The sequence below is a fragment of the Epinephelus lanceolatus genome, chromosome 22 (genome assembly GCF_041903045.1).
Source record: "Epinephelus lanceolatus isolate andai-2023 chromosome 22, ASM4190304v1, whole genome shotgun sequence".
Taxonomy (NCBI): domain Eukaryota; kingdom Metazoa; phylum Chordata; class Actinopteri; order Perciformes; family Serranidae; genus Epinephelus; species Epinephelus lanceolatus.
In genome coordinates, this window is record NC_135755.1 from 36929965 (window position 1) to 37466553 (window position 536589).

The 536589-nt window shown below is 41.1% G+C and overlaps 4 protein-coding genes, 1 long non-coding RNA gene and 1 pseudogene across 9 annotated transcripts; 4 read left to right on the forward strand and 2 right to left on the reverse strand.

Moving 5' to 3' along the window:
* Window positions 1–58010: 58010 nt before the first annotated feature.
* mad2l1 (MAD2 mitotic arrest deficient-like 1 (yeast)) lies at window positions 58011–69543 on the forward strand. The gene is made up of 5 exons (XM_033610118.2): window positions 58011–58185; window positions 61550–61696; window positions 66550–66670; window positions 68799–68902; window positions 68999–69543. The coding sequence occupies exons 1-5, from the start codon at window positions 58122–58124 to the stop codon at window positions 69169–69171; spliced, it is 609 nt and encodes a 202-aa protein (XP_033466009.2). The 5' UTR covers window positions 58011–58121; the 3' UTR covers window positions 69172–69543.
* A 10713-nt stretch (window positions 69544–80256) lies between these two features.
* pde5ab (phosphodiesterase 5A, cGMP-specific, b) lies at window positions 80257–397826 on the reverse strand. Of its 4 annotated transcripts, none has more exons than XM_078163748.1 (22): window positions 397644–397826; window positions 286826–287360; window positions 282270–282443; window positions 263202–263291; window positions 261276–261344; window positions 260804–260893; window positions 260537–260674; window positions 213666–213733; window positions 187899–188007; window positions 187735–187819; window positions 163431–163606; window positions 139856–139915; window positions 122844–122990; window positions 111741–111866; window positions 109058–109152; window positions 108853–108940; window positions 105203–105303; window positions 103186–103263; window positions 100395–100458; window positions 88862–88936; window positions 85127–85210; window positions 80257–84927 (listed from the first exon to the last, which is right to left on the reverse strand). In XM_078163748.1, exons 1-22 carry the CDS (start codon window positions 397646–397648, stop codon window positions 84808–84810), a joined length of 2577 nt encoding a protein of 858 aa, XP_078019874.1. In that variant the 5' UTR covers window positions 397649–397826; the 3' UTR covers window positions 80257–84807. The 4 variants fall into 4 exon arrangements, with proteins under 4 accessions (XP_078019874.1, XP_078019875.1, XP_033507962.1 ...); XM_078163749.1 differs by lacking the exon at window positions 397644–397826 and adding an exon at window positions 396815–397113; XM_033652071.2 differs by lacking the exon at window positions 397644–397826 and adding an exon at window positions 315820–316104 and having other exon boundaries at window positions 139865–139915.
* On the forward strand, window positions 229754–241070 carry LOC144459903 (uncharacterized; annotated as a pseudogene).
* Window positions 397827–445177: 47351 nt separating the features above from the next.
* zcchc4 (zinc finger, CCHC domain containing 4) lies at window positions 445178–503822 on the reverse strand. Of its 2 annotated transcripts, none has more exons than XM_033609750.2 (13): window positions 503606–503822; window positions 502989–503107; window positions 502814–502896; window positions 502293–502565; window positions 500837–500917; window positions 467108–467180; window positions 466889–466913; window positions 465298–465398; window positions 451550–451671; window positions 446261–446336; window positions 446125–446176; window positions 445823–445970; window positions 445178–445691 (listed from the first exon to the last, which is right to left on the reverse strand). In XM_033609750.2, exons 1-13 carry the CDS (start codon window positions 503691–503693, stop codon window positions 445568–445570), a joined length of 1365 nt encoding a protein of 454 aa, XP_033465641.2. In that variant the 5' UTR covers window positions 503694–503822; the 3' UTR covers window positions 445178–445567. The 2 variants fall into 2 exon arrangements, with proteins under 2 accessions (XP_033465641.2, XP_033465640.2); XM_033609749.2 differs by having other exon boundaries at window positions 466889–467036; window positions 503606–503820.
* Window positions 467359–501765, forward strand: LOC117250321 (E3 ubiquitin-protein ligase TRIM62). The gene is made up of 7 exons (XM_078163773.1): window positions 467359–467492; window positions 467956–468183; window positions 475951–476046; window positions 476191–476427; window positions 476517–476536; window positions 476641–476771; window positions 500081–501765. Exons 2-7 carry the CDS (start codon window positions 467965–467967, stop codon window positions 500677–500679), a joined length of 1302 nt encoding a protein of 433 aa, XP_078019899.1. The 5' UTR covers window positions 467359–467492; window positions 467956–467964; the 3' UTR covers window positions 500680–501765.
* Window positions 503823–509148: 5326 nt separating the features above from the next.
* Window positions 509149–512067, forward strand: LOC144459950 (uncharacterized). Its single transcript, XR_013488667.1, has 2 exons — window positions 509149–509454; window positions 511646–512067. It is a non-coding gene; the product is annotated as an uncharacterized LOC144459950 (long non-coding RNA).
* The last annotated feature ends 24522 nt before the right edge of the window (window positions 512068–536589 follow it).

Below are 536589 nucleotides of genomic sequence, written 5' to 3' on the forward strand. Positions count from 1 at the left end.
GAATGGTCCTGTCCAGGATTTAGCCAAGTTTCGGTGAATCAAAGGGTATTACAGTTCCTGATATCCCGCAACTGATACAGCATGAAGGTTGTCCAGCGCCTGTGCAAGGCGCCATCCTTTCTTTGTTGTTTACTGATGTTTACATTTAAAAATCTCAAGCTGGCCAGTTAGCAGCTAGTTAGCAGAAGTCATTAGAAGGAGAGGGTATAGACCGATGAGTTGATGTCCTTATCCCAGTGAGTGACTCTCAGCCACATGCCACTACCTTCCAAAGCCAAACATTTTTGTAGTGGCATCCTGATTGGCTGATAGAGATCGGAGCAAAGTCTAATTGGATAAGAAGAGTCAACACCCATAGTCAGCTGATTAGATGAAGCAGTGGGAGTGGGATGGAGAGAATTGTAAATGGATGAGCACAAAGAAAGTCTTCCTGATTGAACTTACGCTGAGCATCATAACTACTTTTACTAAAAGATCTGTACTTCTTCCACCTGGCCTGTTATTACATCTCGCTGGTAAAGGAGCTAAAATGAACACGTTAACCCTGGTGTATATTTCCTTCACTGCCGATTGGAGCTGGAGCTGACAAATACCTGTGACTGAGTGAATGCCGATTGTAACCTTTCCCGCTACATTAACAAGCCAGATGTTAGCTGATGTTCGTGGGGTTGTTTGTGCAGTGGAAAAGGGGCTTAAGTGTAACACTTGAAGCGTTCAGAAGTTGATGTAGTTCCATGATTCTTGATATTTTTGGGTTGAACCCACATGGTTAAATGCAGTTATTGTAAGTTGCTTTGGATAACAGCATCAGCTAAATAAATGTAATGAAATATTCAGGACTGTGTGGGAGTAGTTTGATCATATTTGATTCACACTTCTGGCAACGAAAGCAAACCACAACTGTTATCGTGTTTGAATTCAAATGATGTTAAACTCTGATTTGTTCATCTTACGTGACATCACCTTTTTTGAAGCTTTTGCTACTTAAAGAAGTTTGTGCATTGCATTAAAGGCTGAAATCAGGGGAAAAAAAACTTTTAATGTTGTATGCAATACCAGAGTACAATTATAGTGGTTGGTTGTTACGTGTTAGCAGCAGACACAATGGGAAAGTGTAAAACAATTAGCCTAAAAAAGATACCAGAGAGAATTCTCTGCAATCAAATAATGGCAGAAAACCATGAACATTCAGGACATAAAGCTTTTTAAAGGCCTCAGTAAGCTTCAGATGAACTGCTTGTCTGATTACCCAGTGTGGAAAGTGTGTGATTTATCCCACCTACAAGGAGGCTTTTCGCACCACCTTTAGTGCGTACCTATTCATTTTAACAGGTATAAATACTTCTGCCTTTAGATGTGTTTGGATGACACCAAACAAAGTAGTTTATACAAAGCATACTGAGGCCATTAGTCATACTCAAGTTACATAGTATCTGTTGAGCAGATAACTGGTCAGATTTGTTTTTCTAAACAATCTAAACTCATTAACTGTCATGCTGATTGTATCAGTGTCAGCTGGGATAGGCTCCAGCCCCCCGCGACTCTGAAAAGAATAAGTGGTTACAGATAATGGATGTATGGATGACTGTGTCAGCACAAGACAAGATAATATTGGTTTGTCTAGAGTAGAACGAAGAGCAACCAGTGAGATTATTTCTGAGAAAGAAATGTGTGTATAACAAATCTCTGATCTACAAGCGGGGGCCTCATCCCCAACCTCGCAAAAATAGAAGCCAGTTGGTGTAAGCTTGTATAAACTCATTTACCACATTATACATTTTTACCATTCCTGTGGCCCACGAGAGGTCACTAAGCTGTACAGCTTTACTGTGATGCATAGCTGCAAAAGGTATTTTGAGGCTGTCATCAGATGTCACTCTTGCTGATGGTGTTGAAATGTGGGAGCTGTGGAGGCAACTTTTCTTTTAACAGCTCCTCATCCCCCCATTTCATCTCTGTTCCTTTTGCAATTTCATTCCATGCTAATAATTTCCAAAAAGCCAGGACTGTGGAGAAAAATGCAACTGTTATTCTTTGTTAGTGTTTGTAATGTAACATGACAGTTCATGTTGGTAATTGTCTTTTTTGTGCTGGTTTACAGTTTTAACCATGACTGAGGTAGCTGTTGCATTCCATGAGCCCAGCTGTGATATGTTTGAGTTTTTGTCTTCTAAATGTCCTTTGAGGGTTGGCATCGCTTTGAGCTGTTTCTTGTCTTACATTCCACATTGCTTGTCAGAATACAAAACAAATTTAAAAAACAGACAAGTCAAGTATAGCTTTGTCCCCACACAAATAATAATAAGCAACGTCAGGTAGAATATGTTTCCATTGTATAACATATTCAGATTCAGGTACATTCCTTGCAGGAACTACCACAGAGGTTTTGAGCAGGTCTGTCTGTCTGTCTGTCTGTCTGTCTGTCTGTCTGTCTGGGCCTTTCCAAAAGCAGAGTGTAACTCTGTTTGTAGTCATCTTCACAGCTGATTGAAGCACCCTTCTTCAAGGTGGAGGGGATAAAAACAGCAGCAAGCTTTGGGACAAACTTCCCTGTCTGTGGCAGAAAGAGAAACTGTCACAACTTTTCATAACCATGGATAAAAATAAAGCTCAATCCAGTTTGTTCTTCACATGTAAGTCTAGCACTTTTATTTAATCTGTATGTGCTGTTATTGTTTACCTTATTTTTTGTATATTATGTTTTTATCATTAAGAAAATAAACTCAATGAACTGATATGATAAATAAATAAATAAATGGAAATAAAACTAAGCTACTGTGGTAGCATTTCTTTTCTTTTTCTTTCTTTTTTTTTAAACATCTTTTGGCTTTTCACTCTGGTGTTTATCAGCTGCTTGGATTTTGTAACAGTTCTTGTAAATATACAGCACTACAATCAAATGAACAAGACTGTTTTCTAGAGACTAGAGAGGGGTATATTTTATCCTTTATACAAAGTAACCATGAAGATGTTAACGTCTGTATAACAATAGGCTTATAAATGTTTATCTCAGTTTGAGCAGGTTGCATTTGTAAGGGTAGTCACAGAACTTCATTTGTACAGAGCGTCTTTCATGGCGAACAGCGTTGCACATGGTCAGTAAGGCAGCATCGGTGCAGGTTTGCTGTCAGAAGAAGTAGAGAAGATTCCAATGGCCTCTCCACTTAAAGCCCCTGGCTGACATTAGTCATACGTTGTAGATCACTGTATCCCAGTGTTTTTTTTAAATACTTTTTAGTGCCATAATAGTATTTCATGTATCTTACTTATTACATAGCTCATGTACTGAGGACATTTCTGTCTTTTTTGAGTGACTTATTATGTGAATAAATCTGATACATCAGTGTAACAAGCAATTCATATACAATGATTAATAAAGATAGATAACAACAACAGTTACAGTACAGGTTTAAATTGTAAAGTATGTTATTGTATTTTTTTAATCACAGAAAAAATAGCTTTGATCCCATTTCATAGTTAAGGTTCTGCCTGTTATATTTCATACTTCATAATCAGTTTTTCTCTTTTCAATATTTCAACCTCCCTGTACAGCAACAAAAGGCTAAGAGGAAAAAAAAACATGAAAAAAAAAATCTCGTTCTGTTTCCTTGTTTTTGGTCTCCAAACAGATCATGGCTCTGTCCAGCAGCAGCATTTAACTCAACATTGGCCCCTGCTGGGTCTAAGATAGCTAAACTACCTGTTCTTAGCAGGTAGGCTACATGTTTTTGATTATCATTAATTAACCAACCTTCAACTGATTAATGATATTTAATAAAATTGAGGAGGGCTAACATTAGCCAGCTCCATAATTTTTCCTAATATTATCAGGAGGTGGGATTAATCGCCAAATTCTTATAAATCTGGACCTTTTTACTCACCAGTACTTGTTACCTTGTTTGTCAGTGAACTAAGTTAGCATTTATACTTTGTTTAGCTAACATTAGCCAGCAGACAACCTACATTAATTTGGAGATAAAACCGTAAACATCAGTAAGAAATTATTCTTGTGAAAATGTTAGAAATAATAACAGCAAGTGTTAAGAAGTAATTACCAATTAAGTTTTATCTCTTCAGGGACCAACGACTACACATTAGTTTATTACACGTTCACATCCAGCTGCTGTCTCTCCTCTCGTCCATCTCAGCGTCTCTCCCATACAGTCTGTCCGTTCCTTTGACGCAATGCATGATGGGATATATTGCTTGGTAAGTAAGCATCTGTTGTACACTACTTTTGACGATGCGATTGTGGGATACTTTAAGTCCATTACATCAGGTATAATGATCCTCACTATAAATTTGAACAGCACTACAGTAGTGGACTATATAGTGAGTAGTGAGTGATTTCGGACACATAGTTTCCTTGGTCACTGAGAGTAAGTAAGCAAGGACCAAAGCTGTTGCCCTAGCAACAGAATACTAATAATAAATAAATATATGTCTGTGGACAGATTTTGTCAACCCAGTAGTGTCAAAACCTTTCCGATTCAGTAGCAAAATTTACAGTTCTGTGGTTGATCCCATTTTAAATCTACTTTTCTACTATCTATCTAATCTACTTATTTTGCTGTGGATTACATGAATCTCTCTGTTTGTTCAGAATTAGAATCAGAAATATTGTATTGATCCCCGAGAGGAAATTATGATTTGTTACAGTCGCTCCGATGTAAAGTTTAGTGAATTATAAGAGGTAAGAATAAGTGTATGAAACAGAAGTATGTAAATCTAAGTAATCAAATAAAATGAAATAGAAATAAATACAACAAATATGTGCATTGAGCTACATTACACTGTATAAACTAGTGCTACATTCAGAAATAGAAAATATGTATTATGCTATAATGTTCACTACAATGGATACATCAATAAAATAAAGACAAGAACAAAAATAAACACAAGAAATATGTACAGTTATGTGCATTATATGTTGAATAAATAGATACATTCATGAGGTTTTGGTGAGAATAAATAACTACTGAAGAATATTACACAGTTTAATAACTTTACAGAGTATTGTGGTCGTTCAGGTTTAACAATACAGGTAGCTACATCTCTGTTATAGTTTTCACCGTTTACATTGCTGACCTCCACCCATTTCCTGTCAGTGACCCATGGTGCTGTGGGTTAAAGGCCCACCACTGGATAGATGTGAAATAGGTTGGAAGAATACAAAAAGTCCACACCACAGTTTACATCAAGACTCTACAAGATTCATCATACTACTGTAGAAACTCCACACCATGCAGCTGCTCTCAAGTAACTACGACGCCTCTTAGTATCATATTTTGTTAACCAGAATGTTGGATAAATTTCTCAGACTCCATTGCTGTTGGGTAAAAACTGCCCTGCTTGCACAATCTTGTTACAACTAAAATATTTATGGTGAAAATCTATTTTCTCGCCGACAGTTGGGATCACAAATTGCAACACAAACACTGTAGGGGTGCATTTTGTGACATGTTTGACATTGGCTCATAGATGAGTTTACACAGTTGCACAACAATGCACACCACAGAATGAGCAAAAACCAGCAGGTCTGAAGTGAGGTAATGAGTTAAACCATTTGTGTTTGTCATTACACAAGTCTATTTCATTACTCATTTAACAGTATCAAGAAGGCACACATACACTATAAGAATGCTCTGTATCTAATATAGCTATTTTGACATTAACTTTTTATCAGTTATACGCAGCATGAGACCAGAAAGTCCATATATAGACTATATATCAATTACCAGTCAACAGGCTGCAATTATCAGTCTTTTAATGCAATGAATTCTGAATGTAGTGATACAATAAATAAAATCAATCCATCTTATTCTGAAAAATATTCAAACCTAAAGTATCACCTAAAGCTTAAAGATGACTACTTTTATATTGATAATAGTTAAAATGACTGTTTGAACTATGACAGGGGTCATTAGTGATGAACCCTCAGAGAATTATGAGGTGACACTGTCTTTCCCCTCAGCATCATGGAGCTTTTTAGCAGTTTGTCTTGTGTGCTGGAGGACTGTTCCCATGTGAAATGCTCTCCTGCTCTCTCTGCCTGGTTACCACAAGCTAATACAGCACAATGTGATGTCATCTCTACTCGCCATATTTTGCCACTTAGGTCAACATCTGACACCCAGCCCTTACTCTCACACCTAGACAGCCCCACTCTGTTGTTTAATCTGTTATTAACCTTGAGTAACCTAACCCGTTAGTTTGCTGTTTGAGTAATCAAATACTTAAGTACATTTTCAAACAAGACATCAGTTACTTCCGTTACTTTTAGAACGCTGGTCCTTCAGCTCCGAAACAGCAACGGCTGTCGTTTGGTTTTAATAATGGAGATAACGTTAAACCTATCAGTCAGAGCTTGTGGCTCGCTATGTGGTCGGAGAAATGCTGCTGTTGGTGGAGTCTAAATAGGTGGAATAGGACTCGCTGACAGACATATTTCAGACTCAGGACTTGCATTATGCCTGGTACACGCTACACGCTGGTACTCACCAATTATTCCCGGTCGTCTTTCACGGCGTGTGTGATGTCATCGGGTTATTCTTGTCCTATTTTTATTACTTTCACTATTATTTGAGTCACTGTGTCTGTTCATGTGCCAGCCGACATGTTGTTGTAGTCACCTAAAAGTGTCAGCAGATGGCAGGAGCTACATTTGAAGCGCCATACATACATGCATAGACATATATACATAGACGCCGCATCGAGTGCCTGAGCGCGTCCTCGCCGGCCGCCATCTTGGATGGGTCTCGCTTCGCTCTCACAGTGCATTCACTTCTATTGAGGAAGGAGCTGTATGCACAAGTAAAATAGAATAACTCACTGAATTTTCAACTGATTTTCACGCGGTTTGGTTTGTTACAAACAGCACACATGTAGTTATGATACAGGATGCTTTTGTACATTAAAAATGCGGGATTTCATGCTTTAATACTTTCTGCAGATAGCAACAGCATGTTATTTAGGTCACAACACAGTTATTTTATTCACCTCAACCCCAGAGTGCGATGGATATATATGTATACATATATATATGTATATATATATATATATATATATATATATATATATATATATATATGTATATATATATATCCATCGTACTATATATATACTATATAGATAGATAGATAGATAGATAGATAGATATAGATATACACACACATACACACACACACACACACACACATATATATATATATATATATATATATATATATAGGCTATACTGTATATACTGTATAAACACAATATATACAATACAAAACATAGTATAGCATATTAATAATATGGCATATTAATAAATTTATTAATATATTTTAATAAAGAAAAAGCTTGATTGTTGATTGAGTTTATTTCTCACACACACTCACTCTCTTTTATACCCACAGCCATCAGACTTAATAATTCTTTGTTAAATAGATGATCTTACAGACTTCTTTGAAATTTCCTTTGGGGATTAATAAAGTTCTTCTTATTCTTATTACACTGACTGCTGTGATCCCTCAAAAGTAGTAAAAAAAACATTTTCAGTATTTACATAAACACTGAAATTAATTTTGGTATTGGTATTATAACTATGAAAATGGGACTGTGGTCAAGATAATTTGAAAAAAGATACAGAAGGATGAGCAGCAGGGGATATTTGCAGCACAGCTGGTGGAAAAGTGAATATGTGCACAAAGGTGCGCTATACATAATATGCTATACTATGTTTTGTATTGTGTATATTGTGTTTATACAGTATATAAATACTGTGTATGTATATACATATATATATATATATATATATATACATATATATATATATATATATATATACATATATATATATATATATATATATATATTATTTTATACAGTCTATGATATATATATATATATCCCACTCTGGGGTTGAGGTGAAAAAAATAACTGTGTTATGACCTAAATAACATGCTGTTGCTATCTGCAGAAAGTATTAAAGCATGAAATCCCGCATTTTTAATGTACGAAAGCATCCTGTATCATAACTACATGTGTGCCGTTTGTAACAAACCAAACTGCGTGAAAATCAGTTAAAAATTCAGTGAGTTATTCTATTTTACTTGTGCATACAGCTCCTTCCTCAATAGAAGTGAATGCATTGTGGAGGCGAAACGAGACCCATCCAAGATGGCGGCTGGCGAGGACGTCGGCTCTGATAGGCAGCGGCAGTCAATGCGGCGTCTATGTATATATGTCTATGCATACATGCATCAAGCTACTGTATCATCCACAGAAAGTTCTGACAAATGTTTCAGAATAAAAGCCTATTTAGAAAATGGAGGGATTCTCTCAGACGAGGTTATAAGGGGCTTTTAATTTGAAACAAGTGTTGAGTTTGAAATGACGGTGCGATATGTTAACTTTATAAAGACAACGGATAATCTATAATGTAGTTTGTTTCAAATGAAGCTGGGAGCCTCTGCAGTTGTGGTGAGTAAAAGCCCCGCCGCCATTTGTTAATGTTATTACTTTATGTCTGACCATGAGGATGTACCATTGTTTGCTAGCTTGATGCTAATGACAGTAACGTTAACTCATCGGGTTGACAAAGTGCCTCTGCTGTTTCACACCATCATTTCCCCCTTTTACTCTGTGTGGTAACATCCCTAGGGGAAATATTAAAAATGCTGGGGTGTTGTTGTCATACAGTTGTCTACAGCAGCAGATCGTTCTATGTTTCTACTGGTCAAAGTGACGGCTGTGATGGGAGAACTGGATCTCAGTGAAGGGCAAGTGGTCCATAACTTTAATTTTGGAGACAAAAAAATGTAGGCTTAGCACCCTGTGGTCCATTGCCCAAAAGGAAATGTAGAATACTCAAAAGTACTTTAAAAGTGCTTGAGTTACTTTTCTCAGGGAGTAATGTTGGAAGTACTTTTAAAGTAATTGAGTTACTTTACTCAGAGAGTAACGCAGTAAAGTAACTGGTTACTTTTTAAAAAGTAATGCAGTAACGTACTTTGATTACTTTTAAAGTACACTGTTCACACACTGTTCTTAACTGTGACAAATCAGAAGTCATCATCATTAGTCCCAAATCTCTTATCAAATCCACCCATAACCTCTCCCTCTCCATCAGTGGCTCCATTGTGCTCACCTCCCCCCATGTCCATAACCTTGGTGTTATCTTTGATCAAAACCTCTCCTTTGACCAACACATTAAATCACCAAAACCTGCCTTCTTCCATCTCACAAACATCGCCTGCCTCCGTCCATCCCTCTCCTTTTCAACTGCACAGACCCTCATTCACACATTAATCACTTCCAGACTGTACTACTGCAATAATCTCTTCTACGGTTCATCAAACAAAACACTTCATAAACTACAATATATTCAGAATTCTGCTGCTTGTCTTCTTGCACACTCTCGTGACCACATCACCTCCATCCTTCATAACCTCCACTGGCTCCCTATCCCCCAGCGTATCCACTTAAAACTCCTCATCATCACCTATAAAGCCCTCACAACCTGGCTCCTCCCACCTGTCTGAGCTGCACACTCCCTCCCGCACTCTGAGGTCTGCTGATGCTGAGAGATGAACCCTCATTTCTGCCAGCCTCCTGGACGTTATATTATACATTTCAGATGCAGTCCAAAGTTAAATCATGTTTGTGATTTGGAAAGTTTATTTCTACAACTCTGACTGCAGGAGTGATTTTGCAGACCATGCTAATTAGCCATAGTCAGAGGATGGAGTTTGCCTGTGTGTATAAGACAGCTCACACTCAGTTGTTTCACTCATTTTTCACCATAACCCTCTTCTTTGTGCTCCTGTATTGGAAACCTTTATCAAATGAAGCTAAATGAAGTGCAGTGACTCAGAATAACTGTAACACATGACACACAGCTTGATGTTCCTTGCCAAAGCTGAAAATGTTTTAATCCAAGCAGATGCTTCTTTGCTTAAATGTGGGCAGCCATGATCAAATGTGTGTGTGTTGTTTGTCTGCTTCCAGAGTCTCAGGACTGTATCCATAGGACAGCATATTCTAAACGCTGAAAGGATTCTACTACGTGAACGGAATACTTCTATGTGGTTATTTCTGTGCCAGGCCTGCACCGTAAATACCAATACCTTTGTGCTGCAGTTTAATTTTTGTAACCGTGCAAATCACTGTCATAACCATACATACTTAAGTTTAAGTTTAATAAGTTTATTTGTATCAGGGACAATGTACAAAATAACATTAGTCTCAGAATGAGAAGAGATGCTTTGTACCGGATTTAGCTTACTAGCTACTTTCCATCTGTAGTCCCTGGGCAGGTGAGTAAGGACAATAAGAAGGTAAAAAGTATCAACATAAAAAACAAAACAATCATCTATACACATGTATATACACACACCTACTCACACATCACAAACACTCAGGTACAAAACATATTTCATAACAGAGGGAAATAGCTTACTTCACAGTATTTGTTGCCCAAAACAGTTTAATATCCTCATCAGCCTGATCAGCCTGGTGAATCTCATCACTAGACATTGGAGATCATGGTGCCCAGAGCATTGGCTTGTTCCCCTGGGAAGCATCTGTTTTCACCTCCTCCACTCTTGCCAGAGCTGCACAGAGACTCTGTTGTGTTGCAGCAAAACAAGGCCTGCAGCTCCACCTCCAACACAGGAGAGAGGTGAGAGGACAGGAATACAGCGAAAGCTGAATATGGGTAAAGAGAGGAGAAAGGTCTGGTGTTTACATCATTTAAAGACAGACTATGTGACTTTTAAATAAGAAATATTTCACTTTTACATTCATAAACAATAAAACACACTCATGCTAATTTCTACACACTTGGGACATTTGCTGCTACTCCGTCACCAGTAGCTTATATGGCTAATGTTAGCAAATACATAATTCTGTGTAACTGTCATTACAAAGTCAGTTTGCTGACTTTATGAATTTTGTTTTTGTTAAACAATATTTCAGCATTTACCATTATCCCATGTATGTGTCACTTTTGGCTGCAGTGGCTGTTTAGCAAATTGCTGAACAATTGATTTTTATTTTTTTTTAAGGGTTATTTTTTTGGGCTTTTTCAACTTTAATGGACAGAACAGAGTGAAGAGGGGGAGAGAGACAGAGTCGGGGGATGACATGCAATAAAGGGTTGCAAGCCGGACTCGAACTTGCGACAACTGCAGTGAGGCATCGCCTCTATACATGGGGCGCCGGCACTATCCACTAAGCTACCGACACCCCAATGAAGATTTGATTTAACCCGACAGGTAAATGAAAATGAAAAGAATCGTGATCACATCTTTTGCATGCAGCGACACATTAACAAGACAACCACATTTTAATTAGGAGAGACTTAATTTAAAAGTGAAAGAAATTATTGGCATGGTGCACCATAAAGTTTAGAGATGCGGAGGTTTTTTTTTTTGCTAGGTGTGTTAGATCATGAAAGACCAAGGGCCTCATGTACAAAGACTTGCGTGGATTTCCTACTGAAACATGGCGTACACTTAAATCCAGAAAACGTCGTACGCACAAAAATATCCAGATGTATGAATCTGTGCGTACACATGAATCCAAGCACATTTCCTTTGTACATCCCAATCAACGTGGAATTGAGCACACATGTTGGAGTACCCGGCCCCTCCCTGTCCACGCCCCATTTAAATATGCAAATCATATTTAAATGAACCCTGCACCTGAGATTCCCCTCTCTGCACGATCAGAAAACTAAAACAAAAGAATGAGTAAGACAGGAAAAAAGAAAAATTTCACAGAATGCCAATTGGAGACACTACTCACTGAAGTGGAGGCATGCAAAAATGTACTTTTTGGCACGCTGTCCTCTGGCATCAATACTAAACGCAAGAGGGGTGAGTGGGAGACTGTGTGTGAGGCTGTCAATGCTGTGGGGACAGAAAAGTGTACACACACAGAATTAAAAAAGAAGTGGTCCGACATTAAGGTGGACGTGAAGCGGAGGAGGGCTGCCCACCGTTTGAGCAGAGAGTCGCCTGGGGTCAACTGAAAGCAGACAAATAATTATGTGAACTGGATTTACAGTTTACATTTGTTAATTGTAGACGCCACTTACACAGATCACACACTATTGTTGTAAATGAATGCAGAAGTGCGCCGGGGAAAAGGTGTGGCTGATTAAGAAATGTCACACTTTACACATGGGTTTATTGACATGAGTACTTTACACACAGAGACAATCAGGGGCTTGTTAGAAAGCTCTTAAGCTGTAGTGTAACCAGCAACAAACAGCAAGTCACTAACTTTAACCACTGACTAGTACTGATGCTGTGAAGACAGGATAATATTTGGGGGCACACATGCTCAGTGCGCATCATGGGGATTAATATTAGGACAATTAAACAAATAAATTATTTACTCACCAAGAAGCCACCCATCGCGCACAGTGCCAGCTAGTAGTTTGTTCATAACCATGCTGTTACTCATAATGTATGAATCATGCGTTGAACCAGGCCATCTCGCCACAATGTTGGTTAATCGCATTTGCGCATCACATATGATCTGTATATTAATCGAATGAAAATGCTTCATGTTGACATAAACAAATTCATCCTGTGATAGTGCTTTTATACTGTAGCCATGTGTGTACAGTCGATAGCTCCGATAACGTCAGCTGTCGCTGCAAATTGCGCTTTAATGTTGGCCTGTTCAGCTGCATTTGTATGGGAATTTGATATACCTGGCTGACAGGCGGATAATTCCGTCCCACACAGCTGGCATGGTTTGGCTCAGGGTCGACTGGCACAGTCCCAATCGGTCGGCCAGCTCCCTCTGGAATGCCCCTGTTGCTAGGAAACCCAGTGTGGTCAGCACCTGTATGGAAACAGGCAGCGCATGGCTCCTCGCCGTGTCGCGCTGCCGGCTGCGCACAGTTCCAGGAGGATTGGCCTCGGGAACCTAAAGCAGCTGATGAGCCAGTTGTCATCATGTGCCAGTGCCATCTGTCTCTGAACACACGCTCTCTTCGTATTGCGCCATTTACAAATCTTCTAATACTGCTAAAGCAGCCGTTGTTGTTAACGGTATTTTTGGCACCACTTTGCGCATGCTTTTATATCCACTCATCTAGTTGCAGACACGTGGGTGTGTTAATTGTTCATCAGTGTTAATTGTTCATGTTTCTGTGATGTGCACATCACTCTGAGGACTAATTGTTTTCACATTTATTTATTATAACAGTTTCCCAGCATCACCTCTAAGTGTCGCCAAAGGATCAACAGCTGTAGAAGCGTGCGTACGCCTGCCATGAAGTTGGCATGAGGCACCGCACATTTCCACAGTCATTTCACTCTTGATACATCTGAACTTTGTCGTGGAAAAGGACGTACGCCACGTTTTTGTGCGTACGCACCCTTTGTACATGAGGCCCCAGGTCTAGGCACATTAGATGATGAGAGACCAGGGGCCTCATTTATCAACCGTGCGTAGAAAAGGTTCTAAATTCTGTCCTAAGAATGAAACTTAGAATGTGTGTAAGTACAAAAAAATCCGTAATTATCAAACGTGCGGACACTGGTCGTATGCACACTAGTAAGTAATCAGTGATGATAAATCCCACCTGTTCTTAACTACCATGCTCGTGCATGGTTAGGGTCATTTGCATTCAGAAACGCCTCCAATTGACCATATATGGCAGCAACCATCCCTTTAATAATGCGTGAATGGATTTTTTCCCCCTCACCGAAATCATGGCAACGAGGGCGAAGAAGAGGAACTTCACCGACACCGAGGTTGAGGTACTTGTGGGAGAAGTGGAAACAAACCAAAAAATACTATTTGGAACACTTAATACAGGTGTGACCAACCAAAGAAAGAATGCTGCGTGGGAGAAAGTAACGACTGCTGTGAATTCCGTTGGGTCAGAGGAAAGATCACTCTCAGAAGTAAAAAAGAAATGGTTTGACATTAAAATCAGAGCCAAAAAACGCGTCACAGCCCACAGACACGAAATATCTGCAACTGGAGGAGGACAAGCAACAACAACCCAGCTGTCACCCATCGACAACCGCATTGCCAGCATCATCGGAGACACAGCACTATGTGGCATTATTCCTGATGGAGATACAGACACTCTCCCAACACAACCAGCTGTACCATCGACCAGTCACACTGCAGGTAAAATAAAAAGCCGGGCTGAGGTGTTTCATAAACATTTATTTAGACAGTTTAATTTGTGAATTTGAATTAAAATAAACGTGACAATAACATGATGTTTCTTCAATAACTCAGAAACTCAAGCCAGTCGCGCCTGCCCTCAGGAGCCGGAGGCGGTGGAGGAGCTGGGGGAGTTGGAGGAACAGGAGCAGCCGGGGCCATCCAAAACCCATTCAGTGCATCCTGGGGGGGCGAGGGTGCTGACGGAGGCAGTGCTACAAAATCAACAAGACACCACCAATTCCATAAATGAAATAAAGGATCAGCTGACAAACATCGCAAATACTTTACTGCAAATTAACGAGTCACTTAAACAGATTTCTGCATGCGCATTGCAAATGTTAAATAAATAAACTTTAAAATGTTGAATGATGTTGAGATTATTTTCCCACGCACGCTTTCAATCTTGAATTTCTCACTTTTCAAAGATCAGCTAACAGACAGACTTACCTAAAATCTCTGTATGATCCTCTCTCTTGTTTGAATGGCAGCGGCATTAGGGGGTGGGAAAGGCTCTGCGTTGGGCATGGGCTCGTCTGCTCTGGGGGGTTCCTGCAGAGGGACGCCTTGTCTGATGGCTAAGTTATGAAGCACACAGCAAGCCAAGATGATGTGGCTGACTTTTTCAGGCTTATACTGAAGTGTCCCCCCCGCGCTGGACAGACACAGCCACCTGCCTTTTAGCAGGCCTATTGCACGTTCAACGACTGTTCTTGAACGCGCATGGGCCCGGTTGTAGTGCTGCTCCTGCGAGGTCCTCGGGTTGGCCACGGGGGTCATCAGCCATGGCTTTAGTGGATATCCCCGATCACCTATAGAGATGTTTTAATAAACCATGCGAAGCCCAGAAAATAATTTCGAAATGTTGTAACACTCACCAATAAGCCAGCCATCCTCAACAGCTCCTGCTTGGAGGTGCACACCCACAGAGCTGTTCTGCAGAATGAATGAGTCGTGTGTTCCTCCAGGCCACCGGGCAACAACGTTTAACAGAGACATAGTTGCATCGCAGATTATTTGTGCATTGATTGAATGAAACCCTTTCCTGTTCACGTAACTGAATTCATTGTGTGAAGGTGCTTTTATTGCGATGTGGGTGCAATCTATGGCTCCAATTATGTTTGGGAATCCAGCGATGGCGTGAAATCGTCGTTTAATTTCGGCTTGTTGGTGATGTCTGTATGGGAACTGGATGTAAGTTGGGGCCAGAGAAATTATTGCATCCAACACTGCCGGCATGATTCTGCTTAGTGTTGGCTGCGAAATGCCGCATATGTCTCCAATCTCTTGCTGAAATGTTCCAGTGGCCAAAAATCCCAGGGTGGACAGGAGCTGGATGTGCACTGGGATGGCTTTGGTGCGTTTTGTCTCCCGCTCCAACATGGGTTGTAAATCACGGCATAAATCCATCAATATGTTTTTGGGGAAGCGGTACCTGCTGAGAAGCCACTCTGTGCTCTCAATGAACAGATCAGCACGCTCTTTGAAAACGCGCTCCCTGCGGAGTGTACGGTTCTCCCAATCCTCCAATAGTGCAAGATAAGCCATGGTACTTGTATTTCAAGTTTTCTTTTCAGGTTGTCCTGTCACAGCTGTCTTGTATAGCTTGTCACACCAATCACTCAAAATGTCTGTGTGGAGTCTCAAAAACATGTGTGGAGTTTGAGATTGCTGAACACCGTGACTCCTTCAATGGGTTCTATTTGTAGTTTCACTGTTCTACCACTAGATTTTGTGTGTAAGCATGGTCAGAGCTGTGCTTAAATTTACACACGTTCCTAAGCACAAGTACAAGTTGATAAATTCCATACTTTGCGTGGGAATGTTCTTACGCACTCATTACGCACACATCTATGCATACGCACGGTTGATAAATGAGGCCCCTGGTCTAAGTGTATTAGATGACAGTATACCAGATCTAGGCATGTTAGATCACAAAAGACCAGGTCTAGGCATATTAGATGATGATAGATCAGATCTAGGCAGATCCAGGTTGTGGTGTGTTAGATCACAATAATCATGTTAGATGACGATAGACCAGGTCAAGGCGCGTTAGATATGAATTGACCAGGGGCCTCATTTATAAAGCTTGCTTACGCACAAAACGGGGCTTGAAAGTGGCATACGCCACTTCCCACGCAAAGGTTGTGATTTATAAAAATAAACTTGGCGGGAGAATGTGCACACCTGTAAGCAAACTCTGAGTCATGTGTGCGCACATTTTGGAGACACTGGGAAGTGGCGAAGTGGAGTCAGATTTTTATTGATGTCTCACACAAATTTAATGTCAGGCTATATCCACCGAAGATCCATGTTATCATTAAAATTAAATCCAGCAGCCTTATTTTGCGCTTGGAGTGAGTGATAATTATTTCATAAAAACGTTGTAAAATCCAACTCAAATCCTGAATTGAAATTCTTTCTAAATATGCATTTAATCCGCACTGCCTCTAACGTCTCATTGTCCACTCTGTGAGCGCAGGAGGGGGAGAGGATGGCGCGACTGCATGGAATATATTTATTTATTTAGCTAAATATTTCCAGTGCATTTATCATGTCTCGAAATACAGCCATTAAGCACAACCGTTACACTCATTTCATCAGCCCTACTTAGACATGTGCTGTTCATGACAAAACCGACATGAAGAAACGTGTTCACCTATTACACTTTCATCTTTGAATTGTATTTCAAATTACACGTTGTATTTTGGGACAGGGATACCACTGGTTCATGCTGTAATTCAGGCCGGGAGTCTGATCAGACTAATTGCCATAAACATATAAATACTGCAGTGACCCTCGTGCGTAATTGCACAAGATGGCACTGGCACATACTCCTTTTTGCCTCCACCTTTAATAAATGTGATTCTTTATGTCGCACATCAATGTCAGACATCCTCAAATTTAAAAGCAACACATTAACTACATGTTGGTAAAGGAGTAGAAATATTTGGTGTACCTTTAGATCAGACCACTTTTTTTTTTTGTTCTGTCACTGTCTGTGCAGTCCCACAGACACAGCTGACAGCATCAGCAGCGTTGATGTGTTGCCACTTTTTTTGCTTTCTTTTATTAGTTATCCCGCTGTTGTGGCCACCAAATAAAATATTTCTTCAGTCCTCCACCTACCGTTAAAGGGTCTCTAGCTCAGTCTTGGAGAAATTACGTTTTTTGGTTCGTTTCTCACACCTGTCACCGTGTCTCACAACGAGAGAACACTTGTATGCCGGCTTATTTTTATGCAGATCGCATTCATGAGGTGATTTGCATGACCATTTATGGTTGAACTAGGGCGTGTAGAGGGCGGAATATGAGGCAGATCTGGGTGTGCACAACTCCAGGAGGTCTGTGATTTATAAAGAGAACATTGCGTGCAAGTGTGCGTGCGCACGGTTTTATAAATCAGATTATTTTTTGGGTTTTAGGCGCACGTCAACTTTTAGTATGAATCCTAAGCACTCTTTTATCATTCGGCTTTTATTATCAGCTTTTTATCATCTTAAGAACATCTCCAGAGTGCGCCAGTTTCTCTCTCAAGCTAATGCAGAGACTCTTATCCATGCTTGTATTACCTGCAGAATTGATTATTGTAATGCCCTCCTCTCTGGTCTTCCTAAAAAGAATATCTCACAGCTTCAGCTGCTGCAAAATTCTGCTGCACGCATGCTGACGAAGACCAGAAGGAGAGCTCACATTACACCAATTTTAAAATCTCTGCATTGGCTACCTGTATCTTTTAGAATAGATGTTAAGGTTCTTTTATTAGTTTATAAATCTCTTAATGGTCTTGGTCCTTCTTATTTATCTGATTTGCTTTTACCATATGAGCCCAGTAGAGCCCTCAGGTCCTCAGGTAGTGGTCTTTTAATAGTTCCCAAAGTTAGAACCAAAACGTACGGTGAGGCATCATTTCATTACTATGGCCCCCATCTGTGGAACAGTCTACCTGAGGACCTGAGAGCAGCACCTACTGTTCATATTTTTAAAAGCAAACTAAAGACCTACCTTTTCAGTCTGGCTTTTAGCTGTTTTTTTTTTTTTTTTGCTTTATTCTTTTAGCCTCTCTTTTAGTTTACTCTTTTAATATTTTACTCCACTTTAGTCTCAGAGTTACTATCCTATGTTTTAACACTTTTTGTTTATTTTCTTTTATTGTTTGGTTTTAAAACAGTTTTACTTTAATCATTTTTTAGCATTTTATGATTTTCCTATATCTTGTCATGGTTATATCAGTTTAGCTTTAGCTCCTGTGTTTCCCCATTTTCGTTCAAGATAGCGTTTCCTCGGTCCTCTGTGGCTTCCTGCTGAGTCCTGACTTGGTGTCCCTGTGTGTGTGAGAGAGTGTGTTTTTGTGTGTGTGTGTGTGTGCGTGTGCGGGGGGGGGGGGGGGGGGGGGGGATCTGTGTTAAATGTGGGCTGGCAGGGTGGGTGGGTGGGGTTTTGTATTTTATTTTGTATTTTATTTTGTACCCCCTGATCCTTTCCTGCTTGTGTTCTGTAATGTACAGCACTTTGTGATACATTTTATGTATGAAAAGTGCTCTATAAATAAAGTGATTGATTGATTGATTGATTGATTGATTATAAATGAGGCCCCAGGTCTGGTCTATTCGACCAGCGCTTTATTCACTCATTTGAAGAGTACATGACCTCCGATGTTTGTGTCATCTACTATTTATTTGTTGTTATCACATTACTCTTGCTAGCCTAGAATTTGATAATAATCACATGCAATAATTCAAACCCTTCATTCCAAATTATCTTCAAGCATTATAATGTAATGTAGAATCAATAAGGTCTAATCAATCTCCTTGACCCCCCCCCCCCCCCCCCCAAAAAAAAACATGTCAGAAAGTGACAGAAGAGGGAAAGAAAGATGTCAAAAAGAAAACATTTTCTCCAGAATACATTAGATTCATTTGTTTAAAAAAACCTAAGCTGTGTGACAATGAGTATGTATGTTTTTTTATGTTGTTTTTTTTTTATTATAGATGATGACTTTGTGTGTAGTGTACAGCTTGGGTAGTGTACTTGTGTTTGTAGGTATCATTTTGGTATGAATTTTGCTAAAACTGGTTTAAGGGGTCTCTTTACCTCTCACCTCAATATGTCTCAGTGAAAATGGGTTTCTAGAGTCCTTACAATAGAAAATCTCTCTCCCTCCTCTCTCTCTCAAAAGACCATTATTGTTGTACTAAATCTACTAGTACAAAGTAGCCTGAGAGAAAAGATAGTAGAAAAACTATCACCTCACTGATTATGTACAGCCTACTATAAAGTAGCTACTAGCTAGAGTGGTCCAAACTGGTGTTAAAATGCATATATTTTTTTAGTCAAATAATGTGAACATTTTCTGCATCTCACTACCATATCAAATATTTTCAAATACTCTGATCTGCTAAATCCACATTGCCAGATTGTAAACTCAGCCACCAGACAGTGTTGTATGTTCTAGCTTCTGGTTGCCAGTTGTGATACTTTGCTTCTTGTTGTTTGCTCCCCGTGACTCATTCCTCCACCTTGCTTGGTCAGGTCTTCTGTTCTGCCTCCACCCCTGTTGCTCTGTTTTGGATCCCAGCTCACTTGGGCACTCAATCTGGTGGCTTGGGCGGCAGCAACAACAGGTACTTCTCCAATAAAGTAACAACACACAGTGGGTTTTCTGCTGCTAAAACATAAAACACTCTTTCTGTTTGTTTTGCCGACATCTTCATGGTGTTATGTTCATTTACTGAATGACAGCATTGCATATTTCTGACTGTTCTCGTCATGGGGGATGATCATTTAGTTCTGCATCCCATATGACATAGTCACAGGCACAGTCACAGCTTTGAATGTGACTCACTTAAACATAAACATGGACCTGAACTATCAGTTTTATTAATTAATATCAAAATCCCCCTACCATTAGTTCGGGCCAACTGATTTTTGAATACAGTCCAAAGTTTAGTTAGGAGGAAGATGATTTGTAATGAACATGATGTACATTGAGGAAATCAAAAATTAATTCAATCAAAAAATCTAAATCTAAATTAATTAATGTAGTTGTGATATCTTAGTGAATAAAAGTGGGTCAGTGCAGGCAGCTGACTGATGGTCTTGGTGTGGTGGTGCAGGGTTGGGGGCTAATTACTCCTTCACTCTATTTAATAACGAACGTCCCAACCAATGTTCCACAAAGGAATCCCATAGTGGACCTGCTGAGCTATTTTTAGCCACCCCAGTGCATGCTGGTTCAGGCTGGAGGTGTGAGAGGTGGGCTTGGGGCTGCAGTCAGTGTGTATATAAATGTGTATGTGTGTGTGTGTGTGTGTGTGTCAGCCAGTTTGCTCTTACACAAATAAATGAACAGTGTTTCTGCATGGCACACTGACTTTCTTTCACCATACATGAACTGTGTTGAAAAGAGCTTTTTCATTGCCACACGCTCACTCTCACTGGATACACAACTCCACAACCATAACATGGATCTGTATGTGTGTGTGGGTGAGTGGGGGTAGGGATGGATCTATGGATATGTGGTAGAGACATTAGTCTGACATATAACTGAAAACACACAGAGCACTAGATTTGAACAGACACACACATGGAAACCTTATCCTGAAGTCCAATAGTCAGTTTGCTCTGTATTAATAAAAAACCAATATCCAAATCAGTAAAAAGCCAATTGGAGTGTGTCCAGCAGTAGTTGAAGTAAACTGCATGCTGTCTCTATCATAAATACACATCAGAGTTCTGTGCAGGTCCATTGTTGAAAACCCTGCCAGGTTAGGAAACATTTTAAAACCTCAAAAATATCCTCCTTGGGTGTCTTGAACTCTGTGGCTGAAATCCTCCATGTTGGTGACGAATGTGACAACAGGGTCAAAGGTTCAACTTGTGTCACTGACTTTTAAAATAAAGGAATTACGGCTTGATAATAGTAGTCTGAGTGGGCGGAAGAAGTGCATAGATCAGCCTCTCATTGGGCGGAACGAGCCACCCACTGAAGTCCCACCCTACCACCTCCGGTTGTGTAGCAGTTTTCAACCAACACGTCCTTTACTAACTTTTGTGGTGTTTGATCTTGCGGGGATGTAGCCATTTTTCTGCCATGGTTCACGTCCTGTAGGTGATATTTTTGTTACACCAAAACCTGTTTCCCCCCCGGCAATATTTTGCAAGCGCACCGTTGCTGTGGCACCGCCAAGAACGACTGTGATTGGTTGAAAGAAATAAAAAAAAGCCAGGACGTTTTTTCCTCCAATCTTAAAGTGAGAGTTGGCGCAGCCAGACCTGTCTTTTCTTGAGAAAGGTCTGGTGAGCGAGACTAGATAATAGTGATTTAGATGTCAAAATATTACACATCCACTGCATATCTTTTTAATTTGTTTTATTCTGAAAAATAAACGATATATTTTTTGTGTTATGTGTTGTCATTTTCACCTGTGCCTGTACCCTTGACTTTAAATATACAGTGGCATGCACAAGTTTGGGCACTCCTGGTCAAAATTTCATTTACTGTGAATACTTTTGTATTATTATTGTTATATACAATTTTATAGTGGGGAAAAAAGGAAAGGAGCACCACGCAAAAGTTTGGGCACTCCAAGACATTTGAGCTCTTAGACAACTTTTACCTGGGTGTCAGACCTTAATTAGCTTGTTAGGACTATGGCTTGTTCACAGTCATCATTTGGAAAGGTCAGGGGTTGGAAATTTCAAAGCTTTATAAATATTCTGACTCCTGAAACCTCATTGTGTTGCAGCCAGTGGCACAGGGAACATTTCACAGGTCGAGGGAACAATGGATTCATTTGAATCCCGCAAACTCTGGAAGCAAACATCACACAATCTGTAAAAAAGCTGAAGATTAAGAGAGGATGGCTTCTACAAAAGGACAATGATCCTAAACATACCTTAAAATCCACAATGGACTACCTCAAGAGGCACAAGCCGAAGGTTTTGCCATGGCCCTCACAGTCACTTGACCTAAACATCATAAAAAAATCTGCGGAAAGACCTCAAAAGAGAAGTACATGACGGCCCAAGAATTTGACAGAGCTAGAAACCTTTTGCAGGAGGATTGGGTGAAAATTCCCCAAACAAGACTTGAACGACTCTCAGCTGGATACAAAAAGCATTTGGAAGCTGTGATACTTGCCAAAGGGGGCACTACTAAGTACTGACCATGCAGGGTGCCCAAACTTTTGCTTCAGGTCTTTTTCCTATTTTGTTATTTCGAAAATGTGAATGATTAAAATAAAAAAGAAATCTTGCTATATCTTTAACATTTTGCCTTTTGGAGATCAATTAATCTTCTACTTACTTCACTAATCACAGTGAATACATTTTGTCCAGGGGTGCCCAAACTTTTTCATGCCACTGTATACAATTTTTTACCCATTACACAGCTTTTTGTGGGTTACATGCGGATACTCGACCTGGTGCAGGGCTCTGACTTGACTTCCTCCTATTCTCCCGTAATAATAGATACAATAAACAGGGTTCGTAATTCCTGCTGTCTCTTAGGTCGTGTTGTTGAGGAGGACAGTCTGTTACAATGCACATGCAGAATACAGGCCAGTAGGGCTGCCAGTGCTATCCCCAGTTGCTTTTGGTAACTATACTCATGTCTCAAAATAAAAGGGATGCTTTATTGATGCTAAAATGCTACATATGACTTTATTAGTACCAAGACAAACTCATAGTTGTAGCTCAGATGGCTTTAATGGTCTTCAAGAGTTAGTGGTTTAATTCTTCATTGGGCAGCCAATGCTAAAAATGTGTATAGCTGCGGAACCAGATGGTGTGCATTATGTCTAGTGATGTAGCTGTTAGAACTAGGGACCAACTTAAATATGATCTTTTAGTCATTATCACATGTCATAACCTAAAAAAAGCAAGCAAAATGACAATTAATATGACAGCTATGACTTATAATGGTGGTTTCATACTTTAAAATGATTATGGATAAATGTTTCTGCTATAACAAGCTTTGGATAACAATGAGCTCACATTTTTCAGTGCATAATTTCACTGATTGTTGTTAAGAGCCACATTTGGCCATTCCATGTTGCACCAAAGCTGCTATTAAATAAAGGCAGAGCAATAGGAGATCCAGTAATCCACATGCAGGCAGCGTAGCTAAACAGAGCCAGCTGAAAGTGTTTTTGAGAGTGTGTGTTTGTGTGCCCCGATGATTGCGTCAGCGCTGCAGGGACGGAAGAAGGACAGATGTGCCAGAAGAGCTGAAAAACTCCAGCCTCCAAAGTTCTGAGCCCTGCCCCCTTCCTTATGTTCCTCTCTCTTCTGTGTCTGTCCATCCATACCCTCAGAGCTCAGCAGATGTGTTTGCCATGAGACATTTATCAGGGTCGTCAACAGAAACAAGGGCTGCATGTATAAATCAGTTTTCTTAGCCCCAGGAAGGTGCACATATAAAAGTATGACTGTGCATGGGAAATATGACAACCAGGGCTGGTGGAAAATCCTCCAAGGCCAAGATGTACAAATAAATAGCTCCATTCGGAAAGAGAGAAGAAGATCTTGGGAGAAAAATATTCCTACGAAAAACAGAATATTTATCAGAGCAGATTCCCCTGCATATTAAGACAAACTGGGAAATATATACAGTAAGAAAGAGAGATAAGTGGGTAACAAAAATGTAACTGAAGAATCACCCACTCACAGCAGCAGTCTACAGTCCCTCTGATAATATACCTTGGAAACTCTTAGAGAGGCCATAAAATCATTTCACTGCTGCTGGATGAAAGACAAATGCAGTAGCAGCTGCCAAAGGTAAATGTGTGTTCAGGAGACTGTTGCATCGTTGGTAAACGCAGGAATACACACAAGGACTTGTATGTTGGTATACTTGTGAGAACTGTTTTTGGCTACATGCGTTGTCTAAAGCCCCAGATAATTTTTGTAACTTTCTGAAAGCAGCAAGCAAGTTTGTACAGCTATTTTTGGCACTTTGCGTATGTACAAGTGAGCTGCGAATGCCTTCCAGGACATGCAGTGGCAGTGCAGCCAGGAGGAGGCTCAGTTCAGCAGTTCAGTAAAAGAAAATAATAATAATAATATTAATAATAATAATAATACATTTTATTTATAAGGAACCTTTCATGGCACTCAAAGTCGCCGTACAACAATCAGAAAAAATACAGGTAATACAATTAAAACACATCTAAAATACAACAGAAAAACAGTGCAGAGTTTGCAGCAGAACATTAAAAGACAGACACTCATATGCCTGCCTAAACAGGTAGGTTTTGAGGTGGGACTTGAAAACTAAAATAGAGTCAATGTTCCTGATGTCAGGGGGGATGGAATTCCAGAGATGAGGGGCAGAGCGGCTGAAGGCTCTGGACCCCATGGTGGACAGACGGGCTGCGGGGACAGTCAGGCTGATGGAGGAGGCAGACCTGAGAGACCAAGTGGGGATATTGATGTGTAGGAGGGCAGAGAGGTATGAGGAAGCGAGGTTATGGATAGCCTTAAAGGATAACTTAGGTATTTTTCAACCTGGGCCCTATTTCCCCATGTGTATGTGTGCGTATGATTCATAGGTACAACTCGTTTTAAAATTGGCTCAGTATTGAGGGAGCCGGCAGCCGCGAGGTAGATATGGGGGCAAATGCGTCCCGTATAAGTTTGAGCATTAAAAGTGCTTTTTTCCGCCACTGACCGGTTCAGATCACCAGTGCTATCTCTGTAAATAGCATACTAAGCGTTTCCCTGACCCTTCACCTCCTCCCGGCTGTGTGTGACGTCATCTCGCGAGAGCTTTGCTTGTTGCCGGAAGAAAACAGAGTACGATATATACGAGGGCAAAGTATGCAACAGTAAATGTGCATCTTGGAGCCAATTCTAAGTATCAGTATTACATGCATAAAGACATATTAGTTATACTTACTTGATGGATAGTTGACCATTTGGTCCCTGTGGTTTTGGCTGCCTCCTCCAATTTATTTTGGGCATATGAAAAAAGGTATCCAGCACTGCCCTGTTGATCAGAGGGGGGAAATCCTCTAACGTAGTTACACAGAATTTGGTAGTTTCTGTATCATCCCAGGACACATCGAGACCATGAATATTGGGCAACAGGTCCCACTCGTTGCAACACAGACATTCTTCCTCTGTGGGCATGGAGTCACAGCAACCACAGGAGCACCACCAGTCCTCAGAGATTCGCATTCGTGCAGCCGCTGCTTCACCCTCGTCTGCTCATTGGCCCTCTCTCTCTATCCTCGTCTGCTCTTCAATTTGTAGGAGCTCCTCGTCCGTATACTCGGGCTCAAATAAGTACGGGCGGCCATCATAATAAAAGGGCTCATCTTCATTCTCGAAATCGGGTAAATATGCAGCCATGATACCGATGCAGTAAAACTCTCAACTGTACTCTGGGACAACCAGCGCCACTCTGAGCGGCGCTCAGCATGGCTCCTCTGTTTTCTTCCGGCAACAAGCAAAGCTCATGCGAGATGACATCACACACAGCCCACAGGAAGTAAAGGGTAAGGGAAACGCTTAGTATGCTATTTACAGAGATAGCACTGGCGATCTGAACTGGTCAGTGGAAAAAAAAAGCACTTTTAATGCGCAAACTTATACGGGACGCATTTGCCCCCACATCTATCTCGCGGCTGCCGGCTCCCTCAATACTGAACCAATTTTAAAACGAGTTGTACCTATGAATCATACGCACACACACATGGGGAAATAGGGCCCAGGTTGAAAAATACCTAAGTTATCCTTTAAATGTACGGAGGAGGAATTTATAGTTAATATGGTGTGTGATGGGAAGCCAGTGGAGCTGATGTAGAACGGGGGTGATGTGACTGATGGATGGTATTCTGGTGATGAAACGGGCAGCAGCGTTCTGGACTAGTTTAAGTTTATGGAGTTTGTGGGGGAGACCAAAGAGAAGTGTAGAAATGCAAAGAAATGCACATGAATTTGTTTTTCTACCATCATGCAATAAGACAGAGAGCTGGTGGCCCTAATTCTTCAGTGGGGTGCCATTGAACCATTGCAGAGGCAGATAGTGCAACAAGATGATTCATTCATACATACATTCATTTTCCATACCTGCTTATCCTGTTATGGGTCACAGGGGGTGGCTAGATCCTATTCCAGCAGAGAGTGGGCGAGAGGTGGAGTACACCCTGGACAGGTCACAAGACTATCACAGAAGCCCTGTGAGGCAAATTGTGATTTGTGATATTGGGCTTTATAAATAAAATTGATTGATTGATTGATTGACTGACACAAATACCCCTTTTCCGCAGTCATGCCCTGGCTTGGTTTGGTTTGGTCCATCAGCCTAGTGCAGCATTTCCAGTACAACAGGGCTACCTGCTTGAAGGTGTGACTTTAACTGATGATGATTGTCTTGAGTGATGACGTTTAAAAGCAGTGGACTGATCAATGGCTCAGTCTCCTGTTATTTTTGCTGCATGTGTTTTTCCATCACACAGCAGGGTAGGTAAAATAAGTTTACCTGTTGGAGGTGAGCTGTTTGCAGAGGTGCAGTAAGAGCCTATTGTCTGCAGCTTTTCATTAACATTTCACTGTGGCTGTTTCTGCTTTTACTCTTCCTCCCTGCAATATGATTAGACTTGCCTTTATTGAAGAGAAGCTGCGAACAAACAAAGTTCAGTGATAAATACATTCCATTTTCTATAGGTTCTTCACAATAAAAGTCTACTGTTATTTTGTTATGTAAAAACTTTTATTGTGAAGTACAAAAACAAGGAAATGTTGGGTTTTCATCAGCAGTACCTTAACATGACTCCATACAACTGTAAGCGAACATGACACAGTAAAATAAAGCAGATATCTAAGGTGAAAACAGGACGCAGGAGAGAAACTAAATTTCGAACCACAGAGATTCCGTTAGAAGCTACAAAAGTACTGAGAGCTGAACACACAGAGACTTTAAAAATGCCTCTCTCTCTGGTGAGAACAGTGAGTAGAGTCTCGCAACACACGTTTGTTTCAGGGAGGAGAAGCAGGGTCATCGGGGGTTGGCTGCTGTTGGTGAGACTTCACAGCTACCCACTTGAGTGCGGGCGGCCCAGCTTTTGGACCTACTCTGGAGAAGGTGCATCTCTGGCGTGGCTTGGCATTGCACGGCACATCTAAACTGATAATGGAAACCCAAATCGCTGTGGCATGGTTGACTCGGCATGGTCAAAAGTGACGGTGGAAAAGGCCCAATAGAGACAGACAACCAGTCATGCTCACATTCACACCTACGGCCAATTTAGAGTCACTAATTAATCTAACCTGCATGTTTTTGGACTGTGGGAGAAAGCTGGGGTAACTGGAGAAAGCCCACAATGACACAGGGAAAACATGCAAGCTCCACACAGGAGGTGTCCCCCACCCAGTGGTTCAAACCAGGAACCCTCTTGCTGTGAGGCAGCAATGCTAACCACTGCTGCACCACTGTGCTACCCAACAAGATAATATAATTAAAAAAGCCAGTCAAATGTTGGAGGACCATGTGGAAAACATGATGGAAATACAGCATTTGTTTTATTTATAATCTGTTGCAGGGATGATGTTATTTTGTAAACCAGCATGGAGATTAGCATTGCCCTAGTTAAAAAGCCAGTAGGATTTTTCTGCTGAATTTTGGATTATTGCAGAAAATAAGTTCCGTTGGCGAACAAATGTTTATGATACATGCATATTTTTTTTCAGCAACACGTTCTTAACAAATGAACCACTGTTAGGATGTTTGAATCATAAAAACAATCACCAGAAGTACAAAGCTAGCATTAGGCTATAAAACCAACTACACCATGGTCACATGACTTTAACGCTGCTCACACAAGGCTGAAAAGCTGTGTCCAGTGCTTTTTAGCATAATGACTTGTTCTCTAAACTAGCCACTTGTTAGCAGTCGTGTTTCTGTGACACATGAAAGCTTCAAAATTCACAAGTGGGGTATTTACTGACGTATTTTATGTTGGAGAACAAACTGTTGGAGTTTCTTAACCACACATTTTATTTCAAGCAACACACCAAAAACCAAAAGCAACCCATTGACTTTGGGATGAGGGAATGTTAAAATGCTAACTCATTTTGAGATGTTAGGAGTCATTCCTGCACCACTCTATTAGTTTGAGGAAAATTACAGTCCCCTTATTGGTCTACACATATCTGTTTTCACCTGCCACCATACGCATGTTGTCTTCTCAGTCAACATATTCTTATAGAATGTACTGCTAAATACCTAACCTTAACCTTTTACCTAATCTAAATCTGATCCAGTTACTAAACATAAAGAGGCAACAGATAGCATCTTTTCCTAAATATATCATTATGAAAATAATGTGGGTTGCACAGGGTAGTGGCCACAGTAAAATCAGACTATCAGCGTTTACATAGGTTACGTAGTGGCTGTGCAATAAGCTTCTGCCACCGGTGCTGAAATTTCACGGGAAAAATCTGCTTTATGGCAGGAAATGAAATTTGGACATTTGGTCCTCGGATGGAAGAACAGTGCACACCTCTATACACACATGTAGAATAAATAACAGCTTTCCAATGAATCTGCAAGGTCCCGGAAAAAAGCCATTTTTGGCTACTTTTCAACAAAGAGGCTATCGCCGTTACTTTGTAACGCCTTACACCCAACACCGGTGGTCAGTGTGTTAAACTGTGGCCAGATTGTTACAGGGATAGCCTAGTCAGTGGTAGTGTCTATGATGTAAATTTATAGATAACAAATCGGCATTTTTCTGTAGTGGTCTCAGCAATATTTGTTCTCTAAGTCTATGAAAGTAGCCTATCATATAAAATGATTAAGATACCTTTGAGACTAATAATGAGGACTGCTTTAAATCAATTCAACAATATACGCAAGCTATTTTCATCAATTTGTTGTTCTGACAATTATGAACATGCCTACCGCTTCAAATATTGATCTTAAGAAAAACAGAGCAGGATAAGCTGTCTGCTTCAGCTTCAAGATGGTGATTGGAAAGCACAGGGGAGACTTTATTTTGTCTACAGGGCTGAAGTGATACTCACTTTGGTTTTGCTGATTTTCAACCAGCTTTGTATCAAAAGAGTGTGGGTAACGTGTATGGATGAACTGTGGCAGGCTTCCCTCCATCTAACCAGTGTCTAGATATCCCTCCTCCCCCTACTGTGAAACTCCACCAGATAATGTATTTTAAATAATTTGGTGGACGCCTGTTACAGCAGCTCCTGCTCACCGCTGAGCTTTTCTCAATTTTTTTCTTTTCAACTTTCTTACTTGGAGTTTTTTTCAGTTTAGCTAGTTAGCACTTATGTTTTGTTTTGGTATGGAGATGAAGACCGCTTTCTTCATAGCGGTCTTTCTCCTATTTTTCTATGGACATGATCGTGTGCGGGGACCTGGCATCCAGCCATGGCTCCATTGTTTACACCCAGGACCAGCTGTTAGTGCTACGATATTCCCCGCAAGCTGCGGAGAAGGAGTTGGGGATGTGGCACTGGAGTGCAGCGCCGATACCGGAGGAGACGGTACAAACCCGTCCTCCCGTCCGTTGTTATGGGGAATGTAAGATCGCTCCCCAACAAGATGGACGAGCTGTCGGCGCTGACTCGCCATCAGAGGGAGTATCGGCAGAGCAGCATGCTGGTGTTTACAGAGACATGGCTGAACGTGGAAGTACCGGATACGATCGCCATGCTGGACGGACACTTTCTGTTAACCAGTCTACTCAATACAGTATAATACAGTAATAGGCTATACATAAACATACAAATAGTCCGTGGGTCACCAGGGGGCTGCAAAATGCCTGCAAAAAGAAAAATACATTATATAGGCAATTCATAAAGCATCGAACTATAGAGGCAGAGGAAAAGTATAATAAATATAAAAATAAATTAACCAATATTATGAGGATATGTAAGAAACAATACTATAATAAATTATTGGATAAAAATAAAAAAATAATATTAAAGGTATATGGACTGTTCTAAATGGCATTGTGAGAAATGGATCCAAAGATACAAATTACCTGGAATGCTTCACTGAGAATGACAAGACCATAAATAATATGGAGGATGTGATGATTGGTTTTAGCAAATTCTTCGTAAATGTGGGACCAGAATTAGCAGCAAAAATAAAGAAACCAGATAATGGGGGGATGTGTGACATTAGACATTGTAAATGGGACGGCTGGGATGTTAAAATTATAGTTGTCATCTGGCTGTGGCTCCGGAGGTGACACACCTGTAAACAAAATGTTTATTGTTAGACTACAAGTCGTAAGAAGCTATTATTAGGCTACTATGACTTTATCAAAGCAATCCACTAGACCTACTGTTTCCTGAGGACAGGATCCTGCTCCAATTTGCCCGATCCGAGGTGGACGGAGCCCAGTAGCTCTTGAGGCTGCTTTCACATCTGTGCCCAGTTACAGACATGATCTGACGACTCTCAAGGCCAGCCTGGGAGAGAAGCTGGACAGCGGTGCTTCTCAGGCTGTGATTGGTGTATCATTGAGAAAGTCCGGCTGCCTTGCTTGCCTTGGTTGTCGTGCTCAGCAAAGATGAAACCTCTGTAATTTTCTTTACAGGGATCTTTTGCATCTTTATGATTCTTGGTCTCAGCATTGTGAGCGAGGGTTATATACGTACTTAAGACCGTTCTCATCCTTTCTCAAAACAAAAGAGTCTCTTTTCAAGTCTCTGTTGCCCTCTCTCCCTCGTCTTGCCAAATGCAGCTGCACATCAAACCACACTTTTCGGACCAACCCAACAGCTGTGTGCGGAGACAGCACCTCTAAGCATCTGAGCAGCTGCATATCTGTAGCTGAGATCGGGGGATGGTGGTGACTCATGTCCTTCCTGTTTTTGTGGAGTTTTTTTATTACTGATTTAAATACCCCATTGCTAGGTTTGAAGGCAGCACTGTTCATGATGTCAAACTTTGAGAAGTGCCGACAGATAGCACCCCTGAGTGAGATATAACTGGCAATGGAGTAGGTTTGACCGTTGGAGTTTTGCACCGATGGATAAAAGGATCGCAGCACTGACCCATAACTGTCTAAATCTGTTGTCATTTTCTTCTCATTCAGCCAGTCATTAAACACCTTCAAGCCCCATAAAGTGCTCCGTTTGGTGTTTAGTTCATGTCTTTCTTCTTCGATGCGATCAACCTCCCTGTCATCCACAATCTTGTGTCTCCTCTCTTTTTCGTGTGCCTCTGAGCATCCCTCTTCTCTGGCATTCTTCTCATCTTCAGCCAGTAACCATGACCTAAGATTTTCATGCTCACCAAATATGTTAAAAGTTATATCATGAAAATACTCCATCTTTGTATATTGTAAATTATTATTTTGAAGCAGTAACGGCTACGTTAGCCCGATAAAAAAGTAACTGTAGTCAGGGCAGCGTCCCTAGCAACGCTGGGCTACATAGCAACAGTCATTACACAGTAATATCAGACCTCTGAATGCCGCGACTGACCAATCAGAATACAGCATTTAATAGAGCCGTGTAATAACAGATATTAATATATACTTTCAACATATTGTACCACAGTAGCCAGAACTATAATTATAATATTACTTTCATTAATGTTGTTGTAAGCTACTGTTATTACCGTCTGTCCTGCATCTCTCTCTGTCTCTGTCTCTGTCTCTGTCTCTCTCTCTCTCTTTCTGTCTCTCTCTCTCTCTCTTTCTGTCTCATTGTGTCATATGGATTACTGTTAATTTATCATGTTGATCTGTTCTGTACGACATCTATTGCACGTCTGTCCGTCCTGGAAGAGGGATCCCTCCTCAGTTGCTCTTCCTGAAGTTTCTACCGTTTTTTCCCCCCCGTTAAAGGGTATTTTTGGGGAGTTTTTCCTTATCCGCTGTGAGGGTCCTAAGGACAGAGGGATGATGTATGCTGTAAAGCCCTGTGAGGCAAATTGTGATTTGTGATATTAGGCTTTATAAATAAAATTGAATGAATTGATTGATTGATAATCAAAATTATTAAAGTTTGTTTTGTTCGCTGACGATACTAATATTTTCTGTTCAGAATTTGCAACAGATTTTGAAGATGATTAAAACAAACTAAAACTGTGGTTTAACAGAAATAAATTAGGATTAAATCTACAGCCAATATGCACACTACAGAAAAGAGCAATAAGGACAATAAACAATGCAGAATACAGAGAACACACAAACCCACTGTTTATAAAACCACACACATTGAAATTTATGGATCTGGTTAAATTCAAAACAGCGCAAATAATGTACAAAGCAAGGAATAATCTACTGCCAAAAATATGTGGGGAATATTCACAGAAAGAGAAGGGGGTTATAATCTAAAGGCTTGTTCACATTACACGATTTTCACCCTGATTTTGCGTCGCGGAGACTATCGTAATCTTTTGAGTGTTCATACCTGGCGACGTGTGTTTCTGTCATCGGGAGTCTTGGCAACTGCGTTATGACCTGTGTGTGCACACCATAAGATTTCTCCACCGAGCCCTCGCCGACAGAGCCCCTGATAATGCCGTGACATCACCAAAGTACGTTTTTTAACTTGGAGATGACACATCATAAAGGCATGGATATTCTTCCCAGTGTTGAATCAGATCTGCCACCAGGGCCTGGGTCCAAACAAAACGCGCTTCCCGTGATCCTGTGGACGCTGCCATTGCTTGCCGGCTTGTCAGTGTTGTCAGATCTTGGGAGAGAAACAAGCAACCAGGGCTATGGAAACAAACCCCAAAAGAAGCAACAGATATATATAGAGAAAGGTGACGTTTAGAGAGCAAGCCCAAAAAAGCAACTCTGCTTTAGAAACAAGCCCAAAAAAACGCAACCTGTGACTGCCAATATTTGTAAGCGACTTTACAAAAAAACAAGCCCAAAGTTGCGGCTAATAAGCGGACCTGGCAACCCTGTTGCCGGCTTGTCCTCCTCACATTTCTTCCGTCCTCCTGCGTGCTGACGTGGGACGTATCCCGCCTCTCATTGGCTGATGCTCTTTGTCAGTCGTGTCACACTTCTCCAGTTTTCTAGCATGCCAGATATCCAGTCCCAGTCACAGACGAGGAGGCAACTTGCTGGTAGGCTTGTTCACACATGAGGACTTGTGGCAGACGATCTGCTGACTCACCTCCGACCCAAGGTGGCTCTCAAGATCCTCTGCGACATCAAAATCGCAGTGAAAATTGTGTAATGTGAACTAGGTTTAAGGGGAGATCTATATTTTTAAAAAACATAAACTACGAACAACTATGAAAAGCATGTGCATATCGAGCTGTGGGGTGACTTTGTGGAACAGTTTGGAGATGGAGATAAAACAAAGTACAAACATAAATCTGTTTAAAAAGAAGTACAAAAAATTATTTCTAAACAGGTATATAGAGGAGGAAGTGTGTTAAAGCAACACAATGGAGTTTTTGAGCTCTCAAAATATATATCCAAGATCCTCGTGATGGTACATCAACTCACAATAGGTTGGATGACACCTCTGTCATTGCTTGAGAAAGTCTGTTTAACTTGCACTGGCATTATGCAGTTTCGGGGTTCAGGTAGGAACCCGGACTACATGAATTTTGATTAACAGGCCAAGTTGAAGCCCGGTACAACAGGCACCACGCAAGGGCAAGGAATATCACTGTGCGCACCTTTGGGGTCCTTCAAACATGCTGGCGCGCCATCCTCTTGAGGGCCCTGGAGATCTGGCCTCTGTTTGCCCCGAAGGTGATTGCTGCCTGCTGCATCGTCCACAACATTTGTATGGTAGCAGGTGATATCCTGGAGGAGGAGGAGGAGGAGGAGGAGGAGCAACACAGAAGCCGATGAGAGGGAGCTGTCAAGCAACAGAGTCCGGGGAAGGCTTGCTGCCCAGCTTTCTGCTCCCGCAGAACTGCCTGCATGTATGGGTGAACATGACTACATGTAGACGGTAAACCTGGTAAACAGACGGTAAACAGTGATTTTACATCACTGGACACAGGAGCTGCTGGTCTACCACTGCCTTGATCAGTTTTTGTGTGTGTGTGTGTGTGTGTGTGTTGGTTAGTTTTGATTCATCAAAGTTATTTAATAACACAAATCATAGTGTATTATAACACTATGAAAGGTTCTGTCCGGCTGTATTACAAACTGAAGCTGCCTGGCAGTGTATCATACCACCGCAAAAGGGTTTTTCTGGGGGAGTTTTTCCTTATCCGCTGTGAAGGTCCTAAGGACAGAGGGATGTAGTATACTGTAAAGCCCTCTGAGGCAAATTATGATTTGTTGTATTGAGCTTTATAAATAAAATTGATTAACTGATTAAAAAGGTGGCTTTTGGCATCGGTGTCTGACCCTGAAATAACCGACAAAGCAGCAGTATTTGATGACCTTGGAATGAGAACGGGTATGAAACCACCCAATCTGCTTCCTGTCTACACTGGTACATGCATGCTCAGTGTACATGAATGATCTTTCAGGAGTGTTAGTATGGACAGAGATTTTTTTCTACAACTGAGCCCAAACACTCTTGTGTATGGAGATTGTCTTTGTTTTAAAAACTGGCCTTAGGATTGCTTTATTAAGAAACTTTATAGTGAAGTTTTATGACGATATAACTGTCCTTGCAGAAAACATCTAAAACCATTTTGCCTTCCCTTCTGCTGTGTGTGTTTGTGTCTGTGTTTGTTAATGCTATAGCCTGTTGTCATATCAGTCTATCAAGATCTGTATATGTGCAAGGAGGAGTTATCACATGTGGATATAGTGCAGGTGGCTTGACAATGACTGAATAAATGTATATGCTTTCATCCCACCCACCATCAGGTACACCTTGTTTACTATGGAGGGCTATCTGTCCGTGGTTTGGGGCTTACAAGTTTAGAAAGTCTCTAATGGGGCTGTAGGCCATCATATAAACTGACTGGTAAAAGGAAGGAAGTCATGGAAGGAGGGTCTTTATGATACAAACACAACCAGGGGCTTTCGAAGAGAGTCTTTTTATGGGTTCAAACTGGTGAACTTGAGGTGCTTACAATAAATACACATGCAATAGCCATGGTACACATGGGCAGGGAGGTTTTAGTTTAAAGGCAACAGAATGTGTTCATCAGAATTACACAAACTGTATGTGTATGTGTAACCCTAGGTTGTAGATGGAGATACTCACTCACTCAAAATTCATATCTTTAACAATAGCATCATGAATCATGTGTCTGTGTCTGTGTGTATAATATGCTAACATTTGGTTTGTGTATCTACAAGAATGCAGGAATGTGTGTGTGTGTGTGTGTGTGTGTGTGTGTATGTGTGTGTGTGTGTGTATGTGAGTGCGTGTGCGTGTGTTTGCTTGCGTGTGAATGAAACATGAAAAGTCATTTGCAGAGCTCCAGCTGTTGCATATGGCATGCCAGAGAACATGAGGCACGGGTCCAGCTGGCTGAGCGCTGCACGCCCATCACTGCAGCCAGTCAGCTCCAAGTGGGACAAATACAGCATCTACAGGACAGGAATGTGTGGCAAACATCTCATTACACTGCGTGGAGAGAGAACTTAGTCATATTCTATAGCTATCAATATGTAATTAGCAGTGTTGCCGACACACCTTCCCAGGCTTTGAGTGAGGACTGAGGAAGTGTTTTGCACGATACAGTGTGAGAGCCAAATATGCAAATGAGGCAAATGTCAGTCTGTGAAACTGCTGGACCAGCTGACAAGTCTGCACTCATTCTATGTATTGGAGCATTCACCAAGGCAGAACAGATCTACAAATATCAGACCTAGACTCCAATGAGCATTATTACTATCTACCAATTTTAGGCACAGTGGTGGAGGAGCCACGTAAACACCCTTTAGTTTGTGAAATGAATGGGTTGTACTGAAGGATTTAGCTGGCTCACATGAGCTTCACTGATATGCAATGTCAGGACCTGGATTTATAAAATTTTACTTAAGGGTTTAAGGCACCAGGTACATTGGCACAATAACTTACAGTCTTTTAATCTCATTCATCCACCTGCCACAATGCAGGTTTGTGGGATCAGGATGTATATGTGGTCTAGAATTTGTATACGTGGATAAACCCTGACCCCATTTTATAGGCCTCTGCTCGAAAATTGCATATCCACAATGAAATGAATATATCTCTGCAACCACAAGGTCTATTTGAATACTTTTGGTGTCATGGTAAAGAGAACACTTGTGAGATTTGTGAAGATGTGTAAATATCAGTATATGTGTTATATGTAAAGAATAAATGAAGATGGCACACAGCACAAATGAAATATTTTGAGGTTCGCCTAAAAAAAAAAGCATTTTTAGGATGAGTATCCCTTTGGAATGATACAGCAGCAGCTCTAAACCTCTATCACATCATAGTACAATATGTGAACATTAACTCTGCAAAGACTGATTCTGATAAAGTGAAGCAGAACAATATAAGAGAGGTTTTAGTACAGAAAATTCAGACGAGCTCTCTAAAATTGCACTATGTTCGCATGTGATTTTTGTCATGTACAATCCTATATCTTTCATTTCTTGTTTCTGTAAATCCCTACTGATGTTTAGGGTATACACACAGAACTGTCTGTTTCGTTTTTTACTCTATTTCCCACTCCAAACTGACCAATATGCTCCTACTACATTTGAACCTGGGTTTCTATTCTGAGCTTTGGAGGCCCGTATCTCCGCGACGGCTTGGCCGATTTGAGTGATTGACACCTCGTTTGATTCGTTAGAGCCAATAGAATGATGCCATACCCACCAAAAACTAGATTAACGGCACTGTAAGCCAATCAGAGTCAGCAGAACGCATTGTGCGGAGATGTCGGCTGCTGTGAGTGGTCATTGTTTTTGTTCCCCCGGAACCTTTTTTCCCCGCCCGAATTCATTTGAATGATGGACAACTTCCGGTAGTATGCAAACGGAGCGTGAATCAACAGCAGAATGCGCATTTTACGGCGAAATTAATAAAGTACAAATTACAAATATATTTTGGCAAAGAGATTTCTGTTGTTGTTCTTTGGGCTGTAGCTCTGTGATGGTTAAAGGGAGAGTGATTTGTGGAAAATCACATGGAAAGAGCGGAGTCTCAGCTTTCATTTGAGATGAACGGCGTGTGTTTTGAATAACGTGTGGTCGAGTTAGAGCCCAAAATATACCGAGTGGGTCGGGATATCGGTGCTGTTTGGAGTTGTTGGAGTTAGTTGTTGTTGTTTATTTAGTTGATGTTAAAACTGAGTTTGGGGCATGTAAAAAGTTTTTTTTTTACAGCCTTGTAGCTGAGGTTCTGCTGTTAAATTTGATGGGCAACATCACTATATTCTTCTGATCAGTGTATTGATATACACCAGGCCTTTCTTAGAGGCTCTAGAGTCCTCTAGAGGACTTTAGGGTTCAACAGCAGACCTGGATATAGCATTGAATTACAGCACTGGACCCTGGCTATTCCTATGAAAGTTGCTCAGTGGTGCATGAAGCCAAAAAAGCTATATTTCTGCAGTATGAAATTACCTGGATGGCTGTCACTGCTTCTGCATCAGTACACATGCCGCCGCGTTCTGGATTAGCAGGAGAGTTTTCAAAGATTTATTAGAGCTACCTGATAATAGGGAATTACAGTAATCCAGCCTGGACGTAACAAAAGCGTGGAGCAATTTTTCTGCATCTTCTTGGGACAGGATAGGCCTAATTTTTGCAAATATGCAGAGGTTTGTTTTAAATGGGAGTTAAAAGACAAATCTTGATCAAATATTACTCCAAAGTTTCTTATGGTAGTGCTAGAGGCCAGAGCAATGCCATCCAGTGAGACTATATCATCAGATAAAGAGTTTATGAGTTTTTTGGGGCCGAGAATAATAACTTCAGTTTTGTCTGAATTTAACATCAGGACATTGGCGCTCACCCAGGTTTTTATGTCTTCAAGGCATTTTTGAAGTTTAGTTAATGGATCCATTTCTTCTGGCTTTATTGATAAATACAATTGTGTATCATAAGCATAACAATGGAAATTTACAGAGTGATTTCTTTTCTTTCTTTTTTTAAATATTTTTTGGGGCATTTTTTGCCTTTAATCGCCAGGACAGGTAAGTGTGAAAGGGGGAGAGAGAGAGAGAGGCAAGGCAAGGCAATTTTATTTATATAGTACCATTCATACACAAGGCAATTCAATGTGCTTTACAAGAGAAATACATTAAAAACAATGGATCATTAAAAACAAGAGCTAAAAGCAAGACAATAAATAGTTAAAAACAGTGCAGAAAATGCATTTAAAAAGAAATCATAAAGCAAAAGCAACAGCAGACAAATATAAAAACAATAGCTACAGATTATCCTAACAATAAGTTACATATCTAGTTCACTGGTAAGCTGCAGTAAATAGTAATGTTTTAAGCCCTGATTTAAATGAGTTGACAGTTTCAGCTGACCTCAGATATCCTGGAAGTTTGTTCCACAGGCAGGGAGCATAGAAACTAAAGGCTGCTTCACCTTGTTTGGTTTTGATCCTGGGAACACTGAGCAAACCAGATGATCTGAGGGGTCTGGGTGCTTCATAGCGTACAAGTATATCAGAGATGTATTTAGGCCCGAGACCATTTAGTGCTTTATAGACAAGTAACAAGATTTTCAATTCAATTCAATTCAATTTTATTTATAAAGCCCAATATCACAAATCACAATTTGCCTCACAGGGCTTTACAGCATACGACATCCCTCTGTCCTTAAGACCCTCACAGCGAATAAGGAAAAACTCCCCAAAAAAAACCCCTTTAACGGGGAAAAAAAACGGTAGAAACCTCAGGAAGAGCAACTGAGGAGGGATCCCTCTTCCAGGACGGACAGACGTGCAATAGATGTCGTACAGAACAGATCAGCATAATAAATTAACAGTAATCCATATGACACAATGAGAGAGAGAGAGAGAGAGAGAGAGAGAGAGAGAGAGAGAGAGAGAGAGAGAGAGATGCAGGTAATGACAGTAGCTTACAACAACATTAATAAAAGTAATAATATTATAGTTATAGTTCTGGCTACTGTGGTACAATATGTTGAAAGTATGTATTAATATCTGACAGTATACTTGTGTGACAATAGTCATATGTGTATAATAACAGTAGAAGTATGACTAATGACTAATGATGGCAGCAGCAGCAGGAGGCATCTGGCAGGACCACGGCAGCAGCACAACCACACACGTCACGCTGTCCAGGCACCGCTGCGGTATGAGTTAATCTGAGAGACAGTGGAGCACAAAGGCTCCGGAGAAGAAGCCGAGTTAGTGACATCCAGAATGGCCGAGTTAGCAAGATGCAGTAATAGGATGAGAGAGAGAGAGAGAGAGAGAGAGAGAGAGAGAGAGAGAGAGAGAGAGAGAGAGAGGGAGAGAGAGGGAGCCCGGTGTATTATAGGGGGTCCTCCGGCAGACTAGGCCTAAGTCAGCCTAACTAGGGGCTGGTACAGGGCAAGCCTGAGCCAGCCCTAACTAAGCCCTAAGCTTTATCAAAGAGGAAAGTCTTAAGTCTAGTCTTAAATGTGGAGACGGTGTCTGCCTCCCGGACCGTAACAGGAAGATGATTCCACAGGAGAGGAGCCTGATAGCTGAAGGCTCTGGCTCCTGATCTGCTTTTGGAGACTTTAGGGACCACGAGTAACCCTGCGTTCTCAGAGCGCAGTGTTCTGGTGGGATAATATGGCACTATGAGCTCTCTAAGATATGACGGAGCTTGACCATTTAGAGCTTTATAAGTTAACAGTAGGATTTTAAATTCAATTCTGGATTTTACAGGGAGCCAGTGCAGAGAAGCTAAAACAGGAGAAATATGATCTCGTTTCTTAGTTCCTGTTAGTACACGTGCTGCTGCATTCTGAATTAGCTGGAGAGTTTTTAAGGACTTACTAGAGCTACCTGATAATAGAGAGTTACAGTAATCCAGCCTTGAGGTAACAAAAGCGTGGACCAATTTTTCTGCATCTTTTCAGGTCAGGATAGGCCTAATTTTCGCAATATTACGCAGATGAAAAAATGCAGTCCGTGAGGTTTGCTTTAAATGAGAATTAAAAGACAAATCTTGATCAAATATTACTCCGAGGTTTCTTACGGTAGTGCTAGAGGCCAGAGCAATGCCATCTAGAGAAACTATGTCATCAGATAAAGAGTCTCTGAGTTGTTTGGGGCCAAGAACAATAACTTCAGTTTTGTCTGAATTTAACATCAGGAAATTGGTGCTCATCCAATTTTTTATGTCTTTAAGGCAGTTATGGAGTTTAGTTAATTGATTACTTTCTTCTGGCTTCATCGATAAATACAACTGTGTATCATCCGCATAACAATGGAAATTTATAGAGTGATTTCTAATGATGTTACCTAAAGGAAGCATATATAGAGTAAATAGGATTGGTCCGAGCACAGAACCTTGCGGAACTCCAAAACAAACTTTGGTACGTAAGGATGATTCATTACGAACGTCAACAAATTGAAAACGATCAGATAAATAAGATTTAAACCAGCTTAGTGCTGAACCTTTTAGGCCAATTAAGTGATCCAGTCTCTGCAGTAGAATTTGATGGTCAATTGTGTCAAACGCCGCACTAAGATCTAATAAAACAAGAACAGAGACGAGTCCTTTGTCTGAAGCAATCAGAAGGTCATTTGTAATTTTAACTAGAGCTGTCTCAGTGCTATGATGCACTCTAAATCCTGACTGAAATTCCTCAAATAAATTATTATCCTGGAGAAAATCACACAGCTGGTCTGCGACTACTTTCTCAAGGATCTTTGACATAAAGGGAAGATTAGATATTGGTCTATAGTTGGCTAACACCTCTGGATCCAGGGTGGGCTTTTTTAGGAGAGGTTTAATTACAGCTACCTTAAAAGACTGTGGTACATAGCCTGTTAATAGGGATATATTGATCATATCTAATATATGAGTGTTAACTAAAGGAAAGACCTCCTTAAGTAGCCTAGTTGGGATGGGGTCTAAGAGACACGTTGATGATTTAGATGAAGAAATCACTGCGGTCAATTCTTGAAGAGAAATTGGGGAGAAGCAATCTAAATATATATTAGATTCTACAGCTGTGTTTGAGGTTAGATAGGTAGGCCTACCATCTGAGGGCAGGAGGTCATGAATTTTGCCTCTAATAGTTAGAATTTTGTCATTAAAAAAGCTCATAAAATCATTACTGCTAAGGGCTAAAGGAATACAAGGCTCAATAGAGCTTTGACTCTCAGTCAGCCTGGCTACAGTGCTGAAAAGAAACCTGGGGTTGTTCTTGTTTTCTTCTATTAATGCTGAGTAATAGTTTGCTCTGGCATTGCGGAGGCCCCTCTTATAAGTTTTGAGACTGTCTGTCCAGATTAAACGAGATTCTTCCAGTTTGGTTAATCACCAATTCCTTTCAAATTTTCGCGATATTTGTTTTAACCTACGGGTTTGAGAGTTATACCAAGGAGCAAACTTTCTTTGCTTTGTTAACTTCTTTTTAAGAGGAGCTACAGAGTTGAGCGTTGTTCGCAGCGAGCCTACGGCGCTATCAACAAAATGATCAATTTGGGAGAGGTTAAAGTCGGCATGGGAAACCTCTGTTACTGAAGGTATTGGTATTGAATTTAACGACAAAGTAATCTTTTCCTTAAATTTTGCGACAGCACTATCTGATAAACATCTAGTATAGTAACTGTTGCTGAGTGGCGTGTAATCGAGTAAAAAGAAATCAAAAGTAATCAGATAATGATCTGATAGCAAGGGATTCTGTGGAAAGACTTTTAGGTTATCAATTTCAATTCCATACGTCAGAACTAGATCGAGGGTATGGTTAAAACAGTGAGTGGGTTCATGTACACCCTGACTGAAGCCAATGGAGTCTATTAATGAGATAAACGCGGTAGCCAGGGAGTCATTATCAACATCGACATAAATGTTAAAATCGCCTACAATAATAACTTTATCTGATTTAAGAACTAAACTGGATAAAAATTCTGAGAATTCAGATACAAATTCAGAATACGGGCCAGGAGCACGGTACACTATAACAAATAAAAGTGGCTGCGAGGTTTTCCAGGTCGGATGTAAAAGACTAAGAACGAGGCTTTCAAATGAATTATAATCTAGTTTAGGTTTAGGGCTGATTAACAGACTAGAGTTAAAAATGGCTGCAACTCCCCCTCCTCGGCCGCTGCCTCGAGGAACGTGGGTATTATTATGACTGGGAGGAGTGGACTCATTTAGACTAACATATTCATCTTGACACAGCCAGGTTTCAGTGAGACTGAGTAAATCAATATGATTATCTGATATTAATTCGTTTCCTAACACTGCTTTAGACGATAGAGACCTGATATTTAACAGTCCGCATTTAATTCTCCTGTTTTGTCTTTCTGTCACAGAAGAGGTTTTAATTTTTATGAGGTTGTTATGCACAACTCCTCTTTGTTTAATTTTAGATTTAAATAATTTAGGTGGTCGGGGGACAGACACCGTTTGTATAAAACTATGAAAACTATGGCTGGGTAACTGAACTAGAAGCTCAGAGAGGCGTTTAGGACTGCAACTCTCTGTCCTGGTCTCAACTCTGGGTTGTCAGGGATTTAAATTACTAATAAAATTTGCCAGGTTCCTAGAAATGAGAGCAGCTCCATCCAAAGTGGGGTGAATGCCGTCTCTCCTAATAAGACCAGGTTTTCCCCAGAAAGTTTGCCAATTATTAACAAAACCCACATCGTTTGCTGGACACCACCTGGACAGCCAGCGGTTAAATGATGACATGCGGCTAAACATGTCATCACTGGTCAGATCTGGGAGGGGTCCAGAGAAAACTACGGAGTCCGACATCGTTTTTGCATATTCACACACCGAGGCAATATTAATTTTAGTGACCTCCGATTGGCGTAACCGGGTGTCAATGCCGCCGACGTGAATAACAATCTTACTGAATCTACGTTTAGCTTTAGCCAGCAGTTTTAAATTTGATTCAATGTCGCTCGCTCTGGCTCCAGGGATACATTTGACTATGGCCGCTGGTGTTGCTAACTTCACGTTCCTCAGAATAGAGCTGCCAATAACCAGAGTTTTATCCTCAGCGGGTGTGTCGCTGAGTGGGGAAAAGCGGTTGGAAACGTGAACAGGCTGGTGGTGAGCCGTGGGCTTCGGCTTGGAGCTGTGCTTCTGGCGAACCGTAACCCAGCCTCCGGGCTGAACGGGAGTTACCGGAGGACAGTTAGCAGAGGCTAAGGCTATGCTATGTGGCTCCTTCTAATGCTCCTTCTAATGCTTCTAATTCACTAAGCCTCGCCTCCAACGCAGCAAATAAGCTACACTTATTACAATTACCACTGTCGCTAAAGGAGGCAGAGGCATAACTGAACATTTGGCACACCGGGCAAGAAAGAGCAGGAGAAGGAGAAGCCATGGCTAAGCTAAAGTAGCTAACAAGGCTAAGAGCGTGCAAACAACAGCTAAGAGATTAGCGAGAAAGTCGTAGAAAGAAGGAGAGCTATAAGTGCTTAAACAGAACCAGTGTGGGTTATGACTTGAAGTAGACGTTAAAGCAGCGTTAAAGCAACTGAAGTGAGAAAGCAGGCTAGCAGAATTCACCAGAGCAGTACAGAGACGCTGTCACAGAAACACCGGAAATGACACAACTCGCTTACCGCAATACGTCAGCACGTCAATGAGTAACGTCCAAGTCTATCCTTTGACACACAGGAAGCCAGTGCAGAGACTTAAGCACTGGTGTAATGTGCTCCACTCTCTTGGTGTTGGTGAGGACTCTGGCAGCAGTGTTCTGGACGAGCTGCAGTTGTCTGATTGATTTTTTACTCAGGCCTGTGAAGACACCGTTACAATAGTCCAGCCTGCTGAAAATGAAAGCATGAACAAGGTTTTCTGTATCTTGTTTAGACAGAAATTATTTTATTCTTGCTATGTTTTTAAGGTGGTAGTAGGCTAGTAATTGTCTTAATGTGACTATTGACATTTAGGTCTGAGTCCAGAACTACACCAAGATTTCTGGCTTGATTTGTAGGTTTTAGTGTCATGGCGTCAAGGTGAGCACTGACTATTGATCTTTGTTCTTTGGGGCCAAAAACAACTATCTCAGTTTTGTTGTTGTTTGTTGTTTAGTTGTAGAAAATTCTGGCACATCCATGTATTGATTTCGTCAGTGCACTTATTTAGCAGATGTAGGGAACTGTAGTCATCTGGTGACACTGTTATGTAAAGTTGTGTGTAGGAGATGTTATGATATTCCATAATCTGAGCAAGAGGGAGCATAGATGTTGAACAGAAGAGGCCCAAGAATGGACCCTTGAGGAACTCCACATGTAATTTTTGTTCGCACAGATTCATAATTGCCAAGTGACACAAAGAAATCCCTGTCTTATAAATAAGATTTAAACCAATTTAGCACAGTGCCAGAAAGTCCCACAAACTTTTCTAGTCTGTCGAGCAATATCTTATGGTCGACTGTGTCAAATGCAGCACTGAGGTACAGTAATACCAGAACCGAAATCTTTGATGCATCACTGCTCAGATGAATGTCATTTAAAACTTTTACAAGTGCAGTCTCAGTGCTGTGATGTGCTCGAAATCCAGACTGAAAGGCATCAAAGGAATTGTTTTGCTCCAAGAAGGTGTTAAGTTGCTGAAAACAACCTTTTCAATGATCTTTCCTAAAAATGGTAGGTTTGATTTGGGCCTGTACTTATTTATTACTGAGGCATCCAGATTAGGCTTTTTTAAGAGAGGTATGACATGGGAATGACATGCAGCAAAGGGCCACAGGCTGGAGTCAAACCCGGGCCACTGCGGCAACAGCCTTGTACATGGGGCGTCTGCTCTATCCACTAAGCCACCGACGTCCCTACAGAGTGATTTCTAATGATATTACCTAAGGGAAGCATACATAAAGTGAATAGAATTGGTCAGAGCACAGAACCTTGTGGAAGTCCAAAACAAACTTTATTATGTAAAGATTATTCATCGTGAACTTGAACAAACTGGAATCAATCAGATAAATAAGATTTACATCAGCTTAGTGCAGAACCTTTAAGGCAAATTAAATGGTACAGTCGCTGTAGTAGAATATCGTCGCTGTCCGATGAAAAACACATATCTCCACTTTTGATTGTTTTGATTTTCTACAGTGCATGGAGTGTCCATAATATTCCATAGCAACCGTTAGCGTTGCATATCCAAATGACCAATAGAAAGATGTGTATTACATCATCTATTCAACACGTATCTCCATTGGGTGTCAGAAGTGTCCATCAAAGCGCGTAGAAAGTCAAAATCGTCAAAAGTGGAGATACGTGTTTTTCATCGGACAGCGACGATATGATGGTCAGTTGTGTCAAATGCGACACTAAGATCTAATAAAACAAGTACAGAGACGAGTCCTTGGTCTGAGGCAATCAGAAGATCATTTGTAATTTTTAGTGGTGCTGTCTCTGTGCTTTGATGCACTCTAAATCCTAACTGAAATTCCTCAAATAAATTGATATCATTTACAGATGCATCTTTCCCAATGTAAGTTAAAGGAAAAACTTTTTTGGGCCCAATGGCATCATGAGACACACTTGGAAGTTGCAATTCCACTGTTTAGCCTCTATAAAAAATTGGCTTAAAAGCCCAGTGCACTTCCTGGGCCTGGTTCATTTCTATGAAAGTTACTATGTGGTGCATGAAGCCAAAAAGCACTTTTCCATGGTATGAAAATACCTGGATCTTCTCCATCTTGGGGCCCAGTGAGCAGGCACATTAGAGACTTTCAGCTGAAAGGCTAACTTCCGATTTAGCCTTCTGCTAAGACCAAGATATAATATTTAAGACAGGGCCCTGTTCATTTCTATGCAAGTACAGTGGCTCATGGAGCCAAAATGGTTCAACTGCTGCATATAAAATTGTCCGGATGATCGGCACTGCTTTTGAAGCCAAAATTTCGAAAATGTGAAGCCCATAAAGCAGGTGCACCAGAGACTTCCACCAGCTGAGCTGCTTCTGGTGAATTACCCTGTTAACTTGAATGGGAATGAAACAATTTAATCTTCAAGACTGGAATGGATCAAATCATTTCATGAGGGTTGTGATGCTAAAAAAAAAAGCATCCGTATCAGTCAGATGTTGGACTCAGGAGTTGTAATTCTACTGTTTCTCCACTACGAAAAATTGGCTTCAAAGCCAGGCACACTTCCTGGGGGCCTGGTTCATTCCTATGAAAGTTGCTCAGTGGCACATGAAGCCAAAAAAGCTTTTGGCTGAAATTACCTGAATCTCCTGTGTTGTGGGGTTCATAGAGCAGGTGCACTAAAGACTTATAGGCATGGCTGGGCACGGCTGAGTGGCCAACTTCTGCTGGCCGAGCCAGCTACTTCCTGTTTAGTGCTCTGCTAACTTAAATGGGGATGCAATGATTTAATCATGCGGCTTTTCTAGATTTTCCAAAAGTTATCGGACTGAATGAATGAAATCCCAATTGTGAAACGAGTCATTTCCCAGAGGTTATGCCACTCATTTACAGATGTCTCTGTCCCAAAGTAGGTCAATGGGAAAGGTTATTTTTTTGGGCCCAATGGCATCACGTGATGGACTCACGAGATGTAATTTTGGCTACTATGCAAAATTGGCTTCAAGGACAGGCACACTTCCTGGGGACCTGGTTAATTTCTTTGAAAGTGCTTTTTGGCTTCATGCACCACTTAGCAGACTTTCCAAATGTTATGTGACCAAATGAATCAAATCCTTATGGTGAAACGAGTCATTTTGCGGAGGTTGTGACACTCAAAATAAATATATATACACAGATATATTTACAGATATTTACAAGTCTATAAGAAAGTCTTAAAGGGCCCAATGGCATCACATGATGGACCCAGTCATTGTAATTCCACCTTTGGCCACTCAGCGCCAGGCTTTGTTCCTGGGGGATTGTATATTATAATGGATGACATGACAGCTTCCCAGAAGCCAAAACACCTGAAGGTCCCCCTGGTGGCTGGCTGCAGTGTACGCCATAAACTCTGCCCACTCAAGTGTTCATTTTTCTAATCGGTTTAATTACTTTAATTTAATTTAATTCCCCTATCACTACTGCACAGACTCTGGCTCCAAGCGATGTCCCCAGCGTAAGATGGCACTGCTCATATCTGGGATATTTTGGCTTCTTTTAGGTATAGTAGGAAGAGGTAGAGACACATCATCCATCACCAGAGGTGGAAAAAGTACTGAAAAATTCTACTCAAGTAAAAGTACCTTTACTTTGATGAAATTCTACTTAAGTACAAGTAAAGCTACCCATCTAAAAATCTACTCAAGTAAAAGTAAAAAGTAGTTAGTTTAAAATGTACTTAAAGTAGAAGTTAGTTAGTTAGTTATTTCCAACAACTTGATGGGGGTCACTCCTATGCAGTGCAAAAATGGTCCAGGGGTCATAAATCCAATCCAAACACTGGTTATTTTTCTATGATAAACCATAGAATTCAATTAAATTTAGGGCTGCACAATATCATTAGAGCATCACCATCGCAATGTGTTCTTGTGCAATAGTCACATTGTGAGACTTGCAGTGTAAGTTGATCATGTCAATATAATATTAGTCAAAGGCAATATGCCATACTTATTTTGCTGGTTAATACTTTAGGTTATGAAGTTCTCAATTTCCAGGACAGTTTGATTGTAAAATGTATATTTCATGCAAATACAGCCTTTCCAAAGCCCAAATGATGACTTCTTTCCAAATAGAGCTATTCAAGTTATTGCAATATACTATATATTGCAATACATATCGCAGTATACAAAATCGACGTCGCTTTGTCAGTTTTGTCTAATATTGCGCAGCCCTCATTCATTTTGACTCACCAACACAACTGTTAGACTGATGATACACTGATGAACTTTTTGAGCAATGTTGTTGGGCATTATTCTCAGGGATGCAAACAGGTGTATGATCAAAAAAGAGAGAGCTTGTCGAAGTGAAATTCTCAATATTAAAATACACTAACACTAATTTGGAAGAATATTGTGTATTCCAAAACATAACAAATCCACTGAGCAACAGTGTTTCCCCTATATGCAACTAGTAGGTGGTGCTCCGCTGCTGAAATATGACCGCTGCTGCTGATTTATTTTTAGTTTTTTCGTCTTAGCTCTTTAGACACTACCATTATATTATTTGGCGCTACAGACGCTTCATATCCAGGTTAATTCACACACTTGTGAGTAAAGCATATAAGAGGAGAGGAGAGGGCTCCATCTTATCTCTTCGTAAACTAAAGTTATATTATTTTGAGCGACGGACGCTAATAACATATACTATTTATCATGTTATACAGTGAAACGTTTCACTTTATAACGTGATGACTTATATTGTTTACACGATGGCACACACACACACACACAGACACAGACACAGGTGGGCCGCATTTTTCTGACCGACAATTATAAATGGCAGTGTGCACACAGGGTTTTCTTTCGTTTGGTTCGTTTCTTTATTCATTTCAACTGCGGCGTCTGCTCCACCGTCCTCCATCTCTCTCTCCAGGCACCGGCACCGGACGCTTGTTCTGGGTCAATTCCACGCGAGATTTCTGAGATCCACCCTTTTGGTTTCCATTTAGCCGATTTTTTTTTTTTTTTTTACTCAGTAACGGATGTGATCTCCAATGTAGCGAAGTACAATACTTCAGTCAAAATCTGCTTAAGTAAAAGTAAAATTACAGATTTCAAAAACTACTGAAAAAATTACATATTACACAAAAAAACTACTCAATTACAGTAACGTGAGTAAATGTAATTAGTTACTTCCCACCTCTGTCCATCACCATCTATGGTGTTGTCTAAAACAGGAGAGTAATCTTCCTGTTTTAGAGCAATAGAGCAATCAACTCACAGTAGTTAGCAGTGGGTAAAATTTTATGCAAACTGAATTAATCTCTGATCAAAAATACTGGATGTTCAATATGAGGGCTGGCAATTTCTATATAGCTTAATTATAAACCGTAATAAGGCTCTGTAGCCATGCCGTTTCTACAGTAGCTCAGAATAGACAAACCAAACACTGGCTCTGGATAGGGCCATTCATGTTTTGATGTTCATTCCTCGTATGATTTCTATACACTTGTTGAAGTTTCAGTTGGTTGTAATCTGCATCAGCGGAGGTGAAGCACACGTATGAAAAATAATTTTCACATGCGTAAAACTTTTTTGTATGCTTGCAAAGCACAGCCTGCTGGGATGTTTCTATGTATCTACTGGCACCAGAAGGGCTCTTTAGGACTAAGTACATACAGTACATTTGTGCACAGTAATGAGCAGGTGAAATGTCTGTCTAGCTTACATATGAGGTGTCTCAAGATTTAGGAACATACAATTTTATTGAATATAATAACAGTAAAAAGTCACTAGACATGCTGCTGTTTTGTGCTCTGACCTATTTAAGTGTTGGAAGTTGTTATTTACGTGACAACGCCTGAACGCAACACAAGCTCAGCAGAGTGCCGTGCTGCACTGCTGTGCAAGCAGCGTGTTTGTCTGTGCATAACAGCAGCCTGTTGATGGTTATTTACACACTGTCCATAACAATAACTTTGTCAGCTGACAAACTGCACCGGGCTCGGGGTCAGGTTTGGTCAGGAAAATGCGGCCCGAGCCGCTCTAGCGTGCTCACCTGTGTGTGTGGTGGAACTCCGCCGTGCGCGATACAGAGAGCAGAGGCGAATTGTTAACGCGTGACCATGTAGAGACAGAAATGACACGATGACATAACACCATAAATAGTATATTGTTATGTTATTATATGAAGCGTCTGTCGCGCAAAATAATATCAGTGGGGGCTGTGGGCAAGACATTGTTACACACCATGTGCCTGTGACTTCAGGCAGAGAGAACACTGCATCAGAGCCGAAGGAGCATGTTTTAAAATACATTTATTTTATCAATTAGTTATTAACTTTTACTATTTTTAGCAACTTGCCCGATCGGGCAAGTGAGTTGTTAGTTTACATGCCCGATCTTGAGTTTTACTTGCCTCGGGCAATCAGGCAATTCGTTATTGTTGAGCCCTAAGTAAGGTAAAGGAGGTTGTTGGGTTGGTGCGGGGAGCAGTGAGACCTGGCATTAGGGGAGTGTCTCTGGGACGCCAGAGATCACTGTCTAGCCTCCTGGAGGTGTCGTGGGACCAACTAGATGAAACACTGGTGAAAGGAGGTTCCCACCCGATGACCCCAAAGACATGTTAGTTATCACTGCTCACTGGTCTGTATAGTTAAGCCTTGCCATAATAGCTTATCATAGGGCTTAGGTTATTCACTGAGTGCTGATCCTTTCTCTAGAGCACAAACTTCTTTTGTTTATTTGAATTCTGTGGTTCTGTGGAGCAGCCAGCATCGTATCAGAGGTGGACAACCGACCAGCTGATCAGACTTTAGATCAGAAGTTTAATGAGAGGTCAATATCTGTTGGTCTATTTCCTCACTTCTCCTGCACAGATGAATAGCTAGACTTCCTACCTGGAAGTTGTAGGTTGGGCTGTGGTTAAAATTGACCACAAACCAGACAACACTGCTAAGTGGATTACAGTTTGCATGATTTTATGTATATCTATTAGATTAGTGTTTACAAGTCTGTAAATATATTGTCTGTGTGTGGCTACCAGTGTTTCCCATACAATGACGAGACTATGACGGCCCCCCATAGTCTAATTTGCCCCGCCATAGTCTCCAAAAAATCAGCCAGATATAAAATGCCTCCGATAAATGAACGTCACTCTGTAGCGCACCGGCTGGAGCACCTACTGAGAATTCTTTGACTTTTGAAATCTTCTTTTCGAAGCCAAACACTGGCTCTGGATAGGGCGTAAAATTAAATGCTCTGATTCAGGGTGCCATACTTGCAAATCGTGAGGGAGGGAGGAAAGCAGTAATCTGTGTCTGTTTGTGTGTAATTAATTTGAGTCTTACCTTTTGTTTTTGTTTCGTATTGCGTATTTTGTATTGTTTTGCATAACTGTGTTTGTGAGTGTGAGAGAAAGAGTTTTAAAAGAATATTTTGTCTGCACATGATTTAAAATAATAAAATAGCCCTCCACTGGCAGATCAGTACGTTAGTCTTTTTTCTTTTGAGTACTGAAATGTTTAACCACTAATCCTTAGCTGTATTTTAAGTGTAACCCTTCACCATAACATACCACTAGTGTTTTTATCATTAAAAATAGAACATTTTTCACACATAAAAAGCACAAAGATGTCGAAATCTATGCATATTCTGCTATCATAACTAACATAAGAATTCAGAATTCACCAGATGGATGCCTAGTGCCCAGTAAACATGGAAGCAGTCTCGAGCGCTTGTAAGGAGGCAGGTTGGAGTGGTGGATGGGTCACAAAAAAAAACAGACTTTCGCTTGGGACTTTCCCCTGGAGTTGCATGTTCAGAAAAGTGTGAGCTTTGAGTGAACTCTAAAGCATTTTAGGGTACATTCTCACCATGATTCTTTTCCTCAATCTAACCTCAAGGACTTTACATTATTTAGGTAACTGTACATTAAGGATGTAATCTCATTCATGGGGTGCAAATTCGTAGGATATCATACAAACTGTTGCGCATGCATTTTTCATAGGATATCATGCAAACCATTCTATCAGAATATGTTGAGGCATGTCTTCTTCTACAGGTTAGAAAGAGAAGATGGAGAAGGCAACAATGTCCAGTGAGAAATTGTCGGGGAAAAAGAGTGTGCAGTGGTGTCATTGATAGTTGGTCCATACTTGTTTTTTTTTAGTAAAAACAAATACCCTTAATAACAGAACAAAAATTTGAAGGTAATTAATGTCATACACGGTTTTGCTACTGTTAACTTGTGCTGCACTTGTGCAATGCTGTGCATTGTGCAGCATCCTTCGTTGATGACACATCCTTGATTACAATGGTTCCACTCAAAACTGCTGGAAAAGTGAGCCGGTTTACTAGACAGCACCAAGGTCCGAAGAATCATAAACAGAACTGTCTCAATAACCAGAGCTAATTTGGTGGAAAAGGGGCAACTAATGATCACCTTCCCAGAGGAAATTGAAAAGATAGCTAGCTCCTGTTAGCTTTCCCAAAACACTCTGACATTCAGCATTTACATGACATTAGAGAATATTATTGTGTTAGTCTGACTAAAACCAGACTTTTAAAATACATGTAAGTATGTTTCGGTTTTGATGTTTTGTTTTTTTAAAAGTTGGACTAACACACCCAGCTAATGCAAGTGGGAGTAAAATTATTCCTGCATGTATATAGTGAATTGGACCCAAACTGGCTTAGGCACTCTACGCGTGCTCCAGTTTCCGCCCTGGGCTTTGACTGGGAAGTCGAATAGCATTAAATTCATAACAGAAGAAGAAGCCGGTTGCAACATGATGAAATCTACATACAAAGCCGTGCATTTTTGAATGGATGAGAAGACACAGTTTATGCTGTGTTTCCTTGTACAGAGCTGTACAAAGTTGTCCACCATGGTACCAGTTTGCCGCTAGCTAACTGTAGTTAACTTGTTTGTCAACTGTTTGGTCTGTGACATAATAGGTCAACTGGAAAATGGTCTAATACTAACAAGCTGAAAGGGGGCATATCGCCACCTATCATAGTGGAGTCTGACAAACTTCGATCAATAAATCAATTCCCCTCCCGTGGTTGTATACTGGGATAAGGAAATGGCCTAGTCGAGCTATAACCGCAGCTCCACTTAACTGTGCATGTAAACATACTGAGTGTCTCACTACATACTGTGCTTGAGGTCAAATAAATCTCCGGATGTCCACTGACAGTTCGGGGGTGCAAGTTGTGGCTGTGGTTATATTTTGGTTACAGAAAAAAAAACTACAAATGACAGAAACACATATGAACTAAGTTTTACTTGGTTTGCAACTTGATAGGATCTTTTGCAGGATTTAATAAGGAGACAAAGAAACACAAAAGGTTCAACAGTCAAACGTGCAAATGAATCATAAAAATTGGAAAAGCAATGCACACTTTTAAAGTCTCGGGCCAGTTACATATACAAGGCAGTCAACAAAGGAAGAGCCTTTACCCGGAGCTAATTCTTGTCTCATTTGTGGTCTGATAAACAGTCACTTGATCAAATTGTCCCATATTTTGCGATTTTCTAGGGCTGCCCCCTAATGGTCGACCGAACATAAGTCCACCAGAGAGGTCATTAGTTGGCAAGATTTCATTGGTTGCTTAGTCACAGAAAAAAAACCAAATGTGAAACTCATTTGATTTGAAACAACAGACGTATTAAGAGACTACGCACGCTCAGCTGTCAGACAGGAGTCATGTTACAAACCAATCACAGCTGACAAAAATATTTCCCTTCTTCTACAAATTTTCAGTTTGTGATAAATATGGAAAAATTGGTCATTTTAGAGCAGGGCTACCCAAAGCTTTACATCTGTCCCACAGGCGATATGCCTACACACTTATAAACAGCACCTGAAAGAAGATAATCTCTGCACTCAGGATTTCAGGTAAATAGGCTACATGATGGTTGTTAAGGTTGCTTAGCAACCCCAGATGCAACCTGCCACCGTGCTCTTGAAAGCTGGCACAAAAAAGGCAGAGGAGTAGCACGTAGAGCTCGACCTTGTGTTTTCCAGGCCGATAAAGACGCAGCATGTGTACAGCCCCTAATTTACAGGGCTGGTTCCTGCAGTTATTACACAGGCTAGTTAACATGTCGGGCAGGAAATCCAAAGCGTGGGATCATTTTGAGAAGGTAAAGGATGAACCCAAGGTGATATGTAAACTCTGCAAGCAAACATTTGCCTATCAGTCATCCACTACAAACATGACATATCATCTGAAACATGTAAGTAGCTGCATGACCATTAGCTACTTTGCACAATCATTGCTGCTTTGCTGTGCACTTGTAGATAAAATATAGGCCTATATTAATGAAGGTTCATTTGTACGGTTTTGTATTTCTCTGTAATGTAGCACGGTGTTAACAATGTTACTTATGCTATTCTTTCTCAGACCTTGAGCTCAAACCATTGTGTTACTCTGCCCAAAATAAATAATTAAATAATTTAATCAAAACATGCAGGCAACTAGTGGACTAATGCCCCTAAATGATGACTATTGGTCAACTAGGACTAGAATTCTTAGTTAGGGGCAGCCCTACTATTTTCCAAACTGGTGCTGCTGTCATATTTGAACACAGCCGTCTGTGCATGCGTCATACTGTGGAGGGCATAGTTTCATGTAAAGTAGTTTGAGAAAATGGTAGGTGCTGGCAGGAAAGGGGAGAGAGGGGGCAATCATACTTGGGCACTGCACAGTACGATTATACCTAATAAGAGAATGTCCTTACTCTCTTCCCACTGGCTCATAGACTGGGGTTTCCAGACATGGTCTGGAGTTGGAGGGAAAGTGGGCGGAGGAGAAGCAGGGGATTTAAGTGGAACACACCTGTCCTGTACATTTTCAGCCCAAACTATCGTGGATCAACCACCAGCTGTAGGATTAGCGCTATTCCATTTTTATATATAGATAAATAAAAATGGAAATAGATAAAGATATAAGTAAAGAAATACATGTGAAAATAAATTAAATCATTAAATGTGCATACAACATTTATGCAGAAATAAATATACAAATTAATACATACATGTGAAAATAAATAAATACTTTTGGAAATAAATAAAAACATGGAATAAATGAAAAAAAACTTTTCTCTTTTCTGAGCTCTTCCAATATCCAATAGTGTGTCTCTGTCTCACCATGCAGACAATTTGGATTACTTGTTCTGGTTTTAAGAAGACTGTTTCCACTTATAATGTTAGAATAGAAACTCTGGTGTAATGAAATAAAGCCTTCATTATACTGTATATCAATCAAAAAATATCAGGGTATTTATTGCAGGTTTCCACATGTCCTAAATTTCACTATCTGTCATTTATTCTCCGCCCCCTCAAAAGTTGTCTTCTTCAAGATGTGAACATACCTTGGCTCCACAATGAACACAGCAAGTGGGGAAACTAGGTAACTGAGACATGCTGTGGCACACACTTAGATGCCAGTATTTCAAAATAAACGCCTCTGTTTAGGTGGAAAACTGATTACTTTCCTACACGGTCTAATGCTGGCATCTGCACTCTCTTTCATGTTACAGTGGCATGCAAAAATTTGGGCTGAAATTTCTCTTTCTGTTAATAGTTAACCGAGAAGAAGATGAACTGATTTCCGAAAGGCATGAAGTTAAAGATGAAACATACTTTTTTAACATTTTAAGCAAGGTTAGTGTATCATTTTTGTTTTATGCAATTTGAGCTCTTTTATCAAGGTCTTGCTTGAATACTCACAGTAAACAACATTTTAACCAGGGGTGCCCAGACTTTTGCATGCCACTGTATTAATGATGGAAGCTTAAGATCATTCGAGGATCTTAAAAGCACACATAATTTATCCAGAAGATTGCTTTTATTAACAATTGAGATGTGCTTTTCAAACCTATGGATCCATGCAATATTTCTCTTTCTGTACACCCGCTTCTTAAGCTTTTATGTGCTAAACCTAAATGTGTGGGTTTCTTCTTTCTCAAAAAGTTTCAGGAAGCTACAAGTTCTATAATGGGTGTTACCAAAGTCTGGAATGTTGACTTAAAGGACTGGTAACAAGTTATTAATTGAAAGAGAATATGGGGAAACATCAGTGTCTCATCAAGAGACTTTAACCATTAAATGATTACAAATGTATTCATAGACTCTTCTTTACTCCCAGGAAACACTATCACCTTCAGCTTTGCTTCACATCTGTGTGCCCCTTATGCAATAACAAAGATATAGGAACCTATTTGCATACAATGTGGCAATGCACAGAGGTGGAGTTTTCTGGTCTCAAGTGGCTCTTCTGGTGGGATGTATGATTGGAATCAACAAACCCTGTACTTTGACAGTTTTACTCCTAAAAGATGATTCTTCATTATCTCTTAAACGTTCTCAGAGAAGACTGTTGCTTTTAGGCTTGACAGCTGCAAAGAAAATGCTATTACAGAGGTGGAAACCCCCACATACACTCCTTATTACTCAATGGGTTATCCTACTGTATGACATTATATCTCTGGAACTCTCTATTGCCTGGTCAAATAGGGCCATGGTAAATAACATTAGAGCTCTGGCTAAGGCAATTGAGAAGGTCAGGCAAAATTGATTTATATGAATCAGCTTGGTCATTATTCTTTGGTTCATTATGCTAAATGTGTGTTGTTTTTTTTAACCAACTTAATATAGAAGCAAATCAAATCCCACTTCGGTCTTAAGCATATTTCTCTCATTCTTCCCATTGCAAAAAAAACCACTTTTATCCCATCTATTCTAGATACAACCTTCTGTACATGGAGTGACTTAGGAATAGATAGTGTTTAAGATCTATATGTAGAAGGTACATTTGCCACCTTTGCACAACTTCAAAAGAAATTCAGTCTCCCAAGGAGTAATTTTTCAGACACTTGCAAATTAGAGATTACACATGAAAACTAATAAAGTAAACTAATAAACTAATTTATGATAAATGTCATATCTCAGACGCAACCCTTTCTCAAAGCTTTGTCTTGTGCCCTAAGGTGGCATCTCATGAATTATTAATATTTCACTAGAACCAGAACCAATGTTGCTCATTCTTGGTGTATCTGAAGCATTAAGACAACTCTCCACTGCCCAACAACGATTCCTCTCCTACCGCATCATTATGGCAAAAAACTACCATTAATTTCATGGAAAGGAACAACAGTTCCAACCTACAATATGTGGGTATGTGATCTAACCAGCACACTACCTTTGGAAAGGATGAGATACATCTTAAAGGGCAGACTCCCACAATATACCACAACTTCTCAACTTGCAACTTCTCATATCACACCTTGCACAAAGTACAGTTCCTGGGTTGTAACCCATTCTTTTACAATATCCTATTTTGAGTAAGAGTTAATACGTTAGGACAGGGAGATAGAAGGGGTTAAGGAGGTCCTGTGCCTACACTCAGTTTCATTTTTTTTTAATTAATATATTTTCAAATTTGATTTAATTTATTTTTTTATTTACTTCATACACATTTAATGCACCTATGTTTTATCTTGTTTCCATGTTTATGTTATAAAGTTATAAGATAGTATTTGCATGTGTAACGGAGTTAATATACAGTATGTATGATCCCACTTGCCATGGCTCACACTTTACTTTTTCTGAAACTGATTTATTTTATGGTCAGTGAACACAACACCCCTGCCGACTAGGGTCGTGTACCCCGGAAGATAGCAACACTTTGGCTGCGCTGTCTCCCTGTGTGAGAGCACGTGAATGAATGAGGCCAAGACTGACTGTGAAAACATTTCCTCTGCCAGATGCGGGAATAAACGGCGGGTGCCAACAGTACTTCATGACTGATTTTTCTCGTGATTATACACAATGCAGGAGAGAGTACACAACCGCTACACATGCCACATTTGAATAAGGTTCTGTTACTGGACACTTGCTCAGTTAGGCTATATGGAATATTGAATCCCTTTTTCTGAGGTGATAGTAGCCTATGTGACTAAGACTAATACAGTTCACTAATTTGACAGCTCATACAGTTGAAAATGTCTATGTAAAATGTGGTGTTGTGTACCAAATGAGTCATTGACTGCATGAGTTTTAGGTCAGGGGAAATCCTGTTGTTCCCCATGCTGCTGCGACATTTTACCCTAAGTTTACATCCAAGGAAATAAAGAAATATTGAAAAATGAATGAGGCAAGATAGTTGAGTTATCACACACTGCCCTCTAGTGCAAAAATAATGTAAGCGTCATGTGACACGTCATCAACAGTGCGCCGTAATCCTTCACGCAAGCGCAGGAGTTGCGGAGGTGACAAATTTCAAACTGAACGGCGGGTAGCTGAAACCCAGACAGAAAAACATATCAAGAGTTCATTGTTAAGAATTCAACCAAAAGCGTTTGAAAATGACCAGCACGTTGAAGGGAATTACTCTCAAGGGAAGCGCAGAGCTAGTGGCCGAGTTCTTCTGTAAGTACTTTTATTGTAGCCTATTTGTGGTTTTTAGCTGGTTCGAGCGCCTTCGACACGCACACATAACGTACAATGCTAATGTGCTAACGTTGCTGGGCCTGTGTAGTATGGAGTTTAGTAACGTTACACTTAGCATGGCAGTCCGTTAAAATATCTGAAAACTGGTTTTGGAGCTTAAACTCCACTCTGCATCTGAACACACGGCCAACCAAACTCTTCTAATTTTGTCAACATTTTTAAATTAAAGGCTAAAACGCGTTCACAGTGAAGTGTAACGTTACATGCCGCCCATCGTGGACTGTACTGGGAAAGACAAACGTAACGACACTAAAATAAGAATATAAGTAAACGTAGAAACTATACAAGAAAAGGAATTCAGTTGACAGTTAGGTGTATAATGTTAGGTGCGGTTTGTTGTGTTATATAACGTTATGCCGAATTCACCAGAAGACAGACGGGAGAAACTAACGTTATACTTAACCTGATCCTTTGCTAGTAAACAGAAGTAGGATTAGTGCATGCTCAGTTTATAGGCAACAGTCGTGTAATGTTACAATACTAATTGAAAAGCAGACATATAGCAGAAGTACAACGCTACATTATTTTTTAATCGCAAAGCTAAATTCACCAACACTGTCAAAGAGGACACAGTATACGAGATAACAGAAAATCAGGCACCGTGCATGTATTTATGTAGGTATATATCATGTGTATATATATATATATATATATATATATATATATATATATATATATATATATATATAGTGTATGTGTGTGTGTGTGTGTGTGTATATATATATATATATATATATATATATATATATATATATATATATATATATATATATATATACATATATCTCTGTGTGTGTATTAGTATGTCATTGGTATCGGCTGATACTGGCTTTAAAATTAGAGAGAAAAAATCTGAATCAGCCAACATGCTGGTGGGCCGTCATGATAAGAGTATACATGCATAATATCATGTTAATTCCACTATAGTAGAGACTTGATGATTACTAAAATTAGATTGGGGGGGGGGGGGGGGGGGGGGAGTGACAGTTAGGGGAAGGGCTAGGCGGTATTGGTATTGCCATTGGTATTATTTTGGGGGGATGCGGTGACAGTATGATATCGCGGTATCATCTTCTCTCTTTTTTTTAGACCTTGAATAAAACAATTTAAAAAGCCATACAAGTCTAGGATGGAAACTATTTATCGTCAGAAGTAAAACGGTTGCTAATCCATCTATTATTGTGTATAAAACGTTATATATACAATATGTATAAACGTTGGGCCTGGGGAAATAAAAATAAAATAAATGAATAAAAATAAATGAATAAATAAAATAAAATGGAAAGATTTCTCTCTCTAGACTTTTACTTTTCTTTTTTCCCCCCATGCTTTATTATCGGTGTTTAACACGGGAGAGGGCGACAGGAGGTCAGCCACTTCCAGAGAGTGGAGGGGGAGAAAAATGATAATTAAAAAAAAAAATAAATGGATGGATAAATAAAATTACTTAGAAAAATCTCTCTCTCGCTCTCTGACTTTTATTTAATTTTTTTCATGTTTTATTTTCAGTGAAAACTAATAAAATAAAAAATAAATAAATGAATGAATGAATGAATAAATAAATAAATAAATATATAAAATGAAATAGAAAGATTCCTCTCTCTTTGACTTTTATTTATTTATTGTACTTTCAGTGTTCAGTCTCCCTGAGAGGGGAGAGGGACAGCAAAAGAACTAACCACTCACATCGTGACCTTAACAACTCTGAAACTAAGAGCTCACATGTGACCCCTATGACTCTGCCAGGGTCCACACCCACACAGGGTTTAAAGCCTGCAACTCTGTGATTAGGGCTGCCACTAACGATTATTTTCATTGTCGACTAATCTGTCGATTATTTCTTCGATTAGTCGATTAATCATTTCATCGAAAAATGTATTAAAATGTTGAAAAATGTCGGTCTGTCTCGCCCAAACCCCAAAATTACATCATCTAATGTCTTGTTTCATACTCATGCCAAAGGGTTTTAGTTCACTGTCACGGGAGAGTGTGTAAAGCTGCCAATATCTGAACGTAAGAAGCTGCAGTAAGAGTATTTTGGGGTACTTTTATAGTACTTTTCTATGAAAAATGACTCAAACCGATTAGTCAACTACTAAAATAGTCACCGATTATTTTAATAGTCGATTAGTCATCGATTAGTCGGCTAATCGTGGCAGCCCTATCTGTGATAAAATGAAATAGAAAAATGTCTCCCTCTTTAGTTTTATTTACTCTTGTTTTATTTTCAGTGTTTAAGACGGATGAAGGCGGCGGGGGGGGGGCCTGGGAGCCCCCTTCTCCCACGGGCCTGGGTTTTGGTGTGGTCGGCCAGGTCACCTCCATCACGTAGCGAGGCAGGTGCGTCAGGCAGGCAGGACCAGCCAGCTGCTGGGCCCCGTTCTGCCCCTGTAGCCAGAGTACTGCAGTATGACCGTAACCACAAAAGCAGTACAGCGGCTTATGTTTACTGCGGTATGTTACCGTCACCGCGAATACCGCCCAGCCCTAGTTAGGGGTAATTGTCACTTGTGAGGGCACCATGAATGCTGAAACGTACATAAAGGTTTTGGAGCAACATATGCTGCCATCCAGACAACGTCTCTTTCAGGGACGCCCCTGCTTATTCCAGCAAGACAATGAGACACATTCTGGACGTGTTCCCACAGCGTGGCTTCGTAGTAAAAGAGTGCAGGCACTAGAGTTACCTGCCTACAGTCTAGACCTGCCTCCCTTGGAACATGTATGGTTACATACATTATGAAGCGAAAAATAAAACAGCAGCGACCCTGGACTGTTGAAACGCTGAAGTCGTATTTTAAGCAAGTTAAGTTTCAAAACTTCAACAGTTCGTATTTTCAGTTCCCAAACATTTACCAAGTGTTGTTAAAAGAAAAGGTGATGTCACACAGTGGTAAACATGATCCTATTTCAACTTTTTTGGAAGATGTTGCAGGCATCAAATTCAGAATGAGTGTACATTTACAAAAAGTTATGAATTTGAACATTAAATATCTTGTTGTTGTACTGTATACAGTTGAATATAGGTAAAAAAAAACAAAACAAAACAAAACACTGCGTCCCAACTTTTTTGAAACTGGGGTTGTGCTTCTCGGTTATACTTTGATAGGTAACAAGCATAGTGTCACCAGATGTGGTATGTTTTGGTTTAATATGTAATTTGATTGTGTCGTTTTTCTGTATCTCCTCTTTGAATCCTGTTTAACTTGGAGCTGTTTGACTGCTTTCTGCATACTGAGTTTTCATCTTGTCTGAGCCATATGATTCACTCTCTCCACCACAGCATTTGGTATTAACAGCATCCTGTACCAGCGGGGCATCTATCCTCCAGAGACATTCACCAGAGTCACCCACTATGACATGAGCCTTCAACTTACCACTGATCCCAAACTGAAGAACTACCTGACCAATGTGGTGTCTCAACTCAAAGGTAGCCTTAACGGTGTGCTTCTTTATTCCTTGAATGCCTCACATTTTGGCTTGCAACAGCCTGTTTTTCGCCAGGGGGGTTTCACCGTAGATGGCAACATAACAATGGGGAAAGGTAACCCTGCAAGAAAAGACTTTTTTTACGGTCTCATCATGTTCTTGTTTCACTTTCAGTGGGGCAACAAATAAATTTAAGTCATTTTGAACTAAACAGAGTTTTATTTTGCTGGGTACCCTATCAACCCTCCCCAAAGACCGCTGACATAATAGTTGTTCCATTGTCCTAATGTTGATTGAATTTCTGCATGGGTGTATTTCCACTGCAGGGTTCAGCTTGACTTGACTTATCTCACTTTCAATACCAGTACTTTTCTCCATTTCATTTTTCACTGCAGATAGTACCCCCCTCAGTGGAGGTGAGATTCCCAGCTGATAGCCATTGCCATCGCCACATTTACTGATTTTTAACTTGACACTTGCTAAATCCTTTCATCAGCAACCACACAGAGGAACATGTGCACTTTGTAAATTGTACAGTGTAGTGTATGTTGCAGGCTGGCATTTTTAATATCTGGGGTGAGTTAATCAGAAAATCATAGTTGCTGCTGGTGGTAGCTTGGCTATTTAAAAATGGTGGGTTTGTGCAGGATGTCCCTCTAGTATTGGCTCAGCTTGCTTGGGACACCAACTAAGGTGGTACCAAAAAATGTACCAGATACTAAGGCTGCTCGATTAATCTTACTACTTAATGAGGAAAACTCTGTCTGTGGGTGTGTCTGTGTGTCTGTTCCACGTTTTGGTAGTAGAGGGTCTTGGGAGGATGCGAATAAAGCAATATTACATCAATTGGCCAAAGGGGGGCACTATAGCAACCGATTGAAATTGCAAACTTTGAATGGGCATATCTCATGCCCCGTATGTCGTAGAGACATGAAACTTTGCACAGAGATGCCTCTCTTCATGAGGAACAAATTTGCCTAAAAACCCATTTTGAATTTTTTGAAAAACACTTAAAATCGATCTCTTCCTAGGAAGTTTGACTGATCTGCATGAAACTCAGTGAACATAATCTAGGGACCAATATCTAAAGTTCCCTCTTGGCAAAAGTTGGAAAACTTAATAAAACTGAGCTTCTTTAAAGCAATGAATATTGTGGAGGGCGTGGCTCATCACATAAAGGTGTATAACATCTCAAGGGTTTCACCGATCACCACGCAACTTTGTAGGCATATGACCACACATAATCTGAGGGGACCCCTCCATTATTGACCCGATCAAACAAAATGGGGGCGATAGAGATCTAATTTCTTATCTAGGCCAAACCGCCATATTGATTTTTACTGAACTTGGTAGATATGTAGAACAGGATGCCTCAAGGTGACTGGAAAAATTGGCAAATGGGTGGCGCTATAACAACAGAAAAGGAAAAGACTGGACTTTTGAAATACATGTGAACATGTTAGTCTAACTTAGGGCTGCACAATAAATCGATTTTAAATTGAAATCGGATTTTTTAGTTAGGCTGATGATAAAAAAAGAAAATCTTAAAATCGATTTTCCCTTTAACTATGGCAATTACGGTACGGCTCTCCATGCTGTGCGCATCCATGCTTCCGCAGTAACCTCCTGAGAGCTAAAATGACATGGCGTCGCCATTGGCAAGAGGCAGTGACAATTTTGTTGAGAAACGGGGAAAGAGCAAGTGGTATGGCTTTGCAGTTGCAGATGAAGAGCAAACCACTCCTCATTGGAGTGGCTGTTGCTACGAAAGATAGCATCACAACTAATCTTTTCAACACCTTGAGAAGAAGCATGTGCGTGTGTGGGAGCAGTGTATTGCTCTGTGGGCTGCCCAAGAGAAAGAAAAACCACCGTTAGCATTAAAAAAGTGATGTTTTGGGCAGTTTCTATGTTGGCCATGTAGCCCTTTACATTTTTGGACAGACGAAATGTACAGAGCTGTAAAGTTGTCCACCATGGTACCAGTTTGCTGGCTCAGTTATACTTGTCTCAGACTTGGGTCGGGTTCGGTCAGGAAAATGCGGCCCGAGCCGTGCTCTGGTGTGCTCACCTGAGTGTGTCTGTGTGTCTGTGTGTGTGTGTGTGTGTGTGTGCGCATGTGCTAGGGCTGTCAACGAATATTCTAAATTCAAATTTAAATTCGAATTTGAAAAAAAAAATGGACCTTTGAATGTGAAAATTGATATTCGAATGCGGAGAGAAAAAAAACACCACCGCAGCTGTCCTCTTTGCGAGTGGGCGTTGGCATCAGATGCGCATTTCTCCACACTGGTCGACAGCCGTTCTGCTCCCAGCTGTTGTCTCCGTCACCTTGCTTGACACATTCGCTCGCGGCTCGCGCAGAAAATAGACCAGACGCCGAAACGATCGCTGCAGGGCGTGAGCCGGTCACGGTCCGGCGCTTCGAGGCTATTCGCAGCGCTTCCGCGGGCGGTGTGGCCACGGGTCAGAGAGGGGGGGCGAGCGAGAGGTCCGCGGTCGCTTATAACGTAATGGTATAGATAATTGTTTTATGTGTTTTAATGTGTAGGTGTGTAAATGTTTTCAAAGACGTTTATGTTGAAATAAAAATACCTACAAGTAGTTATGTTTCCTTGTATTAATACATTTACAAGTATGTTTCCTTGTATTAATACATTTACAAGTATGTTTCCTTGTATTAGTTTGCCCTCTTGTGGACATAATGCGAAAAAAAAAAATTCGAATGGTTCGAACCTATGAGTTATTTTTAGAAGGAATATTGGAACGTCATTTTTGAGCAATTTTGACAGCCCTAGTGTGTGCACGCTTTTGTCTGTGTGTGTGTGTGTGCGCATCGGGGCGAAACTCTGCCGTGTGCGATACAGAGAGCAGAGGAGAATTATAAAGGGGCGACCATGTAGAGACAGAAATGACATGCCGTCATGTAAATAAGATAAATAACATAAGCCTATTTAGTTTGTTTAATAAAAGGACAAGGTATAGACCTGTTCTATAGGCCTGGATATGAAGCATCCGTAACACATAAAAAGCATAAAGATGTTGAAATCTAAGCATATTCTGCTATCATAACTTGGCTCTCAGAATTCACCAGATTGATGCCTTTAAATCAAATATATACATAGTCCTAGTCCTAGTCCAAAATCCTGTGGGAAACACTGAAATGGACTAGTTGATCCATAACTGTAGCTCCACTTAAGGTGGGATTTATATTTCTTTTTCAAATCGACGCTGTATCCATGGCATAGGGCTCTGCATTGATGTAGAATATACGCCGTAGTCTGATGTGCACCTCCCCAGAAATGTAACTACGCGTTGCGGTGCCGCAGAGCTCCTGTCTATGTAAGATGAAAACCATTTCCTGCAATGGAAACGAAAGCTTTTATTTACTTTGATTTCACACATACGAAACAATGAATTGTGAAGCCTATAAAGCCCCCACAAAATGGCATTTTAAGTCTTGTGCATAATTTATCCTGGCTTCATGAGTAGAGGTAATCTCAGCTATTCACTAGACTAATTTATACAATATAAAATGCTGTAGGCTTGTGCTAATAAGGTTAGCATGTATTAGGGCTGTAGTCAACCAAAGAAAATCTTGGTCAGCTAAAATCGCACATAATCTTCAACTAATCGATTAGTTGTGGGAAAAAAAAAATCTGCATGTTATTTTTACTTCTGCAGTGGTGTGTCTGTGTTACTCTGCAGTTACACCTCCAAAACACTAGTCGGTGGTGGAGGACTGTGTTAAGTGCTGTAAAGTTTAGTTCAAAGCAAACTATGTCTGTAGTTGATTCAAAACACACATTAAATATAGCTTAATAGAGACAATTTCAAACACAAGTACGCAAACTGGCTTCACTACAAGTCGTAGAACTGACAGACAAACATATGTCTATCTGGACACATTTCCTCCACCAATACAACATGCTAATGTTATTAGCACAAGTCTATGGTATTTTACATTGTATAAATTAGCCTAGCGTCTAGCGATCTTTTCCTCTTCTCATATAAAACCAGGGACAACAGCAACATGTAACAAAGGTAATGGTACATAATTTGGCTCCATTATAACTCACAACATTCACCAACAAAACAACTGTCTTATACTAAACACGTTTTCCAAACAAATACAACATGCTAACGTTATTAGCGCCAGCCTGTGACATTTTACATGGTATACGTTAGCCTAGCGACGAGCGGAGATTTCCTCTGCTCATATGAAGCCAGTATAAATCCCTGAAGGATAAATCACACACACGACTTAACTTACTGTCTTCACAATTTATTGTTTCTTATCTGTGAAATACATCTAAATACAAGCTTGTTTCCACTGAGGGAAATGGTTTCAGCTTACAGAAAGAGACAGGAGGCCTGCGTCACCGTGACGCTGAGCGTAAGGGTGGGCGAGTTCAACTTTCTGTCAACAATGGAGGTGTTTTGAAAACACCCCCGTTGTTGACAACTATTTTCACAGGTAACTTAGCCTGTCCCCCTGCTGCAGGAAATAATGGATTAATCCTGGAAAGCTGTTGATGTAGCACTTTTCTTTACGGTCAGTTGTTACTGTATATTGTGACACCCTGATCTCAACCATAATTGAAATATTTTCTTAATTGTATTGTATGTTTTTTGTGTTTTTAGATTAATTTAAAACATGTATGTCACATGACCAATCAGCAAAATGTATCTAAAGGAACAGGAAACAGGCTGATGAAGGACATGTGGCTGAAATGGAGTTCTCAGTCTCTGAGTTATGTCAAGTTGACTTTAAAATTAAGTGTATGAATGTATATTCCACTGTATCTATTTTGCACCGCAGGTCAGTGAATGTGTTTGTTCTCTGTTTTGCAGAGTGGCTGTTTGAGTGCACAGTGCAGAAGTTGGTGTTGGTGATCACATGTCTGGAAACCAATGAGGTGCTGGAGAGATGGCAGTTTGACATCGAGTGTGACAAATCAGCCAAGGAGAGCAGGTCAGCTACTGTAACTGTCTACTTGTCTTTGAAGAATCTGAGTTACAAAAGTATATTGAGCTGCTATCTTCAAAAAGTTAAACCGTAATTTAGACCACTTTACTCCTGAGTTTAGCTGATGAATGAAATAAAGATTTTTTTTTATGGATTTGTAATATTTAAAGGCAAAATCATCTTCTTCTGTGTTACAGAGCTCTTTTGTTGTCCAAAAACTGTTAAAAACATGTCAGTGAGCCACACTGTTGCACTGGATGACATGTTCCCTTATTACCATGAACACTAGTTGTAACGGTACACAAAATTCATGGTTTGGAATGTGTATGTTTTGGGGTTACAGTGTTTGTTTTTGGTACTAGATGGCGATATACATACAGTACAGGCCAAAAGTTTGGACACACCTTCTCATTCAATGCGTTTTCTTTATTTTTATGACTATTTACATTGTAGATTCTCACTGAAGGCATCAAAACTATGAATGAACACATGTGGAGTTATGTACTTAACAAAAAAAGGTGAAATAACTGAAAACATGTTTTATATTCTAGTTTCTTCAAAATAGCCACCCTTTGCTCTGATTACTGCTTTGCACACTCTTGGCATTCTCTCCATGAGCTTCAAGAGGTAGTCACCTGAAATGGTTTCCACTTCACAGGTGTGCCTTATCAGGGTTAATTAGTGGAATTTCTTGCTTTATCAATGGGGTTGGGACCATCAGTTGTGTTGTGCAGAAGTCAGGTTAATACACAGCCAACAGCCCTATTGGACAACTGTTAAAATTCATATTATGGCAAGAACCAATCAGCTAACTAAAGAAAAATGAGTGGCCATCATTATTTTAAGAAATGAAGGTCAGTCAGTCCGGAAAATTGCAAAAACTTTAAATGTGTCCCCAAGTGGAGTCGCAAAAACCATCAAGCGCTACAACGAAACTGGCACACATGAGGACCGACCCAGGAAAGGAAGACCAAGAGTCACCTCTGCTTCTGAGGATAAGTTCATCCGAGTCACCAGCCTCAGAAATGGCAAGTTAACAGCAGCTCAGATCAGAGACCAGATGAATGCCACACAGAGTTCTAGCAGCAGACCCATCTCTAGAACAACTGTTAAGAGGAGACTGCGCCAATCAGGCCTTCATGGTCAAATAGCTGCTAGGAAACCACTGCTAAGGAGAGGCAACAAGCAGAAGAGATTTGTTTGGGCCCAAGAAACACAAGGAATGGACATTAGACCAGTGGAAATCTGTGCTTTGGTCTGATGAGTCCAAATTTGAGATCTTTGGTTCCAACCGCCGTGTCTTTGTGAGACGCAGAAAAGGTGAACGGATGGATTCCACATGCCTGGTTCCCACTGTGAAGCATGGAGGAGGAGGTGTGATGGTGTGGGGGTGTTTTGCTGGTGACACTGTTGGGGATTTATTCAAAATTGAAGGCACACTGAACCAGCATGGCTACCACAGCATCCTGCAGCGACATGCCATCCCATCCGGTTTGCGTTTAGTTGGACGATCATTTATTTTTCAACAGGACAATGACCCCAAACACACCTCCAGGCTGTGTAAGGGCTATTTGACCAAGAAGGAGAGTGATGGAGTGCTGCGGCAGATGACCTGGCCTCCACAGTCACCGGACCTGAACCCAATCGAGATGGTTTGGGGTGAGCTGGACCGCAGAGTGAAGGCAAAGGGGCCAACAAGTGCTAAACACCTCTGGGAACTCCTTCAAGACTGTTGGAAAACCATTTCAGGTGACTACCTCTTGAAGCTCATGGAGAGAATGCCAAGAGTGTGCAAAGCAGTAATCAGAGCAAAGGGTGGCTATTTTGAAGAAACTAGAATATAAAACATGTTTTCAGTTATTTCACCTTTTTTTGTTAAGTACATAACTCCACATGTGTTCATTCATAGTTTTGATGCCTTCAGTGAGAATCTACAATGTAAATAGTCATGAAAATAAAGAAAACGCATTGAATGAGAAGGTGTGTCCAAACTTTTGGCCTGTACTGTATATATATATATATACATACACATACACATACATACATATATACACACTGGGCTGCCTCACCTCAGTGTGTATGTACACAGTATTTTGGATCATGCATGTTAACTCATTTCTCATGTGTCACCTAGTGCTCCTAGAGAGAAGTCCATTAAGACCATTCAGGATGAGATCCGCTCAGTTATCAGACAGATAACAGCCACAGTTACTTTCCTGCCGCTGCTGGAGACACCATGTGAGTACCCAGACTCTTTTCTACCAACAGACTTATTTGTCTCGGTTTCACTTCTGGATTATTGGCAATTGACTAAATTGTGCCCCTCCTCTTCAGGTGCATTTGACCTCCTTGTGTACACAGACAAAGACCTGGTTGTTCCTGAGAAGTGGGAAGAGTCTGGGCCGCAGATCATCGACCAATCAGAGGAGGTGCGCTTACGCTCCTTCACCACCTCCATCCACAAGGTTAACAGCATGGTGGCATACAAGAGGACCGACTCAGCTTAAATTTCTAAACCATGCCCCCCCCCCCCCTTCCACCCTCCAACCATTATCTCCTATAGAAAACATTAGATTTTACAGTGCCCTGTCCTACCTCACTGTCTGTGTCTCTGTCCAGTGTTCTGTACATGATGAACCCAGTGTTCTCCTGTTGTCTGATCTTCACTTTGTCTCACTTGTCCTTTGAGGATATAACAGCAACCTGCTCTGTCTCTGCTGATGTAAATATTTCTCATAAGCAATGATCTGTCTCAGGAGCAACTGTCTCTTTATTATTATTTCCCCTTCCTCTCAAGTTGTCAACCTCTGTTTTAGAAGCTAGTGGTTTATATGTTAATCTTTTATAAATTGTCAAAAATAAATGTTTGTCACAAAGGTGTTCTATGGTTTTACTGCTTTTTACCAGAAGGTGGCAGTGTGACATAATCACTGTCAGGTTCCAAATGATTCTATATGGGTTTGTTGTAAATATGTAAGTTATAGCATTCACAAGCATTTTTCTTTAATGGGACATACCATTTACTTGGCTCACAGTGTTCAGTAGTGTTGACAACTGCAGATGTTATAATAGTACTGTATCAGCATATTGCATTGTCTCACCTGCAGCTGACACCCACAAGTATCTTATCTAAAATAACCTGATGTAATGCCCTCCCATGTACATGCAACAAAGCAGATTTCAAAAAACAGAAATTCTCTGAAACAACCAAGAGACTGAGGCAGTAAGTAAATAACAGATATTTCATTTTTAAAGGAGCACAGGTGTTAGGCAACAGGCACATGTATTACAGTCCTGGGGTCTCATTTCTAAAACAATGCGTAGGATCCATACTAAAAATGTACATATGGCCAGAAGCCAAAAATGGCATGCGGCAAAAAAATATTTGACAATTTCTACAATCAGGCCTCCATCTGATCATCTGCGTCGTCATTTCCCATCTCAAACCTCCTTTTATGCGTATGCGATGTTAATAAATGAGACTCCTGGACACTTACTCAAGGTAGAAAACATAGCCACTGATACAAACAAGCCTTCTGAATGTGTATGTCTGTATAAAAGTGCTTTTGTTACAACAGGGCTGTCGAGCCTGTTTGTTGCTGTTAATAAAATGCACCTACTAATACTAAACTGGGCCAGGGGCCTACTAATACTAAACTGTTATGCACTTTACATTGTATAACAGCCTGGGCAGACACTTGACCCCATGTTTATAATGAAACTTTTCAGCTCCTATAATATGAAATGTTGCTGTTTAACTGTAGTTAAGTTAATAACACAGCTTATTCCAAAGTGAGATTAGAGGGCAGACACATACAGCTAATAAGCTTTGTTTCATTTTTTTTTTTTAGCTCACCGTATGGATTTTGTAGAAAACAAATATGCTGACAAGAATCTATGTGATTAGGATTGCCAGTATTGGTAGTGAAACTTGGACATGGTACTGTTTCCACCCAGTTCTAGTTTGAAGATGTATTCAGAGCAGTTCTGAAAACAGAAACAGGATTTTAGAATTCTTTGCAAATTTATTAAAAAAAACAACAACTAGAATTATCACCCCACGGTTGTATGCCTCCATGCACCAGTCAAGTTTCTCTTACAGTTCCCATCTATGTCTGTGAAAACATTGATGCTTCACACACATCTTCTCCCTGACAGCACAGAAGATCTTTACAATCAGTACAGTTCCAAGATTAGTGTCACCAATTCAATATCTGACCAAATGTCTTCCCTTATCTTTCTGAGATATGATGTTGAATAATGGCCAAAAAAAAGTGTTTTTGCAGAACAATATGATGTCATAGTAAAGTTGACCTTTGACCTTTTGGAAATCAAATGTCATCACTCACTCATTTTATCCTATTAGACATTTGTGTGAAGTTTTGTCATAATTCCCACATGAATTCTTGAGTTATGACAATTTGTGAGGTCACACTGACCTTGACCTTTGACCTTCGACCACAAAATTGTTCTTGAAATGTTGTATTCACGACAATGAGAGATGCTAACCTAATCAAATCAGTTCATTGTTGAGTCCAAGTGAACATTTGTGCCAAATATAAAGAAGTTCCCTCTTGGCGTTCTTGAGATATTGCATTAATTCACAAAAATGAGACATAAGGTCACAGTGACCACCAAAATCTTGAATATTTAAAATCAGGAATATTTGTGCCAAATTTGAAGAGGTTCCCACAAGAAATTCTTGAGATATCATGTTCACAAGAATAAGACAGATTAGGTCACATGGACTTGACCTTTGACCACCAAAATTGCTGAGTACAAGTGAATGTTTGCCAAATTTTAATAAATTCCCTCAAGCTGTTGTTGTGATATTGTGTTCACGAGAATAAGATGGATGCAAGGTCACTGCTACCTTGACCCTTGACCACCAAAATTCAATCAGTTCATCCACAAGTCCAAGTCAACCTTTGTGCCAAATTTGAAGAAATTCCCTTGAGGCATTCTTGAGATATTGTGTTCACAAGGATGGGACAGATGTTGGACGGATGGACAACCCCAAAACGTAATGCCTCTAGCTACTGCTATTGCTGGCACAGAGGCATAAAAACCTGAAATATCAACTTGACATGAGTATTCTGACCCTTAACTCAGTATTTTGTTGAAGTACTGCAGCAATTACGGCCTTCTTCTTGGGTATGATGCAACAAGCTTTGCACACCTGCATTCGGAGATTTTCTGCCGTCCTTCTCTACAGGTCTTCTCAAGCTCTGTCAGGCTGGATGGAGACTGCCTAGCTTTTCATTAAGGATATCTCTAAACTTTGCTTCATTCAGCTTTCCCCTTAACCCTGACCAGTCCCTGCTACCACATCACCATGCTGCCATCACTGTGCTTCACTGTTTGGATGGTATTGGGCAGGTGATGATTGGTACCTGGTTTGCTCCTGACATGACACATAAGCCCTGTTTCCACCAAGCAGTCCGGTATGGTTCAGTTCAGTTCAGTACACATTTTTTTTTCTTTCCAATGTGAAAATGTGTGGATGGTACCAATGGAACTACTCCTTATCGTACCCATTTTTGGTCATCCCCCCTGTTGGGGTACCTAGTACACTGATGTGGTACTAAAAGGTGGAGCTAGAAACACTGCAGTCTGTTGATTGGTCAATAGTGGACTGTCTCTCTGCTCAGGGCTGAGTTATTGCTGGTTTTGAAGTGTATATAACCACTGTTCATACCGTGGCAAGTTTCACATACATTAGTAAACTATAACTTTAACTATGATATGAAAGGATGTTTTGCTGCCTCCTGCTGCAGCTGTAGGTTGAGAAAAAAATAAGTAAATTAACTAGGCTGACTGCAGGCAACTTTTAAGGTAGAACGTTTTATTTATAATGTTACTCAACGCATGAGTTGATGTGAATCCATAAGCACACCTTAAATTTCAATATGACAACTTTGACCATTCCATTAGTTTTTATTGTCTCTCTTGGATGACACACTTTTAGTAATGAGTGGATCTTCAAGCATTTAAAAATATAGATGAATTTCAACTGAATTATATGACCAACATATATTCTAATCCTCACTTGGAGAAAAAAAATTGCTTACCTAGGTTCCTGTGGACTACGGCAACACTAAACCCTGCAATGCAAATGCACAGACCTGCTGTTTTGAATGTCCCATGGAGAGACTCTCACTGTAGACTCTGAAAATGTCGGTGTGCAACCATGTTCTGTGTACAATAAATAAGGTGCAAACTTCCCTCTGTGTCACCAGTGATGAGGAAATACAGCGAGTGATGGACAGAGTAGTGAGTCACAACAACCCCGCCCACATTTAAGAGCACTTTGCAGTTTGAGGTGGAAACGCTAAACGTACCTAGGGTCTCGGTACCATGTCTGAAGGGTAACTTTTGGTTCCAAAGGTACTATACTGAAAGTGTTTGGTGGAAACAGGGCTTTTGGGTGCTTTCACACCTAATCTGTTTGGTGCAGTTAAAATGAACTCAGTTTAGTTTGCCTTGTTAGTAACGATTTGTTTGGGCTGGTATGAAAGATGCAAATCAAATCTTGGTGCGGTCTAAACAACCAAATCGAGATCACCTAAAAGGGTGGGTCTCCATTCGCTTTCAAACAGGCTCTGGTACGGTTTGTTTGTGGTGTGAAACAAAATGAACCAACCACAGGATTTTATGATAGCAAATATGTGATTTGAGTGTGATTTCAAAATCCATTTGCTGATCGATAAACATGTCCATGATCTTGGAATTTATTTATATAATGTATGTATCCTATTTATGCATCTGGTATCTATGGTAACAAGTATGCACATCAGTGTGGGTAGTTAATCTGATTAAAAAGCTGTTAAAACTGCAGTGCTTGTGTCCAACTCTGTGTATGTCAGTTCATTATCTCCATTAAAAAATGTGTGACAGCGATCCTACAGTAATAAGCTCCCAACCATTACTGTGCAAGATGTCTCCTTTTTATCCTGTCTCTACCTGTAAATCATAATACATAACATGCGGTGGATTTGCAATCCACTATTACTGATAATGCTTACTATCAGTTAGTCCCATTTCTTCTTGAACTCTTACACCAGGGGAAGGCAACCTGTGGCTCCGGAGCTGCATGTGGCTCTTAAGCCCCTTTCCAGTGGGTCCTTGTGGCTTATTTTTATTTATTTATTTATTTTTTTACAAAAAAAATATATATAAAAATGAATAACAGTTATTTGTTTAACATTTTATTTTTTATGTATCATTGTTGTATGTCTAAAGTGATTCTTACATTCTTCAATTGTAAAAATGTGTAGTCTACACCGATTAAAAAAGTTGGGTGGCCAGCTCTAACAAAAGTCCTGGTTGTTTCAAACTTTTTCCATTGAAGAATTATGGAGGCCACTGAGCTGACCTTAAATGCAGCACTTGTTCTTTCTTGTACCCTTCCCCAGATCTGTGTCTCGACACAGTCATTATGTCTCTCGGCTCTGCAGGCAGCACCTTCCACCCCCATGACTTTTGGTCTGTTCTGTGACACTGTTTATAGACAGGTGTGTGCCTTTTCAAGTCAGGTCCAATCAATTGAATTGACCACTGTTGGGCACCTGAGATAATTTTCAAGTGTCATAGCAAAGGTACTAAATAAATGGACTAGCGCTGTTCTTGTCTTCCGACTACTCACAGCACTTTTACACTACATGTCACATTCACCCATTCACACACACAGTCACATACTGGTGGCTGAGGCTACCATATATGGTGCCACCTGCTACTTAGTAACAGCAATTTGGGGTTCAGTATCTTGCCCAAGGATACTTCGACACACTGACTGTAGGGGCCGGGGATCAAACCATCTTTCAGTAACTGTGTCAATGTAAAATTTCATTTTATGCTTCTTAAAAATTTGCAAAAAAAAAAAAAATCCAAAATCCTGATGCCATTTTTTTCATAATGCAGTTTGCAGTTTGCAGACATAATGCAGACTAGCTGAATGCCTTGGCAATCAGCTAGTCTTCCTGGGGTCCACACCTTACATACAATATATTACACTACATTACATATAAAACATACAATTTCATCAATTTACATTATAAAATACAAAGCGTATGTTTATATGAAATTTAGACAGAAAAAAAAGAAAATAAAGAAGAAAGACTGAAAAAAGGAATTACATACAGTCATTTCAGTTCAAAATTGGGTACACTGTAGGCTACATACAGGTTTCAGGTGGGGTAGATGTACCTGAATCCACAATGCTTCTACATCATTCAGCATGAAATCAGAACATAATTTAACAGGAAGGTGGTTTTGTACAAAAATTGCAACCCCCCCACCATGTATATTTCTATCCCTCCTGAAAAATGAGAAACCATTACCCAGTAACTCTGAATTCTGAATAGATGAATCAAAATGAGTCTCTGATACTGCCAATATACTAATTGAATTAACAAGCACCAAATCATTTAAGTCATGTATCTTATTCCTTATGCTACAAATGATTACATGTGCAATTACCAAGCCTTTATTTGGAAGCTTTAAAGGTCCCGATGTCATTATTTAGGATGAGAAAGTCAGAAGTCAGATGTACATAGTTCAGGAACTTTTTCTGGGTTTGATGATCAGCTTGTCGTACGTCAGCACTGCAGAATCACCCCTTTCCCATGCAGCCCGCAGCTCAGGCATCAACTCCTTCCTTTTCTTCTTGATTAGGTTGGAGTAGTCTTCATTGATGTAAATCTGTGTTCCTTTGAGTTTCTTTGCCTGTGATTGTATCATCTGTTTGTCCTTGTAACGCAGGAGTTTGACTATGATCTGTCTCGGCCTGCTTTCATCCAACTTCCCGACTCAATGGGCCCGTTCTATTTCAATATCATTTACATTCAAGCCCAATTTCTTTCCCAGTATCTCTTTCACTTTAATTTCTGACTTTTCCCAATTTTCACCTTTATCCTCAGGGACACCGTCAATAATTATATTGTTCCTCCGTGATTGATTTTCCAAATAATCCATTTTTCTCTCAATCCCATCAAGGAACTCGACAGATTTTGCCAGATCTTCCTCCAGTTGTTTCAGGTTTTTTCTCACGTAACACATTGTCCTGACTCTCCAGTTTTCCATGAGCAAACTAGTCTTGAGTTCATGTATCTCTTTAATTGCACTGTCCACTCTCTTATGCACACCATCTGAGATCATTTCAACACAGATTTAAAGTTCTTACTTTGCTGCTCCAGCAGCTCTCTGTAAAAGTCCTTTTGTTGCTCCATCATGGCCTGAAGAGTAGACATAGTCACCAACTCATCATCTGGATATTTCTGAGCTTTGGGTGGCATCTTTTTTTTTCCCTGTTAAAGGGTTTTTTTGGGGTGTTTTTCCTTATCCGCTGTGAGGGTCCTAAGGACAGAGGGATGTCGTATGCTGTAAAGCCCTGTGAGGCAAACTGTTATTTGTGACATTGGGCTTTATAAATAAAATTGATTGATTGATTGATTGATTGATCTTGTGGAGAAAACTCAGATGCACCTCTGTCAGTGGCTTGAGTTTCCAACACAGAGGAGTAGGCCTTGATTTCAAAAATCTGTGCAAAATCCCTCTTTGTGAACTGCAACCATAGCTCTCTCCACAAAACTTGTATAACTATGTTTAACTTACACAAATGAGTATTTGATCAGTATTTGATGAGTATTAAAGGACAACTTCGGTATTTTTCAACCTGGGCTCTATTTCCCCATGTGTATTTGTGCGTATGATTCATAGGTACAACTCGTTCTAAAATTGGTTCAGTATTGAGCCACGAAACGAGCTAAAACGGTAATGGGGGCAAATGCGTCCCGTATAAAAGTGCTTTTTTTCGCCACTGACCGGTTCAGATCGCCAGTGTTGTCTCTGTAGATAGCATATTGTAGCGGCCCTGGGGCAGTGGTGACTGTGAATGAGTGGAGTCAGTTGTCAGTCAGTCTTGGAGCAGAGAGGCGGATGGCATCCCCGCTTGGTAATGTAAATGAGTATGTGTGTGTGTGAAGTGTGTGTTATGCTAGAAGAGTCAGAGGACGGAGTCTTTTACGTGCTACCCCCTGGAGTGTTACCGGAGTTTTTGGAGTGCTTAAATAAACGGGCCTTTTTCCCAAACGCAACAACAGGATGTCGCGCAACACCCCGTAAGTTACAGCTTTCATAGGCTGCCTTTGTCGGATGGCGAGATGCTGAAGTCGTGGCTAGTTGTGCTACAAATGGATGCTAACACTCTTCTCCAGACACTGCGCCTTGCAGACCATCGGGTCTGCAGTGCTCCCTTCTCCCAAGATGACTACTGCCAGCCGAAGAAGAGAAGACATCCAATCCCGAAACACCTCTTCCTCAAGAAAATGGCTGTCCCACGAGTAGAGAGAGCTACAGACACAGTGGAGCAAAGCTCGTGACATCACACAGCCCAGAGGTAAGGGAAAGGCTAAGTTAGTATGCTATTTAGCCTACAAAGATAGGACTGGCGATCTGAACTGGTCAGTGGCAAAAAAACACACACTTCACACACACATACTCATTTACAAGACCGAGCGGGGACGCCCTCCGCCTCTCTGCTCCAACACTGACTGACAGCTGACTCCACTCATTCACAGTCACCACTGCCCCAGGGCTGCTACAATATGCTATTTACAGAGATAGCACTGGTGATCTGAACCAGTCAGTGGCGAAAAAAAAAGCACTTTTATACGGGATGCATTTGCCCCCATTACCGTTTTAGCTTGTTTCGCGGCTCAATACTGAACCAATTTTAGAACGAGTGGTACCCATGAATCATACGCACTCATGGGGAAATAGAGCCCAGGTTGAAAAATACCGAAGTTGTCCTTTAAAGAGTATTTGTTAATTTAAGCAGCAGGGCAGAGGAGAGCATATGACATGCAGTCTCCACGGGTTCAATAATGCTGTTGCAGTATTGAGTGTAGATTGATGAGGAAAATGAATTTAAATGATTTTAGCACTGCATAAGGCTGCAACAAAAAATGTAAAAAAAATATCGAGGGATGCACAATATCGGATTTTTTTTTGGCAGATATCTGATATCTGATTTCGGGGCGGCTGTGGCTCAGAGGTAGAGCGGGTTGTCCACCAATCGGGAGATCAGCGGTTCGATCCCCGGCTCCTCCAGTCAGCATGTTGAAGTATCCTTGAGCAAGATACTGAACCCCAAATTGCTCCCGATGATGCTTCCATCGGTGTGTGAGTGTGTTAAAAACTGAGTAGCAGGTGGCACCTTGTATGGTAGCCGGCCACCAGTGTATGCATTGGTGAATGTGTATCGTAGTGTAAAAAGCGCTTTGAGTGGTCGGATGACTAGAAAGGCACTATACAAATGCAGGTCCATTTACCATGATATACTGATTATATAACAACTTATTTGGGTGATACTGATATCGATATTTTCACTTTTTTTCCCACCTAATTTAAGTGATCATCAAGTCCCTTCAGAATTAATATCATATTATGCATGCATAATGACATGACACAGAATGCTTTTCAGTGTATGTAATATTTATTCATTGTGCAAAATAAGAAAAAAAGCATGTTGGCTGATTCTGATAATTCACTTTAAGGCCAATATCAGCTGATATCGATGGCATGCTGATATTATCATACATCAAAGTTTTAACTGCTGGACAGCAGTGCTGTAGTGGTTTCTGCTCCATGTGACTGGATGTTTTTTTTAACCCTTAAAGATCCTTTTTATTGTTTGCATTACTGTCTTTTATTTACTATGGTTTTATTGACTGAAAAATATATTTTGGAATTCTGTTTTTGAATTAATGACATAGACAGATAGCCTACTGAAAGAGGCCAAGACAGAGAAATGCATTAAATAGAAAGAGGAGAGAGAAAGAGAGAGAGCAACAGGCTGACTGATGATGTCATGTTATTGGGCGGACATGTTCAAATGTCACAAAGTCTTCAAAGTATTTGTTTGGGTGACAGTTTTTCTGATCACTCAGAAAATGCTGATTTAACAAAGAAAAGAATAAAAGTAACTTTGCAAGTAGCAAGCAACTTTTGCGATGTTCTCGTACCTTAGCTTGCTACATTCCTCTGGGATAGCTTCAGTGTAGTAAAACTTTATTTTAATGTAGAGTTTAGCTTGCTACATTTTCCAAGTAGTTTGCCCATCACTGGTAATAACAGAACAAAATATTGCGCAAAACCTACCCCAGCTGACATTGGGCGAGAGGCAGGGTACACCCTGTACAGGCTATTCCAGGACTAACACATAGAGACAGACAACCATTCACACTCACATTCACACCTACAGCCAATTTAGAGTCACCAATTAACCTATCCCCAACCTGCATGTTTTTGGACTGTAGGAGGAAGCCGGAGTACCTGGAGAAAACCCACGCTGACACGGGGAGAACATGCAAACTCTGCACAGAAGGGCTCCCTCCTGGGTTCGACCCAGGAACCCTCTTGCTGTGAGGTGACAGTGCTAACCACTACACCACTGTGCCGCATGTGATCGCAACAAGTAACACAAATTCAACCAATCTCTACTTCTCCAACCAACCAATTCTGCAGGACCATGCAATTTTGTCCGATAACCAGCGTCCCATGACTTCCACCAATAATAACAGTCCCCCACGCAAATGTAATAGACGTCACTACATTAACTTCCTTGTTTATGGTTTGAAGATGCAGGCATGTGTGATTCTAATGTCTCACATTTACCAACAAAAATTACTGCTAAAGACCGTGCAAAACAATTCCCTGATGTTCTTCACGAAAGTGGAGGAAAACTGTTTTGCACCCCGTGCAATATTGTGGTGGAACACAAAACGTATATCATTGATTGACAAACACTTTTATGCTGCGAAACATATTCAAACTAGTGGACCACAGACCAGACAAATCATCGTGACAGACGCTATTGCATCCAAATCTGTTGCAAGCGCTGAATGAATGACGGTAAGTTAGATTAAATATGCGTTGGTAACGTTAGTTTACTTTAATTGCAAAGTAAGAGAGGTGTGCTAGCCTGTTAATGTGACAAGCTGTGTGTGTGTGTGTGTGTGTGTGTGTGTGAATACATGTGTGCCAGGATGGGAAATTAACCTTTTAAAATGTGAACATCTACCAGCCACAGACAGACATTCAAAATCAATTCATTCAATAGTAAATTATTTTGGGTTTTAAATCTACCAGCAACTTCATGTTAAATCAGCATTTGGCTGGTGCTAATTTCCCACCTTGGTGTGTGTGCTTGTGTAAATGCGTGTGTGTTGAAGAAAATAGTTAAGTTGTCATCAAGCTAAAAAAAAAAAAAAAAGCAATTTTTTTTTGCACTTTTCACTGTCTCCCACACTTTTATTGCAACAAATATACTTAAAAAAATTGCAACTTTCATCCCAATTTTTAAGAAAAGCTGCTGTGAAATCAGGCAATTTAGGCCACAACAATCTTGAAAAAAGCATGCAAAATGCTGGGGGAACTGCTTTATACACCCCTGTGGTTTTCAGAAAGGTTCAGTTATTTCTTTTTTGTTGGCTGAAATGCAAGAGACATTTCTCAATCATTCAGTTTATAAAAAGTGGGACATTAAAAACAGCCACTTATAGTGGGAAAATATCAAAGGGTGCAGAAAGATGTGAACAAATACAAACAGTTTTTAATTGTGAATTGGTCATATTTTATCACAACAAGGCAGTGAAAAAAGTTAGACCCATTTCCCATTGAAATCGCAGGCCTAGTCTTTGGCTCTCTTACATTTTGAAAAGAAGAAAATAAAATCTAAATTTCAAACAACACATTACAGTACAAATGTCATCTAAAAGATTCGTTCCTAAGAAAGCTCCTTCAAAAAAGCAGAGATAGGATATGAAATATATATATGTATAGGTATGAAAACTACATTTCCTATATAGAGAATTGTGTGCTCTTGACAAAAGGATGACCTTACAATATAGAAAATCTAATAAATATATAAAACAAAAATAAATATACAATAGTTAAGACAATGAGTGGAAAAAAAAATGTTACAAAAGACTCAAACCCTTGTAGTGTGTGTGTGCTGTGTGTGCTGTGAATGAAGACATTTAACAAGCTTATCACTACAAAGGACAATTAGCTCGATGTTGAAAAAAAATCTTAGATTTTGAGAATAAAGTCATACATCTACGAGAATAAAACCATAATATTAAGAGAATAAAGTCAGAAATCTACAGTAAAGTCAGAAATCTGTTGGAATAAAGTCATAATACTACGAAAATAAAGTAGTAAATCTACGAGAGTTAAGTCGTAATATCATAAGAATAAAGTTGTAAATCTACAAGAATAAAGTCATAATATCACTAAAATAAAGCAATGAATCTACAAGAATATAGTCAGAATATTATGAGAATAAAGTCATAAATCCATGAGAACAAAGTCGTAAATCTATGAGAATAAAGTCATAATGTTATGAGAATAAAGTAGCAAATCTACAAGAATAAAGTCATAATATTACAAGAACAAAGTTGTACATCTACAAGAATAAAGTAGTGAATCTACGAGAATAAGGTCGTAAATCTATGAGAATGAAGTTTAAATGTTACAAGACTAAGCTTGTAATCACACTGGATAAATGAAAAATGATCACAAAAATAAACAGTTTTTGGGTGGTAATGCATTACATTACATTGTAAATGTAATAATATCACCTGAAATCTTGTTGGCAACGTGTTATATTACTTTGGTACTGCTAAAATATATATTACTGTCACCCTTACCACTGTTTGTACACACTTTGTTGCTTTTTATATCATGTTACCTGACTTAATAGTTTTAATCTGTGACTATTTTTTCTCTAGATATATGAATTTATTCTTGTAGATTTGCGACTCTATTCTCTAAATCTAAGACTTTTTTTTTCTTTGGCCCTAACCCTCCTTGTATGAATGTATCAGATAATTGTGACATTATGTAAAACATATTATAAGTACAGTATCTGTTTACCACTGTACTGGTGCTGATCCCCAGGGATCTATGTCTCATCATTCAGTGTTCCCCTAAATGTTACTACCTGTGAGAGATAATGTAAGTGAGACTTCAAGATGAAAGCCACTCTGTGCAAAAACAAAAAATGACTATTGTAATAAATATAGCTTAGTGCTGACTCTGTTATTTTCTCTGGTGAAAGACAGCCATGAAAGAATGGTGATGACAGGAGGACAAGTCTCACAAAGCTTGGTGAAATGAGCATGACCTCGGAAATATGGGTTATGAACACACACATCATTATCACCTGTTTGTCATGGGAGTTAGCAAACAATGATTTTTTTAATGAACGTGTTTATGGTAGAAGATATGATAACTAGATTTAGGCAAACGTTTTAACTGTTATGATTTGTACTCACTGAAGTTATTGCTGAGATCTGGGAACATAGTTACATTGCTCCAACGCAGTCCAGCAGGGCAAGAAATGAGCTGTTAGACGAGCCAATTTAGCCAGATTTTATAAATCCACTTTACTTAAGTGATCACAGTGCAAAGAGAAATGATGATAATAATGATGTCAGGGGTAAAGTGTTGCAAAGTAGCTACTACTTCTACTCAGGCCCACAGGAATGCTGCTCAGCCTTGCAGCAACTTTTTCCTGGTGGCCACTCACGGTACTGCAGTGAAAAATGCCCTGCGCCCAAAAAGGCATTTTCTCCGTAGACCACCATTGTCAAAGAGATGTCTGTAAAACCGTTGACAAGACACCTCAAACTGCAAACAAGGTCAATTATAACTCTTTCTGTTACGAATTTCTGATCCATGGAGGTTTAATATTTGTAAAACTTTCCTCAAGCTGAGAAAAAAAGCCTGTGATGTCATCACAATGATGAGCTGCACAGGAACTTGTGGGAGGAGCCAGCGAATAACACTACTGCGCATATTCACGTTTTTTTGGCATATGCTCCAGACAAACAACTCCACTGGAATGAGTTGATGCCATTTTGCCATCCAGTATCTACACATTATTAAAATCTATGCTTATACTACAACGTCTCTGTGGTTAGCTGTGTTCTAGTGGAAGGTATCCAATCCTGCAGTTGTGAAGTGCACATGTGAGGTTCAGCTGGTAAGATGGCAGAAACAGCCTTTATGATGTGGAAGCACCTGAATATGTGGGTGAAAAGTACAGGAATGTCACAATGAAATGCAAACTGAGATGTGATAGGGAGCGATTAAACTGTACTGCATTAGGGCTGGGCAGTGGTACGACCTAAATAACCCAGTACCAAGTAGTATCAAAACTTCAAATGATACTTCTATTTGGTCCTTTATGTGCTGGGGATCTGATCCCACACTGTCCCAACTCCCCACCAAATAAGCATACTTTCTGTCGCTGTGTTTTTGGAGTCACTCTTCTCAGCGAATGGTCGGTTCAAAGTCTGCCCAGTAAGCACAAGCTAACGCAGCAGCAGTTAACATCCAACACCGGGCCGTTAAACAGTCCTAACAAACTCTCTGTTGCCGTCGTCTTCTGAGCTGTTGCCCACTCAGCAACACAAAGTTCAAAGTCTTCCTGGTTGGCACGAGCTAACACAGCAGCAGTGGCTAACATCCAACACTGAGCTGCTAAACATCCCAACAAACTAACACCGACAGTGAAACAGCTCGTCTCTATTGTTAAACTTGTTAACAACCATTACATCAGGCGAGTGAGAGGAGGGCGCACTTCGGTCTGTCATTCCTGTTGTTAGCCTCTAGAGTTACAGGACTAGACTATGCAATGATGGTATTGAATGAAGGAATTGCAAAGGTGTTTTCATTTTTTGTAATGTAATGTAAACTAACTGCACCACTTTTGATGATCTTTTTAGCCATGCTAGCAGCATGGCTCTGTTAGTTGGTCTAACCTTTGGTCCTGACTGGCATATCTCAACATCTACTTGATGGATCGCCATCAAACTTGTACAGTCCTTCCCCAGCCAACATTTGTATGTCAGGCTCATGTGAATAGTAAATGGGCTAAAAATGGGCCCTATATGGAATTGTCCATGGTTTCCATAATGGCCCCATGCCAGTTGCCCACATGGTTGGGCTGAATCAAGTGGGCCCCACATAGGTTATGTTAGGGCTACCTTGGTACGAAGTGGATATGGTCCCAAAGTGGGCATCTTATCACTTGGGTAAACCCACCCATGTGGGCAACTGACATAGGGCCAATACGGAACCTGTGGACAATCCCATATAGGACCCATTTTTCTGTTTATTTACGACCCATTTGGGCCCCACACACAATTGTTGGTTGGGTCCTAGTTCCCAGAGGACTCATTGTAATGACCTTGGTGATCCCATTCCTGAATTGATACTTTGGGTAATGAAAATTCTTGCAAAGCAAATGACATTCCAACTAAGAACATGGGAAACATTATACAGTACCATAAACCTGTGGTTCTCAACCTTTTTTCAAGGACCCCTAAACTGATACACATTAGGTCACAGACCTTTGTGATAAGTTTCACTTCACAGACGATCTAAGAAGATTTTAGTTATTAGACATGATTCTGATTAGAATTTAGTTATCAACTACAGTCACTCTTGTGACTCTTACTCACACTAGGCTCTCTTCTATAGTGAATTAAATAGTGAAAACAAACCATTCTCTATTTTTTGTGGACCCACTGAAAATTCCTGTAGGACCCTGGCAGTATCACTGCTCCAAACATCAGCATGCTAACGCTGTTCTTGTTAACCTGCTACCATGCATATGTAAGCAATTCAACTTAGAGACTTAGCTGTCTCTAAGTAAAGCCTGACTGCTAGCAAGGCTCTTAGTCTTCTTTAGTGATTCCCAGATCTGAGTTATGAACTTAGTGAGTACAATCTTATCATTGCAGAAAGAAAGGATGGACCAACCTACCAAAATGAGACCAAAGTTGCAATAAACTGGAATATTTTTTAATGTTTTAGAAAAAACTCTTGACCCAAACCTGCTTTATGGTTGCTAAATTTAAAGGCCAGTGTATCCGCCCTTTCACTGTCAAACCAAATCTAATGTTTTTTTCACTATATAATCTTGGGAAAATTATATTTTTGGGCACCTTCCAAGCACAAAGCATCTTATTTGTCCTTTTAGATATGCTAATTTCATGAAATTTTGAGAGACTGGGTTGTACAGGGCTAACCCTGGAAATCTGTGTTGGTTGAAAACCAAACTGGTGTTGGGATCACACCAAGCCGTTGACCAGCCCCTTCTCACACTCCTCTGCCAAACGCCTCCAATGCTGCCGGTTCTTCTGACATCCTTCCAACAATGGGGAGCAATACTCTGACATGCCTGCCAAAGTCTGTGACAGTGACAAAGGCAACATATTTAACAAGGAAAGATTCAGTGAATAAATACAACATTCATTCATCTTTCCAGCAAGTGGAAAATAATACGATGGATGTCCACCACTGGCATTGGCAAAATGCCTTTTCCAGCTATTCAGCTGGGACAGTGATTTTCAAAGACAACCATCATTACAAGTTTAATTTTAAAATTACCTCATATAACTGAGTGCAGATGGCATCAATGAAGGACACCTGCATGCTGGGAATCTTATCTCTTTTGTCACGATTCATCAGGTCCTAAAGTGAAAAGATGGAAAGAATGACATGTTAACCAAATTAAAAGAATGCAAAAATGATTGCATTCAAATGTTTGCAAATGACAGCATTTTCCACTTTCTTCAGTTTCTTGCTTGGAAACGCACGAGAGAAACACAACATTGATTTACGATTGTGGTGACCTCCTCCCAGGCTACCTTTGCATCATCAGCCCGTGGAGGTCTGCTCGCATTTCCGTATATTCGGACACTGCGAGCTTGGACCTCCCGGACCAAAACATCAGTTTCCTCCTGGGAGAAGTTTGGCCATCTGACGCTGCTGCTCTCTTCTGCCATGGCGAATTGAGTAAACTCTCATTACGCCTTTGCGCGGCGCATTTAAGGGCGAGGAGAGGGGCTCATTTGATTGGTGTGATGTGTGTAAAACCCACTCCACGCCTTCTCTCCTCCCTCTTTCCGACTTGTGCAGGTAGGAGGGACGGAGGTGGGAAAGAGGAGTAGCTGCACCAGCGCACACGGTGTGCCAAACTTGCAAAATCTGCCTGGCCACACCCAGTTGGCGAAGTGCAGGTGCGCTGCGCCTCAGCCTCGCCCGGTCTGTGAAATGAGAGGCCAGTGTTTTGCAGCAGATTATATGGCTTAATTCCAATATTGTGATTGAAGGGAAAGCAGTTTTTTGAAGAGTCTTTTTGAACAGGGTGTTTTGTTCATAAATGATCTTGTTAATGAAGAAGGAAATCTTATGAGTTACAACCAATTCACTGATACGTATGGTAGTATTTGTTCCCTCCAATCCTTTAATCAACTCTTTCTGCTCTTAGAATGCTCTTGAAAAGAAAAAAGTGGGATGGAAATTATAAACTGTCAGTCTGTCAGCCAGCTATAAAAAAAAATCACAAATGGCTGCAAAACAGGAAGATAAATCGAAACATTTATAATTTTTACTTAACATACCGGTCCTTAGGAAGTATTCCTTACAATACTTATCAAAAATGGGAGGATACTTTAGACTGCCCTATACCATGGAAATGGGTTTTTGGTTTGATATATAAAACAACTGTTGACTCATTTACAAGATATTTTCAATTGAAAATAATTTATAATTTTCCCACAACTAGAAAAATGCTAAACATATGGGGTATTAGGGAATCAGACGAATGCCGGTTTTGTGGAACAGCATCTGAATCAACAGTCCATCTTTTTTAGTACTGTCACATTGTATCCACATTTTGGGGTGAGTTTCAAAAAATGTGCTCAAAAATGAATTTACACCTGGAGCTGACCCTCTTCTCTGTGATGCTGGGTGATGCTACAGAAACAAAGACCTATACTGTTAATTTATTTATTATTATTTTTTGTCTGTTGGTTTGTTTCTGTTTGTGTTATGATAGAGTGATGCTGTTTGTTTGTATTGTGTGTAAGGAAAAAAAAGAGAAGAAGAAAAAAAAGAGATAGAGAAAAGGTCCCCACTAGGGGTGATGGTGGTTGGGTTTAGGAAAAAAAGAAAGATATGATTCATTATGTAATTTAGGATCAAAAATAATACCCTGATTGTTTGCATGATGACTTGAAAAGTAAAGATTAGGGAGATTGGAAAAGTCTCAATTTTGGCTGAGTAACCGATTACAAACACTCACGAGATTTGTCACGGTTTTATTGAAAACTATAATTATGTTGGGATTCACTGGACCACAGATGATTTGTCATTTGTTAAAATCTAAACTGGACATGTGAAAGCTTCTCCTCTTGCCATTTGAAATGGTAAGAGACCTCATGTTCTTTGTTCTTCAACAGAGGACAGTTATTTGACACCCATCCCCACAGGATGCTCCACCTCACACCTCAGTGAGGCACAAGTCTGAAACTGGATTGGACGGTACTTTTATGGTGTCATGTGACTCTGTCATGTCAATAGGCAACTGTAGAAGTTCTGCTCCTTTCACACAGTCTTTCTCTTTCCTGTTGTGCCCTTGAGCAGCCCAGAGGTGCTCTTTTTCCTCCTGGGCTCTGACCACCTCAGAGACCCTTGCCCCCGAACCACTAAAGGGAGAGCAATTTCTCTCAGACTCTCTTTCTCCTGGACCACGACGTGCCCTTGCTCATGGCAGGAGCAAACCCTGGAAACCAGAGAAATTAGTATGCAAACACAAGGACTGCAGCTAACTTTCCAGCAGCAAGGAAAACCAAGTTGAGTTAGCAACCAAGCATCTAACTCTGCACAGACCCTGAGCAACCAGCCTCCTTGGATCAGAACCTTCGGAACAAGGACGCAACAAAGACTGCTTCTGGAACCACAGCTCTTTCCAGCTTTCCCCTGCTGGCTATCAAAAGCAGTACGCCTCAATCCAACTCTTTCTTACATCCATTCAAGGATTGGTAATGGGCATAGCTTTATCACAGCTGTACAGGCTAAGCAAGACTTGCTGAATGTGATTTAATGCTGTTTATTGAGTCATAGTTGTGATTGTTTGTAGTTAGGTTATTGGCTAGTTGGCTTTGCCAAAGCTACGTGAGGTTAGTTTGCTAATGCTGTTCTCAGACAGAGTCTTACATGCAACTAAATATCCTCTGCACTAATCCAGACCCTTTGCAACACATATCACATTCACATAGACTCATTTACAAATTCGCTTTCAACAGAGCAACACCCAAAGACAAAAATCTACCTTCTTTTCCTTTGTCTTTGTCCTGACCACACGGTCAGACAACACCTCCCCTGATCTGAAGCCAGCTTTGATTTGGTTATGTTGTATATAGTTAGTTAGTTAGATTTTGTGTGTTTTTGTTTTGCTTTGCTTCCTTTATGAATAAATATATTTTAGGAATTGTATCTGCTGTCTCACAAGAGTGAATGAATAGTTAACCTCTGCTACGTCAAGAACTGAAATTCATCAGGCTTTACTATCAAATTTGGTTACTGTTATTATTATATCCATGTCTTTAAAAACATGGATGCTTCACCCACATCTTTCCCCCTGGCAGCACAGGAGATCTGTACAATCAGCATCATTTCAAGGTGGGCACCCAAGATTAGTGTTACTAATTCAGTATGTGACCAAATGTCTCCCCTTCTGTTCCTGAGATATGATGTTGAATAATGGCCAGAAAAGTGTTTTATGCAGAACAGATGGATGCAAAGTCACAGTGACCTTAATCTTGACCACTTAAGTCTAATCAGTTCATCATTAAGTCCAAGTGAACATTTGTGCCAAATTTGAAGAAATTCCCTCAAGGTATTCTTAACATAATGCTTTCACAAGAAAGAGATGCATGCAAGATCACAGTGACCTTGACCTTGACCACCAAAATTGAATCAGTTCATTTTTGAGTCCAAGTGGACGTTTGTGCCAAATTTAAAGAAATTGCCTCACAGCATTCTTAAGATATTACGTTCACAAGAATGGAACGGACAATACGGAAATATAATGCTTCCAGCCCGGGCTATCACCAGTGCAGAGGTATTTAAAAAAAAAACAAAACGAAATAACTCTTTAGTTTTAGCATTTGCACTCTTAAATAAGATGCCATGTCTTTTGATGATAACAACTGGGTCAAAGCACATAAATATTAAAAACCAAGGGACCAAACATGGATCCCTGAGGCACACCACAGCTTATGCTGTACTTTTTAGAAAGGTTTTCGTCACAGAATAGAAGCGACACATTGCACTTACACTGGGCTCAATGTTCAGCTCTCGTCTCTCCTTATCCCCCTGTTCAAAGAACTCAGTGGCGACCAGCTCCGCAATCTGTATCAGAGAGAGGACACCGGTGAGGTCAAATTGAATCTTTAATTTAAAGCAGACCTCCAGCTGATGAGACAGAATATGACAAAAAGACTTGTACATAATTAACAACATTAACACTTTTAGTTCAAAACACATTTTACTACAAGCAAAAACTGGTAAGAGTGGTTTTCATCGTTTATACACAAGCAAACTATTAATGTACCACAACAGGGAAAAAAAATAGTCAGTTAATGTTCCACAGATTCCACACCTCAAACTAAGCTTCCACAGTTTTCTCTCTTATCATCACTATCAAATCCTCAGCTTGGATTAGACACAACTCCATCTAAGGTGAAATGCAAAAATCTATGCAAATCACACTGCTGTTCTATTATTGTACTTAACCTTTTAAACTCTCTGGCGTACTTGTGGCAGTTTGAGTTTCAGTGGAGGCATTTTAAAGAACATCATAGGAGGTTGATTTTAAGAACAAGGTTGGGACATCCTACCATGGAGAAGACATAATGCGTCTTCTGCTGCCAGAGCCAACATTGTCAAACTTTGACAATGTGAAGTGACTGAAAAAACAATAAGACAGACCAAGAATATATACAAAGAAGGCAAGAAAAACACAAGACGAATTGAGGAAAAACAAAAGCAAAAACAAAAGCAGGCAAGAAACACTAAGACAGAAGAAATGTAAAAGAGAAAAAGTAGGTATGTAGAAAGGCTAGTCAGGATAAAAAAAAAGTAAATACAGTAAGAAGAAGGAGAGGTCTGCCAAAGGAGTGGTAGTCACTCTAAGTTAATGGTCTCCATCTGTTTACAGAGAGTTAAATGAGATTTGACTGCAGCCTCGGGCTCCAATCAGTATCACTCAGTGAGTGTTTGTTAAAGTCATCTGCAGCTCATTGATTGAGTCTATAATAAAGGCTCAGTACCACGGAGTTGCAGGCGGACTCAGCCAGAGAGAGGGCTTATTATAGCTGACTAAAAACCAACAGTAGGCATGTAGCAAATGTTAACCAGTGAGGCTATGTAACTGTCTTTATTTACTCGTCAGCCAAAATACCAACATTTTTCGTCTGCATAGCGAAGCAAGTTAGCTCCATGTCAAAATAATTTCAGTGGTCTGGGACTGCTTCATTAGACTTCCAACAACAGCAAGAAACACCTACTACTGGGTTTATGAAAGCATTTCAAACGGTTGATGTTGGAGAATGCTTGCACATGTAAGCCATATGCTCATGAATAGTATGGTCAAACAAGTAAAACTTGGGAACACTGGTCACCTATGGCCACCTAAATTAAAACTATGTCAAAACTGACCCCAAATAGACTTGAGATTGAGACCAGAACAATGTGAATCTTTAAAGATAATTCTGGTTTACAGCAGCATTCAAAAGTGCTTCATAAGGCAGCAAAATAAAACAGACAAGTCATAAAATCAGCAGGTTTTAAAGGAAAACAGATAAACAAAAAAACCTAAAACAATTTGGGGCCGGATCTACTAAGATCCCAATTTGCCTGTACTAATTTGCCTGTGCAATCTAGAATTCTCCATGTGGGGCTGAACTGCGGTTTGCCCGTGATTTACTAAGAGTGATTGCGTAAATGACAACAGGTGACAAACGTGTTGGAGACACCCTATTTAAATGAGGGTTTTGCGTGTTTTTTTGGTTTGCAGCATGGCGAGTTTGGAGAGAAAGCACAAAGTGAAATTCGACCCTATGGAATTAGAGGTGTTGGTAGATGAGGCCAATAAACACTTAAATGAGCTACAGCAAAGAAACCTGACTGTCTCACAAAGGAACGCTATATGGGAAGAAATCTGTGAAAAAGCAAATGCTGTTGGTAAAACGATGCGAACAGTGGATGAAGTGAAAAGAAGATATCAAGACATCAGAAGAAGAACAAAAGAAAAATTGGCGTATAATAAAACATCTGCAAATAAAACAGGTGGGGGCACAGTAGATGAGATGCCTCTGACCAACAGCCAGGGACAGGAGAGGGAGGAGAGGTGCGCACGGTGGGCAAGTTCCACCTGCGTAAAAGGAAACACAAATAATACACTCAACTGTCACGTTTAAGTTTTCTTATATTGGCTATGAATATTCATTTTGTGTAAAATAGGCTATACGATAAAGAACTGTTTAGTTTTGTTTTTTTGCCACGATAAAAGTTAGAACTATAGCATTCTCCTACGGCATGCCATTATGCTCCAGCACATGTTGCTTGGCGATGTTATGTAGCATGCAGCAGGTCACTACAATCTGGGCCACTTTTTCTGGCCTGTACAGCAGTGCTCCTCCAGTGCAATCCAAACAACGGAACCTGCTCTTCAGGATTCCAAAGGTGCGCTCCACAATATTCCGTGTGCGGATATGGGCCTCGTTGTACCTTATCTCTCCGGCAGTGGTCGGGTTGAGAACAGGTGTCAGGAGGAAGGGGTGTAGGGGGTATGCATTATCAACTTAAAAACATATGAATCAATATGAAACACGCTCTTGTTTTTAATGTAATTATTTTACAAAGGATTTTACAAATTGACTCTCCTACAAGCCAGCCATCTCCAAACTTGCCATCTCGCAACTTGGAAAACAGAAAACTGTTTCTCAGAATAAAAGAATCGTGTACTGACCCGGGATATTTTGCCACACCGTTGGTAATGGCATTTAGGACTTCAGACAGCACATCTGAAAAACGGGATTGGAAGATCCCAGCTGTAATAGCTACCTTACACTGGAATGACCCAGATGCAAAAAAATGTAAACTTGCAAGGAGTTTTGTTATTGCAGGTATTGCGTGACTCCTTCTCATGGCTGGCTCCAAATCCGCTCTGTGTTCCTCCAACAGCTCCAAAATGGCAATACTGGATAGGCGTTATATTTTGATGACTGTTTCCTCATTCATTCCAAAAATGTTCACACAAGGGTGAAAAATGCGTTCTCTGCATCTTCTTTCATTGTTTCTGTGTCTCCTTCTTGCAACAATAACCGCAGCCATGTGTGCACAATTACGCATACAAACGGTTTGCACCTCCCTTTGACATGTGTTAAATATAGACGCAGTTTCTATTTGCAAAATTGCTTTCAGGTTTGATAAATCATTTTGCGTGTGCGAAATTAATAAATTTACATTTTCTCCTCCCAGCACACACACAATTGCGTGTAAACACCCCATATTGCATGTTCATTGCAGCAAACGTACTAACTGGATGCAGACGCGCTATTTTGCACCTTTGAAAGACGCAACCCTTTGTGCGCACTGTTAGTAAATCAGTTTGTACATTTTTTTGCATGTGCAATGAGTTTGCACGCGTTTTTATACACGCAAACCTTTAGTAGATGTGGCCCATGGTGTATAAAAACTGAGCAAAATTACCTTGTTTACCAGAATGCTGCCAAAAGCTATGGCTACAGAATTAAGACTCAAGTTGTAATAACTCTTTATCTGAATTATCCTTATCATCATAGCCAAGGTCAAACTTTACACCATTACAGAAAAGACAGAATTACACACAATGTGATCTATACTCCTATATAACAGAAGGAAATCATGTCATATGAAACTGATATTTTAAGGATGAATGAATGGATCCAAAGATGAAACGAGCTGCTTTTTAGGCTTTAACGGGATAGTTCAGATTTTTGAAGTGGGCTTGTATGAGGTGCTTATCCATAGTCAATGTGTTATCTACAGTAGATAACAGTCAGCACATTCCCAGTTTGGAGAAGCAGGCTGGAGTCAGACACGGAAGCAAACCAATGTTCTGCCGTGGAGGGGTCATCAATAAAATGTATTTTAGCCACCAATAAAATGTGTCACCTAAAACAATCCATGGCTGTGTCTGAAACTGCCGGTTCTGACTTCCTGGTTGTGAGTGCAAGGGATTCCCTTCGGGCTGACGACGGAGGTCATCCCCAACTCACGAAGCTAGACTGTGCTACCCTGCTAGCTGCTATTTCGAACTTGTTGCTAGGAACTAAGAGACAATGTTGCTCAAAGCCAGTTTTTTATTTGTCCTCCTCCTGGGCTGTTTGGTCAGGACTCATTATGGCTCAACCATAGTCCTGCATTCCCGGGTCTGTTTGGATCGCTCCTGCCATTATGACAGTGCAGCCTCGAGCGCCTCTGTCAGGCCGCTGGGTTCTGCATTGTTACCCCAGCCTTTAACTCTCACCATTGAGCTATGGACTTAACACGTCTGCACAGCCTTATGGCTCTAAAAGACAATTTTACTGTTTCTTCAAGTTGCACTCGTGTCTTTGTATTAGGACTACATACTAAGAGAGATACTTTAATGAAACCACTAAGGTCTAATAGAGCTAAACAGAAATGGTTGATTGTTTTATTACTACTTACGTCTGGTAACGTGCAGCCTAATCCTGGTCCTGAGTTGCAATGTATTTTGACCCCAGCTGACTTTAAACATCTGTCTGGCTTAAGTATTATTCATCTTAATGTACGCAGCTTGTTATCAAAAATGGACATGGTTCGAATATGGGTTAATTCAACTGAGGCGGACATTGTTGTAATATCTGAAATTTGGTTAACAAAATCAGTTTCTGATTCAGATATTGACATTGCTGGATACAATGTTTATCGCTCTGACAAACCATGGAAAGGAGGCGGTGTTGCTGTTTTTGTCAAATCTAGCCTCCACACCAGGGTTGTTCTGTCTGAATCAATCGGTAAGCACTTGGAATTCCTGGCTTTAAATGTGGAAATTGCCAAAAACATCAACATAACTGTTGTTGGTTGTTATAGGCCTCCGTCTGCCTCAAAAGATGCATTGCATTCTTTGTCACACCTTTTATCCAGACTAAAGTACAATGAACTTGTTTTAGCTGGTGATCTAAATTGGGATTGGCTTAAGCCAGTATCTGATGAGTTCAAATCCTTTTGTGATTCTGTCAATCTTACCCAGCCGATTAACTCCCCCACTCGTTCAAATCTTAAATGTATTGAGAAGTCCACCTTAATTGACTTGATTCTTACAAATGTTCCTCATAGATTTTCAGCTATCGGTGTTTTTTGCAATGACTTAAACGACCACTGTGTTGTTGCTGCTGTAAGGAACACTAAGGTCCCCAAATTAAAGCCACGTATCGTTTCTAAGAGGAATCTTAAACTTTTTAGTGAGCAAGGATTTTATCATGATTTAGACCATTTCAGTTGGGGTAGAACTGAGCTGATCCCTGATGTGGACAGCATGGGCCTTTTTTAAAGATGCGTTTACCAAAATCATTAACACCCATGCTCTCTATAGGAGGTACAGAGTAAAGGATCTCGATAACCCCTGGTTCTCCTCTGAACTAGCAGACACTGTTCATGAGAGGAACTCAGCCTGGGCTAAGGCAAGGACCACAGGTTCTACCTCAGACTGGCTTGTTTTTAGACAACTAAGAAAGCTGTCATAATAAGGACATCCCAAACAAATTTAATGTCAACTTGTCATGACAAAGACAACTTCTGGAAATGTCACTTTGATTAATGTTAAGTTGTCATAATCAAGACAACCCAAACAATGTCAACTTGTCATTACAAAAACCGAATGACACATGACAAGTTCATGACATTGTCATGTCATAGTTATGACAGTGTCATGTCATCCTTATGTAGAGACCTTCAAGTAAAGTGTTACCCAATATTCTTTCTTTTGCCAAATGATTTCCCTGTTGGAGCAACTGGAGGTGGAAGCGGTGGTCCGCATTTGTCTGCCATTGTTATGGAGAAAAGTTTATATCCACAAGCGTCCCTGTAACTAGCCTATATGTTGTCTCACAGACTCACTCTTCCTGGTCAGGGGCGGGGGGGTTACGTCAGTCGGAGGCTTCCATGTAGGGAAGACAGACAGGACGCTCTGCCCGAATGCAATGATTGGTCTGAATTTTCTAAGAACCATATGAGAATGGTGTAATTATGAGTTTGTATCTCTGTTGGAATTCACTTAGTGTGCCATTAGCTTATTAATAGCATTTTAACCTAAACAAAGAAAAGTGTAACATTTCCAGAAAGGTAAGTGTCACTTTAATAGGCCTATGTCTAATATGAGCAGAGCAGCACATCTCAGCACAACACAAATGGCCACAAAGTACTTTGTAACATTATTTATTAATTTGGGAAAATACATGATGTTAAAATAACGTTTTAATTATGCGACAGCAATGGCGTAATTAATGACACCAAGAAAATGACCCCAGTAGTGTCCGAAAGTGTTTTTTCACGTTGCGGGTGAGCTCACTATGTAGTCTTCTATATAGAACTTCCTATGTAGTGAGTTTGGGAGTAGTGAATGAGTAAATTATTTTGGACAAAGCCATCATCAGTTTAAGTGTACGCTATATTGAGAGTATTTTTACTGCGTTACCTTTCCATTAGATGGTAACCCTCAATGGGTAACTGAAGCTGTTATATTGCTTTCTTCAAAGCCAGACTCCACTGAGAAAAACAGTGATTTAACATCACTTAACACAGGAGCTGCTGGCCTACCGCTGCCTCGATCAGTTATTTTATTGGTGTAATTGTGTGACTTTGGTGTTTAAAGTGGCTAGTCCGGATTTACCAAAGTCCCACAATAACAAACTAACTAACTGATCAAGGAAGCAGTAGACCAGCAGCTTCTGTGTTCAGTGAGCTAAAATTACTGTTTTTCTAAATGCAGTCTGGTGGCTTTGAAAAGAGCATAGATGTGGAACTGGAACTCTTAATGGTTTTCCCTTTGTAACAGGCTGTCTGATGGAAAGATAAAGCAGTGAAAATACTCTACACTTAATCTGTTGTATATTTTTTTTATTGGCCAAAATATGTTTTGTTAATGATCCTGTCCATAGCAGTACATTGATTAGTTTTTGTGTCAGACTCCAGTGTGCTTCTCCAAACTGGGGGCGTGCCGACTGACATCTACTGTAGGTAATACACTGACTATGAATAAGTGCCCCATTCAACCCCACTGAACTATAAAATGTGTTATGAAAAAGTTTCCAAGCTTACAGACCAGGAGATCTTAATTTAAGACTGAGTTTAACTGACTTAGTTAAACTGAGTTATTTTAGGTGCTACCAAAAATAGGCTGATATCACAAATTTTTCACGTTTTCCTACACCTGTAAGGAGGCAGGTTGGGGTAGTGGATGGGTCACAAAAAAACAGACTGTCATCTAGAGTGGCGTATTTGGATCCATGTAAACTTTGAGTGAACTTTGAGTCATTTTAAAGTATGTCCTTGCCATGTTCTTTTCCTAAACCTAACCTCAGTAACTTTTATTGCCTAAACCTAACCTCCGTAACTTTACGTTAATTACGTACAGTAACGTCATTCATGAGGCGCAAATTCTTAGGATATCATATGAACTGTTGTGTGTGCATTTTTTGTAGGATATCATATGAACTGTTCTATGAGAATATGTTGTAATAAAGGATGCACCTGTAGGCTGCTGACATAAACAATGAGCTGTAGCAGAAAATAATGCCTTTTAGTATATGGATGGTTGAATTATAACAAGATAACTTGGTTCAAAAGAGAAACAAATTTAGGGTCTTCCTTATATAAGATGCATGTTGTAAAATCGCAATGTTTCAGGTTTAATTGAGCTGAGACCAAAGTGCTTTACAAGTAAAAGGAAAAACAGACAACAACTCAGTACTTACTCTCATCTGCGTCATATCCAGCTATGGCAAGCAGCTGTTTTCAGTGAAAAGGCTTACACTACCTGCCCAGCTCCAAACAGCAAAGTTAGCAACAAGCTGGTAAATGTGTTGAAAAAATATTTCTCTGAAAACTAAAATGGAACTCCAACGTTAAAGTTAAAAGTCAAAATCTTATGCAAATAAAAATTTGAATCCATGCATGGGACAAATACACAAAGAGGAAATAATCAGGGGTCCGTTTTAGAAAGGAGGTTCAACAAACTCTGAGCCTAACTCTGAACTCTGAGTTGAGTAACTCTGAGATGGGAAACTCTGGGTTACGGGTTTCAGAACAGGTGATTTCAATCGGTTCAATCAACACAGAGTTTGTTCACTCTGAGTTAAGCGCGTGCACCACGACTTTAAAAAGCCGTCATCAACGGAGCCCCAATACCACGATTCACCATGGCAACAAGCGACAAGAAAAGGTCTGCATTTTTTTACTCCTCTGGAGTTGGATATTTTAATGCGCTCATACAGCGAATTTGAAGCTGTTTTCAGGAAGAAGAGTAACACGGCTGCAGCAGCGAAGGAACGGGAGTCGGCGTGGGAGAAAATTACTGCTCGAGTCAATGCGTAAGTTTAAATTTATTTCATACATTTATGCAATCACAATAATATTTGGCTAGTTACAGAGGCAAACAGGTGGAATGGTGTTAAAGCTAAAATTTAGTTCACTTAGATGCAATCCCACCTCATTATTTTTCAAGTGAAAATGTGCTTGAAACAAGTGGAAATTGTCCAAAAACAAGTTACTTTTAGGTGTGATTTGTTTTGACTAAAAATGAGACATTTTGACTAGAAATAAGACAAATATTCTTGGTATGATTTTGAGTTTTTGCAGTGTGATGCAGTCTGACATTTTGAGACAGTCAATCTACCTGCACATTAATGCTGTGAATGGACTTCCTATTCACATAGTCTCCTTCATTTTGTGAAGGAGCAATGATGGGAATGTGGGTTCCATCAATGCACCCTATCACACCGGGAAATCCTAAAAGAAATTAAAATGACTAATCCCCGTCTGAGGTTGCAGCACCATGTCATTAACTGAATATGATTTATAATCATAAATTTTAACTAATTTCTACATCATTCACCTGCAATCCTGTGGAACTCCTCTTTGATGAGCCTCACAGGTTTATGTCCAGGGAACACAATAAAAGAGTTTAATAGACGTTTCAGAGCTAGGGACACTTTTCTCACGGCTTTGCAGACAGTGGCCTTACTGATATTTTCTGCATCTCCGATATTATACAGAAAACTCCCATTTGCAAAAAACTGAAGAGCAACACAAAGAATCTGGGTAGATGAAAGTGCACATCCACGGTTGGTGATGTTGGTTATGTCACGACGGATGAGGTTATGGATATAGGCTAAATGATGGACTGTGATGTGAAACGGTACCGTTCAAAAAGAACGGTATCGTTCAAACGGGCTGGAGTTACTCCGCTTTCTCTGGTTTAAGTTACCTCCCTTTCTGAAATGGAAAACCCAGAGTTTCCCTCATTTCAGGGTTAACAGACTCAGAGTTTTCACTAAACCTGCTTTGTGAAACGGACCCCAGTTCTCCTTAATTTTGGCACGAGACCAACAGTTTGCTGATGAGATCCTGATGATGCACCAGCGCTTGTGTATGTGTGTGTTTAAGTGAGAGAATATATTTGCATGTTAACCTTCATGAATGTTTTTTCCAAGAGGTGTCAACTGAGGACAGGGGCACAGCTGTTTTTATTAATGAGCTCTCACTTGTCAACACACACAACCACATATACAAACAAACATGGAGTGTGTCTGCCTGTCTGAACCTCTCTACTGTGCCTGTGGATACTAACGAGGTGCAGACTGATGAAGGTCTGCGGGGAGGCAACAGGCACAACAAAGGTGGGACACTGGAACACTGAAACAAATGTCTGTGTGTGTGGAGAGAGAGAGGGAGGGAGAGTGTTGAGGTCATTAGAGTGGGAATTAAAGTATCAAAGATAAAAGAGGCAGAGATATGAAGCACAAGTGCTGCACTACTATCTACAACTAGAAATCTAGTCTGTTGCATGCCAGGCCACATCCTTATCAATTAGGTAACAACAGGTTTCTCTCATTAGGTTTAGAGTACAAAACATCTGCTGTGAAATCACTGATTAAGGTGTAACCTGAGGTCAGTGTTCACAGGTACCATGAAGGTGGTTATCAACCGGTAACCCAAGCTTTCCTCTTCAGGCTCTGTGGGCGTTCAGAGAAAAGGTCACATTTGGCATGTCATCTGATTCATTTCTTGACATAAAGAATCAACTCTGTACTGTGCCTATGAACAGTATGAAAACAATATTTGTGTGAGAAAAGCTAGAATATCTATCTTTCTATCTATCCATCCATCCATCCATCCAGCCATACATACATACATACCTACATACAGATATATATTTGAAATGTACAGATCCAATTCCAAAAAAGTTGGGATGCTGTATAAAATGTAGATAAAATTGGAATGCAATGATTTCTTTTATGACCTATATTCAATTACATACAGTACAAATGTCCTTTACTCATATGAAGCGAGGGACAACAGCAACATTTAACAAAGGTAACATTATAAAATTCAGCTCCATTACAACTCACAGGGTTCACTGACAAAACAATTGCCTTATACTAAACATGTTTTCCGAATAAATACAACAAGATGAGGTTGTTAGCACAAGCCTATGGCATTTTACATTGTATAAATTAGCCTAGCGACTAGAAGAGATTTCCTCTACTCATATGAAGCCAAGATAAATCACACACGAGACTTATAATACTATTTTGTGGGGGCTTTATTGTTTTACAAGTTACTGTTTCTTATCTGCGAAATAAAAGTAAATTAACCTTTTGTTTCCACTGAGGGAAATCATTTTCAGCTCACAAAAATATACAGGAGCTCTGCGTCATTGCGACATGTAGTTACATTTCTGGGGTGGTGCATGTCAGGCTATGGCGTTGGCTCTGTGTCGACATAGAGTCTATGCTGTAGGTATGGTGTGGATTCGACAGAGGTATAAATCCTGCCAAAGACATCATGTTCATGAGAATGAGATGGATGCAAGGTGACAGTGGCCTTTGACTTGTGACCACCAAATTCTAATCAGCTCACCCCCAAGTCAAAGTGGACATTTGTGCCAACTTTGAAGAAATTCCCTTAAGGCATTCTTGTGATATCCGCTCACGAGAATGAGACAGACAAGCTCACAATGACCTTGACCTTTGACCACCAAAAACTAATAAGTGCATCACTGAGTCCAAGTGAACGTTGCCAAATTGGAAGAAATTCCCTAAAGGCATTCATGAGATATCACATTCACAAGAATGGGACAGACCGACAACCTGAAAACATAATGCTTCCTGCCACAGCTATCACTGGCATGGAAGCATATAAATGCACAAGTTCTAAATATGGAGGGGGATGTGTCCCCTGCTTCCTGCTTGAAATCATCACCAATGGTGCCACTGATTATACAATAAGCAGCCCAGCAGACATGAAAGAATAATCTGACAAAACCAAATGATCCTTGATATTCATACAACACTGATTATCTTGTTCACTGGTTCTCTCTTGTCTTTCATGCTGTATAAGGATGAATACCATTATATGGCTTATGATGGAGGAGAAAAACAAGTTGCCATATGTCCTACAGAAACTGACTACAGCAACCAACACAAAAGAAGAGAAAGGAAACTGTAAACAAGAGAAAACCAAAACTTGCAGTTCAACTAACACATACAGATAAATAAGAGAGACATATGGCACTGTTTACCCTTTTTTGCACCGGCCAGGGCTTAGTGATGGCTGAGATGTCACATGCAGTCATCAGCATTGACCTGAAGGGGGATACACATTGACACACATTAATGTTAAAAGAGCTACATCTGGATTATTTGTCAATATTAGCTCCTCATAGCACATAAAGCCACATATTGAGCATTGTATTAGATCAGGCAGGACACGTTGTCAAGCTCAGCTCACATCCCAGCTACATCAGCTGATCTCAAACAGACCAATCTGGAAGGACAGAGAGGTGTGCTTTCTCTGCCTTAAGGCTTTCAATGTAGGGGCATGGAAGGGCAGAGAGATGTGCTCTCTCTCTCTTAGCCTTTCTGCGTAGACTGAGGAAAAGCAGAGAGGCCTCAGAACAGAGCCATACCGCCAAATATTATACTGCAATGAGGGAATTTATGTGCTAATGGTCAAGCATGGGTATAGTCTGTGTGTTTAATATCACTAACAACATGTTAGAAACAAAAACTAATCTCTGTGTGAAGGAACTTCTGGGAAAGTAAAGCTGCATTTGACGTACAAACATTTAAAATTAAAATTTTTATCAATAATGCTTTACTTTCTGAATTATTTACTGCTTAATAAAGAACAGATGATTTGTATAAAAGAACTACTGAAAGTAATTTCACAGCATACAGATGGAGACAATCGGAGACCTGTTTGAAGCAGAAACAATTACGTCTTTTCAGCAACTTCAGATTAAATATGGAATTTCCTTCACATTCTTTTTTGCATATTTACAGATCAGACATTTTATAAATCTCTGCCTGCAAGTTTCCCGATGATAAGTACGTTAGGAGCACTCTTGATGACCTTCTTCTCATTCCAAATATTACAAAAAAGTTTATTTCCATTTTTTATCAGAAGCTACAGTCCTTGGACAAATATAACATTGATAAAATTATTAGTACATGGGAGAAGGACCTAGGAATCCAATCTAGCCAGGAAGAGTGGTCTAAGATATTTTCATTGTCAAGTAAAATATTCTTATGTAATTGGTTAAATGAGAGCCAATACCGAATATTTCACAGGCTATAATGTACACCCCAGTTTCTCAATAAATGCAACTCCAATATATCTCCCATGTGTAAAAAATGTAAGAAAGAGTTGGGAACTTATTTTCACTTAATATGGAAATGCCCTTTTATTGCACGTTTTTGGAAAAATATTAAAAAAAGAGCTTTGTACAATCTTGGGCATGGACATTAAAAGGGAACCTGCATTGTTTCTGTTGGGATTCTCTCTAGAAGGTCTTGATCTTAACCCCTCTCAGCACACTTATAACAAAACTCCTGTTACTAGCTAGACGATGTATTTTGTTCCATTATTTTGTTACTACTGAGGGGTGGATTAACTTTCAGAATGAATTCCAATTGATAGTTATTCCCTTCTTTTTTGTAATTTTATTTTAAAAATGTATCTTCTCATCAACCCCCTTTTCCTTGAAAACTTGTGACCTCACACAGGAATGGAGTAAATTTTCCTTTTGTGCTGTGCTTGTCCTGTGATGTATATTGTCGATGCTGCCATTTTGCTATGATTTGTGATTCAGGAGCTGTCATGCTTGTTTGTTTGTTTGTTTGTTTGTTTGTTTTTCTTTCTGTTGTCCTGTTTTGTTTTTCTGTTTCCTTTTGCATTCTGAAAATTAAAATCAATAAAATATATATTAAAAAAAAAAAAAAAAGTCTCCAAAAGTAGATCAGGAGCCAGAGCCTTCAGCTATCGGGCTCCTCTTCTGTGGAATCATCTTCCTGTTTCGGTCCAGGAAGCAGACACTGTCTCCACATTAAAGACTAGACTTAAGACTTTCCTTTTTGATAAAGCTTAAAGTTAGGGCTGGCTCAGGCTTGCCTTGTACCAGCCCCTAGTTAGGCTGACATAGGCCTAGTGAGCCAGGGGACCTCCTATAATACACAGAGCACCTTCTCTCCTTCTCTCTCTCTCTCCTTTGCTAACATTCATGTCCTGTTACTGCATCACACTAACTCGGCTCTACTGCATGTCACTAACTCTGCTTCTTCTCCGGAGCCTTTGTGCTCCATTGTCTCGCAGGTTAACTCATATCGCAGTGGTGCCTGGATGGTGTGACGTGTGTGGCTCTGCTGCTGCCGTGGTCCTGCCTGATGCCTTTTACTGCTGCTGTTATCATTAGTCATACTTCTACTATTATTATGCACATATGATTATTGTCACATACATATATTATCATATATTAATATATACCAATAACATATTGTACGGCAATAGCCGTAATTACTATTATAATATTATTACTTCAGTTAATGTTGTTGTAAGCTACTGTCATTCCTGTCTGTCCTGCATCTCTCTCTCTCTCTCTCTCTCTCTCTCTCTCTCGCTCTCTCTCTGTCTCTCTCTGTCTCTCTTCATGTATCATTTTGTATACAGATTACTGTTAATTTATTATGTTGATCTGTTCTGTACGACATCTATTGCACTTCTGTCCATCCTGGAAGAGGGATACCTCCTCAGTTGCTCTTCCTGACGTTTCTACCATTTTTTGGGGGAGGAGTTTTTCCTTATCCGCTGTGAGGGTCCAAAGGACAGAGGGATGTCGTATGCTATAAAGCCCTGTGAGGCAATTGTTATTTGTGATACTGGGCTTTATAAATAAAATTGAATTGAACTGAATTGAATTGAAACAGCTAGCCTGGCTCTGTTACATGCAATGTTGCCAAAATAGTGACTTTTTCATTAGATTTGTTTTGACAGCCACAAAGTTAGCATGTGAGTTTGGGAAGGTTGGTACTCACCTCAGCAAGTCTCTGTGATGTTCATCCTCCCAAACAAACTGGCTGTTCTTGGTGAGCTCAAAGAACTCGCCACGCCTCCTGACAACACACACACACACACACCCACACACAAACATTCACTGACACAGCAGATAGGAATTTAAAAAAGTGACAAAGGAAGAATAAAAAAGAAATAAAAGGATAAAGACAACTTTTTCCTAGGAACATAACTGTTCATGTTGCATGTTATTCAATTGATTTTCCTTCTAAAATGATCCAATAAACAAAACTAAGACAAAATAACCTAATTATAGATGAAATTATGTAAAAATTAACATTTAAAGCAAAGATCTTTTTTTCCAAATACATTTTTTCTCTTCAAAATTTTGTTGCGTGGAAAGCCAATAGGCTCCATCAGAGCATCTTAGACAAATGTAAGTGCAGGCAAGGGTTTCTGAGGAGGTCAGCAATGTACAGTATTTTCGAGGTATATCATGCTGACACTGTGATAATAGTATAAATTCAAAATATCTACAGGTTGTTCAAATATTAGCAAAATGATGGGTATGTTAATTTCCCAAAACCAAAATTACAACCCACTAACCTCAACATGTTGGCATAAAAACAATGAAATACAATTTGGTTAAAATAAGACAGTTAGAAATTGTCTTTCAATGCATGTGGCCAGTAAATGTCCCATCCTATTGTGCTACTGGAGGCTTTATTTATTTTATATAACAACAGTCTTCGTATAACAACAGGGATCAAATGACTAAGGCCCAATTCCATTTCTTCTTTTTACCCCTACCCTTTGTTTAGGAGTGTCCCTATGGCCCTCGGAACACAGTTACAAGGGGTAGTGACTGAAGTAATCCCATTATTTCTTTAGTATCGTTAGAGATTTGGAAAAGAACATACACCGTAGGTTGGTTGCTGACATATTTGTAACAAGACATGAATTAGTGTTGGCAAGATCAAGGCTAACATTCCTTTGTTTATACTGTCTTTGTAAGGCTATGTACTGCCCCAAAGTAACTTAATTGTTTCACATACATCTTCCCCCCAACAGCACAGAAGTGTCACCAATTAAATATCTGACCAAATATTTCCCCTTCTGTTCCTGAGATATGATATTTAATACTGGCCAGTAAAGTGTTTTATGCAGAACATTATGATGTCACAGTGAAGCTGACCTTTGGGATATAAAATGTGGTCATTTCATTATTTTATCCTATTAGACATTTGTGTGAAGTTTTGTCATAATTAGCATAATTAGCATATGAATTCTTGAGTTATTTTGTGAGGTCACACTAACCTTGACCTTTGACCTTCGACCACAAATTTTAATCAGTGTATTCCTCAGTCCAAGTGGACGTTTGTGTCATATTTAAAGAAATTCCCTTAAGGTGTTCTTGAGATATTGCATTCACGAGAATGAGACAGATGCAAGGTCACAGTGACCTTGGCCTTTAACCACCAAAATCATAGACAGAAGTTAATTGTTGAGTCCGAGTGGACGTTTGTGCCAAATTTGAAGAAATTCCCTCAAGCTGTTCTTGAAATACTGTGTTTATGAGAATGAGATGGATGCGAGGTCATAGCAACCTTGACCCTTGACCACCAAAAGTTGATCAGTTCATCATTGAGTCCAACTGAATGTTTGTGCCAAATTTGAAGAAATTCCCCTGAGGCTCTCAAGATATCATGTTCACAAGGATGGGGCATATGGACGGACAACCTGAATACATAATGCCTCCGTCCAACTCTAGAAGGCACAAAAATAAATGTAACTATTACTGCGCTTTACAAGTAAAAACACAATTCCTGTGTTTCACTCTAGGATTTTTAACATTCTTGAGTGACAAGGCGGGTGGGCTCTTTGTTGTATTGTGCTGATTGAATGTCATCACCCCAACTCAAAATACTTCAAAATAGTCTCCCTTCTGTTTCCTCTGCCCAAATGAACTTTTCTTCCGTCCTCCCCCTCTCTACCACTCTTCAGTCAGATTTCCATCTGTGCTTGACATTTGCTACCTACTTCATGTACAGGGCCAGGTCAGTGGCCAGAATAGCTCTCTCGATCATCTTCAGAGTGGCCCTGTACTCGTCTAGGGAGAGACCGCTCAGGATCTGGTTTCCCTGGAGGGAGAGAGAGAGAGAGAGAGAGAGAGAGAGAGAGAGAGAGAGAGAGAGAGAGAGAGAGGGAGAGAAACACAAGGAAAGAATTGTGTAAGTTCAGGAACAGCTCTGTATTTCATTGAATGATTTACATATACAGAGAGTACACTTAAGTTTGACTGTGTATATGTGTTTGTACACAAAGTGAGATAGCAGCCCCCTAAGGAATGATGATGACCACAGTCTGTTCTGTAAGAGACCACCAAGGGGTTGCCATGACAACGCTAACTGGAAAAGCACACACACACACACACACACACACACACACACACACACACACAATCAAACAAATAAATCCAGTCCACATGTCTTGAGTGTTTATAAGCATGGTAGCTGGCACATTATTCTATGTCCCTTCCATTTCAAGAGCTTTTAAGAGTGTGTACGTGCATGAATGCTCTCTTGTGACAGTCCATGCATGCTTGCATTTGTGTGAATGCATTTCCGTCTGAATGTGTCCAGCAGCAGTGGGGTTAAGTAGTGCTGTGGAGTCGGGAGTGTATTTAGAGTTTGTTTAGAGGCCATAAAGATCGGAGCAGGCTGTAAGTCACTATGTTTTATTGGACCATCACAGGGCTGAGGAGTAGGCTAGCAGTTGGAAAATGAGCAGAAAAGGCATAATAAATAAGATGGAGAGATCCAGGATCCTGCAACAAGCAGGAAACAACATTAATTAAGGCCAGTGAACGCCTCTACCACACCATCCTCTCCCTGTGTAGAATCCATTGGCAACGTCAGGCTGAATGATATGAACTGTGGCCCAGTTTGAGAATGGTAATTCTGCCTTATTACAGTTTAATGTGACATACAAATCACTGATAACATTGTTTATATAAAGGTGTACAATGTAAATTCAAGGCTCTTTACAAGGATTAAAGTTACCCTTTCTGTCTGGGTTTAGAGATATCTCTCAGAGACTGCTGCCTCCAACCCAATACAGTTGTCAGTGGTGCAAACAGAATTGAAAAATTCCATGTAAAGAGTAAACACGTATTTGAGACATCGGTGGCTTAGTGGATAGAGCAGGCGCCCCATGTACAAGGCTGTTGCTGCAGCAGCCCGGGTTCGACTCCAGCCTGTGGTCCTTTGCTGCATGTCATTACCCCTCTCTCTCTCCCCCCTTCACGCTTAACTGTCCTATCTATAAAGGCAAAAATGCCCGAAAAAATATCTTAAAAAAGTGAGTGAACATGTATTTGAAACTACCTTATACAATAGGGGTGGGTTTGGGGGGACTTTGATTTGAACCTTTGCTGAGATGGAACACTGGATGTGGTGAACTGTTAGTAGTATCAGTGGGACACTTGCCAGAGGACATGAACTTTTACCCCTACATAAATATATGATCTGTCAGGAACAGCTCTACAACAGCTCCACAACAGCAATGGCAGGTCTCTAAAAATGACTATTTGATTATTTTAGCTGAAAGATTGTGTCAAAGATAGCTGGACTCTGTTTCATAGCAAGACATCGCAGCATTTCCAGTGGTGATTGTGCCACCAAAAGTGGTTTTATTTTATTTTTTAGTAAGACATCGTGGTGTTATCAGCTGCAGTTCCAGCGACACTTGTGGCACCATAACAAGGTATTTAAAGCCAAAACATGACATTTCCTAACCATAACCAAGTGGTTTTAGCACCAAACACAACCACATGTTAACTACAGCATTTATGAAACGTAAAGTTTCACTGTGTCTACCATGTAATAATGCCAACATTCATTCTGGCAATTGGGTTTGGACTCTTTAACTTTAACTCTGTAACCGGAAGAAAGCCTACACCTAACAACAAAACGAAACTTAGAAAGTCAGCTGAAACTTTTCACCTCTGGGGACGGCCAGTGGCTTAGTAGGTAGAGTATCCCATGTACAAAGGCAATGTCCTTGCCGCAGGCTACGGTGTGGCATTTTCTTTATTATGGTGCATACATTTGATTCTTGTTAATGTTCAAGTAAAAATCACAATAATTAGATCCTGCCACTCAGGGTATACTGTAGATCGTCATTGTTTCCCAGTGTACTGTAGCTTTTAACTCAAATGTGTATTAGCATGGGAGTCTACAGTAATTGGAACAAATTAACATACAACATAATTACAAATATTATTAACATGTGTAGGCATGTTCAGGGAACATAGCATGGAGCTATTGTCAGTCCCTGACAATATGAACCCAAAACTTTACATAACCCTCGTATTCAGCTGGGGCCTATAGTGCCTTCTGTGTTTGCAGATTGGTCAGATTTGACTATATTCAATCATATATACACCCTGGACAGCACCTCGATTCACTGAACTGTAAAACCAAAACAGGCAAGCATGCCATAATGCTTGATCCAGATAGTGTCCAAACTTGCCATTTTTAGCATGTAAGTTGTTAGCTCAGAGGTTATTCCCCCATGGCGAAGGGGATTTGGAAATGGTAACATGCAAATAGCTGAAGCAAGGGAGAATGTTGGCCGAAATCAGCAGGCCATTGCAGGCTAAAGCTGAAAACACACTGGTGCCACCATGGTGCGGCACATCATGTAACGCATGTCAAGTGCCACCCCTTGCACACACTGGACATCCCATGCTGCTGCTCATCAACCACGTTATTATTACTTTTACTAAAAGATCTGTACTTCCTCCACCTCCGCATTCTCACCTGAAGAGCCTATCTCTAGAGCTACGATTTGACAATAAGTATCTTTTTGGTCATTGTCTTTATAATGACAGGATTGTGAGTTGTTGAGCTCTAATTATTTCTTGGCCTCAACAATGAGTCTCTCCTCATCCATTCTTCATCACACACAAAACAGAGCAACAACAAAGTTCTTTTTATACATCCATGGTGAGGAGAGGAGTCGAGCTGCCATAGGAGCAGAGAAAAAGAGCTGCTACAGGAGCTGGTATGTATAAGCAGAGAGTGAGTGGGGGAAAAAAGCATTTTAATGCCAGGGGCAGTGAGGATAGAAATACGATGGTGGCATGAAGTGCTATGGGGTGGTGCATCCAGGAACGCCGACACTTGTCTAGCCGCCGTCGGTTTGGGGTTGTACATCAAAAATAAAAGGGCCGTATTTTTTGATTCACGGCATTTGCCGCCAGTGTGTTTTAGCCTTTAAAGCCATAGCCTGCATGTGGTGAGTCAGACTATCATCCGATAGTCCGATGATTAAATTAACCACATTTTAGACAAAGTAAGAAACCATTAAGTGCTAATGTTCTCTGATCTGGTAACTGGTACATGTAGGCAAAGGGATGGTGCAAACAGAGAAATGACGATTTTACTGGAGGGCTTTCTGTGTATATTCAATTTCAATTTCAATTCAATTAAATTTTATTTATAAAGCCCAATATCACAAATCACAATTTGTCCTTGGACCCCACAGTGGGTAAGGAAAAACTCCCCAAAAAAACCCTTTAATGGGGGAAAAAAATGGTAGAAACCTCAGGAAGAGCAACTGAGAAGTGATACCTCTTCCAGTACAGACAGACGTGCATACATATATGTATGAGTGAGTGGACCTACAGAGCTGTTGAGGATCATGAGGCACTGGTCAAAGTGGTGATGCTCCATGGTGGAGTGGCAGTAGAGCTGGGCCAGTGGGTGGTCGCTCCTGGATGCACAAGAGAAATAAGAATCACACATAGGGGATATAGCCTGCTCCCACACATGCAGTACATGTATAATCATATATATATATAATTATATGACTCATGCTGTCCTGCTGTACCTCTGTATGTAGGAGTTGTTGACTCCTCTGTGGTCCAGATCGTGGCAGAGAGTTGCAATCATCAGAGCCAAGATCTCCAGATCGCTAAGGTTATTCTGTCAGGAGATGAATGAGTAGATAAAGTCAAAGGAAAGGATGAGGACAAACACACACAACTGCATCCACACAACAGCAGCTGGTTTAACAGATGATAATCTTTTGCCACAGTCAAACCAAACAAAAGCGTCATATCTTCTGTGTACACACAGTGCTATTGTAACTCTCCACATATTGTTGGCAGTGTGAGCACTGGACAGCAGGACCATTTCTGCATATTCTGCAGCTTTCACACCAGAGCTGAAAGGCTCCAGCACTGTTGACACTGATATTTCCAGATTCTAAGTCTCCAATATGCAGAAATTAATGTTTTTGTGTCAGCGAAACCACCAGTGTGCAGGGTTTTCCAAACTATTTCATTATTGGTGGTGTAGGAAATCATTTGAAACATTTTAACCACCCATTATAGGTCTTGTTTAATTAGTCCATAAGCTACACATCATGTAAATTCAACGTTACTGCCAATCATTTTCCAAAATCAACACAGTCTTACTCTTACCTCGTCACATGTCAGTGTTTAGTCATGGTCTTTCCACACTGAGATATGATGTGCAAGGTACCCTGGGTGCCTTGGTTGTTGATGGTCTGGGACACCATGTCAACTTCAGCCTGTTACATGCATTGTCTGTTTTCAAAATACACTTCTGTTTTCACAGGATATGTACAATTTGCATACAGTCTCTTTCAAAACAAATGCACTACGTCAGTACAACACCGTGAATTGGTGCTTTTTTCTTTCAACAACAAGTGCACATGGTTACTTTGAGCCAACACACACACACACGTGGTTGGGTTTAGGAAAAAAGAACAGGGTTTGGCTTTACAATCACACAGAGAGTAAACCCTCGCCTCCCAGTTGAAAGTCGGTGGTTGTTGGACCCATCCACCACCCCTCCTGCCCGCCCTACTCCGACTGTTACCCCCTTAACTTTTGTTGTTGATCCATGTTTTTTCCCCTGATGCCTCTAGGCACAGTTACACAATAACAGTGACCGACTGTGTATCATGCCGGTGTGAAAGGATGGCTTTTTCAGTGTGTGACACCAGAGGTCACTGACCAATGACTTCGGAGTGAGGCCAGGTTGCCAAAGTTGAAATCAACACTTTTAGGGTTGATGTCCTACATTCTGTGAAGTCAAGTGTTTCAGTAAATTTTACTTCACAATGAAAGCCAACTTGCTGAGATGTATGCCTTTATCCATCCATCCATCCATCCATCCATTCATCCATCTGTCTGCCCCGACGCCTCCCACCAGTTGGACGTGCCTGAACACCTCAAACGGGAGGTGCCCAGGAGGTATTCTGATCTGGCTCCTTTTGATGCAAGTGAGCAGCTACTCTGAGCTCCCTCCAGATCTCTGAGCTCCTCACTCTAAGAGGCCTTTCACATCTGAATGTTTGGTCTGGACTTTTCAGTTTGATCCGAACCAAATTAATATGTGTAAAACCTCTTGCTGACCATGGCCTGGACCAAACAGTCCAAATTTGGTCCAATGAAAAAACATGCACTCATTCAAAATGGTTCAGTTCTTTGCATGGTTTGGACTTTATCATCATTTACAGTAAGTTTCAGTGCTGCTAGAACCGGAGACAAGTGAGGAAAGCCAAAAGTCGAAAAAATTAGCACCTGGGGGGAGGGAGAGATGAAAATTTTAGTTGAAATTTGGTCTGACCTAAAAAACTGACAGAAACGGAGACACTACCCACTTGTTTTGGGAGAGGATAAGGGAGAGAAGTTGAAATATATATATATAAAAAAAGAAGTGTTGACATTCCAAGAGTAGTCACAGTTTTAAACTGGCACCATCATTTACGTTTTTGGCATAAAAGCTAAATCTTAATATGGAATAATAACACTATATATATAGTAAATTGTTCGTGACAGCTCATCTCTTGTAATAGACTATAACTCATTTTACTGTTCATTCCTGAAACGGAGATGCAAAGCATCGCAGGAGTGCTTGTAGCTTTCTAATCCTTTCCTGCTGGCGATGAATTGACTTTCGTGAAAGAACATTCATGTGGTGAATCTGAACCAGCCTCAAGTATTGAGCTTTAAGATGGCAATGTTGGTAATAATGCCACAATAATGAAATTAAAGTAGCAAAGCCCACCAGAAACACAATGCAATGATATCCAATGTACAGCTGTTTACGAACCAATGAATATAAAGTACAGGGAGGCGCAGTGCACCTAGGAGATAATGACAGGACGCGAGTCATTGTGTCTGGTTTAACAAAAGGGATCTTAATCTTTAACAAAGAGGTGGACCTCCTTTCCATAATGTTGTTAGACACTTAGGATAATAGAGTAATAATCCCTTATGAGCCTGTCAGTGGCAAAAACAAGGACTTTTATTGGATGTGAATTAATGGTAGAAAAATAGCCCAGATGTGCTCTCACTCAACACTGTACCATTTAATAAAATATTCTCCCATTAGTCACGGTCCAAGTTACTCTACCATGCAAAATAAGTAGTCCTTTAAAACAAGGATGATAGTAAAACATATGCCTGTCTGTATGAAATTGTAGTTACAGGCGAACGTAACAAATCAGCTCATCTGAAGCAGTGATTGGCTCCACTGACCTGTAAGTGCCCTGACTTGAGGAGGGAGAACATGCTCTGTGCGGTGTTGAAGGCGTGTCTCCAGTTGTGATAAGCCACATTCTTCCTGTAGTTCTTCTTCACACTCAGAACCCACTGGCATAAATTCTACAAAGACAGAAAGAGTAATAAAAGAAGACTGATTCAACCATTGTTAACAACTTTTCTAGGGCTGGATGCATCATGCAAGCACAATATATAATGATACAATAAAGTACTTAAAGCTCTATCTGAACTCAATGTTCCGGTACAATATAGAGCAGGGGTATTAACTAAACTTCTAAGAGGTCCAGTTTGAGAAAATTTCCTTACACAAAGGTCCAGAACCTCATAATGCCTAACATGCGATATGATTTAGTGTGATATATATACTGAAGTAGCCTAGTAGTTGTATCAACATCTACATGTAATCAACATCTGACTGTCAAATCAAATACAGAAAGTAAGATTCAAAAACATTTTGACAATATTAGTGCCACTTAACACTGAACTATACAGATATGCATTAAAAAATAAAATGGAGAAAATAAATGAAATAGTTTTTGAAAAATTGTGCATCTTAAAATACAGTGCTTAATTTTAGAATGAATAAAATAAAGTGTAGAAACAGCTTGAATATTCCTTTTTCTTTGTGAACTGTTTCACATCTTGAAATAAATAACAATTGAACAGTTTTACAGGTTCTCTTTCTTTCCCTCTTTTCCCACCCTCGCCACTTTTTGTTGTTTGTAGAACTGAGCTCGAGCTTGTCCTGCCAGGATTTTAAATCTGGGCTGGAATGATGTCAGGGCCACTCTCATACACATGTGCAGGTGCTCACTGGTGAGCCTGAAATGATATTTAGTTTTTATTATGTTCATTGTGGAGAAAGCTACCTCGCAGCTGTATGTCGAGCCAAACATGGTCAAGATGTACAGCGGTACTTTCCTCAGACCTGGGAAAGCTTCCTCTGTTTCTCTCCCTGTCTCTCGCTCACTTGTCTCCCTCTGTGTTTCTCCCCGTCTCCCCCTCACTCACCTCTCCGTCTGTCTTTGTTTTTCTACATTTCTATCTTTCTATTTTTCTATCGTCTTTCCGCTTGTCACTCGCCTCTCAGGTCTCTCATCTGACTGTATACAGAGTCGCAATGTTAATCGCCTGGAATGCAGAGATGTGATTGGTTGGGTGGCATCACGTGGGATGGCTTAACTCGCATGCAATTGGTCTGTGCATTTCCTGATCAGCTACACCGGTGCTGTAAAGACTAGGAATATTCAAGCTGTTTCTACACTTTTATTCATTCTAAAATTAAGCACTGTATTTTAAGATGCACAATTTTTCAAAAACTATTTCATTTATTTTCTCCATTTTATTTTTTAATGCATATCTGTATAGTTTTTATTATTGTTTTGATTCATTGTGTTATTGTTTGTTTTTATGTCCAATGTTTTAATATTTTGATGTACAGCACTTTCTGCTGTGGTTGTTTTTAAGGTGCTTAAGAAATAAAGCTGGATTGGATTGGATTGCATTAGAAAAGTTGCGCCGGTTAAAATAGAAGCGTCCCGTCAAAATTTAAAATCCCTTAGTAATTTACTGGTTATAGGTCCAGGTCCGTATAGGACAGTTTCTGGGTACGGACCACAGTCCGCCTGTTAGTGATATTATATAGTATATTACAGAGCCTCAAGAATAGGTAACAATGCATGTGTTGCCTTCAGGGCCTGTGTACTGTCTTGGTAAAAGATAAAAGCTCCGATAAAAACTAGCAGTCACGTAATGGCATATAAAAGAGAAGAGCAATGAACACCAAGGTAAAGTGGGATGCTGATTCCTGGAAGTAGACCTGAAAGTAGGACAAACTGTCCCAAACACTGGCTCCATATGTATTTCTCTGATATTACCTACTGGCCCTTGAGTCTTTTTCAAGATCAACTAGGAAGACCAAGGCACTGATATGTTAAATAGGCCATGCCCTTCTCACACACTTGATGGTGGTTACATAGTCATGTGCTACCATTAGGGCGAGGAAAAACAATTAAAACTTGAGACAAAACAGAGACAGAAGCTACAGCCAATCAAATTGCTTGGATGTAAACAAACAAACAAACAAACACAGGACTTTCACTTACCAGACCATTGTTCATGTCCTATGTGAAACCAAAAGTCAAGGTTGACTGAATGCAACTTAGGTCACGTTACGTTGCATCAAAAACATACTTATTTTAAACAATGCCACAGTCTTTTTCCAAACCTAATCATGTGGCTTTAGCAGCTAAACCTGACAAAAGTTCAACTGAAACCCAATGGCCATTTAATGGGCTGATCATGGCCTTCTGTACATATACAGATATATTCACAGATATATCCATATCAGCATATGGGTTTTCCAATATGCATTGATATGAAAGCATTTTTTACAGAACATATACTGCAGTAAAGAAAGCCTGGGGTGATTTAATTATGGTGTAAGTCCATAGTTTGTCCAACAACCAACCAACCAATCAATCAATCATTTAAAACTGTAATAATGACTATATTACGCATATGAATAGGCAGACTTAAGCAGTGTCCTCATTTAGGATCCTTGTGGCCTGAGGGGAAGGGGCTCTTTTTGATCCTCTCAGCACTGTGCTTGTTATCTTCACTATTGTCACTATTGCTGTACCTTTCTATAAAGTAATCTCAAATCTTAATTGTTCAGAATCATTCAGACTTACTGGGTCTCATTCATAAAATGTTAGTAAATCTGTGAGCAGATTTGCACATAAAAAACCTTGGCACTAAAAACCTACACCGGATTCATGAATGCTGCAAACTCAGTTTTGATCATAGGGATGTATGTATGTTCATAAATGCAAATTAACAGAAAGAGAGAGAGATACAGTGAAAGAAAAACTTTTCTGACGCTGAGATTGAATTAATTTTGGATGGGGTTGAGAAACACATTTTATTTTCTTCTGTTAGTAGTGGCATGACTATTTCTTATAATATAATAATTTTATATTATAGCTCTTAAATTTGGCCCATGGCCTAAATTCTTCATTTAAACTGTGTCGTCTGGAGCAACAACATGTGAAGACGTAGTTCTGTAAGCTCTGCATGGGTGGAAAACTTAAATGTTAACTATTACTCTCAATTGAATCCTACATAGTAGATTATTGTATCAAAGGTAAACGGCGCTCTTAAGTTACTGAAACTACAGTTTTTTGACCGAGGTAAACGGTTAAATTGACTGGAAATGCCGAATAATCCAAAAGTGAAACCAGGCCTTGAAGCCCCCGACTCGCCTGACACCGAGACACCAGAAAAACCTGAGACCGATGTCAGCGCAATAATGGCGGCACTAAAGAAGACGGAACAGTGCGTATTAGCCAAGATTGACACATCTCTGGCAGCAGTAGCAGGTGAATTGCATAAGAAGATGGATGACCTGTCTAGCGGCCTGAGAGCAGAGATCACCGATGTTCGCACTGAACTGTCTAAAGCAATCGAAGAGATTCAAAAAGAAAACGCAGCGTGTGGCTCGGATTGAAAATCTGGAGGAAGGAGCTAATGGCTACTCTGACCGAGTGGTGGAACTTGAGAATAAAGTTTCTTCCCTCACTTCGGAAGTTACCCGGCTGATTTCCAAGACCGAAGACCTGGAATGCCGACAGCGGAGAGAGAACTGCAGGTTAATTGGTGTGGAGGAAGGCTTCGGGAACATGAGACCGGAGGAAGCTGTGGCCAAGCTGCTACAAGATTCACTGGGCTTAAGCTATACTCCAATGCTTGACCGGCTGCATAGGAGCCTGCAACCGAGACCAAAAGATGGAAACTCCCCGAGGCCGATAATCATTAAATTCCACTATTTCCAGGAGAAGGTGGACGTCCTTCGCAAGGCCATGAGCGCGGGACCCATTTTCCACAACGGCAGGCGCTTCCATATCTATCTGGACTACAGTAAACGGAGAGCCGGAGCCCCGGTGTGAAATACGGTATTCTGTATCCAGCCACACTTAAGATCACAACGCCAGCAGGTGAGCAAAAATCCTTCGAAGATCTGACCAAAGCAAAGCAGTATATTGAAGCCAACCAACAACCCGAGAGGCAAGAAGAGAGTAATGGTTAGTAAAATTTGGGACTTTTTATTTGACTACGGTGTACGCTGCATGTATACCGTGGCTGACAGCGTGAAGCCTGCCGGCTGGCGCACTTCATCACTGCAGCTTGGAGCGTACTTGACAATAGACGTGACCCTGGGACAGCCAAAAACCACGTATCAGCCGTTATAGGTGTAATAAGCGTGAGTAAGAGATATTATGCTGAACTATTTACCCATATAATGCTATAGACTATATTACAGAGGTGGACTGGCTCTTTAGCCAGTTTTTTGCTTCACCTGAGTGGTGTGACGTGACTGAGAGGAGGTCCTATCTGTTTATGTTTATTTTGAAACATGGGTACTTTTGTGAAATAAGTATGACAGTTATGTGAAACAATTTTTATCCTCCATCCTATTTTATTAACCAAGTCTTTGTTTTTATTTTTTCATTTTTAATTGATGAGGAGAGATATATTATCATTACCCTGGTTATGGTTATTATTATTTATTTATCTATTTGATTTCTTGTTCCCTAGGAAAATGCCTCCAACTGTAACATGTCAGCCTGTGTATATTTATTACTCTGTAAACATGCAGCAAGGGTAGTAGTGTTGTTGAAGGAACCCCATTCACTGATTTTCATTCCATGCATGGTTCTTTTGAGAGGAGAGAACGGTTCTGACGTGTTACATGCTTAAAAGAGGGACAAGTGTTCATAGGGCAGTCTTAGGTTCGAAGAAGACCATCCCAGGGATCCAGGATGACAAGGGGTTATTTCTGTTTATGCTCTGTGTATTTGTTTTTGTTTCACTGATGTTTGTTTGTCTTTTTATGATTCAGTTTAATACAGTATACAACCAGATGTTGTCAATGTGCAAGACTGCTCTACAACTTAAAGTCACAAAGAAATGGTTCCTAGAATAGTAGGTAAACAGCAAGGTGCATTTTCTTTCATCAGTTGGAATGTCAAAGGCTTGAATAATTTAGTCAAATGAAGCAAAATATTCGCTCACTTAAAATCACTCCATCCGGACATTACATTTTTACAAGAGACACACCTGAATATTAACTGTCAAAAGAGACTGAGGTGCAAGTGGATCGGACACATTTTTCATTCACACTTTAATTATAAAGCTAGGGGGACAGCTGTCCTTGTCAGGAAAGGGATCCCATTTGAGCCCACTAATGTTATATCAGATGCAAATGGTTGCTATGTGATTGTCACAGGTAAATTATTTAGCACATCTCTCATACTGGCTAACATTTATGGTCCAAACTGGGATGACCCACAATTTTTCAGAATTTTTTTTTCAGCCCTTCCTGACATTAATTCTCACCAAATGATTTTAGGAGGGGACTTTAATTGTGTTCTCCATGCATATTTAGAGAGGTCGAAACCGAAGCCAAATAGTTGTCTATCATCATCAGCAGCAGTAGTTAACTCCTTCCTGTCTTCTTATGGTCTTTCTGACCCATGGCGGGTGAAGAATCCTACTACAAAACAGTTTTCTTTCTTCTCTCCCGTCCATCACAGTTATTCTAGGATTGATTATTTTATTACAGATAATAAATTACTGCCTTTTATTTCCATTTGTCAATATCACAGCATAGTCCTGTCAGTTCACTAGTGAACCGTTTAAAGCATTCCTTAGTGATCAGACTTGTTTCTCAAGATAAATGACACCCCAGATGTCTCACGCAGAACGCTGTGGGAAACACTGAAAGTATATATTAGGGTCAAATAATTTCCCATGTTACATACATAAATAGACAGCACGCTAAACGGCTTAATGATCTGACCCATACTATTGCTGATATAGACAAAAGATATGCTCTCTCACCGACACCAGACCTCTACAAGGAAAAATTGTTACTCCAATCCGAATTTAACAATCTCTCAACATGGCAAGCAGAAAAAGCTTTGTTAAAATTCTCTTGCTCTACAGCTTAAACAACAGTCAGCTCAATGCACAATACCAGAGATAAATATGGGTGCAAATACAACCTCACACAATCCTCGGACTATTAATGATCAATTTAAACAATATTATTCTGTTCTATACCAATCTGAAGCTGAAATAAGTTTGTCTGAGATTCACTCATTCCTTGATTCCCTGGATCTTCCGAAGCTCAGTCCTGATGCTCAGGCCTCCCTTGACAATCCTATATCGACTGTAGAAATAATGAACGCAATTAAATCAATTCATAGTGGGAAAGCACCAGGCCCAGATGGGTATCCTATAGATTTTTATAAAGAGTTTGCACCTAAGTCATCACCTATTTTGAAGTCCGTATATGATGAATCGCTTATTAAAGGAGAATTGCCCCAGACCCTCTCTCGGGCAACAATCTCGGTACTGTTGAAGAAGGATAAAAATCCCCTAGAATGTAGTTCGTACAGACCGATTAGTTTGCTGGGGTGTGATTACAAAATATTAACAAAGGTTCTGTCACAACGGTTAGAAATAATCATACCTACAATCATTAGTGAAGATCAAACAGGCTTCATTCCTGGGCGACAGTCATTTTTTAATGTACGGAGACTATTTAATGTATTGTTATCCACCCACTCAACCCTACAACCTGAAGTTATCCTGTCTCTTGATGCCGAAAAGGCGTTTGACAGGGTTGAGTGGGTCTATTTATTTGCAGTCCTTGAGAGAGTTGGAATGGGTGCAACTTTCTGCAACTGGGTTAAGGTTCTGTATTCAGCACCTATGGCCTCTGTCCGAACTAACAGTACTATCTCGGACTATTTTAGGCTTCATAGAGGAACCAGGCAAGGCTTTTATTTTATTTGACATTGCAATAGAGCCACTAGCAATAGCCATCAGAGCGGAGAGTAAAATCAAGGGTATCACTGGGGGCGAAACAAGCCATAAGACATCGCTATATGCGGACAATTTGCTTATATACATGTCTGACCCAGTGGAGGGTGTACCCCACCTTCTGGAGTTACTACAGAGGTTTGGGAAGATCTCAGGTTATAAAATTAATTTATCTAAAATGCTACTTTTTCCAGTAAATGATTTGGCTAAAGAGATTACATATGACCATCTGCCCTTTAAAATGGAGAATGAGAAATTCAACTATTTGGGAGTTATGATAGCAAGCACAGTTGAGGCTCTTTTTAAATATAACTTTAAAACAATACTGGAGTGCACCAAAAAGGACTTGGACAGATGGTCGAAACTGCCCATTTCTCTAGCAGAACGGATAAACTCAATTAAAATGACAATATTGCCTAAATTCTTATATTTGTTTCAAATGATTTCCTACCAAAGTCATTCTTTGCTCAAATTGATCGTCTTATTACTTCATTTATATGGAACAAATCAACAGTACGTATGAAGAAATCAAACTTGGAGAGAGCTATACCAGAAGGTGGTTTTTCCATTATGATTTCCTCCAATTATGTTTAACCACTTATTCACAGCGTCACGACTAGACCTGGCATTTTCAGTCTGGCACAGAGGTGGCTTAACTTTTTGTGATGACTTGTTTGAAGATGAAAAATTTCGATCATTCACTTCTCTGTGCCAGGATCACAATTTGCTGAAGTCTCATCAATTTAGATGTTTCCAAGTCTGCAGTTTTGCTGCTAAGTATTTTTCAGACTACCCTGATCCTACCCCTAAAGACCTAGCATATTCAGCTCTCAATGTCAACCCCTATAATAAAGGTACAATCTCCAAAATATATAATATGATTCAGAACAATACCAATTATACATGGAATAAGACCAAAACCGCATGGGAAACTGATATTGAAGAAACTATCCCAGAAGAAGTCTGGGATGAAATAATTTCATACATACACACCTCTTCTTTCTGTATACGACATGGGCTTATTCAATTTAAAATAGTACACCACTTACATTATTCCAATGATAAATTAGCCAAGATATATCCTAATGTTGACCCAAAATGCCCTAGATGTCAGTTTTCTCCTGTTTCCCTAGGTCACATGTTTTGGTCTTGTCAATCTCTAACAAATCTTTGGTCGTCTGTTTTCAAATCACTCTCAGCAATAGGGGGTAAAACAGTGACTCCTAATCCGCTAACTGCAATTTTTGGAATAGTCAAAGATGGGAATGGACTTTCCCATCTTCAGAAACATGCAATTGCATTTGCATCATTGCTTGCTCGCCGTCTTATACTGCTCAATTGGAAAGGAAAGAGTCCTCCTACCTATACTAACTGTATCCGGGAGGTGATGCTGTTACTGAATTTGGAGAAAACTAGGTACTCTGTACGTGGAGCAGTGGAGAAATATAACAAAGCCTGGTCATCATTTATTAATCATGTTGAAAATCTGACCCTAACATAAATTACTCTGGCATTCTTATAGCTGTTAGATGGAGCATGGATTAAGTAAAACATATGTGACTCTGACAATGATTGTGATTCTCTTGAGTTGATTGTAAATGCTGACAATATCTGGTCTAGCAGTGTGAGTTAGTTGTTTTAGTTTTTTTTTTTTTCCCTAAAGTTTATTTATTTTATTTTATTTCATTTATTTATTTTGTTTCCATTTCTGTGTTGTTTTGCTTTTTGTTTCTTAATGTGTCGGTTTAAAATAATGGCTGATACATATTCTGTCACCACCACTAAAACTTGATTGTCAACCCTGTTGTTGATCACCTGGACGGGGGGAAGGGGGTATGGGGTTTACACTTATATCTTGATTGTTCAAAACTCAGATTTTGTATTGAAAAACTTATAAATAAAGTTGTAAAAAAAAAACAAAACTGTGTCGTTTGCCCGACAACCGCATTGGAATCGAGCTCCTTCCCCTCCCTCTTCAGCTTCCCTTGTGGCAGCTGCATGCAAATCAAGCACCCTGCTGAGCAGCATGATGTCTCCCTCATCTGCCGTCATGGACAGCCATGTAACAGTAGTGTTTAAAACATCTAAATACAGGCAGTCTAATGTGGGCAATAACCCAACATTTAGTTTAACAAGAGACCTGCTGCCTGGTGTGAGTGGAGACAGACGCCGAATTGCTTCCCCATGTCCACCAGTCTTTTTAAATGAAACTTAGTATTAAATAATGTTGACGTCTCCCATGTCGGGTTTGTGATAATTAAATTAACCAAAAATGACATGCAGTTTTGGGTTGCGGTGTGTAAGGAGGACAGAGGATGGTTTATTTTATTTATTCAGAGAACTGTGCTTTCCAATTTTGTATTAAGTCAATTAAAGTGACTCTTTGTCATGTTTAACTTGTTTCAAAGGCATCTGTATTGTGAACATAACAGAGCACAATACAAATTAAAATTGTAATTTCTAATGATGACAAGCAATATTTATGTGCAATATCTTATTTACACAAGCACAGCGAGCAGTCCGAAGCAGGTGTAGATTTTGTTTGTACCTACGAAGAGATTGGCGCTACTAACATACTGATGAATACTGAAATACACAAAATTTCATTCTGCAAACAATTTACACACAACTTTGTTCTGTTCACATTTCATTAATGAGACCCATTGTTTTTACCTGTGAGATAAACTGTATGACTCAAGACAAACTGCAAAAACTACATTATGGATAGGGTGCAAAATAACAGCAGTAGAAATAAACAGCATACGTGATGAGCGAAGGGGTTTGATTTTCAGAGTGTTTGCCTTTTCTGAGATTGAAGCAACCTGCCAGCAAATCAGTGCTCCCTGCTCTGTTCGTGTTTGCTGCATCACATGTGCACCATGAACACACAGGGAGTCAAACTAAAATTCTGTTTCACTTTCTCTACAGATTTTTACACTCTGACCATAGCTCATAATGAATGACCCAACAACATTAAGTATGCTGCTGCCGAGAGGGGGCCGGATGAGGGGAACGGTGGGTCTGACAGAGGCAGTAATGGTGGGAATTTTGGAGGGGAAGTGTTTTAGGTGTATGATGGTGCTGTGTGTGTGTGTGTGTGTGTGTGTGTGTGTGTGTGTGTGTGTGTGTTGGATGATTAGGGAATGCATTTATATGTGAGTCAATATTTGTTTATTTGCCTGCATCCTTAGCTCACAGACTACACACACACACACACACACACACACACACACACACTCATGTTCTAATTGTCTAATGCTGCTGACAATGAGAAGCAGATTTACTGCAATCAATAAAACAAGAAGCAGCTATTGTCTTTTCCATGACGTACAGAGAATAACAGCATCGTGTTATAATAATGTGGTTGTGTTGTTTGTTGTTCTAACTTGTGTTGTTGTCATGATACCCTTCATAATAAAAAAAGCCTTTGAATTTTGTTGTAATATAATGCAGGCTTTGTAGTTCAGCTTTAATCTTTGTTTTTGCAAATGTAACGAGTCCAGTGAGGTTTAGGGGAAACTGAGTTAATTAACCCTGAGATGAGGGGAACTGAGAGGTAACAAGTCTGGATCAGTTACCATGGTAACTGACTCTGTGACCCACCCTGCTTGCTGGCAGAGTGTCTCTCCTGCCTCTTCCAGAGCCAGACACAATTTTATTTCCTCATTGATTCGGTTTGTGTCAGAGTGCAGACATTAACGGACAATCAAAATTCCGGTTGGTTAACAGAGCCAGCTGATAAGCAGCTGGAATGACACAAGTTATCCAGGATGACCCGAGTTTATGTAGCCTACAAGAAAACTCCACAGGACACTTTAAATGCACGTTAGATTGATATTCTCAATTTTCAGTTTTCCTCAGGAGTGTCTCATTCTCTCTACAGATAAAATCTATCATTTATTTGTCACATGGCATTGTAAAAAGTACAAATCCAGGGACTATGACCGTGCTCAGTAAATTTCAGTATTTGCTGTGTTCAAGTGAAAATTTGACCTAGAGGAAAGTGACCAAAAAACATTAGGTTCATCCTGTGGGGACCAAAAATACCCACAAGACATTTCATGAAAATATATTGAGTATTTGTTAAGATATATTGCTGTGGACCAGTGTCAGATTAACAGATGGAAGGAGACAATCTCAAGCATTTTAATGAAAAGTTCTTACATATAATCTATTTAGGTCAGTTCTTACCGTGTACTTCATCTGGAAGTTCTGGACCAGGTTGAGGTCGATAAACATGCGAATAGTAGCCAGCGTAGTTTCAGTGTCTGACAAGTCAAAGTCACTAAAGCTGAAGTCCAGAAGATGCAGAGACTGGGCTGACGGCACTGTGGTTACCTTCACAGACACACAAACACATTAGAAAAATAGCTGAACAAATCTGCCTGGAGCCATAAAACATATCTGAGCCTTATGGTAACACTGCGTATTAAGTCTAAATTAGCCTATCGACATTAAAAATAGGTCTAAATGAGCCTTCAAAAATATGTTTTACCACAAGATGGCTCCTCTGCAGTCTATGATTATTTGGTACTTTAACATTGCAGTGTTGGCGGTGAAAGCAAACAAATCTGTCCATGCACTATTAAATTCTGTATTTTCCTGTGAGACTTTTACTTTTACAGATTTGGAATCCATTGCTTGCCTAGCTAGAGAGCTCAAGGCTAGCCACAACTGTTGAGGTTTGGCAAAATTTAGCACATAGCACACATACATTAACATTGACGAAATGTCAAAAAAAAAAAAAAAATTAATTCAGTGCATAGGCTACATATTTTTACAATTGGAGAATGTAAGAATTTCTTAAGGCCTACAGCAATAATGAATAAAAATGAAAAAAAAAGCATAATTCAATTCTATGTGATACTTTTTGTCAAAGCTACAGGGAGCCACTGGAGAAGAGGCTAAAGAGCCGCATAAGACTCCACAGCTGCAGGTTGCTTACCCCTGGGTTGGACTAATCACTGGTAATCTTTTTCCAGATTCCCATTCTTGATTTAACTTTTATTTTGTTTTATATGAAAAAAACCTGACAGCAAAGTGCTGCTGCAGTTACAGTAGCAGCTTTAAATGCACAATTATAAATGTTTTTCATCCTATGATGTGTAACACATACTTTATGTCATGGTCTCTTGGGTTGAATCCACCCAAAAAAAATCAAGCCTGTGTCCTAGATAGCAAGTGACACATCCTATCTCTAGAACCCAAGGGAGGCCACTTAATCAGGTGATGCTGTTAGTTCAGCCACCTCGCCACAAGGACAACAGAACAGGACCTGAGACAGTCATGAGCTGTCACTGTTAAGGCTGTGACTGGTGTGAAAGCTGGCCTGCACTCATCGGTTCATATTTGGGAAGCTGCTTCAGAGTGCTGTTCGAAAACCACTTAGATACTTACAAGTGAGCTAATTAATTAAATCATAAGATAGTCTGGATGCTAGGATTTAATATTAAGTATTTTGTGTAATTTGTGTATAAACCCAGAGGGCCAATTATACCAGAGAGGTATGAGAGAGTGGGTTCCCTCTAATTACTGCTTGGGGACTAATAATATAATTTAATACTGATTTTAACTTACACTCTAGTGAATTTTGGTTGCCAATCTTATTTATTACCATGTAATTAAGAGATGTTATTCTAGATATTCACCTAAAACCCAAGAGTTCAAAAAGGACAAGAAACATTACCAAGCACATAGTCAGACAGCTTATGAACAAATCAACAGGCTGGTCAACCCTAACTGAAAGAGAAAACAAAGGGTAATGGTAAAAATATGTCTGTTATAAATATCCATCATAGATAGGGATGCACAATAATATTAGCACATCATTGGTATGGCCAATATTGTCTTTAAAATGAACTATCAGAATCAACCAACATGCTTTTTCATATGAATGAATATTACATACATTGAAAAACATTCTATTTCATGTCTCCATCTGCTGGTGGGCCATCATGATAAGAGTATGCATTAATAATGTGATGTTAATTCCACTACAGAAGAGACTTGGGGTATAACTAAAATTAGTTGGGGAAAAATGTGGATATATCGATATTGGTATTGGCTATTGGTCAAATGAGTTGGTACATATCGACATATCGGTTACTGACAAAAAATCCAATATTGTGCATCTCTAATCATAGATCTACTATACATAATATACTCATGTACACTACTGATTTTCTTGTCCAACAAGGGGCCACAGTTAGTGACAAAAGAGAGCGCACACTTTGTTATCTCCAAATAAAACAATGGCTCATCTGTCTAAACTGTTGTTTGCTCGTTTACAACCTGAATAACAGTCTGATCACTTGGGTTTCTTGAACAATAGAGTGGTGCATTTTAGCACACCTAGTTCCCTTGACTCAAAGCCAGTGGGTTTTTTGAATGGGTTTTTGCAAATGCTTAACAGCCTTTCACATTTTTTTCCTACAACATACAATATCTCAGTAAATACCCCATTGTGAATTTTCAAGCCTTGTGTTTTAAAAAAGGTGGTTGCTAACAAGTGCCTAAATGAGACTACAGAATGTCATTACACCAAACACAGCTTTACAGCCTTGTTGTGGTGGCTACGTTAAGTCATGTGACTGCGGTGTAGTTCATTTATAGCCGTTAGCTTTTTACTTCTGGTGATTGCATTTAGCAATCCAAAATCCAATGGAAAGTCCTATTGGCTTTTTGACAAGGAAACCAAGGCACAGCTTACTACTGTGTCGGCCAACAAAAATAACCTTCATCCCTGCAGCACTCTATTGGACCTACTTATTGTGATCTTGTTGTGTTTGACATACATGGATGAATACAACATTACCATAACTAATAGAACTGACAGCCTGAGCTACCTTGCTATATTAAAGTCCAACAAAAAGTATAACAAACTGCCCTGAATTTCCATGCTGATTAGCTAAACATTTTTTATAGAATCTATACTAACAATTATAGCTCATTCATTTTAGATTAAACTAAGGAATGTTGCTTGTGTATATTAAAGCCTCTGGAAACCCAAATCCACAATAGCCTTCTAACTATGTAATTTAGGGTCTTATGTACATAATATTAAACATGTAAAACAATTAGAAATCTGTTTCCATCCAAATTCGAAATATCTGTCTTTTAAGTTTTTGTACATTCTTGAAATTGGGTTTGATTTGGCCGTGGTTATCTCTGAGATTTATTACGCAATAAATTCCAAACCAATCATAAATCATCAGTCAGTTGTCTCATCCCGCCCCCCAGTGGCAGCGCAACAAAACCTTTCTGCTCCAGCTAAATCGAGAGAGACGGCCGGCCGGCACCGGTCTCTCCCGCTTTGATGGTCGGTGTGTGTGTCAGAGTAAAGACATATTTAATCTATTAAGACTGGATGTGTTTGAATGAAAAAGGCTATTATCAGAAAAACGGAGCAGATTTATGTTTTCAATGAAAACGTATCTCAATGAAGAAAGGCAAAGCGCTAGCCTCCCATTGTCATTCATCTCAGCTAACGGCTGGGCTCAACCGGGCACGTCTGCAGCGTGAGTCCCGTAGCAGCTCGCCCCCCTGTTAATCAATTACAGCGGCTCCACCGGCAACGGGAGCAGCGTGACAACTCTATTTTACGCGGCTCTTCTATTGTTTATCCGTGACACTGTGTCCGTGGCGGACATTTGAAAGCGAGTAGATGACAAACAGTACAGTAAACTTGTAGATAACTCAAATATATGTAATAATTTAGGTGGAAAATGCTTTAACATTTCATGCAGCCTACATGCAGCCTCTCGGCTCAGCAAACGGTAAACAACCCCGCTGGCTTCTCTACGTGTCGCTTCCGTACGCAGTCAGTGGAGCCCAAATGAATACGCCGCGACGCTACGCTGTACGTTTGCAGCCGGTGGAGCCCGGCCGTAACATTGCATGTAAAAGTTATGCTAACTATTCTACGAAGTAACATTAATATGAATCACAAAACATTTTGAAACTTACCATTCAGTGACCACCTGAAAGGAATCATTTTCAGCTTCTGCTTCGTCCTCTGAATCATCAGAGGGCTCAAACATGTACGGCTGGATTAAATTTGTGGCAGCCATTGCTGAGCCAGGGAGATGTCAATCAAAATGAGGGAGCTGTCAATCAGAGCGTTATCTGCCACGCCCACTCTGTCCTGGCAAGTGGTCTAAACAGCAAAATGAGCTGTTTTTAAACCAGGTTTTCTAATAGTTATTAATGGTTATTTTCACTCAGACTTTTGTGGATGATTAATGAGACACTCGACTTTGATATAATATATGCATTTTTACTATTTCAAGCTGTGTTTCCAAAGGCTTTAAAATCACAGTGTATCCTACAATAAGACAATAAGACCTGGAATTTTTTATATATATCAGCCATTCTTGACAACTGGGACAAGTCATGTCCTACCAAAAAAAAAAACCCAAAAAACAAAAGGGGGATTACAGGATTTAATTCATGAAACAAATATAATTTATGAAATGTTTTGATCTGATTTAATTATTTTTTCTTCCAAATTTGTCCTGTGCCAGAAAACAGCCTTGTCCCAGAAACCTCAAACAACCTCAAAAATTTAAAAAATGTGTTAAAAGCCATCAAAATCCAAAACTAACAGTAAGTACTGATAACTTGGTGTGAAAATGTACTGCTATCATCATCTTTGTTTAAGAATATGTAGTTTGTCTTAAAGTGTTGGCCCTTTGAAGATGTGTCCCAGATTTCTATCAACTGTCTGTTGGAGTCAGCTTTATCCTAAGGACTTCTGTCTCATTTCCTTTTTTCCAAAACGCGGGCATGCTGCTCAAGTACAGGTAAGCTTTCTATTTTTTTGATAAATTAATTAAATATTATTGCTATCAGGTGTGTCTCAACCATAACAGGTCAACTCTGTAGCTCTTCTAAATCCAATCAATATATCCACTTTTTTCCCAACCTAATTTTAGTGATCATCAAGTCTCTTCTGTGGTGGAGTTTACATCATATTATGTATGCATACACTATGATGGCCCAACAGTAGATGGAGACATGATATACAATACTTTTCAATGTATGTAATATTAATGCATTGTACAAAATAAGAAAAAGAATGTTGGCTGATTCTAATAGTTTGTTTCAAAGCTGATATTGGCCGCACAGATGACGTACCGATATTATCAGCGTGTTGGTCGATCCCGATGTTCAAGCTACCTATGGAGTAGACCACATGTTCAGAGGCTCCTACAGATTTCAATTTAAATTGTTATTCATCGGCGCTTTTTTAAGAAAAACTGTCAGAGGAAGATATCCCTACAAGTTTTGTGCTGGCTACTCGACTTTCTGACTGAATTATTATGGCCGGTAAAAACGCCAGAGCTCATGCTTGCAGCTCAACAACTAAGGCCTGGCTCCCAGGAGGAGACCGCAGCTACAGGTGTGTCAACCCCACCCAACGGCTCAACCTCGCCACGGGCAGGACCTGCCAGAGACGTGCCAGAGAGGCCCGGCAGACCGTCATCAGGGATATGAAGATCCTCATTTTCCCGGACCATACGGCTAAGGTAGCCCGTGCCCACGCGGCCTTCAACGAAGTCAGAAAACAACTGTGCGGCGTGGAGGGACTTCGCTACGGTCTTTTCTACCCGGCCCGTCTTCGGATTAGCTTTAAAGGTGTGGAAAAGGATTTTGAATCAGCAGATGATGCCAAAGCTTATGTTAAGAAGATGAACATTGGGTGAGGTTGTTACACAGTATGTTGTAATGATACCAGGCTTAATTCTTTCAGAGTACATTTAATACTTGTTTACATGTGAGGCTTGTTTATTTATTTGTTTATATTAGGTCACTTTAGTTGCTCTCCTGTGCAGTTTTTCTTCTGCAAGGTAAATTGCTACTTATAAGCAATATGATAATGTCTTATTTTCAATCAATCAATTTTATTTATAAAGCCCAATATCACAAATCACAATTTGCCTCACAGGGCTTTACAGCATACGACATTTTGTGTGAACACGTCTCTAAAAAGCTATAACAAGTTAAGCAAGCATTTTGTGTTGATATGTTATCTTTTTTCAAACTGCTTATTTAGTTCACTGATATTTCTTATATCTCATTCGATTATACTGACGACTTAATCGTTTTGGGTATCTTAGAAGCCAGTTAGTGACGCCTGTTTTTGCACATTTTGAAATCTGTGGGAGACATCTCTTAGATTAAGCTCAGTTGACTCTCCAAGTTGATGCCACAGTTTTGTGGCAACAATTATTTCTCCAGTTGTTTTTTTACACTGCTGTTCCCGTTTTGTTTTGTTTTTGTTTTTTCTATTGTTTGTTTGTTGTACCTGGATTTTTAAATCACATAAATGTGTTCTGTTAATTTAAATCCCAGTAGTCCTAGTGGACACAATAGGCACACCTATTTGTTTTCTCAGTTGGAATATACATGGTATGGGTAATCCTACTAAAAGATCCAAAGTTTTTAATCATCTGAAAAGGCTTAATTCTGATATAATGTTTTTGCAGGAGACTCACCTTAGACTTATAGATCATCATAGGCTCCGCTCTCCGTGGACAGGTCAGGTCTTCCACTCTTATTTTAATTCTAAATCAAGAGGGGTTGCTATTTATCAGCACTAGTTAAAATTACAAATGACCTTCTGATTGCTTCAGACAAAGGACTTGTCTCTGTACTTGTTTTATTAGATCTTAGTGCGGCGTTTGACACAATTGACCATCAAATTCTACTGCAGAGACTGGATCACTTAATTGGCCTAAAAGGTTTTGCACTGAGCTGGTTTAAATCTTATTTATCTGATCGTTTTCAGTTTGTTGACGTTTATAATGAATCATCCTTACGTACTAAAGTTTGTTTTGGAGTTCCACAAGGTTCTGTGCTCGGACCAATCCTATTTACTCTATATATGCTTCCTTTAGGTAACATCATTAGAAATCACTCTATAAATTTCCATTGTTATGCGGATGATACTCAGTTGTATTTATCGATGAAGCCAGAAGAAAGTAATCAATTAACTAAACTCCATAATTGCCTTAAAGACATAAAAACTTGGATGAGCACCAATTTCCTGATGTTAAATTCAGACAAAACTGAAGTTATTGTTGGCCCCAAACAACTCAGAGACTCTTTATCTGATGACATAGTTTCTCTAGATGGCATTGCTCTGGCCTCTACCACTACCGTAAGAAACCTCGGAGTAATATTTGATCAAGATTTGTCTTTTAATTCTCATTTAAAACAAACCTCACGGACTGCATTTTTTCATCTGTGTAATATTGCAAAAATTAGGCCTATCCTGACCCGAAAAGATGCAGAAAAATTGGTCCACGCTTTTGTTACCTCTAGGCTGGATTACTGTAACTCTCTATTATCAGGTAGCTCTAGTAAGTCCTTAAAAACTCTCCAGCTAATTCAGAATGCAGCAGCACGTGTACTAACAGGAACTAAGAAACAAGATCATATTTCTCCTGTTTTAGCTTCGATGCACTGGCTCCCTGTAAAATCCAGAATTGAATTTAAAATCCTTCTGTTAACTTAAAAGCTCTAAATGGTCAAGCTCCGTCATATCTTAGAGAGCTCATAGTGCCATATTATCCCACCAGAACACTGCACTCTGAGAACGCAGGGTTACTTGTGGTCCCTAAAGTCTCCAAAAGTAGATCAGGAGCCAGAGCCTTCAGCTATCAGGCTCCTCTCCTGTGGAATCATCTTCCTGTTGCGGTCCGGGAGGCAGACACCGTCTCCACATTTAAGACTAGACTTAAGACTTTCCTCTTTGATAAAGCTTATAGTTAGGGCTGGCTCAGGCTTGCCCTGTACCAGCCCCTAGTTAGGCTGACTTAGGCCTAGTCTTCATAAGGACAGAGGGATGTCGTATGCTGTAAAGCCCTGTGAGGCAAATTGTGATTTGTGATATTGGGCTTTATAAATAAAATTGATTGATTGACTGATTGATTGATTGATTTTAATTAATAAAGGAATTCAGTTCTCACCTACTGATGTTATTGCTGACAAAAATGGAAGATACCTCATAGTTGCAGGTACATTAGTACAATCAAAAGTGTTGTTAGTGAATGTGTATGCACCCAATTTTGATGATGCTGAATTTTCTAATAGATTACTTTGCAATATACCTCATTTAAACACTCATATGTTAATTTTTGGTGGCTACTTGAATTGCGTCTTTGATCCAGTGTTAGATTGTTCAAGCCCTTGCATTATATCTCAGTCAGCTATGTCTAAATCTTTTTCTGACTTCATGACCCAGAATGGTTTGGTTGACCCTTGGAGACTTTGTAATCCTTTAGTCAAAAAGTTTTCTTATTTCTCTCAGGTACATAAATCATATTCGATTTTTTTTTTCATTGATAATAGTCTCAATTCTTGTGTTGTTTCCTGTGATTATTCAAGTATCCTAATATCTGATCATGCACCATTATTTTTAGATATTCAATTAGTCACTCACAAATTCTCTCCCTCCCTTTGGAGATTCAGCTCCTTACTGTTGGCAGATAAAACATGTGTGAATTTATTTTAAAATCTATTGATGACTTTCTTTCCTTTAATCAAAAAGAATCTACATCATATTCATTACTTTGGGAGTCACTGAAAGCATTTCTTAGAGGACAGATTATTTCATATTCTTCTCACACCAATAAAAAATGCAATATTAGGCTTACAGAACTTATATCTGCTATTAGTATACTTGCTCAGGAATATGCATCTGATCCTTCTCCCGAACGATTTAAGAAGTGTCTTAATCTCCAGGCGGAGTTTGATCTTATTTCTACCAGAAGCGCTGAATGACTGTTACTACAAACTCGCAATACCTATTATGAACACGGTGAGAAAGCAAATCGATTATTAGCTCACCAGCTGAAACGTCAGTCTGCCTCATGTCTTATACCTAAAGTTAGTAATGAGTTAATTATGACTGTCATGGATCTGCTTGAAATCAATACTACATTTAAATAATTTTATTGTTCTTTGTATAGATCAGAATTTCCTATAGATACTACCATAATGAATGAGTTCCTGGCGAATCTTGTTATTGATTTTGACCAGGCAATAGAATTGGATGCACCACTCTCCCTTGAATAATTGCATTTCTCAATTAAAGCAATGCAGTCTAATAAAGCTCCAGGCCCTGATGAGTTTCCAATGGAGTTAGTTAAGAGATTTATTAATAAATTGGCACTGTTACTTTTGGCAATGTTCAGTGAAACTTTAGACGGTTTATTACCTCCTACACTGACTCAAGCTTCAATAGCGCTTCTTCTAAAGAACGACAAAGATACCACTCTTTGCAGTTCTTATAGACCTCTGTCTTTATTAAACGCTGATGTAAAAGTTCTGTCTAAAATTAATGCGCTTCGATAAGAGAGGGTTTTGCCTAGCATTATTTCAGAAGAAAATGGATTCATTAAAGGACGTCATCTACTTTTTAATACATGCTCTCTTTTAAATATAATTCATTCAACAAATTCAGATGATTCACCTGAAATTGTCATTGCTTTGGATGCTGAAAAAGCATTTGACAGAGTAGAGTGGGTGCACCTGTTTGCAGTTTTAAAGAAATTTGGCTTTGGAGATAGATTCATTAGTTGGGTGAATTTATTATATACATCACCATGAGCCAGTGTTCAAACAAATGATATTCGCTCTGAATATTTTACACTAGAGCGTGGTACACAGCAAGGCTGCCCTTTATCGCCAGGTCTTTTCACCTTGGCTATCGAACCACTGGCTATTTCATTGAGGTCCTCCACTTCTTTTAAAGGGGTCATCCGTAATGGTGTTGAATACCGTTTAGCATTGTACACAGATGATTTGTTATTATATGTGACTGATCCTGGGTTTTCTCTCCTGGGTATTCTGTCCACTTTAGATATTTTTAGTTCCTTTGCAGGTTATAAGCTAAATCTCCAAAAGAGTGAATGTTATCCTATCAATGCAGCAGCTCAGCAATTTAACCAAGCTGACATGCCTTTTAACATCACTCGCACTGGATTTAAGTATCTTGGTATTAATGTGATGCGTACATTTTCAGGACTTTTGTCTGCTAACTTTATTCCACTAATTATGGAAGTGAAATCTGATCTTCAGAAGCGGAATGTTGTTAAAATGAATATTTTGCCCAAATTTCTTTTTCTGTTTCAATCAATTCCCTTATTTTTACCTAAGTCTTTTTTTGACTCCTTAGATAAAATGATTAGTTCTTTTATTTGGGGTGGTAAGTCTCCAAGGGTCTGCAAATCATTACTCCAGTGATGTAAGTTCAGTGGTGGTCTCGCTTTACCGAACCTTCAGTTTTATTACTGGGCCACACATATTCATAAAATATGTTGCTGGGTCGATTCTCCTCACTTAGATTGGTGTAAATTGGACGCCCAGTCATGTTGTCCTTCATCTTCTATACCTGCTCTTATATACTCTTTGCTTCCAACCAAGCTTTCAATGTATGTTAAAAATCCTGTTGTGCTTAATACTTTAAAGATTTGGTATCAATTCAGAAGACATTTTAAATATGTAGCTGCGTCTCCTTTAGGGCCACTCTGTAATAACCACCTGTTTCCTCCCTCATATTTGGACTCTACTTTTTCAGTATGGTACAATCAGGGCCGAATTCACAAAGAATGAACTGCGGCCGCACCTTGAATTGCACTTCACTTGCACCCGCAGTTTGCTCCGTCTTAACGTCCTATTCACAAAGGATATTGCACTAATGACATACCAGCGCAAACATGCCCACAAAGTTTGGCAGCTGAGTGCAGTTTGCCCCTGATTGCAATTAGCCACATGGCAAAGTATAAATGCTGGCTTTGCGCCAAGAACATATCATATCTTAGAGAGCTCATAGTGCCATATTATCCCACCAGAACTCTGCGCTCGGAGAATGCAGGGTTACTCGTGGTCCCTAAAGTCTCCAAAAGTAGATCAGGAGCCAGAGCCTTCAGCTATCAGGCTCCTCTCCTGTGGAATCATCTTCCTGTTGCGGTCCGGGAGGCAGACACCATCTCCACATTTAAGACTAGACTTAAGACTTTCCTCTTTGATAAAACTTATAGTTAGGGCTGGCTCAGGCTCGCCTTGTACCAGCCCCTAGTTAGGCTGACTTAGGCCTAGTCTGCCGGAGGACCCCCTATAATACATATAATACTCTCTCTCTCTCTCTCTCTCTCTCTCTCTCTCTCTCTCTCTCTCTCTCTCTCTCGTGTCCTATTACTGCATCTTGCTAACTCGGCCATTCTGAATGTCACTAACTCGGCTTCTTCTCCGGAGCCTTTGTGCTCCACTGTCTCGCAGGTTAACTCGTATTGCAGCGGTGCCTGGATAGTGTGACGTGTGTGGTTGTGCTGCTGCCGTGGTCCTGCCAGATGCCTCCTGCTGCTGCTGTTATCATTAGTCATACTTCTACTGTTATTATACACATATGATTATTGTCACACATGTATACTATCAGATATTAATATATTATTATTAATTATAATATTATTACTTTCATTAATGTTGTTGTAAGCTACTGTCATTACCGTCTGTCCTGCATCTCTCTCCGTCTCTGTCTCTCTCAGTCTCTCTCTCTCTCTCTCTCTCTCTCTGTCTCATTGCGTCATACCGATTAATGTTAATTTATCATGTTGATCTGTTCTGTACGACATCTATTGCCGTCCGTCCTGGAAGAGGGATTCCTCCTCAGTTGCTCTTCCTGAGGTTTCTATCGTTTTTTTTTTTCCTGTTAAAGGGTTTGTTTTTTGGGGAGTTTTTCCTTATCCATGTAACATCTAGTCCCTGAGTATAAAATTGATTGAATAAAATTGATTGATTGATTGTGTTAGTGAATTAGACGTTGTTTATCAATGAGGCTCATTTGCATAGAAAGGGGCAATTTTTGCGCCAAATATGTGCATATTACCTCATTTAAATACGTGCAAATAACACCCGAGCACCGAGACACAATCTGCTTGGCAGCGCAATTAGTGGAGCATTTCACCCTCTGCGCGTGCTTTGTGAATTAGACGGTATCTGTTTGCTCCATTTTTACCGGTTTAGCGGCCGCAAAAGCCACGCAATCCTTTTGTGAATTCGGCCCTAAGGGTATACATTGTTTCCTAGATCTGTATTCAGATGATATTTTCAACAGTTATTATCATACTAATTATTATTAGTTATTATCATAATTTGTCATCTTTGTATGGATTGTCTGCAAACCATTTTTTCAGATATCTCCAAGCTAGAGACTTTGTTTCCAAATATTTCTCTAAATTTCCTTCTCCACCTCCTCAACAACAATGCGATAGTTTGCTCACTTTTAAGATGCAATAAAGGGAGAATTCAGAGCCATACAATCACAATTTGGATCTCTGATCAGTCAAATTTGAAAATAAAAGCTACTTGGGAGGGAGACCTGGGATTTCAGTTTAGTGAGGAATGGTGGGAGGAAGCTGTACAGGGAATATGTACTGTCTCTTCTTGTGCTCGTCTTGTACTCATTCAATTTAAGGTCACATATAGGGTACATCTTTCCCAACCTAAACTGTCTGAAATTTACCCAGAAGTAGACGATAAGTGTGATAGATGTATGAACCCACATTGTCATTTGAGCCACGTTTTTTTTCTGCCCACAGTTACATAACTTCTGGTCAAGTTATTTTAATATAATGTCTACCATAATGGGAAAACAGCTACAACCCTGTCCATTGATTGCTATCTTTGGGTCCCCAGATGCGTCAGTTCGATTAAATTCCACACATAAAGAGATTATAAATTTTACATCTTTATTAGCCAGACGTCGCATTCTCCTACAGTGGAAATTTCCTAGGCCTCCCTCTGTTGCACAGTGGCTCCAAGATACTATGTTCTTCCTCAAACTTGAGAAGATTAAATATACAATGAGAGAAAGCACTGACAAGTTCTTTTACAAATGGCAACCTTTCTTATGTTATTTTACAGACTTGCAGGTTCTGCCAGATTAAGGACTGATTTATTATAGGGGACTCATAATGCCCACTTTACGTCATTGTTATCATTAGTAATTTATATTTTAAGTTTTGTAATTTTTTCTTTTTTTTCTTTTTTTTTTTTGCTCGGACTTGATGTTCTGCTTGACCCACAGTTGAGAAAGAATTCTTTTTCTTTTTTTTAATGGGATGTTGATGGGTCGTTGATGATGATTCTTTTTGTCACTTAGCATGTACTTAAATGCGTATTGGTTTTCCTTTTTTTTCTCGTTTCGAAAAAACAAAACAAAACAAAAAAAAATTGTATACTTTCAGAGGGCTACTGTCATCAAATATTGTTGTCAATAAAAATATTTTGCAAAAAAAAATCCCGATGTTCAGATGTTCATATGTTCACTTTAAAGCCAATTGCAGCCGATACAATGAGGTGCCGATATTATCGTGCATCCCTAAAATGAATAAATATATAACGTTTTGTCAACTCCATGAGATGTAAACTCCGTCAACCTTTACCTCTGACATCCATCATGTATGCTATTCAAGAAACAATATATCACTCGAGGTTGGCCCATCACACAGTTTAGCCAAGACTTTGATCTCTTCAAATATAATTTCTCAGCCTACTTGAGGAGTAAAAATCAAACCCCCAAAATAATAAGGTTGTGTCCCAGTTCTCAAGAATGAGGGATATTTTTACAAAAGCAGTAAAAAATACTATGTACGATGGAGTAACTCATCAGTATATCCACTTTTTTGAGTTAGTACTATTAATAGTAAAGTGCTGTATGTAATCCACTATCAATGGATTATGGTTCCAGTTTACTAAATTAATTACAATGGCAGTTTTGTGCATATTTCCACTGTAATTCTGTCTTGCAAACCAAAACAAAGTCTGAAAAATCAGTGATGCCTCGAACTTCACTACCCAAAACCAAGACGATGTTATATATTATACAATCACTATTCCCTCTCTTGTGGTAATCCATAATTCAGTTTCAAATTGAAATTTGAAAAGCGATAGAAAGAGCAAGAGTGTGCACCAGACAGTAGTTCAGTCACAGGTTTGTGAGGAACATGAGCAGTATTGAAATGCATTTTATTATTATGTGCAGGAGGCATGTTCAAGCTAAAACAAGTTGTTCAGTTGCTCTTTAAAGAGCATTTTAAACGATTTAAGAGGATTTTAAACCAAGACTATATGACGCTAAGGAGATGGACAGTGTTTTGCTGAGTCACTGCTGCAGAGAGAGCTGAACTGTGGATGAGACAACCCCGTAGAGATGTCTGAGGGACGGTTAGATAATGAATACATCAAAAAGCTTTCATTGAATCATGGCTAGGCAAAGATAAAATGTAAAATAACCACTTTATTATTAACCACTTTCCTACAAGGCTGTCTGCTCAGAAGCAACAACATCACTGGGCTGCTGGCTATACAGACCAAAGATCTTGATAGTCTGGTTTTCTGTATATTGCAAACTCTTCACTGGGATTTGGCTGCCATGCCTCCACTGCATATTCTTTTCAAATCACTTATCAATAGAGCATGCGCCCCTTGTACTAAAGGCTAGGTTAGATTAGAAAGCTGCATTAATAACCAATGAGAAACTCATTTTAGGTGGGTGCAGTTTAGGAGAGTGCTTGTGGCTTATCTAAACATTTGTTTGAAATTTTAAACAGCATATGATAAGAGGACTGTAAGGGGCCTTACACATGCTGTGTTTTTGCACCGTGAAATTAATTGTTTTCAGTGTAGCTGCATGGCAGGTGTGCTCAAACACCAGAGCGACGCCGGTGCAGTGCGCACGCTGCAGTGCGCAGAGCGCCTATTTTTCAGGGCCCAGCGGCTGTGCCCCGAAATAAAGCGAGTTCAACTTTTGGAACGCAGCAGCACACACTGCATGTCATGTGACAAGGAACAACCAATCACAGCCAAAAGATAGCGATAATTATTGAGAATTTTTTTATAACCTATTTAAAATAAGGACCAGGAGAAAATAAATAAACTTTAACACATTTACTTTAAACTCAGTAGCTTTCTTCTGATTTCAATCACAGTCATCAGTCAAGGCACGCGGAGGAAAATGTAATGTCAATACAACCAATAGAAAACACTCAAATAAATGAACATACACAAGATGGTATAAAAACTAAAATAAAAAAATGAACAGTTTTCTCTTAACATCAAGTAAAGCTAATGAATGCTTTCAGGCAAACATATCTGTAAAAATGAGCAGCTGAACAGAAAACTATGTACCGATGAATAAGTGATTCACATAGTGAGGAAAGCGCTATGTAGAAATTAGTGCAAACCTGAGGTAGACTTGTAATAACATGTAACAGCTCTGCACACTGCCTTTGAATCACCCCCCTCTTGAAGTCAAATCTTTTAATCCTCTCTCTTTCTACAAATCTTTATTGTAGTCTTTCCATATTTCGCTCACTTGTTAGCGAAATAGTTAAAGAACCTCCATTAAATCGTGCAATTTAAATGTGAAAAGTCTGATTGACTGACCGTCAACTGTGTGTATGTGGAGAAGGAGAGGGGCGGAGGGAGCGGAGCTGTGGAAACATCCTGCAGTCCGACATACTCTCATGCGTTTAAATAACTTATTAGACGGATATAGAGAAAGAAATTCAGACGTTTAGAGAGCAGGCCCAAATAAGCAACTCCACTTTAGAAACAAGCCCAAAAAACCGCAACCTGCGACTACCAATATTTGTAAGCGACTTTACCAAAAGACAAGCCCAAAGTCGCGGCTTATAAGGTCCACACCTTGTATTCACACATGAGGAAGGCACAACCAAACACGACATTGTTAGCTGTTTGCGTGACACCGTTGCTAGGTTACCAGGGAGCAAGTGAGTGTGTTCATGCAACCAACCTCTGACTCCGAGGGTAACTTGCACGGCTTTCCTCGTGTTTTTTCCCGATAGAATACAGTATCATTATCTAACGTTATATTGAACGTTATTTCTATTGTTGGCGCATAAGTGTTTATCGCAATACGATATGTTATCGTTTTATCGGCCACCACTACCGCCACACTCATGAAAGTTTCTTCAAAAAAGGCAAAAAAGTAGCGGCCAGCATCCGACCTCGCATTTTCCAGGAGGTTAAAGGCACGGCATGTGTACAGCCCCTAAGATATTATATGAAAAAGATGTTTACAAGGTGCAGATTTAATTAGTTCCTCCGATCTGATGTGACAACGTCATCAGGTCAGGTCAAAGGGCAAGGGGTCAGAGTCAGCTGAACCACTATAAAATACCACTGTAAATATAGGTTTCTGCAAACCACAGACAACATTTGTACCTTATTATGTAGCAAATTTTGCATTTCAACAACATTGTGGTTACATATGTTACCACTTACCACTGGAAATGCCACTGCTGTTTAAAAGGAAAAAAAAAAAAGGTCTTGTTGTTTGATGGTCTCGAACAATGGCCTATAGCTGGCAGCAGTCTTGCTGCGCCATAGTGTGTGTGCATATACACACACACTATGGTGCAGCACTCCTGAGCAACAATACGTTCCCTCTGGCATGTTTGAGACATAATAAACCACTGTAAAGTGCTGCATCTAGAGACCACCTCTAAAAGTATTCATTAGTAAATCTGACCACTGCTGCTGAGCTGTCAGAGTTGTAAAGACTCAGAAGGTCTTTTGTTGTCCCCTATCTCTATCTGGTTTTCTTCCAAAAAACAAAAACAAAACTAAAACATGTTTTCTGCAGCTTGTTCTCATTCAGAAGTCATCGAATACCAGTGCTTGGTCAGTGACTTCCATCGTCAGACACTGATGAAAAATGCTGTCCTTTTACGTTGGCATGATACGTTATTGTTTAAAGGTGACTAAAAATACAGACTTTTCTGAAAGCTACAATTTATCATTATTTGTGCAAAATAATTCAGGCCTGAACACATACCATGGATACTTTGTGTCAGCCAGTTCATTGTTTAAGGTAATTCAATGCATGTAGTGCTATACTGGCAAGTGTGTGTGCATGTGTGTTTGGAAAGCAGACATATAGAGTTTCTATACTGGCGCTTTCTTGCTGATTCAGTGGTGTGGTGTTGTGTTACATGACTGTTTCTCATCTACATAAACTCTGCTTCCTGTGACCCTGACTGACATGCCTGTATGTCACTGTGTGTCACTGTGTCTGCATATATGCTGTCTACTGAATAATCCATGCACTGGTGGAAACTAATGTTCATGTTGACATGTAAGTGCATATTGGTAGTAAATAAATTTTAATTTACCGCGGTTACCTGGAGTTCCCGTGATTCTTCGTCTGCGGCAGAGGCGTGATACGACAAGACCTGTAGCACACACATAAAAGAAAAGATGAGGTATGCAGACATTGGTTAAGTCAGGTTCTCTGTAAAAAATATGCACTAGGAGGACCATGTTTGCTGGGGGGATCATGGCAGTTTCCCCATACAGTCTACATGTGTTTTGTAGACCATGTCCCCAAGGGAGTCCTGTGGGGGGTACACTGGGACCACTGCTATGAGCCATTCAGTCCTTATATAACCAAAATGAGAGATGAATCTATATTCTCAGCACTTAGGCAAAGTCAGTGTTAGCCCCCATCAAGACTGTCCCTTCTCACTTCTTCCTCTTCTGTTTATGATATTCATGAACAGGATCTCAAGGTGGACCGTTCTGAGGACCTTTTGACATTTGAAAAGAATTTGACATTTATTTTAATACTTATGGATATACACTGACATTCCATCCATTCCAGCCCTAAAGTGCAACACACACTGCTGCCGGTGTGGGGCTGTGGCCGTCAAGTGCCGCCCCCCAACACACATTGGCAGCGGCGCACGGCACCGTCGACACTAAAGTGTATTTCCCACCCCAGCCCGCTAGGTGGCTGTACCTACAGTAGTTGCCAACGGTTGCCAACTGCTAGTAACGGAAGAAGAAGAGGAAAAACTTTGAGGCAACAACAACTTTGATTTCACGGGTGAGTTTCTTATCAAAATCGTCTTATTAAAAATTTAAGCATCCAGATACCCCTTTGAAAGCTGCAACTGGAGTTGATACTACGGCGGCCGACATAAAAGGCTTTTCTTGCAGCTCCGGCCGCGCTGGAACTAGAGCAGTGGGCTGAAGCAGAGCGGCGCAGAGCGGCGCAGAGTGGCACAGAGTGGCGCAGCGCGGCGGCCGGCACCGGTGTTGGTTTGTTCATAGAATATAATGGAGGCGGGGGTTTGATGTGCGCCGTATGGCGGCGGTGTGTGTTGCACTTAAGAGTTTAGGGAGATGTTCTGAACTGACCCCTGTGAGATAAATGCAGTATTAAGGGATTTTTACATCAGCCTCTATTCATCCGAGTCCCATTTTGATAAGCAGGAGATTGATGCGATTCTGAGTCCCCCTGGTCTTCCTAACCTTGTAGAAAGATCAGGTGGCTTTGCTAAATCAGCCAGTTACTACAAAAGAGATAGCTGAAGCCATTCAAAATCTTTCATCTGGTTAAGCCCCTGGTCCGGATGGCTTCATAACTGAGTTTTCTAAGACTTATGTGGAGGAGCTTTCCCCATTACTCCTTGACATGTACTGTAAGGCCATGTACAGGAACAGCCTACCTCCTTCTTTGTGCGATGCCGTCATTTTCTTGATACTGAAAAAAAAAACCCCATTGACTGCAAAAGCTACAGGCCTGTCAGTCTGATTGGTTGTGAGAGTAAAATCTTAGCTAAAATTCTTGCAGCCCGACTCAATAAAGTGATTACTACGCTGATCCATCCAGACCAAGTGGGCTTCATATACTCTCGCAGCTCTGCTGATAACTTCAGATGTTTAATTAATATAATAATGTGGGCCTCTAGCAGTAAATGATCCTCTGCAGGGGCTCTCTCTAAAGATGCAGAGAAAGCGTTTGAGAGGGTGAAGTGGCAGTATCTGTTCTTCTCTCTGAGGCAATCCCTCTTACAGCGCACTGCCCCAAAAACTTGTTTAAACCTGGTTTTATATGGCCCACTTCAGGCATTAAATATCTTGGCCTCACATTTCTCCCACAGCTGTCAGATGTTGTATGTACCAACTCTGAACCTCCCCTGGAAAAATTTAAGAATGACATTTAGAGATGGGCCCCCCCTCCATCTGTCAAGTCAAAAAATTAATTGTGGACCAAAATTAAATTACCTATTACAGTCACTCCCCATCAACATATTTCTCTGGGATTTCTCTTGCCCCTGGCTAAAATTGAGAAAGCTACAGAGTCAGGTGGATCAGGGGGGGCATGGTATCCCAAACCTTTTATTGCATGATTTGCCTTTGGCTTCCAGCACATGCTCACAGGTCTCTATCCCCTGAACGAGCACCTCCCTGGTATACCACTGAGAGCTCCCTTTGTAAACCACTTAATCCTATTCACTTAATCACAGCCAAACTGACAGCTGAGGACCAAACTCACCCAATTATGTCTCATATGCAGTGGAAGAAAGTCGCTGCTATGTGTAAATTTGGCCCACAACTCCATTTCTCAGCCTCTATTTGGTTAAACCACAAGTTGTGTATAGGGCACTCACCTGTCATTTGGAAATTGTGGTTCGACAGAGGAATTAGGGTACTGGGAGACCTGTATGAGGGGGGCACTAATAGGTCTTTAAATAATCCAAAGGAGTCCTTTGCACTACCTCAACATCAGTTTTGGCGTTACTTACAAATGACACACCTTGTCCAAATATTTATTATTATTATTTATTATTTAGTTTAGACAACTCTGCCTCCTCCCTTAAAGGGGTGTGGGAGACCGATATGGCCACATTATATATAGAGGAGTGGACTCTGATGCTAAAAAATGCCAAAAAGATGTCCAGAGATCCTAATATTAGACCCATTTAATTTAAGGTCTTGAACAGGGTCCACTGGACACCATTAAAATGATACAAGGTCAAACTAAGGGACAGCCCTTTATGCTGGAAATGCCAGGGGGGAGAGGGCTCTCTGATGCACATGTTGTGGAACTGCCCGAACATACAGAAATTTTGGTTGGGAATTAGCGCCCAGATTGACCACATTCAGAAACACAAAATTCCCCTTTTCTCCTCGTCTATTTGTCTTGGGGATCCTTCACTTCTTGGTGATCTCAGTTCCACAGATGCAAAGTGGATTCAGACTGCAGTCATGCTGGGATGCAAAATAATTATATGTGAATGAAAGGCCTTCAATGCTCCCGTGGTAAGATCCTGGTTTAGTCAGCTTGGTAATCTGGCAGCATTGGAACATGTTGAAATGAAACAATTGGGAAACCCACATTAAGGTCCCAGATGGGAGTTTGACTCATATGTAAACCCTCTTGTTCTCCATCTCATAGTGTACCATTGTAAAACATTTATTTATCTTTATTTAACAACTTATTTGTTGTTGTTTTCTTTCAATCACACCAGCACCACCGTGTCATGTGACGTGGAAAAGCGCCGCTCCTTGCACACACCAGACGCGTCACACTGCAGCTCGTTAACAGACGACCACTCAAAGTTATTACTACTTCTGATCTGTACCTTTTCCTGCATTAGCTTAAAATCATGTTAGCACAGCCCCCAATTAAACTTGATTTCTCATCTGTAGACCTGATCTCCAGAGCCATGACTCGCCAGGCAGTATCTTTTTGGCCATGGTCTTTATAATGACGAGTGTGGGTTCTTTATCCCAGGATATTTCTCGACCTCAACAACCAGCCTCTCATCATCTAGACAGCACGAGACAGCAACAACTACAGAGTTATCTTTATCAACCATGGTGAGGAGAGGAGGGGATGGGGATGTCTGAACTACCTTGCTTAGCCTGCTGCTTTCTAGGGCTGTAGTCAACCAAAGAAAATCTTGGTCGACTAAAGTCGTACATAATCTTCAACTAATAACGATTAGTCGTGAGAAAAAAAAATCTGCGCGTTATTTTTACTTCTGCTGTGGTGTGTCTGTCACTCTGCAGTTACACCTCCAAAACGCTAGTCGGCGGTGGAGGACTCTCGCTTAACAGAGAAATTTCAAACACAAGTACATAAATTGGCTTCACTATAAATCGCTGAATTGACAGACAAACACCTGTCTTTATCTAGACACATTTCCCCCACCAACACAACATGCTAACGTTATTAGCGCAAGTCTATGGCATTTTACATTGTATAAATTAGCCTAGCGTCTAGCGATCTTTCCCTCTTCTCATATAAAGTCAGGGACAACAGCAACATGTAACAAAGGTAACGGCACATCATTTGGCTCCATTACAACTCACAAGATTCACAGACACAACAACCGTCACACTAAACACGTTTTCCAAACAAATACAACATGCTAACGTTATTAGCACGAGCCTATGGCATTTTACATTGTATACATTAGCCTAGCGACAAGCTGAGATTTCCTCTGTTCATATGAAGCCAGGATAAATCCCGAAGTAAAAATCCCTGAAGGATAGATCACACACAAGACTTAAAATGCTATTTTAGTGGAGGCTTTACTGTCTTCACAATTTATTGTTTCTTATCTGTGAAATAGGCTACAAGTAATTACAAGCTTAATTTCCACTGAGGGAAAAGGTGTCAGTGTACAGAAACTGACAGGAGGTCTGCGTCACCGTGACACTGAGCTTAGGGTGGGTGAGTGCAACTTTCTGTCAACAACGGGGGTGTTTTGAAAATACCCCTATTTTCACAGGTAACTTAGCCTGTCCCCCCCCGCCACAGGAAATAATGGATTAATCCTGGAAAGCTATTGATGTAGCACTTTTCTCCTTATGAAAGTAACACGGCGATTATTGGACTAATGAGAATTTGGTCGGACGAGAGCATATCGACCGAATAATCAACTAGTCGACCAGGAGACTACAGCCCTACTGCTTTCGTGACCCTGCCCCAGATAAGAAAACAGATGAGTGGAATTTAAAGCTGAAAAGATTTTTTCACAGCAGATATGTTGACTTGTCAAACATAGGTGCAACTATATTTAATGCTGTAAGCATTGCAACAGTTGCTTGACCGAAAAAGAATCTTCAGAAAAAGATGAGTCTGAATCTGACTTGTTGAGGTTTTCTTTTTAAACAATAATCAAAAAAATGAAAATGGCTATTTGAACATTATTTGTCATATCAAATTGAGTTAAAAGGTTATCAAGTGCACCAAAATCCAAGCATAACCAGTGTGTTGAGTTGTATCATCAGTATGTTATCACCGTATGAATTAGGAAGACAAGAAGCTGATCAAAATCTAATAGTAGAATGAAGTCCTCTTAAAGTTGACTTGCTGTGTGGAGAGTGATGACCTGAGTGCTGAGGCTGCAACAAGTGCCACTAAAGCCCAAGGCAGCTGAGAAGACTAATACACAACGCTGTAAATGAAAATACACACATCTGAAGGTCGCTCCAAGCACCTGCACAAATACACATTCGCTCTGACCTAGACAATTGGGAGACTTGAAAGAGAGGCCAGTAAGATCAGAGTAAAAGAACTCTGCTGAGGTTGGCACTTATGGGAAACAGAGATAAACAACCTACTCAACTGGTTTTAACTGCTCTAAGGGGGCTTCCAGGGATCAGATGTTGAAAAAAGTGATGTTGTGATGTATATGAATTAGAAAAAATAGTAGTTGCACACATATGATTGATTAAAAAAACTTTTTTAAAGTGAGCAAGAGAAGGAGAGCAAGACCGGGTATAAAGATCAGTGCCCGAGGCTTATGGGTGCAGTTCTTGGTCCGGACCACCAACTCAAATGGGTTTATTTGGATGTCATCTCTGAACAAAGAATAAACCTTCTTGCATTGGACTTCTGATCAGACTTTTTTTTTTCTTCAGAGTGCTCTGGATTTCCTTTGTTTGTACTGGAAGCAATTTTTACTGGATATTGATCAACACCACAGACTATTTTTTGGTTTGAGGGAAGCCAATTTACACCCCAACAGACTCATTTGGAAATGACAAGAAAACAAGAGTGCTGTGATGTTGCAAGGCTGTCAAAATGACATGTCAAGCTCAAGATGAAGAGGCTTTTGAAGGGAAGAGAAGAAAAAGATGCACTGCTCATCAATCAATCATGTCAGCTGAATCCAAAAAAAAAGAAGCCATCGTGAGTTCACTGTCAAAGCAAGAGAGCCTTGTGTCTTTTGTGTCTAAAACAAAAAACACAAGGCAGTGGCAATCTGGGAATTTCATTTTTGCAACAGAAAATGAGAGAAAATAATGAGTTAAAGAAAAGTTTGTTTTTGGTTGGGTGAATGAATGTTATTTTAGTAACATCCTCATTTTGTTTCTAGTTTCTCCAGTGTTGTTCCAGGTTGATAAATATGCTAATGTGACAGTGTGAGACTTACTACTTACAGCTTACTAACAGCCAAATAAGTGTAAACAGTTAGCATGGAGGCTACCTACACATATTGTAAATGTACTGTTGGCATGGAACTAGCGATGATTTTAGCCCTACATGAAGATTTAAGAATCTACTATCCTAGACAACTACTGTGAAACAGCACAAATGTCAACTATCAGAGTATTCACCATACTGTTTACACTGTACTATCTATCCCTTTCTATCCCATCATTCTGGGTGTATTAGACTGCTGCAATGATATGTGTTACAAATCAATGAGCAGGACTGCTATATGGAAATACTGAATTTGTTTGTATATGATTTTTGCATCAACAGATCCTTTTCACAAAAGATAGCTTCCATTATCACTGGTGATGAGGATAAAATGAATGATGGCAGAATTTCAAGGTCCTGATATGGTTGTTATTCTGTACATATCTGTAGTGAATGGAAGTTCTGACTGGAGCCACAAAACCACCAGGAAACAGGATTGCAATCAATCAATCGTCCAATTTATTTTAAATCACAGGGTGAATGTTGGTTCTGTGATGTTGCAGGATGATTACCATGGTTCTAAACAAAGAAAGAACAGATTACATTATCTTGACAAATGAATTCACTCTTTGAAGCATGTTGAATATATACATATTAAAAGGACCACAAATCTCTCCAATAATGATTCCCAAACACATGATTCTTAACATTATTTAACGAATTAGATCAAATAAATTATCCATTCTTCATGTCAGAGACACTATAATTAAAGGAATATAAAGAAACTACTTACATTGGAGGTCAAACCAAAAGACACATGGCAAACACCTGACAAACGCTCAGTCAAGGTGTGAGTGCTTGGAGACAAAGAGGAGGAAGTGATCTTCAGGCCTCTATTTATAGAGTGGGAGGTACCACTGATACCCTGAGCCACCACTGGGTGCCTCCTCCTAGTGGAGAGGAAGGAATATGAACTGGCACTTTCTGACAGCCGCCCCCGGATTTGTGTAGCAAATACGTTTCATCTGGCTTCATCAGTCATTTCAGGCAGTGGGATCAATCTGGAAACAGGGCATAGGTATTCTCGGCCTTGGATAATGACCTTAGCACTGCAAACCTTTCCATCGTTTCCAGGGCAGGTTTCAATTATCCTTCCGATAGGCCATGATGCTCGAGGATACTGGGGGTCAACTATCAGTACAACCTGACCTGAATCCAAGTTTTTCTTGTGGGTCTCCCATTTTTGCCTGGTTTGAAGGTTTGGAAGGTAATAGCGAATGAAGGCTGTCCAAAAATGATCAGCCAAGATCTGACTGTGACGCCATCTTTGTCTGCCGAGGAGTTCACTTGCACAGTAGATCACCTGAGGAAGAGAGGAGTCGGACCACCCCATCAGCAACATATTTGGTGTTACTGGGTCTGGATCAGCAAGGTCAGAGGAGATGTATCTGAGAGGTTTGGAATTCAAAATGCCCTCAACCTCAATCAGGACTGTGTGTAGGACTGTCTCTGTTGTTGGTTGGTTTCCTACTGCTACATGGAGGGCCATTTTTATTGATTTTATCTCTCATTCCCAGCTTCCACCGAAATGTGGGGCAGATGGAGGATTGTATTGGGAGTTCACCTGTGAGTGAGCCAGTTGCTGCTGCAGGTCTGGTGCCATGGACAGGAATGCATTTTTCAGCTCTGCTTCTCCCGCTCTGAAATTAGTCCCACAGTCAGAGAGGAATTCAAAGGGTTTCCCTCTGCGTGAGACAAATCTTCTGAATGCCATTAGAAATGTATCTGCATCCATGCTATCAAGCAACTCAAGATGTATGCAGCGTTTTGTTAAGCATTTGAAGAGTATGCCCCATCGCTTCTCTGTGCGACGGCCGATTTTCACAATGAAAGGGCCAAAGCAGTCCATGCCTGTCGACCAGAAGGGGGGCTTGAAAAGTCTAAGACGGGCTGGAGGAAGGTCTGCCATTTTGGGAATGATTGGGTTGGCTCCATCTCTGACAGTCCTGACATTGGCGTTGATGCTGACGAATAGCTTGGCGACCACGCAGGATCCAGTACCTGCATCTAATTTCCCCCAGGACACGCTCAGGGCCTGGGTGAAGTAGTTTCTCATCATAATGTTTTATCATGAGTTTGGTTATGTGATGTTTTGGATCCAATATAGTTGGATGGATGTTGTCGTGGCCAAGGGTCTCCACTCTTCGAAGTCGACCACCTACTCTGATGAGGCCAAGATCAGTGTCATATTCAGGAGACAGAGGGAGTAGTTTTTTTTTTAGTAGGGAGAGTTTTGAGGGCATTGACTTCATCAGGAAAGCACTCTAATTGGGCCTTTTGCAGAAGATGCTTCTCTGACTGTATATAGCTTTGAGCTATGTTTGGGTCGTGATCTACCGCCTCTTGTAGCATATTCTTCGTTTCTTTCATCAGATCATCCCAACTGCTGTACTTGTTCAGATCGTCAGGGTTGTTAATGTCATCTGACATCACTGCACTGCAGAACATGGACTTCCTGAGTTCCTCAACAGGCTCTGATTCAGCTACCCCACACGGATTGGCTGGCCAGCAGTTGATATTCAGCAAAAGGAATGGAGGGCCTTGACTCCATCTGTGTTGCTGGGAAAGTTCTAGGAGTGTTTTGCCCCGTGTCAGGTAGTCAGCTGGATTATTCTTCGAGTCAACATATCTCCAGTTCGATGTGTCAGTCAGAGTCTGGATCTCCGCTATTCTTGTGCCGACAAACACCTTATAACGACAGGAGTCAGATGTTAGCCATGACAGGACTGTTGTAGAATCTGTCCAGAGATTCACTGACTGTAGTGGAATGGTGAGTTTGGAACTGAGGAGGTTAGCCAGCTGGGCACCGGAAAGGGCTGTACATGGTTCCAGGCGAGGGATAGATAGTTGGCGTTTAGGAGCTATACGAGATCTGGCCATGATGAAACTGACATGGGTGTGGTCATGCTGATCTTTAGTCTGAAGGTAGGCAACAGCACCATACACATGATCAGAGGCATCACAGAATACATGCATATGGGATTCTGAAGTGGCTGCGTTGGTACAGGGGGGCAGATAGCAGCGGGGAAAGTGAATATCAGGAAGATCCTTCAGTTCCAGTTCCCATGCTTGCCATTTCTCCAGCAAGCTATTTGTTTTGATGAGGTTATCCCATCCTCTCTCCTGCTTCCATAAGTCCTGTACCAGAATCTTTGCACGGATTGTAAACGGGGTCAGATAGCCCAGAGGATCATATTGGCTTGCCAGCACTCTGTATATATTTCTCATTGTGGGCTGATGGTAAGTGATGGATCTGTTCTTATAACCCAGCATGTCTGTGGAACAGCTCCATTGGAGGCCTAGTGTCAGCTCTTTGGGGTCTCCCTTGTCTGAGAGCCACAAATCACTAGTTTTGGACTTTGCATCAGGGGGGAGATGGTGTATTACAGCTGGATCATTACTAGCCCATTGCCTGATGTCAAACCCACCATCAGCAAGCAGAGGTCTCATTTTATCAATGAGAGATTTGGCTTCATGACAGGAGGGGAAACTTTGGAGGCAGTTATCAACATAAAAACAATGTTGGACAGATAGAAGGACCTCCTCATTTCCATCACAGTGGTCTTGGACATGTTTTTGGAGTGCATAGGTAGCACAGCATGGGCTACAGGTCGTTCCAAACGGCAAGACTTGCCATTCATAAAGGCTGGGCTCCTTGTCTAGCTGCATCCCTCTCCATATGAAACGCAGCAGGGGTTTGTCCTCATCCAAAAGGCGTACCTGATGGAACATACCTTTGATATCTCCACAGATGGCAATAGCATGTTGGCGGAATCTGAGTAGGACTCCAAGGAGAGAGGGACCAAGTGTTGGGCCAGGCAGTAGACATTTGTTCAGGCTCTGTCCCATGTATTCAAAGGAGCAGTCAAATACAATTCTCTATTTGTTATTGTATTCAACGATGTGATGTGGGAAATACCAGGTCTCCTGTGGTTGATCTACCTGCTCACTGGGAATCCTTTGAACATATCCAGCCTGTATGAGTGTATGCACTTCCTCTTGGTATTTATCAGAAAGTTTGGGATCTTTGGACAGGCGCCTTTCTGTAGCACAGAGATGGGGCAGGACAGCTTCCTTTGGAGCTCGAAGGATAGGGATGTTGGGAGCTCTCAACAGTGGTGTGCCATAATGCATTACACCATCTATCTCTACTCTAGATGTCTTAGACTGGAGAAGAGTGAGAGCTAGCTTGTCTTGTTTTGACCTTGTGGCTGTCTTTTCATTCACATAGGGCAAAGTATCAATCTGCCAGAGTTTTTCCACATTCCTGAGCAATTCACTTCTGAAGCAAGTAAGAGTAAAGGAGACTGTGTGCTGCGTTTGAAGTAAGCTGGCTGGCCCTTGGAGAGCCCATCCTAGCCTGGTATGTACGGCCAATGGGCCACCAGGGGGGCCTATGAGTATTGGCTCTGTGGCTGTTATGAGAAGGGCATAGTCTGAGCCAATGAGGACAAGGGGATTGATTGCACTTACATCATGGAGAACGGTCAGGTGAACCTCCTTACAGATGTTGCATGGCCGCTTTAGGGTGCATTTGTCCATTTTGTGTGTTCTCCCACATTTAAGACATCTGTCCTTCTCCTTGATCCATTTTACAATGTCAGCTTTGGAGAGTTTTTTGAATTCTGTGCATGAACCAAGGAAGTGGTCTTTGACATTACAGTGGGGACAGTAAGGCTTGGGCTTATTTACATTTACCTTGTCTTTGATGTAAGCTCTTGGTGTGCCATCCATCTCAGATGTTGACAGGTAGACAGAGGAGGCTTGTCTGGAGGGCTGGTGTTCCTTTCCGGTTTGTGGTCTTTCCTGCTTGTGGAGCTCAACAGCTCTCTCTGATATGCGTTTGGCTCTTGACTTTGACTGTAGCCATGTTGAAAGGTCAAGGAGGGAATAGGTTTGGTTTGCCTGCCCGTTCAGAATACCACAATCAATACAGTGCTCAACAAACCCATCTCTGTACTGGACAGGGAGTTTACTGAGGAGTCTGTCAACATGAGAGGCACATCTTAATTCAGACCCATTAGGGCCCTCTAGGGACAGCAACATTCCCACCAGAGCATGAACAGAAAGGGACAAATCATCAAAGGCCTCCACATCACCTATGCGAATAAAGGGGGAGTTCAATATTGCTCCAATTTCACTCTGAACTAGCAGTCTTGGCTGACCATATTTCTCTTGAAGTGCTAGGAGAGCTGTGGAATATGGTCTTGCATCATGCATGCTGGATCTGGCTAGTTTGTTGGCTCCTGGGTGCTGCAGATGTTGCAAGAGGATCTGATATTTATACTGTTCAGTAAGATGTGGGTGGTTGTCAAGGAGGTTATCCAGAGCCATTTTCAGAAGGGCAAATTCACTCTCTTGACCAGTCTTAAACACGGGAAGTGAAGGCCTTGGTATCCCATAAGCAAAGGCTATGAACAAATCCATAACACTGGGGGTTTGGATATGTGAGTACACAGATTGCGGCTGCTGGGATGTCATGGTTTGCATTGATGGTAAACTACTAGCGAGAGTGGGCTGTCCAGGAACAGGTATTGTTGCAGTATAAGTAGGGGCTTGGACAGTGACTGGAGGTGCAGGTACATGGTAAATAGAAAGGGTAGAGGGTATTACCTTGATAGCTGCATGGTGACTGGAAGAGGGTATAGCCTGGGCCAATACCTGGGGAATGGACAATGGTGCAGCTTGAGCAGTATCTTCAGAGGGCAAAGAGGGAGCCTGAACAAGGGCTAGGCTTTGCTGTATTGGTTGAGGCATGGGAAGGGTTTGGGAGGTCCCAGTTAGTCCTCTGGGGAAGCTATGTTGAGAAAGCGGGGGAGTTGAGGAATGAGAGTCAGCATACATCAGGTTTGGGGGGGGGGCAGGAGTGAATATCCTGGAGGGAGGCAGGTCATAAAATGACGAAGTGGCTGCATTTCCATGAAGAAGTGGGGACATAGGAGCAGAGGCTCCACCAGTGTGATCCTCCTCAGAGAGATTCTGTCTAATAAAACTAGAAACAAGCTGGGCTGACTCAAGCTCTTGTTCTTTAATACGTATGCGTCGGTTCATGCCAATCTGGCGGACAATTTTCTCTCTCTCCTTGTGTGCATCTTCTTGCTCATGCTGAGCAGCTCTGGCTTTCTCATCAATAGCTTTAAATTGTTCATCAAGCTCCTTATCCTCCTGTCTTTGTCTTTTAAGCTCCTCCAGTTCATCTCTCTTCTTTTCCTCAAGAATACTGGTTTGGAGATCACTCAAATTAGAAGCATGGCTGCACCTGGAATTCCCACTAAATTGAGTGCTTGTAGGGAGACTAGAGGCTGACTTGGTGCAAAGAGTCCTCTTGTGAGAACTACGTGAGCCATGGGATCGTGGAAATACCTTCTGTTGTGGCATATGAGCTCCATAATAGTCAGGAGGCCACCTTTCCCTCTTAGGTCTAGCCCCTAGGTCATGGCTGATTGGCTGTGTGGAGGGTTTAGTTGATATTTCATCAGATGGCAAAAGGATTTGGTGCTCTCTATGAGAGGTAGACAATGATGGTTTAGGTGAAAGGTGGGGCTCTGTTTGGTGAGCAGGGGTAGATGGCCTAGGTGATATTTGAGACCATTCAGGGGTAGCCTCATTAGTGGTAGGCTGGGTTGAGTCTATTACACCTTGGGATCCATCCATATACTCAGTAGAAGTAGCCTGACCTTCATTAGTGGTTCCATCAATTAGTTTATTGCCATCAGTCTCTGAATCAGCCATTTTAGGTCACTGTGTGGAGTGTGGCTCATTCTCCGGCTCGAAGGACCATTTTGTAGCGAATGAAAGTTCTGACTGGAGCCACACAACCACCAGGAAACAGGATTGCAATCAATCAATCATCCAATTTATTTTAAATCACAGGGTGAATGTTGGTTCTGTGATGTTACAGGATGATTACCATGGTTCTAAACAAAGAAAGAACAGATTACATTATCTTGACAAACAAATGAATTCACTCTTTGAAGCATGTTGAATACATATTAAAGGACCACAAATCTCTCCAATAATGATTCCCAAACACATGATTCTTAACATTATTTAACGAATTAGATAAAATAAATTATCCATTCTTCATGTCAGAGACGCTATAATTAAAGGAATATAAAGAAACTACTTACATTTGAGTTCAAACCAAAAGACACATGGCAAACACCTGCAAACACCTCACAAACACTCAGTCAAGGTGTGAGTGCTTAGAGACAAAGAGGAGGAAGTGATCTTCAGGCCTCTATTTATAGAGTGGGAGGTACCACTGGGTGCCTCCTCCTAGTGGAGAGGAGGGAATATGAACTGGCACTTTCTGACTATATATATATATATATATATATATATATATATAAGTATCTCTCTCTCTCTCTCTCTATATATATATATATATACATATATATATATATATATGTATTAGGGCTGTCAAAATAGCATGTTAATTTAGATTAATTAATCACAAAAAAAAAAATTACGCATCAAAGAAATGAACTTTAATTAATCACATTCTGTGATGCCCTTTGACGTGGAGCTTCATTGAAGGTCACAGTGGTTTTGTCACATGTTGGGGGCAGATGAGACAACACTGCTGTCTTTCTGTTAGACAGGTAATTATTTGTTTTGCTTCGGGAGGATTTGTTATTTTCATGAAATGTGTAACGTTAGCCAACTTAACTACTTTTGTAGCTTGTATTAGCCCAATGCTAACATTAGCTTCTATGTCGGTGTACTGCAGGATGCGCGTTCAAGTTTGTGGGGGTGTGGCTTTGGACGGAGCACTGACAGGAGGGAGGGGGAGGAGGGTGGAGGAGCTTAGAGGAGGTGCCACTTTCAAATCTTGCTAGCTCTCCAACATTACCAAGTATAGCTTTAATCACAGAGCATGTAATTATTAGATTGACAGCCCTAAAAAAAAAAAAAAAAAAAAAAAGTATATGCATATAAATGTAACTGCACATTTACGATCTGTTGTTAGTGTAGTCAGCTTGTTTACTATATCACGTGAATGTCACTGTCACTGATCTTCAATCACTCACTATGAAAGTCCCCTTTCCTCATGATTCTGTCTGTCTGGTTTTTAGGCTACAGCAGCCTCATACAGCTAAACTGAGACACATTGGCAGAGAAAACAGTGGTCAGGAACAATGGTCTAGACTAACTGGAGTAAGGCCTGATTCACCTGGGTAAAGTGGAGGCTGCTAGGTGGCAGAGGAGGTGGGCGTCAGCTGCAGCCGAGAGGAGACATCACCTCTGACAGCTCCACCACTGAGAACACAAAGTGTGTACGGAGCATATGTGTGACTGGATGTTGGAGGAGGAAGGTATATCACGCTGAATAGAAGGTGTACTACTCATTTGTAAGTGAGTGTGTGGGCTTGATTTTAATGACTTTTTTCTTTTTTGCCTGTTGTGCACAGAGGCTGGAGGCAGGAAAGTGTCAGACAAACAAGTAAAGCAGCTTGAAAAATCCTCCTGCATGGCCTCATCACTGTCATTTACACACCCACATACAGCTCTATCACAGATGCTCTCACACACACACTGTACTTTTCTATACTTACATGTTTGTGGAGACCCTCACTATCATAATGCAATCCTTTGCACTAAATCTAAACCATCACAACTGAACGCCTAACAGCCATAAACACACTGACTTCCGAAACAACATATTTTTGGTTTCAGCCATCACAATTTAGTTATGCCTGTGTACATATACTGCGCATAATTATTCATTACATATTATCATTACACATTTGTTACGTATTTATTATTGATCACTACTACTTTTCTGTCAACATGAAACCTTACAACTAAACAAATTCTGATGAGTTTTTACATAAAAATCACATCAAAAAGTATTTTAGGTCAGATACTAAATACAAGATACAAATGCATGTGATTACTGAGAGCTACACAATTTACTTGATAAAATGTCAGGGACGGAGCAGCAGGTGGGGTATGACGAGCAGATGAGGTGAGGAATGAGAGATTTTAAGACAGTGGTTTTAAGATTTGAAGAAAAAGAGAAAAAAGTGAAGAAACAAGGAAAAAGGTAGACAACAGCTCTCTGACACTGTCAGCAAAAAATGAGTATTATCAGCTTCACATAGATAAGTATGGAGAATAGGATCATGAAGTGAGCGGTAGGGATCAATGCAAAGCACTGTGGGACTGTGGGACACAGAAAATACAGTAGAGGGGAGGTTGTCCTGGAATTTGTAAGGCGTCTTTGAGTGCCATGAAAAGTGCTAAATAAAGACAATGTATTATTATTATTATTATTATTATTACTACTATTATCATTATTATTATTATTATTAATTCTAGAGTTATGGCCCAAAACTTATTTTGTGAGGTCACACTGACTTTGACAGCAAACTCTAATTAGTTTATTCTTCAGTCCAACTGGACTTTTGTGCCAGATTTGATGAAATTCCCTCAAGCCATACTTGAGATATCATGTTCACGAGAATGAGATCAACAAGGTTACAGTAACCTTAACCTTTCACCACCAAAAACTAATTAGTTCATCGCTGAGTCCAAGTGGACAATTTTTTTCATTTCTTGTCTGACTTGCCCTGCATTTTTCAAACACATCAATTTTAAACTCTATTCAAACATAAACAGAACATGTCAGCTAGCAGGCATACATTATAGGGAGAAACACAATGGGGAGAGAAAATGAGAAACGTAAGTGATGGTGAACAAAGTGGTAGACATTAACACATATGTGAGCTACATTATGTCATCAGCTCCAGAAAATAAATTTGCTGTCACATTATGTGGAAGGTTATCCGTAGAAGATTACTGTAAGAATTTCATTACACACAACAAAATTCCATAACTTTTTCAAAACTTTCATTAATTTCTGCTAATTCCATGACATTACCAGGCCTGGAAAATGTGGGAACTGGTATTGTGGATATAATGACTGAGTGGGTAAAGACAGGTAATAGAACAGCTAGAAGAGTCTGTTATGTTCAGAAAATTACGGCATTTTACTATAATGCAGCTTTAAAAACCAGAAAAAGACAACAGTTATGATAGGATCTGCGCATGCACCGGTGTTGTGTCCCTCAGTCAGAAGCTCTGTTTAAATCTGACAGTATTGTTAAGCTTTAAGGCAAACTTCTGCGTTACACCTTGACATCCTGGCCATTTTTTTGATATATTGTAACATAACTAAAATGTTTTATCTATCGGACATTGGATCTTAAGTTTTAACCCGTGACCTGGGTTAATCTACTAGGAGATTTGATTTCCTTCCCTTTTCCGACTACTACAACTGCTACTCCAAGGCAAAACTTCTACAGCAGGCCCAGCTCTGGGCCCTTGCTGGTATGTTTTCTTCTCTGAATCTTCCACCTGAGCACCAGTACCACTTCCAGTTACTACACAAGATGATCACAGCAGTGCGCATGCGCCCGCGCGTGCAGCCTGTTGCAGTCGCTCCTGCTTGTTTTCTCAGTTTTCTTACTTTTTTGCTTTATTAAGTTTGGTATTTGTGCTTGCTTTTTTGTGAATGTCATTTTGAAACTATGCCCTCTCCAAACATGCTGATTGAGAGAGTTGTACTCATTTTCCTCATTCTGGAATTACTTATTTCATTCGGACCCGGCACCATTGCGCAACAACTTCATGGCCGCATTGTTTACTCCAGAGATCAGCTGATCGCGCTGAGGCTGGCCAGCTTGGCGGCCGGAACATCGGAGATACCAGCTGAACTGTGGAGGAAAACACACAGAGGATGCAGGGGAGAAAGTAAACTGCGGCGGAAAAAAGCAGGGTTGAGACAACGGAGGCTTATGGAGAAGAGAAGATACAAGCCGTGTCTCCCCTCTCTCGTCATGGGCAACGTGAGGTCACTGGCAAATAAAATGGACGAGCTGACAGCGGTCGCCAAGAGTCAGAAGGAGTACCGGGAACATAGTCTGATGTGCTTCACTGAGACATGGCTTCACCAGGACATTCCTGACAACAACGTCTCCATCAGCGGCTTTCAGACTGTTTGGGCCGACCGGGACTGCACCGAGAGCGTTAAGCGCAAAGGAGGGGGGCTTGCTGTTCTAGTAAATAACCGCTGGTGCAGTCCTGACCATATTTCTATTAAGGAACAAATCTGTTGCCCGGACATTGAACTGTTTGCTGTTGGACTCAGGCCGTATTATTTGCCCAGGGAGTTTTCACATGCCATTATTGTAACTGTTTACATCCCCCCCTCTGCCAACCCTGACGTCGGCATGTGACGTCATTCACTCCGCCATAGCCCGCCTGCAGACTAAACACCCGAGTGCCTTCATAGCTATCTTGGGTGACTTCAACCATGTCACCATGGCAACAACATTGCCCACATTTACACAGTATGTGAGCTGTCCTACCAGAGAGGAGAGAACACTGGACTTGCTGTATGCAAATGCCAAAGATGCATACAGCTGCTCCCCCCTCCTCCCTCTGGGTAGGTCAGACCACAACCTGGTGCACCTCAACCCCTGCCATGTACCACTAGTCAGGAGCCAGCCTGCGACCATGAGGACAGTGAGGAGATGGTCAGAGGAGGCTTATGAGACACTGCAGGGCTGTTTTGGTGTGACAGACTGGCAGGCACTCTGTGAGCCACATGGGGAGGACATCGATGGGCTCACAGAATGCATCACGGACTACATCAGCTTCTGTGTGGACTCCACTGTCCCAGCCAGGACTGTCCATTGTTATCCAAATAACAAACCGTGGGTAACAAAGGACATCAAAGTCATCCTCAACTCAAAGAAGAGGGCCTTCAGAGCTGGTAACAGGGAGGAGGTGAGAACAATACAGGGGGAGCTGAAGATGAAGATAAGGGAGGCTAAGGAGAGGTACAGGAGGAAGCTGGAGAGGAAACTCCGGCAGAACAACATGAGAGAGGTCTGGAGTGGAATGAGGACCATCACTGGCTTCAGGAACAACCACAGAGGAGCTGAAGGCAGCGTGGACAGGGCCAATGAACTGAATCTGTTTTTTAACAGATTTGACACTACTGGACCTGCCCATCCCCCCCCTAACTCTTCTGCTGTCTGTCTTGGTCAACCATCTCCCATTCCGCCCTCCTCCCCCACTCCTCCCTCTCACACCTCAACACTCTCCTGCTTGACCCCCCCTCCTCCTCCTCACACCTCCTCCCCTCATGGCCAGACTGACTGCACTCTCCATCATGAGGACTACACCCCTCCCCCACGTGTCGTCACGTCCACAATGTGCTTCACTGCTGACCATGTGAGAAGACAGCTGATGAGACTCCACTCAAATAAGGCTGCAGGCCCTGATGGTGTCAGCCCCAGGGTGCTCAAAGCCTGTGCCCCCAGCTATGTGGAGTACTTCAGCATGTCTTCAACATGAGCCTGAGTCTCCAGAGGGTCCCCTTGCTGTGGAAGACATCCTGCCTCGTTCCTGTGCCAAAGACGTCGCGTCCCAGTGGCTCCAAGGACTACAGACCTGTGGCATTGACCTCCCACATCATGAAGACCCTGGAGAGACTCGTCTTGGAGCAGCTCCGGCCCATGGTCAAGCCACTGTAGGACCCTCTCCAGTTTGCCTATCAGCCCCGACTTGGAGTCGAGGACGCCATCATCTACCTGCTCAACCGTGTCTACGCCCATTTGGATAAGCCGGCGAGCACTGTGAGGGTCATGTTTTTTGACTTCTCTAGTGTGTTCAACACCATCCCTCCAGCTCTACTGGGTGACAAGCTGACAGCAATGCAGGTGGATGCCCCCCTGGTGTCCTGGATTGTAGACTACTTGACTGGCAGACCACAGTATGTGCGCTTGCAACGCTGTGTGTCAGACAGAGTGGTCAGCAATACCGGGGCCCCGCAGGGGACTGTCCTCTCTCCCTTTCTCTTCACCCTCTACACCACGGACTTCAGCTATTGCACTGAGACCTGCCATCTTCAGAAGTTTCCTGATGACTCTGCTATGGTTGGACGTATCACCAAGGGTGATGAGGATGAGTACAGAGCTGTTGTGGATAACTTTGTCACATGGTGTGAGCAGAACCATCTGCAGCTCAACGTGGCAAAGACAAAGGAACTGGCTGTGGATCTGAGGAGGACCAAGACACTGGTGACCCCTGTTTCCATCCAGGGGGTCAGTGTGGACATTGTGGAGGACTATAAGTACCTGGGGGTACACACTGACAATAAACTGGACTAGGCTAAGAACACTAAGGCTCTCTACAGGAAGGGCCAGAGCCGTCTCTATTTTCTGAGGCGACTGAAGTCCTTCAACATCTGCTGGACTATGCTCAGGATTTTCTATGAGTCTGTGGTGGCCAGTGCTATCCTCTATGCTGCTGTGTGCTGGGGCAGCAGGCTGAGGGTGGCGGACGCCAACAGACTCAACAAACTGATCCGCAAGGCCAGTGACGTTGTGGGAACGGAGTGTGACTCTCTGATGGTGGTGTCAGAGAGGAGGATACTGTCTAAGCTACGAACTATCTTGGACAATGTCTCACATCCACTCCACCATGTGCTGGTCAGGCACAAGAGTACTTTCAGTGGGAGACTCATACCACCAAGATGTACCACTGAGCGCCACCGGAAATCATTCCTGCCTGTGGCCATCAAACTGTACAACTCCTCCCTCTGAGTGGCCCTGAGACTTCTTCACACACACTGCAATAATCCAATGTAACTTGTGCAATAACCCCATTTCACCCTGACTGTATATATTCTGTTTGTGTAAATAATCTTGTTCAACTTACAATATATATATATGTATATATATATACAGTACAGGCCAAAAGTTTGGACACACCTTCTCATTCAATGCATTTTTTTTATTTTCATGACTATTTACATTGTAGATTCTCACTGAAGGCATCAAAACTATGAATGAACACATGTGGAGTTGTACTGTGTGTATATATATATATATATATATATATATATATATATACGTATATATATATATATGTGTATATATATATTTACATTTATGTTTGTTAATAATTCCTGTTTATTTAACTATATATTTGTAAATACTATTGTTTAAATTTCTTATATTTTCACGTATCTTTCCTCTCTTGCAAGGAACACCTGTAACATAAATAATTTCCCCCTGGGGATCAATAAAGTATTTCTGATTCTGATTCTGATTCTGAACCTTCTGATTCTGAGAGTGTCCTGAAGGATGTCCTCCAGCAGCAATCGCTGCTCCTCTCCTGGCTGGACGCGCTGCACCAAAACGCTCCCTCCAACTCCGGGAGTCGGGCTGAAAGTCCCACTCCCAGCCCATCAGCAGTCCACCCTCTCTCCTGGGCATCCGTTGGGAAGAATTGGAGAAAGATTTCTCTTCCTCTTTTCTCACCAAAGGGGGATGATGACCCGGTCTGGATCTCCAACTACTTTGCTCCACTCGAGATGCTAACTGAGCCGGATGCTAGTGCGTCACTTCTGCCTATTGCTACTGCTCCGGAGCCTGTGCCGGTCCGCTCCGCTCCAAAACTTCAAGAAAGCGCAAAATTTCCCCGCAGTTGCAGACGCCTTTCCCCTCCAGCAGTATCCAACGCTGTGTGTGCTCCTCCCGGCCCCGAGTTTTCAACCCACAACGTAGAACTGGACACTGCTGTAGGTAGTAGTAACGTCAACTCCACTGGCGCACCAGATGAATCGTGTTCAGTTAACTCTGTTACCCTTGCTAATGCGCAACCTCTTCCGTCCAAACTTGCTGTCTTTAATGGAGGCTGTAGAGACAGACAACCCGAAATCCTTATCATTGGTGATTCCAGATTTGTTGAACTTTCAGGTGCTATCACCTACTGCCTTCCTGGTAGCAAAGTTTCAAACATTATCAAACTGTCCCTAGTGCTCATAGACCTAATTGTTCACGTGGGTACCAATGACGTCATGGATAAAAAATCAACTAAACTCCACATGCAACTAGAATCTCTGGCAATCACAATTCAGAGCCTGGGCAAAATCTGTGTTTTTTCTGGTCCAATTCCTACTCTCTCAAAAAACCCCTGAAAGTTTCAGCCAAATTTTTAGTCTGCATGAATGGATAAAAACTTTCTGCACCACTACTGGGCAGGGCTTTATTAGTAACTTTGACTGCTTCAGACGGCCTGCACCCGAGCACAAAGGGTGTTAAAAAGCTTGTAAAAAACTTTATTTAACATATTGCTTTTAATTCTGACTGATGTTCACCTCAGCATGACCCTGCACCAGAAGCCACTACTTTCCATAGCATTGAGCATCTCTTCTTAGGTCCTGCTGAGCATAGCTCCATCAACACTATGCCTGTGAGGATCACATTAAACTGTCCCATCGATAGACCCAGCTGCTGCGCTTGTTCTACAATAAGAGATAACTTAGTTCCCACTACACCCACTCCAGTAACTGACTCCAATACATCAGTTCAACCTCACCTATACCCTTAAACTGTACTGTGTGCTGAGCCCAGCTCCAGCACTTCAGTTGTTTTTAGTCATCTTAATGTTAGGTCCCATGCAAACAAGTCTTTTATACTCCAAGATTTAATTATGTCTAACAATATTGATTTCTCCTTCATTACTGAATCCTGGTTAAGCCCTGGGTACTCTGTCCCACTAAATGAGGCATGTCCCCCTAACTACCAATGCTTCCAGGAACCAGTATTGTGTGTTTAAGTCTATAGGCCGCCTAAACTTAACATGTCTTCTTCAAGAATTTTCTGAACTTCTTTCATTTATTATGGCCAAATATGACAGAGCTCCTATACTTGGGGATTTTAATATACATGTTTGCTTTTACTGCTGATTTTATTGCCCTCTCTGAATCTGTTAATCTTGTACAGCATGTTAAAGGGCCAACACATAATAAGGGACATAGCGTTGACCTTGTGTTATCTTATGGTGTTTCTCTTAATAATTTTGAATTGCTTGATATTGATATATTTGACCACAAGGCTGTCATTTTCCAAACTTTGCTCCCGCTTCCTGTCCGTAGGCCATCTACCTTTATTTGCTCTTGGTCTTTTAACTCCAAGTCAGCCAGCAGATTCTGTTAAAAAATTTAACTGCCTATGTCTGCAATTCCTTTAATCAGAATGATCACTCTGTCAATGATTTATTGAATAATCTTAATAGTACATGTGAGACTATTCTTGATGATATCACCCCCTTCAAGCTGAAACATGCAAAATAAACCCCCCTGCCCTGGCTCAATGACCATACAAGGGATTTAAAGAGGAAGTGTAGGAGAGCCGAATGAAGATGGATAAAGGACAAACTGCAGGCATCACTCGTTTCCCTAAAAGGCTTTATGTCAGCCTATCAGTGCGGATTTTATTTCAGATAATTAATTCAGTTGTCACCCCCCCTCCCAACCAGAATATGGAAGCATCCAGTTATGTGAGCAGTTTCTCCAATATTTCTTGAATAAAATGAATGACATTAGGCTCCATATTACACCTGTGACTGGGAGTATTCCCATCTACAATGAACCCTCCACCACTATGTCCTGTTTTAAGCAAATCTCACTCCTAGTATTAGAGGACCTTATCCCCCATTTAAACCCCTCCACCTGCCAATTAGACATTATCCCCACTAGATTCCTAAAAGAGGTATAACAGACTGTTGCCCCACGGATTCACTCTATTGTCTACTGCCTCTGTCCCATCCAGTTTTAAAGTTGAAGTTTTAGTCCCACCACTCCTGAAAAAACCTACACTTGACCCTCTAATTTTCAACAATTTTAGACCAATTTTAAACGTACCTTTCTTATCCGAAATGTTAGCAAAATCAGTTGCCACTCAATTAATCACACATATGAATAACAATAATATCACTGAACAATATCAATCAGGATTCCATACCCAGCACAGCACAGAAACAGCTCTTATTAGGGTTACTAATGATTTATCGATCGCCGCTAACTCCGGGCCTTGCTCAATTCTAATTTTGCTTGATCTGACTTCAGCATTTGACATAGTAGACCACAGTATCCTTATAAACCGCTTTAATTGTGTTGGAATTAAGAACAGTGCTCTTGCCTGGTTTCGCTCCTATCTCTCTGAAAGATCCTTCTCTGTTGTAATGGGAGGATATTCCTCATCCCCAGCCCCCCTCTCTTGTGGTGTTCCCCAGACGTCAATTCTAGGTCCTCTTCTGTTTTCTATTTATATGCTTCCTTGAAGCTGTTCTTGAGATATTGCGTGCACAAGAATCAGATGGATGCAAGGTCACAGTGACCTTGACCCTTGACTACCAAAATCTGCGTTCATCCTCGAGTCCAAGTAAAGTAAAGAAAGTCCCTCAAGGCATTCTTGAGATATCACATTCACGAGAATGAGACATACAAGGTCACAGCGATCTTGACATTTGACCCTTCACCAGGGTCAGGTCAGAATGGGTCACAGGATGCACTGAAATCAAAGTTTCAAGTTTAAAGGAAGATCATGTCACATTTGTGTGTGTGTGTGTGTGTGTGTGTGTGTGTGTGTGAAGCTGACCTCCAGTGTGACCTCTTGCTTGGCCATGGCTCTCTCAACTGTTTCATACATCTGTGTGTTCTGGATGCCGAGGCCACAAAAGATGGCAAATGCCTCCAGGAACTGCTCATCATTCCTGTTGAACACCTTCATACTACCTGATACTTCATCCATCTTATTCACCAGCTGACATACACCTACATAGACACACAGAAGCAGACATTTAGGTCATATTTTTGGCATGGGAAGTTCAGTACACTGTAGCCCTGTGTGTCTGATTGGTACTAAAATCACTGAATGTCTTGAGAAGGGTCACTGTCAAATGTCAAGTGACAGGGTCACTGTCAAAGTACTTCAGTATTTTAGTTTTGTGCTTATGTATTGCATATTCAAAAAAGTCCGGGGCCAGATATTATTCTAGCTTAAAACTAGAATTACCGCTTCGTGGTGATATGCCACCACGAACCAGTTGCAGTTACAGTTTACTTCCATGTCTGTCCAAATTCCTAAGTGGCCATGACAGTGGACAGTGCTTCAAATATGGTTGTCTTCAACATGACAGCACAGAGGCTCTATACAATTCCCACAGTTTTGAGGTGGGCACCCAAGATTAGGGTCACCAATTCAGTATCTGACCCATGGAGTTATGGCATTGAATAATGGCCAGAAAAGTATTTTTGCAGAGCTTTACAGTGTCACTGTGAAGCTGACCTTTGACCTGTTGGATATAAGATGTCATTACTTAATTATTTTTTCCTATTAGACATTTGAGTGATTTTTTTTCATAATTAGCATATGAATGCTGGAGTTACTGCCAAAACCTTTTTTTGGTGTCACAATGACCTTTGATCTTTGACCACCAAATTCTAATCAATTCATCCTTAAGTCCAAATGGACGATTGTGCCAAATTGAAGGAAATTCCCTCAAGGCCTTGTTGAGATAACATGTTCACAATAATGATATGGACACACGGTCACAGTGACCTTGACCCTTGACCACCAAATTCTAATAACTTCATTCTAGAGTCCAAGTGGACGTTTGTGCCAAATTTGAAGAAACTGCCTTAAGGTGTTCTTGAGAGAATGAGATACCACTAAAATCTTGTCAGTTCATCATTGAGTCAAAGTGGACATTTGAAGAAATTCTGTCTAGGCTCTCTCACTATTTTGTGTTCGTGGGATGGATGAACGGATGGACAACCTAAAAATACAATCAAATCAAATCAAATTTTATTTATATAGCACATTTTATACAAAATAATCTCAATGCGCTTTTACATACAACGTGTGTATAAAAACAATTTAAGTCTTGAGAGTAATTCATCCCCAGCCCACCCACCTGCACAGACATACCCAATCACATACGAGATGAGAAGAAGAGTGAGAGAGAGAGAGAGAGAGAGAGAGAGAAATAGATGGATAGAGGCACTATTATAAAGTATAATTAAACTACAGTAAGTAAAGTATTCATAATGCAGCCCCAAAGGGCACAAACCAGTGTTATCATTGGGCCAGTCCCAAGCCCAGATAAATGCAGAGGGTTGTGTCAGATAGGGCATCTGATATAAAATCTATGCCAAATCAAACATGCGAATCACGACTATGACTTCCATATGGGATCGGTCGAGGCCCGGGTTAAAAACGATTGCCACTGGTGCTGTTGACCTACAGGGTGCCGGTGGAAATTGGACTACTGTTAGTTGAAAAAGGAGAGGAGGAAGGCGTGTCCGTAGGCAGAGAGAGAAGAGGAAAGGCAAGAGTCTAGAACTGTGAGTAGGGACTTTGAATGACTTTGAATGACTATGAGAGGGAAAGCTAGAGAGTTGGCTGACATGATGCAGAGGAGGAAGGTGGAGTAGTTATCCTGAAGGAGTTTGTTAAGAATGTTCTGGAGGTGAAAAGAGTGTCAGGTAGGGTGATGAGTCTGAAGCTAGAAATTGAAGGTGTGATGTTCAATGTTGGGCAGCATGGTGGTGTGGTGGTTAGCACTGTCACCTCACAGCAAGAGGGTTCCTGGTTCGATCCCAGGTGTGGGAGCCCTTCTGTGTGGAGTTTGCATGTTCTCCCCGTGTCAGCGTGGGTTCTCTCCGGGCACTCTGGCTTCCTCCCACAGTCCAAAGACATGCAGATTGGGGACTAGGTTAATTGATGACTCTAAATTGTCCATAGGTGTGAATGTGAGCGTGAGTGGTTGTCTGTCTCTATGTGTCAGCCCTGCGATAGTCTGGCGACCTGTCCAGGGTGTACCCTGTCTCTCGCCCAATGTCAGCTGGGTTAGGCTCCAGCCCCCCCGCGACCCTCAAGAGGATGAAGCGGTTAGAAGATGAATGAATGAATGTTCAATATTATTAGTGGTTATGCCTCACAGGTAGGATGTGAGTTAGATGAGAAGGAGATATTCTGGAGTGAGTTAGATGAAGTGATGTAATCTGAAGGAGATCAGTGACTGCAAAGTTGTAGTAGGTTAGAGTGTAGCCAGACAGGATAGGATGGTGGTGTGTAGGATGACTCTGGTGGTTAGGAAGATGAAGAGGACAAAGGCAGAGCAGAGGATGAAGTGGCAGAAGCTGAAAAAGGAAGAGGGTTGTGTGGTTTTCAGGGAGGAGTTGAGACAGGAGGTGCTCCCAAATGACTGGACAACTACAGCTACTGTTATCAGAGAGACAGGTAGGAGAGTACTTGGTATGTCATCTGGAAGGAAAGGAGATAAGGAGACCTGGTGTTGGAATGAGGAGGTGCAGGAGTGTATACAGAGAGGTTAGCTAAGAAGAAGTGGGACACTGAGAGGACTGAAGAGAGTAGACAGGAGTAGAGGGAGATTCAGCGTAAGGTCTTGCAGCAGATTAGGGTGATTAAGGACAGAGATGGGAATGTATTGACAGGTGCCACAAGTGTGATGGGAAGATGGGAAGAGTACTTTGAAGAGTTGATGAATGAGGAAAATGAGAGAGAACAAAGAGTAGAAGAGGTGACCACTGTGGAGCAGGAAGTAGCAAAGATTAGTAAGGATAAAATAAGGAGGACATTGAAGAGGATGAAAAGTGGAAAGGCAGTTGGTCCTGATGATATACCTGTGGAGGGATGGAAGTGTCTAGGAGAGGTGGCAGTAGAGTTTTTGACTAGGTTTTTCAACAAGGTCTTAGAGAGTGAAAGGATGCCAGAGGAATGGAGGAGAAGTGTGCTGGTGGCGACTTTTAAGAACAAAGGAGATGTGCAGAGTTGTGGCAACTACAGAGGGATAAAGTTGATGAGCCATACAATGAAGCTATGGGAAAGAGTAGTGTAAGCTAGACTAAGAGCAGAAGTGAGCATCTGTGAGCAGCAGTATGTTTTCATGCCAAGAAAAAGTACGGTAACACTTTATATGAAGGTACTGTAATAAGCGTTAATTAATGCTTAATAAGCACCAATTAACAGTTAATCAGCACTTATACGATGGTATTAGATGCTTATTAACATCAATAAGACTATATAAGTGTTTATTACAGCATAACTGACAGTTATTATTGCTTATAGGTGCATTATAAGCACTTAATATAAACTTTGGTAACAGTTTATAAACCTATACTAAATATTAATAAGATGTCTATTTACATTAATTATAATTTATAAGGGTTAATTATAGAATAATAGCCACATTTATTACTGGTTTATAAAACACTATAAGACCCTATCAGATTAAATATATATGATAAGGTGTTTATTAACATTAATAAGACCTAGTGAGTGTTAATAATAGTATACAACACATTTATTATTGGCTTATAAGATATTATTGGGTACTAGAACATCCTTAAGAGTTTATCAATTTATCAATATTAACAAGATGTTTATTAACATTAATGAGACTATAAGGAGTTAATATAAATGCCATATTATGGTTAATAAATGCTTAATTATGCACTTATTATACAATGTTCCACAAAGCTCCCATCAGTTTTCTGAAAGTGAGTGACAGAAGTCTCAAAATCAGCTTAGGTCAAATATGGTGGCAGCGGCCTTCAAGACACCCTCATCAAGGTTGCCAAACCGTGTGGTGAGGTTGTCACAGAAGCCATTGATCAGTTTACAGTTGCAATCAAATTTATTCAACCCCCATTGCATATTAGGCTTATTGGCAAAATATACAATTTCTCAGCTGTTTGCAATAAACAAATTACACAAGAACTGTTTAAGTAGTTCAATGAAACTAATATTACAAGGTTTTTTATCCAAATTCAACACAAAATGCTACTTTTAATGACTACTGCAGTCTCAAAATTATTCAACCCCTTCATGACAAGCATCTTCAGTACTTAGTAGAGCACCCTTTTGCTGTTATGACCTGCTGCAAACGTGATGCATAGCCAGACACCAGCTTCAGACAGCGTTCCTGAGGAATCTTAGCCCATTCCTCATGGGCAATGGCCTCCAGTTCAGTAATATTCTTGGGTGTGCGTTTTGCAACCGCCTTCTTCAAATCCCACCAGAGATTTTCTATGGGGTTCAAGTCAGGCGACTGTGATGGCCACTCTAGAATCTTCCATTTCTTCTTCTGAAACCAAGCCTTGGTGGACTGTGAGGTATGTTTGGGATCATTATCCTCTTGGAAGGTCCAATGACGCCCAAGCTTCAGCTTCCTCACAGACGGCACAACGTTTTTACCTAAGATTTCCTGATACTTGACTGAATCCATCGTGCCCTCCATACGCTGCAGGTTTCCAGTGCCAGAGGCAGCAAAGCAGCCCCAGAGCATCACTGAGCCACCGCCATGCTTCACTGTAGGCAGGGTGTTCTTTTCAGCATATGCTTCATTCTTCTTCCTCCAGACATACCGCTGTTCCATAGGCCCGAAGAGTTCCAGTTTTGTTTCATTGCTCCACAGAACAGAATTCCAAAACTTCTGTGGCTTATGTATATGGTTTTGAGCATAATGGAGCCGACTTTTCTTGTGCTTTTGGGTCAGTAGTGGTGTATGTCTTGGAGTCCGGGCATGGAGCCCTTCAGTGTTTAGTATGCGCCTTATTGTACAAACTGAAACCTCAGTGCCTGCTGCCACCAAGTCTTGCTGCAGGTGTTTTGCAGTCACTCGAGGGTTTTTGAACACTTGCCTTCTCAGGAATCTGGTGGCAGCCGCTGATAGTTTCCTCTTTCTGCCATGTCCAGGTAGTGTAGCCACTGTTCCTTTAACTTTGAACTTGCAAACTATGCTTCCAACTGTATCTCTAGGAACATTCAGAGCTTTTGCTATTGTTTTGTATCCTTTTCCTTGTTTGTGCAAGGCAATGATTTCTTCTCTGAACTTTTTGGACAATTCTTTTGACTTAGCCATATTTCTAACATGCAATCAAACGTCACTCTCAACAAAACCCTAGCTAGTCCAGGTATTTATGTGTTCTGTCTCAAGCACACCTGAACTAATGAAGCCCTTGATTAGTTGCACCAGGTGTGCTTGAAACAGGGGGTTGAATAATTGTGATTAGTTGCATCAGGTGCGCTTGAGACAGGGGGTTGAATAATTTTGAGACTGCAGTAGTGATTAAAAGTAGCATTTTGTGTTGAATTCGGATAAAAACCATGGTAATATTAGTTTTATTAAACTATTTCAACTGTTCTTGTCTACTTTGTTTATTGCAAACAGCTGAAAAATTGTACATTTTGCCAATAAGCCTAATATGCAATGGGGGTTGAATAATTTTGATTGCAACTGTATCTTTAACTCTGCGGAAGTCATCATCATCCACTTGTTTCCTGTTGAGTTTTACACCAGAGAAGGTGTTTCCGGGAAAAGGTCCCACTTCATCCAGGAATTGCTTCAGATGCTGACCTGGGACTGCCTGAAATACAGAGTAAAAAACTTTCACTGTCACAATTGCTAAACATACACTGTAGCATACAAATTCCTCTCTAGGGAGTTTATTTTGTTTACCTGCATGGCTACAAGAGCCAGGGTCGTCTTCTGCAGTCCATCTGACACCATCTGCAATGTCAGCCCATCCCTCTGAAAGAGAAGGCTCAGAATTAAACCCATAAATATATTTAATCTAACTTCCCTTGTTTTTAATCCACAGCCTAGTACTGAATTACTCTCACAACGGTTTCACAAGAGTCATAATAAAACACTCACACACTGAGCCTGATACAAACTTCAATTACCAAAATGTATGAAACGCTCCTTTAACCTTACTGACGGAGAGGAATGAAGTCAGGCTATAGCGTTGGCAAATCAGCAGGAGTAAACATGAACATGATGCAGCCTATATCCATTAGCCTGCTCAACATAACACACAGCTCATCGATGCTCCTAACGTATTCACTCTGCTCATCCTGCTTTACACAATTTATTGTCACTCTTGTATCTCAACCATATGCATCTTCACACACATTTCACTCACTTTAACTCACACAGAACGTCATTAGTGACGCACTTAGCTACCGAAGCTATTTCTAGCGGCACCCTCCACGAGCACGACACACACACACACACACACACACACACACACACACACACTCTCTCTCTCTTAATCAAAGTCAATGTCACAGTTACACACTGAGGTTCTGCTAAAACATACTACTGTTGGGTGTTCATTACACTCAGCTTACCTGTAGGAAATTTAGAAACATGACTGGCTACTAGTTCAAGCATGACCTTCATCTCTGTAGCTAAAGTTGCTAGCCTAATTATTACTGACTGAATGAATCGAGTACACCTCTTCTGATTAACTGTAACGTTACCGTCATTATCATGAACATCAAAATTTAGAACACACAGTCACATTTTATAACTTTGTAAGGCCATCATTTACATGATTAGCTGAGTTGCTAGTGTTAGCTATCGCAAAGATCTAGAACTAGCTAAAAATCAACAAGCTAGCCTATAGCCTACTTAAACAAACTAACTTACCACAGGGGCAGAAACAGATGAAACATCGTCTCCAGAGTCCCAAAGCCAAGTGTCACATCCTACTCCAACTGGAGCGGCACTGGAGGGGCTTGCATCAGTTTTTTCAACCATCTCAGCATTGCTAGGTTCTGTGCTCTGATGAGGAGTGGCGAGTAGCATCCAGCGTGACCTTCATGCTGTGAGTTGAGATAATATCCCAGGATGCATTTTGCACAGTTTGGCGATAGCCTTTACTAGTTCTTAACTTTCTGTTTAAACGATTAAAAGTAACGTCAAAATTATGTCTAGATGTGATGACTTTGCAAATAACACGAATTTTAATACAGAATTGACATGCTTCGTTCTGAAGAGGTGACACTTCAAATAGCCGATTAGATGCGTTATGGGCTGTATCGATAGAGAAATTACTGCAGGCAACAGCGGAGAGAGGGAGAGGGTGGACCAAAGAAGGGGTTCCGCGTGTGTGTGCATGCGCGCGCCTGTGGAGCCAGATCAGGTGCAGCAAAAGCCACTGTATTTTTGCTGTTCATAAGTTTTTATTGAAATTATTCAAGCAATAAAAGTGACGTTCAGATACCCATATGTAATGACGTTGTAAATAACACCCATTTCGAAAGTGCTTTGACATTTTTTTTGCTGTCCCGGAATTGTCCCAGACACATCATCTTTGTGTCCCAGTAGCAATTTTTATAGTCCCCGGGACACCATTCGTTTCGAGCCCTGAGAGCATATTAATAATTTATTAACCTTTATACGACACCGTTCCCACTTCAGATCCGGTAGCTGCAAAGGATCATTATTAACTATTATTAACACCTTATTAATTTAATCTGATAGTGTATTATAGTGTCTTATAAACCAGTAATAAATGTGGTTATTATTCTATAATTAACCCTTATAAATCATAATTAATGTAAATAGACATCTTATTAATATTTAGGATAGCTTCATAAACTGTTATCAAGTTTCTATTAAGTGCTTATAATAACTGTGTTAATTACAGATATAGATACAGATACAGAAAGCTTTATTTATCCCTGAAGGGCAATTCAGCTTCTACAGTCCACCATCTAGACATACAACCATTCACACAACAATAATACATGGCAGGAGTAGCATGATATGGCATGGGTTCAAGTACAGTTAATATAAGGCAGACAGCAGAATAAATAGTAATGATAAGAGAATAAGAGAATTTTTGAAAAAAAAACAAAAAAACATAGAGAATAAAATAAGATAAAATAACAGCCCAGAATAAAAAGTAATATGTGCTTATTAGAAACACATATTAATAAATTTAAGAAAAATTGTAAAGAAAGTGCCAAGTTAAAAATGAGTAATAAATAACTGAATAAATAAATGGATAAATGAATTGCACACAGCCGTTCTACCTAAAGTGCCTTGTGCCAAGAACAGATCAGTCAATAATAATTTCCTTAACTCAGTATTTAACAGTGTAATAGCTGAAGGAATAAATGATCTTGCATAACGGGTTGTCTTTCTGGGAGGCAGCAAGTAGCGCCGACCTGATGGCATAAGAACGAATTCATTTCCAAGAGTATGATGTTGGTCCATTAGACTTTTGGCTTTACGGAGGACACGTTTCTCCCAAAGAGAGTTCAAGTCGCACATTTGGATTCCAATAATTTTGGAGCAGACTTTCACAGTATTGTTTAAACAATTACGGTCCTTCACTCTTATATTACCAAACCAACAAATAAAAGAAAAAGTAAGAGGGCTCTCAATATATGACAAATACACAGTACAAAGTATAGATTTGGAGACACCAAAGGAATTAATCCTGCGCCATAAATGAATTCTCTGGTGGGCACGTTTGACCACTTACTTACTTACTTATCCCCATTACGCCGGCTGGTGCATAGGGCAGCAACAAAGTCCCTCCATTTCTGTTTGTCTCTGGCCATCTTTTCTATGGTTCCCCAGCTCTGATGGTGTTGCTGGAGTTCCTTCTCTATTGTCCTCCGCCATGTCAGTTTAGGCCTCCCTTTCCTCCTTTTGCCTTCTGGGGTCCAACATAGTGAGACTCTTGGGATGGCGCTGATGTCCATTCTGAGGACATGGCCAATCCAGCTCCACCTTCACCTAGTCTTGCTGGGTGATGTTAAGAAGTTTATTGTTTGAGATGGTCTTGGGCCAGAATATATATGTAGGATTTTGCGCAAGCATGATGTATGGAATGTGGATAGTTTACGGATATCACTTTCTGTCGTTTTCCAGCACTCTGCACCATACAGTAGTCTCGACAGTACGCAGCTTTGGTAGATGTGGAGTTATGTTTTTGTTCTACATTGGTGTGATTTCCAGATTTGTTTAAGTTTGTTTAAGAATGTTGTGCGTGCTTTGTTGATCTGGTGTTGAATGTCCTGGCTTGTTCCTCCATCATGATGGATGATGCTTCCAAGGTAAGTGAAATGATCTGTATTTTCTAAAACCTGTTCTTCTATTTTTATATTTGTTGGTGTACTGGTGTTAATGGGCATGACTTCAGTTTTATTGCTGTTTATAATTAATCCAACTTATTGGCCATATTGTTGGAGTCTGTCCGTCTTTTCCTGCAGGTGCGTGTGTGTATGTGATAGAAGGGCTATGTCGTCTGCAAAGTCAAGGTCTTCAATGGTGGAGTAGAGGGTCCAATGAATCCCCCTTGCCTTGTCTTCAGTGGTTTTCCTCATAACCCAGTCTATAACAAGGTTGAAAAGTAATGTTGACATCACACATCCTTGGTGGACTCCGGATTTAACCAAAAAGCTGGTGGTGTTTGTTCCTACAGTACATGAAAAGCCGTTGTAGAATTGTTGGATGATGTTGACTATGTGGAAGGGGATGCCATAGCTCCTCATTATCTTCCAGAGGCTATCGCGATGGATGCTGTCGAAAGCCTTCTGAAAGTCGATGAAGTTGATATAGAGCTGTCATTGCCATTCACTGCACTGCTCTATTATGTTCCTGAGAGTGAAGATCTGGTCAACGCATCCCTTTCTTTTCCTAAAACCAGCTTGTCCATCTCTGAGCACATTGTCAACAGCTGCTGTTATTCAATGTATAATGATTTTGCCGAAAATTTTGCTGGGAACAGAGAAAAGTGTAATGCCCCTCCAGTTGTTGCAGTCGGTTAGTGTGCCTTTCTTTGAAACCTTAACGATTACTCCTTTGGTCCAGTCCGATGGTATCTTGCTTTCCACCCAGATGTTAGTGTACAGTGGAAGGATGATGTTAGCAGCTAATTCTGGATTGACTTTAAAGAGTTCTGCATTTAGGTTGTCAGCGCCTGGGGATTTACCATTTTTCAGTGATTGAATGGCTTGGATGATTTCTATTGTTGTTGGTGGGTTTATATTGATGTCTAAATTTTCTGAAGCTTCCTGTATTTCTAAAGGTTGTAGAGGGGAATCTCTGTTGAGAATCTCTTTAAAGTGTTCTGTCCAGCGATCTTCTTGTTCCTTTACCGTGGTGAGTAGTTGTCCTTGTTTGCTTCTGATATGTGTGCTGTTTCTGAATTTTCTTCCACATATCAGGTTGGTGATTTTATAAACTGTTCTTGTTGGCTTTGGGTGGCTGCTTGTTCGGCTGCGCTTGCCAGCTCCTCCAGGTAGGCTCTCTTGTAGCCTACCTGGAGCCTAGCCTTAGCTAACCTAGCCTGTTTTTTCGCCACTGACCGGTTCAGATCGCCAGTGCTATCTCTGTAAATAGCATGCTAACTTAGCCTTTCCCTTACCTCTGGGCTGTGTGATGTCACAAGCTCTGCTCCACTGTGTCTGAAGCTCTCTCTACTCGTGGGACAGCCGTTTTCTTGAGGAAGAGGTGTTTCGGGAGTGGATGTCTTCTCTTCTTCGGCTGGCAGTAGTCATCTTGGGAGAAGGGAGCACTGCAGACCCGATGGTCTGCAAGGCGCAGTGTCTGGACAGGAGTGTTAGCATCCATTTGTAGCTCAACTAGCCACAACTTCAGCATCTCGCCGTCCGACAAAGGCAGCCTATGAAAGCTGTACGGGGTGCTGCGCGACATCCTGTTCTTGCGTTCGGAAAAAAGGCCCGTTTATTTGAGCACTCCAAAAACTCCGGTAACACTCCAGGGGGTAGCACGTAAAAGACTCCGTCCTCTGACTCTTCTAGCGTAACACACACTTCACACACACATACTCATTTACATTACCAAGCAGGGACAACTTCCGCCTTTCTGCTCCAACACTGACTGACAGCTGACTCCACTCATTCACACTCACCACTGCCCCATGGCCGCTACCATATGCTATTTACAGAGATACAGCGATCTGAACCAGTCAGTGGCGAAAAAAGCACTTTTATACTGGACGCATTTGCAGCTTGTTTCGCGGCTCAATACTGAACCAATTTTAGAACGAGTGGTACCCATGAATCATACGCACACATACACATGGGGAAATAGAGCCCAGGTTGAAAAATACCTTAGTTGTCCTTTAAAGTTGCACCCTCAAAATGAACTGTCAAATAAACACGTCCAATCTTCTCCCTCAGTTCGGTACAAGCATATTTTTCTTCAGCCTGCATACCACACATCTTCATAACTCTCCCTCTTAAAGTGACATTATTCTAAAGGGTATAAAGGGTAGGTACAACAATTTTCCCACTTCACAGGAGGTAAGTATACAGGAAAGTAATGTTTTTTCAACTATTATGTAAAATAAACTATGAACTAAAACATGTATTGAAATGAAATGTTTTTAACTGGACACACTGATATAAACATTAGTTTAACAACAAGATAACACTTATGCCTGGTACACACTACACGACATTTCTGTCCGTTCTGACAATCAATATGTCACATTAGGTGATTGTGAAGTCATAAAATCGTGCCGTAACTTGGCAAGCAGAAATGACACACTACATGATGGTCCACACCAATAATCCCCAGTCATCTTTCACGCCGTGTGTGATGTCATCGGGTTATTCTTATCCTATCTTTTATTATTATTACTATTATTTCAGTCACTGTGGCTGTTCATGTGCCAGTCGAAATGTTGTAGTAATGTGAAAAGTGCCACCAGATGGCAGGAGCTACATTTGAAGTACTGTACGCAAACATGTAAGTCACTGAATCCTCCACAGCAAGTTCCTGCAAATGTTTCATAATAAAAGCCTTTTTAGAAAATAAAGGGATTCTCTCAACCAAATTTATAAGGGGCTTTTATTTATATGAAAGAGACACAGGAAGTGTTAAGTTTGAAATGACAGCGCAATGCATGAACTTTATCAAGGCAAACGGGAGCGGATAAAAAGTAAATATATAAAAATACAGAGAGAATAATAAAAACCAACCTGTTTATTATGCAGTCTGTTTCAAATGAAGCTGGTAGCCTCTGCAGTTGTGGTAAGTAAAAGCCCTGCCACTATTTTTTAATTTTCTCACTTTATGTCCGCCTCCATTATGAAGAAGTGCCATTGTTTGCTAGCTTGATGCTAATGGCAGTACTCACCAGGTTGACAAAGTGCCTCTGCTGTTAAACACCATAATTTTTCCCTTTTTACCCTATTGTGGTAACATCCCTTGAGGAAATATCAAAAAGGCTGGGGTCTGTTGCCGTACAGTTGTCTACGACAGCAGATCACTCCGTGTTTCTATTTGTCAAAGTGACGGCTGTGACGGGAGCAGCCCTGAACGACAAAAAGAAAATCAAACATGGGGCATCGGTAGCGTAGTGGATAGTGCCGCCGCCCCATGTACAGAGGCGATGCCTTGCTGCAGCGGTCACAGGTTCAACTCTGGCTTGCAGCCCTTTGCTGCATGTCAACCCCCACTCTCTTTCTCACCCCATTTCAATCTGTCCTGTCCATTAAAGGCAAAAAGCCCAAAAAAAGAATCTTTTAAAAAAAAAAAAAAAAAAGAAAGAAAATCAAACATGCTAGACCAGTGGTTCCCAAATTTTTTGTGCCCAAGGCACACCAAAGGACAAGTAAAAATCTCAAGGCACACCTATTGTGCCAAATAGCCTTTATAACACGTGTTATCACTCATATCAGGTAAAATATCTGTAAATGTGCATAATTATTTACTAATGCCAAATAAAATGTGACAAAGACAACTATATTACTCATGAAATATTTATAAACGAAATATTTCAAAAATTAATTTGAAACTTCATCAAATTAGGCTTCATCAAAGCAGCAACACACCCATTTAAACCAGACAGGTCACAAAATTAAAAACGAGGAAAAGAAAACTCAGCAGAAATTAAGCACAAAGAACTGTCAATGCAAGGAAGCTGCACTGTCCATTGTCCTGAACTACAAATTATAAATGTAACATTTTGTATCAGCATTGAAACGTGTGCTATTGTAAATATTTTGCCTACTTACAAATTAGTGAGACACATGTGCCTGTCGGGGTGCGCAGATTTTTTTAATCCTTGGTGGCACTGAGGAGAGGGCCACTCGCAAGTCCTGTTCAACAGAGAGCCGTGACCTCCTGTTGTTCTTCATGTAAACCAGAGTAGAGAACGCCAACTCACACAGGTAAGTAGTGGGGAAAAGAAGAAGTGGCTCAATCGCGTGGTGGGAGATGTTTGGGTACTCTGATGCAGAAGCCAACCAAAACTGATCCAGTGGGAGCTCACTAAATTTGCGTTTCAGTGTGCGGTCCACACAGAGCTCTGCGCACTCCTCTCTCTCTTTCATAGTGAGCTTTTCTGTTGAGGATTCCTGGTTGAATGGGTCTCGGATCCAGTCATAGTCCTCGATGTAAGCCACACGTGGAAAATAGCGCTCAAACCTCTCTTTTAAGGTCTGAAGGTGTTCGGCATATACAGTGCGCTCCCTAGCTGCCTGTGGCACAGCTGATGCCAGCGGGAACATGTCCATGGAGCCCTGTTCCAAAGCCTCGCGCCACAGGATAAGTTTGCCCATAAACCCCCGAATCTTGTCTGTGGATGATAAAATGTTTTCATTCCTGCCCTGAAGCTTGGCGTTTAACTCGTTGAGATGCCCAAATATGTCTGCAAGGTAAGCCAGCCTGGCGCACCACCTCTCATCCGCGAGCTTGTCCTTATGTGGGACAGCGTGTTCACGTGAAAATTCCAAAAGCTCTTCCCGAAGCTCATAAAGACAGGAAAGGACTTTCCCCCGTGACAGCCAACGTACTTCTGTGTGGAGGATCAGGCTTTGGTGGTCGGCTCCCATCTCGGCGCACAGCTGGGAGAAGAGGCGAGATTTCAGGGGCCTTGATTTGATGTAATTCACCATCTGCACAGCCTGATCCAGCACCTCAGTCAACTCCGGGGGCATGGTTTTGGCAACTAATGCCTCTCGATGCAAAATGCAGTGGTTTGTCACAATACGTGGGTTTTGTGCTTTCACCTTAGCAATAAATCCTTTCACTCTCCCCGTCATGCATGCCACACCATCTGTGCAAAGACTGACGCACATATTCCAGGTCAGATTGTTCTCTTTTAAATAGTCATTAGTTACCCTGAATATTTCTTCTCCCGTAGTATGGCTTTCCATTTCTTTGCAGAAGAAAAAGGTCTCTTTGATAGAGTCACCATCAACATATCTGACGTTTGCCAGGAGTTGGGCAGCCCCACTAATGTCAGTTGACTCGTCTATCTGGAGAGAAAATCTGCCGCTCGCCTGCAGTTTCTCTGTCAAATGTTGCTCAATGTCTTCTGACATGTCGTCCATTCTTCTTTTGATTGTATTATCGGACGACGGCACTTTGGATAGCTCATTTGCGGCATCTGGACCCAGCATGACACCTGCAATTTTTTTGCAAGCGGGGAAGATGAGTGTCTCCGCTATTGTGTGAGGTTTCTTTTGCTTTGCAATAAGCTCCACTAACATGTAACTAGCCTCCATTGCCTTTTCAGACACTTTCACAGAATCCAACAAACAGTCTTGCTGCCTCTGGTTCAGATCCCGAGCTCTTTTGAAGTAGGCCAAGTTTCTCCCAACATGGGAAGGATGTTTGGTTTCCAAGTGCCTCTTCAGCTTGCTGGGAACCATGTTAGCATTAGCTAACTTCTCCCGACAGAGGACGCACTCGGGCTGAGGAGTGGTGACATCCCTGGTCCAACTGAAGCCATAAGACAGGTAACTGTCATGATACTGTCTGCTGACAGTTTTTTTTCTCTTTTCTTTCGGTGGGTTGTCGGCAGTCTCTGCACTGGTGGTTGGTGGTTTGCTCCGCACAAGAAAGCGCTCCATTTTCCCTCTCGTTGTTTCTCTGTTTTAACATTGAATGTGTCACAGTCTAATGGTGCGTTCCAGGCAACCCGTAATTCGTGTTTTCACAACCTGTAACCTGTGAAAGTGCACTGGAACGGCAGTCAAACCTGTAACTTCCCACCCGTGAACTCGTACCAAATCGATGTACTCCCAGTTCCGACCTCTGACGTCACATAACCCACAAACAAATGTGGCAGCCCCTGTGGATGCGGTGATGCTGCGTCTGATACACGGTGAGAAATAGACTTTAGGACAATGTAAAATAAATTTGCATGTTGCAATCATAATATGTTAACATAATATGTTCAACGTTAAACAGGAAGTAACTGGCAGTTTGCCATAACTTTCCTGGAACGCTACAAAGTCGTAACTCTTGACTTGAAGTCGTGACTTACGAGTTCAGAAGCCTGCCTGGAACGCACCATTATAATTCCCACCTGCACAACTGCGTGATCAGCGAAATATGGAGTTATCTTTGAGGGGTTTTTTTTTTTTTAAGAATTGTTTTTAGGTAGAGTTTGCCTCTGTATTATGAAATGAGTCCATACAAAGTAGTGATATAGTAAATTAAAAAATCATTATTTTTCTGTAATTGTATATTGCAATAATAATGTATGGTTGTCACAAAATCCCACGGCACACCAGCGTGCCGCGGCACACCCTTTGGGAACCACTGTGCTAGACTTTCTGTTGGAACGTCATGAGGCGTCCCAGACGTGGTGTTGGTTGTCGTCTACTATGTCACACTACACGAGATAAAACGATGGATTATCGTGTACAACACTCATTGTCGTTCACGATCCATTCCGGACACTGTACGGCACTGCGTCGGTCTATAATCGGGCTGATATCGTGTAGTGTGAACCAGGCATTATGAACACCTTTAGATGAGTACTGACTAGTATACAGTTACATAATCAAATAAATAACTACGTACCTGGTGACTATCACAGCATGACAGATAGGTAACTATTTATTTTCCTGTCTAGCTGTATTGCCTTTATCCATCAGTACATTGGTAGGCCTCCCAAGTCCATTAAGTCACTGGCAATATCTACCATTCCAACATACTTAATGTATATTAACATTATACATGCTCTAACGTGTAGTACTATTATTCACAGAAAACCATTTCTGTCACCTTGTTACACTGTAACTCAGCCATTTCTTTAAATAAACTTATTAATCTTCTTATGTGTAGTCCCAAGAAATGAATTTCTGAACAATGTCTAATAAATCATTGCAACTGTATTACTCAACAGATATTCCTCCAAACAAATATGAACCAAAATTAGCATTAGCTATGTTACTATGTATTCAAACAGTAACTTAACCTTCAAGTCCCTACTTTCTCAGGTGTGTAACGCAAAGTTTTCCTTGTTCATCATATGTAAGGATACATCTTGGTTGGCATGTCGTTTGGCTCATTTCCTCTAGGATTAACTCTGACTCATCTCCTGCTCCTGATGTCTTTTCACCTCCACTTGATCTCTGTTCTGAGTAGTGCCCTCTCCATCTTGTGGCTGGCTTCTTTCATTCTGGATGAGTCTTTCAGTCTCAGTTCCTACTCTGGGGAGTTGTTTTGTTGAGGGCTTGAAGTAGGGCTGGGTGGTATACCGGTAATGGAGCGGAGCCTGTGTTGCGTTCAGGCGTTGTCACGTAAATAAGAAATTCCAGCACTTGAATAGGCCATAGCGCAACACAGCAGCATGTCAAGTGGGCCGAACCCAAGCAAAATACTGTCAAATACCATGAAACCGATATGGTTTAAAAAAAAAAACAAAAAAAAAAAACGTGATATGAAAATTTTGAAGACTAGAGCTTGTGGATTAAGGTGAGTATTTTGACTGTGTCCAGGTAACCACATGGCATATGCTTCCTCACTTGAATTTATTGAGTCTCCATGGGAAGTCTGGGCCTTTACTTTTGGTTTTGGCATGCTATTCTTTCCTTTCTTATGGTCCTTACTTCTCTCTTTCAGGTGTTTGATGCTCTGGCTATCAGCAAGGTAAGGACAAGGCAATAGATGATTTCTATGTAAAGTTCTCTCTCTACCCTCTCCATCCAGAGGTTTCACAACATACACTGGACTGTTTGCTCCTCTTCTCTCTTTGACCACATGCACATGGTTTTCCCAGTAAGCACCTATCTTTCCTGGCCCTCCTCTCTCTAATAGGTTCTGGATCAGTGCATGGTCTCCAGGTTCAACAACAGAACTCCATGGTCTCTGGTTGTAGGGTTTTTGCCCTCTTTGATTAGCTTTCCTCATGTTTTCCTTTGCAATGTGATAGGCTTCCTGCACTGATCCAGAATTAGACTGTGGACTGTTGCTCCTTCTCTAGGAAACAGCAGGTCAATGGGCAAAATAGTATGCTCTCTCCCGAACAGCAGGAAAAAGGTGGAAAATCCTGTTGATATGGACAGTAGAGTTATGTGCATGAATCACTTTGTTCAAATAGTCCCTCCAATTAGGTTTTTGTGTCTCCTCCTGTTGAATCGCCCAGCTGGGTTGGACTGGGGGTGATATGGAGTTGTCCTTGAGTGCTATATACCACTGTAGCTTTGCAGTGTCTTGAATAACTCATTTTCAAATTCCCTTCCCAGGTCATGGTTTTTCAAAGGGAAGTCATCGAAGATCTTGCATGCAGCTGTTTTGCCAGACTTATTTGAGGTTGCATAAGCCAGTGCAAAGTGGTCTTCTATTATCAGAATGTATTCCATTCCACCTTTGCTTCTCTCCAGATGTAACCAATCAATGGAGATCATTACAAGGGGTGCTGATGTTGTTTTGCTTTGCAGAGGTGTTCTTGTTCTTCTGTTTGGCTTTTTCTGTTTCAGGCAACGGCACACTTTTGTCAAATAATGTTCAATTTCCTCTCTCAATTTTTGTCCAAATGAATTTCTGTCTGTCTTGAACTTCTCTGTCACTGGCTAAAGATATCATTCTGTCAGCCCCTAAATGGCCCATTTCTTCATGTAGTTGCTGATAGATCTGTGACTTGAACTTCTCAGGAACTACAAGCTGAGTTCAGGAGTTTGTTTTTCATCGCAGCATTCCATCATCATCCAAATGAAGTCAATGCCACTCCCTCAGGAGGTATTTCACTGCTGTTGACTCTTTGATCATTCATTCTGTTGTTTTAGAGTGATGAGTCTGTCACCTCATCTTCTCTTTGACCTGCCAGTTCAGGTAGTACATCTACATTACACGTGATGGCTGAAATCCAATCAGTGTTGCCTTTGTTCTGAGCTTGCAGTCCTTCTCCAACTGATGCAATGTCATCTGGTTACACTCCTCTGTGCATTCTTCCATTATCTTGTCCATTTCTGCTGGTTGACGGGATAGGAAGTCTGCATCACGGTTGACAGTTCCTGGTCTGCATTTCAGAGTGAAGCGGAAATCTGGTAACTCCAGCCCCCAGTGATGCCCCACAGAATTTAGTTTTGCTCTCTTCATCACTTATGTTAGGGGGTTATTATCACTGTATACTGTGAAGTGAGGGGCATGGAAAAGATAATCACAAGATCGCTCTCTTACAGCCCATTTGAGAGCTAAGAACTCCTGCTTTCCTGAATGGAGCCTGTAGTTCTTCTCTTTGGGTGTGAGTGTTCATGATCCATATTCTATCACTCTCAATGCTCCTCCTTGTTGCTGATACAAAATGACCGCAAAACCTTCCTCAGACGCACAAATGGCCTCTAAAGATCAGGATATGCCATTACTGGAGGATCTGTGTGTCAACCAGTCTCTCCAACACTTGCTGATGAAGAGCTGTCTACTCCACTGATTGAGATGAGGGCAGCTGGGGAGAACGACAGCCAGAGCATTTGATTGATTGATTGATTGATTCTTTTAATGACCACACAGCCAGGCTGGTGGAATTTGTTTCCAGTACAGCTCATTGGTACAGGTTCCAAAATAAAGGACATTAAACATAAACATAGATATACATACAGACAAACACATATTCATAATACATAAGGGCCATGCCTAATCCTCAGCATTCAGAGTTCAGAATGTTTATTGCAATGGGAATGAAACTGTTTTTGAAGTGGGTTGTTTTGGAGGCAATTGTCCTGTAGTGCCTCCCAGAGGGCAGTAGTTGGAAGGCATAGTGGGATTAGAGATAATTTTGCGGGCTCTGCGCAATGTCCGTTTGTGGTGAAGTGATTAGAGGGATGGTAGGGGTGAGCCAGTAATTTTGGATGCTCTGTTAATGATGTGCTGTAATTTCTTCTGGGAGAGTGTGTCGAGACTACCGAACCAGACTGTAATGGATGAGGTGAGAATGCTTTCGACGATGGCTGTGTAGAAGTTGAAAGGGGATCCTCAGCCCCTCATATAGTCCCCCGCGTGTGATGAGGGTGATTTATGTATGGCTGTCCTCACTGACAAAGCTGTGATGGTAGCCTTACCTTCCCAATCATCCTTAGCAAAAACCTCACTCTCTTCCCTCAGCATGTCTTACTTTTTGTTGTTGCTCTGATGTTAAGTGGGATAGATTAACAGATGGGTCCCAAAGTAGTTGCTGAGGTTTACTTTCGTTATACCTTTCCACTGTTGTTTTCTGACATGGTTTCACTTGGCCATTATTGCTCAAATCTCTATTTTGATTTTGTGACTCACATATAGCTTTTTCCTCAACATTCTTTACAACACCTACAGCATATAACCTGCCAAGTACAGTTCTGTTCTGTAGTCTAATTTCATCATCTGCGTTGTTTTCAGCCACAACAAAAATGGTGGCTTTATCTGTACTGGCTAACTGTACTAACTGCTGTTTTTCATCCAGTCCAGTAGGCCACGGTGTGTCCTCATTTGGTTCCAATATGGCATACTGCTTCTTTCATGCTTTTATTGAGTTTGCCACAGACCACCTTTACCATTTTGTGCTTTGGGATGATAACATCCTGTCTTCCCAGTCTTGGTATCTGACTCTCTGAGATGCCTTTTTGCTTCTTCAGTAATGAATATGCTGCTCTTGCCTTTTTGTGTTCGACATCAAGAGCTGATCCAAGACTGTGAACAAATTTGATTGCTACTGTTCTGTCTGTAGACACTTTGGTCTGTGCTAACTCTTCAATGACACTGAAACCTATTATTAGTTTTGAAAGTGGAACTGTGGTCACCAGTAAGGGCACAAGCAGTTCACTGTCCTTATTTGCCAGTGAGCTGATCTCCACTCCTATCCAGCCTTCATAGGGTATCCCTGTCCCATTTACAGTGGTAAAATCCAACATACCCTCATCAAGGAGCTCTTGCACTGGTCAAATGTCAGTATCTGGTAAGTGTGTCTTTTTTTCAGTCCATACCAACAATAGACACTTGGGATCCTGTATCCCATAACACTATGGTTGGAACCCCTCCCAGGTTACAGTGCATAAGACTCTTGCGTCCTACTTACTTTGCTGTTATTTCCTGTTTTCTTGTCAGTGAGGTCTACCTAGTTAGCACAGCAGCATTGTTAAGCTTATAGTGGCAACTTCTATTCTGCATGTGTTGGCAATGGTATCCTTTCTTTTCTGACAGCCTATTGCCCAATGTTTACTACTGCCACACTTGTAATAGTATGTACATCTTCCCTCTGGATTTGATTTTTTACACTCAGAACACTTCCTTGGAGTTCATTTAGCACTACCAGAGTTTCTCTGCTTAGTTTTAGCTGGTTTGTCTTCCTCGCTTTTTGTATTCGTTTGGCTGAGACTAGCAACATATCTATTGATATCTGCACATACAGCATCATCTTGTAGTCCTGTCAACAGTGTTTGTAAGAGCTGCATCTCTATGAGTTCAGGGTTGTACTTATCCTACCTTGGCTCTCTAAGATGCAACAGGACTTTCTGTCTGAGGTCCATGGTGCATATTAGAAACTACACAGGGGTTTCTTTTGGCTCATGGACAGGGCACGTCAGTGAATGATAAAGTTCTATGGCATCTTTCTCTATGAAGTGAGTCCTAAGGACTTGACTTAAAGAGCGCAGTGATAGTTTTTTTCTGCTTTCCAAGTAGCTCTATAAATTAACTTCAGGTGCAATCTCACCTTCATCATAGCCTTTTTGCAGTCCATGTTAAGTCTGTCTTTCAAGGCTGGTAAAATTCAGTTTGTCTTTTTGTCCCACTTCACCAATTTGGCCAATGATCCTGACATCTTTACTGTTCATGGGATGCAGATTCACCTGGCCTCTGGTTTGCGTGGAGTCTCTTTCTTTCTGAGTCTGTTAAGCTGCTTGGCTGTGGTGACAAAGCTGGTTGAGGCATAGTACCATCTTCTCTTCACAGGGAACGCTCTACAACAGTCTTTGGCTGCCCACTTGTCTCCCCTTCATGTGCTGATACATTATGTCTCCCAGCATCATCATCATCTTTTTCTAAATTGTCAATAAAATCATTTGTGGCTAAAAGCACTGACAGCCCTGTATCCTGTAAACCACTAACTTCTTCACTCTCCAGGTAACCCAGAATCAGTTTTCTCAGTAACCAACATGAAGACTTTATCTCCTTGCTGGGCTGAAGTCCTAGCTCCTCACTTACTGCACTGAGATCAGTGAGTGATAAAGTTAAAGTTAGTTTCTTCTCAACATCAGCCAGTATTGTTCCCACTCACTGTCCATAATTATTAAGTCTTTGTTTTACTCACAACTTGAAGAAAACAAGTGTGGTTTGTTTATTTTCCTTCCATGTTTCTTTTCTGCTGCATCTGTGAGCTGGTTGCTGCTGCTAGCCGACATGACTAGCTGGCTTGTCTGCCCTCATTGTCCACAGCGAAGCAGTCTTCTCCACAAAAACACACCTTTGTTTCTAGTTGACAGCTTGCTTGAATCAGTTCCCACAAAACACCACAAATTATGTTGCACCATCAAAATGAACCATCAAAAAAACATGTCTATCTTCTTTTTGCAACTTTTATTAAACAAAAATCCCTCAGTTCAGTACAAGCATGTCATGTCCAGGAAATCTGGTTGTGTTTAGTTTTCTGTCTTGTGTCTATGCTGTCTCGTGGCTTCCTGTTTTATTTTGAAATTTGACTCCCCTCTCGTTTTAGGTAACTTGGCCCTTCCCCTTGTGTGTCTCCTGCTGGTCTGATTGTCTTCCCTGCCCTGATTGTTTCCACCTGTTCCCCATTACCTCGTGTATATTAGTCTGCATTTCCCTTTGTTCTGTGCCAGTTCGTCTTGTCCTGTTTCTTAGATGCTCCCTGCTCCCTGCTCCCTGCTCCTTGCTCCTTGCTCCTTGCTCCTTGCTCCTTGTTCCTTGTTCCTTGTCTAGTCAGGTTCTGTATGTCTTTGATACTTTGTCTTGCATTTTGCCTTAGTCAAGTTTTGTGTTACTTTGATACTTTGTCTTGCTTTGCCTTAATCTAGTCTTGTTATTTTGATACTTTGTCAGGCCTTTTCGTTGTTACTGTAGTTTTTCCTCAGTGATTTTTAGGTCTAAAAGTGTTTGCAGTTTTTTCCTCTTAGAGTGATTTTTCTTTTGCACTTTGAAATTAAAAGATTGTTTATTGAAACTTTGTCTTCTGTGTCGTGTATTTGGGTCCAAGTCCTAGTTCGATTCTGACAAAGCATATTTTTCTTCAGCCTGCATACTGCATTTCTCCATAACGCTCCCTCTAAAAGTGACCGTGCTCTCTTCTAAAGGGTAAGTCCAACAATTTTCTCACTTCACAGGAAGTAAGTATACAGGTAAGTAATGTTTTTAACAATTGTAGTAATAAAAAATATGAATGAACTAAAACATCTATTTAAATGAAATGCTTTAACTGGACACACTGATATAAAAACAACATCCCTAGTACAGAGGATATCTAGAATATCCTCATACTTTACCTGTCCAACTTTCTGTGCAGTACAATCCTGGTTGGATGTGTTAAGAAGCTGCTTGCTGTCTAACCCAAATAAAACTTAAACTAATGGTTCTTTGAATAATGTTACCTAAAACTGACCTCAACACTGGACAAAATATTTACCACTGACCTATACTTAACCTACAATGCTTTTTTGAATAAGAAAACAAAGATTTGTCCCGCAACAAGAAATAAATATCATAAAAAGCATTAAATTAAACATTCTTGTAAATGTAGACACTCTGTCACAGTTCTTATTTTATGTTTTAAATTACAAATTATAAGTAAACTGTTTGTATTCCTTGAAAATCATTGCTTCTTTTCATGTTCTGTGAGATATAATGTTAAAATTCCTGGCAGAAAGTGAGTTCTAAGAATTAGAAGGTTCTATCTATACCTGTCATTAAAACCCCCATTAACAAAACTGATTTTAATATTTTACAGACAGCCCTTTTGGCACTGAGTATATTTTGTGTGTTTTTTTTGTACGTACCAATGGCCCTTTACACATGTAGTGTGCTGGCTGTCTTGTGATAGTTTTCTATGAACACTCTACTTGACGACCCTTTTATGATTTAGCTTTGTTGTTGTGCTACTCCTGCTTGTCTATTCTTTTGGTCGTATTCTGAACGACTGGTCACGGGACCCTTTGATGCTGTTATTTATATATTTCTGCATCAAATCTGACAGTCACACGTGTATAAATTTTGTATTTGTATTCATTATTCTGACGATTGCTGTGATTCACACACAGTCATGCAATTGTCATTTATACAAAAAAATTTTCTGCTCTCAGCACAGGCTGATTTGTCACATGATCCAGTCACATGAGCTTTTCACACATTCCTAATGTGTTTAAACACCTGTTTGTAATTTGACTAGCTCATATCCTGATGAAGATTCGTTGAGTCGAAACGCGTTGATATCCCTGTTCTTAATAAAGGATTTTTAATATTACCCCGGAGTGCCTTGGACTTTTCAGCTTGGACTGCATTTTTGAACACTTTTTTTGAAACTTTCAGTTTACAATCAGGACAGTCCTTCTGTTTTTATTGCATCTTTAATATTTTACAGTTAGAATAACTTTAGGGTGTCTGTCATTTTCATGCATGAAAATTGTTCCACATATAATTTTTGCTATTTGGAATGCAAAAAATTTGAAGCTTAATATCTCAGATCATTTAAATTCTAAGGTGGCAATATTGCTGTTATCTTTCAAATCAGTGCATTTTGGAAACCCATATCTGTCCAGGCTAGTTTTCTCCCAACAGATCTTACTGTGGCCAAGCTACTGTAATGAACAGATAAGAGGTGGTGTAAACCCATGTTAGGTGTGTGAGAGAGAGTGGGAGAGAGAGAGAGAGAGAGAGAGATCCCACCTATGACTTTGTCCTTCTTGCCATTCCTGATGGGAGTGCAGAGCAAACTCTTTATCTGGTGGCTGGTGTGATCTGGGCTTTCACTCTGTCATAGGGCAAGAGGTATAATTACTCACTCTGAGGAAAGGAAAGAAAAAAGAAAAGTACATAAAATGTATACTGACTGTCCAGGGGAAGCGTTGGTCCTTTGTGATGTCTGCAATGTTGAGAGGCTGCATGGTGTTTTTAACATACTGGGCGTACATGTAGTTAATCTGACTGGCATCACAGTCCCTGAGGAGACACACAACAGCACAAACAACTTTATTACGAACCTTGCATAATGAGATGGAATTCCCCTGCAGGAACAGCGGGAGTTTGGACTGTACAGGAACGATGTTTGGAATGATTCAATTTCAATTTCAATTCAATTTTATTTATAAAGCCCAATATCACAAATCACAATTTGCCTCACAGGGCTTTACAGCATACGACATCCCTCTGTCCTTAAGACCCTCACAGCGGATAAGGAAAAACTCCCCAAAAAAAACCCCTTTAACGGGGAAAAAAAAAACGGTAGAAACCTCAGGAAGAGCAACTGAGGAGGGATCCCTCTTCCAGGACGGACAGACGTGCAATAGATGTCGTACAGAACAGATCAGCATAATAAATTAACAGTAATCCATATGACACAATGAGACAGAGAGAGAGAGAGAGAGAGAGAGAGAGAGAGAGAGAGAGAGAGAGAGATGCAGGTAATGACAGTAGCTTACAACAACATTAATGAAAGTAATAATATTATAGTTATAGTTCTGGCTACTGTGGTACAATATGTTGAAAGTATGTATTAGTATCAGACAGTATACTTGTGTGACAATAGTCATATGTGTATAATAACAGTAGAAGTATGACTAATGACTAATGATGGCAGCAGCAGCAGGAGGCATCTGGCAGGACCACGGCAGCAGCACAACCACACACGTCACACTGTCCAGGCACCGCTGCGGTATGAGTTATTCTGAGAGACAGTGGAGCACAAAGGCTCCGGAGAAGAAGCCGAGTTAGTGACATCCAGAATGGCCGAGTTAGCAAGATGCAGTAATAGGATGAGAGTGAGAGAGAGAGAGAGAGAGAGAGAGAGAGAGAGAGAGAGAGAGAGAGGGAGAGAGAGGGAGCCCGGTGTATTATAGGGGGTCCTCCGGCAGACTAGGCCTAAGTCAGCCTAACTAGGGGCTGGTACAGGGCAAGCCTGAGCCAGCCCTAACTATAAGCTTTATCAAAGAGGAAAGTCTTAAGTCTAGTCTTAAATGTGGAGACGGTGTCTGCCTCCCGGACCGTAACAGGAAGATGATTCCACAGGAGAGGAGCCTGATAGCTGAAGGCTCTGGCTCCTGATCTACTTTTGGAGACTTTAGGGACCACGAGTAACCCTGCGTTCTCAGAGCGCAGTGTTCTGGTGGGATAATATGGCACTATGAGCTCTCTAAGATATGACGGAGCTTGACCATTTAGAGCTTTATAAGTTAACAGTAGGATTTTAAATTCAATTCTGGATTTTACAGGGAGCCAGTGCAGAGAAGCTAAAACAGGAGAAATATGATCTCGTTTCTTAGTTCCTGTTAGTACACGTGCTGCTGCATTCTGAATTAGCTGGAGAGTTTTTAAGGACTTACTAGAGCTACCTGATAATAGAGAGTTACAGTAATCCAGCCTTGAGGTAACAAAAGCGTGGACCAATTTTTCTGCATCTTTTCGGGTCAGGATAGGCCTAATTTTCGCAATATTACGCAGATGAAAAAATGCAGTCCGTGAGGTTTGCTTTAAATGAGAATTAAAAGACAAATCTTGATCAAATATTACTCCGAGGTTTCTTACGGTAGTGCTAGAGGCCAGAGCAATGCCATCTAGAGAAACTATGTCATCAGATAAAGAGTCTCTGAGTTGTTTGGGGCCAAGAACAATAACTTCAGTTTTGTCTGAATTTAACATCAGGAAATTGGTGCTCATCCAATTTTTTATGTCTTTAAGGCAGTTATGGAGTTTAGTTAATTGATTACTTTCTTCTGGCTTCATCGATAAATACAACTGTGTATCATCCGCATAACAATGGAAGTTTATAGAGTGATTTCTAATGATGTTACCTAAAGGAAGCATATATAGAGTAAATAGGATTGGTCCGAGCACAGAACCTTGCGGAACTCCAAAACAAACTTTGGTACGTAAGGATGATTCATTACGAACGTCAACAAATTGAAAACGATCAGATAAATAAGATTTAAACCAGCTTAGTGCTGAACCTTTTAGGCCAATTAAGTGATCCAGTCTCTGCAGTAGAATTTGATGGTCAATTGTGTCAAACGCCGCACTAAGATCTAATAAAACAAGAACAGAGACGAGTCCTTTGTCTGAAGCAATCAGAAGGTCATTTGTAATTTTAACTAGAGCTGTCTCAGTGCTATGATGCACTCTAAATCCTGACTGAAATTCCTCAAATAAATTATTATCATGGAGAAAATCACACAGCTGGTCTGCGACTACTTTCTCAAGGATCTTTGACATAAAGGGAAGATTAGATATTGGTCTATAGTTGGCTAACACCTCTGGATCCAGGGTGGGCTTTTTTAGGAGAGGTTTAATTACAGCTACCTTAAAAGACTGTGGTACATAGCCTGTTAATAAGGATATATTGATCATATCTAATATATGAGTGTTAACTAAAGGAAAGACCTCCTTAAGTAGCCTAGTTGGGATGGGGTCTAAGAGACACGTTGATGATTTAGATGAAGAAATCACTGCGGTCAATTCTTGAAGAGAAATTGGGGAGAAGCAATCTAAATATATATTAGATTCTACAGCTGTGTTTGAGGTTAGATAGGTAGGCCTACCATCCGAGGGCAGGAGGTCATGAATTTTGCCTCTAATAGTTAGAATTTTGTCATTAAAAAAGCTCATAAAATCATTACTGCTAAGGGCTAAAGGAATACAAGGCTCAATAGAGCTTTGACTCTCAGTCAGCCTGGCTACAGTGCTGAAAAGAAACCTGGGGTTGTTCTTGTTTTCTTCTATTAATGCTGAGTAATAGTTTGCTCTGGCATTGCGGAGGCCCCTCTTATACGTTTTGAGACTGTCTGTCCAGATTAAACGAGATTCTTCCAGTTTGGTTAATCGCCAATTCCTTTCAAATTTTCGCGATATTTGTTTTAACCTACGGGTTTGAGAGTTATACCAAGGAGCAAACTTTCTTTGCTTTGTTAACTTCTTTTTAAGAGGAGCTACAGAGTCGAGCGTTGTTCGCAGCGAGCCTACGGCGCTCTCAACAAAATGATCAATTTGGGAGAGGTTAAAGTCGGCACGGGAAACCTCTGTTACTGAAGGTATTGGTATTGAATTTAACGACGAAGTAATCTTTTCCTTAAATTTTGTGACAGCACTATCTGATAAACATCTAGTATAGTAACTGTTGCTAAGTGGCGTGTAATCGAGTAAAAAGAAATCAAAAGTAATCAGATAATGATCTGATAGCAAGGGATTCTGTGGAAAGACTTTTAGGTTATCAATTTCAATTCCATACGTCAGAACTAGATCGAGGGTATGGTTAAAACAGTGAGTGGGTTCATGTACACCCTGACTGAAGCCAATGGAGTCTATTAATGAGATAAACGCGGTAGCCAGGGAGTCATTATCAACGTCGACATGAATGTTAAAATCGCCTACAATAATAACTTTATCTGATTTAAGAACTAAACTGGATAAAAACTCTGAGAATTCAGATACAAATTCAGAATACGGGCCAGGAGCACGGTACACTATAACAAATAAAAGTGGCTGCGAGGTTTTCCAGGTCGGATGTAAAACACTAAGAACGAGGCTTTCAAATGAATTATAATCTAGTTTAGGTTTAGGGCTGATTAACAGACTAGAGTTAAAAATGGCTGCAACTCCCCCTCCTCGGCCGCTGCCTCGAGGAATGTGGGTATTATTATGACTGGGAGGAGTGGACTCATTTAGACTGACATATTCATCTTGACACAGCCAGGTTTCAGTGAGACTGAGTAAATCAATATGATTATCTGATATTAATTCGTTTACTAACACTGCTTTAGACGATAGAGACCTGATATTTAACAGTCCGCATTTAATTCTCCTGTTTTGTCTTTCTGTCACAGAAGAGGTTTTAATTTTTATGAGGTTGTTATGCACAACTCCTCTTTGTTTAATTTTAGATTTAAATAATTTAGGTGGTCGGGGGACAGACACCGTTTGTATAAAACTATGAAAACTATGGCTGGGTAACTGAACTAGAAGCTCAGAGAGGCGTTTAGGACTGCAACTCTCCGTCCTGGTCTCAAATCTGGGTTGTCAGGGATTTAAATTACTAATAAAATTTGCCAGGTTCCTAGAAATGAGAGCAGCTCCATCCAAAGTGGGGTGAATGCCGTCTCTCCTAATAAGACCAGGTTTTCCCCAGAAAGTTTGCCAATTATTAACAAAACCCACATCGTTTGCTGGACACCACCTGGACAGCCAGCGGTTAAATGATGACATGCGGCTAAACATGTCATCACTGGTCAGATTTGGGAGGGGTCCAGAGAAAACTACGGAGTCCGACATCGTTTTTGCATATTCACACACCGAGGCAATATTAATTTTAGTGACCTCCGATTGGCGTAACCGGGTGTCATTGCCGCCGACGTGAATAACAATCTTACTGAATCTACGTTTAGCTTTAGCCAGCAGTTTTAAATTTGATTCAATGTCGCCCGCTCTGGCCCCAGGGATACATTTGACTATGGCCGCTGGTGTTGCTAACTTCACGTTCCTCAGAATAAATGATGCACCTCTAATTTTAAAAGTGTGAATGCATTTAACTCTAAGTCTCTTTGGACAAAAGCATCAGCCAAAAGAGTGGAATATAATAGCTGGCAGTGGATTGTTCAAACCCAAAAAATTTTATTTGAAATTCTAACAGAATTACAAAAGTTTTCAATATTCACTCTTCTATTAGCTCTCTGGCTGCTAAATGCTCCATTATGTTCACCTGCTAGTCTCTTACTGTGTCTGTCTGCTGAGTGCTGCTGAGCAGGTTGTGTGCAGTGGCTCAGCTGAAAACAGCTGCTGCTGGAGACAAGTTTAATAAGAGGTCTTAGACTAAACAAAACTACCACTACCGTCTTGCAGTTGTATGCCTCCACACACCAGTGAAGTTGCACTTACAGTTTACATCCATGTCTATGAAAACATGGATGCTTCACACACATCTTAATCTCAGAAGATCTATGCAATCAGCACAGTTTCAAGATGGACACTGAAGATAAGTGCCACCAATAATGGACACAAATGTGTTTTTGCAGAACACTGTGATGCCACAGTGAAATTGACTTTTGACCTTTTGGATACAAAATGTAATTTCTTCATCATTTTATCCAATAAGAAATCTGTGTAAAGTTCTGTCATAATCAGCTATGGAACTGTATGTTATGGCCAAAAACATGCCTCATGATGTCACAGTGTCCTTGACCTTTGACTTTTAACCACCAAATTCCAATCAGTTCACTTTTAAGTCCAACTGAATGTATGTGCCAAATTTGAAGAAATTCCCTAGAGGTCTTATTGAGATATCGTGTTCACAAGAATGAGATGGACGCAAGGTCACAGTGACCTTGACCTATGACTATGACATTCTAAACAGTTCATCTTTGAGTCGGGGTGGACATTTGTGCTAAATTTTAAGTAATCCCCTCAAGGTGTTCAGATATTGCAATGTCACAATGACCTTTGACCACCAAAATGTTAGCAGTTCTTCCTTTGAACAAAGACAGCAGATAAACCAAGACGGTCCACTGCGAGTCAGTTTTCTGTATCAGTGTCACGTGGGGTTCGCAACCACCACGCCCCTTTAGGAGACTAACATTGACTTCAGTGGGAGAAATGAACGTGATTACAGATTATGGCCGATTCTTTCGCCCCATAGTCACGGAAGCAGATATTGGACCCATTTATCACAAGCCACATATCTTCAGAACATTCCGACACCAAAATGGCAAATTTCAGACGGACAAATCAGGAGAAATTTTACTTTGTTCAAGACCTGTCTCTGTCTCAACAACACACTCTCGCGAGATCCAGGGCAACAGATAGCTCCTCTCTGGTGCTGAAATCAGTGCAGTTTCACCAAAGATACTGGACTGTCCAGTGGAAGTGGGGTGTAGGGGATTCATAGCAAGATCAGCTGTCTTGCTCCTGGGGGAACTCGGAGTGCGGGGACAAAGTTTGAGGAAGACAGTGAAGGAAATGTCAGATGAAGCAGCCAGAGCAAGTCAGTGGATCTGGAAGAGAAAAAAATAATGTCAGTTGGGGGCCAGCAGGGGGAACTACTAAGCAGGGTACATAACTCCTTGAGATCAGGTGGAGAGATCCACCAATCAATCCTCTCAGGAGAAAATCCAGGAAGAGGAAGGTTATTTGAGTGTAGGAGTGGCCTATTTGAATCCCTTTTGTTTGAGACCATGCTGCAAGGTGAGTGTGTTTGCTGATCCTGTGAGATTATCTATCTCCTTTAACTTTAGCTTATATTGGAGTTATGCTATGTAGCATGTGAAATAGAGTATGGTGAATGTGCTAGGAAAGGTAGTATCAGCACTGTCTCTACCTGGAGCTCGCATGTATGGAGCCTGGGTTTGTTGAAGGTGGCAGTGCTGTTTGGGCTGAGAAAGACATGTGTAAGTAAGGTAAAGGAGGTTGTTGGGTTGGTGCAGGGAGCAGTGAGACCTGGCATTAGGGGAGTGTCTCTGGGACACCAGAGATCACTGTCTAGTCTCCTGGAGGTGTCGTGGGACTAACTAGACGAAACACTGGTGAAAGGAGGTTCCCACCTGATGACCCCAAAGACATGTTAGTTATCACTGCTCACTGGTCTGTATAGTTAAGCCTTGCCACAATAGCTTATCATAGGGCTTAGGAGGTTAGTCACTGAGTGCTGATCCTTTCTCTAGAGCACAAACTTGTGTTTATTTGAATTTGTGAATGTGTTATCTCAAGAATGCCTTGAGGGAATGTCTTCACATTTGGCACAATTGTCCACTTGTATTCAACAATAAACTGATTAGATTTTGGTGGTCATAGGTCAAAGGTCAAGGTGACCTTGTCTGTCTCATGCTCATAAAAGTAATATCTGAATAACACCTGAAAGGATTTTTTTTTTCAGATTTGGCACAAACGCCCACTTGACTCAAAGCAAAGATACTGTATTATAACAAGATGGCCCAGTTACAATATACCCCCATTGTATGAAATGGTATACATTTCCGGTCTCCTAAGTAGGCGTTGTCCCCCGTAGCCCAATCAAAGACGATGGAGAACCGCCAATCAAAGACGAGTATCCCCAACCTCGCTTGGTTATCGTAGATTAGCTGGGCTAACCGTTAGCCGTTAGCAGTCTCTGTAATAACTCAATAACTCAATATACGGTCCATGAAAAAAATATTTTTTTCCAGCAGATGTCTTAGTTACAACATGATTGAGCTAACTGGAGTAGTTTCATGTCGTATCCGACAACGGGAGGCTTTTAACAGATGATGTCCTGATGTTAGCTTTGCTGCTGCTGTTAGCTGTCTCTGTCAGCTGCAGCAACTGATGCTTTCTAGACATGGTGATTTCCCAAAACTGAATAAATACCACACATAGCAACACAAAACTGCTTTGCTAGTTCAATCATTTTGTAACTAAGATATCCCCGCACTCCGAGTTCCCCCAGGAGCAAGACAGCTGATCTTGCTATGAATCCCCTACACCCCACTTCCACTGGACAAATCCTAGTTTTCCATCCTCGCTGCTCAGCTTCTGCTCCTAAGTCTGCATACCTAAGCTTTTTTCTTTCATAGGGTTCTTCTACTGAGTCTTCCCAAGGAACTGTCAGCTCAATGAAATAAACTATCTGTTGACTGACTGACCACAACACTATGTCAGGCCTCTGCTTCGTACAAACTATTTCCTGAGGAACAACAAGCTTTCCCCCTAAATCTACTTGCATTTCCCAATCACAAGCACCTTCTAGGCGGCCAAACCCTTGCCTCCTTACTAACTTATCCCTTCCGTATTTCTCTCCCTCACGGACAAACTGAATTGCTAAACTCCTATTCTTAACACCTTCTGAATTTACCTGTCTTCGTTTCCCTTCGATGCCTTTAGCGAAACATTTCAACACCTGGCTATGTCGCCATGTATATCGGCCTTGTGACAAGCTAACTTTACAGCCTGACAAAATATGCTTTAAGGTTGCAGTACCTGAACACAATGGGTATGATGGGTCCCCATTTACCCACAGTTTTAGGTTCTGGGGGGTTGGTAACACATCGTATGTAGCCCCTACCAGGAATCTAATATGATTCTTCTCCATACTCCACAGGTCCCTCCAACTAAGCTTCCTCTTCTCTACACTTTCCCAATTCAACCACTGTCCCTGTTTAGCCTGGGCCACTACCTTTGCACCCCTTAATATCTCCTCCTGTCTACGTATCTGTTCCACAACCAGCTTTCTTTTATCTTTGAGACCTGCTTTATTCTATACCAGTTTGCCTGAGCCAAGCCCCAGGCCTCCCCAGCCAAACTGAACATTACCTACAATCGCTGCATGCCTAAGAGCTGCCTCCTGAACTGCCGATCTTGGGCTCCACTTCTCCCCCTTGGTTGGATTTGGAATCACACTCCTAACTACCACGTTCTTACTCCCAGATAACAAGAGCTCTGTCCTGACCTTGGTACATTTAAATTCCTCTGTCAAACTAGATACTAGCAGCTGAAGCATCCCTTTTCCATACAATGCAACACTACTTAGGCACCTAGGAGCGCTCAACCACTTCTTTATATAGGAGCTAACCGACCTTTCAGTTCTCTCCACAACGGATATTGGAACTTCATAAATTGACAATGGCCACATTAACCTAGGATATAGCCAAGAAGAGGATGGACAAACAAACTGACGGATGGACAGACGGAAAACATGAAGGCAGAAATTTAAGTTGCCAGTTTTGAAACCAAAACAATAAGCTTAAAGATGCTAAAATGCTTTTCAAGCTGAGAGTTGGGTAATTACCTCTGTGGATTTGTCACTGCAAAGCAAACATTTACCACTGCTTGTCGTCACGTTATCCATTAGTTATTTACGTTTACATTTTCTCTTACTAATGTTGTGTTTCAGTAGACAGCGCACTTTTTTTTAGCCATGGTGTCAAACCTTGTTTAAGCTGACTACAGAGTCCATGGAGTTGTTGGGGTCAACATATATTTACCTCACTCGGCGGCACCATAAATGTTGGGGTCAACATGTTAGGCTTCACACGGAGGCATCAAATATGTTGGGATTTAATTGGCTATCGGAAATAATTAATAATTATTATTAATAATTAATAATGATGTTAAATAATGTGACTTAATTAACATTAAATCACCTCGTGGGGCACCATTCCCGTAAAGAGAAAAATGATACTCAGTTTGATTAATAATTAAATAACAAAAACCAAAATTAACGGTAATGCCTGAAGGATTTCGGAGTTCTTGACGCAGCAGAGGTTGACTATTCATTCACTCTTGTGCAACATTAAACAGACAGCAGGTATGATTCCAAGGAATTATATTTATTCACAAATTAGCAAAGCAAACCAAAACACACAAATTCTAACTAACTATATACAAGCTTGGTGTGTATATGTGTGTGTGTGTGTGTGTGTGTGTGTGTGTGAGAGAGAGAGAGAGAGAGAGAAAGACAAAGAGGGGTGTGGTGATCAAGTAGCCGTTTGGCCTACAAAACAAAATGGCTGACAACAGAGAACTACCAAAATGGCCGAATCAAGGCTGCTTCAGTTTTGGGGGAGGTGTTTGTCTGACCTATTTGTTCATGAGTCTGTGTCAATGTGATGTGTGTTGCAAACGGTCTGAATTAGTGCAGAGATTGTTTAGTTGCATGCAAGAATCTGTTTGTGAACAGTATTAGCAAACTAAACACTTAGCTGTGGCGAAGCCAACTAATCAATGACCTAACTGCAATCTATCACAACAATAACTCAGTAAATAGCATCAAATCACATACAACAAGTTAAACAGTCTTGCTTAGCCTGTAAAGCTGTGATAAGCTATGCCCAGTTGTTACATTACCGATCCTTGAATGGATGGAAGAAAGAGTCACTTGGTGGTGGTGTTTTGTTAGCCGGCAGAAGAAGGCTGGGAAGGTGTGGTTTCAGCTGCAGTCTTGGTTGAGTCCTTTGTTCCAAAGGTTCTGATCCGAGGAAGCTGGTCGCTCGGGGTCCTTGCAGAGTTACACGCTGGGTGCTAACTCACTTAGTTCAGTGTTGCTGGAAAGCTAGTTGCAAACCTTGTGTTTGCGACAGAGTCTGTGATCAGTTTCTCTCCCTCCAGTGGTCTGGGCCGGAGAGCGGTGCGAGCTGCCGAAGCTCCCGGAGCAAGAAGAGCACTGCTCCATGGTTGGAGCAAAAAGAGAGAGAAGGCTTGGAGGGAGCAGACCCTGCACAGATGCCCGTGACATCACAGAGTCACATGTCACTGCAAAAGTTCTGTCCAATCAAGTTGAGAGACCTGTGTCCCACTGAGGTGTGAGGCGAGACCTCCTGCGGAGATGGGCGTCACCCAGCTCTCCCCGTTTGAAGACAACGAGCATGCAGAGGAAAAAGCCCTGAAATCAGTGATGATTTTACCAAATGACAAACCATCTGTGGTCCTGTGAATCCCAACAGAGTCTATTGTTAGCTAGCAGACTACTTCAAATTCTACTTATATTAGGGCTTTGGGAATATTTGTTTAACATTACTAACATTACTATTTTGCTGACAATTACAACACAAGTAGCTCCTTAGCCAAAGTTCTGAGGTTCACATCTTTGTCACCCTTTTCACCCCTTATGAGTTTGCACCCCAGCATTATTTATGAAATGCTCCTGGGGCAGTATTCACAAACATTTTGAGAATACTCCCAGAGCTCCTAAATGAGTCCTAGTTTAGGAGTGATTTAGGAAGGTTCTCAGAGGTGTGGTTGACCCCATTGCTTGGTATTATGCATTTTTCTAACAGACCACTTTGTGTTTCCATCATTTTCTCCTCTGCTTAAGAAACTCTTAAGCCTCTTAAAAATCCTCCTCCCTGCTCCTAAAAGTTTTTCACCCTAGGAGCTCTTTGAAGGGCCAAGATGCTCTGTGAATAACTTTTATATTTACCAGGACCTAGTCTTAACTTAAAAGGGAAATTCTAAGAAAATGTCACAATTCTAGGAGTTTTCTTAGAATTTTGTCTCTAGGAGCAACTCTTTGTAGTAGGAAGCTTTTTGAATACGGCCCCTGATATGATATGACACTGTGCAGCTGATGGAACAAAACTGAGTTGCAGCCATGACAGCCAGGATGACGAGGATGAAGATAACAAAAACGGGGGACTTATTCATCTCCTATCGTACTCAACTTTATTAGTTATAACATGGGATCATAACGTATGGGATGAATCTGCAGATTCTCCACTTCAAAATAAGACCAAACTGTTCTATGGATGTCAGTTTTTGAGCCACAATGAAGGCTGAAATGTGGCCTGCAAAAGATGGTGAGGCTTACTGATTTAGCCAAGACAAATTTGGCCAAATTTGTGACCCCTATTGGTTGGTTAAGAGGAGGAGTCAGCAGTCAATAACGGTATAAAATAGTCAATAAAACAGGTTTTTCAAAAATTGTGAATCACTGCTAACCTGGAAATCCAGATGCCCCACCCCTAGAAAATTATAAATTGCTCTGCACTGGGATCTGGGCCCGACAAGCAGAGCCCAGTGAATCGCCATCGGACCAATCAGAGCAGTCTATCTGACAGAGGCAGGCTCTGGGCGGGCGTAACATGATGAAGACAGCACTGCGCCATAGGAGTCGGAAAGTAAACAGCCAAGATGGCAGCTGCAGCTGAAGCACGGCGTCCATTCCATTTAGCTTCGGAAGAAATGCTAAGCCAACTACACTTATCTTTTTCCTTAAGAGAGGAGCAGAAGACTGCCCTAGAAGCCTTCGCTTCCAGGAAGGAAGTTTTTGCCATTTTGAAGATGGGATACGGCAAAAGCATAATGTATCAGTTAGCCCCACTGATGGGCAAACAAATGGGGCTTAGTGCAATGAATATGTCATCTTGTTTTTTGCTCTGATTGGCCATCGTGCTATCCAGTTGCGTGCGGCGGAATTTAATATGCCTCAGTTAGTGCCGCCCGTTGGGTAGGAAGGGTGTATCGGTGAGGGCCAGACTCAAAATCTTTGTAGATTTGAGTCTGGATTTCCAGGCTAAATCACTCTAATTCCGAGATTGAAAAAAAGGGGAAAAAAACAAACACCTTACTGGTGTTTTTAACAAGAACTAGAAAGATGTCATGAGCTGAATATGTGTGGAGCCACTTTTCCCTGTAATCAATCTGTGGAACCAAGAGGTTAAAAATGACTCATTGTGTTTTCAGAGATTGATTTTGACTATTCTTTCACACAGCTTTGCCCACCGACTGCTTGGATTTAATCTAGCAGGTGACGCAACCCTAAACCTGCTTCCTAAAGCTCCAGGCTAAAAGCACTGAATAATAAAACATCTGCTGGTAAATGAGAGAACTGCAGCTGGAAAGCTGCACCTGAGTCCACCCTGCACCCTGGCTCAGGTCTGAAAGCTGAAACCGTCAGTCACGTCTGTCAGCGCTTAATAAGCCTGTTTGTTATCTTTAGTCACTCCAAGTTCAACCACAGTGTAAGCTATAATACTGCATGATAAATGATGGAAAATGGATATATAAACATAACATGAGGTCAAGGCAAAAGCCAGTGGATTTTGGCTGTAGTACTGCGGCGAGACGGTGTGTGTTCGTGTGTGCGTGTGTGTTTGTGTGTATGTGAGAGAGAGAGTGAGGGAGACAATATGAGAGTGTGTTAGTGGATGATAGAAAGAACGACAAATAGAAAATGCATGTTTTGGTGGCTGTGTGTTAGGGAGAAGAAAATAAACCTGAAAGTAGTGCCTGAATGTAAATAAGTCCATTCACTCAAGCACAATAGTAAAGTACTTGTGCTTTGCCAGTATTTTCTTTATATGCTTGTCAAGTAGGAACTTGATTACATTTTGGAAGGGAATACTGAACTTTCTACTCCATTACATTTCTCTAACAAATTTAATTACTAGTTCTAGTGGAGGAGTAAAACATATCAGGATCTTATAAAATACAGTCAGGTCCATAATTATTTGGACAATGATACAGTTGTCGTCATTTTGGCTCTGTACACCACCACAATGGGTTTTAAATGAAACAATGAATACCTGCTTAAAGTGCAGACTCTCAGCTTTCATTTAAGGCTTTTTTCAAAAATGTAGTATGAACCGTGTAGGAATTACAGCCATTTCTTCACACAGTCCCCCAACTTTAAGGGCTCATAAGTATTTGGACAAACTAACATAATCATCAATGAAACAGTCAGTTTTAATACTTGGTTGCAAATCCTTTACAGTCAATGACTGCCTGAAGTGTTGGACACATAGGCATCATCAGATGCTGGGCTTCTTCCCTGGTGATGCTCTGCCAGCCCTTTACTGTAGCCGTCTGCACTTCCTGCTTGTGTTTTGGGTGTTTTGCCCTCAGTTTTGGCTTCAGCAAGAGAAATGCATGCTCAGTTGGATTCAGGTCAGATGATATGACTTGGCCGTTGCAGAACATTCCACTTCTTTGCCTTAAAAATGTCTTTGGTTGCTTTTGCAGTATGCTTTAGGTCATTGTCCAACTGCACTGCGAAGCATCGTCCAATGAGTTTTGAAGCATTTGGTTGAATCTGAGCAGATAATGGTGCCCCAAACACTTCAGCTTTCATCCTGCTGCTCTTGTCAGCAGTCACATCATCAATAAATACAAGAGAACCAGTTCCACTGGCAGCCATACATGGCCATGACATAACAGTACCTCCACCATGCTTCACTGATGAGGTGGTGTGCTTTGGATCATGAGCAGTTCCTTCCTTTCTTCCTTCTCTTGTCTTCCCATCATTCTGGTAGTTGATCTTTGTTTTATCTGTCCATAGTATGCTGTTCCACAACTGTACAGGCTTTTTAGATGGTTTTTGACAAACTCTAATCTGGCCTTCCATTTTTAAGGCTAACCAATGGTTTGCATCTTGTGATAAACCCTCTGTATTTATTCTAGTGAAGTCTTGTCTTGCTTACAAGAGCAGCAGGATGAAAGCTGAAGTGTTTAGGGCACCATTATCTGCTCAGATTCAATTAAATGCTTCAAAACTCATTGGATGATGCTTCACAGTGCAGCTGGACAATGACCTGAAGCATACTGCAAAAGCAACCAAAGACATTTTTAAGGCAAAGAAGTGGAATGTTCTGCAACGGCCAAGTCATATCATCTGACCTGAATCCAACTGAGCATGCGTTTCTCTTGCTGAAGCCAAAACTGAGGGCAAAACACCCAAAACACAAGCAGGAAGTGCAGACGGCTGCAGTAAAGGGCTGGCAGAGCATCACCAGGGAAGAAACCCAGCATCTGATGATGTCTATGGGTCCAACACTTCAGGCAGTCATTGACTGTAAAGGATTTGCAACCAAGTATTAAAACTGACTGTTTAATTGATGATTATGTTAGTTTGTCCAAATACTTATGAGCCCTTAAAGTTGGGGGACTGTGTGAAGAAATGGCTGTAATTCCTACACGGTTCATACTACATTTTTGAAAAAAGCCTTAAATGAAAGCTGAGAGTCTGCACTTTAAGCAGGTATTCATTGTTTCATTTAAAACCCATTGTGGTGGTGTACAGAGCCAAAATGACGACAACTGTATCATTGTCAAAATAATTATGGAACTGACTGTATGATGCAATGCTTAGACAAACAATTTCTGTGTAAAATACCTACATTTGCTCCCAAAGACAAATCACGACAATATAGCTGCAAGCGGTGATTCCAGGGCTCAAGCCAGCATGGACTTTTAAAACTTGAAATCTGGGTAGGATCAAGATCTTTGACAGTTTACGACACCTGCATTAAAGATAAACAACATATTTTTTGACAATCAGACAGATGCTCATTCATTTATATACAAATTTACCAGGCCATATTCTTCTATGGAAACACTGTTGCTTTCTATTTTTCAATTTGGAGAAACATTGTGGGGACATGCTACAATGGCTTAGTTAAAAAAGTACACTGAGTTTGGTGACGTTTGAACAAACTGATTGATTTATGGCCAAATTTTGCAAAAGGCCGATGCACCTGTTTGGAACTGGTGGTGCCATCTACTGACCAATTTCAAATTAATTTTACACACATGGTTTGACATTAGAAATTAACATACTCTGCAAGGTTTGTAATGATTGAATAAACACTTTCTGATTTATAGTCTGATTTGCGTTATGCCACACCCATTTTGCATGTGTAGCGCCCCCAAGTGGTGATTTGAATGGAACATTCAGGGTATTGTTAAAGGTACTTGCATGGACATATCCTACAAGTTTTGTTATGATTGGCCCAATGGTTATGGACTTAGGTCTATCTATGTGCAGAGCGAGACCCCTTTTACAGTTAATTTGTAAATATCCTCAAAATGCAATGAGAGAGCACCAAGCTTTAAACAACTTTTGATAAGCTTGGTCCAGTAGTGATCTGCAGAAAATTTTGTATGAATCAGACCAAGGGTTTGGGAGGAGATGTCAAAAATGTGTTTTTCAAAAAATTCAAAATGGCGTGGGACCTTAATGTTTTTTGTGTGTTATTTGTAGAGCACACTGACCTGCACTTGTGTTCTGGATTTCAAGTCACTTGGACTTACAGTGTGAGGGACATATCCTTTAAAAAAACCTGGAATCTTTGGCCCTTAACTATTGACCATCAGGCCAATTAGTATCATATTTCTTGAGAAGAACACAACTTCCAATTATTGCTGAAAAAATCATGTCTCTATGATGCACTGTCTCATGGGAATTTGCAAAAACATTTCTGAAGAAAAAAAGAAATAAGTCAAAGCCCTTCGAACTGGAACCCCCATATATCCAACATTACAGTGTATTATCAATATAACATTCTGACAGGAGTGTTCTCTGTGAAGCACGCTTTACTTTCACTACATTTCAGTGTATTTTGCTGAAAAAACTTGTGTACATTAACTTTAGTAACATCTCATTGTACTTTTACCTAAGTCAAAGATTTTTTCTTACATCTCTAGACATATGTGTGTGTGTGTGTGTGTGTGGCTTCAGACTAATTACAACGTGTTCTATCCATACTGGTCTCAACCCTCTCCCTCTTTCTCTCTCTCTCAAACACACACACACACACACACACACACTCTTCAGATGAACATGCTGCACAGCACGTGCATCTGCGCTCGAGTTTAATTACCCAAACACACTAAAATGCACATTTCCTTTCTCTCTCTCTAGATCCAGAAAGAGTCAATCGCCCTACTTTGTTAACTTCAAATGACTTGACTGAACTTCAAGTTTCAGTGAAAGCGACCATGTCGTTGTGAAGCCACAGCCTTGGGTTAATGCACTATAAAAAGCCTCCTGTGGTTCCAGCTGGTCAAAGCTAACTTCCTGCAGGGCCCAGTTGGAGCTGCCCGGTTTTGCCATATCGCAGCCCAAACACAACACAGCACAAACACACAGCTGTAATTTCAAGTCAGTTTTGGGATCTAAATAGGGAAGAGACAGCCATGAGAGCAAGCTGTAAAAAAAAAAGTGACGTTATGGAGGATGACACAAGATAAGACATCTGGTTTGTGTCATCCCTGACACTGCTGGGATTTTAATAACCGCCCATTTTCCTCTGTATGCATACACAGATATAACAGCTTGGATTTGGAGAATATCCACTCGCTGGGTTTAACTGCTCAGACCTTGGAAAACTGTGTTTTAAGACAGGAACCTCACGAGTCCTGACAGGTCTATCTGTTTTACCAAAAAAAGGGGGGTTCACAAACTGTGTTTTCTATCAGGTTTTAGTGACTTCATGTCTCTTTGCTGCATCGTTGCCAGGAGCAGGTATTACTGCAAAACACAGAGTCAATAAAACCTGATTTTTTGCGGTGCTGTTGTCAGTACACAAAGAACACAAAGATATATCAGTATTAAAAGAATACTCTGACGATTTGGGAGTTATGCCCTTTCTCTATCATTTTCATATTGAGACAACATGATTGATATCTTTTTTGTGTCTGTATATCCAGTGGCTGGGTCTCTAGTATTGCGGCTTAGCTTAGCAAATACAATTGAAATCTATAGGGGGTCAGTAGCCTACTCGGTAAAAGTGAACAAATAAACGTTACAGAAACCCTGAAGCTGGCATTTCTGCACGTGCATTTAAAATAAACATGTTTAAACATTGATTCGAAAAACAAGAGTCCTTTTTAGTCGTTTTAGAAGAAGTTTGATACACGGAACTATAGTGTCTTTACGCTCGTAACATGCATTGTATCTTTCAAAATACACCTCTGTTTTCACAGGAAATTATCAGTTTCTGCTCGTCACATGCATACAGTCTTTTCCATTAAACTTCCAACGTAGGTAAAACACTTCAGTTTTAGGTTTACTTTCTTATGCTTAGACAACAAAGGAATAGAGTAGGCTTGTGCCTCGGTTCGGTCCGGTTTAAGAGCTCCACCGGGTTTAATTCACGTCAACCGGATTAAAAAAAAAAAAAAAAAAAAAATCACATCGGCGGCGTGTCAAGGGGCTATATTCAACTTATCTTGCATTGTAACATGCATTATGACAACTTAATAAGGTTTATGTTTGTTTATGAATGAATTGGAGGAGCCTACAAGTGTTTTGTTTAGTTTGTCTCAGAGGCTTCAGAGGGACTCCGCAGCTCTGCTCTGCTCAGCTGTCTGCTGCTGCAAGAGATCAAATTTCATTGGAGGCGGGGAAAAATGCGAGGGAGTCAGCGGTCATTCAGTTTGTTGCCCTAGTAACCCGTTTCCACTGAAGAAGTTCCTGGTACTATTTGGGGGGCTGGAACTACTACAGGAACGTCCTCTCGCTCGGCCCTCTCAACCTCCGTGTCTCCACTAAGAGAGCGGAGTCGGAGCAAAGAGCATGGATACCAAGAGGCGAAGCTCAATAGAACGCCCCATAGCAAGAGACTCGCCCATGGTTTCGTCCTACCGCTGCCATTTTGGACTGTCAGCAGACCGCAGCAGACCCGCTTGCATACAAAAACACACAGACAAACTGAAGTATATCGCTATTAATTATGCTTACAATGCTACTCACCTCGTGATAGCTTGGTCACAGCTGCTTTTTCACGTTTTTGTAAAGCAAAATATAGACTTTAAAAAACAACAAAATGAAGAAAAACGGCCTAGATGGCATCTCTACATATTACATCCACTTATGAAAAGATTAACTTAATTACTCCTTCAAAATCACCCCATATGCCAAAATACCAAAATTTTTTTTTAAAAAAATCAATATTTTAACTAGAAACACATTAATGGCGACGTCTCATAGTCAGGAATAAAGATTTATTTACAGTTTGTACAGTAAGGGGACAGTAATAATAATAATAATAATAATAATAATATATAGGCTATTTTAATATGATATATTTTAATGCTAAAGCAGTAATCAATTCTGATATAAATGGTCCAAGAGGCCATATATATGTATATATATATATATGTATATATATGTATATATGTGTGTGTGTGTGTGTGTGTGTGTGTGCGTGTTACCTTCCCTCCAAAACTGACATATTAAATTGATATTAAAACACTTCAAAAATTACACGTCAGGAGTTCTTACTTGTCGGGATCCTTCGGGAAACGGTGGAAGGCCAGGTGCGGGGTGTTCCACTGATAGTTGTTGCAGTTAATTGTACTACACTGTTTTCTTTTACTTTTTTCTCCTCTCTCCTTGACATCTTGCATGTTGTCTGGGCGCAACAGTCCAAGCTCAACAGTCCAAAATGGCGGCAGCGCCCCTAGTGGCTGTTGGCAAAAATTCAACGGAGCTTCGCCTCTTGGTAGCCATGCTCTTTGGTCGGAGGAAGGTTCCTTGGTGTCGTTCTGCATCTTCTTCTTCTTGCGTAACCTTGTGTGTATTGGCGGTTAATACAGCATTACCGCCACCTAGTGGATTGGAAGGACATTACATCTATAATGGGGTTTTACTGGGAAAAATAGCTCAAATGCGACCCCCAGTGGTAAAATTAGGTATATAATTCGATATATCGGTTCGGTTAGATATTTGGCTTTAAATCAAACCAGTTGGAAAATTTTCAAACCGGCACAAGCCTAGAATAGAGTTAGGTTTCCAAAAAACATCCTAGTTTAGTTAAAAATAAGTACAGTTGCCACAGCTGTGGCTAGGAAGTAGAGCGGGTCGTCCACTAATCAGAAGATAGGTGGTTTGAGCCCCTGCTCCTCCAGTCTACATGTCAAAGTATCCATGGACAAGATACTGAACCCCAAATTGCTCCAGGTGGCTGTTCCATTGGTATATAGGAGTGTGTGAATGGTTACTGAGTAGCAGGTGGCACCATGTATGGTAGCCTCGGCCACCAGTATGTGGCTGTGTGTGTGAATGGGTGAATGTGAAATGTAGTGTAAAAGCACTTTACGTGGAGCAGAAAAGAGGTGCAGGTTCATTTACCACTTACTAACATAATGGCCTCTAGTTTCCTGGCGCGGCGCAGTGTGGCGAACCCCGCACAGAGCTAGTTTCGAGCAGCGCAACCCGAGGCGCGCTCAGTTTGGCAATTTGGCAGACCGAGATGCGCTGAGATGGGTGTGGCGGCACAGCAGGGAGAGATGTCCACAGATCCAGCTTGGCGCAGTGACAGTTTCTTGCCAAAAGGCTTCGCCGAAGGTGCGCTAAAAGCTTGCCAGCTGAAACCAGGTCTACTGTCAGCGCAGGCGGAGCGCAGCCGGTGTAAGTGGAAGTTTGGCTGACTGGCGGACAGTGCGCACACGTCACCAAAACCTCACAGGCAGGTTTCCAGAATGTCAGGCACATTAACAATGCAATAAATACCCACAAAAAACACTATTCAATGCAACTATCAGCAATCAGCACATAAATGTATCTATATATCGACTGTCCCGTCACATCTGATGTCAGATCAAAGGGGATTGGCACCGTTTGGCACGCATAATGGAAACCCAACCTGATTTGATTAACACAGCTGCAAACTAATGGGTTCACATCCCTCTCAGCCAATCACAAACAGCCACAGCATCAGATAGGGAGTATATATTCAGCATCTGTCATCTTAGGAAAGTCAAAAGAAAAGAAACAGAGTGAGACAGCGAGAGAGAAAGAGAGAGCGCGCGCACGAGAGAAACGCTGTCAACAAATTGTAAGTTATGTTCAGTGTCTTAAGGGTTTACGTGCTTCATGTGATTGCCTATACAAATGTTAAAATGTTCTTGCTTAATGTGATCTACAAAGATGGAGTACATTATTGCGAGGAGGAGGAGGAGGACTTACGCAGAAAGGGTGTACCGTCAAAGGACATCCTATTCGGGCATGACAGAGCTGGAATGCAGGTGTGCCACATGAATAATGACTGGAATACCGCCGTGTCCAATGTAATTGTCATTTCATGTCGTACTCCTTTTCATTACACAGGAACAAATTACATCTACCCTGCAAGGTGGTCCAAGTGGTGACGTGCATCGTGGCCTCTGATGCGCACCCCGGTGGCACCTGTGCTCTCCCTGTTGTTGTAAAGGTGACAGTGGCTCTAACCTTCTTCGCCACTGGGTCTTTCCAGCACAATGTGGCCGCGGTGGCGGGGATCAGTCAGAGAGCTGTCAGTTCGGCTATACATGCAGTGACATCTAGTCTAGTCCGACATGCAAATGAGCACATAATTTTTCCATCCACACCTGAGAGCCAGCTGGAAACGAAACGAGGTTTCATGTACAGTTGCGCGCCCCAGATACCCAAGCCATCACTTATGTGAACTGTAAGGGAGTACATCCATTCACACATTTATGGTGTAAATTTACTCAATCACATTAAATATAGGCTACAACAAATCACCCAAAACAAATTATTTCAACGTTCAATTTATTTTATTTATTGATCCCCCCCCTTCTTCCTCTCCTCTGGTTAGCGACACCTCCACACGTGCGTGGCCTTAAAGGCCACCTGGCTGCGGGGACCGTGGCCATCTATTGAGGCCAGTGGGAGCAGCCTGTCACTCACTCTGGAGCCGGTCTTCCACTCCTTGGAGCTGGGCCTCTAACTCCTGGACCCGGGAGGTTAGAGAGCCCAGCTCCCTCTCCAGCATCCTGAACCCCCCCACCTGAAGGTCCAGGAAGGTCTGCGTAACTAGAGGCCAATGTCACAACATGTGATGTACATCATGTATTACATCATGTAACTCCATTGACTGTTGTGTTGTGGCTGGCATTACAAACTGACGCAGCCCAGTGTATACCGTACTGCTGCAAAAGGTGCCTCTGTGTGTCTGTATCTGATGCCAACATCCACAAAGCAGCAGTTTTTAAAGAGTTGGGTTGTTGCCCCCTGATTTGAAACCTGCTGCCAAGGGTGCCTCGGTGTGATGGTGTCTGATATCAAGATCACTGGCAAAAAGACGGTATTTGACCCGTTGGGAATGAAAAATACTGAACCATCTTTATGACAACTAAGCAAACTCCATCTGCTGATGAAGACCATGAAATGAGGTTGAAAGCTCTTGAATAGGCTAGTAGGTGGACCTTAAGTTAGGATATACTTTTTTTGGTCAAACCAGAGTTTTATTATTTAAAATCATATGCCTTTTTATTTTGTTTTGTTTGTCTTATAAGAATGAGATTGCGGATACAAGCGGCCGAAATGAGTTTCCTCTGCCTCAGCCTTAGAGACAGGGTAAGCTCAGACATTCATAGGGAGCTCGGAGTAGAGCCCCTGTTCCTTTGAGTCAAAAGGGGTCAGTTGAGGTGGTTCGGGCATCTGAGCAGGATGCCTCCTGGGTGCCCCCTGTTAGAGTTATTTTGGACCTGGCCAACTGGTCAGAGGCCCCCAGGCAGACCCAGAACACACTGGAGGAGTTACGTATCTCATCTGGCTTGGGAACTCTACTTGGGGTCCCCCAGGAGAAGCTGGAAAGTGTTGCTGAGGAGAGGGACGTCTGGGGTGCTTTGCTCAGCCTGCTGCCCTCGTGACCTGGCCTCTGATAAGTGGATGAAAATGGATGGATGAATGAAGAATCTTATAAGAATCCTTGCCTGCTCCTTTGAGTATCCTCATTAATACCATCACATGCCATGGTTGCTCACAGCCTGATACAAGAAGATTTGATTGAAGCACCTGTGAGCTGAAACTTAGACCAATATTTGTGAGTTTCGCTATTTCTGCTATCGAGGATAGGATAAATATCTTCTAGATTTTTATTCTTGTCAGGAGGGAGAGCTTCTTATTCAGTGTGGGGAACCTACACAGCAGTTGTATCTGAAGCACATGCATACTTAAGTGAAATCTGATCTGGTCTGACTACTATCAGATCAGTTGAGGGGTTCTCACACACCTGGAGTATTTTTCATAAATTCTACTATAATTAGGTAATCCATCAAAATGTAGCTTATCTGTTATTTCAGGTAGCCCATGGGCAAAACCTAATGAAAGACGAGTATCGGCCCTATGTATTGGTGAATTACATCACATAGCAAACACAAGTGTTCACACACATGCACACACACAGTCAAATGGTGTTGCTTGGACTGAGGTGTCTATCTCATTGCATTTTAAATCAGATTACAGTTTATTTGCTCCTCTTGGCTGGAGTACGACTTGATGTCAGGAAGCTCTGCAGCTGTAGCCTCCTCCAATCCTTTTCTTCTCATCCTGACCCTTGACTCATCCTGCCTTTAAATCCTTATATCATTTGATTCTTCACGGTTTGGCTGCTCTATCTGCATTTCTCTTCTGTGTCTTTTTATGTTCTTTCTTTCTCCTCTTTGATAGTCATGCTGTTTAAGAAACATCATCATTTTCATCATCATCATCATCATCATCATCATCATCAACGGGGAAAAGAAGTAGGACTTCTGCTGTTTATGAACTGTAGTCATTAGTGTTCCTTTTCCAGGAAAATCGCTTTGGTGAATAAAGCAAACCATGTGTCTAGAGATACACCAATTTAAAAATTCTGGGCCAATACCGATACAGATACCGATATCGATATCGATACCGATACCCACAGTGATACCGACAGTCATACCAATGTTTAAAATAACATTTTGGACGGTTGCTGGTACTGATGTTTTTATATTGTGGTTTATTTTGTTTTTGTTGCTATTTATTCCCCCTTTGGTGCCAGGGAAACAAAGAAATCTACACTACAAAAATAACTTAGCTGTTACAAAGTAATTAAGCCCTCCATTACACTTCCTTTGAATGAGTACAAATTCAATCATAGAAATTTATGACACAACCTTTAACATAACCTTTCAAAAAAAAACTGCTTCAAAAGCCTCTTTACTATATATGTATATGCATATATATATACATATATATACATATACATATATATAGCTGCTCAGTGGTGCATGAAGTTAAAAAAGCTGTATTTCTGCAGAATGAAATTACCTGCATGATCAGTGCTGCTTCCACTTCATTGGGCTAGGGCTGGGCAATATGAAAAAGATTTATATCTATTTTCACGTTGGATGGCAATACACTATATATATATATATATATATATATATATATATATATATACATATATATCTGTATTTTCTATGAAATGGGCTACATATTCAGTTGCAAGTCAAATTCACATTTGAGAGGTCACAAGCACTTTTATAAAAACTAGGTCAAAATAAAATGCAATTTGAAAATATACAGCTGCACAACATGTAAATGAAAAATGATAAATAGCAGGGCTGCACCTTAACCTTTTATATGTATATATATATATATATATATATATATACATATATATATATATATGTGTGTGTATATATATACACACTTTATTAAATTCAATTTTTTCACTCTTTTTGTAATTGTCATTGAAATACACACACATGTACAAACAGGACTTATACATGCACAAAGTGGAGAGATGTCAGAGTGAGGGGGCTGCCTTGGTCAGGCACCCCAAGCTCAAGGGCACCTCGGCAGTGCCCAGGAGGTGAACTGGCACCTCTCCTGCCACCAGTTAACTCTCCATATTTGGTCTGGATGGGGACTCGAACAGGTGACCCTCCAGTTCCCAAACCAAGTCCCTATGGACTGAGCTACTGTCGCCCATAGCACATAGCACTGGAGCTACAGAGGTTTAAAGGTTTGCAGCACAGGACACAAAACTATAACATGAGTATAAAAGTATAAAGTAGGCCTCAATCCATTGTAGTTTGGAACAATTAAAAATCTTTGTGGGGGGGAGTTAAAAGTGGTTTTCCATGGCTTTTCAAATGAATCTAGTGCTGGAAAATGATTTCAATCTTTTTATTTATTTAGGCTGTTAATCTTATTTATGAATATAGCATCAACAGAGAGGCCGGGGGAGGGAAGGAGAGACACTTTGTCCATATTATATATGTCTCTTGTATATGAAACGTTGTTGTCACTGCATTTTTTTTAAAACACATCTGTCTCCTGCATCCAGGCGCTGTCTAAATGTCACACATTAGACTACAACTACCAAGAGGAATGGCGATGTGCTATGATCTACCTTACACACAAACTAACAAACAAACGCTCATCTGACATAATCAAGCAGTTCTGTTTCCCACACATGCAGCACAGCGCTGTACTGTACATACTGTATGCTGCTGCGGTTGTTTCATTCATCTCACAGACTGATTTAGCATAGCGTGTGCAACATATAAACCAATGTCAGACTGTAGACTAATTAAGAGACAAATTAGACAGAGTAGCAGCTCTGTGTCTCTCTTGGTGTTGGTGGAGAACTTGTGAGTGAGTGAGTAGAGCGGAGCTGTGTGGAGAGTGTGAGAGAGGAGAGATGCACACTGGTATGTATGTAATGTAACGCAACTTGACCCTATATCAATATATACGGTATTATCTAAATTTATATCTTGCTTGAAAATATATTGATATATTGTAGCATAGTCGTTATATCGCCCAGCCCTACATTGGGCCTGTAGAGCAGGTGCACTAGAGACTAGAGACAGCCACAGAGCACAGTCGAGCTCAGCTGAGCATGGTCTAGTGGGCAACTTCTGCCAGTCGAGCGGCTGGCTCCCAGTTTAGCGCTCAGCTAACTTAAATTGGGATAAAATAATTTAATCTTGCATCTCTTTTAGATTTTCAAAATGTCAGAAACTGAACATTTTTTGGCCTCACATCTCCATCCCCTGTAGTCGTCCTACTCCACATATGTAACTAATGCAGCGGTCAAATAAAATAAGATTGAATGTTACCCTAAAACATGGGTGTCTGTAGGTAAAGAACAATTGTAGACCATATGGGACTGACGGTAAAAGTTAATCATGATAAAAAGGTTGTGATTGAGGAGCTATCAAATCAATCCTAAAGACAGTATATTGAGCCAAAAGAGCCCGGATAATGAGAACAAGAGCTTTTAGCCCAAAGCTGGCAATCAAATAAGTGAGTATTTGGCAGGTGAAGTAGGCGAATTACCTCAAGAAGATCCCACTGGGCTACATATGAGCTCTGCAAACTTATGAGTATTGGACTAAGCTGTTCTGCTTTTTCTATTCTCTTTAATTCAAAGTGACTGAATGGGTACAAAAAGACTTTACTACTGCCAAAATATTGCCCACATCCCTCTTTTTCTGCTTCTCCTTCTGTGAGAGTATATGATAATGAATCCTTGTGCAAGTGTGTTACACAAATATCATTGATGGCCCTCTATGAGTGAGGAAAAGATGTAGTTTGCAAAGTCAAGGAAACATTAATGCTTATAACTGGTGAAGTATGGCTCAAGGCTGTCAGAGATTCATTGCCTTACCTTTTCGGGGCTTCTAGGAGTTCACCTAGCTCCTCATATTCCATGTGAAAGACACTGGAGAAGGAGTTCTGCAAGAAGAATACAAATAAGTTCATTTGTCTGAGACAGACTGAGTGATGTGGCTAAGACCTGCTGGGGGGTCAACACGTGCTTGCCTATTAGGATCAGATAGCAACATCTGGCCATATCAACTTCCTCATTCCTCCCAATTAAGCCATTATTGCTAAACCTAACATCCCAGTAGCACAAGTAAAGCAGTGGTACAGCGCACACAGCCTAAAACACATCTCAGAGGATGAAAAAAGGGGACGTTGATCTATTATCCATTAAGACTTGCCAGAAGGAGAGTTTATTTTGACATTCCAGCGCTCCTTTGCCTTTCCCCACCTTATAGGGACTTGTTTTCTCTCGACCTGCACTCCCAAACCCTTGCAAAGGATTCTTTTTCCATTTTTAAGAGGTGGGGACAGGATGTTAAAAGATGGACAAGGCTTCTTGGTTTTGGAAAAATTTGCCCCCCTACCCTTGCATGCACATACACACACCTTCACTCTATGGCACGAGGTCACCCTGCTCTATCTAGGTGAGGGTAATAAAGCTGTTTTAAACAGAAAAGAGATCTGGCATTGTTATGACATTTATTGGGGTCTCTGGCAAGTGGGGAAGTTTATAACAGGATGACACAAGATAATGGAATTCTTTTCTTGCATGCAGGAATATTGAAATAAATCAGGCTTGTCTTTTTGTATTCTTCAGAAACATCAGTCAAAGTTTACATGTGAAGGAAGGACAAAAGAATGGTTCCTTGGTCACATCCCAGAGGGTTTTCACATGCAGGTATCAGCATCAGTTGGAGATAGATCAATCCCATGCAGTCTGCTCACATTGTATAAAACTGCAGAGCAATCATTAATTGTAAAGGGGCTGGAAGAGCGCAGCTTGGGAAAGGTTGAGTGATCCAACTCCAGACGGTCACCATCATAAATTGACTTCCTGTCAAATTTGTAGCTCAAAATCATGTGCTCATCATTAAGCGTGTCAATTGAGTTCTCCTGGTCGCAGGATGCTCTTCTAGAGAAGCCTTATTTTTTCTCATTTTTTTCCATAACCTCAGCCAAGTTGCATTTAGGATGGAGTCAGAGGTACTTTATGTTTTTGTCCTTACTTTAGTAACAGAGGTTCAATGGAGAAGACAAGGATGTTTTACGCAACTGATTTTATCTCAAGGCAACCTTAAGGAAGATGCTTTGTGCAACTGCCCCTGACCTCACCTGAGCACTGTGGGGGTACAAGCACATGAACGTCCCAAACATAGAAAATAAGAAGAATACTAGAATTAACGTCTTGCTACTATATGCATCCACAAACACGTCAAGTTGCAGTTACAGTAATAATTTTACTCCATCTCAGTCTCACCAAGCATTTAATTTGTGGAAGGATAAAGGGCTGACAACCATTGTAGATCTGTACATTGCTGAGAGAAACTTTCTCTCTTCCTCAAACCCATTTATGTTATTTAAAAGACAGACATTTTGTTAAAAATCTTTGAAAACTGACCAAAGGAACATTCTCTTTATGTTTTGATGAAACATCACCCTGGCTCTAAACATCTTGTCTCAAAATTTGTGTCATTGTTTCCTAACATGAGTGTCGTCTCATTAAACCACATCAAATCTGTGTGGGAGTCAGATTGGTGTAGAGTTGACTGAGGAGGTGTGGAAGGAGGGGATGGAGAGGATCTATCTAAGCTAATTAATGCTAGACTGCAGCTGATTCAGTTTAAAGTCATGCATAATTTACATTATTCCAAAGAAAAGATAAATAAAATGTATCCTAACTTATCTGATATCTGTGACCGATGTAATTTCGCAACAGGTACTCTAGGTCATACTTTGTGGTTTTGTCCTAAAATTGTTCCTTTTTTCTCTATTTTTTCTCTCTCTTTTTCTCTCATAGGATGAACGCAAGGTCTCATATACCTTGGCCTGTGAACCCCCAAAACTATTCAGTTCAGAAGTTCCCTCTACAGGTTTTTGAGATATTGCGTTCAAGAGAATGGGACAGACAACTCAAACACATAAAGCCTTCAGCCATGGTGATTGCCAGCACTGAGGCATAATTAGAGAATCCAGGCAGAGCCTCTGCACAAAAATACACCGCCACACACTTCTAATGGGTCAAAGGTGATAACTGAGGGGCATTACTTCTGTTTATACATTGTTTTTTTTAGAAAAGTCCTGCATAGTATTTCTTTAACTGTTTCTTGATATTTTAGTAGATTGTTTCTAAAATTTCAAAGGAAAGTAGAAGCTTATCACACTCCCACTTTCACTCTAGTTTTCTGCAGTCCTTCCTTTGGGCTCTGGAGGTGTCATTAAGCCAAGGCAAACCTTCAGGCTACAGCTTTTTCAATTTAAGGGGAGCAACAGTATTCAGAATAGAAGTGCAAGTGGTGCTAAATAAGGAGGCAAGTTTCTCCAACAGTGCAGATTTTGGGAGCAGCTATTAAGTCTCAGAGAACTACCTGGCAGTTGAAGAGTTAATGAGTTGAGTGTTAGTTGTAGCTAGAGCAATGCACAGAGAGAAGAGTTTTAGCAAGAGAGAAAAACAGAGATGCATCAAATGTAACAGCTCTATGATCAAACAAGCAGACAAGCATTCATTATTTGCAGATTGCAGATCGTCTAAGTATTGTCCTCTCTGAGGAGCAAAGGTGGAAGTAGCATAACATTGTCAGACTATTACAAAAATCATTTAATGAGACGTTCATGCAGGCTCAAGGGTGGATCAACAAAGCTTATGACTTTGACTCAAGAAACAGTTTTGCATCCTGTCAGCAACTAACAGTCCTTTTTTTAAAACAATAACTGCAATGTTTCTATAACCATAACCAAATAGTTTCAGCCATGCTAACATTGTGGCTCCTGGGATACCCGTGTTGATCAGCTGGAAAAAAGTAGTAACTTTGTTCCATACTGATATACTGTTACAACTACTGCACTGTTTGCCTTGTAATTTCGTACAAACATTTATGGTCCCCAGGGGATGACTTTCCTGATTGACTGACTTTTCATCTAGCGCCACCAGCAGGTGAGAATGACTGAGCTAAGATGTCTGGGACTTCCAGATCCAGACTGACAAACTGGTGATGGCAAACCAACTGAATGGGTTTTGGAAAGACAGGAAGAAATAAAGAGAGAATACAAAAGTAGGTAGTAGGTGGTTTAACAACTGTGGAGTTTGGCACAACATGTGCACATACTCAAACACACTGCCTAATTTGTTTCAGTACAACTGTTGCCAATTCTAGTATCTACTGGAGGGAGTTAAACAACTCACAAGAACAAAACACTCCCAATGTTAAACCCTATCACACATCATTCACACACGCCGACCCAGAAAACACATCATTCACACACCCTAACCCAGAAAACACACATTCCTACATGTACACCATACACATCCCCGCACAAACAGACACAGTGCATTATGCATGTATGTAAACACAAACTGACAAAAATACACACTGTGCGCACATACAGTAAGCGAGGTATTTCCACATATCGACAAGACATATTGTATGAAATATTGAAAATGCATTCAAGAATAATAAGACAAGGTATAGTAGTCAAATTTATTTGGGTTCCAGCACATATGGGCATTGTGGGTAATGAGAAAGTTGATTTTATAGCCAAGCAAGCAGTTAAAAAAGAAAATATATTCATCATGATCAAGTTATCAAAACTGGAAGGACAGAGTATAGTATGGAAGAAAACTAATGAAAAATGGCAGCAGCACTGGGAGCAGGAGGTGAGAGGGAGACATCTATATGCACTACAGAAGAGAGTGGGCGCTGGTAGAAGCAGGGGAGGAAACAGGAGAGAGGAGACAGTGATGACAAGACAGAATTGGACATAGTAACTTGAATGGGACACTTCACATTATAGGAAAACATGTAAATGGATTATGTGACTATTGTCAGACACCAGAAACAGTGGAACATGTGATTACTAACTGCAACAAATACAGAGAGGAATGGAAGGAAATGCTGGAGATGAGGAGAGAAGAACTCACAGGATCTAGCTTAAAGGACATACTGGCGTGTGGTGAGACTGGGAAAGGCAGAAAGTATCTGATATGCTTTCTAAAAAGAACTGGACTGATATGGAGAATATGAGGCACTGGATAATATAGGAGTCAAATAACTCCAGAAGATGGCGGTAATGCAGCGCTAAGGATGCAAGCTGCCGTTAAACCGCAGAGAAGAAGATGGAGAAGAAGCTCTTCCCTCCTTTCACCTTTCCACCACCAGCAAAGCCAGTACTTAGGCCCAATCCCAAACCGGCCCCTATCCCCTCACCCTATTCACTGGCCCAATTCCAATCCGGCCCCTAAAGACTCAAGCCCTGAACCCTCACTGACTTAACTGATGTCAGCTGTAAGTGATTGAGTGTGAGAGTCTGAAAGGGCTCCGGATGCTACAAATAGAAATGGGACAGCACTTATCCCCCTCTCTACAAAATGTTGTTAACATTGGCGGCTCTGGGCATGATCATTTATCCGTTATTGTCAGCATATATTCCACACACAAAGAATATATATCTATATATATCTATATATATAGGCATATATAGATATATATTCTTTGTGTGTGGAATATAACCACTGGTATTCCTCTGAATTCATGTGTGTTTATGTACCATCTTAAATCCTTGTTAATGTAATGTTTCATTGTTTATCTATCTGTTTTTTCGCTCTCCTTCCATAACGTTACCGTTTGCATATCTGCTGACCGTGTTTTCGGGTTTTTTTATAACACTTCCGGTGTTCCGAGGGCAACCCCTGTATTTGATGTCACAATGCTATGAACTGTGGGTAATTTCCTTACCGTAAGTCCGCATCGATGCTGACCTACGGTAAGGGGGCATAAAGGGCTCATCACTGACTCTCTGACTTGACGATTTGACAATGGGACAGCCCTCACACACTCACGCACTTCACATGAACACGCCTCTAGGTCAGTGAGTCTGTAAGGGATCGGATTGGAATTGGGCCACTCCCCCTCCGTTTGCGTGGTCACGCGGAGCTCCGCCATGTTAAGGGCTGTCCCAAACCAATTATCGCTGAGTGCGAGTGGACTGCTCAGCCCTTAGATAGCGAGTGTGCATCAGTGCAGGCTTCTGATGAGCCCAGCAGGAAGCGCAACATCACAATGGAGGAAACAACGTACAAATGTAAGAGTTCCGTCTTTCTACGTTGTAAAATATTTTAGATCAAACACACACATTTGTTTTCCTCACACTGACTTTACAGTCTCAAACAAACTCACAGAATGTTTGGTGTCAAAAGATGAAAACCTACATGTCCATATGCTTAAATTAACTATTTAAAACTCCTCATCCCATTCTCATGATTTTTAAAAAATATATAATTATGTGTTCACAGGGACAGAAGAAAAAACAAAGCAGTTAATCAATCTACGGATTAAAAATGAGTCTCTTTACTAAAAAGAGGAATGCTGCAAAGCAGGGATGGAGGTAAGATTGCCCAGATTAATTAATAAAGTTCATCTGTGAATGTGTAAACTGTGTCTATAAAATATGAACAAGTTAATTACTTTGATTACACTGCACTGTATCTCTTATCTGACTTATTAAAGTTTTTTTTTTAATTTAACTCATTTTAATTAATATTTAAATGTTTTTTTTAATAGCCTGTTGCTCTATTTTGCTTTCACAAAGCATCTGTCGGTATCCATGGTTACATCTGCTTCCTTCTTCTGGTAGAGTGGTGAGGGCGTCCCATGGTTTGGCTTCTCTTTCATACACTTCCCCTTAATCAGGAGTGCCCTTCGTAGCTGCGAACTTGATTTGGAGTGACACTCGGTAGTGAAGTGGTAGTGGGTAGGGAGTGGTTTGGGATTGGGCCTTAGATTGTGTTTGTGCTTTTGTTTGTAAATACCTGCAGGCAAAAACTTTTGATTCTGGCAAACTAGTGTGTGTATTTTGAAAGCTTGGTTCAGTAAAAAGATATTTGATTGATGTTGAGTAGGTGAGTAGAGTTTTGTTTAGCAGCTTTATGTTCAGGATTGTTAGTAGATTTTTCTTGTGTTATTTTGTAGAGCACTGTATATAGGAGCACTAAAAGCAGCATTAGTAGGAGTGAGAAGCCCTTTTTGTTTGGCATTGCTGGGTTCTTTTCTCCTGTTTTGTTTTTGTTTGTTGTTTTGGGCACTGCTCACATCTGAAGGAAAAAAAAAACTGCTTCTTTGTTGTTTAAAAACTGTGTAACTGGCTTTTCTTGGGAATGGGAAGAGTGGGGAGTCACACATCATGTTTTGTCTACTAGGTTCCCCTAGACCGGAGACATAACAACATACAGTATACTGTGGATATTAACACACACACACACACACACACACACACACACACACATCACTGATTCTAAATTGATGCCTCAGATTGCAGTAAAATGAAGTGAGCCAACGCAGGCTGACATCTTAAAAACTGATGTGTTATTGTTGGTACGGTTGAGTGTTAAAGACAAGCACTGCCATTTACTTGACCTGCTACAGGAAAGATCCTCCTCTAGAGGAAAGGTTATGTTAAAATCCACAGACCTGTGGGTCCTGTTTGAGAAACTACAGACATTTAACACTGACACCTGTTTACAGAGGGTCGTCTGACAGATAAGGCCAGTAAAAGTCTGTAATCTGAGAGTAAATGTTTAATAAGGAAAGAGAGAAAGAGGGGAGAGGAGAGGAATAAAAGAAACAGAGACAGCTGGTCTGGCAGCTCTGAGGTCATGAGAGGGACAAACACACACACAGATTGTATAATAATTGGATGGACTGTAACAGAGCCTATGAAGCTCTGTGCATTCACCTCAATACAATTCAATACAATTCAATAGAAATTTATTCATCCCGAGGGAAATTCATGTGCCAGAGAATACTTTAAATTACAGTAATGCAAGTTTCAGTAACAACAATTAATGTTCACAAACCAGTAACAACCAGAGCAACCAGTGCGTTGCCCAGGTCAGGGTCACTCACTGAGCCTAGTTTTTAAATTAATTAAGTATTCTAATTGAAAAAACAAGAGTTCGGAGGATGACTTCCGGTGGCAAGTAGCGAGGACGCCAACTCCTGCCACACGCCATTCATTTCAAATGAATTAATTTGAAATTAAGGTAGACCTAGCCTACCCTTTTATCCGAATTTATTCTACTTTGGCAAAATACTTTCCGGACATCCTGGATACTTTATGCTGTAATTTATGCCTTCTAAATCAGGCTTACGCAGCACAGGAGGCAGCATAATGGATCCTGAATCTCTTGGCAAAATGATCAGAGGAATTGTCCGTGAGGAGATTTCAGCTGCGCTTGACAACAAGTTAAAACCCATCCACGAGGAATTAGAGAAGCTTGAAGGGACTGTCAAGTCGTGTAAGTCAAAAGTGGAAGATCTGGAAGCTGCGGCGAATGCCATAGAGGGACGCATGTCCGCTATGGAGAAACAATACAAGGACCTGCTAGTAATGAATGAACAATTAAAAGAGAAGACGGATGCACTTGAAAACCAAAGCAGGAAATTTAATTTGCGCATACTGGTGTTACAGCAAGGAATCGAGGCAGGTAAACCTACCAGCTTTGTTAACAAACTTTTTTACAAACTGTTTGGTGAAGACGCCCTGAGGCCACCTCCCTTGGTTAGTATTGCTCACCGCACAGGTGCTACAGCCAAAGACGGGATGATAACGCGGCTGCACCGTTTCGAGGTGAGGCACACCATTCAGTGCCTGACTGGAGAAAAAGGGGACAAGCTGTACTTCGGAGGACAAAGAATCAGCATTTACCCTGATATGACCATTGAATTGCGGAAACAACAGGCTGAATTCAACAAGGTGAAAGCACTCTTTCGTAAAACCGATCTGAGATGCGGCATTTTTCATCCTGCAAAGATGCTGGTCACCTTCTACAGCAAAACTTTTTCCTTTACTCACGCAGCGGAGGCTATGGATTTCTATGAGAAGCAAGTGAAGCCGTCGCTCACTAACCCCAGCTACACTGCGGATTTAACACCATCAGGCTAGTAGATTGTCTACAAAGGAGTGGACAGATTATTTTATGTCCCAGCCTTTCAACTTCCTAGTTGAATGTGGATGTATGGCTGGCGAGCAGGTATGAGATAACTTTTTTTTTTTCTTTTCTTCTTCTTGTGGAAGACTTGATTTTTTTATTTTTTTTTGCAACAATTTTTTTTTGACTATTTTTGACTAGGACTGAATATGAGAGACAATTAAGTGACTCGGAATAACTGATATTGACTGTTAGCTGATTGGACAGTTATTTATAGAAGATATATTTTCATTCCTTGAAAGCTTACAAATGCTGGGCTGGAAAGTAAATAGGCCCACTGCTATCTTGATTTTCACTTTTGTTATTATTATAGTTATTATTTTCGATTTTTTTCTACTATCAATAAGGGTTAGGTTGAAGGGAATTCAATTAGGAACCGCTCTGTTTGTCACAGCTCTGCTAGTGTTGTGGATTAATAGGAGTCAACAAGATGGGGTAAATAATGATTTTGATCACATAAATCCCAGTTTGGATTATTTCAGGACTTCTCCCCATTTTTGTGTTGGGGTGGGTGGGGGGATGGAGTTTTGGAAAAGGGCTGTGGGCCTAGTGGGAAGATTCTGGCTTGAGAAGAGGGAGGGTAGGGGAGGTTGGGAACATGCTGGCATTAGGTTGTGTCTTGAGCGTTTATGTATGCCATTTTCTCTTATGTTACATACTATTATTAATTCTCTCTCTTTCCTTCTTTCTTATTAAAGTAGTTTAATGGTGTCAGGTTTATCTATTTTATCTCGGAATGTACAGGGCATTAATGAAGCAAAGAAATGTTGTAGTTGTTTACAGATATTAAGGGAAAAAAAGGTAGACACTGCCTTACTACAAGAAACCCATTTGATGCAACAAGATGTTACTAAAATTAATAACACTATATTCAAAGTAGCATCATATTCATCGGCAAGCAATAAAACTAAGGGAACAATTATATTATTTCGTTCCATTCTTCAAATTGATATTGTAGGAAAAGGCAGTGACCAAGAGGGAATGATTGCTTATGTTAAAACTATTATCGAAGGGGAAAAAGTTGATTTTCTTTCAGTATATGCTCCCAATGTGTATGACAAATCCTTTTATTTATCTTTATACCAAATTCTTTATAAAATTAATCAATTTAAAGTTTTTTTAGGGAGTGATTATAATACAATTATGGATCCCTTAATGGATAAAACAACTAAGACTAATGTATCTCCAAATACTCTTGCCCTACGTAATTTAATTTCAGATTATGGTCTTTTGGATATATGGAGAACACATAATCCCACTACAAGAGAGTATACTTTTATTCGGGCAGACATGGTTCCTTCTCGAGGATAGATTATATTTTTATTTCTTCCCAATTGGTTCATCGAGTTCATAAAGCAGAAATAATACATATGTCTCTGTCTGATCGCCATGCCAATTTGTGTGTCTTCTTGCTAACTACATCTCCCAGTCGTGCAACACGCTGGCAGTTTAATATTAGTCTTTTGCAGAACTCTGACTTTACTAATCAGTTTAGAGAAGGGTTAAAGGAATTTTTATCCATTAATAAAGGCTCTGTCTCTGATGCTAGAATTCTGTGGGATAACACAAAAGGCTTTACACGGAACAATTCAATTGCATTTGCCTCTGGTCAAAATAGGAAGCAACTTATGGAGATAAATAATTTGGAACATCATCTTTCTTCCTTAATTCACCAACAACACAACAACTTTTCTGCTGATAGGGAGAAAGAGTTATCCATAATTAAATTAAAATTAAACTGTCTCCTCAGTCAGAGGTCTCAATTTTTAATACATAGAGTTAGACAATCCCACTATCTAGACGGCAGCAAACCCAGTTTTTTACTGGCCAGTAAACTCCGTAATAACAAATGTTTGTCTGTTATACCATCAATACAAGCCGAAGATGGCACAATTTTGCATGATCCTCAACTGATAAATCAGCAATTCAGAAATTTTTACCAAGAGTTATACCAGAGTGAAATAGATGGAATGGAGAACTCATTTGAACTTATGAACTCTTTTTTTGAGAACTTGAATTTACCTCGGCTTACAAAAGAGGAGAGTAAGTCCTTAGATATTAGAATTACCCTAAATGAATTATTTGAATCACTGAAACAGATGAAAAGAGGTAAATCGCCTGGATTAGATGGCATCCCCCCAGAATTATATCTTGAGTTTTGGTCTGATTTAGGACCAATTATGCTGGATATGATTGATGCATTTCTCCAGAAGGCATTTTTCAACAGAGACGTTAATACAGCTATTATTTTACTTTTATGTAAGGCAAATAAAGACCCCACAGTTTGTACGAGTTATAGGCCAGTATCATTGTTTAATTCTGATGTGAATCTGTTTGCCAAATCTTTAGCTAATAGATTAGATTTAGTAATACCTAAGCTCATTCATCCTGATCATTCAGGTTTCGTTAAAAATAGATCAGCATCAGACAATGTTAGAAAACTACTTCATATTATACATTTCAATTTTATATACTTTATTAATCCCCCTGAGGGGAAATTCAATTTTTTCACTCCATTTTCATTAACACACAGGTCCGAAATACACACACATGCACAAACAGGACCTATACATGCAAAAAGTGGAGAGATGTCAGAGTGAGGGGGCTGCCTTGGTCAGGTGCCCCGAGCAGTTGGGGGGTTCAGTGCCTTGCTCAAGGGCACCCCAGCAGTGCCCAGGAGGTGAGCTGGCACCTCTCCAGCCACCAGTCCATGCTCCGTATTTGATCCGGACAGGGACTTGAACCGGCGACCCTCCGGTTCCTAACCCAAGTCCCTATGGACTGAGCTACTGCCACCCCATGCTGCACCTAATGTGTGCTCCCTGCTTGCAATATTATCTATTGACGCGGAAAAGGCGTTTGACCGTCTTGAGTGGAGCTTTCTGTGGTTCACACTGGAAATCCACTTGGTGGACAATATATGTTAAAATTTCTGTATAGCAACCCATCAGCAATAGTGTTGACTGGAAACCAGTGTTCCTCTCCATTTCCCATAGGCAGAGGATCTCGTCATTGCTCTTATTTGCCATATCATTGGAACCCCTGGCACAAAAAATTTGTCAATGTCAAAATATAAATTCTATAGTGGTGGGGAAAGTGCACAATTCCATTTCATTATATGCGGATGATATTCTATTATATTTCAGAAATGTGGTTCATGATTTGCCATATAGTAAAAAAACAATTTTATTATTTAGTAATTTCTCAGGTTATAAAGTAAATCTGAATAAATCCGCACTTTTATTTTTAAAGAATGTTTCAGACTATTCAGATTTGCACACAGAAATTCCAATAGTTTCTCAATTTAAGTACCTTGGTATTGATATTTTCTCTACTCTTGATAAAATTGTTAATAAGAATTACGAACGATTAACTGACTCTGTCAAAGGGAATCTGGAGAGATGGTTCAGTCATAAATCATTGTCATTATGTAGTCGAATATCGGTTGTTAATATGATGGTCTTACCTAAGATCAACTTTTTATCAAGTATGTTACCTTTACCTTCACTTGCTCACTATTGGGACAAGATTCAGAGCCTTGTATCAAAATTTCTCTGGACAGGAAAACTATATATTATCTGTTATTTATGCTCAGTCCACTTAGGAATTGGTTTCTTCAAGATTCAAACATTTCTTGGCTCCAGATTGAACATAGTATTGTTTTCCCCTCACAAATTGGATGAATTAATTTTTTGTGGTTTACCTCCCAGATTTTGCCAATCAAAATTTGGCCCTATGATTGCTCACTCCAACAAGTGGAGAAATTAGGCAAATGGGAGATGCAGTGGCACACTCAGACACCAATATTTCGAAATAATTTATTCTGCTTGGAGAGGAAACCAATTATTTACCCTCCATGGTCTAATTCTGGTATCTGCACTTTCAGTCATGTTATAGATGGTGTAGTGTAAGATTTGATCTTTAATCAGGTAAAGGTGTTATACTGCATACGTTGATTAAGAGTAAAAGTCATATAACCATGTTTTATGTATAAGGTCCTATAAAACTGTTTGTTATGCATCTATGTGTGATAAAACACCATGTAAAAGTCTATGTATTCATAACACAAGGTCATGCACTCACATATTGAAAAAGCACACATATACCACACCATGTACTGTTTAATAATAGCACACACACACACACACTCTAATGTTTGTAGTACATGACACACACTCAAAAGCTCACACAAGCACAGGGGACTGTATAGAGAAAGTCCCCAGGTTTCATATATTTTTAAAAAATAAAGTGAAACCAGGCTCGAATCTAATGGTGGGAGAATTTGGGGATTTCCAGGCCCAGAGGTCATGTTTGGACAAGGGCCCAAGGGGCCTGCCACCAATGGATTTGGACCAGATGGAAAAAGCCTAAAAAGAAAAAGATCTGCCACCAATAGGTTTGGGCTTAGGTGGGAAGAATTAAAGGAAAAGGGTGGAGATTCTCTCAAATCTTCACCAGCATAAAAGAGAGTGCGCAGAAAGTGAAACTTCAGTCTTGCTGCGGAGCCTGACTCAGAGTTGTATGTGTTGATTGCTTGTGAACACATTAAACTCGTTTGCACCAGATTCTATTTGACTCCAGTGTCTCTCTAAGTGTAGCCAACTGAACCTAAACTGCTAAAGTCAACTCAGAGGACGATCTGCAAGAGAAGTAGAAGACGAGGTCGGGAGCCATCTGGCCCACTTCCAGGCACCGATTTTCGCTTCTACAATGGTAGAGGCCTAAGGTCATATGAGGATCTTAAGAGCACATATAATTTACCCAGAACATCTTTTTATTTTTGCTTACAACTGAGAAATGCTATTCTAGCTGATGGAGTACCATGTAATACTTCTCTTCCTGAACATCCGCTTCTTAAGCTTCTATGTAGTAAATCTACAATCAGGAGGTTTGATATCCACTCTATATCAAAAGCTGCAAAAAGTTACAAGTTATACATTGGGGGTTGACTTGAAAGAGTGGGAGCAAGTTATTAACTGGAAGAGAGTATGGGGAAATATCAAAGTTACATCACGAAATATTAATCATCAAATGATCCATTACAAATTTAGACATAGACTCTATCTCACTCCCAGGAAATGTTGTCAACTCCAACTCTGTTCTACTCCCATTTGCTCTTTGTGCAATTGTAGACAAATAGGAACTTATTTACATACAATGTGGCAATGCCCAGATGTGGAGCTTTTTTGGTCTCAAGTAGCATCCCTGATAGGAGATATAATTGGAATCAATATACCCTGTAATCCAATTGTTTTACTGTTAAATGATGATTCTCATTTGCTACTTAAGTTTTCTCAGAGAAGGCTGTTGTTTTTAGGTTTGACAGCAGCAAAGAAAATGCTAATACAGAGATGGAAACCCCCACATGCACTCAATATCTCCCAGTGGATTGCCCTATTGCATGATATTCTTACTTTAGAATTCTCTATTGCTCGATCAAATGGGGCTATAGCAGATAATACTGAGGTCCTGTCTAGGGCAATGGAGAAGGTTAGGCTTAAGTTAAGTAGGTGAAATTGGTTGGCATATAAGGTTTGGTTCCCTATATGTATATGTAGATATAAATGTTTATGTAATTTTTTGTATACGGGTTCGTGCAAACAGATGTGTTTATATATATTCAGTATGTAGGTATGTATGGTATACACCTATTTGGAGGGATACTACTAGCAGTATGAACTGATCTGATTATCCTTTTACTCATTATCACGATCATTATTTTATTTTATTTATTTATTTATTTATTTATTTCTATTTTAGATTTTAGATTTTCTATATCTATTTTTTCTATTTTTTCTATTTTATCTATCTATCTATCTATCTATCTGTCTGTCTGTTAATAGAAAGATAGATTAGATAGTATATAGATTGATAAATTGTTTCCTGTTCAAGAGTTTTCATCAAAACACCTAACACGGCTTACACCTAAAATCTTAAGGCAAACAAAGTTAATAAACTACAAAAACAACTAAATTAACTACATGTAAACTGCAAATTAAATTACTTTACTTTACATTAACCTTTTTTTTTTTTTTTTTTTTTTTTTTTTTTTGGAACGGACACGACTATGCATTGGATCTGTGACTCAGTGAAGGATAGGAGCACGGACCTATCCACCAGGGCTAGAATTAGCAGCACTCAGGGCAAGGCGAGCGCATCTGTAGAGGATAAATGTAGCACAGTCGAGAACAAGATGCTTCAATAAAAGGCCTCAGAACTCATCAGGGAAAGAAGAAGTGTGTGGCAAAGAAAGGGCAGAGTGGCCGCATTGATCAGTACTTCCTAAGAAGTAGGTCGAGTCAGTCGGATGAAGTCCAACGGCAGGTAGAAAACAGGAGTGAGAGGGTACAGTCAGGTAAGTCTAGGTGGCAAAGAGAAATAGAGAAGTTAGTTAAGGAGACAGTTAAGAAAGCAGTGGAAAAAGGCTACAGAAGAAGAAAGGGAGTTGAGAGGCTTCTTCCGCCCCAGGGCCTAATGGAGTCCCCTACTCGGTAAATTTTAAAAGTGCACCTGCACCACAGGTAGTTGTAAACTTAGTGAAAGCATATTTTCAGGATATTAGATTGTGTCTAAGTATGGCAGGTTTCACACCAGGTTGGCAGAGGCTAGAAACAGGCATTGGGGCAGGGTGTACAATTTCTCCATTAGCATTTAGTATGGTGATCGAAGTAATCATCAGGGCTTCTAAGTGGGTGGTAGGTGGGGAGAGACGGAAGAACGGGTTGCATCTTCCACCAGTTAGGGCTTACATGGATGACATGACACTGGTGACCACAACAATGCCATGGACAAAGAGGCTACTAGAGAAGGTAAATAAGAACCTCAAGTCGGCCAGCATGACGATCAAGCCCAGTAAGTCTAGAAGCATCTCGATACGTAGAGGGAAGTTAAGTGATAGGAAGTTTGTCATAGATGATGAGGAAATCCCAACAATGAGGGAAAAGTCAGTAAAGAGCTTAGGCAGGTGGTACAATGTGGAGTTGAATGATGAGAAACAGGTGGTGAAATTTAGAAAAGGTGTGGCTGAAGGATTGGATAAAACAGATAAATCAGAACTTCCAGGAAAGTTGAAGTTGTGGTGTTTGCAATTTGGGCTATATCCTAGGTTAATGTGGCCAGTGTCAATTTATGAAATTCCAATATCCGTTGTGGAAAGAATTGAAAGGTTGGTTAGCTCCTATATTAGGAAGTGGTTGGGCGCTCCTACGTGCCTAAGTAGTGTTGCATTGTATGGAAAAGGGATACTTCAGCTGCCAGTATCTAGTTTAACAGAGGAATTTAAATGTACCAAGGTCAGGACAGAGCTCTTGTTATCTGGGAGTAAGAACGTGGTAGTTAGGAGTGTGATTCCAAATCCAACCAAGGGGGAGAAGTGGAGCCCAAGATCGGCAGTTCAGGAGGCAGCTCTTAGGCATGCAGCGATTGTAGGTAATGTTCATTTTGGCTGGGGAGGCCTGGGGCTTGGCTCAGGCAAACCGGTATAGAATAAAGCAGGTCTCAAACATAAAAGAAAGCTGGTTGTGGAACAGATACGTAGACAGGAGGAGATATTAAGGGGTGCAAAGGTAGTGGCCCAGGCTAAACAGGGACAGTGGTTGAATTGGGAAAGTGTAGAGAAGAGGAAGCTTAGTTGGAGGGACCTGTGGAGTATGGAGAAGAATCATATTAGATTCCTGGTAGTGGTTACATACGATGTGTTACCAACCCCCCAGAACCTAAAACTGTGGGTAAATGGGGACCCATCATGCCCATTGTGTTCAGGTACCGCAACCTTAAAGCATATTTTATCAGGCTGTAAAGTTAGCTTGTCACAAGGCCGACATACATGGCAACATAACCAGGTGTTGAAATGTTTAGCTGCAGGCATCGAACGGAAACAAAGACAGGTAAATTCAGAAGGTTTTAAGAATAGCAGTTTAGCAATTCAGTTTGTCAGTGAGGGGGAGAAATACAGAAAGGATAAGTTAGTAAGGAGGCAAGGGTTTGGCTGCCTAGAAGGTGCTTGTGATTGGGAAATGCAAGTAGATTTAGGGGGAAAGCTTGTTGTTCCTCAGGAAATAGTTTGTACCAAGCAGAGGCCTGACATAGTGTTGTGGTCAGTGAGTCAACGGACAGTGTATTTCATTGAGCTGACAGTTCCTTGGGAAGACTCAGTGGAAGAAGCCTATGAAAGAAAAAGCTTAGGTATGCAGACTTAGGAGCAGAAGCTGATCAGCGAGGATGGAAAACTAGGATTTGTCTAGAGTTTGAGGAAGACAGTGAAGGAAATGTCAGATGAAGCAGCCAGAGCTAGCCAGTGGATCTGGATGAGAAAAAATAATGTCAGTTGGGGGCCAGCAGGGGGAACTACTAAGCAGGGTACATAACTCCTTGAGATCAGGTGAAGAGATCCACCAATCAGTCCTCTCAAGAGAAAATCCAGGAAGAGGAAGGTTATTTAAGTGTGGGAGTTGCCTATTTGAATCCCTTTTGCTTGAGACCATGCTGCAAGGTGAGTGTGTCTGCTGATCCTGTGAGATTAACTATCTCCTTTAACTTTAGCTTATATTGGAGTTATGCTATGTAGTGTGTGAAATAGAGTATGGTGAATGTGCTATGAAAGGTAGTATCAGCACTGTCTCTACCTGGAGCTCGCATGAACGGAGCCTGGGTTTGTTGAAGGTGGCAGTGCTGTTTGGGCTGAGAAAGCCATGTGTAAGTAAGGTAAAGGAGGTTGTTAGGTTGGTGCAGGGAGCAGTGAGATCTGGCAATAGGGGAGTGTCTCTGGGACACCAGAGATCACTGTCTAGCCTCCTGGAGGTGTTGTGGGACCAACTAGACGAAACACTGAAAGGAGGTTCCTACCTGATGACCCCAAAGACATGTTAGTTATCACTGCTCACTGGTCTGTATAGTTAAGCCTTGCCATAATAGCTTATCCTAGGGCTTAGGAGGTTATTCACTGAGTGCCGATCATTTTTCTAGAGCACAAACTTCTTGTGTTTATTTGATTTTTTTTTTTTTTTAAATGGGAAAAATATTTGAATCTAGTGTACTTTTTGGCTACACAGCCAACTATACCATCCTTTGCCCAGAAAGTGCAGATCTACAGTCTACATTCCCCAAGGCAGCAAGCAATCAGTGATACCACTGTCAAAGATTTGATAATTGGGTGTTGTCTGCCACTGTCCCTTGTGGAAAATGAACATTTTAAACACTTTCTTGAGACTGTGGATAACAAGTACACACCAATCACAAGAAGAACAATTACTGAGAAATACATACCAGTTTTGGTAAAGCAAGTTAAGGAGACTGTTTTGGAGAAGCTGGAGAAAAAATCAACAGTGTCCTTAACTACTGACATCTGGTCTGATCACAGGCTCCACTTCTTCCTTGGAGTAACAGCTCATTTGTGCAATGAGTCAAAGGGGTGCTATGCCCTTGAATCCTACTTGCTGGACTGTAGAAGTTTCCCAGGCAAACATAGTGGAGAGCGAATTTCCTCTGCCTTTGAGGAGATCACAGAAGAATATTGTATCCGTCAGAAGATAAGTTATATTGTCACAGACAATGTTGCCAACATGAAGTGTGCTTTTAAAGTTCGCATGCCACAACAGCAGTCAGATGACAGCGATAGTGAGGAGGAAAATCTAGATGATGAGTACCTCATTTTCTACTTTTGGTATTTCTTGTTTTGCTCACTCCCTGCAGTTAGTTGTCAATGACGGCATGAAGGAAGTTAGAGCCATCTCTCGCGCCATTGCCAAAACATCAAGCTTCTCAACTCTGTTACACAGCAGCTCACAGTTCAAAGACAAGTTTGAAGCTGCATTTGACTCTTCTAAGACTATTCCAACTGCAAACAACACTCGCTGGAACAGCACTTTCACACAAGTGCAGGCCCTCACAGCTCTGGACCATAAAGCTCTGACTGAAATGTGTAGCAAGGACTATGAAGAAGTGGTATTCAGCACTCGTGAGTGGAACCAGCTTAAGGAATTGACCTCAGTTCTCGCACCATTCTCAGAGGCAACAGACCTGACAGAGGGAGAGAAATCAGTTACCATTAACATGATTGTTCTGGACTTGCATACACATCTTGTGAAGATGGAGGAGATGCGAATACAGTGTCGGCCAATAGTAAAGGCCCTTCGTCAGTCTCTGATGAGAAGACTCAGTGGAATCTTTGCCAAAACAAACATGACCAAAGACAGTGGGGGGGAGGAACCTTTCAGCCACAATGTGTACTTTTTGGCTACAATGCTTGACCCACAGTTTGGATTAAACTGGGGGGATCTGGATGTTACAAATGGGCAAAATGCAACATCAATCAAGAAGTTTAGAGATGATCTGAAGAAAACACTGACAGGTATACACACATACATTTTACATCAAGAGAAAAATTCTGAATTAGTCTTGTAGTGGAATTTATTAGGTTTTAATTTCATATCATAAAACTCTGATACCATCTTTGTATTTCACCTTTAGCAAATATGCTTGTTTTAAACAACATATTGTTAGAGCAGTTAATTATTTGATACCTGCTGACACTGTATCACTATGTGTCTTTCTATCTAATTCAGTAATTTTCTTTCATTTGCTTGTATTTTTCAGACACTTTGATCTCTGAGGTTGAGAACTTGATGGACAGCGAAGGTGAAGAATACAGAGCCACAAATGGAGATTCACCCAGTGATTCACCTCCAGTCAAATGCCCATGCCTTCTTTCTCGCTACAAGAGAGATAGTAGAGGAGGCATCATAATGAGATCCCACTGTGCATGTTTAGGTCACAGAATGCTGCGGTCTCATCTTTTCTGAAATGCAGCCATGCTCTTCTTTAAATCTTAATTTCCATGGAAAAAAATGGGTCCTTTGAGGTATTTAGCAACAAGCCCTTTATGAGTTTACTGTTATTGTTGATCTTAGACCTTTAGGGGTGTTTTGTTACCACATGTTGTTCAGACTTGGCATGACATCATTTTCAGTTCAACTATTCCAGATTAATGTTGTAATTTCATGAAGGAAAGACCCACATTCAAGAATGTTAACAAAAAATACATTACTGAAAAGTCAGCTTTTTTCACACAGCTCATTTAATTTAGGCCTTGTTCTTTACTTTTTTTCATTTTTTTCTCTCTGAAATGAAAGGTTTATTGTGACTTGTCAGGTCAATTTAGTTTTGATAATATGATGGTGAACTTTTTCAAGAAGTGAAGCACAACAAGTTTGCTAAGATTTGAGATTTGTTTCATTGTGCTGCTTTGAAAAGAACAGAGTAGAGATTGTTTTTGTTGTGGTGGTATTCACTTAAAAGCAAACTTAAATAAAAAGAAAACTCACATTTTGATGTTTTGTTATGATTTTCCTTTGATATATATACATGGTCTTGGTCTTGTCTCGGTCTCGACCTCCAAAAGTCTTGCTCTTGTCTCAGTCTCGGTACTCTCTGGTCTTGGTAATGTCTTGGTCTCGGTTGATGCGGTCTTGACTACAACACTAATAAAGACACCTGCAACATCCTGTCACTCTGGTTAAACCACAGTGAACACGATCAACGTTAGGGCTGGGTTAACCTGCTAGGGAGCCTTGGGGTGAATATGGGCCAGTAATTCTGTGCTGAATTTCTCAGAATTTCAGATTTTTCTGAATATCAGTTTGTGGGGAAAAAAACCCAAACAAAAACATTATGAACTTATTGTTTCTGAAGTGTCCACAGCCACAGGACACCCTCATACAATAGCTGAATGGTTGCAGCAATGGGTCAGTTCCAACTGGGGATCGTTGCATGCCTTCAAGTGTGGCTTACATTTTTTCATTTTCTGTATATTATTATCTCTATTGCACACTTGAGATTGTTGCAATGTTTACAACAAGAGCCTACCTGTCAGTGGGTCTGATCTTGTTCGAATAAAACCAGAGAAAGTTAAACACTAATGTTTGTAACCTAATACAAACCACTTCAATGGCATTGCATTCCCCCAAGTAAACTCAGACCTAAACCCAAATATTAAATGGTGAATAGTTGATACTTCATGAAACCAATATTTAGAATAACTTGACATTAAGTATAGCCAGCCATCAGCCCAGTGGAATGCATTATAAATCTAAAATCATGTGCTTGGTATTGGTGGTGAGGCTGGACTTGACAAGGACTTTAAATGTTTATTGGAAAATATTACTTATGCCAGAGAAGTAAGACATCCTGCATGTTTGGATCTTTACTGAATAAAAGGGACAAAGTAAACATAAATATTTCATTCCTGAATGAAACTGAATTCAACTGCATAGCATGTTACCCTAACACCCACACATGAGCTGCTAAATGGTCAAGAATGTGCTCTGAAGTTGACATTTTGTAGTATCATTATGTACAACAACACACCATTTACTAAAAGTATTTACTGTATCTTGACTGCCAGAATACCAGACCTGTCACATGTATTTTTTTTTTTGTTAAAGGTTCATGGCTGAGGATAATAAACTTGTTAAAAATTGTTGAAAAAATTGTGGCTTGTTGTTTATTCAAGCATGACATGTTACCTTACGCACATCATGTCTGAAGTAAGCAGTACACTAAGGTTAGGTTCAGTTAGTTTAGGTCAGGTCAGGTCAGGTCAGGTCAGGTTAGGTTAGGTTAGGTTCGCTTAGGTTAGGTTAGGGCAGGTTAAGGTTAGGTTAAGTTCGGTTAGGTTATGGATTTATGCCCACCACTACGGACACAAAAAGTATAGAAGCAATCTGAGAGAGAGACCTGCCACTCAATCTCTCTCCTCTCTCTCTCAAACTCAGATAAATCGGTAAAACCAGGCAGTGCTGATCAAATATAAACTAAGATTCTATAGCTAACTGTATTGCCTATTTCTCTCCTAGAAAGTCTTCAGAAAAATATTTTAGTGTACTGTTTGGCTGTAATATGAGAATTTGTGAACAGGAAGCTGGTGCTATTCTGTTTCCTGTAATGTAAAAAGTTAGGCTGACAACAAGATCAAACATTTAAACTAAGCAATGCTGATCAAATATGAATCTTCTGTTTTTGTTTTGTGTTGCCTTTTTCTCACCTCAAATGTTTTTAGAAACATTTTTCAGTGTACTGATTAGCCATAATTTAACTGTGTCTCAAATCCCATAATTCCGTTAGTACACTTCAATGTAGTACACTATGTATGCTACATACTTCTTGCGTGGTGCATTAATTTCAACAGGGTAGTGTTGTCTCATATCATGCACTGCCCAGGGGCGTGTCTAGAATTTTTTTCTTGGGGGGGGCAAGCTAGGGTCACAGACTGTGGAAAGGTGGCACACTGAAATTACATTTTTTTTTTAAATGCCCCACAGTCTTAGATCATAATAAACGGTAGGCTGAGGTATGAATAATAGAACTATTTTATTTACCCAAATAATGCACAGAACAGTGTAGCATCCAGCATTTAGAAATCTTATCTGACTGAGTAAAATGTTTTTTGTTTGTCTGACTGGGTTGACCTGTGCTCTGGAAGAGTATACTCAGTGATCAAATTGTTAATTTTTAACAAGGGGGATGCAAAGTAGCTTTGACTTTTTGCATGCACACATCATCAAATATGACAGCACAGATGTGCAAAATTAATCAAGATAAAGAAAAATGGCATGACCTATACCTGCTGCCTTTAAAAAAACACAAATAATGCAGTAGTGTTGCTATTGCAATACAGACGAAAACATTAGAGTATAAATAAGAGTAGTTCTGAAATAGCTGTGAAAATTAATCTTAGAGTCACTCTTATCCTATAGACATTTCCTTAGCCAGTTATAATTTTTCCTTACCTGTGAAGCCTTGGGCTGATAATTGGTGCTGCTGTCAGGTCCCTGTCCTGATACCTGCCTGGTTTCTCTCTGTCCCTCTTCTATCTATTGTAATAATATAGATAATAAATGTGCAAAGCAAAATTTATAATAGGATTAAGAATAGTAGTGGTGACATAGCTGTGGAAATTGATCGCAAAGTCACTTTTATGCTCTAGATATTTTTCTCAGCCAGTTATATTCTCTTCTCACTTGTGAGAACCCTGCATGATCATCCTTGCTGGCCTCTGGTCCACTGTCTCCTCCCTGACCCTGCTCTTTCTATTGTGGCAATAAAGATTAAAAAAAATATGCGCAAAGCAATAGTGAGCACAAGTTCTTATTAAGGAGGAGTGGCTTTATTCCTAGCATGAAACTAGCTAGCAAGCGATTTAACATAGTTAACAGTAACATTAGTATTCTTGTTAACTAGCTTAACTTGATACATTGGCATCTATTAATTAGTCATCATTTAGCGAACATTATCTACATGCAACAGCATTACTCAACTTACACGGTTTGTTTGGAAGAAACTGTGCAAGGGTTTTTGCTTCTTGCTGGCTGGTTTGCTTAACATAGTTAACACAGCAGCACTGTCCAGCAGCCCACCTCTCGTCTGTGTGCCATTGATTCTGATCACAACATAACAGAGTGTGTATGCGATTGGCGCTGCCTACTCATGGTGCGTTTAAAGACGGCTTGGAAAAACACGGGGGACATGTCCCCTGTGTCCTTCCTTCAAATTATGTCAGAGAGACACATTTTGTCATTAAGACTTACATTTTGTTTGAGCCCACAAACCCAAATAGTCTATATTTGTATATTTTGGTCTACAAAAGCAATGCTTTCCAGTCAATGTGAATTGCAATACTGCAGATCATCACAACACAAACTTGGACAAGCTGATTGGCAGTTCTGGTGGGGGTGGCCAGGTAGGGTGGCCAATCATATTCCAGGGGTAGCCAGTGCCACCCCCAGCCACCACGGTGGCCACGCCCCTGGCACTGCCGTTTTGCACTTACCAGAAGTGACAGCGACTTTTTGTTTTTTTTTTGGAACCACCTCTTCTTTGCCTTGATTTTAAACAGCAACTTCCAAACAGACAGCGGAACATTATCGCTAACACTTGACCACTATCTCCACCCACACATAAACCAAACTTATGCCACAATGTCTGTGCTGATTAAAATGTGCTGCCGTAGCTAGGAGCAAGTTAGTTAGCTAGCGAATTCTAATGTTAGCTAGCAAGCATTATTGTTTGCAGTGCAAAAACATTATAGACCCAATCAATGGTGGTTTTAGGGGGGGGCAGCAGGGGCCAGTGCCCCCGTAACTCCAAGTCTGGCCCCCACTGTGGCCCCCCCCCCGCCGAAGAGTCGCAGGGGGAATGTGGAACTAAATCGCCTCAACAGGTTGCCGGTCAGATGACTTAAAGAGGCACACCCACTGGATCATGCATAATACACCACACAAGAAGGAAAAGGGCGCAAGTTTTCTAGTGTTTAAATACAGTGTTTCCCATACATTGACTAATTTGCCCCGCCACAGTCTCCTAAAATCGGTCAGGTATAAAATGCCTCCACTAAATGAACGTCACTCTGTAGCACACTGGCTGGAGCGCCTCCTGAGAATTCTTTGGCTCCCCCCTCCCTCCCCCTCCCCGGCCTCACCACAGATGTCGCTCTCCTGGCGCTAACGTGAGCTTGAGTTGATAGAGCAGACTGCATTTCTAAGCAGAATATTGAGGAATACTGACATCTACTTTGTGAAGCATTCTTGAAAACACCCAGAAAACATCAGTAGAGAATTGTGTGGCTGTATTTAAGACAACTCTGAGCCTGCATGGCAATACACAGCACCATTGAGGTAAGGTCTGAAAAGCAGTAATTTGTGCCCGTTTGTGTGTATTTTATTTGAATCTCACCTTTTGTTTTCTTTTCGTATTGCGTATTTTGTATTGTTTTATGTATCTGTAACTGTGTTTGTGTGTAAGAGTTTTAAAAGAATATTTTGTCTGCACATGATTTAAAATAATGAAATAGCCCTCCAGAGGCAGATCGGTACGTCAGTCATTTTTCTTTTGATTACTGAAATGTTTAACCACTCATCCTTAGCCGTATTTTAAGTGTAACCCCATAACATACCACTAGTGTTTTTATCAGTAAAAATAGAACATTTTTCACACATAAAAAGCACAAAGATGTTGAAATCTAGGCATATTCTGCCATCATAACTTGGCTCTCAGAATTCACCAGATCGATGCCTTTAAATCAAAATATACAAAATTTTCTCCCGGGAGAGCATGCCCCCGGACCCCCCTACACACATATATATCATATTGTCCAGACTTAGATATTTGACCATACTTTTATGTACCCCTGTATCAAAAGGATTGGCCCTAGCTTGACCCCCCCCATTGAAACCTGTCTAGAACTGCCACTGGACCCAATAAACATTACTGATGGCTTCTATTCAACAACAGTGTTGGTACTTAGTGTAAAAAACATGTATAACTAACAGGCTCCTTGTTGTCCGCTACATCACAAAGGTGGCGACCACTGAGGGTGAGAAGTGTCCATCATTCCACACTCAACTTTTGGGCTGTTTTGAGTGCATCAGTGTTACACTATATTTTCCTGTGCTATGCAGTGTGAAAGCACTTAACACACTTGTGCACTCAAAATATTGTGTTTAAAGTGTTAAGTACAGAAGTATGCAATTTGACACACTCTGCAAGATTGTTTATTACCAGCTGGCCGCCTTATTGTTTCTTGTAGAAAAATCAAGCGGTAACATTGTGGGCTGAAAAATGAGGCCAACAAGGAGGTGCCAAAGAACTGCAGTTCCTCTAATGGCCACTTGAGGCTGGCTCCAGAAGCCAGTCCACAGGCTCCTATGTTAAAGTGCCCAACTGTACAGCAGAAATACATGTGTTAACAGCTTGGTGCAAAAAATAGTTTTGGTCTCTTTAGCTAATTTGCCCCTTACATGCCTTTACAAAACTCACCCTTAACAGCCCTTAGCTGATATTGTCCTCAGCTATTGTCCTCAGCTTCTCACCCCTGCTCCAACCTCTTGCCCAAATATGGTCACTTCTGGCTCCAAAAATCCAAAATGCCCTACTGGAGTCCTAAGAATGGAAACCAATTGGTGACGCCACATTAGCTAAGCTTATTATTTTAACAATCTATGAGAAAAATGGCCAAGCTCGCATTACGTCACCCACCAACGGAAGCATTTACTGGTCCGGTGCAACACAGTGCATTCTAGTCATAGTATGTTTTCTGTCTCTTAAGTGAAAGCAAATGCCACAACCCCTTCTATCTGTTTTCTAGTATTTGTGTCTTTTAACTGCATAGACAGCCCAATATGAAAATAGCATCTTCCCAGCAGTGAAACACATCTGTAATAAGAGAATATTAGAATATTAATCACATTGGGGTCCTGCCCTACTGAAGATTTTCTAGGTTCTTCACGCATGTTCCCACCAACTTTTACCTGCAACTGAGTTATCTGTATCAATTACAATCTGTTTTGTTTCTCTAGTCCAACAGAACTAGAATGAAAGAATGTTTTATCTTTAAAACTTCTTTTTCCTAAAACAAGTGTTGGAAAGAGAGCAGAATCTTATGTATATTGTATGTATGTATATTAGGGCTGCTCGATAACGGGAAAACATGTGATATATGATAACATTGTTGAATATTGTGATAAGGATATGACTCGTGATAAATAAACAAATATTGAAGTATACTATTTTTCCCTCAGTATTTTTTTTATAGTTTCAACACTGAAAACTGAAGCAATACATAAACCCACAGTTAAAACAAAAACACACTGAGAACCACCAAACGTACACAATCATAGAAAAACAAAACAAACAAAAAAACAACAAAAACATACACACAAAAAAGACAAAAAAAAAATACAGGTAAGCAAAAGCAGTTGTCTCAACCAGGTCAGTTTACGACAAAATATATATGCGACAACACCCTCTCCTCCATCATAACTGACAAATGCAACTCCTTCCTGGCATTTTTTTTCAATCAAAGATCGAAACCATCAACACACAACTCAGCAACCCCCCCACCACTCTGCTGTCCCGCCTACAAACTTCCCTCAACATCACTGGCTCTGCTCTCTCCTGGCTCAAATCATACCTCACCGACAGACATCAGTTCATCCACGTCCCTCAGGGCTCGGTGCTTGGTCCTCTCCTCTTCATCATCTACCTACTCCCCCTTGGTTCCATCATTCGTCGTCATGGTCTCGATTTCCACTGCTACGCTGACGACATCCAAATCTACATCTCCACAAAATCCATCACCCCGGCCACCCGCTCTACCCTCACCAACTGTCTGACTGAACTCCAATCATGGCTGCAAGCCAACTTCTTCAAACTCAACTGTGACAAATCTGAAATAATACTCATCGGCCCAAAATCCTTCTCTACAGCAACACAAAACTTCACCCTCAGCATTGACAACACCACCCTCTCTCCCTCCCCATTCATCCGCAACCTTGGTATCATCTTCGACAATAACCTCTCATTTGAACATCACATTAGCCGCCGCGCCCAAACTGCCTTCTTTCATCTTAGAAACATTGCCCGTCTCCGCCCATTGCTCTCCTTCTCTGCCGCTGAAACTCTCATCCATGCTTTCATCACCTCAAGACTGGACTACTGCAACAGCATCCTCTACGGCTCATCATCCAAAGTCCCCAACAAACTTCAGTACATCCAAAACTCTGCCGCCCGCCTCCTCACCCACACCAGCTCCCGTGAACATATAACCCCTGTCCTGCAAAACCTTCACTGGCTCCCTGTCCCGTACAGAATCAGTTTCAAGATCCTCCTCCTCACCCACAAAGCCCTCCACAGCCAGGCCCCCTCCTACCTCACGGACATGCTCCACCACCACACTCCCTCCCGCAACCTTCGATCATCCGACAAAAACCTCCTCTCACCCCCACACAGGACCAAGCACAGAACCTGGGGCGACAGAGCCTTCTCCATAGCCGCCCCCTCCCTCTGGAACACCCTCCCTATACACATCCGTGACTGTCCAAATCCATCCACCTTCAAATCACTCCTCAAAACCCACCTTTTCAAATCCGCCTTTAACCTTTAACATTAGCTTTTCGTTCTCGGTTCCTCATGTGCCCTCCTTTTCTTTGTTTTGCACTATGCTTTTGCACCTTGTTGTTTTATATTGTCCTTGTCTTCTGTTTATGTCTTTGCACTTACATGTATGTACTTCTTTTCTTTGGTTTTAAATGTAAAGCGTCTTAGAGAGCTGTAAAAGCGCTGTATAAATAAAATGTATTATTATATATATATATATATATATATATAGTCATGTTACATTTGTTGCCCCCATATTTATTACTCTTGACCATTCCTCTTTCAGGTATGTTGCTATTGGGGACCAGCCCCTTCAAACTCTTCAAGAGTGCCTCGTAGCACATTTCACATTCTCTCCAATGGTAATATACATAAAACGTTTTCATACCATGCTGGAATATCAGGTGGTAATTTGTCGAGCCATTTCTGTAATATTGTGAGACGTGCATCATACAAAACGACCCTTTGAATGTACCTGTATCTATGATCATAAGTAGAATCTAATCCCAGCACAAAATTATATGGATTTAAAAGAATACTCAACTGACAATTTGGGAGTTATGCCCTTTCTCTATCATTTTCATAGTGAGACAACATGATCGATAGTCGTATCATTTGACCTGTAGCCATATGTTCTGGACACTCGGGTGAAGAGAGGAGCAGAGCTGTCAACTGATCACCACCTGGTGGTGAGTTGGATCAGATGGCAGGGGAGGACGCCGCGCAGACCTGGCAGGCCCAAACGAGCAGTGAGGGTCTGCTGGGAACGGCTGGCAGAAGAACCGGCCAAGATGATCTTCAACCCCCACCTCCGGGAGACCTTCAACCGCGTCCCGAGGGCAGAAGGGGACATTGAGTCTGAATGGGCCTTGTTCCACTCTGTTATTGTCGAAGTGGTGGTGAGCTGTGGCCGCAAGGCCGCTGGGGCCAGTCGTGGCGGTAAGCCGTCAGGCTGAAGAAGGAGGCCTACAGGGCATGGTTGGTCTGTGGGTCTCTGGAAACAGCTGGTGGGTACCGGAAGGCCAAGCGGAGCGCAGCAGCGGCAGTCGTGGAGGCAAAAACTCGGACTTGGGAGGAGTTTGGTGAGGCCATGGAGAAAGACTATCGATCGGCTCCAAAGAGGTTCTGGCAAACCGTATCGCCCTGGATATCTCAAGGCTCTGGATGTTGTAGGGCTGTCTTGGCTGATACGCCTCTGCAACATTGCGTGGACATTGGGGGCAGTGCCTCTGGAGTGGCAGACCGGGATGGTGGTCCCCATCTTCAAGAAAGGGGACCAGAGTGTGTGTTCCAATTACAGGGGGATCACACTCCTCAGCCTACCCGGTAAGGTCTACTCCAGGGTGCTGCAGAAGAGGGTCCGGTCGATAGTTGAACCTCAGATCGAGGAGGAGCAATGTGGTTTTCATCCCGAACGCAGAACCATGGACCAGCTCTTCACCCTCACCAGGGTGCTGGAGGGGGCATGGGAGTTCGCCCAACCAGTCCACATGTGTTTTGTGGATTTGGAGAAGGCTTACGACCGTGTCTCCAGGGGCATCCTGTGGGGGGTGCTCCGGGAGTATGGGGTTGGTGGTCCCTTGCTAAGGGCCATCCAGTCCCTGTACCGAAGGAGCGCAAGTCTGGTTCGCGTGGCCGGCAGTAAGTCGGACCTGTTCCCGGTGAGAGTTGGACTCTGCCAGGGCTGCCCTTTGTCACTGGTTCTGTTCATAACTTTCATGGACAGAATTTCTAGGCGCAGCCGAGTGGTGGAGGGTGTCAGTTTCGGTGACAGGAGGATCTCATCTCTGTTTTTTGCGGATGACGTGGTTATCCTAGCCCCATCGAACAGTGACCTCCAGCTCTTGCTGGGACGGTTCGCAGCCGAGTGTGAAGCGGCTGGGATGAGAATCAGCACCTCCAAGTCTGAGGCCATGGTCCTCAGCCGGAAAAGGGTGGATTGCCCTCTCCAGGTCAGAGGGGAGGTCCAGCCTCAGGTGGAGGAGTTTAAGTATCTCGGGATCTTGTTCACGAGTGAGGGTAGGATGGAGTGGGAGATTGACAGGCAGATTGGGGCGGCGTCAGCAGTGATGCAGGCACTTAACCGGTCCGTTGCGGTGAAGAGGGAGCTTAGCCAGAAAGCGAAGCTCTCAATTTACCGGTCGACCGAAAGAACAAGATCGCAAGTACAAGCGGCCGAAATGAGTTTCCTCCGCAGGGTGGCTGGGCTCAGCCTTAGAGATAGGGTGAGGAGCTCGGACACCCGGGAGGGACTCGGAGTAGAGCCACTGCTCCTGCACATCAAGAGAAGCCAGTTGAGGTGGTTCGGGCATCTAGTAAGGATGCCTCCTGGACGCCTCCCTTGGGAGGTGTTTCGGGCATGTTCAACCAGGAGGAGACCTCGGGGCCACCCAAGGACACGCTGGAGGGATTACATTGCCCGGCTGGCCTGGGAACGCCTCAGGGTTCCCTCGGAAGAGCTGACAGAAGTGGCTGGGGAGAGGACTGTCTGGGCTTCTTTGCTGAGGCTGCTGCCCCCGCGACCCAGACCCGGATAAGCGGAGGACGATGATCGATATCTTTTTTGTGTCTTGTAGCGGACACAGATCCAGAGCCATACCTGTTTGAGCCGGAGTATACAGATGAGGAACTCCAGGTGTTGGATGCTGAGCGGGCGAGAAGAGAGGCTGAATCCTCTGAGGCAGCGGAACAGCAAGGGGCCGAGGGGAGACAGAGGTCAGGGGAGGATTGGTGGTGGAGCTGCGGGGCTTGCCAACTTATGCCTACGGAGGTGGAATAATTTTGCTGCACAGAATGAGTGACCTAGCGTACCTGTCCCAGAGCCAGCTGCAGCTGTTGCTCACCGGTGTATCCCTCCACGCGGGGCGTAAACACACTATAGTTCCGTGTATCAAACTTCTTCTAAAATGACTAAAAAGGACTCTTGTTTTTCGAATTAATGTTTAAACATGTTTATTTTAAATGCACGTGTAGAAATACCAGCTTCAGGGTTCTGTAACGTTTATTTGTTCACTTTTATGAGTAGGCTACTGACCCCCTATAGACTTCAATTGTATTTGCTAAGCTAAGCCGCAATGCTAACCTCTGAGACCCAGCCACTAGACGTACAGACACAAAAAAGATATCGATCATGTTGTCTCAATATGAAAATGATAGAGAAAGGGCATAACTCCCAAATCGTCGGAGTATTCCTTTAAAGGTATATCTATCCCAAATATTTTATTAATTTCGGCTTGGATTGAAATCCAAAAATTTTCAATTTTGGGGCATGTCCACACAAGATGACTGTATGTACCACAGCTATTTTTACATTTCAGACCTAAAGAGGAGCACATAGGATCATATTTACATCGAATAGCTAGTAACATGTAGTCTATGGATAATCTTGTACTCTCTTGCCTCTCATAGGATTTATTAGAACATGTTTTTTTCTTTGCATTCAATAATATGTTTCGCCACATCTAATCCTTCGGGTAAGACCTAAACTCTCCCTCCCAAGATGTTTTTTCAAGATCTGTTTATATACATAACTCATAATTTTCTTCTTTAAAGAAGCTTTCAGTAGATTTTTTTCTAATTGATTCATACATAAGCCACTCTTATAAACTGTTTTGGACTGGATGTAACTTCTCCATTGTAAACAGCGGAAAATTTGTGTTTGAGGAAGATTAAAAAAGTTGTGAAAATGATTTCAGAGTCCCACCTAAAAGAAATCCTGTATTTTAGAAATACCAGCGTCCTTCCATGTTTTGAAACCCACATCTAAACAAGATGGTGCAAAATCAGGATTATGTACAGTACAATGGATGCCAAAGCAGAGTATTGATTTGTTATCCTAAAATGTCTATGTACTTGATTCCAGGATTTGAGGATATTTCTAACGATAAAAATTTCCTTCATCCCCTGTAGTGAGCATGCATTATTTATAAACGGCATGTCTGAGAGAACAGGCTCACATCCAGTAGATTCCAAATCAAGGAATGTAGAATTAGGGTCATTTTTTATCCTTTCTGTAACATATCTAATTTGTGAAGCCCAGTGATAATACATTATACTGGTAAGTGCTAATCCCCCTTTCTCCACAAGTAACTGTAATTTCATCGATCTTAAGCCTGGGTCGCTTACACTTCCATTCAAATTTACTAATAATACTATGTAGTGATTTAAAAAAAATTAAGTGGAATGTAGTTAGGCAACATCTGCAGTGGATATAATAACCTCAGTAAAACATTCATCTTTATAATGGCAACCCGTCCAAGTAGTGAAATTGATAAAGGGTTCCATCTTTGAAGATCTTTTCTAATTTCCTTTACTACAGGATCTAAATTCATTTTTATCATATTGTCAAAAGTAAAAGAGACAAAAATGCCTCGATATTTAAACCCATTAGAAAACAACTGAAATGGAATGGATTTCAATAAATCAAAGCTTCCTTAATTCCCTAGTGGTAAGGCCAGGGATTTCCCAATCCCAAACCCCAAACTCATTAAAGTAGTTAATCACAGTTAATGTGGAATGCTACTGGTTTATGTTGATAATGGTCCCCTTGGATATTTAATGAAATAATACATTTTTGGGGATAAATTAGCCTATTTAGGTTATTCTGGGAAATGATCGATTATTATTGTTGTTGCTGTTTTGAATGGGGGAGGAGGGCACTCTACAAGCTGCTTCAGCGTATGTGTAAGCATACGTGGTTAAATCGATCCCTAACTTTTAGACTAAAAGACAACGGTCGCCAAAAGATATCATCTAGCTATGGGGTGGTACAGATGGAACTTTTTGGTTATTTGTGTGTGTTTTTTTGTTATATGTGATATGTCCAGTTTTTTCGGGGTTTTTTGCTGTTGTTTTCTTATTTCATAAATCCTACCTGTCGCACCAGCCTGAGGGGTTGCAAGAGTATTTTCTTTTCTTTTTTTATGAAGGACTAATATGGATAAATCATTAAAATTAATTACATGGAATGTTAAAGGTACTGGACATCTTATCAAAAGGAAAAGAATACTTACAGCTCTGAAAAAAGAGAAAGTGGAAATAGCCTTACTGCAAGAAACCCATCTTTCACCTGAAGAACATCTTAAATTACAGAAAGACTGGGTTGGACAAATGTATTACTCATCTTTTAAGACAAACAGCCAAGGAGTGGCTATTTTGGTTCATAAACAAATACCTTGTGGACTAAGTGATCAGATTTCTGATGCAGATGGACGATATATTTTAGTGAATGGGAAAATTTGGGGCAAACAGATAACCATACTTAATATATATGCTCCTAATACAGATACACCCATATTCATTTCTGATAGGGTCTCCCCCTTTAATACTGGTACTTAGAAACAATGCGCACAGCTCAAAATCTCAAGATAATGTCGGGTGCACAGTTGCGATAAAGATTAAACAAACAAAACAACGGCACCCACTGATCCATGTTCTTCTGTATTTCAATTGTGGACAGAAAACAACGCGTTTCAGTGTAAAGCCATCATCAGCGTGGAGAACAAAAGAAATGACAATACAAATATAGATAACCAGGTGAAACCCAAAGTCCAATCAGTGACAAGACCATATGTCACAGTCCTCCTCAAATGGAAGAGGTGTGGCCTCAGGAATCAACACGAAAGGCAACAGGTGTCACGAGCCTGAGAAAAACAATCTAGGGCTTAACGTCCCAGACTGGAGACACATATAAAGCAACAATACAAAAATGTCAATGCAAATCAACAAATACATAAAGATGCCCATGAGCAGACAAAAGTTGCCAAAAACAACTCAAAACAAAAACCTACTATACTATACTATATATGTACAATGCATTAAACATCAGAAAAATGATTATAAAATAGATCTATGCTAAGAACATCCCAAAAAGAGAGAGAGACCAATAACGTACATAGAGGGCTCCAAATACTGGGTAGGTAAGAAACAAGGATCTGTCTATACTAGGGAGTCATAGCATAAAAAAAGAAAAATGAAGAAAAAAAAAAACATAAAGAGCTATGTAACCCTATCGAAACCGATTAATAAGTATAGACCAAAGAGCATAGATAAATATCCTAGAAAAATATATACAAACATAAAAGGCAAATGTAATAGGGGCAATTAGCATGTCAAGTTAATTTTAATCATAATTTTAATAATAGTTTTAATTAAGAGCTAAATAACCCTATTAAATATTTATAACTCTTAGAGTAAATAGAAAAAACGTAAGAGAATATAGAAAAAATGTATAGGAAAAACATAAGGACGAGAAATTGAAGATCCAATGAGAATAAACAGGATGTAAGAGGGACCCACTCTGACCTTGTCGGCCTCTTAATACTAGCCAGACAGCAGAGCATCTAAATAGTAGAAAAGGATAAATATGTCTATATAAATCTTAATGGGAAATCAAAATGTACAAAAGGACCACAAAAGATTATGCAGAAATAAATTATGAAAACATGAAAAAAATGAATAATAAATAAATAAAATAAATGAATAAATAAATAAATAGACTAGAAAACAACCCAGAAGTAGTTCTTCGTTCAATCCCCTTGGGCTTTCAGTTTGTAGAGTGTGGATCCAATATGCTTCTCTCTGTAACAGAAGTCTATCCCTATCACCAGCTCTTTTGCAAGGATGTATCATTTCTATACTTTGAAATTTGAGGGAACAAACAGTCAAGTGTCTTGTCACCAGAGATTTTTCATAATTTTTCCTTATGCTACTCTTATGTTCAGAAACCCTAGTTTATGTGTGTCTCCGGTCTGGGACATTCAGCCCTGTAGATCTTCTCTCAGGCTCGTGACACCTGTGACCCCTTCCATGTTGATTCCTGGGGCCACACCTCTTCCATTTGAGGAGGCCACATGTGTGTTTGCACACATAGATCCTATTGTATAATCATATGGTCTTGTCACTGACTGGACTTTGGGTCTCACCTGGTTATCTATATTTGTATTGTCATTTCTTTTGTTCTCTACACTGATGATGACTTTACGTTGAAACGTGTTTGTTTTCTGTCCACAATTGAAATACAAAAGAAGATGGATCAGTGAGTGCCATTGTTTTGTTTGTCTGTTCTCTCCCTCTTTAATATGCAATGTTCAACATTTGGTGTGATGGGAGGGGATTGCAATTTAACTATTTCACATCTGGATAAGACCTCACACTCCGGAGGCTGTAACCCTAAATCTGCAAAAATGCTGCGTGTCCTGGGATTAGAAACAGGGTTAATAGATGCATGGAGAGAAATTAACCCTACAAAAAGAGATTACACTTTTTATTCCAACAGACATAAAAGGTACTCTCAACTAAATAATTTTTTTCTTCCTAAAAAATATATTAAGCTTGTTTCATCTTGTGAAATATATGAAATTCCTATTTCAGACCATGCAATGGTCTCTTTAGAAATTATTCTAAGTGAAACATACAAATCCAAAATGTGGAGATTTAACTATGGGCTGAAACATGTGCCACCAGAAACTGAATTTGAATCATTTATATTTGAATTTGAATTTCTAAACTTGAATAACTGCATTGAAAAACTGAATTTGAATCGCATAATTTGAAATTGTATTGTTAATTTGAATCATTGAATTGAAAAACTGAATCTGAATAGTAAAATTTGAAATTGAATTTATTTCAATATATCTTCACATTCAGTTCTCACAATTCAAATTCAGTTCTCAAAATTCAATTTCAATTTACTGTGACAGACATCCGGGTAGTTTAAGGATGAAGGAAGAGCAATCGAGCGCAGATACACAGGACTCCTCTTCGGCCAATCAGCACCTACGTTTTTGAGCACGTAGGAAGAAGTGCTCGCCTTGATCCATAGACCATAGACAATAGGCTCGTTCGAGATGAACTGCGCCTTGTCTGAAAAGTAGACGAGAGCAGGCGGCCGCAGCGGGGGGCGGTGACAAAAAGCTGCGGTGAAGTCGGACAGTTTCCCAACAGTTTCCAGCAGCCTTCAGTCTGTACAGGAAGTCACAGACACACTAACATCCTGTCTGGGATGATGTCAGTTCATTAAAAAAGTGATCAGACCCATATAGGCTATCAGTTTGTTTTCAGTCTCCAGTTGTTTTAATTATGATAGATTAATTTATTAAAATGCTTTACAGGTGATCTGTAGTTTATGTTCATGGTTTATCCTCTATTAGATATGAATTGTCCTGTAAATCAGCATCATATCAGTTTGACCTGTCCCCTCAACTACACAGGCTGAATAAACTGTGTTTGACTATAAGGTTAATATTTTCAGAGGAAAAAAAAATACAAGACAACAGCTTTTAGCATTTAGATTTAGATTTAACATTTAGCATTTAGATTTAACATTTAGATTTAGGTTTAACATTTAGATTTAGATTTAATATTTAGATTTAACATTGAACATTTAGGTGCCACATTTAATATTTAGATTTAACTATTTAATATATTTCTAAGTTAACAAATATTGCTGTAAATGTGGTAAAAGGTGACGTTAAAAAATTCACAGCACTTTTTTAAACATTGTTTGAAGCTAAATGTGGCAAAATGTTGATGTTATTTTCAGCGTGAGTCACTTTACAAACGGCACCCCATACATACTATTGTTGTAAATGAGTGCAGAAGTACACCGGGGAAAAGGTGTGGCTGATTAAGAAATGTCACACTTTACGCACGGGTTTATTGACATGAGTACTTTACACACAAAGACAATCAGAGGCTTGTTAGAAAGCTCCGAAGCTTTAGTTTAACCAGCAAAAAACAGCAAGTCACTAACTTTAACCACTGACTAGTACTGATGCTGTGAAGACAGAATAGTATTTGGGGGCGCACATGCTCAGTGCGCATCAGGGGGATTAATATTAGGACAATTAAACAAATAAATTATTTACTCATCAAGAAGCCACCCATCGCGCACAGTGCCAGCTAGTAGTCTGTTCCCAACCATGCTGTTACTCAGAATGTATGAATCGTGCGTTGAACCAGGCCACCTCGCCACAATGTTGATTAATTGCATTTGCGCATCACATATGATCTGTACATTGATCGAATGAAAATGCTTCCTGTTGACATAAACACATTCATCCTGTGATGGTGCTTTTATACTGTAGCCATGTGTGTACAGTCGATAGCTCCGATAATGTTAGGAAAACCGGCTGTCGCTGCAAATTGCGCTTTAATGTTGGCCTGTTCAGCTGCATTGTATGGGAATTTGATATACCTGGCTGACATGCGGATAATTCCGTCCCACACAGCTGGCATGGCTCGGCTCAGGGTCGACTGGCACAGTCCCGATCGGTCAGCCAGCTCCCTCTGGAATGCCCCTGTTGCTAGGAACCCCAGTGTGGTCAGCACCTGTATGGATACAGGCAGCGCATGGCTCCTCGCCGTGTCGCGCTGCCGGGTGCAGCTCTGCGCACAGTTCCAGGAGGATTGCCCTTGGGAACCTAAAGCAGCTGATGAGCCAGCTGAACACACGCTGTCTTCATTTTGCGCCATTTACAAATCTTCTAATACTGCTAAAGCGGCCGTTGTTGTTAACGGTATTTTCGGCACCACTTTGCGCATGCTTTTATATCCACTCATCTAATTGCAGACACGTGGGTGTGTTAATTGTTCATCAGTGTTAATTGTTCATGTTTCTCTGATGTGCACATCACTCTGAGGACTAATTGTTTTCACATTTATTTATTATAACAGTTTCCCAGCATCACCTCTAAGTGTCGCCAAAGGATCAACAGCTGTAGAAACATGCGTACGCCAGCCATGAAGTTGACGTGAGGCACCGCACATTTCCACGGTCATTTCACTCTTGATACATCTGAACTTTGCTGTGGAAAAGGACGTACACCACATTTTTGTGCGTACGCACCCTTTGTACATGAGGCCCCAGGACTTTGCCTGTTCAAAGACTCCTGTTGAAGATCCACTGTAGGAGCTCCGCTAGCTGGGCTGCACAGTCTTTCGGGAGCCTTGGACACACTCCATCCGGGCCTGCAGCCTTCCCTTTACGCTGTCTACTGAACTCTGCCCTCACCTCGTCTGCTGTAAACAACAGTGGTAGTTGGCCGTGGGTGGTAGATGTTGTAGCTGAAGCTGCAGTAGTGGGGGAGGGGCTACTTCCAGGTGACAGTGGAGCAGGAGCAGGAGCAGCAGCAGCAGGTGACGCTGTGGAAGGGGGGGGGGGGTGGTGGTGGATGCAGGGGTAGGGTGAACACTGCCCCCTCCATCAAACCTGTTAAAGAACAGGTTTAAGTTGTTGGCTTTGTCCACATCACCATCTATAACCTGGCTATTCTGCTTTGAATAGCCTGTGATGTTCCTCATTCCCTTCCACACCTCTCTGATGTTGTTCTGCTACAGCTTACTTTCCACTTTCTTATGCTGAACCTCCCTGAGCATTCTTGAATGCCAACTTTTTCTGGGTGAGGAGCTACTTGATATTATTGTTAGCCTGGGGTTTATTATTGGGGAAGCAGCTTACAGTTTTTACAGGCATCACAGTGTCCCTACAGAAGTTTATATATTTTGTCTGAATGTCCACCCTTCTGTCCATGTCTATGTCCATGTTGTTGTCCTGTGGCTCCAGTAGTACAACTTTAACACACCGGGTTTGTATGTGGGCTGGAGAGAGACCAGATTATGATCTGATGGTAGTAAGGCAGAGGCACTCTTGGCGTCCTTGGCATTTCCATAAAACAAATCCAGTGTCTTATTTTCCTTTGTGGGACAGTTCACATACTTAACAAACCCAGTCAGATGGGAGGAGAGAGTAGTGTTGTTAAAATCCCCCATTATTGCAATGAAATGCTTTAGGGTGCTGGGTCTGAATTCTAGCAACAGTTTTATGGATGATGTCACACGCCACTGCCATTGCTGGCCGCGGTGGAATGTAAACAATAACGGCAAACAATGTGTGAAAACTCCAGTGATACATAATACGGTCTAAGACCGACTGCCAACAGATCAATATCCTGACAGCAGATCTTATCCTTCACCGTGACATGTCCAGGAGGACACCATTTATTGTCCACAAGCAGGATCAATCCCCCATCTCCGTTTTTGCCACTCGCCTTCGTGTCCCTGTCCGCTTGCACAGTAAAGAAGTCAAGTAGGTTCACACAGGAGTCAGGCACGTTATCATTCAGCCACATCCCCGTGAAGCACATGAGACTACACTCCTGTATAGTCATTGGCTCCTCACCTGTGCCAGCTGCTCATCACACTTGTTGAGGAGTGAGTTGACATTCCCAATAAGGAGCGATGGCAGGAAAGGCTTGTATCTCCGCTTCCTAGCCTTTAGCTTGGCTACTGCTCTGCGGTCTCTGAGTGGCTTCCTCAGTCAGTCAGTATCGGGTGTCTAACTCCGTAAGTGGTTCTTCTCAGAGGAAGAGGATCGTCCCTTGTGTACACAACTTTACACATCACGTTGGAAAGATTAATAATCATTTAAAAAAGAAAAAAAACCACACTCAAACATGACTCAAAATCAGGATCTACTCAGGCTTGCTGCCACTTTGACCAATGCATCTTTAAAAAAAAAAAAAAAAAAAGACTCTCGCTTCACAGACTCTCTTTGCCAGATTGTTCTTGTTGATTGTTGGCAGAAACCACTCTGCCTTCTGTCCCCGACTAAGAGCTCTGCTTCCGCCTTCCTGGTTCCTGTTTGTCTGTTCTCCGTGGCTGTTTGCAGAGATCATCACCCAGCTCTCCATAGTGAATTTACCGGTTCATCCATCTGTGGACTGTGCTGTGGACTGCTTCGCCGTGTGGCTGCACATTCCGCCTTAGTGTGTGCACCGCAGATTCCACTTATCATCGCTACTGACAAGCTCTTCTCTGTCTACAGTTGGCTTTGCACTGGTGTGGCAGTTTCTCCTGTGAGCAGCTCCTGGTTTTTGAATTCCTGCTCGTCTGACATCAACTTCTGCCTGCTCTCTCACAGTACCATTGGACAAGATCAAAATGTTTGCTTTGTGTGTGTGTCCGCTGGACGCCGACTACTCATCTGGTTTCGGCTTCAGTATTCCATGTCAAGAGCTTTGGACTGATTCGGTTTCCTTGAAAGCTCTGAACCTGAACATTGACTTTCTCAGTTGCTTCATCAGTTTGCTCTCTCTGTACTTATCTAAGCAGTGCATTAAAGCTCATTATCAACTGTTTCACCTGCTCTGCTTTTGGGTCCAACACTCACCTGTTACAGTATCCTACATATTTGTGAATTCAGATATATTTCATGAACCTTAAAATACAAGGTTATTGTCTACCAGTGGTCCCCAGTGACCTCCATGCCACCCCACTCATTTACCAGAAAACGGTGGCGCATCAAGCTTTTGAGAGCCAGGGATGAGAGCAGGTGGGTGAGCGGACAGGCATTAGATCTGTGCAGTTCCCGAACAAAAACACCTAACGTCCAAAACACAAGTTTCACTCTCAGTGGTTTCTGTGACATGATGCCACTGTTTCAACACAGCATGCAGCATGTAAATGCATGGCACATGTAAATATACAATTCTTAAATACAATAATTTTATATAACAATAAATGTAATTAATTTAATATTTATATTCATATAAATATATAAACCACTGACAGGTGAAGTGAATACCATTGATCATCTCGTTACAATGCAATTTTCTTCTGGGAGTGTGACATGGTGCATTGTCCTTGTCATGTATCAGTTCGGAAAAGGATCTAAATGCAGAGCGGTAGGCAGGTGGATTCCTTTACATGTGTCCTGAGAGACTGGTAGAGGCTCCGAGGACCCCCCCAGGGCCAAGCCGGTTAACTAGAATGGGTTAATGGCTGGAATTAGCTCAGGATGGGAAGGTTGCAGGCTGAGAATTGACTTAGCTGGTCTCAAGGAAAATGGTTGAGCCTTTCACAGACGACATTAAGGTGGGGAACAAAGTGATCCACCCAAAACTTCTCCTTGAAATATTGTTGCTGTGCAGAGATTTCTTCTAGGAGCAGAGCATGCTGAAGTAGGTGAGAGTTTTTCTACAGTCTTCTCAAACTCATTAACCTTCTTGGAAAAAAGGCGTAGCTCTGCTGGGTCCATGTTTGGTCAGTTTGTTCCGTCATGTATCAGTTCAGAAGAGGACCCAAATGCAGAGCAGTAGGCAGGTGGATTTTGAACAAAAGGCAAGCTTTAACAAAGCCGATTAAAAACATTCAAAGCAGGCAGGTAAAAATCCAAAAGAAAAAAGAACCAAAACTAAACAGAAAACCAAAGAAAACCAACCGGGATAACATGATGAACACAGGAATGAACTCAGGGAAGAAGTCCAAAGGCAGGCAGGAAACTGAGCAGGGAACAACACCATGCCTATGGGGATGAGCACACAAGACACAGCTGAAGTAAGTAGACACAGGCAAAAGGAGGGAAATGGGGATTGGCTGACAACATGGGTGTGGTGGGGAACACTAGGGTGGAGCAAACGAGACTAATACAGAACAGGTGTGAAGGGAAGACTCTGGAAACATTGAAGGACTAACTGGTGGACTGATGGAAGACAGGTGTGTTTTCCCACCTGCTTTCTATCACACCTGTCTTCCATCAGTCTTGTTAGCCTACTGCTCTGTGTTTGGGTCGTCTTCTGAATGACGGTCACATGACGGTCCTGCTGGGTGGCCACTGCCATTGGGGAGTGCCGTTGGCATGGTGGAGGGTCCTTGGTCTGTAACAGTGTTTGAGTGGCATCCACATGAGTGCCAGGACTCAGAACATTCAGCAGAATGTTCGCAGAACATTGGATTTTAACGAGATTATCAATATTGTTCACTTTACCCAGCATGTTTTTGCTGATCAGTGTATGTATATGTAAAAATGGTAATGGTAAGTAAGTGTTGCTGACTGTACAGGTAGAAATGATGGCCGAATATCTACAAATTATATTCAACTTTTAACAAACCTTTTATCCTTAAAAGACAGGGATAAAATCTGAAAGACCTATGCATAATCCATACAAGAAGTTGCAAAAAGTCATGTTTTTAACTCATAGTGGTCTGCTGGTAAAACCCAGATGAAAGCTGAACATCACTTGCAAATTTTATAAATTTAAAGTCATTACATTTTATCTCCTTTTTAAATCACCACGAAACACCACCTTCCCTCTGGAGCACTGCTGTTTGTGGTCCAAAACTATGGTAGATCTCTTGATTTGCTGTCATCATTTTGACCGCCATGCTCTCCCGCTCCATTTACTCCATAAATACAGCCAGCAAAGAGAAAGGCAAAAAGGCAGACATTCTCTCTTTTGTGACTTTCACTGGGATAAAGTGACACTTGCATTTGAATAAAGGAAAGTTGAATTTAAAAATGTCATATTATGTTGAAAAAGTTTACTTTGTCCAAGAATAGGAAATCTCTCCCAAACAAACAACTGAGCATCTGCAAAAGAATCCTAACTCAAGGTGAACTTCAAGGTATGATATCCAGGAACTGTCAGCAACTGTCTGTAAACCCACTTGCCAGCCAACTCAATTGTCAGAATAAATGTTGCAACTGTACATTTCTTAAGCCACAGATATGTAACATTTGTTCATTATGTAGTGGATGCGTTCAAATTTTATGTTTCTTTACATTTCAACAACTTGGTTACCATGGTTAGGTTTACGCACACAAAACCACTACGTTATGGTTACGAAGATATGTTTTGGCTTATAATACCTGGTTTCGGTGGCACTATGGCAATCAAAGCAACTATATCTTCGGGAAAAAAAACACTTTTTGTGGCACAATCCTCTGGTGGTAACACAGCGACAGGTGGCTAAAAATCCACCACCATTTGGTGGCTAAAAAGCAGCTGGAAATGCAGAGCTAAAAACAACCACATTTGTTGTTTGTGGGTCTTGAACAGTGGTCTGCATCTTGGCAGGCATCTTACCAAGGTATCACGCCATACACCAGGCATATTCAATTAGCGGCCCGCAGGCCACAGGCGGCCCAAAAGCAACCTCTGAGACCCGGTATTAAACGGCCAAAGGCAAGTTTAATCAAGACCATAATAATAATAATAACCTTCAACATTATCTGTTCTTATTGTTACTTTTTGAAGTTTTGGTTTCATGTATCATCATGCTGCAACCTCTCTCCTGCTCTCTGCATATCAGGGCTGACCTCCTCCTCACAGCACACACACACACACACACACACACACACACACACAAACACACAGAGACACAGAGAGACACACAAACACGACGGAGTGAAGTCAGACAACAGCTGTGAGGCTGCAGTGCAAATGAAGGCAATATAACTTCAAGATTACTCTAGTTGACAACTACGCTTGTTACTGTGAGTAAGTGCAATAAAACCTCTGACAGTAAAAAGCCAATACTTTATCAATACATGTGTTCAGCATGTAGAAAGCCATATTTCAATCTGCTCTGTCCACAGTCTCTCATTCACCACTATTATGGTTTGCGATTATGGTCTACACAAGCACATCGCGCTAGTGGGGCTAACTAAAATAAAAGCTGTCTGTATGTAGTCTAACACTTAATCTGAAAATGTACCTGACACAGCTGACCTGCAGACAGTGAGTCTCCTCAGTAGAGGGGGGGCAGAGAGCAGGATAAATGACTGATACTGATGTCTGTTCTTCATGCTTAGATTATGTTACTTTTTTCATTCAGAATTGTGTCAGGAGGAATATTTATTTCATTGACATGTTAGGTTTGTTTCCAGTGAGATATTATTGAGTTTATATAGTGACTTTGTTGTTGTAATTTAATACAGGAGTACATCAAGAAGATGGCCCCAAAGGATGAGCTGCTAAGTGATTGCCTCAGACAACAGAAACCTGATGAGAGCAAAGAGGTGGAGGAGCAAACAACATGGAGGGACAAGCCCCTACCTACATGGTGCATTCCACCGTCAGCTAGAGGAAGTGGCTGATATCAAGAAGACCGACCAGTGGCTGGAGAATGCTGGATTGACAGACAGCATGGAGGTACTAATCATTGCAGCACAAGAACAGGCCCTAAGCACAAGGGCCATAGAGGTCAGGGTTTACCACAGCAGATCAGACCAAAGGTGCAGGCTGTGCAAAGATGCCCCTGAGACAGTCAAGCAGGATCAGCATATGAAGAGGCACAACCAAGTGGCTGGGATAGTGTACAGAAACATCTTTACCCAGTATGGGCTTGAAGTACCCAAATCCCAATGGGACACACCACCAAAGGTGGTTGAGAACAACATCCTGTGGGACTTCAGCTTCCAGACTGACAAACAGCTGCTGGCTAACCGGACACAGTGGTGGTTGACAAACACCAGAAGAGGGCAGTGGTGGTAGATGTGGTGACACCAGCCGACAGCAACATCAGAAAGAAGGAACACAAAAAGGCAGAGAAGTATCAAGGGTTGAAAGAATAGTTGGAACAGATGTGGAAGGTCAAAGTTGACGTGGTCCCCTTGGTAGTAGGAGCACTCAGGGCAGTGACCCCAAAACTGGGAGAGTGGCTCCAGCAGATTCCAGGAACAAAATCTGAAGCCTCAGTCCAGAAGTGTGCAGTCCGAGGAACAGCTAAGATACTGCGCAGAACCCTCAAACTCCCAGGCCTCTGGTGGAGGACCCGAGCTTGAGGATGATACAGATACCACCCTAAGAGGGTGATTCGTTTTTTCATATATACATATATTTGTAATTGAATAGCCCTGCCATACACCATCCCCTCCACCTCCTGATGACAAAGTCAGCTCACATCTTACTTCATTTTAGAGACATTAATATGATAGGTATGAAATGTACAAATGTAACATATCTGTGGTTTGCATACAATGCCAGCATTTTCTTCTGGCAACTGGGCTGCACCAGTGAAAGTCAAAGTCAAAGTGAAAGCCAACCCAAAATTTGCTATATACATATATATATATATATATATATATATATATATATATATACATATATACAGTGTTGGGCAAGCTACTTGGAAAGTGTAGTGAGCTACTAATTACTCTAATATTAAATGAAGCTTCACTACATCAAAGCTATCACCCTCAGAAATGTAGCAAGCTAAGCTACAGCAAAATGAAAGTAACTAGTGCAACTACATCCAAGCTTTTTACTAAATTGAACCAACTTCGTGCCAAGTCAGTGTTATCTTACTGATTAATAAAACTGTCTGTCAAACAGATAGGCAGGTAAAAAAGTTAAGTTCAATTGTTTATTGAACAGTGAGCTGCACTAACTCCCAACACGACTCAAACCACAACAGCAAGAATGAAGACCTGCTTCAAACAGTCACAACATGGTCAAAAACGTACATGCGTGTATGTATGTGTAGGTACACTGCAAAAACTCAAAGTCTTACCAAGAATATTTATTTCTAGTCAAAACAAATCTCATTACAATTGAAATAAGATTCATCACCTAAAAAGTAACTTGTTTTTAGACAATTTTCACTTGTTTCAGGAAAATTTTAGAAAGTAGGAAAAAAATCTGTCCATGGAGCATGGACACAAAGGAAACGGAGGCTGCGCATTGATCCTTTTGCCTCTGTCTGTAGGAACGAATATAAATCCCATTCATGATGGGGTCAAATGGATTATGTGCATTATTAACCACAAAACAAGCAAATACTTCATCTTAATGACATATAACACTCATTATGCTGCAGCTGAGTCCTCTAAGCAAATGACCATGTTGAACTGAAATTAGTTTATCACGTTAAATGTCCGAAATTGTATGAAATTGCTCCAATGCGTTAAACCAATCTTTGTGCATAATCACACAGCCTGATATGCCCTGGCAAACACAGTGGGACTGCTGTACAGACCGTTGGTCTTTCTTACCCTAACCCTGGTTATTTTCTGAAAGCACAGAGCAAAGAAATGTCTTTTTTTCTCCCCGGTCTGCTGTCAGCAGCAGCGGCAGCTGCAGCGGGGATTTCAGCACCACGGACGGCGCGCGTAAAAAGACTTGACAAGCGTCTCCTTTAAATGTGTTTGCTGCTGCTAGAGAAATTATACATAATAAATGAAGACAGTGACATATATTCAATAAAAAACAATGAGTTGAACGTTCATTTCAAGTTTTTGTAGTACAACGAGTTTCAGAATTGTGCAAGTGCAGATGGAGAGCGGGCGGCAGTGTTTGATGCAGGAAACTCGATATGGACTTGAAAATCAATTTCGGAGTGGGGGGTCGTTCGGAACGGCGGGGTTTCGGAATGGAGGGCTGTCCCCCGTCAGGTTCATGCGGAAGTGACTCTGTGTGGTAGCGGTGACAGTTTTATTTCAGTCCATAACAGAAATCCCCACCTTGTTTGAGCTTCAGAAATGATTTTGGAAATGTAACTTGTGTGGACGCTACCGCGCTAAGTGATCAATAAAAGAGCTTAACTACTGAGAAGTTAATTGATTCAGAAAACAGCAACGCTACCACCAAGCTACTGAGAAATGTAGTTAAACTACAAATGTCCGCTACTGTAGTGACGCTACTGCCCAACACTGTATATACATATATATATATACATGTATAAGTAATGACGGATCTTTACGGCAGTACCAAAGAATCTCTGTTTCAAAAGGGCTACTGTTGCTTTGAAAGAGAATGGGACAGTCCTGACATCATCCCCCATGACCCCACCCACCAGCTCCTCATCCCTCACCTTAGCACGGGCCTGGGCCTTCTCACGTCTGCCTGCCTCAGCGCTTTAACGCCTCACTAAAGATATACTTTGTACCAGCCTACTTCAAGACCTCCACCATCATCATTGTCTCCAATAAAACAAGAACCAGAGGACTTAATGACTCGCCGTCCTTCACATGCCTTACTCCACCTGCATGTGGATAACAGACTTGATGTCTTTGTTACCACCATTGGCAGTGTTAGTAAGGCTAGTGGTGCTGACTTAAATGCTAAAGGGGGTTTGTGGCTAAAATTGAAGGTGCTTACCCAGTGGGGCTACCTGGAAGGAGACCAGTGGGTGGCCACCATGTTTCTGCAGCAACGTTACCAGCAGTAATCGCAAATGAGCGGGATGCAAGCTAGCCTTCACCCAACCTGGCTGATGCGCAATGCAGAGCAGCCAAGGCTAATGTTAGCTAAGCAGTAACGGTGGCCAGTTCAAATCCTGCTTGACTGCTTAGAGCTCCAACTATGTGGCACCTCAGGAGACCTGCCTGTTAAACTCCTCAAATTTGCAGACCACACAACAGTCCATGGCCTCATCGTCTGATAAGTCTACATATAGCTGGCCTTCTGTTGTGGTCAGAAGAACCAGGAGCTGAAGTCTCTTGAAACTATAAAGATGAGGGCAGACTTCAAGAGGAGCCCCACAGCACAGTTGCCCATCACCCTTCTGAACAGCACTGTGTCTGCTGTGGAATCCTTCAGGTTCTATGATCCACAATCTCCCAGGACATAAACTGGGCATCCAACATCAACACCATCCTCAAAAAAGCCCAGGAAAGGATGAACTTCCTCAAGAAGCTCAGGTAGTTCAGCCTGCCTCACAAGCTTCTAATACAATCCTACACTGCAGTAACGCAGTCCTCTCTCTGCACATCCATCACTGTGGTTTGGATCAGCCACCAAACAGGGCAGGAACAGTCTACAATGGAATGCCAAAACTACAGTACCAATCACTGGTGCCAGCCTGCCCTTGTTCCAGGACTTACACACCTCCAGATTCAGTTAACATAGTAACGTACCGGACTTTTGTATCGTTTCATGTGTTTACAATGCTTAATTTTGAGTTACTAATAATCATTACATAGGGAGGAGCAGTGAACCTCCTACTGCAGTGAAATTGATTTAGTTCAGATAATTTAGTTCAAAATAATCCTGTATGTGTGTGCATGCATGTGTATGTGTGCTGACCATGGAGTCGTCGTCAGCGATGAAGACGGTACAAGCCTGGGCCTGCATGAAGGACAGGATGGTTCCTGCGATCTTCCTCAGTAAAACCTCCAGACTCTGCTGCTCCTCAAAGATTAGACTGGCCAGGTCCAGCAATACCTGCACACACACACACACACACACACACACACACGCACAAACACAGAAGAATACATCATGTTCTGAGCTGTGTCTATGCCCACACACACACACACACACACACCCTCAGAGACACATATTCACACCCACCTGATTACGTCTGTTTTCTAGCTGCGATGTCTCATACAGCTGAGCGTTGTGCAGGACAATGCCTGAAAAGGCCAAATAGGCTGAGAAGTCCTGTCGGAGAGGAGCAGAACAGCATATGAGCACCACAGGTAAAGAACCGTCAGGAAGGAATTACAGAAAACATGACTGGACTGTTTCGTGGGGGGAAAAAAGCTACATCAGTGAAGAAAAAGAAGAAGAAAGGGAAATGAAAGATGATATAAGGAAGGACACATACAGGTGAAGAAAGATGAAGTGAGGTTAAGGACAGTTTTTCATTCAGTGTATCTAAAAGACACATATTTTGACACAGGTCAGGACAGCTAGGTTATGCCTCTGTTAACAGTCTGCCCAACACCTTAGCTGACAGCAAAATATCTTGCAACAACAATTTTCTGAATTTAGACACATAATAAATGTGGTTCTTATGGGTGAACCAGTGAACTTTACTAACATTTTCATCCTGTTCAGTGAAGGCACCGTCCTCCCCATTTTTGTTGATAGCCTGAGCCACTCCAACAACCTGTAATGGACAGGATGAAGAAAACATAACAAAAATTGCTCAAAATGAGAATTAGTTCCCATACACACCCCAGGGTTGTATGCCTCCATGCACCAGTTTCTCTTTAAAGTTTATATCCATGTCTGTGAAAATATGGATGCTTCACACACATTTTCCACCTGGCAGCTCAAAAGATCTATACAATCAGCACAGTTTCAAGATGGACACCCAAGATTAGTCATCAGTTAAGTATCTGACCAAATACTTCCGCTTCTGTTCCTCAGCTATGACACTGAATGTATGAATGTCCAGAAAAGTGTTTTATGCAGAACAACATGATGTCACACTGAAGTTGAACTTTGATCTTTTGGATAAAAAAATTTATACATTTTTGAGTTATGGCCAAAAACAGGTGAGGTCACACTGACCTTGAACTTTGACCTCAACCACAAAATTCTAATCAGTTTGTTCTTCAGTCCAAGTGGAAGTCTGTGTCAAATTTGATGTGTCAAATTAAAAAAAAAAACATTAAGGTGTACAATGAGACAGATGCAAGGTCACGCTGACCTTGACCTTTGACCACTGAAATCCAATTAGCTCATTGTTGAGTCCAAGTCAACATTTGTGCCAAATTTGAGGAAATTCCTTTGAGGCATTCTTGGAATATTCTATTTACAAGAATGGGATGAACAGACAATCCGAAAATATAATACCTCCGGCCACGGCTCTCGCTGGTGTGGAGGCATAAAAAGGACTTGGTGCATAGCTTGTGTTGACTTGTATTCTGAAAACCAGTGTTGCAGAAAATACGCTCAACTTAAAGTTACTCTGGCTTTTTTTGTAGTTTGCATTGGCAAGTAGAGCTTTGTGAATTGTCAATATTATGTCTTGATTTGCACAAGATTACTGATATGGTTTCTAATCAACAATCTCAAGGCTACCAGAAATCCCATTAACATCGAACATGGCTGTAAACAAGGCCTGTGTTGCTAAAGCTGTTTATTGGAAAAGGATGCAAATGTGAAAAGAATTTAAAAACTCAATTTGTCCAGAGAGACTCTACAAATTCTAAAATATGGATGCTTCATACACATCTTTAACCCAGCAGCACAGAAGATCTAAACAATCAGCCCAGTTTTAAGATTAGTCACCAGTTCAGTATCTGACCAAATATTTCCCCTTCTGTTCCTGAGACATGGTGTTAAGTAATGGCCAGAAAAGTGTTTTTTGCAGAACATTATAATGTCACAGCTGACCTATTGCCTATTAGATATAAAATGTTCATCATTTTATTCTATCATACATTTATGTGAAATTCAAAACGAATTCTTGTGTCATGGCCAAAAACATGTTTTGTGAGGTATATGTATATATATATATACACACATATACATATATATAATGTATTTATATATACATATTAACTCAATGTCTACTCACTAGCTTTTTTCAGACCTTTCAAATGCATCTTATGGTCTTTCTCAGTGGACCAAGTTTTCCCAGTTTTCATGGAGATGGCACAGTTGTCACCACATGACTTTCAATTCTTACCAACATACATGAAGACAATTGAGCCATCTCTATTACAACCAAGGGAATTCTATTTGCAAAAGATAGCCATTAGATGAGATTGAAAGGTCTGAAAAAAAGCTGGTAACTGGGCGAGTTACTTTTACTGGCTTCACACATTAGCCTTCCCTTGCCTGTTAAAATCATATTGAGCTTGAAGAACAAAAAGCCACTGGTGTCCCTTGAAATAAATCACTATCCTACTGGTTTATGGTTAACTTCTGTAATATCAGACCTACTGTAACTGGTCAAAAATAAGCTGTACTGCATGCAGTATGTAGTCTACTGCTCCACTGTGTATTGTCTTACCTCGTCTCTGTGGTTCTTGATAGGAAGGCAAAGAATACTCTGGGTTTTGTAACCTGTGATCTGGTCCACCTCAGCATTGAATCTGGGGTCCTGGGGAGGCAAAGCAGAATTCTGTCCCATCTTTAAAGTAATGCAAATTGTGTCCAGTAGGGTCAGACCTACATTTTGATATCTGGTTTTAATAATCATATTGTGTCTGGTCAATGCCTATATCACCACTTACATTGTTACTACATACCTGCTGAAATGCTAAATAATTCTATTTAACCATCTGCTGCCTGTTGACTTGTGAAGCTTGGAATTTTTCCACATGTTGAAGGAATGTGCAGTGAGAGATACTTGGGTTTTTGAAGAGTTTTGAGTGTGATGTCTGTCTTGAGCCTTTCCAGAACCAAAACCATATAAGCACAAGGGCCAAAAATAGATTAAAAAGTGTTCTGGTCTGCTAAGCGCAAACTAGAATCGTCAGCCAGACATGCTAACAGTTGCAGTGATGCAATGATTGAATGATAGCAAACTCTGATATCAGAGTGTGAATGTTAGCTGGTCTGTCCTGCTCATCTTTGGATTTAGAATAATGTCCAGCTACCCAAAGTAGACTTACTTGTTCTTAACACAAAAGTCCTCATCCCAAAAGGAATGGAAAGGCCAGGAGCCTGCCTTCATCATGGCAGCTGCCAGTCAGTTTTTTTTATATGCAGAATAGGTAAATTAGGAAATAATATGTGGTTTATGGATACCTTTGGATGCTATAGTGTGGTTGGACTATATATTTTGCTGGATTAAGATCATCAGGACTACTGGCAGTGTGCGAGAGATGAACTGATACTTGCTAGTTGCTGATAGTCCGTTCTTTTAATAATCAAAAAACACCTCAAGAGGGCCTGCAGATGAACTGTCATATTTCTGATTGTTTTAAACCTTTGTATCAATCTCTCCTTATAAAGCAAGTGACCTGAAAACATGGAGTATTTTAAAATCAACTCATGTAGCTAATGTTAGCTTAATTAGCTAGTTCTCTAGATCTGATTAAATCTATCAGCAACAGCTGTCATTTCAGCCAACTGGAGCCAATTGGATGGAACCAATTTTCCTCTGAAAATTGCAAGGTCACGCAAAAATTACTAAGAATTGTGAAGGGTAAATTTGTCACTAACTATAACCAGCATGTTATCCAAGAACAGACATAGCAACAGTAAATTAGGGCAGGATTTAAAGAATAGTCAATTGAGGCCCTGGGTATACATATCCAGATGTTTTTATAAACAGATAATTTTCCACTCCATAAAAAAATAAAAAAATAAATCCATCCACACCATCTCATTTTACAAAATATCTCTGTCTACACAAGAACGCTAAAACTACTCAACGACTCAAATCACTCGCTGGGCCAGTAGGTGGCCACTGCCAATTATTTGTCAAATACCATAGAGGAAAATTCTGAGCATGTGCAGCAAGCTTATTTACATTTGGCGGTATTAACAAATCAACTTGCAAAACAATGGAAACTGTAGCAGATTATTTATTTATTTATTCATATCTTATATTGTACACATTGTATTTGTTACCATGGTGAAGTCAAAAAAAGCCCAAGAAAATGTTGATTGGGAGTTTTGTTACAAAAAACATGTGGACATATTGGTGGTGTTTCAGGAGCAGTACCCTGGTAAGGAAGACTCAGAAAAGGTAGGGAAAGAATTTCCACATTCAAAAAAACATGGTGAACAGAGCAATACTGTCAACTAAGCTCAAGACCATCTGGGCAAAGTACTGTGGGGCAGTCAACACTGGATGCCAAAGTGGACATGGCAGAGTGGTGACGATGTACTTCGAGCTCTGCAAGCAGGTTTGGGATGGCTTGCCTGTGACGAGATTGATATCTGCTGGCATTGATTCCTCCCCTGCCAGTCCGGATCCAGCTTCAGATTCGGAGGTCTGTCTACCAACAGTACGAGTGTCAAGTGATTGTTTCGGTAAAAGGCAGCCTTGTAACAACTCTGGTAAAAAGATAGACACACAGGAGGCAGAGCAGGGTTAAAAAGAGCTTGGTCTTTACTTCAGACAAAAAACGTAAAACACTAACAATGAGTTTAAAAAAAAAAACACTCACAAAACAGACGGGGAGAAGGCAAACTCCTTAAATCCAGAACAGTTTCAAAAGTCCAGAGAGGTTGGAAGAGGGGACCAGTGGACTACTTCTTACAGGTTTGACTCATGGCTCTGGGAAGATGTAACCGCACAGCCACAGTATTAATGATTTTGGAGAATGGGAAGGGTCCAAAAAACCTGGGTGCCAGCTTACGACTTTCCACACCGAGAGGCCTGAATAAGACCTGCCCAAGCCCTTTTCAACGTAAGGTGACAATGACGAACAAGGGCCTGAGCAGATGGTACAGCAACCTCACCCTCTTGGTCCGGAAACAGTGGTGGTTGACACCCATAAACACAATGAAAGGGAGACAGACCAGTGGCAGAAACGGGAAGTGAGTTGTTTGCATATTCAATCAATACCAATTGTTGACTCCACAGAGATGGATTCTGGGAGACTAGACATCTTAGACCCGTCTCCAGTTCCTGATTGTAATGTTTTGTCTGACTGTTGGACTGGGGATGAAAGCCAGAGGAGAGGCTGGCTGTGGCACCAATCAGTTGGCAGAAATCCTTCCAGAAACAGGACACAAAATGATGCCAACTATCTGAAACAACATCCTGTGGCAGACCATGCCAAAAGAGACAGACAAAAAAATATGAGACAACATGGCTTCTGCTTCCCCTTGGCAGAGGGGAGTTTGGCAAAAGGAACAAAGTGTGCCATCTTGGAGAAGCGATCTATTATGGTGAGTATAACAGCGTTACCTTCAGGGGGGTCAAACCTTTGTTTGTCACTGGTTTGACAGGACACACATATCTATGACTTTGTGTCCATAGATATGTGGGACCAGATCAGGGAGATTGATGGGGCAGTCATATGGTCTGTGAGGCGGCAGAGAAATAGCACGGGCCTTCTTGAAAGTCTCCTTCAAATCCATGTAAGCAGAGGGGGCACCAAACAGATCAGGGAACTCTGAGGAGGAGTCAACAGGCTTGGGGAGGTCAGTGGGAGGAGCAGACAGGAGACAAGATGAGTGATACCGGTTACTCCAGCCCAGGATAGTGCCAGTAGATCAGTCTAAATGCGGGTTGTGCTTAGTTAGCCATGGATAACCATGAATGAGAGGAAGTTCAGGAGAGTCAATAATGTAGAAAGAAATAGTCTCAGAATGGTTACCTAACATGAGGAGAATGAGGGCTGGAGTCTGGAGAGACACATGACATAGGAGACAACCATCTAAGTAAGGCGTGGGCCACTAGAGAAGAAGGGAGAGACTCAAGTTGCAGCTGGAGCTGGCGAGCGAGGCTTTAATCCATGAAGCTTTCATCGGCTCTGGAGTCCACGAAAGCAGCCAATTCCAAAGAAACTGAAGAAGAGGCAATATTGGCTTGGGTGAGTGCACGGGAGGGTCTTGTAGAAGTAGTTCTGCTCACCAGTAACCCTCCATTCACTGATGAACATGGCATTTTACTGGACATGCTGCCAGGAAATGTCCTTGGAGACCGCAGTAGATGCATCTTCCCTCCCTAAGGTGGCGCTGTCGCTCCTCAGGGGACAGACGAGCGTGGCCCACCTGCATAGGTTCCTCCTTTACCCCAGAAGATGCAGCAATTTCCTTGCTGGAGCTCCCAACAGAACTGAAATGATGTTTGGTTGGAGACCAGGAATTAGACTGCCCCAAGTGGACTGGAGTTCTCCTCTCAGCATGATTCTTCTCTCTTTCTTTCTTTCTTTCTTTCTTTCAAAAAGGTGATTATCAGTTCTGATAGCAAGCGTAACCAGTGCATTAAAGTCTGTGGGTAAGTCTAATGGAGCAAGGTGATCTTTAATATCGTCAGAAAGACTGTGCAGGAATGTAAGAGACAGGGACTTAGTGTTCCACTCACTGTCAGTAGCCAGAGTCCAAAAACGAATGGCATGGTCTGCCACACGGCTGTCTCCCCGTTTAAGAGCCAACAAACCCCGGGCTGCCTCATGACCAGGAGTACAATGTCCAAAAACTCTTCTTAAAGCATCTGAAAAAGCCTTCTCGGATTGGCAAACTGGAGACAGACTGTCCTTCTCAGCTGTAGCCCACTCCCGTGCCCTTCCAGTGAGGTTGGTGATCATAAAGGCAACACAGGAATGTTCAGTGAGAAATGATGACAGCTGGAGGCCAAAAGTCAGGGAGCAGAGAGTCAGAAAGGAGCGGCAGGTCTCAGGATCCCCATCATACCTTTCAATGGGTGGTGCATGTGGTTCATGGCAAAGGGCAGGCTGGAGATCAGGCATTGCTGCAGGGGCAAGAGGGGTTAAGGCAGCCAATGCCAGAACTTGGCTGTTGAGGACTGCCAAAAACTGCTGAGTCTGGGCTGTGAGTGCATGCAACTGCTCCTTCATGGTATTCTGGAAGGCATCTTGAAGCTCTTGGACACCTCGGACTAACTTGTTCAACGCCTATTCATGGTCTTGCAGCCACTGCTCTTGAGAATGAAGTGCAACACGGAGAGCATCAATCTCTGCTGAGTCTGACATGGCCAGATTGTACTGTAACAACTCTGGTGAAAACTCAGACTCACACGCAAAGACACAGAGGAAGCAGAATGGGGTTCAAAAAAAGCTTGGTCTTCACTTAAAACCAAAAATGTAAAACACTAACAATGAGTTTTTAAAAAATAAACCTCACAAAACAGACTGAGAGTAGGCAAAATCCTTACAGAATAAAACACAGTAATAGCTAGACAGCAATGACATGAGAGAACAAAGACAGTCTGGCAGAGACATGAGGATCTGGAGGGTATGTATACACAGGGATGGCTAAGAGGGAGCAGGTAAGTAAGAGGCAGCAGGTGTGGTTGATGAAAGGCAGGAAAACGCAGGAAACTGCAATTACACAAGAGATCAGTACTTCAAAATAAAACAGGAAAAAACAAAACAAAATCCAGAATGTTACAAGCCTAATTGGACCAAGGTGGACTGTTATGGCTTGACAGACCTGTCTCACAATGTTTGAGACAGTCTGCAAGCCAAGGCATTAGCTGACTTCCAGTCTCCCCTTGTCGCTAAAGTAGTAAGAAGATCTCATTACCGTTGATTTTCCTTCAATGTAAAGATAGAGGACCTCACTCAAAGATACAAGTTTTGTTCTGGACATGCAAAAGTTTTATTTCCACTCCTCACTGATGAAAATCTTCTTCTCAAAATTGTCCCTCCACCGGGAGAAAATTTTGTATTTGATTTAAAGGCATCAATCTGGTGAATTCTGAGAGCCAAGTTATGATGGCAGAATATGCCTAGATTTCAACATCTTTGTGCTTTTTATGTGTGAAAAATGTTCTATTTTTACTGATAAAAAAACTAGTGGTATGTTATGGGGTAACACTTAAAATACGGCTAAGGATTAGTGGTTAAACATTTCAGTAATCAAAAGAAAAATGACTGATGTACTGATCTGCCTCTGGAGGGCTATTTTAATATTTAAAATCATGTGCAGACAAAATATTCTTTTAAAACTCTCACACTCACAAGTACAGTTACAGATACGCAAAACAATACAAAATACGCAAAACGAAAGGAAAACAAAAGGTGAGATTCAAATAAAATACACACAAACAGGCACAAATTACTGCTTTCCTCCCTCCCCCTCGATTTGCAAGTACAGCACCCTAAATCAGAGCATTTCAAAAGCCCTCTGGTAATTGAATGCCTCTGGGACAGGCCCATTTATGGCAACCCACTGGATCCGTGGCATGCGCGATCCGGCCGAGGCGTGGGTGCCGGAGCTAATCACGGCCATTCAAGTAGCTGCTCCACCAGCCACGGCCTAGAAGCGGCTCGGCGCTTCGCTCCGCTAAAATTACGCACCAGGTCTATTTCTGACGGCGCGTCAATTGCACAGACCAAATGAGTCAAACAGGAAGTCAGGCGCAGAAAAGACTAGAGTATCCGGTCGATTTTCAAAATAAAAGACCCATGAAAACTCTGGATCATATTTCACATCGCTACATCAACATGATGTGACAGGCATGACTCAAACGAAAAGGAAAAAGTTTTCAGAGCTTACCTCAATGGTGCTGTATGTTGCCGTGCAGGCTCAGAGTTGTCTTAAATACAGCCACACAATTCTCTGCTGATGTTTTCTGGGTGTTTTCAAGAATGCTCACGAAGTGGACGTCAGTATTCCTCAATATTCCGCTTAGAAATGCGGTCTGCTCTATCAACTCAAGATCACATTAGCACCAGAGCGACGTCTGTGGTGAGGCCAGGGAGGGTGAGGGGGAGGAAGGGGGCAGACGAAGAATTCTCAGGAGGCACTCCAGCCGGTGCGCTACAGAGTGACGTTCATTTACCGGAGGCATTTTATATCTGGCCAATTTTTGGAGACTGTGGCAGGGCAAATTAGTCAATGTATGGGAAACACTGTATTTAAACACTAGAAAACTCGCGCCCTTTTCCTTCTTGTGTGGTGTATTCTGCATGATCCACTGGGTGCGCCTCGTCAACCTGTTGAGAAGATTTAGTTCCGCATTCCCCCTCCGACTCCTCGGCAGGGGGGCCACAGGGGGAGCCGGACTTGGAGTTACGAGGGCACTGGCCCCTGCTGGCCCCCGCCTAAAACCGCCATTGACAGCCAGACTCCTCTTTTGAAGAGCCATGAAACTTTGCTTAGTGTTGCAGAGTGCAGAAGTGCGGAAGGGCAAAATGAAAATTAGACTTGCACCAATTACAATTTTTTTGGGAAAAGTAAGAAAGCATATAGTAATTTCTTGAATAGATAAAGAAGTGAAAATATCTCCTGTGGAAAATTCACACAGGTCTTCACATCTACAAAGTGCAGTGTTACGGACATTCTTATTCTAACAACTAGAAAAAAGGTGCACATTCTTCAGCACGCAGACACGCGCATCTTCAGCACGTAGACACGCGCCTCATCTGTTTCGAGAGGCACAGTGCAGCAGTGAGAGCTCCGCAGTTAAATTTAACACGGACAACTAACAACTTTCTCCTTCTCTCTTTTGATGTGTGTGCATGAATGACTAAGGTGAGAAGTTGCCCATGTTTCACTTCCTCACATTGCCCAAGCCGTGAGTTGCACATGTGCGTGTGTGCGTGCTGTTGATGTTAGACGATGTCAATCATGCGCCGCGGCGGGAATTTGACCAGCATTTTAAATTGTCATATTTTAGACTGACCTGCCGGTCACAGGTCATGGCCGATCACGTGAAAATCGGCCCAATTCCGAGCACTGCCGATTAATCAGTGCAAGTTTAATGAAAATCATCCATCCATTAACCATCATCATTCGTTGTTTGGAAGTAGTTTGAAATCAGAGGAGAACAAATCATGTCCAAAGAGTGAATGAGAATGAGACTGGTCTCTGCACTGCAAAGCAACATCTTTCCAAACTCATATGTAGCAAAGGCAATAGACAATGCTTCAAATATGGATGTTGCTGCAAGAAGCTACATATTCTAAAACATGGATGCTTCACACACATCTTTAACACAGAAGATCCATAAAATAAGCACAGTTTCAAGGTGGATCTTTTTGGATATAAAATGTCTTCACTTTATCATTTTATCCTATTAGACATTTGTGAAATTTTGTCATAATAAGAGTTTGAATTCTTAAGTTATGGCCAAAAGTATGTTTTGTGAGGTCATACTGACGTTGGCCCTTGACCACCAAATTCTAATCAGTTGATCCTTGAGTCCAAATGGACAATTATGCAAAATTGAAGAAATTCTGTATTGCATTCATGAGAATAAGATGGGCACAAGTGACCTTGACCTTTGACCACCAAAATATGTTCAGTTCATCCTTAAGTCAACGTTGACATTTATGCTGAATTTTAGAAAATTCCCTCAAGATCTTCTTGAGATATAGTTCAGGAAATGAGACAAACCAGGTCACAGTGACCTTAACCTCTGACCTATGCCCAACAAAATCTAATCAGTTCATTGTTGATGAACAATGAATAATCTTGATAAACTACAATTGCCGCCCCACAGTTGTATGCCTCTGTATGTTTCTCTTACAGTTTACATCTGTGTCTGTGAAAACACGGATGCTTCACACACATCTTCCCCAAGATGGCACAGATCTATGCAATCAGCACAGTTTCAAGGTGGATACCCAAGATTAGTGTCACCAATTCAGTATCTGACCAAGTGACTCCCCTTTCCCTTCTGAGTTAGCATGTTGAGTAATGGCCAGAAAAGTGTTTTATGCAAAATATTTTCATGTAACAGAGATGTTGACCTTTGACCTTTTGGATATAAAATGTCAGCACTTCATAATTATATCCTGTTAGACATTTGTGTGAAAGTTTGTCATAATCAGCACAAGAATCCTTGAGTTATGGCCAAAAATGTGTTTTGTGAGTTCACACTGACCTTGACCTTTGATCTTTGACCACCAAATTCTAATCAGTTTATTCCAAATTTGAAGAAATTCCCTAAAGACGTTTTTCAGATATCTCGTTCCTGAGATGCAGGGTCACAGTGACCTTGACCAGACAGAGATAGACTCTTTTCAAGCCAGTGACTGTCATTTTGTTGGCTAAAATGACAGCTGTCATCTCCATGCACACCACTTCCACATGCATGCAGAGAAATCCAAAGCTTATTTGATATAAAAGTACCTCTTACACAAGCCACAACAGCCTTTCACTACAGCAAACTTCACTCCAGAGCAAGAACACCATCTGCCCACAAAGTACACAACTATCTTTTAAAATCCAAGAAATATGTGGCAGGGGGACATGAAATCAAAACGAAACTCATTGAATGATAGAGATAAGTCCTGTAGAGTTCTTCCTTCATATATTGCATTTTGGATACAGCACAGTGCAGGCATCGATAAGTACATCACCACCCCAGCCTGTAAATTGGTTTGGCCCAGGCTTTTGCCTGTCGACTCCACAGAGGGCTGAACTAATACAAACAAGCAAAGGGGGGTCTGTTTCTTATCGTATGTAATCCTGAGCAGACTAATGAGAAGATAAATATCCAATCAGAAGGCTAGGGGGTCCCTCAGATGACGCAGATGAACTTCCTGGAAGCAGTATCAGGTTCTACAGCAACACACACACACACCCTTGCACTAATACAGCCTGCAGCACACACTCAAATAATCTAGAGTATTATTGTACATGTACTAAGTTGGTTAGTGCTCAGCATGATACACACACGCACTTACTGTATACACATACTAATACTGGATTACACAAAAACACATTTTTTGTGCACCCACAGAGAGAGACACACACACACACACACACTTATATTTCATTATGCATATTCATATGTGCTTACAGGTTTTGATTGCACATGTTCATGCACAAAGACACACACTCTTAAAACCACACTTGAACCCTCAAGGGCATTAGATGAGAGGGTGCACGCACACACACACACACACACACACACACACACACACACACACACACACACACACACACACGCACACAGCAAACTAATTGGATGCAGGTGGACCATCCCATCAGCCGCTCTTGTTCTTCATTTGTCATTTTCTCGCCCTGTCTCCTCTCACGCATCTCTTTCTCCCTCTCCCACTCATCATCATCATCATCATCATCTTGTGGTTGGCAGGCAACCAGATGACAGGACTATCAAAGGAGAAGGTGCACAGCAGGAAATCTCTCTCTCTCTCTCTCTCTCTCTCTCTCTCAAGTTGAAGTTCAAGCTGCTTTATTGGCATGACTGCATTCAAAACAATGTTGCCAAAGCATATTAACACAATATAACACAAATATAACGAGCATAAACAATAACAATACATTTATAATAATTGCAATTAAAAAAAAACATGTAGAGCATGAGTGACTATGGCAGGGTAAAAGTCATAAAGAAATGAATTTATACAACAGATTATCAATATATAAACAATTATCAATCATCATGTGTGATGTGAAGTTGATGGCAGGTTGTTACATATTTTGCCGCCAGTACACAACATTCCTCCCTCTCTCTCAGTAGGACCGGAAGTTTCTCTAAGTTATTCCAGTGCAAGAACTCTGTGAATATCTTTATTATTTTTGCAAAATACTCTTCTCTAATGCATTTATATTTGTCACATTGAGTTAAGAAGCGCAGCTCAGTCTCTACTGTTCCCTGGTTACAGTGAGAACACAACCTCTCCTCTCTGGGCAGCCAGCTCTGTTTGCGTCGGCCGACTTCTACTGCTAGGTTGTGCTCACTCAGTCTGTACTTAGTCATCGTTTTCCTCATATTCCTATCAGACACTGTGCTCAGGTAAGTTGCCACAGAGTACTGTCTGTTGAGGGCTTTATACGTTTCCATTTTGCTCTGGGATTTTATTAGTTCTGTCCAATATTCTCTGTATTTTTCTTTTTCTTTTGTCATAATTTGGTTGGGTCTAATTTTCGGGGGGCATGTGTCCTGAAGCTGAGGTGGTTGTGATGTAGTGCCCTGAGTGGTTGAAGGTTCCGTCAGACTCTGGACAAGCAGGTAGAGGGGACTCCTTTGTGGGTTCAGCTCCTGGCAGCATAGGGCTTTATAGGAAAATGAGAGTGGGTCACTTGTTTTAATGTGGTTCCAGAAATTTAGGGCTCATTTTTTGATATTTAACAGTAGAGGATATTGGCCTAATTCAGCTCTGCATGCAGAGTTTGGAGTTCTTCTCTGCACCTGGAGGAGACTTCTGCAGAACTCTGCATGCAGGATTTCAATTGGATATTTGTCCCATTTTGTCCAATCTTGCTGAGTTTGTGCACCCCACACCTCGCTGCCATACAATGCAATGGGTTCGATGACTGATTTGAATATTTTGAGCCATGTTTTTATTGGTAGTTCAGTGTTTATTGATCTCTTGATGGCATAGTAAGCCCTTTTTGCTTTGTCTTTTAGATCATTCACAGCCATGTTAAAATTCCCTGTGTTTGAAATGTTTAGTCCTAAATATGTATGTATGGTTTGTTTGTTCAATGAGGTTGTTTCCAATTTTGAAACTGTTATTGTTTCTCTGTAATCTGCATCTTTTCTGAAAAATAAGCACTTTGGTTTTGGGTTGGTTAACTGTCAGGGCCCAGGTTTGACAGTATTTTCCAGTTCTGATAAGTGTTGCTGTAGCCCCTCTTTTGTTGGAGACAACAGGACCAGGTCATCAGCATAGAAGAGACACTTTATTACAGTCTCTTGTAATTTCAGTCCAGGTCCAGGAGAATTTTCTATTTGTTTTGCCAATTCATTGATATATATGTTAAATAGGGTGGGGCTGAGGTTACAGCCCTGCCTTACTCCACGTCTCTGGAAGAAAGATTATGTTTTCTTGGTTCCAATCTTAATTGAGCATTTTCCATTAGTATACATTGATTTTATCAGGTCGTATACTTTTCCTCCAATACCACTTTCAATTAATTTAAAGAAAAGGCCTTTGTGCCAGATTGAGTCAAAGGCTTTTTAAAAATACACAAAACAAGCATAAATTTTCTCATTATTTTTGTGCACATAAGTATCAATTAAAGTGCGCAGTGTGAAAATATGGTCTGTGGTTCTGAATATAGGGAGGAATCCAATTTGGCTTTTGCTTAATAGCTGATGTTCTGTAATGAAGTCTCTCTCTCTATCTCCCTCTCTCTCTCTCTCTCTCTCTCTCTCTCTCACACACACACACACACACACACACACACACACACACAAAAGGTGAGACGCTGTTCTGTGTTCCCTGACGAATAAAAACAGTGAAGTGTCATAATCAGTCTTAAAGGCGCTGTATGTAAAAATGTGGCCGAAACGGTTACTGCACTCAAATTCAAAATACTGCCGCGAGTCGTGTCCGCCCCCCATCCCCTACAGATTCGAGGTTGCTGCTCTGTGCTGAATTGCTGCGTTGTGCTCTGGCGTCCGGCAAAAATAGAAGTCCTGTGTATCTGTTGCGGAAGGCTCCGGAGTGCCACAGCTGAGACGGAGCCGGAACGCAGCACAGCCACAGTCGGTGGAAACACACATTGACTAGAACTGAATCCTATCGGCTCTGCTGCCGTGCCAGAGCGCAGACGCAACCAACACGCATCTGGTGGAAACTGGGGGTGATTTGTTTGCCCACGGGCAGCTGCCGTGGCAGGGCGGTGTCACCGCGTCCATGATCTTCGGTTTTCCAGCGGACCGTTCGAGCAAGTCCGGCTTCTCTGCTGCTAATGCTGCTGCCGGGATACAGCGGAGGAGGAGCCGGCTGCTAATGCTATGTACCGGGACACTGCTAATGCTGTTTGCCATGCTGCTAACGTTTGTTTCTCAAAAAAATCAGTCAGGTCGATGACCCACCTGCACATGGGCTACAATGTATGATCGAAAATGAATAACAGTTGAAAGTATTCGAAATGTCCATCCCCGCCTAGCTATGATGCTAGTTAGCCAACTTTGGCTAAAGCTTACCTGTCAAGGAGAAGAGTAGCCACTTCGACATCCGATTTCAAATTCTTCTCCGCTTTCAACTGTCTCCACCGTTTAAAAGCATCTCCTATATAGACCCTTGCTTTGCCTCAAGTTTTGTCTTGGCGTTTTTGGGAATCATAACGTGTTTAGTCACACCGTCAGCCATTGTAGCTCAGTCGTAACTGTAACTGATGCTGAGACTCTACTGACTGCGTGACTGGTAGACGGCGGTGGGTGGCGCAACAGGCCAAAACACAAATTCAAAACATAAACATGATTTGCAGGCCGTAAAAAATTTTTTTAAATGCGAATATTCTGGCTGTAATATTGTTGTCGGTGAGATCAGTGTTATATTAACATTAATCCTTAGTCTCTATATTAGGAGGATTTTAAAACTATTTGCTTTAGATTTCTTACATATAGCTCCTTTAAAGCTTGTTGTAAGATATTTTCATGGCAGTGAGGCAAAATCTTTAATCAGCTTGGATTCAAATGCAGGGTTCATTTTTATAACCTGTGGCACATATGAGCACATGGATCAGGAGCAGAAACACATTGAATCATCGGTCACATATCAGTATCGGCCGATATTCACCTCGTAAACTGTCATTGGAAATGGCAAGTAGCAGCGGGTGTGCAGTCCTACCAGGGATGGTAGAAAACAGGTTTGGGACGAACAAAGACCTTACCATTCGGGATGAAAGGATGCAGTAAACAAATTTGTGGTGAAATCAGCGGCTGGTGGCTGCAAGTAACAGCTCATGGAGGTTTCACTGAGTTACATTATGATGCATTCAAGCTTAATTCAGTAAACCTAAGTATAAGGCAAAGGTAAATCAGGATGTTCTCATGATGTGTTCAATGTAAAACGTCAATAAATACATTTGTTTGAAGCTGTCTGAAATTTGTTGATGTTTTAATAGCAATATAAAATAGATACTAGAGAGCCAATTATAATGTATTTTATATAGTGAAAAGGCTTTGGAAGCAGTAATCTTTGTTAAAAAGATATTTTTTGTGTAAAAGGCTATATTTAGGGTTGTTTCATTAATGTGTATGATGTGTATGATGTAATGAAGGACGTAATGACTTTAAAGAGGTTTAGTTATTTTTTTATAGTTTATTTCAATGTTTCTCTGGCACAAAACAAAATAATATAAAAACATCAGCTATCAGCCAAATTGTTATTCTGAATATCTGTATTGGTATCAGCCAAAGTGAAATTGTGATTTTAAATATCTGTATAGGTATTGGCTATCGGCCAAATTGTTATTTTAAACATTGGTATCAGTATTGGCTATCAGCCAAATTGTTATTATAAATATCTGTATCCACTATTGGCCAAACTGTTTTGATTAACATCTGTATCGGTATCAGCCATTAGCCAAATTGTTATTTTAAACATCTGTATCTATATCGGCTATCAGCATTACTCCATTTACCTGCATATACCCTCCACTTCACCACTGACTAGCGATAATCGCTGAATGAGTGATACTGCCAATGCTGGCTGGCTCCCACCAGACCTGGGTGGTCCATAATGCAATAAACTGAAGAGTAGCAAAATTAACCAACAGACCATCACGTGTAACTGCTTAAAAATATTCTTGGCGGGGGCGTCGGTGGCTTAGTGGTAGAGCAGGCACCCCATGTACAAGGCTGTTGCCGCAGCGGCCCAGGTTCAACTCCAGCCTGTGGCCCTTTGCTGCATGTCAGTCCCTCTCTCTCTCTCTCTCTCTCTCTCTCTCACCCTTTCACACCTGTCTGTCCTATTGATTAAAGGCTTAAAAATGCCCAAAAAAAATCTTAAAAAAAAAAAATTATATATATATATATATATATATATATATATATATATATATATATATATATATATTCTTGGTGGTTAACCAAGTAATGGAGCATTTTGCCCTCTCAATTTTGAAGACTTGCAGATTTAGTGGATTGGGTAATTTCTCCTTGATATTTGTGGTTCTACCATGGGTAAGTGAGATGGCTACTTAGGTAAATGTTTTATTCTAATGTTTTTATCATTTAGTTGTGTTTATTGTTGGTATTTCCTACTTTGTTGTGCTGTAGAAAGTCCGGTTAATGGCATGGATCATGGATTAAAGACTGGAAGGCTATCCTGATCCAAAAAGATGCAGAAAAATTGGTCCACGCTTTTCAATTCAATTCAATTTTATTTATAAAGCCCAATATCACAAATCACAATTTGCCTCACAGGGCTTTACAGCATACGACATCCCTCTGTCCTTAAGACCCTCACAGCGGATAAGGAAAAACTCCCCAAAAAAAAACCCTTTAACGGGGAAAAAAAAACGGTAGAAACCTCAGGAAGAGCAACTGAGGAGGGATCCCTCTTCCAGGACGGACAGACGTGCAATAGATGTCGTACAGAACAGATCAGCATAATAAATTAACAGTAATCCATATGACACAATGAGACAGAGAGAGAGAGAGAGAGAGAGAGAGAGAGAGATGCAGGTAATGACAGTAGCTTACAACAACATTAATGAAAGTAATAATATTATAGTTATAGTTCTGGCTACTGTGGTACAATATGTTGAAAGTATGTATTAATATCTGACAGTATACTTGTGTGACAATAGTCATATGTGTATAATAACAGTAGAAGTATGACTAATGACTAATGATGGCAGCAGCAGCAGGAGGCATCTGGCAGGACCACGGCAGCAGCACAACCACACACGTCACACTGTCCAGGCACCGCTGCGGTATGAGTTATTCTGAGAGACAGTGGAGCACAAAGGCTCCGGAGAAGAAGCCGAGTTAGTGACATCCAGAATGGCCGAGTTAGCAAGATGCAGTAATAGGATGAGAGTGAGAGAGAGAGAGAGAGAGAGAGAGAGAGAGAGAGAGAGAGAGAGGGAGCCCGGTGTATTATAGGGGGTCCTCCAGCAGACTAGGCCTAAGTCAGCCTAACTAGGGGCTGGTACAGGGCAAGCCTGAGCCAGCCCTAACTATAAGCTTTATCAAAGAGGAAAGTCTTAAGTCTAGTCTTAAATGTGGAGACGGTGTCTGCCTCCCGGACCGTAACAGGAAGATGATTCCACAGGAGAGGAGCCTGATAGCTGAAGGCTCTGGCTCCTGATCTACTTTTGGAGACTTTAGGGACCACGAGTAACCCTGAGTTCTCAGAGCGCAGTGTTCTGGTGGGATAATATAGCACTATGAGCTCTCTAAGATATGACGGAGCTTGACCATTTAGAGCTTTATAAGTTAACAGTAGGATTTTAAATTCAATTCTGGATTTTACAGGGAGCCAGTGCAGAGAAGCTAAAACAGGAGAAATATGATCTCGTTTCTTAGTTCCTGTTAGTACACGAGCTGCTGCATTCTGAATTAGCTGGAGAGTTTTTCAGGACTTACTAGAGCTACCTGATAATAGAGAGTTACAGTAATCCAGCCTTGAGGTAACAAAAGCGTGGACCAATTTTTCTGCATCTTTTCGGGTCAGGATAGGCCTAATTTTCGCAATATTACGCAGATGAAAAAATGCAGTCCGTGAGGTTTGCTTTAAATGAGAATTAAAAGACAAATCTTGATCAAATATTACTCCGAGGTTTCTTACGGTAGTGCTAGAGGCCAGAGCAATGCCATCTAGAGAAACTATGTCATCAGATAAAGAGTCTCTGAGTTGTTTGGGGCCAAGAACAATAACTTCAGTTTTGTCTGAATTTAACATCAGGAAATTGGTGCTCATCCAATTTTTTATGTCTTTAAGGCAGTTATGGAGTTTAGTTAATTGATTACTTTCTTCTGGCTTCATCGATAAATACAACTGTGTATCATCCGCATAACAATGGAAATTTATAGAGTGATTTCTAATGATGTTACCTAAAGGAAGCATATATAGAGTAAATAGGATTGGTCCGAGCACAGAACCTTGCGGTACTCCAAAACAAACTTTGGTACGTAAGGATGATTCATTACGAACGTCAACAAATTGAAAACGATCAGATAAATAAGATTTTGTTACCTCTAGGCTGGATTACTGTAACTCTCTATTATCAGGTAGCTCTAGTAAGTCCTTAAAAACTCTCCAGCTAATTCAGAATGCAGCAGCACGTGTACTAACAGGAACTAAGAAACGAGATCATATTTCTCCTGTTTTAGCTTCGCTGCACTGGCTCCCTGTAAAATCCAGAATTGAATTTAAAATCCTACTGTTAACTTATAAAGCTCTAAATGGTCAAGCTCTGTCATATCTTAGAGAGCTCATAGTGCCATATTATCCCACCAGAACACTGCACTCTGAGAACGCAGGGTTACTCGTGGTCCCTAAAGTCTCCAAAAGTAGATCAGGAGCCAGAGCCTTCAGCTATCAGGCTCCTCTCCTGCGGAATCATCTTCCTGTTACGGTCCGGGAGGCAGACACCATCTCCACATTTAAGACTAGACTTAAGACTTTCCTCTTTGATAAAGCTTATAGTTAGGGCTGGCTCAGGCTTGCCCTGTACCAGCCCCTAGTTAGGCTGACTTAGGCCTAGTCTGCGGGAGGACCCCCCTATAATACACCGGGCACCTCTCTCTCTCTCTCTCTCTCTCTCTCTCTCTCTCTCTCGTATTCTATTACTGCATCTTGCTAACTCAGCCATTCTGGATGTCACTAACTCGGCTTCTTCTCCGGAGCCTTTGTGCTCCACTGTCTCTCAGATTAACTCATATCGCAGCGGTGCCTGGACAGCGTGACGTGTGTGGTTGTGCTGCTGCCGTGGTCCTGCCAGATGCCTCCTGCTGCTGCTGCCATCATTAGTCATTAGTCATACTTCTACTGTTATTATACACATATGACTATTGTCACACATGTATACTGCCAGATATTAATACATACTTTCAACATATTGTACCACAGTAGCCAGAACTATAATATTATTACTTTCAATAATGTTGTTGTAAGCTACTGTCATTACCTGCATCTCTCTCTCTCTCTCTCTCTCTCCCTCTCTCTGTCTCATTGTGTCATGCGGATTACTGTTAATTTATTATGCTGATCTGTTCTGTACGATATCTATTGCACGTCTGTCCGTCCTGGAAGAGGGATCCCTCCTCAGTTGCTCTTCCTGAGGCTTCTACCGTTTTTTTTTCCCGTTAAAGGGGTTTTTTGGGGAGTTTTTCCTTATCCGCTGTGAGGGTCATAAGGACAGAGGGATGTCGTATGCTGTAAAGCCCTGTGAGGCAAATTGTGACTTGTGATATTGGGCTTTATAAATAAAATTGACTGACTGATTGATTGATTGATTGATTGATTGATTGATTGATTGATTGATTGATTGAAGGGGGGTTTAGCTATCCTGGCTCTGTCAAGGGTAAAGAAACACACCTACAAACACCTCTAAACCTCAAATATGCCTCAAATATACATAAACAAAAAAACATGAAAATGCCAGGTTGCGAACCAGGTTTGTTTGATCATTGATTGAACATGGAAAGTGATATTGTGTGAAACCCGATCACACATAGGGTCACTACACTGAAACAGTCAGGGGTAAAATACGTGTGTGTGTGTGTGTGTGTGTGTGTGTGTGTGTGACTAGGGCTGCACGATATATCATTGCCACATTGCCATTGCGATGTGCGCATGTGCGACAGTCACATCGCAGGACATGCGATGTTTTCTCTTTTTTAAAACATGTAAACTTTTGTTTTGCTTCAGAAAAGCAGCTCTGAAGAGAGCTCTTTGCTCCGCTCCGCTCACCTCTCACAGCACTCAGCAGCCCCTCCCCCTCTCATGCACACGCTGCAGTCACACATTGAAAATTAGCGACATGCAAGAGGGAGAAACGGAGGATTTATGCCTGGTACACACTACATGACTTTTCTGCCTGTTCTGAAAGTCACTATGTCACATTACAAGATTGTGGAGTCATAAAATCATGCCGTGACTTGGCCGACAGACATGACACACTACACGATGGTCCACACCAATTATCCCTGGTTGTCTTTCACGATGTGTGTGATGTCATTGGGTTATTCTTGTCCTATTTTTAATACTTTTACTATTATTTCAGTCACTGTGTCTGTTCATGTGCCAACCAAAATTTTGTTGTATTAAAAGCGCCATCAGATGGCAGGAGCTACATTTGAAGTACTGTACACAAACATACAAGTCACTGAATCCTCCACAAGTTCCTACAAATGTTTCACAATAAAGGCCTATTTAGAAAATGGAGGGATTCTCTCAACCAAGGTTATAAGGGGCTTTTAATTTGAAACAAATTCAGGAAGTGTTGAGTTTGAAATGACGGCGCGATGCAACCTTATCAAGGCAACGGGAGCGGATAAAAAGTAAAAATATAAAGATACAGAGGGATTAATAAATAACGGCCCGTTTATAATGTAGTCTGTTTCAAATGAAGCTGGTAGCCTCTGCAGTTGTGGTGAGTAAAAACCCCGCCACTATTTTTTAAATTTTCTTAGTTTAAATCATCTGATGAAAATTCTTGTATTTTTTAATACTGCACTATACTGCAAAAAAAACAAAAAACAAAAAATTGCAATGTAAGTTTTTTCCAATATCGTGCAGCCCTAACTGTGACCATGTAAAATCTTTACCTCATAAGCATTCTTGATATTGAGTGGCTGTCCTGTGGCAGCTACATGTCCCACAATGCCCTTGTTCCACTCCAGCCGGATGCAACTACTGGAGGCCTCCTCCAGCGTGGATCCCTCCGCCACGTCAAACAGGCGGCTGACCAAGAACTTCCTGTTGGAGCTGTCCTCGCCCACCTGGGACCAAACACACACAAACACACAGCAGAATGTGGTCACATGACTGATTTCAAACATAAACAAAGAAGTTTGTGCCCCTGATTGTTGGCCTTAACCACAAACACAGCAAAGAAGTGGAAATCTCATTATGAGAAAAAGTTTAACATCAACAAATCTAATGAAGATAGAACTGGAGGATCTGTTTTCGATCATCTAGAAATAAGACAACAAAAAGTAATTAAGAGTAAATTAAAGCTGCACTGATCAATGTATTTTTTTCATTAACAATGGTTTAAATGACTGTGTGTAATGTAAAAAGGATAGCTCACTGTGACTGGTCCACAGACAATTATCACTCTACACTGCAACTCTCCTCAGCTCCATCAGGCGTTTTAGCTTAAGTTAAATCTTGCTGTTTGTGGTTGTCTGACTCAGCAAAGAAATTGAAAGCCACATATCAGAAAAGAACCCCATATGAGACTCTAATATACAGTTTGTTGTAAATTCAGTTAGTCCCTGTAAAGTCTGCATGACCTTGAAATTTGGCATAGGAGGCTCTAGTTTCGCAGACCGGGCGCAGCAGGGGCGCAGCGCACTTGCGCTTCGCCAACTGGGTGTGGCCAGGCAGATTTTGTAAGTTTGGCACACCGTGCGCCCTGGCGCAGCTACTCCTCTTTCCCACCTCCATCCCTCCTACCGGCGCAAGTCGGAAAGAGGGAGGAGAGAAGGCGTGGAGTGGGTTTTACACACATCACACCAATCAAATGAGCCCCTCTCCTCGCCCTTAAATGGGCCACGCGAAGGTGTAATGAGAGTTTACTCAATTCGCCATGGCAGAAGAGAGCAGTAGCGTCAGACGGCCAAACTCCTCCCAGGAGGAAACTTATGTTTTGGTCCGGGAGGTCTGCTCGCAGTGTCCGAATTTACGGAACTGCGAACTTCTTTTCTTTTGACTTTTCTAAGATGACAGATGCTGAATATGTACTCCCTATCTGATGCTGTGGCTGTTTGTGGTTGGCTGAGAGGGATGTGAACTCCTTAGTTTTGTTAATCAAATCAGGTTCGGTTTCCATTACGCGTGCCAAACGTGCCAAACGTGCCAAACGGTGCCAATCCCCTTTGATCTGACATCACATGTGACGGGACAGTCGATATAGAGATACATTTATGTGCTGATTGCAGATAGTTGCATTGAATAGTGGTTTTGTGGCTACTTATTGCATTGTTAATGTGCCTGATATTCTGGAAACCTGCCTGTGAGGTTTTGGTGACGTGTGCGCACTGTCCGCCGGTCAGCCAAACTTCGGCTTACACCGGCTGCGCTCCCCCTGCGCTGACAGCAGACCTGGTTTCAGATGGCGAGCTTTTAGCGCACCTTCGGCGAAGCCTTTTGGCACGAAACTGTCACTGCGCCAAGCTGGATCTGTCAATACCTCCCCCTGCTGCGCCACCACACCCATCGCAGCGCACCTCGGTCTGCCAAACTACCAAACTGAGAGCGCCTCGGGTTGCGCTGTTCGAAACTAGCTCTGTGTGGGGTTCGCCACCCTGCGCCACCTGCGCTGCACCGGGAAACTAGAGCCCAGGGCCTTTCGCAAACTGGACCCTACCCTCTCCCACTCTGTCACTGAGTGTAACTCAATTTTTTGCCACCTTCACATCTGATTGAACAACACATTCTCACTCCAACCTTGTACCATATCTGCATTTGGTCATGGACTTCCCACATCCAGATATGATGTGCAAGGTACCGCGGGTGCACTGGTTTTGGACATTCTGGAATCCCATGTTACATGCATTGTCTGTTTTCAAAATATACTTCCATTTTCACAGGAAATATACAGTTTGCTTACAGTCTCTTTCAAAATAAAACACACTACGTCGGTACAACACCTTGAATTGAAGTTTTTTTCCCTTCTGCAACAAGCACACATGTTCACATTTAGCCAACACACACACATTGTTGGGTTTAGGCAAGAAAAGCCCATGGTTGGGTTTAGGAAAAAAGAATAGAGTTTAGCTTTACATTCACACAGGAAGCAAACAGCAACCTCCCGGGTGAAAGTCAGTGGTTGTTGGACCTATCCACCACCCATCCCATCGCCCTACTCGGACTTTCACCACCTTAACTTTCGTTGTCCCAATGTGTTCCGCCCTGACACGGCCGTCGTCGTTTTTCTGTAATGGCGACGGTTGGTATCATGCTGAAAGGACAGCTTTTTTGTCGGTGTCTGACACCGTAAGTCACTGCCCAAGCGCCGGTATTCAACAACTTTGGAGTGAGACCGGTTTGGATTGATGCACCCTTCATTAAGGTGTAGTGGAGAAATACAGCAGCAAGCTTTGGGAACTTCCCTGTCTGTGGTGGAAAAAGGAACTGGCATAACTTTTACAGCCACTTACACTCCTCCCTAGTTGGTTTGGTATGGCACTTATTTTGGTGGAGTCTCCATCATGTTATTTTCACATGCTTGTATTTATTATGTTCATGTGTAGTGTAGGGTTATAAGGGGGCGGGGGCATTGAAGATGGGCCACCTTTGAATACCCCAGAAAATCTCCCTCTTTTTCACAGCCTAACATTGGCAGGTATGCAGAGTCACAGTCACAACTGTTATTTGTTTTTGTTGCATTAGCCTTTCTTACCCTCAGGTGTGCATAAACTTCATGTTACACACTTGTTTTTAAAATACAAAAAAGTGAAATTATCACTTATCGTATCAGTGTCAGCCATGACAAGCAGGTAATTATCGGTTATCGACAGGGCCATACGGAATCTCAGCAGACTTCAGGAATATAGACACAACGCTTGTGAAATGTTGTTGCTGTCTCCTCCACCTCCTTGTGCATACATGTGACAATCTTGTGTTGTATTCAGTTAGCATTAAAGTCAAAGTTAGTGGTGTAGTGAGAATAAATGTCAAAAAAAAGATTTGCTGTTAAATGATTGTGAATAGATAGGCAAATTAATGTTTGTTATCTATGATCCATTTTGAACGTTCCATTTTAATGGCCATATGTCCCACATTTTGTTCATTGACTTTACTAACAAACATTCACATTTTTTTCTTGAAGTATTCATGGTTAAATCAAATTCTGATTCAAAGCGTCCACTAAAATCTACTAAGTAGTACTTTTAGCACTGCTTGAGGTCATTTTAGGTTTTAATGTATTGTGTAGGGTTATTTTTGTTAAAAAACAATTGTCATCATAAATGAATATTGTCCATCACATTATGAGCAAAAAAAATAAATTACTCAGAATTCTGCAGATCTGATTGATAGAAGATAGATCACACAATTCCTTTCTATGCAACCAATTGGCAAATCTCATCCAGGGCACCCTATTTAAACTGCTTTGGCCTGCCTACTGTTGCTGCTTCCTCTGCAAGCTGCTCTGCAACCCCCTCCACCCCAGCATCTTTCTTTTTATGCTGTGTCTGACTTATCAATGTCATTTCTGTTTGTCATTGATTCCCAGGGGGCCTTTGCTGCTCTCCCTACCTTAGGCTTTCCATGTAGGCGCATGGAAGGGCAGGGAGGCTTGCTTTCTCTGCCTTAGGCCTTTCACATAGGCGTGTGGAAGGATGAAGAGGTGTGCTCTCTCTGCCTTAGGCTTTCTGCATAAGCCTAGGAAAGGCAGAGAGGCTCCAGAAAAGAGCCATACCACCAAATATAATACTGCAAATGGAAATAAAGTCCTGACAGAAATATATTAAACTGGTATAAAAATTTTCACACCGGCCAAAACCTAGTGTAAATAAGCAATTGAATAAGCAAATAATTGTGTTTTTAGGTTATTCCTTTCCTGTGAGAAAATACAGAATAGTCTTTGATCTGTGTTTTACGCAGTTGAATCCATTCTTTAACAGTGATGTTATGATATTTGCCAAGAGAGAGGGGTATGGCATGTAACAAAGGTCCCACAGCAGGGATTGAACCCAGGATGTTGCAGTAATGCGGCATGCACTTTCCTACCAAGGCACTTCAGTTATCATATTATTAAATAAATCACTTGTAATTTAATCTAATTATTAATGCAGACTGGTGCAAATCAATCACATGGCTATTTTTAAATGCCGGAATGCTTTTCACATCATAGCAAATATGCACACAGGCAAAACACTGGCTAGCAAAGGAAGACTGGCACTAATGTGATAGAATACTGCTTGCATTTGTCTGGGATACTGTTTGCTAAAACATTTTTTTAGACTCTGAATAAGTTTGAGTGAGAGCTGAGATGTGAGCATTTTGCTGGTTGTAATGAGTTTTTTAAATGTCTTTCATCAGCAGCTAGATATACTATAGAGGCCCATGTCTCACTTCCTTGTGCTCTGGCTTATCACATCTCCAGTTTAAGCAGTTAAACTGATAGTTTGACCCACAGTCCTTTCCTTCCTACCAGGAACAGTGAGTAGCGGTCTGCAGAGATCAGCTCATTGATGTGGAGAAAGATCTTATGGCAGAGCGCTGTCACATCCAGATGACTTGACACATCTTTCACCAGCTCCAGCAGCCTGGCGCAGCGGTCACCCCTGCCTCCACTACCTGCCCCGCTGCATCCACCTCCATTACCTCCCCCACCAATACCACCTTCACCCATCACTGAGCCCCGTAGGGGGACAGTTTCACGGTCAGCGTCGCTCAGAAACGTCAGAGAGCCTTCAGAGTCTTTAACCACGATGGGTCTGAGTGGGCGGTCAAACTCGGATGCTGAGATTTTGCGAGTTGGGGTGCCGGGAGCCGGGCTGGGGACTGTGGCCGGGGATGGGCAACGGTTGTCCAGTAGGTTGAGGGTAGGTGGGGAGATGGTGGAGGCAGAGGGGGGGCCTGAGTCTGAGGAGGACTGGTGAGCCCGTTGCTGTTGAGGATTTTCTTTGGAGGCAGATTGCTGGATGGTGTGGACGCGTTCAGCGAACCAGGCATTCACCATTTCCCTGTTGATGAAATAGAAAACTACAATTAACACCTTACGGTTGTATGCCCCCGCACACCAGTCAAGTTGGGCTTATAGTTTACATCCATGTCTCTGAAAACATGGATGCTTCACACACATCTTCCCCCTGGCAGCACAAAAGATCTATACAATCAGCACAGAGTCAAGGTGGGCACACAAGATTAGTGTCGCCAATTCAGTATCTGACCAAATGTTTCTCCCTCTATTCCTGAGATATGACATTGAATAATGCCCTGAAAAGTGTTTTTTGCAGAACATTATGATGTCACAATGAAGTTGACCATTGACCTTTTGGATATATAATGCCATCACCTTATAATTCTATCCTGTTAGACATTCTGTGAAATGTCATTCTTGAGTTTCGGAGTGAAGTCATAGTGACCTTTGACCTTTAACCACCAAATTATTTTTTTGTGCCAAATTCGTGGAAATTCCCCCGCAAGGCCTTCTTGAGATGTCACCTTTGTGAGAATGAGATGAATGAGGTCACAATGACCCTTGACCGTTGACCACCCATATTTAACCCACCAACATAATGCCCCTGGCCAGGGCTATGGCCAGCGTGGGGGTATAGCAAAACAGATAGAAAACCTTCAACTACCAGAATGCATTGCACCACACTGGACCAATAAATGCTCCCACTGGTGGGTGACATAATGCGAGCTGCCCATCCAAAAACAATATGGTAGCAAGCTGATAATAAACAATCTCGTGCTACAGTTAAACAGTGCAAAAAAATATGTTTCTAAAAACACAAGACACATACAATAGTGTCTTTTAGCAGAGAAATTCTTCTCTGTTTCCTGCCCAGGGACTACAGATGAAAATGAGCTTATAGCTAACTCTGGTGCAGCTAACTAGCTGTGCGCTGTCCCTGTTAAATAAATAAATAAAACATCTGACATATTGAGAACACAGTAACAGAATCTTGGTTCATATTTTACCAGCACTGCTAAGTTTTACTGTTTGATTGCAGTATTTTCAGCCTCCGTTTTGACACTACAGGACACAGTATGGCGCCACAGTATTGCGGTACACCAGGGTATTTAGAAATCCCAATGGTATGATTTTCAATATTGCAAAAATACAGATTCTTATCTTTCTATTGACCTTAGAGATGTAACGGTATGAAAATTTCATATCACGGTTACTGTGACCAAAATGATCACGGCTATCATTATTATCGCAGTATTGTTGAAATGTGCTCAAAATGTTCAAAAAGTAGTTATACACACACTGAAATCATTTAACCAAGTTATCTCCAAAAACAAATGAAATAAAGAGCTTAATGTACTTTCTGTCTAACAGAAAGTCTAGCATGTTTGATTTTGTTTTTGTCGTTCACAATTACTCCCATCACAGCCGTCACTTTGACCAATAGAAACACAGAGTTAGCTGCTGCCATAGACAACTGTACGGCAACAACACCCCAGCCTTTTTAATATTTCCTCTGGGGACGTTACCACACAGAGTAAAAAGGAAACAGCAGAGGCACTTTGTCAACCTGCTGAGTACTGCCATTAGCATCAAGCTAGCAAACAATGTTATTTCTTCATAATGAAGACAAACTCTTTTTTTCTTTTTTTTTGGGGGGGGGGGGCATTTTGTCTTTATAGATAGGATAGTCAAGCATGAAAGGGGGAGAGAGAGGGGGGATGACATGCAGCAAAGGGCTACAGGCTGGATTCGAACCCGGGCCGCTGCGGCAACAGCCTTGTACATGGGGCGCCTGCTCTGCCACTAAGCCACCGACACCCCGAATGAAGACAAACATAAAGTAGGAAAATTAAAAAATAGTGGCGGGGCTTTTACTCACCACAACTGCAGAGGCTACCAGCTTCATTTGAAACAGACTACATTATAAAAGGACCGTTATTTATTATTCCCTCTGTGTTTTTATATTTTTACTTTTTATCCGCTCCCGTTGCCTTGATAAAGTTAATGCATCGCGTCGTCATTTCAAACTCAACACGTCCTGAATTTGTTTCAAATTAAAAGCCCCATATAACCTTGGCTGAGAGAATCCCTCCATTTTCTAAATAGGCCTTTATTGTGAAACATTTGTAGGAACTTGTGGAGGATTCAGTGACTTGTATGTTTGTGTACAGTACTTCAAATGTAGCTCCTGCCATCTGATGGCGCTTTTAATACAACAACATTTTGGTTGGCACATGAACAGACACAGTGACTGAAATAATAGTAAAAGTATTAAAAATAGGACAAGAATAACCCAATGACATCACACACATCGTGAAAGACAACCAGGGATAATTGGTGTGGACCATCGTGTAGTGTGTCATGTCTGTCGGCCAAGTCACGGCATGATTTTATGACTCCACAATCTTGTAATGTGACATAGTGACTTTCAGAACAGGCAGAAAAGTCATGTAGTGTGTACCAGGCACAGGTACACTCACTGTATAGTTGTGGGTGGTGGTCACAGAGATGGCTCATCAAATTTGAAGTGTTACCCCCCTTCGCAGAGACTTTTTTTCTGCATTTTCTGCAGGCAGGGTGACTATCTTCAATTAGTTTCCCCTCAGCATCCTTATAAAATCCAAAATATGTCCAGACTTCAGACTTTGTCCTTTTAGAGGGGGAAAAAATCTCTGGAGCACTGTCCGTGCGGATACAAGGAAGGTGGGGGGTGGGCTTAGTAGCACTGCACACAAAAAACATTACATACAATACACCCTGATGAAACTTCAGGACGGTATGACGGTATGTAAAAATAGCTACCAGCCAGGCATAGCACCCACTTCCTGTTCACAAATTCTTGTATTTCAGCCAAAAAGTACACTAAAAGTTTCTGAAAACATTTTAGGCAAGAAATAGGCAATACAGTAACCGAGTCTTGGCTTATATTTGATCGCACTGCCTAGTTTTACCACTTGGTCTGAGTTTGGTCTGGGTTTGAGAGAAAGAGAAAGAAAGAGACAGAAAGAGAAAGAGAGGGATGACTCTGTCTCGATACCCCTCTCTACTCTTTGTGTCAAGAGCCCAAAGTCCAGTGAAGATCTGGGCACTGGTAAGATGGAGGAAAGTTTACCATAATTCATTCACACATACTACCCACATTGTTATGATAAAAAGCTGGTTGGAAATGGGCAAAGTATCCTTTCAAATAATACACACTTGGTTCAGTCAGTCATTATGATAACAATTAATCAGCAATTCTAATGCATGCCCCACATTTAGTGAAAAAATGAAAGGATCATGTGACAAAAGAATTACCTGGACACACAGTGAAAACATACATTTTGTTTGTACCCAATCACAACCAACCGAAGGGGGTTAATCTGGGAAATGGTGTTTCCATATTCACAACACCTCTGATGGCTTCCTGAGGATTTACAAAATTCTGGTTGTCCGAAGTTTCGTAATGTGATTTGGCCAGTGTTGGGCAGTAACGCATTATTAGTAACGCGTTACAGTAACGGCGTTAGTTTTGGCAGTAACTAATACTCTAACACGTTATCAGTTACCGTTACCAAACGATGCGTTACTCCGTTATTTTTGGCCAGGTTTTAAAATGGCACGCAGCATGCAGTATTCCTTCACAAACTGAAGTTCCCTCTCACTAAAACATTTTAGCCCTAGACAATAAAAGATAGTCAAGTCAGATAGAGGTATACGAATAATTCTTACTAGAGCATCTTAATGAAACACATCTCTCACCATCTCTGAAGTCACTGTCGACCTGCTGGCCTCACCACAGTGCTGTAACGTTACATTAAGCGGTATCGCTTCTGTAGATTTTTAGTCCCAGTAACGTTATATCCAGTGACGTGATATCCATTGTTATCCCGAGGAAGCTTTTAGCTTATTTTCCATATTTGTATCCAAGTACCGTAGTTGTAAAACGTTTAGCTTCCTGACAGTGAGTGACTCCACTGTAGAAGACAGTTGCATGGGGGGGGGTAACTAAAAAGTTACTTTTTCTCAGTAACGCATTACTTTTTGGTTTAAGTAACTGAGTTACTAACTGAGTTACTTTTTAATGAAGTAACTAGTAACGGTAACTAGTTACTATTTTTCAGTAACTAGCACAACACTGGTTTTGGCTTTGAAACTAGTTTAATTGAGGTCAGAAATAATGTTTACAGTATGTGAATTTGTGTTTCCTGGGATAGCGTAGGTATGACCTGCCTTATTCTGTGCAAATCCCCCACTGCTCCCATCTCCCAAGGTGTTCCCCAAGGTCCAGTTCTCGGCCCCCTCATCTTCATCCTGTACATTCTCCCCCTTGGTCAAATGATCCACCTTCATGGACTTCAGTTTCACTGCTTCCCCGACGACATTCAGCTCCATATCTCCACCAAAGCCATCACTCCTGCCATTCACTCTACCCTAATCAATGAATAAAATCCTGGCTTCAAACCAACTTCCTCAAACTTAACTGTGACAAATCAGAAGTCATCATCAGTCCCAAATCTCAAATCTACCCACAACTTCTCCCTCAATGACTCCACTGTGTCCGTAACCTTGATGTCATCTTTGATCAAATCCACTCCTTTGACAAACATATCAAACACATCACCAAAAAAGCCTTCTTCCATCTCAGAAACATCACCCGCCTCCCTGTCCTTTTCAACTGCAGAGACTCTTATTCACGCAGAGATGGGACCAAGTCACACATGTGCAAGTCTCAAGTAAGTCTCAAGTCTTAACCTTCAAGTCTCAAGTAAGTCCCAAGTCATTTTTTCTTGGGCAAGTCAAGTCAAGTCAAGTCAAGTCACAGGTTATGTCAAGTCAAGTCAAGTCCTGTAATAGGTCAAGTCAAGTCCAAGTCAAGTCACCTTATTATTGTAATTTTGCAGAATCTGATCTTAATAAAGTGAAAAGGCAAGATATAAGTAACTGTCAGTAAACATCATTGGCCAGACTTCCGGTGGAGCGAGACGACAAGATGGCTGCATGATCTTGAGCTCCCGATAGCAAGTTAGAATTAGCCTCCCTAAATTCACTAATTGTGAAGCAATTCATAGTAATTTTACTTTGGAATGAATAGGGGAGTAACAACTAGAAGTCAAACTAAACATGATACACAAGAAAGGAAGAAAACACCAGAGATGGATGACGCTCAGCGCTCTAACGACAGCTCTGCAGAAAACATGTGCTCAGTGCTTCAAAGTATTAGTAAGGAAATACGCGACTTCAGGGCTGAGCATAAAGCGGACCTACATAGTCTCAAAGAAGAACTCAAGGAAGATATGAAAAATTAACTCAAAGATCTGAAGCAGGAAATTTACCAAAAACTTTCTGCTAACTCCGCTAGGATCCAGGCCCATGAAACCAGGCTGAAAGAAGCAGAAGCACGGATCAACGAGACCGAATCGGCTAACATGGCTATGAAGGAGGCGCTCATTAAGTCCATGGAAAGACAGAAAGCCATGCAGGAGAAGTTGACAGATCTGGAGGGACGATCTAAGCGGAACAACATTCGCATTTATGGCGTACCCGAAGGGAAAGAAGGCAACTCCGTGTCTGACTTCGTGGAGCAACTTCTGAAAAGTGAACTTGCACTGACAGGGGGTTAGGGTTACAGATTCAGCGTGCCCACAGAGCTCTAGCTCGCAAACCTGAGCCGAACGAGCCACACAGGTCCATAGTGGTAAATTTTCTGGAGTTTAATACCAAAGAAGCAGTACTGAAAAAAGCCTGGGGAAAGAAAATAATGATTGAAGGGCGACGCCTGTCGTTTGACCATGATTATGCCACAGAGATTATTCAGAAGCGCAAGGCATATACTGGGATAAAGAGACTCCTGAAAGAGAAAGGAATCCGTTTCCAGACTCCACTGGACAAGATGCGCATTCACTGGGACTCGGGAACACGTACTTACGAGAGTGCACAAGATGCAGCGCAGGAGCTGGGGAAGAGAGGTTACTCGGTGGAGATACCAGGCTGTAGCGCCGCGGGCCCGAACCGGGAGATGGAGCAGCTTCTTCGGGCCTCGACATGGCAGTGAGCCGCCAGAGAGAGGAGCACAGAAGACACTGCGCTCCATGCGAGGGAAAGATTACAGGAATTTGAGCGGAACGCCTCCAACTAATTTTAATTCTTTACTTTGTCACGGTATGTGAAATTTACTTGGCCCCTTAGTGAAACCAGCTGTGAGAAGTTAACGTTTAAATGACTATTACATCACTTCTGCCCGTGGTGTGAGCCTGAAATCATTATACATGGGTGGTTTGGTAGGGCAGCTATTTTATTCTTTATTCATTTATTTTTTATTTTTAAGCTGGTATATGGGGCCAAAACATTTAAGACCAATGCTGAAGACTTCATTTGGAACACAAAATAAATGCTATCGGATGGCATTGGACTACTAGGATGTGTGAAATGGCGTGTTTCACCTCTAGTGAGGGGCCCCCCTGGAGGAGGATCTCCCCTCTGCCTACCAACGGGGACTCAGGGTGGCGAAGAATCACCCTAACTTGGGAGTTAACTGTTTTTTCTTTGTTTTTGTCAGTTAGCACATGTTGTCCAGATGTTCAGGTCTGTGCAGTTTTAAGCTGTCTGGAGGTTAATGAATGTAACACAGGATTGGATCATTTAAATGCCATATAATAACATAAAACTGGTGTCACTTAATGTAAATGGGATGAATAATCCAGTTAAGAGGAGCAAGGTCCTGGCTAAATTGAAAAAAGAAAAGGCTCAAGTACTATTTTTACAAGAAACTCAGCTGCCTCAACAAGAACATGAAAAGCTAAAACGCTTTGGTTTTAGGAATACATTTTACAGTTCCTACAAACCTAGCCAGAAGAGGGGAGTGGCTATCCTTATCACAAATGCAGTTCAATTTGAATGTCTTAAAGAAGTTAGGGACAATGAGGGGAGATTTGTATTAATTAAAGGAAAGCTAGAAAACAGAATGGTGACACTGATCAATGTATACGCCCCCCCAGAGAGTACCAAATGTTTTTTCAAAACTCTGTTTGACACTATTGCTATACAAACTGAAGGTATTTTGATATGTGGGGGAGACTATAATGTGGTAATGAACTATAAATTGGATACAACAAGCCCCAAAAGAAGCAAGATGCATCTAACCAAGTTTATTAATACATCAGTTCAGGAAATGGAACTAATTGATGTGTGGAGAGAACTTCACCCACTAGAAAGGGATTATACACACTATTCAGTACCTCATTCTGCCTACTCCAGAATCGACTACTTTTTAATTAATACAAGTGAAAGTCACAGGGTCACAGAGTGTAAAATCGGGGTGGCAGATGTATCAGATCACAGTGGGATCAGATTGACAATACACTTGAATAATAGGAAAATAAATACTGTATGGAGGCTAAATGTGGGCATTTTGAACAATAAGGCAAATGTGGATCAGATAAGAGAAGAAATAAAAAGGTACATAGAAGAGAATGATAATGGGGAGGTGAACCCTGCAGTATTGTGGGACGGTATGAAGGCAGTTATTCGTGGGAAACTAATCGCTTTGACAACATCACAAAAAAAGACTCACCTAGCTATATATAAACACTAAGTAGAAATACTGCAAGAACTGGAGAAGAAACATAAAAATACAGAAAATCAGTCTGTATTACAACAAATAAAGAAGGCAAGGGAAGAGATAAATGAGATACTCAGGTCAGATGTAGAAAAGAGGGCAAGATTTGTAAAGCAGACCTACTATGAATCAGGCCCAAAAGCAACAAGACTTTTAGCTAGATGCCTGCGGAAACAGCAGGCCATTAACACAATTCATAAAATAAGGAACCCTCAAACCAACCAATTATCACATGAACCAGAGGAAATAGAAAGACTATTTGAAGAATATTATAAGAAACTCTATTCTAAACCATTATCAGCTGATGAAAAAACAATAAGAAGTTTTCTTGACTCACTTGACCTGCCATCTATTGGTGAGACACAGAATGACACTATTATGTCACAATTTACAGTTAAGGAGCTGGAAGCTGCAATTAGTAGGTTAAAGTAGGGCTGGGCGGTATGCCCTAAAATTCATATCACGGTATAAATCGAATCCCTTCACGGTAACGGTATATATCGCGGTATAAATTTAAGTGTAAAAGTTATAATAGAAGTGTTTCTGAATGGGTTTTGTAGTCCCTTAGCAAAGCTAAATTGATAAAAAAAACAACAACAACAACAACAAAACCAAAGATATAATGTATTTTTAGAGCATTTATTGTGCAGAATGCAGATCTCAAAACTCAAAATTAAAACCCAGTACTCTATGGTGCAAAATGTCCCCTGAGATCTATATCAAAAGGTAATTTCCTTCTTTTAGCAAAATCCTAAATGACTGAGTTGTGTGTTTTCCACCTGGACCTTTATGCTCTGCCATTTCTCCTCTAATCATCACGCTGTAACCTGTGACAGGCTGCTATGATAGCACAACTATCACACATTCACATATGGAGGTTTTTGTGGAGCCCCTAGCGTCACATAGGTTTATATTACCAAAGGTTTATGACAAACTCTCTTGCCGAAAACCAACTCCCGTGTGCGCACGGCGAGAGAGGAGAGGGAGAGACGCTGTGCTGCTGCCAGAGGAGACACTCAATGAGTTCCCTCTGAACAGTAAGTCGCTAAAAGAGTCTGAGAAGTCCGGGGCTGTTCATAAGACATTAACTCACTCACTCACAAGTTCTCCAGCAGCACATGTTGCACATGCTACGCTAAATCACGGACGTGAACCAGCTCCTCTTGCTCCGCTGTCTCTGTGCTCGCAGCCATTTTCACACTGAGGTAGGTGCGATGACATCATCGACAATAGGACGGTAGAGCACAAATCTCTACCGTGGGCCAAATTTATATCATTTCTACCGTCTACCGCATATACCGTGCAGCCCTAGGTTAAAGGCTAGTAAATCACCAGGTAGCGATGGGTTTCCATCGGAATGGTACAAGGCCTTTCAGAAGGAGCTAACACCTTTGCTTCTGTCCTGTTTTAACTTTTTTTGACTCTTAACGAGGGCGGGCCCCCCCCCATCATGGAAGGAAGCAATTATTACCGTTCTACCTAAAGAAGGCAAAGACAAAGAAGAATGCAAAAACTATAGGCCGATTTCACTTTTAAATGTAGATTACAAACTATTTACATCAATTATTTGCAAAAGATTTGAGGCCCTCATACCAGATTTGATTGATGAAGATCAAACTGGGTTTATTAAAGGACGCCAAACACACGATAATATTAGAAGAACCCTCCATATTTTAGACAATGCTCAAAAAAGTGGTACAAGTACAATTCTGGTTAGTTTGGACGCCGAAAAGGCATTTGATAGTGTTAGCTGGTTATTCTTGTATGAGGTACTAAAGAGATTTGGCTTCAATGAAAATGTAATCCGATGTATTAAAACTATTTATCAAGAGCCCACAGCTAAGATCAGAGTAAATGGAAGCCTGTCCAATACGATTCGGTTGGAGAGAGGGACAAGACATGGTTGTTGTCTGTCTCCTGCTCTTTTCGCTTTATATGTCGAGCCTTTAGCACAGCCAATAAGGCAGCGTGAGGAACTGCAGGGTCTCAATGTGGGGGGGACGGAACATATCATTGGCCTTTTCGCGGATGATGTCATTATTTTTCTTGAACAACCGGATATATGTTTCCCACACCTAATGTCTCTACTGGAAACGTATGAATATTATTCAGGGTATAAACTGAATATAGCAAAAACACAAATTCTTTCATTAAATTATTCTCCTTCCCGACAAATAACAGATGCATATAATTTGAAATGGAATTCTAAAACCACGAAGTATCTTGGTGTAACTCTGACTAAAACACTTACTGACATGTTTGAAAACAATTATAGCGAAATTGATAAAAACATTCAAAAAGATATTGAAAGGTGGTCTACCCTTCCGTTAGACTTCAGTGCTAGAATACAGACGGTAAAAATGAATATTCTACCTAAATTGCTATATTTATTTCAAGCTCTTCCAATTAATATCCCCCAAAACAAATTTATAGCCTGAGACAAGATGATTTCTAGATTCATTTGGAACAGTAAAAAACCAAGAAAAAAATTTACGACACTTCAGCTACCTAAAAGTAAGGGTGGAATGGCTTTGCCTAACCTTACAGAATATTTTTATGCAGCTCAACTCAGACCTCTGGCCTGTTGGTGTAGACCTGACTATGAGTCTAAATGGAAAGACCCAGATATTGGTGGGGGATAAACATCTGATTGGTGCTTTGAGACATGCTATGAACCCAATAGTAGCATTTACACTAGAAATATGGAGCGTTGTAGTAAGAAAATACAAACTTAAGAGGGACATATGCATTCTGAGGTGGTTCGCGTACGATTCAAAGTTTAAGCCAGGGACGTATGATCCAGTATTCAAAGAATGGGCACAAAAGGGTATGACAGCAATATGTATGGTTTCAGAAGGTGGAGAATTTCTAAGCTTCCAAGATCTAAAGAAAAAGTACAGCCTCGAAAACAAAGATTTCTATAGATACATGCAGTTAAGAGGTTATTTCACAAAAGAGATAAGGTCAGTTGAAACTATAAATAAGGTGATAGGAGTCATTATGGATTCATACAAACGGAAGGGGTCTCGGCCCATCTCTGCTTTCTATCGAGCTTTAGGTGAGAGCAGGGGGGGATCAACACTCTATATAAAAGCAAAATGGGAAGCAGAACTAAATATCCAAATACAAGAGGAGGAATGGTACCACATGTGCGAGACACAATGTACATCTACAAATTCACTGATATGGAGGGAGTTCTGCTGGAAAAACCTAACTCGCTATTTTATAACACCAAAAATAAAATCTAGGCAACTCGCTATACAACAAAACTGCTGGAGACTATGTGGGAGTGCGGAGGCAGACCATGCACACATCTTCTGGAACTGTACAAAAATGAGAATATACTGGAAAAATGTTAATTTAGTTGTAAAAAATGTCTTGGGATATGAAATCCCAAATACTTGTCCAGTGATGTATCTTGGGAATATTGAGAAGGTCATATTGAAAGAAGATCTGCACTTGACTAAAATATTACTCGCAGCAAGTAAGAAATCCTGTTATCAACTTTGTTTTTATGTTTTTTGTGTTGTGATGTTGTAAATAATCTTCGCTATTAACCCCCACTGCTTTGCCTGTATGCCTGTATGACTGAATAGATGTTTGTTAACCCTTTCTGTCCCTGTCACTCTCTTGCTCTTTGTCCGCATAGCCATGCTTGTGTGCTGTCTCTGTTGATGTCCTGCTACATGTCTGTATAGTTGTGCTCTGTGCTGTGCTACCGTCTTTTTAACCAATCCTTTTTCTTTCACAGCCCTCTCTCCCCTCCCCCTCAAGAAGCGTGTGCCTCTTGTCAGGCCATCATTGTAAATAAGAACTTGTTCTTAATGATTCTACCTGGTTAAATAAAGGTTAAATAAAATAAAAAAATAAAAAAGAAAGCAGTCACAAGAAACTGGCTCAATGTAAATATCCCAAGACAGGAACAGTGGTTGGAAATTGTCCAGGAAATCTCTGTTATGGAAAAATTGACATACCTTTTGAGAGTCAAAGAGAATGTATTTGAAAAGAACTGGGAAAAATGGAACATTATATGAGACGTGACACCAACTGAACAAATGCCAAATGGAACAGTGGACTCAATAGTGGCTCATCTCCAGACAGTTTGTTAGTGTTATTACTATTGTTATTTTAATTTGTACCTTGTTTGCTGTATTGTTTTGTCTATATGCATGTGAAAACCTAATAAAAATTTAAGTTATAAAAAAAAAAAAACATCATTGGCCAATGTGTCAAACCTGTTTAAAAAATATGACAATAATTTGGATTTGCATTGTAATTACTGATATTCAGTAAAATACATCATGGAATCAAACAAAACAGAAATAACTTCATAAAATTATTTATTGATGGCTTTCAATCTAAACAAGATCACTTCTGCCTCACTTCTGCCAACAGTGTTTGAAATATTTTAGTTGCCAAGAAAAAAAGGCAAACATATAAAAATCTGAAAGAAAAAACCTATTATAGAGCATCAGAAACATCTGTATGTGTTTCAGACTTCATCGCTGCAATGTTTACTTTGCAGGGACGACCCCCATGCGCGCGCGCGTGCACACACACACACACACTAACCAAGGCAGCAGCCAAAATCACCCATTTAGCTCATTTAACCCTGTGTTGCTCGTTCATAAAACATACAGCCGGTCTGAGATGAACCGGTTGGAATGTTCGCTCACGTTTTCTGGGGTTAGTGTTAGCAAATAAATTAAAAAACAAGTTCCACCAAACCGACCCACCCCCCCCACCCCCGTATCGTATCAAGCTAACGTTAGCTAACTACCGACTAACCAGATAATATTAGCTAATTGACAAGCACTTACTGGGCAGAATGGCTCTTCAAATGACAAACAAAGTTTGAAGTTGTCGCCTGGCTGTCCGAGATGTTTATGCTGCATGTCTTGCACTGTGCTGTTCGTCTTTTGCCGTCATAATGGTAATTCTGAAAGCCAAAGACGATGACTCTTGGTACCCCTCCCGCTGACATATTGATGCCTATCTGATATAAGAGGGCGTGTTTCTCCAATAAACACGTACAGTACGTAGAGAGGGCATGACTGATTGACAGGGTAGTGATCCAATCATGACAACGCCATTCTCAGCCTGCGCTCCTACCGGGTAATCGACATTATTTTTTAAATTAATTCATTAATTTTATATTCAAACTGAAAACATGATGTGAACACTCAAGTCATTCAAGTCGTCGTGTCTCAAGTCAAGTCCCAAGTCTTTAATTTCCAAGTCCAAGTCAAGTCTCAAGTCTTTTATTTTTTGTCAAGTCAAGTCACAAGTCATCAAAACAGCGACTCAAGTCGACTCGAGTCCAAGTCACAATGACTCGAGTCCCCATCTCTGTATTCACGTATTCATCACTTCCAGACTGGTCTACTACAATAGTCTCCTCTACAGTTCAGCATCCAAAACTCTTAAGAAACTACAATATATCCAGCTGTTCATCTTCTCACACACTCCCGCACCCCTGACCACATCACCCTTGTCCGTCATAACCTCCACCGGCTCCCTAACCCCCAGCGTATCTACTTCAAACTCCTAATCATCACCTATAAATCCCTCCACAACACGCCTCCCCCCTACCTGTCTGAGCTCCTCCTCCGGCACACTCCCTCCCACACTCTCAGGTCTACTAATGCCAACCTCCTGTCCCCGCCCACCAGGACTCACCACCGCACCTGGGGGGACAGGGCCTTCTCTATTGTTGCTCCCACCATATGGAACTCACTCCCTGAAGTCATCAGAGACCTCCCCTCACTATCCACATTCAAGAAAACCCTCAGAACACCACCTCTTCAAAACTGCCTACAACATCTGCATTCCTCTCCCTCTCTGCATTCTTTCCCTTCTTGTGAATTAATTCACTTTAGTATTGTTTGTTTGTTTTGTTATGTTGTTCTTGTTCTCTGTAACGTGTCTTTGAGAAACCAGAAAAGCACTACATACATCCAGTGTATTATTATTACTATTATTATTATTATTATTATTCTGCATAACTCTGCCTCTAATTGGCTGACCCTGACATTCTTACTCTAACCAATCTTACTCCTCTTGCCTAAACCGAACCAATCCACCCCGACTAAAGGTAACAAGTACTAGCCCATCATAGAGCAAGTAGGGTACATGACAAATCAGTGCTAATGTTGCCCTTTATCTGCTGGATAAATCAACTGTTTGCTAACACGTTTGCCATATCAACAACATATGAAGTGATATGTCAACATCGAGTTTACAGCTTACCGCACTGCCCTCAAGTGTCCAAAAGCAGAAAACCACCAGCATGTCTCCTGCTGAGGTACAGAGTGATTACTTGTGATTTAAAACAAAAAAAAAGGTTTAATTTATTATAGGGATGGTAGGGAAGGTGGCGTCCCTGCCACTTTTCTTATTACCTAAAATTGTCCATACCACTAATTTACTATTAATTGCGTATGGGTTTAATCAAATGCGATCCATTGGCTCTACAAAGTGTTAACTCTCTGATGTTCCAACTAGATGAGGAAAGGCTGCTGTTCTATTTTGTGTTCTATTTTTAATTTGGACACTTTTGCTCTGTTTGGGAGTCCCAAACAGAGCATCCTGCTCCAAGATGCTTCATATTGAAATGCTTAGGGAAAGCAGCTACTGAGCTGCACTTTATGGGAGGTGGTGAAGTAAACATTTGTGTGGACAATAAGCCACAGAATGTTGAGATTTATGTCTGATTAGAACAAGTTTTCCACCTCTCGTCAAGAGCAGCACAAAGCTGCTTCTCTAAACATAGTCTGATCCGAAGAAAGTCCCTGTCCCTGTCCCTGACTGTCAGACAATCTGAATGGGATGCTACCACATCACCAGAGCACAGAGTAATAACTAAATGTACAGCAGACTATAGATAGGATAGGGGGATTTTTTTGCACAAAATATTGTGACTTTATTTTCATTAAATTCGGGAAATCTCAGAGAACACATATGTGTGGGATGTTTTGAATGTGCATATAGTTTTGAACATGAGCAGAAATGCTTGCTGAAGCACATATGAACTATTAAAGTTCATAAGTCAGTGCAGTGAATTAAAATTAATTAATGTTTTATTGATATGAATAGGTGTCGCATGCACATTTACAAAGGTCACTACCCCAAACAAAAGACACCAAAGAGGAGGACAGACTAAATTGTGCCTACTAGGGGTAAGGGAAAAATTGATACGGCATAGTATCACAATATTGTGCATGGCGATATTGTATGGCTACATGGTCGCCAGGTATTGATCTTTTATTATATACATTATTCATTTATGCATTGTGACATTTTATTACAACTTCTGGTGGTAGAATAATACAAATCAGTTGCTTTTTAGGTCTACTAGATAGTGCTGCTGTTGGTTTTTTTGCTGGTGAGGTTAGGCAAGGTCTCACATTAAAGTTAGTAAACTGACTGATTTCGTCATATGTATTACTGCAAATGTATTATGTTGATCTGTTCTGTACAACATCTATTGCATGTCTGTCCATCCCGGAAGAGGGATCCCTCCTGAGATTTCTACCATTTTTCTACCAGGATTTATTTTGGGGGCGTTTTTCCTTATACGCTGTGAGGGTCCAAAGAACAGAGGGATGTCGTATGCTGTAAAGCCCTGTGAGGCAAATTGTGATTTGCGATATTGGGCTTTATGAATTAAATTGATTGATTGATTGAATTGATTGACTGACGTCACACAGTAATATCTCTCTATCATCGTTAGTTTGCTTACACTAGCTAAAATTAGCCACCAGTAGTTGCTGGTCACACAAGACCAACTAAGGGCTCATTTATGCTCAACATTAGATCCATATACAGAGATGGACTGTATACGTCTGTAGGAGACAACGAAGAAATCTAAATAATGGCAGAACAAAATGTTAATAAAGTGAAAAGAATTCTCTGTCCACATGTTGTAATGTATTTAATGGCCTCACAGACCACTGCTGTCTACAACGCTGTCTCCATTGAAAGATATAATATTACAACCTACTCCACCGTCGCATTTCTTGTTGTGTACAACTTTTGACTCTGCCCTAGTACCATCTATTGGCTGTATTTATGCCAGTATAAGGGACACATGGAAATAAAAGGCCAGTGATATTTACAGCATTTCAAACGGACATATCTATTTTCACAAGTTCTATAGATGATATATAGTGATATATTGGCAGAAATGGAATATAATATAGTAAGTATGTTTTCTTAAGTGTATAATGACCTGAAAACAAGAATTGTAGTGTTTTCGTTACCTTAGAATGAACCGTTTATAATGACACAGGAAGCAGGTCCTTGTCTACCGAGATTGCCATGTTACGCCGCCATGTTTCTACAGTAGCCCAGAACGGACAAACCAAACACTGGATCTAGAGAGGTACATCCACCTTTAAGCATTTTCGCATCGGGCACTGTAGTTAGCAGCCCCTCTGCAACGAGAGTGTGGGAAAAAAATGCTTTATTGTGTGTTTTTACTGGCTTCAATCACCTGGTCTGTTTGTTGTGAAGAGGAAGAGGTCTCTGCGGATAATCCAGCTCCTGGTAAAAACCTCCTTAATGTCTGGATTACCAGAGACAAAAAATCCGAACACATCAGCAGGCTGTAGGCTAGCCGGAGGTCTCCAGAATGCCAAACAGCATAGGTGAAATACTGTTTTGTAACGTGAAACTGCTTTATTCAACCTGATCTCACAGAAATACGTCAAATGACCACGACCTCTTAACACCGTATTCCGTGGTGGCAGCACGTAATGGGTTGAAATTACGTGCTGCCACCACAAAAACAATGCCAATGTAAAGTCAATTAGGATCCTCTCCCGTGGTGGACACACGGATTCCCTGATTCAATCACGTCACGTCAACCTCGTTTTCCTCAATGATATCTTTAACATTCCTGTATACACACAAAAACACGGAAGTGTTCTTGATATTAAAACGGCAAATATATTTCTCTGTTATAATTTCCCACCAATAATAATAATAATGATAATAACGTGATAGTTCGGCTGTTCTAGATATTTGTTATAGCCTATTCAAATATTCAATCCCAAAAACGCCGTTTCTAGAGAACTTGCTAAAATATCTGAAATGAACCATCATGCCTACTTTTTCTTAACATATTTCATCTAGGTGCAGTGTCATTACTAGTTCAGCTTTACTAGACATTTGATATATTCAGTAGATGTATCTTTTTACAACCCTGTTTTACAACAAGCCGCAAAAAAACCTACCGTCCCAAAAACGCCGTTTTTAGAGTACTATCTAAAATAACTACGATTAGCCAACATCCTTGCTTTTTTTCTTAACATAGTTCATCTAGGCGCAGTGTAATAACTACTTCGGCTTTACTAGATATTAGATTTATTCAGTAGATCTATCTTTTTACAACCCTATTTTACAAGCCGCAAACGAACCTACTGTCCCAAAAACGCCGTTTCTAGTGTAAAATATCGAAAATTAGCCGACATCTTTACTTTTTCTTACCATAGTTCATCTAGGTGGAGTGTAATAACTAGTTCGGCTTTACTTGATATTAGATATATTCAGTAGATATATCTTTTTACAACCCTATTTAGAACCCTACTTTGCAAATCAGAAGAACTACAACTATGTTGCTGATATGTATCAAACTGCATGGTGCGGTCCCAGGGAATTGTAGTTTTTTTAAAAATCTAAGTGTTTTTCCCACATTTGGAAGTTGTAAATACTGAATTGAGAGTACACTGTGGACTTTAAGGGGATGGCAAACACATTTGTGAAATCAGATTTTAAATATCTAATTTCTAAATGGGTGAAAATTAATTTTATCTATATTTTATCCATATCTGACAGCACCCTCAGTTGTTGATTACACTCACATGATAGCTGAGGTCAAGAGGTCTCTATAACAGTTGGTCCCATGTCTGTACCCCCTTTAGTTGCTGAGTTATAAGCCCTCAAACATGCACTGAGGTCAAGGTTCAAAGGTCAATGGCTGAAAGCAGGAGCCATGTAGAATCTTCATACTGACATATGTCACTCTCCAGGTTGAGATCTTTCCAGTGATGTATTTGGTTTAGCTCTACGACAAAGTTTAGATTTTTTCATTTTTTGGACACAAGCCATGCCAGGTGTAGTTTCAGAGAGCACTTTGAAGGCCCCGTGTATAAAATGAGTTTGTTTGTTTCTTTGCTTGTTTTTTTCTTCTCTTTTTTCTCTAAAATGAGTCATCCTCAGACAATACAGTACTACTAAAAAGTAAAACCAATAATAACAATAATGAAATAAGCAAAAATAATATTAAAATCATATTGAAATTTTAAAATCTATTTACAGAGTGGAATGGTAGCCTAATAGATAACTTAGATAATATTTATTATTGTTTAGACACTTTATTATTGCTTAGATACTATTTAGCCTATTATTGTATTTACTTTTAGCATGTTCTACTTTTGAGTAATTTCCGAGAAGTTATGATAAAAAAATAAAAAATTACAGACTATAGGAGACAACCTCTTCAATGTCTCACGTCAGTTAATTAACACTATTTGTCAGCTTTTTATAATGCCTTTTTTTTTTTTTTTTTGCTGCTGTCTCCAGTTGAGAGTGGTGATTTGCTAAATACATTCTACAATAATAATTAGATTAACATTTGGTCTATAATATTGTTGGCTATATTACGCATTTTAATTAAAAAAAAACGGAAGAATAAAAGAAATAAACAACGAAATAATTACTTTTTTTTTATTGATACTCCTCTCTGACACACACACACACACACACACACACACACACACACACTGAACATGCGATTGAATGAATGAATGAATGAATGAACATTGGAACTGTTTCAGCCACAGTCCCGCCGGCTGGCGTGGTCACATTGAGATTACATTTGTTTTTTATTACTAACAAAATGTTTTGTATTGACTGTATGAATGGTTTCGTTTTCAAATAAATATTTGGAAACGAAAATATGCTTTGGTGTACATTTACAGAGTTTTGCAATATGTATATAGCCTACCTGTATCAAAATGTATAATTTTCAGCAGCAGTTTGTGTGACAGCTGCCACGGTCGGAGGTATAACCAGCGGGGCAGCTGCTGGTTCTGTGGCGCTGGCTTGGGGTCCACTCTCCCCTGGTGGAGTGGAGGATGGCCGGGTTGCCAGGGGCAGACGGCTCCATGTGATGGTGTTTCCTCTCTGGTTTTTCCGTGCTCAGCCTTATTTTTATCTTCTTATTTATTTATTTATTAGTGGCGTTTGGATTCACTTACGGCAGACGGATGGCAATCTGAAATGGAATGAAGCCCACAGACGGCAGACAGCAGCTACAAAACAGTAGTGGAACGCGTCCCATCTGCCCACAGCACAATGCTCTTAAAGCCCTACGCTATCAAAAGCTGGCAAAATACATTTATTTTATTTTATGGCCTTGACATTAACCTGTCATATTGTTGAGTTATCAAGGACACTTCCATGTTTTTGTGTGTATACAGGAATGTTAAAGATATCATTGAGGAAAACGAGGTTGACGTGACGTGATTGAATCAGGGAATCCGTGTGTCCACCACGGGAGAGGATCCTAATTGACTTTACATTGGCATTGTTTTCGTGGTGGCAGCACGTAATTTCAACCCATTACGTGCTGCCACCACGGAATGCGGTGTTAAGAGGTCGTGGTCATTTGACGTATTTCTGTGAGATCAGGTTGGCTTTATTCAGTGTTTTTATCAATTTAAATCACCTGGTCCATTTGTTTCAGAGAGGATGAAGACCTCTACAGATAATTTGGCTCATGGTCAAAAACGCAAGAACATCTGGATCAGAAATAAGGTGAGCGTACATTAAGTTAAGGCCCGTTTCCACTGAAGAAGTTCCTGGTAGTAGTTGGGGGGCAGGAACTACTACAAGAACGTCCTCTCGCTCGGCCCTCTCAACCGCCGTGTCTCCACTGAGAGAGCGGAGTAGGAGGAAGGTTCCTGAAAGTTACCGGGCTCTGTATGTGACGTAATCGTTGCGCGACCATTTTGACCGGGGCGACGTAGGGGCGTAGGGGCGTAGGAACGCCGTTAGCCGTTAGCGGTGTCTGTAATAACTCCGTTCACGGTCCGTGAAAAAAATATTTTTTCCAGCAGATGTCTTAGTTACAACATGATTGAGCTAACTGGAGTAGTTTCATGTTGTATCTGACAACGGGAGGCTTTTAAGAGATGACGTCCTGATGTTAGCTTTGCTGCTGCTGTTAGCTGTCCCTGTCAGCTGATGCTTTCTAGACATTGTGATTTCCCAAAACTGAATAAATACCACACATAGCAACACAAAACTGCTTTGCTAGCTCAATCATGTTGTAACTAAGATATCCGCTGGAAAAAATATTTTTTTCACGGACCGTTTATTGAGTTATTACAGACACCGCTAACAGCTAACGGTTAGCCTAGCTAAACTACGATAACCATGTTGTTATTTACAAAACGTCACAACCCGCCTTGAGTATATCCAATCAGCACCAAGTAATCCCCAAGCCCCAGCCAGGAGTTTCTCGGGGCCGTTCTGAGTACCTACTCCGAGGCAGGGACTTGTTTAGCCCCTGTAAAAGTTCCGGAACTCTGTCCTTCGGGGGTGGTTCCTGCGGTGGAGACACGCACCAACGGCCACGGCCCCATAAAATTACCCCGAAGTTCCTGCGGTGGAAACGGGCCTTTAGAGAAAAAGGTGAGTACACATTAGCAGGTGCTAGGTAAATGGGCCATCTGTGATGTGCCAAACAGGGTAGGAAAAACACAGATTTTGTAGCATTAAACTGCTTAATTTAGTGTTTTTAAACTGTTTCAATCAGCTGGTCTGTTTGTTTTGGAGAGGAAGAGACTTCTGTGGATAATTTGGCCCCTGCTAAAAGCCTCCTGAACAATGAACACTGGAATTCTTACCAGGAGAAGCTTCAGCTGGTTGCAATCTGCAGTCCTCACTGCTAGATGCCACTAAATCCCCCTAATCCTACACACTGGACTATTAAGGTTAGGAGCTCTTCTTTATCATAATTATGGCTCAGGTAGGCTATTTGCTAAAAAATTAAAACTTATATAAGAGAACGCCATTCATAAATTGGAAAATGAGCCCTGGTTGCTGGAGACAAAGTTAAATATATCTGCTCATTCATCCACCACTTACTAGTCATGTCTTCTTCACCTAATCCTTTCCTACTAGAGAAACAGATTTGTCTTTTGACTCACTTCTTCTGCAAAATATATGCATCTGAAAACATTTAAATATATTACCAGAGAACAGTTTTCTGCAAACTAAAACGAAGCTTTGTGCCTGTGAAATAGGCCAGCAAATAACAACAGTTCTTAGCAGTGATAACAGAAAGGATACAGTGAGGGCACTGCTGATAACACATCTTCTTAGACAAATAATAAGAAAGCATGGGTAATAAAAGTGAAAGCGGTTACAGTGCTAGCATGTGATGAACTGTTTTCATTTAGCCTGTGTATGCTCAAGTGTCTAATGTGAACATTTGCTGGCACAAATCAAATGTGAGCGTGTGTGCCAGACAGGGGGTACTTTTGTGTGTGGACAATAAATTAGATGTGATTATGGAGAAGCTCTCTAATCAGCCAACACATTGTCTAATCAGCTTCTACAATGCCAACACACACACACACACACACACACACACACAAACATTTTCAAGCATGCTTTTCTCTGCTTCGGCTCTAGTTTTCAAACACACTGAGGGTCATGTGACTCATTCTTTCTCCCACAGCAGTCAAAGGCTCTGTTCACCTGAGCGGAAGGGAATACGGTAACATGCACTGGCCATGAAATTAACCATGGTATCTTAGGCCCCGAGCCAGCCAAATAAAACTTTAAGAGCCACAGAGAATGGGCTGTTATCTGACTGCAGTGTGTCAGAGCCAGTCAGGTTCAGTCCTCCTGGCTCTGCCATTGAGCTGCTTGCCTCCCCACAGAGCCAGCCCTAATGTATCCAGGGGAGGTGTGGCTGAATCAATACTTCTCTAAGAAATGCCTCTCAACCAGAACGGCAGAATGGCTGATGTGTGCAAACCTCTTGCACTGAGGCACTTTTTTTTTTTTGTTGCTTTTTTGCATTTTTTGTAATGCGGTCAAGAACAGCAACAGAGGAAAATATGGCCTCTGACAATGTTTTTTATGGAAAATATTTTGAGATGCAGATGGGATTGAGATAATGTGTGCTGCAGTTACTTGATGAAAAGAAAACTAAGTGAAGTTGCCATGGTGGTTTAAGTGGAAAAATGGGTCTGAAGGGGTTTGTCACAAAAACAAACACAGACCTAGAGTGTCCTGATGAGGTGCTGCCAGGCTGATGAAATGCTCAGATATGCCTGCAGCAAAAGAAGCCTCACAAAGCTGCTACTGCCTAAAAAAGACTGATATGTATTTGCGAAATTAAATGGCTAATTTGCTCCTAGCCACACTTTCTGAGGTCTAAAATAAGGAGGCTGCAACAGAAAATGGGGAAGACCACCCAAATTAATGTTATTTCCCTGGCCTAGGAAAGTTCAGCCAAAATTTGTGAACATGAGCTACTCTCTCAAAGACAGAAACCAGAGAAGTAAGTCTCAAACTTGTGATGTCACAAGGTATAAAGTCTAGGGCTGTACCCAACTCAGAATTATGTCAGTCAAATCAGATTCAGCTGTTTGATATGAATATTCGACAAAGATTTTTTTTCCATGTAAAGTTTGAAAGGGCTCAGTCAATTACATGGCATTCGAGAAAATGGATTTATTGTGTTAGTCCGACTGAAATCATACTAAATCGAATTTCTCAAATTCAGACTAATACACATAATGCGATTGGAAGTTGAATTACTCCTGCATGTATACAGTCAATCGTACACAAACTGGCCTAGGCGCTCTGTGCATGCTTCACAGTTTCTGCCCCGGGCTTTTACCCGGAAGTCCAATATCATTAAATGCGTAACAGAAGAAGAAGCTGCTAACAACACGCTGAAATCTAAGTCCAGAACCGTGCATTTTTGGACAGATGAAATGTACAGAGCTGTAAAGTTGTATACCATGGTACCAGTTTGCCACTAGCTAACCGTAGCTAACTTGTTTGTCAATTGTTTGGTCGGTGATGTAATAGGTCAACCGGAAAAATGTCCAATACTAACAAGCTGAAAGGGGGCATATCGCCACCTATTGTAGCGGAGTCGCACATATTTCAGTCAATAAATGGATTCCCCTCCGATACTGGTATACCAGAACAAGGACAGTAGTACAATTAAATGGCCTAGTCGAGCTACAACTCTCCACTCCAATGTGTATGTAAACGTATTTACTGTGACAGCAACATTCGTGTTATATAGTGAATATGCTAACAATGGATTGGAAATGTGCAACAACATTTTTGCTGACACTAGATGTCAAACAAAAGCCAGAGACAGTATCATATTAAGTATCGGTGAGCTGTAAATTCACCACTTCCAAGCAGAAAAGAGAGGATAATGTAATCTCAGAGCCTTACTGTGCAGAGTTCCTCCTCCTCTGCGCCGCTATATCACGTCCGCAGCTGTCTGTACCAATGAGTCACTCCACAGCAAATCTGGGGGATCAAAACATCCCGAGAGGTACACAACACACTGACTAACAAATCATAATAATAATAATAATAATAAGTCGACTTGAACCATCTCAGTTGACTGAGGGGTCTCTGACTGATGAGTCGAATCTCTGACTTTCAAGGGGCAGCCCTAATAAAGTCCGGAGCTGCTCCGTAGACAACGAATGGGAGTCTGATTTTGTGGACCCACATAATGTTTTTCTTTTTCATACCCAAGTGAGCTTTATTCTATTGTAGTGCTTTCAGTTCTGAAACACAAAATGGACCCATAATGTTTATTTACAATAACTTCTGGGTAGAAAACCCTCACATCACACACATAAAAGCGGATGGCACTGAGCAAACGCTGTCTCAATTTGTTTTAGTTTTAGTTTTTAGCCACCTGAAAAAGGCCCACCAAAAAAATCGATGTCAGCTTAAGTTAACACCATATGCTAATATTTAGCATATAGTAATAGTTATACTAATATTTTCACCACTTTGACTTGCAGTCAGACAGTCTTTTCCGAAGAAGAATTAAAGCCGTTACATCAAAGCCACTAGATTCCATTGACAAAAACAGTTATTTTACTTATCAGAACACAAGAGTTACTAGTCTACCGCTGCCTCAATCAGTTAGTGTGTAAAGTAAACCAGAGCAAATACTCAAATGTAGCGCACACTTACACTAATATTATTTTTTTTAGGTGGCTAGAATATGTTTTGATGCAGCCCTGTCCAAAGCAGCACATTATTTAGCTTCTGTGCCGATAGATTTGGTTCAACAAATATGATAGTAAAGCAACACAGTACATAAGATGAGCACAGCAGAAATGTCAGATAGATAGATCGAACCACCATGTTTAACTATATGGGCTCTAGTTTCGCAGACCGGGCGAGGCGGGGGCGCAGCGCACCTGCGCTTCGCCAACTGGGTGTGGCCAGGCGGATTTTGCAAGTTTAGCACACCGTGCGCCTGGTGCAGCTACTCCTCTTTCCCACCTCCGTCCCTCCTACCTGCGCAAATCAGAAAGAGGGAGGAAAGAAGGCGTGGAGTGGGTTTTACACACATCACACCAATCAAATGAGCCCCTCTCCTCACCCTTAAATGCGCCGCGTGAAGGCGTAATGAGAGTTTACTCAATTCGCCATGGCAGAAGAGAGCAGCAGCATCAGACGGCCAAACTTCTCCCAGGAGGAAACTGATGTTTTGGTCCAGGAGGTCCAAGCTCGCAGTGTCCAAATATACGGAAGTGCGAGCAGACCTCCACGGGCTGATGATGCAAAGGTAGCCTGGGAGGAGGTCACCACAATTGTAAATCAATGTTGCGTTTCTCTCGTGCGCGTGCGCGTGTGCTCCCTCTTTCTCTCTCGCAGTCTCTCAGTTTTTTTTCTTTTGACTTTCCTAAGATGACAGATGCTGAATATATACTCCCTATCTGATGCTGTGGCTGTTTGTGGTTGGCTGAGAGGGATGTGAACTCATTAGTTTGCAGCTGTGTTAATCAAATCAGGTTGGGTTTCCATTACGCGTGCCAAACGTGCCAAACGGTGCCAATCCCCTTTGATCTGACATCACATGTGACGGGACAGTCGATATAGAGATACATTTATGTGCTGATTGCAGATAGTTGCATTGAATAGTGGTTTTTGTGGCTATTTATTGCATCGTTAATGTGCCTGACATTCTGGAAACCTGCCTGTGAGGTTTTGGTGACGTGTGTGCACTGTCCACTGGTCAGCCAAACTTCCACTTACACCAGCTGCGCTCCGCCTGCGCTGACAGTAGACATGGTTTCAGCTGGCGAGCTTTTAGCACACCTTCGGCGAAGCCTTTTGGCACGAAACTGTCACTGCCAAGCTGGATCTGTCGACACCTCCCCCTGCTGCACCGCCACACCCATCTCAGTGCACCTCAGTCTGCCAAACTACCAAACTGAGCGCGCCTCGGGTTACACTGCTCGAAACTAGCTCTGCGCGGGGTTCGCCACCCTGCACCACCCTGCGCTGCACCGGAAAATTAGAGCCCTAAGTCTTTAAATGTTGCAGTTACAGCTGAAAATGACAACAAAAATAAACAAGCTTGCTTCGCAACGTCACAGTAATTTGGTCTATTCTCAGAACATTCCCATGGGTGCTCTCATGCCCCTCTCATACCCCTTTTCAACACCATAGTAATCCAGGTTGTGTCATCAACAAAGGGCCTTGCACAATGCACAACAGAAGTTAACAATAGTAGATTACCTGCAAACTTTTTTTTCCATTGGTAGAGGTATTTGTTTGTCCCAAGAAAACAAGCATGAAACGACTATTAATGAAACCACTGCACGCTCTTTTTTATTTATTTTTCTATTCCTCACTAGACTTCTCCACCCTCTCTTTCCAACCTGTAGAATATGTTATGCCCACTGATGTCTTAAGGTTCGCACTTCACTTCACTTCACTTCATTACTGTTAAGTTATTATGCTGATCTGTTCTGTACGACATCTATTGCACGTCTATCCGTCCTGGAAGAGGGATCCCTCCTCAGTTGCTCTTCCTGAGGTTTCTACCATTTTTTTCCCCCGTTAAAGGGGGTTTTTTGGGGAGTTTTTCCTTATCCGCTGCGAGGGTCCTAAGGACAGAGGGATGTCGTATGTTGTAAAGCCCTGTAAGGCAAATTGTGATTTGTGATATTGGGCTTTATAAATAAAATTGATTGTTTGATTGACTTCAGGTCAAGGAAATACCTGCTTTTTTATTCCAGATGAGAACCAACTTTCTGGGTTGTGAACCAATTTATTTTTGACTGAAATGCTCTGAACGATTAAAAATTAGGTGTAGGAACTGGAATGGAACCAGTTCCATGTTGTTGGGAAAGGGGTATCAGTGTCATCTAGAGCAGTGGATCCCAACTGGTCCAACCACAGGGTCCATTTTTGTCCTTAGTCATTAGTTCAAGGTTCAAAAATTTAATACGTTCAGTATCATATTTGGGGATGCATCGAATATTCGGTAACCAAATATATTCGGCCGAATATTGCACAAAAACACACATTCGGTATTCGGTGGAATAAGTGAAAAGCAAGGCCGAATAATAGCGGCGTGTTTTGATAACGCAATCAAACAGCTTGCGGTGACGGACGGAGTAAAATGTCGGCAGTGTGGCGATATTTTACTCTGTCCGTCACCGGACTCACATTTGCGACTAAAAATAGTTCTGTGCAAGCAAAAGAAATCATTCAGGAGCACGCTCTGCTGTACAGATTTTAACCAGCAGCAGAAACGAAAGGCGAATCCCGCCAGTTGTGGGTTGAACAGGGGTCACAGACACAGACAGGAATACGTATTCCTGTCTAATACGGCGGCCATAGTGCTCCGCGGTGCAAGATAACAGCTTACCGGCAACGGAGAAGTCCGGCTCCAGGTCCAGTAATTTCCTCTTTGTTGATTTCATGACTGCCCAGAAATACCTGAACAGCCGAGCTGTGGCAGCACACAGGTATGTGACGCGTCAGAGGAGAAACAAGCCGTTCACATTTCTCTCTTTGTGGCAGGTAACGGTTCACAAACCTCAGCGCACTTTAGGGACTGTTCTTTACTTATGAAGGGACTGTTCTTTACTTGTCAGGGGAGGAGGGTGGCTGGTTGATTTTTATTTTATTTATTTATTTTATTTTGATCCCCCCTATGTTAATCAGTTATTGATGCTGTTTTTGAAGTATGAATAAGTCAATAAGTAATTTATTCCACTGAAATATCACTGATGTATTATAGAAAAGTGATTTATCTTTTTATAAATGACAAAAGGCACATCTGCCTCATTTTTGCTGTGGTATCGTGATACTACTCAGAACCATGATATTTTCACTGGTATCATACAGTGCATCCCAATTTTGGTACCGTGACAACACTAATCTGGAGGGGGTTTGTCTGCAAAAACTAATGAAAAACTAAACAACGGTATTCGGTACTCGGTACTCGGTATTCGGCCAAGCGTTTAAATTTTCATTTCGGTGCATCCCTAATCATATTTGTGTTTTGTCATGTTGTCAAGCTAGTTTGCTGTCTCTGTCAGGTAGCTGTCTGTTAGTCACTCACTCTACAAAAGGAGACAGCACTTCAAAATAAAATCTCTGTGCCAAAAATTCACTGTATTTCAAAATAAAGTGTGTTTTTACTAGGGATGCACAGTATTGGATTTTTTTGCCAATATCTGGTATGCTGATATGCAACAACTCATTTGACCAATAACCAATACCCATATTGATATATCCACTTTTTCCCCCATCATCAATTGTCTTCTGAAGTGGAATTAACATCATATTATACATGCATACTATTATCATGATGGCCCACCAGCAGATGGAGACATGAAATACAATGCTTTTCAATTTATGTAATATTCATTCATTGAGCAAAGACAAAGCATGTTGGGTGATTCTGATATTTTATTTTAAAGCCAGTATCAACCAATAGCAATGGCGTGCCAGTATTATTGTGCATCCCTGGTTTTTAAAAAACTGGAAAATTCAGCACTTGCGGTCCAATCAGAATGAAACCCTGACCCAGTTTTGGACCGTGACCCATCGGTTGGGAACCACTGATCTAGAACACCTTTCACTATTTATTGTCTATGGAGCAGCTCTGGACTTAACACTAGATGACGTCACAAATTTAAGTTTTAGCACGCTAGGTTTGGGAGTGAGTCATGTTTACTCATATTTTGGACTGTCACAGACCATAGGAATAACATTAATGAATTTTGAAATTGAGCATAGTTCCCCTTTAATTCGAAGCACAAGGCATCTATGTTAAGTGCTTGTATAATTATCACCAAGAACCTCTTCAGCAGCACATGCTGAGCATTTAACAGAAACATTGGCAGCAGTAAAAGTTAATCATTTAAGGACCCTACAACTCTCAGAGCCATTACTGATTGTGGAGTGGGTGGTGAAATGAAAAAGAGCTGAGCTGTGAGTGGACACCATGACAATCACAGTACATTACAGCAGCTCTACCTGAGCAGGGACACAACATTTCCAGGTCACAGTGCACCTGAAAGAGCCACAGTCACTTGTGCAGGACAGGCTGGGTTAACTGTTAGATATGATCAGGGAAGGGTTTATAGCCTTCCTGTCCTTCATACAGAGGTAAAGTAATGCCTAATAAAAATTATATTGAAAAAAAGGAAATGAAACTGTTCTTGATTGGCTGTGAGGCTGCACACAAAAGCAAACTGAGCAGAGATTCCCACTGTAAAGTACAGTCACATTCATGAGGCTGCACAGAAACAAAGTAAATCAGGTTTACTGTTCTCACTGAGTGACAGCCCCACCCCCCTCCTTTTACCTTGACGCCTTCCTGATGAAGTAGGAGTGGGTGAACTCCAAGTGGTCGTCCAGCCACGCTTCCATCCTTTCGCTTTCCGGAGAACAGCAGTCCTCCATGGCGCAAACGCGACAACAGAGTCTCCCACTGTGAGCTCCGGTTACCGTCTACATCTGTACACTGTACCGAATAATGTATATGCAGGAGGACAGAGAGAGAGTAAGAAAGCAAGAGCGGCTCGAGGAGAGAGCTGCTCTGTCAGGGACCGGTCGGTCCGTGCGAGCGGATAATAAAGCGTTGACTGTGCGTTTCCTAGATGGTGAAGCGACCACTGAGAGAGAGAGAGAGAGAGAGAGAGAGAGAGAGAGAGAGCAGCAATAGGTGCCTCCTCTTTCTCACCTTTGTTACCACTATTACTTTATTACCAGCAACATTAATTAAATAATAAACATTATAGGTCACTATAGACATAGATTGCCATTGAAAACTAAAGATGTACTGTAAAAAAAACGGTTGTTGTTTGATTTTTTTTCTAATTCCATGCACTTTATTGTAGTGATAGGCTATGTAAATGTTATTTGTTGAGGAAACAATTTTGAACTGCAGATATTAAAGGGTCACTCCAGTCATTTAGTATCACACTTTCAAAAATTTGGTTTTTAAGTATGGTTTAAATCAACACATCAGAGGGGGAGATATCCAGGCTTACAGTCTGCCTCAAGTTCCAAAACCACTGGATCCTACAGTTCCCATAATGCAGCACCATATATTCTATATAGAGTGCCCCAGGAATTACATTTTACTGCAGGCCGACGCAAACGTTAGCTCTGTACTGGTTCCCTCGTCAAAAAGCCTCTCTCAACAATCAGGCCCATCTGATACAGATGACCCTGTCCCAAGGCCAAGGGGCAGCCCATAAAAAGATCTGTGGTTGACCCTTAATTGGGATCAAGTACAACAATTTACCTACTAACTTTAATCACTCGCAATACAAGTTATATGTATTTATATGATAAATGTAATTTCATAATTAAAACACATTTCATTCATTTTCATTTCTGGGTTTTAGGACTCATTCCTGTGGCATCCTATTTGTCAGACTTGTCCTCCACAAGCAACCTGGAAGTACGCCTGGCTTTGAAGCCAATTTTAAATAGTGGCTAAAGTGGAATTACACCATCTGGGTCCATCACCTGATGCCATTGGGCCCAAATATACCCGTAGACTTACACTGTAAGAGAGACATCTGTAAATCTGTGAATACATTTTTTTAACCTCACAACCCCCGCAAGATGACTCATTTTACTATCAGGATTTGATCCATTCGGGCTGGTAACATTTCAAAAGTGTAGAACAGCTGAAAGACTGAATCATTTTAACCCAATTTAAGTTAGTGGAGTGCCAGCCACCTAGCCACACTTGGCCTTCAGGCTAGTTCACATTACACGATTTTCACCCTGAGTTTGCGTCGCAGAGACTTGTAATCTTTTGAGTGTTCATACCTGGCGACATGTGTTTCTGTCATCGGGAGTCTCCTCAACTGCGTTATGACCTGTGCGTGCACACCACAAGATTTCTCCACCGAGCCCTCGCCAACAGAGCTCCAGATAACACGGTGACGTCACCAAACTACGTTTTTTAACTTGGATACGACACATCGTAAAGGCATGGATATTCTTCCCAGTGTTGAATCAGATCTGCCTCCAGGGCCTGGGTCCAAACACAGTGTGCTCCCAGTGATCCTGTGGATGCCACCATTGTTGGTGTTGTTTGCCGGCTTGTCAGTGTTGCCAGATCTTGGGAGAGAAACAAGCAACCAGGGCCATGGAAACAAGCCCAAAAGAAGCGACGGATATAAATATATATTGAAAGGTGACGTTTAGAGAGCAAGCCCAAAGTAGCAACTCCACTTTAGAAACAAGCCCAAAAAAGGCAACCCGCGACTACTAATATTTGTAAGCGACTTCACAAAAAAACAAGCCCAAAGTTGTGGCTAATACCTAGAACCTGGCAGCTAATTTTTTTCCCCTACTATGGCAAAAGCATGGCTCACCTTACTCTCCCTCTGATTGGCTAGTAGTCATTGCTTTTTTCATTGGATTGGTTAGGTTTAGGCATGAGGAATGAGACTGGTTAGGGTTAGGGTAAGAATGTCGGGGTAAGTCAATCAGAGGCAGAGTAAGGCAGAGTAGTGCGGGTCTTGCCTTCACCATAGTAGGAAAACAAATATCGCGACCTGGCAACCCTGCAGCTTGTCCTCCTCACATTTCTTCCATCCTCCTGCGTGCTGACGTGGGACGTATCCTGCCTCTCATTGGCTGATGCTCTTTGTCAGTCGTGTCACACACATGCCAGATATGCAGTCCCAGTCACAGACGAGGGGGCGACATGCTGGTGGGCTTGTTCACACATGAGGACTCGCCGTGGCAGACTATCTGCTGACTCACCTCTGACCCAAGGTGGCTCTCAAGACCCTCTGCAACGTCAAAATCACGGTGAAAATCATGTAATGTGAATTAGGCTTTACTCGGCTGCCGTAAGTCTCTGGTGCTCTATGGTCTGCACAATGCAGAAGATCTGGATAACTGCATACAGTTGAATAAGAGCTTTTTGGGCTTCAGCTTTTGTAAGATTGAAAGGAACCCCCCTCCAATGCTGTAGCCAAGTCTCTTATACCTCCATACAGAGTCCTGCACTGAGTTGGGTACCCGCGAGTAGTCCAAAAAAGCTAACAGGTAAATATATGTATGTGTGTGTGTATATAAATTCATGGTTACGGGCACGGGTAAAAATTAACTACCCACAGATGGGCAGTGGGTAAGAACAAAAATATATTTTTCATTTTTTAGAATTAAACACATGAAAAAGATGAGTAGTATATGTGCACTATTTTGACATCTAAAACCCTATTATCAAGCAGCAATATCTTTTATTTTGAAAAACAGTGACACAAGTGAAACCATGGACCCCTTTGTCACATTCATCACCAACATGGAGGACTTCGATGATGAAACTTTGCAGCCTGAGGATGAGGTGGCAGCCTACACAGAGTTCAAAACACCCAAGGGGGATCCTTTTGAGTTTTACAGTGGTGGAAGGAGCATGCTAAAATATTTCCTAACTTGGCAGTGATTGCGCAGAATGTTTTCATCATCCCGGCATGAAGTGCAGGCAGTGAAAGAGACTTTTCCTTCGCTGGATTTGTAATTCAAGAATGGAGAACCCACCTTAATGTGAGTGACTGTAGTCTGTATGTGTTAAATCACAGGTGCAGGTCGGGTTGCGGGACTTCTATTAATGGGTTTAGGCTGGTGCGGCTTTGATTTAGACATAATGACAGGTAATGGGTCGGTTCTGGTACCGAGCTTTATGGGTATGGATGGGTGCGGGTTTGCAAAAATGAACCAGTGCAGGACTCTGCCTCCGTAATCCTCCCTGGTATTAACCGGCATCTTTCAAACTCCACTTCCTGAGTTGGTAACACAGGCTTTGTGTTAGAAAGTTGTAGTCTCTGTGCTTAATCCCAGATGACCCGTTATGACCTTATGACCTGGGTCCTCAATAGAGGATCCGCGAACCCTCTGGGGTCCTCAGAGTTACTGCAGGGGGGGCCGCCAAACTATTTTTTGATCATTTATTTAGGTTTAAATTTATCACTTGAACAGGAATCTTACACATAATTCGCAAAGGTAAAGCGGCCTGTTCATAAAAATAAACCCATTCAATTTACAGCACACAACATTAAACAAACAGTTACGTACTATTGAAATACACTGGTAAGTTAGCAAGTGAGCAAGAGACTCTGAAATATCATTCACCATAGAAAACATGAGTGAAAGTGCCGGGGGTGAGGCTAACACAGCTAGCCATGCTACAGCTGCTGCTGAATTAGCAGCTAAAGGCAAATGTTAACAAGAGAAGACCCAAAAATATTCAGAGAATTATCTCAAGTGCAACTCAGTTTTATACCAAATATATGGTAAGGGGTCCCTGCTCCATCCCTCTTTGAGCTAAGGGATCCTTGGCATGAAAAATGTTAAAGACCCCTGCTATACAGTGAATTAGTCATATTAGATATGGCATTCAAGAGGGTTAGATGTAGCTTGATATGCTGTATCTTTCCACCTCTTAAAAAAAAAGCTGCCCGCATAAGGTATCCATTAAATCATCATTAACAATCTCTGGGAAAACCTTTGGAGATGGGGAGGAGGATGTTCCCATATGGTTATAAATTAACATTCCAACATTCCCCAAGGAAATATCTATTTTGGTCAGAAAGATGCAGTAGTTCCAAGAAGGCATGGGACGATTTCACGATTATTTTGGCCAAAATAATTGTAATTCATGATTGGTCTATCATCCCAATAATCATCAAAATATGTTTAAAACTTGGCACCAAAATATACTGGAATCACATTTTGTTCAGAAAAAAATATTTTTTCCATTGCCTTACAGATAGGACACATCTTTGTTAAATCAACATCCTTTTTAGTGAAAAACAAACAGTCATCTTAAAAAGTCAGGCTTTTCAACTATTCCAAATGGCATTATAAATTCTGACTGTAAAAATGCCAATACTTGAGACACATTTTGCTTTTTTGCAGCCCCTCTCATTCCAAAATCATCAAATACTGTTGCTTTGTCAGTGGCTTTGGCATCAGACACCAATGCCAAAAGCCGCCTTTCCCAGCGTTATGATTCGCCGCCAGTCAGCCAGCAGGCACCTGTCATGGCAGTATGATTTGCAGATGGGCAGTGTCAGTTCATAACGCTGCCAGATGGTACCTGTTGCAGCGGTATGGTACACCTGAGATGGCGCCATTTTTAAACGCTGCCCGTAACGAAATAATGTAAGGAGTTGGAAAGTCCCAGTAGTGCAGGCGGGAGAGGCGGTGGATGGATCAAACAAATCCCAGACTTTCACCTGAGAGCCTAGTGTTTGCTTTCCATATGAAAGTACAGCCAAACTGTGATGGGTAACCTAACCAAGTGTTTTTGTTGCCTAAAGCTAACTATGTGCTTTCGTTCATGTCCTGGCATTGGTTGCAGCATCTCAGAACATCAACAGCAGACTCAGGGGAATACTCTGTGTGTAATATGTCGACATGAAAGTCTTTATTTTCCTATTCAAATGTAGATATTCAAATGTTTTGCATAACTTCCTTTATATTACTAAAGGAACTCTGTTGTGACTGTAAATTCCTGTAATACAACACCAGGGTTTAGGTGTCTGTGGTTACTCAGTAGAAAGATGATAGTGAATTTACTTTGACATTTTGGGACCCCTTTATCCCCTTAAAACTCTCATAATCTCATCACAAGTCGTTGCATATCGCTGCTTTTACAGCAGACTTTCATGTCGACATATTACATTATTATTAAGATGACTGTTTGTTTTTCACTAAAAAGGATGTTGATTTAACAAAGATGTGTCCTATCTGTGTCCCCCTAACCCCAAGGTAAAGAATTGTTCCCACTTATGGGCTAAAGCCCCTGATGTTTTCAACTTCTAGCAACTCCCCTGGCTAAAGAGCTCAGTGGATAAAGAAAAATAATCTGACCTTATGGAACAAGTTTGTTTTGATCTCACTCCCTCTTGATTTAAGATCTTTGTTTACTTTCCTGACTTCATTCTGGTGTGCTGAGCTGATCTGCCAGTCAGAGTGATTTCATACACCAGCTGCCCCGCAGTTGCCAACGCCGATTCATCATGGTTAATCGATGGAAAAAAGCTGACTAACGCTGACGAAAGGCAACAGTGAGGAACGCATCACAGCGACTTAGGCCACGACCACTCACCACTGGCCCAACATTGACCAATGGCTGACCGTTGGTTTGGTGTTCGATTTTTTTTATATAATAAGGCCACTACTAAAATGTACCAGATAATTACTGTAGAGAAAAGCTCCTGATAGCTATAGTTAGCTGCAACCTGAACCTGATTTCAAAGTAAAATAATTTATCCAAAATGTTTAACAAGCACAAGGGAATGATAAAGGGGTCCCAAAATGTCAAAGTAAATTCACTATCATCTTTCTACTGAGTAACCACAGACACCTAAACCCTGGTGTTGTATTACAGGAATTTACAGTCACAACAGAGTTCCTTTAGTAATATAAAGGAAGTTATGCAAAACATTTGAATATCTACATTTGAATAGGAAAATAAAGAGCACAAACACACCAACTATAAGGTATGAAACTAAATTCATTGCTGAGCACCACAGACAAAGTTTGTGTATACTAATTTACCTTTGCTTTTACATCATGACCTTTTAGCGTCATCTGCAGTATTAAAGTCCCCAGAAAGATGCAGATTTCCCACACAAAACCAAGCACATATTCAGAAAGAAATGTGTCAAAGTGGTTTTAGAGGTGACCATTACCTTTCTCACTGAAATATCAACACAAATAATCAGCTCTATCAGTTTTCCTGTGAATGACATAGCTGGAGGAGTACAGGCTTTTATTGATAAAGTGTAATGGCTTTCAGCTTGTGTCTGTCCTCACTCTGCTGGTCTCCAGTGTCCCTCCAGCTGTACACTTGGCCCCCACCAGTGGTGTTACCTTACCAGCAGATGGTGGCTGGTTGTCCCGAGGGGGAACCCACCAGCAGCATCCCAACCCCCTCTGAGCTTCCCACCACCCCCACAGCACAGAGAGCCAATCAGAGCCAACAAAGCCTCAGTCAGCCTACTGGTGAGATGCAAAAGGAGACACACTAACAGACAAATCATCTTTGCTCTTCTGTCTACTTGTGGTTTCTTTACATTGTGTCTTCACAGGTTGTTCGTTATCACATTGATCATCCTGCATTGGGGTGATTATTTGATTTTGGGCACTTTTATGTCCCTGGAATAAATATTTAAGAAAAAAAAGCTTTTTCCTGTTATTTATATTATCATTGCGTAGAATGCTTTATTTCTCTTTCCACTATGCTTAAATGTTCTCTTGAGTGAATAATTTTTGGTCTATATTGCTATAACTACAACTGACACTGCTATCATATATTTCCTCTCAAATATTTAACTTTGGTACATGTGACTTTTATTTTTATTTTTTATTTTACGTTTTTTCAGAGTTTGTTACTTTGGTACCTATAGCCCCATTTCCACCAAGCTGTATGGTAGAGTTCAGTTTGTACGCTTTGTTTCCCGTTTCCACTGCGAAAAGTTGTGGATGGTACCAATGGAACCGTTCCGTACCGTTTCCATTTTTGGTACCCGTTCTGTTGAGGTCAGATCTGGTACTAAAAGGTGGAGCTGTGAACATTGCAGTCCGTTGATTGGTCAATAGCGGACAGTCATTCTGCTAAGGGCTGAGTTGTGGCTGGTTTTGAGGCTTATGTACCCACTGTTCATACTGTGGGGAGTTTTATTCGTAAACTGTAACTATAACTTAATTCAATGGGCCAACTGCCGGCAACTTTTAAGTTGGAACATTAACCTGTAATGTTACTCAATGCATGAGGTGAAGACATATGTCAGTCAACACACCTTAGATATTCCATATGACAACTCTGACCATTACTTTAGTTTTTATATGACATACACTTAGTAATGAGTGGATCTTCAAGCATGTATACATTCATTTTGGCTGGGTTATGTGACAGAATATATTCTAATCCTCACTTGCAAAAAAAAAAAAAAAAAAAAAAAGCGTTGCAGAGGTCATTCCGGCCGGTTATGGCAACACTAAACCCTTATGCTTGCCTTAGAATGACTACATGCAGAAACCCACTATTCTAAATATCCCATGGAGAGAGACTTTAACTGCAGCCTGCATTTTGTTCTGAAAATGTCGGCAGGTGCAGACTTCCACCTGTGTCACCAATAATGAGGAAATACAGTGAGTGCTGGGCAGAGCAGTGAGTTTACAACAACCCCGCCCACATTTAAGGGTACTGTTTGCGGTGGAAATGGTGGGGGCTAGGTACCCTGTCTGAAGGCTTACTTTTGGTTCCAAAGGTAAAATACTGAAATTGTTTGGAGGAAACGAGGCTTATGTCAGTCCGCTTTGACACTGGAGCACATGCCTGTTCAGAGGGGAAAACAGACATTTTGATCACCAGAAATGTAAGAAATTTTCTCATTTCTACTTACTAGCAATAGAGTATGTTTAGTACACATTATTACCAAACATGCTGTAGTTCGCTAATGTTTTTGAATTGTAGTGCAATTTGTTCATACTTCTATAGAAACTGAGTACATTGCTAGCTAGCTCTGAAGTGATGTTAGCAAGTTTGACCAGTCAAACTTTTAGCAGTTAGCTAAAAATTCAGAAATGTCTTTACTACCACTTCATGCGATGTGGCAGTAAAGACAAATCCTACTGATTAATAACTTTTTCTTTGTTCCGAAAAATTGCTATACAGATTTATATATTAGTTTTCAAATTTTCTAATTTTATGGTTAACTTAAGGGTTCATAGATATATGGGTCAATATATGGGTCCCAAAAAAACACGAGTTATTGACCTGTGGTTGGAGAAATTTTATATTTCTTGACAGGATTTAGGAATATATAATCAATATGATATAATATCAATAATTTTTATCCTTTTTTTCTTACAGTTTTGTGCGGAGCCTGGACTGCCTACAGAGACCGGACTTTTTCACAGCATATTCAGAGGACATGTAGCTAGCGGATCGTGAGGAGATGTTTGCTGTATGTGACAAAAACTTTTCAAGCTTAGGAAGACTTAGAGAGACTTTAAAAGCAATTATAAAAAGCTGCCTCCAGCTGATAAAAAACTATTTGTGTGATCACGGCCTTACATTGCCAAAGGTAACCTCATTCATTCTTTCATTCATTCACTGTAACAATTTATCCTGTTAGGGGTCGCAGGGGTGGGTGGAGCCTATCCCAGCTGACACTGGGTGAGAGGCGGGCTAGACCCTAGACAGGTTGCCAGACTATCACAGCATCTGAGACAGATAACCTTTCCCTCGCTCATTCACACATTCACACCTACGGCCAGTTTAGAGTCACCAATTAACCTGCATGTCTTTTGACTGTGAGAGGTAGTCAGAGTACCCAGATAAAACCCACGCTTACATGGGGAGAACATGCAAACTCCACACAGAAGGGCAGAACCCCGACTCTGGGTTCGAACCAGGAACCCTCTTGCTGTGAGGCCACAATGCTAACCACTGCACCAAAGGTAACCTCCAATGTTTAAAATGACCAAACTAGACATAATAACAGTATAGCCTCAGTATAGCCAAAGTATTCAACAAATCTTGACCTGCAGGTGGTGCTGCATGAAATGTCATGGGTTAACCAACAACCTAATTACCAGAATAAATATTGGCATTGTACGCTTCTGAAAGCCTGTGGTATGTTACATTATTACATTTCATATGTAGCAAATACAGTAAAGGAAATAAGTATTCAACACATTCATATTTTTGTCATTGAACATATTACCAATGCAGCTATTTGCATGAAATCTACACCAGACATTGATACTCAATAACCACCGTAACATTTTCAGTGGCCTCCACGTTGTTTTCCTGTTTGCTAACCTGTTTTCCATTTTCTCCATGACTACAAATGTAACACACCAGAGATACTCATCTGCTGCAGGGCCTTTTACAAGGCTCTGGTCTACCGGCAATGCGAAAGGAGTTTATCAGTCAATTTAATGGGTTTTCCTTTGTTAAAAAAACAGCATACACACGCTAATTTTGGTGGGAAAAGGGTATGAGTATTGTAATCTGAGAAAATGAAGAGATTGCCTTACTGTAACTTTACAGTCTTAATCTATTATGTACACACAATATTTCCCGTCAGAGCAACCCCTCCTCTGTTGTTCTCTCTGAGATTTCCTCTATTTTTTCCCCATCAAGGTTTTTTTTGGGGACCGTTCCCTATCTGAATCAAGGGTCTAAGGACAGAGGGTGTCGTGTGCTGTACAGATTGTAAAGCACCCTAAAGCAAGTTTGTCATTTGTGATATTAGGCTATAAAAATTACACTGACTTGACCCTGATCAAGTAGATTTCACTGGATAGGTGAGAACTTAGTCAAGGGATCACCAGACTCATATTTTCCAATAACCTAAAGATGATCAGTTCAGACTGAGTAAGAATGATTCCCATTGTAATTCACATTAGGATTTTTACCTTACATATTTTACATCATAACAATTTCAGATTTAGCAACATTATCTTCCATAAATAAAAAGGTGAATTAAGGTCAGTTCAGGCATGTATACTTTCCACTGCACTCCTGTAACACACACACATAGGTGCCATATTATCCCACCAGAACACTGCACTCTAAGAATGCAGGGTTACTCGTGGTCCCTAAAGTCACCAAAAGTAAATCAGGAGCCAGAGCCTTCGGCTATCAGGCTCCTCTCCTGTGGAATCATCTTCCGGTTGCGGTCTGGGAGGCAGACACCGTCTCTACACTAGACTTAAGACTTTCCTTTTTGATAAAGCTTATAGTTAGGGCTGGCTCAGGCTTGCCTTGTACCAGCCCCTAGTTAGGCTGACTTAGGCCTAGTCTGCCGGGAGACCTCCTATGATACACCGAGCACCTTCTCTCCTTCTCTCTCCTTTGCTAACACTCACGTTCTGTTACTGCATCTTGCTAACTTGGCTGTACTGCATGTCACTAACTTGGCTTCTTCTCCGGAGCCTTTGTGCTCCACTGTCTCGCAGTTTAACTTATATCGCAGCGGTGCCTGGATAGTGTGATGTATGTGGTTGTGCTGCTGCCGTGGTCCTGATGCCTCCTGCTGCTGTTATCATTAGTCATACTTCTACTGTTGCTATACACATATTGTCACATATGTATACTATCAGATATTAATATATACTTTCAACATACTGTACCGCAATAGCCGTAATTAGAATTATAATATTATTACTTTAATTAATGTTGTTGTAAGCTACTGTCATTACCGTCTGTCCTGCATCTCTCTCTGTCTCTCTTTTTGTCTCATTGTGTCATACAGATTACTGTTAATTTATCATGTTGATCTGTTCTGTACGACATCCTTATCCGCTGCAAGGGTCTTAAGGACAGAGGGATGTCGTATGCTGTAAAGCCCTGTGAGGCAAATTGTGATATTGGGCTTTATACATAAAATTGAATTGAAAATTGAAACCCACAGGCTCTTTGACTCCTGAAGTTCCTTTTAATGTTTCTGAGCCAAGCTGGTCACAACTTGTTTGTACCACTGAGCTTTTCCCTCTATAACTGTGCAATTCTACCTTTGTTCAACCTTTGTTGGATTACTGAATGGGCCTACCAGTCACAGACCCAGCGGCCCAAAGTGTCAGGGCTCCCCCTTGCCATCACCTGCAAAGTGTCACTTGAAGAGACACGTACTGACCAGGAAGAGACTCAAAATGATGACAAATGCACATACGACTACAAAGAGACACAAAATGAAGATTATAAGATGCAAAACAGCTGCAAAGAGACTCACAACTAAAAAGGGGCAAAACAAATGAAACCAAATGACTATGAAGAGACTCAAAAAGACTACAAAGAGACTCAAAAAGACTACAAAGGGACTCCAAATGACTATGAAGAGACTCAAAAAGACTACAGAGAGACTCAAAAAGACTACAAAGGGACTCCAAATGACTATGAAGAGACTCAAAAAGACTACAAAGTAACTCAAAAAGACTACAAAGAAACACAAAGCTACCAGAAAGACACTCAAAGAAAGACTACAAAGAGACTCAAAATGACAATACGAGACACAAAAGTACCACAAAGAGGCTCAAAATGACTACAAAGAAATGCAAATCTACCACAAAGAGACTCAAAGACTACAAAAAGATTCGAAATGACTATAAGAGATCCAAAACAATCACAAAAAGGCTCAAAATGACTACAAAGAAACAACAAATGACCATAAAGAGACTTCAGATGATGAAAAAGAAATGCAAAGCAACTACAAAGAGACTCAAAATTACTATAAGAGATGCAAAACAACCACAAAGAGGCTCAAAATGACCACAAGGAGACTCAAAATAACTATGAGAGATGCAAAACAACCACAAAGAAGTTCAAAATGACTACAAAGAAACAACAAATGGCAACAAAGAGACATTAGATAACTACAAAGAGACGCAAACAACTATGAAGAAACTTAAAATGACTATAAGGAGAGGCAAAGCAACTACAAAGAGATGCAAAATGACCACAAAGAGACACAAATCTACAGAAAGATGCTAAACAACAATAAGCAGTAGCTCAGTCCATAGGGACTTGGGTTGGGAACCGGAGGGTCGCCGGTTCAAGTCCCCATCCGGACCAAATGCGGAGCGTGGCCTGGTGGCTGGAGAGGTGCCAGTTCACCTCCTGGGCACTGCCAGGGTGCCCTTGAGCAAGGCACTGAACCCCCCAACTGCTCGGGGGCAGCCCCCTCACTCTGACATCTCTCCACTTTGTGCATGTATAGGTCCTGTTTGTGCCTGTGTGTGTATTTCGGACCCGTGTGTTAATGACAACGGAGTGAAAACTTGAATTTCCCCTCTGAGGGATTAATAAAGTATATATATATAAAAAAAATAAATAAATAAAAAGGCTAATCAGCTGTAAAGTCTGTGTGTCTTGCTCCCATGTGGGAGAGGAGCTGGGGCCTTTTGTACATCTGTGCCCAAGAGCAGATGTCTCGTCATCCGCCCATGGTCTAAACAATGACCAGTAAGTATAAAAACTCATTAGGAGTCATACTCTGTTATCTATTACAACATACTGTCATAGTAGACCTATAAAAGTAGTGAATATACAGATGTGGAACAGACATTGTGCCTGCAGGTGCTGCACAAAAAGCAAAGTTCAGCATCTAAAAGGAAACTCTAAAATAAAAATAATAATGATAATAATAATAACAGTAATAATAATAATAATAATAATAAACTTTATTTATATAGCCTTTCATACAAGAAATGCAGTACAAAGTGCTTTACAATAAGGGCAGTATAAGCACTGAGTGCTTCACATGAAAATTGACAGAATAAACATAAATGAGTTGTAAAACTATAAATCATAAAATCAAGTAAGATTTTAGAAGAGCTGCAGCAGCGTGAAGCATAAATAGAAAGTAAAAGCCTAAAAAGAAAGAGTGTCAGACCTGTTTTAGGAAGTCAGAGCTAGTTAAAGGCTAAAGTGAACAGATACGTTTTTAGCTTTCTTTTAAAAATATCTAGAGGGGTGTCGGTAGCATAGTGGATAGTGCTGGCACCCCATGTATAGAGGCGATGCCTCACTGCAGCGGTCGCAGGCTGGACTCCGGCTTGCAAACCATTGCTGCACGTCACCCCTGCTCTCTCTCTCTCTCACCCCATTTCACTCTGTCCTGTACATTAAAGGCAAAAGCCCAAAAAATAATCTTTAAAAAAAAAAAATATTTAGAGAGCTAGATTCCCTAATCTATAGGTAGTGTGTTCCATAGCTTTAGGGCATAATTGACAAAGGCTGCATCCCTGATCTTCCTCAGGCTGTTGCTGGGAACCTCCAATAAACCAGCAGCAGATGATCGCAGTGTTCTTGGAGGCAAATAGTTAACAAGGGAGTTAGCAATGTAGTTTGGTCCCAGCCCATTTAGGGCTTTGTATACCAGGAGGAGGACCTTAAAAGCAATTCTAAGGGTTCTAGTTTCGCAGACCGGGCGAGGCGGAGGCGCAGCGCACCTGCGCTTTGCCAACTGGGTGTGGCCAGGCGGATTTTGCAAGTTTGGCACACCGTGCGCGCTGGCGCAGCTACTTCTCTTTCCCACCTCCATCCATCCTACCTGTGCAAGTCGGAAAAAGGGAGGAGAGAAGGCGTGGAGTGGGTTTTACACAGCCCATTCACATCACACCAATGAAATGAGCCCCTCTCCTTAATTCGCCATGGCAGAAGAGAGCAGCAGCGTCAGACGGCCAAATTTCTCCCAGGAGGAAACTGATGTTTTGGTCCGGGAGGTCCAAGCTCACAGTGTCCGAATATACAGAAGTGCGAGCAGACCTCCACAGGCTGATGATGCAAACGTAGCCTGGGAGGAGGTCACCACAATTGTAAATCAATGTTGCGTTTCTCTCGTGCACGCGTGCACTCTCTCTTGCTCTCTCGCAGTCTCACTCTGTTTCTTTACTTTTGACTTTTCTAAAATGACAGATGCTGAAAATATACTCCCCACTAGCTGCGCTCCGCCTGTGCTGACAGTAGACCTGGTTTCAGCTGGCAAGCTTTTAGGGCACCTTCGGCGAAGCCTTTTGGCACGAAACTGTCACTGCGCCAAGCTGGATCTGTTGACACCTCCCCCTGCTGCGCCGCCACACCCATCTCAGCGCACCTCGGTCTGCCAAACTACCAAACTGAGCGCGCCTCGGGTTGTGCTGCTCGAAACTAGCTCTGCGCTGGGTTTGCCACCCCACGCCACCCGGCGCCGCGCCGGGAAACTAGAGCCCTAAATGTAACAGGAAGCCAGTGCAGAGCAGCTAAGACTGGCCTGATGTGCTCTCTCCTCTTGGTTCTGGTTAATAGCTGAGCTGCAGAGTTTTTGATGAGCTGGAAATGTCTGACTCTGTCTATCTCACATATCTCCTCCACTTCTCTTAGTCCAGTTCTTGTGGTCCAATCAGAGCTGACATAATTGAAAGGCTTTCTCAAAATGACTGGTCAGACTAACCATTCAGGGAGCATGTGCAGTATGAGAGAGACATACACTGTATAAAGGTATAAATGCCTGTTTGTGTGTTTATATAAAAGTGCAGAAGAGTTTGGAGGTGTTGGTAAGGCAACCATGGCATCTCTGGATTTAAAAGGGGAGTCATTTTGTGCCAGTGTTTTTTTTGTTTTTTTTTATAGACAAGATACAAACAAAGCAAACAACAGACACACAAATTGCACAATTAAAACAAAAAACAACAACAAAAATAAAACAAAGAACAACCAAACAAATAAAAACAAAACAAAATAAATTTATACCAGCATCTGTAACCCCTTCCAGTCCATCCTCCCCATCCTAAACCCCACCCTCACACTTCTTTAATGAATGTACTCCTCATGGTCTCATACATTAACATACTACTTCTCTGCTCACAATGAGCAACTTAATGAAATGTAGAACAGCACATGTAAGTAATTTTCCACTGGAGCCCAAATCTCAGCATAGTCCCCCTCATCACTCTCCAACTTAAAGGCCACTTTTTCTAAATTGATTGTTTCCATTGTGTGCCAATGTTAAAAACACAATTTTCACCAGTTGCTCACTGTGAGGCTTGAATGACAGAGGATCATCAACTTTAATTTCTAAAATATATACAGAGATACACACTCAATCTCAGAGCCGTAAAAGTGGCGATAGATGAAAGGTTCAGTGGCTCTGGTTTTGCATTTGAAAACATTTTTGTTTTATCAGCAAGCAGAACAAGTTTTAAACTGCACAGGGTACGTTGTAGAGTATTAAAAGCAAGTTGCAGCTGACAAAGAGCTTGGTTTGGATTTGTTTGCCCATGGTGGCTGCCGTGGCAGGGCTGCGTCACCGCGTCCTTGATCATAGATTTTCCAGCGGACCGTTCAAACAAGTCCGGCTTCTCTGCTGCTAACGCTGCTGCCGGGATACAGCGGAGGAGGAGCCGGCTGCTAATGCTATGTACCGGGCCACTGCTAATGCTGTTTGCTGTGCTGCTAACGTTTGTTTCTCAAAAAAATCAGTCGGGTTGATGACCCACCTGCACATGGGCTACAATGTATGATCGAAAATGAATAACAGTTGAAAGTATTCGAAATGTCCATCCCCGTCTAGCTATGATGCTAGTTAGCCAACTTTGGCTAAAGCTTACCTGTCGAGGAGAAGAGTAGCCACTTCGACATCCGATTTCAAACTCTTCTCCGTTTTCAACCGGCTCCACTGTTCAAAAGCATCTCCTATATAGACCCTCGCTTTGCCTCGAGTTTTGTCTTGGCGTTTTTGGGAATCATAACGAGGTCGTTTGGCTTTAGTCGCACCGTCAGCCATTGTAGCTCAGTCATAACTGTAAGTGATGCTGAGACTCTACTGACTGTGTGACTGGTAGATGGCGGTGGGTGGCGCAACAGGCCAAAACACAAATTCAAAACATAAACATGATTTGCAGACCGCAATTTTTTTTTAAAAAATGCGAATATTCTGGCTGTACTATTGTTGTCGTGAGATTGGTATGTTATATTAACATTATTCCTTAGTCTCTGTGACATATTAGCATGATTTTACGACTATTTGCTTTAGATTTCTTACATATAGCTCCTTTAAGAGCAACAGGTATGAATTTTCTTTAATCCCCACAGTCATCTCTATCTTAAACTCTGGTCTGGGGAGGAGTTAACAAGCCCTTACCTGGCAGAGTCTTTCAGTTCTTACTGTGACCACAGGGTCTTTTTATGGATGGTTTTTAACTTTTTAATAAGCATGTGGTGTTTTTTTTTAGCTCTTTATCTTGTACATCTATTGTATTGTTATTTATTGTCCTGCTGTTGACATTAGGCAGTGTCTCCCAGTATGGCTGTCCACTGTATCACTGTACTCCGATATGCGTGTGTTATGTTGTGTCTGTATCTGTTATGCCGCAAAACAAATTGCCCCTTGGGGACATAAATAAAGTTGAGTTGAGTAGAGTTGAGTATATCACAGTATCTTCAGCATAAAAGTGGAAAATTGTGATGAAAACATTTTGATCAAGAAAAGCTAATGCTATTATTGATATATGTAATAAATAGAAGAGGTCTAAGGGCTGTTCCCTGGGGCACACCCTTAAATACACCTTCTGCCTGTATGCACTGAAACCTTAGATGGAAAGTTTCAAGGGATTTTTTTGATTGTTACATGTTTCAGTGAGGAAATGATCAGCTTTGGCTAATTCCAACTGTGCATGCATTTTGTAGTCGCCTAAAAAAGCAGCCATTCTAAATCAAGACTTGTTCTCCTGGCTTTTGCCCATGCCACATTGCACTCATATAGTAATTTGGATATGTTTAAAGTAAACCATGCACTGTTTCAGCCTTTTATGGTTAATTTTCTTTTAAGGTTAATTTTCCCACAATCCAAGTGAAACAAACCCAGTGTCTCAAATCAAGCATAACAATCATGCGTGGATTGGTTTTGGGAATTTTTGTATTTCTAATCGTGGTGACAACACAGTGGTCATTTATGAAATCTAGTAGAACAATCTACACTCTAAAAAGAGAATAAGTGAGTCACAGTGGGCTTTAAAATCATCAGATAGGCCTACTGGTTGCAGCCAGTTCCAGTTTAGAACGCTAATAACACAGGCCGTTTTCATGCACTGTGTAATGAGCTAAAAAAAAAATCCCTCTCTTCCCTCCCGTGCCGCCGTCTCACATAGCGTCGCCTGTTACCCCTGGCAACCCATGGCCTTAAAAGATGACATCACGCAGCGTCTCAAGAAGAAAAAAGAGGCACAAATCTACTCTGGTTGACAGAGAAGTATCTCGCCTGTTGAGTCCGCACCCTGCGGCAGCTCAGGCAAAAAGTTGAGGTAGCTAGTCCCTCGTATTTCCCCTGCCACTAAGCATCTCTGAAATGGAAACACTTTCCTACGAAAAGTAATGCACCAAAATTCATACATATCACACATAATGATGAGCCAGTAATTCATACTTTTAGATTGTTAGATGTTTCAGTGAGGAAATGATCAGCTTTGGCTAATTCCAACTGTGCATGCATTTTGCAGTCGTCTTTGTCTACTTCGAGTGAATTTTGAGTTAATGTGCATCCTCACCATGTTTCGTTTCCTTTTTTTTTTTTTTGTTTCTTTTCCTAAACCTAGCCACAGTAACTTTACTTGCCTAAACCTGATCTCCGTGACTTGACATTACTTATGTAACTTTATGTTAAGGACGTAATGTCATTCGTGTGGTGCTAATTCATGGGATATCATACAAACTGTTGAATGAGGATAAACTGAATAATGACAATGTCATTCAATCCTAGCAGAAGCGCAATTAAGGAGGGCAGAGTTCCACTGATAGCTGATGGTGTCCTATAGTAATCAACCACAGTAATATGGAGCTTTTTAGAGACCTTAAATCATCAACAGCTACAACTTTGCTTACTCAGTGTTGTAGAGAGAAAACGCACACACACCAAGAAACACAAACTACCACATGTGCATACAGTATACAGTAATTAACTCATATACATACACACAGTGATTAGAAATAAAGGCTGTGTGAGACTGGACTTTTCTGTCTGGAGCTGCTCAGTAAACAAGTCTGAAACACGAATGAAGGAAATAAAAATCTGAGCGCTCCATCAGCCATACCTGAACTCTGCTCACACATCAGCTTACAGTGCCTGGATATTGATGTTTTCAGAGAAAACCCTTATATTGAAACGTATTATTTAAGGACTCCACACTTCTTTCTGGGTTAGAAATCCACCACCCTTGCTGATGAAACCTTTACAAAACCAACACTCAAGGCCAACACACATCTTTTGTGCACTTTTTTTTCCAAGCCTAAAAGCCCAAGACCCAAAAGTATAAGTATTCTACAGACCTAAATAGTATAAGTTGGCCCTGTGGAGATAACAACCTTCTTTTCAGCATCAACTCAGATCCTTAAAGCAGGGCTGTTGGTGAGCACAGCTATGTTTAATGGCTTCCCTCCATACAGCGAATGTCTGAAAAAACACAGATGTGTGTCTGCACAGTGTCAGCACAGAGTGGGAGACAACAGGAATAAATGTCACAAGAGGAGAGCCACAGAGAACTGCTCTCTTTAAGCTCAAATAGAAGTATGTTTTCTGAAAAGTCACTGGAATGCCTTCAACAGCACATCAGCAAAGTGACAGTGACTGAAAAAAAAGAAAGAAAATAAACAACATAATCCATCATTTAGCCATCATTTTGTGGTGGAAGTATAATTTGCACAAATCTAATACTAGAACTACAATGACTTACTGCCCCAGCCAACAACAGTTTTTTTTTTTGTTATTTCACAAACACAGTAGTCTGGGAGAGTCTGAATACAGGAGATGAATGAAGGGTTCAGTGCTGATGCTCCTAGTACTAAACAAAAATACAATTACCTGTGAAGCTGAAAGAACTCATGAGAAAATAAATCTGTGTGTGCATAAATATAAACTATTCTCCCATTGTGACTCCACTTTGGCAGCTCTAGGTTTGACAGTGTGGAGTGAAAACACATGGAAATTATAATGACAGAGAAAGAGGGTGACCACAAAGCAATCTCAATTGAGAAACTTGTCCTTACAGAGATGTTCCAAATATGTGCAGATAGCTTTATAAATGACTTTATGGAGGTATGCATGTTCATCTGTGTTTCTATCACAGTCCAATTAATAAACCAGTTTGAAGACATTTTGGACTTGTGCTTGCTCACATGTTTCTGTCATATGATGAATATGTCTGAAATACCTGACTGCCTCCCTGCCTTTTGCCTAGTCCATACTGGGATAGGCTTCCAGCACAGGCTGTTCTCACAAATTTTACATATGATTTCCTAGGAACAGTAATGCCCCATAAATTTGTATACCCAACGTATTTTGAAAGGCTGCAAACACATGACCAATGCGCTGATGGCAGTAAACAAGGAAGCAGTCCTGAGCGCTTAAAAGGAGGCAGATTGGGGTGGTGGATGGGTCACAAAAAATGGACTCTCACCCAGGACTTTCCCCTGCAGTCACATGTTCAGATCTGTGTGAACTTTGAGTCATTTTAAGGTACGTCCTAACCATGTTTCTAACTACAGAAACTTTTATTGTGTAAACTTAACCTCTGTAACTTCATAGGGTATCATACTAACCGTTCTATGAGAATATGCTACCCAGTTACATGGTATATTGTGCCAGTTACCTGAAAAATATCAATACTTAATAAAGTGATATCATTCCTTAATATTCAACAGCAAAAGTAATTAGTTACATTACTCATTACTTTTCTGAAATCTTCTGTATTTTACCCTTTGAACTCTGCAATAGAAATGGTCCACCAGTGACTACATTGATATTTTTGCTTTTTGTGATGACATTTATTGATGTATCTACAAATGCTTCATATTCATAGACTCTGTACAACCTAAGCTATAAGGTTATGTAAGTCAATAAACCATATAACTGATTAAAGTATTGAAATATCATCATAAAAGAATACAAAAATTTGACTTTTTTTCATCAATTTTGGAAAATGAACACACAAAACACACTGATTCAAAAGATTTAGATAGAAGATGTAGATACATAAATAAAATAATTCTTAACATTTCATAAACTATTTGAACTATGTAAAATATTTCAATTTTGAGATATGATCACTCCGACTTTGTCATTTGACATGCAAAATACCCTGGGTGTGTCTGTTGTTGATGTTCTGGGGTGGCGTGTCAACTTCAGCCTGTTACATGCATTGCCTTTTTTCTAAATAGACATTTAGAAACTGTACATTTTCACAGGAAATGTACAGTTTGCATGTAGTCTCTTTCAAAATAAATGCACTATGTCGGTACAACACCACAAATTTACATGTTTTTTTTTCATTGAACAACAATTGCACATGGTTACATTTAGCCAACCACACATGTGGTTGGGCTAAGGAAACAAAAGCATGTAGTTGGGTTTAAGAACACTGGCCTCCCAGGTGAAGGTCGGTGGTTGTTGGACTCTCTACCAACCCCCGCTTCTGCCCCACTTGGACTTTCGCCCCCTTAACTTTTTATGTTGTGCTGCCACTTGGACTTTCTTCCCCTTAAAGGTTCTCTAAGTCTTCCTAACCTTGAAAAGATTTTGTCACATACAGCAAACATCTCCACACGATCCGCTACCTACATGTCCTCTGAATATGCTGTGAAAAAGTCCAGTCTCTGTAGGCAGCCCAGGCTCCGCAAATGGGAACAAAAACATTTTGGTCCAGGCTGCACCAACAAGCACAGACACATGAACACAGTGCCCATGTCTCACAGTCTCGCGCAAGCGCGCACATGTGAACGCAGTGCCCAGAGAGGCAGTTAGAGCTACAGGCTACAATGAGGCTAAAAACAGAGTTCAAATGACGTTTTTCCAAACAACTTTTTATGTCGGGGCTTCAGGACACTTAGATCACTATGGACAAGCAGTATGGAGATATTTTGTGGTTTCAGTTATGTGTTTTTGGACGTTTGAATCTGGGGCGCCATAAGCCTCAATTAGGTGGAGTTTTGTTGCTACCTCCTCTCCCCTTGGATCTCTGCAAGTGTTGTGAGGACTCTAAAACTTCACCTGATCCTCCATCGGCATGAGGGTGAGTAGATAATGGGTGAATTTTCATGTTGGGTGCACTATCCCTTGAACAGGTGTGTAAATCCAGGGTAACTCGCAGCTATCGCTCGTTCATGACAGAGTCACAGAGGATGGGTGGGCTAGCTCCGTTGTGTTTGATAACATTGTTGAACGTAAACAGAAGTGACGCCCAACGGTGCTTAGCGTGCCTTTAACATATTATGTTGTCCCGCCACATTATTTCCCCCTGACACTGCCAGGCACCATTACACAATAATGACAACCGGTGGTGTATCAGGCCAACATAAAAGGATGGCTTTTTTCGTCAGTGTCTGATGCCGGAAGCCACTGACCAAGCACCGGTATTCAACGACTTTAAAGTAAGATGGGGTTGGGAAAATAAGACTCAAATTCACAGCCAAGGTTCATCTCCAAGATAAGTGTGAGTTCTTCACTATAACTGTACGTTCACATCAAAAGCTGCCAGAGCTGCAAAATAGCTGAATTCGTTCTAGCAGCACCACTGGTAAAATATCTGTGGCAGTGAAAACAGCTCCAGTCGCTCATGACGTCAAATTCTGAATGTTCGATTATGCTTCTCAATTTAAAGGAGCCGCAAAGCAGGTTACTGGCTGGAGAACAGAAATGTGACTTTGTGCATTTGCCTGAGTACAGAAACTTTAACATTTGGACAATGAAAACAGGATAAAATCTAAATAGTTCTGACATTAAACATTTAACACACACAGCCTGTGCTGCGTTCAGGCGTTGTCACGTAAATAACATATTCTAGTGCTTGAATCCGTTGTAGCACAACACAGCAGCATGTCAAGTGGGCCGAACCCAAACCGAATTTGAGCAGCCTTTTTAGATGTTATTCCCCCCCAAAGCTGTAATCCTAGGGGAAACACAGCCAATGGTTTGGGTTCAAGTGCCTACAGTGCGATTAGTTAAACTGGTGGTGAGGAGAACAAATGAATTGCATTCCCGCTAATAACAAACAAATAAATTGTATAAGTATGTGCGCCTGTCCACACTTATGTATCGATTCAACATGGAAGAAGACACTCTTGTAATTTGTGCTGCCATGTGGTACCTGTGTGGATGTAGCTGCCGTCGGGTCTGGGTTCATGATATCGTCCAGGGCCGTGAACAGCACGGGGGAGCTGTTGCTGGATGGGGAGAGGCTCCAGCGCTACTTCAGGCTGATCATATCAGTTTGACAGCTTGCTGCTTGTTTGAAGTAGGAACGAATGTGTGGTAGGAACTAAAAGTTTCTGAGGATGTTCTCTGGATTCCACACAAGCGATGGACATCTACTTTTTGATTGGTGCCTGGTCATTTGCAGCTCAAACACGTCATAGCTAATTTGCATAAAGTTAACCAGTCTTCAACTTTCATTTGCAGCTCAATTCGCCAAATACCGCAGCTCATCGCTTTTGCAGCTCAAAACGCCTCTGGTCGCCACTATCCATTGAAAATGAATTAGACTTGACGCCTTTGCAGCTCTGGCAGCTTTTGGTGTGAATGCACAGTAAGCCTAGTTAGCTATTGCTGCTACAGTAGGCTACCTCAGAAACATCCGTTGGTAACCCTTGTAACCGTTGTAGCAGTCCCTCCCACCTCTACCCCAGTGACACCTATTTTTAATATTTGGGTCTAGAAAGTGTCATCTGCTTTTAAAACCTCACGCTGGTCAAAATAGTGGGCATACATTTACAGATTCACTATTTTACACACACACTGTATGTGCATAGGCTTTAGCTGTGAACTTTGCATCCTTTTCTTAATCAGAATTTTTGAGTGATGTCTGAATTGATTGCTTAGCTGCTTGCCAACCTCCACAGAAGATACATGATGTATGATGGCACCTGGCTGAATCATTATCATACATTTGCATGGCCTCTTGAGAACTGACATGTGTCTCAGCAGTGGAGTGTGTTACAGAAGATAAATCTATATCAGTACAATTCTTTGATAGATGAAGATGCCAGAAGTCACCTGAGAATTCAACTGACATTGTTGATTTATCATCAGACTGATCTAAAATGGCACCTCTGTTGTAAGCATCATCTCATGTTCAAACTTTGAGTGACTAAAGAGAAAAGCAAGACTATGTGAGTGAAACCCACAGCCTGGTTTTAAGCATATTGTTAAAGAAACAGTACATTGCCAATGTCCTCTCTGGAAAATAAGACAAAGCAATGAAAAAAAGAATCAATGCTATGCTCCAGCTGGAAAGAAAATTTGCATCACCTTAAAAACTTTAAATGGTAATGATGTGAGATCCCAGCCTGGGGAGCATGAAGCACTTTTTCATTACTCTGAAATCAGGTAAAAGGGTCAGAGTTTTCCTGGAGTGAAACAGAGAACAAACATTTTGGTCATTTGGGGTGTCAGCTGGGAGAGGTCAACATTGCTGAGGCAGTTGGATTTGACTTCTCTGAACAGCATTTATTCTTGTCTTTTAGCCTACAACATGCTTTGTTGTCAAATAAACGTGTTTCCGATTAGGTGGATTTTGGCTTAAATCATGTAATTTAGAGTTGATGAAATGCATTGTTTGCTGAAAGCTGATAGTTTCCTTTTGGATTCCAGGGCTTTTAGCAAATTATACAGTTTGAACCAAATATTTGAGTTTGTACCACAAATATGTTAAACAACAATGCCCTCCTTCCTTATTGTTTGTCTCCAACAGGATTTTGGCTTTTTACTTCATGCCTGGGAATGCCTTCAGTTCCCTGTTCATCTATCTCGCATGAAAATGCTTGTCCTGATCTCAATTACCGTGCAAATTTATAGCAGTTTCCACAGTCATAATGGCCCCCATAACTCAGCAAAGTAGATGTTCCCATCTGGAATGTATCTATCAGTTTGCAAGGTAATGCATATAGATTTCCCGTCATATTTTACTACATTATTTGTTAGTGAACTGAACTTTATATTTTGTAAGTTAATCGTAAAGAGGAGCTGTCACACCAGCTCCTGTCCTAATTTGACTGGAGGATACTTGCATGATGGTTTGTTTTCTGTGGATAAATGTAGCAATCCAGAGACATAATGTCCTGGTAGAAAATTGGGGAAGGAACCAAGATTCATGATTCATCTTGGCAGCTGTGGTTATTAAAGTGAACACAATGGGGGTGTAGAGTTCATGTATGCCATACCTGTTGTTAGAAACATTCACATACAGCCCAAAATAAAGCTGAAACAACATTTACAATTTTAAGAGTAAACTGGCATCAAAGTTAGAGTTATATTAAAAACTAAAATTACCACCTTGAGGTTGTATGCCTCCACACATCAGTCAAGTTTCTTTTACAGTTTACATCCATGGCTGTGAAAACATGGATGCTTCACACACAGTTTCAAGGAGGGCACCCAAGATTAGTGCCATCAATTTAGTATTTGACCAAATGTCTCCCATTCTGATCCTGAGATATGATACTGAATAATGGCCAGAAAAGTGTTTATGCAGAATATTATGATGTCACAGGGAACTTGACCTTTGACCTTTTGCACATAAAATGTCACCACTTCATTGTTTTATCCTATTAGACATATGTGTAAAGTTTTGTCATAATTAGGATACGAATTCTTGAGCCATGGTCAAAAACATATTTTGTGAGGTCATGCTGACCTTGACCTTCGACCACAAAATTTTAATCAATTTATTCCTCAGTCCAAGTGGATAATTAAATTCAAAGAAATTCCCTTAAGGTGTTCTTGAGATAATTTGTTCACAAGAATGAGACAGACAAGGTCACAGTGACCTTGACCTTTGACCACCAAATCCAATCAGTTCGCTGTTGAGTCCAAGTGGACATTTGTGCCAAATTTGAAGAAATTCCCTCGAGACCTTCTTGAGATATCATGTTCACGAGAATGAGATAGACAAAGTCACAGTGACCTTGACCTTTGACTGCCCAAAACTACTCAATTTAGCGTTGAGTCCAAATGGACATTTGTGCCAAAAAAAACCCCTCATTTTTATTTCAACTTCAGCATTCTATACAAGCAATACAGTTTTTATATAATTCACATAGTACATAGTACTTTGATCATTGTACAAAGTTATCAGCTGCCGTAACATCTATCCTGGTTTTATACGAGTAAAAAGAGAAGAAAAAAAGAGATAAAGTAGGGAAAAGCAAGGGAAGAGAAATAGATATGAATAAAACAGTAAACTTAAAAATATAAAAGTGGGATAGGAATAAGAGGGAGATATGAAATTTAGAGCTCCCTTACTGCATTAACAAACTTATTACAGGGCTCCACATTTTTTATGAATTTTGGTCTTTGCAACCTCAATGCATATGTGATTCATATTCATATGTGTTCCATCTCATACAGTTCCCATATTTTATTAATCCACGTTGTACATTGGAGGTTCAGGATTCAACCATCTAATTGTGATACATGTAATTGCAGCCCCTAAGAGGATTTGTAATTGTAAAATTTTCGCCCTCCCCTTGAACCCTTCAGGGATTGCTCCAAGGAGAATCACCCCTGGATCTCTAGGGATATTTTGATTGATCACTGCTTTGCCTAACTTGGGGCAGGACCACAGAATTTGAATGTGGTTTCCAGTTTGTGGGCCACATTTTCTCCAACGCTTGTCTGAATTGGATGGAGCCCACTTAGCTGTTACTTGTGGGGTCCGGAAATATCTTGTCATTACTTTCCATTTAAACTCTTGCCAGACATTGGAATAAGTCATCAAATGTGCCCCACTAAAAATTTCGCTCCAGATGTGTGGTGATATGTCTGACTTCATTTCGATCTTCCCATTCCTTGTGCTTTGTGAGAAAATGTCTATATTGTAAATATCTAAAAAAAATCAGACTGTAGGAACATGAACAACTGTCTTAGGACCAAAACACACCAGCGCCGTACAACGCGCGTCAAAACAGCCACCCCCATTATTTTCTATTGACAAACCCACACCGGCGGCGGCTGGACGCGCATCGACGTGCCGCACCGCGGCACTTTACGCTATTGTCCTATTTTTCCAGCGTCGCCGCCCTTGAAAAAACGTTATTTTGTACTTCCCAACTCTCACGGACTGAAGTGTGCAATAGAAATCCGGTTGACGCCCTGCAGCGCGACACTTTTTGTGTGTGTTGGGGGCGGCACTTGACTCGCGTCAATGACGCCGCTGTCATATGACGCCGCTGTCATATGACGCCGCTGTCATATGACGCCGCCGGTGTGTTTTGGCCTTTATTTGTTCGAATGATTTGAGCTCTCCATTGTGAAGGATTTGATGTAAATAATTAAGTCCATGTTCAGATCATTTTTTAAAGCCTGAATCTGGAAGTGCTGGAATAAAACTCTTAAGATAGCCTGTACTTGCCACTTATGAGATTTGTTTTGGCAGGCCAAATGCAGTTTGAGTAGCTCTCCAGATTTTTATGGTTACTCGAGTCCACTCTCCCATTTGAGTACTCGTACTCGTACTCGTACTCGTACTCTTCATCCTCCGCTTATCCTGGTCCGGGTCGCGGGGGCAGCAGCCTCAGCAAAGAAGCCCAGACAGTCCTCTCCCCAACCACTTCCGTCAGCTCTTCTGAGGGAACCCCGAAGTGTTCCCAGGCCAGCCGGGCGATGTAATCCCTCCAGCGTGTCCTGGGGCAACCCCGAGGTCTCCTCCCGGTTGGACATGCCCAAAACACCTCCCAAGGGAGGCGTCTGGAAGGCATCCTTACTAGATGCCCAAACCACCTCAACTGGCTCCTCTCGATGTGGAGGAGCAGCGGCTCTACTCCAAGTCCCTCCCGGATGTCCGAGCTCCTCACCCTATCTCTAAGGCTGAGCCCAGCCACCCTGCGGAGGAAACTCATTTCGGCCGCTTGTACTCATGATCTCGTTCTTTCGGTCACTACCCAGGGCTCATGACCATGGGTGAGGGTTGGAATGTAGATCGACCGGTAAATCAAGAGCTTCGCTTTCTGGCTAAGCTCCCTCTTCACCACAACGGACCGGTTAAGCGACTGCATCACTGCTGACAACCACTCCAATCCGCCTGTCAATCTCCCGCTCCATCCTACCCTCACTCGTGAACAAGATCCCAAGATACTTAAACTCCTCCACCTGAGGCAGGACCCCCCCCCCCCGACCTGGAGAGGGCAATCCACCCTTTTCCAGCTGAGGACCATGGCCTCAGACTTGGTGGCGCTGATTCTCATCCCAGCCGCTTCACACTTGGCTGTGAACCGTCCCAGCAAGAGCTGGAGGTCACTGTTCGATGGGGCTAGGAGGACCATGTCATCCGCAAAAAGCAGAGACGAGATCCTCCTGTCATCGAACCTGACACCCTCCGCCACTCGGCTGCACCTAGAAATTCTGTCCATGAAAGTTATAAACAGAACCGGTGACAAAGGGCAGCCCTGGCAGAGTCCAACTCTCACCGGGAACGGGTCCGACTTACTGCTGGTGACGCAAACCAGACTCGCGCTCCTTTGGTACAGGGACTGGATGGCCCTTAGCAAGGGACCACCAACCCCATACTCCTGGAGCATCCCCCACAGGATGCCCCTGGGAACACGGCCGTAAGCCTTCTCCAAATCCACAAAACACATGTGGACTGGTTGGGCAAACTCCCATGCCCCCTTCAGCACCCTGGCGAGGGTGAAGAGCTGGTCCATGGTTCCGCGTCCGGGACGAAAACCACATTGCTCCTTCTCAATCTGAGGTTCAACTATCGACCGGACCCTCTTCTCCAGCACCCTGGAGTAGACCTTACCGGGTAGGCTGAGGAGTGTGATCCCCCTGTAATTGGAACACACCCTCTGGTCCCCTTTCTTGAAGATGGGGACCACCACCCCAGTCTGCCACTCCAGAGGCACTGCCCCCAGTGTCCACGCAATGTTCCAGAGGCGTGTCAGCCAAGACAGCCCTACAACATCCAGAGCCTTGAGATATCCAGGGCAAATCTCATCCAACCCCGGGGCTCCGCCGCTGTGGAGTTGTTTCACTACCTCGGCGACTTCTGCCCCAGAAATTGGACGACCTGGCCCCGAGACCCCTGGCTCTGTTTCCTCACTGGAATACGTGTTTGTGGGATTGAGGAGCTCCTCAAAGTATTCCATCCACCGCCCGACAATGTCCCCAGTTGACGTCAGCAGCTCCCCGCCCCCACTGTGAAAAATGTGAACAAGTTGCCGCCTTCGCCCCCTGAGGTGCCGGACGGTTTGCCAGAACCTCTTTGGAGCCGATCGATAGTCCTTCTCCATGGCCTCACCGAACTCCTCCCACGCCCGAGTTTTTGCCTTCGCGACTGCCGCTGCTGCGCTCCGCTTGGCCCGCTGATACCCACCAGCTGCTTCCGGAGACCCACAGACCAACCAAGCCCTGTAGGCCTCCTTCTTCAGCCTGACGGCTCCCCTCACCTCTGGTGTCCACCAGCGGGTTCAGGGATTACCGTCACGACTGGCCCCAGCCTCAACAATAGCAGAGTGGATCAAGGCCCATTCAGACTCAATGTCCCCCTCTGCCCTCGGGACGCGGTCAAAACTCTCCCAGAGGTGGGAGTTGAAGATCATCTTGACCGGTTCTTCCTCCAGGCATTCCCAGCAGACCCTCACTGCTCGTTTGGGCCTGCCAGGTCTGCGCGGCGTCCTCCCCTGCCATCTGATCCAACTCACCACCAGGAGGTGATCAGTTGACAGCTCTGCTCCTCTCTTCACCCGAGTGTCCAGAACATATGGCCGCAGGTCAAATGATACGACTACAAAGTCAATCATTGACCTGCAACCTAGGCTGTCCTGGTGCCACGTGCACCGATGGACATCCTTATGCTCAAACATAGTGTTAGTTATGGCCAAACTGCGACCCGCACAGAAGTCCAATAACTGAACACCACTCGGGTTCAGATCAGGCAGGCCGTTCCTCCCAATCACACCCCTCCAGGTCCTGCTGTCATTGCCCACGTGAACGTCGAAGTCCCCCAGCAGAACAATGGAGTCCCCGGTCGGGGCACTGTCCAGCACCCGTCCCAGGGACTCCAAAAAGGGTGGGTACTCTGAACTGCTGTTCAGCGCATAAGCGCAGACAACAGTCAGGACCCGTTCCCCGACCTGAAGGCGCAGGGAAGCAACCCTTTCGTCTACCGGAGTGAACCCCAACATACAGGCAGAGAGTCTGGGGGCTATCAGAAAGCCCACCCCGGCCCTCCGCCTCTCACCTGGAGCAACCCCTCTCAAGGACTTGGGTTCCAGAGCCAGAGAACAAGAGGGTGACAAGGGGGCATCCCTGTCTACAGCCCCATTCCAGTACAGAACTCTTCGATCTGTGACCGTTCACCTTCACTGAAGTCGATGGGTTTAAATACAATATTTGTATCCATTTTATGAAATTGGAGCCAAATTTAAACCGTTTAAGAGTCTGAAATGAATACTGCCAGGACATTCAATCAAAGGCTTTGGATGCATCTAGGGATAAAAACAACGCTTCCTCTCCCTTGGATTTTGAATGACTCATTATATTTAATACTCTGCAATGATTGTCTCCATAAAATCTCCCAGATATAAAGCCTGTTTGGTCTGGATTTATAATCTGAGCGGTTATCTTATTTACTCTCTTAGCCAAGATAGCTATTAATATGGGTAGGTCGCTGTTCAGCAAGGAAATGGGCCAATACGATTGACATTCAGTAGGGTCTTTACGTTCCTTGTGTATTACTACTACAGTGGCTTCTCTCCAAGACGGCGCCAATGTGTGCAATTGCAGAGCATGGTGGTTTGCTTTTTGTAGAAGGTCTTTAAAGTATTCATACAATTCATTAATGAAACCCTCAGGTCCCTGACATTTATTATTTTTTAATGTGGAAATTATTTCTTTTATCTCCCACTCCTTAATGTGTACATGTAGGTCTTTTGCCATTGTCTCTCTTAATTCAGTTAATTTATTATATACAGACGCCTCTCTCTCTCCTCCTCCGTTCTTCAATTTCACGGAGCTCTTCTGTTTACCATTTAGCTCTGCTTTCCAAAGCGCGGCCGAAATATTGCGAGAACAAGCAGCGATCTCATACCGTGCCTGAAATCTTGCGAGAACAAGCAGCAACAGCTGGAAGGCAGAACCGGACAGTAGCCTGAAAAGTTCATTCATTTATTTTATGAAAGATTTATAGAATAATGGCTGACTTTTTGCCAGACTTCGACTTTGTGGAGGAGCAATTTGATTTTGCAGAGTTTGATGGCCGCCCTTATTTATTTGAGCCAGAATGCACTGACGAAGAGCTTCGTGAAATTGAAGAACGGAGGAGGAGAGAAAGAGAGGCACAACAGGTAGAGGATGAGAGAGGAGGAATGGCTGCTGCAAGGCTGCGTAGCTCTGGAGATTGGTGGTGTACCTGTGAATGCTGTGCCCCAATGCCCACAGAAGAGGAATGCCTCTGTTGCAAGGAATGGGACCGGTTGCAGTCTTATTTTCAAGGTCTGGATGTGACTGAGGACGAGACACCTCCACCTGGAGTAACGTTAGTATCCAGCTGAGCTTTATCTAGAGCATTTATCCTAATGAAATGAGGCAGTCTTTGTAGAAAAAAGCTTGTTTAGTGGACTAACTTTGTACTTGAAGTATGCCCGTTCACTTATGTTTTAACAGGTCTGACGCTACTATGCGCCCCGGCTGTATCTATGCTAACGGCTAACATGCTAACTATTATTTTTATGTCACTAGTCACTTGAAACAAATTTAGGATGATAGGAGACAGGTTGAAATAACCCGAAATTTCCGTTTAAGCAATTTCATTTGGCTTTGTGAGAGGGTTAGTTGACTTGGAACATTTTAACTTATGTACTATATTTAATGATCATTGTTTCTGTAATCTGAATGCTAATAGTCTACTGGCTCTATTACCATGCTCATAATATCTCTGATTAGTGAACTGTAAACTGCCTTCAATTTTTTTCAGCATTCAGGCTTTTATACTCTCTACGGGCATGTTGGAGATTACCTAGAAGAGTGGGGTTTGGGAATTGTTTGTGTTTTTGTTCTAAATTTCTAATTATGTATTCCAGTTCTTGTAGTCCAGCTTCCTTTTTTTCATTTTGGCACTTGCAAATGAAATAATACGCCCCTAAGGTAGCCCTTCTTTTGGACTTCTGCCGGAAGCACGCAGGTGATGGCAGTGTGAGGCTTGAGCTCCTTATCAACTCGGCTTAAGTTTATACGTTTATAAATGAAAACAAGGGGTAAACTCAGAAAAAAACAAACTAAGAACACAGGAACGGTCCAACGGCTTATCCTCACAAAGGAATGAATTTGCGCTCAGGAGCAGTCTCACAATTCACAGAGAAGATTACCAATCAACTGGACAACTTCAGGAAAGACTTAAAAGAATTTCGAACCGAAACAAAACAAGCCTTCTCTGATTTGCGTCAAGAAATTAAAGAGGTGAAATGTGAACTAAAAGACACCAGTGAAAGGCTGGTGGAGATGAAGGAAGAATTGTCCAGTGTGAGGAGAGAGAGGAGGTGCTCCATGAGACAAATAACTTTCTAATGATGAAACTGAAAGAGGCCAGCAGTAAACTCAATTACCTGGAAAATAAATCAAGACAAAATAATATTAGGATATACAACGTGAAGGAAGGAACCGAAGGAGAAGATTTGACCCTTTTTGTTGAGGACCTCTTGAAGGAGCAATTGGAACTACAAGTTCAGCAAAAAATCATCCAAGCGCACCGCACAGCTACAAGCCAGCGCGCAGAGATCAGAGACAGACCACACTTGATTATTGTTTGTTTCCTGGATTGGGACACAAGACAACAAGAACTCAAAGCGGTGTGGAGGAAAAAGGAGATCCTACCTGATGATAAAAGAATCTACTTTGACCAGGACTTTACCACGAAAGTACAACAGGAAACACACAGACTGCGCCCAATCCAAAAACACCTGCAGGAAAGACAGGTGAAATCCGACATCATCTACCCTGCGAAATTAAAGGTGTTTGGAGAAGACCAAACAGACATATATGATGATGCTTATGAAGCAGCAAAGGCCTTTGACATACAGATCCCAAGATCTTACCTGATGGACTTAGAGGAGAAGCTGCGGGACGGTGATTTGTGGAAGAGGCAGACATCCAAGGGGGGACAGCAGCGAAGACGCGAGGCGGAGAGGAGCGTGCACAGTGGGTTAAATTAGTTAAATGGACTGTACTACGGGGAGGTAGGATACTCCTTTGATCGTGGGATTTATCTGGGTTGAAATAAATGAGATAAACTACAGACTGTCCAAGTTAAGATTGCTAAAGTTTATTGTGGCAATGGTGTAAAAGACTCAGATTCATACGTGGAGATGCATTAAGTTTAACCTACAAGGATGAGAGATAAGTGAGAAAACTTGAAAATTGCTTTAATTATAATTTAAGTAAGACAAAAATATTATAAGTGAGTTTCTTTGTTTGGGTTTTTTTCTTTTTTCTTTTTATTCTTTATTTTATTTATTTATTTTTTCTTTGTTTGTTCTGGCCCAACTCCATGCATAGTTTTAGTTTAGCCTACAACTGAAAATTAATGTCAGGCAAGATTTTATTTGAATAGACTTTTGGGCTCATTCAAACTATAAGACGGACAATGTAATGATTGTTTGTAAAGGTTTTTAGTTCTCTCTCACCATCTCTAAAATGAATAGACCAGCACTAGTTTAATTGATATTCCCTTGAGTTCCCATTAAGGGAAAGAAAAAGAAGGAGAAAAGAAAGAAAAAAGAATAAAGGGGTTGTCATAACAATCCAACACTAGTTTGATATTGCCTTGACCACGAGCAAGATTTCAGAAAATATATGTAGACAGACATATCGGTTTTTACATTTATCAAATGCCGTCTTAGGATCATACAATGTAGCTAATAAACTACCTTACAGAATTTTTTTTTTATTTGTTTATCTATTTTTATTTGGCTTATTCAATTTGAATGGAACTACTATAAATAATGAGGTGTTGTAACAGAAACCTTAACATTGCGTTAAGGGAAGGGTCTCAACCAGCAACAGACCCTAGGATCCATGTGATGGGAGACACATGAAAAACCAAACAAAGCTACCCAAGGAAGGGGGTGGCACCTTTGGAAGCCATTTTACGTTATTTTGTTTTACTTTTTTATCATCTTAGATTTACTTCTTTAGTCTTGTTCTTGGTCAGTTTTGTTTGTGGGCCTGGAAAGATCACGAGAAAAGAAAAAATGAATCTAGTTAACATTTTTTTTTAAAAAATGAAAGATTATGACATAGGAAATTAAAATAACTTCACCAAATGTGAATAGCCTAAATAACCCGATAAAAAGAAAAAAAGTTTTATTAAGGAGGAAGAGAGAGGGAGGAGATGTAATGTTCCTTCAGGAAACACATCTTTCAAAAGAGGAACATAAGAAATTAGAACGACTGGCAAATGCTCAGGTGTACTCATCCTCTTTTCACTCTGCAAGGAGTGGCGTGGCGACACTGATCAAGAATAGCATCCCCTTCCACAGTGAAAAAACTATTGTAGACAAAGATGGGATTCAGTCATTTCAGCCAGTTAAAGACAAAAGTTTTAGACGATTTTTAGAGCCCTCTCCACTCTAGCTCACAGCATTCCATGCAATACACACCCATTATAAACTGACAATTTCTCCACATTTGCTCATGGTACTTTGAGAGGCACAGATTAAAAAAAAGTGAATAAATGAGACCTGTGGCAACATTTGAGACTTGGAATGGAGTCTGTAGCACAAAGTATGGAGACACTGTATGGGTTAGACAAAGCCAAAAAATTGGTCCCTTTCTCCCCCTGCTGCCATTCATTTCCTATGGGACAGCTTTCGAAGATTGTCAGGACGTTTTGTGACATGTCACCTTGGACGTTTTGTGACATGTCACCTTTAGGAGCCCATAAAATCCAAACTGTTCGAGTAATGACAAAGTTATACAGAAGGGGCTCTAGTTTCCCGGCGCGGCGCAGGGTGGCAAACCCCACGCAGAGCTAGTTTCGAGCAGTGCAACTCGAGGCGCGCTCAGTTTGGTAGTTTGGCAGACCGAGGTGCGCTGAGATGGGTGTGGCGGCACAGCAGGGGGAGGTGTCGACAGATCCAGCTTGGCGCAGTGACAGTTTCGTGCCAAAAGGCTTCGCCGAAGGTGCGCTAAAAGCTCACCAGCTGAAACCAGGTCTACTGTCAGCGCAGGGGAAGCGCAGCCGGTGTAAGCCGAAGTTTGGCTGACCGGCAGACAGTGCGCACATGTCACCAAAACCTCACAGGCAGGTTTCCAGAATATCAGGCACATTAATAATGCAATAAATACCCAAAAAACACTATTCAATGCAACTATCTGCAATCAGCACATACATGTATCTCTATATCGACTGTCCCGTCACATCTGATGTCAGATCAAAGGGGATTGGCACCGTTTGGCACGTTTGGCACGCGTAATGGAAACCCAACCTGATTTGATAACACAGCTGCAAACTAATGAGTTCACATCCCTCTCAGCCAACCACAAACAGCCACAGCATCAGATAGGGAGTATATATTCAGCATCTGTCATCTTAGAAAAGTCAAAAGAAAAGAAACAGAGTGAGACTGCAAGAGAGAAAGAGAGAGCGCACACGCACGAGAGAAACGCAACATTGATTTACAGTTGTGGTGACCTCCTCTCAGGCTACCTTTGCATCATCAGCCCGTGGAGGTCTGCTCGCAGTTCCGTATATTTGGACACTGCGAGCAGACCTCCTGGACCAAAACATCAGTTTCCTCCTGGGAGAAGTTTGGCTGTCTGATGCTGCCGCTCTCTTCTGCCACGGTGAATTAAGTAAACTCTCATTACACCTTCACGCGGCACATTTAAGGGCGAGGAGAGGGGCTCATTTGATTGGTGTGATGTGTGTAAAACCCACTCCACACCTTCTCTCCTCCCTCTTTCCGACTTGCGCAGGTATGAGGGACGGAGGTGGGACAAACTTGCAAAATCCGCCTGGCCACACCCAGTTGGCGAAGCGCAGGTGCGCTGCGCCCCCGCCTTGCCCGGTCTGCAAAACTAGAGCCCAAGATCTGGCAGGAGTTGGCCTGGCATGTGTGTGTGTTTGAAGCTGATATAATAAACGGTGTAGGAGAAGATGATTTTTGAAGAAGAGCATGTTTGAGGCGAAATCTTCCTTTGAAAGGGCAAATATCTCACTTCCTGTTGGATTTAGGTCAGGGGTTTCTACGACATTCCTACGGGCTGCAGTGGCCATTTTAGTGCGCCTAGGTGGCGCTAGAGAGCCCATTTTGGCATTTTAGGGGTTAATTTTTTGATTTTCTAAAATTTTTTCGCCAGTCCTGACATGCGTGCCAATTTTGGTGAGTTTTTGAGCATGTTTAGGGGGTCAAATTCCAGCTCAAAGAGTCGGCGGAATAAAGAATAAACGCAGCAAAAACAATAGGCGAGGACTCCTCTGTGAGGAGTCCTCTGCCTCTGGGCTTGGCCCCTAATAATAATGTACAAGGAATACAGATTGGAAATGATGAACACAAAATAGCAATGTATGCAGACGATGTAATCCTTTATTTAACTAATGTAAATCAATCACTTCCTGAAGTGATGGATGAAATTAAGCAATACAGCAACTTATCTGGATATAAATTAAATACAATTAAATCAGAGGCAATGGTAATAGGCCAACCAATATCTCAAGATAATCAACTAAAATATAAGCTCAGATGGGAACAAAACAAACTACAATACCCAGGAGTCATTATCCCCAAAGATTTACATGAATTACTAGAGTACAGTTTTGGAACACTTGAAAAGAACCTTAAACAAGACCTGCAGAGATGGTTAATTATACCATTATCTATTAAAGAGAGAATTGAAACAATTAAAATGAATGTCTTGCCAAGATTTGTCTTTCTATTTCAGAACATACTAATAGTTATTCCTCAAAATAATTTTAATAAATGGGATAAATTATCAAGTACTTTTATCTGGAGAGGAAGAAAAGCCCGGCTTAAACTAAAGACAATTAAAAAAAAAAATGATCTGGAGGATTGGCATTGCCACATTTATCAAACTATTACATAGCTGCTCAAATAAAATCAATCCTAGCCTGGATGAATAATAACTATATAGCAAAATGGAGAAAAATGGAAATCTTACAAATGGAGAAACCTTTGAATTAACTTGTATTTACCAAAGTAAACAATACAACTGTTGGTAAAATAGATAATATTTGTATAAAAAAAACCCTATAAGACAACAAAACAACTCCAAAAAGACTTGGTCTGTCTGAGAGAAATTACAACAGACAGAGATTTTAAACCTAGCATGATAGATGACTCATTTAGAATATGGGCTGATAAAGGATTGATTAGATTTAGCCAGATGATCACAAATAAAGGGGTAGACACATTTGAGAATCTTTCAAAAATGTTTAACCTTCCAAACTCACAGTTCTATAAATATCTACAGGTATGAAGCTACTTGATAAAAACAATGGGACATAATAAAACCTTAAATGACATACATCCTTTAATTACATACATACATAATTAACACACACAACAAATTTAATAGTAAGACCATACTGGGACAAATATACAGAATTATCAAAGGTGGAGAAAAGGGTGGCAGACTAAAAGCTTTGACTAATTAGAAAAAAAAATACATATAAATATAACAGAGGAAGACTGGACAGATATGTGTACAAATACATGGAAAACGACAAACTCCTTAGTTTGGAGGGAGTTTTGAATCTGAATCTGGTGGCACCACAAATAATAAAATGGAAGGAAACAATCAATGTAATTTATATTATGGAAAGAATAACACATAGGATAAGGAATTTAGGTGATGTTTTTGAGTCAAAATGGGAAAGGATCAAAAAGACTGATGTAATATGAAAAACAGAAAAATAGACTATAGAGTGGTGAGAGTGTCGATACGCGTGTGTGTTGGTACATGTATGTATGTGAGGGGAAGCGGTGACTGTATACATGAGCTTTTGAGTACTGAAATTATTGAAAATTAATTTGGGGTCAGAAACAAATAGTGAAGAGAGTAAATATAATAAAATCTTAAGAACAGAGATGATGTAGAATGCAACGCCAGGCCCAATCAACCAATCAACTAAATACAAACAAATGGAAAGTTTTGGAGAGGAGATGGGAGTTATCTTTTTGTTTGAAGTTTAAGATGAATGAGTCCCCCAGAACCTCTCTCCAAATATAAGCTGAAAGAAATATTTGAATGTAGATATGTATGCATGTATATGTGTAAGTGAATATACAGTTATATGTAAATGTATGTACATATCTATCTTTACCTTTATATTCTTTTTTTTATTCTTCTTTGACTTCTTTCTTATTTCCTTTTCTTTTCTTCCTTATTTGCACATATAACAGCATCTATGTTTATGTTGCTATATATGTTTATGACCTTCTAAAATCACTAAATAAAAAGTATCAAAAAAGTAGCCTTTTGCGCAATCCCACAAGGTAAGTGGAGATGTTTCTGGAGAGGTATTGGTGTCTAAATAAAATTTAGGTTCTGTTGTGACAAAGGTAATAAACTCTTTATCATTAAGGAGAGATGCTTTAAGTCTCTATCGTTTACATGTTGACTTAGAACCTACATCCCATGACAGCTCAATAGGTCAATGGTCAAAGATACTTATTGGTATAATTGAATTATTAAAAACTGGTAAGGTTGTAAGACAACACGTTTACATGTCGTTTTCTATATGCTCTCTGACATTTATCCTAACGATATGAGGCGGTCTTTGTGGAAAAAAAGCTTGTTTAGTGGACTAACTTTGCACTTGAAGGGATGCCCGTTCACTTACGTTTTAACAGGTCTGACGCTACGGCTGTATCTAGGCTTACGGCTAACATGCTAACTATTATTTCTATGTCACTAGTCACTTGAAACAAATTTAGGACGATAGGAGACAGGTTGAAATAAACCGAAATTTCCCTTTAATTGTTCCAAAAGTCAGAACAAAAACCCACCGGGAGGCTGCATTCAGAGTGTGTGTGTGTGTGTGTTTATATGTGGGGGTGGGAGGGGCGAGTTTTCAATATGTATGTAGTATTTTTGTTTGTTTTTATTCTGTGAAGCACTTTGTGCTGCATTTTTAATGTATGAAAAGTGCTATACAAATAAAGTTTGACTGGTTGATTGATTGATTGTAATGACGCAGAGCCCAATCCCAGGCTGTTTGCAGGATCTCCATGCAGTCTCCGTCATCATGCGCTATCATCTTGATGGTGATAGCGCTGGATTTATCCCCTGACTTTCTCGCCAAAAGACTGGTGTGAACTGTCAACTTTTCCCTCTCTCTCCAACTGAAGTGTCTCTCCCTTAGCAGTTTGGATGTTGCCATGGGTGAACTGGAACCCGGTTGGTCTGGTACACCCACGATTCGCACATCTCAGCTCTGAGAATGCAGGGTTACTCGTGGTCCCTAAGGTCCGAGCACATCACAGTACTGAGACTGCACTTGTTAAAGTTTTAAATGACATTCATCTGAGCAGTGATGCATCAAAGATTTCGGTTCTGGTATTACTAGACCTCAGTGCTACATTCGACACAGTTGACCATAAGATACTGCTCGACAGACGAGAAAAGTTTGTGGGACTTTCTGGCACTGTGCTAAATTGGTTTAAATCTTATTTACAAGACAGGGATTTCTTTGTGTCACTTGGCAATTATGAATCTGTGTGAACAAAAATTACATGTGGAGTTCCTCAAGGGTCCATTCTTGGGCCTCTTATGTTCAACATCTATATGCTCCCTCTTGCTCAGATTATGGAATATCATAACATCTCCTACCATACTTATGCAGATGACACACAACTTTACATAACAGTGTCACCAGATGACTACAGTCCCCTACATCTGCTAAATAAGTGCATTGACGAAATCAACACGTAGATGTGCCAGAATTTTCTACAACTAAACACAGACAAAACTGAGATAGTTGTTTTTGGCCCCAAAGAACAAAGATCAATAGTCAGTGCTCACCTTGACGCCATGACACTAAAACCTACAAATCAAGCCAGAAATCTTGGTGTAGTTCTGGTCTCAGACCTATATTTCAATAGTCACATTAAGACAATTACTAAATCAGCCTACTACCACCTTAAAAACATAGCAAGAATAAAAGAATTTATGTCTACACAAGATACAGAAAAACTTGTTCATGCTTTCATTTTCAGCAGGCTGGACTATTGTAACGGTGTCTTCACAGGCCTGAGTAAAAAATCAATCAGACAACTGCAGCTTGTCCAGAACGCTGCTGCCAGAGTCCTCACCAACACCAAGAGAGTGGAGCACATTACACCAGTGCTTAAGTCACTGCACTGGCTTCCTGTGTGTCAAAGGATAGACTTTAAAATCTTGTTACTTGTCTATAAAGCACTAAATGGTCTCGGGCCTAAATACATCTCTATATTTACTTGTACGTTATGAAGCACCCAGACCCCTCAGATCATCTGGAACAGGTTTACTCAGTGTTCCCAGGATTAAAACCAAACAAGGTGAAGCAGCCTTTAGTTTCTATGCTCCCCGCCTGTGGAACAAACTTCCAGAATATCTGAGGTCGGCTGAAACTGTCAGCTCATTTAAATCAGGGCTTAAAACATTACTATTTGCTGCAGCTTACCAGTGAACTAGATATGTAACTTATTGTTAGGATAATCTGTAGCTATTGTTTTTATATTTGTCTGCTGTTGCTTTTGCTTTATGTTTGCTTTTTAAATGCATTTTCTGCTGTTTTTAACTATTTATTGTCTTGCTTTTAGCTTTTGTTTTTAATGATCTCAAACACAATTTTATTGTTCCTTTAATGTTTTATTTTAATGTATTTCTCTTGTAAAGCACATTGAATTGCCTTGTGTATGAATGGTGCTATATAAATAAAATTGCCTTGCCTTGCCTTCAGCTATCAGGCTCCTCTCCTGTGGAATCTTCTTCCTGTTGCTGTCCGGGAGGCTGACACCGTCTCCACATTTAAGACTAGACTTAAGACTTTCCTCTTTGATAAAGCTTATAGTTAGGGCCGGCTCAGGCTTGCCTTGTACCAGCACCTAGTTAGGCTGACTTAGGCCTAGTCTGCCGGGGGACCTCCTATTACTCCTACTGTCATTACCGTCTGTCCTGCATCTGTCTCTGTCTCTGTCTCTCTCTCTCTGTCTCTCTTTCTGTCTCATTGTGTCATATGGATTACTGTTAATTTATCATGTTGATCTGTTCTGTACGACATCTATTGCATGTCTGTCCATCTTGGACAGACATGCAATAGATAGATTGCAATAGATAGATTAAAGGTTTTTTTGGGGGGACTTTTTCCTTATCTGCTGCGAGGGTCCTAAGGACAGAGGGATGTCGTATGTTGTAAAGCCCTGTGAGGCAAATTGTGATTTGTGATATTGGGCTTTATAAATAAAATTGATTGAATTGATTGATTGATTGTAGTGGAGGAGCTGGTGTACTTGTTCCCACGGAGACTTGCAGCCATGCATAACAGTGATTCTTGACTAATGTCAGGGTCTTAAACGTATTTGTTAGACTAAGAGGATTACATGCAGTGGATGCCGCCGCAGTTTTGACCCTAAAAACTAAAATAACGGATGCCCACAAAGCAGAAAAAGGCTATTAGAAGAAAGCAAAGTGTTTTCAGGTAGCTTCCTCAGTTCCTCATGTAATTAAGAAATGGCAGTTAACAGGAACTGTGGTGGTCAAGTTGAGGTTGGGAAGACTAAGAACATGTTCTTAGAGAGCTGCTCCTATGATTGCTAGAAAGGCAAATCAAAACCCCTGTTTGACTACAAAAGACCTGCAGAAAGATTTAGCAGACTCTGGAGTGGTGGTGCACTGTTCTACTGTGCAGCGACACCTGTACAGATATGACCTTCATGAAAGAGTCATGAGATGAAAACCTTTCCTATGTCCCCACCACAAAATTCAGTGTCAGAAGTTTGCACATCTAAACAACCCTGATGCTTTTTGGAAACAAGTCCTGTCAAAATACAGTTAAAACAGAATTTTTTGGACCCAATGAACAAAGTATGTTTGGAGAAAAAAGGGTGCAGAATTTCCAAAAAAGAACACCTGTCCAATGTTAAACACAAGGGTGGATCGATGACGCTTTGGGCTTTTTCATTTCACCTGTTACCTGTTCATTTCACAGGTAGAGGGCAGAATGGATTCTGAATTAATTTTCCAGCAAATTCTGGAAGCAAACACCACACCATCTGTAAAAAAGCTGAAGATGAAAGGAGGATTGCTTCTACAACAGGACAATGATCCTAAACACACCTCAAAATCCACAATGGACTAACTAAAGAGGAGCAAGCTGAAGGTTTTGCAATGACCCTCACATTCCCCTGACCTAAACATCATTAAAAATCTGTGTAAACAGTGCATGCAAGACGGCCCAAGAATCTCACAGAGCTAGAAGCCTTTTGCAGGAAGAATGGGTGAAAATCCCCCAAACAAGAATCGAAAGACTCTTAGCTGGATAGAAAAAGCATTCAGGAGCTGTGATAGTTGACAAGGGGCGCGCTACTAACTGACCATGCATGGTGCCCAAACTTTTGCTTCAGGTCCTTCTCCATTTTTGTTATTTTGAAACGATAAAAGATTGAAATAAAAAAAATAGCAATCTTGCTTAGAATATTTAAGAAATGTGTCATCTTTAAGTTCATGCCTTTCAGAAATCAGGTCATCTTCAACTTAAATAACTACTCATAGTAAACAAAACTTTGACCAGCGGTGCCCAAACTTTTGCATGCTACTGTATCAACCTAATAGTAATTAGGTTACACTTGTTTTTTTAATGAATCAGATATATTTGATCAACATCTCACTTTTTCTTTCTAACATTTTATTTTCAGATTGTAACTATAGGCTGTGGACATTATTTGGCTATTACTGAAAACAGCAGCATTTGTGCCTTCAGCGATGACAGATATTCGAATTTTAGACACTCAATTTTTGTAACTTGCAAATGTTTCTAAACCTTACATTCATTAATGGATTTGAAAGGAAATGGATTCCATAAGCAGATTCAGTGTTAGATTCAGATTTGATCAAATGCTGCAAGACCCCAACCCTACTTATAGAGAAAGATTTGTCACAGTAAACTGACCTAAAATAAATGCTGACTCACCTTCGTCCTCACCAGAGACCAAACCTGAGTTACAAAAAAATAAATGCAGAATGACAAACATTGCTTGGCTCATGGCTTTTTGTGGATATAGAAACTAGCTGTGGCACATCAGAATGATCTGCAGGAAAAGGCCAGATACTTTTAGACAAAACACCTGTGTGTGTGTTATGAAACATAAATTCACTATGGTGTTGTAGAGTTTAATAAGGTGAGGATCAAAATAACAGTGAAAAGCAAAGTAAATATTTATTCTATCATATTGAAAACATTTCACATAATTAATATAAAGACCATGTGACCGCTTGGAAAGACAGCTGACAGGAGGGAAAAGACCCCAACGGTGCTGGCATGGGTTAGCAACCCATGGTAGCAGTGGTGAGGCCTAGCAGCCTTATTACAACCAAAATTAGCTACAGCCAACATAGGAAAAATACCCCAAGAGTCAGCGAGAGCAGGGGTGGAAGATGACTCACAGGTGGATTACACGGTAACAGACATTGGAACGGACACAACTATGACTTGGATCTGTGACTCAGTGAAGGATAGGGGCACGGACCTATCCACCAGTGCTAGAATTAGCAGCACTCAGGGCAAGGTGAGCGCATCTGTAGAGGATAAAAGTAGCACAGTTGAGAACAAGATGCTTCAGGTTTGTCCTTGCGGCTGGCAGAAAGTAACATCAGTGAAAGGCCTCAGAACTCATCAGGGAAAGAAGAAGTGTGTGGCAAAGAAAGGGCAGAGTAGCCGCATTGATCAGTACTTCCTAAGAAGTCAGTCGAGTCAGTCGAATGAAGTCCAGCGGCAGGTAGAAAACCACAGTTCGCAGGATATCAGTAACGCTGCCACTGAAGAGGAGGGGGTAGTAAGAGAGGATGCAGGTGACACTGAGGCCAGTATGCTAGCCAGAGAGAGAACCATGGAGCAAAAGGTTAGAGTTAGATGGCCTAGAGCAAATGACAGTAAAGAATGGGAGATAGTTAATAGAGATTTGTCAGTAATCTTGAGTAGGCTTGGAGGAAATGCAATAGAAAGGTTAGAAAAGATGGGAGATATAATGTATTCATATGGTGTAGACAGGTTTGTGGTGCATGAGAGAAAGAGGAGTGAGAGGGTACAGTCAGGTAAGTCTAGGTGGCAGAGAAAAAAAGAGAAGTTAGTCAAGGAAAGGAGACAGTTAAGAAAGCAGTGGAAAAAGGCTACAGAAGAAGAAAGGGAGGGAATTAAGGTGTTGCAAGAGGAGTTGAGAAGCAGGCTAGCAGTTCTTAGAAGGGCAGAGCATCTCAGGAAAAAGAGGAGGAAGAAGGAATATGCTAGGACAAGTTTTTTCAGGGACCCTTTTAAGTTTGTTAAAGGATTGTTCAGCCAGGAAAAGGGAGGGCAGCTTAAAGCAGAAAGGTTAGAGGTTGAAGAATATTTGAGAAACACATATTCAGATTTGGAGAAGAATAGGATAGTAGGTTTCCCACCGGATATCCCTCCATTAGGAGGGATAGAGCATGAGATGGATGTCAGGCCAGCTAGGTGGAAGGAAGTTCAGGAGGTGGTCAGGCGTACAAAGGCTTCTTCGGCCCCAGGGCCTAATGGAGTCCCCTACCGGGTTTATAAAAGTGCGCCTGATACCCTTAAATTTTTGTGGAAACAACTAAGAATAGTTTGGGAGAAACAAATTATCCCAAGAGCATGGCGTAGGGCAGGGGGTGTCCTCATTCCTAAGGAGAAGGAGTCTGTGGACCTTAGCCAGTTCCGGATGATTTCTCTCTTGAATGTGGAGGGGAAGATTTTCTTTAGTGTAGTAGCGCAGAGACTAGCTAGCTACTTAGAAAGGAATAGCTTAATAGATACCATGGTGCAGAAGGCAGGAATACCAGGTTTTTCAGGGTGTTTAGAGCATACTAGCATGATCTGGCACCAGATTCAGGCAGTGAAGATTAACAAAAGGGACCTACATGTAATATTTTTAGATCTTGCAAATGCGTTTGGTTCAGTACCGCACAGCCTCATTTGGAATGCGTTTGACTACTTCAGAGTGCCACAGGTAGTTGTTAACTTAGTGAAAGCATATTTTCAGGATATTAGGTTGTGTCTAAGTACAGCAGGTTTCACAACAGGTTGGCAGAGGCTAGAAATAGGCATCATGGCAGGGTGTACAATTTCTCCATTAGCATTTATTATGGCAATGGAAGTAATCATCAGGGCTTCTAAGTGGGTGGTAGGTGGGGAGAGACAGCAGAATGGGTTGCATCTTCCACCAGTTAGGGCTTACATGGATGACATGACACTGGTGACCACAACAATGCCATGTACAAAGAGGCTACTAGAGAAGGTAAATAAGAACCTCAAGTGGGCCAGCATGAAAATCAAGCCTAGTAAATCTAGAAGCATCGCGATATGTAGAGGGAAGTTAAGTGATAGGAAGTTTGTCATAGATGATGAGGACATCCCAACAATTAGGGAAAAGTCAGTAAAGAGCTTAAGTAGGTTGTACAATGTAGAGTTGAATGATAAGGAACAGGTGGTGAAATTTAGAAAAGATGTGGCTGAAGGATTGGATAGAATAGATAAATCAGAACTTCCAGGAAAGTTGAAGTTGTGGTGTTTGCAATTTGGGCTATATCATAGGTTAATGTGGCCACTGTCAATTTATGAAATTCCAATATCTGTTGTGGAGAGAATTGAAAGGTCGGTTAGCTCCTACATTAGGAAGTGGTTGGGCGCTCCTAGGTGCCTAAGTAGTGTTGCATTGTATGGAAAAGGGATACTTCAGCTGCCAGTATCTAGTTTAACAGAGGAATTTAAATGTACCAAGGTCAGGACAGAGCTCTTGTTATCTGGGAGTAAGGACGTGGTAGTTAGGAGTGTGGTTCCAAATCCAACCAAGGGGAGGAAGTGGAACCCAAGATCGGCAGTTCAGGAGGCAGAGACAGCTCTTAGACATGCAGAGATTGTAGGTAATGTTCAGTTAGGCCGGGGAGGCCTGGGGCTTGGCTCAGGTAAACCGGTATGGAATACAGCAGGCCTCAAAGATAAAAGAAAGCTGGTTGTGGAACAGATACGTAGACAGGAGGAGATATTAAGGGGTGCAAAGGTAGTGGCCCAGGCTAAACAGGGACAGTGGTTGAATTGGGAAAGTGTAGAGAAGAGGAAGCTTAGTTGGAGGGACCTGTGGAGTATGGAGGAGAATCGTATTAGATTCCTGGTAGGGGCTACATACGATGTCTTACCAACCCCCCAGAACCTAAAACTGTGGGTAAATGAGGACCCATCGTGCCCATTGTGTTCACGTACTGCAACTATAAAGCATATTTTGTCAGGCTGTAAAGTTAGCTTGTCACAAGGCCGATATACATGGCGACATAATCAGGTGTTGAAATGTTTAGCTGCAGGCATCGAAGGGAAACGAAGACAGGTGAATTCAGAAGGTGTTAAGGATAGGAGCTTAGTAATTCAGTTTGTCCGTGAGGGAGAGAAATACAGAAGGGATAAGTTAGTGAGGAGGCAAGGGTGTGGCCGCCTAGAAGGTGCTTGTGATTGGGAAATGCAAGTAGATTTAGGGGGAAAGCTTGTTGTTCCTCAGGAAATAGTCTGTACCAGGCAGAGGCCTGACTTAGTGTTGTGGTCAGTGAGTCAACAGATAGTTTATTTCATTGAGCTGACAGTTCCTTGGGAAGACTCAGTGGAAGAAGCCTATGAAAGAAAAAAGCTTAGATATGCAGACTTAGGAGCAGAAGCTGAGCAACGAGGAGGGAAGACTAGGATTTGTCCAGTGGAAGTGGGGTGTAGGGGATTCATAGCAAGATCAACTGTCTCACTCCTGGGGGAACTCGGAGTGCGGGGACAGAGTTTGAGGAAGACAGTGAGGGAAATGTCAGATGAAGCAATTAAATGCAGCCAGTTTATCTATTACAGAAGAAATAATGTCAGCTGGGGGCCAGCAGGGGGAACTACTAAGCAGGGCACATAACTCCTTGAGATCAGGTGGAGAGATCCACTTCCTGTCAGGAGAAATCCAGGAAGAGGAAGTATTTCAGTGTGGGAGTGGCCTATCGGAATCCATTTTGTTTGAGGCCATGCGGCAAGGTGAGTGTGCTTGCTGATCCTGTAAGTCCAGTTAGCTCCTTTAACTTTAGCTTATATTGTAGTTATGCTATGTAGTGTGTGAAATAGAGTATGGTGAATGTGACAGGAAAGCTAGTATCAGCATTGCTTCTGCCTGGAGCTCGCATGTATGGAGCCTGGGTTTGGTTGAAGATGGCAGTGCTGTTTGGGCTGAGAAAGCCATGTGTAAGTAAGGAGGAAATCCAGGAAGAGGAAGGCGGGGGAGTGTGATAGCCTAACAAGGCTTCCTTCCCTGGGTCTACCTCCTCTGTGGTAGTATAGGTAAGGTAAAGGAGGTTGTTCGGTTAGTGTGGGGAGCAGTGAGACCTGGCATTAGGGGAGTGTCTCTGGGACGCCAGAGATCACCGTCTAGCCTCCTGGAGGTGTCATGGGACCAACTAGACGAAACACCGGTGAAAGGAGGTTCCCATCCGATGACCCCAAAGACATATTAGTTATCACTGCTCACTGGTCTGTATAGTTAAGCCTTGCCATAATAGCTTATCGTAGGGCTTAGGAGGTTATTCAGTGCTGATCCTTTTTTTTTTTTTTTTTTTTTTAGAGCACAAACTTCTTGTGTTTATTTGAATTAAAAAACTAAAGATTTGTTTATTTGTTTTGTAATTTCTCTTTTCATTCTACCTGGTGATTTCAGGTGTTTGTTTGCATGAGTGTGTGTGTGTGTGTACACGGAAAAATCAACCTGTGGAAACACTGTGGGGAAAAAAAAATCAGTGTTGAGTGGAAACACACTCATTAAAGTGTGTGTGTGTGTTTGTGTCTGCGTTTGTGAGGCTGAGTGTGATGTCCCACGGTTGTGCTCAGATGGTGATTGGCTACTAACCTATACACACATACTGCACAGACACTGTGGTTGTCCCATGATGCACTTGTGTCCATGTAGACCTGATCAGTGCAAGCTGTTGATCCACAGGCTCCCTGGTCAATAATTACAGTACATGAGTCATGGTGAAAAGGCAGGTAGGAGCCAGTGGCAGCAGTGGGTCTTAAGGCCCTGGCAAACCAAGCTGACAGTCAGCTGTTGGTCAGTGTTGAGCCTTCAGTTTTTATCTGTGTCTGGCACACTATGGCAAGTAGGGTAAACAACATCACTACCCATCTGCTCATTAACCAAAATAAGGTTAGGCTTGCTGCATTTCCTTAAACTATACTTTGACAGAATCACGCTCAACAGAAAAGGCAATCAGTCCTTACATCAGCTATGAATGATCAACACTCCTCCTGTCTGTCCTGCTGTTATTAACAATAGGCTATGTCTGAACTGGCAGCATCCCTCAACTCACCTATGGACTTTGCTTTTCTAATAAGGTGTAACCTTAAAACTGTAAGGCAAGCCTCCCAAGTTGGGTGCAGAAGAGCTGAAGGAGAGGCACAGAGGGAGAGATATGAAGGAAAGATACTGTGTGACACTGAGGTGAAAGGGACAGGTGCATGCTGGTGTTCTAAAAATAGCAAAAAGTTAATGTTAGTTATGTAGTTTGGCTGCTGATTTGGCTGCTTACTCCTTTCCAGATTGTAACCCAGTAGAAAACTGAGTTCTGTAAAATTATTTTACTCCCAGTGTTCTTTTACAGATACAGTCGGTAATGACGGGAACGCCCACAAACGTCACATACGGTTAAAGCCGAGGGGGAAAACAAACCGGTCTCTGCCATTAGCAACAATGCCGAAGAGTTGCTGTGTGCCCTTTTGCACCGCAAATAAACAAAGAAATCACCAATTAAAGTTTTACATTTTACCAAATAATAAAACGGAACCACAAAGGAGGACAAAATGGCCATGTCAGGGGTATCAGGAATATTAGATTAATTGTTTAAACGCTAGTGAACTTTGTACTACATTTGTAATTTGTGTAGATTTCCTCACAACACGTATAAAAGTACACATTCAGTAACGTTACCTAAGTAGAAGTACAGATACTTGTGTACAAAAGTCTGGTAAAAGTAGAAGTACTAATTAAAGTTCTTTATTGAGTACGGTATATGTAAAAAAAAAATAAAAAAAAAAGTGCTGGCTCTGAAATGTACTCCAAGCATAAAATAAAATATAGCCCTCTGAAGGACATTTATATTGCTTGTTTCTGTGCAAAGCTAAAAGCTCTCTTCTGATAGCTTGAAGCCATGTTGTCCTCCTTTGTGGTTCCGTTTTATTATTTGGTAAAATGTAAAACTTTAATTGGTGATTTTTTTTGTTTATTTGCGGTGCAAAAGGGCACACAGCAACTCTTCGGCATTGTGGCTAATGGCAGAGACCAGTTTGTTTTCCCCCCTTGGCTCTAACCGGATGTGAAGTTTGTGGGCGTTCCATCATTGCCAACAGAAAGCTGCGGTGAAGTCGGACAGTTTCCCGACAGTTTCCAGCAGCCTTCAGTCCGTACAGGAAGTCACAGACACACTTACATCCTGTCTGGAATGATGTCAATTCATTAAAAAAGTGATCAGACCCATATATCAGTTTGTTTTCACCATCAGTCACACAACATGTTTTCTGTTCACAGAATAAACCTTCAGATCAGACAAATACAATCTTAATCCCTAAAATTCAACAAAAATGAGTAGTTTATCTAAAATGTCATATTGTTGAGTCGGCATCTAAACCAATCAGCTGTTAGATCAGGTGAGAGCCAGGCGGTGCAGTCAGTAGAGTGCAACTGCAGCGCCTGGCTCTAAAAACTGCGGCCGCCTCGCTCTCGTGGCTTTATCGCCGTCCACTTTTGTAATACATCAGAGCAAGTCGGGATGAAGTCGGACACAAAACTAACCGGCATGCATTGTGCGCCGATCGCCGGTGATCGAATCTGCGCAGGCCTGGCTCATCTCGAACGAACCTATTTATTTCATTCCAGCACATTTTGCTAAAGTGTCAATCACAGGTATCCTACCTATACTTGATTCTTATTGGTTCAATCAGCCAATGCAGGCTTCTGATTGGAGAAGAGAGTTAAGTCCCACCCTCTTCACGTAGCAGTCCGTCAGTGAGAAGCACGGAGACGACACGAGCGAATGAAGCGGACATAGTGCTAAATGAGTTGATAACTAGCAAAACTAAAACTAGTGGTTTGAATAAATTTAAGCAGAAGTCTGAGTGTGAAGTGACCGACTGGATCCACGGACCTGTGCGCCAGGAGTTTTAACAACTTTTGGCAGCGTCTTGGTAATCTCTCAAGACAGATTCTGCAACTTACATTGTAAGAAGAATTTTTTTCTTTTTTTTTTTTTTGTTACCGATGGATTTCCAGATTGGCGCCTTGGTGGGTTGAGCCGAGCTAAGCTTATGTGACTAACTGCAGCTAACAATGGTAGCAGGTCTGCATGCCATGTTCAATGTGAGGTCCTGCAGAAAGTTTGTTTCCTTGCTAATATGTGAACTTGACTTTGTACATACTGTTATGATATAAAGAGTGTTAAAGCAGCATAATTTTTGCATTGGTAACCTGATAGAAAAATATACAATATGAGTAATAAGTCAATTATTTTCTGTTGATGGTGGATTAATTATTTTTTGTATTCTTTTTATGTTATAACGTTACTGGGTACACTTGCAGCATAACTTTAGCTGTCCTGATATGCACCACCAGTGCAAATAATATGCAGTATGGGTAAGAAAAACTACTGTGTCATGTGTAACATCAATGCTGATGTGCTGTCATTCAGCTCATGATTCAAAAAGATACATACATGTCGGTTTCATGGATAAAATGTCAAATAATCATAATTTAATGTGTAAAATGTTAAATAATCATAATTCATGGTTAAAAAGCTAAAAAGATAAGTTATGTTAAAAGGGATGAATATTTCTTGAGAAATGCTGAACAGTAATTCATGAAGTTGATTACTATTGTGTTACAGTAGTGTTTGAAGAATTTTGATGTTATTTTATTATGGCCAAAAGAGACAGGAACTCAGACATAACCCAGAGAGTAATAGCTTTGTTTCTGCACAGGCTAGGTTTTTGAGATTCCCTGGAGAAAACCCCTAGATTTGGATGTGGATTCACATTCTCCTTGACGAAAGAGATGGCGAGCCAACTGTGAAACTGAGCAACTCCTCATCCGAGGAGCTGGAGTGACATCACCTTTGCCCCAAGGAGGAAACCCCCCTTCCCGTCTTTTCCCCTTTCACCTCTGTGATAGGACTAAAGGTCACACCTCACTACCTGACTTGACTGATATAAAAAGCACTTGACTGAAATTGACTGTCTGATGCTAGCTGAACTGAACTTAAAGGAACGGAACAAGGGAACATTGAACTCTTTATCAATTAAAGGGACATTTTCTGTTATTTAAAGTGAACTGTGCAATTTGCCTTACCTGTTCAAAAGGGTGAAATATTGTTGATTTGTTGCATTGAATGCACTTAAGAGTCTCAACCGGTTGAGTGAAGCTAGAGTGTTGGTTTAAACAAATATTTTATTTTGTTATTTTTCCAAAGTGCCTTTAATATAATTTTACATTTAATACATCATCTGGCTCCAGCTACTTATTTTGTCTGTCATTCTTTCTTTAAATCCCTCTTACGAATCTAGACACTGGTCCTAACTATTTAACTACTCTGTGTACCCTATCAGAAGTGGGTTACAAGATTCATAACTCAGTCAAATCGAAACATCAAACATGATACACATATACCTTTCTGGGGACTGAGTTTTCTTCAGTATCAAAGTAAAACAAGATTGTTTTCTGTAGCCCAAGGCTAACTTACTGAATCCATGGCAACATTATACTTCTTGTTTACATCTGTTATGTGTATTCCTGGAACACTGACACTCAGTGCCGTTCACAGACATTTTGCAGGGCAGATGCTAAAATGAAAAAAAAAAAAAAAAGGCATCTCTTCCTCCAATTTTGTCTTTTTTTGTGCTAATTATGCTGATGCCAAAAAAAAAGTGCAGCCTAGTGGGAGTGTGCTATCTGCCAGCACCAGAGGGTTTCTTGAGGTCTAAGTACATAGGCTGCATCCCAAGTCTCTTAAAATTACTGCTAACCACCTTATCTAGCCACCTTATCTAACTGTTTAGTCCCTCCCACTTAGGAAAACATTTAAGGAGTCAGGAGTTAGGAGTGACGAGTGAGGATTGCTGATTTGAGACATGAGACAGCCTTACTCTGAAGCGTCACGTAAAGCGACGTCCTTTTCTGATGACGGCGGCACCTATGGGTGGCACAGCTGGATCTGCTGCATAACGGAGCCAGTGTTTGGCGTACATCCCAAGTCACATTATATTCGCTGATCAAAGCCGTAACCTCGACCCCCCACTGTCATGACTTTGGTCACACACTTTTGCATGTATTACCATTGTAACTGAGTCATTTGCCGAAGTTTGTCGCAATTAAAGAACAATCTGTAGCCCTGCCACTGTCACTGTGATGAGCATCATTATCATTATTGTTATTATCATCATCATTATCACTATTATTAAATCCACTCGCTATCATTCAACAAGTCAGCTGCTGAGTGAATAAGACATATCAGACCTGTCAGTCTACCTCAATCAATTCAATTTTATTTATAAAGCCCAATATCACAAATCACAATTTGCCTCACAGGGCTTTACAGCATACGACATCCTCTGTCCTTAGGACCCTCACAGCGGATAAGGAAAAACTCCCCAAAAAACCCTTTAATGGGGAAAAAACAGTAGAAAGCTCAGGAAGAGCAACTGAGGAGGGATCCCTCTTCCAGGACGGACAGACGTGCAATAGATGTCGTACAGAACAGATCAACATGATAAATTAACAGTAATCCGTATGACACAATGAGACAGAGAGAGAGACAGAGAGAGAGAGAGCCAGAGACAGATGCAGGGCAGACGGTAATGACAGTAGCTTACAACAACATTAATGAAAGTGATAATATTAATATTAATATTAATATTAATATTAATATTAACTACAAGCTATTAAACATTATTCCACTCACATGACATGCAAGACAATTAATGATGGGCAAATGTGTTTGTGTGTTTGTGTGTGTTCGTGTGTGTGTATGCATGGTGTTATATCAATACGTGTGGTTCTGGACATGAGCAGCTGCACATTTAACAGCCACACATCACCGACAGTCCGCTGAACAATGCAACGGGTTGTGAATGAAATAAACTTAATTACAACATGACAGTCTTGCACGAAATATCATTAACGTTACTCTTTGTAGTCACGTAGGCATGTGAATTACAGCGTTTCATTGCAAAGAATGCATGTAACGGGTACTTACACTTTCGCTGTCGTTCAAGTGAGCCAACTGTAGGGGGCGGGTATTTATACATCAGGGCCTCAAGCTGAAAAACACTTCCTGTTAGGAACCTCTCGTGTTTCCTTAATCATCGCACCTAAAAGATCCCTCCTAAATCTAACGCTGACTCCCTACTGGCAGGAATAAGAGACATGAGACGGCCTTAAAGATGGCGGACCTCTAACGACTTCCGGTTCAAGTCAGGAGTTAGGAGTTAGCAGTATACAATTAAGAGACTTGGGATGCAGCCCATAGAGTACATTTGTGCACAGTAATGAGCAGGGAAAATGTCTGTCTAGTTTGAGGTGTCTCAAGATCTATACTAGCTGCTAATACACTACTAGCAGCTGCTACACATTCACTTAAACTTTATATATTTAACATTTATTCACAACAGCAAACAACAAAGAAAACAATGCCACATTGTGCACACTTTAGTGCTCTAACGCTGTTCTCTGAATAAATATAATAACAGACCAACCAATCTACCCTCCAAACTACAAAGTAGGCCTGTGTTCAGTCGTAACTATCAGGCTAAGTGCATTCTCCTCTCCTCTCCTCTCCTCTCCTCTCCTCACCAAGGTAAGGCCTAAAATAAGCAGTCTATCAAATAAAGAAATACAAATAAATGCTGAAACAAGCACATAATCTTTCAGTTCACTCTAAGAGGAACTGAACTTAAAGCAGAGAGTAAGAACACACCTCTGATAGGGCCACTAATTATCAATCACGATAGGAGTTACACTAATACGCTTTATCAATCTGCTGATATTCAGTTGTCTGTATGGAGTCTCAAGTGTGAAATAAAAGATAAAGTCCACACACCAGAAGCTGCTCCTTGAAAATTTATTTAGACGTAACGTTTCGGGTTCCTGCCCTTCAACAGACATGATGAAGGGCAGGAGCCCTATCTTTTATTCCATACTTATTTTGGTCCAGCACCCAGCATTAAGTTTTTGGGATGTGCATGCTACCTTTACCTGTTAGTGGAGTCTCAAATGTGCCAAAAGAGTCATTATAGCATTTTACAATGTATAATGATGATCAGTTGATAAATGTATCAGTTTAAATAATGAGACTTCCAGGTTCCAATCCCCCAGCTTAAGCACTTTTGAGTGGCGTGTGTATAGAGTGCTCCAGGAATGAGTCCTAAAACCTGGAAATGAGTTAGCATTTTACCACTCCAGGTTCCCTTGTCTTAAAGTCAATGGGTTTTTGGTTAGATGCCTGAAATAAGGTCTGTGGTTAACACAAGCTAAAGAGACTTTCATGTTTTGTTCATAAAATATGCCAGTAAATATTCCAATGTGAAATTTGAAGCTTTTATGTATCTTAAAAAAGGCAGTTGCTAAGAAGTGACAGAATGTCATCAGGCCAAACACAGCTTTACAGTCTTGTTTAGGTGGGGTCATTAAGTCATGCAACTGCATAACATTAGCTTTTTACTTCTGGTGATTACATTTATTTTTCCAATATCCTTTGTGGAGAGAATGGAAAGGATGGTTAGCTCCTGTATTAGGAAGTGGTTGGGCGATCCTAGGTGCCTAAGTAGTGTTGCATTGTATGGAAAAGGGATACTTCACCTGCCAGTATCTAGTTTAACAGAGGAATTTAAATGTACCAAGGTCAGGACAAAGCTGTTGTTATCCGGGAGTAAGTTAGTTAGGTAGTTAGGAGTGTGGTTCCAAATCCAACCAAGGGGAGGAAATGGAACCCAACATTGGCAGTTCAGGAGGACGAGACAGCTCTCAGGCATGCAGAGATTGTAGCTAATGTTTAGTTTGGCTGGGGAGGCCTGGGGCTTGGCTCAGGCAAACCGGTATGGAGTAAAGCAGGTCCCAAAGATAAAAGAAAGCTGGTTGTGGAACAGATACGTAGACAGGAGGAGATATTATGGGGTGCAAAGGTTGTGGCCCAGGCTAAGCAGGGACAGTGGTTGAATTGGGAAAGTGTAGAGAAGAGGAATCTTAGATGGAGGGACCTGTGGAATATGGAGGAGAATCGTATTAGATTCCTGGTAGGGGCTACATACGATATGTTACCAACCCCCCAGAACCTAAAACTGTGGGTAAATGGGGACCCATCGTGCCCATTGTGTTCAGGTACCGCAACCTTAAAGTATATTTTGTCAGGCTGTAAAGTTAGCATGTCACAAGGCAAGTATACATGGTGACATTACCAGGTGTTGAAAAGCTTAGCTGCAGGCATAGAAGGAAAACAAAGAAATTCAGAAGGTTTTACAAATAGGAGTTTAGTAATTCAGTTTGTCCGTGAGGGGGAGATCAGGGGGACCTACTAAGCAGGGTACATAACTCCTTGAGATCAGGTGGAAAGATCCACCAATCAGTCCTCTCCAGGAAGAGGAAGGTTACTTAAGTGTGGGAGTGGCCTATTTGAGTCCCTTTTGTTTGAGACCATGCCGCAACCCAGGTGAGTGTGTGCCAATTCTGTGAGTTTATCTTCTCTATCTCCTTTAACTTTAGCTTATATTGGAGTTATGGAATGTAGCATGTGAAATAGTGTATGGTGAATGTTTTAAGAAAGTTAGTATCAGCACAGTCACTACTTCAAGCATGCATAAACAGAGTCTGAGTTTGTTGAAGGTGGCAGTGCTGTTTGGGCTGAGAAAGCCATATGATAATAGGTTAGGTAAAGGAGGTTGTTTTAAGGGCTCATCTAGGGGAGGTAGACTGTACAGCCTAACCCGGGGAGGGAGTGTTACAGCCTTAATTAGGCTACTCTCCCTGGATCTACCTCCTCTGTGGTAGTATAGGTAAGGTAGAAATTGTTGTGAGGGCTTGTCTTGGGTCTTGGGGAGGTAGACTGTATAGCCTAACCCGATGGGGGAGTGTTATAGCCCAGCAAGGCTTCCCTCCCTGGGTCTACCTCCTCTGTGGTAGTATAGGTAAGGTAAAGGAGGTTGTTGGGTCGGTGCGAGGAGCAGTGAGAGCTGGCATTAGGGGAGTGTCTCTGGGACGCCAGAGATCACTGTCTAGCCTCCTGGAGGTGTCGTGGGACCAACTAGATGAAACACTGGTGAAAGGAGGTTCCCACCTGATGACCCCAAAGAGGTGTTAGTTATCACTGCTCACTGGTCTGTATAGTTAAGCCTTGTCATAATAGCTTATCATAGGGCTTAGGAAGCTCTTCACTGAGTGCTGACCCTTTCTCTAGAGCACAAATTTCTTGTATTTATTTGAACTATGCTTTAAAAATCATAAAGTGGTGTTCATTTGTGAAGATTATCTCGCTGAACAAAATGTGTACCTACCATAAATATTTGTTTGGCACAGAGCTTATTTCCTGCAATAATCCAAAATTTCATAGAAAAAATCCTATCGGCTTTTTGTCGCCTACAGACAAACTTCATCCCTGGAGCACTATGTTCTCAGGGTCCTCCGATGACTGATGACTCGCAGGGTTGTCCACAGCCACAGTGATTGCCTGTAGGTGTAAATGTGAGCATGTCTCTGTGTCAACCTTGTGTCTGACTGCCAAAATGCCTGCCAATGTTTTTGTTAAATATTCAAATTTAACCAAGGAAGCCTGACTTTGAAGCTATTGAAGGTGTTTTTGGACCAGACAGTTCGAGGGACTCCCTGAGAGAAACTTGGGAGCTCCCCCAAGAACTACATACCTGCAAAAGACAGCTTGAACCCAAAACTTTTAGTTCAGTACAATACAGTATCATAAAAGATTTGAGTACAACAGACACAAAATAAATGTGTCACATGACCCTTGTCAGTTTAACATAACTTTATTGTTGTTTGTGAATTAATTCTATGTCATATGACTGTAAAAATACAGTATATATTTTTATATAACATTTTTTTTAAAAATTGTTAGACTATAAAAACATATTGTGGCAAGCTTAGGTTTTTCAAATGCTAAAATAAGACAAAAAAATAAATTCTGAACCAGGAAGTGCTCTTTATTTCACATGAGCACAACTTTATGTTAGATACTCTAACATAAAGTGACCTCCTCATAGGCCGGAGGTCTTTTACCACAACATTAACTGTAACCCATTAGAGCTATTGTGAAATACATAAACATTAATCACCGTGTAATGGGTAACACGAGTGATATAGTACACATTTAAACACAGTTTTCTTCGGCTTATGATCTTACATTGTCTCGTGGCATGCTGGAAATCTCCACCCATTTAGCCCCAACATGCCACAATATGTCAACTGCACAATGATAGTGTTGTTTATTGACCTTAAAATAATTAAACAAAAAAAGCATTATGAATTTTAGTCACTGATCATAAAGGGAATAAATCACTGTAGCCACATTGCTGTGGCATTTTATTAGATGTAAATATACACCTATACACTCTATTCCCCTCCGTGTGCTCCTGTGCTCTTTGTCTGCTCTGCTAACTGGATTAAGCCCAGTGCAGCAGCAAACTGATGAATAGCCAGCATAGGTGTTAGGTAACGTGTTGTGGGAGAGCGGGTCCTGAGCATCCATCATAATCATCACCTGCCAGGGAGGTCTGCTCTGGATCCTGGCGCTCAGCCGGGTGGCACTGTGGCTGTGGACAACCCAGTCTCACATCAAACTGTGTAACAGCTACACTGGTCCAAAGCAGAAAACTTTCACAATAACAGCTCTAAAATCAGAGATGCCAGATTATTTGGCCTATTTTCTATTGGCCAGCATCCATGTAATGTGACCGCAAGTGCCCCTACCAGCTGGTTAAATAGGAGTGAGGAGTTAACAGTTACAGACGCGAAAAAACAGTTCAGGTTTTTCAACAATTATGAATTTACGCAACCACAAGAGGTCCTTCAGCGTACAGTCATACATGTGCACACAAAATATGAGGCTGACTGGTCCAGTAGTTTGTGAAATTAGTTGCAGACAGACTCACACACACACACACATGATCCGTTCCAAGCTTATGTCTGGGCAAAAAAAAAATTTCTGCAACATTCTAAAACAGTTTGTCTCGTTGCTGAACTGGGCTCAAGAGCTGTTTGCAACCCCCATATTAGAAGGCATGAGGCAACCTTTGGTCTTTGTAGATTGAAAGCATGTGCCAGTTAATCACAGTTAGCACATGTAAATGCCCTGCAGTTCCCCATAATAGAGCATGAGACTGCAGGGCCATGTGCACACACAGAAAAGAAAAGTTGAGAGAATTAAGTCAAGAATGCCCAAAAGAGGGAGAAGCACCAAACACAAAAAAAACTTCAATAGTTCCGAAGTGGGGGTACCTCTGCAGAAAGTGAACACCAAACCAGGTGTCATATTTAGTATTGTCAGTAGTGGATATAAAATAACACACAAAAAAAGATGAATGGGATGCTTTTACTTGTTCAGTGAAAACTGCAGCCATAGAAGGGTACACAACTGATGAATTAAAAAAAAAAGAAAAAGAAAAAATCTCAATCACAGCACTCAGTTAGTGACTAGGTGCCAGACGGTAAGCAGCAGACATCTAAGAGACACAGCACTGAAAAATGCAAATATAGCGCAGTGAAACACCCAATGAGAGTGAATCTGAAGTTGCATTTTACCTTCACTTTTCCTGGCAAGCTGACAATCCTTCATAGTATACCTGTAATGCTATAATCACTTTAGTTGCTGTGATTTTATAGGGAATATTCCCCTAAAATTTGGATTTGTCAAATAATCACAAACCATGTGACACACAGTGGACCTGGGGTTAACAGGGGCCTGCACTAGAACACTCTTTAGTAATCCAATTTCAAGACACATTACTATCAGACTTTAAAATTTCCAGTCATACCTGCGTCACATACTTCACTAATACTATAATACCATGTAGCATAGGAATGTTTAGGCTGAAGTACCACTGCTGTGAATTTGTCCTCAAACAAGGCTAGCAGCAGTGTTGGGAGGCTCAGCTGACTCTGGCTTACATTAACAGGTGTGTTACTGAGTCAATGAACTGAACCTAATGTGAGGCTGGACCTGAGTGATTGGCTAGTCAACATTGCTCATAATGTCTTGATCGTGTGCTGGGCTGACTGCTTAGCAAGTTTGTCTCTGCACAACATAAAGGGTATAGTTAAATACATAAACAACTTAACTTCAGAACTTCAATTGCTGCTAAGGCACAGGCAAATTGAAAGACTGATATATTCCAGATATATGCCAGACAGCCAGTTATTTGAAGTCTAAATAAAGGAGAAGCACCCCCTAGTAGCTCTACAACCTACAACTCAAATGAACCCTAAATTAAAGGAGGTGTACACAGTTTTTACAGAAACTGATCCAGGTGGGAGAGGGCATAGCTGTTCACCTTTCGTTCAAAGTAAAGTACAATGTGACGTTACACAGAAGAGGAGAGTGTAGTTTCATTGTTATATTTGAAAAATACTGTAATGAACTGGGCCACGTTACTGTGTTATAAATAAGAGAGATTTAGCCCAGATTCTACTTGTGTGGCTAGTGGACTTTTCTGTTAGGCTTTTGTTGTTTTGGCATGGCTATGGCCCACAGTAGCCTGTGTTACAATCAGAAATAAATTGCCAGGTAAACTGGCTAATGTCTCGCCGTGTGGTTACTGAGGGACGTTATACTGGTGTTAGAAGAAAAGCAAACAACAGACGTCGCCCTCCAAGTGTCAGCTCACCCGCCATCTCGACCACAACGAACGATGATGTGGAGAAAATGCTTCCGGCGGTCCGAAAATAAAAGAGGAGAGAGCTGACGGGCTGGATCAGTACACCACTGCCGGGGCTTGGGGAGCGCCTGAACACAGAGAGCGGGTGAGAGAAATGACTGTTAAAATGGCTGCTGGGGCAGGCTTTGGCCGGACTAGCCGCCCTGAGGAGGGACGTGACACATATGGGAGTACATAACACAGAAGCAAATCAGTACTTTCTGAGTAGTTTCTAGTACACCCAGGCATATTCAGCAGATATCTATATGAGCTCAAGGAAGTGTACAACAGCTTGTCCACATCTGTACTCCTCATTCCGACCTCTCCGCCTGCATCACCATTTTTCTCCGATGTCTCATCTCACTATTTGAGGTCTATTTTTAACCAAGTATGGCTTGGAATAGCTCTCATCCTGAAATGGAAGCTTGGGATGAACACAATGGGAACTTGGCTCCATCACTGTCACCCCCAGAGGGAATGAGTGACTCATGTAACCTCAACAGAAAAGAAGGGAGAATGCAGGGTTGGAGGGGGGGACAGAGGGAATTTGAACCAAATAACAAAAAACAAATTAATGCGACACTCACCCATCTCCAAACATCACACAGTGTATGTTCATCTTTGATCTCACTTTTTTTTTTTTCATTATGCAATTGTCGTTCCTGGAGTGATGAAAAGCACATGGCCTTTGCTTACATGTTCCAATTATAAAGCAATAACTTCCAAGCAGTGCTCGCAGGCCTCATCCAAATCTAGCTGAAGAGCAGGGCCATTAATCAAACCGTTACACCCAGAAGGGTTTTCTCCCACTAGAGCAAATATATGTCTCTATAAACAGACATGACTGTCCACAGTGTTTATATCCAGTCAGGGCTGAGAAATGTAGCACAGCCTCAGTCACTGCAGAAAGAAAGAGTAACCAAAAAACGTGCTACAGGTTTAAAACTGCATTTTTTGATTTTTCACCACTAGGGGGCACTGAGAAAAGCTGAAAACACACCCTGGTTATTATTATTATTGCCTTATAAAGTTGTTATGGCTGATGTGTTACCAAAGAGTGGCTTATTTACACTTCCATCAAAAATAAAGAAAGCGCCATATACCAACCTAAGGGGAGTTCACATTCTACAATAAAAACTTACCTAAGGGGGCCTTTTAATGGGCAGATTCCAGTAATTTTGAACTATATTAGGGATAGCAGGGTGTCCGCGGGTCTTAAAAAGTATTAAAAGTTGATAAATCAAATGTCGGAAAATTAAGGCCATTAAAAAGTATTAAAAAGTCTTAATCGCGATTTTATGAAGTATTAAATTTTCTTGGCATTCAAGCTTTGACAAAAAGTATCCATGAATGTATAATTTATTTTCCTCCTCGCAACTATTACAAACAACGATGTGTAGGTAGGCACACTCGGACTGCCATCGGGTGTGTGTCGGGGGGTGCTGAGCAAAAAAAAAAAAAAGTCCAAAAAAGGTTAATAACTTACAATTTATGGTGAAAAGGTAGTTTCTTGCAACTCTAGAATTAAGATAAAAATATTCACAAATGAAAAACACTTCTGGTTGCTGATAAGTAGTGTTTAACTTTTGATTTAACACTAAAAATTAAAACCCTTGGCACACTGCAGCGCAAGCAGACAGATGCGCGACTCAGAGCAGCATGTGTCACTGACACCAGACTCAGAGCACAGTGGACCGGTGAAAAATGTCACCATCAGCATATTATTTTATATCAATAAAATCTATTTTATCATTATTTTGAGTCACATTGTTGAAAGAATTTAGTCGTCTGTGTTAAAGCAGGATAATAGGTCTCCATTCATTGCACGTCAGGCTTTCTATTTCCTTGTCGGAGATGTTTTCTTTTTTAATTACATGATAGCTATTCTCCCTTAACTCACCAGTAAAGAATACCTTTGTCCATTTCAAATAACCCGTGGCAATAATAATATGTGTTCTCTGATTTACTGTGAAACTTTTTTAGGCAATTCATGCAACAATCAGACCAGATGACTTCTTTACTCCGCCTAATGGGGCCGGACTTTATTTGTCAACCAACCAAAAACAATCAATCAATTAAAAACACAAACTGGAACTGAAAAATGAAATCTTATATGCCTAACAGACATTGCTTCTCGTTCTTTGAGTTTACATATGGCTAAAGGGGAAAAAAACAACCGTAAACAGACAGCATGATTAGTGTTGCGTTCAAGGTCCCCCCAAAAAAACGGGAGAAAAAAAGGCCGAATATTCGATTTTTTTTTTCACAATCGAATCCTGTGCCATCGAACGAAGCTTCAAAGCTTCAAATTTTTTGGTCAGCCCTAAATCCCACATGCAAGGGGCTAGCCATAAGGTTGTTGTTTTCAGCAAGTTGGCCTTGAATAGCTGATGTTGAGCTGTAGAGCTGTGTTACTTGTTATGACCTAAGGTGTATTTTAATAAACCTGCCTTTGGTTTAATTTATTCTTTCAAGCTTTATTCCTTTTCATCTTATCTGAGTTCTGTTGTATGTTTGTGCTCCATAGATTTAATTGCAAACTACAACTGCTGAGTACGTTAAAGATGTGTTGCTGCTAACGACAGCTTGAAGTGGCGATGAGGTCTTAAGGTTTTTTTGGAAGGTCTTAAAAAAGTCTTAAAAAGGTATTGAAATTAACCTCAGGATTCCTGCATATACCCTGGATAGGGATATGGACTTTTTGCCAATATCCGATATGCCGATATATAACGACTCATTTGCTTGATAACCGATACTGATATATCCATATATTATGGAAAATTATGCAACTCTATCACCGAATCCTCTGACTGAATATACCTCTTTATCTGTATGCTTGTACCCTGGTTTGTATTTATTTTCATACGTATTCTCATTTATGTAGGCCGACTTGTGCTACCCTCGTTTAAGACCATGTATTTGTGTTTGCATTGTGTAGTACTATTATTTCACTGTTTGATTTATATGCATTTATAAAAAACATTTCCTTTAAAATTTGAAAAGCCCTAAGGTCAATAATAACTCATAGCCTTTTGTTTTCTAAGGGTGTTGTTTTATTTTGTTGTGGTTTAAGAAATTTGTAAAACAGATGTAAAAACTTGTTTTCAAAGCCCTGATGAAGACCTGCAATGGTCGAAACATGTAGGCTCTTTTAATAATTTAGCCTCTACAGTAAAGGCTATTTAAGACTTCCTTCCCCATTTTCTTTATTTTTGGAGAGCCTGGATTGCCTTCCTGTGTATCCTGTTGTTTCCCGTTCTCCACGAGCCTGTTCTCTATGTTTGATTATACAGAGCAACCAGTCGTCTCTCTTCTTCATTTGAAAATATTTATATATAATTATATATATATATATATATATATATATATATATATATATATATATGTATATATATTTATATATTTAAATAGACACAAGAAGTTTGTGCTCTAGAGAAAGGATCAGCACTCAGTGGAAAACCTCCTAAGCCCTATGATAAGCTATTATGGCAAGGCTTAACTATACAGACCAGTGAGCAGTGATAACTAACATGTCTTTGGGGTCATCGGTTGGGAACCTCCTTTCACCAGTGTTTCGTCTAGTTGGTCCCACAACACCTCCAGGAGGCTAGACAGTGATCTCTGGCGTCCCAGAGACACTCCCCTAATGCCAGGTCTCACTGCTCCCCGCACCAACCCAATAACCTCCTTTATCTTACTTACGCATGGCTTTCTCAGCCCAAACAGCACTGCCACCTTCAACCAAACCCAGGCTCCGTACATGCGAGCTCCAGGTAGAAACAGTGCTGATACTACCTTTCCTAGCACATTCACCATACTCTATCTCACACGCTACATAGCATAACTCCAATATAAGCTAAAGTTAAAGGAGATAGATAACTCACAGGATCAGCAAACACACTTACCTTGCAGCATGGTCTCAAACAAAAGGGATTTAAATAGGCCACTCCCACACTTAAATAACCTTCCTCTTCCTGAATTTCCTCCTGAGAGGAAGTGGATCTCTCCACCTGATCTCAAGGAGTACTCTGCTTAGTAGTTCAGTAATTATTTCTTCTCACCCAGATCCACTGGCTTGCTCTACCTGCTTCATCATCCTCAAACTCTGTCCCCGCACTCCGAGTTCCCCCAGGAGCGAGACAGCTCATCTTGCTATGAATCCCCTACACCCCACTTCCGCTGGACAAATCCTAGTCTTCCATCCTCGCTGCTCAGCTTCTGCTCCTAAGTCTGCATATCTAAGCTTTTTTCTTTCATAGGCTTCTTCCCAAGGAACTGTCAGCTCAATGAAATAAACTATCCGTTGACTCACTGACTACAACACTATGTCAGGCCTCTGCTTGCTACAAACTATTTCCTGGGGAACAACAAGCTTTACCTCTAAATCTACTTGCATTTCCCAGTCACAAGCACCTTCTAGGCGGCCACACCCTTGCCTCCTTACTAACTTGTCCCTTCTGTATTTCTCCCCCTCACGGACAAACTGAATTGCTAAACTCCTATCCTTAACACCTTCTGAATTCACCCGTCTTCGTTTCCCTTTGATGCCTGCAGCTAAACATTTCAACACCTGGTTATGTCGCCATGTATATCGGCCTTGTGACAAGCTAACTTTACAGCCTGACAAAATATGCTTTAAAGTTGCAGTACGTGAACACAATGGGCATGATGGGTCCTCATTTACCCACAGTTTTAGGTTCTGGGGGGTTGGTAAGACATCGTATGTAGCCCCTACCAGGAATCTAATACGATTCTTCTCCATACTCCACAGGTCCCTCCAACTAAGCTTCCTCTTCTCTACACTTGCCCAATTCAACCACTGTCCCTGTCCACTGGCCACTCTCTATAAGCAAACTGTTAAAGTACTGGATAAGAGACCGAACAGCTCCCATTATTGTCCGATTCTGAAAAAACATAAACTTCCGAGTTGGGAAGATGTAATAAAATACAGGAACATCTGCCTTGTCCACAAAATTTTACACAATACAGCTCCTCCCCCTCTTAACTCATTCATAACTCAACGTAACAGTAACAGTCAAACTACCAGAAACATTACACGTGGCGACCTGTTAGTCCCTTTCAGGAAAAGTACATTTGGTCAACTGTCCTTCTCAGTTAGAGCCACTCAGAATTGGAACTCTCTACCCACCCAAGTCAAAGACATACATACATACTCCACCTTCACTGCACACTTAAAAACCTGGTTCGCTGGCAGCTACACCTGCACACACTAGATTGGATTGGATATGACATATGTATTGCATGTAACATGATCATAGTGATATATGTTGCCCGTCTGTTTTTGTGATTATATGTGCTGCTTCTGTGTTGTGATCATTGTGATGTGCTGCATGGGATTATATGTGCTGCTTCTGAGTTGTGAACATTGTGATGTGTTGCATGGGATTATATGTGCTGCTGCTGCGTTGTGAACATTGTGATGTGCTGCATGTGACTGTATGTGCTGTTGATGTTGCTGGGAATGCTCTGGGACATGTATGGTTGGGCATGCTGCCTGCGTATGTACATGTGATTTTATGTACCACCGGTGTGTTGTGTTTTAGTGAGTGCATTGATGCTGCTTTTTCAGCCCTGCATGTTCTGCACTGCTTCTGTATTGTATTTTAATATTGATGTTATAACTGTATTGTATTTGTATTTTAGGTTGCCTATCATCATCTGGCCGGGGACTACAGCTGGAAATTAGCCACCTTGGCTAAAGCTGCCCTATTTACTTTTTTTTTTTTTTGCTACAGTCAATTAATGGGGATTGTCCATGAAACTATAAATAAATAAACTAAACTAAACTAAACTAGCCTGGGACACTACCTTTGCACCCCTTAATATCTCCTCCTGTCTACGTATCTGTCCCACGGCCAGCTTTCTTTTATCTTTGAGACCTGCTTTATTCCATACCGGTTTGCCTGAGCCAAGCCCCAGGCCTCCCCGGCCAAACAGAACATTACCTACAATCTCTGCATGCCCAAGAGCTGCCTCTGCCTCCTGAACTGCCGACCTTGGGTTCCACTTCCTCCCCTTGGTTGGATTTGGAACCACACTCCTAACTACCACATCCTTACTCCCAGATAACAAGAGCTCTGTCCTGACCTTGGTACATTTAAATTCCTCTGTTAAACTAGATACTGGCAGCTGAAGTATCCCTTTTCCATACAATGCAACACTACTTAGGCACCTAGGAGCCCCCAACCACTTCCTAATAATGGAGCTAACCGACCTTTCAATTCTTTCCACAACAGATATTGGGATTTCATAAATTGACAATGGCCACATTAACCGAGGATATAGCCCAAATTGCAAACACCACAACTTCAACTTTCCTGGAAGTTCTGATTTATCTATTCTATCCAATCCTCCGCCACATCTTTTCTAAATTTCACCACCTGTTCCTCATCATTCAACTCTACACTGTACCACCTACCTAAGCTCTTTACTGACTTTTCCCTAATTGTTGGGATTTCCTCATCATCTATGACAAACTTCCTATCACTTAACTTCCCTCTACGTATCGAGATGCTTCTAGACTTACTAGGCTTGATCTTCATGCTGGCCCACTTGAGGTTCTTATTTACCTTCTCTAGTAGCCTCTTTGTACATGGCATTGTTGTGGTCACCGGTGTCATGTAATCCATGTAAGCCCTAACTGGTGGAAGATGCAACCCATTCTGCTGTCTCTCCCCACCTACCACCCACTTAGAAGCCCTGATGATTACTTCCATCGCCATAGTAAATGCTAATGGAGAAATTGTACACCCTGCCATGATGCCTATTTCTAGCCTCTGCCAACCTGTTGTGAAACCTGCCATACTTAGACACAACCTAATATCCTGAAAATATGCCTTCACTAAGTTAACAACTACCTGTGACACTTTGAAGTAGTCAAACGCACTCCAAATGAGGCTATGTGGTACGGAACCAAACGCATTTCCAAGATCTAAAAATATTACATGCAGGTCCCTTTTCTTAATCTTTGCTGCCTGAATCTGGTGCCAGATCATGCTAGTATGCTCTAAACACCCTGCAAACCCTGGTATTCCTGCCTTCTGCACCATAGTATCTATTAAGCTATTCCTTTCTAAGTAGCTAGCTAATCTCTGCGCTACTACACTAAAGAAAATCTTCCCTTCTACACTGAAGAGAGAAATCATCCGGAATTGGCTAAGGTCCACAGACTCCTTCTCTTAGGAATGAGGACACCCCCTGCCCTACGCCATGCTCTTGGGATAATTTGTTTCTCCCAAACTATTCTTAGCTGTTTCCACAAAAATTTAAGGATATCAGGTGCACTTTTATAAAGCTGGTAGGGGACTCCGTTAGGCCCTGGGGCCGAAGAAGCCTTTGCATACCTGACGACCTCCTGAACTTCCTTCTACCTAGGTGGCCTGACATCCATCTCATGCTCTATCCCTCCAAATGGAGGGATATCCGGTGGGAAACCTACTATCCTATTCTTCTCTAAATCTGAATATGTATTTCTCAAATATTCTTCAACCTTTAGCCTTTCTGCTTTAAGCTGCCCTCCCTTTTCCTGGCTGAACAACCCTTTAACAAACTTAAAAGGGTCCCTGAAAAAACTTGTCCTTACATGTTCCTTCTTCCTCCTCTTTTTCCTGAGATGCTCTGTCCTTCTAAGAACTGCTAGCTTGCTTCTCAACTCATCTTGCAGCACATTAATTCCCTCCCTTTCTTCTTCTGTAGCCTTTTTCCACTGCTTTAACTGTCTCCTTTCCTTAACTAACTTCTCTATTTCTCTTTGCTGCCTAGACTTACCTGACTGTGCCCTCTCACTCCTCTTTGTCTCATGCACCCCGAACCTCTCTGCACCATATGAGTAAATTATATCTCCCATCTTTTCTAACCTTTCGATTGCATTTCCCCTAAGCCCGCTTAAGATTACTGACAAATCTCTATTAACTATCTCCCATTCTTTACTGTCATTTGCCCTAGGCCATCTAACTCTAACCTTTTGCTCCATGGTTCTCTCTCTGACTGGCCTACTGACCTCAGTGTCACCTGCATCCTCTCTTACTACCCCCTCCTCCTCCTCCTCCTCCTCAGTGGCAGTGTTACTGATATCCTGCGAACTGTGGTTTTCTACCTGCCGCTGGACTTCATCCGACTGACTCGACTGACTGCTTAGGAAGTACAGTACAGGCCAAAAGTTTGGACACACCTTCTCATTCAATGCGTTTTCTTTATTTTCATGACTATTTACATTGTAGATTCTCACTGAAGGCATCAAAACTATGAATGAACACATGTGGAGTTATGTACTTAATAAAAAAAGGTGAAATAACTGAAAACATGTTTTATATTCTAGTTTCTTCAAAATAGCCACCCTTTGCTCTGATTACTGCTTTGCACACTCTTGGCATTCTCTCGATGAGCTTCAAGAGGTAGTCACCTGAAATGGTTTTCCAACAGTCTTGAAGGAGTTCCCAGAGGTGTTTAGCACTTGTTGGCCCCTTTGCCTTCACTCTGCGGTCCAGCTCACCCCAAACCATCTCGATTGGGTTCAGGTCCGGTGACTGTGGAGGCCAGGTCATCTGCCGCAGCACTCCATCACTCTCCTTCTTGGTCAAATAGCCCTTACACAGCCTGGAGGTGTGTTTGGGGTCATTGTCCTGTTGAAAAATAAATGATCGTCCAACTAAACGCAAACCGGATGGGATGGCATGTCGCTGCAGGATGCTGTGGTAGCCATTCTGGTTCAGTGTGCCTTCAATTTTGAATAAATCCCCAACAGTGTCACCAGCAAAACACCCCCACACCATCACACCTCCTCCTCCATGCTTCACAGTGGGAACCAGGCATGTGGAATCCATCCGTTCACCTTTTCTGCGTCTCACAAAGACACGGCGGTTGGAACCAAAGATCTCAAATTTGGACTCATCAGACCAAAGCACAGATTTCCACTGGTCTAATGTCCATTCCTTGTGTTTCTTGGCCCAAACAAATCTCTTCTGCTTGTTGCCTCTCCTTAGCAGTGGTTTCGTAGCAGCTATTTGACCATGAAGGCCTGATTGGCGCAGTCTCCTCTTAACAGTTGTTCTAGAGATGGGTCTGCTGCTAGAACTCTGTGTGGCATTCATCTGGTCTCTGATCTGAGCTGCTGTTAACTTGCCATTTCTGAGGCTGGTGACTCGGATGAACTTATCCTCAGAAGCAGAGGTGACTCTTGGTCTTCCTTTCCTGGGTCGGTCCTCATGTGTGCCAGTTTCGTTGTAGCACTTGATGGTTTTTGCGACTCCACTTGGGGACACATTTAAAGTTTTTGCAATTTTCCGGACTGACTGACCTTCATTTCTTAAAGTAATGATGGCCACTCGTTTTTCTTTAGTTAGCTGATTGGTTCTTGCCATAATATGAATTTTAACAGTTGTCCAATAGGGCTGTCGGCTGTGTATTAACCTGACTTCTGCACAACACAACTGATGGTCCCAACCCCATTGATAAAGCAAGAAATTCCACTAATTAACCCTGATAAGGCACACCTGTGAAGTGGAAACCATTTCAGGTGACTACCTCTTGAAGCTCATGGAGAGAATGCCAAGAGTGTGCAAAGCAGTAATCAGAGCAAAGGGTGGCTATTTTGAAGAAACTAGAATATAAAACATGTTTTCAGTTATTTCACCTTTTTTTGTTAAGTACATAACTCCACGTGTTCATTCATAGTTTTGATGCCTTCAGTGAGAATCTACAATGTAAATAGTCATGAAAATAAAGAAAACGCATTGAATGAGAAGGTGTGTCCAAACTTTTGGCCTGTACTGTATATATATATATGTATATATATGTATATGTATATATATGTATATATATATAATTTCTTTAGTACTTTCTTATTAACAGGATCTTAGGTTATTTTTATGCCAAAGTTGATCAAATGTTCATGGTTCAAGGTTTCTTTATTAGTACCTGAAGGTAAATTTGTTGTGCAGACAGGGACTCAGCAATCCTAATATAAAATCACAGCCACGCAACAGACATCATGACAGTCAAATCGATCACACAACAGAAAAAACAATACAATCATACCAAACCTTGTGGCCTTACTATTCAGGGGCGTGGCTTAGCCATAGGTCAATTGCTGTGGGTACAAAGCTATTTCTGTACCATTTTGTCCTACCCTTAGGGACCACAAAACAACAGCCAGAACGAAGGAGCTGGAACTGACCATGCAGAGGATGTGAGCAGTCATTAAGTACAGAGCTGGCTTTACGCTGCAGCTGTGTGCCATAAAGGGCTGACATAGTGAGTTGAGGCTCCCCAATTAGCCGACCAGCCCACTTGATGATTTGGTTCAGGGAATTTTTGTCTTGTAGTGACAGATTACCAAACCAGGACACCAGGGCAGAAAATAATAATGACTCAATAAAATAGGGTCATCATAATTTTCTCATTGTTAAAATGGGACAGTTTTCGAAGGTAAAACAAATGCTGATGTCCCTTCTTACACACTGCTTCACAGTTCATGTTAAAAGTCAGTTTGGCATCAATGACAGTCCCTAGATATTTATAACTATCCACACATTCCACAGATTGGCCCTTAATGACTGTGGGATCACGATTTGGAGCCTGTGCTCCAAAATCAATAATCATGTCCTTCGTTTTGGATGTGTTAAGCACCAAGAAAGAAAGATCACACCAACTGATAAAATCTTCCAAGACTGGACCATGGCTGGATTCATTATTGTGCAACAAACTCGCAATAACAGTATCACTGACTGTAAAAATAATTTCCTTGCAAAGGACTAAATAAACTAAACTAAACATCATCTGCAAATTTTAAAATGTGCCTGTTTTCATAAACATTCTGGCACATGTTTGTGTAAAGGATAAAAAATAAAGGGGAAAGAACACATCTATGGGGTGAGCCAGTAGAAGAACATAGAGACTCAGATAAAGTGCCATTTTCTCTTTGTGTTCTATTTGTTAAAAAATCAAAAATCCAACCCACCAGATTATGGCTCAGCTGAAAGTGCTCAATAAGCCTTGTGGCTAAAATGTGAGGTTGGATGGAGTTAAAAGCAGATGAAAAATCAATAAAAGTCAGTTTAATGTGGGTTTTGTTGCCTTCCAGGTGTTTAAGTAAAAGGTTTAACAGGGTAAGTGTGGCATCTTCAATGCCTCTGTGGGCCCTGTAAGCAAATTGCATTAGGTCAAGTGCATGTGCTGTCCTCTCTAGAAGCTCTGACTTTTTCAAATGTTTTCATTAAAAGAGAGGAGAGGGCGACTGGTCTAAAATCATTCAGAATTTTAGGTCTGTTGACTTTAGGAACAGGGATAATCTCAGCTTGTTTCCACAGCCTGGGCACCTTTTGCTGACTCAGCAACACATTAAAAATGTGATAGAAGATAGAACTCAGTTGTTTTGCACATGACTTAAGTAAAATACCACTGATTTTACTAGGGCTGTAGTCAACCAAAGAAAATCTTGGTCGATTAAAGTCACACATAGTCTTCAACTAATCGATTAGTCGTTGGAAAAAAAAAAATCTGCACATTATTTTTATTTCTGCGGTGGTGTGTGTGTCACTCTGCAGTTACACCTCCAAAACACTAGTCAGCAGTGGAGGACTGTGTTAAGTGCTGTAAAGTTTAGTTCAAATCAAACTTCATTTATATAGTTGATTCAAAACACACATTAAATATGGCTTAATAGAGACCATTTCAAACACAAGTATGCAAACTGGCTTCACTATAAATCGCAGCATTCACAGACAAACACTTGTCTTTATCTGGACACATTTCCCCCACCAATACAACATGCTAACATTATTAGCACAAGTCTATGGCATTTTACATTGTATAAACTAGCCTAGCGTCTAGCGATCTTTTCCTCTTCTCATATAAAACCAGGGACAACAGCAACCTTTAACAAAGGTAACAGTACATAATTTGGCTCCATTACAACTTACAAGATTCACCGACAAAACAACTGTCTTACACTAAACATGTTTTCCAAGCAAATACAACATGCTAACGTTATTAGCGCCAGCCTATGGCATTTTACATGGTATACATTAGCCTAGCGACGAGCAGAGATTTCCTCTGCTCAAATGAAGCCAGGATAAATCCCGAAGTATAAATCCCTAAAGGATAAATCACACACACAACTTAGAATGCTATTTCAGTAGAGGCTTTAGCTACTGTCTTCACAATTTATTGTTTCTTATTTTTGAAATACAAGCAGGCCTAAATACAAGCTTCGTTTCCACTGAGGGAAATGGTTTCAGCTGAGTTTACAGAAACTGACAGGAGCTCTGTCACCGTGACGCTGAGCATGAGGGTGGGCGAGTTCAACTTTCTGTCAACAACTGGGGTGTTTTGAAAACACCCCCATTTTCACAGGTAACTTAGCGTGTCCCCCCCGCCGCAGGAAATAATGGATTAATCCTGGAAAGCTGTTGATGTAGCACTTTTGTCCTTATGAAAGTAACACTGTGATTATTTGACTAATGAGAATTTGGTTGGATGAGAGCATCGACCAAATAATCGTCTAGTCCACCAGGAGACTACAGCTCTAGATTTTGCCAGGGCCAGGGCTTTTATTTGTTTTGAGAGAGAGGAGAGACTTTTCCAGTTCTCTCTGTTCTAGTGCAAATTGTTGATCATCTTTAAGAATATCTCTATTAAGATTAATACTGTAATAATATAAGATTAAACTCTTAATTTCCTTCCTGAAGTCAAACTGATCAAATAGCATATAGAATTTATTGAGAGCACTGGCTAATTCACAGTTTGACCCAAAACCATCGATAGTGATGCCAGTGCACTTTGTCTGTTGTATGCCTGCCATTGTCTTCATACCAGACCAGGCAGTGGAAAGGTTCTTCTCTGCTAGTTTGCTCTCTACTTTGGATTTGTATCTTTGTTTAGCCCGTAAAATTTCTCTTCTCAGCTCTCTTTTAGCTGCATTTAGTTCAGAAGGTCCCCCCTGATTGAAGGACAGCTTCTTCTGCTGTAGATTAGCCCTGACTTCCTTGGACATCCAGGGTTTATTATTTAGGTAAACCTTGATGGTTTTGGTGGGAATGATCATACTCTCGCAAAAAGTCACATACGAACAAATCACTTCAGTGAGTTCATCAGTGTTGGTGCAGGAGTCTCCCAATCATCATCTCCCAATCGGTACAGTCAAAGCACCCTTGGAGACGAGCAGTTGATTCCTGATTCCTCCGACCAGATTTTAACCTCATTGGTCTATATTTTTCCACTTTTTAGTACAGTTTTGTATGTAGGGAGAAGGAGCACACTGTTGTGGTCAGCAGAACCTAATGGATGCAGCCAAATTGATTTATAAGCATGGCCGTAGCCAGCTATGAGGTCACCGAGGTCCGGACCTTGGTAAAAATTTCAAAGAGAAAAAAATAGAAGAAGCCCCAAACAGCATGGTAAACATATTAACACGCCGGACAGCTTTTATTTTGAAACGACACGCAGGAAGTTATCTGATGTATCCGTGGAACACGGAAAACTTGAATTCAGTTGACAGGAAGATGACGATACTGCTAGGTGACAGACGAGGTGAGTGCATGGGCGTAGCTGACGCAGGGTATGCATGGGACATGTCCTCTGCACTTCCCGTATCTGTATCCTGTGTCCCCCGCACTTTTTAGAGCCGTTACAACCGCTAAATTCATTTTTAACATGTACTAATGTGTTTTCCTGAGCCGTCTTTAAACGCACCATGAGTAGACAGCGCCAGGCAGCATACACACGCTGTCTCTTGTGATCTGAATCAATCACACAGACGAGACGTGTGCTGCTGTGTGTTAACTATGTTCAGTAAACCAGCCAGCAAGAAGCAAAAAACCTTGCACAGTTTCTTCCAAACAAACCGTGTAAGTTGAGTAATGCTGTTGCATGTAGATAATGTTAGCTAAATGATGACTAATTAATAGATGCCAATATATCAAGTTAAGCTAGTTAACAAGAATACTAATGTTATTGTTACCTATGTTAAATCGCTTACTAGCTAGTTTCATGCTAGGAATAAACCCACTCCTCCTTAATTTCTGCGCAGAACTTGTGCTCACTATTGCTTAGCACATATTTTGTAATCTTTATTGCCACAATAAAAAGAGCAGGGTTAGGGAGGAGACAGTGGACCAGAGGCCAGCAAGGATGATCATGCAGGGTCTTCACAGGTGAGGAGAGATTTTAACTGACTGAGAGAAAATGTCTATAGCATAAAAGTCACTTTGCGATTGATTTCCACAGTTATGTCACCACTACTATTCTAATTCTATTTAAATTTTTCTTTGCACATTTATTGCAATAGTTAGAAGAGGGACAGGGAGAAACCAGGCAGGTATTTGTCACTTAATTATCTGACACAGAATGACCCTCGAGCATCTACAGGGTAACTGTAGATGCTCGAGGGTCATTCTGTGTCAACTCAACCAGAGTTTGGCAACTAAAACTTTAGATTTTGATAGTATATAATTTTAAAGAACTAAAGTCGGTCCCCTGGTGCTGTGCTGTGGCTGTTTGTGGTTATCCAAATCCATCAATACAAAGATCAGTATATGAGTCCTGCTCTGTAAACCAGGACTCCGTGAAAGCCATGACACAGTCAATCAATCAATCAATCAATTTTATTTATAAAGCCCAATATCACAAATCACAATTTGCCTCACAGGGCTTTACAGCATACAACATCCCTCTGTCCTTATGACCCTCGCAGCGGATAAGGAAAAACTCCCCCAAAAAAACCCTTTAACGGGGAAAAAAAAACGGTAGAAACCTCAGGAAGAGCAACTGAGGAGGGATCCCTCTTCCAGGATGGACAGACGTGCAATAGATGTTGTACAGAACAGATCAGCATAATAAATTAACAGTAATCCGTATGACACAATGAGACAGAGAGAGGGAGAGAGAGATAGAGAGACAGAGAGAGAGAGAGATGCAGGTAATGACAGTAGCTTACAACAACATTATTGAAAGTAATAATATTATAGTTATAATTACGGCTATTTTGGTACAATATGATGAAAGTATGTATTAATATCTGGCGGTATACATGTGTGACAATAGTCACATGTGTATAATAACAGTAGAAGTATGACTAATGACTAATGATGGCAGCAGCAGCAGGAGGCATCTGGCAGGACCACGGCAGCAGCACAACCACACACGTCACGCTGTCCAGGCACCGCTGTGATATGAGTTAATCTGAGAGACAGTGGAGCACAAAGACTCCAGAGAAGAAGCTGAGTTAGCAAGATGCAGTAATAGAATACGAGAGAGAAAGAGAGAGAGAGAGAGAGAGAGAGAGAAGGAGAAGGAGAGAAGGTGCCCGGTGTATTATAGGGGGGTCCTCCGGCAGACTAGGCCTAAGTCTGCCTAACTAGGGGCTGGAACAGGGCAAGCCTGAGCCAGCCCTAACTATAAGCTTGATCAAAGAGGAAAGTCTTAAGTCTAGTCTTAAATGTGGAGATGGTGTCTGCCTCCCGGACCGTAACAGGAAGATGATTCCACAGGAGAGGAGCCTGATAGCTGAAGGCTCTGGCTCCTGATCTACTTTTGGAGACTTTAGGGACCACGAGTAACCCTGCGTTCTCAGAGCGCAGTGTTCTGGCATGATAATATGGCACTATGAGCTCTCTAAGATATGACGGAGCTTGACCATTTAGAGCTTTATAAGTTAACAGTAGGATTTTAAATTCAATTCTGGATTTTACAGGGAGCCAGTGCAGAGAAGCTAAAACAGGAGAAATATGATCTCGTTTCTTAGTTCCTGTTAGTACACGTGCTGCTGCATTCTGAACTAGCTGGAGAGTTTTTAAGGACTTACTAGAGCTACCTGATAATAGAGAGTTGCAGTAATCCAACCTAGAGGTAACAAAAGCGTGGACCAATTTTTCTGCATCTTTTCGGGTCAGGATAGGCCTAATTTTCGCAATATTACGCAGATGAAAAAATGCAGTCCGTGAGGTTTGTTTTAAATGAGAATTAAAAGACAAATCTTGATCAAATATTACTCCGAGGTTTCTTACGGTAGTGCTAGAGGCCAGAGCAATGTCATCTACAGAAACTATGTCATCAGATAAAGAGTCTCTGAGTTGTTTGGGGCCAAGAACAATAACTTAAGTTTTGTCTGAATTTAACATCAGGAAATTGGTGCTCATCCAAGTTTTTATGTCTTTAAGGCAGTTATGGAGTTTAGTTAATTGATTACTTTCTTCTGGCTTCATCGATAAATGCAACTGTATATCATCCGCATAACAATGTAAATTTATAGAGTGATTTCTAATGATGGTACCTAAAGGAAGCATATATAGAGTAAATAGGATTGGTCCGAGCACAGAACCTTGCGGAACTCCAAAACAAACTTTGGTACGTAAGGGTGATTCATTATGAACGTCAACAAACTGAAAACGATCAGATAAATAAGATTTAAACTAGCTTGGTGCAGAACCTTTTAGGCCAATTAAGTGATCCAGTCGTCGTGGTCAATTGTGTCAAACGCCGCACTAAGATCTCATAAAACAAGTACAGAGACAAGTCCTTTGTCTGAAGCAATCAGAAGGTCATTTGTAATTTTAACTAGCGCTGTCTCAGTGCTATGATGCACTCTAAATCCTGACTGAAATTCCTCAAATAAATTATTATCATGGAGAAAATCACACAGCTGGTCTGTGACTACTTTCTCAAGGATCTTTGACATAAAGGGAAGATTAGATATTGGTCTATAGTTGGCTAATACCTCTGGATCCAGGGTGGGCTTTTTTAGTAGAGGTTTAATTACAGCTACCTTAAAAGACTGTGGTACATAGCCTGTTAATAAGGATAGATTGATCATATCTAATATATGAGTGTTAACTAAAGGTAAGACCTCCTTAAGTAGCCTAGTTGGGATGGGGTCTAAGAGACACGTTGATGATTTAGCTGAAGAAATCACTGCGGTCCTTGTAGTTGCGGAGGACACAAACATTTCCTTGAGGCTCGTCAAGTTTATTCCGCAGAGACTGTAGGTTCCCCAGGATCAGGGAGGGCAGGCGAAGGCGAGTAAGCTGCCGCTTCTTTAGGTGCAGCCTGACACCTCCCCTTTTATTCCGCTTCCTTTTTTTAATTCCCTTCATATAATTGCTGCCAAAATTCACACTGACCTCATCGAATCTCATCTGGTAACTGGCATATGAAAGTCCGGTGTTAACCCAGTGATTTGGTTCTGTGTATTCTATTGCAGCAGACAATCTTGAGCATACTGTATCCTCGGACAAGGAAGTGCAATCCCACTGGACCCCAAAGACAGGTTGATCAAAGTCCACAGTGCGACGAGGACAGACAACTCCATCACAGTCGATCAATAGAAAAATGTCTAGAAGCACTTGTCCATGACAATCAAAGGCATAAAAACACAAAAAACACTCATAAAATCACTTAAAACACAGGACATAGGATGCCGAGAAACCCTCAGTCAGTCGCAGCTTGCGCACGTGCCCAGTTGTGTTCATCAAACACATCTTGAAATGTGTATACAATGTCAGACCACAAATCATATTAAGCATAAATAAACAAGTTTTATCAATGAAATTTGGTCAGGTTTTGTACCTTGTCCACTTTTGTGCTGGAATCAGTTGTAGACTGACTTGGCAGAGATGGCTCCCATCTTGTTTTTACATGGATTAGTGTATCATGCTCTTACTACCACTATATAGCACATCAAAGTGTTCACAAACAAGGACAACAGGTCTAAGTTAAGCAGAATGAAGTATAAGGTCCAGCAATCCCAAAATGTAATGTCCTCATATGAGGACGCAGGGTCACAAGAGGATACTCCAGGTAGCCTCACCAGTGTATGAATGTTGCATGTAGTGTTAAAGCACTTTGAATGGTATGAAGACTAGAAAGGTGCTATACAAATTAGAGATGTACCGATACCACTTTTTCCTTCCTGATACCCATTCCAATCCCTGAACCTTAGGTATCTGCTGATACCGAGTACTGATCCGATACCAGCATGTAAAATAAAAATGGATGGGATATGAATTGTTGTATGTCTCAACTCCTAAAACTCTATGTAAAATATTAAGAAAAAAATACATAATAGTAGAATGAATGCCATAAAAACATTTTATTATTATTATTATCCAGTGTTGACACAGATCAAGACAAAGGTTAAAGTGCAGCCACACAATTTGGTAAAAAAAGACACTTTAAAGGCTACAGTAGAATGCTTTTTAAACTCCACTCCATTTCCGTTTCGTTTGCCTGTAGCGTGTGTATGCGTAATGACGTGAGGCATTACGTGGTATCGGAATGGTCATAGGCTGTACTCGCCGATACCCGATACCGCATTTTAGGCAGTATCGGAGGCATTTCCAATACTGGTAGCGGTATCGGTACAACTCTAATACAAATGCATGTCCATTTAGAGAACAGAAGACTGTATACCACAACAGTTAAAGCTGCTCTTATCAATATTTTTATTAGTGACAATTGATGAAACAAATAGATACAGTATATGTATGGGAAAGGTGTCAGGTAGTGACAGTGGCTCACGATAGCTAGGATGGGCCCCAGTGCCCAATATCATTATGGGCCCTCGTGCCAGATTTTGTGTCTTAACTAGCTACTGTATATCATATCGTCCTGTCACATGCTCAAATACAATCTTGACTACAGACTTGACAAGGGAAAATATCAACATACATATTCCCCAGCAATCACTATTGCAAATCTGTATATGACAAAAATAACAAACAAAATCAGAAATTATTCAATTAATTGCATAATTTTCATAGTTAATTTATATTTTCTATAGTTTGTCGAATGAACACATAATTTGTTTTAAATTCTTACTGAATATTTTACAAACACACCCACAAACACACACACACACACACACACACACAAAAAAACATGATGGGGATTGGTTTGCCTTTTCAAGGGCACATATGGCAGATTGCACCACTCTTATTTTAACATAAGTTCCCCCCCACCCATCCCATAGGCCCCAGTGCAACTGCACTGCCTGCACTGTCTATATTTACGTCCCTGGGTAGTGATGAACCCACAGAGAATTATCACCAACTCTGCTGTTCTCAAAACAACAACCTAAAAGATGCTTAAGAGTTGGGTGATAATTCTCTGTAGTTTCATCAATATGCAACAGGTTTCGCGTTACATATTGTCATGTGATCTATTGTTAATACATAAAATAGTAGGATTGTAACAATACACATGTCCATATTGAACCATTTGCTACGAGACTTTCAGTTCGGTATGCATTACAAACTGAACGATATGTTGAGTATATTGTTGGAAAATCAAATATGCAAGGTTAGGGAGATAGAAGATCCTTTGATAACCTACAGGTCTGGTATTTGGACCATTTTGGTTTCACTGTGAATTATGTGGGCAATGTGATGTGATGAGAGAAGGTAGTAGATAAAAACACACCGAGTCAAAAAACGAGCCACTGCACAGCTACAGATTCTCCTTAGCAGCTAACCCAGTAGCACGGTAACAAACACGACTTCCGAGCTGAAGAACGAGATGCTGTGCAGCTTGTTTTTTGTACAAAGAACTGAAAGACCACGTTAGTTTTCATTAGGGCTGTAGTCTCCCGGTCGACTGGTCGATTATTTGGTCAATATGCTCACGTCCAACCAAAATCTCAATGGTCGAATAATCACCGTGTTACTTTCCCATCCTAATGCTCAGCGTCGCAGTGACGCAGGGCTCCTGTCAGCAGTTTTGCCAACTTAGCGACTTTGTCGCTGTATTTAGCGACTTTTCAGACCCCTCTATTGACTCTTTTTGAAAAAAAAAAGCGACTAGCGACAAATGTAGCGACTTTTTCTGATGTTATTGGAGACTTCTGGAGACTGACGTGAAAGCATGTATCGTTCTTATCCTTTTCAATGAGCAGTGGATGCTGCCGTGGGCCCCTCCCCTGCCCCAAAGCACTCACAGGCGGCCCAGCCCTCCCTCCCAGCTGCAGTCAGAGCAGGAGATGTTAACCCCTCCGCATCCAGACTGCAAGTGAATCACACATGCGCGGAACCGCCGCTGGCTGATCCTGACCTGGCTTACAGTCAGGGCGGGATGTAAATGTAAAATTTTCTTTGTCTAATATAAATCACTGAAAGAAGGTTCATTTGTATTTCTAAAGATATTCAGGGTGTTTTTTACTCAGTTTATGTCTCTCCCACGATGTTATTCCTCTCTCCTACAGCGTCCATTACAATTACATGCATGGACAATTATGCAAATTAGGCGATGACGTCATTTAGCGACTTCTAGCGACTTTAAGGACAGACAATAGCTACTTTTGTTACTGAGGAGTTGGCAACAGTGCCTGTCAGATTCTGTATACTGACACCGTTTCCCTCAGTGGAAACGAAGCTTGTATTTACTTGTATTTCACAGATAAGAAACAATAAATTGTGAAGACAGTAAAGCCTCCACTAAAATAGCATTTTAAGTCTTGTGTGTGATCTATCCTTCAGGGATTTATACTTCGGGATTTATCCTGGCTTCATATGAACAGAGGAAATCTCTGCTCGTCACTAGGCTAAATTGACATGCGACCTAATGACACGGTCCGTAACTTTTATTAATATTTCATATTTATCTGGGTTTGAAAAATTGTTGGAAACATTTCTGATAATCAAAGTACACAACTAAACAAAATATATAATATTGGTTTAGTCGTTTTTAGACATTTTATGTGTAAAAACTACATATTATACCTTTAAGAAATAATAATGATTTTAATGTTGCAACGTTTCAAGTTACAGCTGAGCTACAATATTTCTTCAGCACTCTATTTGTTTGCATATACACTGTACACCTGTTTGGAAATAGATGTGTGAAGTATTGCTTGGCTCTGAGTTTTCATACATTTAAAATTTCAAAAACCAAGGACATTATTCTGGCGTTTCTCCTTTTTGCTGAATCAACAACGTACCAAACTGTGACACCACTATAGCGTGTCAAACCGAACCGTGAATTTTTTTTAACACAGTGATTAGTGCATCTTTAAGTTGTCCGCAGTGAGCTAAAGTGTGGTAAGATGGTAATCGCGGAGTGGTCAGTCAGCCTAAAAATGAATCAAAATTCCATCTTTTGTTTCACAGGTTTAGCAGCTAAGACAGTTTCCACTTTGCTTCATTTTCCACCAAACCTATAGTTCCTCCAGCATGCACACATCAAGGCTCAGAGCTAAACCGGCCCTATGAGCTACATCCTAGCCACTTTCCACATCATTTAAAAAGAGCTCTGCAGATAAACGTCTCTGATCCTATGTGGTGAAAACAAAGAAAAAGACCCCTTGAGATATTTCCACTGTTAAGGAGGCCAGATTGCAGAATGAAGAGCAAGACCAGAGGAGAGAAGACAGAGGCCTTATATAGTCAGAACAAACTCATCCTCGGGCTCAGGTAGCCAACAGCTCTGGATGCTGCCCTCTCCATAGCTCACTGATAAGCCACTAGAACTGATGAGCTCTTTTAGAATATATGAGGAAAAATATTGAGAATCCTGAGCTCAGTGGAGAAATGCTGGGAAAATAAGAAAACAAAGGTGTTTATGTGTGGAAGGTTGTGTAAGAGAGAGAATTTGAAGATGAAAAAAGGAAAAGCACATGCAACAGAAGACAGAGTATACAATAACAAACAAAGTCCAAAAGAAAAACTGACCAGTTGACAAGCCAAAGTCTCCGCTTCCCTTAGCCGACCCGGCCAATCACAACACGCTCAAGAAGGGAGGGGGGGGGGGGGGGGTCAAAGGTGAGGATTTCCTCGCTGTAGCTTTCAAGCTTCATCGCCAAATTCCTGGAGCCAGTTCAGATGCAGCCCACAAGTCCCATGACCTCTTTGGGACTGGTGCTGCACAGTGCCGGACTGTGGGATCTGCGCCGACTTTTTTTTTTTTTTTAAGTGACGGCATGTGTTTATTTATGCCTCCATGGGCGGCAACAATGACACGTGAAAGAGGAGGGTAGGGGCTGTCAAAGTGTGAGAGTAGACACGCTCAGTCTCGCATTTGTTCAATGAAGCCACTGGAGGATAACGAGTCTGGACACAAACAGAGAGAAAACAAGGCAGGCTTGGGAGTTAATGCCAGGACTTCAAATTCCCCTTGCAGTATTGAGGCATTGGTCCTCTTAAGTTGTGTTTTTTTACATGCCAGCACCACTTTTCTTTCAGTGCAGTGTAAAAGGCTTGCTCAGAAGAAATTACATTCAGATTAACAGGTCTGCTCAAATAAAACACACACAGTCTAGGCACTTAGCTCCATTACTATCTAGTATCACAGACAAACTCTTCTTCCTCCAAAGCACCAAACTTTCCAGGCTTCATATCTCTCTCTCTCTCTCTCTCTCTCTCTCTCTCTCTCTCTCTCTCTCACACACACACACACACAGGCACACACACACACACACACACACACACACACACAACTCATGAATAGTTGTGGTTGTGGTCTGTCTAATTGGCAGACCCCATCCTCGAGTATCATACTCACCCCATGGCGATAGAAGCAAGTCCTTCTGGCTCAGCTGAGCAACCTCTGCAGCGTCAACATATGCACTCATGCACATGCACTGATGGAGTCGAAACAAGGGGGTTTCCTCCTCTGGTTTCTCCCCTCTTTTATCACCCCCCACCCTCCTGTCCCTGGCTTTATCCGTATCCTTTTTTGGAGGGGAAAGAGAAAATAAAAAGGAGTGTTAAGTGAACAAGGGAAGCAGAGACAGGACTATAATAATTCCTCCTTGTGTTCCACACAAGGGACCCCCCCCCCCCCCCCCTCCTCTCCAGCTTGGAGACTGTGCAGGCCTGCAGAGAGGCTATCTGGACTGGGAAACCACTGTTGCGCAACTGTCTTTTATACTCTTAATTTCACATGGCAGGATTTTGGATGTTTGCATGACTTTGGCTGATTAGTTATTTAGCTCTTGACGGGTGTTAATTTTGACAGCTATTTTACACTTAGTATTAGTCTTGAGACAAAAATGCTTAGTAGTTTTTGTCACATTTTAGTCATTTTTATCCTTCATAGTTTTAGTCTAGTTTTAGTTGAGGAAAATTTAAAATGTTTTAGTTGACGGAAATTCATGACATTTAAGTCAACTTAGTCATTATGTTTTCTTTTCTTTTTTTTTTTTTTTTTTTTTTTTACATTTTTTATTTTTATTTTGTGAGAGCAAAGTGTTACAATGCTTACATTCAGACAATATACAACAGTACCTCTTCTGCCGCTCACAATTGTAATTTTTTGTTTACAAAACAAGAAACAAAATACATAAAGTCAAACGCCTTATATTTGAGAACTTTGAACATTCTGGGAAAGATAGACATATACATTAGAGCAAATTCATTCATTCATTCATCCTCTTGAGGGTCACGGGGGGGCTGGAGCCTATTCCAGCTGACATCAGGCGAGAGGCAGGGTACACCCTGGACAGGTCGCCAGACTATCGCAGGGCTGACACATAGAGACAGACAACCATTCACGCTCACATTCACACCTACGGGCAATTTAGAGTTATCAATTAACCTAATCCCCAATCTGCATGTCTTTGGACTGTGGGAGGAAGCCGGAGTGCCTGGAGAGAACCCACGCTGACATGGGGAGAACATGCAAACTCCGCACAGAAGGGCTCCTGCACCCGGGATCGAACCGGCAACCCCCTTGCTGTGAGGCGACAGTGCTAACCACCACACCACCGTGCCGCCCGTAGAGCAAATTTTTTTTTTAAAAAAAAAGGTCTACCAGGGGATTTGAAATAAATTATAAGTACAACATGACTAATTTTTAGGCCCAATAAAACATCAAATAATAAATAAATACAAAAACAGCATTACAGGGTCATTCATTCAATACCTCCACAAAATCTGTCTGTAAGGGGCTAACATATCTAACCCACATGGTCCAAAGATTAATAAATGCATTTTTCCAAAGGCAAAGAGAGAAGGTAATCTTTTCCATAAGATAAATGTCATTTACTATAACCATCCACTCCTGTATTGTGGGTGGGTCAGGAAGTAACCAATGCCTTGTAATTGCTTTTTTACCGGCAGTTATCAAAATACCAAATAAATATTCATCAGCTCTTCTAACGTGTAAACCTAAATTTCCTAAAAATAACGTGGAAAATTGCATAGGTAGGTTAGTGTTAAATATGCCTCATTACTTTGTGAAGCTCTGTCCAGAAGGGTTTAACCACTGGACACTCCCAAAAGATATGCCAGTGACTGGCTTCCCAGTGTCCACACCGTCTCCAGCACATAGCATCCCCTTCAGTAAAATGTGTCTTTTGTTTTGGTGTAATGAAGAAATGGAGAATACACTTCCACCCAAACTCCCGCCATGCGTGAGAGCTGGTGCATTTCCATTGGGATTGACAAATGTCAAGCCAATCCTCTTCAGATATTAACAGATTACCCTCCCTCTCCCATTTTTCCTTAACATATCCTGTACTGTGAGACTTTTTGGACAATAGGCCTTTATAAAATCTAGAGATGACACCCTTATTTGACTTACTTTGGTAGGCATCAATAAAAATGATCAATATCGGGTCATTAAGGTCTGTTTCCTTTCTAATGTTATGTTCAAAATGGTTACATACCTGGAGAAATCTGAAAAAATCTGATCTTTCCAGATCATAGTCTTCCCTCAACTTTTCAAAGTTTTTAAATTGTCCCTTTTCTGTAAGAGAGTAAAATGTTGTTATTCCTTTCAAAATCCATGATTTAAATCCCTTATCTATTGTGTTAGGCTTAAACTCAGGATCATAGGCACACCATTGAATTATCTGTAACTTATTACTTAATTTGTACTTGTCTTTTATCATATTCAAGATTTTTAACTGCACTTTGATCCATGGCTTTCCACCTGGCCTGAAAGGACGGGTTACACAAATTAATTAGGGGTCTAATCTGAGCTGCGTAAAAATAATCTTTAAAATGGGGTAATGCCATTCCCCCTTGCTCTTCTGGAAGTTGTAATGTTTTAAATCTAACCCTGGGTTTTTTACCCTGCCAAATAAATCTGGAAATAATTTTATTCAGTTCAGAAAATTGTTTTGAGGGAATTTCTACAGGGAGTGCCTGAAATAAGAAGGGATATCGTGGGAGAATATTCATTCTTACAGGATCAATTCTGTGACTAAGACTAAGGAAAGAAATTGAGTTCCATCTTTGCATGTCTTCTTTAATTTTCGTTAAGAGGGGGCCATAATTTATCTCTGCCAGTGTCTGAATTCTTTTTGGTAAGTTTATTCCTAAATATTTCAATGAATTCTGATCCCCATTAATATGGAATTTCTCCCTAAGTTGCTTTGTGGGTTGAAAATTGATAGCCAAAATTTGTGTTTTTGTACATTTAATTTTTATCCTGAATAATTACCAAATGTTTCTAAAAGAACCATTAATTTGGGGAGTGAATTAGGAGGATTACTTAAATAAACCAAAACATCGTCAGCGTATAGCGCCACCTTGTGGTCTTCTCCATTGATGCAGATGCCTTTAATAATCTGAGTCTGTCTTATCCATTGTGCCAGGGGCTCTATATAGAGTGCAAACAGCAGGGGCGAAATCGGGCACCCCTGTCTTGATCTGCGTTCCAGTATAATGGTATCTGAAAGGTATCCATTTATTTTTATCCGGGCCAATGGTTTGCTGTATAATATAAGAATCCCTCTAATAAAAATGTTGTCCATGCCAAATCTATCTAAAACGTTATAAAGAAACTGCCAACTCACAGAGTCCAATGCCTTCTCGGCGTCTAGACTAACTAAACAAGCTTCAAGATTATTCTGTTGGATATGGTGTAAAATATACTGATCGTCTAATGTTATCATGAGTCTGTCTTTGTGAAATAAATCTGGTCTGATCGTTATGTATAAGCTGGGGGAGAATCTTGTCCAGTCTTCTGGCGAGAATGGTTGCGTAAAGTTTATAATAAACATTCAGCACCGAGATAGGTCTATATGAACTACATTCTAATTTGTTTTTCCCCTCCTTGGGAATAACGGAAATCACCGCCTCATTCCAGGATGGGGGCATTTTAGCGTCTGCTAATGTTGTATTGCAAGCACGGAGAAGGATTGGCATTAACTCGACTTTAAAGACCTTGTACCACTCTGAGGAGAAGCCATCTGGGCCGGGCGATTTGTTTGCTTTCAGTGTGGAAATGGCACTATTCAACTCTGTCTCAGTTACAGGGGCTGTTAATATTTTATTTTGTTGCTCTGAAATAACAGGTAACTGGTGGGATTTTAAGAAGTCGTCAATTTGTTGAGCACCTTCTTTTCTCGCCAAAATTTTTAGTGATTTTGCTCCTGATTCATAGTATGTTTGCCTTGTGAATATCATCTTCTTTTTAATTTCCTGTGTATATATCATATTTATTTCGTTTCTAATTGTTTTTATTCTAGTCAGTGTTTCTGGTTTTTGTTCTCTTTTATGTTGTCTCTCAAGATCTTTCAATTCCTAATTAAGGTCTATCACTCTTAATTGTTTTTGTTTCTTTTCATAGGCGCAGAATGACATGATTCTTCCTCTAATAACAGCTTTTAAAGTATCCCACACTATAGCTGAGTCAACCTCTCCCTTAACCTTTTTCTTTTAGAAACCTTTTTATTTCCTCTCTCATTTGAGTTTTGAATCTTGGATTATTAAGGATATTAGTGTTCAACCTCAAACCACAAAGTTCTACCAGGGTTATCATTAATATCCACAGTGCCGGAGAGGGGGGCATGATCAGATAGATCAATACAACCAATATCACAACCACATATTCTATGACGATCTCTCTTTAACACAAGAAAATAATCTATTCTTGAATAGGCATCATGCGGATGTGAATAAATAGTATAGTCACGGCCTGATGGGTAGAAGTCCCTCCATAAATCTAGTACACCCAGCTCTGTCATTAAAACATTAATTTTCCTGTGCATATCGTGTAGTAACTGAATCTCCACCACATATGACAACCCCTGTGCCCCCTAACATCAAATCAAATACGTTTCTATAAAAAGCAAAATCACTTCCAGGGGAAGGTGTAAATATTCCAAATTGTTATAATAACATCGTGTATTTTCCCAGAGACTACTACATATCTCCTTTCCTTGTCAGCTGTCTCTGAAAGCTGTTCAAATGGTGTTTTTTGAGATATCAAAGTTGCTACACCTCTCCTATGGCCTGATTTATAAGAATAATAATATACCTTTGAAAACCCCATTCTTTCTCATGTTCTGATGGAGTGAGGTGCGTCTCTTGCAAGAGCACAATCTGCGCATTCTCCCTTTTCATTTTCATCAATATCTGTCTCCTCTTAGCTGGGTTTAAAACCCCATTCACATTAAAAGAAATAACTTTAAGGGTTTGCCTATTCGTTATCCACTACTACGGCCCACATTGATTGTCACACGCACAAAAACCTGATGACCCTGGAAGTATGTATACTAAACCTACCTTTCCCAAGAAACATGAACAAAAACAATACAAAACAGTGCAGAACAGAACATCACCAGAATAAATTTAGAACAGTTGCTTCCGATGTTGAGGCTCGATTAGAAAGAGCCTTGCGGGACTTTGTAGGTCAAAGCCCTCTTAAAGGAACGTCCCACGTCGCAGTGGTGGGGCCCTGAGATGTGGCCGCATTTCAGCTAGAGTCCAAACAAAAATAAAAATAAAAACAAACGAATCGAGGATGACTCGCCTAACAAGTCCCGTTTCTTTTAATTAAACAAAGAAAATAGAAGTGTAGACTATAATCAGATGTGGGCCACGGCCAGGTAAAGCATAACTGTATGGCGGTCTTCTGCTTAGCTAAACCAAAATGAAATGTAGGCTACATGTATCACTGGAAAATCAAATAAGACTTATCTATAAAATGTATGTAAAAGTAATCCATCATGATCAGTCAGTGGGATTGTCTTCTAAACTCCTTCAGTCTGTCTTTATATTGAGAGCGTTGGTGTGTCGATTGTGCACTGCCACTGCGACAGGCTCCTGATTTCCAGCCCCATCTCCCCATCTCCCTGCCACCTGCCAGCTGGATCTCCTCTTGGTCCAGTGCGGCGGGGGTCCTCACCACAGCAACTGGCAGCCCTTGCGCCGACATGTCCCTCATAGCCTCCGCTGCATCCTGGAATAGCCGGGTGCTGTCATCATAAAAGATCCGCATCTTTGCAGGGTATGGCATCTGAAGCTTTATTCGTTTTTCTTTCAACACCTTTTTGGCCCCAGTGTATTCGTTGCGTTTCTTTAGCACTTCAGGGGGAAAGTCATGGTCGACATAGAATCTAACATTGTCATACAACACCTCCTTTTTCTGCCACGCTCTCTTAATCACCTCCTCTTTGGTCCGCCAGCTTCCAAACTTGACCACTATGGAGCGAGGTTTTGCCTGTGGGCCGGTGGGCTTCGGTGCCAGAGCTCGATGTGCCCATTCAATTTTGAGGTCTCCGTCATGTGGAAGGTCGAGTGCGGTGTTTAGCAAGTTATCCAGGAAACCAGCCATGTCGGTGCCCTCTTTGTCTTCGGGTATTCCGTAAATCCTCAAATTATCCCTCCGCGCTCGAGCCTCCTGATCAATTAGCCTCACTTCCAAGCTAGCCTGGCACTGCGTTAGCTGCTTGATTAACGTTGATGTTGCTTTAAGCACGGTTTCAGTTTCATCGATTCTCCCTTCTACTTCGTCCAGTCTGTCGTTTGCTCTCTTTAACTCTTCTTTAATGTCGGAGAGTTGCGCCCTGTTGTCTCTTCTGAATTCACGGATTTCGTTGAGGATACTTTGCAGGCTAGCTTAGGTGCTAACTTCCTCGTCCGGAGAGCTACTTCGGTCGTGCCTCGAATCTGGGTCATCTTCTGTCGAACCCATGTTAAATCCACTTCTAGTAGTAACCCCTTTCCTCATTCTTGCATGAAGTATCCACTAGGATTGACAAAACCGAGTCTTTTGGGGTTAATTGGTAAAACCTTCGGGGAGCTAAAGAGTTAGGCTGTCATCCTCTCAGTGCCGGAACCGGAAGCCAGTCATTATGTTTTCTGTATGTTTTTCAGTCTTTAAACTAATCTAGTTAGGCTAATTCATGTATCAGAAATTAGAGTCAAGGTGACAGGTTGTATAAAAATTCAGACAATTCAGACAATATTCAGACAATTTTTTTTACAGCTACAAATACTTTATGCACACTAACAAACTGTCAATTCTCCAGCAGTGTTTGCCAGGTTTAAGGGGTGATTTACCAGCACACACTTTCTGATCATCATTTGAAAAGCTCAACATCTCTATTTATGTGCTGAAAAACTTTGAAACAACAAAAAACTAATCTGAGACAACTAAACTAAGGGGTCATCCCTATGTTCCACGGGTTCTATGTTCCCCATTTAACCCTGCAAAAAAGGTTCTATGTTCCCCGCTTACACAAAAAAGGTTCTGTTTCCCGGGTTCTATGTTTCCCTCTTACTAAAAAAAGGTTCTATGTTCCCCGCTTATCCAAAAAAGGCAGGAAACATAGCAGTTGCATTAATATGTTGTTTTAACATCTCCAAACACACACAACGGAACATAATGGGGAGAAATTACAATCAGAAACTTACCCTTTAGGCGATCTATGGTGGGCAATTTGGGCAATTATATCCTTTACAGAAGGTTTTTTAATCCAGCCGTTAAATGCAGTGTTTCAGTCAGTGCAGATTTCTTCTTGCAGCCAAAGACCAACTGGTAAGAAAAGAATAATTATCATGGCCGAAATAAAGATAAATAAGCTGTTAAGTGCAGCGTTTTTTCGGGAACTCTGTTCAGTAAATCCACCATGATTATTTATTAGTTTTGTGATAAAAATAAATGCGTCTATGTTGTTGATCATGGATGTTGATATCACCAGAGCGATATATAAGAACAGAGTGGCGACAGCCTTTGATGTCGCCGCCAGAGTGGTCACGTGGTTCATGTAAGCCTCAATAGTTCCAAACACAGCCTCCGCTGTCATGTTCTTCTACGGGACAGACAGCAGTGAGCTCGCTTTTGAACGGTAAATATTAAAATAAACCATACACAGGTACATTTACAACTCTTAATGAATTACTGTGTATACATCAATGTCAGTTATGTGAATTGAGTGGCTGGATGATAACTAAAAGTGTAACTAGACAAGTTTTTCTGTATTTTTTTTTTTTGGGGGGGGGGGGGGGGAGCTTTGTGTTAGCTTCATGGACTGCAGATAAATTAGCAACTAAACTGTAATCTGGTACAGTGCATCTCTTATGTAGCTACATGAGATTAATGTAGGCTATTTGTGAATACTCCCTGACACTGGACAATGATGATAAATGATGGTTTTCAGTTAAACATTTTATGTATTTAAACGATGAATGTGACAGTAAGAGCAATTGTGTGTCTGTGAGAACAATAAAAAATTATAAGATAATGTATGAAGGCACTTACATCACAGAAAATGATAAATTTGGCATTAAGGAAGAACAGTCTTATTTAACAGAGATCATATTCCAGCATTAGGACAGCAGAACAAAGGTGGGGCTATGAAATGGTTAAAAAGCCATATGAGATTTACTGCAGGCACAACTATGTACACAACTCTTCAAGTTGTGGTTGGACACACTGGAGGAGCTGGTGGAGAGATGCACACTGAAGATGTTAAAGGCCATCATGAATAACCCAGTTCATCCACTCTGTAACACCTTGATGAAACAAAAAACTGTGGTGGACGGCCCCTCTCTCTTCAATGCAGGACAGAGAGATACAGAAGATCCTACATACCTACAGCCATCATGCTTTTTAATTTTTTTGCAAATAATAAATGAGCTGACAGACAATTGAATAAAGTTATTCTTATTGTTATTATTCTTATCTGCCATTCACATCTTTAGTGAAGGACCCAATGATGGTCTGAGATGCCTGGTTGAGGAATAGCAACAGTCAGCATTATAACAGCCCTGAGAGGTATTCCAGAGGTTCAACAAACTTTCAGTCTAACAATGAACTCTGAATATGGGAAACTGAGTATTCAGTTCTAGAACAGCTGATCTGAATTGGTTGAATAAACTCTGAATATGTTAACCTTTGTATGCACCGATTCACCATAGAAACACCAGATAAACAAAGAGCAACTTATCTCACGCTAGTGGAACTCAAGCTCCTTTTACATGCTTACAGAGCACATAATCTGTAAAAACAGTAACACTACTGTAGTACCTGGTACGAAGATTACTCTTAAAAGTGCCTGGCAATGCCACCTCCTGCTAAGGGGTAGGAGGGACCCTTAAACCTTTAATTTGATCAGTGTAGTGTTTGACCCACTCTGACTTCCCCGAACAGGAACAATTTAAAAAAGAGGCGTATCTGGTGTAAAAGTAAGTTGGCTTTATTACAAGGAAATTGATTTGCAGTGGGGGGGAAAAAACCACGTCATTCCACACTTAAAATAACATAAACATGAACACTCCATACAGTATCTCCATTTGCACATAATGTTATGGCCAGATTGGCTGGATCCTATTTCCTGTCCATATTTAAAAAACTGATGGCTTGTGGAATAATCCATTGCAGAGTGAACCGGGCAATGTCATGGATAATCTACAGGCATCTTCATCTATTGCTAAAAAAATAAACTTTACGTACAGTACAGGCCAAAAGTTTGGACACACCTTCTCATTCAATGCGTTTTCTTTATTTTCATGACTATTTACATTGTAGATTCTCACTGAAGGCATCAAAACTATGAATGAACACGTGGAGTTATGTACTTAACAAAAAAAGGTGAAATAACTGAAAACATGTTTTATATTCTAGTTTCTTCAAAATAGCCACCCTTTGCTCTGATTACTGCTTTGCACACTCTTGGCATTCTCTCGATGAGCTTCAAGAGGTAGTCACCTGAAATGGTTTCCACTTCACAGGTGTGCCTTATCAGGGTTAATTAGTGGAATTTCTTGCTTTATCAATGGGGTTGGGACCATCAGTTGTGTTGTGCAGAAGTCAGGTTAATACACAGCCGACAGCCCTATTGGACAACTGTTAAAATTCATATTATGGCAAGAACCAATCAGCTAACTAAAGAAAAACGAGTGGCCATCATTACTTTAAGAAATGAAGGTCAGTCAGTCCGGAAAATTGCAAAAACTTTAAATGTGTCCCCAAGTGGAGTCGCAAAAACCATCAAGTGCTACAACGAAACTGGCACACATGAGGACCGACCCAGGAAAGGAAGACCAAGAGTCACCTCTGCTTCTGAGGATAAGTTCATCCGAGTCACCAGCCTCAGAAATGGCAAGTTAACAGCAGCTCAGATCAGAGACCAGATGAATGCCACACAGAGTTCTAGCAGCAGACCCATCTCTAGAACAACTGTTAAGAGGAGACTGCGCCAATCAGGCCTTCATGGTCAAATAGCTGCTAGGAAACCACTGCTAAGGAGAGGCAACAAGCAGAAGAGATTCGTTTGGGCCACGAAACACAAGGAATGGACATTAGACCAGTGGAAATCTGTGCTTTGGTCTGATGAGTCCAAATTTGAGATCTTTGGTTCCAACCACCGTGTCTTTGTGAGACGCAGAAAAGGTGAATGGATGGATTCCACATGCCTGGTTCCCACTGTGAAGCATGGAGGAGGAGGTGTGATGGTGTGGGGGTGTTTTGCTGGTGACACTGTTGGGGATTTATTCAAAATTGAAGGCACACTGAACCAGCATGGCTACCACAGCATCCTGCAGCGACATGCCATCCCATCCGGTTTGCGTTTAGTTGGACCATCATTTATTTTTCAACAGGACAATGACCCCAAACACACCTCCAGGCTGTGTAAGGGCTATTTGACCAAGAAGGAGAGTGATGGAGTGCTGCGGCAGATGACCTGGCCTCCACAGTCACCGGACCTGAACCCAGTCGAGATGGTTTGGGGTGAGCTGGACCGCAGAGTGAAGGCAAAGGGGCCAACAAGTGCTAAACACCTCTGGGAACTCCTTCAAGACTGTTGGAAAACCATTTCAGGTGACTACCTCTTGAAGCTCATCGAGAGAATGCCAAGAGTGTGCAAAGCAGTAATCAGAGCAAAGGGTGGCTATTTTGAAGAAACTAGAATATAAAACATGTTTTCAGTTATTTCACCTTTTTTTGTTAAGTACATAACTCCACATGTGTTCATTCATAGTTTTGATGCCTTCAGTGAGAATCTACAATGTAAATAGTCATGAAAATAAAGAAAACGCATTAAATGAGAAGGTGTGTCCAAACTTTTGGCCTGTACTGTATTTGTTTCATTCAAAAATTGTGTAAAAAGAGTTAACTGCTGTAGTGGTATGTTTTAATAAGGTTACCAATAAGTAAAAGATATTTAATAGTTGTCTATTTTTTTCATTACTGTACCGAAAAAAAACGAACCGTGACTTGTGTACCGAGGTACGTACCGAACCGAGATTTTTGTGTACCGTTACACCCCTAGTTTTCAGTAATGTTTTAAAGTGCTTAACAGACTGTGCAGCTCTAACCTGGAAAGGTAGGCTGTTCCACAGCTTTGGGGCCGCCACTGAGAAGGCTCTGTCCCCACAAGTAAAGAGTCTGGACCGAGGTTCTGCCAGGAGCAGCTGGTTTGACGACCTAAGTGCTCTAGAAGTACTGTGAGGCTGTACAAGCTCTGATAAATAAGGCGGTGCCAGACCATTTAAACACTTAAAAACAATTAATAAAACTTTGAACTGGATCCTAAGATTAACAGGCAACCAGTGCAAAGATGCAAGGATGGGATTGATGTGATCATGCCGTTTCTTTCATGCTGACTGGTTGAGACCAACAAACAAAGAGTTACAGTAGTCTAGGCATGATGTAACAAAGGTGTGAATAACTTTCTCAAAATCATTTCTAGGGAGATAAGCCTTTACTTTAGCTAATAGTCTTAGCTGGAAGAAGCTCGTTTTAACAATAGAGCTTACCTGCTTATCAAACCTAAAGTCACTGTCCAAAATAACACCAAGGTTCCTTGCAAAAGGGTGACAGTGAGACTTAAAGGTGCCAATGGTGCTGTCATACCCATCTAACAGATTTTGCTGGCCAAATAAAATAATCTCAGTTTTATTTTTGTTCATGGAGAGAAAGGTCACTTCCATCCAAGATCGGATATCATTGAGGCAGACTAAGGCCCGATCACAATTCCTAGCTTAACCCTCAATCTTAACCCTCAGTCTCAAAAATCCGCGCTCCCGCGAAGTGCTAGTGCTGTCCCGATTGTCAGAGTGTTGAGTTGAGGGTCAAGAATAAGGGCTGTATGGCCCTCACTTTTAATATTTTCCAGGACCACCCTTGGCAATAAGTGCTATCCCAGAATCCTTTGCGTATCATCCACCGAGCTCAGCTGAAGCCGGCCGAGTACAGACGATTCAGTCAATGCAAGATGGCGGCGACAAGCGTAAGGAAGCGGAGTTATCAATGTGAGTGTTTTCCTCGTTAATAGTTGTTTTAAAATTATGATAACCATTGCATTATCTTAGTTTAACATCATTTTATGGACTATAGACTTCTTTGTAGCATAACACACATATTTTTGGTCGCGGGCGACGGCTTGTCTACCCCGCCGCACGTAACGTTAACCCCGGTTCTCTGATAAACGAGTATGCTGTCATTCAGTTACAAAAAGTCATTTTTCTCAGTGATAATGTAGTTGTTAAGTTGTTTTAATATACGTGAAATGTTTTCATCGACATTTTTGTAAGATGACCGGACGGTGTCATCTCCTGTAGCCGTAGAGTCTGCAGCTGATAACGTTACAGCTGCAAGTTAATGTTAGTGATCGTATTATCTGGTGACTTTCTGCTGAATACGTTACGTCAGTTGTTGTGGTACAGGTTATTTGGTTGAATATCAACTTATAACCCAAAGAGTGAAACGTTAACGTGGATGAAAGTCACCAGATAACACTTGTGTGACTGTGTATACAGCCTCACCAGTTCTGCTGGATGTTGACTACAGTATTCATTGTGATAATACCTGCATGAAACTAAACTAGTAGCTTAACAAATATCTGACAGGTAGCCCAAAAAAATAAAAAATAAAAGAAAGTAATGTTGTTATCTCTGTTCCATTTCAGGGCCACCAGACAAAACACAAGCCCTGATTCATTTCAGGACCACCAATGAAGACAAGTTTACAAAAAGCAAAAAAACTATGGGAGTGAGTAATTTGTAACTTGTGAACTGTTCATATTCCTAACATAATTCTCAGTCACAACGGCAACTGTTCCCCTAATGATCAAGCATTCTGTTTCAATATGAAATCAGCACAGCTGCAGATGGCATTGTCTAAGATTACTGTCTGGTAACTGTACATTTGTTTTGCTGCCCCTATACTGTCACTTTTTGGAAAGATTTTGTCGAGTATATTCGTTGCAACATTTATGTTCTATTTTCACTACTGTACAAAGATGTGCTGTTTGGATTTTATAATGTCAGCATTTCAAAACAAACAGGAAATTCCATATTCATAAGAGTAAATTTTGTAACAGAAAACCCTTGTTCAAAATTTTTATGAATGAAATGCAGCAATACTTGTAAACCATTCAGCACTCCACAAACTCCAAAGCTATAAAGATTCTGAAAATATGTAAACAAACAGTTTGAGCTGCTGAACTTTTTTATTTATTTATTTGTTTATTTTATTTCTTTTTCTTTTCTCTTAACCCTGGCTTATTTGTTCTGTTCATGTCTGTCACTGCTTGTTTTGTACAAGAACTCGTCACGTCTTTTTTATCAACAACTACTGATGACATATATTTCTTCTTCTTTGAATTGACAGACTGGACGAAGTTTTGGCATATTTCTGCCCCCGACAGTATTAAGATGTATTTGCCTTTGAGGGGTGTCCCATTTTAAAGTCACAAGATAGCCCTTAATACTTGGTTTTGAGGGCTAGTGAGATTGAGGGTTGAGCTTGAGAATTAAGATTGAGGGTTAAGGTAGGAATTGGGATTGGGCCTAATAACACCTGAACAGAGGCTTGCTCATTTGTTTTTAAAGGCAGATAGATTTGTACGTCATCTGCAAAGCAGTGAAATGAGACATTGTGCTTTCTAAATATGGATCCCAATGGCAACATATATATCAAAAAGAGGAGGGGGGCCAAAATAGAACCCTGAGGCACCCCACAGCTCAGGGGGGAAGTGGCCGAAGAATACTGGCCCAGCTGGACAGAGACGCTCCTGTCTGAGAGGTAGGACTGAAACCACTTAAGAACAGTACCCTTAATGCCCACAGGTGTTTAAGCGAGACAGGAGAATGTTGTGATCCACTGTATCAAAGGCAGCTGTCAGATCCAGAAGGACCAAGACCGCAGAGTCTAGGAATAAAGAGAAATTTGGACAAAAGCCCTCTGGGAGGCGGTTTTAGATGGGCCTTAAATCCTGGACAATCACTAGGTGAATTTCAGGTCAGTTCTATGAACTGGAGGTGTAGAATGGAAAATTCAATTGTAAGTTCCCACTCGAACACTAGTTGACGAACAGTGTCTGAAGCAGCCTCTTATTGAATATCTACACCTCATAAGGTAGCATAAATTTAGAAGGAAAAAGAAAGAAAGGAGCGGCAGAAAAAGCATGCTATAGGAAAAGTATGAATGAGTCGACTTTGAGAATTTAGGATTGAATGCTGTTTGTGTGTTTGGGATGATGTTGAATTTGTTGTGTGTTTTTACTTTGAGTTTGCTTTGTGTCTTTGTTTGTTGGACAATTGATTTCTCTCTGTGTGTGTGGAGCGCTGTCTCAGTTGTGTTCCGGTTGTGTGTGTGAAAGGTCGCGGAATGGGTTGGTTTATGTGGTTTATGTGATAGATTTCATATTGAATAGGCATACTGTATATAGGTTGTGGTTGAGAACAGGAGATTTAGTAATTCATAAGGAAAGATATTTTGTCTTTTAGTGTTAAAACATATGAGCCTCAAAAGAAAAAAAAGGGGACTTTATAAATATTGACTAAAACTTATGAGCCTTTGAGGGGGACTTTGATGAAGAGCTGTGAGCCTCTTTCGAGGGGACGTTTTTGAACCTGTTAGAACGTATGAGCCCCAAGAAGGACGTTTATGATTTTGAAGAGAAGTGTGAAGATCAGTGAGGATATTTTCAGTGAGTCTGTGTGAGTGTGTGTGTGCTCCGGCCGGTGTGTGTGTTCTTTGTTTCTGAATTTGTACCTTGTTATATGGAGTCTATCTGGGGGGGCGGCAGAAGCTCAGTCCATAGGGACTTGGGTTGGGAACCGGAGGGTCGCCTGTTCAAGTCCCCGTCCGGACCAAAATATGGAGCGTGGACTGGTAGCTGGAGAGGTGCCAGTTCACCTCCTGGGCACTGCCGAGGTGCCCCTGAGCAAGGCACCGAACCCCCCAACCGCTCAGAGCGCCTGTCATGGGCAGCCCACTCTGACATCTCTCCACTTAGTGCATGTATAGGTCCAGTTTGTGCATGTGTGTGTTCGGACCTGTGTGTAATTGACAACAGAGTGAAAAATTGAATTTCCCCTCGGGGATTAATAAAGTATATAAAATTAAAAATTAAAATTAAAATTAAAAAAAATCTGATCTTTAGGGGATATATACGGAGATTGGGCTAGATGTTCACTCTCTGAGACCTAGAATATACTGGAAGTTCTTGCTAATTTTAAGAGGTGGAGCAAGAGGGGACATATAGAACACAAATAAGATTGATCTTCCTAATAGGGGGAGTGCTCCCTTCCCTTTTCACCTTGTAAGGTAGTGCAATGGAAAAAAATGTTAGATCATTATGATTTGATTCTGATAGTTTGACAGTTTTTAAGATATTCAAATTAATTTAAAGTAAAAAGAGTATTAAGAAATACAGCCTGTGGGTAATAATATACTACTGGAAGATTTAAGATGTTAGTAGAGTGAAACAAACTAAAATTTCTAAATTGATAATGTATTTTATGTAATCATAACTTGGTATTTGTTAATAGTTGTAGTTTAAAGGAGGAAAACATCTGTTGTAGATGAAAATGATCTAAGTGTTGGCAGATAATGTGCGCAAATCACACTGAATTATTTATTGCGTTGTTTATAAGGACCCAGGAGATGATAGCACTAATGAAAGTGAGAAGGGAGACAGTGATGGAGACATGGAGAGGAAGAGGTCGAGGAAATTTAGGAAAGGAGAAGAGGAAGTGCAGGAGAGGCTCGATGAGCAAAAGAGGAGACAGAGGAGACAAGGTGTTTGTGAAAGTGTTTGTGAAGGTGTTTAGAAGGAAGTGGTATAACGAACGTCGTGAAGGGAAATTTAGAGTTACGAGGACTAGGGTCGAAGTGACCTTAGGGAAGTCAGTTCAGCTCCCATGCCAGTGTACAGGAGAAAATAGTGGTGAAGGGAAATTTAGAGTTCAGTGGGAAGATAGCCATGGCAGGGTTCTAGATCTGTCAGGGATATCATCATTAGGAAAGTATGTGTTACTTAACAACAAGAGATGACTGAAGATTGAGGGAGATTGTAGTCTTTATGTACGTAGCACCCAGCAGGAAGATCAAGGTGATTATAGGTGTTCTTTTTATGACCCACAGTTTGAGAGTGAGGGGTCAGAGAGAGGACTCAGAGCTAGTATAGTGACTCTAGTGGTAATAGATTAAAGTCAGAGTATAAAGATCCAAGCTGTTGAGGAAACAAGAGAACTGACTACGATGACGTCAACTCTTTCAGCATTGAAGATTACTGAAAGTATGAATGTGTCGCATTTAACTACAGTGGCGCCTCAGATGATTTCTACGACGCCAGCTCCTTTTGAAGATGTGATCAGAGCTAAGTTAGGAAGAGCGGCTCACCTTCCCTGTCAATGTGGAAGATGGAATGTTGGTGGTAACAATCCTCTTAAGTGGAAAAATAGTCGTGGTGAAGATGTGTTGTTAACAGGACCTGAAGTTGACACTGTGCCTCGTAATCAAAGGAAGTATCTTTTAAACAATGATATGAAGTGGTTGAAAGTTAGGGGTGATTGCTCACTTATCTTGCGTAATGTTATATGGGAAGACCAAGGGGAATACACATGCACTTATCTAGAGCCATTGTTTAAATTTGTTCCATTTCAAAATTATTGGATAGAGGGTTATATAACTTGTAAGGTGGTACTTATGATAAAAGACTTGAATCCTACTGAAGGTTTCACAGTTGCTGAAGGGGTTCAGGAACGATTCACCACAGTAACCACTCGAAGGGTGAATAGTGCACAGATGAAGCTTCCTACTTTAGCTCTGGAAACAACTAAGATTGTTAATACATTAACTCAGGCTGCTACTCTAGCTACAACTTTGAAGGGGATGAATGATACAACAGCAATGGTGACAACTTCTCCTTTTGTCACTTCTGGAAATTTTACAAGTGAGGTTGTGACAAGGGCAACCTTTGCCAATAAAACAGTGACAACATCTCTGATGCTTATGAAATTTGTAAATGTGACGCAGACACCTGATATGATATTTTTTAAATTTAAGGAGGTAGTAAATGTAACTCAGGAGCCTATGTTAAAGATAGAGCTTAGTGTGGACAGTAGTAATGAGATTTTTGAAACTAGAGAACAGATGGTAGAAGAGAATAATGCAGATTCATCTTTGACAGCTCAGAGGACTGTTTCAGACGTGGAAGATGAGTTTTTTGACTTTGATTGGACATCAGAAGACATGACTGACCATCACCATGCATTACAGAAGAGAGAAACTAAGTGGAAGGCATGTGGATTTGATTCCTCTGTGTTACAAATCGCAGACCCATGGACAGGTAGGAACTTATGGCTCTAGCAGATAACTCATTCTGTAAGATCGGTGAGGAAAATTACCTGAATGTGACATATAATTTGGAATAATGTGAAAGTATGATATTGTGAATTTCACATCTACGTATAAGGTGTTAATCTGCATTTAAAGTTTCTGCATTTGAAGTTTCAATTAATTTGCATCGGCTGTTTTTGCAAAGATACTGGTTGGTGTTTTCTTTTCTTCCCTCCTAGGACGATATTGGGGGAAGACCACCATGAGGGTGGTTGGTTGTTCAGGCACCCCGACGTTCTGAAGGGATTCAGACACTCAAACATGGACAATAAAATGGACTGGAGGGCCCTCAACAAGGACACTGTGATAAAAATGTCCAGATTTAAAACACCATCAACACTACATTGAGAGTCAACGCTGCTGAGGAGCTGCAGTGCGATACATTTTTATGTCTTCTCTTACATATATTTTTGGATTTTGTTCTATTATATTGTAATCTGTGATATTGATAAAGGATGATTATATGGTAGTGATAATCTTAGTAAGACATAATAGTTTGGCTTAGTTTTTGAGTTTTCATTTACTGCATGAGTAATACTTAAAGTTTATAATATTTTCTGTATTTAATTGCTTGAAGAATGATGGTTTCTGCTATTGGGTAAATACACTGGGACCTCAGATGTTTTCTTTTTTTTCGGGTGCTTAGGGATATTGGTGCTAGGCAGGGAAAGGTCCACTGGAAGGTGCGATGGATCGACCAGCCTGAATTTGGACATTGTTTTGATTTTATTTACTGAGGTTTCCACATGTATTTGTTTAAGTCATATCCCTACACAAAATGTCAAAATTCCTCCTTTTTAAATTGGCCTGGAGTACTATATGTGGTCGCCTAAGGCAGAGGGGCCATGAGATAATTTTTCCTGTCTAGATTGTTTGATGAGCATTTCAGGAAAGATAGCTGCCTGACAGGTTTTCGCTCTGGCACTCCATAAAGTTGCTATATTGTTAACGTTATGCTGTAGGAAGCACTGTGGGAGGCACTGTTATTTTTGTCACAACTGCAAATATGTATGTATTACTCTTTTATTTTTGAGACTCTGTGTAGTCTCGAAGGGGGGAAATATGTAGTATCTGAAGTTCCATATGGTATTTGACGTCCTGGGTCTGATGTGGTCAGTTAGGGGCCCAGGTCAAGAACTGATTAGCTAGGTTGAAAGGTTGAATGTTAACTACAGTGTTATATGTTTCATTTTGTCTCAAAGTTCACAAAAACAACCAACCTTTATAAGCAGGGTAGTTGGAGCTGTTATTCAGAGCAGTTCATATTGGCTTCGAACCCTCTCTCAGGCAATCCTAGGTGCTTGATTTGATGCTGGACTTCTTGTAATAAACCTTTCTATACACAAGCAAGACGGTGTCAGCAGAGTCTCCTTCATCACCTTCACATCATCGCTATTTAATAAACAACAGTAGTAATCTTCTGGGGTAGCCTACACATGTAGCTGCCTAAGCTTCATACAGAAAGCAGTCATTATGGAGCCCTCATTCTAGTAGTATTGGAAATACATTGCTCAAAAAACAAAAAACAAAAACAAAAAAGAGGTGAACACTTAATGGTCACAGTATAACACCAAGTTAAACTTCAGGGATATCAATCTGTCCATATAGGACGCACAAGTGATTGTGAATCAGTTTTACCTTCTTTTTCTTTGGTGCAAATGAAAGTGACAACAGGTGCAATGGAGAGGCTAAAGTAAGACAACCCTCAAAAAGGGAATGGATTTGCTTGTGGTGGCTACAGACAGTTGCTCTCTGCTTATTGTTCCTGACTGATTCTTATCCAGTTTTGTGCTCTGCTAGTGTCTTTGTCACTACTGGTAGCATGAGGCAGTACCTGCAGCCCAGTCAGTTTGCACAGGTAGTCCAGCTACTCCAGGATAGCACTATGTGCGTGTGATCGCAAGATGGTTTGCAGCACATAATCAATTTTATTCTATCAATTTTATTTTATCTTTTATTTATCTATCATTATCTTTAATTTTTACATTTTATTTCTTCTCTTTAATCTTATTCTATTTAATGTCCTTTGATTTTGTCTTTTGCTGCTGTGATACTTGAATTAGTATAGTATAAAGTATATCTTATCTTATCTTATCTTATCTCATGAGCATGGAGGAGATAGGTGACCGGTTGTTACACGAGGAGAAAACAGGGCTGTAGAAAGGCCTCCAGCAGGCTACTTGTGTGAATGTTTCTGACCAAACTGCAAGAAACAGACTCAATGAGGGTGGCATGAGGGCCCACCGTTCTCTAGTGGGACCTGTGATCACAGCCCAGCAGTTCAGTTTATTATTATTATTATTTCACACACATCATAATATAAAATACAGTACATGCTGCATACAGACATTACAGTAATTTGATGTGTGAAAGGGTCACCCCAAGGAAGCTATTTAAAGCTTATAATAGACAGGATATTTGCCAGATATCCTTAGGATACAACAACATACAAACAGACATATAATGGACACACAATAGACAGTCCCAGTGTTCTGGTTACATTAGATCAGTCAGTACAATCATTGTACAGTAACAAATTTCTACAACGTTAGTTGAGAGATAATAAAATACAAGTGACATTCATATGTAAGATTCTTAATATAATCAGTGAATTAAATATACATTGATAGGAGCTGCATTTTTAGCTTTTTCTGGAAGATGAAGATGGAATGTGACCTTTTAACTTCTCATCAAGGTCATTCCAAATCTGTGGTCCTCTGCACACAATACTAAAGTTGGTACATTTTAACCTTCGTTTTTTTTCCAGTGATTTGGTTTTTGTTCCTGGTGGTATAGGTGTGCATAGGATGGAAGATTGGAATGAGGTCACATAGTTTATGGTTTAGTTTGTGGACAATTTGGTACATTTGGTACACACAAGCATTCTGGAGGTAATTGTTCTCCGCAAGCCTCAGAAGATTGTGGCACTGGAAAAGTATTCCCACGGGAGCATTAAACTCAGACCATGATAAGGCACGTATGACTTTTTTTTGGAGTATCTCTAGCTTTTGTAAGTAAGTTGGAAATGTGTTACACCATATGATGTTGCAATATTGTAAATGAGCCTCAAACAAGGTTTTATATAGGGTATGAAGTGCAGAAAATTGTAGAAAATGTCTCAACTTAAAAAACAAAGCAACATATTTAGACAGTTTTTTGTGAGATCTTAAATGTGACATTTAAAATTAAGAGATTCATCGATGAGGATCCCCAGGAATTTTGTAGAGCTGACTCTTCCAATATTCTGTCAGTTTGTTTTTGGACAGATTTGCTTCATGTCAGTTTATTTATTGGAACGGAACACAATGTAGTTTGTTTTACTGATGTTAAGGGCAAGTTTTTTGCACTGTAACCAGGTGTCTTTTTTCATTAACTCACTATTTATGATTTGTTCAAGCATATTTGGGTTTTTGTGCGAAAAAAACAGGTTTGTATCATCAGCAAATAATACTTTATGTAGTACAGATGAGAAATTAACAAAGTCATTTATATACAAGATGAAGGGAAATGGAACCTTGGGGAACCCCATGATTGATGGATTGGTATGATGGTCATTTACATAAACACTAGTCCATACCCATTGGTAGCTTTGTCATCTTCTACATATGCCAATCCTCAATGCCTATGTGCAGTTTCACATAGATTGACCACGTCAGTGAGTAGAAACAGAATGACTGACTGACACACTGACAGTTTCCGTGATTATGTACAGCATACTATACCATGACTTAGTCATACCAAAAATTAGAAAAAAAACAACATTATTCGGCCACAGGGGGAGCCACAGCGATTGGTCGCATTTTAGCCATTTTCAAGTATTTTTCTGTTGTTATAGCGCCACCCAGTTGCCAATTAGAGTTAAATTTCTCCAGTCACCTTAGATAGATAGATAAGATAGAACTTTAATAATCCTTTACAGGAAATTAAAAAAATGTCACAGCAGCTTAGTTATAAACAACACATAACATTCAAACCACAGAGTTACAAGTTAAAAAAAAAAAAAACATCAATAAATAAATAAGTTAAAAATTGATAAAAAGAGTCCCTTGTGTGATCTTGTCACCCAGCTGATGATTACGCATTGTACAGTTTAATAGCAGCTGGTAGGAATGATTTCCTGCTGCGCTCAGACTTGCACCTTGGTGCCAGCAGCCTGTTGCTGAAGGTGCTGGAGTTAATCACCTCCAGAGCATGGAATGGGTGTGCTGGATTGGCCAGTATTGACCTCAGTTTGGTGAGTATCCTCTTCTCCGCCACCTGCTGAACTGAATCAAGGACAGATCCAACAACAGAGCATGCCTTCTTGATAAGTTTGTTTACTCTGTTCACCTCTGCTGAATGGGCACCTGCTCCCCAGCAGGCCACAGAAAAGAACAGAGCACTGGCCACAATGGTGTGGTAGACGCTGTGAAGCAGGGGTTTGCAGATGTTAAAACGATTTGAGCCTCCTTGGAAAATAAAGCCGGCTCTGCCCCTTCTTGTACACCGCCTCCAGTTAGCACTTCCACTCCAGCTTACTGTCCAGCTGCACTCCAAGATATTTGTGGTTGAAAACCCTCTCCACCTCAGTGCTCCGGATGGTGATTGGTGCCGGTTGAGTCCTCCTCCCCTTCCTAAAATCAACAACCATTTCTTTTGTTTTGGATGTATTTAGTTGTAGATGATTGTCCTCACTCCAGACCACGAAGTCATTGACTGTTCTCCTGTACTCCTCCTCTATGCCTCCCTTAATTAGGCCCACAACAACCGTGTCATCTGAGGATTTCTGTAGGAAGCAGCTGCCGGTGTTGTACTGGAAGTCCGCCGTGTAAATAATGAACAGGAACGGGGCCAGCACAGTTCCTTGCGGCGCCTCTGTACTGCTCAGAACTGTGTTGGAGACACCCCTCTGTAGGCGCACAAACTGTGGTCTGCTGGACAAGTAATCCAAGCACCACAGGACCAGTGATGGATGCACTTCCATTCTCTTCATCTTCTCAGCCAACAGCTGTGGCTGGATCGTATTGAAGGCACGAGAGAAGTCGAAGAATGTGAACCTCACGTAAGCATCCGAAGTGTCCAGATGTGCATAGGTCCTCTGTAGCATGTAGATTAAAGCATCTTCCACACTGATATTCGGCTGGTATGTGAACTGAAGAGGATCCAGGAAAGTTGACACCATAGACCTGATGTAGGAGAGGGCCAGTCTCTCAAATGTCTTCATAACATGTGAGGTAAGTGCTACAGGTCTATAGTCATTGTGATCTGTTGGGTGACTCTTTTTGGGAACAGGGACCAGGCAAGATGGGAGGGGTTGTGGTGTTGTTGGACTGTCGAATCTGTTAAAGAACCTGTTTAGGTTGTCAGCCAGATTCTGGTCACCTTCAGGCAGAGCGCCTCCATTCCTCTTCATGCCTGTGATCGCCCTCGTGCCAGCCCAAACCTGCTTCACTCCCTCTTCCTGCTGTAGTTGCTGTTCCAGTCTCTGCCTACACGCTTCCTTCCCCTCCTTGATTTTCACCTTCAGTTCCTTTTGCAGTACTTTGACTTTCTCCCTGTCCCCCTCTCTGAAGGCCTTCTTCTTCTCATTCAACAAAGTTTTCAGGCTGGTTGTAATCCACGGTTTATTATTCGGGAAGCAGCGGATTCTCTGGAGGGCATAATGGCTTCATGACAGAAATTAATGTATTGAGTAATACATTCGGTTAGACCATCAATGTCATCGCCGTAGTCCTCACAGAAAACATCCCAGTCTGTTATTTCAAAACAGCACTTAAGTGCTTCATCTGCTTCAGGATTCCAGCATTTAGATGTTTTGGTGATGACAGGTAACCTTTTAACAGCTGGGGTGTAGGAGGGAGAGAGATGCACCATGTCATGATCAGAACGACCAAGGAGGGGCAGTGCGGTACATTTGTATGCATTTTTTGCATTTGCATACAAAAGGTCCAGGGTGTTTTCCCCCCTTGTTGTACAGTCCACATACTATTGAAGGTGGGCAGAGTCTTGGACAGAGAGACATGATTGTAATCCCCAGACATGCAGATGAACGAATCAGGATACCTTGTTTGCAGTCTTGTGATAACATTGAGCACTACGTCACTGGCCGCTTCCGCATTGGCAGATGGAGGAATGTAAACAAGGATGGCCAATACCACAGTGAACTCTCTTGGAAGATAGTGAGGTCTTAAGCTCACTACCAACAGTTCAGTATCGTTGGTACATATCTGTTCTTTGATGGTAGCATGTTTGGGATTGCACCACTTGTTGTTAATGAGCAATATGCCCCCCGCCTCGCTGCTTACCGCTCACACCCGTGTCCCTGTCCGCTCTCAGCGTCTGGAAGCCAGTGAAACTGACCAGAGAATTGGGGGTGCAGTCTGTCAACCATGTCTCAGTCAGACATATAAGGCTGCTGTCTCGGAACAATTTCTGGCTCCAGACAAGTATCTCAAGCTCTTCAAGTTTGTTGGACAAGCAGTGAACATTTCCCATGGTGATCGATGACAGGGCTGGTTTAAATGCTTTTTTCCACGCTCTCTCAGCTCGCCTCCTATTCCTCTTCACACAGGCACAAGTTCCTTGATGACGCCGTAGTATTTCTTAAGGTATGTCATGCCTAATTCCAAATTTTGCATATTTTGCCAGGCTTAGTAGTGTCTGTCTGGAGCATGTTGAAACAGTTGCTCTTTGGAAATCACCTTCCACCTCCCGTATTGCCGATCTGAGACACATATTTTTTATAGTTATTAATCCCTTCCCCAGGATAATAACTCACTGACAGAGCGTCTTGTTGTTGAGGTCTTAAAAACACAAAAAAATACTACTAAAACACTACAAACATTCAGGCTACACAAAGCTGCACGCAACAGGCTGCCGTCTCACCGGCGCCATGACACTCGACCTTCATCTAAGTCACATGTTCTCAGTATGAGGCATCCTGTTCTACATATCTACCAAGTTTAGTAAAAATCGATATGGCAGTTAGGCCTAGATAAGAAGTTAGCTCTCTAGTGCCCCCATTTTGTTTGATCAGGTCAATAATGGAGGGGTCCCCTCAGATTATGTGTGGTCATATGCCTACAAAGTTGTGTGGTGATCGGTGAAACCCTTGAGATTTTATACACCTTTATGTGATGAGCCACGCCCTCCAAAATATTAATTGCATTATAGAAGCTCAGTTTTAGTAAGTTTTCCAACTTTTGCCAAGAGGGACCTTTAGATATTGGCCCCTAGATTATGTTTACGGAGTTTCATGCAGATCGGTCAAACTTCCTAGGAAGAGATCGATTTTAAGTGTTCAAAAAATTCAAAATGGCGGAAAATCTATATAACCGGAAGTTATGGGTTCTTGAGGCAAATTTGTTCCTCATGAGGAGAGGCATTTCTGTGTAAAGTTTCATGTCTCTACGACATACAGGGCACGAGATATGCCCATTCAAAGTTTGCAATTTCAATCGGTTGCTATAGCGCCCCCCTTTGGCCAATTGATGTAATATTGCTTCATTCGCATCCTCCCATTACCCTCTACCACTGTGCCAAATTTCACATGGATTGACCAAGTCAGTGAGGAGAAAACGTGGAACAGACACACCCACACACAGACAGAGTTTTCGTCATTATATAGTAAGATAAGATATTGGTGTCTTCCAGACAGATAACTATGAAACCAGTCTAGCGCTAGGCCTCTAATACCACAGTGTTGCAATTTGTTGATTAGGATGTCAATCTTGATGATCAAATGCTTTAGATAAGTCCAAAAAGATGCCAATACCGTAGTCGCCTTTATCAATTGCATCATTGATTTTATCAGTTAGATCCAGTACTGCCATATATGTAGTATTTTTCTTCCTGAATCCATACTGAGATGGGACTATGACATTTAGCTTATCCAGATAGCTGTTAAGTATATTGTAGACAGGGGCAGAAATCCCGGGGGGGACAGGGGGGACATGACTCCCCCTTCAGTAAAGCTGCCCCCCCTAGAATAATTTGAGACACAATTAATAATTTTTGAACAATGCAGTAGTATTTATTGAAAGCACAATGTAAGCGGTGCTCATTATAATCGCGCAATAATGTGCTATTTAAATCTTAAAAGATTTAGTCCCCCCCTCCCATTCCTAGTAGTGGTATATCCCACGCTTTCCAACAGGTGGGGCTGCTTGGCAGCAGTAGCAGCGTGTGGCTGGACCCGCTGCCCACATTGCGCATCGCAGGGTAAGATGTACACTCACACAGACACAGTTTAATTTACACAAGTTACAACACATCCCATTTACTGTTACAACAAGCCCCAGGCCCAGGCTGATAATATAAACTGTCTGCAACATTTCTCCTGCATTGTTCAAAAGCCTACTCAATTACGAGTGCTGCTAAGCTAAAAGCTAATGATTAAGCTCAGAGTTTAGTGATAGTCAGAGAGGACAGGACAAGAGCAGTCAGTGGCGGAGCGGCTCGTAGCTAATGGGTATCTGTCTGTAGGCTCTCCACCTGTCAGTGAGACAAACATGAGAGACGTGCAGTTTAACCAATGAGAAGCGGTCATTACGTGCGACTATTACGTACGGTTGTGAGGTGCGCAGCGGCAGATCTCACAGCACACTGTTTATAAACCAGTTTACCAGTTTAATTGCAGGAAATGTTTAGTTGTTAAGCCATTTCTCATAAGTATAGAGATTCACTCTGCCTGTTGGAGAGATAGAGAGAAGATTAAAGCGTCAAATTGTGGTAAAAGATGCTGTATAAAAGACAGGCTACAACTTTTTTTCCTTGTCCCCCCCTGGAATTATTCTCTAAAATTTTACTGTTTATTGCCCCCCCCCCCCCCCCCCCATTTCATAGTGGTAAGTTTTTATTTTGTAGCCGTCTTATATTTCAGCTGTAACATGATAACTGTAACTTATCGGATGTTATGGTAATAACTGTATGTTTGTCCTCTGACTGAATGAAGTTGGAAACGTCTGCTGCAGAGTACAAAAGGTTTCTAACAATATAGTCAGTTACTACATAACGTGGAAACACCAACAGCAGCACTCTACTGTTATATGCAGTGGTGTAAAGCATAACTCCTTTTTTCATCTAAGGAGGCTTATCTATGATCAGACTAATGTAGCTTGTATTGGGTAATAATACCAAAGTTATTATAAATTGCATTTTATAATCATCTTCACCTTGTGTTTGTAATCTACAATATGTACAATGTACCAATGTACCACAGTTTCCACATCATTTATATGAATTCAAAGTTTAAAACACATTTTGCTTCCTGGATCAGTATTTGTTCTATGTAGTGATGTCTCCTGAATCTTTCTTTGCTTACTTATATAACAGTATGCCTTGTGTCTTTTTTACCTATTAGGTTTTGGGGTAATGAACTAGGTTCCAGTTCATCCTACATGTTTGATACATCATCCAGGCCTGGAGCCTGACTATTTGAATCCGTACACCCCACAGAACATCCACAACATTTACAGATATGACTGTACGTATGAGTACGTTTTATGACATGTAATGAGATACAACTGTGTAAACTCAATTCTGAACACTAAGGTTTCATTATACCATAAAACCCAATTATGAAGAAATGACAAATAAGTCTTTTGTCAAAAGAACTTTATTTTTAGCAAATGTAAAAAACAAAAACTACAAAAAACTTACTAAATAATGTACAACAGATAGATATAGTATAGAAACACAGCAGCATTTTATCTGCAACACTAATAGTGTCCAATTCTTTCCATTCAGGCGTCCATCCCATCCTCTGTTGTACTCTGGATACGCCAGGAAATTCCTGATCTGGCTGGTCACTGTGTTGGCCTCCAGCTGCCCCTTGGCTGAGGTGAGAGATGTGTAAGGCAAACACTTCCTCCTCTGAGGGTCTCTCATACTGGGATGCCAGGTCCTTTGGGATGGGGATTTGTTTGTCTCAGCCAGCAGCTAAGTTTAAAAGTATCTGCCCAACTTTACGATAAATGTCAAACTAAGTTAGTCTACATACAGACAGCTGTCATTTTAGCTTATTAGTAACAATTCGCTATCAGCCAAACTAGCGTGCTGTCTAAATCAGTGTGTAAGACATAACGTTAGTGACAGTGGATGAGAGACTGTGGATGGAACATATTGAATATCGCTTTCTACATGTTTACATGTTCATGCTTGCTGAACATATGTATTAATAAATGACTGGCTTCTTACTTGCTAATGTTTAATTGCACGAGTGTAGCTGCCGTCAACTCGAGTAATTTTTGAGTTATCTTCACTTTGTTTCCACCGCTGCCACTCAGCTGTTCACAGATTACAGTGTTGTGTAGGTGTGTGCGTGTATGTGTGTTTATGTGGAGGAGTTCAGCCCTACCACAGATCATAGATGAGAGGCTGCAGGATGATAATGAATTAAACCAAAATGTGTAAAAGTACCTATAAAAGAACATACATACCGATATTGTGAACGGCCTTCATGTAACAGAGCTTCAATCATGTCGTACATTTTCCATAAAACGTATGATAAAAGCTGTTTCACAATCAAACTCCGAGTACAGCCACACATTTAGACAAATAAATGCAGGTCTGATTGCTGCCTGTCAGCTAATCGCTTGAGCTAGCGGCAGTTAGCTGCTCAGATCAGGTATCACAGATAGACATATTGAAACTTTTGTCAATATGGACATGCTGCACATTGTTGGCTCTGTTAGACTCTCCAATCGTTAAATTCATCTTACTGAGACTAGCAGTTTAACTTACTGTAAGCCGTGTAGCAAAAGCGTTTCAAAACAATAGCTTTTGTTAGCCAGTAAGCCGAGACCTACAGCTATAATGCTCTGTAAAATACAAAGGAAAAGGGAGAAAGTATAATAGGTCCTCCTCAAAAGCCGATTCCCAATCAAACTCGAAGTACTGCCACACATTTTGACAAATACATGCAGCTCTTAATTCGACGCCAGGTCTGACTGTTTTCTGTCGGCTAAATGCTCAAGCTAGCTGGTTAGCTCAGGCATCACACATAGAAATGTTTCAACTTTTGTTAATATGAACATGCTGCACATCTGAGCTCTGTTAGATTCTCCACAGTTAAGTCATTAAATTCAGGTTTCAGGCAGGTCAAGAGCTGTGTGTCTGTGGGGAGACAGAACTCCCTTTAGCCTGGACTTTTTGTTTTTTTTACTTAGCAGACCTTATAGAAGCAGAATAATGCTATATAACGCAGTCAAGAAGGACAACCCCAAAAAGCACAATAGGTCTCCTTTAAAGAGTGTGAGCATATTTCAGCAAACTTTCCATCAACATTATATCAAACTAATGTGTCAAAATACTCAATATACAAGAGAGTTATAGGCTATTCCAGTGGCTTTGACTTAGACATAATGACAGGTAACAGGTCAGTTCTGGTACTGAGCTTCAAGTGAATGGGTGGGGGCGGGTTTTCAAAGATGGGCCTATGCAGGACTCTGTCTCATGCACGTTAGGGAAAGCTCACACCATGGTATCTCTTGCAAGTATAAACAAAGCCTTAGAGACTAGCTGGTGAACAAAGGGGAGCATAAGCAGCTAAAGAGACAAATATTTTTTCTCAGGAGTTGGCAGAGCAAGGCTAGACTAGTTATGTCACTCTGATAAATACTGTAGGTATACTGTAGGTGTAGTCAAGCTGAAATCAAGTTAGGAGAGAGTTAGATTAACTGTCCTGCTGTACAGTGCTTTGCTGCAGGGACAAGTCAGAACAGCTGCCAGCATCCTTTCTGCTGAATAGGTCCTGTGACACAAAATCAGTACAAAGCATGCTCAGTCCTCTGTCTCTTTAGAGTAAGGGTGAGTGTGCATGTAATGGAGTGGCAGGGATACAAACGTGTGTTATTGATGTTCAAGTGTCTGTGTGTCTGTCTGCAGGCGTCTGTGTGTCTGTCTGCAGGTGTCTGTGTGTCTGGATGGGAATAAAACCAACAACCACCCCTTTCAGCTTGGCACCTTTCAGCTTTTTTTGTTGTCGTTGTTGTCGTTTTGTTTTGTTACAAAACACAAGTGTAGTTTATCCAGGAACACGTTTTTTTTAATAATCTGTACTGACCAGTTTCAAACACTGAAGCTGGGATGTGCTATTTGAAGTGTCCCTCTCACGTCTCTTTTGACTGGATCAGATTGAGAGTTCATCTCATCATATATCAACATCTTTCCTGATTACTCTTCAAAACTGGATCAGGTTTAGCTCTATATGGTACCGTGTTGCCTCAAGGTAACAAACCCATTTTTGACCATTTACACTCACACGATACATCCTCAGTTATGTTACAGTACTTTAAAAAAGCCAGGGCCCTGAGGAAACCAACATCACTGTGTGATTATTTGATTTTGGGCACTTTTGGATTCTCAATTTTTCAAAAAATAAAACCTTAAATTATCTACCAAAGCTTCACTGTCATTTTGCCCGGACCCATCATCTCAGCATGCTTGTAGAGAAGAACTTTTAAATATTTAACATTTTTCCTCAAACGTTAGAGGAAAAGGTTAATATCGCCACATCGCCAAAAGTGTTCAAAACTTTAAAAAAAGAAAAGTTTTTGATTTTGAGGTATTTTATGTCACTTCACACCTTACTTGTGATGTCTTAGTGGTTAGAAATATTTTAATTTGATTTAAACAAAGTGCAACCTTTTCAATATATTCCTAAATCCTGTCAAGAAATATAGAATTATTCCAACTACAGGTTCATGACTTGTGTTTTTTTAGTATAATGTTAAGGAATGGCTTTTGATATGTCTGGCTTTTGTCTTTATCCCCACACCACATGAAGTGGTGCTAATGACGCAGGGTGGTAATGACATTTCTGAATTTTTAGCTAACTGCAGGCTACTGGTCAAACTTGCAAACATCACTTCAGAGCTAGCTAGCAATGTACTCAGTTTCTATACAAATATGAAGAAACTGAACTGCAGTTCAAAAACGTTTGCCAACTACAACGTGTTTGAGACATGTAATAAACTCTTTTGCTAGTAAGTTTAAATGAGAAACTTAATTACATTTCTGGTAATCAAAATGTCTGTCTTCCCCCTGAACAGGCATGTGCTCCAGTGTCACAGCAGACTTACATAGATACCAAAGTAATAAACTGTAGAAAAAAAAACCTTTATTGTTCTGCAAAATTTTTGATGTGGTGTTAATGACAACAATATTAAGGGACACCCATATTATGTGCAAAATGAAAGTCACAAATTGTACCTAACTTAAATATTTCAGAAGAAATATTTGATTCAGCTGCATAGCAATATAGACTAAAAATCAGATAATTTTGTTAGTTTTTACTGGAGAATTGTGGTATGTAATATTAAAGTCTGTGTTGGGTACAAGGTGAAAATGATGAAATTCCAATATAAAACATTATAAAAGTAAATAAAAATTGGTAACACTTTACATTAAGGTACTGTAATAAGCATTAATTAATGCTTAATAAGCACCAATTAACAGTTAATCAGCACTTATAAGACAGATAAGAAAGATAAGATGTTTATTACCATTAATAAGACTATATAAGTGTTAATTATAGCATAATTAACAGAGTTATTATTGCATATAGGAGCATTATAAGCACTTAATAGAAACTTGATAACAGTTTATAAAGCTATCATAAATATTAATAAGATGTCTATTTACATTAATTATGATTTATAAGGGGGGTGTGGTGGTTAGCACTCTCGCCTCACAGCAAGAGGGTTGCCGGTTTGATCCCAGGCGTGGGAGCCCTTCTGTGCGGAGTTTGCATGTTCTCCCCGTGTCAGCGTGGGTTCTCTCCGGGCACTCCGGCTTCCTCCCACAGTCCAAAGACATGCAGACTGGGGCCAATTGATAACTCTAAATTGTCCGTAGGTGTGAATGTGAGCGTGAATGGTTGTTTGTCTCTATGTGTCAGCCCTGCGATAGTCTGGCGACCTGTCCAGGGTGTACCCTGCCTCTCGCCTGATGTCAGCTGGGATAGGCTCCAGCCCTCCCGCGACCCTCAAGAGGATGAAGTGGTTAGAAGATGAATGAATGAATGATTTATAAGGGTTAATTATAGAATAATAACCACAATTATTACTGGTTTATAAGGCACTATAAGACCCTATCATATTAAATTAATAAGGTGTTATTAATAGTTAATAATGATCCTTTGCAGCTACTGGATCTAAAGTGGGAACAGTATCGTATAAAGGTTAATAAATTATTAATATGCTCTTATTAACAGCTCATAATGCATCTTTGCAGCTACCGGATCTAAAGTGGGAGCAGTGTCATATAAAGGTTAATAAATTATTAATATGCTCTCAGAGCTCGAAACTAACGGTGTCCTGATGTCCCGGGGACTATAAAAATTGCTACTGGGACACAAAGATGATGTGTCTGGGACAATTCCAGGACAGCAAAAAAAAAAAAAAAGAAAAAAGTCAGATATCAAAATGGGTGTTATTTACAACGTCATTACATATGGGTATCTGAACTTTTGTCGTTTGAATAATTTCAATAAAAACTTATGAACAGCAAAAATACAGTGGCTTTTGCTGCACCTGATCTGGCTCCACCCACCCACACCCACCCACCCACCCACCCACACACACACACACACACTCACTCACTCACTCACTCACACCTGCTTTCATTCATGTTTATCCACTCAGAATGGTGAAGGCATCCAGACACAGGAACACATTACCCTCACTGTGGTATACAGTGTCAGATTTTACTTTTTGATTTGAAGGTGACGTGACATCTTGCTGGTATGTTGCTGTCTAGGACTTAACAATATTCTGTGGTATTCCCTTTTTTCTTTGGAAATTTCAGCACACTTTCTAGCAAAAGGCTTATTGCAAGCCAGTTGAATAAAATATGTGTTTTATGTGTTTACCTGATGACATTTTATACCCAAAAGGTCAAAGGTCAGCTTCTCTGTGACATCACAATGTTCTGGAAAAACTCTTTTCTGGCCATAATTCAATGCCATTTATACAACAGTTAGTTCCGACTGAGTAATTTGTTTGGACGAGAGGCATTCCATGAGTGCTGATATAGAGTATAACATCACTGGGACATGTAATAGTAAAATCACTCCGCTCACAGGTGTTATAAATATAAATACAACCATTAATTAACCAACTGTCACACTCGCTACATTGACGCAAACTGACACTATAGCGTTACACCAAGAAGATGGATATTTTCCCCAAAATTACATTTGAATTAAATCATGAGTGGTTGTCAGGAGAGGACGAGGAAAAGGAAAGCCAGGACTCTTCTGTGCAGACCTCCAGGTGTGTTTGAATCCGGCCGTGCCAACATCCAGGTTTGGTAACGTTTCATCAGCCGAAATGGACGAAGTTACACAGTTGCAGATCAATATAAATACAAAGTAGCTTGTGAGTGTCCTCCGGTAACTCCCGTTCAGCCGGGAGGTTGGGTTACAGTTCCCCTTAAGCACAGCTCCAAGCCGAAGCCCACGGCTCACCACCAGCCTGTTCACGTTTCCAACTGCTTTTCCCCACTCAGCGACACACCCGCTGAGGATAAAACTCTGGTTATTGGCAGCTCTATTCTGAGAAATGTGAAGTTAGCAACACCAGCGGCCATAGTCAAATGTATCCCTGGGGCCAAAGCGGGTGACATTGAATCAAATTTAAAACTGCTGGCTAAAGCTAAACGTAGATTCAGTAAGATTGTTATTCACGTCGGCAGCAATGACACCCGGTTACGCCAATCGGAGATCACTAAAATTAATATTGCCTCGGTGTGTGAATATGCAAAAACGATGTCGGACTCTGTAGTTTTCTCTGGACCCCTCCCAAATCTGACCACTGATGAAATGTTTAGCCCCATGTCATCATTTAATCGCTGGCTGTCCAGGTGGTGTCCAGCAAACGATGTGGGTTTCGTTAATAATTGGCAAACTTTCTGGGGAAAACCTGGTCTTATTAGGAGAGACGGCATTCACCCCACTTTGGATGGAGCTGCTCTCATTTCTAGGAACCTGGCAAATTTTATTAGTAATTTAAATCCCTGACAACCCAGAGTTGAGATCAGGACTCAGAGTCGCAGTCCTATACACCTCTCTAAGCTTCTAGTTCGGTTACCCAGCCATAGTTTTCATAGTTTTATACAAACGGTGTCTGTCCCCCGACCACCTAAATTATTTAAATTTAAAATTAAACAAAGAGGAGTTGTGCATAATAACCTCATAAAAATTAAAACCTCTTCTGTGACAGAGAGACAAAACAGGAGAATTAAATGTGGACTGTTAAATATCAGGTCTCTATCGTCTAAAGCAGTGTTAGTAAACGAATTAATATCAGATAATCATATTGATTTACTCAGTCTCACTGAAACCTGGCTGTGTCAAGATGAATATGTTAGTCTAAATGAGTCCACTCCTCCCAGTCATAATAATACCCACATTCCTCGAGGCAGCGGTCGAGGAGGGGGAGTTGCAGCCATTTTTAACTCTAGTCTGTTAATCAGCCCTAAACCTAAACTAGATTATAATTCATTTGAAAGCCTTGTTCTTAGTCTTTTACATCCGACCTGGAAAACCTTGCAGCCACTTTTATTTGTTATAGTATACCGTGCTCCTGGCCCATATTCTGAATTTGTATCTGAATTCTCAGAGTTTTTATCCAGTCTAGTTCTTAAATCAGATAAAGTTATTATTGTAGGCGATTTTAACATTCATGTCGACGTTGATAATGACTCCCTGGCTACCGCGTTTATCTCATTATTAGACTCCATTGGCTTCAGTCAGGGTGTAACTGCCTCCAAATGTTTTGTTCTAGTTCAGACAGACTTGACAAGTCAACCAGCCAGTGTTCCACAACTTTATTCTCCTCCAATCCACAATGTGAACACCATTTTGCGGTGAAAAACTGTAACACAAAATATACACAATCACAATCACATTTACAATAATTACATGCGACACAAAGCCGACATTAACCTACCATGGTCTCTATCACATTAGCTAACCCAGACTTGCTAGCTCTGAACGTCAGTCTCAAATATGAAATATATATTACAGATCAATAACACAAATACAAAATAAAATATACATGGTCACACATACTGTTTCACCTTCTGAACCGGAATTTGGAAGCAGTTAGGAGAGCGTGAATCCGTCTTGACTCATTTAAACCCTTTGGACATTTTGTAGCACTCCTGCTCTCGTCTCCTTCCTCTCCATCTAACTTGACGCTTTTGATCACATGACCTCTCAGCACCACACTCATTGCAATACTTAACTTAACAGCAGGGGGTGCAATTAAACCAGATAAATGTAAATACATTTCTCAGCATATTATATACTGTACATAGCAATATTATCATAATCATGTATGCAAAAGGTAAGTTATTTATAAACAATCATGTTAAAATTATGAACTCAAAATCACGACAGTTACACAGGGTGTACATGAACCCACTCACTGTTTTAACCATACCCTCAATCTAGTTCTGACGTATGGAATAGAAACTGATAACCTAACAGTCTTTCCACAGAATCCCTCGCTATCGGATCATTATTTGATTACTTTTGATTTCTTTTTACTTGATTACACGCCACTCAGCAACAGTTACTATACTAGATGTTTATCAGATAGTGCTGTCACAAAATTTAAGGAAATGATTACTCCGTCGTTAAATTCAATACCAAGTCCTTCAGTAACAGAGGTTTCCCGTAATGACTTTAACCTCTCCCGAATTGATCATTTTGTTGATAGCGCCGTAGGCTCGCTGCGAACAACACTCGACTCTGTAGCTCCTCTTAAAAAGTTAACAAAGCAAAGAAAGTTTGCTCCTTGGTATAACTCTCAAACCCGTAAGTCTAAACAAATATCGCGAAAGTTTGAAAGGAATTGGCGATTAACCAAACTGGAAGAATCTTGTTTAATCTGGGCAGACAGTCTCAAAACTTATAAGAGGGGCCTCCACAATGCCAGAGCAAACTATTACTCAGCTTTAATAGAAGAAAACAAGAATAACCCCAGGTTTCTTTTCAGCACTGTAGCCAGGCTGACTGAGAGTCAAAGCTCTATTGAGCCTTGTATTCCTTTAGCCCTTAGCAGTAATGATTTTATGAGCTTTTTTAATGACAAAATTCTAACTATTAGAGGCAAAATTCATGACCTCTTGTCCTCAGATAGTAGGCCTACCTATCTAACCTCAAACACAGCTGTAAGACCTAATATATATTTAGATTGCTTCTCCCCAATTTCTCTTCAAGAATTGACCGCAGTGCTTTCTTCATCTAAATCATCAACATGTCTCTTAGACCCCATCCCAACTAGGCTACTTAAGGAGGTCTTACCTTTAGTTAACACTCATATATTAGATATGATCAGTATATCCTTATTAACAGGCTATGTACCACAGTCTTTTAAGGTAGCTGTAGTTAAACCTCTACTAAAAAAGCCCACCCTGGATCCAGAGGTGTTAGCCAACTATAGACCAATATCTAATCTTCCCTTTATGTCAAAGATCCTTGAGAAAGTAGTCACAGACCAGCTGTGTGATTTTCTCCATGATAATAATTTATTTGAGGAATTTCAGTCAGGATTTAGAGTGCATCATAGCACTGAGACAGCACTAGTTAAAATTACAAATGACCTTCTGATTGCTTCAGACAAAGGACTCGTCTCTGTACTTGTTTTATTAGATCTTAGTGCGGCGTTTGACACTATTGACCATCAAATTCTGCTACAGAGACTGGAACACTTAATTGGCCTAAAAGGTTCTGCACTAAGCTGGTTTAAATCTTATTTATCTGATCGTCTTCAGTTTGTTGACGTTCATAATGAATCATCCTTACGTACTAAACTTTGTTTTGGAGTTCCGCAAGGTTCTGTGCTCGGACCAATCCTATTTATTCTATATATGCTTCCTTTAGGCAACATCATTAGAAATCACTCTATAAATTTACATTGTTATGTGGATGATACACAGTTGTATTTATCGATGAAGCCAGAAGAAAGTAATCAATTAACTAAACTCCATAACTGCCTTAAAGACATAAAAACCTGGATGAGCACCAATTTCCTGATGTTAAATTCAGACAAAACTGAAATTATTGTTCTTGGCCCCAAACAACTCCGAGACTCTTTATCTGATGACATAGTTTCTCTAGATGGCATTGCTCTGGCCTCTAGCACTACCTTAAGAAATCTCGGAGTAACATTTGATCAAGATTTGTCTTTTAATTCTCATTTAAAACAAACCTCATGGACTGCATTTTTTCATCTGCGTAATATTGCGAAAATTAGGCCTATCCTGACCCGAAAAGATGCAGAAAAATTGGTCCACGCTTTTGTTACCTCAAGGCTGGATTACTGTAACTCTCTATTATCAGGTAGCTCTAGTAAGTCCTTAAAAACTCTCCAGCTAATTCAGAATGCAGCAGCATGTGTATTAACAGGAACTAAGAAACGAGATCATATTTCTCCTGTTTTAGCTTCTCTGCACTGGCTCCCTGTAAAATCCAGAATTGAATTTAAAATTCTACTCCTAACTTATAAAGCTCTAAATGGTCAAGCTCCGTCATATCTTAGAGAACTCATAGTACCTTATTATCCCACCAGAACACTGCGCTCTGACAACGCAGGGTTACTCGTGGTCCCTAAAGTCTCCAAAAGTAGATCAGGAGCCAGAGCCTTCAGCTATCAGGCTCCTCTCCTGTGGAATCATCTTCCTGTTACGGTCCGGGAGGCAGACACCATCTCCACATTTAAGACTAGACTTAAGACTTTCCTCTTTGATAAAGCTTATAGTTAGGGCCGGCTCATGCTTGCCCTGTACCAGCCCCTAGTTAGGCTGACTTAGGCCTAGTCTGCCGGAGGACCCCCCTATAATACATCGGGCACCTTCTCTCCTTCTCTCTCTCTCTCTCTCTCGTATCCTATTACTGCATCTTGCTAACTCGGCCATTCTGGATGTCACAAACTCAGCTTCCTCTCCGGAGCCTTTGTGCTCCACTGTCTCTCAGATGAACTCATATCGCAGCGGTGCCTGGACAGTGTGACGTGTGTGGTTGTGCTGCTGCCGTGGTCCTGCCAGATGCCTCCTGCTGCTGCTGCTGCCATCATTAGTCATTAGTCATACTTCTACTGTTATTATACACATATGATTATTATCACACATGTATACTGCCAGATACTAATATATACTTTCAACATATTGTACCACAGTAGCCAGAACTATAACGATAATATTATTACTTTCATTAATGTTGTTGTAAGCTACTGTCATTACCGTCTGTCCTGCATCTCTCTCTCTCTCTCTCTCTCTTTCTGTCTCATTGTGTCATATGGATTACTGTTAATTTATTATGCTGATCTGTTCTGTACGACATCTATTGCACATCTGTCCGTCCTGGAAGAGGGATCCCTCCTCAGTTGCTCTTCCTGAGGTTTCTACCGTTTTTTCTCCCCGTTAAAGGGTTTTTTTTGGGGAGTTTTTCCTTATCCGCTGTGAGGGTCCAAAGGACAGAGGGATGTTGTATGCTGTAAAGCCCTGTGAGGCAAATTGTGATTTGTGATATTGGGCTTTATCAATAAAATTGATTGATTGATTGATTGAGTTCCTGGTGTGTGTGCTGCGTTGCCTGGCAACAGACTGGGGGAACTGTTTTTTTTTTCGCGGAGCTACATAACATACTTAAATAATTTATTTCATCACCTTTTGTTAAAATTTCCTTACTCAGCATTGCTGTTTAAGCTGTTGTTGAACTGTTGTATAACAGCAATATCACACTCGAGGTTGTGACGTTGTACTGTATATCGTCACGGTTGTAATATTTAATCTAGCTTCCCTTGTTTTTAATCCACAGCCTAGTACTGAATTACTCTCACAATGGTTTCACAAGAGTGACAATAAAATACACACTGAGCCTGATACAAACTTCAATTACCAAAACGTATGAAATGCTCCTTAAACCTTACTGACAGAGAGGAATGAAGTCAGGCTATAGTGTTAGCAAATCAGCAGGAGTAAGCATGAACATGAAGCAGCCTTTACAGGGCTTGACGCTAACTTTTTTCCCAAGGAGCACATGTGCTCTTAAGTTGAAAAAGTAAGGAGCGCACAAAGAACTTTAGGGGCACAATGTAAATTGATCAAATAATGTGTTTTCCGTAATAAACGTGATGCAAATAGACATTTACAAGCAAAATTATTTAATGAATTTGTGTACAAAATGTACAGAAAGGTAAAATCATCAAGTTTTGAAAAAGTATTGCACTTTAATTTTGTCTTTAATGGTATTATCTTATATATATTATCTTTGCAATATGATTATCTTATATAATGTTATTACTATCCTAAACATTATCATATCCTAAGATATCCTAGGATATAACATGTCCTAAAACAGCGCCGAGGTGTCGTCACAGTGCGTTGCGGTGAAATTAAAAAAAATTCAATTCGAGCGCAGGGTGGCGGCGCACGCCGCTCAGCTCGGCGACAGAGCAGTGCGCTCATGCGCCGTGGTAGCACATACACAATGAATGGGTTTGTCGGCGGAGGTCTGCGCTTTGTGCGCTCTGTGTGAAAAGGGCTTTATTTCCACCCTGCCCAGCAGCGGTATCGTGGCGAACGGTCCCTAAATGCCTCTACACATGATCAGCTGTAAAACCGCTTTGCGCTGGCTGTCCCATTGTTTGTCTATGGAGAGGGCAGCAACGCCTGACAAAGCGGCACCGCTACCCTTGGCGTCGCGCATGATATTCATTGTGCCGACAGTGGCTTGGAAAACCGCCCATAACCTTGTCACACGGGGAAGAGGGAAGAGGGAGGGCGGCTGGAGTTCCTCCAACATTTGCGGTTAGATCATCATATTTTTTTTATTGACAAAAATATAGGCTGCTTCGGCTGATTTTTTATGTGCACATGTGCCCCTAAATATTTTTTACAGTTCGCACACACCTATTTTTAGTCGCAAATGCGAGTGAAACGCTCGCACTGTCAGCCCTGCTTTATCCATTATCCCGCTCAACATAACTCATCGATGCTCATCCTGCTTCACACAATTTACTGTCACTCTTGTATCTCAACCATATGCATCTTCACACACATTTCACTCACTTTAACTCACACAGAACATCATTAGCGACGCACTTAGCTACCGAAGCTATTTCTAGCGGCACCCTCCACGAGCCACGATGCACACACAAACACACACACACACACACACACACACACACACACACACACACACTGATTAACTGTACCGTCATTAACATAAACATCAAAATTTAGAACACACAGTCACATTTTATAACTTTGTAAGGCCATCATATACATGATTAGCTGAGTTGCTAGTGTTAGCTATCGCAAAGAACTAGAACTAAAAATCAACAAGCTAGCCTATTGCCTACTTAAACAAACTAACTTACCACAGGGGCAGAAACAGATGAAACATCGTCTTCAGAGTCCCGAAGCCAAGTGTCGCATCCTACTCCAACTGGAGCGGCACTAGAGGAGCTTGCATCAGTTTTTTTCAACGATCTCAGCATTGCTAGGTTCTGTGTTCTGATGAGTAACGTTAGTAGCTAGCATAGGTGGCGAGTACTTAACTTTCTGTTTTAAAGAAAAGTAATTTCAAAAGTTTTTTCAAAAGTAAAAAAAGTAATGTTAAAATTATGTCTACAAGTGATGACTTTGCAAATAACACGAATTTCAAAACAGAATTGACATGCTTCGTTCTGAAGAGGTGACACTTCAAATAGCCGATTAGATGCATGGGCTGTATCGATGGAGAATTACTGTAGGCAACAGCGGAGAGAGGGAGAGGGTGGACCCAAGAAGGGGTTCCGTGTGTGTGTGTGAGATTCAGGATGAATCTGTCTTTTCACCATCATCACCATAAACATATACAGTACATGACTCTGGCCGGATGTACTGTGTCCTTTTCTCATTTATAAGGCATCCTGTATTCCACTGGAAGCTGTGCATGTATGTGTGGTCATGCACTGTGGAAATTAATGTCTAATACACTCAGGCATATTTGTTGTATTATCATCACAACCTGTACCTTATGTTTTGCTCTCAGTAAAACAGTACCAATAAAAACAGCTTATCTGTCAAACTCCTGTGAGCAAGCAATATGGGTGATAATGAGATAGCAGACTGACCCTGAACACTACTGCCATCAAGTGGCCAAAGCTCACTTTGAACTCACTTTGTGTAATCATAACACAACATTGAATGCTGTTTTTGGCTCATGTCATGTAAGGGTTCCTACAGCTTATGACAAGTTAGATTTAAGACATTATAAGACTTTTTAATGCCACTCAGAATTAAATGTAAGACCAATTTCACAATAACCAAAACTGAGGGGAAAAAACACAAGCCGAATCAATACCTTAGGGCCTGGGACAAGTTTGCCCAAATGTTTATTGTAACATAAAACATGTTGGTAAAGTTAAAAAAGTAAGATGATCTACTTAAAATGCTAAATGTCCTTAAATGGAACACATGGAAAACAATTAACATATACAATCAGAAAAATATCCATCTAATTTGCTTTGAAAATAGCTTGTTTATTTGTCATCAGACTGAATGTAGTAAATGTATACGAGTGTTGGCAGTTCCTCTATACTGATCTGGGTGACCTCAATGCGAGAGGCATTCAGTAACATATTTTGAAAATAGCCAATTATTTTTGAGATTTTACAATACAACAGAAAATACAAAAATTATTAAAGGGGAACTAATGTTTTTTTTTCAACCTGGGCCCTATTTTCCGATCTACTTTTGTCTAAATGAGTGATAGGATGTTCAATATTTGATATTTCTCCAGTACGAAGCTAGGGCTGACCTGCCTGCAGCCCGTGAGCGTGCGCTATATTAACCCTCCGGTCCCCCTTATAAAAAAAAAAAATCACACCTGTCCTGTTTTTTGTCCTTGTTGAAAAATAACCATAAAAATATTAAATATTAATATTTTTTTCTACTTTTTTTTTTGCTTAAATCTTTTAACCAACTCCTACTCAGATTATACATATCAAATATTCATTCATTTTGAGGATTTTTAACCCTTTATATGCCATTTTATTTACATGAAGTCACTGTTACTTTTATGAAAAAAAAAAACATGAATTATGAATAACTTTCTATACAAAAAATGTTCGTCCTTGTTGAAAAACAACCATAAAAATATTAAATATTACTATTTTTTCTACTTTTTTTGCTTACATCTTTTAACCAACTCCTACTCGGATTATACATACCAAATATTCATTGTGTGTGTATGTATGAGAGAGAGAGAGAGAGAGATGGAGAAAACAGTAATGTAACCTTGCAGCAACCTGCAGCTCATAATTTGCAATTTTTAGCTACACAATTACACACATGCTCACACACACAGACACACAATATTTTTTTAGTATCTATACAGCCACAGCCACAGCCCCCAGACATCCATATCAACACTAACCTAGCATTTATTTTAATTTCTTTTTGCAACAATGGCTTGCAAACCTCAATAATGAAAAAATAGGAGAAAAATACAGGCAGTTTTACTGCTTATTATTTAGTGTGTGTTTACTCTGCTGGGGAAGCAGGAGAAAATGTATGATTCAGCTGGATTTTAGTAAAAACTTCCATTTTGATCCCCTAACTCTGGAATGCATGACTAATATAATCAAATTCATGTTTCTAAGTTGCCATGAGGATGTGATGAACAAATACGGAATTTATGGTTTTACATTTAGCTATATTTTCACATAGGGATTTGACATTGTGTATTTTGAGTCCATGTACACACACACACACACACACACACACAAACTAATATTGCAATATTTTTATACAGACCACACTGTCACATCCTTATGAGCACAGCAAGACCATTTTTGATCTACTCTGCATTTACCCTCCCAGTTAGGGGCCTATAGTGCTTCAAGTGGCCAAACCAGGAATTGCATTGAAAAGACAGCAGGGCCCCGAAAATGGACATTGGCCCCATCTTTTTTGTTTGTGTTTTTTTTTTACCATTCTTGGGTCTCTCGAACCAACCTGACTGCCAGAGATAGCAAAAAATCATGTTTTTTATGTAAATTGAACCAAAAAATGTCGTTTTAATGGGTTTCAATGGGGACGTTTTTCGTCCGAGAGGGCGAGGTGTCGTAAAAGGTTGCCATTTGTGTATTTCAGGCCTGATTTAGGAGCGGCTTTAAAAAAGGTTTTTGACCAAATGTCATGTTATATACAGTACAGGCCAAAAGTTTGGACACACCTTCTCATTCAATGCGTTTTCTTTATTTTCATGACTATTTACATTGTAGATTCTCACTGAAGGCATCAAAACTATGAATGAACACATGTGGAGTTATGTACTTAACAAAAAAAGGTGAAATAACTGAAAACATGTTTTATATTCTAGTTTCTTCAAAATAGCCACCCTTTGCTCTGATTACTGCTTTGCACACTCTTGGCATTCTCTCGATGAGCTTCAAGAGGTAGTCACCTGAAATGGTTTTCCAACAGTCTTGAAGGAGTTCCCAGAGGTGTTTAGCACTTGTTGGCCCCTTTGCCTTCACTCTGCGGTCCAGCTCACCCCAAACCATCTCGATTGGGTTCAGGTCCGGTGACTGTGGAGGCCAGGTCATCTGCCGCAGCACTCCATCACTCTCCTTCTTGGTCAAATAGCCCTTACACAGCCTGGAGGTGTGTTTGGGGTCATTGTCCTGTTGAAAAATAAATGATGGTCCAACTAAACGCAAACCGGATGGGATGGCATGTCGCTGCAGGATGCTGTGGTAGCCATGCTGGTTCAGTGTGCCTTCAATTTTGAATAAATCCCCAACAGTGTCACCAGCAAAACACCCCCACACCATCACACCTCCTCCTCCATGCTTCACAGTGGGAACCAGGCATGTGGAATCCATCCGTTCACCTTTTCTGCGTCTCACAAAGACACGGCGGTTGGAACCAAAGATCTCAAATTTGGACTCATCAGACCAAAGCACAGATTTCCACTGGTCTAATGTCCATTCCTTGTGTTTCTTGGCCCAAACAAATCTCTTCTGCTTGTTGCCTCTCCTTAGCAGTGGTTTCGTAGCAGCTATTTGACCATGAAGGCCTGATTGGCGCAGTCTCCTCTTAACAGTTGTTCTAGAGATGGGTCTGCTGCTAGAACTCTGTGTGGCATTCATCTGGTCTCTGATCTGAGCTGCTGTTAACTTGCCATTTCTGAGGCTGGTGACTCGGATGAACTTATCCTCAGAAGCAGAGGTGACTCTTGGTCTTCCTTTCCTGGGTCGGTCCTCATGTGTGCCAGTTTCGTTGTAGCGCTTGATGGTTTTTGCGACTCCACTTGGGGACACATTTAAAGTTTTTGCAATTTTCCGGACTGACTGACCTTCATTTCTTAAAGTAATGATGGCCACTCGTTTTTCTTTAGTTAGCTGATTGGTTCTTGCCATAATATGAATTTTAACAGTTGTCCAATAGGGCTGTTGGCTGTGTATTAACCTGACTTCTGCACAACACAACTGATGGTCCCAACCCCATTGATAAAGCAAGAAATTCCACTAATTAACCCTGATAAGGCACACCTGTGAAGTGGAAACCATTTCAGGTGACTACCTCTTGAAGCTCATGGAGAGAATGCCAAGAGTGTGCAAAGCAGTAATCAGAGCAAAGGGTGGCTATTTTGAAGAAACTAAATATAAAACGTTTTCAGTTATTTCACCTTTTTTTGTTAAGTACATAACTCCACATGTGTTCATTCATAGTTTTGATGCCTTCAGTGAGAATCTACAATGTAAATAGTCATAAAAATAAAGAAAATGCATTGAATGAGAAGGTGTGTCCAAACTTTTGGCCTGTACTGTACTGTACATGAACACAGCCAAAGTTATCAAAAAATAAAAACTGAAAAATGACTGAAAAGGACATTTTCCGTCCGAGGGGGACCGGAGGGTTAAATAATAGGGCACTGGGACAGTGTCAAACAACGTCAAAATACGTCCACTAAAAGTGCTTTTTTTTTCACACAGATAGGCTCACATTGTTAGTATAATTATCCGACAACATAACGGAAAGGAGAAATGAACGTCTGTGTTTACCTTTAGCTGGATTCAGACATGTTCCTCTGCCTGTTGCAATTTTAGTATATGTGCTACCGAAGTGACACTGGTCCCTCACTCCTCGTCTGCTCTTCAGTTTCAATGAGCTCTGCATCCGTGTATGTCCGTGTACTCCGTGTTCAAATGAATACGGGCGGTCATCAAATTCAAATGGCTCATCCAGATCCAGTTGGTCAAAATCAGGTAAGAGAATGAGTGAGCTAATAACCAGTCTAAGTACACTCTGTCCAGGGCAGTATTTGGGAATGGATGCACACCTAAAGAGATAGTGCACCCAAAAAATGAAAATTCACCCATTATCTACTCACCCATATGCCGATGGAGGCTCACTTCCAGAGATCCAAGGGGAGAGGGGGTAGCAACACAACTCCACCTAATGGAGGCTTACTGCACCCCAGGTTCAAACGTCCAAAAACACATAATTGAAACCACAAAATATCTCCATACTGCTCGTACGTAGTGACCTACGTGTCCTGAAGCCCTGACATAAAAGGTTGTTTGGAAAAACGTCATTTGAACTCTGTTTTTAGCCTCATTGTAGCCTGCAGCTCTAACTGCCTCTCTGTGCACCGCGTTCTCGTGTGCACGCTTGCGTGAGACCGTGAGACATGGGCACCGCGTTCTCGTGTGTTCACGTGTGTTCACGTGCTTTCGCTGGTCTCGCGCGAATTGCTACTGTCAAAATGAAAATACTACCCCGTATTAATTACTACTTTTCAATGCTGCCCGTCACACCAACAGATAAATGGTTCTTATCTATTGACACTCTTATTACAAATTTTTACTGGAAAAATCAAAAATCAAACTAACCACTTTACAGAAAAACAAATCTCAAGGCATCCATCAGACCAACCACAATACTCCATGGATAGACTTGGAAAAACTGTATTGTAAAAACATTTCACTCTCCGATTTACCTTTCCTCAACACAACCATTAAACGGCATCTCTCCTTCCAAAATTCTGTAATCTTCACAACTCTGACAGCCTGGTGGAAAGTCATTAAGACCTTTAATTCTACTCCATCATCTTGTTAACTCCATAACAGCCCCAATGAATCATTGGAACACTGATTCATCCATTTCCCCCTCAACTGACTTCTGTACAGAAATAAAAAAAAATATCTTTGCTATGACATCCAGTACAAATCTACAACTAATCCAATACAAAATAATACACAGAACTCATATTACTCAGTATAAAATGTACAGAATGGGACTGGCAAACACAGATGCTTGCTCACAATGCACCATAGGCACAACAGCTAATTATTTTCATGCACTCTGGACTTGCCAACCGGTTCACTCTTTTTGGGACTCTGTAACACAAAAACTCTCCACCATCTTGGACTGCGGAATCCCTTTATCCCCACAACTCTGCCTACTAGGAGATACTTCAGTAATCAAAATATCAAACAAATACAAGAACAGCTTGCTTATTTCTCTGTTGCCAATCCTCTTAAACTGGAAATCCAAAAACTGGACAAATCTTCTCTCAGAATACATATCCACGGAAGCAAAAATCACTGCTTACAATAACAACAAAAACACAACTTTTCTGGAAAAATGGTCTCCATTCTTGTTCGCAATGGGACTGGGCTAGTGCTGCGCACATTCCTATATTCGCACATACTATCAAAATATTGTCAAAATATGCATCACTTTTTAGGGAAAAGGGTTTGTTTGTTGTTTTTCAATTTGTACTTATTTACTTATTCATTTTTTCTTCAAATTATTACTATTATTATTAGCGGTATAATTATTATTATTATTATTGTTGTTATTGCCATTATTATTATCGTTATTATTACTATTCTTTTATTACTTTCTATTATTACCATGATACAAATCACTGTAACATTGAAACCTGACATTTTCTTCCTCCCTGCCTCATATATGTATATATATATATATATATATATATATATATATATATACACGTATATATATATATATATATATATATATGTGTATATGTATATGTATATATATATACAGTACAGGCCAAAAGTTTGGACACACCTCATTCAATGCGTTTTCTTTATTTTCATGACTACATTGTAGATTCTCACTGAAGGCATCAAAACTATGAATGAACACATGTGGAGTTATGTACTTAACAAAAAAAGGTGAAATAACTGTAAACATGTTTTATATTCTAGTTTCTTCAAAATAGCCACCCTTTGCTCTGATTACTGCTTTGCACACTCTTGGCATTCTCTCGATGAGCTTCAAGAGGTAGTCACCTGAAATGGTTTTCCAACAGTCTTGAAGGAGTTCCCAGAGGTGTTTAGCACTTGTTGGCCCCTTTGCCTTCACTCTGCGGTCCAGCTCACCCCAAACCATCTCGATTGGGTTCAGGTCCGGTGACTGTGGAGGCCAGGTCATCTGCCGCAGCACTCCATCACTCTCCTTCTTGGTCAAATAGCCCTTACACAGCCTGGAGGTGTGTTTGGGGTCATTGTCCTGTTGAAAAATACATGATCGTCCAACTAAACGCAAACCGGATGGGATGGCATGTCGCTGCAGGATGCTGTGGTAGCCATGCTGGTTCAGTGTGCCTTCAATTTTGAATAAATCCCCAACAGTGTCACCAGCAAAATGCTTCAAAACTCATTGGACGATGCTTCACAGTGCAGATGGACATTGACCTGAAGCATATTGCAAAAGCAACCAAAGACATTTTTAAGGCAAAGAAGTGGAATGTTCTGCAATGGCCAAGTCATATCATCTGACCTGAATCCAATTGAGCATGCGTTTCTCTTGCTGAAGCCAAAACTGAGGGCAAAACACCCAAAACACAAGCAGGAAGTGCAGACGGCTGCAGTAAAGGGCTGGCAGAACATCACCAGGGAAGAAACCCAGCATCTGATGATGCCTATGTGTCCAACACTTCAGGCAGTCATTGACTGTAAAGGATTTGCAACCAAGTATTAAAACTGACTGTTTAATTGATGATTATGTTAGTTTGTCCAAATACTTATGAGCCCTTAAAGTTGGGGGACTGTGTGAAGAAATGGTTGTAATTCCTACATGGTTCATACTACATTTTTGAAAAAAGCCTTAAATGAAAGCTGAGAGTCTGCACTTTAAGCAGGTATTCATTGTTTCATTTAAAACCCATTGTGGTGGTGTATAGAGCCAAAATGATGACAACTGTATCATTGTCCAAATAATTATGGACCTGACTGTATATATATACATACATACATACATACATACATACATATGTATACGTATATGTCTCATTTTGTCATATGAATTACTCAAATTTATTATGCCGATCTGTTCTATACACACAACATCTGTTGCACGTCTGTCCATTCTGGAAGAGGGACCCCTCCTCAGTTGCTCTTCCTGAGATTTACTGCCATATACAGAATAAATACCAACTTGGGATGTCTATACATTTCAGTGGAAAATACAAGGAAAAATCTCTTTTTGTTACTTTTATTCTACTGCAACTGTCAAGACTGTTAAGAACAGTCACTTGAATTTAAATAAAATAATTCACTGCATGTGATTGCACAGCCATTGCATAAATGCTGAGGTCATTTCGACAGAGCAGCCATCTTCTTTGCTCTGCGAGCTGCGCCAGACTTCCTCTTAGCTTTAGACTTTAGGAGGGGATGATGGGATACATTTTTGCCTCCACTCTTGGCATTGGACCGATGACTGGAGGGGCAGAACACAATACACACACAGATGGAGGAAAACACATTAAGAAGTGCAAATATTGAATCTTACTGGCACAGCGATAGAGTTCAGAGATTGAGCCCACAGCAGTGACAGATATATGAACTCACCTGCTGATCCTGTGTGTGTCTTTGAGAGGGCAGGCTTTGCGCTTGTGCTCTAGGCTGCCACAGTTGAAGCAGCCCTCCTTTTCTTGACCATGACCACATGGGTGGTCTGGGAGGGCACAGCAGCCACAGGACTGGCAGTGTTTCCATGCTTACAGGGAAAGAAATTCAATAAATACACAAATTCATATAAGACAAAAAGTAAAGTAGTGACGTGAAGACTTTTGCTAGTCTTACTAAGTAGTAACCGTGTATGCATGAGCATATTACTCGTGTCTGACGTGATCATGAATACATTTACTTACACGGTTTCACGCATTTCTCACATGTTGAGCAGTGCTTCCATTCTCGGCCATCCTGCAGACAGAGAGAGAGAAAGCAGAGGTTGTAACATATGCCTTTATTAGAGTAAATATAGTGTGTGTAGTTTTGCTTTTATACCTTAGATGGGCAGACGTTGCATTTAGCACAGTGCTTGTTGAGGGAAAAGACAAATCTCTGGCATACAGAGCAAAATCTAAAAGGAGTAATAGAAGAGGAGAAAATACAGGACCTTTTACCACAAAATCATCATAATAATATTAACTGCATGATTCTAACAGCTGGGTATTAAAGTTGAATACCTTATGTGTTCCATCCAAAGTGTGTCCTTAAAGGTAAGTATTTAAAGTTCGCAGCTATTGCCCTGCCAGATTATTCATATATTATTTGATCACATATTTCTTGATTTACAATAAGTCATAACTATAACTTATTATTTCATTTACGTGAAGTTCTTGTAGTTGTCTTTTGTTATAACTTTACCTTTAACACTGCTGTTAGGCTAGTTCTGGTGTATAAACAAAAGAAGATCTATGAAAAACTAGAATTACCGCCCAGCGGTTGTATGCCTCCACCCACCAGTCAAGTTTTTCTTACAGTTTACATCCATGTCTGTAAAACATGAATACTTTACACCCATTGTCCCCCCGACAGCACAGAAGATCTATACAATCAACACAGTTTCAAAGTGGACACCCAAGTTGAGTGTCATCAATTAAGTATCTGACCAAATATTTCCCCTTCTGTTCCTGAGAAATGATGCTGAATAATGGCCAGAAAAGTGTTTTATGCAGAATATTATGATGTCACACTAAAAGTGACCTTTGACCTTTTGGATATAAAATGTCATCACTTCATTATTGTTGTGTATATTTGTGTATATAGAAAATGTTTTAGATCTTTGAGTTCAGCTCATTTTTGTTCAGTGTACATACATATATATATATCTTTGCATTATAACACACAAATGTGCATGTCCCCACTGACCAAAGTTACTTTTTCATTGAATATAAAACAAATAAATACAGCCAGTAACCCCAAGTTTTTTCTGCTAATATAATTATTTGCCTGTCTACTTTAACCTAAATAAAAGAAATCTGAGAAAAATACATGAATTATTTATAAAATAGCACTATTTAATCATGTCCCCCAGTTTTGTTCAACCCCATAACAGCATACCAAGTCCCCCACTTTTTTAAAAATAATGGTTCAGTACAACTTCCTCAGCACCCAGGAAGTGACATCACTCGTCTTTTCCAGCTCACACTGTAAAGAGAGGTAAGTGTGAGCATACTTTCTGACCTATATTTCATCGTTTTTATCGTCAGATTGACATCGTCAAGCTCAACCTTTCAACACTGTTACATGCATAAATTATATTTACTATTGTTTGGGAAAAAGCAAACAATAGTGTTGGAAAAATATATTAATTTCTTGTTTTCCTCATGCCATGTGGTGCTCCAGGGTGAGAAGAAATGCAGATTCACAGAGAAGGGAAGAATACCTCAGGAAAGCACGTGAGCGGTAGAAAAGAGAAACAGAAGCAGGGAAAAAGAAATCCATCAATGACCTGCGTAAGAGAGCTCAAAGACGTAAGCGGAAAGAGTGGCAGAAGGCTAAAGAAAGACAGAAAAGGAAAGCTGAGATTGACAACAGTGGGCCTATCTCTCTAACCCCTCCACATAGTCCTGACAGTGAGATTCAAGATGCAGTACAAGCCAGACCAGAGTCCTCACGGTGAGGGAAATATGTGGTTAGAGATAGTGCTTGGTTTTAATTATGATAGCTTGTTTAAAAAACACTGATAAAAATTATGTGTGTGTGTGTGTGTGTGTGTGTGTGTATGTGTATATATATATATATATATATATATATATGCTCACACACACAGACACACAATATTTTTTTAGTATCTATACAGCCACAGCCACAGCCCCCAGACATCCATATCAACACTAACCTAGCATTTATTTTAATTTCTTTTTGCAACAATGGCTCGCAAACCTCAATAATGAAAAAATAGGAGAAAAATACAGGCAGTTTTACTGCTTATTATTTAGTGTGTGTTTACTCTGCTGGGGAAGCAGGAGAAAATGTATGATTCAGCTGGATTTTAGTAAAAACTTCCATTTTGATCCCCTAACTCTGGAATGCATGACTAATATAATCAAATTCATGTTTCTAAGTTGCCATGAGGATGTGATGAACAAATACGGAATTTATGGTTTTACATTTAGCTATATTTTCACATAGGGATTTGACATTGTGTATTTTGAGTCCATGTACACACACACACACACACACACACACAAACTAATATTGCAATATTTTTATACAGACCACACTGTCACATCCTTATGAGCACAGCAAGACCATTTTTGATCTACTCTGCATTTACCCTCCCAGTTAGGGGCCTATAGTGCTTCAAGTGGCCAAACCAGGAATTGCATTGAAAAGACAGCAGGGCCCCGAAAATGGACATTGGCCCCATCTTTTTTGTTTGTTTGGTTTTTTTTTTACCATTCTTGGGTCTCTCGAACCAACCTGACTGCCAGAGATAGCAAAAAATCATGTTTTTTATGGAAATTGAATCAAAAAATGTCGTTTTAATGGGTTTCAATGGGGACGTTTTTCGTCCGAGAGGGCGAGGTGTCGTAAAAGGTTGCCATTTGTGTATTTCAGGCCTGATTTAGGAGCGGCTTTAAAAAAGGTTTTTGACCAAATGTCATGTTATATACAGTACAGGCCAAAAGTTTGGACACACCTTCTCATTCAATGCGTTTTCTTTATTTTCATGACTATTTACATTGTAGATTCTCACTGAAGGCATCAAAACTATGAATGAACACATGTGGAGTTATGTACTTAACAAAAAAAGGTGAAATAACTGAAAACATGTTTTATATTCTAGTTTCTTCAAAATAGCCACCCTTTGCTCTGATTACTGCTTTGCACACTCTTGGCATTCTCTCGATGAGCTTCAAGAGGTAGTCACCTGAAATGGTTTTCCAACAGTCTTGAAGGAGTTCCCAGAGGTGTTTAGCACTTGTTGGCCCCTTTGCCTTCACTCTGCGGTCCAGCTCACCCCAAACCATCTCGATTGGGTTCAGGTCCGGTGACTGTGGAGGCCAGGTCATCTGCCGCAGCACTCCATCACTCTCCTTCTTGGTCAAATAGCCCTTACACAGCCTGGAGGTGTGTTTGGGGTCATTGTCCTGTTGAAAAATAAATGATGGTCCAACTAAACGCAAACCGGATGGGATGGCATGTCGCTGCAGGATGCTGTGGTAGCCATGCTGGTTCAGTGTGCCTTCAATTTTGAATAAATCCCCAACAGTGTCACCAGCAAAACACCCCCACACCATCACACCTCCTCCTCCATGCTTCACAGTGGGAACCAGGCATGTGGAATCCATACGTTCACCTTTTCTGCGTCTCACAAAGACATGGCGGTTGGAACCAAAGATCTCAAATTTGGACTCATCAGACCAAAGCACAGATTTCCACTGGTCTAATGTCCATTCCTTGTGTTTCTTGGCCCAAACAAATCTCTTCTGCTTGTTGCCTCTCCTTAGCAGTGGTTTCGTAGCAGCTATTTGACCATGAAGGCCTGATTGGCGCAGTCTCCTCTTAACAGTTGTTCTAGAGATGGGTCTGCTGCTAGAACTCTGTGTGGCATTCATCTGGTCTCTGATCTGAGCTGCTGTTAACTTGCCATTTCTGAGGCTGGTGACTCGGATGAACTTATCCTCAGAAGCAGAGGTGACTCTTGGTCTTCCTTTCCTGGGTCGGTCCTCATGTGTGCCAGTTTCGTTGTAGCGCTTGATGGTTTTTGCGACTCCACTTGGGGACACATTTCAAGTTTTTGCAATTTTCCGGACTGACTGACCTTCATTTCTTAAAGTAATGATGGCCACTCGTTTTTCTTTAGTTAGCTGATTGGTTCTTGCCATAATATGAATTTTAACAGTTGTCCAATAGGGCTGTCGGCTGTGTATTAACCTGACTTCTGCACAACACAACTGATGGTCCCAACCCCATTGATAAAGCAAGAAATTCCACTAATTAACCCTGATAAGGCACACCTGTGAAGTGGAAACCATTTCAGGTGACTACCTCTTGAAGCTCATGGAGAGAATGCCAAGAGTGTGCAAAGCAGTAATCAGAGCAAAGGGTGGCTATTTTGAAGAAACTAGAATGTAAAACATGTTTTCAGTTATTTCACCTTTTTTTGTTAAGTACATAACTCCACATGTGTTCATTCATAGTCTTGATGCCTTCAGTGAGAATCTACAATGTAAATAGTCATGAAAATAAAGAAAACGCATTGAATGAGAAGGTGTGTCCAAACTTTTGGCCTGTACTGTATGTATGTATATATATATATATGTATACATATATATATATACATACATACACATATACATACACACACACACACACACACACACACATACATATATATATGTATGTACACTGAACAAAAATATAAACGCAACACTTTTGTTTTTGCTCCCATTTTTCATGAGCTGAACTCAAAGATCTAAAACATTTTCTATATACACAAAAGACCATTTCTCACAAATATTGTTCACAAATCTGTATAAATCTGTGTTAGTGAGCACTTCTCCTTTGCCGAGATAATCCATCCAACCTCACAGGTGTGGCATATCAAGATGCTGATTAGACAGCATAATTATTGCACAGGTGTGCCTTAGGCTGGCCACAATAAAAGGCCACTCTGAAATGTGCAGTTTTGCTTTATTGGGGGGGGGGGGGGGGGGGTCAGAAAACCAGTCAGTATCTGGTGTGACCACCATTTGCCTCACGCAGTGCAACACATCTCCTTCGCATAGAGTTGATCAGGTTGTTGATTGTGGCCTGTGGAATGTTGGTCCACTCCTCTTCAATGGCTGTGCGAAGTTGCTGGATATTGGCAGGAACTGGAACACGCTGTCATATACGCCGATCCAGAGCATCCCAAACATGCTCAATGGGTGACATGTCCAGTGAGTATGCTGGCCATGCAAGAACTGGGATGTTTTACTCAATCATGTTTGAGCAGCATGTAAACAGTCCATGTGGAGAGGCAGAACACATTGGCCGAAATGTAATCTTGGAACTCACTGACTATCCTCCTCCCACCATACAGCTAATACTAATTTTTTTTTCTTTTTAAAAAATGTATCTGCATTCCTGTTCCGTGCGAAGAGGAAGTCTTGGCTAGGATATTCGCTGGCCACACCAGATCTCCTGAAATACTGGCTGTTGCTCAAAGAGGCTTATCCTTGCCAGACTGATAGCCAGTGGATTCCGAGATTGTTGATACTCATAGTGATATATTGGTGATAAGATTATATCAGCCAGTTGGATCAGTCATTAAAGCTGTGACAGAAAGTGTGTTGATACCTGTAGCCCTCCTCTTTGGGCAGGACGACGTCTCTGGCTGAAATATTAGTGAAGAGTCTGACAGGAGACTGCTTTCTGCCTGTCTTCCCATGTTTATACAGAGGATGGTTGTCATAGTCCACCTGGAAACAAAGAAAGTATTTACTAATTTCTTTACTAAAATATTTACTTTTTTACTATTAAAATATATATATAATATTAGAGATGTACCAATTTTTGGCCGCACATCGGCATAAACAGATATTTTCCTTGTCGACTGCATATCTGCATTGCACCGTTTTAGTCTTCTGACAACTCAGAGCACTTTTAACAAATGTCACGTTCACCCTTTCATGTCACATTCACACACTATGCTTGCATAGCGCCATTTTAGTCTTCTAGCAAACTCAAAGCACTTTAACACAACATGTCACATTCACACACTGGTGGCCGAGGCTACCATAGACGGTGCCACCTGCTACTCACTTTAAAAGTACTAACACACTGATGGAACAGACATCGGGAACAATTTGGGGTTCAGTATCTTGCCCAAAGATCTTCGACATGCAGACTGGAGGAACCGGGATAAAAGCACTGATCTTCCAATTATTGGACGACCCGTTGTACTTCCTGAGCCAAAGCTGCAAAGTGCACTAGAGACTTCCACTGTCTGAACAGGCTGCTTCCGGTTTAGCGCTCTGCTAACTTGGATGAAGATAAAATGATTCAATAATGCGGCTTCTTCTTTCCAAATGTTATGCAACCAAATGGATCAAACCCTGACAGTGAAACAAGTCATTCTCTGGGGGTTGTGAGGTTTAAAAAAAAATGTATCCATTGATTTACAGATGTCTGATTTCCCATGTAAGTATACTGGAAAAAGTTTTTTTGGGGGGCATCAAGTGACAGTGTAATTACACTGTTCGGCAACTACACAAATTGGCTGCAAAGCCCAGCGTGCTTCCTGGGGGCCTGGTTAACAATGGCAAGAGGAGAGCTTGAGTTACAGGAGTGAAAAAAATTGAATTTCCCCTCTGAGGGATTAATAAAGTATATAAAAATTAAAAAATGATGCATTCAAGCTCTCTTAGCTAAAATAGAGTAAAAATTATAATGTTCTTATAATGTGTTCAAATGTAAATTGCAAAATGTAGTTTGGGTGAGAAACTTGAATAAATACAGCTGTTTGAAGGAGAGACTTGTTGATGTTTTCACAGAAATATAAAGAGAGGGAATTATGATATATATAGTATGTCTCATGTGAAAGACGGTCACTTTAAAGGTTGTTTCAGAAACATTTGTGTTTATTCAAAGATAGTGTGATGAAGGACTGACTGACTTTACAACAGTTGAGTTAGTTTTTTTTTATTATGAAGACTTCTTTGTTTCCCTGGCACAAGAAGGGGATTAAATAACAACAAAAACAAAATAAACAACATAAAAACATTGATTATCAGTACTTGCTACTGGCCCAATTGTTATTTTAAACACTGGCATCAGTATCGGCCCAGAATTTCACAATTGGTACATCCCTATTTAATATATAGAACTATACATATATGTTTATATACAGTGGTGGAAAAAAGTTTTCGGACACCCTTAAAATTTTACACAATCTCAAATACTATCATGAAATATTTCTGGAAAAATCTTTTTTGTGTTTCAAAAGGTGTGGCTGCATTAGACAGATACAAACAAATACAAATTATATTTTTTTGTTTATTGTTTACAAGAAAAACTAACAAAACTAAATTATTGACAGTTTCAATATGTCAGTTCTCAACATTGTCGGTATCAAAGTCAACAAATAACAGAGAATGTGTTCAAAACTGAACAAAAAATAAATAAACCATCACATCATCAAATTAATATTTAGTAGTCCTGCCATTGGCACATAGTAGAGCTCTAATCCTGGCTGGCATGTTCCCCACGAGCCTTTCACACTGTTGAGGGGTAATCTTGTCCCATTCTTCTTGAATTACTGCTTTTAATTCTTCTAAATTCTTTGGTTTATGCTTTGAAACAGACCTTTTGATAATCCACCACAGATTTTCAATGGGGCTCATGTCCGGGGATTGAGCTGGCCACTCTAAGACCTGGATACTGTGCTCCTGCAGCCAAGTTCTACTGGCCTTGGATGTGTGGCAAGGGGCATTATCTTGTTGAAACATCCAGTTTTTACCTCGACGGAACAGTGCACGCGCAGAAGGGAGCATGTGGGTTTCGAGAATGGTACAATACTTGGTAGAGTTCAATGTGCCATCACAGACAGTGAGATGACCAACACCAGCAGCACTCATGCATCCCCAAACCATGATACTGCCTCCACCATGCTTGACAGTAGGTACTGTACATGCTGGAGATAATGCTTCACCTGGCCTTCTGCATACCCTCACATTAGTAGGAGGAAGATAAAGCTGGAAACTGGACTCATCTGACCACAAAATCTTCTTCCAATTCCTGGCTGTCCAGTTCTTGTGTGCCTGGGCCCAACGACGCCGGCCTAACCTCTGTCTCTCATTGATCAGGGGCTTCTTGATAGCCTTGTAGGACCTTAAGCCATGATCTAAAAGTCGGCCACGTACAGTGCGGGTGGAACACTGGACACCAGTTTGGTTTGACCACTGCTGCTGAAGCTCCTGTGATGTCATTCGGCGGTTTTGCCTGCACATGCGGATCAGGATGCGGTCATTTCTTGCTGAAGAAACCCTTGGACGCCCGGATCTTGCTTTGTCTTCCAAGCTGTTGGTTCGTCTGTATTTCTGCAGAATGTATCCAACTGCTGAAGGACTGCATCTGCACTTCCTGGCTATCTGGTGGCAGCTGTACCCTTCCTGGCTGAGAATCTTTATCTTCAGGCGTGTTTCCTGCATTAGGTTCCTTGTTTTAGCCATTTTTGTGTCTGAAGAACTTTCAAATGTGCTGGCTTTATGTAGACACGAAGCTTGGCAACAAAAATTGTGTCTTTTAATAAAAAGAACGACCTTCATCACTGGTACCAAAATGACCCAATACTCAAAATTTCTTATGTATTTTTATGGAACCAATCAATTCTAAGTTTTAATGGCTTTTTTAGGATTTATTTAGTATTTTTTGCTGTGACTGTACTAAAAGAAATTGCACTTGAAGACCTAAGAGTGATTCTTAATGCAATATTTCACAAATGCATGGGGTGTCCGAAACCTTTTTTCCACCACTGTATATATGTTCCTATAATCACTATAACTCTTACTATACTGCACTATAGTGAGGAAAGTAGTGACAAAGATAGGAACAAAAGCAGCCAAGTTGAATTTGAATGATCAAGGACATTAACTGCATGTTTTTCCACAGATGTTTCTTATTAGTTTCATTAGATGTGTGGGTTTAAGTGCCACGCTTTTACATTAGACACAAGGCTTTTGTGGTGTATGAACAGTAAACCTGATGGCAAGATAGTCATCGTCTTGGATTTGACTGATGATAATCGCCAGTTTTACGACATCTGTCCATCTTGAACTTGACATTGAAATAACAAATTAAATCAAGCACTGGACATCTTTCTTTGTGTTCACCTGTATGATGTACGATAGCCCTATCAAATTCATTGGTCCTCAAACAGGCTACCCTTTAACCCTTTAAAGTACAATATAAAGTAATCTGTCTGCACTCCGGCACGGCAGTGGAGCCGACAGGATTCCATTCTAGTCAATGTGTGTGTTTCCACCAGCTGCAGCTGTGCTGCGTTCCGGCTCCGTCTCAGCTCTGGCACTCAAATACGCAGGACTTCTATTTTTGCCGGACGCCGGAGCACAACACAGCAATTCAGCACAGAGCAGATCGTGCGGGGCAGGAAGTTGTGCACAGAAACACAATAAAACATCCGGTTAATTTTCAAAATAAAGTACACAGTGTTCACGGCGGATCATATTTCCCTGCACTACACCTTAAAAACTACATAATGGGCAGAGGCAGGCCTGAAGTCAACAGGTCAGAGGTTTTCAGACGTCATTTCACCCCGTGAACACCATGGACGAGGAGATATTAATCATGGCAGTGGACCGAGATGTCTTCCGGCGGAGCTGCACCGCACCGCACAGCAAACGCAGCCGGTGGGTATTGACGGACAGCGGAGCACGCAGTGGATAACCAGCGCTGCCGTTCTGCAACGGACACGCATCCAGTGGAAATCCGGTGTCAGGTGCTTAACCATCATCATGTGAAGCACAATACATGCAAGTATTACGTTGCATACTTTCTGAGGCCCTACTCCCAGATAATTAAGGCATGCAAAAGGCCTCTTAAGAACTCCATTCAATCGCTCAATAGCACATCTGGTTTTGCAACGGGCAGTATTGTAGCGGGCCTGACCAGGAGTGCTTGGTGCAATAAAAGGGGTCATCAGTCTTGGCAGGAGTGGATAGGCACTGTCTCCTAAGATAATGCCATCTGGTTGGTTGTTTTGAAGCTCTCTGTATAGAACATTTTCCCTCAGGATGTGTACATCATGGACAGACCTGGGCCACTTCACAACACTGTTAGTGATGATGAGGTCAGCATCGGCCACAAGCTGGATGCTGTGCCTCTCTTTTCGGCTGATGTACTCCCACTCCCTTTCATGAGGTGCTTGTGTACGCACATGAGTGCAGTTAATAACCCCAATAGTACTGGGCATGTTCCCCAACTGAAAAAACTTGCACTTGGTCTGGGCAGTGCCACCTCTTGGAAATGACACAAACTGATTCACAAGGTGGGCCAGTGCAGCTGACACAGCTTTCATCATCACTCAGTCGATTTGTCCACTCCCAAAATGTCAACAACTTGAAAGAAAGACCCAGATGCATAGAAGTGCAGAGCAAGACTGACTTCTTCGGGTTCTTCTTTGAAGTTTTGGTCTGACAAGATCTGCAATGTATTTAATATCAGCAATGCCAAAGCGAAACCTAGTTAGTTAGTTAACTAACTAATAGTTCTTTGGTGGTATATTGCTCTGGTTGGACGTTCATCAAACACTTTTTGACGATAACCTCTCCTACCAAAATGTTTACGGCTATGGACAACACCTGGTTTGCTGATCAGCTGATTGCTGATTTGCTTTAGCTTGTGTTCCAATCATTCAACCAATCATACCAAAGTCCTATAAATTCAGCTTTTAAACAAAAGAAGACATGAAACCATGGACTCAAAGGGACCCGATTTCACTGCAACAGAAACCCAGGCACTGCTGGAGGGTGTCAGGAACCATTATGATGTAATTTTAGGACGTTTTAACTAGAGGTCGGCCGATCAATCGGCTGGCCAATTAATCGGGCAGATCTAACACCATTTTGAGGTAATCGGCTTAGGCTGATCCCTGTGCTCACGAGACCGATGACCAAAAGAGAAGCCTGTTTAACTGTTGCACAATGTTGGTGTTCTTGAACATGCCCTTAACACTGACGTCGTAGGCTACACACAGGTGCAGCAGAGCAGACTGTTTCTCCGTCTCTCATCTCTCCATTATTCACGTGTAGTGTTGGTGCTACGATCATAAACAGACTGGAATACCGAGCAACTCACGCCAGTCAAACGTAACTGAAGGCTGTGTGAATCTCCAACATGTTGACAAGTAGCATTGGTGTTTGCATTATATTAGAAAATGCACTGGAGACGGTGAAAGCAACATGCAACAAGTGCCTGTGAGGTGTGGGATAGAGGGTTGCATTGGGATTGGGTCCCACGGGGGTGGGCGGTTTTGCTTTGCTGCGGGCGGGAACGGCGGCTAAAAAAAACACTGCGGGATCGGAATGTAGCCTGTAGCGACAGGATGGAGTTAACAAATGATGTGGAAAAGAAGCTCAAACAAGGTCTGAAGACGCACTGAGCCCTCTACTTCCCAGCGCGCTCAAAGCTGGCGCATTTCATCTTCAGTATCCCCGCATCCAGTGTGCCTTCAGAGCGGGCCTTTAGTGTCTGTGGGCGCATCTTGGAAGAGAGACACACGACTGCAGTCGGTCAGCAACATTCTCTTCCTCCACAGCAATATTATGGCCAAGTGATTCATTTGTTAAATACATTCGTTTCATTCATTAACTTTGTTTATTTTATGTTATTTATTAGTGTTATTTGAGCCACTCACAGCCTACTCTCGTTGCTATTTGTTAATGACATAAAGAGGCGTGATGATGCCGGTGTTATTGAGCATAGGCTTTATCTTTATCTCATTAATGTTTCTTATTCAGGTCTCTCTTAGAAAAGAGACCTTAACCTCAATCACTGCGTGATTATATAAAGGTAGAAAAATAAATAAAATACAGAGGAGGAGAATAGAATATTAAACAGCCTTTATGTCATTAAAAACTAAATGAAAACAACGAAATAGGAGCGCTATTCCCGACCAGTGCGTCAAAAGACATGCAGGCCAGGGAAACGAAACAAACAACCCCATGAATCTCTTTATTAATAGCCTATAAAATAACGTGTTTTCTCCTGCGGGATGGGAGAAGACACAAAATCAATGCATGTCTATTATTGTGCGGGCATAAATTCTCAGAGTTTTGCGGGAGCGGGCGGGAGTGGACATACACATTGCGGGTGCGGGCGGGAGTGTAACACACACGTTGCGGTTGCGGGTGGTAATGGTCAGAAATTCAGCGGGAGCGGGCAGGAGCGGGATGAAGCAAACAGTCCCGCGCAGGGCTCTAGTGTGGGGCTAACGTTTGCTAATCAGGGAAGCACCGCGGGTACTTGTATAACAAGTTCGAGTTGCTTTTAAATGTACATTCACCGTCTCCAGTGCATTTTCTAATTGCCTATACTGAACAAAAATATAATCGGCTAAGTGCTAGGAGTTCTCCGTTATTCACGTGTAGAATTGGCGATGCAGTCATCATAAAGGGGCTGGAATACCTTGTCTACATGTTGGTGATACACACAGCCTTCAGTTGCGTTTGACTGGCGTGAGTTGCTCGGTATTCCAGTATGTTTATGATCGTAGCACCCAGGGGGGGACAATAAACAGTAAAATTTTAGAGAATAATTCCAGGGGGGACAAAGAAAAAAAGTTGTAGCCTGTCTTTTATACAGCATCTTTTACCGCAATTTGACGCTTTAATCTTCTCTCTATCTCTCCAACAGGCAGGCATAGGACCTTTCTTAGCACTGGCTGAGTCCACCTGCACATGTACAGATTTAAAACAAAATGATTGAAATCAAATTACTTATGAGAAATGGCTTAACAACTAAACATTTCCTGCAATTAAACTGGTACACTGGTTTATAAACAATGTGCTGTGAGATCTGCTGCTGCGCACCTCACAACCGTGCGTAATAGTCGCACGTAATGACCGCTTCTCATCGGTTAAACTGCACGTCTCTCATGTTTGTCTCACTGACAGGTGGAGAGCCTACAGACAGGTACCCATTAGCTATGAGCCGCTCCACCACTGACTGCTCTTGTCCTGTCCTCTCCCTCTTCTTTCTCTCCTGTCCTCTCTGACTATCACTAAACTCTGAGCTTAATCATTAGCTTTTAGCTTAGCAGCACTCGTAATTGAGTAGGCTTTTGAACAATGCAGGAGAAATGCTGCAGACAGTTTAGATTATCAGCTTGGGCCTGGGGCTTGTTGTAACAGTAAATGGTAGGGTTGGGAACGATTAACCGATACAACTGGATATCCGGTTTGACAAGCGAGAGATACAGCTACGTCAGTAGCAGCCTCCTCAATCGATACGAATCAGCCATGAATCCTTAGATGAATCGATTGTAGAGTCATGGATTCGGGTATCGCGAGACTAGCAATCGGTTGACTGGCTTTAACAGTTTGCATCTCGAAAACAACGCGAGAGCCGGCCCGGCGGCATGCTCTGTAGCAGGCATTACTGACAACGATAATGGATGTAAACATCAGTGCCAGCTTGACTGGTGGGGATGAGGAACAGAAGCTAATGCTGGTTGGATAAACCAGGGAGCAGCCAAGCCGCAGCAGAAACTAAAGGCGAATCCTGCCGATTGTGGGTTGAATGCGGGGTCACAGACACAGACAGAAATACGTATTCCTGTCAAATACGGTGGCGCATGATAACGGCTTACCGGCTGGCGACCGAGAAGCCCGGCTCCAGGTCCAAGAAGTCTTCGTCGGTGTCATGACTGCCCAAAAATACCAGCCAAGCCCTGGCAGCACACAGGTATGTGATGTGTCAGAGGAGAAACGAGCAGTTCACATTTCCACAAACCTCAGCGCACTTTAGGGACTGTTCTTTACTTGTCAGGGGAGGAGGGTGGCTGGTTGATTTTTATTTATTTATTTTATTTTGATCCCCCCTTATGTTAATCACTTATTGATGCTGTTTTTGAAGTATGAATAAGTCAATAAGTAATTTATTCCACTGAAATATCATTGATGTATTATAGAAAAGTGATATATCTTTTTATAAATGACAGAGTGTAGCAAACACAGAAATAGTCTGACATGCTGTCAGTGATAAGCTGCTAGTCATCACAGTCCATGATATCAACTATTAACAGGAGATGTCAGGTTCTGCCCCTACATTGCATGTTATTATTTTATTCTGCTTTATGTTTATATTGTACAGCGTTATAATAAACTTTATTCCAGACTCAAGTCCATATAAGATAGAAAAACACAGACAATACCATAAACACAACACAACAAGTAGGTTTAAAACACTTAAATTTTACTTAAAGTTCACTTCACTTAAAGTTTAAAACTTCTTCTCATTTTTATATTGATCCCATTCAACAAAATGATGTTTATTCAGCAAGTCTTTTTTTGGTCCATGTCTAAAAATAAATACATTTGACATGTGATTTTGTTGTTGTTTGTCTTTTTATTTTATTGTTGCCAGTGCCATACAGCAACAATGCTTGGGGATGTGGTCTTTTACAAATTTGAAAATACTGTAAGAATGTCACTTTTATAGAATTGGCTCGAATCGTATCGTATCGAATCGTTCTGTATTAAAAATATATCGTTTTTGAATCGTATCGTAACCCGTGTATCTAGATACGTATCGAATCGTCTATCACAGAGAGATTCCCAACCCTAGTAAATGTGATGTGTTGTAACTTGTGTAAGTTAAACTGTGTCTGTGTGAGTGTACATCTTACCCCGCGATGCGCGATGTGGGCAGCCGGGTCCAGCCACACGCTGCTACTACTGCCAAGTAGCTACTAACGGCTGCTAGCCCCGCCCGTTGGAAAGAGTGTGGGATATACCACTACTAGGAATGGGAGGGGGGGACTAAATCTTATAAGATTTAAATAGCACATTATTGTGCGATTATAATGAGCACTGCTTACATTGTGCTTTTATTAATTGTGTCTCAAATTATTCTGGGGGGGACATGTCCCCCCTGTCCCCCCCCCCCCCCGGGATTTCCGCCCCTGCTAGCACCAACACTACACGTGAATAACGGAGAGAGGAGAGACGGAGAAAGAGTCTGCTCTGCTGCACCTGTGTGTAGCCTCCCCTCTTTGAGCCGAATAAGACGCTGACGTCAGTGTTAAGGGCACGTTCAAGAACACAACATTGTGCAACAGTTTAACACTGTTTTAAGGTTTCTCTTCTGGTCAGCGCTTGTCTATTTCTGTTTGGATGTCATGGCAACAGTGCAGTAGTGTATAAGACAGATTCAGTGCAAATATTAGTGGCAGTAACAACAGAATAGTGAGTGAACATTAACCCTGTGCAAGTTTTAGCATCAGAACATGGAGAACATATCGGCACAGTAACGGAATAGTGAAGGTATTTATAAGTTTCCCAGTTCCCATTCCCAGTGATTACCAAAAACCCATTTAACTAATTTGGTAACTGCAACACAAGCATGCTCATATTATGAGAGAGGGACAGAGAGAGAGGCTGGGAGGGACAGAGGGGGAGAGAAAGAGGATGGGAGGGAGAGAGGGGGAGAGAAAGAGGGTGGGAGGGAGAGAGGAGGAGAGAGAGAGGGTGGGTTATTTTTTTTTAAACTAAGTTTATGTAATTTCTGTAAATGTTTTCTCAGTGACGCTGCTGTCAGCTGATAATGCTGCTGTTAATAAGTGCACTAAAACACTAAGTGTTTCTTTTATTTAGTCAATTACAAGAACATTCAATAAATGTTAACATTTAGATTAAACAGTATTGTGTCATTTGTCATTTTATCATATTCAGTCCTAGATCCAAAAGCACAATTCAGGAGGCAGAGAGCAGGTGAAGCCTGGGCTTGAGGCGAGGAACAACAAAATATTGTATTTTATCAGATGGGGGAGAAAAAAGTGATATCGGCCTTATATCAGCCATCGGCCGCCCTGCTCTCTCTCAATATCGGTATCGGCATGATCGGCCTAAAGGCCATATCGGTCGACCTATAGTTTTAACTCTACTAAGGACGGAGAACTGACTCACAAAATGAAACAAGACATCTGGGTTGAAATTACCCAAAATGTGAATGCAATGGGCTCTGGTCACAGGAGGACAACAGATCAAGTTAAATTCAGATGGAAGAATCTGAAGGCCAAGGCAGCAAGGGACCATGCTGAAGCCAACAGGGAACAAAACTTACAAGAGAAGAGAATACACAGACATGGTCCTTGACATTATTGGAGGTGCAAACTCACAAGCTCTGCATGGGATTCAATGTGTTGTAGGGGATGATGAGCCCACAAATGCAGAGGAAACTGAGCCAGAACCTTCAAATGAAGAGGACACATTCATTCTTGACCTCAGCCCTGTTGTTGTGGAAGGTGGATCATCAATGGTGGAGCCAGCAGCTACTGCCTCAGGAGCCAAGAAAAGAGGCTTTAAGAGTTCTTTGCCAAAGACCGATAATGATGATGCTTATATGACACTTGTCAAACGTGAAATTGAAAGAGCAGGTGTACGGATTTGTCTGGCCAAGAAACAAATTACTCTTGCGCAACTACAGCAGACTAAAGCCAGACTTGAAATTCAGCTCCTTAAAGCACATCTACAAAATGCTGGTGTTGCGACAGCTGAAGAATTCTGAAGTCTTTATTTTTCTTTTTTGAAATTATTGGCTTTTTATGATTTAAAGGTTGATGTTTATTGGTTGTCAGGTCAGTGGACTGAATGTTAAAAAGAAATTTACCATCAGAGGTCTTCTTTGTAATGCTTTTTTCTAATTTTGAAATAAAAACACTTACTATTACCCCATGCTTGCTGATCTACCTGTTGTTCTCAATATTTGAAAAATGTTTCAATATTTTCAACTTGAATTATTGCATCCATATCATGACAAAGTAAGTGAGGTAAACATGGCTGGGGATATAATAATGGATTTATTGCTGATGAAATATTTCATGAAATAGCTGTTAATATCAAATATAATTAATTAAGGATCTTTTATTTTGTGTGAATTTTTGCACCCCCTGCATCCCAGTTAAACTACTGGTAATCCGGATTTATGTAATGACTGATTTAGAGTGATCCTATCCAGTTCTTTTTTGAAATGGGACAAAAGTGAGCTGAAATACGTGATCCATGAAAGGAAAAAATGGATCCATGAAAGGAAAAAATGGATTACCAAACCGGATCATTTTTATCCGGATTACACCTTTTGAACTACCCAGCCCAGAGGATTCACGATATGATATTATCATAATACTTAAATCACGATATGTACTGTTGGGATATGCTGAGTATTGCGATAAAATAATTTGTAATTTGTTACCTTTTTTCAACTGTAAATTATGTCCCTGAAGGAAAACATCTGTTTTATCTAATCTACATTTTTCAGCGTGTTCATCTCACCTCACCTCAGCCATTTTTTGTAATAGCAAAATGTATCTTCTCGACTGAAAAAGCAATTGATTATATTATTCTAGTAGGCTACCTCATGTTAAATTTCTGCTTGCAATATTTATAATCTGTATAATAAAACATAATGATACTTGGCACAGTCTGAAGATACAGTATTGACACAAAATATATCACGATACTAAGCTCTATTGATTTACCAACCCCCCAAGGTTACCCTATGTTTGACAAATCGAAAGATCCACAGTGAAAAAGGCCTATACAGCTTTAGTTACACTACACATTTGATACCCTGGAATCACTGTTGTGCTTTCTCTCATTTCATTGGACCACTGTGGTCTGTGTGTCAGGTACTACAGTGAAAAACTCTAATTACTGCTTTGCAGTCGTATGCCTCCGTGAACCAGTCAAGTTGCACTAACAGTTTACATCCATGACTGTGAAAACATGGATGCTTCACACACATCTTCTCCCTGCAAGCACAGAAGATCTATACAATCAACACAGTTTTAAGGTGGACCCTGAAGATTAGTGTCACTAATTCAGTATCTGACCAAATGTCTCTCCTTCTGTTCCTGAGATATGATATCGCATAATGGCCCAAAAAAGTGTTTCATGCTGTCACAGTGAAGTTGATCTTTGACTTTTTGGATATAAAATGTCACCTCTCTATCATTATATCCTGTTAGACGTTGGGGTTGAATTTCGTCATAATCAACATAAGAATTATTGAGTTATGGCCAAAAACATGTTTTGTGAAGCCACAATGACCTTGACCTTTGACCTACAACCACAAATTTTCACTCAGTTCATTCTTGAGTCTAAGTCAAATCAAATCAAATCAAACTTTATTTGTATAGCATTTTTCATACATTAAAAATGCAGCACGAAGTGCTTCACAGAATAAAAACATACAATGAAAATACTACATACATATTTAAAACCCGCCCGTCCCACCCCCACATATAAACACGCACAGACACACAGACACCCAGACACGCGGACACACGGACACACACACACACACACTCAATATAGTCAATATAGTAACATGGCTGGGCACTGATGAACCAGGTGACGAAAGAACCACCTATGGGGAGCTCATCCACACTGAGAGGTGTCACAGCCTACGGCCACAGGGAGCGCTGCCACAGAGACCACCCTGACCCAGACAGACCGGGGTAGACTCCACACATGGTGCAGAGCCTCCCAGTCCTCCGGACATGAGGGATCTCCAGGACGACGTCCCCGCAGGCCGACTGGACACACCTCTCAGTGTGGAGGCCCCCCATGAGGAAACACTGGGGATAGAAACTAAAAGACTAAAAGGCAAAATGATGAGATAAAACAAGTATGAGACAAAATAATGATAAAATGAATAAAAATGTAAGGATTTAGAAAAAATTAAAGATTTAAAGATTAAAATAATATTAATAATAAATAAATAAATGAAGATTTAGAAATTTAATAATAATAAAATACATAAAGATTTAAAAATAAATCATTTAAAAGCATTAGAAATTAAAATATCATATAATGGAAGAATTAAAAGTGTAAAAGAAATCAGTTAAAAGCCAAACTAAAAAGGTGAGTCTTGAGTCTCCTTTAAAAACAGTCTCTGCAGTCCTGATGCTCTCCGGCAGGCTATTCCATAAGTGAGGGCCATAATGGCTGAATGCAGCCTCCCTGTGGGTTTTTGTTCTAACTTTTGGAACAGTTAAAAGGCCGGTGCCGGAGGACCTCAGGAGCCACGAGGGTGGATATGATAAAAGCAGGTCAGATAAAAAAAGATGGCCCAAGACCGTTAAGACATTACAAGAATGGGACAGACAGGCAGGTAGAGGGATAACCTGAAAAATATGGCTCCTCCAGCCATGGCTATCGCCAGCGTGGAGGCATAAATCAAGTCACACACAGGTACTGTTTTACATGATTCCTAACAGGTAAGCTCTAAAGCCATTTTCCTCAATATCTGTCTGCTAGCTATGTCTGTATTAATCAGTAGCCAAAAGTGATGCAGAGCCAGCATACCTGGTAGTCCAGCATGGTGAATGAGGGGAGACACTCCAGGATGCGAGACTCAAAGAAATATGGGAAGATCCATATCATGGGCATGTCAGCATTGCTGCAGTCTGCACAAAGAAACCAAAAAAATAGATGTTAGCTTCAAACACTGCAACACTGGCTCTTCTTCTAAAACACACTCAAAGTAGTAGAATCAAAAATTCTGTATTTTTATGTATATGTTGGTATGAGAGGCTTAAACTGCAGAAATCAATATGTATATATGGACAATGGATAAAGTGACTATGTGTAATGCAAAAAGGGTCACTTGTAGTGACAAACCCATACACAATTATTACCTGACTCTAGGCAGTAATGTAATGTAATGATAATGTAAACAACACATTATCACACTACCAGCTTCATATAATAATAATGAGACAATCTTGGGTTTAGAGCTTGTTCTGCTACTCCCTGCTGGTGAGGAAATGCATCAATTCTACTTTAAATAAGTGTCCAAAAACAAGTTTGGGCCTTTTCCACAGTCACTTTTGGCCACACCAAGTCAAGCCGCATGCCGCACCGATTTGCGTTTTCATTATCAGTTTAGATGTGCCGTGCCAAGTCAACCTGCGGCAGAGATGGACCTTCTCCAAGTGGGTAGTGGTGAGGTCTCAAAGACCGCAGCCAGCCCCCGACAACCCCACTTCTCCCTCTCAAACAAGCTGTGTGTGTTGCAAGACTCTTCTCACCTCTGACTGCAGGAGACCAGAGAGAAAGGCGTCTCTGTGTATTCAGTTCTCAGTACTTTTGTAGCTTCTAACTGAATCTCTGTGGATTGGACTTTAGTTTCTCTCCTGTGTGCTGTTTTTACTTTAGATATCTGCTTTATTTTACTGTTTCATGTTCACTATCAGCAGTATTGGAAGTTGTGTGAGGTTGCTGTTCCAAAACTCTCAAAAACATTTCCTCATTTTTCTGCTTCACAACTAAAGTTTTTACATAACAAAATAATGGGGGACTTTTATTGTGAAGCAGAAAAATATCACTGAATTAGCAGAACTCTGTTAGTGGCTTTTCTTCAATAAAGTGATACTGCAAGGAAGAAAGTGAAAGCAGAAACAGCCACAGAAAACAGCTCACCTCCAGCAGGTAAACTTGTTTTACCTGCCCAGCTGTGTGCTGGAAAAACACATGCAGCAAAAATAACAGGGGACTTTAGCCGAAGATCAGCCTGCTGCTTTTAAATGTTATCACTCAAGACAAGCCATCATCAGTCAAAGACACACCTTCAAGCAGGTAGCCCTGTCGTATTGAAAATGCAAATCCCTGCCGTGCTCGGCTGACAGCCCAGACAAAACCAAACCAGCACATGACTTAAAACAAAGGTTGTGTCAACCTGTCTTGAACCTACAGGTCTGTTTTGTTGTATTTTGTGTATAGTATTCATTCTTTGATATACTCTATTGTGATACTGTTTTCCTATTTTATGGGTAATTCTTACGGCGAAAATAATTTCCTGTTTTGGAACCCCAAAAGTCAGAGCAGGAAGCTGATCTGTGAGAAAATAGTGAAAAATGCAAGAGGATAAAACATCAAACTCCACAGTGACACTGACCTGAGCTTTGCAGCTTCCTCCATGTCTGTGAAATTAGAGAGAAACTATTAGCCAGAGGCTTCACTAGGCCACCAAACGGAGGGTCAACCACCATCACCACCTTCTGCCCGTCACATTCAGTGAGGAAGGCCTGCAGGACTGCGGAAGCCTAACAAGAGACAATGCTTAATAGTGAACTGCAAATCAAACATATGAAACAGAAGTGTTTTTAAGTCTTACCTCTCCATCAAAAAAGTGATGGTTGAACATGTTGTAGAGACAGAATTCATCCTGGCTGTAGAACTGAGCGTATCTGAAGCATCATGAAAAAAATGATGTGTTATTCAGCATTCAACATTCAGACTACATTCATTGTGCAGTTGTGCTTCTGTTGTCCAATAAGAGCAGGCTCAAACACAAAGCAAGTCTAAACTTATCTATTATACATACACACAATGTCAGCAAACACACAGTGAAGCCTGATGTGTGTATCCAGGTAACAACAAGGTTACAGAGAGTGTGCTACAGGCTGAAGCTTGTAACACAAGAACACACCCTCTCTGCACTTTTACCTGTCACATTCTTTACAGACACAGACAGCAGAGACCACATAAAGAGACCTCAGGTAAGAAACACTAAGAAAACTATGTTTAATAATGATAAAAGAGTAGTGTTTAGACTGTATTTGATGCATTATGAATATTGCTGTTACAGCATGCAGAAGTCTAAAGATTGACTCTACAGTAAGGAGGGAACTGTCTGACTGAAAAAAAAGTGTTTTGCAGCTGTATAAATGTGACATACGCCAAAATTGAATGCTGAAAATACAGAGAGTTGTGAGAATGACTTTGTTTTTTCGATGATTTTATCTTTAGTAAATCTGTGGAGAAAATGAGACCATGTCCTGGGCAGGGTTTTTGCAAAAAGCTTGGCATGGACTCAGATCAGGCAGGTTTCCACAGATTTTTCAAAAACCTGTAGGACTGGTTTCCTCTGCAAACACAGCTAAAGCAAATATACTGAAAAAGCCTTGGAAAGGAGGAAATCTGTCAGGTGGGGGTTTAAAATCTGTTTGTTGTGTTGTTCAGTCCTCAGAAATGGCAGAGAAAAAGGCATTATCTGTTGGTAATGGACAGTCCACAGTGGCTCAGTCAGGACAGAGTAGTCTTCCAGGACCCTCTGCAGGCACCCACAATGTACTGCAGGACGGACTGAGCTTCACTCCATTGGACTCAAATGATGCCAGGGCTGTTCAGCCTTTCCCACGTTCTCCAAAACTACAGAAGAAGATAGCCAAAGCTGGACAGCCCTCTCAGGTAAACATAAGTGTGGTGAAGCACACTATTATATATCCATATCTATAAAGAATAATAAAAACTGAACTGATATAAAACAGGGCATCCAGGTGGTTAAAGAATAGACTTGAAAAATCATGAACCTCTCCTTTAAGAGACCCACAACATCCCTGAGTCTGACCACGGATTCAGTCAGTCAATCAATTAACCATTTATTTGTCAGTGGAATTACACAAGGTACAATTTCAGTGAAATGTGATCCAATCAGCTTCTTTCACTTGTGCACTGTAATTTAGTCATTTTATGCTTTTTCTTACATTGTTGGCTGCTGCTTTATAACTGTCCATGTTCCAGATGGTTCTGGTAAAACAGAACCATCTGGAACATGAGGCCCGTTTCCACTGAAGAAGTTCCTGGTACTATTTGGAGGGCAGGAACTTTACAGGAACGTCCTCTCGCTTGGCCCTCTCAACCACCGTAGTCTGGGGCCGTTAGTGGCCGTTTTGGTAAGGAACCGGAACCAGGGCGAGTGAGACCGGATCCGGAATTCGATGGATGCACCTTTCCGTCAAAATAAAATCACCAAGCGAATAAAAATGCGGTGAAACTTTTAATTTAAAGAATATAATTTACAAGAAAAGCCCCAAGCCATTAAGTTAATCGATTTTCTTACACCCCTCGTCACCCCAAATCGATGGTGCGCCAGAATTTAAAGTTTTACTTTGGTGAACACTTTTACTTTGGTGAATCTGGTGAATTCCGGATCCGCTCTCTAGACCGGAACCAGAATCCAGACAAAATTCAGAGTGAATAGAAACCAGGCTCTTCACTTTACATGAAGAGCCTGGTGAAGCGAGGCTACAACGGCCATGTCTCCACTGAGAGGGCGGAGTAGGAGGAAGGTTCCTGTAAAGTTACTGGGCTCTGGATGTGACGTAATCGTTGCACGACCATTTTGACTGGGGCGACGCGGCATATTTTATCGCTTTCTGTTGACGTCACATCCCGCCTTGAGTATATCCAATCAGCACCAAGTAAACCCCAAGCCCCACCTAGGAGTTTTTCGGCGCTGTTCTGAGTACCTACTCCGAGGCAGGGACATGTTTAGCCCCTGTAAAAGTTCTGGAAATCTGTCCTTCGGGGATGGTTCCTGCGGTGGAGACACGCACCAACGGCCCTGGCCCCGTAAAATTACCTCGAAGTTGCTGCGGTGGAAACGGGCCTATGGTTGCTCCTCCCTAACACTGGCAGCACCACTCCGCAGCCACCTCTGAACGGTGTATAGCAGTGATTAACAGCAGGAACAGGACAGCACCTCACATTCCCACTGTCCCACCAGTCCTTATTCACTGTAAAGTGCACACCTCCTCTCCTTCCCTGCCAGAAATCTCTGCTCTGTCAGATCAGCATATACAAATAGAAAAACTATCACTTCACTGAATGGCGCTGTCCAGGATTTCGCAAAGTTTTGGTGAATCAAAGGATATTCCAGTTCCTGATATACTGTTGGAAACTGATGCAGCACAAAGGTGATCAAATTTATTTTTCCAACACCTGTACAATGGCTAGCAGGATGCTAATTCAGCTGGTGCCATCTTCTCCATCTTTTCTGATGTTTAAATTTGAAAACCTCGACCTAGCTAGCCGGCAGCAGCAGTGTTAATTTCGTTGACAAAAACTATGACGAAAATTTTTCGTCAACAATCCTTTTCCCATGACGAAAATGAGATGATGATAAGCTTAAAATAGATCTTAATTATAAAAACTAAGACGAAATCTATGTTATATGTTGATGGTGTTTGACAGCTGATGACACTGCCGTAAGTAAACAGCCTGAACTCAGATCAGTTTACTCTGACAAAGATCAATGTTTAGTTTTAATCACCAACTCTGTGAGAGGAAACAAGTTTAAACCTCCAGACTAACATGTTGCAGATTAAGAAAGAATAGTTGGATAAGTCAGAGTTTGCAGTGAACCTGGGTACAAATCCTAGTCATCTCTTTTGAGATGATCAGTAAGTGTGTGCTTGTAAATCACCCCTGAAACCTGTCAAACACTGCTGCAGAAATGACAGTTTGTAAGTGTGCAGAAATTATTTGTAGGTGTAGAACAAAACTGTCTTTACAGCCTGTCACCTTGATTCTAATGTCTGATACATGAATTAGCCTCACTGGATTCGTTTAAAGACAAAAAACATCTAGAAAACATAATGACCAAAAGTTTACAAAAATCTTTTGCATTTTTTTTCTCAAGACTGCCAAAATTAGCACAAGCAGGCAGGAGGTAGGTTTAAAGACTGGTAAGTTGATGTCCTCATCCTGATGAGGGACTCGCAGTCATACGCCACCACCAGCCAAAATCAACCACAAAAAGCAACACCAACACTTGCAAAATAGACATAATAGCATAAATTTAGCATAAATTCAGCACAGATTTAGTGGAGCTGGCAGAAAGGCAACTAGAAACATCCATGCCTTCATAAGCAAAGTTGGGAAACAAGCTAATGACAGCATTCTGACAGCATGATCCAGATATTATTAAAGATATAGGCAATACAATCCAAGATGGCAGCTCATGCGTCTCAGAGATTGTTTGTCTCATTTCTGTGATATTTTAGCATTATCTCAGTCATATACTGGTCTCTATTAAGTTCCACAGTTGTGTTTTAATGTATTAAATATAAATAATACATTTTCAAGTGTGATCGTCGCCATAAGCAGCAAGCAATCTACTTTCTCGTGGTAAATTCAAGAGTGGCATTGAGTCAACTCCCTATCCGCGTCTAAGTTTTGTCTCCTTCCTGACCGAGTTTTCCATGTACAGCCCTCATTTACCTGCTAGGAGTAGCTTTGGTAGCTGTGGTGGCCTAGCTGGATCTGCTCTGCTCCGGATCCCAGGCTGGGTGAGCAGTGGGCGGTGTCTTGGAGCAGTGGTGGAACAGAGCCCTGACGCCTGTAGAGAGGAGCTATGCCGTGCCGGTGCTGGTGCCGGTGCCGGGAAGGCTTGCCTTGCGACTCTGATTTCTGCGTGCCAGTGGTGGTTCACCTGATTTCCGCACTGATGTCTGGCCGCTCCCTGACACAGCGGAGGACGCACAGAGTTTCACCGTGCTGGTGCTGGGGAAGGCTTATCACACGGCCTTGATCTCTGTGTACAACCAGTGGATCACCTGGTTTCCACACTGACGGCTGGCTGTTCCCTGAACAGCAGGGGATGCAGGGAGCTCTGCCGTGCCAGTGCTGGGGAAGGCCCTATCGCACATCCCTGATCTCTGTGTGCGAGCAATGAATCACCTGGCCTTAAGCAATGTTGTGGCTTTTGACTCTTTTTATCTTGTTTTATATGTTTTGTCCGAATTATTCTGGACCTGTAAGTCATGTTGTGCCTTTTGCTCTGGAAAAATGTACCTGCACTGAGGGTTGTAAGGCATTGAATATGCTTGATGTTAACAAGTCAGCAGATCCTGATAATCTAGAGCATTACTTTTTAAATCTAGCAGCTGATTTTGTTGTTTCTCCTTTAAAATACCCTCTTAATTTTTCTGTCTTTAAACAAAATTCCTCTTATCTGGAAATCTGCTTTTGTTCTGCCCTTATTAAAAGCTAGTGACCCAACCCAGCAAAACAACTAAAGGCCCATTTCTAAACTCACAGCCCTGGCCAAAATGCTTGAATAATTGTTACAGGTAAGTGATATTTTATCTGTTTATTAATCTGGATTTTGAAAAAAAAGTATAGCACTACTACTGCTGCTTTAAAAGTTGTTAATGATTTGGTACATTCCTTGGATAGTGGTCCACATTGTGCTGCTGTCCTTGTTGACCTGTCTAAGGCCTTTGACACAGAAGATCATAAAATACTGATAAACAGATTACATCATATTGGTCTATCAGACAAAGCAGTTGGTTGAATTGCAAATTATTTATCAGGCAGAGTGCAATATGTACAAGAGGAGGGCATGTTGTCTGCCCCTCTTACAATTACCAATGAGGTGCTTCAAGGGTCTGTATTAGGGCCTCTGTTGTTCTGTATGTACTTAATTAGCCTCTGTCATAATGTACCTGATGCATGTGTTCATCTGTATGCTGATGACAGTTATTTATTGCTCTGCTGCTACTCAGACTCAGGTCCTCTCCCAGCTTCATCAACCATTAATGCTGTTCAAAAATTTCTGTTCAATCTGAAGCTTGTCTTGAATGCTGAGAAAACAAAATGCATGTTACTCACAAAAGCCAAGGTAGAGCTTTCAAACATCCACACTATTGTTAAGAGTAGGGTTGGGTACCGAAAGTCGCTGCTTATATGGAACTGGTACCCAGGGATGGGCAGTATTTCTATTACTTGTATTTAAAATACGTATTTCAATTACATTTGAGAATTTTGTCATTTGTATTTGATAAGGCCGATAAAATGCAAATGTAATTTGTAACAAAATACTTTTGAGTGGAGTAATTTTGTTTTTAAAATACTCAAAATACTTTCTTCACAAATCAAAAAAACAAAAATAATAGGCTACACATTCTTATAATATTGGATGCAGGAATGATGTTCCATCCACACAGGAGGCGGTTAACTACAGAAATACTTGAAAAGTTAGTTGTTCTTAAAGGCAACTAAACTGGCTCCTTAGTGGTTGGGCCTCAAGAACCAAAATAGCCTAACCCTAACCCTACTACCATCCCACTGGCCAACGAAAGAGAGAAATGTATAGGCTACTCACTTGTTGTTAAGTTAGCCTGCCTGTTCACTTTTATATTCATTAACCATTTAGTTTTATTCATTTTTCTGTGCAGAGCTTGATGTTTTTATTCAAATGACTTTTATAGTACACATAGGCCTAATGCTATTCATATGTTATTATCACAGTGTCTGTGAATATTTTATTTGTTGATACAAAAAAGTTTATGGGTTGTTAAGCCTGGTTAATAAATATATATATACATAATCAAGTTGTTGTCTTTTAATGACTTTGCTTAGTTATGCTTAGTTAGTTCTGTGACTGTTCTGCCTTTTTGTGGGGTTCACCAGAGCTTTGTGTATATCCTATAGCCTGAACCTGAATACTCGGCTATACAAAATTGTGAGAAAACAAGCCCAAATTTGCAATAGCTGCGACCAAATTTGCTACTATCATGCCATTAATGGATGAATCATGGTTGTTCTTTCTGGCATAGTTACTTGTGGTCTCTAACTGCAGCATGTAAATTTTGAGCATTTTTGGTCAAGGACTTTTTGAGTTATTCACAAAAAGATCTGAATCGGTTAGTATAGCGCCACCTATGGACGAATCATGGGCATTCTTTCTGGTATAGTTACTCATGGTCTCTAGTTGCAGTATGCAAATTTTGAGCATTTTTGGTCAAGGACTTTTTGAGCTATTCACGAAAAGACTGAGTGACCTATAGAGCTGTGGGTCGCTGCTAAAAAGAAAAAGAATAAAGTATTTTCTGTATTTGAAAATACAAAATACATGTATTTTATTTTGATACATTCTCTGGCACCAGTATTTTTATACATTTATTTGAGGGGTATTTTGTATTTTATATCAAAATACATTTTGATGTATTTTTGCCCATCTCTGCCGGTAGCTACACAACCGATACCTACCGGACTGAAACAAAATACACATTACAGTGCCTCCTTTTGGTGCTTTTTTTTAATGCTATGTCTCCCTCTATTGGACATTACATGTAACAGAAACAATCATTCATTCAGTTGTTCGTTCATTTGTTGAGTGTATATTATTATTTAAAGGCACACTAAGCACCGTTGGGTGTCACTTCTGTTTACGTTCAACAATGTTATCAAACACAACAGAGCTAGCTCAAAAGCTGAAGCTGAAACTGAATAGAAACTGCTTCTCTTTGCACTCTGTGTACCATGGTGCATTGAGATTTATTATCAACTGTAAGCCCCTAACTCATCACTGTATCCTGTATGCTCGGGTTGGCTGGCTCTATTTACAATTTGGTGGACTTTTTCATTGCCATTCTCTAGTTTACAAAGCTATTCTTGGTCTACTTCCTGCATACTTATGTATGTACATTAAGCAAAAAATTGAAAATGGCTATGCTTTCCATTTTCAGAACATGTTTTTATTGTCTGTACCAAGGGTCCGTACAGAGTTTGGCAAGCACGGATTTATGTATGCAGCGCCTTATATGTGGAGTTTTCTGCAGAAGGACTTAAAGTTGTACTCAATGGTTCCCCTAAGCCATTTCAAAGCACTGTTGCAGGATTTCTGTACACAATCTTCTATATGCCGATGTTATGGAGTATCTCAGCTGGTCTTAATAATCATGTGTAATTGTCCTTTTTTGTGTTTTTATAGTTCACTTCTAGTATACATTAACATACTTTTTTACTTTTCTTTGTAGTAGTCTTATTTTGTGTTTTATATTGCTTGTTTTAGAACTGTACATTTTTATTTTGTATTTTTGTTCTGTGATATCTGTGTTAGTCAATTGAGCAACAATTTTAATATTCAATTAATTATTTATATAAATATTCACTGTTTTTTCTTTGACATATTTGATTGCTAATATACTGTCTGTCATTTTCCTTCATTATCATGAACATTTTAAGTGAATGCTCGGTGTCTTTGTCTTCCCTTACAGAGTCTCTGTCGTAAATCGACTTTTTATCCAGTTTTTAAGCCCTTATTAATGATATACCCTTTACATCTTGATTGTTTTTATCAACACCTGGATTTTCACCTGGATTTTAAGTTAACAGAGCCTGACCGCTGCCATAAGCCTGCGAGAGAAACTACACCAGCACAAACCTACTGGCGCCTGATCTTCACAGCGGGCCCAGTTTTTTGGGCCCGTATCAGAGGGTTCTGTCAAGGAGAAGCTGCCAGCTGTGATGGATTGTCTCATCCAGTCATTTAACTACCAACAACACCATTTCTGCCGAGTTTTGTTTCTCCTCTTTCCTTCAGGCCCTTGTGACTTTGTCATCGGAAGTGACAGTCAGCTGATCAATGTCAACAAAGCGCTTCAGTATACTGTTTTTACCTGAAATTAATCCTTCTTTTATGATACTCTCTGCAGATATTGGATGTGTTAAACAGTATCTTTTAACTAGTTGAGGATTTTATTTACCAGATACCAGATTGCTTCAAAAAGCAAATAAAAAGATAATGGACCTTAAGGAGGACATTAACATACATGCATACACACACACACACATATATATATATATATATGTGTGTGTGTGTGTATATGTGTGTGTATGTATATATATATATATATATATATATATATATATATACAGTGTGATAAGTGATCAGTGTGTGAAACATAAGAAAAAGTATGTTGGCCAATTCTGACAGTTCATTTTAATGCCGATATTGGCTGATACCGATGATGTACCGATGTTATTGTGCATCCCTACATTTCACTACTTTTTTAAGATCTTATTGACCAAATGATGAATTCTGAATCAGGGCTGGGCAATATACTGATATTAAATTAATAATGTGATATGACAGAAGCTTCTCAAATGTGAGCATTTGATGCTTTTTGTCTTTGGTTTTCTGACTGTTGGTTGGACAAAACAAAACATTTTAACAAGGAAATTGTGACGGACATTTTACACTGATTTATTGTATTTTATAAACCAAAAATTCATCAATTGTCAGAAAATGAAAATATCTGTAATTGCAAAACTAATTCATTTTGTCAACAGACTGATATAACCACTATCTTTTCTGTGCACACAAATAAGGTTATCATAACTGAAAACAATCTACTTTAATGCCAACAATTGGCGGTAACTGTGCAGGAGCAGCTGTCCAGACGTATGGAGGAGTTGCAGGCAGAGAGGTCCAAAACTGAGGCTCATATCCAGTCTCTGAAGAAACGCAGGGCAGATCTCTCTGTAAGTATGAGACCAAAACCCCCCATTACTTAAAACAGCTACTCTACACACATCAGACCACCAGCATGGCAAACTGCAAACAGTTTGATGACATATGTAAAATCTTTTGGCGTGTATTTATGCTCTCCATGTTCCTCCCTGTAGAGGAGCACAGAGCTGATGAAGCAACAGGTTCGAGAGCACTTCCAGAACATGCGGTGTGTCCTGAAGCAGGACGAGCAGGCCGTCCAGGACTCTCTGGAGCTGGACCTGAGACAGACCAGGACCAAACTGGACTATGTTCTGAAGAACTGGGAACAGCACCAGGACCAGGTCACTAAGGGCATCAAAAGCATCCAGAGAGCACTGAGCAACAGCCCCGCAGCAGAGGAAGATGGGAAGGTCTGATTCAAGAGCTGTGCACTAACACTGTTTAAAAATCTAGTAATTGAAGGTATTTTAATCAGTTTTTCTGTGTGTCTCACCTCAAGGGTCAGTCCGAGAATCTGAGGTAAAACACTGCAACAACAGATTTCGAGTTTACAGCTCTATCTCCTGTACAGCCCTACTTAATACATCTCTGTCTCACTGCAATCTCTGTGATCACTCTCACAGTCCTAAGAAGCCAGATGCCTCTGAGATGGAAATTCGACTGAGTGAAGAGAGATTTGAAAGACTCCTAAAAACATTATCGTCCATCTCCAAACAACTGAAAGCTCAGCTGCAGAGGAAGACTCTACTGTTAGGTACTGAGGCTATTTTTTCTCTATTACATAAATCCATTACACAAGCTTTTAAGGCAGCAGGGTGTTGAAGTGAAAAATTGTCGGGAAAATGACCTTATCTAACCGTTTCTTTTTTTAAAAAATGTACTTTTTATTGACATTCAGCGACAAATGAAGTATGTACATCTACTTCAATTATTAGTCAAAGAATATCAGCCTGAATGTCCTTTTTTTAGGACAAAAAGAACACACAAGAGGGAGAAATGGTAAAGGAGGATTTATGCCTCGTACACACTACACAACTTTTCTGCCCGTTCTGAAAGTCACTATGTCAAATTACACTATTGTGTAGTCATAAAATCGTGCCGTGACTTGGCCGATAGACATGACACACTACACAATGATCCACACCAATTATCCCCGGTCGTCTTTCACAACGTGCGTGATGTCATCGGGTTATTCTTGTCCTATTTTTATTACTTTCATCATTATTTGAGTCACAGTGTCTGTTCATGTGCCAGCCGAAATGTTGTTGTAGTCACCAAAAAAGTGCCAGCAGATGGCAGGAGCTACATTTGAAGTATCATAGGTAAACATAAAAGTCACTGATTTCTCCACAAGTTCCTACAAATGTTTCACAATAAAAACGTATTTAGAAAATGGAGGGATTCTCTCAGCCGAGGTTATAAGGGGCTTTTTATTTGAAACAAGTTCAGGAAGTGTTGAGTTTGAAATGACAGTGCCATGCATTAACTTTATCAAGGCAACGGGAGCGGATAAAAAGCAAAAATATAAAAACACAGAGGGAATGATAAATAACGGCCCTTTTATAATGTAGTCTGTTTCAAATGAAGCTGGTAGCCTCTGCAGTTGTGGTGAGTAAAAGTCCCGCCATTATTTCTTAATTTTCTTACTTTAAATCATCTGGTGAAAATTCTTGTATTTTTTAATATAGCAATATATATTGCAAAAATTTTTTTTTTTGCAATGTCAGTTTTTTCCAATATCGTGCAGCCCTACATTCTACTGTAGCCTTTAAAATGTCTTTTTACCAAATTGTGTGGCTGCACTTTAACCTGTGTCTTGATCTATGTCAACACTGGATAATAATAATAAAAAAAAAAGTTTTATGGCATTCATTCTACCATTATGTATTTATTTCTTAATATTTTACATTTACATACACAGTTTTAGGAGTTGAGACATACAACAATTCATATCCCATCCATTTTTATTTTACACGCTGGTATCGGATCGGTACTCAGTATCTGCAGATTCAGGGTTCAGGGATCGGCATCGGTATCGGTATCGGGAAGGAGAAAGTGGTATCGGTACATCTTTAATTTGAACCATATGCCCTTTCAAATAGGTCTAACAGCTGTTTGCTTGATTCTGCTACGCATTTTATGTTAATCACTGACAAAATGTCTCATCTGTAAGTAATGATAGAAATCCTGTGCTTCTAATGAATATGTCTGTCTCTAATCCTTTCAAAACTAAGTTGTATACCTTCCTTCATTATCTTACATAAGGCCGGTAATCCTTTATATGTCCAATCCTTGAATCTAGTATCTAATTTATTTGCAGCAAAATGTGTATCATATGCACACCACTTAAGGATTACTATATCGTCTTCTAATTTGTATTCTGTTATTACTGTTTTCCAAATTTAAAAAGTGAACTTGATCCATGGGTTTTTTATATTTTTTTATACAGTCTTGCATGTTACTATCAGCTATAATTGCTTGTATGGGAATGGAGGTCAGGCCCTCTTCAATGCTTTTCCACTTACATCGTATGAGGGATTACACCAGCATATCATAGGCCTTAACTGTGCTGCCCAATAGTAATCCCTGAGAGAAGGAAGGCCCAATCCCCCTTTTCTTTTAGCCAATTGTAAAGTTTTATATCAAATTTGAGGCCTTTTACCTTGCCATATGTATCTGGACAAACTTTTGTCCCAGTCATTAAATTGTTTTTGGCTTATTTCAATTGGCAGGGTTTGAAATAAATATAATAATTTGGGTAGTATATTAATTTTGATAGAATCTATTCTTGAGTAAAAACTTAGATATGGGATTAGGTTCCATCTCGCTATATCCTCTTTAATTTTCCTTTGTATTGGTGAGTAATTGCATTCTAATAGTTCTGTGATATCCTTAGGTATCATAACTCCCAAATATTTAAGATAATCAGTTTGCCACGCTAGATGGTACTTACTCTTGATTTCTTCTGGTGGGCTGTAATTGTATTTAAGCAGTTGTGTTTTACTTAAATTAATTTTGTAGCCTGATAATTGACCATAATATTCAAATGATTGCATTAGTCTAGGTAGAGAGTTTGTTAGTTGACGCCGGAAGATCAAAATATCGTCTGCATTGCAGGCTAAATTATGCTCCTTCCCATGAATATTAATGCCTTTTATTTCTTTGTTTTGTCTTATATATTGAGCAAATGGGCTCAAATATAATGCAAATAACAGTGGTGAACACGCACAACCCTGCCTTGTTCCTCTCTCCAAAGTAAAACATGTTTGATAAGCAGCCATTAACTTAGATTCTCACAGTGGGTATATAATGCCTGTATTGTTTTAATTATTTTTTCATGTAGGCTAAATCTATGTAGAACCCGATAAAGAAAGCTTCAATTCACTGAATCGAATGCGTTCTCCCCATCAATACTAATTACCATTGCTGCTATTTTATTCTTTTGAATATGATTAATAATTTGTAATGTCTGTCGTATATTATCTTGCATTTGGCGCTTTCGGAAAAAACCTGTCTGGTCATTATGTATCAAATTAGGTAAAAACTTTTCTAATCATCTAGCCATGATAGAAGTGAACAGCCTACAATCTGGACTGATATTGGTCTATATGACCCACATTCCAATTCATCTTTATTTTCTTTTGGAATGGCAGACATTATTGCTTCTTTCCAACTAGGTGGTGTTTGTGCCTTCTTTAGGACCCAATTCAGTGTAGGAAGCATCACTGGTATTAGCTCTTCTTTCAGCTCCTTATACCATTCTGCCATATAGACAGGTTTCTTGCGTACAAACAATACTAGGTGCGCGCGCATCCAGGGGGCAAAAGACTACTTCAGAGTGAATTGATATCAATGTAGATGCCGTATTGTTTGTAAGTTCTTGCTGAAATGTCCATAAATTTTTAATCTATTTGCTATTTTACGAGCTCAGCCATAATGAGCACCAATAGCACAAGCATTAACGTTAATTCAGAGTTAAAGAAAATCGTACACTACATGTAACATTAGCTGTTTGAAGACACTTTCCCACCTGATTTTCAGCCTGAACCAAGAAACCTAAACCAGCCATGCACCTGTTAGTACTTAACAACAAAAGCTAAACTTAACGTTACAACAGAGAGCCAACGTTAAACTTTACAAATGTTAAGGTAGAAGACAGACAAATTTGTTGGCAAGTTAGTTAGGCCATGACCTACTGAATCAAACTAATATTGTCTCATTAACTATGGTAAAATCACACGCTTACTCATTATCCAGCTCATGTTGGCAAACACAAACATACCAGACACGAAGTGGGAGCTGCACAGACTCTCACTGCTTTTAGGACCTTCGGGACACTAATCTGCCCTTTTAATGGCCTGGAGCCATAATCTTCTTCTTCTTTTGGCAAACGAATGAGATCCCCTGGGGATATTATACAATTTCCACCCATCCTTTTGCCGGTTTGTGCAGTTAATAGCACAACAACTCCTTGTCATTTTCTTTTGCTGCTTGACTCCGCTTGTAAACAATGAGAAATGTCCCGCTTTCTGCCCCCAGGCTGCGCGCGCATACAGTACAGGCCAAAAGTTTGGACACACCTTCTCATTCAATGCGTTTTCTTTATTTTCATGACTATTTACATTGTAGATTCTCACTGAAGGCATCAAAACTATGAATGAACACATGTGGAGTTATGTACTTAACAAAAAAAGGTGAAATAACTGAAAACATGTTTTATATTCTAGTTTCTTCAAAATAGCCACCCTTTGCTCTGATTACTGCTTTGCACACTCTTGGCATTCTCTCGATGAGCTTCAAGAGGTAGTCACCTGAAATGGTTTTCCAACAGTCTTGAAGGAGTTCCCAGAGGTGTTTAGCACTTGTTGGCCCCTTTGCCTTCACTCTGCGGTCCAGCTCACCCCAAACCATCTCGATTGGGTTCAGGTCCGGTGACTGTGGAGGCCAGGTCATCTGCCGCAGCACTCCATCACTCTCCTTCTTGGTCAAATAGCCCTTACACAGCCTGGAGGTGTGTTTGGGGTCATTGTCCTGTTGAAAAATAAATGATCGTCCAACTAAATGCAAACTGGATGGGATGGCATGTTGCTGCACGATGCTGTGGTAGCCATGCTGGTTCAGTGTGCCTTCAATTTTGAATAAATCCCCAACAGTATCACCAGCAAAACACCATCACACCTCCTCCTCCATGCTTCACAGTGGGAAACAGGCATGTGGAATCCATCCGTTCACCTTTTCTGCGTCTCACAAAGACATGGCGGTTGGAACCAAAGATCTCAAATTTGGACTCATCAGACCAAAGCACAGATTTCCACTGGTCTAATGTCCATTCCTTGTGTTTCTTGGCCCAAACAAATCTCTTCTGCTTGTTGCCTCTCCTTAGCAGTGGTTTCGTAGCAGCTATTTGACCATGAAGGCCTGATTGGCGCAGTCTCCTCTTAACGGTTGTTCTAGAGATGGGTCTGCTGCTAGAACTCTGTGTGGCATTCATCTGGTCTCTGATCTGAGCTGCTGTTAACTTGCCATTTCTGAGGCTGGTGACTCGGATGAACTTATCCTCAGAAGCAGAGGTGACTCTTGGTCTTCCTTTCCTGGGTCGGTCCTCATGTGTGCCAGTTTCGTTGTAGCGCTTGATGGTTTTTGCGACTCCACTTGGGGACACATTTCAAGTTTTTGCAATTTTCCGGACTGACTGACCTTCATTTCTTAAAGTAATGATGGCCACTTGTTTTTCTTTAGTTAGTTGATTGGTTCTTGCCATAATATGAATTTTAACAGTTGTCCAATAGGGCTGTCGGCTGTGTATTAACCTGACTTCTGCACAACACAACTGATGGTCCCAACCCCATTGATAAAGCAAGAAATTCCACTAATTAATCCTGATAAGGCACACCTGTGAAGTGGAAACCATTTCAGGTGACTACCTCTTGAAGCTCATCGAGAGAATGCCAAGAGTGTGCAAAGCAGTAATCAGAGCAAAGGGTGGCTATTTTGAAGAAACTAGAATATAAAACATGTTTTCAGTTATTTCACCTTTTTTTGTTAAGTACATAACTCCACATGTGTTCATTCATAGTTTTGATGCCTTCAGTGAGAATCTACAATGTAAATAGTCATGAAAATAAAGAAAACGCATTGAATGAGAAGGTGTGTCCAAACTTTTGGCCTGTACTGTATCTGCGATGACGTTGCACAGAAACCCGTCTATAGCCCTCTGATCCTGGTGATTTATTTAATTTGAGTTTATTTATTGCTATTTTTAATTCCTTTTCTGTAATGTCCTCAATTATTATTTTATTCTGTTCTTCATTTTAACACTGGTAACTCCAAAGAGTCCAAAAAACTGTCTATTTCAGCTATGCTGTCCCCCACCTTTTTAGAATACAGAGTCTTATAAAATGTTTCAAAGGCTCCCTGAATTTCGTTTAGTTTACTTTCTATTATTTTTGTAACTGGATCTTTAATTTTATGGACTGTGTTCTGTGCTATTTTCTTTTTCAGTTTCCAGACCAGAACTTTCATTGATTTAGATCCACCTTCATACTGTATTACCTTTGTTTAAGAAACATTCGATTTTTCTTAATTTCGTGTGTAATGAAATCGTTAATTTCATTTCTTGTTTTCATGATTTCCTCCAATATACCCTGTGCTGTTTTCATTTTATGTTTTTTCTCTAATTCTTTTCATTTGTTTTGTAATTCTTCTAATTTATTATTTTCATCTTTTTCTTGTAAGAGGATATTGCTATAATTTTCCTTCTCAGTACAGCCTTTAGGGCATCCTACAAAATGGGAGGGGACACATCACCATTGTCATTAATTTCCAAGTAGAAGTGGATCTTTCTTTTAATCTGTTCTTTAAAGTGAGGATCATTAAGTAGACTCGAATTTAGTTTCCAATTATTTGATTTTGGTTGTAGGTTTAGATCAACAGACAGGTAATACAGGTGCGTGGTCACTTAAATTTATTGTTCCAAATTCACAAGTGTTTATTTTGTCGTTGACTTTTCCATTATTCCATATTCTTGTGTATAATGAGTGGGGTGAGGAGTAATGAGTATAATCCCTTTGATAAAGTCTCTCCATATATCGATTAACTCTTTATGACCTACCATAGAACAAGTCCGCCAGAGCATATCTTTACAATTTTACCTGCTGTAGGGCCATTTTTTGGAGTATTTTCACATGCTATACATCAATACAACCCTTAAATCCCAAATTTTGATAATGTGTGGACATATGTCCATACTAATGAAAGAAATTGCTAAAAAGTGCAATAAACCACTAAAAAAATGAAAATCGTTTTTGTTTTTACACATATTTTTTTCTAAATACAGAAATATCATGGCTGTATCCCTCAGAATTGTAAATGTAAAGAAGTTGCACAAAATCCTTTCAAACCACAGAAAATTTATTTTGAGTGTTTTCATAACTTAATTTTTGAGATACACTCATTTTTATAAAATGTGACAAAAACTAAAGTTAAATGCACATTGTGCACAATTAGCAAAAATACAACATGTACATCAAAATAAACGATTTACAATAGAACAACAACAACAACAACAAGTTCAAAGTCAAACATTACTTTTCAATAGCACCGGGGAGCTGTGATAGGTCTTGTGACAGTTCCTGTCCACGATTTTATTGGTGTTGGCACACAGTGTTTTGATGGCAGCCCGGTTAAAGTACATCCTGAACAGCTCAGATGGAGAGGGATTGTCCACATACTGTGATAGAGGTGGCTGCACACCTGGCCTCCTTTTGGGCAGAAAATGTGGTAGGGCTTGTGGCAAGATGTCAGGCTCCTTTTCAGTTCTCCAGCCAGCTGCATCACCAGGGAGTGTCTCTGACCTGGAGCCTCTGTTTACTGGAGACCGACTCCTTCCTCCCCCTCTGCCTCTGGGGTGCAGGGCGAGGAGACCACCACTTCCTCCTCCTCATCATCGTCGTCAACTCTGCATACAGATGTTATACAGTGTGTTAGATGTGTTCAACATGAGAGTAATACAATAATGGTGTGTATTTAGTGCAAAATGCTTTTAGTTGTGTTACATATATATTTTCTTTACTTTACTCTAACTCAAAAACAAACAATATTTCATACATACATGTCATAGGAGGGATCTCTCCCTTGGATGAGGTCGGTGTCATCGCCACTGTCGGCAGAATCAGGACCAGATGAGTGGACTGAATCTTCATCCGACGCTGTAATTAGCTTGAAAGCTTCGCGCCGGGAGAAAAGCCGTTTCGCGCATCCGGGTTGTTGTGGTTCCATAAATATATGTGTGCAAGTGTGTGGTGAGTGTGTGTGTGTGTGTGTGTGTCTAAGTGTTGTTGTGAAAGAGTAAAATACAAAACGAGAGCGAGAGCGAGTGTGTGACTACACGCTGAGAGAAATATTTACCGCGGAAGAAAGAGAGGAATTTCCCAGGAAATGACATCACTCCTTGTTGCCGCGGGTAGTGTCGCAAGAAAGACACGCAAGAAAATAACATGACAGTTCATGCTCACAACGTGATGACGTTTAGTCCAGTATAGGAAGTGCTGTGAATACCCACGATCAGGATCATAATGTTTTTGTTCTTAGCGCTTTTTCTGTTCTTCTACAAACATGTCAGTGCAAGGAAACAGCACTCTGGGACATTATGAATGCATGGTAAGTTAGAGTAACTCCTCCGGTTTTAAATGCAAAAAGAATTATTGCTCTATCTTATTTGGTTGCAATTCTACTGGCATTTAAAAATCAATATGCAAATGGGATCGCGGGCACTCCCGCTGGTATTAAAAGGTTAAGCCATCCTCTTCAAATAGTGTATTAATTTTCTTAATTAGTGACTTTGTATCCTGTATTTTTCCATTAGAAGGTGTCTAGTTTTGGCTGTAAGTGTATATTTAGTTATCCCCCACAGATTAGAAGGCCTACTGTCTGTGATAAAATCATATCAACAATTTTCTTGAAGAAATGGATGTCACTTCCAGGTGGCGCATACACATTTAACAACATAGTTGGGTTCCCCTCAATGTTTCCCCTTACTAAGATAAATTGTCCCTCCTTATCACTTATCTCAGATATTTATTCAAAGTATTGTTTGCCTGATAGAAGGATAGCAACTCCTCTCCTTCGTCCAGATTTATAAGATGAGGAAAAAACATTTGTGAAACCCATTCTTTTACATGTCCATGTTCCTTACAATCTATGTGGGTTTCCAGTAGGTACAGTATTTGTGCTTGTTCTTTCCTCATTTTGGTTAGAATCTTATTGTGTTTAATTTGATTCAACAGACCATTTACATTATCAGAAATGACTTTTACCTTTCCACTAGCCATACCCTGACTGTTTAAATGTTTTTGAAATAGCAAAACCAAGTGCAATCAATACACTCCCTGAAAATACATAAACTAACATTACATAAACATTAGAGCTGTATAGAATGACAGCTGCAGAAAGAACTCTTAGTTGTACTTGAACAAAGAAAAAATAGAAAACAAATATATTGACTTCCAACTGTGTGGTCTCCAATATGACCCTAAATAAGCCCAGATGAAGGGGGGGCTTCGAGGGGGGGCCTCTCTCACCTGTTGGTGGGAAAGGGCCTTCCTTTGCCATCCGGCCAATGTCCATTCTTTTAGTAGCATAGGTAAAACACCCGACCGTTTTCATTGTCTCTATTGCCACACACAGTTCCTCTTCAGGTTCTTAGTGTCCTGCAGTCATTTCTGCTCTTGGCGTCTGAATGCTTGGAGTCTTTCCTTGTAGTCCCAGGTAGGGATACTGCGATCCAACTTTTTCACTTTCGATCCGATACCGATACCACAGCCCTAGTACCGATCCGATACCGATCCGATGCCAGCGCATATTTCTATTTCTCTGTTCTGACCAATAGGTTCGCTTTTTTAGTACTTATTTTGTAATGTGGAATAACAGAAAAGGTTTGATCAAGTGCTACTCAAAATGAGAATAACATACTTCCCAAGATGAATAGTCCACAACAGTTGGTTATCATGACAAAACTTGAGCCATTTATTAGATATTTAAATGTTTACACGTTTAATAGACGTTTTGCATTCGGCCGTTCCGTCTTTTTCGCTTTTCAGAAGGAAGTACTGCCACACCTCTGACACTTTTTTCAACTATCCACGCTGTTTTTCACCTGGTCGTTGTTATCATGTGACCTCCCCCTCCCACTCTCCTCTCTTCTTCGTGCGTTACAAAAGCTGGAGCGGATTTGTGGAATGGAGTGGTAGCATCACAGTGCTAGTATCGCACTTTTCCCATGCAGTGCGATCCGATCCAATCCAAGTTTTTTGGCTGGATCGCAACATATTTTCGATCCGCGATCCGGATCGCAGCATTCCTAGTCCCGGGTCCGATCCTTATTCACCTGGCCCCTCGTTTTTCTCTCTGTGCGCCACATTAAGCGTCGGGTCTGCTCCAAAGAAGTCTCCGGGCGTTTGATGACCACCACCGGGAATCCCCTCTTTGCCATGTCGTCAGTCGCCTCCTCCACCGATCCATATAGGACAGTTCCCTCCGGGTAAAAGACCTTTGCTGGAAACGGAGTTTGGAACCAGATTTTTTTCTCTTTTAGCACAGACTGCACCTCAGCATATTCCCTCCGCAGCTTTACAACCTCAGGTGCATAATCATGATCAAGGTTAATCCTGTTTCCCAGATACTCAAACCCACGTTTCTGCCATGCTTGTTTCAATATTTCTTCTTTTGTTCTGTAGCTGGCCATTTTGGCAACAATGGGCCATGGCGCCAAGTTTGGTTGGTGCTTTGACACTAGTGCGCAATGCGCTCTTTCCACTCGTAGCTCAGCGGAGTCGGGCAACTCCAGTTTATCCCTTAATAAACGTTCCACAAAAGTGATCATTGACGGAGCGTCATCTTCCGATCCCTCTTTGACGCCATGTATTCTAATATTTTCTCTTCTGGACCGTCCCTCCAGGTCCGTCAGCTTGGCATTCATTTCGATATGCAGTTTGAGCATCTCTGTTACTGCTATCTCATTAGCTTGTATTCGGGTTTCAGCATCCATAATCCTTTCTTCCGCCTCTTCCACTCTCTTGTTTGTTTTATTTATTTCCTCTTTGATTACCTTCAGCTGCACACAATTATCTTTCCTGAATTCTCCTGGTAAGGTCCAGGCTCACATTGCTAGCTTGTTCCCCTTCGTCTGTTGGCATGTCGTTATCCTGTATGGCGCTGCTCGACTCCGTCTTTCTCGTGTAACTCGCACTGCATCAATTTCTGTTTTTTCCTCTTGGCATCTTGAAGCCCTCTCTCTTATTTCTTATACTTGCAAAAGTCTTTACAAATTTGTGTCTTAAGGGCTGTTTTTAACTGGAATGACAGGGCACGTTCTCCTATGCTACCATTTTCTAGCTTGCCAAACCGGAAGTCCCTTCTCTAACTGTTTGAAACCTTTTTCTCTCTGTATGTAAGGAGGGGTTTTAACCATTATTTCAAATCTTATCATATCTTCATGCCAGCAACTTTGATTAGTTTATATTTTGCTGTAACGTATAAACACACTCTCAATTTGTAAAGAGGAGTGTACACAGTGTGTCCTCATTAACATAATTATCTCTGTCTATGAATAACTTACATCAAAACCTGCAGCAACCTCTGGGGCTGACCAACAAAGCTAGCACGCAGTTACCAAAATCTGCAGTCAATCGAGTCAATCCCATAGACCCCCATGTTAAAAACCCCTCCCTCATCCCAGTCATAACTCACAACAGGCCTGTGCGTAACTTCCATATTAATGACAGTTCTGATTCCAAAGCAACTGAATTTCTGGATTTTCTCTCTAGTTTCGATTTTATCCAACATGTCAAAAATGCCACCCGCAATCGTGGTAATACATTGTATCTTGTTTTTACGAAAGGCATCACTGCTGGCATTTCATCCATATTGCACATCCCTGTCTCTGACCACTCCTGTATCTTTTTTAATATTGCGTCCTGTGTGCTGAGTGTACGCTCTGAGCCTAACCCCCGCTCCTTTCACCATATAAATGACCATGTTAAGTCCCTTTTAGCTGACTGTCTGCCTGATAAGCTTGAATCAGCGTCCTCCATGAACGTGTCTCTCAACTGCCTCACTGATTACATAAATAGTGCAATGCTAGAAACACTTGAGTCTTTCGCCCCTCTTAAAACCAGTAAAGGCATGCGAACTAGAGAGCGAACAGAGTGGGCTGCCCATGACAGGCGCTCTGAGTGGTTGGGGGGTTCGGTGCCTTACTCAGGGGCACCTCGGCAGTGCCCAGGAGGTGAACTGGCACCTCTCCTGCTACCAGTCCATGCTCCATATTTTGGTCTGGAAGGGGACTTGAGCAGGTGACCCTCCGGTTCCCAACCCAAGTCCCTATGGACTGAGCTACTGCCGCCCCTTAAGGAAGTCTTAACTTTAGTTAACACTCATATATTAGATATGATCAATATATCCTTATTAACAGGCTATGTACTACAGTCTTTTAAGGTTAAGGCTGTAATTAAACCTCTCCTAAAAAAGCCCACCCTGGATCCAGAGGTGTTAGCCAACTATAGACCAATTTCTAATCTTTCCTTTCTTTCAAAGATCCTTGAGAAAGTAGTCGCAGAAATAAACATGTTTACAGTCTAGTACAAACAGTGGTTTTGGTTACTATAGCTAATTTCAACATTCATGACAACTGTACAGGGGCTAAATTTTTATGTAACTCACCAGTTTCCATTTTACTGAAGCTTAAAGTTACACATAATTAAGAGCAGGGATGCTTTGAGTGACAGGCTGTCTGCCGATAGTGTCCTCAGCTTGTCAGTAAGAGCCACCCCTCTTCCACAGCTCCATCCTCTCGCCCAAATATGGTCAATTCTAGCTCCAAAAAACAAGATGGCGACAGCCAAAATGCTAAACTCAAGGCTTTAAAATGGGAGTCCACAAACCAGTGGGTGATGTCACAACAGCTACGTCCTTCTTCTGCCCTAGATCCACTTAAATCTATGGCCCTGTGTGTGTGTGTGTGTGTGTGTATGTGTGTGTGTGTGTGTGTGCATTCTCACTTGAGTTGAATTATACATGCATGTATACAGGGGGAACTCCCTGCAGCTCAATAGCAAATATTTCAGCATGTGATATATACTGAACAAAAATATAAACGCAACACTTTTGTTTTTGCTCCCATTTTTCATGAGCTGAACTCAAAGATCTAAAACATTTTCTATACACACAAAAGACCATTTCCCTCAAATGATGTTCACAAATCTGTCTAAATCTGTGTTAGTGAGCACTTCTCCTTTGGCGAGATAATCCATCCCACCTCACAGGTGTGGCATATCAAGATGCTGATTAGACAGCATGATTATTGCACAGGTGTGCCTTAGGCTGGCCACAATAAAAGGCCACTCTAAAATGTTCAGTTTTATCACACAGCACAATGCCACAGATGTCGCAAGTTTTGAGGGAGCGTGCAATTGGCATGCTGACTGCAGGAATGTCCACCAGAGCTGTTGCCCGTGAATTGAATGTTCATTTCTCTACCATAAGCCGTCTCCAAAGGCGTTTCAGACAATTTGGCAGTACATCCAACCGGCCTCACAACCGCAGACCACGTGTAACCACACCAGTCCAGGACCTCCACAACCAGCATGTTCACCTCAAAGATCATCTGAGACCAGCCACTCGGACAGCTGCTGCAACAATCGGTTTGCATAACCAAAGAATTTATGCACAAACTGTCAGAAACCGTCTCAGGGAAGCTCATCTGCATGCTCGTCGTCCTCATCGGGGTCTCGACCTGACTGCAGTTCGTCGTTGTAACCGACTCGAGTGGGCAAATGCTCACATTCGATGGCGTCTGGCACGTTGGAGAGGTGTTCTCTTCACGGATGAATCCTGGTTTTCACTGTTCAGGGCAGATGGCAGACAGCGTGTGTGGCGTCGTGTGGGTGAGCGGTTTGCTGATGTCAACGTTGTGGATCGAGTGGCCCATGGTGGCGGTGGGGTTATGGTATGGACAGGCGTATGTTATGGACAACGAACACAGGTGCATTTTATTGATGGCATTTTGAATGCACAGAGATACTGTGACGAGATCCTGAGGCCCATTGTTGTGCCATTCATCCACGACCATCACCTCATGTTGCAGCATGATAATGCACGGCCCCATGTTGCAAGGATCTGTACACAATTCCTGGAAGCTGAAAACATCCCAGTTCTTGCATGGCCAGCATACTCACCGGACATGTCACCCATTTTGTTTGATTGCGTTATCAAAACACGCCGCTATTATTCGGCCTTGCTTTTCACTTATTCCACCGAATACCGAATGTGTGTTTTTTTGCAATATTCTGCCGAATATATTCAGTTACCCAATATTCGGTGTATCCCTACAAAAAAAGAATGGAAAATGTTATCAAAATGTCTCCGAGCTTCTTCCCCAAGGACCACACAGCAGATAATATTGCTGACGCACTACAAGAGGCCATGCATGAATGTCAACTGGATCCAAGCAAAATGTCAGCAGTAACTACTGACAACAGTGCCAACATCGTAGCCGCGATAAGGAAATTGGACTGGCCGTGGCTAAATTGTTTCGGCAATAACCTCAACCTAGCCGTGACCAACGCACTCAAGGATGAAAAACAACGAATGGAAAGAGCTATGGGGGTCTGCCACAGCGTCCTCGGACAATTTTCACACAGTTGGCAGAGAAAAAGAGACTTAAAAATGGTACAGCAAGAGCTCCAGCTACCTCAGTAGTCTCTAATCACGGTAATGTTAACTACTAGGTTCATAAGCATCAATAAACAGCAGTAGACCTACAGAGAAATATAAACATAAAATAAATAAAAAGTGTGAAATAAATATAAAGTAAGCATCATACAGTGTGCATATAAAGTGTGCATCATACATAACAGTGTGAATAGGCTATACAACAAGGCTGGCTGATGTGTGCATAATTTTCTTTAAACAAACAATTATGTTAATACCAATCCGACCTAATATGGGCTTATTACTAATTTTTTTTTATTATTTTATCATCCAACAGGAGTGTGCAACTCGCTGGGGCTCCAAACAAAAAATGATTCAGCGAATCCTGGAGCAGGCACCAGCAATCAGGCGTGTTCAAAGTAATGACCGGCACGTCCGTGCCAAGCTAAGTTGGCAAAATTTTGATGTATTGGAGTTGATCAACAGAGCCCTCAAGCCAGTCAGTGAATTTACTGACATTCTTTAAGCAGAAAATTATGTCACCTCATCATCTGTTCTCCCAGTGCTGAATCACATCAAGGAGATTTTGGTTGAGAACAAGGATGACACAAACCTCACCAAGAATCAAAAAACTACCATCGGGACGCAACTTGAGGAGAAATATGATAACGACTCCATCCGAGATTTGTTACAAATTGCCACATTCATGGATCCACGTTACCGTGCGTCAAACTTTCCTGCAGGGGTGGATATCAGTATCAGCGAAGTGGAGCGACAGGCAGTTTTTCTGGCGGCGCTTCACCAAGCTGCGGGAGAGGGTGCGGGGGATGAGGGGGAGGGGGTGAAGTAGCCGCTCCACAACTTCTCAAAAAAAAAAGAAGAAGCTGAGTTTGGGAAAGCTCCTCGGAGTCAAGGCGCAAGGCCCTGTGAAAACCACAGAGGAGAGAGTTGCAGCGGAGGTGGAAAACTACAAACATGAGGAAACGTGATCCATTGGAGTGGTGGAGAATTCATGAGACTCGCTTTCCCTTGCTCAGCAACGTATCGCGCAAGTATTTGTGTATTTGCGCTACAAGCACTCCATCAGAGAGAGTATTTAGTGCAGCAGGCCATGTTGTTACTCCTCAAAGGACTCTTCTAAAACCAAGAAAAGTGGACATGCTGGTGTTCTTAGCCAGGAATTTGTATGTCCCTGACCCACACTGTCTCTCATACAGAAGAAGATGCCTAATCTCATGCAAGATTAAAATGCCATGTATATTTGCAAATGTTTGCACGCTGTTCAGTGAGTATTATTTTTCTATACCTATTTGTTTATTTAGGCCACCTGGCCATGTGTCTTTTTATTTCAATTTAAACAACTTGTGGGTTGAAAGCTGTAAACCAAAGCACTTCTCAGATAGGCCTACATTTTTTATTTCGATTGATATTTGATGTTTACAGTTAATTAAGCCTACATTTCCATATTGTTTGCACTGTTTGAGTAGGCTAACTGTATGCCTTTGTTTTTGTATTTTATTATGTTATTTAATATTTGATATACAAAATGTTAATATTTTTGCACCAAGTTTCTGAAGTTGCACTACACTGAACAAAGTCTGTTTTTTATACATGCCTTCTGCAGCATTATTTATTTTATTTCCTGAGGCCTTATTATAGGTTTTGCGTTAGACCAACGTCTATTTTTATTTATACCTTTAGTATTTTATGTACAGACGCCCATGTTTACAGGGATGACATTTTGATATTTTTTTGCTCTTTGTAAAACGGTCTTTCAAGTTGTAAGTATTCGGTGTTCTGAAGAAGACAAGTGAAGTTGAATGGTTGTTTTGTTTTGATAAATAAAAACACGACTGTGTCATTCAGTTGGTTGCCCTGTTGACTTCTTGTCCTTCTGCTTCTTCTTCTTATTTAACCTTGTGTTTATTGGCGGTTAACACAGCATTACTGCCACCTAGTAGACTGGAGGCGCATTACCGCTGTAATGGGCTTTAATCGGGAGAAAAAGCTCAAATGCGACCCCTAGTGGTAAAATTAGGTACATAATTAGATATATTGATTCGGTTTGATATTTGGCTTTGAATCAAATTGTTTATAAAATTTTCAAACCAGCACAAACCTAACATATACATCATGTACATCCCACAGGCTTCTCTAACATGCACCTAATCACCTTGATTGTAGTCTGAGTGGGCAGAAGTTTGCTGCATAGATCAGCCTCTCATTGGGCGGAACGAGCCACCCGCTGAAGTCCCGCCCTACCACCTCCGGTTGCAGTTTTCAACACATCCTTTACTAACTTTTACTGTGTTTGATCTTGCGGGGATGTAGCCATTTTTCTGCCATAGTTCGCGTCCTGTAGGCAATATTTTTGTGGGCGTGTTACACCAAAACCTGTTCCCCCCGGCAATATTTTTGCAAGCGCACCGTTGCTGTGGCACCGCCCAGAACGATTGTGATTGGTTGAAAGAAATACAAGCAGCCGGGGCGTTTTTTTTCTCCAATCTTAAAGTGAGAGTCGGCCCAGCCAGGCCTTTCTCTTCTTGAGAAAGGTCTGGTGAGTGAGATTACTTTGATTGTACATAGGTTTAGAGTATCTTCTAGTGTCTTGTCTTTTAGTTATACTGCTTGGTTTTATCTTTATTTTTACTTGTACATATTGTTTTTACTGTATTATCATTATTCCAATTTAGCTTTCTTTTAGAAAGTCATTATACTAGGTGAGAGGGAAACAGCATTTTGATTCCCTGTATGTCCTGCACATATAGCAATTGACAATAAAAACCTTTTGAACTTTTGAACTTAACTCATAACATTAAAGTAAGGTTAATAATGTAACTTAGATTACAAAATCTTCAGTTTTACTCAAATTAGTTGATGCAAAAATGAATACACCCCACAACAAAAACTACTACATCTAGTACATCCAGCACTTGAATAGGCTGTAGCACAACACAGCAACATGTCAAGTGCAAAGTCAAGCAAAATAAAGAGATAATTTTTGGGAAAATTTTTTTTTTTCTTTACGCACAAAACACGAAACCGTGGCCCAAAAACCGAGGTACGGACCGTACCTGGGCTACCTGTACCGTTGCACCCCTAGTAGGCACCATGCATTTTTCTTTGTACTCCTCACCTTTGTGACACCATATAGTTTGGAAGCCATCAGTTCCATCACTCCACAGTAGAGCTTAGATCGGGCCCAAAAAATTCAGCCCAACCCGGCCCAAGCACATTATGTCCGGGACTGGCCCGGCCCGTCCAATTAACTGTAATTAACGGCCTGAGCCTGATTTAAACCCGACATTTTTCAATAAGTTGGCTGTTATAATTAATGCTAAGGACACACCGAGCGCTTTAGTGCCGCAGAAGTCCTGCGAGTGTACTCACAGGCGCTTGACTGTCCACACAGGCAGCGCATTTCTCCTGCGCCCTCCGCACCGGTTAAACATTGACTCCACTCGTCTGTTCCCGTCAGTACTCGTTTTTTCACTTCAACAGGTCATTTTAAATATAGGTAAGTCCATATTTTCATCGTTTTTTATAACGTAATAAGTTAATGACAATTTGTCATTGCATGTCCATGTATTGAGTGTGTTGGGTAAACACTGAATGAATAGGGCACCCCCAGCAAATTCTAGGCAGGCTTTTTTGTGCATGGGCTTTAGGAGAGGCTTCCTTCGTGGACGACACCCATGCGTGCCATTCCTCTGCAGTGTACGCTGTATTGTGTCACAGTAAACAGTCACCCCAGTTTGGCGTTCTACTTCTTTAGCTAACTGCAATGAACTTGCATGGCAGTTTTCTTCAAACCTTCTCATCAGAAGACACTCCTGTTTAGGTGTTAACTTCCGTGGACGGCCTGGACGTCTCTGTGAGAAGGTTACAGTTCCATCTTTGTTAAATTTCTGTATCACTTTTGTTACAGTATTCTGACTGATAAGTAAAGCTTTGCTGATGTTCTTGTAGCCTTCATCTTTCTTGTGTAAAAAATTATCTTCTGAGGTCTTGTGACATTTCTCTTCCATGTGGTGCCATTACTGACAGCATGAAATGGGAAGGGGTTTTCTTTGTTAAGTTACTCCCTTTTATAGTTAAAGGGGAAGTTCCATTTTTTACAACCTGGACCTTATTTCTGGCATTAAATATGATTGTTTACTCACCCAGATAAGTTTGGTGTCATTTGGAGTCCTTCGGAAGATATTTAGATCCGCGAGAGCCGTGTACATCCATATAGTGGGAATGATCGGGGCACCGACAATGAAGCTCTAAATAATAATAATTATCTGCCGCGAAACTCGTTCATTTCACCATTATGTTTTTATGAATCGCTAGAGTTGCTTGTCATCATCATCCGGGTCATTTATACTGACCTACTAACCTCTGACCAGGAAATTCGTGAAGACAATCCTCTTTACCACCGAAACGTTCACCTTTCTCATTTTTTGTCACTGAGCACTATGTAATAATAAATTCACGTTTTGCGTAAGAAGTGCCTCTGCTTTTTGTGCAGTGTATGGGCTGTTCTACACAAGCAATGAGAAGAAACTAAAGAATGTAAATTCTCATAGTTATTTACTTACCAAGCAAACAAATTCAAGGAAAATAAACAATTCATGTATGTGTGTAGGCTACTTACTCAATCGAAAGTTGCCTGCTCGGTCCTGCAGGCTTTGGCTGGGTCTTCCAGTTTACTTTCGGGGCACGAAAAAAAGCCTCTACACAACACGGTTGATCATAGAAGTGAAATTCTCTGTAGTTGTGAGACAGTCATTTCTGGAGACATCCAGATGTCTATCTCCTGGCCTCAAATCCCACTCGGAGCAACAAAGGCATTCCTCCTCTGTTGGCATAGTGGAACGTTGTCCACAAGAACACCACCAGTTAGCATCTATTCTCAGATGTGCAGCGGTTTGTTGTTCTCTGGCCAGCTGTTCCTCTCTCTGCCTCCGCATCCTCCTTTCAAAGAGCTCCTCATCCATATACTCTGGCTCAAAACGGTAAGGACGTCCATCATATTCAAAGTCGTTGTCCACAACCTCAAAATCTGACAAATATTCAGTCATGTTTCAAAAAACTAACAGTAGCAAATTCCAGCTGTAAACAGAGCCGTGCTGCGGGTGTGCAGTGGCGCACCTGAATGACATCATCCCGATCAGACGTTAGTAGGTCAGTATAAATGACCCGGATGATGATGACAAGCAACTCTAGCGATTCATAAAAACATATTGGTAAAATGAACGAGTTTCGCGGCAGATAATGTGTTATTTAGAGCCTCATTGTCGGTGCCCCGATCATTCCCACTTTATGAATGTACGCGGCTCTTGCGGATCTAAATATCTTCCGAAGGACTCCAAATGACACCAAACTTATCTGGGTGAGTAAACAACCGTATTTAATGCCAGACATAAGGTCCAGGTTGTAAAAAAAGGAACTTCCCCTTTAACTGTCTGCTGGACACCTGTTTAATGAATAATTAAGTCTCACCTGTGGTTGAGTTCTTGTTAATCAGAATTTTGTAGTCTAAACTTTCTTTGCTCCTATGACTTTCATTGGGGTGTACTCATTTTTGCAACATGGTCTTGAATGAATTTGTTAGGAAAATTACTTTTTTGTGTGTGCAAATTAACAAATCTTGTTTGCAATCAATCGCCCACATTTGTGGGAGTATTTTGTAGTATAGCATCCCATTGAAAATATTGATTCTGAAAGAAAACTAAAGGTTTTCTGAAAAATCTGTTGGGGTGTACTCATTTATGCTGAGCACTGTATACTAGGGCTGTCAAAATTGCTCAAAAATGACATTCGAATATTCCTTCTTAACATAACTCATAGGTTCGAACCATTCGAATATTTTTTTTTCCGCATTATGTCCACAAGAGGGCAAACTAATACAAGGAAACATACCTATATATGTATTAATACAAGGAAACATAACTACCTGTAGGTATTTTTATTTCAACATAAACGTCTTTGAAAACATTTACATACCTACACATTAAAACACATAAAACAATTATCTATAACATTACGTTATAAACGACCGCGGACCTCTCGCTTGCCCCCCCTCTCTGACCCGTGACCACACCGCCCGCGGAAGTGCTGCGAATAGCCTCGAAGCACCGGACCGTGACCGGCTCGCGCCCTGCAGCGATCGTTTCGGCGTCTGGTCTATTTTATGCGCAAGCCGCGAGCGAATGTGTCAAGCTGGGTGACGGAGACAACAGCTGGGAGCAGAACCGCTTGTCGACCAGGCTGGAGAAATGCACGTCTGATGCCAACGCCCACTCGCAAAGAGGACAGCTGCGGTGGTGGGGTTTTTTTTCTCCACAATCGAATATCAATTTTCACATTCGAAGGTCCATTTTTTTTTCAAATTCGCATTTAAATTCGAATTTAGAATATTCGTTGAAAGCCCTACTGTATACCTTGATATTTTTGAACCTCCTCAAAAGCACTTTATCAATGCTAGGACTTGGAGACTAAATCTAACATAATTTTTCAGACGAAATACCCTCTCTAAGCGACAAAGTTATGGGGATGACTACTAATTGTTTTGTTTGTTTGTTTTGTTGTTGTTTTTTCAGAAAATATTTAAACAATGAGATTTTTGATCAATAATTATCAATAATGTGGATATAACGTTAAGTGGGTTAAGGAAAGTGTTAAAACAAATAGAAAAGTCTGATAAGTTGACACATTTACATCACTTTGCTCTAATGCAGCCTTTACAATGAGGGAGAAACACCATTTAAGCCATATCACAACACAACAATATCTAAAATTTAAATGATATATAGTCTCTTATCTCGTTAACAATATAATATGTTCATATTGTCTAGCCCTAGGAAAGATGCAACAGGCAACAATCCAGTCTCCAAGAATGATCAATCACAGTACAAGAACACACACGCAGACTGGAGAAAGTGAATTGATGAATAATTCATTGTAGCTCATTGATCTCTGTCTCTCTTCTTCTCCCCACATAGCAGTAATTTGATCCATGGGTTAAGTGCAGAGTTCGCTCTAAAGGTTGCTGCACACATTCCCATGATGCAGTTGGACAAACACAAAGGACAACATGTCCTGTTTCCTCCTCACTGTGCCTACAAATAGCTCCAGTAGACATATGTTCATCACATTAAAATAGTTGCGGACTTATTTTAGGGACAGAATACATCATTGTAAGACCACAAGCCTGTAAGACCACAATACAGTGTGGTACCAATTAGAAAGACAGAGCTGATGTGAATAACCCGGTCTCACTCCAAAGTCATCGAATACCAGTGCTTGGTCAGTGACTTCATCAGACACAGACAAACAAAGCTGTCTTTTCATGCTCAGGGGAAACACGGCAGGACGACTTAAGTTAAGGGGGCAGAAGTGAGTAGGGTGAGTGGGAGGGGTGAGGGATGGGTCCAACAACCACTGACTTTCACCCAAGAATCAGGTGTTCACTTCATGTATGATTAAAAGTTTTTTTTCATAAACCCAACCACATGCGTGTGTTGGCTAAACATAACCATGTGCGTTTGTTGTTGAATGACAAAAACATCAATTTGCAGTGTTGTACCAACTTAATGCATTTATTTTGAAAGAGACTGTATGCAAATTGTACATTTCCTGTGAAAACAGGAGTGTATATTGAAAACAGACAATGCATGTAACAGGCTGAAGTTGACACGATGTCCCAGGATGTCACCAATCAATGCACCCAGGGTACCTTGTACATCATGTCAATGTGGAAAGTCCATGACCAAATGTCAATATTTGACAAGGTTGGGGTGAGAATGTGTCGATGTGAAATACATTTTGACAGTATGTGAATGGTGCGAACTTTGTGTCATTTTAAGGTACGTCTTCACCATGTTTCTTTTCCTAAACCTAACCACAGAAACTTTACTTGCCTAAAGCCAACCTCTGTAACTCTACATTAAGTGCTCAACTTTACATTAAGTACGTAACATCATTTACAGGGCGCCAAAACCATCATATCATTAAAACCGTTGTATGAGGATATGTTAAACTATTACTGCCTTCAACAATCACTACTAACAATGTGTTCATTATTGACTAAGCTTTTTTGAGACCCACTGATCTATAGGGCTGACCTTCGACTCCATATTTAGACATTCGGAGCTTCGGAGCTCAGAACAAATATAATTCGAAGCATTCGACGACAGGGGGGGCGGACTCCGCGGAGGTCCGTGCGGACTAAAAGCGGACATCCCCAAGCCCTGTGCGCACAAAGCTCAGATTTTACGACTGCGCAGACTCCACTCCGCTCACCAGTGTCACTCAAAAGACTGCTTGGCATATATTTATATACATCGCCATGACAGAAACGTGCAAGAATTGGGGGTAATGTAGTGTTTTACGGACATTTTCACAGGAAACTACAACGCGGAGGTGCGCTCAACTATGGAAGCCCGAATGACTGCGGACATTCCTTGCGGAGTCCGTTCCGCTTATAGTGCACCCGAGTCTGTGAGCACCTTAAATTAAACCCTCGGCACACACTGCAGCACAATCAAACAGATGCGCAACTCAGAGCATCAGAAGTGTCTCTGACACCAGACTCAGAGCAGCTCTGAGTGCGCTCGTGGCTCGTTGACGGGGCTAGTGTTGCGTTTAAGGCCTCCCCCCCCCCCCAAAAAAACAGGAAAAAAAGCGCCAAAGCTTCAAATTTTTTTTTTCACAATTGAATCCCGTGCCATCGAACAAAGCTTAGAATTTTTTGGGTCAGCCCTACTGATCTATGTGATATGTGTGCTGTTGCTACTAGGGTTGCAACAGTATGAGATTTTTTACAGTATGACTGTCTCATAAAATATTGTAGCTTCATGGTGTCACGGTATTACAGAATTTATACTGTTATCAGTCAGAATGACCCTTAAAGGAATGAAAACAGAAGGGTTATTGTTGATTGAACAAACGCTTGATTACTAATATTGAAACGTGAAACCATTTTGTTAATGGAAGTATGTGTAAAAAGTCTCCCCTTTGAAAATAACTAAAATGAAGGGGGGATTCAACATCCAGTTGTATTTTTTTTCAGTATCATAGATAGGAACGCAAATGTCTGTGTATAAATGCGTGAAATTACAAGGTACTTCATCATACACAAGAATGCAAAACCTGTAAATCCCACTCTGCCATGAAACTTTGTCACTAATTTGCAACACTGACCACAATGACAGGTCACCACAAAATTCTGTCCAAAACAACAAAAAACAAACAAACAAAAAAAACAGACATTGTTAACAAGACCTGCTGCTAACTTCTTTGCACTATCACTGATGCATGGCTAAAGGTCAGAATGTCATTAACTAATCTAGGGACTATGTTTAATTTCAGATTCATCACCCATGGTGATTGACAGGGAGACTTGCCACAGCCTGGTCACAGTGACCTCAGAGGGGCGGTGCATGTACTTTTCAGACTGCGCTCGTTCAGCTCCAGAGCATCCTCTCCAGTTTGATAAAGTGTGCTGTGCTCTGGGCTCATCTCCGGTCACTAACGGTCAGAGTTACTGGGAAGTTGATGTCCGCTGCTGCTCTGCCTGGGCAGTGGGCGCCGCCTACGCCAGCCTGGAGAGGAAAGGCAGGGACAAGGGCACCAAACTGGGCCGGAACAGGAACTCCTGGTGCGTGGAGCTTCGCAACAACCAGCTTTCTGCTTGGCACAACGACCGGCATGTACCATGCCAGGGTGTTGGGCAAACGCCTCTGGAAAAGGTCGGGGTCTGGGTAAATTATGACAAGGGCCAGCTGATGTTTTATGATGCAGACACCATGGTTGTCCTGCAGAGGTTTTCAGCAGCTGTGATGCCAGTGTTTGACAGGGCTCATCACCAGTTCACTGAGCCCCTGTACCCTGCCATACGGTTCCTGAGACCACCAGAGAACCAGCTGTGGCCAAATCATGTGGAGCTCTGTCACCTCCACACTCCATAATACTGCAGTCTTATTCCAGAGACAGTGATGTGGACTCTATCTGAATGTGTGCTAATGATGATGTGAACAGTCTTTTTCATCCATGTATAGCATTACATCAGAGCAGCTGTACAGTATAATACATCAGCATACATGATAACAAATGGGATAAACTGACCTGAAGTCAATGTCCAGCAGCAGACTCTTCATTGGCTCATGATTCTGTTCCAGGTTTCGCAGCTTGATCAGCTCCTGAAGTCTGGCACAAACAATCATTATTAAAAAAAAAAGAGAAATAAATACTGATTTCTAACAGTTTTCATAATCTCACTCATTTGAGCATTTTGTGACTTTTGGCAGTTGCTGAAACTTCTGTGTATTTTCTCTAGAATGTTATTGCTGCTATGCTGAAGCACCTCAAAATATACATTTTGACCATGGCCATACACTAGAGAATCCTCTGATCCCCACATGAATTTAAGTCTTTAGGTTAAGAACCTCTTTAAAAGGTCTTATATCATATTTTCATGGTCACACCTGTAGTTCAGGTCATTTGGTCCAGACCATGTGAAATGTTACATTTTGCCTTTTAGTTCCGCTCCCTTTCATGTTCCATCCAGTTTTTACAAACGCACCAAGAGATGACAAACATGAAATCATATACAACTGTGGCTTGGGGGGCAGAGCAGGTCGTTTACTAATTGGAAGATCAGCAGTTTGATCCCCAACTCCTCCATTCGAAGCATCTTTGGGCGAGATAGTGAACCTCAAATAGCTCCCAGTGGCTCACCTTGGCATTGGTTTGTGAGTGTGTGTGAATATCTGAATTGGGTAGCAGGTGGTACCTTGTATGGTAGTGTGACTCTATAGTGAAAAGCGCTTTGGGTGGTAGGAAGACTTGAAAGGCGCTATACAAGTACAGGTACATTCAAGATTTATTGCTAACTCATTGATTAGGCAGTTTTGGTGATGTCACCTTGTTAAGACTTGTCAAATACAATATTCAGTATTGTCTTTTATTTGTTTCTTAGCACTTCCTTGTGCTGTCCTATGTTGGTGTTTTTTTATACCATCTGCATGTTCGAAATAAAGATTTTGAAATCGAAATTGAAAAAGTGCTTCATCATTACTGAAACTGGAACTAACGTGTCATAAATAATGATGGACACATGGTCCTTCTAATAAAGTAGGATATAATATTCAATTTATATATTTTAATTTGATTTTTAATTTCTATTTATGCACTTATTTTAACTTGTTTTATTTTATGTCTATTTTAATACCACTGTGTTGTTGTTGAGGAGGGGAAGTGTGGTTGTTGTTTTTTATAAGCTGCTGGACAGTTGAATTTCCCTCCAGGAATGAATAAAGTTCTTTCTATTCTATAACCATTAACCTCTTTTGTTTTAACCCCACTTTACTTTTTGATGCATCAAGTTCTGTTATGTTCTACAGCTGCACTGCTCTCCTGGTTCTTGACGTGCTAATATTATCGTGCATCCCTACCACACAGTACTGGGGGTAAGAGAGATGTTTTTTGTAATTTAGGTGAACTGGTCCATTAAGACAGGACGACCCACCATAATTTATGCAAATGGTCTGGTATGTGCAAATGTCACACTTATCTCCCTCACCTGGGCGTGCCCACACACAGCACCTTCCTGTATCCCAGAGCAACCAGGGTGTCCAGCAGGAAGTGGGCACTGCGGTCAGTGAACAGGTACTGGGCATTGCTCTTCTTGTTGTCCAAAGGACGCAACAGCACACTGGGCCTCCTCAGCTGAGCTGCTGAAACGGCCATGGATCTGTGAGAGACATGGGCCTCATGCTCTCCTGGCAAGAGCAAAATCTGACAATCCTGACAGAACTTCTTCTCCTCCACTGGGAGGGAGGCAAACTTTCTGAACCTGAGGGACAAATTACACACTTTTCTGAACATGTCAATTAATATGAACACTTTTTGTGAGTAGCTTCTGAATTTGGTAAAGTTAATTTGATATTACAACCACTCAAATCCTGTCAAAAGTCAGCCTCAAGGAAATCAAGCTTCTAATGGTGTGAATAGAGACAATAATAGCAAACAATGTCAATAATCTGCGTGACCTTGTTTATCAGTTAAAGATAATACATTATATGTTGTCTGTTGATTTCTTACTGGTTACAGTACTCCTGCTGGGTAAACGGAGGCCTCTTTGACTGGTTCTCTGCTTCTCTGGCCAAAAGCCTGGCCTCTGACACCTTCACAGCAAGTGAATTAAAATGACAGAGGGTTCACTGGATCAATCGGGTATCAGACATGTTGTTAGAAGTCAGAAATCCAGTGAGCCTACCTTTTCATCCTCCCACTGGAAAAAGTTGCAGTCTTTTCTGTCTCTGCAGGCGGAGCAGGCATAAAACTTTCTGCCTTTCTCGCCCCCTTTTCTAACTTTTTCAAAGAGCAAGGTAGGACCTGACAAAACACAAGTGACAAGATAGTTATTTCGTTAGCTGTCAGCCTCGGTACTTTTTCAAAGGTGCGCGAAAGTCCATGGGAAAAATGACATTTTTTTAATTCAACACTCTAAAATTAATGTTACACAAACATTCACAATATTTGTAGACATTTTACGTTGAAGAAGAGGGATGTGTTTATCTACAATTTAGCAAACTCTTAGGTAGGCTACCTATGTTGTTTACATGGTCTATTTTTATCATAATAACACTAACGTTAACGTTACATCCTGAGTGTAACACCATTTTAGGTGATAATTTATCCCGATACGAACTTTTTGTGTTACATCCATATGCCGAATTCATTTAAAGACTCACTCATACAATGGCATAGTGTTAAAAGTATGTTGACATATAACAAAGCAAAGCAGCTTAAATATATCAAATTTTCTACCGGAGTACTGTTAGGCTTTTGGCTGATGAGCCTGCTGTGGTTGTCCAGTGCATTTAGACATACCATGCGGACAACATGGCGCAGTTTTTCCGCCCTCTGAGAGGATAACCTCAATTGAAAAACTCTCGTCGTTAGGCGCGGTCACATCCATGTTGGTAAGGTTAAACACTTAATGAACTTTACACACAAATTTCTCACACGAGAGCTCAGCCCAAAGTGGAAGCCATGCATGCCGTTTCTAGTCGCGCATATTCGACGTCACACCATGTTCTCGCATAACAGGAACAGGCTCGTTTTTTTTTGTTTTTTTTTCTTTATTGAAAAACACAAATCAAACAAACACAGACGCCAGGGGGGAACAGGCTCGTTCGAGATGAGCTGCGCCAAAGAGCATGGATACCAAGAGGCGAAGCTCCGTTGAACAGCCACTAGGGGCGCTGCGGAAGCACTGCCGTCATTTTGGACTGTTGAGCTTGGACTGTTGCGCCCAGACAACATGCAAGATGTCAAGGAGAGAGGAGAAAAAAGTAAAAGAAAACAGTGTAGTACAATTAAATGCAACACCAACTATCAGTGGAACACCCCGCACCTGGCCTTCCACCGTAGGATCCCGACAGGTAAGAACTCCTGAGGTGTAAGTTTTAAAGTGTTTTAATATCAATTTAATATGTAGGCTATATGTATATACATATATAATATATAAATATAAATATATACATACATACATATATACACACACACACACACATATATATATATATATATATATATATATATATATATATATATATATATATATGGCCTCTTGGACCATTTATATCAGAACTGATTACTGCTTTAGCATTAAAATATATCATATTAAAATAGCCTATATATTATTATTATTACTGTCCCCTTAACTGTACAAACTGTAAATAAATCTTTATTCCTGACTGTGACGTCGCCGTTAATGTGTTTCTAGTTAAAATATTGATTTTTTTTTTTTTTTTTTTTTTAATTTTTTGGTAGATTGGCTTATGGGGTGATTTTGAAGGAGTAATTAAGTTAATCTTCTCATAAGTGGATGTAGAGATGCCATTTAGACCGTTTTTCTTCGTTTTTTTTTTTGTCTATATTTTGCTTTACAAAAACGTGAAAAAGCAGCTGTGACCAAGCTATCACGAGGTGAGTAGCACTGTAAGCATAATTAATAGCGATATAGGCCTACTTCAGTTTGTCTGTTTATGTAGGCTATGCAAGCGGGTCTGCTGCGGTCTGCTGACAGTCCAAAATGGCGGCGGTAGGACAAAACCATGGGCGAGTCTGTTGCTATGGGGCGTTCTATTGATCTTCGCCTCTTGGCATCCATGCTCTTTGACTACGCCTCGCCTGGAAAGTGGACGAGAGCAGGCGGCTGCAGCAGGAGGCGGAGACAACAAGCTGTGGTCAAGTCGGACAGTTTCCCGACAGTTTCCAGCAGCCTTCAGTCCATACAAGTCTGTATGTTTGTTGATACATTTCAATAAAAAAAAATAAATAAAAAGAAACTCTAAAAACAAACTCTGCCGGAATGCCATCTTATTCTTGAGCGCAGTGATGTCAGATTTCAAACCAAATATCACTGTATTAAAAATTCAACTCATTACCTGCTTAAATGAAAGGAAATAGCCTAATATCCTGGTGATCTAGTTCTGTTGTGTCGGGTTTTTAGGCCTGTATCATTATTTTTTTATTTAAAATATGATCCCTTGGTCTGTCTCATTCAGCTCTGTGATCTTCCTCCAGTTCCTCCACCTCAGATGCTCCCAAAGGCTTTTAACAAATCACTGACCCAGTTAACTGTAGGCCTATTAACAACACACAAAGAGGACACTAGAACAAAATGAGCAATAAGATGTTCAACACCATGTGTGGTTTGAGATTCAAATAATTCTAACAAATTAACTCACTGTAGGCCCTATGTAACCATTACACCCAGAGTGATCCATCCTATTTAATAAAAATGAAAATGCATTTCAGTCAATGCCAGTCCCTTTGACAATGCAGTTTGTTTACACCGAACAGGCTTGTAGTCTAAAATCAGCGGTACGCTGGTCGTTCCAATGGGCGTGTTCTTTCTAAAATACTACACTTCCCATGTCTGCCGCGCCGGCAGCGCAGTGGCGCTGTCAGCCCGAGGATGCTGCGCTGAGGAGCAGAATGCTGGAAGCTGGAGCAAAGCACAAACAAGATGCCTGCTGTCACCCAATATAAGACAGGAAGTGATGGATTTATTCCTTCAAAGTAAAAGCATAAAGGCTGTGATTAATCGGGGAGTGGAACAGGTAGCATGGATACAGACCTACTGAGTGTACAGTACAAAATTTCATTAAAACATCTTTACCTCGTTGAAGGTATCGCTCTCTGTGTAGGATTTTTTTTCTTGTTTTTTTTCCCCCAATAATGATTTTGTCTCAAATTTGTAATCACCATGAATTAAACTTTGGTTAGTATAAGACTAATAGGCCTAATGATTTTGTCTCAAATTTGCAATCACCATGAATTAAAACTTTGGTTAGACTAAGAGAATGCATGTAGTGGATTCGCATTGCTTTTTATAAAGCTGCGATTGTATTGTATTGTATCACTATTTTGCAGCTCTGCTGATCAAAGCATGGACATACTCTGCAAAATCTTTAAGAAAAATATCTGTCAATTTATTGTTTGCACTTTATTTGAATCAGGATATTATCCTTTAATTCTATATGGTTTTTGTTTGGCAGCCTGACAGTCATTTGATTTTTTTTTTTTTTTTTTTACATTAATGAAGGTTTTTGATGGTAATAATTCTGGAAAAATTCTGTTAAAAAATCAGTGCTTCATAAAACCTTGTAAAAAATGTATGTAACTTTATTGTTTTTGCACTTTATTTGAATTAGGATATTTTACTTTACTTTTATGGTGTTTGTTTGGCAGTTCAAGGCAGCCCCCTTATGCTGACATCGCTCCATTTAATGCATGTATAGATCCTGTTTGTGCATATATATGTGTGTATTTCGGGCCCGTGTGTGTACGAGAACAGAGTGAAAAATAATTTCAGCTTACCTTCTTCTTCTTCTACAATGTTTTCTGTATAAACAACCCTGCTTTTCTGTCTTTTCACACACTGAGTAAGACACTTGTCGAAACTGGTCTGTGTGTTTGATCGCCTGTACCAGTGAGGTATTAAAAGTCGGTAACGAAGGACACTGAGTGTTGCTGGCTTTTTCTTGTTTATACTGTATAAACAAGGCCTATATTATCATATATATGCTATGTGTACATTGTACATAATGCTAGACTTTTATGTGGGAAAATAAATCATGTGATTAAGGCTGGCAAAGCTGGACCAGGGCCCTCAAATCCCCAGTTTCACTGCATGTCAGTGAGTTTGGGTAATCTGATTAATTCCTCATTTGTATGACAGTTTACACTACCAAAATAAAATATCATTAAAGTCAAGTTTTACATCATTAACTACTGTTTTGGGCCCATTTTGCAGAACAGCTTCTGTTAAGATATAGTTAAAATTAATTTGACAAATAAATGTCACCTCAAGCTTGACTCTTCTGGAACTTTTGTTCCTGTCACAAGATCTTCCTCAGCAGATGGAGTTGCCAAGTCGCCATCAGAACGTAGGATGAATACAGGTTAAGTGGGACATTTTCTGATACTATTCTTCTGTGTCATTTTTAATTATGATCCAAATGTCTTAGCCTGTCATATGATACTATTGTAAATAATATCTCTACTATATTATATCTAAGAAAAAAGACAGGAAGATTAAAAACAGGATGGATGACTCTTCTTCATAAACACAGAGTGACCCACAACCACGTTACCAAAGTGTCCCACTTTGACAGTAATGCCTAGTGGCAACTGAGTGGCAACTGAGACACTTGAAACACAATTATTTAAGTGTAGGCCTAATGAATACACAATAATAATGTACAACAACAATAAATATCCCTTTTCTTGTCATTAAGGAGGGGTGCAATACAGCAGACTCACTTTATCATCCATCTTCCTTGTTTTTCTTTTCTTTTGGCAGGCTTTGTTTGTTTTTGAAGTAATGTATAAAAATGTTAATCACTGGTAAGATGTTCCATAAATCTTTGTTGAAATATTTAGCTAGCTAAATTTATGAGGGTCACATAATAAGGGAACTCAGTTCCTCCATGAATGGCTATCCCATTTGCCAGTAACACACTGTCCCTCTTTATCAATACTGGACAGTGTTAAAATCACACAAAAAAAAGAAAAGAAAAAGAAAAGAAGATTAATATATATGTATATGATTAAAAAACAATTCTTCAGTTCAGACCAAAGATTTGCGATGAGATGAAACAATTTCAGAACCTTGCAGAGAAAACTTGCAGCGGTGCAAACTGGCCAGTCTGAGCTCGACTCAAGCCAGCTGATGGTGTCCTACAACTCAGCAGGTCAAATCACCGGTGGCTGGTTTTAGAACATGAAGCATGTCACCTGTTTCAACAGCCAAACGCCTTGTGGTCAAGTCCGCTGGTCAAGTCAAAATGACTGCAGACAGCATGTTCTCTTGCTGCAGCAGGTGCTCTGTCCCTGCTGAGCCCTCTGTTAACGTCCTCACAGTGTACTGGTGCTGCACTGCTGCTGCTTGCTGTATGTGCTTATGTTGCCTGTTTCAACTCATCTGGTTGCTAATCTTTGGTCTGAACTGGGCTTAACTTTTCACTGAGATTCACTGCAAGATTGATTAATATGGTATGTCAAGCCCCTTGAAGTAATTTCATAGCTGAAGAACCTGTATTTTTTAATCACGTACTTGCATTGATGAGCTCAGGTTTGAATCTAATCTTTAAATCTAATTTAGGGAGCTTTGCTACTTTTTCCTCTTGTTGGTTTCTCTCTTGTCCTTGTCCTATATATGACAAAATATCAAAGAAAATAAGAAATTATTCACTGAATTGAACAGATTTTTTAAATTGTTTATTCATAGTTTTTATCGTTTATGTAGAATAAGCATATAATTCGTTATAGATTGGCTACTGACTAGTTTACAACAGAAAAGAAAGAAAACAGAGAAAAGAGGGTTTGCATTTTTGAGAGAATAAAGCTCATAGCAATGGCACCATTTTTTAAATTAATTAATTATACAGGTGTATTTCTGAGGTGGCAATCTGAATCACCCATTCACTCATCCCAAGGGCCCCAGCGCAACCACACTGCCTGCACTGTCTATATTTATGCCCCCTGCCCAGCACATGCTGATTGATTTAGGAGTAGTGGTTGAGGGTTTTGGGGTCTTTTGGCATGAAGTTGTGCCCTATGTAATTTATTATTATTTTATTTAATTTCGATATTTAATTTCACATATTATTTGATTTAATATGACCAAAGATGGGAATTAAAAATGTATTTTTACTGACTAAAAAGTACTAAAAATACATTTTAGTAAGCTTAATTTGACTTGTGTTATATTTTATAATTTCCAAACCAGCAGCAGACCGAACTGGTGGAATTTCAAACTTCTGTAATCCCGAGCACAGACCATAAGGCAGACTTTTATTTTGCTATGTAATACCGGAAACTCCATCCACTCTTTTACGTAGCTTGACAGTTGTCGGGTTTATCCACCGTGCGCCCACACCCAACCTGCACTGCCTGCCGTACAGTGACACAGCGCAACCCTGCAGTGTATGCAGGACATTGTCTTCTCGGTGCGGTTGTTTTTGGGGGGGTGTGCGGCCTCAGCAGTCAGGGACAACCGGCCTCTGTGGAAACAATTCCCTTCATCCATACTGCTGCCTTGCACTGAGGCTCGTGCGCTCTGCGGCTGCTGGCAACATCCATGTCCTGTCAATGTGGATAGTGGCTTATTTACTGTGCATCATCTGACTGGAGAAGACATCTGACTGACACCATGAGCAGTACTGGTGAGACCATTTTGATTGTAGATTGCAGTGGCTTTCCGCGTGTACTGTGTCAGTTCTTGTTAATAGAACAATTTCAATAACATAGGCTATTTATAATATTCCTCCAGGGCTTCCAGTGTAGCTTTATTGAACACAGAGTCCTTATATACACAATCTTTCATTTGCTTTGGCAGCACAGTATCATTCCCCTGTGTGAAATGTGTGTACTATGAGTTTAAAATGTATAACAATTGAGATCTCCTCAATAACATGTTATCCCGTATCTGCTTATAAAGGCAGCAGCATCATGGTGCACCCAAATATGTGATGCTACAGCTAACATTAAGGCTTGCTGATATTAAGACACAGTTTTTAAATCTGTCCCTATGAAAATGAATGTGGTATGGCCTAAGTAGACAGGATGTAGAAATGTACACAGTGGTTGGCTGCTGTCACACCTTGCTTTGTCTCTGAGGGGGTTCAACAAATGAAACATAAGGCTTGTCTTTAGTGGAAGCCTGTGTACTGTCAGGTCCTGCAGTTACAGCACTGCACTGTCTGTTCTACATATGCAGCTTACACATAGTTAATGCTCACCTCGAGGCAACTGAAGTTGCGCAACTTCTTAACAGCAAAGATTATTTGAGTTTTGGGGTGCAGCTGTAATTAAAATGTCACAATGTCAAAGGATAAAATCAAAATTCTAGTTGAAGGTGAAAGTACATGCTTTGGATGCTTGTGTGACTGCTGGAGAATAAATTAAGTAACTTCATACTAATCACATATGACCTCACATTTTATTAAGGAGGATTTAGGAAACACCACATCGGGTACTAGTGGCTATACTGGAGCGGACAATTGATGGATGTCAGAAAATTATAAAGTCAGATTAATTTATTTATTTGTTTATTTATTTTACAAGAAAATTGTAAAAGTGTGTCATCAACATACAGGCGCTAAACAACAACATGCTCATAGGGGTGGGAATCATCAGAAGATCCATGATTTGATATTATCATGATACTTAAGTCACAATACAATATTATTGCGAAATATGTTATGATATGCTGAGTATTGCGATAAAATATATTGCGATTTGTAACCTTTTTTAACTAGGTCCCCAAAGAAAAAGTTGTGTTTTATCTACTAAGAAAAAGTTTTCAGTCTGTTCATCTCAACTTAGCCATTTTCTTGCAGCAATGTATGTAAAATGTATTTAGTGGACTGAAAAACTAATTGATTATAATATTGTTCATGTGTTTCTTTTATTGACAGCAGTCAATTTAACAGCTGAACAGTTATTTGAACTGTACATTGAACTAAACATCAGATGATTATTTTATTATGATAATCATCATCCACAAAGTGTGCAGCTTTTGTCACTGCAGTGTATCTTTCTGGCCTATTTATCAAGATCTGCATGCAGGCTGCAAGATGGTCTCCTTGCAGCCTATTGCTGATGTTTGTCTTGACCTGCAAATACATTAACTGTTAGGCTTTAAAAGTGATAGCTGATAGCTTAAAATTGTGATAGCTTAAAGCAGCAAATCCCATTGTGAAAAGTATTTATTACCCTGTTCATGGTCAAGTCCATCAAATCCCTCTCACAGTTTACACTGCTGACCAGGACCGTCAGGGCAATGGAAGCCAGCAGGCTCATAGTTGGGTACAGGACACCAAACTCCTCATATTTTGAGGACAGTTCAGACAGTATGGCCAGCTGCGTCTTGTTCTGAAAAGGTTCGAAATAGTGTCAGTAACACAGTATAGTGTTCATGATAAATCATGTGAAAATGTCATATTTTTTAAGTTACCATGAGTGGACCAGAGACCACTTGCTCCTTGGCTCATTCTTCAAGGACTGTGAACAAAACTTCTCCAGCAGTATCCTCAGTTTTGTATGTGCAGTGTCGTCAGGTAGTGTAGCTGCTTGTGGACCGAGTATCCCAAATGCAGCCACGACTCCAACCTCACAGAAACGTCTCTCGACATGGGCAATGAGGCCATCCAAATATGGATCCATTGCCTGATCAAACACATGAAAAATGTCAGTAAACTATTAGTATAAATAAAACTGTGCAACAACTAAATTGATGTTACATCTATAAAGTTAGCCAAAAGCCACATAATCATACCTGTGATTGAAATCTTTGCCAGTACTGCTGTCTATCTTCTGCATCATCCCCTCTTCTTCCTCTCTCCTGTTCAACAGAGATGCAGAATGCCCCCAGTCCTGAAGAGTCATCCAAATTTTGGGTCAGCTTACTCAAATGTGAGCCAGGTTGATGACCACCAGAATCTTTTATGCCGTTTATTAAGGCCATGGTGACAGGGACCTGGGACAATTATTTATCCAAATTTTGGGTCAGCTTACTCAAATGTGAGCCAGGTTGATTACCACCAGAATCTTTTATGCCCTTTATTAAGGCCATGGTGACAGGGACCTGGGACAATTATTTATCCAAATTTTGGGTCAGCTTACTCAAATGTGAGCCAGGTTGATTACCACCAGAATCTTTTATGCCCTTTATTAAGGCCATGGTGACAGGGACCTGGGACAATAAGCACATTGACTCATGTGGAAATATTAATTATGGTACCCTATGTTTGTGCAAAATAAATTTGAAGGTAAAACATAGCATCTGAACTGAGTTATTTAAGTTACCTGCTCTTTGATTATCAGGAACATGCAGCAATGAAGCGATAGGTGGCAAGGAATGAATACAGTCCCTAAGCAGTAGGACATATGCGGGTCTCTACTTCCTCTGCCAAGGCACCCAGTACAGCAGTTATGTTTCTTAGTAGGTGTTTTACTGCTTCATGTTTGGAGAGCCATCATGTGTCCCTTACTTGCTTTACTTGCTAGTCAGTGACAGGAAAAACAGCTGGTTTCAAAAAATGAATATAAATGTTATTAAGTATTCACATATGTCCAGTTGCGGCTCGTGGTGAAATTGGGTGGGAGGGCTAATGCATTAGGCCTATGGCCTATACTGATCAATAGTTCAGCTGCAGTAACAGTAACATCACACCAAGATACTGTACCAGGTTACAGCAGCAACAATGCACTACAACAAAACTAGAGAATTAGGCTAACTACAAAAACGTTTTGATGCCAAACTCTCTCTCTCTCTCTCTCTCTCTCTCTCTCTCTCTCTCTCTCGCTGACTGGCTCGCTCACGCACACACACACACACACACACACACACACACACAGACTGACTATTTTCCGCTGTACACACAGACAGGAAAGGTAAAGAAAGGAAAGGAGTAATGCTCCTTTAATAAGAGGTTAGGGCTTGGGCCTACCTTATTTTATGAGAAGCTAACATCGACGGCCTTTCTGGGATGCAAACAGGTTAATCACCAAGTCATTTAAGTAAGATGATTTCTGGATGAGGTCCCACTCGATAGACAGCATTTAAAATAATCCATCTCGTTCAGCATGATGCTAACGCAATTCGCAAAACTCAACACTCACTCTCCCACTACAGTAACAGCAGGCAGGCCCTCACTGTACTTCCACGCACTGTCATTGGCCAAAAGTCAGTGGACTGGGCTGAATTAATTTAGCCCAACTGGACAGTAAATCAAGGGGGCTGGTCAAGACACCTGTCACTCACAATGTGACAACAATGATTGGAAGCTGATTCTAGGAGTATGGGCTGTAAAAAATCAGCCCATTTAGATAAATCCTGCATTTTTGTGACTATTATAGTGCTGTTGCTGCTATAGGTTCCACCAAAAACAATCAGTTCTATGGTTCAATAACTAATATTTTAATATTTTCTTTAATAATTTTCTCATCTTTTTTTGGAAAAGATAGGCATGGGGTGTTGGTGGCTTAGTGGATAAAGCAGGTCCCGGGTTCGAATCCAGCCTGTGGCCCTTTGCTGCATGTCATCCCCCCTTCACACTTACCTGTCCTGTCCATTAAAAGCAAAATGCCCAAAAAAATATCTTTTAAAAAAAAAAAAAAAGTAAAAGATAGGCAGTGCTTAGCCCTGCTAGCCCATTTATACCAGCCGTCTCTGCATATGTCAATTTATTTGACACATAACTTATTTACCTTCACTTTCAGGTCACACACATCGAGAACCTCTGCAGCGGCTTTCAGAGAAGCAGAGCAGTTGCACTGTTTCTGAAGTACAAGTGCAGCTGTTCCAAGAGGTCTCTGAATGTAGCCATGTAAGGCACCTCTTCAGATGCATCCTTACAGGCTAGAGCTAGCCTATGTGCAGCACAGTGGGCACTTAGGAGCCATGGCAATTCCTCTGACAGCTGTTTTGCAACTCCATTTTGTCTTTCTATTGAATACATTTGTTTATTAATTAAACAAGAAACAAAATATTCAAAACAGTTTAATTATGTACAAAAAACAAGGTATGACACCTGTCATTAAAGCAGCACCATTGGTTCCAAGGCCAAAGATTAAGTGTGTGGGGATGCCCTTTGTGTGAATAATGTTCTTTAGTGCTGCCACTATTCAATCTGCTTTCCTGTCAGTCAGGCAAATCAGATCCAGTATTTGGCGGAAGACCTTCCCCTCATTGTCCAAGTATCTAATAATGTCCATATGATACATTTTATACATTTCAGTTATCTATACATTGACATTTCATTGGTCAATGAAATGTTACACTTTGAGTAGACCTACCTCACATGAATGTCTAGCTGTCTGCACACAGAGGCATCTGTGGTTTCATCAATCTCCAAGCCCACGGCTTGTGACTGAGAAATATCCCTCAATATTGGCTTCTTGATGACAGCAGCCAGAATATCCAGCATTTCATCAATTATTCGATGTGATCTAAAGTGCTTTTGCCAAACTAAAAAAATGACAATTAAATGCAGTTTATGAATTATTTAACTAACTTAATGCAAGAAAAATCCATTTATTGTCACTATAGTGATCACATAAGGCAAAACAAAAAACCCGAAAACATTTACAAATGAAGCTTACATTGAGCTTGTCAAAATATCTCTATCTATCTATCTATCTATCTATCTATCTGTCTGTCTGTCTATCTATCTATCTATCTATCTATTCATGTATGTAATGTATGTATTTACTTACTTACTTACTTACTTTCCAAGATCAGTCTTGCCTACTCAGCCAGGGAGATGGTTGTCGCGACAGATTTTCCGACGAGGCTCGTTGTCCGCTGGTGGGAGCTGTGTGTGCGTGCACGTATCTATGTGTGTGTGTGTGTGCACATTGGGGCGGAATTCCGCCGTGCATGATACAGAGAGCAGAGGAGAATTGTAAATGTGCGACCATGTAGAGACAGAAATTACATGCCATCTTCTTTGAATAAAACATAGAAAAACATGGAGCACACAGGGTAGGCCTAAGGGAATGTGGTTTACAAGTTGAGAAATTCTGTCATTCAACTTTGCAATAAGTCTAGTCTAAACCAAAATGAAGATATTACTGGGGACAGAGACTGGAGCCCATTAATGAATCTAGCTCTTCAAAACAGAAAACATGGACGGCCCTTTGTTTTAATGAGAAGACACGTCGATGCTGTGAAGCACTGCTGGAGCTGTAAATGAGAGTGCTTCAGTTCATCTGGGAGTTGAGATAGGAGAAAATTATTAGCACACTGCTGTGTGCAAGGGCCACTGTTTGTCTGGAACTTTGCCTTCCTTCTTTTCAGTGCCTTTTTTAAGTTTGACCTTTTAGCGTTTGACAAATGTCACTTAGATATGTGAGTGGACATGAGCAGAAAAAGAATTGCAGATCTCTACCTGTGTATAGTGACAGTAGTTTCCACAGACGGGGACAAGTTGCTGCTTATAAACAGCTTTATTAAACTTTTATATTTGGGCGAGACAATATGGCACATGCCTCGATAAATGGCAGGTAAGCAATGAGCATGCATAAAGGCATTTATGCTCAGTACACTGTGCAATGCATTTTCATAGAACAGTTGGTATGATATCCTATGAATTTGTGCCCCACGAGTGACATCACGTCCGTAATGTACAGTTATGTAATTTACGTAAAGTTACGGAGGTTAGGTTTAGGAAAAGAAACAGGACGTACCTTAAAATGACTCAAAGTTCACACAAGGCCACGGGACTGCTTCCTTGTTTACTGCCATCAGCGCATTGGTCACGTGAACGCACCCTTTCAAAATAAGTGGGATATGTACAAATGTGGGTGCATTGCTCTTTGTAGGAAGACCTATGAAAAATTGGTGAGAATAGCCTGCATTCTTTGTTGCAATATGCTCTGAAACACAAGGGGGCGTACAAATATTATATTCTGTGGATAAGCAATAAGTCAACCAATGTTACCAGAAGAATGTTTTTGGAAATTTTGGTTGCCTAGCAACAGTAGTAAACTATGATGTACCGCCAAACATTACATCTGTGTACTGTATTTATTACCTTACCTTAAAGTCAAAATGATTTTATGTCTCTTTTTGTTTCTCTCTGGGGCACCATTCTTTTCATTAGGCAGTTTTTAGCTTTTACAACAATCTCTCATGTTCCTCCCCACCCTGCAGTAAAAAGCCTGTTTTTTCCTCAGTATGGTGGGCTATATTTTCCAAGAATTTAAGGCCATTTGGCCATCCCTGTGGTCTCTTAATAAACAGTTGTAGAGATGTCTGTATAGGGGAACCCGCTTGGCCAGTCTTTCCCCCGAAGGCTTCCATGTTAACTTGAAAAAAAAAGAAAAAAGTCTTTGAGCTTAACGTGAAAGATAAGACGACATCTTTTTTTTCTTTTTTGGCATAAACCTAGCTTCGTGTGTGTGTGTGTGTGTGTGTGTGTACAAAAAGATTTTAATATAGCTGTCGACCTGCAAATTAGTTTTGAAGACGTGGGCATCAGCCTGTATAGTAACTTACACAGTGGTGGTTCACATGTAGAGTTTGTTCTCTTGACCTCAAATCACATTAGGAAAGCCCACCTTGTTCTGATGGGGTATTCAAATACAAATGATCCAGAACCTGTAAACCAAAGTTGCATGGGCATTTAAGTAACGTAGCAATCTGTTTTGGTGATTGATCACCTCATTGGGTTTGGGAGTTTGTGTTTTAGGATTGTTTCCTAGTGTTGTGTTCAGTTTAGAGGGGGACATGTGAATGGTCTTTTCAACCTTTGCACTCCTAATGGAATTGTCCTGCTGTCCTACCAGAATAACTGATCCCATGTGAGGCTTCCAGTAGAGATGATGTCCTCTTAAAACGAAAATCACACAGCAGATTTCATAGGACTGTAACCTGCTTTTGCTGAACCATTTGATCCTAACAACAAAAGGCCCGTTTTCACCGCAGGAACTTTGGGGTAATTTTACGGGGCCGGGGCCATTGGTGCGTGTCTCCACCGAAGGACAGAGTTCCGGAATTTTTACAGGGGCTAAACAAGTCCCTGCCTCGGAATAGGTACTCAGAACGGCCCCGAAAAACTCCTGGCTGGGGCTTGGGGATTACTTGGTGCTGATTGGGTATACTCAAGACGGGATGTGACGTCAACAGAAAGCAGCAAAATAGCCAGGATTTTTAAAACTCAGCAGACGAGGGTTAGCTCGTTCATAGCTTCAGTAACTCAATAAACGGTCTGTGAAAAAAATATTTTTTGCCAGCGGATATCTTAGTTACAACATGATTGAGCTAGCAAAGTAGTTTCGTGTTGCTATGTGTGGTATTTATTCAGTTTTGGGATATCACGATGTCTAGAAAGCATCAGTGGCTGTAGGTGACAGGGACAGCTCACAACAGCAGCAAAGCTAACATCAGGATGTCATCTGTTAAAAGCCTCCCGTTGTCGGATACGACATGAAACTACTCTAGTTAGCTCAATCATGTTTTAACTAAGACATCCGCTGGAAATTTTTTTTTTCCGTTTTTTTGAGTTACTGAGTATTACAGACACTGCTAAGGGCTAACAGCTAACGGCGTCCCTACGCCCCTATGTCGCCCCTGTCAAAATGGTCGCGCAATGATTACGTCACATCCAGAGCCCTGTAACTTTACAGGAACCTTCCTCCTACTCCGCTCTCTCAGTGGAGACACGGCGGTTGAGAGGGCCGAGCGAGAGGACATTCCTGTAGTAGTTCCTGCCCCCCAAATACTACCAGGAACTTCTTCAGTGGAAACGGGCCTAATGACCCCGTGGGATGAAATGCCAGACCTCAGTTCTGATTCTGTTCTTCAAAAAAAAAAAAGGAGTAAATAGATGCTTCTTTCTTTAAGAAACAAAAAAACAGATCTGTATTTATATATATATATATATATATATATATATATATATATATATATATATGTATACTTTATTAATCCCCGAGGGGAAATTCAATTTTTTCACTCTGTTATACATGCACTAAGTGGAGAGATGTCAGAGTGGGGCTGCCCATGACAGGCACTCCGAGTGGTTGGGGGGTTCGGTGCCTTGCTCAAGGGCACCTCAGCAGTGCCCAGGAGGTGAACTGGCACCTCTCCAGCTACCAGTCCACACTCCATATTTTGGTCCGGACGGGGACTTGAACAGGCAACCCTCCGGTTCCCAACCCAAGTCCCTATGGAATGAACTACTGAGACAGGCGTCTCAGTGTGATATTTTAGTGCAACCTTTGTTTGACATTGTTTACCTGGGCAAACCACAGAGACATTGTTTACCTGGGCAAACCACAGAGATGGTTCACTCCAGTTTAAATAAACCTCTCAGAATAGCCTTGGCTTGAACACACCCTGAGAGAAATCAACCTGCAGGCCAGTCTGCATTCTTCCAATTCCAGATAAAATGTAATTAGCCTACACTTTTGTTTATCACTAACTGGGTTTGTGTTTAGTTCCTAGGACCCTCCTTAGCTGAGACACATTGACAGCACTGAGCCCCTCCACAACACGAAATAATTATCAGTTACTTGTAGTGATGGATGATCTTAGAATAACCTGTTAATTCCAGCTGCGATTGCTGCCACAGGTCACATAGGAAGAGATCTGATCAATACTGTTTCTCATGCTGTTTTCTGCCTGTTTGTGTACGGTTCAGTGTTTACCACAGAAGGAGAGTGTATGTGTGGTGGTAAATACCTGTGTGTTCCTTTGTATTATTCTGTGTCCCCTCTCTAAAGAGATTTTTGTGGGTCCCATGAATGCCGTGTGGGCGGAGCTCTCCATGAGTAATTTTTTTCTTCAGCAGCAGCTTGTGACTTAGCAGGGTGGATAATTGATCTGTCTAGTCATTTGGAGATGATCAGATCAGAGAAGAGCAGCTGCTGCGAGTGACCCAGCAGAATGAATGATTGAGTTTCACTTTCAATGTGCTTGACATTCTGCTGCTCCATCTCTGCCTGAGGATGCTCTGCGCTCTGACAGTGTGGTGCTATTAGTGGCGGCAGATGTTTTAATCGTGGTGGGCTGCCACAAATAAATGAATGTGTGGGAAACCCTGCAGCTGAAGCCAATGCTGTGAACCTACCAACCCGGAGCTACAGTTTGGCGGGTGTGAACCCAGTCTATCTTGTGTAACTTACAGTGTATAACTTACGAGCCGTCACACTGTAAGTTACACACTCTTTTCGCACAGCTATGCTTATGCCACAAACACATGCCACACATCATTGGAAAGCTAAGATTCTTGTGATTAGATTTAGACCATTTCAAGATACAACCACCACAGCGGGTTCTATAAATGCTTCTGTCACACATGTCAAGGGTCGAGTGCAGACCCAAATGCAGCACACTGAGGCAGGCAGACAGTTGGTAATGAGTTTTATTGCTCACACAGATATACAAAAGTTCAGGGGTCTTTGAGTTCAGCTTGCTTGTAGTGGAGTGAAGTGTGATGTAGCTAGCCAAACCTGGAGAACTGAGGTAAGCAGGTTTGGTGCTGCACCATGCAGCCACAGAGCCAAGCAGACGGGAACCAGGAAGGGAGCAGGCAGGAATCAGAGTTGGAGACAGAAGGCTGAGGTAATTACCAGGGCAGAGACGATTAGGGATGGGCAAACGATCAAAATTCATTATTCGATCATCAAAACATTTAACGATCAATTAACGATTAATTGATAAGCGAGTATTTCAAAAGAGAGAAAACACGAGTGCAGTGCAGACTGTCGCCACAAGAGAGCGCAGCTGCCCCAGTTCTGAGCTTCAACCTCCCAGGCCAAAGAGGAAGAATGGCATGCACGCGCAGTTCAGCCCTGGGTGTTTACAACCGTTGCCAGCCAGGGGTTACAGGCTTCAGTTTTCGGTGAAACCTCAGTCTTTCAATGGCGTAGTGTTTTCAAAGGCCTCAAGGGAAGCCGCCGAGGCTTTGGAGAGCGATGAGAGCCTCCGTCTGTTTATGATTTTTTGCCTGGCATAGGTCCGGCGGGGGGTCTCGTAGGCACGGCAGCTCACCGGGCCTGTAGCATTGTTATCAGGAGAAACACTGCGACTATCAAGCAAAATTATTTGTGATTGATCAAAATTCTTAATAATCAATCATCGATAATTGAAAATTGATGCCCATCCCTAGAGACGATGGAGGCAGGTCAAGAACAAGCAGGGTCAGTACTGGGGAATCAAGCCAAGAGTGAGTGCTGGAATGTCTGGCATGTAGTCGAAGAACAATCTGGCAAAGAGTGTGTGTGCTGGAGAGGCTTATATACCAGGCTGATGGCTGATGAACTGCAGCTGTGGAGGCAGGTGAGATGAGTTGTCTTGATGAGGGGGGTGTGGCTGGCTAGCAGGGTGCATGCGAATGGAAAATTACCAGGAGCAGGCGTGGGAAAGGAGCAGACTGTGACAGGACCTCTCCTCAGGACCATAGCCCTCCCAGTCCACCAAGTACCGGAGGCCTCCCCCACGCCGACGGGACCGTAGGATATGGTGGACCCCAGGTCAATGAGGCGGGGAGGCAGAGGAGGTGGAGCAGCAGGGACCAGGGTGCTCTCTCGGACTGGGTTGACCTTGGAAACATGGAATGTGGGATGAATGTGCATGGATCTTGGGAGCTTGAGCCGAACTGCCGGCGAGTTGATGACCTTCAAGATTTCAAATGGACTGATGAACCGGGGAGCAAGCTTCTTGGATTCCACCCACAGGGGAAGATCATGGGTGGAGAGCCAGACCTTCTGTCCAGGCTGGTACTCCAGAGCCTTGGAGCAATGATGGTTGGATGCGGTCGCATAGTGACCTGATCAGCAGATGACAGCCTGGATGGACGGGCAAGATGCCTCGCTCTAGGGCCGAAAGATAGAGGCATCTTGCTCATCCATCCGGGAGAGAGGCCTGTGGCAGAGCTGGTCAGGGTATTATGGGCATATTCTATCCACAGGAGCTGTTCGGACCAGGATGATGGGTGTTGTGATGTCATGCAACGAAGAGTTGTCTCCATCTCCTGGTTCATGCGCTCGGTCTGGCCATTGGATTGGAGGTGGAATCCCGAGGACAGGCTGACGATGGCCCCCAGATGGGAGCAGGACTCCCTCCAGAAGACCGTGGCAAACTGGGGGCCCCGGTCGGAGACCACATCCACCAGGATGGCATGGGAACGGACTACATCGGTAAGGAGTAGGTGGGCTGTCTCCTTGGCAGACGGGAGCTTGGGCAGATGCATGAAGTGGGCCATCTCGCTGAACTGGTCCCCCACCATCTGGATGGTGGTGTTGCCACTGGACGGTGGCAGACCGGTAACAAAGTCCAAAGAGATGTGGGACCAAGGGTGATGAGGCACAGGCGTAGGGTGCAGGAGACCGGCAGGGGCCTGGTGGGATGGCTTGTGCTTGTCGGGCAGGCATTGACAAACTCCCGGGTGTCCTCATCTAGGGAGGCCCACCAAAAGCTTCACTGGATGACCTCCTTGGTACGCTGGATCCCTTGATGACAGGTAAACCTAGGACCGTGGGCCCAATGGACAACCTCAGACCGGAGACCAGAACAGGTGGTCAGGAGGGCAGGAGCTGGGCCCTGGCTGGTCTTGGGTGGTGGCCCTGGCTTTCTCTTCCACTTCGCAGGTTAGTGTGGCAACCAGCTGGGAGGGCGGCAGAATGGTGTCAGGGTCAACTGCATGTTCCTCATCCTCCTGAAACCCTGGGACAGGGCATCGGGCTTGACGCTGTGGGACCCCGGCCGATTGGAGAGGGAAAAGTTGAATCAGGTGAGGAACAATGACCACCGAGCCTGGCGGGAGTTCAGTCTTTTGGCGGACTGGATGTACTCGAGGTTCTTGAGGTCGGTCCATACCAGGAATGGTAGCTTGGTCCCCTCAAGCCAATGGTGCCACTCTTCCAAAGCCAGCTTGACCGCCAGAAGCTGTCTGTTCCCGATGTCATAATTCCTCTTGGCCGGGGTCAGGCATCTGGAGAAGAAGGCGCAGGGGTGCAGCTTCTGGTCTGAGGCGGAGCTCTGGGACAGAACAGCCCCAACCCCAGAGTCGGAGGCATCCACTTCGACCACGAACTGTCTCTCTGGGTCAGGCATCTGAAGGATGGGGGCTGAGGTGAACCAAGCTTTCAGGGCTTGGAAGGCTTCGGCAGTGGCGGAGGTCCACCGGAAAGGCTCCTTGGAAGAGATGAGGGCCGTGAGGGGGGCTGCCACTGTTCTGTAGCCCCTGATTAACCTCCGATAAAAGTTTGCGAAGCCCAGGAAAAGCTGGAGTTGCTTGCGTGAGCCTGGAGCAGGCCAAGCAGTGACAGCAGAGAGAAATGGCAGGCTCCATTTGGATGAATCCCTTCCCCATGACGTTTCCCAGGAAGGAGACAGACTGAGCGTGGAACTCACACTTCTCAGCCTTGACGAAGAGTGAGTTCTCCAGGAGACGCAGGAGGACTGCCTGGACATGGTGCACATGTGCATGTCTGGACCGGGAGAAGATCAGTATGTCATCCAGATAGACAAACTTGTTCAGCATATCTTGGAGCATGTCGTCGACCAGAGCCTGGAACACGGCAGGGGTGTTGGTGAGGCCAAATGGCATCACCAAGTACTCATAGTGGCTTGTGGGAGTGTTGAATGGCGTCTTCCATTCATCCCCCTCTTGGATCTGGACCAGGTGGTAGGCGTTGCGTAGGTCAAGCTTGGTGAACACGGGGGCCCCCTCCAGGAGCTCAAAGGCCGACGAGATGAGAGGCAGGGGGTACCGGTTCTTGATGGTGATGTCATTCAACCCATTGTAGTCAATGCAGGGATGGAGTGACTTGTTCTTCTTCTCCACGAAGAAGAAACCCACCCCAGCTGGAGATGAAGACGGACGAATGATGCCTGCTGCCATACCGTCATTAATATATTCCTCCATGGCCTTTCTCTCTGGGGTGGACAGGGAGTACAGGCCGCCCCTGGGTGGAGTGGTGCCCAGCTGCAGGTCAATGGCACAGTCATAGGGTCTATGCAGGGGCAGAGAGGTGGCTTTGGCCTTGCTGAAGACCTCCCGGAAGCCCAGGTACTCATCGGGAACCCCCGCCAAGCTCAAGCTGGCAGGTGGCTGTGGTGCAGAGGCCTGCCTCAGACAGACTCGATGGCAGGACAAACTCCACCCCAGGATCGACCCAGTGGCCCAGTCTATGTGCGGGTTGTGTCTATGAACATTGGCTGTGGTGGAGGCTAGCAGCGCCTCGTGCTGTTGGAGCTGTGTCTCCACTCTCTCCAGGTGGACCTGCGGTGAGGTGTGCGCTGTGTCCATGTCTGGCCAGATTGTACTGTCAAAGGTCAAGTGCAGACCCAAGTGCAGCACACTGAGGCAGGCAGACAGTTGGTAATGACTTTAAATGCTCACACAGATATGCAAAAGTTCAGGGGTGTTTGAGTTCAGCTTGCTTGTAATGGAGTGAAGTCTGATGTAGCTAGCCAAACCTGGAGAACTGAGGTAAGCAGGTTTGGTGCTGCACCATGCAGCCACAGAGCCAAGCAGAAGGGAACCAGGAAGGGAGCAGGCAGGAATTGGAGTCGGAGACAGAAGGCTGAGGAACAAGCAGGGTCGGTACCGGGGAATCAAGCCAAGGGATGAGTGCTGGAATGTCTTGCATGTAGGCGAAGAACAATCTGGCAAAGACTGTGTGTGTGCTGGAGAGGCTTATATACCAGGCTGATGGCTGATGAGCTGCAGCTGTGGAGGCAGGTGGGAGGAGTTGTTTTGATGAGGGGGTGTGGCCGGCTAGCAGGGTGCAGGTGAATTGAAAATTACCAGGAGCAGGTGAGGGAGAGGAGCAGCCTGTGACAAAACAGAAAACAACTAAACGTTATGACGCTGACATGCAGAGAGCCAGCCACTTGCAACTGAGTGTGTCAATGACTAACCTTTCATTTAGCCTAAAAAAATCTAAACACGGGGATATACCGTATATATATATATATATATATATATATATATATATATATATATGTGTGTGTATGTATATATATATATATATATATATGTATGGGGTTGCTCATAAAACACAACAAGGTAGACTGTGCGTAAAGCTAAAACCATCTGGAAGGGGTGTGTGCGCTCTGTGCATAAGAGTGAAAACACGTCTGGATCGAGATTCATATACCATTTGATGTGCGTAAAACATGGTGAAAAGGACAGCCAAAACAAAGTTTACATCAGATGAAGCCCAAGCAGAGTCTGAAGAGGAGAGTGAAGTCTCCATTGATTCCAAAGCAGAGGAGCTGTTTGTGGAGGAATGTCATTACCCTCAACAAGTGAGTATTTTATTATATAACATATATTTTACTGTATATTTAGACAGAAATAAACTTGAGTTAGAATTACAAAGACACATTTTGTAAATTGCCTTTCCCTGAGTGGGGGAGAGAAGTGTTTGTTTTGTTGCCCCCTTTGTTTTACTGTGTGAAATGTGAACTGCTTACCACCTGTGGAATATATATGTACATATATATATATATATATATATATATATATATAGGAGCCCTGTTCCCCCAATATAGGCCAATATATAAACAGATATGCAAATACTGACAGATATGTAAATAGATGTAAATAGTTTGCTGTGAATCACTGTGATATAGGTTGCTGTAAATGTGTGTGTATGAAGATTTGTATAAAGTTTGATGTGTATTACTTTTTATATAAACTGCTTGTCCACTATAACACTTGTTTTTACTCTATTTATGCACAAAGTTCATCCACATGCAAGTTATAAAAATGCTTCTGTAATTCTCTGTCAGTAATATTGATGGTGATTACAGTATGTATAGAGGATACCTCTGAGTGTCAGCTTTCATTAGACCCCAAAATCACCACGGTTACCAAGGGTCCTTTTGGAGTCTCCAAAATGTTCTTTTTCTAAACGCTTAGAAATACCCTTAGAAAGTGTGATTGTCATTTTCGGTAGTACTGTTATGAAATTTGAGCTTGATCTAGATAAGCTCTCATACTTTGGTTCCATAGTGTTTGCCAACTAATACCTCCCAGTTACAGTCTGCAGCATCTTTTTTTCAAGAAAAAATTCAGGCGAGATACAAAACCTTGCATGTACAGATACTAAATACCGAACAAGAACAGCTCTCAGTTTACTTTGGATATGCTTTGCATAGGTGTTTTTGAAGAATTATACAAGATTCATAACAGTTTAATTTATAGCAAAATATATAGCTATAACTTTGTTTTATATTTCTTATTAATTACATTTAAAGATAACAGAACCCAACCTGAGCCTAAAGATTTAACCAACAAGTCTGTCTGATTCTTTCTCAGGGCCTGCTTGATTTGGGTGAGTTAGAAAAACTACCCTGGCACACACAAGAATAATTTGCATTAAAAATATAGACAGATGTTTGCTTGGAATGGAAACCTGCAGAGCCCTCTGCTATTATTGGCTTTATTTTTAAGTGATACTGTAATTTAAATGTACAGTTCAATATTTTTGGTAACTTTTGATAACATTATAATAATAAAAATAACAATTATAATTATAATAATAATAATAACAATAATAATAACAATAATATTATAATTATAATTCTGGCTGTTGTGGTACAATATGTTGAAAGTATATATTAATATCTGATAGTGTACATATGTGACAATAATCATATGTGTATAATAACAGTAAAAGTATGACTAATGATAACAGCAGCAGCAGGAGGCATCTGGCAGGACCACGGCAGCAGCACAACCACACACGTCACATCATTCAGGCACTGCTGCAATATAAGTTAACCTGAGAGCCAGTGGAGCACAAAGGCTCCGGAGAAGAAGCTGAGTCAGTGACATGCAGTATGGCCGAGTTAGCAAGATGCAGTAACAGGACACGAGAAAGAGAGAGAAGGAGAGAAGGTGCCCGGTGTATTATAGGGGATCCCCCGGCAGACTAGGCCTAAGTCAGCCTAACTAGGGGCTGGTACAAGCCAAGCCTGAGCCAGCCCTAACTATAAGCTTTATCAAAGAGGAAAGTCTTAAGTCTAGTCTTAAATGTGGAGACGGTGTCTGCCTCCCGGACCGCAACAGGAAGATGATTCTACAGGATAGCTGAAGGCTCTGGCTCCTGATCTACTTTTGGTAACTTTAGGGACCACAAGTAACCCTGCATTCTCAGAGCGCAGTGTTCTGGTGGGGATAATATGGCACTATGAGCTCTCTAAGATATGACGGAACCTGACCATTTAGAGCTTTATAAGTTAACAGTAGGATTTTAAATTCAATTCTGGATTTTACAGGGAGCCAGTGCAGAGTAGGGTTGGGTACTGAAACTCGGGTACTGAAACGGTGCCAAATTTCGGTACCTGAGGTGGAGGCGGAGCGAGAGCGCATGACTTGCACCTCAGACTCAGCAACAATGGTGACAAAAACAATGTGCAGACAAAAGTTAACATGCAGCACTGTTCCTAAATGTTCTCAATAAAATGTTGAAACTGAGAAGTATAGACTATGGGCCCGAACGACGCATAGTGCGTCCAAATTCACACCCGTTCTTCTCTGTAGATTTTCTCTGCGACCGTGTGTCATAGCGAGAAGCCACGTATATCAGCGGAAACAGTAGAATTGTAGCTTTCCGACAAGGCCAAGCACTTGTCGGTAATCTAATGTTTTCACAGCAAAAAATTACAATAAAATGATGTATGACAGAGCTTTCATACAGCTTTGCACACACATTACTCTTGGATGGATTACTCGCGAACGCAGGCTTGCACAGAAATGCCACGCATATCATATGAAAGCGCAGCACCACACACATCATTGTGCTGTCATCCCATCACGCTCTAAATACAGATCAATTGTCTACAAAATAAAAACTTGACGAGTTTCTTTACAATCCATTATACAGCTCTTGTTATCAGTCACTTCATATAGTGAGGAATATCGTATCTTACCACGTCTTAGCCTTGCGTGTGTTTCTCCCTGTCTATCCACACTTGTAGTCCGGCTTTCAAGATGCAAATATCTCCATATTGTCCAGTTGACACTCCATCAAACTTTGTATGACAAGACCAGCCACTTCACCTTTGCGCACCCAGACAACTGCAGCCTAATGCATGCTGACAGGGCCGTAGTCACCATATACATTGAGGGGGACACGTGCCCCCCCACCAATGCCCAAAATGTCTCCCCAATATATAACTGAAACTGAAAAACAAATATTATCTTGGAAAACATCATTGCACTTGGTTGACTATTTTTCTATGATCTTAGATGTAAATATTGCATGTTTCTTTCAGATAAAACACATTTTTGACTTGTGAATGAGTCAATAGAATTTCTTGCAGTAATGAAAAAATGCTGGCAAACATGTCCGCCTGGCACAAACCACATGTTTTGGACAACTGTGAAGTGACAGAATGTCCCAGCATCATGGTTCTAATATTGCCAGATTCCAGAGAGTCTCCCCTCTTCATATATGGTAGAATATGTCTTTTTCCAACTTGCTACGCTGAGATACATGTAAAAATGTAAGAATTTAGGCACACAGATTTGTTTTTTTTCATTGATATAAAAATTAATATAAAATACAGGCACATAGAAGGACATGAAATGATTGGCCCAGATTGTCCTGAAAAAAACAAGATATAGCATGTGTATGTAGCCTTTATAATGACTGTGATATGAGCGTAAAAGTAAAGGCAGTAAAAATACCCCAAAAAGGCCTAGGGCCTATGGGGTTAAAAAGTACTGAAATAAGGTATCGTTTGGTACCGGTACCGAATTCCAGATACCGGTATCGGTACCGTATTGGTTCAATTATGAACGGTACCCAACCCTAGAGCAGAGAAGCTAAAACAGGAGAAATGTGATCTCGTTTCTTAGTTCCTGTTAGTACATGTGCTGCTGCATTCTGAATTAGCTGAAGAGTTTTTAAAGACTTATTAGAGCTACCTGATAATAGAGAGTTACAGTAATCCAGCCTAGAGGTAACAAAAGCGTGGACCAATTTTTCTGCATCTTTTTGGGTCAGGATAGGCCTAATTTTCGTAATATTACGCAGATGAAAAAATGCAGTCCGTGAGGTTTGTTTTAAATGAGAATTAAACGACAGATCTTGATCAAATATTACTCCGAGGTTTCTTATGGTAGTGCTAGAGGCCAGACCAATGCCATCTAGAGAAACTATGTCATCAGATAAAGAGTCTCTGAGTTGTTTGGGGCCAAGAACAATAACTTAAGTTTTGTCTCAATTTAAAATAAGGAAACTGGTGCTCATCCAGGTTTTTATGCCTTTAAGGCAATTATGAAGTTTAATTAATTGATTACTTTCTTCTGGCTTCATCGATAAATACAACTGTGTATCGTCCGCATAACAATGGAAATTTACAGAGTGATTTCTTTCTATGATGTTATCTAAGGGAAGCATATATAGAGTAAATAGGATTGGTCCGAGTACAGAACCTTGCAGAACTCCAAAACAAACTTTGGTACGTAAGGATGATTCATTATGAACGTCAACAAACTGAAAACAATCAGATAAATAAGATTTAAACCAGCTTAGTGCAGAACCTTTTAGGCCAATTAAATGTTCCAGTCTCTGTAGCAGAATGTGATGGTCAATAGTGTCAAACGCCGCACCAAGATCTAATAAAACAAGTACAGAGACGAGTCCTTTGTCTGAAGCAATTAGAAGATCATTTGTAATTTTAACTAGTGCTGTCTCAGTGCTATGATGCACTCTAAATCCTGACTGAAACTCCTCAAATCAATTATTATCATGGAGAAAATCATACAGCTTGTCTGCGACTACTTTCTCAAGGATCTTTGAAAGAAAGGAAAGATTAGAAATTGGTCTATAGTTGGCTAACACCTCTGGATCCAGGGTGGGCTTTTTTAGAAGAGGTTTAATTACAGCTACCTTAAAAGACTGTGGTACATAGCCTGTTAATAAGGATATATTGATCATATCTAATATATGAGTGTTAACTAAAGTTAAGACTTCCTTAAGGGGCGGCAGTAGCTCAGTCCATAGGGACTTGGGTTGGGAACCGGAGGGTCACCTTCCAGACCAAAATATGGAGCGTGGACTGGTAGCAGGAGAGGTGCCAGTTCACCTCCTGGGCACTGCCGAGGTGCCCCTGAGTAAGGCACCGAACCCCCCAACCACTCAGAGCGCCTGTCATGGGCAGCCCACTCTGACATCTCTCCACTTAGTGCATGTATAGGTCCAGTTTGTGCATGTGTGTGTTCGGACCTGTGTGTAATTGACAACAGAGTGAAAAATTGAATTTCCCCTTGGGGATTAATAAAGTATATAAAATTAAAAAAAAAAATAGCCTAGTTGGGCTAGTCTGCGACAAGTCCGCTTTAGCGAGCGAGTGTTGTCTGAGAACCAGGGCACAGATTTAGTTTGCATGCCTTTACTGGTTTTAAGAGGGGCGAAAGACTCAAGTGTTTCTAGCATTGCACTATTTATGTAATCAGTGAGGCAGTTGAGAGACACGTTCATGGAGGACGCTGATTCAAGCTTATCAGGCAGACAGTCAGCTAAAAGGGACTTAACATGGTCATTTATATGGTGAAAGGAGCGGGGGTTAGGCTCAGAGCGTACACTCAGCACACAGGACGCAATATTAAAAAAGATACAGGAGTGGCCAGAGACAGGGATGTGCAATATGGATGAAATGCCAGCAGTGATGCCTTTCGTAAAAACAAGATACAATGTATTACCACGATTGCGGGTGGCATTTTTGACATGTTAGATAAAATCGAAACTAGAGAGAAAATCCAGAAATTCAGTTGCTTTGGAATCAGAACTGTCATTAATATGGACGTTACGCACAGGCCTGTTGTGAGTTATGACTGGGATGAGGGAGGGGCAGGCTTCACGGATAGCAGCTGACGAATGTGAGGTTACATGTTTGTGTGGAGCATGGGGAGAATAGATGGTACTGTTATATTCCTGAGCTGCACTTGTATAACTAGAGAAATGGCGTCAGTCAATAAGGCTGGACAGGTGGGTGGCGAGGTTGGAGGCCAGAACTGTAATTCCCTTGTTATTGAGGTGGAGGTAATCATGCTTGTACAAATCAGAATTGTTCCAAAAAGAGTCAAAGTGGTTTATATATCCATAACCACACGCTGTGCAAAAGTTGCTTATCCTCTGATCAGCACTGTAGAGCTTACTAAACATCTCAGACCCCCGTCTAAGGGAAGGGATCAAGCCTGAAAAAATACACCTTTTTCCCAGGCTTTCAATTGTCTCTGCCAGGAGCTCATAGTCCGCCCTGAGCTTTAATGATTGTCTATATTTGAGGTCGTTTACTCCACAGTGAACTATGATGGTATGGGCAGACGGGTGACGCTCGATAATAGCGGGGGTGTATTCAAGCAGATCAAAGATTTTAGCACCTGAGAATGAATATGTGATTCCTTTAGGAATAGCGATGGACCTAAACATTGAATCACCCGGCAGAATAAATTCTGGCGGTGGAAAAACCAGAGTGCTAGCATTCGCTGTGTTAGCCGCGTTAGCCGCAGTAGCAGCAGTAGCAGGAGGACTGGGCGACAGGCTGTAGAAGATTGAAGCCCTAGGTGAAGCCGTACGGGGGCGCTTACTGGTTGGAGAGGCAGCCCAGGATCTGGATGAACTGTTGCTGGTTGACGGGCGTTTAGTCGGGGGAATCCGATGTTTCTTCTTGTTGGGGCAGGGCGGGGTGGGGCTGAATGCTCCTCAGGTAGCTGTGAGCATGAAGCCGTTGCCTCGGCTCACTCCAGACTAGGAATGTACATTTTGACTGTAGGAACAGTTTGTCACACCTAATTGGCCTGTGTGAAATGCTGAAATAATACAATAATAAATTTCCAGTGTCATCAAATGGGATGATAATAAAATCCCAATAGCTTCAAACGAGACAGTAATGAAGTCCCAATGTCCCCATATAAGTATTTCCTAATTAACATCTTAGCTTGTTAGTATTGCTAAAGTTAGTCAAATTTGTATCTCATGTCAAACTACAAACTTAATTGAGCATTAAAAAACAACAAACAATAAGTAACAGTTTCAACAATGAAATTTGATCAGGTTTTGTACCTTTTGTGTCAGGATCAGCTGTAGACTGACTTTGCAGAGATGGCTGCCATCTGGTTTTTACATGGATTAGTGTATTGTGCTTTTGCTACCAGTAGATGGCACAAAAAAGTGTCCACGAATGAGGACAGCAGGTCTAAGTTAAGCAGAATGAAGTATAACATTCCGGAAACCCAAAATGTAATGTTCTCATATAAGGATACAGGGTCACAGGAGGTATACTATGAAAGATTGTCAGTTACTGTTTGTAAACATGTTCGCCAGTGAAAGTTACTGTAAAAGCCAACCCCAGATTCACTTTCCTTTGGTGTTTGCCTCGCTATATTTGAGTTGTTCTTTGGTGCTGTGTCTCTTGGATGCCTGCTGTTTATATTCTGGCACCTGGTCAATACCTTTTCATGAAGCCCTGACCTCACCTGAGTGCTGTGGGGTACATGCCCATAAACGTCTTGAACACAGCAAATACGAAGAAAATAAGCGAATCAAGACAGAGGGGAGAATCTCTGTAGATAACGATACTGTCACACACTAAGAGTTGGTCAGGGCTCTCACAGGGCTGCAAGAAAAGAATGACGTCAGTCTTTTCTTGCAGCCCTGGTTTGGGAGTTCTTGCAGCTTGTTATCGACACATCATCTGGGCAGAACTTGTGTGGTGTCCGAGAACTATTGTGTGATTGGTCAGGAATTTGAAGTGGGCGTGGTCAATGCGGAAAAGCACATGTGACGTATGCTACAGTGGTAGGGGCCTATGAGGACTTCCCAGGAGTTCTGCAACTGAGTTTCTCGATAATCAGTTTCTCTTGTTCCTGTTCTTGCCACCTTGAGAAAAAGAACAAATTTCTTTGTTCTTGTGGAGTATGTACAGGACTTAAGGGGGATTACTTCTGTTACTACATTGTTTTTGTATAGCTGTGGCTGGAGGCATTATGTTTTTGTGTTGTCTGTCTGTCCCGCCATTCCTTGTGAACAAGATACCTCAAGAACGCCTCAGGGGAAGTACTTTAAATTTGGCACAAATGTCCACTTGGACTCAACAGTGAACTGATTTGATTTTGGTGGTCAGAGGTCAAGGTTCAAGGTTGCTGTGAAATTGTAGCCATCTCATTCTTGTGAATGCAATATCTCAAGAGCAGCTTACAGTAATTTCTTCAGATTTGGCGCAAACGTTTGCTTGGACTCAGTGATTTACTGATTAGATTTTGGTGGTCAAAGGCCAAGGTTACTGTGACCTTGTTTATCTAATTGTTGTTAATGCGATATCTCAAGAACACCTTAAGGGAATTGCTTTAAATTTAACACAATGTCCACTTGGACTGAACAATAAACTGAGTAGAATTCTTATGCTAATTATGACATAACTTCACACAAATGTCTAATTGGCTAAAAATAATGAAGTGATGACATTTAATATCCAAAATGTCAAAGGACAGCTTCAGTGTGACATCATAATGATCTGCATAAAACACTTTTCTGGCCATTACTCAATGTTATATCCAAGGAACAAAAAGGGAGACATTTGGTCAGAAACTGAATTGGTGACACTGATCTTGAAACTGTGCTGACTGTATAAATCTTCCGTGCTGCCGGGGGGACGATGTGGGTGAAGCATCCATGTTTTCACAGTCATGGATGTTAACTGTAAGAGAAAATTGACTGGTGCACAGAGGCATACAACTGCGGGGCAATAATTCTACTTTTGAAAATTCTGTACAGTATACCTTTACGTTCAGAGATGGAGTCAGGATATGGCTAGCCTAATAGCATAAAGACTGGAGGTAGGGGAAACAGTCAGCCTGGCTCTTTCAAGAAATATGTAGGTTCAGCATATAACTTCTCACATGTTGATTTTTTATATTGTTTGTGTACATATTCAACAAACAAGATACAAATTAAACAAACAACATGTTAATTAGTGAGATTTAGAGGTGCTGTTAGGTGGATTTTTGAATACGGATTCATGTCCATCTTTTAATTTCATTTTTGGAATGAAAATGATTAAGTGCATTGCACAATATTTAGTGTTACTCATATTTTTCTTACTGTCATCACATTCCATAAAAAGACCCAAACCAACATCATGTTTTTGCTGCTAACATTTAGCTGTGTTTTAAGTCACTGCAGAATATTTCAAAATCCTTGACCAAGAGAATTGCTAACATCAATACCAGCTCTGAACCAGGACTCCTGCTTAAGTACTAGCTAGTGAGCATTTACACCCACACACATATATGATTATCTTTTGGCAGACATGAGAGTCGTTTTGCAATAAGGCTGACTTCTTCTGGCCCTGTGTTAGTAAATAGTGTGTCATTTGTAGCAGCGGTGTGCAGGAGTTTTGCACTGAAAGGCATATGCCTCCAGAGTGTGTGTGCATGCTTTGTTGTGTGTTCTCTGTCAGCAATGAGGATATACAGGAGGGTGTGTGTGTGTGTGCTCCATCTGTATATGAATAACACACTAGTCATCATTGTGTTCCCATAGAAATGTAAGATTATCAGCAACAGGTCATCATTTTCTTACTTATTTTGCCCTGCATTTTGCTTTAAAGCAACGCAATGGAGTTTTTGAGCCCTCAAAATATATATCCAAGATCTGAAGACAACAGCAGATGAAGTGCTCATGTGGGTTGCAGTATCATGGTATCCAGGAAGGTGCTCTTTGGTAAGGAAGTGTAGAACATCTTGAAAAAAAAACCAAAATCCAAGGCAACTATTCTCTGGTGCAAAAGTTAAAAGGCCTTTATTAAATGGCTAGTTCATGATGAACATTAAAATCACCAACATGTTTCGGCCATGCTCACTGGCCTTCATCAGGGCATGAAGTCATCTTGCCCTGATGAAGGCCAGTGAGCATGGCCGAAACATGTTGGTGATTTTAATGTTCATCATGAACTAGCCATTTAATAAAGGCCTTTTAACTTTTGCACCAGAGAAGAGTTGCCTTGGATTTTGTTTTTTTCAAGATATATCCAAGATCCTTGTGATGGTATGTCAACTCACAATAGGTTGGATGACACCTCCATCATTGCTTGAGAGCGTCTGTTTCGCTTGTGTCACTGAGTGGAGTGACCGTGACAGGGTGCAAAACCACAATTTTCTGTTGGGGGAGCAACCACAGCAAACAACAAAACCCGGAGAGGATTTACTCTAAAACAATATTATTTTATTACAAAACTCAGTAAGAAAAAGATACTCTTAAAAGTCCATTTAAAAGAGTCCACAGTCTGTTTGGGTTCCAGATGATAGATGCTGTTGAGCCCCTGGACAGCAGGTCTCAGTACTGCTGGCTGCTGATAGCTTTAACAAAAAACAAAGAAACACAAAGTAACCGTCAGGGCGATCAACCGATCAGTCTTCAGTTGCATTAGGTTTTACGAGGCAGAACCAGTACATCTTGGTGGGGAAGGAATAAATAACAATAGGAAATAAACACAACAAACAAAGCCAACAAAGGGCGAATACAGAAAAAATTAATTCCACCACAACTCAATACAAAGCCCCATCCAAAACTACTGAATCTGTCTGTGCAAATAACTGATTGATTGGTTGGAAGGTTGTATTCCATGTATTCAAAGCAGAGAAATAGAAGGGTACTTATCTGGATGAAGGGTGGAACGCATCCCCACCCTTCCACTGTCACCCAAGGCTTCCCCCTCTCGCACCGTGCGTCTCCTTGGCCACTCAGGCATGCGGGCGGACTTTTCCCTCTGTGCAGCGGCAATTCCCGTCGTCCCGGCGGCTGTTGTGCGTGTTCTCAGTCCGACTTGCTCCTCTCTAGCTGTTCCCCGAACTGTGGACCAGATGCTTCTCCAGCCGTGACAGCCGTCTGATCAGCGCTCCTTCTCAGCGTTCCTGTCCGTGCCGCCTGCTCGGTGTCAGCTCAGCTGCTTGCTCTCCGCCGCGCCTCCGGCCCGTGCCCTGCTGCCTGAATAAAGGAGAGACAAGAAATCCCCAGCCCTCCCACACCTGTCGCCTAATTACGCACGTGCAGAGAATCCGGGAGGTATACCAGGTAATTAGCCTACCTCAGCAGGCAGGCAGGCGCGCACACACACACACCTTGTCACCCTGTGACACTTGCACTGGCACTATGCAGTTTACGGGTTCGGGTAGGAAACCCGACACAAAAAAGACTACAAAATTTGGCTGCTTTACAGCATACGTCATATCCCCCTCCTCCTCCTCATATCCCCCTCCTCTCTTTAGAGTAGCATCAAAGAGCATGGATACCAAGAGGCGAAGCTCAATAGAACGCCACATAGCAACAAATTCCCCCATGGTTTCGGCCTACCGCCGCCATTTTGGACCGTCAGCAGACCGCAGCAGACCCGCTTGCATACAAAAACACACAGACAAACTGAAGTATATCGCTATTAATTATGCTTACAATGCTACTCACCTCGTGATAGCTTGGTCACAGCTGCTTTTTCACGTTTTTGTAAATGTAGACTTTAAAAAAAACAAAACGAGGAAAAACGGCAGAGATGGCATCTCTACATATTACATCCACTTATGAGAAGATTAACTTAATTACTCCTTCAAAATCACCCCATAAGCCAATCTACCAAAAAAACAAAATAAAAAATAATAAAAAAAAATCAATATTTTAACTAGAAACAAATTAATGGCGACGTCACATAGTCAGGAATAAAGATTTATTTACAGTTTGTACAGTTAAGGGGACAGTAATAATAATAATAATATATAAGCTATTTTAATATGATATATTTTAATGCTAAAGGAGTAATCAGTTCTGATATAAATGGTCCAAGAGGCCATATATACAGTTGCAATCAAAATCATTCAACCCCCATTGTGTATTAGGCTTATTGGCAAAATGTACAATTTTTCAGCTGTTTGCAATGAACAAAGTAGACAAGAACAGTTGAAATAGTTTAATAAAACTAATATTACCATGGTTTTTATCCAAATTCAACACAAAATGCTACTTTTAATCACTACTGCAGTCTCAAAATTATTCAACCCCCTGTCTCAAGCACACCTGATGCAACTAATCACAATTATTCAACCCCCTGTTTCAAGCACACCTGGTGCAACTAATCAAGGGCTTCATTAATTCAGGTGTGCTTGAGACAGAACACATAAATACCTGGACTGGCTAGGGTTTTGTTGAGAGTGACGTTTGATTGCATGTTAGAAATATGGCTAAGTCAAAAGAATTGTCCAGAAAGTTCAGAGAAGAAATCATTGCCTTGCACAAACAAGGAAAAGGATACAAAACGATAGCAAAAGCTCTGAATGTTCCTAGAGATACAGTTGGAAGCATAGTTTGCAAGTTCAAAGTTAAAGGAACAGTGGCTACACTACCTGGACGTGGCAGAAAGAGTAAACTATCAGCAGCTGTCACCAGATTCCTGAGGAGGCAAGTGGTCAAAAACCCTCGAGTGACTGCAAAACACCTGCAGCAAGACTTGGTGGCAGCAGGCACTGAGGTTTCAGTTTGTACAATAAGGCGCATACTAAACACCGAAGGACTCCATGCCGGGACTCCAAGACGTACACCACTACTGACCCAAAAGCACAAGAAAAGTTGGCTCCATTATGCTCAAAACCATATAAATAAGCCACAGAAGTTTTGGAATTCTGTTTTGTGGAGTGATGAAACAAAACTGGAACTTTTCGGGCCTATGGAACAGCGGTATGTCTGGAGGAAGAAGAATGAAGCATATGCTGAAAAGAACACCCTGCCTACAGTGAAGCATGGCGGTGGCTCAGTGATGCTCTGGGGCTGCTTTGCTGCCT

Excerpts from the sequence above, each read along its gene's own strand:
- mad2l1 (XM_033610118.2), top strand. The coding sequence starts at position 58,122 with ATGACCAGCACGTTGAAGGGAATTACTCTCAAGGGAAGCGCAGAGCTA. Across the intron at positions 61,697-66,549 it reads TGTGGTGTCTCAACTCAAAG|AGTGGCTGTTTGAGTGCACA; the intron begins GTAGCCTTAACG and ends TCTGTTTTGCAG. Across the intron at positions 66,671-68,798 it reads AAATCAGCCAAGGAGAGCAG|TGCTCCTAGAGAGAAGTCCA; the intron begins GTCAGCTACTGT and ends TGTGTCACCTAG.
- pde5ab (XM_033652070.2), bottom strand. The coding sequence starts at position 315,917 with ATGGAGGACTGCTGTTCTCCGGAAAGCGAAAGGATGGAAGCGTGGCTG. Across the intron at positions 263,292-282,269 it reads ATATCAAGAATGCTTATGAG|GACCCCAGATTCAATGCTGA; the intron begins GTAAAGATTTTA and ends TTGCCTCCCCAG. Across the intron at positions 261,345-263,201 it reads TCAAGAACCACAGAGACGAG|GTTGTTGGAGTGGCTCAGGC; the intron begins GTAAGACAATAC and ends TGTCCATTACAG.
- LOC117250321 (XM_078163773.1), top strand. The coding sequence starts at position 467,965 with ATGGCAGAGAAAAAGGCATTATCTGTTGGTAATGGACAGTCCACAGTG. Across the intron at positions 468,184-475,950 it reads AAGCTGGACAGCCCTCTCAG|GAGCAGCTGTCCAGACGTAT; the intron begins GTAAACATAAGT and ends GTAACTGTGCAG. Across the intron at positions 476,047-476,190 it reads AACGCAGGGCAGATCTCTCT|AGGAGCACAGAGCTGATGAA; the intron begins GTAAGTATGAGA and ends TCCTCCCTGTAG.
- zcchc4 (XM_033609749.2), bottom strand. The coding sequence starts at position 503,693 with ATGGATGTGACCGCGCCTAACGACGAGAGTTTTTCAATTGAGGTTATC. Across the intron at positions 451,672-465,297 it reads TCACCATGCTGGACTACCAG|GTGGACTATGACAACCATCC; the intron begins GTATGCTGGCTC and ends CTTTGTTTCCAG. Across the intron at positions 445,692-445,822 it reads GACACACACAGGATCAGCAG|TCATCGGTCCAATGCCAAGA; the intron begins GTGAGTTCATAT and ends CTGCCCCTCCAG.